General features: G+C 29.1%; 29 protein-coding genes, 1 long non-coding RNA gene, 2 other non-coding genes and 2 pseudogenes across 47 annotated transcripts; 16 read left to right on the plus strand and 18 right to left on the minus strand.

Moving 5' to 3' along the window:
- The first annotated feature begins 14,215 nt into the window (after nucleotides 1-14,215).
- On the plus strand, nucleotides 14,216-15,996 carry LOC132938557 (nucleoporin SEH1). Its single transcript, XM_061005467.1, has 6 exons — nucleotides 14,216-14,447; nucleotides 14,515-14,671; nucleotides 14,772-15,030; nucleotides 15,105-15,344; nucleotides 15,430-15,575; nucleotides 15,707-15,996. The coding sequence occupies exons 1-6, from the start codon at nucleotides 14,337-14,339 to the stop codon at nucleotides 15,862-15,864; spliced, it is 1,071 nt and encodes a 356-aa protein (XP_060861450.1). The 5' UTR covers nucleotides 14,216-14,336; the 3' UTR covers nucleotides 15,865-15,996.
- A 2,603-nt stretch (nucleotides 15,997-18,599) lies between these two features.
- LOC132938237 (NADH dehydrogenase [ubiquinone] iron-sulfur protein 3, mitochondrial) lies at nucleotides 18,600-26,089 on the plus strand. Its single transcript, XM_061004954.1, has 6 exons — nucleotides 18,600-18,900; nucleotides 18,980-19,033; nucleotides 20,054-20,301; nucleotides 20,809-21,054; nucleotides 21,114-21,293; nucleotides 25,926-26,089. The coding sequence occupies exons 1-5, from the start codon at nucleotides 18,846-18,848 to the stop codon at nucleotides 21,276-21,278; spliced, it is 768 nt and encodes a 255-aa protein (XP_060860937.1). The 5' UTR covers nucleotides 18,600-18,845; the 3' UTR covers nucleotides 21,279-21,293; nucleotides 25,926-26,089.
- On the minus strand, nucleotides 23,994-27,153 carry LOC132938235 (N(G),N(G)-dimethylarginine dimethylaminohydrolase 1). The gene is made up of 6 exons (XM_061004953.1): nucleotides 26,640-27,153; nucleotides 25,890-25,992; nucleotides 25,313-25,410; nucleotides 25,110-25,205; nucleotides 24,924-25,052; nucleotides 23,994-24,840 (listed from the first exon to the last, which is right to left on the minus strand). Exons 1-6 carry the CDS (start codon nucleotides 26,898-26,900, stop codon nucleotides 24,709-24,711), a joined length of 819 nt encoding a protein of 272 aa, XP_060860936.1. The 5' UTR covers nucleotides 26,901-27,153; the 3' UTR covers nucleotides 23,994-24,708.
- A 134-nt stretch (nucleotides 27,154-27,287) lies between these two features.
- On the plus strand, nucleotides 27,288-28,363 carry LOC132938238 (uncharacterized). The gene has a single exon (XM_061004955.1). It carries the CDS (start codon nucleotides 27,551-27,553, stop codon nucleotides 28,289-28,291), a length of 741 nt encoding a protein of 246 aa, XP_060860938.1. The 5' UTR covers nucleotides 27,288-27,550; the 3' UTR covers nucleotides 28,292-28,363.
- A 90-nt stretch (nucleotides 28,364-28,453) lies between these two features.
- LOC132938234 (pachytene checkpoint protein 2 homolog) lies at nucleotides 28,454-30,865 on the minus strand. Its single transcript, XM_061004952.1, has 8 exons — nucleotides 30,550-30,865; nucleotides 30,138-30,324; nucleotides 29,883-30,074; nucleotides 29,578-29,805; nucleotides 29,317-29,510; nucleotides 29,092-29,245; nucleotides 28,915-29,027; nucleotides 28,454-28,830 (listed from the first exon to the last, which is right to left on the minus strand). Exons 1-8 carry the CDS (start codon nucleotides 30,591-30,593, stop codon nucleotides 28,662-28,664), a joined length of 1,281 nt encoding a protein of 426 aa, XP_060860935.1. The 5' UTR covers nucleotides 30,594-30,865; the 3' UTR covers nucleotides 28,454-28,661.
- Nucleotides 30,866-34,651: 3,786 nt separating this feature from the next.
- LOC132939719 (uncharacterized) lies at nucleotides 34,652-36,437 on the plus strand. The gene is made up of 3 exons (XM_061007048.1): nucleotides 34,652-34,937; nucleotides 36,014-36,230; nucleotides 36,288-36,437. Exons 1-3 carry the CDS (start codon nucleotides 34,852-34,854, stop codon nucleotides 36,435-36,437), a joined length of 453 nt encoding a protein of 150 aa, XP_060863031.1. The 5' UTR covers nucleotides 34,652-34,851.
- Nucleotides 36,438-36,894: 457 nt separating this feature from the next.
- LOC132939720 (ATP synthase subunit g, mitochondrial-like) lies at nucleotides 36,895-38,247 on the minus strand. The gene is made up of 3 exons (XM_061007049.1): nucleotides 38,086-38,247; nucleotides 37,835-37,995; nucleotides 36,895-37,162 (listed from the first exon to the last, which is right to left on the minus strand). The coding sequence occupies exons 1-3, from the start codon at nucleotides 38,120-38,122 to the stop codon at nucleotides 37,058-37,060; spliced, it is 303 nt and encodes a 100-aa protein (XP_060863032.1). The 5' UTR covers nucleotides 38,123-38,247; the 3' UTR covers nucleotides 36,895-37,057.
- A 2,158-nt stretch (nucleotides 38,248-40,405) lies between these two features.
- Nucleotides 40,406-56,162, plus strand: LOC132939594 (serine hydrolase-like protein). The gene is made up of 2 exons (XM_061006853.1): nucleotides 40,406-40,865; nucleotides 54,753-56,162. Exons 1-2 carry the CDS (start codon nucleotides 40,817-40,819, stop codon nucleotides 55,592-55,594), a joined length of 891 nt encoding a protein of 296 aa, XP_060862836.1. The 5' UTR covers nucleotides 40,406-40,816; the 3' UTR covers nucleotides 55,595-56,162.
- A 41-nt stretch (nucleotides 56,163-56,203) lies between these two features.
- LOC132939593 (serine hydrolase-like protein) lies at nucleotides 56,204-59,597 on the plus strand (annotated as a pseudogene).
- On the plus strand, nucleotides 59,467-60,342 carry LOC132938058 (serine hydrolase-like protein). Its single transcript, XM_061004726.1, has one exon. The coding sequence runs from the start codon at nucleotides 59,467-59,469 to the stop codon at nucleotides 60,340-60,342; it is 876 nt and encodes a 291-aa protein (XP_060860709.1).
- Nucleotides 60,343-60,915: 573 nt separating this feature from the next.
- Nucleotides 60,916-72,146, minus strand: LOC132939592 (putative leucine-rich repeat-containing protein DDB_G0290503). Its single transcript, XM_061006852.1, has 16 exons — nucleotides 71,681-72,146; nucleotides 71,317-71,411; nucleotides 68,899-71,188; nucleotides 67,464-67,492; nucleotides 67,271-67,372; nucleotides 66,166-66,282; nucleotides 66,034-66,090; nucleotides 65,767-65,961; nucleotides 65,568-65,702; nucleotides 63,976-64,261; nucleotides 63,748-63,886; nucleotides 63,531-63,632; nucleotides 62,462-62,558; nucleotides 62,290-62,395; nucleotides 61,933-62,220; nucleotides 60,916-61,871 (listed from the first exon to the last, which is right to left on the minus strand). The coding sequence occupies exons 1-16, from the start codon at nucleotides 71,811-71,813 to the stop codon at nucleotides 61,834-61,836; spliced, it is 4,209 nt and encodes a 1,402-aa protein (XP_060862835.1). The 5' UTR covers nucleotides 71,814-72,146; the 3' UTR covers nucleotides 60,916-61,833.
- A 2,596-nt stretch (nucleotides 72,147-74,742) lies between these two features.
- On the minus strand, nucleotides 74,743-77,498 carry LOC132937856 (minor histocompatibility antigen H13). Its single transcript, XM_061004430.1, has 8 exons — nucleotides 77,051-77,498; nucleotides 76,888-76,986; nucleotides 76,704-76,786; nucleotides 76,445-76,619; nucleotides 76,193-76,376; nucleotides 75,981-76,104; nucleotides 75,721-75,909; nucleotides 74,743-75,195 (listed from the first exon to the last, which is right to left on the minus strand). Exons 1-8 carry the CDS (start codon nucleotides 77,240-77,242, stop codon nucleotides 75,144-75,146), a joined length of 1,098 nt encoding a protein of 365 aa, XP_060860413.1. The 5' UTR covers nucleotides 77,243-77,498; the 3' UTR covers nucleotides 74,743-75,143.
- A 189-nt stretch (nucleotides 77,499-77,687) lies between these two features.
- On the plus strand, nucleotides 77,688-95,293 carry LOC132937855 (structural maintenance of chromosomes protein 4). Its single transcript, XM_061004428.1, has 22 exons — nucleotides 77,688-78,088; nucleotides 78,288-78,564; nucleotides 82,062-82,253; nucleotides 82,324-82,506; nucleotides 82,587-82,691; nucleotides 82,861-83,048; nucleotides 83,140-83,280; nucleotides 83,995-84,145; nucleotides 86,341-86,562; nucleotides 86,664-86,785; nucleotides 87,300-87,540; nucleotides 87,613-87,815; nucleotides 87,889-88,076; nucleotides 88,146-88,402; nucleotides 88,470-88,596; nucleotides 89,093-89,282; nucleotides 89,731-89,875; nucleotides 91,312-91,485; nucleotides 91,633-92,034; nucleotides 92,135-92,367; nucleotides 92,441-92,624; nucleotides 94,726-95,293. The coding sequence occupies exons 2-22, from the start codon at nucleotides 78,292-78,294 to the stop codon at nucleotides 94,906-94,908; spliced, it is 4,104 nt and encodes a 1,367-aa protein (XP_060860411.1). The 5' UTR covers nucleotides 77,688-78,088; nucleotides 78,288-78,291; the 3' UTR covers nucleotides 94,909-95,293.
- A 7,706-nt stretch (nucleotides 95,294-102,999) lies between these two features.
- On the plus strand, nucleotides 103,000-304,425 carry LOC132939950 (uncharacterized). Of its 2 annotated transcripts, none has more exons than XM_061007389.1 (17): nucleotides 103,000-103,281; nucleotides 171,277-171,621; nucleotides 243,540-243,701; nucleotides 266,148-266,331; nucleotides 277,789-277,923; nucleotides 281,620-281,735; nucleotides 284,977-285,148; nucleotides 296,749-296,877; nucleotides 296,963-297,099; nucleotides 297,185-297,353; nucleotides 297,852-297,968; nucleotides 298,067-298,191; nucleotides 298,279-298,460; nucleotides 300,089-300,244; nucleotides 300,388-300,676; nucleotides 303,647-303,791; nucleotides 303,873-304,425. In XM_061007389.1, exons 2-17 carry the CDS (start codon nucleotides 171,495-171,497, stop codon nucleotides 304,063-304,065), a joined length of 2,538 nt encoding a protein of 845 aa, XP_060863372.1. In that variant the 5' UTR covers nucleotides 103,000-103,281; nucleotides 171,277-171,494; the 3' UTR covers nucleotides 304,066-304,425. The 2 variants fall into 2 exon arrangements, with proteins under 2 accessions (XP_060863372.1, XP_060863373.1); XM_061007390.1 differs by lacking the exon at nucleotides 103,000-103,281 and adding an exon at nucleotides 116,491-118,562.
- On the minus strand, nucleotides 155,805-157,982 carry LOC132939468 (uncharacterized). Its single transcript, XM_061006639.1, has one exon. The coding sequence runs from the start codon at nucleotides 157,836-157,838 to the stop codon at nucleotides 156,027-156,029; it is 1,812 nt and encodes a 603-aa protein (XP_060862622.1). The 5' UTR covers nucleotides 157,839-157,982; the 3' UTR covers nucleotides 155,805-156,026.
- LOC132938184 (uncharacterized) lies at nucleotides 159,898-161,508 on the minus strand. Its single transcript, XM_061004884.1, has one exon. It carries the CDS (start codon nucleotides 161,506-161,508, stop codon nucleotides 159,898-159,900), a length of 1,611 nt encoding a protein of 536 aa, XP_060860867.1.
- Nucleotides 167,030-167,121, plus strand: Trnai-uau (transfer RNA isoleucine (anticodon UAU)). Its single transcript is given in 2 exon segments — nucleotides 167,030-167,067; nucleotides 167,086-167,121. It is a non-coding gene; the product is annotated as a tRNA-Ile (tRNA).
- On the plus strand, nucleotides 180,302-180,373 carry Trnae-cuc (transfer RNA glutamic acid (anticodon CUC)). Its single transcript has one exon. It is a non-coding gene; the product is annotated as a tRNA-Glu (tRNA).
- Nucleotides 202,670-243,494, minus strand: LOC132937943 (uncharacterized; annotated as a pseudogene).
- On the minus strand, nucleotides 292,659-308,568 carry LOC132939959 (uncharacterized). The gene is made up of 3 exons (XR_009664034.1): nucleotides 308,373-308,568; nucleotides 293,391-293,507; nucleotides 292,659-292,770 (listed from the first exon to the last, which is right to left on the minus strand). It is a non-coding gene; the product is annotated as an uncharacterized LOC132939959 (long non-coding RNA).
- Nucleotides 308,569-308,705: 137 nt separating this feature from the next.
- Nucleotides 308,706-311,388, plus strand: LOC132939955 (UDP-glucosyltransferase 2-like). Its single transcript, XM_061007398.1, has 4 exons — nucleotides 308,706-309,622; nucleotides 310,389-310,608; nucleotides 310,681-310,900; nucleotides 310,961-311,388. Exons 1-4 carry the CDS (start codon nucleotides 308,798-308,800, stop codon nucleotides 311,247-311,249), a joined length of 1,554 nt encoding a protein of 517 aa, XP_060863381.1. The 5' UTR covers nucleotides 308,706-308,797; the 3' UTR covers nucleotides 311,250-311,388.
- Nucleotides 311,389-314,512: 3,124 nt separating this feature from the next.
- On the minus strand, nucleotides 314,513-329,449 carry LOC132939953 (UDP-glucosyltransferase 2-like). 3 transcript variants are annotated; one of them, XM_061007395.1, is made up of 5 exons: nucleotides 329,328-329,449; nucleotides 323,206-324,087; nucleotides 315,226-315,445; nucleotides 314,940-315,159; nucleotides 314,513-314,871 (listed from the first exon to the last, which is right to left on the minus strand). In XM_061007395.1, exons 2-5 carry the CDS (start codon nucleotides 324,028-324,030, stop codon nucleotides 314,586-314,588), a joined length of 1,551 nt encoding a protein of 516 aa, XP_060863378.1. In that variant the 5' UTR covers nucleotides 324,031-324,087; nucleotides 329,328-329,449; the 3' UTR covers nucleotides 314,513-314,585. The 3 variants fall into 3 exon arrangements, with proteins under 3 accessions (XP_060863378.1, XP_060863379.1, XP_060863376.1); XM_061007396.1 differs by lacking the exons at nucleotides 323,206-324,087; nucleotides 329,328-329,449 and adding an exon at nucleotides 319,498-320,660; XM_061007393.1 differs by lacking the exons at nucleotides 323,206-324,087; nucleotides 329,328-329,449 and adding an exon at nucleotides 316,823-318,098.
- Nucleotides 329,450-332,285: 2,836 nt separating this feature from the next.
- LOC132939956 (UDP-glycosyltransferase UGT5-like) lies at nucleotides 332,286-340,198 on the minus strand. The gene is made up of 5 exons (XM_061007399.1): nucleotides 339,989-340,198; nucleotides 335,600-336,441; nucleotides 334,220-334,439; nucleotides 332,712-332,931; nucleotides 332,286-332,628 (listed from the first exon to the last, which is right to left on the minus strand). The coding sequence occupies exons 2-5, from the start codon at nucleotides 336,419-336,421 to the stop codon at nucleotides 332,343-332,345; spliced, it is 1,548 nt and encodes a 515-aa protein (XP_060863382.1). The 5' UTR covers nucleotides 336,422-336,441; nucleotides 339,989-340,198; the 3' UTR covers nucleotides 332,286-332,342.
- A 3,638-nt stretch (nucleotides 340,199-343,836) lies between these two features.
- On the plus strand, nucleotides 343,837-347,104 carry LOC132939954 (UDP-glucosyltransferase 2-like). Its single transcript, XM_061007397.1, has 4 exons — nucleotides 343,837-344,715; nucleotides 345,494-345,713; nucleotides 345,786-346,005; nucleotides 346,066-347,104. Exons 1-4 carry the CDS (start codon nucleotides 343,888-343,890, stop codon nucleotides 346,352-346,354), a joined length of 1,557 nt encoding a protein of 518 aa, XP_060863380.1. The 5' UTR covers nucleotides 343,837-343,887; the 3' UTR covers nucleotides 346,355-347,104.
- A 1,957-nt stretch (nucleotides 347,105-349,061) lies between these two features.
- On the minus strand, nucleotides 349,062-353,400 carry LOC132939957 (UDP-glucosyltransferase 2-like). 3 transcript variants are annotated; one of them, XM_061007401.1, is made up of 6 exons: nucleotides 352,422-353,400; nucleotides 351,412-351,685; nucleotides 350,847-351,339; nucleotides 349,771-349,990; nucleotides 349,488-349,707; nucleotides 349,062-349,404 (listed from the first exon to the last, which is right to left on the minus strand). In XM_061007401.1, the coding sequence occupies exons 2-6, from the start codon at nucleotides 351,666-351,668 to the stop codon at nucleotides 349,119-349,121; spliced, it is 1,476 nt and encodes a 491-aa protein (XP_060863384.1). In that variant the 5' UTR covers nucleotides 351,669-351,685; nucleotides 352,422-353,400; the 3' UTR covers nucleotides 349,062-349,118. The 3 variants fall into 3 exon arrangements, with proteins under 3 accessions (XP_060863384.1, XP_060863383.1, XP_060863385.1); XM_061007400.1 differs by having other exon boundaries at nucleotides 350,847-351,685; nucleotides 352,422-352,599; nucleotides 352,710-353,399; XM_061007402.1 differs by lacking the exon at nucleotides 352,422-353,400 and having other exon boundaries at nucleotides 350,847-351,250; nucleotides 351,329-351,431.
- Nucleotides 353,401-354,823: 1,423 nt separating this feature from the next.
- Nucleotides 354,824-373,260, minus strand: LOC132939952 (UDP-glucosyltransferase 2-like). 2 transcript variants are annotated; one of them, XM_061007392.1, is made up of 4 exons: nucleotides 372,197-373,260; nucleotides 355,538-355,757; nucleotides 355,250-355,469; nucleotides 354,824-355,176 (listed from the first exon to the last, which is right to left on the minus strand). In XM_061007392.1, exons 1-4 carry the CDS (start codon nucleotides 373,031-373,033, stop codon nucleotides 354,891-354,893), a joined length of 1,563 nt encoding a protein of 520 aa, XP_060863375.1. In that variant the 5' UTR covers nucleotides 373,034-373,260; the 3' UTR covers nucleotides 354,824-354,890. The 2 variants fall into 2 exon arrangements, with proteins under 2 accessions (XP_060863375.1, XP_060863374.1); XM_061007391.1 differs by lacking the exon at nucleotides 372,197-373,260 and adding an exon at nucleotides 358,421-359,490.
- A 15,355-nt stretch (nucleotides 373,261-388,615) lies between these two features.
- LOC132939352 (forkhead box protein N2-like) lies at nucleotides 388,616-440,284 on the plus strand. 4 transcript variants are annotated; one of them, XM_061006458.1, is made up of 11 exons: nucleotides 388,616-388,963; nucleotides 404,169-404,412; nucleotides 412,347-412,668; nucleotides 421,515-421,651; nucleotides 423,092-423,215; nucleotides 430,437-430,645; nucleotides 431,063-431,275; nucleotides 432,171-432,432; nucleotides 433,638-433,687; nucleotides 436,723-436,790; nucleotides 439,527-440,284. In XM_061006458.1, the coding sequence occupies exons 3-11, from the start codon at nucleotides 412,401-412,403 to the stop codon at nucleotides 439,765-439,767; spliced, it is 1,572 nt and encodes a 523-aa protein (XP_060862441.1). In that variant the 5' UTR covers nucleotides 388,616-388,963; nucleotides 404,169-404,412; nucleotides 412,347-412,400; the 3' UTR covers nucleotides 439,768-440,284. The 4 variants fall into 4 exon arrangements, with proteins under 4 accessions (XP_060862441.1, XP_060862443.1, XP_060862440.1 ...); XM_061006460.1 differs by lacking the exon at nucleotides 412,347-412,668 and having other exon boundaries at nucleotides 388,617-388,963; XM_061006457.1 differs by lacking the exon at nucleotides 404,169-404,412 and having other exon boundaries at nucleotides 388,617-388,963.
- On the minus strand, nucleotides 390,644-396,157 carry LOC132939323 (zinc finger MYM-type protein 1-like). 2 transcript variants are annotated; one of them, XM_061006420.1, is made up of 11 exons: nucleotides 394,732-396,157; nucleotides 394,579-394,650; nucleotides 394,217-394,462; nucleotides 394,035-394,153; nucleotides 393,810-393,931; nucleotides 393,268-393,426; nucleotides 392,674-393,167; nucleotides 392,444-392,602; nucleotides 392,137-392,341; nucleotides 391,658-391,965; nucleotides 390,644-391,440 (listed from the first exon to the last, which is right to left on the minus strand). In XM_061006420.1, exons 1-11 carry the CDS (start codon nucleotides 394,861-394,863, stop codon nucleotides 391,324-391,326), a joined length of 2,133 nt encoding a protein of 710 aa, XP_060862403.1. In that variant the 5' UTR covers nucleotides 394,864-396,157; the 3' UTR covers nucleotides 390,644-391,323. The 2 variants fall into 2 exon arrangements, with proteins under 2 accessions (XP_060862403.1, XP_060862402.1); XM_061006419.1 differs by having other exon boundaries at nucleotides 390,647-391,440; nucleotides 393,268-393,636; nucleotides 394,732-396,154.
- A 689-nt stretch (nucleotides 440,285-440,973) lies between the features above and the next one.
- LOC132939351 (atypical kinase COQ8B, mitochondrial) lies at nucleotides 440,974-446,682 on the minus strand. Its single transcript, XM_061006456.1, has 10 exons — nucleotides 446,526-446,682; nucleotides 446,201-446,404; nucleotides 444,417-444,495; nucleotides 444,040-444,359; nucleotides 443,749-443,977; nucleotides 443,552-443,676; nucleotides 443,104-443,467; nucleotides 442,533-442,735; nucleotides 441,297-441,633; nucleotides 440,974-441,232 (listed from the first exon to the last, which is right to left on the minus strand). The coding sequence occupies exons 2-10, from the start codon at nucleotides 446,381-446,383 to the stop codon at nucleotides 441,141-441,143; spliced, it is 1,932 nt and encodes a 643-aa protein (XP_060862439.1). The 5' UTR covers nucleotides 446,384-446,404; nucleotides 446,526-446,682; the 3' UTR covers nucleotides 440,974-441,140.
- Nucleotides 446,683-450,501: 3,819 nt separating this feature from the next.
- LOC132939596 (uncharacterized) lies at nucleotides 450,502-458,750 on the plus strand. Of its 2 annotated transcripts, none has more exons than XM_061006856.1 (5): nucleotides 450,502-450,714; nucleotides 450,770-451,895; nucleotides 452,811-452,915; nucleotides 456,529-456,621; nucleotides 458,286-458,750. In XM_061006856.1, the coding sequence occupies exons 2-5, from the start codon at nucleotides 450,816-450,818 to the stop codon at nucleotides 458,373-458,375; spliced, it is 1,368 nt and encodes a 455-aa protein (XP_060862839.1). In that variant the 5' UTR covers nucleotides 450,502-450,714; nucleotides 450,770-450,815; the 3' UTR covers nucleotides 458,376-458,750. The 2 variants fall into 2 exon arrangements, with proteins under 2 accessions (XP_060862839.1, XP_060862838.1); XM_061006855.1 differs by having other exon boundaries at nucleotides 450,502-450,662; nucleotides 450,734-451,895.
- A 3,625-nt stretch (nucleotides 458,751-462,375) lies between these two features.
- Nucleotides 462,376-488,378, minus strand: LOC132937925 (protein argonaute-2). 3 transcript variants are annotated; one of them, XM_061004543.1, is made up of 21 exons: nucleotides 488,249-488,378; nucleotides 487,952-488,174; nucleotides 487,700-487,822; nucleotides 487,604-487,633; nucleotides 486,574-486,633; nucleotides 483,174-483,362; nucleotides 480,845-480,886; nucleotides 480,578-480,785; nucleotides 480,108-480,204; nucleotides 476,215-476,408; nucleotides 473,327-473,460; nucleotides 472,490-472,703; nucleotides 470,156-470,303; nucleotides 468,840-469,085; nucleotides 468,032-468,144; nucleotides 467,754-467,956; nucleotides 466,805-466,964; nucleotides 464,275-464,362; nucleotides 462,992-463,423; nucleotides 462,737-462,921; nucleotides 462,376-462,676 (listed from the first exon to the last, which is right to left on the minus strand). In XM_061004543.1, the coding sequence occupies exons 3-21, from the start codon at nucleotides 487,731-487,733 to the stop codon at nucleotides 462,583-462,585; spliced, it is 2,871 nt and encodes a 956-aa protein (XP_060860526.1). In that variant the 5' UTR covers nucleotides 487,734-487,822; nucleotides 487,952-488,174; nucleotides 488,249-488,378; the 3' UTR covers nucleotides 462,376-462,582. The 3 variants fall into 3 exon arrangements, with proteins under 3 accessions (XP_060860526.1, XP_060860527.1, XP_060860525.1); XM_061004544.1 differs by having other exon boundaries at nucleotides 487,952-488,169; nucleotides 488,249-488,267; XM_061004542.1 differs by having other exon boundaries at nucleotides 487,952-488,313.
- A 2,568-nt stretch (nucleotides 488,379-490,946) lies between these two features.
- Nucleotides 490,947-492,767, plus strand: LOC132938423 (RNA-binding protein 8A-like). Its single transcript, XM_061005250.1, has 5 exons — nucleotides 490,947-491,211; nucleotides 491,796-491,942; nucleotides 492,005-492,141; nucleotides 492,204-492,328; nucleotides 492,407-492,767. Exons 1-5 carry the CDS (start codon nucleotides 491,160-491,162, stop codon nucleotides 492,441-492,443), a joined length of 498 nt encoding a protein of 165 aa, XP_060861233.1. The 5' UTR covers nucleotides 490,947-491,159; the 3' UTR covers nucleotides 492,444-492,767.
- Nucleotides 492,768-493,750: 983 nt separating this feature from the next.
- On the minus strand, nucleotides 493,751-506,274 carry LOC132938420 (folate transporter 1-like). Of its 2 annotated transcripts, XM_061005242.1 has the most exons (9): nucleotides 505,905-506,268; nucleotides 505,092-505,262; nucleotides 504,757-504,973; nucleotides 500,700-500,836; nucleotides 499,258-499,401; nucleotides 499,103-499,196; nucleotides 498,820-499,012; nucleotides 494,563-494,704; nucleotides 493,751-494,046 (listed from the first exon to the last, which is right to left on the minus strand). In XM_061005242.1, the coding sequence occupies exons 1-9, from the start codon at nucleotides 506,031-506,033 to the stop codon at nucleotides 493,969-493,971; spliced, it is 1,305 nt and encodes a 434-aa protein (XP_060861225.1). In that variant the 5' UTR covers nucleotides 506,034-506,268; the 3' UTR covers nucleotides 493,751-493,968. The 2 variants fall into 2 exon arrangements, with proteins under 2 accessions (XP_060861225.1, XP_060861226.1); XM_061005243.1 differs by lacking the exon at nucleotides 493,751-494,046 and having other exon boundaries at nucleotides 494,610-494,704; nucleotides 498,801-499,012; nucleotides 505,905-506,274.
- Nucleotides 506,275-506,405: 131 nt separating this feature from the next.
- On the minus strand, nucleotides 506,406-511,046 carry LOC132938419 (protein misato). Of its 2 annotated transcripts, XM_061005240.1 has the most exons (9): nucleotides 510,163-510,193; nucleotides 509,993-510,076; nucleotides 508,988-509,044; nucleotides 508,372-508,585; nucleotides 507,988-508,241; nucleotides 507,491-507,775; nucleotides 507,096-507,406; nucleotides 506,782-506,996; nucleotides 506,406-506,699 (listed from the first exon to the last, which is right to left on the minus strand). In XM_061005240.1, exons 4-9 carry the CDS (start codon nucleotides 508,559-508,561, stop codon nucleotides 506,491-506,493), a joined length of 1,464 nt encoding a protein of 487 aa, XP_060861223.1. In that variant the 5' UTR covers nucleotides 508,562-508,585; nucleotides 508,988-509,044; nucleotides 509,993-510,076; nucleotides 510,163-510,193; the 3' UTR covers nucleotides 506,406-506,490. The 2 variants fall into 2 exon arrangements, with proteins under 2 accessions (XP_060861223.1, XP_060861222.1); XM_061005239.1 differs by lacking the exon at nucleotides 508,988-509,044 and having other exon boundaries at nucleotides 510,163-511,046.
- Nucleotides 511,047-525,733: the final 14,687 nt, after the last annotated feature.

Raw genomic sequence — 525,733 nt, forward strand, 5'->3', positions numbered from 1 at the left:
GACAGTTTTGGGGCGCCGAGAAGATAAGGACCGTCGGCGGATGCTGCGTGCCGTCGGGATTTCAGACTTTCAGTCGTCACGTTGGCGCCAGACTGGCCGGGTCCAGTGCGGATCAATCGCCGGTAACCAGTGTTGCCACTACCACCACCGCATCGTCAATCCTTATTCTTCGAATCGAATAATTAATAAAGCTGTGGTACGCAATATCATTATATAATATGTCATGCAATTAATGATTGTTTTTTTAAATCACGCATTCATGCGTGAAACAATTATAGTACCCAGTGGAGCTCACTGCTCAGATTTTTTGAAAAGGGGATCCGAATTTTTAGCGGTTAACAAACCCCGTTAAAACAAAATATTCTATATTCTCGCATTTAGCTATTTTAGTAGCAGATTATGATAATTACTTTAAAAACTGAAATATTTTAACTCAATTTTAGATTCTGAGCGGAGCGATGAATGTATTAATTTTACAACGATGAGTGTTTTTTAATTTTTTTTTTTTTTGGTCTGTTGACACGATTTGTGTGTGTCATCACCTTTTAGAACAGTAAAAATGCTTAGATTTTTTTCAAGTGTATCTTTTCTGATAGGAAAGTGAATCTAGTTGGTACATTGCCACATTGGGGGGGAGGGGGGGTCAAAAGTAAAAATTCCTTATAGTTTTAAAAAGCGCAGGGAAAAACAAAATTAAAATTAAAGAAAAACAGGAATTTTTAAGCAAAATCAGCTATCGACAAAATCAATATTGGTTTTTGGTGTAACTCTAAAACAAATGGCCATAGATACATTAAATTCTCAGTATTCTCACTGGTTGTTTATATTAGCATTTTTTATACACGATAAAATTTTCAAAATTTCCAAAATATTCTGATTTGTTTTGAACCTTTGACGGATATTATCAGTTTCCAATTTTAGATTCTGAACGAAGAGATAAATATTGATTTTACAATGATGTGTGTTTTTTTTTTATTTCATTTTTTTTTAATTTTTTAATTTTTTTCTATAAATATCAATAAAATTTTATCTGTTGAGTAAAAAAGCTTGAAAATTTAATAAAAGGCTCCTAATTTATTGTTTCAAAGGCAGATGAAAAAAATTAAAAATCCTTAGTCACAGTTTTTATTTGTAAGCATTTAAAGTTAAAATTTTGACAAAATACGGAAAAATCACGAAAATTAGCAAATTATTTTGAGTTGAGAATTCATAAAATTTTTTCTTTTTAAATCTAAGATTTGAAAATGTAATATAAGATTACTCATAAGTTTGTTAACCTTTATCAAAAAAAAAAAAATGTCTACAAGAAACTTAAATTAAATTTTTATGAGCGTCTGAAATTTATATTTTTACAACATTTGATATTCACTCGATTTCTCATGTAAAAATTTTTTATTTTATTGTAATTAAAAAACAAATGACTGTATAGATACTTGAAAATTTCACTGAATGTTTATATTAGCATTTTCTAACCATAAAATTTCGAAAATATTTTGACTCTTTATGAGCTGTTTACGGACATTGTCAGTTTTCAATTTTTTTTAGTTTTTTTTGCTATAAATATCAATAAAATTTTATTTGTTGGGTAAAAAAGCATGACAATTTAATATAAGGCTCCTGATATATCGTTCTAATAGCAGTTGGAAAATATTAAAAATACATAGGCACAATTTTTTTTTATAAGCATTTAAGTTCAAATTTTGACAACATTTATCAAATTTATAATTTAATAATTATTTTGTAGTTAAAAATGTATAAAATGTTTTATTTTTATGGCTAAGGATTGAAAATTTAAAACAAGGCTCCACGTAAATAGGTTATATATAAATTACTTTATTCACAATAATATCATCAAATATACTTGGTAATATCATAGGCTGACACTGACCGTTTTCGCTCAGAATCGTTTTTCTTATACAATGATATTATATCATTGAATTCAAATTTAACACCATCCATTACAGTGATCCACTTGTAACCTACTGTACAGCAGAGCGACATCCACTTACCCACCTTTTTTATTTTTAAATCTAAGATTTGAAAATGTAATACAAGATTCCTCATAAGAGGTTGTCTACATTTATCAAAACAAAATATCTACAAGAAAGTCAAATTTTTATAAGCATTTGTAGTTCATATTTTTTACAACATTAGATATTCACTAAATTTCTCATTTACCAATTTTCTTATTTTGTTGTAATAAAAAAACAAATAACTGTAGATACATGAAATATTCACTGAATGTTTATATTCTCATTTTCTATACCCCATAACATTTTGAATCGTTTTGAGCTGTTTACGGATAATTTCAAATTTCAATTTTTTTAGTGTTTTTCTCTAAATATATATAATATTTTATAATAATCGTGAAAAATTAATACAAGGGTCCTGGTATACTGTTACAATATAATGTTTAAAAATATTAAAAATACATATGCGCAATTTTTTTTTATAAGCATTTATAGTTCAATTTTTAAAAATGTAATAATTATTTGTGGTTAAAAATGTATAAAATATTCAACTTTTATAGCTAAGCATTGAAAATTTAAAACAAGGTGTTAGTAGGTTATTCTGTAACCAAAAAATTTCAAAAATATAAAAACACGGTTTTTTTTTATTTTTTAAATTGTATGTTCAAATTTGGACGAAATTACATATTAAATAACCAAGAATAAAGATTTTAGTTATTTTGTTGTATTTTTATAATATTAATTCAACCCATCCGGGCTCCTGTATTAATAATAACTAATAAGTAATAGCAATACTACAATAGGTATATAAACATAATATAAAATATTCAGACTGACAATAATCGTGTCCGCTCAGAATGGTTTTTCGTAGGTATTCAATGATGTTATATCATTGAATTCAAATTTAAATAATTTAATACCATCCATTATACAGTGAATGACTTGTAACCTATTGTACAGCAGAGCGACATCCACTTGCCCACCTTTTTTTATATATAATATTATTATATTTATATAAGATACAATTTTAATAAATCAACACTTTTTCCTCTGTACAAAGGTACATCAACTGTATTCTTAGTATAAATTGTACAAGCATTCCACCAAATTATTATTCATTAAATGTTCTTCTAGATTATAGAAAATTTAGACATATATACCATATAGTATATATTAAATTCTCATATTAATTATAAATAATAATATATATATGTAGTAATAATTAATATAAACATATTATATTACAAACTAAGAAGTAGTTATATAATCGTACTGACTGATCATTAACGCAAATTTTAGTATAAGGTATAACTGACAATTTGTTATCGTTCACATAATAATATAATACCAGGTTATATGTAATTATTGATGTTGAGCAATCCTAACCAACAATATAGTTTATTCTAAATTAATTTACCCTAATCATTTTAAACGCCTACCTAATTTAGATTATAAAAGGCAATGTAGTTCTTATTATTTCTATTATTTTTTTTTTTATTCAATGATATAAGAAAAGAGTCGCACGTTTAAACGATTGCGCTGCGGTCGCATCAGTTGTTACTTTAACCCGTGTAATTGTAATAGCCAATAACAATACAATTAATCATGATTTTTTACGTTTTTTAAAAATATATCCTATATATAAATATATAATCTTTAAGTGTTAACCAGAGGCATGAATCATTAAAAATGATAAAACTATAGCTTATACAGCTGCTTATAAAACTACGCTTATATAGGCAATAGACCGTAACTGCAGGGGGGTTCAACTGGTTCAAGCCTGCCCTTTCCCCTTGAATTGTTTTAATAGTAGAAACATTTTAGTACCTAGTGAATAATATAGTTTATCGATAATAATTGTATTATTAATAATTATATATTATTTTCGTTAAAGCAGTAATTTTAAATAAGATAACATTTAGATATTATTTTATTTTATTTCAACGTTGTAATGAAGATTAGGATTAAATATTAATAGGTAAGTATGTTCATTTTATTGCTGAATGTAAACTTGTGAAAACGTGTAAAAGAAACCAAATATAAAATTATTTTACGAAATATAAAGAAGATATGTTTGAAGATAATGTTTGATAAATTATTATTACCTAAATAAAATAGTCATATTACAATTAATGTATAGGTATTACGTTTACTAATAATTACCATACTTAAAACCTCTTAAACATATCACTTTATTTATTTTAGATTGATAATGTCTCATCTGTCCAAACACAAATAGATTTATGATCTAATCAGGCAGGCCCTAGACATTTGAACAACCTAAAAATGTAGAAAAACAAAACAAAATAATGTGTTAAATTCAAGTTATAACGGAACAATTGAGGTTGAAAACAACGATATTAGTTGAATGTGTTTGAGGAACCAAAATTAAAATTTTTAACTTCTCCTTGAAATCAAAAACTCAAATTTCAATTTAGCTGGTTTGAACGTTGTCCCTGGCTAGTTTACTGAACAATTGATAATGGTGGCACAGTACTGTGTAATATTTGGTCAGGAATTTGGAGGAAAAGGATATTATCAAAAACTTTCCTCTTTAGTAGACAAAATTTTTAATAATTGGAAACATGCAATTGAAGTATTTAGTGAACACTCTAAAAAATATTTTGATAAAACCAATGTTTTACGAGGTGATAATTGTATACCTACTACCTAGCTATCTATTCAAAAAACTATCAAAATATTACACACAAATTAGACTCAATGCGTGCAGCACAAATAAGTTTAAATCGCAAAAGATTAATACCAATAGGCAATAATTGAAACTATAATATTATGTGGTCGACAAGAAATAGCTATTTGTGGTACCTATGTGATTCCGGACCACTTATATAAGAAAATGTCCAACACAATGATGGCAATTTGCATGATTTATTGCGACTGCTTGTTTCATGTGGTGATAAATACTTTAGAAATGAGATCACACAAGGATTTTGAGATTCACGATAGAACATGTTTTTTTAGATTCTGAGCGGAGTGATGAATGTATTGATTTTACAATGTGTGTTTTTTTATTGTGTCCGTGTACACGATACGTAGTCGAAATAATGCTTCGATTTTCTACTTAAGTATCTTGTTCGATGGGAAAGTGAATATTGTTAGTGCATTGAGGAGGTCAAATTTTAAAATTCCCAATAATTTTCAAAAGCACCGGGAAAAACAACATAAAAATTAAGAAAAAACGATAATTTTTACGCAAAATGGGTTTTCCACAAAATCGATTTTGGTTTTTGATGTAACTCTATATAACAAATTAACGTATTAACATGAAATTTTCACTGGTCGTTTATATTTGCATTTTCTATACACGATAACATTTTCAAAATATTTTGATTTGTTTTGAACTGTTTAGGAACATTTTATGTTTCCAATTGTATTAGTCTTTTTTTCTACTAATGTCAATAAAACTTTATTTGTTGGGTAAAAAGCTTGAAAATTGAATACAAGGCTCCTACTATATTATTTCAACGACATTTGAAAAATATTAAAAATCCTTAGTTACAGTTTTTATTTATAAGCATTTAAAGTTCAAATCTTGACAAAATACGGAAAAATCACGAAAATTAGCAAATTATTTTAAGTTGAGAATTGATAAAAATTTTTGTTTTCAAATCAAAAAAAAAATGTCTACAAGCAAATCAGATTAAATTTTTATGAACGTTTGAAATTCATATTTTTATAATATTGGATATTACTTGATTTCTTATGTAGTGGTTTTGTTATTTTATTGTTATTCAAAAACGAATAACTTTAGATACATGAATATTTTACTGAATGTTTATATTTTCATTGTCTATACACCATAACATTTTGAAAATAATTTGACTCTTTTTGAGCCGTTTACTCTGTTTACTACTCTGTTTTTTTTCTTTAAATATCAATAAAATTTTATTTGTTGGGTAAAAAAGCGTGAAAATTTAATGCAAGGCCCTAATATATTGTTACAATAGCAGCTGAAAAATATTATAAATAGGCACAATTTTTTTTTGTAAGCATTTTAAGTTCAAATTTTGACAACATTAATTATCAAATTTATAATTTAATAATTATTTTGTAGTTAAAAATGTATAAAATGTTCAACTTTTATAGCTAAGGATTGATAATTTAAAACAAGGTTCCATGTAAATAGGTAAATATATAAATTACTTTATTCTCAATAATATCAACAAATATACTTAGTAATATCATAGGCTGACTGACCGTTTTAGCTCAGAATCGTTTTTTTTTATACAATGGTATTATATCATTAAATTAAAATTTAACACCATCCATTACAGTAACCCATCACTCGTAACCTACTGCACAGCAGAGCGATATCCACTTACCCACTTTTTATATATCAATTGGTCACTATTTTTTACAGAATATAATAGTGTAAATTAGTAGGAATTATAGTACACCTATTTTTGTATAAAAACGGTTGCCATTGATTATACTCGGGCAGATGAGGTAAAATCATGCATCAATTGTCGTGTTTACATGACCTCGAATAAGAAATATATATCCTAAATCAAATATATTTTTTATATTTATTACTCAAAAACTACCTGACTGATTTTGACGATTATCTTATAGATTTTTATTAGAGATACCTATCAGGAAAGTTTAGAGAATTGTTTTAACGACGTTCTAAAATATAAATATATATAAGAGCTTTAATATCTGAAATTTTGAACTGAGGTACACTAAAACCGAGATACACCGATATACTTATATATATATGGTCGTATTCTATATTTTTTTATTTTTTCCCTCGTGAAGTCAGGTTATACAGTGTATTATAATATAATAAAACATTAATATATCATATATTAAATTTCATATTAATTGATAAATTGCGTTCATAAATTTTTATTTTATAACATATTAAATAAGATACAAAAAAAGCTAAAAAAAAATATTTGGATGATGAATATGGGTAATAAAAGACGCGTGTCATGATCGACCATTTATATATTTGTATATCTATATCCTCTTGCCTGACAAAAGTGAAAAGTCTTTTAAGTTTTAAGTATACCATTATATTTTTAACGCAGTTATACTACAATGTTGAGTATACCTATTGCAAAATACAGCATTATTACAGCAACGCGACCTTCTTGAAAATTGAAGCAGTTCAATCAATAGTTTAAATTTTATTTCATAATATGATGTCTGTAAAAACACATTCGATTTATAAATATAATTTCATAACAGAACGTTTTTTTGATAGAACATTTTAACTTTTAAGCATACATTTCATAGTTTTAAACTTTTAATACTTATATAATCGTAAAATAAAATTGTAATAGGTACATTTAATGTTAGGAATAAGTGCCTGTAAATGCCTAATATACTGAAGTTAGTAAGTTACCTACTTTTTTTAGAAGTAAATATAGTAATTATACTATATTAAGTTTTTAGTTTTATATAGTCAATGATTAATGTTATTAATATAGTCTATTTATATTATGATATATAAACTATAAAGGTACTTTTGTGGAAATATTCAAATTATTAAAACAAATAATTAGGTATTTAAAAAATATATCACCATTTGAGATTTAAAAACCCATTTAATGATAAAATATAAAATAAATATTATTTTTTTTTTAAATTGTTTTCCTATAATTCCTATATACAATATACATAATATATTACTCCTAAACAGGCTAAACAATTGTTTAAATATACATCATAATACAACTTTTTGTTCTAAGTTTTCGACTGTTATAGTTACCGATGGGGAATGGGGAATAATTAAATTTTCAAACGAGTAGATAATTAGTTGTGACTTTTTAAAGACAGAAAATCACCGCTTCCAATCCCTTTAACGCGTTAAGGACCAGTGGAACGGAGGATAATATAGCCGCAGAGTGATACCTACGTCCAGCACGATCTACCTTGCAAAATGTTGATCCACTATTACACGTCTACACCTCTAATGAGATTACAAATAAGTAAAAAATAATATTTTCAAATACGTTTATAGTTTTTTGAATGGCTTTTAAATTATTCAATTTAATTATTTTTCTCTTAAATTATAAATTATGATATGAAACATAATAAAATAACTTCACAACTCTTAGATATATTTTTAAATTATTTAAAAATGAGTACCTATAAAGTGTTTGAAAATAATTAATAGCAATATTTTAGTAAGATTCTATTCCTATCGGCTATTGTCGACATCAATACATTTGACAATAATAAATTATCCATGGAATGTCAAAATTGTAATTTGTAACATTTAAAATTAAAACGAGGAAACATTTTAAGTAAAAGTTTTATAATTTTGTTTATATTGTTAACTTACACTTTTGTTATGTTCAATTAAGTTAAATACTATAACAATTTTGTCATCTATATAATAATTACTGTAAACAATATAAACTATATTTTGTAACACAACTTATTTTATGTAATAAGACACTTGTCCGTATACATTATTTAAAATAAAATAATTATATTTTATAGACATATTATAGTCTCTCACATAGGTATAGACATGTACCTACAAAATAAATAAATTCAGCCATTTCAGAAGTCGAGGACTGTAAATCATTAAATTGTGAAATATATAATATGTTCTTCGATTAGAAACTGATAGATATATTTAGTATACATAGCCACATAAATAATAAGTATTAAGGTAGTTAGGTAGGTATACCTGTATATATATATATATAAGCTATGTAAATATGTAACACACACCTAATTACATTATTTAAATTAAAGGAAACAATATTTTGTCCTATCGGCTATCAATATAATCATGAATTATTCTACTTAGGCTGTTACCAATTTAACTTACAATTGCAGCTGCTACAGCCATAATATTATTTGTACAGTATTTTGTAACAAATTATTGCAATTTCACGTTTTGAAATTTTCTTCTCAACCCCTGGGTACCACGTGAAAACTCTCTAACTGGTATAAAATTAGTAAATACTACACTTTTATGTGTATGAAGTTGGCACTCCAACTTTATCTATAATCAAATATTCCAACTAGCACCAATTTGTATAGTACAAACTATTTACAACAATTTACGCACCGAAAAATAAGAATCTTAAAAAAAACTAATGTAAACCAGTAACTATCGAAAATAAGAAGTACTTAAAATATTATTTCTAACATGTTATAACATGTGCACGTGTCTTTTTGATTCTATACACTATACTATCTGAGATAGTGTCTATATCTGCTACGGTTGTTATGGCTTATACTGAGTCAAACAAATGTCAAACAAATACGGAGAGCTACGGAGAAAAAGTTTTTATCAATTTGCCGTGAAGTAGCATAATATACCATAAATGTAACACTGACACACTGTAGTATACCAAAACGAGAAAAAATGCTGATTGACACTTTTAAAACATCAAAAAACTTTTATTAAATTGTATTTACAGAATATATTGAAGATAATTTCTCTAAATTATCAACAGACAATTTTAAAAGAAGGAATACACCATTGGCCTACAGGCTCACTATGTGATTATATATGAAAATAACAAAATTGTTTACGGTCAATGCGAAAAAAAGGAATTACAAACCACTACCTAATCAGTAAAGAGTTGAAAGTTACAATTCATATAGAAATATACCTACATTACAGACTGCAGGGCAGTTTTAAAAGTGTTCTCTTGCTGACATCCCAATTCCCAATGAAGTTAGTGGACAAAAAGGTAAGAAAACATAATAAGTAATAAGTATTGGTTATTTTTCCTAAAAATAATTCTTATACCTGAACAATCAAAGTAAACTCATAAATAATATAAACAAATTTAACCTATGAAATTGGAATTATAATTAATTTACAGATATGGAATTTTAGCTGTTAGGTATATGTTTTGTTGGAAAGTCAAATTTTAAAGACGTTGGTCATTATGTGTCCTACTGTATAAAAGAGCAAAGAGATTTCGGAAAAATCACAAAGATTTAAATAAAGAAGTTTTTTGTCAAAAAATTTTAATTTTTATAATAAATCTAGCATTGACTAATATATTTGGCTATTTAATGCTTTTAAAATGTTACTTAAATCTTAAATTTTACTTAAATCTGTAAGGGAAATAAATGTTTTTTGACATTTATATATAATTATGAATACTCGAATAATTATTTTCAAATAACTATGAAAGGTAATAATAATGTAGGTAATTTCTGTAACAGTCAAAGAATAACAATAATATGATAGTCGAGTACTTGACTTAAGAAAATTTTTTTTAGACTTGTAATTACGAGTATTTGACTTGAATCGAGTACTCGCCATGAATCGAGTACTATTACTCGCCTTGCATCGAGTACTCACCTTGCATCGAGTACTTGCCTTGCATTGAGTACTCGATTCAAGACTAATTATAGTATTTTATTGAAAAATAAATGTTAAAACTATAAATATCTGAAAAATACAAATATTTCCGACAAGGAAGGTGCGATACTTGATAGTTTAAATTTGTTCACGTTAGTAATTGTCAGGGCAAGGTTTGGACAATTTATTTTTAGAACAATTTAAAATACTCGAGCAGTTTCCATACTCGACCATTTTTTTAATATTTAGAATTTGTCGAGTACTTGTATTTTCAACTCGCCTCGACTCGAAATAATTGGAACTCGACTCGACTCGACTCGACTCGAAATTAAAAAAACAATACCTACTCGTCCAACACTAAATAAATATCTAAGAAAAATAATCTTAAATAATTTCCAAAAAAACTATAAATCAGGCAAGAGAATGGGTTAAAGTGGTTAAACAATCAGGTAACTCGTGGGTTAGAATATTTATTTCAAATAATATACCTATGATACAAAGTTATACACAATATAATAATTTAATGACTAATGACTAATGATTACATTTAATTTATAAATAACATAACGCATTAAGGTCCCCACACACTGCAGCGGTGGTGGTGGCGGTGGCGTTAAATTCTATTGTCTTGGTTTTACCGCCGCGGTGAGCGGTGAAATGTGTCCTGCATCAATTCACCGCCACCGCCACCGCTGCAGTGTGTGGGGACCTTTAGGCTGATTTTTCCCTCGAACAATTGAATAAGTTTCCAATATAGGTAAATTAAATAATTAAATATTATAGATCACAGTGGCGTATCCAAGATTTCTAAAAGGAGTTTGGGGGGCAATACGTATCCTTATGAAAATGAAATATGTATTTTTTCACTATAAAAAAATAGAGATAATTCGTATAGGTACTTTTTTATGACCAGATATAATATTAAATTCATTCTGCAGCTGAAATGAATAATTTATAATAAGTAATTTGCAAACAACTTATATAAATATACGGTGAATATTCTTAATGAGGTACTTATGTCTTAAACTTTATGATATTATATTATATTGTGTCTAATCTATAAATTTCATCCACCTTAGTAGTTAGGTAGGTACTACCACAGACCACAGCTATACATAGATAATAAATACAATTTCTATCGCTATAATATTTTATTAATATCATATAATATTCATATTTCATATGACATATTATGTACTCATATATTATATATTTTTCTTTGGACATACCTACTGATATAAAATCAATAAAAAAAAAGAAAAACGGCCGATGGGGGGGGGGGATTTAGCTACCCTGGCTACGCCACTGATATAATATACTTATACAAATGAAGATTATTAACTTAAAATCAGTTCAGTCCAATTTGGTTAATATGAGATAGGTTGCGGTTGAAGTGGATTTTTAAAATTTGATAACGGGGAGACTTGACTAAAAAATTCCAAAATTCAATCTTACAAATGAAAATTTTTAACTTACAATCGTCTGGTTTGATTTAGTCAACATGGATGAAGAAACATCTATTTTCGAATGAGAACACACTTTTTCTTAGCGGATAATTTTTCGGAAATTGTTGACGTATCAGAATCAAAATTCAAACGAGGAGTTTTTGAGTTATTTAACTTTCTGTACTAAGAATAATAAGTTCATGTAGGTTTAAATGTATAATGGGTTTGGAAGATATGGGGGCATGAGGCCATGGTGATTTTAAAATGTTAGAGATTAATATAAATTTATAAAAATGGTCCAAGTATAATAAATACTACAGATATACAGTATAAATCTACTTTATATTTTTGTAAGACTAATTTTTAAGGATCATTATTCTCGTTTGAATTATGAATTAGGTAAGTATATCAAAATCTTAAAAAAAAATTATCCACTAAATAATTTACAGTAAAAAAGGGGAAAACTGCTTAATTAGGTAATACAAAAAATCCATGAATTTCATATATGGTCTTTGAGTTTAAATCATTATTAAAGGTAAAATGGGGGCGAGGGTGCTTGGTGAACCATCCTGTATATATTTATATTGATATTTGATATAATTTAGTAATTTACATTATGGCTATAATACCCTGTATACATAATTTTTCGTTATTATGTATAATATAATATCATAAAACTGTAAATTTTATAATATACCTACACATATCCAATATATAGTTACATTCACTTACATTTCACATATAATAGTGGAAAGTTGAAAGATTAAACTAATAATATATCTATTTGAAGCTTTAAAAGTGGACATACTGAACATATATTTTTCTGAATAAGAGCGAATTTTATCGACTTAAAAGTAGCTAGGCAGAGGCGTATTTACGATTTTGGCGGCCTAGGGACACACATTTTAGTGACCCTTTTTTTCTCAGTTTCTTATTACTCATTCTCACAAAATACTTTTAAGCCCCATCTAATTTACAATTTACTTTTTCTCTCCGTTAAAAATTTTTTTCCTGTTTCGGTTTTAAAGTTAATACCAGATCCAATTTTTTTCGGTTTCGGTTTTGATTTTGTTTTTGGTTTCGGTTTTACAACAGTTTATACCGGTTTCAATCCCTGCAAAAAGTGATTACCAAAAATGTATATTTTCATCTTATTGCATTTATTCCTAATAAAAAAGCCAACCTTTATAATCAAATAAAACAAATTATAATTTCAGATTTTAGCCTTTTTTTATGAAAATATAATAAAATACATTTTATATAGAAATGTAAGAGATATTATAAGAAAGATACAGGTTATCACTTATCACTAATATAATTTCTCAACAAATTAAATAAAATAAAAATTGGCATCCTAGGGTAATTGCCCCCCGGCCCCCGCCCTTCTAAATACGCCACTATACATACACGTACCTACTACTATAAAAAGGCCATTCTTATTTTTCGATAGTTACAGCTATAGTATGCCTATATGAATCATATACTTGTTTAGTATTTAAGTGTTTATTACATTATCTATATACTTACTTTATTTTAATTAATATTAAAAAGAGGAAAGATTTGTATGTTTTTCCAAATAAACTAAAAAACTACTTGACCGATTTCAAAAATTTATTACTAGAAATTCGCCCCCACCATAACAATTTTTAATGTATAAAATTACTCTCATTGTCAACAAAATAATAAAGATTAACATTTTAATTTACTGTTATACCTAAGTAGAAAAACTTATCACCACAAAAATAATAATTATTATCTATGATAACCATTACTGTTCGATAAAGATAATAAGTAATTGTACTTAATTATATTATAACAATACTCAAAATTAAACATTAAAGGTAAATTTATGAAACAATACTTTTTTACGTAAACTTATTTGTAATGTAGTCGCATTAAAAAAAAAGTCATTAAAATTGACTTAAGCTCGCCCAAACTATTTAAAAATACGCATTGATTTAAAAAATAGATTCGCCCCCCCCCCTCCCTAGAAAACTGTCTAGGGACCCCGGGGTCTGTACTACAGCAATAGTATTGTGTATAATATGATATACATAGTACGTAATATAAATCCACATAAATTACACAATATTTTAAACATGTTTTGTGTTTACTACCAACGTGATTATAGTTTTTTTAATATAATGATTGGCTAATATAATTAATCGACAGTTGTTCTTCAATTTTTGTTTAATTAATATAACCATTTAATAAAAATAAACGCAAATTAGATGTTTTGGCTTGAATTTATTCAGAAACAAAAGACAAGAATAGTTCCGTAAGCTTCCTGGACCATTTCGTTAAGCCCACGTACAGTTCCAAAAATCAATACATGTTCAAAAAGCCATAATAAACTTACCCTTTTGTATCTTCAACGACATCCTGGCGCCAGCCGTGAAACTATCGATCGGGTGCCAAAGAGGTTACAAATACTCCTATTTAGTGTACATAACCTAAATGTTTTTATCACAATCTTATGCAATATAAAATTGTCGAACTTTAAGCGTTTAAAAATTTAAACATTATCAGTATGACAATATTTATTTTTGTATTTGTATTTAATTAATTGAATTGAATAATTTCAGCTTCTATAATACATAATAAATGTGAAACATGGTTGAAGCACACAGTATTAATGCGGAGCACAAAGACTTAATACACGATGTTGCATTTGACTACTATGGAGAAAGAATGGCGACATGTTCTACGGATCAATTCGTTAAGGTAAGTGTAATTCTGCTGACTATTTATGTTTGAAAACGTATTATATTTTTAATATTGTTAAATATAGGTTTGGGACCAAGATGAACAAGGTAATTGGAATTTGACAGCTAGTTGGAAGGCTCATAGTGGATCTGTTTGGAAAGTGACTTGGGCACATCCAGAGTTTGGTCAAGTAATAGCAACATGTTCCTTTGACCGTACTGCCGCCATTTGGGAAGAAATAAGTGAGTATTGTAACAATTATGATTTTAAAATTGTATCATTAATTGAAATTAATATGCCAATATAAATTACTTAACAATATTAACAGTTGAATTTTTGTAGTGGGGGAAAGTAATGAAAATGGAACATTATTACGGCATTGGGTGCGTAGAGCAAACTTAGTTGATTCCCGCACTTCTGTAACAGATGTAAAGTTTGGTCCAAAATCTTTTGGATTAATTTTAGCAACTTGCTCAGCTGATGGAGTAATGCGAATTTATGAAGCCCCAGATGCAATGAACCTTGCTCAATGGCCATTGCAACATGAAGTATCATTAAAAGTACCTAGTAGTTGTCTCACATGGAATCCTTTATTATCTAAGTAATAATTTTACATAATATGCTAATATATTATTATCAATTATTTAAGAAAATTAAACATTTTTTTTTTTTTAGTTTTAGAACACCGAATGCAATGATAGCAGTTGGTAGTGATGATAATTCCAATACTTCAAACAGTAAAGTATTTATATGTGAATACAATGAAGTATCTCGTCGATGGGCGAAAACTGAATCTGTAGCTAGTGTAGCTCATCCAGTACATGATATGATATTTGCGCCTAATATGGGGCGATCATTTTATTTGTTAGCGATTGCTACAAATAATGTTCGCATATTAAAACTTAAACCAATTGTGTATGTACTAAAGTTATAATTTAACTGTTGAAAATTAGAAAAAAAATATCCATTTTAGTGATAGTAATTATAATTTTTTACACAGTGATGCTACTAGTGGTTTCCCCTATACTATTGAAACTGCAGCTCAATTTAATGATCATTTTTGTACAGTCTGGCGTGTTGCATGGAATATAACTGGCACTGTTTTAGCATCATCTGGTGATGATGGATGTGTGAGACTTTGGAAATGTGAGTTTTAAGATATTTTTGTTTTAACTAATTCATCTCATGTATTCTATTTATAATTAGCAATAATAATTCAAGAAGATTACAATAAATTATTTTAAAGTGGTTTTAATAAATATCTATTTTATTTTTAGCTACAGTAGATACCTGGAAATGTGTTGGAGTTTTAAAACGTGATGGGAAATTGCCACAGCCACAATCAAAAAAGACCCAATCAACTACTCAAAACAATTTAACAAGGTTCTTCAAACTTGGTCAAATAACTCATCCTAGTGAAGTACATTGGCATTAATGACTTATTATTATTTATTTATCTTTTGTTTATTCATTTAAATCTTGAATGTGAGATAATTCCATTGTTTTTCATTTAAAACAGCTACAATATTATTATTTTAATTTTATAAATATCAAAAGTTTCAGTTAATTGAATGTTTTATTAATGTTTTAATGTTTTAAATAAGCATTCTTAACTATAGTAATTAGAACAACTGCATTTTTGATGAAAAAGGGGACGAGTGAATCACCTTATATTTTATAATCATTGATTATAAATATTGTAGATTGCTCACTGGGCAATTTTTTTTATGGCTAGTTATTTAACCATGTTAGGCAGTGCTACAGGCACTTGGTGAGTTAAGTATGGTAATGTCATAATCACTAGTGTCACGTCTGGCTGACGTTGAATAAGCGTTGTCAGGAGACACTCGTCATTCTATGGTTAACTCCGTGTGCATTCTATATACTTATTTTACATTGTCACTGTTATAACATGATAATGCAGTACAGCATATTTTTAACACGTTGAACGCTGGTGTCGACCCGTGACACCGTGGCTGGTGTCAATGCGTAGTTGACATGAATGAACGGGCACCCATGGCCAGTGTCAACCCGTGGTTGACATAGTGTAACCTATTTTGTATTGAGTCTTTTTTGGTGGCTATAGCCGAACACATTTGACATATATATCGGTCATTCATAACCGCTTTAACTATTGCGTAAAATCTGCTAATTTTACAATTGGTGAAGGCCCTTGCAGGTCAAGTCATGTCGGCCACTGGCGCGCAAATACCAAATCAACATCGCCGTTCAATGTGTTAATAGTAACTGGCAGTACTGGGGTAAACTACTTTTTAAAAATATTTGGAATAAATACTCGAATGCTTATAAAAAATAGTATTTCAAATACTTAAAAAATATTTTAGTTTTACATATTCAAAAATATATTGATGACAGCATAGGCGTAACTAGGGGACGGGGCTAAGCTCCTATAACTTTTATTTTAGGCCCTCTGTCATAATTCCTATAGTATATTACCTATACTCCCACCAACAGTTGCTAGATTTACAAATTTTATTTTTTTATATAATTTGTGTTGATGATCCTGTGTAGTGTGTATGGCATATCTTGTTGTGTCGTTTTTACTACATACTACATAGAATTTGTCAATAAACTATAGAGTAAACACAAAAATAGTCTTCTCCCTGAAGAATAGACTCAGTATAAATGCAAAAAACTTTTTTTAAACATTAATGTCAAAGTGTGTTAATAACTTAATATTATTAATATATAAACATTATTATACATTTTAGATTCTGAATGGAACGATGAATGTATTGATTTTACAATGATGTGTGTTTTTTTTTACTTTTTTTATTTTTGTGTCTGTCATCACTCATCACCTTTTAGGACAGTAAAAGTGCTTGGATTTTCTTCAACAGTAACTTTTCTGATAGGAAAGTGAATCTAGTTGGTACTTTGGGGGCTCAAAAGTAAAAACTTCCCAGTAGTTTTCAAAAACGACGTGAAAAACAAAAGAAAAATTAAGGAAAAACGGGAATTTTTACGCAAAATCTGTTTTCGAGAAAATCGATTTTGGTTTTTGGTGTAACTCTAAAACAAATGACCGTAGGGACATGAAATTTTGACTGAATGTTTATAATTGCATTTCCTATACACCTTAATATTTTCCAAATATTTTGACTTATTTTGTGCTGTTTACAGACATTGTCAATTTCCATTTTTTTTTTAGATAGATCCCCCCTTGACTTTTTTTTTTTGTAAAGTTTAGTTCTCTAATTTTCTGTATTTCTCAATATGATATTACCACAGAATATAACAATAAGATATTACTTTTAAGTATGTCTGTTTTCTAAATGTTCTAGCCGTGGTAATTGTACCGCTCTAATAAGATACACTAATCGCCACTATAATAATCGTTCGCGGCATATATGCGACTATCAGACAACAAAAACATATACCTCTATGATAGTATAGTATACTGTATTTTTTACTTTTCTGTGAATAATTTTTCATGCATGAGTGTATAATAAACCCGATAAACAGTCGGTAAATAAAACAAAATTACCATGAAGACCGTAAATTTACCATAGGGCGTAGATAGGTTTATTTTTAATGACTGAAGTATAGTTAGTGACCGAAAAAAATTGTTTTCACCTCTGGGTTACAGCTTTAGATGTTAGTGATTAAGAGTTTTATCCAAATATTTATGAACTCTTGAAAATATTTTGTACTTTGCCTGTATCAACTGCTATACCTGAACGATGTTTTTCAAGTTTGAAGAGGATTAATCTTACATAATAAATAGTATGACAGAAGTAAATATTTTATCAATTTTCCTATCTAATATTGAATATTAATTATAAATGAAGTAGTAGTTATTATATACTTTGTTTATTGGACCGACTTTATTGGCATGTCGCCGGTTAATAGTTAATACAATAATCATGCCAGATGAGGTTATCCATGACAAATTTAATTAGTCATAGGTTATCGATGAACTGAGCATCCAAAAAAATAGAAAACTGGATTTTGTATTATAAACTGATAAGAAACCTTGTACGTTGTGTTGCATTTCATTTAATTTCAGGGTTGCCGTTTTATAATAATATAATCTGTAGTGTAACCATGGTTTAACTATGGTTCTACTTTTATCAAAACCAAGATACCTTGGTTCATATTACTTACCATAGAATAATTTTTTTAGTGTTATCGTATTTCTACTTTCTCAAAAGTAAAAAGATATCATTCCTGAGCTATTTTCAATCTTCATTCTTTATCCTTCTTGACTCCTGTGTTCATAATTTTTTCACGGAATACGTATTACACTATTCAGTTATCATTATTCACTAAACATTGTCTCAACTTCTGGGTCAGTGTGGAATAAATTTGTGTCTTATATTTTTCTCCATTTTCGGAGTTGATTGTTCATTTATTCATTAAATATTGCAACGTTCAAAATAATTTTTTTTAACAATGTCGATAAGGATCATAACCAGAGCAATTCAAAAATTAAGCACAGTTCAGACTGGTAACTATTTTTTTGTTAACTAAAATATATTATTTGTCTCTTCACAAGATATTTGTTTTAAAATGTTAATTTTTTTTAGGTACCAGGATGCCTAGGTATTTTAAACTGATGACCCGAGCTGAATCCACTACAGGTAGATATTGTTTGCCAAATGTTTAAGTATAGGTATAAACAGTTTTATGGCTATTTACCAATATGAAAACATATGCTATTCACACAATGTTGGTAGTCCACAAATTGTTTTGGTTTCTTATTAATACAGTGAAATAATATAATTTAGTTAAACTAATTTAAAGTATTATAAATAAGAATGAAAAATGGTATGATAGTTCAAGGTATCAAAATAAACAGTGAAAATTGCATTATTTTTAGAAAGGTATATAAACTAAATATTTAAATGAGAATTGTATTAATCCATATTATTAATTCCATATAAAACCATAATACACCAACACATTCAAAAGTTCACTAAACTACCTACACTTCTTAAAAATTATTTTAATAACATGACAAACAAATTACATATATAATTATAGAGTATTTCAGAGTATTTATACTTCAGAGTACATAATATATGGGATTATTAATTATTACTGACCGTATGACGTATGTATTAACTATACAATATTTTATTGATCAAATAAACTAATTATTATGTTACACTGTTATAGTAGATATTGTATATAATATGTCTAAGAGAAAGCGATTGCTAGAATACATACTGAACATTTTATTAATTCTCCTATTTTAATATCTTTTCTTTCAAAAACTAATATGTAATAATAATAATTCTATAGTTGACATTTCAGATTTTTTTTATGAATTCATGTATATAGCCATATAGGTTAATAGGTAGGTACAATTACTAATTACATTTTTTAGTTTTTATAAAATTGTCATTACAAATGATCAAAATTGAATAACAATATTTTATAAGAAATGTAATTTTAAGTGATAATAAGTATTATTGTGTAATTTTTCTATGGTGATTTCTGGTAGCAAAATGGATCTAGTTAGTTATTTTTGAAGAAAATGTTGTTATTTCATAATACCCGTTAAATAATATTCTAATTTGATATTCATATTTTATCCTCAAAAGTCCAAAACAAAACTAATATCATAATTAACTGTTGTTGTTTTTTTTTTTTTGTAGTGGTACCAAAACAAAAATTTGAGTCAGTAACAGAACAATATCTTGGATTTGGAAATTTTGTTGCTGAATGTTTACCTAAGTATATTCAAAAAATTCAAATAAGTTCTAAAAATGAATTAGAATTACTGATAGCACCAGAAGGTGTCTTACCAGTATTTCATTTTTTAAAAAATCAAACAAATTGCCAGTTTGCTAACTTATCAGATTTATGTGCTGTAGACGTTCCTCAACGTTCAAATAGATTTGAGGTAAAGACTTATACATTTTCCTAGTTACCTTTATAAGCTAGTTTAAGCTAATAGGTACTAAATGTTTATTTCTGATATCTATTATAAATTAAGTGGTTTTATGCACATGTTTTAGTTTTTTATTGTTAAAATGAATTCAACCTACTATGATACTAATTTCTAATAGTAAAATAAATTGCTTTTATAACAATAATATCATAAAATATACTTACTATTATTATAGACTAATAGACCGCCTTCACTCAGAACCGATTTTCGTTTAGATTATTACAAAGTCTATATCATTGAATTTAAATTTAAGACATCTGTTACATCGATCCTACTAGACACTTACTGTACAGCAAAATGACTTCTCCGGTTTTTGTCATATATTTGTCAATTAGTTTTAATTTACAATACATATGAATCTGGATATTAGTTATTAGTGTAATTATTATTATATATTAAAATATTAAAATTATCTGAAAAAAAATGTTAATTATAATATCAATTTTTTGTACACGTTAGATTGTTTACAATTTGTTGTCACTTCGATTCAATACTCGCATACGTGTTAAGACTTATACTGATGAGTTAACACCAATTGATTCCATTACATCTATTTATGAAGCAGCAAATTGGTACGAAAGAGAGATTTGGGATATGTTTGGAGTGTTTTTCACTAATCATCCAGATTTAAGAAGAATTCTTACTGATTATGGATTTGAAGGTCATCCATTCCGTAAAGATTTTCCATTGTCTGGATATGTAGAAGTAATTCATTAGTTTATAGATAAAAAAGGAAATTAGTAACATTAAAAAAAAATATTTAGGTAAGGTATGATGATGAAAAAAAGAGAGTTGTGGTAGAGCCATTAGAAATGTCCCAAGAATTCAGACGTTTTGAGCTATCTACTCCATGGGAACAATTTCCGAATTTTAGAAGTGCTAGTCCCACCACTGAAGAAGTGGCATCAGCAGACAAAGAAAAAAAATAAGTTAATTTTTCCAAGGTAATTATAAATAACTTGTATACTTGCCTAGTTACTGACTTAAATAATGAAATATAAGATTTTAATATCATACTATACATTTTTAAGTAATACTAGTATTCATAATCAATGGTACACAGCCTACGTGTATATTGTACATGAAATAAAAAAAAAACTAACCCATAGATTTACAATTTTTGGAAATATCTTATACTAATTAATATTTAAAAATTTTGTCTAGACATCCCAACTTTCCAAATATTATATAATTAATAAGTCTGAACACACAATAGTGTTTCTTAGCAACCAACATTATCCGCAGCATTTACTTTGAATGGTTGCAATGCTATATATAATATGTATAATGTCATTAATATATTAATGTTAATACTAACATTATAGATACTTATTGATAGTTATTAAAAAATGGTTAAAGTTCTCAACTTCAGCCAGTGGTGTCGAGTTTGTACTTATTTTGGTGCATTCAAAGTTTCAAAATATTTTCAAAATTTTCATGTATCTATAGTTATTAGTTTTTGAATAACAATAAAATAACAAAACCGCATAAGAAGTCAAGTAAATATCCAAAATTGTAAAAATATGAATTTCAAATGCTCATGAATATTTTATTTGATTTGCTTATAGACTTTTTTTTGATAAAAGTGAGGAATCTTAAATTACAATTTCAAATCTTAGATTTAAAAAAAAAAAATTTTTATGAATTCTCAACTCAAAATAGTTTGCTAATTTTCGTGATTTTTCCGTATTTTGTCAAATTTGAACTTTAAATGCTTTTAAATAAAAACTGTGACTAAGGATTTTTAATATTTTTCAAATGTCCTTGTCACAATTTAGTAGGAGCCCTGTATTAAATTTTCAAAATTTTTTACCCAAAAAATAAAGTTTTATTGAGATTTATAGAAAAAAAGATTAATAAAATTGGAAACAGAAAATGTTCCTAAACAGTTCAAAACAAATCAAAATATTTTGAATATTTTATCGTGTATAGAAAATGCAAATATAAACGACCAGTGAAAATTTCATGTATATACGTTAATTGGTTATAGAGTTACACCAAAAACGAACCAAAATTTTGTGGAAAACCGATTTTGCGTAAAAATTCCTGTTTTCCCTTAATTTTTATGTGGTTTTTCCTGTTGCTTTTGAAAACTATAGTGATTTTTAAATTTTAACCTCCCGATGCACCAACAATATTTATTTTCTCATCAAACAAGATACTGAAGTTAAAAATCGAAGCATTATTTCGATTTTTGACTACTTATCGTGTACAGACACAAAAAAAAAAAATCACATCATTGTAAAAACCAATACATTCATCATTCCACTCAGAATCTAAAATCTGTGTATTCACATTAGAGCCGTGTCAAGCAATTCAGCGCCTCGGGCATTTGATACCCCTTCCCTACAATTTGGACCACAGGTAGTTTATTAGGCGCAAATAAAGGCGCTCCCTTACTTTTACAAAACTATGGCATCCGGGGGAAATGAAAATTATATTTTATATACGATGGTATAGTATGGTATTGCACAGAGGCGGCACAGCATAAATACATGGAAACATCAGGATTTCCTCATATGATCCATTGAGCGAAAATCAGGTTTTATTATTGGTGGATGAGGGGAGCTAAATACTTAAAATGTAATAAATAAAAACTTCTAGCTTCCCTTAATGTTCTGTTATTTGAATGCCATCATAGATGATGTTACAAAATTGTTTAATTTTTATTTTTGTTTAATAGATATCCAAATTCCGAAGATGCATATATTATTTTGTATTTATAATGTCATACCATTTAAAATTTAAATACCTGAAGTTTAAAATGGAAACAATGTCCCTCCAAAGTTGTTCTTACAGCAATTTATAAATATCAAAGACATGAACACAATTTATTGAACAATCCATGCAAGAGAAGCAAACTTTGCAATTTTTACAATCCATATTTAAAATAATGACTCAGTTTTTGTTTACCAAGCATTTGAAGGAAAACAAAATTTTATTTTATTCAATATTTTATATACATATTAATTTTCTATGGTCATTTTTGGATAGTACTTATAAAGGAAAATAATATTAGAATTATTTTTATTTATCTTTAGGGGATCTTGAAAGACTTGAGCCGACTGTTTTAGATTCTAAGAGTAGAGATGAACCAATACATGGTTTTACAATGATGTGTCTTTTTTTTCTGTCTGTCATTAACATTTCAAGTAGTAAAAATGCTCATATTTTCAACTTTACTGATAGGAAAGTGAATCTAATCTTGTTAGTGCATTTGGGAGGTTTCAAAAGCGTCAGGCAAAACAAAAAAAAAAAGTTTTCTGGAAAGTTACACTATTTATAGCCTTGAGATATTTTCAATTATTATTATTTAGTAGGCTTCTTCAACGATATATTTTTGAATAGCGATATCGCAAAATTCAAAACAATATCGATATTCAAAAATATATCGTTGAAGAAGCCTATTATTATTTATAAAAGTATGTTAGGATCACACACTATCTCCACTCAGAATTGTTTTCCGTATACAATGACTTACCACTAAATTCAAATTTAACACATCCTTAACAATGACATACTCGACAACTACTGTAAAGCAGAACGTTACCCACTTGTCTACCCTTTTTTTTATGAATTTCATTAAAAAAAATAATGATATAATATTTTTATATTAATTAAATATACTTTTATATAATACATAGTTAATTGTTAATTATTATTTATTTTGTATTAATGTATTCATACATGCAATAAAAATGTTTGTGGAAAGCAACTAGTATTGAAATATATACATGTAATAATATAAAAATAATATTTGTTTAAAAATCAATATATAAGAACAGTTGTGTGGTGTGGCTTTTTAATATTTCTCCCAAATTTTTGAATGATTAGTTGTGTGGGTGGGTGGGTCTTGGTTAGAATTGAACCCTCTCTTTTTAATTAAACTCTGCGCCACTGACTTTAGTAAGTAGGAATATATGTCCGATTAATAAATTGATAAATAAGGATGGGCAAAATTTGTTTAGAAAGGATATAAAAAAAACCACAATAATAGTTAAATACTTACTTATGAATTATAATAATATTATATGATATTGTCAGTTAATAAATTTATATTAATGAAAATTCTATGCTAAATTGTAGCCATAATATCAGATCCAATTATGTAAAATTCTTATTAGGAACAAATTAATTAATTAACATACTATGTTAAATCAATCTTAATTAAATTCTCACAATAATTTTTTTTTTAAAGACAAACTATCGTAAAAACATACTAATAACTATTAAGTATTAGAATTTAGAACACAATGTGTGTGAATATGTGTGCTTATATAAATATGTTGGTCATGAAAAGTGTTGTTTATAATACTGATTTAGGGGAATGTATTGCATAACATAATAAGTAATAACAAATTATAAGCTTCGGATATGTTTTGTACGTCTGACTAAAAGGCAACATGAATTTAAGTTGGCTCCTTCACATTTTAAAAGTTCTGAAATGTCTACTGATTGAAGAGTAAAATCAGTTATTTTCTCCATTAGAACCTAGAATAATTAATTTATATATTTAGTATTATAATTTATAAATAATTGTATAAAAATTAATCAGTAATAAATAAATATATTACACTGAATGATAATGGTATTTCTTTGGCTGACCGATGTAATAATGTACCATTAATGTACATAACATTAGCAGCTTCATCTTCAGGTAATGTAAGAATTTGGTAGCTATATGTAGCTTCTCTTTCTAATCTCTAAATATTATGAAAAAAATATTAATTAACAACTTAATAGTTGAAATATTAAATTACCTTCAAAACATTTTTTGTAGAATCACTTGACCCCACGCACATAAGATCTGGTCCCGCCATTGACACAATCGTTTTTAGATGTTTGTTTTCTGTAACCTGTGAAATCACTTTACTTGCATTAATAAATTAGCCTTTAAACTATAGTATATATTTAATATATAATATTATAACATAATTGTGTTAAGAATCGAATACTTTCTAACCTTGATTGGAGTACAAGGATATTCAGGAAAAGCAGATGCAACTGCACATGCTCCGGATTCATTAGTCCATTTTGTTATTCCAATAAAGAATTCTCGACCTTCAAACAAAGATACTTCTATAATTAAATGTGGGTGATAAATTTCAACAGTTTAAACTAACACCCACACATTCAGATAAATAGTTTCATGGCATGACATCATTAATAATGACACATTTATAACTAAATAAGGCAAAAGCCAAAAATTTATGTCATAAGAGCAATGCTAAAACAACTAATTAAAAATAACATGTAAAAATATATTTTAATAATTATTTGTCATATTTTATATCATAATACATTTAACTGTCTTTTAAAATGAATAATAAGAAATAAAATAATTATTGATAAAAATGCTTTAGAGATATTACTTTATTCTTTATTAGCCATAAAGTATAATATTATGTTTAATAAAAAATATACCTAACTCAATTCATATTTTTAGAATTATCTTAATAATCTCTGAATAGAATCTATTTTATTACCTAATTACCCATTTAATATATAAAAAATACTGATTAATGTCATATATTTTATACCTGTAAATAATATATCGCTTCCGTGTAATTTTGCAGATTTATCAGAAACCTCAACAATAGGCAATCCAATTTCTTTCTTCAACACCGCTCTTATTGCTTCAACCTGAAGCATTTCAAACACTTATTGTTTAAGGACAATGTGGATTTATTATATGTAGATACTTCATTCTAGAGTAATAAAAAATTATTGTTATGATAAATTTAATTGTTAATAATTAATATTGATGCGGTATGTAGCTGGTTGTACATTCCTTGTTTAAAATATTCATCATACCAACTGTAATATGATCCTGAAGTGTTTTAGTAGAAATTACTGGTTGTTGAAGTAATGAAGTCTCACCTGCATGTGTTATTTCCATCTTACAATTGCATTAAATAGTAAACTGATCATCGGTTCTCATTTAGATTCATGAGTTTATTACGGTGTATTAGGTAGAGTGAATTTACCTATTATCTATATTATTACTAAACTAGTTGAGGGAACAATATTTTCTGTGGTTTGTTAAATTTGTATTCGATATTTGAAATAACAATTTAAAAATGCTCATGACTTGCTTCAATAAAGGTAAAAAATAAAAAAAAAACCTTTCAACAAACACAAGAAAATGTTGTTGCGTTTAAATTTGATATTAAAACTAACAACTAGGTGTGCTGAACATAAATGTATCGAGTTAGAATTTGTAAGACGGAGACGACACATGAAAGGAGAATACGGTCCACTCAATGCTTTTCACGAATTAACAGACTTACTTCTTTCGCTCTCTCGGGCTCTGCTGGCTTTGTGATGATCGCAGTGCCGTTGCACACAAACGCCGTGTCGTCAACGAAAGCACACCACGGTGTATCTTCGTCTGCTGGCATTTCGATCACGTCGAGACCAATATCTCGCAGGGCTTGAACGTAGTTTTCGTGTTGACGTTTCGCTCGATCGTAGTCCAATGTCGGTTGTCGGTCTGTTAGCGACCGTGGTAAACGGTTCACCACCGCATGAGTGTAACGGGTAGTCGGCATTCTTATATTTTGTTCTCGTTAACGGACCCTTGAAATGACTCGAAACTTGACGTATCGCCGGACGGCCAGGCGGGTACTCACTACTCCGGTAAAAACTACTAACTGTTGATAAAAATTCAAAATGATAATTTTCTGGCCACGAACCACTGACTGTCCGCTGTAGATACCACACTTATATATATATATATATATGCTATGAACTATTTACTATTAATTAGTATACTTTGGTAACCTTGGTCTATGATTATGGCGGCATGACGTAGGGACTGTCGACTTGTATAGGCAACACACCGTACACATTCTTATCAATAATGAGCAATTCTCGACTTCCAAACGGCTGATTGCCCAAGGTTTATAGATAATCTATAAATCTTGCTGAATGCCGAGTGCCGACTAATCTTTTTAGTTGTTTTTTATGCATACAGGCGACAATCGGCATGTAAACATGTTGAATATAATTTTTTATATCGTGCAATGATTGAATCCTCTCGATATTATGTTTAATATTTATATTTTAATCTAATGTGCAAAAGAAATTATATTAATGTTTGACTCAAATACATTTTATATTATTTTAAATTTAAATTGATATTGTAAGAAATACTTAATAGTTAATAACTTTTGTTCGTGTCTAATTGTTAAACACTAAAATGTATATTTTTAATTACTGTCTCCGGAGTAGAATTAACTCTTCAATATTTTCTTCAGTGAAACGGTCTTATACCTTGCACTTAAGAACTTCAGTAATTCATAACAATCGCATGTTACTACCCGCCAATCGGTTTACTGGATATTTAGTGCCAGATCGCTGTTTTATGAAAAAGATGGGCATTTACGAAGTGTACAATAAAAAAGCCGTTCAAGACAGGGTTTCACCATCAGAGTATGAACTAATTTACAACGGCACTGGCGAGATGTATGCACGCTGTTTGAGTGGAATTGTAATCGCTGCCATTATAGTCCTGCCATCAACTTTTATTATTGCCTATTTCTATATTTTGCTCACAGAAGGAAAAATTGATTTACAGACATATTTAGATATATTGCTTATACCAAACTCAACATTCGAACTTATGATAATGATTCCTGTATTGTTTCTTATGAAAATAGTGTCGTACAATTTTATTTCTAAATATGTATTGAGAATTTACAGACACAACGCAAAAAGACAGTATGTGGGTGTGTACATAAATCCAATTTTACCATGGAAAAATATAACGTGCACATTTGAAACAGCTATTAAATTGCCGAATAGTATAAATGTTTTCATTCCTTGGCACAAAGAGTATTATCGACTAGCTGGACACAAGTCAATTATCCTAAGAGAGAGATTCAAAAGGCCAGTAGATTATGACAGAATGCTTGGTTTAGTAAAGACATTGGATGAATGATTAGTCAATACATTTTAGTTAGTGACTATGTGTTAATGTTCGAGTTTCTAAAATAAATGTATGATAAAAGAATTTTTGTTTTTCAATTTTTATTTTTCCATCTCTTTCACAATCACAAATACAACCAAAGTTATTTTCTAACTAAACATTTGTATAATCTCTTTATAAGACTCAAATATTCATTATTATTTAGTAACTGTTGAGTTATTTAATTTGGTTTGTCAAAATAATGAGTAAAATTGTATATTTTATATTTAATCTGTTTTATACTATAAGATTATTATTAAAACAAAACTATTTGAGATATAATTACAAATTACTATAAAAACAGATTTGTAATTCACAATAGTAAATATAAGAACATGTTTAACTATTTTATTTTAGTAAGGCCAGCATCTTGTGTTTTTTGGTACTTCACTGCTTTATGTAAGGCCACCAAAAACTGATGAACACCATCACATTGCGGGTGACGTATGTATATAGAATGTGCTATAAAAGTAATTTTTTTTAGAACACGTCCACTCAAACCAACACATTCTCTAAAAAATTAAATTACGGAAAAATCAATATATATTGTTTAATACATTCAAATTATATTTTAAATAAGTAATTTTTTTTTTTACTTGGAAATTAGATGTAGTTTTTGCGTTGTATTGAGAACTTCTTTTTGGTCTGCATCAATATTAGGGAGACGATCAAATTTATCATGTTCTTCTGCATTTATTATCAGTTTCACCTGTTTTTTAAGTAAAAAATGTTATGTATAATGTATAGTTAAAGCATTAATAATTATTACTTACTTTAATAAGTTCTTCAATAGCTGCTTTAAGTATAGTGTAAATTGCCATTTCTTGAGGAGGGTTGATGAGCATTTTTATGTCAGCTCTATCAGTAAATGCAGTATCGATGGCTTCTGTCACATTTGATGTCGTTAAAAATATAACATTTGGATACCTTCAAAAGATACCCATAGCAAATAAGTAACAACAATAACTTATTTAACAATTATCAATGATTATGTTTACTTTCTTAAATTATCAAGTTGTGTGAGTACAGCATTTACAACTCGTATAGAGTCTGATGGTTCAGTACCAGATAACACTGCATCTCGAGCACGCGTTAAACTCTCTACTTCGTCAATCAATATGAATACTAATGAATCACCATACTCCAAAACATTTTTTATTTGTTGGAACATAGACATTACCAATGATCCACTCTATAATAACATTAATTCAAAGGGTATAAATGGTTGGCTTTTAATTATTTATAATTCCAATTCTTACTTCAGAGAAATATTTGGACAATAAATTGTGACTATTTATTTCAATAAATTCAAAAAAATTGTACTGTTTTCCCAATCGTATTGATAATTTTTGGGCAAGGGCCTTACAAATGGATGTCTTGCCAGTACCAGGTGGACCATGTAATAGAATTAACCTATTATAGCTAATAATATTAGTGTTAACATTATGACGCGCAAAATTCATCCCGGTCTGCGCGTACTGTAAAAGCTAAAACAAACAAGTTTTAAAATAAATCAACTATTTATATAAACTAAATATTACATATTATAATGTTGTACAATTACAATTTCTTTAACCGGTTCCTGAAACACCAATGATTCCCAGATACCACAAAAATCCACATTGGGTAGTATACAACGTCTCATTTTACATGTAGACTCATCGGTTGAGGTATCATCTACTAAACCACTATCTTCTAATTTGTAAAAATAGATTTTAATTAAGTATGTATCTAAATCTAATGAATCAACTCCTGCCTGTAAATTATTTTTAATTATAATTGGGTTAAACCTTAAAAAAATATTTAATAAATTTCTTACCTCTATCACCATTGGTTCAACATTTTCAATATCATGTAAATTTTCTATTTCGCAAATTTGTATATATTTTACAAAATCGGATAATCCTTCAGTGACAAATGTAGTGTGCATAGACTCTGGGACAATTGGCTCAATATTTTTTAATTCAAGTCTGATGGCTTTTTCCAATTCAGGAATTTCAATAGCTCTACACAAAAATGTTTCATAACTAACAGATAATAATACACTTATCATTTGTTTTTAATAATAAAATAGTCTGTTGTGTAATTTAGTGTAAAAGTGAATGCTTAATATTGGTATAGTTAACTACACTAGTAGACAACTTGTTGATATTTCCAATTTCAAATTGTATACCAAATGTTGGCTAATAATTAGAAGCAAATACATATTTAAATATAATGTAGGTACATACTTATCGGCTTGTAAAAGCACTTCCACATGCAAAATATTCTTCATCGTTTGTTAGAAAAATCAATGAATTTAATATTAACGTTGAAATGTTTGTAGTTATTCACTATACCAGACTTCAGTATATTTGATACTATTAATGTATATTATTCACTTGAAGACATAGAGACGTGGATAATATTCATTAATCGAAATCGTGATCAATAAATATTTTAATTAATTTATATAAATATATTATGTGATTACCTACGTAGTTGGTTTTTATAATTTGGAAAATTTAAAAAATAAACGAATTAATAATAATGTCAATTAATACAAAATATGATAAGATATGTAACGGAAAATTATCCAAGGAGAATAATATAAAAGTTAATAATAATCACGGTTGTATCATATATGAACTATATCTACAACCTTGATAATAATATCTTAAATGGCGGCATTAAGATAGAGTTCAGTTTCAGTTTCTATCAAAATATTATACCTTTAATCGTGGTTTAATTATTGTTTGAACTGGTTTTTACTTCAGAACTTTTCTGGTAGGAAAGTGAATCTTAGTACTTTGAGTTGTCTAAAGTAAAAAGTGGGTAAGTTATTTGTCGCTCTGCTGTAAAGTAGGTTTCAAGTGGGTCACTGTATACTGGATGGTATTAAATTTGAATTCAATGATATAATATCATTCTATACGAAAAACAATTCTGAGCGGTGACGGTTTGTGGATATTTTATATTATATTTATACTGGTATTATTTATTATTAATACGGTAGCCGGCAAGTTGAATTAAAATTATAAAATTACAAAAAAATAACTAAAATCAAATTATTGGTTATTTAATATGTAATTTCCTCCAAATGTGAACATAAAATAACTAGGTAATATAAAAAAGAGTGATTTATATTTTTGAGATTTTTTTAGTTACAGAATAACTTACTTACGAGGAACCTTGTAGTAAGTTTTCAATCCTTAGTTATATAAGTTGATAAGTTGAACATTCAAAAAATATTTACAAAATAATTTTTAAATTTTAAATTTGATAAATGTTGTCAAAAATCGTACTTTAAATGCTTACAAAAAAAAATATGCTCATGTCTTTTTAATAATTGTCAACTGCTATTTAAGCAATATATCAGGAGCCTTGTATTAAATTTTGACGCTTTTTGGCCAACCAAATAAAGTTTGATTGATATATTTTATAGAAAAAAAAACTAAAAAAATTTAAATTTGAAATTATCCGTAAACAGCTCAAAAAAGTCAAAACATTTTATACATTTTATCAAGATTAGGAATTGATAAAATAAACATACGATATAAATCTCAAGTGTCTACGGTTATTCGTTTTTGAATTACAACAAAATAATAAAATCACTACATGAGAAATCGAGTGAATATCCAATGTTGTAAAAAATATGAACTTCAAATGTTCACAAAAATTTAATTAAATTTTCTTATATAAATTTTTTTTTTTTTTGTAAAAGGTAGATAACCAAATAAGAAGTATTGTATTACATTTTAAATTTTAGATTTAAAAAGAAAAAATTTAGAAATTTCTACATAAAATAGTTTGCGCTTTTTGTCAAAATTCGAACTTTAAATGCTTATAAAAAAAGTTGTGACTATGGATTTTTAATATTTTTTAAATGTAATTGTAACTATAGAAATTCGCTAGACTAAACCGGTTTAAAATTATCCCACATTATCCTGCACCGGGATAACGAACCATGTAAATGATATGGTCCAAACATCCCGGTGCATTATTTTTCATTATAGTCTAGCATTTTCTACGATATATTAGGAACCTATTAAATTTTTATGATTTTCAGACCAACAAATAAAATATTATATACATTTAGAGAAAAAAAAACTAAAAAAATTGAAATTTTAAATTATCCGTAAACAGCTCAAAACGATTCAAAATGTTATCGTGTATAGAACATGAGAATAAAAATATTCAGTGAATATTTCATGTATCTACAGTTATTTGTTTTTTTATTACAACAAAATAAGAAAATTGGTAAATGAGAAATTGAGTGAATATCCAATGTTGTAAAAATATATACTAGGAACCTTCTAAAAAATCAAAACTGAAAATGTCCTTAGACAGCTCAAAATATTTGGAAAATGTTATGGTGTATAGAAAATGCTAATACAAACATTCAGTCAAAATTTCATGTACCTATTACGGTTATTTGTTTAAGAGTTGCACCAAACACCAAAATCTATTTTTTCGAAAACGGATTTTGCGTACAAATTCTTGTTTTTTCTTAATTTTTTTTTTGTTTTTACGGCGCTTTTGAAAACTACTCGAAAATGTTTACTTTTGACCCCCCAAAGTACCAACTAGATTCACTTTCCTATCAGAAAAGATACTGTTGAAGAAAATCTAAGCATTTTTACTGTCCTAAAAGGTGATGACAAACGCAAAAAAAAATAAAAAAAAAACGCATCATTGTAGAATCAATACAATTATCGTTCTGCAGAATCTAAAAAAAATTGTTTATGAATTTTTAACTCAAAATAGTTCGCACATTTTCGTGATTTTTACGTGTTTTGTCAAGATTTAAACTTTTATAAATAATGTTTATAAAAAAAATTATGACTAATGATTTTTAATATTTTTTAAACGCCATTGTAACAATATATTAGGAACCAATTGTATTAAACTTTCAAACTTTTTTACCCAACAAATAAAATTTTATTGACATTCATAGATAAACAAACTAAAAAAAATCAAAATTGATAATGTTCGTAAACATCTCAAAATATTTTGAATATTTTATGGTGTATATAGTATATAGCAAATGCTAACATAAATGTTCAGTGAAAGTTTCATGTATCTACTATCAACGGTTGTTTTAGAGTTACGCCAAAAACCAAAATCCGATTTTTCGGTAAAAATATTAATATTTTATTTAAAAATTCAGTCAACGGCCATAGTATTTAATTGAAATGTTTTTTTGTTGATTGTCGAATATATTCTCGAATCTCGAATATACATTATGTAACTCCTGCATATACCTGCAGGGTGATCAGCTAGGTAGAACTGACTTTTGGAATAACTTTGGTTCTAATCAATATTTTTTATTGATTTAATTTATAGCCACTTGCGCTACACGTGTAATAAAAATAAATTTTTATTTTTTAATACTGAAAAATTGAAAATTGATTTAAATTTTTTTGAATAAATTCAAAAAATCCAATTTGTGAACGTATGTGTTTGACATCCTCTTAATACATTAGTAGAACACTAATAGTAGTCTAATACAGCAAGTGCCAGGTTGAATACATTTTGTGCCAGGTTGAAAAAATTGCATTTGAAAACATATCGTGTGTATAAATTATATACTTTAAAAGTTTCAAGTGCGTTTGAGGTATGAATAATATTTTGTGTACTGTACATCTGACCGATTGCACACGAGTATTGTACGGTCCTGGCTTTAGATAGAATAGTAGATAATATGAGTTTAATCAAAGTAATTCAATCTAAAATCTAGTTCATTACTATATTTATATTTTTTTAAACGCAGTATTATAAATCATAATATTATGTTATTACTTATTAAACATATACGATATACCTACAACCTACATTTTAAGAGGACGTCGCACCTGCATGACGTGTTGTCACTTGTTTCCGTCTTGCACACGCACAAACAATTTTCTTTCACTAGTTTCAATAGGGTGCCATTTTTGATATTAGAGGGGACTGATCTATTATCAAACTTTTAGTAACAAGTAACAACATTATCTTTTGTTGGTTTTTTACGATATTTTAATTTTTAAGTGAATTATGAGCATTTTCAAATATTAGACATATTTTACATACTCATTACTCACTTATTCAAATACCTACCATAAAAAACCAACGAAAGAATACGATAATGTTGTTACTCAAAACTTTTTATTTATTTAATTTAAAATATTAAATTAAGAGTAAGAGAGCAATGCGTGATGATACTGCTTTTAATAAAACTACGGAAATTACAATATTAGGCAATGTATATCAATTCCTTTTTTTAATAATTTCCGGTATCTAACATAATATTATTATATATTTTTAATTTTATACGATATATATCTGTTTAGTACCTAGTTAAACTGTCACTAAGAAACATATATTATTAATACACAAATGTAAATTCCAAATTCAGATATTTACAATTTTATAATAGTTACACTACGACTTCAATTTACCTACTATTATTTAATATCTAATACAAGATAATAAGGTAGATAGGTTCATCAAACATCTTAATATCTTATAACACATAAGAAGACATCTGAAGAATTTCAATTTTAATTTAAAAAATGAACAATAATAATTATAGTAATGATAAGTGTAAAATTAAAAACAATACTCCGGCAAAGACAGAAATAAAAAATTTACATAAGGAGTAAGTGTACTAAATCAATTATGAGATTTAATCTTATTTAATTTATTTATTTACAAATGAACAAATGAGAAATCTAACAATAATTTATCATTAAAGTTAATAATTTTAAATGTATTAATAGGTTGTACCCACATTTGCATGTTATGTCCATTATCATTAATCTTACAAAAAGATATGAATAAATTTCAACTTAAGCAAATTTGTGTTGGGCTGTATATAACATAATCGTAAATAGTTTTTTTTTTAGTAGTGTTAGACCTCTCTGATCACATTAATGATCACAAATGTTAGCCCCCCCCCCCTACATCATGTCTTAGATAATAATCTTACCTTAACATTTTATAATAAGTCAGTTCGCTCTAATTCTAAAAGTCCAAAACTAACGACACTCTATTGAAATATCTGGAATAAATGGATTTATTTTATAAGCATTTGAATTTAAAATTTTGTCAAAATAACAAAAATATGAACATTATTTTGTAGTTAGTTCAAAAATTATAAAAATTTTTATTTTTATAGCTAAAGATTGAACAAGATTTCTCATAAGAAGTTCATACTTTACCAAAAAACCTAAAATATATATAAGTACAGGTTTTTTTGTATAGATATTTTAAGTTCATATTATAGGTACGTATTTAAACAAAGAATATAAATTTTAGTTATTTTGTTCTAATTTAAAAATATAATTTGTGGGTTCTTGGAAAGTTGAACTTGTGATCAATCTTACAAGTTTAAGCTGAATATAATTTTCAAGCATTTGAATAATTACATGTCATGGTCTTGAAATGCTTTGAAGCCATATCTCATTATATTTATTATTTAACCTATTCAGTAGTAGTTACTAATTAGTATGGTTTTTTATAATGATAATATGCTATTTTAGCACTGTGCTTAAAAGTTATAATATAATATTATTTAACATAAAACAAATTATTAATAGCTAAATTTTTAAGAATTCTTAGACCTAAATTACTTTAAAAAATGTCCCTAAATCTGCCTGTGAAATGTGCAAAGAGCACACTAATGTTCAGTTTAATCTCTGAAATATGCGATTCAGCTAACACAAATACTTATAGTAATATACAAGAAAGACAACCCAAAACTTGCCAAGAATTATGGAGAAGGTGTGAAGTATTGTGTTCGTCAATTAACCCATTGGAGAGAATCAAGTATCAAGGAAGTGGATGTTGCCGCATGTCACCTATACCTACTACAGATGATTTTAAACTATTGTTTGAGCCATTGTTTTCCAGGAGAACAACATTTGCATTTTATAAAGAAGTATTCCACGTGGTAATAAAGCTCAATGACTAAAAAAATCATAATTATTATATTACTATATTTATTTAGGACCAAAGATGTACGTGTATGAAATTCAATGGTATTGAAGAAGAATGTAAACACCCAGAATGCAAACAGAATTTGAAATGCTTAAGCATACCATTAGCAACATGTTCACCAGCTGAAAATTGGAAAAAATACTATGGACAAACTTCATAATTTTATATTCACTGATCAAAACAATATTTATTATATTACTTTATTCTATAATCATATTTACTGTATAATATAATAATAAAATAATAGTATAATCATTGATTCTAGAATAAAGTTATCATATAATAATTATTGTTCGATTAGTATATTAAATATTATTTAATTATGAAGTGTATCCGTAATATATTTTCCAATTTTCAGCTGGTGAATATGTTGCTTAAGCCTTTCAAATAAAGGCTAAATTAATATTTTATCTAAACACCTTTCTACATTAAAATTATCTGCATCTAATATGTTCATGTTTTGAATATTAATTATTATTATGTAGTCAAACAACGAAAAAACCTTAAATGTCCTCATAAAATAATGAACAATAAACCTATAGAGTAAGAGTAATCATTTCGGCATTTCATTGTAATAATTGTAGGATATAGTTTTCATAAATAAAAAAAGGGAATAATACTGTTTTTTACTCTTTACTATTTATATAACTGTAGACATGTTTACATGTGAATTTGAATGATAAAAATGTTGTATTCCTACAAAATAATATAATTTCTAGATACAAAATTATTGTATACAATCTGAAGAAGCATTATTAACTTTAAATTACAGGAATACATTTATAACTTGATGTCATAACCAATCAAGTGCCTCTTTCCTATACATTCACCAACATAGAACCACATATATACTTCAAGAGCGATGAGTGATTTGAGTGTAGCATCCTGTAAAATTAAATAAAATATATTTTAAAATAGAAGTATTAATAACACGGCATGCATAACAATTTTATTGCCAAACAAATTCATTATAATAAAATATTTGATTTCAAAAAATAAAACTATAGGTACATCATTATTTAGATATAATTAATTAGTATTAGTTAGAAATAATCAAATTACAGTATCAAATTACATATTTGTACAAAGAATACTAAATTAAAAATATTGAAATTGAAACTATGGATAAGATTATGCTATTATATGGATTAAAATTTCAAATTATTGAATGGTTTAAATGTTAATTATCAAGACTCAAGGTGCTTTGGACCAGCGTTTCTCAACCTCATTAACCACTGATTTAGAAAAAAAACCTTATATTTACATTAAAAATAAAAATCAATACACAATCAAAATGATAAAAATGAAAAAATTAGTTTATAGCATAAATATATTATAAGCTATGAATAATAAAGTAAAAAGTATAAATTAATGTGACATTTGAGATTGTTTTATATTCAAAATGTTTTTATTATTTTAAGGTTTTTAAAAGGTAGCGGATAAAGTCCACAAAAAAAAAAAAAGGTGAGGAGACTAATTTTATTTTTTATCTATCTTGGAATCGCGAAAGTAGAATAAACATTAATAATAAACATTTAAAATATCACATGAACCAACCTTAACGGTAATATTTTTCCAACGTCCAGTTCGAGCTGTTTGTATCATTTTAGAAATCTCATTTTTAATTTCTGGCAAGTCAGATAATTTGGGTGGAGTTAACTCTACTTTAGCATATTTTACAAAAGTTTGTAAGTTGGGCTTGGCTGTGGCAATGAATGCTAAATAATATTATAAGAACATATTATTAAAATAACAATTTTATTTTTGAGAATTAAGATTTGATATTGACTTAAGGAACTAATACTTACAGCTAATTAAACCAACTTTCTTGACTGCCCCGCTCATTTTGATGATTTTTTAATTAACAAAATAGGTTTAAAATGTTTAAATTATTGTAAAATACAAAGTGAAAATGTAAATGATTAACGAGGTATAAAACCCAAAGGAGTAATACGAAATACGAATTATAAAGAATGAAGTATGAATGTCAGGTCAAGTGATAAAATAACAGCTGTACAACCAACGAATTGGTGATAAAGACGTTCTAAACATAATTCAAAGATGTTCTAAACTAATCTAATCAGATTTTTTATTTGGCGCTATAGTTAAGCAAATAAATAATGTAGAGCACGGTCTTAAAATGTATTGTAAGATATTAAAACAATAAAAATTCTGTGAGCTCATAGGGTTTACCCTCCCCCCCCCCTAACTGTTTTATTACGTGCCCTTTTCAAGTGCCCGATAGCCCCCCATTGGCGCAACTAGGGTCTAACCATCATAATCATATTGGAATACCATACATTTTATGTTTTTAAAATATGAAATATTATAGCACTCCACGTTTTAGAGGTCTAGTTGCCTCTATATAATATATTCCTATATAGAAAATATCCACAACCCACCACCATAGAAAATTCCTGAGAAGTGACAACGCCACTGATTCTGTGCCTATATACTATAATAATTAATAATATAGTCTATAGTAATATTATATTTAACGGTAAATGGATATTTTCTCATCGACTGTTTTCGGTCTAGTGGGACATTTCCCCCCGATATATTTTTGATGCGGAAATTTTCCCCTCCCATTTTTTTTAAAATTTATTAATTACTAATAATATTAAATTTAATAATACAATATTATTTATTATTTAATATGAAATTATTTTTTTTAAATAAAATATTATAAACATTTTTTTTTTCATAAATATAATAGATTTTAAATGAATTTGTTCGATCCACTAAAATACTTAAACAATAAAAATTAAAAAAAAAATAAGTATAAAATAAAACATAATTAATAAAAATGGCTAAAAATTCCAACATAAAAATGATTTATTTTGTAAAAAACATTTGTTATTTCTAAACACATATTGTTTAGCCTTTGCTCATATTTTATTTTTTTTGTTAAGACTACCAGTTTGGATATTTAACAAAATTAATAATTGCTTTTGAATTTGATTCAAGTAGTTCAGTTGATTAAAAATATACATTTATAATATATTATATTCATGAAAATATTTAAAAAATATTAGACAATAGGCAAAATAATAATTTCATATTAAATAATAATATTATTAAAAAGTCAACTTTAAAAAAAAATGGTGGGAAAATTAAATATATCGGTTTGAGGGGGGAAATGTCCTACTACACCGAATACCGAAAACGGTCGGGGGGGGGGATGTCCGTGATTCGTATTTGACTATACTTAAACATCATCTATTCGACTATTCGTCTACAAATTATAAAAGTATTTAAAAACAATGGTAACATCAAATAAATTGTCTTTGTTTATTCAGCTAGGTACTCCATAGTCAATTGAAAAGATTTTGGTAATTTGACACAAAATATGTTTTCTCAATAGTATTGGCCAGGGGCGCTCGCAGAAAATCAGCTCCAGTGGGTGCAAAATTAAATTTATGTTATACATACATATGTATTCACATATTTACATTATTATACACTGATTTTTTGTTCATTGAAAAAAATCCCAGTGGGTGCAATGGCATCCACTGGCCCCTCTATGTGGGCGCCCCGGGTATTGGCATTGATAAATAAGCAATAATTAATTTCATAAAACAAATATTGAATAGTCATAAATCATAGGTGCAATATTGCAATGGTTATAAATGATACTTTTGTACCTAACAATATTGTTATCAGATCAATAAATTATAGCTATGATCAATGGAAAAATGAAAAAATTGAAGCTCAATGACTATGAGACTAATGAGAGATTCCCCCCCAGAGTAGGTATTTGTGGATTTGCGACTATGGGCTATGGCCTATGGATACTATACATACCGCAATACCACAGAATATAACAATACCTAGTATGTAAAATATGTCATAAATCATAATTAAGTACGTTTAAATTTTAAAGACATAGTAAAATGTCATTTACACTTTACAGGGTCTTTTACGTATAATACGGTCATATTATTTTATAGTTATTACTTAATAATATAATACTTTGTTTAGTTATTCAGTGTCTTGTAACTACAAAATAAATAATAATATATGAACACAATATTATATTGCTAGACACGAACATGAAATAGATAAGTTCAATTTTATCATAGGTCGTGGCTGCGGTATTTTATAACATAAACACTGTTATCAATAAATTATAATTACTGTGCGTTTTGTCAAGTATTTGTTAGTTAATCATGGTATTCTGTGTCTGTGTGTAATGTGTGTACTATTGTTAAAATAGTAAGTAAATAACTTGAAGAATATAATATATTATATATTATTACAAATTAACAATAGGATGAGCTTAATAGTCTATAAGGATTTACGATTTACGAAACACGAATGATGTTCGGACACGGTTATTTTATCATACTGTAGGCGACTTGACTGCCGATACCGCTGACAGAAGTTAAAACCTTATAGCCAATGATAATTTTCATGAACTAGTCAATGTTATTCTGATACGTTTGGTATCAACGAATATAATATAAAATATAAGAAAAAGCACTTGGTATTTAGAGTTTCAGTAAGAATAGTAAGATCTGTACGAATTGAGTTTCCAAAATGAATCCACAAGAGATTTCAATACCGGTTCCTTGGGGAAATATTGCTGGTAAGTTTTGTCAGTAATTTTTTAAAACTAATAAGCCATAAAGTAATAGGTAATTGAACTAATTAGTATTTAATTTTTTAAGTATAATGTTGTAAGTTCTGTTCGTGAAACTGCTATATAGCCATATAGGTATATTATACTATTATAGTATTATGTATTATATAATATATTACTGAGGTTGACTAAATGTTTGGTGTAAGTGCATGCATTAAATAAGACCACATTTTTTATAAGTATATAATTAACGTTTTATATTTAAAATTGCATTATTTTGGAAATTATTATAGACAATTAAGAAATCTTTTAAATCTTGATAGGCACATTAGTTATTTGCAAACAATAATTGGTACCTTCCTATACATTTATAATTTTAATGTATTATCAATTTTTTATGTATTGAAGAAATAGGAATATTTGTTTATATTCAGAATAGGTACATAATATAATAAGAATAAAAATGTAACTGCTGTTACAATTTTTATGATGACATGACGTGTATGAATTTAATGCTTTGTCATTACTAGTCATAACAATAAAATGTATTGTTTTAAATAGGCAAGGTAATAGAAATATAAAAATTTTAAAGTATTATATTGTGTTCAATATTATACTCATAGATTTACTATCAATAGACTTTAAGTTATACTTTAATCATTTATCAATTGGGCATTGGTTGTTTTTTAAATAAATGTTTAAGGTTAAGGTTTAGGTTTACCAGCATAGGCGCAACTAGGGTTAAAATTCTGGGGGGCTAACAAGACTATTTATTTAAAATAACCCATAGGAGGCTTATATCTAAATCAATTATGGATATATGTGGGATGGGAAGCTGCGCTCTCTTGCCTGCCCACTCTAGTTGCGTCAATGTTTACCAGGTTTCTAAGTATTGAAAAATAAAAATAAAATATACATTTAAGGTTAATTAAACTGTAATGTTTCTACATAGTATACATTAGTACATTACCTATATAAAGCAGTTATCATATTATATTTTATAACCCTGTATTTTAATAATTTATAATATAATTGGTATAACAAGGGTCCTGCACTTGCATTTATTCACAAGCACTAAGATTTCAAAATCATGAAGTGAAAAGCCTCCCCCATTCAAAAAAAAATAGTTTGTAAAGGCTTTAACCACAGAATAGATTTAATCTGTTATGTGCTTTAACCATCCATTCTTAAGAGGATGTCAACATCAACAAAACACATTGATGCAGAATCATTATTTTTTACGTTTTTGAGTAATCTTAACCCTTAGAGTAAAATTACCCATTACAAAAACTATATAGGAACAATATTTTTGAGGGTATGTCTTAACAATTTGTCTAGAATATTGTCTCAAAACGTTTTAACATCGTTTAAATTAAAATTTCACTGAATGTTTATATTTTCATTTTCTATACATCATAAAATTTTGAAAATATTTTGACTTGTTTTGAGCTGTTTACGGACAATTTCAAATTTAAATTTTCTGTTTTTTTCTATAAATATTAAAAAAAAAATTATTCGTTGGGTCAAAAAGCGTGAAAAAAAAGTTCAATACAGGGCTTCTTATATATTGTTACAAAAGCAGAGGAAAAATATTAAAAATACATAAGCACTTTTTTTTTATTATCATTTAAAGTTCAAATTTTGATGAAATTTATAAAATTTAAAATTTACAAATTATTTGGTAGTTAAAAAATGTATAAAATGGTCAACTTTTATAGGTTAAATATAAATTTTTTTATTTATAATATTAATATCATCAACTATACTTAGTAATATAATAGGCTGACTAACTGTATTCGCTCAGAATCGTTTTTCTTATATTATAGAATGATAATATTATTTATCATTGGATTCAGATTTAACACAATCTATTTCAGTGACTCTCTTGTTATCTACTGTACAGCAGAGTGACACCCACTTTTGTTCTTTTGAAATCATGATTTATCTATAAGATTTTCTACGCGATTTTAATTTATTGTTATACATACCATTGAGAATATGAGTTATACTCATGGTAATACAATAAGATAATGTCTAATTATTGCTACATTTAATGTGTTAAAGAAATAAGAAAATAATTGAAATAAATTAAGAATTATATGAACGGAAATAATCATAACTAACACGTCCATCCTATGTAAAAATGAAATGTTTTGCCCTTCGATGGTGGGGGGAGCGGAATTCGGACGTCTCGTTTTTTTTATCATTGTGAGAGTGGCGAGTCCGCGCTCCAGTATATATTATCTATCTCAATGAAAATAGGACATCAGACGCCCCCAGGAGTTATAAGACGTTAATTAACCATAGAGCATATAGTTTGCTTGTATTATTTAAAAATTAAATTCGATAGATGAAAATTATATTGTATATTTAGCTCAATAACCAAAAAATTGTGATTAATTAACTTCTTTTGGGTGTCATTCGCTGTGCATAGGTATGGAAGCAAAATCATATTATATTTTAATTTTTAGCCATCCCGTGTGACGTTGCCCGTGAGGTTAGCTTATGGTTATGCGAACCGGGATTGGTAAATTGGGTCCCATATGACCTTAACTCGGTAAATTGGGTTCCGGAAAAAAAAGGTATTAGGTAAGTTGAGTCCCGGATAAAAAAAAGGTTGTAGGTAAGTTGAGTCCCGGAAAAAAATATATGTGGTTTTTATAATATTATGTTCTAAATAAATAATATATTTTGTTGAAGTACACAGATATACAGAAGTTAAAAGGTAAATAATAATATAATCGGATATATATAATATAATAATAAGTATAATGATACGATGTACAATAGTGTTACGAGGCGTAATATAAATCAACGACTAACTATGTATACCCGGCTACACTACGCAGGACATATAATATGCTGTAGTATATAAAAATGTATAGTCAGCGTCTGATGAACTACAGTGTGAATATATTACTTATACACTACATTATATAGGGTGTTTTGTTTATAATTCCAACATATTTAAAGATAAACTATTTATATCAGTTTTTTAACTATCTGCAAATAAGTTTCGATGGCAACAACGATATCTCTTCTACGGCTTTTATCTTGAGATTATTACTTAATTTTTGCCGGTTGATGTCTTGTTCGCTAGGTTTATTGTGATTGTGATCATTAAAAATCTCAGTATCAACACCATTATAAGTTTTAAAAAAACACTTACATGTACTTTTACAGCAGGTCCATCTCTGTACTTCATTTTTCAACATTCTGTGAAACCTAAACTTATGACCATATTTTATTATTATATCTATTAGGTTTAATCAAAGTTACGAGTTTACATTACGGTATTTAATTTTTGGAGAAAAGTGGCTACGGCCAGTGTAATAAAATCCGCGATAAGAATACCTGTATATACACACATTAACATCATGCGTAGAATTAATTGGTGTCCACTGTCCAGGCGGTGTACCACTGTATGCAATATGACGTATTATTGTAACATAATTATTCAAAAGTAAATAACATAAGTATGAAATATTTAGGTTTTAAGTTTTTAATATTTTAGACCAGCGTTTCTTAAACTGTGTTCCGCGGAACCCCGGGGTTCCGCGGAGATCACTTCAGGGTTCCGCGAAGCTTAAGTAATTTTTTTCAAAATTTTCAAGACCATTTAACCATTCATCGCTGCAAGAAAAATTTAAATCAATGCCATTAGCAGAATTTTGGTGCAGTTCAAAAGATGAATATCCTCAATTGTCACAAAAAGCCGTGTTGGCACTTTTACCATTTGCAACCACGTATATGTGTGAAACGGGGTTCTCTACCTATGTATCGACAAAAACAAAATACCGCAACAGACTTGATGCCGAACCTAATATGTTATTACAACTTTCATCAATAAAGCTCAATATTTGTAATAATAAAAAGCAATTTCACGCATCTCATTAAGTAATTATTGTTAAAGTAAAATTATATACAATTTTTATTATTTTTATTATTTTTTTTAACATATTTTTTAATTAAGTACCTTTTAATTAAGTAACACAATATAAGTAACACCTAGAAAATAACTGTTACCATATTATTAATGTATTTCTACTTTAAGATATAGGTGACCATACTATATCATTTTATTTGCATCCACCCAAAAAATATATAATTATTACCATAATTTTTATTTATCTATATTATACAAACTAATTGATTGTACTTATGTATACATTAAATTTCACCAAAGAAAAATGCTAGTGTCACATTAGTTTATATAGTTCACTTAACTTTTTATTATGTGTAGGTACCTATACCTATGTGTATAAAATTATAACATTCATAATATATTGCATGAAGTATAATGTTTAATATGTACCTATTTGCTACTGCAGTAGCATTAGACACTTTGTGCTTTGGTCATTTTCTATAAAATGTAGACATCTAATCTAAACAAAAGTAAATTAAATAATAGGTATCATGGGTATTTCATATTATAACATGTGTATCTTGAATGCATTGAATATATTTATGTACAATAACTAGGTAATAGATTGAAATTTGAGCTATAATATTATATTTTTTAAAAAATGAATAGATATTCATATCTATTCATTGTCTATATGCATAGACAATTAAACATGTTAATGCACATAAAATAAAAAGTAAATATATAATGTAAATACTTATACATTAATATTATGGTTGATTTAGATACATGTAATAGGAAAAATATGTAGGATTATAACAATATAATATAAAAATTGTTGTTTTATTTATTTATTATTTAAAAAAAATACAAAAATACAAAAAATACAAAACACTATGTAATATAATATAATAAACCATTCGGGTGAATATGATAACTAGTTGGTTTTTTATATGGTAACTCGGTTATTTTAATTTTTACAATTTCTTTGGTATTATTTACAACATATGACTGATAATGGTCGTCAAAACCATTTGTACAAAATAAAGAGCAAATAGCTACAGGAATCATGTCTGGTAAAATATAAATATGCTTTATTAATCCATACACTGGTAAACTAGTTACTTTATTTATAGATATAACAACACACATATTGTTAGTGGAATAATGAGTACCATTTACATTAACCCATGAAATAAATGTATAACCACTAACATCATTCAAGACACTAGAAATATTTTTTAGTTCCTCCTCAGAAATAAAAATTGTTTTACCAATCTTAAATAGGGCAGATAGATTAAAATTAATACTGTTGGCTACTCGATGAGCTACTTTGAGTTGGTTTTTCAAAAATAAAGTGTAGCAGATATTTTTTCTGCTGGTTATAGCTTGTGCAGCCACTTTTGACTCCTTGTGTTTAGCCTCAAAACGCATTGACCAAATATTTATCAATGGACCTACTCTTTCCATTATAGAGGGATAGTGCAATAGATGATGGTGCTTAGGCTTTAAATTGGTTTTGAACAATTTTGTATATAATTGATGATGTTCATCAATTAAGTTTTTTAATATAAATGGACATTCAGGTCCAACACTGTGTGATGTTGCTATATCTAATATTTTATTTAATACAATATATAATTGCCAGATTTCTGAATTTCTAGGAACCATATCTCCTATTAACAGACCTAGATATCTAGTTAAGCACCACATTTCACTAGCAGTAGTCTTTAACATTAAAGGCTTGTTATTTTTTAAATTATTTTCTGAAATTGCTTGAGGTCTATTTCTAATGTCGGTAGGACCATATCCAAAATACTGTATCCTTTGATTTAGTGTCTCTAAACTAAAATATTTAAAATCAATTATAAAGAGCGTTAAAATACCTGTTAAATCATAATTACAAACACCCTCTAGTAAGTCATGCATGAGGTCGACAGAATAATTATGAACAACATGAAAAGAGGTAACATCATTCCAAATACAAGATTCGACAACACCAGTTGTGGATAAGTTTTTAATGTTAACATCAATTGAATAATTTTCCACTGTTCTAAGTTTAGAAGTATCTTGGAGTGTTAAAGAATTACATTCAGCTTTGGAACATTTGCAAAATCTACAAGGATAGTTTGCATTAAAACTTTCCGAAAACCCTAAAATGCTGTGTAAGCCTAAATTATCACCTAATATTAGAGCTAATGATAAATATATTTGAATATTTTGATTGTCAACACATATCTGAATACCCCTGGACTCCAAATCATTAATTTCTAAAATTATGTGTTTGAAGAGTTCCCGATTCCCTACCAGTTTCTTGTCAGTAGTGTTAAACAATAAAACCATAAAAATGTTTTCTAACTTAGAAGCAAATTCAGGAGGGCAACCAGGCAAACTTACATAAATTGCTCCTAACTTCTGTATTCCAGCATGACTTCCAAGGGGGTTATTTGTTTCAAAATCATCAAAATACAGAAAAAAAGGAATTAATATTTTATCAGAGAGTAAAATTTTATCTCTCCACATTTGACTTTGTATAAAATTATGGATCAAATTATCATTGGCTTCTATTATAGTTTCTGAATATTTCAAAAAGGTATTATATACATTTGGTACTTCAAAAAATTGTCTAAATAATTTCTCTAGTTGTACGCTATAGATTTTGACAGGAATTGATTTAATAATCACATCTCCTCTTTAGAGAATCATTTGGTCTATAACCTACAATAGATCCAAGTGGTTTTATCAATGTACCCAAGCTGTGAAATGCTTTAAATCTTTTATGTTCAGTATTTAAATTTTTGAAAGGATCACACAAAATATTAAACTTAACATTTAGGCGTATTATGGAATCACCAGCAAAATTTGATTCTACTTCAGTTTTCAAAGGAGGAACTATATCATTTAAAAATGTTGTTATATCATTCATAATACTTTGAACTTTATTTCTTGGTAACCCTGACTCGTTATACCATTTTGACAATAATTCTACTGCTTTATTATTAACAAATGATTCATAGTTGTCACCATTGTCAGTTACAATGGTGATGGACTCATCCAATACATTATTATTTATAATATTAATACTAGATGCATCAGGTAAGTCAAAATGATCGTTGTTAGAAATGTTATTCAAATCATGTGAAATTGGAGAACTGTTAATATGACATTTTACATGTTTTTTAAATGAATTTAGGCTACTAAAAGACCTTAAACAGTTATCTTCAAGGCACTTATAAAATGTTATATTGTTTGCATGATAAACTTTGAAATGTAAAAATAATAAATTAAAATTTGCAAGATTTGATAAACATTTAAAACATTTAGGCATTTTTAATGTAAGAATGATACAAACATATAACATATAATTAGATATAAACAGTACAATGTAATTTATATAAGCAATAGTTTAAATGTAGGTAGGTAGATACCTAATACAGAATAGGTAATTTTATTATAACAATTAAAAAATGAACATATTTTGTTATAGAAAAATTAAAGTTCAATAGTATAGCACTAGATATTAATAATTTATAATTTAAATGTTATAGATAATATAACAGTATATAAGATTATCAAAAGAGTATAGTAAGTTACTTTGAAAAATATGATAATATGTAATAAATAGTATTTTATATAAACAAAAAAAAATAATATGACTATCAAAATTGTTTTAGATCATTTAAGATTATATTTGTGGATGTGAATCGTTTGTCGTGATCGGTGGTAATATTATAAAAATATTTTTGGATAAATTCCCATAAATGTTCAGATTCTTTCGGATAATTGAGGTTTAACAAAAAAAAAACTTTTAAACGCCAGATCAACTGCTTTCATAGGTGTTTCTACTTTAAATTGGTACTTATTAATTATCACATAAGATGCAGTTACCTTAAGAGGATTTTCGATGTCTAGACATAAAAATGTAATATATGGTTGTACTGTAGTGTTTGATCTTTTAGCCTTGTTTTCTTTTTGGCAATATATGTCATTCATTTGTGTTGCAGACTGTAAACATAATAGTAAAATTATTTTTGTTAAGTAGGTATTTAGTTATGTATAGTATATTGTAGCTACATAGATATTGAGGGTATATATTTAGGTATATGTAAATTAGAAAACAATTACTTTAGCAAAACAAACAAATCCATCAGCAATTTCTTCAGTTGAAGGTCTCCACTTTTCAACTTTTCTTTTCTTTGAACCATTTGACGTAGATGAGCAAATTGTTTTCGATTGAAATATTCTTGGAAGAATATATAATGCAGCTATATTAATGTCTACAATTAGAAACATAAAAATATTAATTATCAAATAAAGAAATCTATATAGGTACATAGTATATCTGAAGGTTAAGTTAGGTTAGGTTAGGATAGATGTATCCTCAGTTCTCGATTTGTAGGCTTAGCCATCAAACCAAAAAAAAATGTTAGATTTAGGTACCCTGCATAAAAAAATATTATATCTTTGTAGATATAATTACCTGGATTTTCTGGTTTGCTAAGCACTTCTAAATAGCTAAAATATTGTACTTCCTTTACAATTTTAGTTTGACACTTTTCTAAATACTTATAAAAAATGTTGACAAAATGTTGGAAACTGTTATAAAATGCAACTTCTTTATTTGGAAAAAGTAGATCAAAATCCAAATCAATCTAAAATAATATTACGAACATTATAATTAAATTAAATTATTAAAATAGTAGCCAGTAGGTATATTAATACTTTAAACAGTTATAACTGCAGTCTGCAACTGCTACATATTATACAATATAGGTTTCAGGTATACTATATATTAAAAAATTATCATTTTACTTTTCCCCTCTAACTGATCTTTCATCATATTATAAAAGGTAAATATAATAATACATAAGTATATGTTTGTACATATAGCTACTTAGGTATGCTTTTACATTTTTACGTATATACTAGGTATTGTTTTTAAGAGGATAACAAAAATAATTTTTAATTATAATTTTTATTAGTTTATTATAAGACTGTAAATTAAATTAAAGATTGTACCTAATGAAAAATGATGACAATTAAAAGTACCTGCCATAGGAAGTCTTTAATTTAGTCTATTATTCAAATCATCTTGTTTTAATTTACCTATTGGCTATTTTAAATAAAAATCTATCCACATTATGTAAGTAGTAGGTACAAAACTTTAAAAACTTCAGAATTTGTTTAATTTACCTATTGTAATTTATACTAACCAACTGACACGCATTAACACCTCTCATGGCTGGATAACTAATAAAATATTCTAGCTCTAGGTCACTCTCTAATAATTTCTTGTACCTATAATCACTTGTTTTGGCCCATTTGTCTAGTACAACAGTCATCGGCTCATCATTATTTCTTAGCCAAATTATCATATCATCCAAAACTATTTTTAAAACAATTCTAAAATGTTAATATTTAAATAAAAAGAAACAATGTGTTTTAATAAAATAATGCAAAGGAAAAATTAGAACCTTCATTTGCTTCGATGGTTTCGTATAATGTATTTGGTTTTACTTTAGAGCTGTTTTGTAACTTCCGAATGTCTTTTCGTACATTGCAGTAACGGTCCCATAATTTACCTCGTGCTAATTTAATATTTTTATTTATTTTTTGAAATGGTGTATAATAAATGAATTCCGATTCTGTTTCAAAACATTCAACAATCTCCTTTGCTAACTGTTGAATTTGGGCTGAAGATAATGTCTCATTTAAACTTTTTTTTAGTTCATGATCAATAATTAACTTCACCATTTTACTTCTCATACTCATATTGCATACATTATTTTGTTCATAAAGTCTTATTATCATATTTCCCTCTTGGGACTTTTGTAGTATATTTTTTATATTACCATTATTACTTCCAGTAGTTCTAGGATGTATATACACCTATATGATATATATATATATATATTAAAAATCTAATTATTTAAGTATATATATTACCTACAGTAACATTAAAGAATTACAATAATTTATTACTTTGGGAGATTGTGATGTTGGGAGAACAGGATCTTGGTTAGTTTGTGGAATCATTTCTTATACCCTCAAGAGGTTCAAATTCAATAACATTAATATCAGCAATGTTTATTTCATTTTGACTGGATAGTTCTAACACCTTTAATACAAGATAGGGTTGATATAGATAGGTTTATACAGAAAAATGTGTACATACAATTTGGATGTTTAAAGAAAAATGGAGTAAAAAGCATAACTTATTTACTTACTGGAACAGTAATACTATTTTTAAACAAGTTAAATTTGTTTAAAAATTTTGATAGGTAACCGACTTTTGGGATCAATGTTTTGATCATATCTTCATCCAGATTTATCAATGCTTCTCTGTCTACCCCTTCATCTATACATTTGTTTAAACTAATTATAAATAGGTAATTTTTAAAAATAATATGAATTAAAAAATATACTTTAACATGATGATTCTATAGTATAAAATTGGGATCAAAGCTAAGATTATATAATAATATAATATGTAGATATAATATGCATCTTATATATTCTTAAAAAAAATTTTCATTGTTTGTGTAGAAGTATGTTATTTTTTATTGGATTAATTAATTTTTAATTGATAATAGCCTAATGAAGTTGTTAATAATAATTAAAAACTTATTAATTTTTATTTTTGGTTGATAATATAAGTAGGTAGGTACTAGGTAGTACAAATACTGTAGTAATAGATATCTAATAAGTGTTAGTGCTTATAGATTCATTGTGTTTGTATATAATTATGATAAATATACAAATAATACATATGCATACGACATACCTATAATTACATAACCATAAAAACCTACATTTATGACGAACTTATTTAAAGAACCAATCTACTAATTAGGCAATATTGAGCTTTTACTGCCAAAGAAAAATATAAGGTATAAGTAAAATTTAGGTATCACAAATTCAAATAAAAATATAAAAACATACAAATACCTAAGCTAATTGTACAAAATGCATGAATTAATTTACAATACACATCATAAAAACAATACCAAATTTATAAACTGTGTAAAATGTAACATAGGTAGGTAAACAATAAACATACCTTCAAATGTTTCAATCAGCATCCCCAAATTCCAATCATTTAATATTTTTTTTGTAAATTCATCTGCCATGATCTATACATACAAAATAATAAATTATACCTAGGTACTCTCTATTTTTATTGTTATATTTATTACCTAGTAACTATCAGTTATTATAATAAAGATATTGGTCTATACCGACTCATCTCTTAAATAATTAAACTTAAATAGGTAGTATTTATGTCTCTTTGTAGTAGAACTAGAGTATACATATATTCTATAAATATAAACATAGGCGGAATTCATTGACATTTCATAGTTAGCATACTTATTTATTGAAATTTGTAAATACACAATAATTTAAGTAGGTGTGAAAATAAAGATTCTAAATTAATATCAATGTAATATAAATAATCAATAGGTAGGTACCAATTGTAATCGTAAATACTAAATTATGAAAAATAACTAAAAATAATATACCTATAATATAAATATATAATTATAGGTACTTACCTAAAGATGAGTTTATTTTTTTTGATACAAACTTGAATCAATATAAGATCTTATAGACGTTGACGTGAAAACTGATCTAAACTAAAATCTTTACACTAAGTCGGAGGTCTAAAACTGCAATGAATACGAAAATACGAAACAAGAACTATTGCACTTTTGCATTTGCACTGTGACTAGCGGGCAGCGGCATATTACCGAAGTCCGAAACAAAGAAAAATAATTTCGACGAGTTCCTACTACTATACTTCCATAAATTTCTGATTCCTATAAGTACTCACCGACGTACCTAGAAAAACTTATTTTCGCCAATGCATTTATACAGGTTTGTGATTTACATTGCAAGCGAGTGGCTGCAACTGGCACGCGTATTATTATGGTCGCCTGCGTGTACAATGTATGTAGACAAAGAAAATAATGCCCATATACAACAAACATAATAACATGGTTGATATAAATTTCGGAAATATTTAGTGTACATATTTATTTGGACAATTTAACTATAAGTTAATAACTAAAACTGCATTGTATTTTTCACCAAACGGGCATAGTTATAACAAATATATTATGGTAATATCAACTATTATATTTTTAACCATTTACCATACCAAAATTATTTTTTTCCGTGTATAGCTCCATGCGAACAGTATATTAACAGGTAGGCAATCTACCTAGCTAGGTGGGAGATAAAATATAACCTATATTATTACAGCTTTAATAATATTGTTTATTTAACTTGTTTAACGGAAAAAAATTAAATTAAATTTTAAATATAAGATAGTTACTTGAGTATTAAGGGGAAAAGGAGTGAGAGAGAAAAAAAATACACATATATTTGTAGTTGAAAAAAAGTTTGTATATGGTGTACCTAAAATAGTATTGAAGTCATAGTTGTTCATCCCGGATTTTTAGGAGTATTTAATATTTATATATTAATATATTTTGGGGGGTCATTTTATTTTATTTTTAGGAAAAACCAGTGTAATTGTACGTAGCTTTGTGAAATAATTCGCATATATAACCTGCAACCAAAGGCAAAAATAAAGCGGTACATCCGAATTGCATGCCAAAAAAATAAATATAAATCGGGTCGTCCGAATTGCATGCCGTCTCTTGGAGGGGTCTGTCCGAATTGCATGCCGTCTCTTGGAGGGGTCTGTCCGAATTGCATGCCATCTCTTAGAGGGGTATATCCGAATAAATAACTTACTTTTCAACTGGAGGATCGTGATTTTGTTACATTACAATAAAACATATAATTATTGTAGAAGGTGACACTGTGAATAAGAATCATAAAATAAAACTCTTTACAAAAATTTAGTTTTGTTTATTTTGTTGTCGGCAATGACATGTATGCCAACTTTTCTACATATAAAAGTCTATTAATTTCATTATTTTGAAATTCCGTCATCACTAAACTTATACTTTTTTCTTTTTCTAATATTTCCCGGCGTCTATTACTTAAATTTGAACTACGCAATTTTACATATATATCACATTGTACTTGCTTTAAGACATCAACTAATTGAAAAATATTAGGACTTGGGGAGTAAAACATGCTATTCAGCTTGGAATGGAATGATAGTAAATAAACGTGTGGTGTACGGCATGCAATCCGGACAAAGCCCTCTAAGAGATGGCATGCAATTCGGACAGACCCCTCCAAGAGATGGCACGAAATTCGGACAAACCCCTACAAGAGACGGCATGCAATTTGGACATTTTTTTTTTTGGCATGCAATTCGGATGCAGCCAAATAAAGAAAAGAAAAGTTTCGATTTCCACCGTGAATCTTAAGATCCCTGTTTTACCACCTCTTTAAAAAGCAAATATCAGAAAATCCTCTCTTATTTCATATCTAGATCATTAGAGGAACCACTAAGTATTCCAAATATCTAGTTCGTACGTTTTGTATTTTAAACCCAATATTGTATATTTAATTAAGATATTGCTTGATAGATGGCGTTATATTCGTACAACCTCTTATTTTCCCCTTTAGGGATTGAATTTCCAAAAATCCTTTCTTAGCGGACACCTACGTCATAATAGCTATCTATATGCCAAATTTCAGCCAGATCCGTTCTGCGTGGTTCCGGCTAGGCGATGATGAATCACTCAGGACAAGTCATTTTATATATATAGATTTTATAATATTTTAACATTTTTTTTTAGAGTATAAATAGTACCTACTAAATAGAAAATTGTATCTGTATTCGGAGGAGAGAAAAAACTTTAAAACAAAACAGATAAATATAAACGATGTTTTGTTTTACGAATTTAAAAACAATTTCAATGGTTAATAGTTTAAGAACGAATAATAATAAATAGAAAAGGTAACCTTACCTAACGATTGTATACAACACAAAAGAGTATCAAACGGCGCTTTCGCCGATCTAATATTCACTATAAACTTAAATACCATCCCGTCCCCGCTAACAACAACAACCAGTGAACGTGTATCAATGTGTTTAATTTCAGCCAAAACTTGGGGCCACTGTTCCGACGCCCGAGTACTCTGTCTCCACGGGATACAGGATAACTGTGGTACGTTTGACAAGCTTATCCCGTTGCTTCGTCGAGGATTTTATTACGTGTGCGTGGACACGCCGGGACACGGATGGTCGTCGCATTATCCACCTGGTTTCCGAATTACGTTGGAGTGTTACGTGTTGGCCGTCAAGCGGGTCGTCGACCACCTGAAATGGGACCGATTTAAGTGTATCGGACACAGCATGGGTGGCATGATCGCCAGTCTGTTCACGTCCCTGTACCCAGAACACGTCACCAGCCTAGTGATGATTGACTGTGCAGGCCCAGTGCCCGTGCATGCGCAGGACACGGTCAAGTGGCTGAGAATGGTGTGCGATGGTCTGCTGACGATCGAGAGGAAGATGGCAAGTGGGTCGCCGCCGTCGTACACCCGTGAACAGGCCGTCGACGTGCTGATGACGAAACGGCCGTCCAAGTTGACCAGAAGTTCGGCGAACGTGCTCGTGGAACGGTCCCTGGTGGACCGCCCGGACGGACGTCATGCGTTCAGCATGGATCAGAGGCTCAAAGTGCTCTACACCCAGACGCTCACGCCGATTCAGTACATGGCCATAGTAAACAGCATCCGGTGTCCCGTTTTGCACTTGCGTGCCTCGGACAACCATCTGCAAAAGGATCCAGGAATTAAACTGTCGAGGAAGATTTACAAGTCCAATCCGAATGTCCGTATGGTGAAAGTAAACGGGAATCACGACGTACACTTGAACCATCCAGAAAGGATAGCTGATTTGATCAATACATTTCTACTGTCCGAACGCAGCAAAATTTAATCTCAGATATTATGGTGCTGCTAAATAAGCGTACTTATCATAATGATATTTTAATATTGTATAAGGTGTTTAGGTGGAGTGGTCAGGTTTATGGTTTTTTTTTTATATTCATAAATCATAATTATTTGTTTTTATTTTTAGTTTATAACGGTGATTTGTACAATATAGCGTCAAAGATATATTCCCAAGTACAAGGAGGGGTGGGGGTCCGTGAATCGTGTCGTTGGGTGTCCACTATAGAATTATAAATAATGTTTTTATTTTTGTTCATTCATATTTTGTGATTTTGTGAACACCAGAGGCGTTTCCAGCATAACAATTCAGGACAGGCCCGGTTATAAGAAAAGTGTGTACAATATATTATACATTTTTTAAAAGTAATTTTTAATATATTTTATATTATACGTTTTTAATCAGGGTACCCGCTGGACATGCCACTGGTGAACACTCGTCGGTTGCAACTATATGGTTTAATATATTTTGAATTTCGCAGTGAAACATAATGTATTAACATCACGACATTGATAACCTATTTATTTTAAATAAAACGACGATTTTCTACATTTAACTTGGTGGTTTTATTTTCTTCCTAGTTTTATAACTGTTTTTTATACTATGTATTAATGTTGTTTATGCAGCAGACATTCGCCACGTCCTACACCCACTTGCACGACACATCGTCAAAATTTATCGAAACGAATTTTATTTACAGCAAAAGCGTACGGCGACAACAATAATCCTGCCATCCTTTGCGTGCACGGGATCCAAGACAACTGCGAAACGTTTGTCACGTTGCTGCCATCACTGCCGGCCGATTACTATTACGTGTGCGTCGACCTGCCCGGCCACGGCTGTTCCGACCATTTCCCCGCGCACGTACCGCTTGAGTTCACTAACTATTTGGCTGCGATCAAATGGGTAATGGATCATTTCGCTTGGCCCGAGCTGGCGTATCTTGGACACAGTTTTGGCGGACAGTTGGGCTCGTGGTTGGCGGGCGTCTACCCGGAACGCGTCCGTTGCCTGATTGTGCTGGACACCATGGGGCCCCGGTCGGTGGACATGGGTGACACGTTGGCTGCGGTGCGCGGCCGAATCCATGACGCGCAGTCGTTGCACCGGCGACAGTGTGGCCGAAAGCCACCATCGTACACGTTCGACGAGGCGGTTAGCAAAATGATGGCTGGCCGGCCGTCCAGGCTGACCGACAAATCCGCGCGCATACTGGCCGGCCGAGCGTTGGTCCGCGTGGACGGCGACGACAAGTACACGTTCGCCAGCGACCAGCGATTGAAATTGGCGTTCTACCCGCTGATGACGTTTGACCAACAGAAGCAGATCCTGAGCAGCATTGTGTGTCCGGTCGTGTTCGTGCTGGCCAACGAGAACTGCGGCAGGTACTCCACGTATCTAAAGGACGCTTACGAGTTCTACAGCGAACGGCCGAACGTGACCATCCGGGTGGTCAGCGGAGACCACGATGTGCACTTAAACTATCCAGACAGAGTATTCAAACACGTGGCAGACTTTCTGCAAGAACATTATAAAAACTGAAATCGTCGGAACTGCAGCACATGTGCAAAACTGGGGAATATAATATATTTTGGTATCTAGTACATAATTATATAGACGTTTGAATTTGTAGTGTAATATACTAATACAATATTGAAATAATAAAATATATATTTATATAATATGTCATTACCAAAAGACGGATAATAGCGATTCACCATTGTATGTACATACCTATATAATATAGACAAATACTTATTTTATATATTAGGATATACTTAAAATTTATAATATGTATGTACATACGTATCACTATCACACTTGAATATGACATGATATACCGGATATACTGATATATGTCCATATATTATATATGTATGTATTATTAAAGGTTAGATTATCCACACATATGAAGCGTATAAAATTACAAAATTTGAAAGACTTTCGAAAAGTCTATCTTTTCGTGCATATACGATATACCTTTTTAATACTATAAGGTATCATGTGGGCAGATTGATCTATTATATCTTTTATGGTGTACGAAATTGTGTGTTCGGTATATTGATAATAAAGTAAATAAAACTCAAAAAGGTAAACGATAAAGACGCAGTGTTGGGCTGTAACGTAACGCAAATTACTGTAGTCCGTAACGCAGCAGTAATTTCATTGAATTTTACATAAAGTAACGCTATCGTAACAAAGTTACTTTTTAAAAGTAATTTCTATGAAGTAACGCACTAACGCGTTATTTTCCACGTTATTAAAATAATAGTTTTGAATGTACTACAAAAACAAGCCAATAGGATATTCCAGGAAAATTAATATAAATTATATTTATTTTTGATTTCGATAATAGTTAACAATGTTACTAAACATTATAAAACAGGAATACATTTTATGACTTTTATTAATATAAAGAAAAGAGTTTGGTTTAAAAATAAAATGTAATTAAAATTAGTTATGATTTATGACTTACGACTATATAGTCACATAGGTGAGATGATTTTACCACAGTATATAGAGTAATTCTTTATACTATGACTGTACATTAATACATTATAGGTCTATTATCACCAGGTTAGGTTTCAATCAGGATTTTACAATCATAGAAATATATACATAATAATTGAAACATATGAATTGAATTTGGTTCAAAAAAAATAATAACTGTTAGGTATCAATGATAAAAAAGTAACGTTATTTGTAACGCACTACTTTATTAATGTAAAAGTAGTGTAATATGATAAAAATAATATTAGGTAACTCAAATGTAATTTAAATAAAAATATTTGAAGTACCTAATGAGTAACGTAATTTAATTACATTTAAAAAGTAATTTACCCAACACCGTAAAGACGTAGATATGGTAGAAAATAGAAATGAGAATATTTTGATATTTGCAGATATACTTATAATATACTTATGTAAGAATTTCGTATATTGCGTTTTGACGCGTGGAATGTTTCATAAATTTAGCGTGTCGGAGCCGATGCGTTTTTAACCCTAACATTGGCTTTTGGGGAAAACTTTTTAAATCTCTTGGACTTTTTTAATAACTTAGATTTTGAAAAAAAGTTTTATTTGAAAAATAGTATTCTTACAGTTCGTATTGGACTTGGTTTCCGGTTTTAAAAATTCGAATCATAGAATGTTAAAATCAGTAATAAACGACTTAATATTTTCAAATGCGTTTAAATAGAATTATAGAAATGTATGTTTATTGCAAAGTTGATTTAAAATCGGAGTCTGATCCGAACTATAAGAAGTTTTCTTCTATCTATTCAACTTGAAAGTGGCGTGCTAACCTTTTTTTTGAAAGAGGGAGGATATGATTTTTTATTATTCTCAGACTAAGTTATACAGCTTTAAATTTACTTTCATGGTATATAATATTATGAATTATGATATATCTACTTTACCAGACACCCTTTATTCAAAATTTGTTTATAAAACTGATGCAGATAAGTAGGTATGCTAAAAACGATGGTAAAGTCAGAATTTGGCAGTCGGACTTATAGTTTCAAAGCTATACGATACTGCGAAATAAGTATTTATTAGTGTGTCATGTTAAATTACATTCTAAGTTTGGTCACCCGTTAAGTTAGCTTAGGTTTACACTCATCCAACCCCCCTAGATGGACTATTTATATTCCCCGGTGGGTGTGTCGCGTGTAACTACTTGTTAATATTTTAAAATTGGTTAATACCTATACTACAAATATCTATAACTTTAAAACTAAGTTCGTCTGCCAGTCGATGTATCCAACGTTTGTGCCACCCCCCTCAAAAAAAAAAAAAAAATGTGTCCAGTAAAGTGGAAAAGTTCCATTAACCATTTTCATTTGTAAATTGTAGCGAAAATGTGGAAGGGCCAACAGAAGAAATCCGACAGCCGTGGCGAACGGGTGATGTGCCTACACGGGTATCAGGACAACTGCGCTTCATTCGACCATCTGATTCCTGTGCTGGGTGGCGACCGCACGTATCTGTGCTTCGACTGGCCAAACCACGGTGGCTCGTCAGGCACGCCATTGGGAGCGCGGTGGACGATAGAAAACTATGCACTGACCATCAGGCGCGTTGCCGACCACGTTCAGTGGTTGTCGCCGTTTGTGTGCCTCGGTCACAGCATGGGCGGACAGGTGGCTAAGCTGTTCGCCGCCCTCTACCCGGAACGCGTCACGAGGCTCGTGTTGCTGGACACCGCCGGACCAGTGGCCATGTATCCTGAGGAGATCACGTGGAGCGCGCGCCAAGCCAACGACAAACTACTTAGATTTGAAAACAGAATTACGGCGTCGGCTGGTGTTGGCAGCCGTCCATCGCCGGTTTACGCTTACCCGGAAGCCTTGGATCGCGTTAGACGGCGCGCCTACGGGCCACTGGACGATGAGCCCGCCAGGACGTTGATGACGCGGTACTTGCGGCCCGGGCCCGCTGGCAAATTCCATCTGGCAAACGACGTGCGGTTGGGCGTACCATACAGCCAATGGTTTTCGGCTGCACAGCACTGCGACGTGGTCACGAACATCAGATGTCCCACGCTGCTGATCAGGGCATCAGACAGTGACTCGTACTACAACGACGTGTATGGCGTCTTTGTGGATATGTACGAACGAAATCCAAATTTCCGTACGGTTATGGTGGACGGCAATCACGATGTTCACATGAACAATCCGAGTGCGGTGGCGATGTTGATCAACAAATTCCTTAACAACAAATTGAGTAAATTGTAATAGGTACAATCAGTGCTCACATGACAAATTAATTTGCCATTGTGGCTCGTGTGGTCGCAGTGGTGAAGTACTACAATGTTATACTTATACTGGGTACAGCCATGCTGGTGCGTGAATTGGTGAATTTACGAGTTGATGCATTTGTGCTAGTTGCAAAAATATGATTATATTGTTATTTGTTTGTCAAATAAATTGAGTTTCTTATTTTTAATATCTCTTAGCTTTTATGTCACATTGTATCGGAGGAACAAATGTTATACCTATCCATGTTATAAGGTTTTTGTCAATCAGCTTCAGAATATAAAACCACATTTTTAAAAGTTAGTAAATTTAAGTAATGACTATCATATTGTATTAACTTACCAACCACATACACAACATTATTCATCCACATTTTAAAATGAACAATTGAGTAAATTAATGTCATAAACAGTCAGTGCTAAAGAAGCTGGATAGATGTTTGTATTAATTAAACAGAATAAATATCTCAATTCTATTTTTACATTACCATTGTCCTTAAACTTTACAAACATTGGTTAAAAAATCATATTATTTGGAAATAAATTATGGTGATTTTGGCATAAAGTAATTTTTAATAGAAATAAGTAATAAGTAATAACCATCAACAACAATACACTAATACATGATACAAATAATAATAATGAAAATAAAATCGTGTCCCAGAAAATTCACCTGATGTTATCATAGGTAGCATAATGGTTTTGAATTAACATGTAAATCTTAAAATAACTATAAATTAATATGTTAAACAAATATTATTACTAAATAAAAGTTTTTTTTTACATTGAGTTGGAATGGCAAATAGGGTTTAATCCTATAGTTCTAATAACATACTTATAATAATTTAAAAAATATTTTAAACAGTATTGCTATTCCAAAGCTCTATCAATATTTTACAAAATATTTTACAGTAGCAATAGAGTATTTAATACATTTAGAAACATTAATATTAATCCTTACACTACAAAAATATATTTCTTTTTTCATCAGTCAAAGTTGAAAATTAGTGAAGCACTTAGAGATGTGCATTGATACAACACTGCCATATAATTTTTTATGGTGGTTAACTTATAATCACAAGGTTTAATGTACAGGAAATTAATGTACAGAAAATCTTAAACAGGGATCTAGATTTTAACCATTTATTTTCTTATAATATGATTAAAAAAAACCATTTTCTTTTTATACACATTAAGAGTTGTAGTTCTATGGACAGTTTAAAAATGCATTAAATCACAGTGAAATTACTTACGACTTTACAAGTGAAAAAAAAAAATATATATAACAATTGTTAAAAATGTATAAGCATAAAACCAAAAAAAAAGAATTTGTAAAAAATAAAAATATTTGAATTAAATGATATACACCAATAATAATTAATTAACCGTTTAATCTTAACAAAAACTATAATTCTGAAAATAATTTCAGAAATTTGCATATCATAATAGTAACAATATGTGCAAAATATAATTATTTGTCAAGTGATTCATCCGAATGACCCAATGAATCTGGAATATAAAAAAATATATTAATTAGATTTGTATATATTATTATGTTGCAATGTCTTACTTTCTCGATTCATATAGTTATATCTTTGAGCTAATGGACGAAATGCGGAAGACCTTTGTAAAGGTGTTGGAGAGCCAGGTGATAGCGATCGATTGTGCCTCCTAGATAGAGGAGCAGGTGGACTAGGAGCTTGGCCCAATGCGCCAAGTGGAGGTAACCGTTGGTTAGTTAAAATAGGAGGAGGTGGCTCAAAATCAAGTAATGTAAGTAATGTGAAATCAGGAGACACAGTTGGCAATGGTATGTCCAACAGTTCATCTTCAAAATCTTTGGACGAATCTATACTTTCTGCAAAATGAAAAAATTATGAAAAATCAACTTTTGTTTTAATTAAATCATATTATAAATTTAACTTACTTGCACCATTTTCAAGTTTTTTGTCAACCAGGGTCAACTTATTTCTTAGTTGTGCAGTTTCGAGTTCCATTTCTTTAAGTTTCCTCTCAGCTTGTCTGAATGATATCTTTGAAAAAAACAATAATAATTTGTACTAACAATATGGTTAAATTAATTAATATAAGAAACTTACCCAATAATCACTGGCTTTTTTATCTGCCGCTGATATTTGAATTTTGAAACTAGTTTCTTGATCAGTTATTTCTTTCTTCAATGATTGAATTTCTGATCTAAAAGAAAAATACCATTTGAAATGTTAAATAATTTTAAAATTAAAAAAAGCGGGCTCTCCTTTCTGCTGTACATTAGATATTTAGATGTCGTGTGCGTCACTGTAATGGGTGAATTAAATTTGAATCCAATAATATAAAATTTATTGTATACGAAGAATGATTCTGAGGAGAAGACAGTTTGTCAGCCTATATTACTAAATATATTAATTTATGATATTATTGGTATTAAAGTAATTTATATTACTATTAAGTATTAGACATTACTACATTAGTAATAAAATAGGTTGAATTAATTTTTCCCGAAAAAATTGCAATTGAAAAGGTTATTATCTGTATAAAATTGTAAGGTTATTGTCTGTATAAAATATAATAATATACTTTAAAAATTTCAAGTAGCCAAAAATAATATTTTTTAAATCATAATTTTTTATTTAAATATCTAAATTTAAACTTGAAATTTCTATATAAAAAAAAAACTGTATTTAATAACTTTTTAGATTTTTTGGTAACAGTAAGAAATAGTAATGAGAAACCTTGTTTTGAATTTTCAATTTGTAGCTAAAAACAAAAAACAATTTATACATTTTTAACTACAAAATAATTTGCACATTTTCAAGATTTTGATGAATTTCGTCAAAATCTAAACTTTAAATGGTTAATATAAAAACTATGCCTTTGTATTTATAATATTTTTAAACTACCATAATAACAACTTGTAATATATTTGTATTCAATTATTAAGTTTTCTGATCTAACAAAAAATTACTTTTGTTAACTCAAGTTCCAACTAGATTTTCCTTTCTACCAGAAAAGATTAAGTAGAAAATTGAAGCAATTTTACTGCCAAAAGTGATGAGTCATCAGTCCAGTCTCAGTGTAGTTACAAAAATTTTAATTTATGATTTCCAAGTAAATAACCTTATATTGTCTTTGAGTATCTTGTTTGAGAGAAACTCATTTAGTACTCACTTATAATTGAAAATTTCTTGGTTTAGCGATTTAATACGTTCATTAAGATCGCTAGATTCTCCTTCTCTATCATCACATAACACTGCTTTCTCATTAATTTGTCTGTAACAAATATTGCATACTATAAAATATCTCTCTTAAAATACAATTTTACTTTCAAAACTGAAACCATATAAATATGCAAATTAAAAAATAAATCTTTATTAGTAATACATACTTAAGGTACTCCTGTTCTTGTTCTTTAAAAAACTTTGTTAGAATATTCAATTTGTTTACAGATTCTTCGTTCATTGTTTCTAATTTCGAACAGTTATTTTCTAAATTCACTATATCACTTTTCAAAACCTCTATATGATCTGTAATGGTTAATTATGATTATTCTTTTTCTGCTTTTAAAACAGTATAAATTAAAATTATCATCAAAGTGTTTAATAATATAACTTACCTAAAAATTGTTGATTTGATTTTAAAGCCTCATTCAATTTGTGTTTGTATCCTTCAGATATTTGTTTTGCTGATTTCAGTTCAGCAGATAGTTTAATTGAAGATGAAAACTGTTTGCTATCCGCTGGATTACATTTTTGAGACATAATTTCTTGTAAAGCTTCCTTAGACAATAAAGCTTCATTTTTAGCAGTCATTAAATCATGAGTCTGCTTGTCCAATTCAAATTGTAAATTATTTAATTCAGATTGTAGTTTTGATTCTTTTACTATATTTTTATTTATAACCTAAAACATATGAAAGTACCAACAATTAAAAGTTTATAAATTGAATACTTTAAAAAATGTTTAAACAGTGGTGTATTTAAAAATTGTTGTACCACGAAGATCTGTTCTTTTGGGACCCTGAACATATACTTGTATACAGGTTAAAAAATGTTTACAATATTTGTAATATCAGATCAGTATATAAAATGACTATACATAGCTCAACCTTATATTATTTGTTTTAATCAGTAGTTTCTCATAAGTTTTTTTTCATTAATCACAAAATCATAGTCACAAAAAACCTAAGTTTGGTCTGGTCTTAATCTAAAAAAGAGGATATTGTAAAGCCAATTTTTCTATCTATTACATTACATTGGCTTCAAGTTCCAATCCTATTAATATACAATACCATTGAGTATACAGAATGTAACAGAAAGAACTGACTTTTGGAATAACTTTTGTTCTAATCAATATTTTAAAATTTTTTTGTTTATATATAATATGTAGCCACTTGCGCTACACGTGTAATAAAAAAAAAATTATTTTTATTTTATAATACTAAAAATAAAAAATTTTAAATTTAATATGAATTTTTTTGAATAAATTCAAAATAGCCAATTTGTGAATCTGACTATAAGAACGATTTGGATGGTAAAAACATTTATCTAAGTCAATTAGTTTATTTTTATGAATTTTATATTAATACTTTTTTGATTAAATTAATTTGGAACGCAATAACTTTTTTAAAAATAATATTATTGGAAATTTGGTAACATGGATATATTTCTTAAACTACTTACTAATCATATAATTTTATCAATTTTTGTCATACGTTTAAGTAGCATTTGAGGAACAATATGTTATAAAATATGTCCTACACTCTCAGAGAGGAGGCAAATAGATGGCGCATGGAAAAATATGTCGTTGTAATTCAACTTACACAATCGCCAGTGTCAAATTAATCAATATAATAATTACCTATAGTCAAGCATGTATGATATAGTAGTAAAATAAATTATTATTATGTCAAACAATAAAATAATATTGATAGAGACTAGTAGCGCGGTTGGCTGTCAGCGTCAATGAAATAATATATAGCGTTGCATAAAATATCGAACATTATTTCTCTTACAATATATATACGCAATGATAATATATACTATGTAATTAATAAAACAAATAAAATATAATTATAAATAAATTATTAATAGTAAATAATAGGGAGTTAAAATAATATAAAAACATGTTTTCCTGCTTGTATTATAAGTTGTAACTAGATAATAATCAATTAACTTTAAGTTATATTTAAAAATTTCATCAGACTCACTTCTTCTACTTGTAAAGATAGTTTGGCTTTGTCTTCAGCCAAACTATTATTCTTATTAGTTAACTCTTCTACAGTAATTGAAAGAGCTTTTCCATTGTCAATTCGTTTTTCTAATTCTGTAGATTTTTCAAAATTCTAAGTATGAAAAAAAAAATAATAGTAGAAATTGTATATTTGTATAAATAAATTGTAATTTTACTTTTTTTGTAAGAGCTGCTATCAAATTTTCTGAATCAACTAATTTGACTTTCAAAGTGTTTAACTGTTCTTTTTTTTGTGTACTAGATTCTAATGCAGAAGATAATAATGTATGCATTTCCATACCATTTTCAGTTAATTCTACAATTTCTTGTTCAAGATTTTCAATTCGTATGGCTTGAGATGATATAATATCCTAAATATAAAATTGTTAATTGTATTAAATATTATATTTATAAATATTAATTAAAATAAATAAAATAACCACCTCTGATTTAGTCAAATGATCACTCAAAGATTCAATTTCAGAATTTCTTTCTGTTGTCTAAAAACAAATTAATTAATTAAAGTACATCGACAAGCACCTAAAAAAATAGAACCTTATTATTAAAAAACCTACTGATTGTGTATTTCCAGAGTTAAGTTCTTTTAATAATAGTAATTCTTTTTCAATAATTAACAAATTCTGATCTTTAGCTGCTAGTAATGTTAACAAATGATTTTCATATGTTCCGTTCTGAAAAATTAAAATTATTTAAGCTGTATAACCAAATACAAAATAAAAAAATACATAAAATGATTAATATTATGTTAACAAGTATGGTAGGTAATAATAAATTTAGTTCATTATGAATCAGCAGTATCGGCTCTTGAGTAAATATTTTGGGGATACATTAATTATTAAATGTAATAAATTATGATTGCGTTAAGACGTATTGTACTACAGTGGCTAACGATGGGGCGGTGGCACTTTGTATATTGTTCTGAACCCAGTTTCATCAATAGCACAAATAATACGAGGCTTATTCTCACCTCTCTCTCCAACCATTGAATGATATTGAATGATAACATTACATATTACGATTGAAACTGTCGGGCGCCAGTTTCACTGAATCGGCAACCGTCGTCAAAATTACTAAAATAGTATTTCTATCGAAATTACTATTTATAGGTTTTAGATTTTGTGAATTCAATCATAATAAACAAAGAAAACAATATAATATATTTTCAATTCAGATAAAAATACTTCTATATATTTTAATTTTTAATTAATTATTATTTATTATTTACAAGTAGCTGGTTTTTTTTTTAGGATAGATGCAGTCTCAAAGTATCTCCTGATGAACTGCCTCTGTGAATAAATATTCAATACTAATTGCCTTATTTTCTGTGTAGTAGTATATAATATTAATTTAAAAGTATAATTAAATATTTTTATTATTTTATCTAAACCTTTTGCCACAAGTTTTAAGCTTAAAGAGAAGGGTATTCAACTATTGTAATTACTACGTATAATTGAATTATGTTATAAGAATTGAGTTGAATTGAAATAAATTATTATTATTACTACTATTATTATTTAAAAAATGGTGTTCCACAAAGATTTATTAAGTAATAGTGAAATACAAATTTTATTATCTGTTAAATTATTTTAAATTAGTAAACCTCAATGGGAAATGTTTGCATATATATATTAGGTATGTTTAAAATTTTAATATATTTACTTGATATTTGTAATAAATTAGTGAAAATAGTAATGTGACTACAGCCACAACAATAAAATACAATTCTGAATGCTTGATACTCTTATTATGTTCTAACATTTTCTGGAAAAATATTTCAAATCAATATTTTATTAAGTTTGAACTTAAAACAATAATAATGTAAAACAAACATTCGTATTTATTTTCAACTCACTTGGCTTTCAACAGCATCAGGATATACATCTGCAATAGAATAAATTCATAATTATATGTAAATAAAATATACTAAAATATGGGATATTCTTACAGTAGTACACTATATAATATATACATAATGAAATTAGGTAATGATTACGTTTTTAAGTTGTTAGTTAACACCATGGTAATTTGTACATGCATAGAATATACAACACAAAATAATAATATTAAAGATAAAGAAATACATTGTTCATAACTGCTAAATTTAATTTTTACAAATGGGTGGTTACAGGGACAGATTGGGATTTTGGAACGGCCCTGGAAAATAAATATTTAGCAACCGTACAGGCCCATATTTGGTGCAAAATGCAAATACTAGACATAAAAATAAATTATGAAGGCACTAGGCTTAATAAATAATGAAATACAATTTGTACTCATCGCAATGTTTGTCAATAATAATTAAATTTAAATTTAAATATAAAAATATAAGTCCTCTCTACCTGAAATACTATTATAATATTTGTTAAATTATTTGATATTTGAAAATTTAAAAAATAACATTGATTTAAATCCAAGTAAATCTACAGTCTCATAAATATACATAAAAAAAACATTCACCTCATTAAATATGAAAAAAAATTAATTAATTAATTTTATAACTATGAAATATTGAATATTATACAAAAATTTAGTGAAGACTAAATATTTTAAAAATGGGCTAGGTAATTGAATCATGCAGTTATTAAGAGGATGTCACACCCGCATGTGCTGTCTTCGTCTTACAAATGTACAACATAGCAAAAACTGTTTTGAGCGGGACAACTTTTATCTTTCTGTTTGTAGTAGTTGCTCAAAAATTTCAGAACATATAGGGTGGAAAATTATCTATGCAACAGCGTGCCCATATTTTAGATAACATAAATACAATAAAAGTTATTTGCTTCTAAACATTTTGTTTTTTTGTTTTTTTTTTTGATTTGCTTATAAAAAATGATTGGATAGTGCTATTAAAAAAAAAGAGCATGCTGTTGCACAGTTAAAGTTTTTCTTTACGTGTTGTGAAAATTTGGTAGTTATACAATAAATATGGTGCAAGAAAAGTTGTCCCGCGAAAAACAGTTTTTGCTATGTTGTAAGACGGAGACAACACATGCGGGTGTGACATCCTCTTAAAGCTTTTATATAATGATATATATTGAAATTCTTATAGAATAACTTTTGCGTATACAGGGTGATTCATTAAGCGTAAAACACTGCTTAGTGAATCATCCTGTACATAATGTTTTAAAACAATTTTCATATTTCTATATTACTAATGTTTAATATTAAACTAATTAATGTAAACATTAGATTAAGTATTGATGTATCATCAAAAAGAAAAAGCTTAAACTAAGACAACTGTATGACTTGTATTTTAAAATTAAAACATAACTATTTGTATCACTTACCTTTGTATTCACTAGAGTTATCACTGAAGATATTCCAAACAAAATCAATTGTAATCATCGTAGGAGAAGATAACCAATTATGAAAATGATCTAAGAGACTCAATTCCACTACAGATTGCTCAGTTATTTCATTAATTATATTTTCCTTTACTATTTCTTTTTCATAATCAATATTAGCTGAGTGTGAAATTTCATCAGATTGTAGATGTTTGGGAGCTGGATTTAAAGGTTGTGGAGACTTAACTAATTTTTCCACATTTCTTTTAAAATTAAGACAATTAACTCCACTGCAAGTATCCGGATGACCAAAAGAGGCAACAAAACTTTTAGGTACAAATTCTTTCAACTGTTCATTATTATTATATTCCATAGTTTTATGGATATTTTCATAGGGCAATTCCTTGTTTTCAGTATTATATTGATGATTTATAATTTCATAATCATGGTTTGGGGTATTGTCTACAGATTGCAAACACTCAGCTGATGTACACTGATCAATTGATTTTTTATTTAACACTGCTGTTACATCCATTTCATTAATAACTGTTGTATGGTAATCATTAGATGTAACAATTTCAGTTGTATTAATTAATTCTTGCAGTGGAGATGAATTTGTTGTATTAGCATCAGCTGAATCATTATTTGATATATTAGATTCAACATTAGGTAAATTATCCTTTTGAATGTTTTGAGATTTAGGTTCTTTGTGATCATTTGATAATACAGGTATATCATCTTTAGTTTCACTAACTACTGACTGATATATAATTTCATCTTTTAAATTGTCTTCAATAGGCATAACATTATCATTTAAAATTTCACTTTCATTATTTATTTCTACATTTTCTTTTTCTTTTTCTAATAAAGGTGGTTGTTTATAATTGTTGTTAACCTGTTGATTGTCTGCTTCAGTGATGGCTGGTAAAGAATCACTATTTGTATATTCTTGCTGGAATGTATTTAACTGTCCTGTACCATCATTATCAACTACAACTGTATTGGAGTTTTGTGACCCTACACCACTAACCGATTCCTTTATCAAAACATTTGTTTTTGCCTCTACGTTTGGTAATTTTTGGACAGTTTCTACTTCATCAGTTTTTGCTTGATGAGAACTATTCATATTCAACTCTTTAGTATCATTATTATTTTCTTTTGAATTAACCACCATAATGGGGTCTTGTTGCGCTGTATTAATACTAACTGATTTTTTTATAGAGACATCTATATTTTCCCCTTCACTCGGTAATTGTTGAGTAGTTTGTATAGGTTTACTTTTTTGTTGCAGATGACTGTTCATATTAGACATTTCAGTGCCATTATTATTATCTTGTAAATTAATATCTGTATTAGAGATTTGTGGTGCCATATTAACTGATTTTTTTATCGAATTATCCATCTTATCTAAATGTGATGGTTCTTGAGTAGTTTTTACGTGTTTAATTTCTTGTTGATATGAACTATTTGAAACAAACTCTTCAGTACCATTATTATTATCGTCTTGTAAGCTAACTTCTGAATTAATGTTTTTTGGTGACAAATTATTAGTTGATTCATTTATTGAATTATCTGTCTTATCTAAATTTGTTGACTGCTGTGTTATTTGAATGTTATCAATTATTTGTTGAAGAGAATCGTCTGTACTCACTGGAGAAATTTTACTTTTTGAATTTTCAGTTACAATATTTTCTTTGACTCCGTTTACACAAGAATCTAAAGAACATTCTGTCGAAAAATTGTTTTCTAACTGTTGATCACTAGTTGAAGTATGGATATTTTGTTGGCTTATAGTTTTAGCTTTATAATTTTTGTCAGAATCAACAGGATCAGAATTTAAAATCTGGACACTGTTTGTAGATAAAATTTCATTAACTGAATTTCTAGCAACATCACTATCAATTTTTGATGGATTTACAACTAAATTATCAACTAGATCTGATTCATCTTCACTTTCAATTTCTATACTTTCGTCTATATCATTATCATAATCTGAAGGAAACAAATCTGTTTCGTTATTTAATTTATCATCATATTGTTCAGTATCTTTATTGCTTTCATCTTGAAGAACTTCTGAAGTATCATTTCCATCACTTATCTTAAAAATTGTTTCATCCGTATTTGTACTAATATGAGGTACACTAGAATCACTGTCTTTTTCTTCATTATCTTGATTATTTGATTCACATATTTCAAAATTTTTTTTGAAAACATTTACTTTAAACTTCCAATGTTCACGTTTAGCTAAATGAAATATTCTTATTTCTCTTCTATACATTTTTGATATCTTACCCTAAAAAAATTAAATAACAAGCATTATGAATGATAATGAATACATTTTATTAAAAATGAAACAAGTTAATTTAACTGATTTTTTATAGAAATTGTGTATTACTAATAAAATATGAAAAATTAGTGCACCTTTGAGCTTTTGACCAAATACATGTCGTCATTTTGACCAAGAATGGTGACATTATGTTTTGGACTAATAAGACGTCGTCCCACTGAGATTTTATCTAAATCGAAAGCAGATAAAATGTTATGAGTATGAATTCAAATTATGGTTAGAATACAGCTAATTAATACAGATTTTAATATTATTGGAGAATAAGATATGCAACAGAATGTTCCAAAATATACCAATTAAACCATTGAAACCCAATAGGTACTATAATAATTTCCAATTTGATCTCGTATAACTAAAATACATACACTACCTAGTTTAAAGCTTATGATATGATGTTTCACCATTATAATTTCCAAACAGAGACTACAAACCACTTACCATTCACTAGAGCACTGTCACACTCGGGGGTTAGACACTGAAACTCAAATACTGGGTCAGACCCACAGTGCACTGCCGGTGAACCGATGTTGAGTATTGCCGACGTGATGACAATTATTTTTAATACAAACATTGTCGGCGGCGTGTGAGCGTCTCAAGTCATCTGAACAAATAAACCGTTCTTCTAGACGATCAACCCGTCGTTATTGAAAAACAATATCTTGACACGCACAACGAAAAATGAATAAACGAAAACACGTAGGTAATACGCAATCAACGCGATATTATTGCACGGTTATAATAATATTATTAAAATATTGTTGTTTTCGCTTTCGACAAATGAAAGCAACAACTCTAACAACAAGTAACAACTATAGAAACTACTGTAGTCTATCTACGTCCTATGCCCAGAATTGGCCGAATTTAGCTATCAGTTGTTGAACGGGACTCCGGAGTAGGCGACGAGACAACGTCCGCAACCAGCCTGCTCTGTGTTGACCGTTGATAACGCAGGCGGCCCGTCGGTGATTGTACGTGGTTGACTTAACACGTTGACAAACGATATCAGCTGACGCCCTCGGAATTTGAATTATACCACGGAATAGATGAATTTAATAATAAATTATAGATTAATATTTATTTCTTCTATTCTGTGATTATCGTTATATACCATTAAATGAAACCCGCGGGTTTACCTCTTCTTAAACTTTGTTAATTGTGAGCTGCACTGATAATGTAGCGTTCCATAGGTGAAAGAATTTTTGAAATCGGTCCAGTAGTTTTTGAGTTTAATCGATACAAACATCCAAACCTTTCCTCTTTATAATATCAGTATAGATTGACAAATTTAAATTTAGAGCTCTACAATATGTAATTTAAAATTGAGGCACTGGCACAACCCGCAACTCACAAGTCTATAAATAAATTGACCAAATTTGACTATTTTATAGCCCCTACTACTGTAAAAACTAGATTAAAGTATTAGACCACTTTTTTAATTTCTTATATTATGTTTAAAATTTCAATAATCTACAAGTAATAATTATTAGGTAAATATCTAAATATCAAATATTCATTGTCGCATCTCACGATTATCGGATAATGGACATATTGTACAAATAATTAATAATATCGTCTGAGTTGTGTGCTTATGGCGTTGAGCACAGTGCACTTGCACCGAATTCGTTTTTCTCGACCGAACCACCGAACTGACCTCCAAACAGATGCACGAAAGTGACGTACAAAGATAGAGCTATAATATTGTAAACTACAACTAGTAACTACTAAATATTTACCTCGTACCTATAAGAATATTAGGAATACATAATAATATATAAGTATATCGTATATGTATCATTGTAGGAATATTTTTTATTCGGGTAGTTGGTTGCAGTGATACAATCAACTACAGTGGTGTATGTAGTATAGAAGTCTGTGTGTAGGCCAGTCTGTGTGTAGGGTTCAGGGGTAGTAATTATATTATTTATATATATATATATATACCGTGTGTCCGCGAAAACAGGGTATACTTCATAATTAATAAGAGGGCTGCAGTCGGTTTTGTCAAATGTCAAAACTAATGTAGATTTGACCAATCTAAACATTAATTTTGTTTGCTACAATATGTTTTTCAATATATTTAAATTCCGAATCATAAAATAAACATTAAGGGTGCTAGGGGGCTCCAGTCAATGAAAAAAAAAATATAACATTTAGACAAATAACCTAGACAAAACTGGAAGAATTTAGTTTGACAGATTTTAATTTTGAAAACTGATTGATCAACAAGTTTACTAGGGAATGTTTAAGGCGATTTTGAATATTCCAATTATTACTAGTGTCATAATGAATAATATAAATACAAAAATATTTTTTTTTTCAATATTTTTATTCTTGGATATCACAGCCGAAAAAAAAAAATATTCAAAATCGCCTCGATCATTCCCTAGTAAACTTGTTGATCAATCATAATCCGTTTTCAAAATTAAAATCTGTCAAACAAACCAAATCCTTTCAGTATTGTCTAGCTTATTGGTCTAAGTCACTTTTTTATCATCGACTGCAGCCTCCTTAAATTACCCAAATAACTCAATACTCTAGTCTATACATATTTTTGAGTTGTTTGCGAAACATGAGTCTAGAGTGTTGGATCAACAATCTCCCTCGGACAGAATTCTAAAACATGTAATATGTATAGCATATTGAGTAATGTAGGTGAGTTATACAGAGTACCCAGTTTTGTGGACACACGTTACAGATCATATAACCACCTATATATACTATTTAATTCGTAGGGACAACATAAAATTCTTATATATTATATAGAATAACAGTCCATTTTTTTTATGAATATACCACGTTTATGACGAAACTATTGAACTTTTTTGTCACAGCGTTGTTCCAAACATTCCTTTGAGTGTCACATTCTTTGCAACTTTGACAGAATGTGCTATGGCCCATATAGATTAAATCACTAGGTCATATTATTATAATGTCTGAAGTAAAAATTATAATCAAAACAAAATGAATTGTAATAATAATTTATTTTAAATAATAAATCTTAAGAAGAAAATACATTCAACAAGTTTTCAAATAGATTAAAAAAACAAAAACATTTTTATTTTAAATATCACTTTACAGATTTTAACTTAAGATAAATTAGACATTGAGTTCAAAGTTTCAAACAATTAGAATTAATACCTATCAGTAAAATGTATAATATATATTACACATGACATATCTATACACAGGTAGATGTATTTAACTTAACAAAATATGATTTCACTAATATATAGAAACATCATAAATTGTAATAAGTAATAACACTCCAAGAAAATATAAACACAATTTTAAAAACGAAATCGAGATCAAACTAGTTTATAACTGGAAGAACATAAATCTTTTTAAATTTAATCAATATAGCGAAAAAAAACGTGCATTTTATTAGAGCTGATCTAATAAAGTATAGTTAGTAAATATTTATGCAAAATTATCTGAATTCCAATTGCACATTAAAAATCATGTTTTATATTTAGAATTAGAAAGTATATCACAAAAAAAAAGACATTTATAAAGCTATAATTAGGAAGAGTTAAATACAATGAATAATGCTATAATAATATAACATAAACAGTAGTGTACCATTAATATATTACATTGGTATATAATTTATTTTAAATAATAATAAACTATATAAGTACATTTGAATACATCGATTTAGTTTATTTGTTATTGCCCTGTTAAATTATTTTTATATTTTGTGTACGGTTGTCAGGAAATTTGTAAAATTTGTTTTGAAGTGTCATGTATTGAAGTTAATACTCTCTCAATATCAAATTAATGGATAATGGATCCTCCAATTTATACATTACGATATAACAAAAAATTTCACAAAAAAAATAAAGCCGAGGAAATAAAACATAAATTTAATATAACATGAAAAATAATAAAATTGACACTTAGATTATTTCAATTTTTTGGAAGTCTTTTCTTGTTCCATTTTATGATCTTCATAACTGTAAAATATTTATATATATATTATTTTAATGCATTTTTTTTCTTATAAAAATACATTGTTTATAAGGGCATATTTTATCAAATATAAATAAGTCATCATGGTTTTAAAATTCAAAATATTAAAATATTGTGACGACACACATAAGAATCTCGTACTCTGGATGTTCACCTCAACTGACACGAGGTATCATCGACTAAACAGCGAACTGCTCTGTCACCATCTACCCAGTAATATTACCTACATATCTATAATATATAACGGAACCCGAACACCAGACTGAATGTCCTCACAGACACCGGTCGGTCTAATCTTTTGTGCTCGTCGCCAAAATACCATATATTATTCATCATCAAAAGTCAATTCAATTATAGACATTATAACAATATCAATTGTTCAAGATTGTTATATTTGTATTCATACAAAATTTAAAAATTCAAATAAAATCTAACATACTAGCTCAATAATAGTAATGTTTAATAACATAAATAATTATTTATATGCATACTTTTAATGTTAACATTACCTGAATAAAGTTTTCAGATCCCCACATACTAAAGCCACCAACATAGGAGTAATTAAACATGCAGGTACCAAGTATAATAAAGCTGGCTGAGCTGCTTTATATACGTGCATGACAAACACAGTGGTAAGTAATCCCAAAAAGTAGGCCAAAAATGTTGCATTGAAATATGTATTTGTCTTGCGTTTTAAGCTGTAAAATAAAAAATTATATTAAAATGTACTCTCTTTAATTTATCAATTCAAATTAATAAAAGTATATACCTATGATCAAATCTTAACATAAATGCAATAAATATTCCTGGGATAACAATATCGCCTAAGCCCAACATAGCAAAGTTTTTAGCAGCTAAAATACCATTTTCTAATAAATCTTGAGGGAATACAACTGCAATAAAGTATAAATAAATTAGAATGAAATAAAGTGTATCATTATGTATGTGTAAAAATTATGTATTATTAGTTTTAAAACTAACGTTTGATAGGAGCATCAAAAGATTTGGCCACAGTAACCATAACGTTGGTACCAAACACCCAAAATATATCATAGACAAATAGACCACATAATAGGATACATCCAATTTTAATGGTGTTGAGGTGTAACAATTCTATTCCATTTATAGCAAATGCCAATCCAAATATATTGTTTGCAATCCAATGCTAAAATTAAAAAAATATATATAATTAGATATGTTAATACTAGGACATAACCAAAAATAAAATAATACCTTGCTAATTATATAAAACGTTCCTAATGTTGCACACGATACAAAACATAACACATCATGTAGTGTACATTTTATATTTATATAATCATGTTTTTTTTCACCAGTGCCTTCTGTAAACTGCAGTTGGTATTTCGTTTTTGGTATACTTTTTGGTAACATGGCGCTGAATTTAGTACTAAATAAAAAAAATATATATTGTAGCAATAGTTTGAATAGGTAATTCTCATTTGGTCTTGTAAATAATATAATAGATCTTTACCCTAAAATATTACTTAGAGCTGCCACTCCAAGAACATAAAAATATAAAGTCACTAATAGATTTATGTGTTCCTTGGAAAATACCTATATTTAAAATAAATAAGATAGATATACTTTCAATATAAATAATGCATAAACGAATTGGCATAATATTAATATCTGTAAGACTATATAATATGTTATACCCTAAAAACGATGTAGAGCGTAAAGAGAGCTCCACTAGCAATCACTGGAAACATCATAGCATCTTTTTCTGTCATGGACTCTGGTATTTCTTTTTTCATCTGGAATAGGAAACAAGATTTTAGCATAATGGCTAGTTAAAAATAAGTTAGTTTAAATACTAACTTTATTTTTAATGTGTAGTTCTACTGATCGGAACGAGCCAAAGAATATAGGCACTAAGGCCATGACCACTAAACTGGTGTATGCAATAAGCATACCTTCGGTGGTGGCCGGTATTTTTTTTAGAACAGACTCCGTGTCCGTACCATTTGTTCCGTTTAAGGTTTTAATTATGTCATCTACGACTTCGGCCATCGTTAAAAAAAATTTATTAAATAATAAAAATAATAATGAAGACAACTTGCACTGATTTATTTAAAATTATTATTAATGGGTAGTAAATTGAGAAGACGTGAAGAAATAAATATTTGGATTTGGAATATAGCCTAGTGAAAGTGAAACGTACCCACAAGTCAGAAACTCACAACACATACCGGAATAGTGAATAGTCCAATATTGAATAAATCCGTCTACTGGATAATATAAAAAAGTGACAACAAGACACACAGGTAGTGATAAAGACGTAAAAGTGCACGTCGACCAAATAATCTGAGACAGGAATCCGTTATAAGTTCAGTAAATTTCTCTCTGAATATGATGGTCACACTGCTTTGTTTTTTTTTTCATAATTTTCACCGTTTTTACTTTCCAGTTTTCAATGTTTTCATTTGCCATCGCCGAAACTAGAGTGCCGAATGAATAGTGACTGGTAGATAACAAAATAACCGCCAATCGCCATTGTCGAGCCATTGCGCATTTGCGCCATTTTTAATTTCTACGATTGTTTTTCGTATTTTCTTTCTCCGGAATGGTTATTATACGACTGCGGACTGTTGCTGCCGAGAAGCTGTTATATGCCATTAATGTATGTTGATGTGCCGATGTGCCGTACTATCAATCTCTTTTCTATGAGATACGACCGTGGGAAATAGACATTAGATTAAACCATAGAACCGCCATGCAAGTTGCAAGATATTAAATAATAACCGTTTGCTGTCGACTTTTCGTGTAATTGTATGCTCCGTACTTCCATGGATAGCTGTACATGGTAATAGTGCCTACTGCCTTTAACGTATGATCACATTTGGATATTATAAAAGGGTAAATATAAAATTGCAAGTATATCAAGTATGTTGGTTGGTACATGTATGTCAACGCTCTTGTGTCTTTCAAATACTACTGAACGATCTATTGACAACAGATGCAATTAATTGTTTGATGCGGATAAAATATTAAATTTTGTAGTTTGTGTTTAACGTCCATATTAACAATTTAAATTAATTGCATGAAATTTGTTTAGTACAATGGCAGTAAAAAGAAAGGATAAAACTGATAATCATGACACCCCTGCAAAAAACAAAAGGATCAGGCAAGAAAAAGTTGGTGACTTTTCCGATGATGAAGACTTGTCAGACATTGATGACGCAGATATATTCAATGGTATCCGCATACCGGTTGAATTACCTCCAATTAAATCAGCTGAAGAGAATCCTGGGCCTCGCATGGTCATTACAGAAATTGTTGCTAATAACTTTAAAAGTTATTTTGGCGAAGTTACTATTGGGAAATTTCATAAGGTAAGTACATGATTTTATGTGTTATCGTGTAAGTAATGAGTTATTAGATTTGTTCATAGAAAAAATCAATACTAAATACAATGCCTGAAAAAAAGTGGGCTTTTGGTAAGGAAGCAATAACAAAATCAATTATGAGCAGAGTTAGGTTTAAGCTGGGATTACATGGCACTTGGCGCAGCACAAGGAGTGTAGGGCGTGTATATACTGCGCACATTTAAAACAGACACGCCGTTAGATTGGATAAGATGCGCTGTGCCAATTTTCCTTTGGCGCAAAATACAGAGACCGACAATTATCGGGTAGTAACGTGCCGCACATACAAACCTTGCCTTGCAGCCCCAATCAGACTGTGCGCCATCTGTACCGTACTATAATACTCCACGCGACGCGTAACATGCCGTGTGATCCCAGCTTTACTGTTGTATGTTAATAAGAAACTGTTAATGTTTTAAATCACTCATCAAATAGATTAATGATTTTAAAGACAGTAATGTATTGACCTTTGTATTGTCTTAGTTATCATAGCTATTAAGTATATTAATAATTGTTTTTATTAAAACTAGAGTTTATAAATGATAGAAACTGTTAAGTCAGCATACTTCAGACTGAAAACTTCTTGATTTATTTTATCAAATTTTAAAAAGCGAATACCAATAGTCTATAAACCAAAATATACTATATATAAAATTACTAAAATCAATTTTAGTAAGATGAGGCCTGTAACCATAATAGTACTGATGTTATCATCCAACAATTATAGCAGTGAAATATGAAGAAATTGGACTCTAACAAAATAAGCTAGGAAAAAGTTATTGATAAAGAATAAACATCAAAGGCATAGCTACTGTACTCTGTCCCACGAGAGAACTTGTTGCGCTACAACTAGTTGGCACTGCGCATCCCCCACCATATTCTTGACAGGTGACGCATGGTTTTAGCAGTGACGGTCAACGTCGACCAAATTTGGACGCATAGAGGGGTACGATGGCCTGGTAGGTTGACAGACCTCATTTTACATGCGCAGATCCGGCATGTTCTCTCGTGGGACATAGTATAACGTGGGTAATAAGGTACCTAGAAATATTTTCAAGAGAAGAGGTGGAGTTGAAAAATTATACATCAATTTAAAAAAACTAAAGTTTTTATAAATTTAAAATTAGAATTATTTAAAATTTAATTTTATATGTATAAAAAATCTTAATATTTGATAAATTAAAAACTAAAAATTGTTTTCAATTTTGATCCATGATACTTATTTTAATTAATTCTAATTTACTTATTCATGATAGATAAAAATATTTAGGTGTATCCATACCAAGTAGTGCTTGACTGGTTAGGTTTATCTCCTTCTGTAGTATTCTATGTATAGTTTTTTACCTAATTCTTAAAAAAAAATGTTGGGCTTTTGAAATTAACAACATTATGGTTGATAAAGTTACCATAACTGATCAAAAATCCCCATGTGTGGTCTCCATCTTACTAATGCACAACAAAGCAAAAACTATTTTGCGCGGGACAACTTAACTCTCTGTATTTGTAGTAGAATTACCAACACAGATACGACAGATTAAGTTCTTCCCTATGCGCTGTGGAATTTTGGAAATTCTACTATAAATACAGAGTGAGTAAAATTGTCCCACGCAAAACAGTTTTTGTACATTTGTAAGATGGAGACAATACATGTGGGTGTAGCATCCTCTTAAGAGGAACATGGCTAATTAATGTTAAACAGAACCTACCATGTGTTATTACTTTTAATATTAGAGTTAATTCACCTATTGGCTATTATCAAACTTAAAGTTTTGAACATTACCACATCCCCGCGTTGGATTTTTTACGATATTTTAGTTGTTATATAATTTATAAGCATTTTTAAATTGTAATAATTTACACACTCATAACTTACATAAAAATTGAAATAGCCAACATAGGAACACAGGTAATGTGCCTTGCTTAAAGTTTGATAATAGGTGAATTCACTCTGATATTAAAAGTAAAAACACAGGGATTGGTTCTTCTAAACATAAATTTGCTATAATGTGCTGCGTGGGTTAAAGAGAGAAGACAAATGGGGTGTTAACATACTCATAAGAAAAATTCAGGATTATAGCTGAAGTAGGTAGTATGGCTCATATATTTCAATAAGTCATTCTGTTTAGGGTATATTTGACTACCTATTTTTCTGAAAGTTAAACCACATCCAAACAATTTGAATATTTACAATTCAAAATCACTCAATAATATTTTTATTTTTTTGTGATTCTTGTTTTTTGATTGAACGTTGTTGTAATTGAATGAATTCATCAAAAATGGTATTACTATAGCTGTATGGAAATATCATTCAGTATTCATATTTATAGACAATTTTACTAATAAGCAAATATTCTGGAATTCTAAATTTTTTTCTAGTCATCAACAGATTCATTATATTAATATTCATATTGACATAGTCGTCGTGTAATTTAAAAAGCTATACATATTAATACTTTATTAAGCTGAAGTGCTTTTGATGATTAACATTAAAACCTCAAACTAATTGTAATTCTTTCCAAGTGTCTATAATATTTATAGGAAGTGGGTGACCAGCAAAATTCTGAATCTTTATTATTAGATTGATACTACAGACTTGACAATGTTTGAAAACGCAAGGCAATGTATATGCAGGATTATGAATTTAATGCAGTGAAAAACCTTAAAAAATACATTTAAATGGTTTAGTTTAATTTTAATATTTATATTGATATAAGTACATTATATGCATACAAATTTATTTATTTAATAAAAAAAAATTATAATATTGTTTGAATTTTGATTTTGAAGTTGATTGATTCTTTAATAATTCTATTGGCTTGAAACATTTTTTACAATATTTTTTACTAATTGTTACAGTCGATTTATGGATCATTGTTCTGGTCACCACAAAATGGTATTTTACTCTGAGTTTAAAATAGTAGGTATAGGTTCAGTAAAATGACACAATATATATTTGTTTCCTTGAATTATTTTTAACACTGAATATAAACTTGATTAACAACAAAAAAAAAAGGGTTTTTGTATGTTTTTAAAAGTATTTACTTCTCAGTATTTACTCATTATGGTACTATGTGATTTCACGAGAATGGAGATCTTCTGTATTTTCCATAAAATGTTATAGGATTATATTAATGTTATTAATGTATACATTTTTTCCCAGTATCATATTATCTGAATAAAATAAAGTGCCTACTATATTTTCACAATAGTCCTAGTATTGCCATGTCTCCCTCCACACAAGTCGGCCACTGACTGTTTCTTAACTTAAATAGAATACAGATAAGAATTATTAAGCACAAACTTAGGCTTCTGGAGAAAATCATTTATATAATTAATTTAAAATTTATATGTATATGTTTCTTTAAATGCAATAAGTAAATATTTATTATTACATGTAATTATACTGTAATAAGTTTTGTTATACTTACATGTACAAATTATCAAATCATCTTATTATTTTACAGAGTTTAACAAGTATTGTTGGTGCTAATGGTAGTGGAAAGAGTAATGTCATTGATTCTTTACTTTTTGTGTTTGGATACCGGTCTTCAAAAATTAGATCAAAAAAAGTATCAGTACTCTTACATAAATCAGACAAGCATAAAGATGTTCGCCAATGTTCTGTTACTGTTCATTTTGTACATATTCAAGATGATGTAATAGTTTTATTTTTACTTTTTTTTATTAATTCATTTTTTTTTACATTTTTTTTTGATTATGTTATAGATCACAGCACAAACCGGATTTGTTCCTATTCCAGGTACTGAAATAAAAATTACACGCACAGCATTTAAAGACAATACATCATTTTATACATTAAATGACAAACGTGTTAAGTTTAAGGATATAGCAATTATTTTAAAGAAAAATGGAATAGATTTAGTTCATAATAGATTTCTTATTCTTCAGGTAAATTGTATTAAGTATTAAATTAAATATTTTCTTATATAATACAAAATATAAATATACATTTATGTTAATAAATTTAGGGGGAGGTCGAACAAATTGCTATGATGAAACCTAAATCTGAAAATGACCATTCAACTGGTATGTTAGAATATTTAGAAGATGTCATAGGCACCGTGAGATACAAGGTTAGATTTTATTTAATGTTTTGATGTTTGTTTTTTTTTTAATTGATTGACAACTTATTATTAAAAATACTTCATACTATAAAATAAATAATGTAATAGGTTTAATAACCTAAATAATTAAAAACCTTTACATTATATCTTTATGCAATTTAATTACAAATAAATTTAGAAACCAATTACTAAACTCGAAGAAAGAGTAAAAGATTTATCATTGGAGAAAAATGAAAAAATAACTCGTTTGAAATTTGTTGCAAAAGAAAGAGAGGAACTTATAGAACCCGTTGAAGCTGTGATTAATTTTTTAAAATTAGATAACCGAATCACTCGATTCAGTAATAAAATATACCAAAAAGAAAGGTTTGTATATTTAAATTTAAATTCTTTTAGTAACAATTTATTATATAATATTTAATTTGTTAAATGTTTATGTATATTATGTGTTTAATAGATTCGATTTTGAAACAATAATAGAAACCAAAACTGAAATTCAGAATAAGATCAATGATGAAATAAATTCTAATGAAAAAGAAATCAATAACATTTCTAATGATAAAAAGCAATTTGAAAAAAAAATACAAGATTTATCTGAGTAGGTTGTTTTTACTTTTAAAATACTAGTATAAGGCCTCATTGGCGTATTGGTTAGACTATTACCTTAATGTGCTCTGTCATTTATTTTATGTATGGTATAGTGCAAACAACTTCTGCCAACTTCTGTCTGATTGTTTTACCTTGTTTCTTACTAGGTCTCACTCCACTGGAAGTGTAGTCTGTCCATGTCTACTCTTTAAGAAGGAGGGCATTGTCATGCATGTAGTAAATATACATAGATAAATGTCATGATCTCCTTACTGCCCACTTTTTTATTGTCTGAAAAACCTTGGTTTAGGGTAATTTCAAAAAAAAAAAAATTTGTTATATTAACGATTATTTATTTGTTTATCGCATGGCTATATTGTGTATGTTATCGAGTATTAACATAAAAATGATGATTATTTGCACCTTAATGATGGTATTAATTATGCTATTTTGGATGTTTCTGTTTGTTATAACCTTGACATTTAAAAATAGCATATGCAAGGAGGGTCACGAGTAGACTATTATCATCCTCCTTATATTAATAACCATTCGGTTATTCAGTTTTGTAGTAATTTTGCAGTATATATAGTTTTTTAATCAATATTAATGTATTGCATTTAATTATTAGAAAATGTATATTATAATATAATAATAATTTATTATAATTTAGCATTTAAAAGTATAATATTATGAATAATATTTATATTATTTATTTATTTGTTAGAAAGTTAAAATCCGATCACTTAATATTAAAAAAAAATGAAGAAAAACATAAGAAATGCTTACGTAAAAAAGGTCAATTAAATAATGAATATAACCAGGCAAAAACGCAGATTACTAAATATGAAAATTCTATACAACAGGAACAAAAAAAGGTAAAAATCAACCCATTATTACATTAGTATTTAAAAAGTTAGACTTTTTGGGCGCCGCGGAAGTAATGCGAAAGCAATTCCCGCGGCGTCCAAGAGGTCTTTACTCTTTTCCCTTCTATGTTCTCTGCCAATAACTGGCTTCTGAAAGAGTTCCTCTAGTTCTTTGTTTTTTCTTATTCTCTATCCCTCAATTTTCTCGTCTTTTACTGGGCCAAAGATCTTTCTTAAGATTTTCCCTTCTAGAATAATCAAGAAAATATGTGGTAAGTCCAATATATTTGAAGTTTTGTTAGCAACAACACGGTAAATCCAAATACTAATCAAAAACTCGGGTTATCGCATGAAAAATAATGGAGTTACCGTGTTTTGGCTTGTGTTCATAAGTTGGATAAAAAGGGTATTAATGATTCATATAGTAACAATTTAGGCTAAATCAAGGTATGTCCAGAAAAGACTAAGCGATAATCTGGCAAGTCCATTATCTCCTTAAAAGCTCAAAAAAGTTGAAATTAAAAGTGTTCAACTTTAATAGCTCAAATATCAGCATAAGTTTTGATAATTTTTTTATATAAGCGCTTTTTTAATGCTTAGTTTACTGTTAAAAACATTATTTGCTGTTTCTCAACAATCGTAGTATTGACTGGAGTTACCCTGTTTTGACTAAGGACGGTAGAATAGTGAGTACTAACTATGGACTAATTCCGATTTCCAAACAACTATTTACCACTTGTAAACCGTAGACATTTTGGTGAAAAACTTTGATAGCATTAATAACGCTTCCGTCGGTTAAATATAAATAATACAAATTGTATGTCTGTTATTAGTTTAGTTCAGTATTTCTCAAAGTGGGCGACAGTCCTCTCTCCCCTCCCTGTAGCTGTTCGCTTCTTTATGTTCTTCTTAAGGCCAGTTGTACTATATTTCCTATTAAAGTTAACCGAAGTTTTAATTGGCTAAATTTGCCCGGTTATAAAGTCTGTTATCAGCTGATTAAGCGTAATCAAAGTGTAATCGCAGACGGTAAAACTAGCCCTAATACTTCAAATTTGAATTAAATACATATCCACATAGTTCCACTTGCGTCTATTTTGAAGCAAATTCAAGACTGATATTAACAAACTCGTGAAAGAGCATGAAGTTCGTTCATCTTTCACATTAGATACGCTTAAATTTAATTTAAATAAAAATAATTTTATGTATGATCAAGTATGCGTTTTAATTATATTTGAATTGTTCTTATTAAACTTGTAAGTTTAAACTCAGATATAACATATGGTATATTTAAATATAATAATTACAATAACTACTGTTTTTATGGTGCACTACTCTGTGTCATTGCTACAATCTTTAATTTCATACCCCTTCAATTCTCATTTATCTACCTATTTCCTTTGCATTAAGTTACTTATATCTCCATCAATCAAATTATATATTCACTTTCTATATGGGTTTACACTTTCTCAGTCACACTGAGATTTGGGAACAAGATTGTCAATAACCTAACCAAATCCACATCCAATCTAATTTGGTCTTTTTCTATTAAATTTCCTCAGGCTGATTTCACCTCATTTTTACATTATTTCTAATTTATGTCCGCTCACCGAGCAAATCTATAGCAGACTGCCTCAAGATTCAGAAATTATGTTTCTAGTACCTTTAAAAATTTGGTCCAATTATTTAGAACTTTCCTAGATCCTCAATTATTCAATTTAACCGTCAACATATGGGTTATACATTATTAACTGATAACGTTTAAACTTTGTTCAAACAACTCTCCTCTCTGTTACACTAAATTATTTAAATGAATGCGATCTCCTTTACATCTTATTTGTTTGTCCTACCTTACAGGTTAAACGCTTAATCCTGATTAATTCTCCAAATCCCTTTCTACCTCTCTTCCATCCTTAATACAAATTCTGAATCTACTATAAATATTATCAACTTTTTTATTTTGGAAGCTTGCTTTATTATATAATTTATTTATTGTATTCTATCCTGTACAACGCCATGTTCTCCATAAATTTGACAATTTCTATTCTGATTATGCCATTCTATCTTAGTTCTACTAGAAGTAGGTCACTACAACTTTTACAACTAATACCAAAAGCAAGACAAAAATTTCTTAGGTTTTGATTAAATTGTATTATAGTAACTAATAAGTTAATTAATATGTGTTAAAAAATATTTTTGCTTAGATAACTAAAGCTGAAGGTGTACCAAAAATTAAAGAGGCTGAATTGAAGAAATTGAAATCAGAATTACCAACTTTAGAAGAGAAATGTATAGAACTGGAAGCAAATTATACAAAAGTAAATTCTAGTGGTTTTGAAAAATCAAAAAAATTCAGGGACGAAAAAGATGTATTGGCCCCCGAGGAATTAAAACTGCAGAAACTTGTTGGTACTAAACAAAATCAAGTAAGTTCTAGAGCTTTAAATGTTGCAATTTGTAGTGTTGATGTGTTATATTTATAAATAGTAAATCATTCATTCAATCAATGTTTAATGTTCTCTTTTAGTTTCAAACCTTAAAAACTGAGTTTGAGGTACTCATCGATACTGAGAAATCTGAAAAAGAAAAATTAATTAATCTGGAAGAACAAATGGCGGGCGGAGTTGAAAAGTTTCAAGAAAATATGAGGTAATAAAGTTTGGTTCACACCTATGTCTTTATTAATGTATAATTAGTAATAAAGAACAACAATTTAAAATATATTAATTGATTATGACAAAAAGAAATTGTCTGGGATTTCCTTAATGGTAGAGCGATTCATGCTATTATGCATTCTTGAAGTTAATTATCTTAGGAGTCAATAATCAGGTATATTGTACCTTATCTAATCTCTACATCAGTGTCACAAACTGGGTGGGGGAGCACATAACTCTCATTATCTCCACCGGGGTACTTAATCAATATGATAAAAGGTTAGGTAAGTTAAGTTAAAATATTAATTAAAAGGTCATCAATCTTTTTTAATTTATGGTGAAGGTGAGCATAAGATTTTGAAGATCTTCATAAGGGGTGCAAAATAAAAATGGTTGGGAATCACTGCTTTACACGTACAGTACCTATAACTTTGATTTTGCTCAGACCACAATGACAATTGTGTTCACAATTTTTTTTAAATTAAAAATTAATTTATATTTTCTACTAGAAAAAAAGAAAAAGCAGAAGCAGATATACATATTAGCAAAAATATAATTAAAGAACTAGAAACCAAAATAAAAAAATTAAATGAAGATGAGATACAGTTAAAAACTAAACTACAAAATATACGCCAGAGTTTAACTGAAAAGCGATCAGCTTATGCAGAAACAACTGAAAGAAGCCGACCTATTCAATATATTCTAAATTTAAAAGACAAAAGAGAAATCAATGGACTTCTTGGTAGATGCGTATGTGCTTTTTAGTTATTTAAAGCAACTTTTTAGTTTCAAATACAAACAAATTAAAATTATTAATTTCAGGGAGATTATGGACAGGTAGAAGGTAAATTTGACATTCCTGCGTGTACAGCTTGTGGTTCTACGGATCAAATTGTTGTTGAAACATCAGATGCAGCTCATGCATGCATTCAAAAATTGAGGACCAATAATATTGGTCGACTGACTTTTTCAATCATGCCTCAAGTTCAAAAATTAAAACCCCGTGCTGATTCAAATAATAACTAGTAAATCAATTTGTTTATAAAAGATTTTTAATCAAAACTACTAATAATAATTGTAATGTTTTGTTCTTTTTAGTCCTGAAAATGCGAAAAGAGTTTTTGATTTTATTGAAATATTAGATCAACGTTTCAGACTCACATTTTATTCTGGTTTGTATGATACTTTACTTGCTGAAGATTTAGAACAAGCAAGAAGAATAGCATTTGGTACTCAAACTCGTTATAGAGTTGTTACATTTAAAGGAGATTTAATTGATCAATCAGGTATGAGTTACATTTTTTTGATTTTTTATAGTTAGTTAAAATTTAATAAATTAATTTATTTAATTATAGGTATCATGTCTGGGGGTGGAAGGCCTATTAAAGGTAAAATCGGGCCTCAAGAAATAAGGTCGAGATATGCAACTGGCAATTCATCTCTGGTGAGTCAAAATGAAGTAGAAAATCTAGACAAAACTGCTAAAGATTTGGAAATTAAATTGAGAGAAACACAATCCAATATTTTTGATTTCCAAGCTAACATAGATCAAAATCTTAGACAAATTGAAGATCTAAATATAATTGTTAAAGAGTGTTCATCGCGCATAAATGCAAGTATAAATTTGAAATTAGAAATAATGTATAAATTATAATAATTAAAGTAAGATTCTATTTTAGGCATGGAAAGAAAAAGAAAACCAACTAAAAAACATGATTAAAACTCAAAAATTAGAAATTATAAAAAAAAAAACTGATCCAATAGCAGTTGCCAATAAGAAATCGGAAATCCAAGAAGCTGAAAAAGGTAAAAACAACTAAAATTATCTTAACAGTATTTTTAAAAATGTAATTTTTGTATGTGTAAATAAATAAATAATTTAATTGTAAATACTCACTATCTCAAAAAGTGGTAAAAGTAAAGTGATTGAAATTTTTTTTTACGTTAATGAAGCGATAAAAATTTTGTAGAATACTCTTGTACCACTTCATTCTGCATTTCGGTTCACCTAAGCTTGAAATACTCATAATTAACTTCTCAAAATCCAAATTTAATACATTAAAAATATTCCAGCTAGGCCATTAACTCTTCGTACGGCATGCACAGTTGGCGACCACTTTTGGTTGATAGTTGGTACTTTTCTCATGTGGAAACGAGTAAACGCTTAATATGTAACCATTAATTATTAATAAATTGGACCTCAAAAAAAGTTTAAAATTGTTGTATTAATTAAACCATTATAGAATCAATAGCTACATTATTGAATTTACTTAAAAGTTCTATATAACTAAATTTATTATAGAATTGCAAGAATCAAAAGTAGAGTATGACAAGATTAAATCTAAAATGGATAGTTTGAAGAAACAAATTGAAGAAATTACTCAAGGACTGCCTCAAGAAGCTAAACGTTTGTTAGATCAAGCAACTACAAAATTAGAAAATACTCGTCATCAGATTAATCAAGTTGATATTGATATAAAGGGGGCCCAAAGGTGAGTAATTTTTTTCAAAAGCACAGTTTTTTAATAAATTAATTGTTTTAATTAAATTTTAAATATTATTTAAGTTTTTTTGACATTTTAGAAAACTAATGAAGTAGGTAGTATGTTTAATACCAACACACTTATGAAAAAATACAACTCATTAATTTTATAAATTAACATAATAATATTCCTACCATAGTATTATACTGTAATGTGTATATCAGTATAGTTTGTAATTTGTATTTAAGTAACTGTTTTGGACAATAACAATTACCTAGTAGTATTTTATTTATAATTATATTTGGAAGGGATTATTCCTTATATAATTATAAGATGTTGTGCTTATGCGTATAATAATTTTTAAGTACTGAGTCTATTTCCTAAAAATATAATTAGGTATTAAATAATAATCATTATAATAATATGCAAATAATAATGCATTTTTAATTTATTACAGGCAAATAAAAAAATCAGAAAGTCAAATTGAAACTTTGAAAGATGACATTATTGAATGTAAGAAAAATATGGAATCCATTACAGAAGAGTTGAATAAAAATGAAATTCTAGTAATTGAATTGAATGAAAAGAATAAAGAAATTACTGTAAGTGTTTTTTTATTTTATTTAATTGGCTTCTTCAACAATATCAATATATTGATTCAATATCAATATTGAAATACTTTTTATCGGAAATTTAGATATTGATAATTGTAATATATCGATAATTGAAATATAACGTACAATATTAAATACATCGTATTTTTAATTAATGACCCCCGGCTATTGGGTATTTGGTTTACCTGAAACCAACTGATTTTAACGCCAAAAAACTAGTATCATATATTTTAAAAACAATTTTTTCAAGTTATCGATAAATATCTTAAATATCTTAATTATCTCAATTCTTTTTTTTTGATATTTCGATTTAATATCGCACAAAACAAAATGATTTTGATATTCAAAAATATATATCGTTGAAGAAGCCTAATATTTAATGTTGAGGTGTTGCTATATTTTTTGGCTACCGATTCAAGTTTAATTTGATGCCGCTTGAAGGGTTGGAATGTAATTTCTATCTGTCCAGCGAACAGTAAAGATATTTTTTAAAAGAGGGTGGTAAAAGGAAATTCTCTATACTAGTGGTTAGAAAAATTGAAAATGTACTGTTGAAATCAGAATAATATACATGAATGTATCGATATGCTTTGTCTATCAAATATTTTTATTGCTGGTATATAGGCTATTCCCATGCTGTTCCATATGAAACAGTTCTGTAAATCTTGAAATTGAATAAATCTAGATACCAAGAACAGCAAAAACAGTTCATTATAGATAACCTAATATTGATGCGTTTTTAGAAGTTACAGAAGTGTGATAAAAAAAATCTTTTTAGTGAAGACACTTTCAGTCTTTGGCAAAGTGCAACCCTTGCTTGCTCTCATGCCACAAACCTTTAACAGTATAATAATATATTAGTGTTTAGAATGTTAACTTAAAATTTGAGTTTGTTCAATTTCAATGCATAAAAATCAGTCTTCCATTTTTATTTTTTTAAGTTACTCGTTTATGTTCACTTTCTTTCACATTCATCTTGTCTTTCATTTAAATTATTATTTTATAAATTAATGGTTGAGTAAGGTTTAAATAATGTTTTTTTAAATGTTGTTTCTTTATGTATATAATAATAACATACTAATAGATTATCTATTATAATCAAATTATTAAATTCTAAAATAAAATACACTTACTTATAATATATCTAATATTAATCTTTACAAGGATACTACACAATTAAGTCAAGTTAAAAAAAAAATAGTCATATTATTTATCAGGAGTTATCTTGATTAGGATAGTTTTATTATCATGAATGTGTTAACCCCCTATGTAAGCCCCAAAATAATGTTCCTTAGTGACAGTTGTTTTTTAACGACTGAGATTTCATTGTATCTGTATGGTAATATTTTTAAATAATAACTTTCTCTGTGACTTAAATACATAATATGTATAAATCATAAATGTATACATTTTTATTTATACAGATAAATATAGAAGAACAAAAAAGAAAAATCAAGGAAATTACTAGTGAAGACGATAAGAACCTAATCAAAACAAATGAGTTACGTTTAGAAAACATTAAATTAAAGAATGATCTTCATGACATTACAACTGAAATAAAATTAAATATGGACGAACTTAATGATATAAATGATAAGGTAAAAAATATTCTTAATCTATTGTATTGTTGAAGGAAAATGGAGATTTTCGTAAATTGGATATATACTATTTTATTCTTTGCTTCCTTTTTTTAATATGTTCAAAATACTGAAAATAAACTTATTCTTTCTGTTTTTAATTTTAAGATTACAATATTAAAATTACATAAGATTCCGGAAATTGATTGTGCTCAACGGGACCCAGTTATAGAATCTTATCAGAATATTGGATCTAAAAACCATGATAAATCTGCTGTAGATGAAGATAATGAAAAAGAAAAAAACAATGAAACTAATGAAATATCTAAAAATCAAGATGATCCAGATAAGATGCAAGTTGATAATGTAGATGATGGTGTAAATGATGATGTAGATGATGATGTAGATGATGATACTGACCCAGATACCAAAAAATTGCCTCAATATACTAAGGAGCAATTAGTTCAAATTAAAATAATGAAAATGAAAAATAACAGAGCTACGCTACTTGAAGAAATGCGTAATTATGATAAACCCAATTTCAAAATACTCGAAGAATTCAAAAAAAGGGTATGTTGATTTTTTTAATACAAATGTCTCGCTTTTTCTTCATAATATTGAATATATTATTATATTGATATTGATATTTGTATTTGTATTTGTATAATAGACACAACAGTACAATGATAAAGCAAATGAAGTGGCCGAAGTCTTGAAGTCATACAATGATCATATTGAAATGATTAATAAAGTACGACAACGAAGAAGGGATGAGTTCATGGCTTCATTTAGGAAAATCACAATTAAACTAAAAGAGATGTATCAGATGATAACACTTGGTGGAGATGCTGAACTTGAACTTGTTGATTCATTAGATCCATTTAGTGAAGGAATCAATTTTAGGTTTGTATATTTAATTACTATATATTCTGAGGTGTAAACCAAATAATATTATTAATTAATATTTGATATTTAGTGTAAGACCTCCTAAGAAAACATGGAAGGTAATATCTAATCTATCAGGTGGTGAAAAAACATTGTCATCTTTAGCTCTTGTATTTGCTCTTCATTACTATAAACCATCACCACTGTATGTTATGGATGAAATTGACGCCGCATTAGATTTCAAAAATGTATCAATCATTGCGTATTACATAAAGGTAATTATAAACAATAGATTGTTTTTAAATTTAAGTAGTAACATGGCATAAATATATTTTAGAAAAGATTTTTCTTGTGATCTACATTGTTAAATATGCCGATTTCTTAACATTTTTAGATTCATCAGTTTTTGTCATACAATATGCTCAATAATCAATATTAAGGGTGGGTTGCATAAGGACCAGTCTGTACATTTTTACCGGCTCTGTAATTTATTCATTCAATAAAGTTAATTATTATGTTAAACTATGATGTGTTACATAAAGTAATATTAAATTATTGATGATTGTAAAAATCACCAAATACTTTAAACCACCTACAACATTGATAACATCAATGATATTTCATCAAACTGTAAGTTACCGAAGCAAAATCTGATTTGTAGTTTACAGGTCCGGTAATCGATAGTTTACAGAACCATTAACATTATTGGGCGTTCAATCAACACCTACTTTTATTTACATGACTGTTAACGGTGCGTTAACAGTTCGGTAAGCCACTACTAGATGTTTATGCAACCTACCCTAAATATGTTAACAATTAAAATCTGTAAAATCCAATATTAGCTATACTACTATAATAAGTTTGACTGACAAATGGTATTATAATATTAAATAATAACTTTCAACCACATCAGTTGTATATTTATTATTTATGTGCAAGGTGTGGCAGTGGGTTTTGATGAATTACAGAGTGCTGTGGTCTCGTTCTAAAATAGTTAAGATAGACCAGTTAGTTACTCTAAAAAGTTAAATGATATACAAGGTTTTACAGAATGACCTGACAAATGAAATAACTAATTCTAACAAATATTTTTAAAAAGAAATTGTATTTACAATGCATAAGCATCTGTTTGGTAGTACATTAAAGTAATCAAGTAGCTAAGTACAGTAAACATTTTTTTAAATATATACGGGGCGATTCTTATAACACAATGTTTTTATTAAAAAAATTATATTTTTAAATACTTTTTATCCTCATAATTTTTTAAGTTTTTTACTTTTTGAATGATAACATAAAGTTGTAAATTCATATTCCAAAGCAGAATATTCTCTAAGTATTTTGATTCATGAAAATCAAATTTAGAATGAGTAGTTTACGAGTTATAAGTATTTAAAATTTAGATAGGTGGAGTGGTATGGTGTTGCCACACTAAATGTTTGTCCACTACTCCACTTGTCTAAACTTAAAATACTTATAACTCGTAAACTACTCATTCTAAATTTGATTTTCATGAATCAAAATACTTAGAAAAATATTCTGCTTTGGAATATGAAATTAAAACTTAATGTCATTCAAAAAAGTAAAAAACTTAAAAAATTATAAGGATAAAAAATATTTTCAAATACATTTATATTTTTTGAAATAATGAGTGTTTCATGATTAAAAAATCACCTTGTATAATTATAGAAAATAAGAATTTTTAATTATATAATTTTTTTTTTGTAAAATTCAAAATAGCCAATCTCAATCTAATTTTTAGAAAAATTGTATGGTCTTAAGTCAAGTAGAATATTTTTTAAATGTTTTAAAACAGGTATGAATATTTTTTTGTAGCATATTAATTTGAAATGCAATATCTGTTTCTTTTTGGGAATTTTCAGAAATAAGTAAATCTTAAATTATATATTATTCATAATATTTTTATAGGTATCTACATTTAATTTGTATCAACTTTTCATTTTATTTGTTTGTTGGCCTTTCTGTTACACTCTATAGTTTAAGATTATCAGATGACATGAACTCTTGGTCTGTGTTTCAACACGTAAATACCATTATGGCATCCAAATCTTTAATAACTACACAAAAACATTTTGTTGCAACTTCAAAATACCTATTGGGTGTTATGTAATTGGTTAGGGTAATTTAATTAATGTTATTTATAATACTTAAAAATTATTTTGCAATAATTTAATATAATCTTTTTCTTAAATTAAATTAAATTAACTTTTTCTCTAATGTTTGCATCACAAATTTACATCAAAACTCATTACCTTGCCTGTATAATATAGTTAAATAATAAAATATCTGGTTTTCTTGAATTTGTGAATTTTAGCAATGTAAAAATATTAAAAGGTACAATAATTTAAATTTTTTCAGGAACGTACAAAAAATTCTCAGTTTATTATAATTTCATTACGCTCAAATATGTTTGAAAAGGCTAATGTATTAGTTGGTATTTACAAAACAAATGACTGTACTGCAACTTCATCAGTTACAACAGACAAGTATCAAGATATGTTGAAGGGGGCTTTGTTTAAGTACGCAAAGAAAGTAGATTAATTTTAAGAAATACTGTAGTTTTTACTGAATAACTTGATAACATTTTTTTTCTTAATTATTTCTTGTATTGTAGTTATATCATCCAGTTTTTTTTATTTACATTGAATTTTTTGAACCTTTGGCATTTTTATTACTTTTTTGGTAATTTATCATTTAAAAATATATTAGAAAATCATATTATGTATAAACTATATTGTACCTTTGACAAACAAAAAAAAAACATATTATATTAATTAACTATATTTTATATGCCTATGACTTTATATACGAGATCCCAAACTAAAATTAAAACAGTTTATTTAAATTTATGATATTCAATTTATTTTTTGAATATGTTAAAACAACTAGGTACTAATTAATGTATATAATACCATATGTTTTTCAAATTTTTGTTACTCTATTAATTAAATAAATTATAACAATATCTCAACAGTTCTGTAAATTATAATTATTGTACTCCCTGTTTACTATTTCACCCGTGACCTCCGGTCAATAAACAATAATATCTCTATAACAGGGATGGATTGGCCAGGTGGCAGGTGTGCTAGTGTGCTGTTGCACACCGGGCCGGCTTAATATATGGTCTGAGCTCCACGTGTCGGGGCTTCTGAACATTTGACAATATTACTAATACATTTATTTTTAATTACAAAACCGTTTAAAAATCACTGCTATTGGTTGCTACAATACTACCATAAGTTCATAGCAGGGACTGGAACCGAATCTAAAAGGACCGGTTCTGGAACCGGAACCTTTAAAATATTAAGAACTGAAACATTTATTTTAATAAATAAAGTACTGGAACCGAACCAGAATTTTTAAATTAAAAAGGTATTACTGTTTTGTGTATAATCTATGTATGATCATATTATGAGTTTCCTAATATTTCTCATACTATTAACTAAACCTGCATTTCGTATACTTTTCGGTACCGAAAGCGAAAGTATTTGGAACCGGTACCTTAATTCATAGGTACTACAGACTACCAGACAAACGAGTAGGTATATTATATATTTGATATAAACCACCCAAAAAAGTAGGTATGTACTTATTCATAAAGAAGCTGGACTTGGGCCGTTTGTTTCTGTAGAATACTGGGCAATTTACCTCCCATCAGTACGCCCTTGAAGGTTACTTTCTTATATATGTATATATATATACATTTATTTTAAGATTTTTAACATTTTAGTATATACAGCGTGCGTTTCACTTAAATAGTAACACGAAATATTTCTGTTCAGTGACGTCGTGGTCGTATTGAAATAGTGTTTTCAGGGGGAGATAGAAAATACTAAAATACACATTTTTTTTCATAATTTTAAAATTTTTAATCATTTAAGTCTGCGCATGCGCAATTCAACTTGTATTTTTCAAATAGCAACAAGTATTTTTAACACCAGATTTTGATGGACGAATTCTGTTAAGCAACTTTTACAAATAAACTTTTCTTTTATCTTAAAAGTTGGTTGATTTACAGCGAGTGAAAATTAAAACCAAAAAAGAATATTTTTGCTCAATTTTCTAAAATTTAATAATATTTGATTACTGAGTACATCAAGGGTTTATCAACACAATAAATAATTTTATAATGACAAAACACATACTTTTAAATATTAGAAAATTTAGCAAAAATCTAAAATTAAAATAGTTTTTTGTTTTTAATGTAAAAATCATAATGAAATAATGATAAACATTTATAATTGACTACTCACTAATGACCGATGAACAGTCCTCACTCCTCACCGATTGTAATATGATAATAAAATTATTATACTATGCGTAGCATACATAAATGTTAAATATTATGCGACAAAATTCAAGGTCAAGCGTTCAAAATATTTCATGTTACCTTTATCGTCAAACACGCCGTATAATAATAAAATATTTAGCGAGACTTCGCCACTTTATCCACCGACACCGCAACTAACGCTTAAGTCTCAACTCTCAACACTAAATTATACGGGATGATCATTATACATTTTATGTGTATAGTCATTACCTACATACATTTTTAATATTATTTCAAACGCTCGGTAAATGGGCCAATAACAAGTCATAAGAATTGATGTGAGTGGAGGATTGTAAATACTTATCTATAATGCGTGTTGCACTTTACCTAACTATATACGGTTATTAATATTAAGGGGATTCGATACCGATCGTTTTCAAGGAGTTCTGTATAGGAAATTTTCTAAGTGTGTCCATGCGTGACGTGTAAATGTGTGTGTAGTAGGTAAGTGAATAATAATTAGTGATCATTGGTATTTGGTGTGTGTGCTGTGAGTTGTGACTGTGGTGTGAACGTAATAGCAGAGCACTCCCGCACGTGCACACACATGCCAACAACAAATTACACGATTACTTAAATATTAATCATTTAATATTTTACTCTTTTGTCGTTAAGTACCTAATTATCTGAAGAGTAATATCAATGGATATTTTTCTCTTATCATGTGAACTCATGTCAAAAATTCTATTACTCAAATTTACTTATTGTATTATATTAAATATAGATTGTAAATAAATTTTATTTAAAAAAAATAAAAAAAAAAAAAAAAAAGTACCTAACTAATAGATAATTTATTTGTCCAATTAAGTTCTTGAAAATATATTTAATACAAATTAATTTCTTACATTTTAAAATTCATAATATTCAAAATAGAAGCAATCAGAAACAACATACTACAATCATGGGTAGGGCACGTTTGGAGAAAAGAAACCCCATTACTCAGTATAGTACTAGAAAAGAACCAGATGGGAAAAAATATCTATCGGAAAATCGAGAATGAGTGGGACGATATGGTAAAGAAAGATAATATGGAAAATCTAGGAGGAGGATCAGATTGGAAGGCGTGATGAATGACTGCTGAAATGCTGAATATATTACGGGATCGTCCGAGAGGCCGCTAAACTACTACTCCCAAAATATTACGAGCTATTACGAAATTAATTTCATAAAAGTGATAGTAATTTTCAGCGAACTTTACGATGAATTCAAATATGGTTTCAGAAATTATAATCGATTAACAGACTGTGGTACAATGTACAATAATTTCATTCTTTTTGGGGGAAAATACAACCGGGATCGAATTCCCATAGTACCTATACATTTCAGAACATTTGAAATTATTAAAAGAAAATTACGCAACGGGGGACGACCCACGACCGTCATTATTATAGGTTCATTAAAAAGCGTTAAAAGTCGTGTAAATTATTAAAAATATATATTGAATACGTAAAGGCGAACAGAGCACTTGTAAACGTCAACTGCAACTAGGTTCTCGGTTTGATCCAAAAATTATCCTAAAAATGTAGCCATTTCGTAGACGTTCGCAGTTTATAGTGTCGTCCAGGACCGTTGCCGTTTTAACATTCAGCCAAAAACAATAAACTAAGGAAAGGCAAATAAAAACATCGGTACACAGTATGTAAAGGGCTTGTCGTCGGGGTTTCCCGGCGGGCCTATATTCAGATCCGAACAAATGTTTAATGTAAAAGCCCCCACTCCCCGTGTACCAATATGAACAAAAAGTCGCGTGGACGGTCTGGATGGTAGACACAGGTAGACGACAGTGCAAGGGTCGTGAAACCTAATACTCCCATCACGACATGTATACATTTTTAAACATCACAGTAAAAATATAATATACTGCAGTTGTTTCTCGATCCATGTGTGATGTGTAGGTTAGTAGGTATCGACCATGATATAAAAACAAGGTATGATGGTAACTTCTTGACGGTCAGATCCTTCGGTAAGCGGTAAGCACGTGACGTAGCGTAGTGTATAGTAATGATAACGATACGATATTACGGGTGAGCAAGTGCCGTACTGCGCGGACTTGGACTTCTGCGATCGTATACCATGTTGTTTATATCGTAGTATACCGACTGTCGATAGTGAGTGGTATTGCCGTAAAAGTACAGGTAACCGTTAGGAATTTACGAGAAACGCCGCTTGTATTTGGCAATGGACTGCAGGGTTAGGATTTTAATTTTGGAATGCCTGCAGTTGTAGTTGTTTGGTCGTACAATTTTGAAACATTATAATGAGAATGTAATATTGTAGTTTTGTACTACATGGTCATTGGCCACGGGCATAGGTTAGGTTAGGTTAGGCGAAATTTCAGTATTTTACTCGGAGGGGCTTTACTACATGTTTAAATAAAACAGATCAGTGGGGCTCTGCCTACTATACCCCCTATTCAAATGCCTTTAAAATATATTACCTTATGTAATAGGTATAATATAAAATATGTAATTTTTTTTCTCCCCCACTTTCCTTCATTTAATATATTATTATTATAATACATCTACCTATTATTAAAACGAAAACTATTTTATTAAAACAAATTACAACATTTATATGGGTATGTACGTTATATTAAAATTGTAACCTTCGATTCAAAATTACCCCTATTTCCGGCAATATTTCAATATGGTTTGGGGGGGGGGGGGGCTTAATCAAATTACGTCTAGACCACTACAATTTTTACGAAGAAAAATTCTTAGGGTATTATGTTTAAGTAAAAATACTTTAATAGGTTCAACTAAAGAAAACTTTAAGTTATTAGATGTGTTATTACCGTATGAGTCTGTATATAAGAAAATAATTATTTTATATATAATTAAAAACTTTGAATCCAGGCTGGTATGAAAAATTCAAAATGTAGGTAATAGATAAAAGATAAAATAGGGCGTTTTATGTCAGAATGGAGTATTCTAGAAAAGCGTTTGGTAAAAAATTCATAGACTATCTGGGTCCAAAAAACTACATCTTAATGCCTATAAATATAAAAGACATATTCTATACGGATGGGAATCGTATAACAATAGCCTATAGGCATAAAAAAAAAAAAATCAGGTTTGGCTATTTTCAGTACTTGAATAAAGATTTATATTTATACTTTGCAATTTTATATATTAGTTATAAATATTCTAATTTTATATATAGATTATTGTCTGTTTATCATGTTTTAAAGTTAAATTGCTCATAATATGTTATTATAACAATCTACCACCGTCCATCACCACAAGCATGGGCTTAAAAGTGGTAGATATTTTTCTTTATTTTTTTTATCTTTTATTGTAAGCTTTAATTATTAAGTAAAAATATGTATAATTTCTCTGTAAAATAGAAAATAAATTGAAAATTTATAAAAAAAAAAAACACTTGTATCGAGTATCGACTGACTATATTCTAAATAAATTGAAATGTTATCGGTAATGTATTGTAATTAGTAATATTACTAAATTGTAATACAATTATTAAACATTTATAACCTATATATACCTATATATAACCTATATAATGTTCCGTGGGTGGATCCGATAACTACTATGGAAAACATACGAATAATGGATCGTTGTTTAAACTTTAGAAAATGATTTTTTTAAGCTACGTTTACTGAATTATAATATACATTGGATAACTAATGAAAGATTTAATACTTCAATTAAAGTACAAATTTAACAAGTCCACTCCAAATTGCACCTATGAGTGTAACTCAAAACCGAATAACCGTACTATATACCTACTTGGAATTTTCACCAAATGTTTCTGTTAGCATTTTCCAAGGCTGGGTATTAACGAGTTAAGAAGTTAAAGTTAAGTTAAAAAGTTAATTTAATTTTAACTTCGTTACTTTTAGCTTTTCATTAACTTAACTATTAACTTACTAAATTTCTTTCTTAATTAACGTGAAATGAACGAGTTAATTCTTCATTTTAAGAAGTAAGTTAAGTTAATTAATTTTGTTTTTAATTTTATAATGTTTCACCATTGCAGTCTATTTCGTTTTCATGTCAAAAAAATATGTATCGTAAATTGTTTAAAGTTAAAAATGTATATCATTCGAATCTAACTTATATGGAAATACTGTATGAAGTATTAACACTATATCCTATAATTTAGTTTTGGGTTGGAAAAAAATTAAGTACGCTAGCGTTGTATAAAAAAATTATCTTTTTTTTAACTTAATAAAAAGTTAACAAAAAGTGTGTATTAACTTTTAACTTAACTGAGTTAAACTATAGTTAAATTAACTTTTAACTTTTTGTTATTAGTGCATATAAACTTAACTTAACTGAGTTAAAAAAAAAATCATTAACTTGCCCAGCCTTGGTATTTTCTGTACACGATAAAAGTTTTCAAATAATTTAAAACAATTTGAGCTATTTATAGACATTTTACCGTATCGACTTTTTTTTTCTAAATGTCGGTAAAAAAAAGATGTTTACACGGGTCACAAAAATAAACCGAAAATTATAGGTATTAACCTATAGCCTGTACAGTATATAGTCACAATTTTCATAATCCGCATAAATTAATTTTATACTATAGCGTGTTGACGCGTTTAATTAATAATACTCAATGATATAATAATATCAAATAGAAACCTGTAGGTACATCATAATAGAATTCTAATAATCTACGTAAGAATTTTTTTTCAACTAGCGTCCGTACGGCTGCAACCCGATTCGGTGAAATCCTATTGAGCGTGGTCCATTTTTTTTATTGGATTGATACCCATAATTTCAAGGTCAACAAAATAAGCTTTGTCCTTTTCGACATTGATCGGCGCTTGGGTTTAACCGTGGTGGACAGTGGCGTGACGAAGGACTTTATTTGAGGCACGTGCCTCCGCTTAAAGGGTGGTGGGTGTTCTGGAGAATAGGGGCATTTCCCATATAGTAAATAATTTATTAAGTACACACTAAGATTAAGCCAATCATTCTCAGTTACCATTTAAGCAAATACGTAGTTATTTACATAAGTATTTATAATTACTAATATAAATTATTGTGCCTCATAAGTTAATGAAGTCCGCCACGCCACTGGTGGTGGTTACCGGGTCTGTCCCATCATCACACCTGCGGATTACAGGCTCCTGCAGCAAATACTCGCGTGCGGTGCGTGCTGGTTGCGGCACGTGAGTTTTAGTTCGGCTGTTTTCAAACTCGAACGTCTTGATCGAAACTCGCGCCGGGACGTACTCGATGTCGGCCGGAGTAAACTGCACAGCGGTGTTCGGCATAGCATTAGAACACCAGAACGGCGTCCCGGCGGATCCGCGAGATCGCCGCTTGACCGCTGCACGTCCGCTTCGGCCGGCCGAACATGCGGCGGCGACGAGACGTGCGATGTCTCGATCTTGACTTGGGTGGAAACGGCCGTCATTATTGCCGTGTCGACCAACGGAATGTAATAACTAATAACGGATCATTGGACTGGCATAACATTCCGCGACGGGCCACTCAACGGTTCGATCAAGACCGTTTGCATCGAGTTGCCGCCGGCAGACGTTGAGTCGACCTGCATTGATGCGGCAGACGGCAACCCGATGTAGTCGGATGCATCACGAATTTGATCCATAACGAAGCAATTTGTTGACTCCAAAAGTTGATTTTATACTGCGTATAGGCCATCTTTTGATACGGCAGTAATAGGTGATAACTAATAAATATACTGGTAAGCTCGAATGGGCCAAGTCCTTGAACTCGCCGAAACAAACTGAAACAAAATAACATCTGAAAAAAATCCCTGGCACAGAATTCCAACCCCACACGATTAAACCTCGACGTACAAATTTAAGATTTAGACACTATACGCTTAATTGTCGGACAACCATGACCTAGCCTGCAATAGCCATTGAAATAATAACACTCATTTTTATACACGTGACATTATATCATATTATATGCCTGGGTATAATATTATTTTAGGCACGGCGTGACGTTATCACCACGACGCGCGTATCAAAAATCGAGCCGGATATTTGTGCGGACATCGCGACTCAACCGAACCCCGCCGTCGTCGTCGGTTTCACAACAGTCGTGCAGAATTATAACGGCCGCGATGAACTTGCGAGCGGGAGAGACGTTACCAACGGGGGGGGCCCCCGAGTGCGCGGATCCCGTAATGACGGGGTCTAATGAAGGTCGCGGCACGCGGACGCAGGTGGCCGACCACCGACGCCGCCACCACCACCGCCGCCACCACTACCCTTCGTCGTCGTGGGTCGACGTCGCGCGATCATCCCCCGCACTTGCATCCCCTAACGCCAACGCGCAGCGTGGGAGCTTTATATATTTTTTTTTCCGGGCGGTTCAGTCGTGTCGCCGTCGTCGCGCATCACAGCCGCGTGCTCCGTGCTGCGTACATACCGCCGTTACGCCGGTCGCTGCTCGTGGTCCGCGCCACGCTTCCGTCGTCGGATTTGTTGATGGTTTTTTTTTGTTTTTTGTTTCTCCCCGTGTGTCACGCGCACGTTTTTTTCCCGACCACCGACGTTTTTTTCATCGCGAATTTTTCTTGCAACCGTTGGTGCTCGCCGACATCACAGTGCTCGTCGAAGTCAACTTCCGCCGTGGCTTGTGAGTGCCTATACGATTTTAAATTACAATATGACGTATTATATACTTTTAATGTCCACCGTCTCATACTAAGTATATTGTTAGGCATCGTTTAGAAAAAACTAATCGCTCTGCCTACCTACTATTGTCTAGTTGTATTCACTATGTCCGATACCGCACAATTACTTACCTATGTGGTATAGGTATATGCGCAATACCACATCAACGCTGTCACTATGTATTATACGGTATTGCTGGACAAAGAAATATGGACATTTTAATTTCAACTCCCTCCTTACACGACAACATTCTAAACTTATCTGGATGAGCTCAAATGGGTGATTGAAAAATAAATCGTTTTCCACAGAGTTAACGGATCTAGGGATTTAAAAAAATGTTAAGATAATATAAGATATTTTTTTTTGTCTTGCGGAAAATTAATTATGCGATGTAAATAAATGGTGACTCCATTAAACTCCACGTGCAAAACATTTTAAAAAACGTGTTGCCCAGCCGATTATCCTTCTAACAATATAAAAAGAACAAAAAGAAACTTTTGATGGTAAATTCATTAATTCAAGAGGTTGCTTGATTTTTTGGATTTGAAATATTATAACGTTTCAGCCTTGGTATAATATCATATTATCCAACATGCGTGTGTGAGCTATATGTCCTAACCGAAAATCCCATATCAGCCTTGCTGACATTTTCATGGCTATGTATATCTAATGTATTATGTATGAGATTATATATTGATATTAAATTGTGTACTTTTACTTTAAGCTAAAATATTCTAAAATTAAAAATAAAACTTGTCATGCACGTTTACTTAGTATATTTCAATCCAAGGTAAAATATAAAACAAGTGTCGGTGCTGTACATTTGATTGTTATGTCCCAATAAATAATCACTCCTAATAAAAGTTAAAACATTTTTTTTCATATGAAAAAGTTATAGCTTCATATTATATAAGAGCAGTAGAAGACAATTAAGTAATACAAGAAAAATCTTAACTTAAGACATACGTTAATAAAATAATTTGTTAGTCGTTAATTTACAACTATTTTAAATTTAACATATATATATTGATATTAAATATATAATATTACTTATGGAGTACCGTTTACGTTAAAATTGGGTATTTATAGGATTAATACACTATAAATATGTTTAGGAATTAGGGCAATGAACTATCTTGCAATTAATTATTTTTCATAAGCTGATAGTTGTCTTGACTCTCGAGATAGACTTTGATTATACTTTATCTTTGCCCATTCTCAACAGCAAATAAACAATTGATAATTTAAACTAAAATAGTAATAATTAACACAATAATGTCACTAAATAAAAATTATTCCACCGGCCATTAGCTCATTTACACTAAGATTAGATTTAAGATGTATCTACTAAAGTTAAATAACGGTGCAAGGATTTATGACACTTAAAATATAATGTCAAGCAAATTTTGGAATAGTTCTTAAGCAAAAAACTTGTTAGGCAATAAATCATTTCTTATTTCTAGTAATGTTTGACCGCTCCTATAGTATTTACCTTTAAAGTTTAAATATACTCTTTCTTACAATAATTTAAGTACCTAATACAGAATTCAATATTTCATAATTTTTGTTTTTTTTTTTTAATTTTATAAATTAATTTATAACCCATTCCCTTCCAGTTTATGAAAATGATATTTCAGCATCAATCCAATACTTTGATGTAAAAAATGAAGGATTCTTATTTATATTTAAATATTCAATACATAGCTTCATCTAAGACATTACACTATAGATCACTGCTTTCTGGTAAATATTGATTGTTGTCAGAGTTTTTCAAATGGTTGGAGTGCTAACCTAATCTAACTCTAGGTACTTGTATTCATAATATCAATGTTTTCACAAATTATAATTTCATGCGAAACTACAATGTATATATTATTATCTATAATATTGAAAAGTATTTTATTATTTTTTTTTTTGTTCTTCAATTTAAAAAGCTCCAAATAATCGTGAAAATTCTTCTTTCCACATTTAGGAGTATAATATAGTTTTGTACGAATAGAAATATTTTGTGAGTACCCGTGTATAAAATTGCACAAAAGCAGTTCCCAAAATGTTTTGGCTCGCGGCGCCCTTTTTGATCCAAGGTTTTCTAAGGGCCTTCCCAAGTAATAGCATTACTAATCATAAGGAATAGAAAAAATTGCAATGAGTGATATAAAAATATGTATTTAATTACAATTATTCATAGTTTATACATTTTTATTTACATAACTGTAATTGTTTCCATCGCCGCCATCTTCGGGTTTTCAAATATATTTTTGGACCATATAAAATTCTACGGAAGCACGGCGCCCCTGTAAGGACTACGTGGTGCACATTTTGGGAACCGCTGGTGTATAACTCCTATTAAATTAAGAATCAAAAAAATGGTATAATAAAAGTAATTTGTTATTTTATTATTCGTTTCAAAAACAAATGATGTTTCTATTTTTTTTTTGTTCAACAATTCGAAAATAATTGTAAACATTTTTTTCCACATTATTAAGCAGTAGGTACAATATATGAATATAAAGCGTATTTTTTTATTTAATTGTACATAATACATATTTTTTCATTAGATAATTTTATCATTCTAAACTGCTTAGTGTATTACCTATATTAATTTAATCAATATATTTTATATTTTTTATTTTTTATTTCATGTAAGCAGTATAAGGATATAATATTCATGTAAATACATAAAAATATTTTGTGAGTTAAATTGATATAAACTTATATTTTGGTTTTTATAATTAGTAAATTTAATAAAACAATTTATTTACCAGGCTGTTTTAATTATTCTGATACCATTTACACATTTTTGTATTGTACACTAACTCGTATATAAAATAATACATTTTATTTTATTATCATTAGATTTATTCCACAAGTATAAAACATAAATATTACGAAGATAATAATTTCTTTGAAGTATAGTGAATAGGAAAAGCCGAGGGAAAAACTGTCTTTGCATCTTTGTTGAGTATATTACTTGTCTTATAGTATTAATTGTATACAGACTATCCACATTCTTTTTTTAATAATAAGTTTTTTCTTTATTGATAACCGTAAATTTAACATTAAATTATTTAAATTTAATTATGCATAAGTCCTAAAAGTTGTAATGTTAGTTTAACAGATTTTAATATATTTATTTAAACCTCATGCCAGACTCCAAGCTATAATTATTATTCCAACTGTTATTCGATTTGGTTTTAATTATGTAAAAAGTGGATTATAAGGATTTTGTAAAAATAAATTCAATTTTATAGTAAATTTGTTTCTTAAACTAATTATTACTTACATTTATAAATAAATTACGTTTTTTTGTGACCTCTTATTAGAATGAAAACATAATATAAAATGTTAAATGAACGAGTAGGTATGTTTTCAATATGGTTTTCATCATCATTTTGAAAACTGTCATATCTATATAATATGTTCTACTGCTCAGTTCCACCTGATCCTTTTTTTGTATTGACATTTTTGACAAAGTTACAACCTTGACATTATTCTTTCGTTTTTATTTTATATAATAGGTAATAGGTATACAATAAATTGTGTAGGTACAATTAAAATTATGTTGGTTGTAACTATAATGCGGATTTAAAAATCGATTTATTGCATCAATAATTACCTACTTGATTGAAGATGAGTATATACTTTTATTTGATTGATTTATTTCATTCTTAGCTCATCAGTGTTTTAGTTTTAAACTATATCATTTGAATACAAAATATGGTCAGGTAATTATTGAAAGTCCTTTAATCGTAAACAACATATTTGAGTAGGTATCTTAAACCTCCCATATTATGTATATTACTATATATTGTATTCATATTGCCTACATTATTATAATAGTTGTTGGACAAGTTAGTTTTTATATTGTTAAAAATGTACTGAAATTGAAAAAAGTAAAAAAATGTGGGCCTTTATTTTAATCGAAACAATGATAAATCAGGCTATGGTGCTGGATGATGGTTATTTTTACCGAATAATTATCACTGTTCCGTACAACAATCGCTTGATGTGTTCAATATAAAATAACAAGCCTAAGAAATAAATTACATCAATATTTGATTAAAATTGTTTAAAACGGCATCTGTATAATATGAGTGTAGGGTGTATGAAAAGGTGTTTCAATAAATATATTTAGAATATTGATATAGACACAGTAAATTATGTAAGGTATTATTTTAATGTATTTTTTTAACCGTCATAGTTTTAGATCTTCCTAACTACATTTTTTGACTGACGTGGTTATAGATGGTGAACATTTCAAAAATATTGTCACAAAACACTCTTGCCACCGACAAAACTACGCATTTATCAAATTTTTCAAATGTTCATAACAATGGGAGATGTATTCCATTTATTTTTTTGTGGTAGAAAAAAAAGCCAAGTGAAGACAACATCTGGACTTTTAATACGATTTATTGGGATAACACGTTACATTTCCCCCCTTTGCCAACCACTAAACTTATTGCATTATAATTTGAAACAAAAATGGAAATAATATTATGCTACTGAATAGCTTTTGTTAAATGCCAATGTTTTAGCTCACACAATGGTTGTGGTTGGCTAAGCAAACTAAATTTCATCATAAAATAATTTATCAGACATACTTTGAATAAAATTACAAAATTAAATCCTTTGTTTATATTTTATATAATATTCATACATAATAGTTGCATATTTGATTTTTAATATTTCTGGGGTGACGGCGAATTGAATAGGCATTTTTACTACACCCCCGTCTGTGTAATCTTCGATTATAATAATAATTATTAATTGAATTTAATGTAAAAATGTTTAGAAAGATTTTGGGGAAAAGTTTGAAAATAAACAAACTATGCATTTTCTTGGAATTATATTGCTACCTAGCACAAGTTTCGTTTGTCGTTTTTCCTGAGAGTTTTGCCATTATTCATTGTGTGTTGTTGTCTGTTTTATTTCTACAGCTCGGTTTAGCAAGCATTAGGACACGATACTACCAGACGTGTTTTACGTAAAAAGATTTATGAGTTGTAACTAATGTCGATCCAAGTTAATCGAGTTTGAAGTAAAGCCCTATAAAAAATGTTTACGTTAAATAAATTAACAAACATCATTTAGTTCAAATAGCTGAATATTGTTTGGCGTATGTCAACCTATACCGTTGACAAGCATAGCTCAACGTATCGACAGATAATTTAATAGTTAGTATAATTAATATACGTCTAATGAATAACTACGTTTTATTTTTGTATTGACTTTACATCCATTATAAGTCATAGTGCTTAAGTAAACATTAGAATCTGACGACTATTAAAATAATTTTAAGTCTAATACAATTGTAACGAGTAAAAATTAAAAATATATTTGAGAAATAACGTAAACAGGGAAAGTATTTAAAATAAACGTAAAGACGATTTTTAAAATATCTAAAAAGTTTTTAATAATTATATTTTAATAAATGTTTGTAGAAATAATATCACATTATAGAATGCTTTGCTATTATGTATATACTATAGGTGATTCTCATTATCTCAAAATGTACAAAGTTTTAGAAAATATTTTGGTCCCATAATTTGATCTCATCACAAACAAAATTGTTGATACAAAATTATATTTTTACTATTTTTATCGTCATTCATTTTTTTAAAAGTTTCTTAGTTAGTTAGCCCCACACATTTTTTATGAACTTTTGGAGTTTAAATTGGGATGACATTTGATATTTAAACGTGTTTATATAATAATGATTTATCTTTCAAAATTACTTAAAATAACATTTTATACGTGCACTGAAATGTTCAAAATATTTTAGATAGTCTTAGTTATTTTTAAGCATTTTAAATTTTGATTTTGATTTTTTAGCGTGCTTATTCTTGGTCAAAAAGCTTCAAATTGTAATACAAGGTTTCTGATAAGTTGTACTTGTATAATATAAAAAAAAATATTGGGAATACGTAGATACATTTTTTTACAAGTGTTTGAAGTATTAGTGTGAATTGGTAAAAAAAAATTGTAAAAAATTAATTGAAATTAAAATCTTAAAAATCGTAATAACAGTTTTCAATAGTTTATCATTGATTTCAAATGTAAAATATTCATAATAGTGACCTACAAAGTCACTACACTTATAGTCACTATATGTCAGCAGCGCACCTTTCCTGATTTTTAAATTTGATATTTTAAATGGAATATTTTTTAAAGTATAGTTTCTGTGTATAAAAAACTATAATTTTAGGTACAGTAGCTAATTTATTAGATATTGGCTAAAGTTTAGATAAGCAGAGACAGCAGAGTATTGGACCAACATTTTTCCGGGTATCCCTTAGCACCTTCATTCCGTTCAACAAAACTTAATATAATTAATTAACTTCTAGTTTTAAATTCAATTTTTGTGAATCGAAATTCTTGTAATATATACTACTATAAAATACGAATAAAAAATGTACTCTGTTCTTACCTAGTTTATTTAATAAACTTACTCAATATAAGTACTTAGTAAAAAGTATTAAGTATATATTAGGTACAGTGATACTTTTTTCATAATGTTAATAAAATCGTAATCGATCGTCGTAACATCATAATAAGGTACACTTTATACCTATACTTGATACATCAAATATACTTTATAAACAGAGTTGCACCTATGATGTATTTAATAATAACAAAATGTATTACAATAGTATGGAAACGTTTTGATAATTCTATTGTAAAATATTTTCAATTTCATGTCATTCTCAGTCTAATAATAATGTCTGCATACGATATAATACTTGAAACAGAAGTTTTATTTTTTTAGCACCATATGCCCAAAACATTATATTTCACTTTCAAACTATTTATTTACTTGGCATTTACTTATTCTATGCGGAGTATTAATGTGCCCATTTTACGGTTTTCATTATTTATTCACTTTGAAAACTGGAAAACTGTTTCATGGGATATTTTTTTGAAATTAATTTTCTGCACACACCTGCAGTCTCCGTGGTGTTGATTCTTTCCTCTTTTCATATTGTTCCAAACTTATATAACTATAGATTTTATAAATTGTCATCATGCTATTTTGTTCGATAATAGCAGCGGAATGGATACCAATTGATTTTACTCAGAAAACATCACAATGTCACGTATCTTCGATGACCATATTTTAAAGACTCGTTTAAACAACTTTACACTAGACCAATTTGTACTTCACGTCAAATCGTACGTATTAACAAGACTGCACATAACACCCACATACACAGACTTACGTTACATATATAGTATATACAACGCAGACGAATGATATACAAGTTCATTTTGGCACCAATTTATTTAGCCGTTCTTCTCTTTTTCCATTACGAAAGCAACCAATATAAATTGTGAAACGTGAACGGAGGAACAATTTGTAATGCTCAACAATAAATACACACGCATACCATACATATACTTTAATGTCTATAAATATAACACGACCTGGATTATTTTTATAAAACTATTTTTAAAAAACTGCGACGTTGAATTATATAATTGTTTTTTGGGTAGGTACCTACGTGTATATTGTTTTTAATACAAAAAGTTAATTCTTGTTTATTTCCTTGTTTGGATAACTTATCTGATAAATTAATAATTATGTGATAACACAATCATCATAGCTGTTGTACGTAAATAATCGTTGAATATTTTTTTTATAATTTATTTATTCATTAAAAAGGTAACCAAGCTTTTTCACAATACATTTTCCAAATTATGTTATATACCTACTTTACAACTATACATGGAATATTATGTTTAAAGCTGTACAGTGTTATTCTATAAAAATACATAAATGTGTAGTTTATTACGATTTTCTGTAAATGGCACAGACAGAGTCTGACAAAGACAATAAATTTAACAAAAAACAACTAAATCAATTGTATTTGAAAATTGTTAGATTATAATATGTAGTCTACAGTCTATGATACTTTTGATATATTTAGGTTATATTTGGCTTACTCTCTCACTACTTTTATTTCACCAACTTCCAAACGGTTGATTCTTATTTCCATTTCAGTTGCTACTGGTTACCTTGTAAATCCAATGACTCTCTTTGAATTAGATAAATGCAGTCTTGTGATGTACCCCAAGCTTTAAATATAATCCAGTGCAGCTTTTAATAAATATCTGCTTTTATCCCACAAGTGTTTACGCTTGAATGGTAATATCTCTGGAAATATCATTGCATAATTTTACGCAGATTACGTTTAAAACTTTTATAATTTATCTAATATGTTATCTGCAATATAAGACATCAGTATGTTTATTACTTTCTGTTTCTAGATACTTTATATAAGTTTGATTGATATTAGATATTAGATAGGTACTTATACTGTTAAAATAATAATTTTTGTTTTCGTCTAATGTCTGGCTTTTGTCTATATTTTGTAATTCGCAGCTATGTGGGCCGTGGGGTAGCAATGGGTAGCTTGGAGTAGACATTGTAGATAAGTTATAGATAGGTATTAAAATATATAATTTATTACACGTCTAAATGAAAAATGCTCATATCTCGCTTGAAAATTAAAATATTGAATAAATCAGACGCTTAAGCACAGATAACTTTTTTACCTAAAAGATTGATAGTGAATAATTTACTCTAACATCAAAACTAACAGCACACTTTTGAATCTAGTGAACGAACATTTGCATATCGTACGAGTATAAGACGGAGATAACAAATGCATTAGTAGCGTCCTCTTAAAAAAATAATATTGTTTTTAACTTTCAAAATAAATCCGTTGAATGTAGTTCATACGATGTAGAAAGTCATTATGTATTTAGGTATATATTGTACACGGTATACCAAAGAAATGCTACAAAATAATCTATCACTATGCCAGTGGCCACTTATAGATATTAATTGCTTAGCTAGGTATATATCGCGTTGTGAAGGTTGAGAGGGTTTTATGAATTTTAATGTGACAAATAAAATAGCTATTTCAAATTGTCTATATTCTTGGGTAACCAAACAGGGGAGTCCTTTTGTATGTATGAAAACTAAGAACGATGGTTTTTTTTTTAATGGAAGAAAATCAATTTTTAATGAAATTAATCTGATTTTTTTTTATCAAGCATAAAAATATGATAATTTTTTCATAAATGAATACTTTGTTTTTACATATTTTTATATACCTTTAGGCTTTAATTGTTTAATGAATCATCCATGTTTATAAAATTAATGTAATGTAATTACATTATTAATAGCTTCTTAGTGCATATTATATTCAGAATTACCTAAATCAAAAGTAAATTATTACAAATATTTGTCATTATTTTAGACGTATTATGTAATTTATATGAACATAAGAAATATTTTATAAATAATTATAATATAATAAACTAATATAGGGGTTATATTATATAACAATTAAAGAGGAACACGATTTTTGGTGAGAAATCAAGATGACAGCAAAAACTGAAAATCGCAGTGAGGCGTGCTAGAAAATTGGTCAACTAGTTGAATTATTCATAATCATAAACAAACGAGACAAAAGACTAGCGTACGTGTGTATAAAATTGGTACTTTTCATTTTCTTCGAATAATTTTGCCAGTTTTTCCTCTTTTCTTGCTCTATACGTATAGGTTGCTTTTTTAACAATGAACGTCGTAAATGACATTTCTGTCACCTTAAATCAATGACAAAGACTTGAACTGTAAAATTATGGCATGTTTCAAAAAATCTCGTTTGAAGTTACGTTGAATAGGCGATCATATTATACAAGACAGGTACCTAATATAAGATACCTACCTATTATAAGAAAATAATATAATTTTTTTTGTACAGTTTTTATTTTTAATAAGTAAAAGTTTTTGTATTATTTTACTATAATTAAAAAAATGTGTGTTTCCAAATAAAAAGAGATCGCCAACTACTTCGTTGTTTTTTTAATTCGTTGCAATTAGAGCTTTGAAAATATTTTTGTAAAAGATTATAATATACGCATAGGAAAATCCATCGTAAAGAGTGTTTAAAATAGTTTGTATTTTTAATAATGTCATTGCAATTAATATTGTTATTATGTATTTATATATAGGTACCTATATAAATTAAATTGATTTTTAAAATTCTATAATTGACATTATATTAATTTACCAAATTTATACAAAAATAAATTGTAGATATAAACTCTATTCCCCGTAAGTTTACCCACTTTTTTTTTGCACACACAGATTATGGTGAAAACGTTGTGACAATACAGCTCACTACGTATAAGCGGTGTTTCGCGACCTGAAACTGGAGACTGGAGAACTACAGTGGACTTTAGTATTGTCACAACGTTTTCACCAAACTATGCACGCGCGAAAAAAAACAAAAAATGTTTAAACTTACGGCGAATACAGTATAACTAGTAATATTCCTGGTCAGAGATCAGTATAATTTTATTTTTTTTATTACTACACTTAATTAATTAGTTGTTTGTCTGAATATGTTTTATTACAATATACTTTGTAAAAGGGCAGATGCCCGCTAATACATAACATAAATAAATAAAGAATAAATAATAACTGATTCAATTACTATAGATTTAATCAATAACAGGTATTGTTGACGTTAACACTACCTATTATAGTACATAAAAAGCATAATAAGTATACATTGGAAATGTTGGACAAAACAAAATTCTTTTGGTATTGTATGTGGTAAAATTATTGGTAATTGTGCTTTTTAGTTATTCATATTTTCATAGATAATTAATTAAACCGATTATAATAATGATTAGGATATTTTGTTTGAATTTTTAATCATCGACTTAACTATGAAGAATGTGAGTACTTACTATTCAGTTAAGTATTTTGAAATGTTCTATCCTAAAGTACTTATATTGCTTATATTGTGTGTAAATTGAAAAACTTTCGAAGATATACCGGTAAGGATCTTATTATTGTGTTAGAGTGACTAAAAGGATGAAAATCGATTAGTCACGTTGAAAAGGTATAGTCTTTTGACAGAATGTTTTAGCGTTATCAATGAATACCATTAGGTACCTAATACAAACTTTTTAAAGTCTCCTGTGGTTTTCAGTCTTTGCCAAAGTGAAATGCTTTGTTTACAGATTGGGAATCGACTTATTTTAGGGCCTTTTTGATATTCAAATATGCGAAACAAACAGCCTAAAACTTACTCACAATATAGGTAAAGGCTTTTAAGAGAGTATACCGTTTTAATTTATCGAGAAATATAGTGAATTTCAATTATTATTTTAGTTATAGAGTTATTGGTATATAGTTCTATAGTATATTTAATTTTGTTACGCTTATTGTAAACACTTTGTATAGCGTATATTGTTGAATTCAGTTTACATAAAATAAATGTTACACTATTTTAATTGTATTAATTAAAAAATAAAATGTACTATTACCAGAACTTATAACAAGATAAATTTATTCTCAACTCTACTGTTTCGGATAAGTTGTTTATAGAGTTATATGGCCTAAGATGTTATTTTCTATTACAAAATGTCTTTTACACTGATAGTTTGTAATTTTAAAACTATTGTCCTCGAATCTGGTTTCAGGTGGAAGCCACTGAATAATTATAAATTGTCATGTAAACAATATACATGCAGATTAGCTAATTTGTCTGAACATTTTAAGTATAGATATCTAAGTACCCATACCTACATATACTTCAAGTATATTTTTAATGTGTATCTAACTTTTATTAGGAACTAATAGGGACACCAATATTATTACTATACGAATAGGTACATTAAATTCACGGCAGTTGACAGATTGTATCATACATTTAAGTTATATTTTAGATTTTGAATGGAGCATCGGATTGTATTGATTTTACGATGATGTGAGTTTTTCATGATCTTTTTGAGCAGTAAAAATGTTTTGATTATCAACTTTGAGAGTTGTTTCTAGTGGAAAATTGGATCTGGTCGGTACATTTGGCGGTCAAAAGTAAAAATTAAATAACTGAAAAAAGGGGGAAAGTGGTTACTACTCTGCTGTGCAGTAGGTATCGAGTGGGTCACTATAATGGATGTGTTAAATTTGAATTCAATGATATATTGTATATGAAAAACGATTCTGAAAGGAAATGGTCTGTCGGCCTATATCAAGTATATTTCATGATACGTTAAATGTTTTTTGATATTTGCTATTCAAGTATGAATCAACTTATTTTACTATTACTAATCAGTTATTATAATATTACACTTTTTACGGTTGGTTGATTTAATTTGTGCCGAAAACATTGCATTTATTATATTAATTAATATTTAATTCTTATATAATAGTATACATATAATATTCCTATAATATTATATTATTGTTATTAACTCGGGTTATTCGTTTTTGAAATACAACAAAATAAGAAAATCGTTTGATGAGAAATCGTTTATTTACGGGTGAATATACAATGTAAAAATTTGAATTGTTGAGGACATTTTTAAGTTGATTGACTAATTAAAAAATTATTTATTGGCAATAACTAAAAAAAATCGAAAATTTCTCATGTCTATATAAAATATAAATAACTAAAAATTGTTGAAATATTAAAAAAATTGTATCTTGTATAGAAGATGGTCATAAATATTTGGTAAACATTTAAAGTGTCTATACCAGAAAAGATGCTGAAGCATATAATCTAAAATACATTGATTAAACTTTAACTTAATCTGATTTAATAGTTTAGATAAATTATGAAACGTGTTAATCAAAGACTAGTTTTTAATAATTTTTTTACTACTCTAAATTATTTTTACAGCGATGCCGACAATTATGTTTAAATACAAATTAACTAGAAGTTTTAAAGTTTTTTATTTGTTTTTATATATTATGACACCGTAGAAAGTGTCAATGCAGTAATTTTACACTTAAAAGGTTCAACGTTGTGTAACCTGCATAATAACAATAAAGTTTCATTACAAACGTGATTCCAAACAGTTAAATATTGTATGATACAGAGAATTGAGTTCTGGTGTCGTTTTATTCTTTTAATTCTTTTGTTTCTTAAAATTACAATATTAATTTGTCGATCATAGGCGTGTTTAAGAGAGGGGCCGGGTGGGCTGAAACTCAAAATATTTATTACCGATTAGTTAATAGTTTTACAATTGGTCTGTTGTTTACCTAGTATAATGGATGGGAAAAAAGTATTTTTACTATTTTGACAATGGTTATACTTTTTGATCATAGTTAAAAAATATTCCTACCGTTGTGAATTTTATAACATAAAAAATTAATGTTTCTTCATGTCTAAAAAAAAATAGGTCTCACAATTAAAAAAATTGTTGTGCCCCCTCGGCCACCAAAGTCTGAACACGCTTATGTTGTCGATGTCGGAATGTACGGTTTCTTGCCATAGAAATAACGCGTTTCTAGGGTGACGGCAACGATAATAATTTCGCACAAACACATAGCATAATAATAATATTACTACAATAGTAGGTATAGGTACTGCTGAGATTGTGGCGTTAAACGTTACAATAATAACAGCAACAACAACTTATATCAATAAAAGGTACTCGCAATAACAATAACAATAATAATAACGTCGGGCGAGTGTATCATGTTATATCATGCGTAACTCTTCTCAGTGGCGTAGCCAGGGGCGACGAGGGGGCTGCAACCTTTCCCGAAATTTCAGGAAAAATTATACATGCATCCAGTGTTCTGTGAACACAATATCATAGCATATTACGTAAGATGTAACCTTGTACACAAATTGTAATATTTATAAAAAGGTAAGTGCAAAAGTCTAATATACTATATTCCGGGTATCGGCCTGTGATGGCTATCGCATCACCTACTTAACTTCCGAGGGATTCTACAGTTTGTTAAACATTCCCTATACAACAAATATCAGCCCCATACTCCAAAGCAAAATCTTGGTTACGCCACTGCATTTTCTACTTCTTTAGATCAAATATCACCAAATTTCAAATTTTTATAGCTGCTTTTTGACACACTTCATCATTGTAATATCAAACGTCATAACATATGATAATAACGTATACACACTCGTGTAATAATTACTATACTATAATTATACCCGCGTGATATTCATATTATACAATACTGTTTAGTGTGTGCAGTGGGTAAACCTAGTATACCCCCCCCCCCTCCCGGTTGTAGTTCTCGTCGAGATGTATTTATGCACACGTTGCAGTATACCGGAAGCGGCGGAAGTGAAATACGTTAGCGCGCCCGGATGTACGCGCGTGTTAATATTAACTATTATACACATACCGCGGTTGCCGCGCAGCCACCTATTGGTGCCGAGTTTTCAAAGACCTCGCGTACCCCCCCCCCTCTTCGGGTGGTCACACGCCCTTCCCGGTCCATCGTTCTGTAGTTCACGTCGATCCACGTCTGTGGCTATATCCACGCGTGTGTGTGGATCGCCGCAGTCCATCGCGTCGCGGCCACAGTGTAATATTACACGTTCGCGGCGGCCGTCGTGGCCATATTATTATTATATAAGGCACTCGGCTGGTGTGTTCCGCAATCGCCGGATATACATGTTCAGGGATGCATGAAAACAACATAAATTGCACGACACACATAATGTACGGTGGCGGCGGCGTCGAACTGCGAGGGAGGGAAGCGGCACAAGGGCAATCCGACTGGAAAAAAAAAAAAAAATAGAAACAGAATAAAGTTAGGACCGTAAATCATTACCAAGCGTTGCCATTTGAGCGTGGGTATGTTAGGGAGGGGGGTGGCAAAATGAGACGTAACTTTTGCGAAATAAACGACTCGGTTGCTTGGAAAAACGGGATGCGAGGTGTGTTTATAGCGGAAGGAAATGGGCGGAGGGTTGGGGACAGAGAGAAAAAGTTTTCCTCCCTTCTGCAGGCAGCCATCTCCTCGCTCTCTTAATCTGCTTATTAGAGCTATTCCACCCCCTCTCCACCAAAAATACCCTCCAACCGACACCATCGCCACGCTACGGCCCGTCGCTATACCGCACACGCACAAACGTTCTAATTTAACAAAAAGGCGAGAAATTCTAAGCTCTCCCCACTGCCATTTTTGCCATCGTGCCGAACCCGTGGCTTCCAAAATAACGGTGGCACGAGTACATGACTGTTCCGTAATAGAATTTATCGAAGTCAAAAATGGGTTGTGTGAACTCTCATGACTTTTTTCACCCCTTTTCTCTTCGTTTCTCATCCCTGTTTGGCCCCTCAACGACAAATAACAAGTGCACGTTGTTTACATTCACCGTCGTCTCATCCGGCGGATACGACCTGACCTGCGGACGGGTGGCGCTTTCAGGCGCGCAGTGTACCGTAACCGTATGTATATATATATATTATCAAATGAATCAAATTGCATTACCCACTACCATCGTCAACTGTACACGTCGTGGGTCACTTGAATAATAATATAACGACCATAATATTATGTTTGGTACGGTTATTATTTTTTACACACACGCAAATAGTTCTGGATACAAAATGTAAACAAGCATACAAGATGGTGAAATAATTTAAATTATGAATTTTTGCATTCGGTGAAAATAATTAATAACTAAACCTTTCCTTTTCAAAATACCGAATAGGAAGACCTGCAACTACGTATTTGCATGTAAGCTCACAGTTGTATTCATAATGAGCAGGTTGTTTTATTAGAAATGATTCCTAAACAACTTTCTATTTTCATAGCATTTTAAAGTTAGTACTACCTGTGAATACAATTTTTGAATCTAACAGAAATACATTCATATAAACGTAAAAAATTAATACGTTGGTAATTGGTATTAAAAGAAAGTATTAATGTTTTTGGCTGGGTACAGTCATTTTTGTTTTCTAACCGATTTCGCAAAATAGACGTGTTCGTTGTCATGGTAACTTATTAACATAAATATATTTATGATTCGTAGTTTTTCCCTGTATAGGAAACATATCGAGTAGCGTGCTATGGATTTTTTAATCGTTTTTTTTTAATAATGATTAAAGTTTAAGTTATTATTATATTTTTTACTTTAAAATTCATATTATTAATATATTATCATCATAAAAGGTATGGTAAATTTTACTCTATTTTATGTGCTAGATTTTGTTAGGAATAAAAAGGTTAGTTAATGTAAAGAATACCTACGTTTGAAGTTCCGGTATAATGCGATTATATTATAGTTTTAACATCAGTGTAATTATAATTTGTGATGTGCTAGATAGTTGCATGGTATTTTAATAGTAATATATAGGTTCTACCGGAAAATTAATTAACTCCAGATAGGTATATATTATGTAGGTATCTACATGCCAAAATTATACTTTGTGTGTAGTTATTTGTAATTTATTTATATTAAATATCCATAATATTAGGTATATAATACACTTACTGTCTTTTCAGTGGCAGTCAAACAGGAGATAGACCCCCCCCCAAGATCTTTTTTCAATGTTTAAGAACCGATAACCGTAAATTATATTTTTAATAATCAAATAGTGCATGTTTAAAAATCAGCCCCCCTTTACAAAACCATTTGACCACCACTGTGTATTCTGTATAAGTAGAAAATCTTCTAGATATCAGTTGAATACCTTCAACTGATAAAAGCCTAAAGCCCATATCATATTGTCTGTCATGTTTGGTAATAAATTAAATTATGTTCTAGGACTTTTTTTTATACTTTTATACCTAATTTACACTAGATATAACACGATAATTGAATAGATAAAAGACTGACGGTTAATATTTTAACGCAAATTTTAAAGTACACCAATATTGTAATAATACAATATTAAGCTTTTTTTAAAATTTAAGTTTTACTAATATATCTTAAATAAAAAAGTTAGGAAATCTCTACACTCTGCGAGCGTGCTAAATTTCCGGTTTCTGAACGTATTCAACGCAATAAACTATTATAATTCTATGTTGGTTTTCTATGTACAATTTAAAAACAAAAAAATATACTTTAATATCAAATCAGTTTTTTTTTTTTTTAAATAAGTCATTGGATGCATCTGAAACTAACTTAAAACAATTTTCAAATTAAAGTATAATTCAAAAAATTGATAGTTAATTGGATTATTATTAAAAAAAAAAAATATATAGGTCAAAATCATAAATTAATAATATAAAATGATTGAGAATTAAAATTATTTAGTATATTTTTTTCATAATTTATCAGATATTCCAAGATATGCTAAAAAAACTATTTGTTGTGTTTAATGAATCGTATTAATTTTTCACTCAAAATAAAATTGCATACACTCAACAAAGATATGTAAAAACATAAAAATCTGAACTCTAAATTTATGATTATTGAAATTCAAAAAACACCAAAACCCAAGTATTTATTCTTATTTACCGGTTATAATAGAGGACAGGAGATCGACGATAGAAGGAAAAAACGCAATATTCTTTCACTTGGGTCATAAAACACAATATCGACAGTTCGCGTAAACCAGGGTCTACAGTCTACACTTTCGGTTCAACCTGAAAAAAAATAAAACTCATAGGTTACAGTTTTCACCTGCGGCGTAATTGAAAACGCTGATTTATATGTTCAGTGTATCACAGAATTCGATATATCTAAAACCAGAGGATCTCCAAAGCAAAATACACCTACCCTACTATGTGTTGAGTAATACAAGTTAAACTCAATAAGAATATTTTAATGATATTTTATAATATTTAATTATGAACACTGTCTAAATATTCTTAATTACCTAGTTAATTTATAATATTTGTGCCGTATTTTTCCAAATATTTTAATAACATATTATAATAAGAGCACCAAATAATATTACTTTCTACATTTTTACTAGTTATTTTAATTTATAGGTATATTATATCATAAATTAAAATATAAATTAAGGTCCCGTGTAGGATTAGTATTTAATAATTATTATATTATGTAAGGTATTTTAATTTCAAAGCAATATAGTGATGCCTTTATGAGCATTTGACATTTGTTGTAAATTAATGATATTATATTATGTACCTTGTATACATCAACTACCTATACACAAATAATGATTTTATAATTTTATTTTTTTAATATCGATAAGTCAAAACTTTTTTTTAGTTTCGTTAAATTCAAGATATCTAGGTTGTATGACGTACATATTTTATCTACCATAAGTATAGACATGACATTGTGTTCGACATTTCTTCTCATGACTATAGCCGACACTACGAACATGATGGGTTGGGGGGCGGGGGTATAGTCGTAATGGTCCTTCACACACATTCGATGTCCGAAAAACCTTTTCTATCATCGTTTAGGGTTAGAACATGGATTTACTGTCGAATATCATGATGCTGGTTATGCATATATAATGTTATAATAAATTACAGCTAACGATAATCTGTTTGAGTTATTGCGTGGAATATATCATATTATTATTGACCCACATCCATGCCATTTTTCCAATATCACTAGCAGTCCCTCTATTTTTGACTAATGATAATATATTTATATTTTATTATTATAAAATGGGTTTAGTGTATATCGGTAGATACCTGCAATTGATACTATTATATATTATAAGCTGTATTTGTTTTCCTTTAAATTTATCTTTATAATTTTAAATTAAAAACAAACATTTGTAAGCCTTTTATATTACATTATGAACATTGAACACACATAGGTTTTCACTTTTCTTTAAATCAAAACTTAAGTAGGGCGCTGAATAATCCTCTTAAGCTCTTAGCTCTACACCCTGGATCCAACTATGAAACTTGCAACACGTGTCCAATATCACATTAGACAATATTTTCGAGATGTTTAATACATAATTAAGATACGTTTTAAAAACCTTAAAAAAATGACAACTAATGAAAACTAAATATTGCACATTAAAATAATTTAGTTAAATATGAAAAAATGTACATATTAATATTATCACTGTAAATTGATGAAATGAATACAACTATTCAAACAATAGTCGAACATTTTACTAAACGGTCATAAGACATTTTCATTCTGTGTTTTCTAATTTTTTTTAAAGAACATTTTATAATGCCAAAAATTATATGATATATATATATTGATATTGTTATTATAATGTTTTGCCGGTCGTTGTTAATCGTTCAGAATAGTTCGATAATAATGTGTATCTACCTATATATTATTTTGTTACAACTTCCTCAATTAATTAATAAGTTTTTTTTTTTTAATGTTCTATTTTGTTTTATATAATATTGCAGCTTATTGGTGTCACGTGCGAATCATTTTGTACACAATGAGTTAAAAAAAAACTGTTTTATCGATTGTCGACAATCAACATCAGTGCCCCTCTCATGGAGATTGACGGCTGTAATTTCATTTTGCTCATAACGAATGTGACATTTACGTGTTTCCCTCCCTTTACCACTTTCCATTAGGTTTATAACTATATATATATACTGGTCAACTAAATTATTTTAAACGGTTTTACTGCTGTTAAGCTGATTTCAAGATTTGCTACTGAACTAATGCGGATGCCCGTAGAATCTAAAATCTGGTGGTGTTCTTAATGAGTTTCCTATCGATTTTATTCGGTACCGGACAATGCATACCTACTAAACTTTATGCTTGATAGTCTAATTTAAACACCGGCCTTTCCACTACATTTAGAGCTTTTTGTGTTTGTAATAGATTATGATAAATGTGGTATTCACCAAGACGAGCGACTGGAATCTGGGCATTGGGCAACCGTCCAAGGTGTGCACCCTATATGTTGTATAAGGGATTTTCATTTCATACATTGATATTTATTTGTTCTGTGTAGATAACTATAACAATTCAATATTATCAGAGTCCTTATCTCTATAAACGATGTGTAATGCACGGTTGTGTAGATAGCAAATTTTAACTGCCTAGGTATAGTGTAACGATATGATATGATATGTCATGCCGAGTTATTTTGATTTCAAGTACAGGAAATTATTTTTATGATTAAGTGATGAATATTGTGGGACATTATATATTATTGTCATTGGATTATACCAAGGGCTATTTGCAATAGTAGGTACAACATCCGGAAAATAGACCTGAGTCCATTTTACAATTTTAGTGACATAAGTCGTATGATATATTGATGTTGTATCAATTCTAATTTCTATAAGTACCTCTAATAATTTGTTTTAATTATGTATTCATATAGGTATGTACATATAGATACAGTTTACATCATTAACGAATTTTTAATATGCATTACAAAGAAAAATAGTTCCTTATTTTATACTATATTAATTTTTATTTGCTCGCAATAACTAGATTTTTCCACGTTAATTTTGAAAAAAACTTTTTTTTGAAAAATGTTTACGGTTTATGGATAACATTCATCGTATAATTCAATTTAAAAACTTCTAGACTTCAAAGTAGATGGTTATTACCACTTGTATTACTGTTACTAGATATCTAGCATGACTTCGTTATATTCTGTTAAATATTAATAAATATACCATATATAATATTATTCGTGTCTAGTGTAACTATGTATTTTAACTATCACTTAAATTAGTATATTTATTTTTAAAATGTTTTCATACCTAAAGATGGATACTTAATTCTTATTAGTTTTTGCGTACAATTATACATAATAATTTTATTAGCTGACCCTGTACACTTCATTGCTCTTAAAAAATGACAACCCTTTAAAAAATGGTGATTGTTCAAATCCTTTTGGATGTAACTCGCAGCAGTAAGTGCGATTCAGCCACCCTGGTTAGGCAATCCGACTACGTCGGATCGCGAACATTGTGCGATAGCATATCAAGTGGATACGTAAATCTAATATATAAAAATATCGTGCCACAGTGTTTGTTATTGAACTCCTCCGAAACTAAATAATGTTCTAATTATTAATAGGTGTATAAATCTCTAATGAAATGGATCAAGTATGATAGAGAAAATCGGAATAAACATTTACCAGACTTAATGGAATACTTTCGGTTACCAATTGTTTCTCATACATTTTTTGAGTGTACTGTTAATAAAGAACCACTTTTGAAGTTAAATAACAAATGTAACTATATAATATTTTTATATTTGATTTTCTTATTTTTTCTAAATATATTATGTTGGTAGGTAGAAAATATTTAGATGAAGCTAATATCAAAGTAGAATTTACCTATTATCACACTCGAACTTAATAATATTAGTACATAGTTGTTATACAATATTTCAATTTTGCTACAATGTATGAGAATTTTTTAATTATAATTTTTGACACACTCATAACTTGTATTGAAAATTGAAATATTGTAAAAATTACGGAGTAACACAGATAAAACATAAATAATATTCATAACATTTTAGATTCTGAGCGTAGCGAAAGAATGTAATGGTTTTACAATGATGTGTTTTTTTCTTTTTTTTTTTCTGTCTGTCAGTAACATTTTGGATCGTAAACAAGCTTCGATTTTTGAGATCAGCATCTTTTTTAATAGAAAAGTGAACCTAGTTGGTACCATAAATGGTAACATTTTCAAACTTTTTCTTTTCATTGCTAAGATAAGAAATTTTAATAAAAAGGTTCCCAACAAAATTGTCTATTTATAACAAAACAATTAAGTTTAGCGTTAAGTAATAATATTTTTTTATGAGCGTTTGAATATATAATTTGTACGATATTGTATATTTAGTAGTAATTTATCGAATTCAACAAGACCTTAGAGCACTAAGCAGTCGCCCACAACCTACAAAAGTTATGGGGTATTCGCCCCAGTAGCCATACGTGTTCGGCGCCACTGATGCTAAGACTAGGCACCGTCTCCGCTAAGAATCGTTTTTCGTATCCAATGACTTATCATTGAATTCAAATATAACACATCCATTACAATGACATACTCGACAACTACTGTACAGCAGAATGGTACCCACTTGTCCACCTCGACACAACATCATTATAAAACCAATACATTCTTTCGCTCCACTCAGAATCTAAAGTATATTTTTTTATATTTGAAATGAGATGCATGATTATACTGGCCTATTACAAATCAACAAACATCCCGTTGCTTTAGATTTGATTAAAACGCACAATCTGTAATTTTTGATAATCGCCCATTTGTAAAACTGCTGTCACTGGTTTCACATCGTTATAGCTTCGTATTGTAATTGTATTGAAACCGTATCGTTATTATGGAGACTGAGGCCGAACAAATGATGAGAGTGTTTGCGGAACTGAGGGCCGCAAAGTTCAATTTTCCGCGAGGATGGGACGTGGACCGGAACGTCGCCGGTACAGAGCAGCCCAGCCGCAGACCTGACCCCGCGCCGGTTGTTTCGGCACAGCCGCGTCGGACTAATGTCCGAGACACGGGAGACATCGCGGCCGGGGTAGATCGACCGACACACCGGCTGTACAGGTCGGACGCCGAGATAATGGGACTGGATCTGTTCCGTGAGCCGGGTGCACCGGTTTACCGACAGATCCGGTTGCCGAATTATGCGGGCCCGGCCTTCCGGTCCGCCATGGCGATCGTGGACGCGGCGGTCAACCGGCCGTCGGTACTGTCAGCGGACAACGTCGTCGTCGATACATCTGCGGTCCTAAAGACGCCGCCGTCAACGCCGGGAGTCCTGCGGCGGCTAGCGGACTGCCAAGTCCTGTCCGGACGTGACGGCGACGCGGCCAGGAGGTGGTGGTCTTCCGCCAGGAACGTTGCGTTGCCACCGGAATCGGAACCGGAGACAGCCGACGATGTCTGCAGCACCAACGGAACGCGGCGGGCAGACCGCGCGCCGGAAACCGAGGATAGTCGCCGCACGCTCTGGCACCGGACAAAGCGGTTTGTCCGCTGCATGTTTTGTTGCGGCGTCTGATGTGTCCACGCGTCCGACCGTAGGCCGACGTCTCTGCAGCTACGCACTGCTGACACATCTGTCAGTTTTCGCACGTCAGCAGCAGCCAGCAGCTGCTCTGTCGTCCGGCCGCCTGCAGACCGACACGGAACAGCCGCAAGTACCGCTGCGTCTATAAGGTACTACATGAGTCCTGATGTCAGGATATCTGATGAATATCGTATTTTTCATGTTCGAACTATATTTGTAAACCTATCGTTAGTCATGTTATGTTTTTGTATCCACTAATTAATTCTTACAATATTATAATCTATAACCAAATATATTATATAATGTATAAAATATATTATTGTAAATTGTTAGAAATATGTTTTTGTATCCAATTATTAACTACTATAGCTGACCTTGTGCACTTCGTCGTTGCCCTTAAAAAATGACAACCCTTAAAAAAATTGTGATTTTTCAAATCCTTTAGGATGTAACTCGCAGCAGTAGCCAGTAACTGCCAGTAAGTGCAATTTAGCCACCCTGGTAGGAATCCGACTACGTCGTATCGTGGACATTGTGCGACAGAATATCAAATAGATATGTATATATAATATATAACAATTTCGTGCCATAGTGTTTGTTATTGAACTCCTCCGAAACGGCTTGACCAAAACTAAATAATGTTCTAGTTATTAATAGGTGTATACATCTCTAATGAAATGGATCAAGTGTGATAGGGAAAATCGTAATAAACCATCTTAATGGAATACTTTCGGTACTTCCCCATGAATTTTCTGAGTGTACTGTTGATAAAAAACCAGTTTTGAAGTTAAATAACAATTATTGTAACTATATAATATTTTTATATTTGATTTTCTTATTTTTTCAAAATATATTATGTTGGAAGGTAAAAAAAATTTAGATGAAGCTTATGCTGTTCATACAGTCCTTGGCACTGAGTTACAAGCACCAAATTTTACTTGTTGCATTATGTTTTAACTATGAGCAAACACCAACTTTCTCTTTTGTTTAACATAATTACAAATCAGTGGAAAACTATACCAATAATTATACCACTAAATAGTTATGGTGAAACTTATTTACTCGATGATGGTTTGAGTCAAAAATATAACCAGATTTAAGAAAATATTGAGAATGACTCTTAATACCACCAAGATCAAATATGCGACCATCATCGAGTAAATAAGGTCCACCATAACAATTTAGTGGTATAATTATTGGTATAATTTTCCACTGATTTGTGATTATGCTAAACAAAAGAGGAAGATGGCGTCTGGCTCTTTTTTTCGGCACATTTGTTCGACTCTTTCAGCCAGCTCATCTCGATCATAGTTTTGCTCCCGTTGCAATTCGCGATTGAATATCATGCGTGGGCTTCCAACATGAGTAGCTGAGAGAATGGTCAAACGACCAATGTTGGCCGCGTCTCCTTCTGTAGCGATGGCGTCACGCAAGTGCATGTACTCGTCTGATCGTGTAACTTCGACTGATTGAAACGAATGAGATTATTCTCAACTCCTACAACCCATAGCAACCATTAATAAACAAAAATTTCTATCGTTAATCTCAAAATTCCTGTTTGAGCACATACCGGGGGTGATGAACTCACTTTTTAAATTAGTCGATGACACTCCTCACAAAGAATGTGGCTTTGTATAGGTGAAAGAATTTTCGAAATCGGTTCCTTAGCTCCAGAGATTACCTTCAACAACGGTAACTAACAACTCCTTTTTATATAATAGTATAGATAATAGATAATTGATAAGTTGGTATACAGTATTTGGCTTAATAGAACAAAACCTATTTAATATTGTAGAGGTCACCAAAAATAACAATAATTTTTACTGCACATATAACATACATTTAAATAATTTATTGGTGTTATAATATATGTACTATTTAATTGCAAAAAGTAACTTTTAAATTGTACCTATTTAATATTTTAGGAAAACAATTATTTATTTTATTTATTTATTTATCGACGCCTCGGGGGCATTAGTATAGTACAGATTATAATAATAAATGTTTCACAATATTACAAGGTAAGAAAAAAGAACATTAATGCAAGACTAAAGAATAAGCTTATATAGGTAAATATTTAAAAATGTATCAATAGTTAATTGTATTTTACAATTTAATATATATGTACTCGGAAAATGTGAATTGCCAAACTTTTAATGATCTTCTAACTTATTGATACATTTAGTGAACCTATCATTGTATTTTTAAATACTAATTTCAAACCATTAAGACTATAATAAGATGTATTTGGGTTTTGTTATTTTTTTTATTTGTGGTTATAAAGAAAAATACAAGCCAAACGGAAAAATCCATTTGGTTTAAAATCAATTGTGTATATGGTATTATTTATGTCTACTGCTTCCCACTATGTGTCCCTTTTAGATTCGTTATCTTTTGTCCTTTTATTTTAGGTTAAAAGTATGTGATTTTTATTTTTCATATTTTATTTTCGTATCCCATTTTCTATTCTAGAAAGTAGAAGTCAAAAACCCAAATATACCTACAAATGTTTTTTTTTTGTTGATTAAGTGAAAAATTTATTAAGGATATATGATAGATATATAGATAGATATATTATTTTGATGGATAATATGTTTTTCAACACTACTGCAGAATTAGGGAAATGATTTGGAGTATTATGATTTTTAGTTTAAGTGTGCAAGTGCAAGTGTAGTATGGTTATAATTTATAAGGACGTTATAGGTTATGAAGAAATTAAGCTGTCGGCAACATACATCTGTTATAATTATTCTTTTTGATCCCAATACATCAATAAATGTCTTCGTCTCTACCAAAATAATTTAATTTTGAATGAACTTCACAAAAGTTTATGAACGTTTTATAGCGATGAATAAACGATTACTTTTCTTTGACAAGCACAATATATTGTATAATATTTATTTTTCGTCTCATTTTAACTAACAGATATGTCTCAATATTATTTTGTGCTATTTACGTTTTTGCATGTAAGTATAAAAATGTATTTAAATAATACTTAAGTTGTATGTTCTCCATACAATTATGAAGCATAAATAAAATATATAATAAATAATGTATATGCATTTGTATAGCAAAAAAGCGTATGTAAAGAGAGAGAAAGAGATAATAGTTTAACAATTGGCTTAAATCATCAATTTAGTCGTCATTTACGAGTGCATCATGTATGTGTTTGGTGGATTTTGGGATTAATAAAATGGTTGTTGTGACCCTGTGAGGAGTGAAGCATATGACTTGTTGTAATTTGAGTGTTCAGATTATTATGAGATTGGTCGAGTGGTGTGTTAAGACGATGAGATAGGTTGAGTGGTATGTCGGAGACTTGGAGTGTGTTGGTGCGTGTTTCTTATTGGTCCAAGAAGGTAGTAGTTGTTTTGACTTTAGATCCCTGAGTGGAGTCTCTCGACTTCGTTTTTTATATGTCTTTGTAGTTTGCACTAATGTTCGTTTTTTGCATAAAATACGCATTAAGTTTGTTTTTACGTGGTTTCTACAAGAAAATGACGAGTGGTTTGTCTTTATGCTTCTGCCAATTTTTTGCAATAATTTTGTGCAAAGGAATACGCATTTTGAAAGAAATCTGCATATATTGTTAGCAGTTTTAACTTTAAGGGCATTAAAATATAATGCCATTCTTATGCTTCGGGCACGTCATATTTATTTATACCACAGTGGCGCTTTATACAGCTTTAGTTAAAAATTAATTTTATTTCAAAATATGAATGCATTGATGGTACGCCAACCCCAAATTTGTCGTTGCTTTTTTATAGTAGTTAACTAATAACTACTATTAACCAGTGAATTATTTAAATGGTACGTTAGGAATTTTGTAATCACGATATGCACGTTTGATTGCGTAAAATATAATATTACGAAGTTGTAAATTATACAATTTTACTCTGCAGTTACTGTATAAGTATCGATAGTTTCAAAAATTATAAATTCACTAACAAAAAAAAGGGGAAGTATGTAACCGTTCAACTATACAGTAGGTGTTGAGTATACCTCATTAAGTCATAGGGTCATTGAGTAAGTCACATTCAGTATATTATGTGTTAAATTTGAATTGAATGATAAATCATTGCAAACTAAAAACGACTCTGAGCGACGACGGTCTGTCAGCCTATTATTATTAAGTGTATTATATGATTTGCAGTTCAAGTAATTTATTTTACTAATAGTAATACACTAATACGGCCGTGGAAAGTTGAACTAATTATTGTCGAAAACATTGAGTTTGAAAATGTCGTTGTATGTATTTAACATAATAATATATGTTAAAAGTTTCAAGTAGGTACCCACAAATATTATTTTTAAATTACAAAAAAATAACTAAAATTGTTATTCTTCGTTGGTTACAACGTGAGATAAATAATACTTAATAGTTGTGAGGAACCTTCAATTTAATTTTCAATCATTTACTATACAAAAAATGTCGTTTGAATATAATATTATAAATAGTGCATTTATATAAAAACAAAGCAATAAATAAAGAGTTAAAAAATTTCGGCTTTGTAAAAATCAGTTTGTAAAAAAAATTTGAACCCAGCCCAAATTCATAACTATATTAAATTGACAATTTGATGTGCCTATTTTGACTACAAAATTATTTGCAAACGTGTACGTGATTTTGACAAATTTTGTCAAAATTTGGACTTTAAATGCCTATATAAAAAATCATGCCTATGTATTTTTAAAAGTGTTTAATAGCTATAATGAAAACTTATGAGGAACCTTGTATTACATTTTTAAACTTGACGTAATAATTAAAATTAAAATATAATATATTTTCAACTACAGAATAATTTGCAAATTAAATCTTGAATAGTTTCTTCAAAATGTATTAAAAATATTATGAATATATTGTATTTATGATATTTTAAATTAGTAAATGGACAATGTATGAAAAACATTGTACTACATTTTATTGCTTTTTGATTTTCTGAATTTTTTTTTATCGACATTCAAATATAAAAAATAAAATAAATATAATCATTTATCAAATGCGTAAAGCTCAAAAATAGTCGAAATATTTTTTAAATGTTGTCATGTTTAGAAAATGCTAATATTACAAACAATTTAAAGTATTTACGGTTATTCGTTTATTAGTTACAGCAAAAAAACAGATAAAATAAACATACATAATCATTTAAAAAAAATTAATAATTGCTCCACTCAGAATATAAAACAATTTTGTTTCGTTATGAATATGTGAAGTATCATATTCTACTCACTAAAACATTTTGTAATGATAATTTATTATTAGATTTAAATAAATCATATTTGAAAATGATCGTAAATTATATTTCACGTATTTTAAATTTCTATGATCTATTTTGAAACTATTTGGAATGAGAAGTTAATTGTTTGTTATTTTTTGAACATGTTTTAAAATAAATTTATCATATTATTAAGATAACCTTCCCGTGAAATTGGTATATTATTATAATCATATTATTTCCACCAAATGACTCAAGAGTTATAGGTTGTATTAAGCGTTAAGATGTAGTGTGGAAGACGGATAGCTGCAGAAATAAGCAAAGAGATCGAAAAATCATTCTACCGTAACGTTGTCGCCAAAACATTAAATGGGTGTAACACGTGGAGCGTTTGTTTAAAATTGGATTTCTAAGCTGTATTACAGTAAAAGATCATTCAATTATTCAAAAATAATATCAAAACTTGGCATTATATATATTTTATATATTATTAAGATATTTATAATATCTAAAGATTGTGTAATTGATAATTATTAATTACAAATTATTCAAATGTATTTATAATTAGCTTAATAAAATGTTATTATTAAGCGTTTGAAAATCAGTTAAACCTTCCGCGCGTATTACTAATAGAAAAATAAATTACTACTAGTTGCATAAATGTATTATAAAATTAAAAATATCCTGAAAATAGAGGCTGACACACCGTTTCCGCTATAAATCGTTTTTCGCAAACAATTATTTATCATTGAATTCCAAATTAACACATCCATTACAGTGACGTACTAAATAATGAGGTACACCCGGAACTTACTATACAGAAGAGAGTGTACCGGTTTTTTCTATAAAATTGTTTATATATAATCTAAATGGACTAAATGAGATTGATGTCTTAATCATGTTTTAATAATGTAACCATAACCAACTACCACTGATTAATTAATATCATTGTTTACATTTATAGATAGTTACTATACGTAGTCGTTATGCCAATATAATACTTTTCACTGTGATCACTGATCAGAATCAACACAAGTCACAAAATATGCACGATGAGTATTTTGTATTTCAAATCAGACACATATTATAATACTTAATCTAATTCGATTTAATTTGACAAAAATAATGTGTTTAAAGAACGGCATATTATAATACGATTATAACGCTGAAATAGTGAAATCGTAAACAACGTGATTTAATCGATTCTTCAAGCATTTTTTTTTTTTTTGGAAGGGAGGGATTATTTTTCTTCTTTTTTAGATTTTTGATCTTAGTCATACTTTATCTATGACAAATAATATTTGTGTATCTACGATGCCAAATAAGAAGCAACAGATATTTGGAGGAGAATGCGGTGTTATATGATGATTTTAACGGCTTTCAATATGAAGTAGGTAGTAAGTTTTTCAATAAGATTCAAAGGTGAAGCAGAAGTCAAATATAGTAGTGAAGACGTTTAAACTGTTCAGAGTGTTAATTTCAGGCTTTTGTTATTGGGGTAGTCATCATGCGTCGAGAGTGGCACTTATCCTTATATTATACTATTTGATATGCGGGAATGGTTTTCCATGCAAATGAAAAAGAAAAAAAATTATCAATACAGATATATTATAACGAATTTAAAATTTAATATTTAAAATTATAATACCCATAATTACATATCCATAAAATGTACTTATTTATATAATTTAAAAATAATATTGTATGTTATAGCATTAAATATATATTTCACAATACATACTCAATGATTATGGTATAATAATATAAGTTAATATAGGTACTATAAAAATTAAAATTTGTATAGGTATCCTATTTTCTAAGCGACTAAAATCAGACATAGCGGTTACTATTAAGTATAAAGTATAAATTACTGTTTATTATGAGAGTAGTAATTAAATGCAATCCCTTCAGCCGTTATAAGAGTGTTGGGTGAGTAACTTTTAAAAACTAATTAAGTTACGTTACTTGTTACTCAAATACAATTATAATTAAATTACTTAACTCATCAATGAGAAAAGTAACTCGTTTACTTTATCACGTTACAAAAAAATAAAACAGTACACGTGTACACGGACATTTCTTGATTCTTATCAAACGTCAATCAACAGCCAACGTAAATATAAATAGTGTAGTACAATTAATATTTAATACTTTACCTATATGGCTATACAGTGTATACAATTATATTGTGTACTGTAAACTGTATAAGCGTATAGTTTGAAAATATTTCAACAAAAAAAAGTGTGTAATAATATTATAATATAATACCTATGTCAATAATTTATACACAGACACACACGATCAAAAAAGAGACAAAACATGAAAAAATTACTTATAAAATACAGTAGATGTACTAATATAATATATTAATAAAAAAAAAAAACATAATGTATAGATAAAAACGATAGTTTGGTACACAAAAAAAATAATAGTTTTCAAATAAATTATTTAAAATTATTTAAATGTATAACCATTCATTATAATCAATGGTTCCACTAATATAATTTTAATTACAATTATTATTGATCTGAATTTGTAATTAGAAACAATGTCTAGTAAAAAGAGACATAGTAATAGCAATGTATACAAATTTAGTTTTATATAATTATATTCATGTTTTATTGTCTTTTTTTCCCCTTGACTTTTTTTGTCATCTTATTTTCAATATATATATACAGTATAAATCACTACAACGAACATCGGTTAGAACGAGCAAAACGCTCGGACCCAACACATAGAATTTACATTAAATTACACGTGTAAAACGAGTGTGGATATCGGCTACAACGGGCAAAAGACTGAGCTACTTCCGGTTATTACAATTCGAGCACATGCCATAATATACTATCGTTCATTGTGTAGTAGATATGGATGTGTATAACTATGTATAGACGTATACTGTGTAGATAAACACGTTTCTAGGGTTTCTGGTGTTTTAAAAGTTTATAATGATTATTGATTACGAGTATCGTCAGTACCGTGAAAACTTCCAATCATTGCGCATCGTAATAGTTTAGGCACGGTTGTTCGGTACCGACAAATAAAGGATTTTTTTTGTATTTTCTCGATTTTCATTTATAACGATCAACTGGTTATAATAAAAAAAAACCTAGCTACCCCTTAGAACGCGTAGTTATAGTTTGTATTTTTGTAACCAATTTATAATATGTTTATATGGTTGAAATTATAAAAGTTATATTATATTCTGAGCGGAGCGATGAATGTATTGATTTAACAATGTGTTTTTTTCTGTCCGTCATCAACTTTCGATGCAGTAAAATGCATACATTTTCTCTTTTAGTATCTTTTCTGGTAGAAAAGTGAATAATGTTGGTACATTAGTTGAGAGTAAAAAATGTCCAGTAATTTTCAAAAGTATCAAGAAAAAATGAAAGTTGTTGACAACTGATTTTGTTTTTTTGTAGCAACTCAAAAACGAAAAACTGTAGATACTTTAAACTAGCACAAAATGTTTGTATTACCATTTTCCATAGCATTGATAACATTTAAAAAAATATTTGACTCTTTTTGAGCTATTTATAGGCATGCAAAATGTTCGATCATACGGTTTTTTTTTAAAAATAATATTGTCGATAAATAAGTTGGTATAATGTAATTAAAAAAAAATTACGTAATTGTAAAATACATTTTTTATGCGCATCTGAAGGAAGAATATTTACAACATTTTTCCAAAATCAAGAAAATTTGCTAATTATTTTGAGTTGGTAATTCATACAAATTTTAGATTATGAGTGGAACGATGAAGGTATTGATTTTACAATGATGTGTGTTTACTGTTTTTTTTATTTTTGTGTCTGTGTACACTATTTGTAGTCGAAATAATGCTTCAATTTTCAACTTCAGTATATTGTTCGATGAGAAAGTGAATATCGTTGGCGCATTGGGAGGTCAAAATTTAAAATTTCCAGTAGTTTTCAAAATCGCCGTGAAAAACAAAAGAAAAATTAAGGAAAAACGGGAATTTTTACGCATAATCGACTTTGGTTTTTGGTGTAACTTTAAAACAAATGACTGTAGTTACATGTAATATTAACTGGTTGTTTATGTTTGCATTTTCTATACACGATACAATTTTGAAAATAATTTGACTCTTTTTGAGCTGTTTACGGACATTGCCAGTTTTCAATTTTTTTAGTATTTTTTTTTATAAATATCAATAAAATTTTATTTGTTGGGTAAAAAAGCGTGAAAATTTAATGCAAGGCTCCTGATATATTATTACAATAGCAGTTAAAAAATATTAAAAATACATAGGCACAATTTTTTTTATAAGCATTTAAAGATCGATTTATCAAATTTAAAATTGAATAATTATTTTGTAGTTAAAAATGTATAAAATTTTCAAATTTTATATCTAAGGATTGAAAATTTAAAACAAGATTCCACGAAAGTAGTTAATTCTGTTCCCAAAAAATCTAAAAAATACATAGACACAGTTTATTTTTATAGTCATTTCAAGTTCAAATTATTAAGTTCAAACTATTAAAAAACATAGAATAACTTACTATTTTAGCTATTTTGTTGTGATTGTATAATATTATTCGTGGGTACTTGTAACTTCTAAAGTATACTATTATATATCTATGATAGTATCACTATACATGTAACCTACCTAATGAATATTATGATATGATTAATTTGGAATTTATTATAGGTTTTTTAATACCATAGATAAGTATAATATAATATGTCTTATACCTAGACTACGACTCCGCTCAGAATCGTTTTTCTTATACAATGATATTATATCATTGAATTCAAATTTAATACTATCCATCATACAGTGACCCACTTGTAACCTACTGTACAGCAGAGTGACACCCACCTACTATACAGCAGAGCAACATCCACTTGCCCACTTTTTATTTTTATATCTAAGATTTGAAAATTTAATAAAAGATTCCTTATAAGTTATAAGTTTTTCTTCCTTTATCAAAATAAAAAGTTTACCGTAAAGTCGCATACATCTTTTATGAGCGTTTGAAGTTAAAATTTTGATCAAATCAATTTTAGTTATTTGGTTGTACCTAACATAAATTATATTATTTTGTTGTATACAAATATTATTTGTGGCCTCTTGAAACTTTTTAAGTATATTATTATATTTTATACACACAATGGTATTTTCAAACGCAATGTTTTTGGCAAAAATTAATTCAATACCTATACTGTATTACTATTAGTAAGATAGATTACTTTAATAGAAATATACATACTAAATAAAATAATAATTATTATATTTAGTAATATAGGCTGACAGACCGCTCAAAATGTTATTTGGATACAATGATTTTATACCATTGTACCTATTCAAATTTTACACATCCGTTACAGTGCACACGACACCTAATGTGCAGCAGAAAGGTCCACTTGTCCACTAAGTCTAGCCTACCTTTTTAAAGTGTATTTAAAGTACATATTTTTACAGTTTTACAATAATTACAATTTACACTATACTACGATAGAATTTTAATAACTTAAGTCTTAATATCTCAATAAAACAATGGCACAAAAATAAAAATAAGAATGGAATAAAATTAAACTACGTAAGAATCTGCCAATGAATATCTTTAAATATAATCAAAAAAAATCTTTATCATTGGGCCAACCAGAGAATTTTAAATATTATGTAATATTTTATTTTAATATAAATTAAACTAAATATTTTTCTATTAAATACAATATTTTTCTTATATTTAAAGTATTTATTTACAATATCTACAGTTTATGAACAATAAGTAAATGTTATATGACTAAAATTGAACATATTATCAAGGAATATTCCTAATATAAAGGTAAATACATGTATGGACAGGCATTCATAAGCAATGCCACCCAACCATTATACAAAAAAAAAATGAATGAGTCGTTTCATTTTTAAATGTTATTTGAAGAAAACCATTCTGTGTAGAAAAATTTGGCGCGTTAAAAGAAAGATGTATTTGCTTCTTTGAAAAGGGTCAAGCAAAAACGAGTAGTAAAGTTGTTATTTGGCAAACGTTCCCTGGCTATAGTCTTTTTTCCGTGTTTCATATGGTTTTAAAATATTGTTTTGGTTGCCTTTGTATATCTGTATTCTGTATACATACGTGCGTGTGTGTGTATTGAATAAAATAACGAATATATATAGTACCTAAATAATATATTAACTTGAATCCATTTGAAACAGTAAATCAATAGTCTTCTTGCATTCTATTGACAATACTGACTTATTGTTGTTTATTCAATTATAAAACTAATAAAATATAAATTGTGTAATGATTGTATACTGTATAGCAGGGGTCGCCAACCATTCGATCGCGATCGACTGGTCGATCTTATTAAAAATTAATTATAGTAATATCAGTTGTTCACGTGCAGAATCTTACAGTTTAAGACTTAAACACACAATCACACTTTACATACTTAGTAAAGTATTTATAGGATGACCATACGTCCCGTTTAAAACGTGATTGTCCCCTTTTTGATCATCATGTCCCGTTGTCCCGACGAACATCAAACAGGTCGCTTTTTGTCCCGGTTTTAGAAGATGATCCTGTTTTAATCCAGTTATCTCCATATTATGACATTCAATATTGTTATATATAAAAAAAAATTAACTAAAGAAATAAATACAAAACAATATAATATAGAACTACGGTAAGAGAGATGGTGTGGTATCTACACAATTTTAAAAAATAAAAATATATTTATCAACAACTTTTGGATTACGATTTACGATTGTAGAATATTCTCTAGCAATGCCAGGAACTAATAATGCAGCAATAGAGAGAATATTTTCTATCACAAACGTGTTATGGACGGACGAAAAAAATCGCTTTCTTTTACCTACTATCAAAGCAATTATAATTTAAAAAAAATATTCCTGTATAGGTAATAATTTTTATGGTTTTTTGTTGAAAATGATGAGTAATCAACATCAATCCAAAGAAATAATAAGAATACTTTGACCAATTTTTCTAAGCTCACAATAAAAACTAATCCAAACAAGACGGGTTTTATTAAAATATTAAGCTTATTCAACATTATTTAAATTGTAAAATATAAAATGTATTACAAAATTATTATTTTTTTTTAAAGAGTATATCTACCTAAATCTGTTTGTCCAGTTTTTTTTTTATATAAAAATTGTCACCCTTAGTATTTATTAGCAAAGAAAACATACAATTTTCTGATGGAGAAATAATGAAAGAAGAATAAGATATAAGATCAATATAAATAGTATACCTAAACAAATAGTGGTAGATCTCCAGATACTTGAAATGTTTAATGTGCCTCATTGTAACCCTTGCTGTATAGTATAATTTGATTTAGATATAATATGAGCAAATTGCTTTTTGTACTATGAGCTAAGAAACAAGCACGAATAAAAATTGTATCATATTTCGATGAATTGAATACACCATTTAAGTATTGTTTGCTTTTGTCAAAATATTTTTCTTTTGTAAACGAGGGCTTATAAAGATATTATATGATATGCTATAAGCTCATTAGCCTCTCGGTATTGATTACAATTCAAAAAATGATTCTTTAGTATTATTTATGTTGATAACATTGTTATTACATTATAAAATGATAAATGACACAGTTTTTGAAATATAGTTAAATAAATAATAAAGCAACGGCTCAATGACGACGATTTATATTATAATAATGTATTATACATGACATTGTTATTAAACTAATTTATGTAACTTAGTATACCTACATTTCTCATTAATAATCAATGGTATTAAGCTATCTATGTAACTTCGTATAACGTTGAAAAACATAAAGGTGAAAACTAAAATTCTATTTATTTTAGAAATACAGTGTTTAAGTTAAAAAATGTTGATATCAGCAAAATAAACTACTGTCTACTGATATTATATTTGTGACTTATTAAAGTTATTGAATGTATATATATATATATATATACTATATTAATATAATATGTATAGCGTACCTATATATTATAATAAATAAATATAAATGTATTATGCTATAATAAAACATGTAAATGTAATAATTAATAGATGCTAATTTCTCACAAATATTAATAGGTAATAAATAAAAATAAATTCCATCAAATTGAACTTGTTGATATCCTATAATACTATATACTTTGTCCAGCGAAAAACACGCCAATTCTGTGCATAGCAAGGTGAGACGTAAGACCGGTTAGGTTATTATCAATTGCAGGGTATCGCGCGAGGATGCGCAGAAGAACTAATTTTTGTTGGGCCACAGCGTGTTCTTTTGCTAAACAGAGCATAATTAACACATAACAAATGACGGGAACGAGAAGAGTTCAAATTACGGCGCCAATATGTTCAAAATATCGTGGTGAACTTGAGACGAATTAATATTTAAAAAAATACATTATCTATAATATTATTAAATATTTATTTTTTGTTTAATTCCCGATACTCAAAACAGTCTAAACGGTAACAACAGTGACACACTACCTAGTTTCGCTAACGTTACTACATAGCACGTACTATACCTGACATTGTATTTTTTTTTTTTTTTATCAAGTTAGGTACTATAATAGTGTATGTAGAATACATATAACATAAACTGAAAAATTATGATCGGTGTTGAAGTATTCCGGAGCTGATTATTATATAGTTAATAGTTCATATTATTATGATGATGTATATAATTAATAATTATGTACACACAACACACATACTCGGAATATGGCCATTGTGTGTGGTGTAGCAGTGGTACCACGATTTAAGCTATTATATTTTATTAGTATACTCTATCTGAATTCGTGGCTTGTACTGCTTGTAGTCATCGTGCCTTCTCTCAGACCATTTAGCATAAAGATCGATAATACTTTTTTCCTCTTCTCCGGCTTTATGTTCTACGACTGCCCAATCACTTACAGCCCTTGTTTGGAGCATGTCCCCAAAACAGACTGAAAGGCGCTCCATTTCCCTGCACCCTCTTAAACCCCAAACATAAAACTTCGAAAAATCGTGTAATTTTTTTTCGCAGTAAACACGCACTGTAAACACATTAAAAACGTTAAGCACGTAGAACCGCAAAGATCAGCAAAAAAAGTGTTTTTTTTTATAGCTGCTTATACGGAGGAAAATTTCAGTTTGGAGGTGTGGATGACGTCTTGCTTGATTAATGGTGACCGGACAGGCATCTGTGCAAAACTAAATGGTAAAAACTGATACGGTGAAAGATAAGCGAGCGTGTAAAACAAAAATGTATAATGAGATGAAAAAACAGAATATAAGTTTGTTGTTTGTATAAACTGTTTTTTTATAGATATAAATAATTATAACAGTATAAGCATCAAGAATTTATTTCAAATTCACTGAACTATAGGGTTTTAATATTATTGGAACTGCGTGTTTTGTAGATATGCGTGAGTGACAATGTTGTCAATATAATATATCAGGATTAAATCAATTATTAAAGCTCTGAATCACAAATGAAAATTATATTTGACATACAAATTAATTCATCGTTGCCTAAATAATAACCTAGAAGTTATAAATTACAAAAAAATAATTTATAGGCTACATTATACAATATTTTGACAGTTTGACAAGGGAATACTAAAAAGTACTAAAACAACTAAAAAATGTAAGTAGATAGTTGTTTTAATTTCCACATAAACATAAAATCGGTGTTGAAAATATTGAAACTATTTTATTATTAATTTATTAAAACATAATATCTCAAACTGTAGTAGGTAGTTCAAAACTTTTTATTTTAAATAATTTAGGTACTTTACCCTTATGTATGGACAATTTTCATCTACCATAATATGTACCCCTAATTTTCAGTGGGCGTTTCTACTTGACTATATAGTACCTAATTATTACTACACTGAGAAAATATCTGTATCTATCCATTGAAAAAACCAAATTTAAAGTGGTAAAAATGGAAAATTATGTTGAATACGAAACTGTATAAATAAATATAATACCTATATGTACTAATATGTACCTATCGGATATCAATGGTATAAAAATTAAAAATCACAAGTATTAGTTTGAGTGTTTGATATCCATATCGAAATCAGTATATCACTGCTCAATAAAAAAAAATGGATAGTTAGTTCATCCTAGAATAGAGGTTTTCTTAGCACGGTGTTGTACATAATATATGAATCTTCCATTACTGCTATCCGTATAAAGTCGTTAAAAATGCCAAACAATTGTAACATAAAAATTAATAAAATTATAAATATCATTATCAACATTATTTATTAATTTTTCATATTTTATAAGTATAAGTAGGTACTGGTGAAATAAGCAGGTTTCATTTCGTAAAGATAATGGATATCACATACAATATACCAAGTATTCATTTTACATTTATAATATTATTTTTTACTTTTTTCACGTTATTAATTTTTACTTACACACTATATATTATGTATTTTGTACATATCTATGTGATACAAAACAATCAGAATATATATAAATATAACTGCTGATGACATCGCGTGTTTGATTAATAATTTCACTTGAAACATATTATAATTATTAATTAATAAAAATTATTCATAGGTTTTAAATAATTGTTTAGGGGTTGATTTTGGAAGAAATTAAAACATTTATTATTTTACACAAATACTTATATAAAGTAGGTACTTACGAAGAACCTTTGTACTCATGTAGTTTATCTTTTATAATTAATATTGATTAAAAAAAATTTGACATTTTTCATTAAAACACAAATGATTTGTCACAGTTTACGCATTAAATTTAACACTAAAATTTATGTCTGTTTTTTCGTTTGATATCTATAATTTGTATTTGCTTGAATCATTTGTCATTTTAAATATACATATTTTATAAACAATACAAAATAAATGAAAAGCTTTTATTAAAATCATATGTTAAAACTTGAAAACAGACATAAAATAATATTTTCAGAGTTTTCACTGTGTTTGTGCTTGTCAATGGATTGTTAATTTTTTTAAGTGAAACGAGAGAGTTAGTGATTTTACAATGATGTTACGTTTTTTATATTTTTATTTGAACAATTTTTTGACCTGCAGATGACTGGATCAATTCTATTAGATTGTAAAATACGCGTATCGTGCGTAAATTATATTATATACACACGCATATATTTTTATGATATCATGCTGCGGATAATACGCTCGGTCGGGGTTTTAGCGCGCATAGTTCGTCTAAAGTGCGCTAATATTATAATTTGATATGACGTCGAAGGCGCGTACGGAGAGCCGTGCCGAGCGAGAACGGTAGGTCGGGGCGGACAATAAGAGATCAAAAGTATACAATAACGCGGTGCTGGGCTAGAGAGTACGATAACATTATAGGTACTAGCGTAGCCGTATACACCCACACACCCACCCACGCACAGTTTATACAGCCGTCGTCCCGTTGGCGGCAGGGCTCAGCAATTTTCACTCTGCATAAATTCGTAATTTATTCGTGTTTGTCCAATATCTGTCTTTATCCGATGAATAATGGATAGATATTTTGCCGTCGCCAGAAATTAGGTTTATCGACAACGCCGACGAGACGTATAAGCGCGCACACATACGCATAGGTACGACGAGGTTCTTGAACTTTATTTATACATAGCATTATATTATAATAGGTGTGTCACGAATGACAGAACGAAATAATATATAATACCTGTTTTCAAAATAAATCGAAAATATTTATGCTTTACAGGAGAATTGATCGAATATACGCAGATCACTGCGGGTTTGTCGTTATTGTGTATAGGTATAGGTGGCGTCGGTCGAAAGCGTTTCGACAGAACACTCGGGCATCACAATACGGTTTTATAAAATCGTGAGCATAAAATATAATATACTATTTGTATATTATTATTATGGCACTTTTCGCATCAATGAGTCCATTAATAATTATCAGTGTATCAACCGTGACGACGACAAAAGTTGCGTACGGCGGCGGCACGCTGTTTCTAAAATATGATTCACGGGGTTTACAATAGTAACGTTGATGAATATTGCACAGTATACCTATTAGATTCCGGGTCGAGAAGCGCAGCTAAACATACGTTTCAGATATTATTATAAACGGTTGCCGATGCGCGTCGGTGAAACATTGCGGTCCCAGTATAGAGTATGCGCTGACGACGGGTAATAATAATAATAATAATAATGATAATATTGTATACCTAAGCGCGTGCACACTTACGATATTATGCCTACGCCGCGGTGTATAGCACGCTGTAGAGATTTCGCAGCCGTATTTATAAAATGCGCAAACCCAAAACAAACAACTTATCACGTGTACGTATACGACAGAGTCGACGTGTACTCGTGCCTCGTATACCTATATACAATTATATAATAATAATATATACGTTTGTGCTTGTGGGTCTCACTGCCCCTCGCCTCCCAACCGTTCCCCGCCCACCGTCTCGCTCGACGATTGTGCACCAGTGTTTCGACATGTCTTACCGCATAACTCGATTTACCCCCGTCGACGGCGGCGCCAAGGGGTTTTATTTCCCGTCGTACACGTCCCCTTTGTGTACATAATTTTAGAATCCGAACGCAATGTGAAATAATGTTTCGGTTTATAGTATAATGGTGATTTTTTTCCCCGTGAACACTATATATCGGTGAGTGAAAATGCTCCAAGAGTTTCTATAGTACCTATAGTCTCTATACATCCATCGATTGAAAATCTCATCTATTAACTATATTATATTATACCTGCGGACTGCAGTATTATAAATAATTAATACCTAAGCAAATAAGTAGCGTCGGTGTTTGATGCAATAGTCGGATAGTCCGTAGGGGAAATTTAACGAAACACTGAAAACAGTTGTTAAGCAACGTAAGTGAACAATGACATTTAAATAAAAGCTATGAAGATTTTTTTGAACAGCAATTTTTAATGCAATGATTTATTAATTTATTGTTTTCATTACCTATATGATATGAATAACATCCACACAACTGCACAATCGGAGGAAAAACAATTTGTGTATAATTTTAAAAGCTAATTTCTTAACATTGAACCATTTGAAATGATGAAATTCTAAACTCAACATATTATATAATATTACCATCAAAATGTAACGCAAAAAATCGAAACCTAGTTACATATGCGTCTTGTATACGGTATACCTACGCAATTCAATTTTCTTATAGTTTTCGTCTTATTTTACCCTCCATATGACATCGTATTTCGATCACTACATAACTATACAGTCGTATAGATACATTATTTATGATGTATACAGTTATATTATAGTAGTATGATTGGATGAGTACAACCATATACGCCTTCACTTTTCAAATGTATAATGTAGTCGATACAGGTACGTACCAAACCAAATCTTCAAGTGGGGCAGACCAAATTTTAGGGAGGGAAGGCATTAGAAAAAAGAAATAATTATATGGGTAATTTTAAAGGATCTCTAGAGTTTAGCGGTAAATGGGTCACCTACCCCCCTCCAATATCTACGGGCCTGGGTCGGTAGGTATTAGATAGATATTATCAAAAAAAAGATATTATAAATACTAGTATTTATAATCAATGATATTATATACAATTTATTATAAAATGATCTGATTGAACCGGTTCAACGTACTTTTTACTACGTATAACTAGGTTAAGTATTTTAAACATTAGCCTATGTTATGTTATATTTTATTGTTTATTATTTATTTAAAAACATAAAAATTCAATTTTTAAACTAATAATTTATAACTTGAAAATTACCTGATATTTACGCATGACTTTGGTGCAAATAGTTTTTGTTTATGACATAAATACTTCAAAGAAGTTTTGTGAACGAATATTTAAAAATATTAAAAGAAAAACAAATGCTTATATACTATATAAAATATAATGAAATAAAACCACAATAAGAGTTTATCTGATTTGAACTTTATACAAATGAAATTTCTAATATAATTTATTACTCTTTGTTTAGCCACATATTTTTCTCCATTCTTTATGCTTGAATTTTATCTTATTATTTACTTAATATGTTTTTAGCTAACTGCACTCAATAAATATATATGGACTATCTTAATATTATTAACGGTTTAATTCATATTCACCTCTAATGCGGTATAAGTCCATGAGATTTCTACTTCGACAGTTTTGATTTAACAATAAGTAATAACACGATTTTGTTATGAACAACAGGCGAATAGGTCTTAAGCTGGTAACATTTGTAAAAGCCCTCACTATAATCAAATTACATTATTTTTCATTTTAACAGCTATCTCAAGCGAACTGCGTATAATTATTTGTATATTAGTAATATTACATTGTAATTTGCAAGCAACGCTACATATTAATAGAAATATAAAAAATTTAAAACTACCATAATTTACATAGGTTACCCCAAAATAATTATATAATTATTTTAACTTTTAAATAAGTATCAAACGTAAAAATACTAAATGTTATGTGTTAAATATTTAAATGTTTGTTCTGACAACATACATAATTTTCAGTAGTAAGAGTACTTAAGTAAATCGGTTTAAAAATATTATATCGTATTATTTAATTTGATTTCAAGGCAGACTTGACTTCTACCAACATTATAATTTCATAGTTCATGATATTAATTATCATAATTAAGTCAGCTACAAGCTGTTTATCAAACACTTGAGATTAATTTTAATTTTATTTAAATTTAAATTTCGAACTGAAATGTGTACAAAGAATTTAAAATACTGAAATGATAATTTTATAATATCAACTTAAAATAATGTCGAGGCTTAATAATATAATGTAATATGTTTTTTTTATCGTAAAAAATTCTCAAATTATCAATAAGTTTATAACAAACAATTATAAATTACCCATAATAGTTAACTGATTTTCAAATGTAATTATTAATTATTAATTTATTTATTTTGAGAAGCCTGAAAAGTCAAAAAATACTTGTAATTCAAATTGTGAGTGTCATAGTTTATGACTCATAAGTTCTCACTTCTCAGTAATAATAACTAACTTGATATACAGAGGAAACCACATAATTTTCACATGAAAAATTCTACTGTCAACGTAGATTTAATATAGTGTTTGCAAGGAACTAGTTCCAAAAGGAACGGATTCTTGGAACGAATTCCTTTTTAAAGAACGGCACGATGAACGAATTCCTTTTTATAAAAAAAGAACGAGAAAATGAACTAGTTTTTTTTTTCAAGGAAAAATAACAAAATTGTTCGTTCCTTTCTAGTTCCAGTAATTTACACAGATAATTATGTATATAATTAAAATTAAGATATATATTTTTTAATGTGTATAATGTATATTGCCAATTAGTGATTGTTATCGAGTATCGACGTTAAGACAATCGACATACGTTGGCCAACAATTTAATTTTGAAGAAAATTTCAAAATAGAATTATAAAATATGTACCTACTTGTAGTTATATATTATAATTAAAAATTAAAGAAGTATGCATATGAAAAAAAAATACATAAGTGATTAAATAAGAATTTTTATTTTATTTGAAACTAAAAAAGAAACTCGTTCATTTTCCAAAAGAAGTACAAAGGAATGAATTGTTTTTTTTTTTAAGGAACAAGGAACGGAACGAATTCCTTTTTTTAAAAAAAAGAACGAGGAATGGAACGATATCCTTTTTATAACTAACTTGCCAAACACTGAGATTTATATGCCGACGTATAACCTTTTTATAGGTACATTACGCGTTGTTGCGCATAACACCTAAGTGTATGATACACGTATACATGTATTCGCTTCTCTATAATATTATAATATTATAGGTGCCTTCATCAAATAATAATAATAATAATAATATTAATAATGTGTTGTGTATAGGTTTCATAACGTAGGTGAAGTACCTATCCTAACCATATGAAGTGAGGTCACAATATGTGAGTCACGGCCTACTGTTTTCTATTTTTAAAATCATTTATTTTTCCCATCATTATTATATGTAGAGCACCCCTCCGTGGTGCACGAAAAAAGTTCCTCAGGTATGCGGGGCGATGAATTAGGCGACGACCCCTAAAATTCTATTGATTCCCTTTGCGTACACATACAACAATACGGCTGCAGTTTATGGTCGTTAAGTCTGTGTCGTATAGTCATGCCACTACAGCTCTATTATTATATTCGTTTCACTTGCTATCGGCAAACGTTGTGCACCTACCAGCTGTACTCTGTGTACAATATAATATTTTTAATTAAAAACATATTACACAATATCAAGCAATTTGCAGTCTTTGGAATGCCATTATCTGCGTTAAGTGAAAATACCATAAATATAGCCCGTAAATCGTAATTTTTTAATTATTGGAAAGATTCTTTTTTTTGGAACACAGATGACGACATTTGAAAGCAAAATATCCGACGTCCTGAATATATATTTCACGGCACACTTGACGCAATACTGACTGCAATATGCGTTTCGTTTTAATTAATAATAATGATATACCTAGTTTAAATTATAAATATGTGCGTGAATAATGTAACAAATAGGGATTTTTGATTAACGCGGAAATGCGTACATTTCTATAAAACCGTAACATTTTTACATAGTTTACACACATTTTCAATTTCGTTAAATGCATAAGAACGTACCTATTGTATTATAATAATATCATATTTTACTATTTTATTATAATAATAGATTACGGTTGTATGAATCATGAAAAAATATATCTAAAAAAATATACTTGGAACCTTGTGGTCGTATTATTATAAATGTATCATTATATTTTTTTCTAACTTATAAATTATAATTTGCATGTGTTATGTTCAATGTTCATTTTTTACTACAGTGTAAACTTTTACATTTCCCCTCTTACATTTCATGCAGTAATTTATTATTCTTATACTTAAATGTGTAAACACGTTTATTCAATTTGGTCTATGATATTTTCCAAAAAAAAAATATATATCATATTAGGTACCTAACTATAATATAGTACGTACTTACTGCATAAAAAAAATAGGTTTTTTTTTCTAGTAAATTTTAGCTCTGAATAGAATTGATTTTTCTCTGAACATTTATATTGTGTGATCGTAAATTTACTTTTATGTGTTTTCACGTAATAACTGTCTAAATAATGCCAAATGTGTGACTTTAAACCATTATATTGGCCAAGAAAATGGAACAACTAAAATTCACAATTCAATCATTAATAACAGCGTATAGTAACTTGCAGAAGAAAAATAGAATAAATTGTACCTTTCAGATTTTATTTTTTTTGTAATATTATTATATTATTTTATAGAAATCAATTTATGATTTATGAATACGTGAATAAATTGTAGGTATTAATGTACTATTGAGGATTTTTTATTCATACATTAACAAAAATAAAATAAAAGTTATTGTTATGCCAAATACAGATAAGTTGTAAGATTAGCCATTAGTATGTTGTTTTTAATGTACGATTTAAAGTTAACTAAAAATCAAAACATACTTAATATGCTGATTATTGTTTTCATATGAACTAACAGATTTTATAAATAATTTTTGTTGAGCTTTTTTGATATTTTAACATTTTCATAGCGTTCTTTTATCGTATGGTCGAGAACTATTCAAATTTCTTTAAGTTTAATACTTAAATATTATTAAAAGTAATATTATGACGACCCAATACTTACTGAGTTTTTAAAAAAAAGCTTTGTTATTTTCCAGTACGAATAAATACAACAGTCCAATTAAATTGTTATATATTTATCAATAAAACTTTACCTAATATTGTATTTTTAAACAGTTGTATTAATCTTTTAAATCTTAATAGTTTAATTAATTGTTTACACAAATAATAATAAAGAAAAAAATATGATGTATATTATGTAGTAATTAAAAAATATAATGTGATTAATTAATTATTTTTATTACAAAATACAATTTAAAATAAATAATTATTTTGTTTATATAAACGTTAAACCGTCTATAGTTTTTTGTTTGAATAATATTTCATTAATTTTATAGCCACTAAAATGGATTTCTTCTTGTTATAATCAACAATAATATACATACATATATTTATACATTTGCAATGTAGACAAAGTTAATTAATATTATAAATATTTTAAACAATATAAAATAATGTAAACTTTTGTTTCTGTGGATATTAGGTAAACTTATTTGGACTGTAGTCAATTAAAAAAAAAGCATAGCTGCAGGATAACTGCATATTATTATGCTTGTATTCGGTATAGTAAAATATGTTCGTGAAAAAAGTATGTCTACTTATATAATATTATCTATACAATTATATTATTCCATCAATATTAATACATTCATTATAAAACAAAAATATAGGTTACGTATTGAACTTTTATTTGGTCATGTGTATTTTTTTTTTTTTGTACACAAATTAATATTGTTATGATTTGAAAAATGTTTTCTGCACTTCGAGTATTAAAATTACTGTTGATTACTATCTCCATCAGACGACCCTTATAATAGTATATAATTTGATGTTAGGCCAACACATAAAGTATTTGATTATTATTACTGTCTACTGCGGTACACTTGTCATTAGTTATTACTTTGGTGCACAGCTTAGCATATATTATGTGGGTATGACACTAGTTCAGACTTCAGAATAGAATCAAAATAGTAATATCATGATTCATGACTTCATGAGCATTGGCAATGTAACCAGCACAGTGTTTGCTTATATAGATAAAGAATGTGTAGACTTAACCCTATAGGTACCTACGTCCTTCCTCGTGTGACCTTTTTCGTTGTCGTACACTTTCCGTTCGGCTGAACGTTCAGGTTCAATATCCAAAGTTGTTTGTAAGTGAAAAATATACTTTCTCCCAAACGACCATCGTCGATCCCAACATAGTAGGTATGTAGATTTAGATACTAAACTTTGACAATTCGCATTTCATTGCGTTTTTAGTGTTTACTGCATCGCAATACTTTTAGATAATGCACAATAGTACAGATATATAGTATTTCTGTTCCTCGAAAGAAAACACTGTTATTTGTTTCATCAAAACTCAAAAGTTGTTACATATGTACCTATACCGTACCACAATTCACCGGTTTTGTAAAATAAAATAATAAAATTGTCAGAGAAATCCCAAATGTTATCCTTATATTTTAAGTGGAGATATTAACTTGATATTCATAAAAGTAACTAGTATATTGTCTGTAAAAATGTAAATAACCATCTTTGATTCAATTGAAATTTTTACATTTTTTACAGTGTGCTTAATAATAAGAAGTATTCATAATTTATTAGTTAGGTATTACATTTAAATAAACAGGTAATATAATATAATATTATAATAGTACTAATATAATAGTATATTGTGTGGCAAGGGAGAGAAGTGAGCTATTTCAGTCGCGAGCGACATTTCGCCCAAGTCTGAAATTTCCTTCCCGCACGAGCCACTAGCCACACATACTTTTTCTTGTCACTCCTCTGCGTTCACCGATCACAGCAAAGGTATTTTCTGGGATCTGTGTAACTATTCTACGGAAACAATATTTCATGGAAGAAACGATATGGTTTTATTTATTTTAAGCGTCTGCATGGATTTCAGTATAAATAATAATTTTTATATTAAAATAAAATAAGAATAAAAACATGTAATCACGGCAAAGGTAAATGCACTGTGTAGGTTAGGTTAAGGTTTGGGGTTTATGAAACAATCAGATTATTCTACGAAAACGATTTCATGGCATAAAAATGTTTACGCGTCATGCAAGGAGGTTATATGAATATAAGATGTAACCACAGAATGGTATAAATCTATTTTTGCTGTGATATGACCAAAAGTTTTGTTTTGTAAGGACCGTGGTATAGACTAGATTTCAGTGTCTGGTTGTGCAGAGGTAAGGGGATACGCGTGATATGCGTGCCCTTCACTTTTTTCCAACTACCACCTACTCTAGGTATTTTCGAAGGAGCCATATTAAGTTGTATAATGATTCTTTATTTTTTTATTTTCATCCCAATATTTATTTTGAAAAATTTGATAAATAATGGAATTTTATCCAAAAATCTTTCAATATTGAATAATATGTTAATGCTGCCTACCATTTTATAACTGAAAATCGGTAAGTACTTACTAAATAGTAAATTTAATTGTAATTAGGATGACTGCAATATGTATTTATTTATGTTTATTAAGTTCATCTTTTAAGCTTCTATACTTTTACACCATACTCGTATTATGTACACTGATAAATTATAATACATTAATATTTATTAAATGTCAAATGTATTTATTCGTCAATTTTAACCTTACACAAGTTACAACCTTGGTTACAAAAACAAATTTTAACTAAGCCTCAGATAGGTAGTCAAGTCTATAATAAACATTTTTAAATTTTAATAAGTTACAACCGTACGTCCTTAATTGATTAAATTTTAATTTAACTTAAATCATAAATCATGTGCAGAGAAATATGGCATTTAGATTTTATATGCTCGAAAAATATACTTATTTAAATTGTATTTGAAACAATTTTCAGTTTTAAGTATTAAGATGTTATATTATCATACAGGTTATACATGTACTCATATCCAATTCACAGCCATATTTTATATATTTCAAAAATCTATACTTACAATTCATTTTGAAAAGCACTTAATATTTGAAAAACGAAATAAACACTATAGTGAATTGAGCTTCGTTCAGAATCGTTTTTCGAATACGATGATTTATCATTGCTTTCAAATTTATAATAATAATACAATACCGTGCTTTATCGAGATGAGTGAAGCAAAATAAGAGCTCAGCACTATAAAATGTACTTTTTTTTTACAAATTTTATCTTCAAATTGTTTTATGTCTTTTAATGTTTTGAAATGCACTATTTTTGGTATTGTGTTACATTACACAATTTTATATGACATTTATGATTTTATTTTTATATTTCCTTCGTTTAAATTCAAAAGTTATTATAGTCTATTACTTGATATACGCGCTATACATACAGAAATATAGATATATTGTAATGATTGTATATAAATGACAAAGATTTTAATATTATTTTTTTTGTATTAAATTGGTCAAATATTAGAAATATATTATATATTGTATAATATAATAAACTAGAATAAATGTAATAATATTAATGTTTTAAAAACTAGAATTATTTATACAAAAATAAAATATAAATCACAAAAGTTACGTCAATTTTTCTGAAATTTATAACGATTTTATATCATATATGCCTTATTGGTACTAAGGTATTTTTTTGTATTTTTTAAACTAACCATAAATATTCTATACACGGATATATATTTTATATTACAGCAGATTTAAAAAAGCATTATAATAAATTGTATACGTATTGTGTTGGTGTGTACAAACCAGTGCCTACTTTTACGGTGAGGTGGAAGGGTATCAATACACTGTACCACACTACCATATCCATAGATCAAAAAAAAATCATAATATTATGAATTATGATATATTTATTAAGACTATAAATTGCATACATAATTTTAAAAGAAATATTCCAATAAACGCTACACATGACACTTTTATTAAATACATACTAATGTGACACAATTTTATATTAATTTCCTTTTATTAAAATTTTTATATCATGCGTGTGAATAAAATTTTACTAATATTTTTTTTTTTTGTGAAAATGAAATGGTTATTTGTGAAATATCAAATAGTTTACTTTTAGTATATTATAAAAATCATTTACAAAATATTATTGTAAACTTACAATAATTATATTTATATATATTCTAGGTAGGTACCTACATATAAAATTATTAAAAAATGGAATATTATTTAGTGAAAGTTCTTTTTTTTTATTACAATCTGTATTTATAGTAATACAATAAAGACATTAGATAAAATGAAAACAAAAATAAATAGGACAGGAGAGGGGAAGACGACCATTAGCGGCACCCCGGGTGCAATTGCTGAAAGTTAACTCATTTTGGCTCCGTTGGTATTTCGTTTCTTCATTATTGTATCGTAAAATAATATATTATCTATATTTATATATTTAATAAACATAAGAAATTATTATTATTCATTAGGTATATAGGTAGGGGTAACTGAGAATAAAAATTGGCTCCGGGGAAACAGCCCCTAATTTTGGGCTAATTTTAAAATATTTCTAATTTATCGGCCCATATTTGTTCAAGCAGCCCAAATTTTTGACAAGTCCAGGCGCGCGGGGATTGCACACCTGGCACCTTAGCCAGTCCGACCCTGCAGGGTATAGGGACCTATAATATCATCTAATAAATATAATGAATAAATAATGTATAATAGTTATCGCTCTTATAATAATATTTTAAATCTACAAAAATTTAAAGATCTAAACTTTTGTACCAACAAAATATAGTTGCGCAACTTGTAAGCAATAAAACTAAACGGAAGTTTAGATTGAAATTTTTCTGTAAACAATTGAATGTATTTTATTATATTTTTAAACTTAATTAAAAAAATTATGCACAGATAGGCATTTTATTTTATTTTATTTTGAGATGCGATCCTATTTCTGAAATAACTGAACATAACGAAAAAATGATACACCTGTGCATTGTCTACGTTACACTAATCTCGGCGTGGGCGATGAAAATAAATTTAGTGGTCGATGAGCACACAACCAGCGCACAAATTCGCCACGCAATCTTAATAATGTTAATAATGACGCATTATGACAATAATAACAACGCGACCGCACAAATTACACAAACTGTGCACATCACCGTGCATGCGTCGTCCTCCTCGCCGTCCTGGATATCGAGTCGAAGGCGGTCGGCAGACACAGCACCTGCATGTACAATGTGTGCATAATAATATTATATATGTATATATTTTGTTTTCGAACGTATCTCGACAACGGTATATATAATATGTATATAATAATAATTATATAGTGTAGTATGGTATCCGCATAAGCTCGCCAGAGCTGTTATATTATTATTATTATTATTATTGCGGGTCCCGTGGTAGCTATTAAACACCGTGACACATTTTTCGTTCCCACCCGACCGTCGCCGCGACCAAACATATAAATTATATAATATATTATAATATTGTTTTCTCGGTTAACATTCACCGTTAACAACAACGCAAAACCTCCGTATTGTATTATATTATAAATTGTAATATATAGCTGCAGCGGCGCGGCGGCGGTGCCATATTATTATTACAATATACGCGTCGCTATGAGGACGGACGGACACGCGGGGATGTCCGCAAGTGTCGTTTTTTACGAGTGGCGGAAAAACGTCGATTCGATCATTTTTTTCGCCATTTTCCACCCTAAACCGATCGCGCGCGCGACAAACAATAATATCGCCGCGCGGACATGCGATAATAATATTATATATACATATATGCATACGTGGCACGATCCATACAATTATCCGACGCAGGCGATATACGTGCGGTAAATCAAACCGGAAAGAGCAAAAACTCACGTTTGAGTATACAACAATAAAACTTCCGGCGTGTATACCAATAACATTAAACGGTCCACGCCGCTTGACGAGGGTCGAGTAATCTTCGCTCCGGCACGAGCGTTGGAGTGGGTAGTGGGTGTATAAGGTCAACGGGTCGGTTTCGGCGGCTGTGGTGGGCGAGTGGATAGGAACGCAACGGCGAGTGGGGGCCGAACAATAGAAAAAACAAAAACAAATGGTCGAGAATGATTGAACGCGTTCGAGGGGAGGGTATGGGTAGGTATGGCAGAAGTCGCTGGTAAACGACACGATACTATAAAGTATAAAGTATAATCCGCGCGACCGTGGTCTCGTCGCGCGATAAATAATAAAGTGAAGTTAAATATTATGATATTTTGACGGTGATGATAATGATGCGAATGCGGGCACGGGTCTCCGTTATAATAGTTATAGAGCGGTTGTTCATTTTTATTATTTTCATTTTCATTGGTCAAATTGAATATTTTATGTATCATGCATTCTGCAGTGAAATTGTGCACTTACATATATTATGTATTATATTATTATAGTCTATGCATTATACAAATTATTATGGATACAATAAAAAAAAGGGACAGAAGTGAAATAAATAAATTCTGCGTAGTTATTATTATTAGATATTGATTTTATTTCATAGACTTAAAAGGTTTGTAATAACATTATGATTGAAAATGTTTTTATAATTCATAATTGTATACACTAATACAATTTTATAGAAGTAGTTGTAAAATAAATTGAATAATATACAAAATATTATATTATAGGACAATAATTAATTACAGCCAACCAGAGTTTTAGTAATTATTGTTATATTCTATATTGCTATGATACGCCTATGATGATATAGCACTGCAAAAGAATTCTGTCAACAAAATATCAAAAATAAATCCAATTTAACATTTTAAAAGTAATATTTGATAATAATGTCGTGTCTATATTATATTATATATTTGTATACTTGTCCGCTGATTTGTATTTATTTTACGCTTGTGGAAGTCACGAACAATATATATTTTCACCAAATATGATAAGAAGAACGTTCGTCGTCACTTATTAATGAATAAGGCTTAACGGTGACCATTTATTATCATTAAAATAATAATTATAGTGACAGTAATCTCTTCTCAGTTGTTTATAATCTTATTATGTAATGATAAATTTTAATTCAAAACTATAAGATTGATAATATTATAATTTATAATAATTTTTTTTTTTTTTTTTTTAATTATAATAGCTTTTAGTATGAAACTATAATAGCTCGACAATTACTAAGTAAAACAAATAATAGCTATGACAACAATATAGTAAGACAATATAAGATAATTAAAAGGAAAGAAGTAACAAATTAAAATAACTAATTAAATAATAATGTGTGTAGATACCACTTTAAATTACAAAGCCAGCTTCCAATAAAAAATGTATTATTTTTTTTATAGCTGTTTCGCATTGGGTGTTGAGTATAGAAGGGAGAGTGGGAGGAATGTTTAAAAACTTAATATAATTAATCAAGGATGTACGCTTGGAATACAATGACGGACAGTCAAATAGTAGATGAGAGATGTCACAGATACTTTCGGTTATGTGTAGTGTACAGAGGGGAGAGTCATTTAGGCCAAGTTTGTATGCATGATCTGGAAGAAGTGAGTGGCCCACGCGAAGTCGGTTAAAACGAACAATAATAGACCTAGGTAGGTCTAAGTTGTAGAACCAAGTTTTTTTTTTAATGATACTGGGGACAATTGATTTATACCTAGAGGCAAAGCGAGCAGGCAAGTTATTCCAATGATTGGACCAGAGGCTGATAATATGACGACGCAATAAAGGGGAAAAATCGGTCCAGGGCAATTGCGCAAGAGGAGGAAGGATAGTATAGGATGCAGCTTTAGCGAGCCCGTCAGCCGTTTCGTTCCCATGTATGCCGATGTGGCTAGGGATCCATAAAAATTGAATATGATGATTGGACTGCACGAGAGTGTATATATATGATTTAATTAGAAAAACAAGAGGGGATAATTTAGAATTAAATGGATTAGATGTAATAGATTGTAAGCAGGACATGGAATCAGAAGCAATTAAATATCTATTAGGGGCTAAAACAGAGATAAAGAGAAGGGCCTCGAGAATAGCATAACATTCAGCAGTGAAGGAAGAGGACGAAGGAGGGAGATTGTTAGAGAAAGAAATATGAAGTTCGGGAATAAAGAAGGCATAGCCGGCTGATAAAGGAGACACTGAACCATCGGTGTATATGATAGTGAAGTTAGGGTAATTAAGATTGAGGAAATTGGAAAAAAGTTTATTAACAAAAGAGGAAGACATAGATTTGAGTTCAACGTGTGAAAAATTAGAAAAATTATCAATTTGGACTAAAGAGGTATAAAGGAGAGAGTCAAAAGGTTGCTCATAGAGTGGAAGTTTATCAGAATTTAAGACAAATTGGTGAAAATTGGAGAGAGAGTTTGCAGCAATTGATAGGACCGGCATTGACTTGGGTGTATAACGCCAAGTGGTATATAGAGAATAGAAGGTATCGAATATAATGTGGTTGGAATGAGCTAAAGATTTTAAGATGAATTTTCCTGCGAGCCATCGGCATCTAATATTAAAAGGAGGACAGAAGGTTTCAACTTCCATCACCGGACCAGGGGTAGACCTAACATATCCCATTATAGTTCTAAGACAGGACGATTGGAGCATATTAATTTTTTTCCAGTTGGAGTAGGCGGCCGAGCCGAAAAGAAAGCAACCATAGTCCAATTTAGAACGTATGATAGAGCGATAAATGGATAGCAAGCTAGAAGGATGGGATCCCCACCAAGTATTAGATACAGTCTTGAGGAAGTTTGACCAACGGGATGTGAAGAGAGAAAGTGAAGATATGTGAGGAATCCAACGCAGTTTGGTGTCAAGGGTAATGCCTAAATAGGTTACGGTTGTAGCAAAAGGAATGAGGTAATTGTCTAGGTATATGTTATGTGGATCGAAATATCTGCGCCGAGTAAAGATAACCGATTTACACTTCTCCGGAGCGATTTCCAGAGACACATTAGATAAAATGGTTTTTAGATCTTGAAGAGCAGCATTTAATCGTTCTATGGCGAGAGGTAGAGATTTATTAGAAGAAAAGATGACCATATCATCTGCGTAGATAAGGCAGTTGTGGCCAGATCTTAAGAGATTTTTTGCAACAAGGCTCATGTATATATTAAAAAGAAGGGGACTGAGGCAACTTCCTTGTGGGAGACCTGTGAATGTAGAACGAGAGCTAGAAGAACCAAATGAGGAAGAGAAAACGAGATTCCTTTTATTGAAAAGGGAGAGTAATATATTGCCGAATTCCGGAGGAGCATTTAAAGAGATAATATAATCAACAAGAATATGTATATTAACAGAGTCAAACGCACCCCGTATGTCTATGAAAGTGGCAACAAAATATTCTTTATTATTGAAGGAATGATAGATGTTACCAATGAAAGTTGAGAGGCATTCTATGGTACCCATGCCTTTCCTAAACGCGAAAAGATTAGGGGGCAGTATGGAATTTGATTCGAGCCACCAATCAAGTCTTGTTTTGAGCATATGCTCGAAAACTTTGCATAGTGAGGAGGATAGTGCAATAGGACGGAAAGATGTATTTGAATTCGATTTAGGTATCGGAATGACTCTATAGAAACTCCATGAAGTAGGGAACAGCTGAGTGACAAGCAAATTATTGAATATATCGAGAAGAGAGGCTAATGCAATATCAGGAAGTTGTTTAAGTAGTGCGGGCGAAATGTTGTCGAGTCCCGGGGCAATGGATTTCCGTGAAAATATAGCAAATTTTAATTCGGAGATTGTAAATTTGTTAGAAAGAACGTGAGGATGTGACGTATGGGGGTAGTAAGGAGGACTAGCTTCTAACTCGGAGGGGGCGTAGCTCGGAGCAATTTTAGCGCAAAATGCATCGAACCAATCATCGTTATCAGGGCGTATGGTGGGAATAACACAATTTTTAAATCTTCTAGCTGTGGCCCAAAGATATTGAATTGAACAGGATGGGTTTAAATTGGAACAAAACTTTTTCCAGCTATTTCTTTTTTCATTTTTCAGAAAACGAGTGGTGTGTGCACAGACGTTGCGGTATTTGAGAAGATCAGATAAACTGCCAGAACGACGAAAAATTTTAAAGTGTAAGGATCTAGTTTTGACGACCTCCGAACAAGACGGGTTCCACCACAAGGGGGAGGATGTATGCGATTTAGGATTGGTTTTTTTTAACTGGAATAGCCATATTTGCGGCGTTTAATATAATTTCTGTAAAGTTGGATTAAGAATTAATTAAGGCAGAGTCCTCAGCAGCCGAGGAGATCGCGTCATGGATATTGAGTCTAAAAGAAGTCCAATTAGCCTTGTTGAAGTTATAGGGTGAGGGACTAATGAGAATGTTATTAGGTTGATGGTGAGATCGGGAAAAATTTAAGAGACTACTGTTAGTAGCTGAAATTATAATAGGTATATGGTCACTACCATGAGGCTCACCCAGAGTGTGCCAGGATAGGTTCCAATATAGGTTTGGGGAGCAAAAAGATAAATCTATAGCAGAGTCCGTAGAATTAAGCCGTCCAATGTGGGTAGGACTGCCATCGTTAAGTATACAAAGGCCGAGGGAATCTATAGTATTGTAAATAATGTTTCCACGGGGAGACGAAGAATCGGAGCCCCAGGCCGGATGAAAGGAGTTAAAATCGCCGCAGAGAATAGAGTTACAAGAAACCAGGCTAAACAGAGATTGCCAAACGACAGCAGGTATGTTGGAATTGCTAGGGATATAGCAGGACCATATCTCTAGGGGGGGAGAAGAATCTGATACAATCTCAACGCCTATAATATCCATTTTGTAATTATTAAGATTATTCCTAATAATATTATCTATAGGAATTGGTCTAGATTTCAGAGAATGATGGATTGCTACAGCCACACCACCAAACCCATCGGGTCGATCAGATCTGTAGATTCTAAAAAAAGGTATATTAATAGAGCGGGAGGGATTGAGCCAGGTTTCGGAAAGTATAGCAATAGAGCACCTATGTGCATGAAGGAGGTGCATAAGAGACGGGAGACGTGCTGAAAGACTTCTAACATTCCACTGTAAGAAAGTCAAGTTGTTGCTAAATGAGTTATTATTCATGTTGAGGGACATATGAGTTGCATATAGATATTAGTGAGTCTAGAGTGATAATATGTTAGAGTATTTAAATATCCTAGGTACTTGCGTTTAGGATAAATGTTTAACATTAGGTATAGCTAGTAAGGAAGTTAGAGAAGACTCAATTAGTGATTGAAGGGAAGAGGAGGAGAAAGGAGAGGATAAGGAGGGGGAGTTGATTAAAGTTTCGGATAATTTTATGGATAGTGTATGTACCCAAGAAAGATCGTTTAGATTATTCACTATCGGGTTGTGTTGGTTAGAGATATTATTTAAATAACTGCCATTAGGAGGAGAATAAGATGAAGCAACGGGTAGGACAACTCTATTATTATTTGACATATTAAGGGGTTTTCTTTTGTTTTTTTTAGAATTAAAAAAATGATGACTTTCATTTAAAATTGGAAAGTTCTCCTCATTAAGAGGGATATCAGTATATATATTATTAGAATTTGGAAGCTGGCTATTTACAATATCAGAGTATTTAAAAGCAGACGTACAATATTTATTTTTCTTAAAATCTAAGGCGTCTTTGTAAGAGAGATTCTCTATAGCCATGATTCTCTTGATGTCCTTTTGAACAGACCATTCCTGGCAGCTACGATCAGTGGCAACATGAGGAAGTTTGCAGAAGAGGCATAAGGGGTCCGTGGCGTGGACGGTCGGGTATTCTGTGATAGAATGTTTGGAGCCACCACAGTGACTGCATCTTGGATCACTGCGACAGAATTTTTGCGTGTGTCCATAACGAAGACAACGATTACATTGTACCGGAGAACGGATGCTGGGGTTTACATCAAAAATCATATTGTAGATCGAGATGTGTTGAGGTAGTTTAGGAGACAAAAATTTAAGTTCAACGATGCGTGTAGCTACGATATTACCATCTTTTTTAATAGAAATACGTTTGAAGCTTACAATTGGAGAACTTGATTGAACTCCATCCTGAAAATCGTCCTCGGAGACGTCTGGATCTAGTTTTATTATACCAAAAGAGTAGATAAGGTTCGATGGGATAATTGCAGTAAAACCATGTTCGTTTAAAGTCTCGGAGGTCAAACAAAGATTACCGTTCAAAATCGAATCAAAACTAATTTTAATTTTTTTTGAGCTAGCGGGCTTGATATTGGTTATACCGGTGAAATTAGTAGAAAAAAATTTTGCTGCCTTTATTGGATGCCAATTCCCCAAGTTTTTATTTAGATCAATGCATTCAACTAGTATCATGACGGGGCCAATATAATCGGAAGGGAAGGTCTGTTGTGAGCATTGAGACAACATAGTTATATCATTGGAAATAACAGTGGAGTGTATAGAAGCGGTTGCAGGTGTAGAATTTATTTCAGGTACTGATAACGATGTAGGGTCATTAGCATTATCGATAGATAAACCGTCATTAGTGACCGGGTCTATCGACAGATTGTTGTCAATGGGTGCAGAGTCCATATAATTGAAGGTCGAAGGCGATGTATTTAGAACCGGAGTGATGTTATCCATAATATGTTGAAAGTCGGGAGACGTGGGTGTAAGTAAATTAGAATTCGACTTACGTACATTTTTTTTAGACTTGACGAGAGTGTAGTTGGAATCCGAGGAACGATTGGTAGACAGCGTAGGTTTTATCTTGTTCGGGGCAGGTGATTTGCTCGGACGAGAGTCGCCGCCCGAAGACGACGACATAATTAGTAATAAGCCGCGCTAACGATGTATACAAAACAATAACGGTAACTGCGATAAGAGTAGCGGAACGCACAACCGAACACTATGACTGCAGAAACGCGACTGAATTTATAATAATATAATAGTATAATCAAGGATAAAAATCTATAAAATATATTGTCTATGAACGAACTTAACATGATGTTTAGTCTTATAATTATTATAATTAACAAGTACAAATTAATACAAATTAATTTATAAGTGATAGAATAAAATATTATATTGATAAAAGTGTTGATAGGTACCTATAGTAATAATATTATATTGTATTCACTCTCTTGAAGCAGCCGACAATTTGTTTCAATCTAATAACTTATAAGTAATAATCACATCCGGTTTTAAGGAGTTTTAATTGGCAATTAATATTATATACATAAATACATTTACAAAGTTATTTATAAATGATCCCGTGTCAATAATAATAGTGGTAGTTGCATGATTGTAAAACTATATAATATATAAACATTGTTTTGCGGGAGTTTACATCAGTCATCACTGTTCAATAAAATATATTATACCATATTTTACGTTTTATAACAGACTATATTCAGTATCTGTATTTTACTTTCTTGATTTTTAATCAAGTAAGTATGGTAATTAAAATGAAAAAAGACTGGATTTTGAAAAGTTCAAGAATTTGTGTTAAATAGGAAAATAATAAAACTGTATCTCAGTAATGACGAGTGGGAGGGTAATTTAGCTAGCTTTAATATAAAATATTAATGAGAGAGATTTGATATCACACCCAAACGGCATAACCACTTGAATCCACAAAAACGTCGGCGTGAACAGACCCAAAATTTCTATTCTTAACTTTTCTCCTAAACTATGATAGCTAGAAAGTTGGTTAATAACTCATTGAAAAGGGATTATTAAGTAGATACTAAATGTGGAATAAAAATTTTTTACGGATAAAAAAAGTTATTTTTCGCTAGATATTCATTCAGCAAGGTAGATTTCCGAAACTGGAGAACGGATTTTGTTGTTTGGGATCTTGTTGGATTCACATTAGCTAGGAGAAGTGCAGTGAAGATTTTCAGAACCTTATCTCCGAACGTTAATTTACTACAAAGCTGTAAAGTTGAAAAACATCAAAAAACGCTAATAAAATTTGTTTTTATTTTTTTTTAATGTTCTGTAGTGAATTATCTATTAAAGATAAATTTCTGAAAATCTTCACTGCACTTTTCCTAACCAATGTGAATCTAACAAACAATGAAATCCGCTCTCCGGTTTCGGAGATCACTAAATGAAAATGAAAATGATTTTTTGTGGGGCTGTTCACACAGACATTTTTCTGGATTCAAATTGTTATACCGCTTGGGTGTGATATCTGCAGTTAATACATTTCTAAAAATTAAAAATCAAGAAAATTTACATGCTGATCCCTGACTTGGCAACCGTTTTTTATTTGAGAGGAGGATTATGATGTATTGTACTATTTTGGTCAATTCTACAATACTGAATTTAGTTTATGAAATTTGGTTAAAAATAAGACAAAGACATGATTTATTCTTTAAGTTATTTCGGGTTCATTTCTGGTCAGGTGGCACTGCTGGGAGCCTTCCTTCTCTTATTATTTTTTTTTCTTATAATACTTACTTACTCTGTCACCACACTTACTCATTATACACTTATGCATAGATTGTAAATATACATATACTTTATTTTTAATAAAAAAAAAAAAAAAAAGTTACTTCGGGTTTAACCGTTACATCTCTATGAACATTTAGTACTTTAGTAGAGTTAGGAAAGTTAGTATTTGAGTCTTTCTTGTCATGACGACCTGTACATCTTCGTAAATGGCACGTTTTGCCAACATTTGAATATCAAATAAGATGGTTCGGGGATTTCTGTAGAAACCTACAGTATTGCAATACCTGCTATACTATTATTTAAAATTAGATGCAAATATTAGGTACATTATTCTAATTCAAAATTGTTCGAACAAATAAATCATATAAATAGTTTAAATTATTGTTTACGACAATATTTATTCATTCGATTGTAATATTATCCATGTTTACGTTTACCAATTACCGAAATCACAATATCTACATGCAGTTAGGTAACGATAAAATCAGTACCTATTTTAAGTGATATTAGTATGAACTACCTAGGTATCATAGTAATATAGAGGTATGCATATATAATAAATATTTTAGTAAGTACTTACATCATGTTTTTTTTCGTAAATTGAGTGGTGAAAATTGATATGTTTTTTCACGTCAGTTGCAGAGTTTGAGTGATATCCGTTAAACTTTGCATAATAACGAAATGTTTTTTTATCATAGCCAACAAATATATATAATTTATCAAGTATATAATATTAATAATACATTTTTGGTACTAGCTGGGGTTATTTTCTTTTTTATATATGCTGTTGTTCAACGGTTAAAACGTTTTTAAAAAATGTTGATTTTGCTATTGCAATTATAGAGTTGTGGGAATATATAATATTTTATTATTATTACATAATATAATATTATTAAAATTAAATAATAATATTATCACATTTTGTGATCAGAGGAATATCAAATTTCTTCGTGGAATTATATTTTTTCGAAAGCCAATTTCTATTTAGAAAATTTACCATACTAAAAATTATTCTTTATCAGATATTTTAAATTCAACTTTTAATCATTTATCTATTTATATGTTGTATTATATAGAATACATTTAGATAAGTATTAGGTCCGAGAACAGAAATGATTAAAAATGTCTGAAGTTAAAGATCAAGCTGGTGCTATTAATTACTAATTCACCATTAACTGCAATATGACGTGTATGGATTTTTATAAAAATTTTAGGGGATATCACGTGTGTGCACTGTGCATCTTGTTTTTTATTTTTATTTTTTATTTGTTCATAACTTGATTGTGTCCATAGTCTTATCGGCAAATTATATTGAATAGTGCGTCCTTCGGTCCACAGTCAAGAACTGACGTTTGATTTGTATAGTACAAATGTATAGTTATATAGGTACTTGAAGGTACTCTCAGTAATTTTTACAACGACGACTGTAGCAAATGGTAATGATGGGAAAACTGCATTTTATTTTAACTTTGATAATAACAGAGAACGAGTACGAGTCTACGACTCATTTAGGTCAATAAGTGGGAGCAGTGAACTGATGCGCGAAGTAGTGCCATAACACTATAATAGACAAGTATGGTTACAGCTGTTTTACATTTTTAAAATTTTCAAAAAATGTAAAGTTGAATAAAAGATACTAAAAAAAATATATTATATTTCATTAAAATGAATACGCTTTTGCTATCTGTTCGAAAAACAGGCAATAATATAATAATATTGCTTATAAAAACGATTTAATGAATACAAAAAATGTACATTTTTATACAACACTCGACACGAAAATATCGATATCCTACATTCATAACACACAAAAAACGTATATTCAAAAAGGAATAAGGTAACACAAATGTTATTGCCAGTTGTATATTATTACATTTAGATTATAGGTGAAACATAGTATACAATATATACAACTATATATTACAAATAATTCTTATTTTATAATTAAAGTATATAAATAAATATGAGGAACCTTGTATTGAATTTTCAACCATTTTGATCAAGTGAAAATGTATTTATCGACATTTAATGCAACAAAGTCGAACATTTCAAATGTTTATAAATAGCTCAAATATGTCAATATAATTTTAAAATTACAATGGTATAATTGATATAGAAGATGCTAATAAAAACATTAAGTGAAAATTTAAAGTATCAACTTTTTACGGTTATTGGTTTTTGAATTACAACAAAATAAGAAGAATTTCTCGGTGTACGCCCTGCGGTTCTAACCTATATAACCTAACAGTTAAACACGTAATAACAGAACGCTATAAATATATAGTTGACCTCAGAAAATACAACATATCCCATCCAGTTAGGCCCGAACACAGAAAATATCAACAGTATGAATGTATGATCAACTTCTTGAGAAAAATGGATATAGTTGTCGCAGGCGTTAAAGCGCCAATCATCTTCGGAACCTGACGATAATTCTGAACAAAATATATTATATCATATATGGTTGTGGAGGTTTTAAGTGGGGTGTCACCGGCGTCAACAGTTATGCATCACGATGAGACGTTGGACGTCAATGCGGCCGAGGGATTGGAAGTGAGAAATGCGTTTGGAGATTTTGTCGGCTGGCTTGATCCGGGAGCGTTTTTTGATATGCAACCACATCTCAATAAAATATATTGAGGTTTTTGTACCACGTGAAAGTACATATAAGTTTAGGTACTGGTATGGTGACATTTTTTCTGCCTCTTAAGGTGATGATAGACAGATTTTTGTTTTTAACACACATCATTGTAAAATCAATGGATTTATCAATCCGCTCAGAATCTAAAAAAAATTAGAAAAAAAATATTCCGCTGTACCTATAAATTATAATATTAGTGTAAAAGGCGTCATCACCTTGGACAATATGGACATCACTAGTTATCATTTATCACACGCACGATAAGAGGCGTTTGAATCACGAATATAAAGAACGAGAGAGAGAAGCAAGGTGGATTTAATTTTGATTCCACCTTGGTAACAACTAACTGAACTAACAAGTTCTTTATATTCGTGATTCGAATGGATTGACAATTATGTCAAAGAAAATAGGATATGTAATAATTAAACGTAATATACATATATATATTTACTATAGTACTAATAAATTATAAGTTCCTTTAAGTGTGATAATGTTTAATTCACTTTACTATTATAAGATTAATATTCAGATTAATATTGTCACAAAATTGGTAATTATTAATGCAAATAAGTTATAAGATAGGTACATTTTAACCGTTTGCATATATATGCAAAAAATACTGTTAATATTTAAAATACAACTTTTAAATTTGAATTAAATATTAGGTGAAAACCCATAAAAAAAGTTAAGTATGAAGAAGTGCCCATAAAAATAAAAATTGCAATAAACATAAAAAGAAAGCAAAATTAAATTAGGTAGATAGGTATTCAACTTGACATAAAATACATTTGTAATTATCAAAATGAGCATCTTATTAAAATCTTTTTTTGTAGGTATCCCGATTTGTTGAATTACGGTTTGTTCTTTTTACGTTTTGACGTGTAGGTAACCTATACCTACGTTGATTCATTGATATTATAATTTATAACAATATTATTGTTCAAGGTCATTATTTTACGAAATACCACCCACTGTATGGTATAATAAATATTATATTGTATTTGGAACGCAATTAGGGTATCCACCGCCCAACACTGGATTCGAGGTACTCACTACAATATCACTATGTCGGTAAATGGTAATATTATCATGGCTGTCGTCACTCGTCATACGAAAACGCGCTCATCACTCAGTAATTCGTAGACCTAGAACTGCGTTATTATTCTTATAAAATTGTTGCCGCTATGTTGTATCGGGAATATGATGCCAGTCAAAACACATTGTTTTGGGTCGGAACGCCGTGCGGGTCCAGTGGCGCAATCGGTTAGCGCACGGTACTTATAAGACAGTAGTTGTGAGCAATGCCGGGGTTGTGAGTTCGAGCCTCACCTGGACCATGAATTTTTGTTGAATTTTTCCGGCGGCGTACGAAACCGGTCGCCTTTGAATAGCGGCGCAATAAAATATTATTATCTATAATATTTTGTTCGACTGCGTATTGACTCGTATATTAGTTGTATAGATACAATTAAAACCATGTGGCACGGAAACGATAAGCGTCGATGATGTTAATACGAGTTCTCATTACAAATATTATTATTGAATCATTTTTTTTAAATATTTATTTATGATTGTTGGATTTTTTTGAACTCAGAAAAACATAAATTATTCTTTAAATTGTACATATTATATAATTATTATTACAATTTATATTTTTTATAATGGGTACCTAGACTAAAATTTCGAACAACTATGTCATATTAATATTTCTATAACTAGTTTGGAAATTAACCAGCACATATATATAGTGTTTTTTTGACAAATGTTGTGAAAATTAAATTAAATTTTATGTTATATATTATTCAATTATACACATACGTCATACCTATTTGATATTTCATTTACTTTCATGTTATTATTGGTTGGTTTTTTGTCTATTTACGCTGAGATTTTATAATTGAAATTATGTAATACATTTGTGTGTTACAATTTATACAATAGAAGAAATATTTTAAAAACCTACAAAACCGGTTTATTTTAAACTGGGATGTCAGAAAAGAAGACATGAAGTCATGAACCAATAACCATTAACCAATAATATTACTGTTCATAAAATAGGGGCTGACGAATTCTATAGCAACAGAACTGTAATTGAGGGTAGTTTACTCATAAGTCATAACTCCTCCCCCCCCCCATAATAAGCTATTTTTTATAATCAGAACACACCACATTAGTAGGTATATAATAAAATATTAATATAGTATTAATAAAAAGTTAACAAAAAGTGTGTATTAACTTTTAACTTAACTGATTTAAAAAAATCATTAAATATCCGAGCGTTAGTACCTAGGTACCTATTATATTGCATTATAATTTACAGAAATAATACAAAAATTCAAATTCTTGTACTAGCTATTTGCATATTATAATATTATACAATATTTTTTAATACATTACTTCGTAATAATATAGAGTATCTAATGTATAAAAATGAATGTTTGTTTAATGTTTGGTCGTTATTTATATAAACTACTAGATCGTTTTCAAAAAAGTTACATCAATAGATTCCTTGATACTCGAGGAGGGTACCTTCATTTTTCAAAACATACTATAGGTTAGGACACTATAGGATGGCTCACACGTGAATTTTGTTTCAGCTCACGAAAATCAAATGTTTTTTGTTTATTTATATGGTTGGTATTGGCAACATATGATGATATAGGCTATATAACTCTAATTAGCTCTATAGCACTAATTACAATTATAAGCTAGTGGTTTTACAGTGGTGTTTTTTTTTTATCTTGTATACAAAATTTCTACCGGAAGAAGTGCTTCAATTTCAACATAAAGTACATTCTGTTTTAGAAAATTGGATCAAGATGGTACTTTAGGAAGGTAATTTTTCGATTTTCTCAATAGTTGTTTAATGCCACGGGAAAAACCACCCACAAATTACGAAAAACTGCCAAAAATGGGATTTTAGTGTTTAACGCTTTGTTTATCACCATAGAAACGAATAAAAAAAATAATATTTTAATATTAATTCAAATTACAGGTTATAATAAATATAATAACAATATAAAAAATAACCAGACTGACAAACCGTCTCCGCTCAGAATCGTTTTTCTTATACAATGATATTATATCATTGAATTCAAGTTAACTACAATCCATTATAGATTGACCCACTTGTAACCTACTGTATAGCAGAGCGACATCCACTTACCCATTTTTTTTATATTGTATTATAATTTGTCGGCCACCTATTCATAGTTCATATATAAATGAAAAATTATCATATATTAGAGGTTAAGTGTATGGTTGAGGTTTATATATTATAATAATACTTGACCGATATTAACATAATACAATTGAGAATATATTTTTAACTGAAACAAAATGGAAATTATAGATAGATAGATTATAAAATAGATAGTTGGCTAATACAGATATTACTAATCGGGTTATATCTAAATGATTGTTGTGTAAATATCTAAAGTTTTAGATCAATTGGCACCACATTTTATTAAGACATTATTTGGGATTCCGATCGGTTCGTAAGAATATTATAATAGATGAAACGGGTAGGTAACAGATATTATTATGCGCGCATGTTATAAGTATAAAATGTGTATATTGCTGACTCTAATAGATTCAAAAAATATTCTACCGTATTCGACGATTTGAGGAAGGTTTAGAATAACAATACATTGAACATGTTATTTTGGGGGGAATAGTGCATAGGTATAGTGTTTTAGTGTTGTAAATAATATTATATTACCTATACCATTTTAGAAACGGTGTTACTGAGAGAACTAAAATATTATATTTGTATTTCTTCATACTGTCAAGGTTTGTGGTCATATTGTGTCATTGAAATATGTTATTTAAGGTTTATATGCGTGCTTATAAGTGTATTGTATACATCACACATTCACGGAATAGTTGCGTTTAGACGTGCTTGTGAGTTGGAATATATTTATGAATTTTTTTTGAGTTACCGAACAAAACCAAATTACGCCAAGCACTGCACAGTAATAGGTAGGTATAGTACAACAAAAGTTGAATGGTTACGAACACGTCTGGACGATAGACAAGACAGCTACGTGAGAGAAAAAACCGAGACCTCGATAGTGAGGAGAGATCGATAGACGACGGTCGATGATGTTGATGTCGGCACAAGATACCAATAAAAATAATAACAGTAATAATAGCAATAATAATAATAGGCATAATATATTTTATATAACTAATAACAAATACCAAACGGTCATCAATCACAGCGGGCAGTTTTCCGACGGTGAAACTTTAAACTGCCAATCCACACACACAGAAATCAGTATTTTATACCTATATAACGGCTAACGGGTAACGTTTCAACTGTCGTTAAATGGGTAATTGAATTGTCTCTCCTTTTAAAATGCGCATCCGATCTATATGCGCGTGGTTCCTCGATCATCGGCAATTATTTTTATTATTGTTTTTCCGAAAACCATTTTCAAACGAAAAGCTTTTTGTTTTGTTTTGTACTCATCTCTGGACTGATTAATTCGTTTATTTTCAACACTAATCGTTTTCTTTTGTTTTTCAAAACTACCGTTCAGCCATATTGACAAAACAATTCGTCATAATTTTTTTTTTTTTTTACTGATAATCTTCTCTGAGACGTTATTATTTCTGTTTACTGATGATAACAATATCCCATTATCGAGTGTACCTACAGATGGAGGACGTCTTTAAAATGTATAATGTATATTATAATATCATATTATCCAAGAATGTTTATCTTCACGCATAAGTCATAAATATAGGTGTGTTATTAATATATATATATTATATTATATATAGGTATTTTAGTTTATAAATTAAGTCGCACTAGTAATATTGTGCCCATTGCCCATTAATAATTTACCATTATATTAAATCAGTATAGTAGTATACATATATACACGATAATCAATTTTATTATACAGTATTTAAAGTTTTTGTACAGTTTAATATTATAGGCAAATCATTCGATACAGAAATTTAAAAAAAAAAATAGAAACAAAGCCAGTGTTGTAAATTATTTCAAAAATAAATACAAAAATTCCATAAAAATATATAAAATACTATTAAAGTACCATTTAACAAGTATTACGCGACCGTTGGTGATAATAATAATAATGTGTCGACGTGTGCGATGAATTACGTTCCGCACTACAATATTACATTTTTATGACGTCAGATTTAAGTTTGTCTTTATGGGTTCTTTATTGTCACTGGCTTTACTATGTATTTTTTTTTATATTTTGAACTACTTAGAAGTTAAGTCTGACATAAAAGTTAATCGAAATAATATACTACATTGGGATTAATACGAAATCTATATAATTTAGTTTTGTGAAATTTTCATCATGATATCGAATGTTTTCGTTGATATATTTTGAAGAAAGTTGTGCGTTTTTCTAACATTTATAGAATAATTTAGTACCTTTACACATTTAACTTATCATATAATATTTGAAAAGGATACTAACAAAGTAATAACATTTTTTAAATGGTTGTTTCAGGTTTTCCTTTTGATCGCATATTTCTTTTCCACGGACGTCCGTTGTACGTTACGTCCACTTACAGCGTCAAAATGAACGTCGTCAATAGACCACCACTGCAAGTGGAATAGCATTTTTAACGAAAGAAAATCGCTCGAAAATTATTGATCAACTGCGAAAACATAAGGTGACGTGTGCGTTTATAACGAAAACGAACCATCCATCGCTGTGGTTCGACCATGCCGCCGTCGCCACTGCTGTTGATGGTACTGACGATACTGCCGCCACTTCTGGTGCTGTTGTTCTGTAACGCTGCCGCAGTAAGCTCTCAGTTGGCATGGACACAAATCTACGTCGGTTCCAACAGTAAGTCCGTTATTATAATATTTTTGTTCCGATAATACCCGCAGCGTTTCACCTATATATAGTATTATTATTCATACACCTATATACATTCGCTGGCTGATAAGACGTATAATGTATTATGTCACTATTGTCACATATTATAAAGCTTGGCACACATCTTATATTTTATTTTTATTTTTATTTTTTTAGTATGATTAAACGATTCATACAATTTTTGTATAATATGGGCTTAAATGATAATATAATTATAGGTTTAACCTGAAAACTTGATGGTAAGGTTCGCCCAATGACGATATTGTTATAGGCCTATGTCAGAGGAGAAAGTCCCGACACCATTATATATTCAGTCTTTGAATGCGGGTTACCGTCCATTGGTTTGTATAGATTTTTTGCTAGGAATTTTGGATGAGTGAGTTTTCGTAATGCGTGTATGATTTGATAGAGGTTTCTAATACTTTATTCATTCTTAAGTCAGAGTGATGTCTTCGATTATGTATATACAAAGGAACTTTTGTTATTAAACGATAGATTTTGTTTTGGGTTATTTGTATTTTGTTTAGGTTTGATTTTTTTGAGGAGCACCAAATTGGTTTTAGAAAAATTTGTAAAGCCGTAGTCTAATATGGAGTGGAAGTTTTGATTTTGTGTTAAAAATATTTAAGGATACGAAGACGAGAATTTAGTTTGAGTTTGGTGTCGTGGGTATGTGGGGGAGGGGTAAATTTTTGTCGAAAAGTATTCCGAGATATTTCATGTCAGTGAGGTTTGGTATATTGTTAAATATAATTTGGAGGAAAAATTCGTGTTTGAGAGTAAAAGTGATGTGGCTAGATTTACTTTCGTTAATTTAAATTTCCAGTTTTGACACGAGGTTTCAATACGAGAAAGATGAGATGATTGGATTTTTGTGAACTGAGAGATATGATTGATTGTCGGAGCATTCAGCGACAAAAGTGTTAGAAGATGTGGGTTGATGTGCTGTGTAGATGTTGAATATGATAGGAGCTGTTATGGTGCCTTAAGGATCTCAGGATCGCATGTAATAACATTTAAATTAATAAACATAAGCAAATAAAATATGGAAACATTAACGAATACGAAAATGTCATCCTAACCAGGCAGAAAAACTAAAATTATTAAGATTTTGTAATTAGTTTTGTCTTTGTGTTTTATGTACATTATGTCATATTATGTGTCAATTATACATTTATACGCATCCTACGTAATATTTGGTATCTGCAAGTATTAATTTGGTTTTGTATGACAACTCGTAGGTACATAGCTAGTACGATACCCTATAGGTATACTACTCCAACTAAAATGATAATTATATTGTAATAAATTGACTTACAATTGAAATAGTTATATTAAACAAATCATGTTGGTAAACTAATATAACGGTTTTATTTTGTTTTATATTTGTTCTAATGAGTAATGATTTTATTCTTGAAATATATTTATAATAATAGTTATATATTATATAATAAATAATATACCAGGCATCATCTTTATTAATTATTATTGTAATAAATATTTTAATATTATAGTATGATTTAATACCAGTTTTACAATGTATTTTTTTTTATTATTCTTTGGTAATAATATTACATATTTACATTTATAAGTTAGATATAAGAGACATGGAACTAATTGAAAGTGCTTATTATATATTATTATGTAACAAAGATCAACATTTGCCATCCACCCACCAACTGCCCTATAATCAGTTACCACTATCATATTTTATACTACTTCATCAAATATTATGCTAACTATAGGTACTCATAAAACTACCTAATGATACGTGTCATGCACTCATCCATAAAATCAACTTCTAACGTACAAACCTATCCTCAAGCACTGTAAAAGTTAACAGTCAAATCACCACTTAATAAAAAACACACAACTCTCTGTCTCTCCCCATGGACAAACCAATGCATCTTATGCTTTCGTTGTTTTTTATTCCAATAATACTTAATAGTATGTACCTATATCGCTATTTGAATTTATTTCAAATTTTACTGCGTCAATCACCTCATTTCCCCTCTTTACTGCTGTACTACACAAGCAATATTTATTTATTGATTGTATTTAAACAGTCGAACTCCTATTCATAATTTATAAGTTTAAACTTTAAAATAACATGTATCTTATAATATGTAACATATGTTATAGCTTATGATTATATCTTCTTCATCCCTTTTAAAAATTATTATTATAACGTCATTACTCATTAGTCATTAGAAATAGTAGAATACCTACCAACGTAATTTCTACTTTATGGTTGTATCTACACTTTTAATTGGTCTTTGATTTTATATTTACACTATAACATCGCTCATTTCAATACTATCTGATTATTATTATTTACTATTATTATATATTTTTTTATATCCATAGGCGTAGAATGAGGGGATGTAAGGGAGCTATAGCCCACCCTGGAATTTTAGAACTTTAATAAACTCCAACGCGATTTAACTGATTTCAAAGTATTATATTTAGTTCTTTGACTGTTGCATTTAAATTTGATTTTTGTTTGTCCGCTTTTTTCTGTATATATGGTATACTAAGCTTAGTGATAGAGAGAGGATTTTTCAACCACTGCTCTGTCGTCGATTAAATTAAAAACAAAAAAGGAAACATTACGCGGTAGTGGTTACAAGTTAATGCACTCAACCTGTCACCCTCAATGTCGAGTTTTAATTCCGGTCGTCACGTACGTCAAGTCGGCACCACCCTTATTCCGGATATCATCGTAAATTATTAACCTATACTGGCCGGATACGGGCCATTATTATTTAAATACATTACAATCTCTTGTTTATCATGATACCATTGGAAAGCATTATCGTTATTTTATTATTCAATAGAAATTATAATAGAATAATGCAGTTAACTCTTAGTAACTTTATAGAAACCTTTGTAATATGGTACCTATATACATTCTATACTTACATTTTTTCACTATTTAAAGATTATATAATTGGGATAAAGCAATTGTAAGGTTAGTTTAGGTACCTACGTTAGAATTGAAGATTAATTTTTGGTATGTAAAATAATACATATCTTACAGGTTTGTACTTATGTTGACAATACGTCGGTAACTATTAATATTTTTAAGGGTTAAAAAAATATATCTTATATAATATATGCATACCTACTAATACAGGGTGATTCGCCAAGCATGCTCATTCCCATTTCCCTTTTATTAGTAAATTAATTAAAATTTTGGAACTTATAAATATCCATACTTAGGGGCTATATTTTCAAATACTTATATTTTTTATACCATTTTAGGAGTGTCCTGTGCGATACCAACTAATTTTTTTTAAATGAGAACCACCCTTTTTTTTATAGATTGTTAATCAGATGACCTTTTTGAAAATATTGATGCATCTTAATTAATATTCCAACGTGCGTATAACGAATTCCAAAAAAAAAAAAACGAATAGCATAACAATGGAAATATATATTATTAATTATTATAATATAATAGGTACTATACGTTATAAAATTCATATTGTTAAACCTCCTATTTATAATTGCATTAGTATACTACAAATATGAACTGGAAATATGTATGTAATATGTGTAAATGTGTAATATATGTGTAATGTAGGTATTAATGTATTATACTGGCATTATTTATGACAGTGTACCGCCTACGCTCTACCTATTAAGAATCTTGAAAAATGTTTAGATACAATTATAAAATTAAAATGTCTGTGAAATATATTGTGGCATAGCACATTTAGTTCATAACATTAAAAATAATTTGTAGATAAGAATTAATATAATATTATTATTATTATGTATGTTTGGTATGCTTGGCGACTATCTTGGGTGCCTACGATAAAGTACCTAGATAAGCACACTGGTCAGTTGTAGTAATACGGACGGCGTAGCGAACATATCATGCTCTCTGTGCAACGACAGTATAGTATGTAACGTATTCTTATTAATTAAATATTTAAAGTGAACCAGTAAAATAAAGTCAAATTCGTTCATTGATTCAAATCATTGTTTCTATTGCACGTAACAATGTAAGTCTATGAACAAAAATAAAATTTTAAATATTTGATTTTTGAGTGATCTGCAGTATTATCTAAATGACAGCATAAAACCACCCGCGATAAACAGAAAGTGAAATGATAAATAGGAGGAAAGGAATGTTAATAACCTCTGGACTCAGAAAGGACGTGACACAAGTTAAAAAATAAATATTTTTTATATTTTTTTCCCTTCGGGTTGACCGTAAAAAGGTAAACACGTTATCGAATGTGGAATCTAAAGTAAACAGTGAGCTGGAGGGGAGGTAAAGTTAACCATGTGCATCTGTCACTTTCAGGAAACTTTTCGATTGTATTTATTTTTTAAAAAGGAGAGATTTAGTTTCCTATTTTAAATGATTATAATATAGATAAGTTGAGCAATGGGGCAATATAAGGGTTTTTAGTATAGTTTAAACGTTTGTTTATTTTTTTTACGACTTTACCTGTTTCTGTAAATGGGTCGTCTAAGTCATGAATCCGTAAACGCTGCGTATAGTTAAAAACTATTCGTACTCAATCATATATGCATGGATTAGAGAGGGCTAAGAACCCTAAAGCCTCCCCAGAATTGACTTAAGCCCTTTCGAAAAATCTTAGTTCTGTTCCATCTACTATGTAAAACAGTTTTAGATTCAGATATATAGCAAGGCAATAGGGATTTATCAGTTTTACAATTGCTTTTATTTTACACTTTTTTCTTTGACAAAAGGAGTGTTCAAAACCTTCTAATAGCCCCATTATCTATCAATCGGAAATTAATTCTTGTTTGTAGGTAACTAAGCAGTTAATTTTTAGATTTCATCAGGAGTTTCTCTAAGTACGATAAAAAAACTACCGCCAACTTGTAAAAAATAGGTATACAAGAAATCTCAACAATCATTAATTTAATCTGGCTTCGCTTTAAAATATGTATAGGTAAGAATGCATCACTATTTTGTGCTAAGGTGAGTGTTTGCATGTGATTTGGCTTTTTAAAATTATTGTTACTTATGTTTTGCTATTTTGCATTTCATTTTTGTTCATATAACATCTTATGTATAGTGTATTAGAAATAAATAATCATTTAGCACATTTTAAATCCAAAATATTTCATGGTAAATGTGTATTAATATACAGTATACCTATAGTTAGGTTAGTTAATATAATACAGTTTTAATATAATAATCGGAAAATGTATAATTTTTAATTTTTAATTTGAGGTTTTGAGATAAAATAGGTGGAAGGACGTGCGTGATTTTTTTCGTATGTAGGGGGAGGGGTTTCCTGCAAAAGCTTGCATAGGTACAGTTAATTCCTTCACAAGAATATATTCAATTAGGTAGTATATACCAATTATGTGGACGTATTAACCTTTATAGTAATTAGTAGATATTTTAGTGACTATTAAGTATTGATATAATACCTTTAATGCAAGTGTTTTGCGAATCGTATGTTATTAATTATTATAAACAGTGCTTAATAATCTACGATTTAGTATTGTCAACGTGGGATCTTAAGTTTGTTACGTATGAAATGTGTATTAAATTATCATCAATATAGGTGTATAGACATAGAGGCAATCAAAATAAACATCGCCAATTAATCTTGAAATTTGAATATTACCTATTTAATTAAACAGAGGGAAGTCGCTCTGCTGAATAGTAGGTTTAGAGAGCACCTTGTCATTGAGTAGATGACTGCAATGGATGTATAATATCATATTTAAATACAATAATACATTTATAATTGTATACGAAAAATGATTTTGTGTCATCCTCTCTCATTGTCCTTTCCCCTCTAACATAGGTAGTACAAAATAGATCCAATATTTCTACCAGTAGAAATTCTCAGTACTGAAAATTGATACATTTTTTTCTGTTATAACTTATAGTGTCTTTGAGCGCAAAAAACATACATTATTCATTATTCTAAAATCAATACACCCATCACTTATTAACTCAGAATCTAAAAACATAATATTATATTAATGTATAATGCAAAATTTAACATAATATTGTACGTTTTTGTCGCATACTACCTAGGTATATGTTACAAGTTTATAAATATTTTTTTTATTGCACAATTGTTTTAAATAAATGTAGAACAATAAGCAAATGTATTGTTTGGAAAGATAAAAAAGACATGATTCTCAGAATTAAGAAACCTCCCATGCAGTGGAGGAACTTGGGTTAGGTTGTAACACTTGTAAGGTACAATTATTGTATTAGGTGTAAAATACAATGGTTATATTAGTTGATATTTAGTTTCAATAAACTCTTTTCTAACACAAACAATAACGTTTTAATAGTTTTAGACATTTTTAACTTAAACATTTTTTTTATTAGGTATAAATATAATATTATTAGTGAACAGTTTGATTGGGTACCTACATAATTAAATATTAACTATCTTAAACTATCGCCTGCAGAATTTCCATTTGCTTAATTAAATATTAATAATATTTTTGCATTTTAAATTATGTACTTAATCGCTTTTATTTGTATAAATCCTCTGAAAACCCAATCATTAAAAAAAACTTAAATGTGTATACCTACCTGATTGTTTTATCTACAATAGTCATAATTTGTGGAAATATAATTTTACTGAGACCCATTATTCAATATTTGCTAGCCGCGGTAGCCCCAAAAAAAGTTCGGGGGCAGTAAATGCTGCCTCTGCTACCCCCGGGCGCATGCCGCACGCCAATTATGTATGCCTACCATATACCTATAAACTAATGGACAGCGCTTACACGGGGTCCTACGTGAGCAACGCGTCGTGACGGCGAATCCTATTCTGACCATGCCGTTCCTCGCGAGTCGCGACGCGATGCGGCAAAATACAAACTGTTTTGATTTTTGCCGCGTTGAGTTCGCTCACGTAGGAGTAGGACCCCGTGTCAGAGAGAGAGATCAGGGGTACGATACAGGGGAAAAGAGAAAAGAGAACGTGGGGGAAATACAATGTTAGTTTCATAGGCCTGTGATTACTTCACTTCATGTTGTGACGTCCAACGCAAATCACGGACAAGAAGTGCAATAATTATTATAAAAACATATTAACAGGTACATTATGAGCGCGACGTGCGATAAGACAATTTATACCACGGACCTCAGGTCTCCGCCGATCGATGACCGCGCCACCGGTCCAGTCGCACAGACGCTCCCCTCCTTGTACCCATGGTTAATTATATTATAAGGTCTCCTCACACCAACGATCACCATACCTTTACCAAAGCACCCCCAGTGTATCGGCCACTCATTATTATCATTTATCACTATCTGCGCGCAGTGACCCTCTCTGTCGCCTGTCGCCTATTCGTGCCAACCACGAAAGCCGGTATCGGCTGACAGAGCCAAAAGACCGGCACTTCATTTTTTGTTTCCGTACCCACAAGATGGCCAGCGAGTAGGCACCGTTTTTGCTGGTACGGCGAGGGGCGGCACATGAGAACATCATGCCGATGGTAATGTCTTGTTATATATTTTATTTATTTTAATATTTTAGTTATTTCACCGTGGCCGGTACTCTTGTTATTAAAAATGGTATATCTGATTATTATTCCGCCCGCCGGTAACCGTTTGGTCGGAGCCGGCCGGTACGTTATGTAGGTATCTCTTATTCAGTGGTACATTTTTAAATTATTATTATACTAGCGATATATACTAGTTCGTGTATTATTATTTATTATAGAATAGGTATTCATTATTAATTATTATTCTTATTTTGACCAGAGTTTCATGCCAGTCGGCTTTCTCGGTACCATCGTAATTATTTATCCTTAAAATAAACATAAACCTATATATTTTCCACCACATTGAGTTTTTTTTTATTTTCATTGTTGGCCACCCTTATTATCTGTCCAAATATATCCCGTTTTTAGTTCTTACTATGATTATATAAAAAAAAATCCACGGTACTCCGGTTTTCTGGTCTCGGTCCGTGGTCCGTGGTCTCGGTTATGGTTGGCGACCGTGATACATGTTCGAGGCGGCCACATGACTCTCGATACACAAGAAATATGTTTCGAGCAGTTACAATGTTCTTCCTCTCTTTTCTTTTTTCGTTCTTTCTTCTTTCTTTCTCGTATATGATTCCCGTGCATTGATAGCAGGGCGGAGAGGAATGCGCTGTCCATTAGTTTATAGGTCTATGGTGCCTACATGGCTACATACAAATATACAATTAAAGGAATGCGCGTAAGTAGTAGGTAGGTACTTAGCTACTGGCTTCTATCATAATATAAGTAAAACTTATTTAACATCATTGTTTTTTTATAATTTGTCATGATTAACATCTTTAACAATTCTAAAAACTTAAAATTAGAATACATTTTTTTTTAAATTTTGACAACTATTCACATTAAGGCTGGGAGCGGTTAAACATCACGGCGGTTAATCGCCTAAAATTAAACAAATATTGAAATATGTTACTATGGATGGTTCAAACGGGAAAAACCGCGCGGCCAAAAATCGCGTTCAACCGCCTTCGATTGCTGCTGTTTAATTTTACAGAGGTCAGAAGCGGTTGATCGTTAAAATTAGACTGCCTATTTCCAACGGTTCTGTTCATGATATTATCATGGTTCTGTCAGCATAGTTATATAATATCATTCTTAAGTAACATCATTTTTCACTAAATTTTCATGATCCGGTATGGTCTAGTGGCTAGGATACCTGGCTCTCACCCAGGAGGCTCGGGTTCGATTCCCGGTACCGGAAAATTTTTTTTCTGGATTTTTATAAAACTTATTTTTTTGACATTTGTTTAAAATTGTTTCTTATAACTAATTTATTCCAGTTCGATCAAAGCAAACATTTTAAACATGGATTAAATAATAATTTTAATAATTTTTAAAATTGTTTAATGTTCAAAATTGCAGATATCTAAGAAGTATTAAAATATAATATATTGTATTAATAATATGCATCATAATTCATTATTCATAACCCGTACTTATCATACAAAAATGTAACAGTAATATTTTAGCTTGTGAAATGTAAAAATTAAACGTTGTTAAGCAAACTAATAGGAACTTATAAATAACTAAGGAATGGATGGTGTAACAATAATAATAAAAAATTAATTAATCCGGTACCTGGTTATAGACTATATTAGATTAAGAATATAGATGAATCTATATTTATTACAATATATTACCATAATAATAATAATTATGCTGCAGTCATGATAATATTATGTCATCAATAAATTACCACGATTTTTAATTTGGCCTATATATTTTGTGTTTAGTATTTATTGGTCATTATAATATTTGAATTGATAATCATAATAATAATAATAATAATCATCAATCAATACTCTGTGCCTCATTACCAAAGTAATAGGTTTAATTAAAAAAAAAGGCGGAGAAGTGGGTGTCGCTCTGCTGTACAGTAGGTTACAAGTGGGTCACTGTAATGGGTGGTGTTAAATTTGAATTCAATGATATAATATCATTGTATAAGAAAAACGATTCTGAGCGAAAACGGTCAGTCAGCCTATGATATTAAGTATTAAGTATATTTGATGATATTATGGTGAATAAAGTAATTTATATATAACCTATTTACGTGGAATCTTGTTTTAAATTTTCAATCCTTAGCTATAAAAGTTGAACAGTTTGTACATTTTTATCTACAAAATAATTATTAAATTTTAAATGTGATAGATTTTGTAAAAATTTGTACTTTAAATGCTTATGAAAAAAAATTGGGCTTACGTATTTTTAATATTTTTCAACTGCTATTGTAACAATATATCAGGAGCCTTGCATTACACTTTAACGCTTTTTTACCCAACAAATAAAATTTTATTGATATTTATAGAAAAAAACTAAAAAAATTGAAAATTGACAATGTCCGTAAACAGCTCAAAAAGAGTCAAATTATTTTCAAAATTATATCGTGTATAGAAAATGCTTATATAAACATCCAGTGAAATTTTCAAGTATATACAGACATTTGTTTAAGAGTTGCACCAAAAACCAAAATCGATTTTTTTGAAAACAGATTTTGCGTAAAAATTCCCGTTTTTTCTTAATTTTACTTTTGTTTTTTACGGCGCTTTTGAAAACTACTAGGAAGTTTTTACTTTCGACCTCCTAAAGTACCAACTAGATTCACTTTCCTATCAGAAAAGATGCTGTTGAAGAAAATCTAAGCATTTTTCCTGTTCTAAATGGTGATAACAGACACAAAAAAAAATTCACATTGTAAGATCAATACATTCATCGCTCCGCTCAGAATCTAAAATTAAATATTTTCATTTTTATTTCTGCAATCAACATATCGATTTGTTTACATTAACTTTTAAAAGATTTAATTTGTTTTTGTATTAAAATTGTATTTTCAGTATTCATAGTTATTGGTTTAATAATATAGTATATTCACTACTTATTGTTATAAATATAATCTACATAAGTATAGTAAAATGATGATAATAGTATGGTCTCTTGCCGTGATTATTAATAATTGTATTTAACAGAATAGGTATGTAAGATGTGCTTCCAGTTTTCACAGTTAGTTAATACATATTATATTGTGCAAGTATAGGACGTGTCATCGATATAATACACGCTGTATAGTGGTGATCTGAATGATCATAAATGAAATCAGAGGCGTTTGGTATTGGTCTAACATCTTTTACACAATACACGGGTATAGTAACCAAGTTATCGTCAGGCAATTTGTTATATTTTTTTTCCCCGATTTCTATAGCACTTTAATGCAGGTACTCAAAACCATCTCTATACGAGGCATTTCAGGTTTTTCATGGATACGAAAATAAAAATAAAACTGAATAAAATGAACGCTGGTCAAAAATAATAATAACCATTCGGCAATTTCCAGGTCATATATTTATGTAATATGTATGAGGCTACGCGTTGAATTAGGTTGATTGTCATATTATAAGAACATATCCACTGCACTACGCGTACCAAAACATCAAAATTAGATAATATTTGAATAACTTATGGGTTTGAAATAACATTAGTTATTACCTACTCATACAGACATACACGTGATTTTATATTACAGTATAATATTATATACAATATTATATACAGGTTGCAATGTTGCATACAAAATAAATCCCTGTGAGAATAAAGTTTGAAATTTTGTTTGTTAGAGACGTTTGTGTATTATAGTGATTTATACGTATGGGGCAGGTATGATAAGAATAAATTGTTGTTTGGAAATTGTAGACTGTGAATTGGTCGGAAATTAAATTTTTTGATTATTACTTTCTATTTTCACATAAATCGTATGTGAACACATGTGATCCACCTATATATCACACCATGACATTTAAAACAAACCGTGAATGGGCACAATAATAGTCATGTCACATATTTTACTGGCTATATTATTTTTAAATTCAATGATGTAGGCATTTCTTTACGGTTTTATTATGTTACAAAATTAAAAAAGAGAAGAAAAAGAAGAAAATTCTTAGTTTTATTTATTTAAAAATTAAACCACCCACAGTAATTCTTCATCCTGTCAACATGCTTAATCGTTCTCATTGTAAGGGGTTATACAAAAAATGCCCACAGCAGCGCAATCAACAATTTTCCGAAGGTGTCAATAATTATCATATTATTTTTTGATTAGTATCTATATTATTACCAATATTATCCATAATACAAACACATACTGTTGTATGTTATTACAATTTACATTAATTGTATTACTAAATAAAATGATTACTTGGTATAACTTTGATAAAAAAAAGTAAAAAGAAAAAAAAGTTAATGTTTCTGAAAAAACCAAAAAATTTTAAAATGCAACCCTTTTTAAATTTGTTTACCCTTTATCTAAAAATTAGCCCTTTTAAAATGTTCACCCTTTTTATAAAAATTAGCTCTTTTTAAAATTTAACATGTTTAGAAAATTTAACTCCTTTCTAAAATTAACCCTTTTCAAAAATACTTTATCTATTAATTATTTCTTCTATAAGCAATAGCGACCATTTATATATACAAACATTTCGACTGTAAATCTCAAAATCCCTGTTTGAGCATTTCACCAGGCTTCCATTAATTTGTCGTAGCGTGGTGTTATATAGCCTATAGCCTTCCTCGATGAATGGATTATCCAACAAAAAAAATAATTTTTCAATTCGAACCAGTAGTTCCTGAGATTAGCGCGTTCAAACAAACAAACAAACACACTCTACAGCTTTATATATTAGTATCGATTAATTACAATATTATTATGAAATAATTAAATCTATTTTAGATTTTGAGCGGAGCGATGAATGTATTGATTTTACAATGATGTGTGTTTTTTTTTATTTTTTTATTTTTGTGTCTGTGTCTGTCATCACCTTTTAGGACAGCAAAAATGCTTGGATTTTCTTCAACAGTAACTTTTTTCATAGGAAAGTGAATCTAGTTGGTACTTTCGGGGGTCAAAAGTGACGTGAAAAACAAAAGAAAAATTAAAGAAAAACGAGAATTTTTACGCAAAATCTGTTTTCGAGAAAATCGATTTTGGAATTAGGTGCAACTCTAAAACAAATGACCGTAGGTACATGACATTTTTACTGAATATTTGTATTAGTATTTTCTATACACCATAACATTTTCCAAATATTTTGACTTATTTTGAGTTATTTACGGACATTTTCAGTTTCTATTTTTTTAGTTTTTTTTTCTGTAAATATCAATAAAATTTTATTAGTTGGTTAAAAAAGCTTAAAAATTGAATGGAAGGCTCCTTTCAAAAAAAAAAAACTAAAAAAAATCTAAAATTTCAACTGTCCATAAATAAATAGCTCAAAGAACCTCAAAATCTTTCAAAAGTTATATCATGTATAGGTGACGCCAATAAAAACATTTGGTGAAAATTTCAAGTATCTATATTTTTTCGTTTTTGAGAAACATCAAAATAAAAAAATCAATTTTGTGAAAAACTGGTTTTGCGTAAAAATTCATGTTTTTCCTTAATTTTTATTTTGGTTTTTCCTGGTGCATTTGAAAACTACTGAAATTTTTACTTTTGACCCCCCAAAGTACCAATTATATTCACGTTGTTACCGGAAACCACCCCTGAAGTTGAAAATTGAAACACTTACTGCCCCAAAACGTGATGATAGACACACACAAAAAAAACACGCATCACTGAACAATCAATACATTCATCAATCCGTTCAGAATCTTAAAAAAAAGATATAGACATATTATGTGGAAATACCATAGTTGATCATTATGTTTTTAAAAAAAAAAAGTAGAACAAGATTTAATATATTTTACAATATACCTACATCATAATATACTCATAGTTATTGGGGAAAATGTCACGGGGGGAGGGATTTAACCCCATCATCCCCCCCACCGTTTGAACACCACTGATAGGTATAGGTACATAAAATATAATATAGGCAACTGATATATGCATGGAAGATTACCTATGCATTTGTAATAGATCACATATTATGGTCTGGCCACAATGGCCTGCGTGATTGGTAGAACTATAATACCTGTAGATTGTAGAATGACATGACCAATAGCATGGTAATGATATTAATAACGTTGTATTATTTCTGCCACGTGCCCGGAGAATCAAACAACAACAACTACGACGATCGTACATTCGTACCTCACGTACATCGATCATTAGTCCGGAACATACGCGTCGCGTGCGGCCATGCGTTATTCACGAGGTGTATCGCATAGCAGCTGAGCGCCCCCCCCCTCCCCCCCGAAACAGTCAGAAAAACCCTTTTCATCCGCGACCGGCAAAAGTCGCGATGCCCGTCCTCGGAATAACGACGCGTAGATTTGTCAAAAAACGGAACAGCTAGGGTGGCGGGTACAGGATCCCACACGCCGATATCGTAGCAAAACTTTATATTATCCACGCATGATACGAGAGAGATATTATGACGATATTATTATTATTATTATTATGTTCAGTGTGTCGTACATTGTAAAACGTCCACCGTCGATATGCATATGCCTATGTGGTATACATAAATAATATTTATACACACCTACTACCCGTACACGCGTGTTTACACATGTCGGACCAACAGATTTCTTTTCTTATTTTTTTTTTTTTTTTTGTGATATTTTATACTCTCGTTTATTTACATACGTTTATTATCTCGTAGCACGTTTTTCGTAGACAGCGGCATTGGCTGTCTCAGGAATAATAATAATATAATCATGAAAAAAAAAAACTACGGCAAAATATTATACAGTTCCACCCTGCAATTCGATAGAGCACGTGTCATGTCACCCACTCCACTCTGCCACCCATGTCTGATACGACCCTCGTCCCTCAGTTTGCGTCCGCGACGACTTTGGACTAGGCGTAAACGCTTCGCGGATCACACGCCACTTGACAACCGGCCGCCGCGTACGTGATTTTCCTGACGTTTCTTGCCGGGCGCATTATTATAATAATATTATTGTCCCACCGGCTTGTACGAATTTCCTCTCTCTCTCTCACTCTCTCTCTCTCTCTCTCCTGCCTTCTCTATCTGGGTATTCTTCTTACTCGGCCGACTGCTCGTAATTTCCCGTGCAATAAATAATCCACGACTTTATTAAATAACATAAATACGCGCAGAAACAAAATACATACGTAACCTAACACTGTGCAATGTACACCGATTGCGTTCCTATGTAAACACGAGTACATAGGTATTTCCCACTTGCAAACACCCAGCTTTTGATGTTCGACACCACGAAGGCCGCTCACAAATATTTTTCTTCGAATGAGTTCTAAATTAGCACACTTACAAATCTGAACCTCCATTTATTAGAATTTTAAATGTCATCCTGTGCCATATAATTATTATTTTATAGTATGATCAAAATTTTTTGAAATATGAAACACTTATCACCGTAAAAAGAGAACGATAACAGTGGTGTAACTAAATAGCCTATCTAATACGCCGAGTGATTGTAATTTTTAGATTCTGAGCGGAGCGATGAATGTATTGGTTTTACAATGATGTGTGCTTTTTTATTTTTATTTGAATCTGTCATCACCTTTTAGGACAGTAAAAATGCTTAAAATTTCTTCAATAGTATTTTTTCTGATAAGAAAGTGAATCTAGTTGGCACTTTGGGGTGTCAGAAGTAAAAAATTCTCAGTAGTTTCCAAAACAATTTAAAAAAAAATAAAGGAAAAGCGGGAATTATTATTCGACAAAATCGATTTTGATTTTTGGTGTAATTCTAAAACAAATGATCGTAAATACATGAAATTTCCACTAAATGTTTATATTAGCATACAATTTTAAAATTATTTTGACTTCTTTTAAGCTGTTTACGGACATTTTCAGTTTTCATTTTTTTAGTTTTTTTTCTATAAATGTCAATAAAATTTTATTTGTTGGGTCAAAGAACTTGAAAATTGAATACAAGGTTTATAATATATTGTCACAATGGCAGTTGAAAAATATTAAAAATAGGTAGTCACAATTTTTTTTTTAAGTATTTAAGTTCGAATGTTTGACAACATTTATCAAATTTAATATTTTTAAAATGATTTTGTAGTTAAAAATGTATAAAATGTTCAATTTTTATAGCTAAGGGTTGAAATTTTAAAAACAAGGTTACACGTAAATAGGTAAATAAATTACTTTATTTACAATAATATCATCAAATATACCTAGTAATATATCATAGACCAGGGGTGGCGAACCTTTTTTGGGTCAAGTGCCAAAATTTAAAATCAAGTTTTTTGAAATATGTTCGCGTGCCACCAACAAAAAAAATGAATTTTACTAGGTAAGATGAAAAGAAAAAGCATGCAATAATTACACACATTTTATTAGGTATATACTATATAATTTAATAAATAAATAATAAATAAATAGTATATATGTAAAGTTTTATTTCATTTATTAATGTGATTTCTGATGTTGGTTTTTAGAAGACGACATTTTAATATCTGGAGTATAGTTGGTAGTTTTCAGTGAAACACAAGCAGCACTAGTTTCATCGATTAATGTATTTCTCTGCTTCGTTTTTATTAAATTCATTATGGAGAATAAACTTTCACAAGCATAAGTTGACGAAAAAATCGATAGGATAGAATGAGCAACTTTTTTTAATGTATTAAATATGTTTGGAAACGGATTCCAGACTTTAAGAATTTCAGTATCTGCATTTTTTTACTATGTTTGCTTGAAGTCGGTTGATTTCTATTTCTTCGATTAGTTGTCTTAAGTCAATGAATTTTTGTTTCCACGTATTACAGGATTGAAGATCAATTAACTCAAATTCAAATGTACTTATTTATATTCATCCATTCAAAATAATGTAAATCTAATTCATCGTAATTGCAAGTATCAGGGCATTTGAGGAACTTAATATTACAATCAAACTTTTTAAAATCTATAAACTTGTTATTGAACTGCTGAATTGTTAATTTTATGATACTTAAAAATTGTTTATATTTTCATCTAATTTAGAATTTTTCGTTGATTTCAACCAGTCGCAACCGGTCGCGGTATCGGTAAATTTAAAATAAACTTCGTAATCGAATGTTGGGTACTTTGTACTTCTATCGTAGCAATAAGAGTACAAAAATCATAAATATTATTTATTATAACATTTATAAACACATTTTATTACAAACTTATAAATTTAATTCTTAAAATTTCTCATACTAAAGTTTTAAAATATAATATTTTTTTTTAAGATGAATAATATTTGCGTGCCACTTAAATTTGGTCAACGTGCCACTTCTGGCACGCGTGCCATAGGTTCGCCACCCCTGTCATAGACTGACTGACCGTCTTCGCTCAGAATTGTTTTTCATATAGGTACATTGATATTATATCATTGAATTCAAATTTAACACCATCCATTACAGTGACCCACTTGGAACCTAGCGTACAAAATAGTGACACCCACTTGCCCACCTTTTTTTATTTTAATATAATAATTATTATTTATGGGTGTCACTATACCCATTTGCCCACAGAAAAGTGTTAAAAAAAATATTATTATTTTATTACAACTACAAGATAATAGATAAATGGACCTACAACTGTAGTACTGTCGGGGCAAAAGTTGTAAAAAAAAGTAGCACCGAGTGTGCATTGTATTAAGAGTTTTAATATGTAAAAATATTATGATATAATATAAGTGTATGTGTGTATAACAATTTATATAAAACAATATAACTTTATAACATTTCTGTTATAGTCGTCTACAACTTTAAAACTTCCGATGATTTTAGGTCTAGTCGCGTTCATGTGATATATACAAAACATTTGATTTATAATTATGTTTTTCATATTAAAAACATTCTCATGACATGGTACAATTTTTTCCATGTAAATGAATTAATAAAAAAATGGAACTATATGCTTTTCAAATATGTTCAGAATCTCTTGGAAAATCATTGCAGGCTTATGTTTTACGGTCCTTTCATTCCGCAGTTTATATTTTTTGCGATAATTTCCTTTTTTTTACGAAGTCTCGTAAACATTCCAAACATGTTTATTGTTTATATTAGTTTTCAAAATTATACAGAAATAGTTTCACGGTATGAACGAAACAAAACGATCAACATAATTTCAATCATTGTTTAGTATGATCAAAATATCAAATACAATATATATTATTCGGATTACAGTTTATAATGTTTACCCTAAAGGTCTACAATCGAGCGATTCACATAACTATATAAAATTATATAACATTCAAAATTATACACGTATTGCGATGTGTGTGTTTAATGCTTAAAATGTTGCAATTATTGACGAATGACGATACGAGTAATTAAATCTTCACGCGTATCATCTATAGCTAATAAAAATTTGAAACCGATGGGATTACAATGTAATATTTACGAGGAAAAACACAACCCTATGTGAGCGCATATTTGAACAGTGCAGTACATACAGGATTCATCATGCTTCAAATAATACGAATATTTGCTTACGAATCATATTTTTATCAATTCTGCGACCACCGTGAACAATCGAATATCCACTTCATACATTTATGTCACCGGCCACTGAATATTGCCACTACGATACAATATCGCATCGAAAAGAGATTCGATAATTATTTACCTTGGACGAAGTACAATAAGCTCAATAATTTAAATTTGTCAGACCACTATCGAACCCAACGATGAGAATATGCTTTTTCACTCGCATTCTCCGAATTAAAATTATTTTTATAGAGATGTACATTGTACACTGTTATTCACATCACACATTATGTTACATTTTGTGTTGTACATTTATAATATATAATTTATTATTATATAAATACGTATTTACCAGGGACTGGTACTGAACTGAAAAGAACCAATTCTGGAATCCCAAAACTGAAAATCTCTTAACATATTAGAAACCGGAATGTAATTGGTACCAAATTTAAATATTTTCAAATTACCCGAATCAAAACCTATAATTTCAAATGAACTAATCGGGCTTTACAATAATTATAATTTTTTTTAAACTTTCGTGATAATATTGTTTTGGGTATATTAAATTATATATACCTTCTTTGATAAACTAATACCATTAATGTATAGAGCAATTTATTTCTCTGGAAATCTTAAGATTTAAATGACTATTTATAATTATATTTTATTTTAATAAACTAGTATATAGTTTTATCTATGTAAAAAACAAATACTAAAGTAGTAAAGTATACATATAAAAAAAAATCAATACTATTTAAAACCGGTTTCGACCAGAGCCCTAACCTCAGTCATTAATTTATATTTTTTAAAAACCACAACCAGAACCGATAATAACCTGAAGGGACCAGTCACTGGGTTATACACAACGTGATCAATCGTCCGATCATACATCAGGTTATTCATAGTATGCAGTGCGTGTACATCATGACGCTATACGTTGTAGGTTTATCGGGTTTATGTGCACTCGAGAACGCTTTGCACAAACAGTTTCTAATCCTATTTAATTCTAATATAAATTGTTCGTTTGTTAGAGATATCCAGCCCACCACCACGGCACCACGCGTCGGATACTTAGATTACATATTATAATAATGAAGTCTATCAACTAAATAATACAATCCTATATATATATATAAATAGGTTTGCTAAAAGTTTTTCGTCTTACAAACTAGGTACCTACATAGGAGGAGTCATTTCCATTAGTGCACACAGCACACTGTTATAATAATACCGCTGTATAGTAAAATAATATATAATGTGTGTGTATGCTCAATGTACCGTGTACTGTGTTATATGCGGATTTTCCTGTATCTGCTGTGTTTAGTATAATAATATACAATTTCAATATACATTAGCTTTAAGAGATGCAATTGCTGTACAGAATATGAGTATACCCATTTCAGTAGAATTTCGCTCAAAGTAAACTTTCATAATATCCATTCTGCTTAAGTTTTGTTGAAATATTATATCGGCACAAGCATTTATACTTAAATTAATAACTTCAAATAAAGATCGTGCGCAACATGACCCGACGCAGATAAATCTATTATACATACACTGTGCAGCAGTATAATAACTTTATACTATGTACACTAGCACACTGCACTGCATATTGTATTATAAATTACGTATTTATAAATAATTTGCAAAAAATCTATATGCACTACATTTTATATTATTTAAAGTAAAAAATATTTGAAAACTTTAATTTGATAGGTATACAATGTTCTATATCCCCCTAAACCAATTTAATTTCTAAATTAACCGTGACATCCGTGTATCGTAGGTATACATATTATCTAAACACGGTGGACAAAGTAAACACAATTACAACGCGTGTTAAAAAATATCGAACAATTTACAGAACAATGTTACCACCGGACCGCACACTAGCTATATATTATAGTGTTGGTTATATCTATTTTGCACAAAGGGAAAAGACCATCGAACACAATTAGTGCGCAATAAAAAAAAGTAAATTATTTCGGGCACGCAAGTAGAATTAAATAAAACGGCGATGATGTCGTTAAAGAGTGTACCGTGTACCAACAATAATAACATAGCGACGGAAATGAAATTAAAGAATATTATGGTCCTGTGACCATCATTGTGTATCTATACTGGCAGGATACCGAGTTCAGCGATAGTAGTAGGCAGGTACTTTGGCGCGTGGCGGGAATTCGTTTGGGTGTGGCGCTTACCAAATTACAAACATCGAATTTACGTCGAAAATAAAGAAAACGAAACACCCAAAAGTATAATATTATTATTATTTTCCGTTTAGCGCCGTTGTACATATATGTATATATATATAGTAGGTATAATATTATATAAAAATACATACAATATTGAAAGGAGCTGTATTCTCAAAATACGAAATCACTGAAATGTATATTGTACGATATCGGTCGGTTTGCTTGTAGTTGTTTTTAGTCAGTCGTTATCTGAGAGCAGAGGATTTTGAAAGGAAACGACGCCATTTGATACCCTCCACTACACGTGTTCTGGAAAAACAATAATAAAACGAACACGACTGGACTACTACAGATATAATATATATATATATTATTGTTATATCGGGTAAATATATACCGTATATTGGGTACTGTAAAGTTTGCGACGATATTGATTGCGACTCCTCGTGTTATATTATTATTATTTTAAACGGTGCCGGCGTGTCCGGACGGTGGATAAGAGAGTTGCGGGAATGGGTGGAGAAAGGTAATTATTATAAGACGTACTATGATAAAACGATGACGTATACCGGGAAACTATATTACTGTTTAGAGAATATTATTATCATGTCACGGACAGAAACGCCGGTCGACATTCGGAAGTCGTGGTGGGACAACATTCTGCAACGTAGTCAACCGTAGGCAAGTCGGTAATACACTAATGCAATACCCATATATATATTATATTATACAATTATATAAAACAGCGTGAAGTGCAACTTTGAACTTTGTTATAGTTGCACAATACAATAAATATTATATATATGCACCATTCATATATATTTTATAGGGTGCATGAATAATAATGTATTTCCATGACACTGATAAGTTTTCGGGCTACGCATATAGTTGAAAATTAAACCGTAAATTTACCTAATCTGTAGGCTGCAATTCACTAGACAAGGGCGTCCCTAGACAGTTTTCTAGGGGGGGGGGGCGAATTTATTTTTTAATCAATAATCACCCTCTGCGTATTTTTCAATAATTTGGGTAAACTTAAGTCAATTTTACTGACTTTATTTTTTTTAATGCGACTACATTACAAATAAGTTAACGTAACAAAGTATTGTTTCATAAATTCACTTTTAATGTTTAATTTTGAGTGTTGTTAATATAATTAAGTACAATTATTACTTATTATATCTTTATCTAAACAGTAATGGTTATCATAGATAATAATTATTATCTTTGTGGTGATTAGTTTTTCTACTTGAGTATAACAATAAATTAAAATGTTAACCTTTATTATTTTATTGACAATGAGAGTAATTTTATTCATTAAAAATTGTTATGGTGGGGGCAAACGCCCCCCCCCCCCTTTGGAACGCTCCTGGTACTAGACGATTTACTTGATAATGACTTCATGGATTTATAATATTAATATTATATTATATATTATGTATCTGTGACCTAAAGTGTCATATGCCTATTATATTATAATATGCTTTGCTTTACTTGGATTTTCGCGTACCTACTGTGGTATGCAGCTGTTTATAGGTACGACTATTACTGTTTAATTTTCAGTCTGGATGCACCTTATTTAATATTATCTACTTACAGTGTTTGACATACCTACTAGTCAATATTTTTTCCCTAATCTATTTTTTTGGACACATGTCAATTCCATCAGTACATTTTTTACATTCACACAGGGTTATTTTGTTGGCTTACGAAAAACGATTATTTCCTTATTTGCATATGGTTGCCATTAGTGACGGAGAATAAAATAATTATTATTTTTGGATACATTTTCGATCTGTATTTTATATTTGGGCAAAATAACCAAAATAACAGTGTTAAAAATCTGTACAGCTTATATATTTAACTGAGTTTAAGAAGGAGGTAAATCCACGGGCAACAATACAAAGATCAGCTAGTAACATACAATAAAAATTAATATTATAACTGAATTTGCCAACTATTATTAGGAATATAGTTTGGACAATTTAGACAATTTACACATTTTATCAAAACAGAACGTCAACTTTACAAAATATGGTATTACTATCATCATTTACACAATATAATAATCAAAAAATCAATAATTTAAGCAATTAAAATTATGGTCAGCTACAGCCTCTTTTGTTAATAATTGTAACCTTAAATTGTAATTTGAATTAAAATGTAGTTTTAACTTTAAATTTAAAATTAATATTAGTAAAAAAATAATATTGGTGGAGTTAACGTTTATCTTACTGTTCAAATGTTAGTACCAGTGCAATTTCCATACAAAAAAGGGACAATCGGTAAAATATACAATCGCCCATTGTTTTGCATTTTAATTATTATACTGTATTAAAATTTAAAGATACACAATAAATAGGTAATAATCATAACTTTAAGTATTTTATGTTACGCCTAAACTCAAAATAAAAAAAAATTTTCGTGTCACATAAATACGAATCTGAGATATTCAATTTATAAGGTTAATTTATGTAAATATCTTAAAAGTTGAATTATTAATTTCCATTAAGTATTCAAATAGTTATTTAAAGCTTAAAATATTATAGGTTGGAGATGAGTAGAAGATTTAAGGGAGGTGGGTAATGGGTTATGCATGAGGACAAACACGGGTAGACACACTTTATATCATAAACGGCCAACATATGATATGCGTGTCCCTTCGTGACACGCGCAACTGTCAAAAAAGATCAGTCGTCGTAAAAACCAAAATAAATCATCAAAAACTAATGATTAGCACGTAGCTTTATTTACATAAAACTTAGTTATGTAAGGTTGATGATTATACTTTAAGTAATTTAGTATAGTGTATAAATATATTTTTAATCGTTTGTAGAAATGAGCAAAAAATGAGTTTGAAACGCAGGGTGGCAAATAAAATCTAATCATATTTTTTATTTCATCTGTTATAACTTATAAGTATTTATTATTATAACTTATCGGTAATAAAATATTCGCTATCTCTGCTCTATATAATATCTGACAGTTATCGTGGCTTTTTATTTGGGTAAACGAAATTAAGTAGATAAATACAGTAGGTATAAAATATAAATGTACAATAACAGATTGAGAATCATTTACAACAAAGGAGGTAACCAAGTAAAATCATTAAATATTAATTACAATAATTCGTCTAAGACTATATATGAATTTCGTTATTTAACAAATTGCATTCAATAAATCAATTAGACAACAAGGTATTGTATGTATTTTACTTGAGACTGATTTGCTTTCATAAACCTGCGGATATATTTAGCTTACTGTATGAAAATCTAATTTATCATAAATCACATAACGATGTAGGTGCATATATTATATAATATTTGACACTGTAGATTTTCAGTTAAATATGAATATCTGAATTTCCAAATTATAGAATTTGATCTGATAGTGGTTTACTTCATATTAATTATAAATGAATATTATATATTACTAATGTGTAACGATATATTATTAAAATACACAAATATCTCCATACATAATATCCCTTCTTGAGTATGCCTCAGTACTATGGGACCCCTGTACGGGCAGTGGATTCTTCTCTTATAGAACGTGTCCAGTGAAGATTTTTAAGCTCATCAGCGTTTATTCTGAAAATTAATCATCCCCCTCCCTCACGACTACCAACCAGTTATGCACAAATTCGGTCTTGTCTCTTTAGCTGATAGAAGAGTTGAGACTAACTTACTCTTTTTACACAAATTAATTGATGGATATATTGATGCTCCTTCCCTACTCGCACAAGTTGGTTTTAAAGTTCCTTCCCGTCAAACTAGGTCATCAGCTCCCTTCGCTATTATTCCACACAATACTAATTACGGCAGAAACCAACCAATTGATAGGATGATGCGCCTTGGCAATGAGCACTCTCACTTGTTTATTAGATATTAAAAAAAAAAATTGTATTGTTACTATTATGTATTGGGCTCACTGCTCGTAATAAATAAATAATAAATAATAATAATAATAATAATAATAATAATAATAATCATATTTCGTAATCATAATCGTATTATTCCTAACGGATATCTATCTGGATGTACTAGACATATATATTCTTTTCTCCATAAATATTTGAAAAGATAGAAAAAAGTTTCTATGTGCTGCAGCGTTGGTAGGCCAAAGTACCTGCAGGGCACAAATAATTTTTATTCACGTGACAGAAAAAAATTTTTCAACCCGGTATACCCCTGAAATACTGACACTAGAATTTAGTTATACACTAAAGTCATTCGGTGATACCAGTTGACAACTGCCCACTGTCTAGTAAAGCAGTACCCGCATCTACCATTTTTTTTTTTTACTAGGACACTTGTGTCAAAAAACCTCAGTTGTGCAACTACTGATCTTTTACTCATGTATAAAACATATATACAATATACGGATTATAGGCTGATCAGAACTTCATTTTTCAAAAATGGAATTCATAAGTATCGGGTATAATATGAAACTTACAACTTTTGTAACATGAGTTTCTGATCATCCTGTATAATATATTAAATACAAATACAATTATTAATGAATAAATACTACAAATTAAAGCACCAGATGGTTGTTAGGATTTAATATTTAAATACAAAATATAACAAAAACGCATTTATACTAATCCACTCGAGTGATTTGGAACAAATATTGTACATATTATAACATACATCATAATATTAATATAAATGTATAAATATAGGTAGTAACGGAATTTGCAATAAATCAATAATAATATTTGGTGGGTATTGTAAATTTTTATTCAAACTCTTATAGGTTTGGTTCAAACAAAGTTATCGGGTCATATTTACTATATTGCAATATAATATGTAATGGTTTTCTATACATTTAAGGAGGGGGAAAGTTTTTACAGGTTGTACACTCTCATTATGTTTTTTAAAATTTTATTTTAACTTAACTTTTTATAGCTGTACAATTAGGTAATTCAAATACTCGATGTATGTATACAGATTACAGTTATTTCACTAACGATTGAAACTTGAATTGAACCTAAAAACTGCAAATCCGTGGATGTTCTTATGGATATTATTGTTGTTAAATAAGTCGTTTATTTAAAAAAATTTCAAAAGTTCAATTTAATATTAAACAATAGTCAATAATTAATATTACCTATATATATTATTAATAATATAATAATATATTATAAATATTATATATTTTTAACATGTTTTTATTTAATAGATTTAGCAAAGAAGAATACGTTCAGTACAAAAACACATTTCCTTACGAGCGCTTAAAAATTTAAAATTGACAAAAACCCAAGTATATACAATGATATAGTAGTTTAGTAAAATCATATTATTATGTAAAAGTTTTATTTTTTAGAACTACTATCCCAATATAAGTGCCAAATAAATTGATCTACGGGTAGAGATGCATAATTCAATATAATTAACTAACAATTAGATACTACAGAAATCAATGCAGGTATTCTTAATTCTTCCATCGTATTATTGTGATATGGTATATTGTCATATTAGTATCCAGTATACCGTATAGTCTTCATATTTTAAATTTGTTTTAATAATGTTTATAAAACTCATTTGTTTTTTTAGAAACTCAAGTAAATACATTTTTAATACTTCCATAAAAATAGCAAAAATATTTTTACTAAAATAGGTCTTGGAAAAAAAATTAAATAGTTTGAAACATTCAAAATTATTGGTATTCAAAAAATTGAAAAGAAGTTCTAAAAATATCATTGCACGTCATGTGCGAATTATATAGTATTATTACTTTAAGTTAAGTATAAAAAACATATGTAGTCTTTAATAATATCCCGGTTAAATCAATAGAAAAATTATGGTAATTGTATACGAACATAAATGTAACATAACATAACCCACAAACCCTATTTTAGATTTAAACTATAAAATAAACAGTTTTCCTAAATGTATGATTCAATTTAATCTGCACGATCGAAATATTTCGGTTATAGGTATTAGGTTAGGTACACATGAAACAGTTTCTCACATATGAAATTTATAAGTATTGTTATTTAAAAGACTAAAAGACTATAGTATAATATTATAACTATGACATTTAAAAAAATTGAAATTCCATTAAGTACCTACTAGTTTTTTTTTTGTAAAAACTATCATTTTAATATTTAAAAAAAAATTTTTTTCAAGTATAATTATTGTAGTTGATGGTATATATTTTTTTTTTTAGATTCTGAGTGGAGCGATGAATGTATTGATTTTACAATGATGTGTGATTTTTTTATTTTTGTGTCTGTGTCATTAGTAGTCGAAATATTTTTGATTTTCAATTTCAGTATCTTGTTCGACGGGAAAGTGAATCTAGTTGGTACTTTTGGGAGGTCAAAATTCCCAATAGTTTTCAAAAGCGCCCGGAAAAACAAAATAAAAATTAAGGAAAAACGGGAATTTTTACGCAAAATCGGTATTTGACAAAATCGATTTTGGCTTTGGTTTAACAAATGATCGTAAATACATAAAATTTTCACTGAATTTTTATATTAGCTTTTTCTATACAAGAAAAAAATTTCAAAATATTTTGACTAGTTTTGAGCTGCTTACGGATATACTCAGTTTCCAACTTTTTTAGGTTTTTTTCCATGAATGTCAATAAAACTTAAACTTCAAATATTGACAAAATACAGAAAAAACACGAAATTAAGCAAATTATTTTGAGTTGGAAATTTATAAAAATTTCTTATTAAATCTAAGATTTTTAAATGTAATACAATATTCCTCATAAAATTGTCTATTTTTATCAACGAACAAAATTTCTACAAGGAAGTCAAATTAAATTTTTATGAGCGTTTGAAGTTCATATTTTTACAGCATTGGATATTTTCCCGATTTCTCATGTACCGATTTTCTTATTTTATTGTAAATCAAAAACGAACCACTGTAGGAGCATGCAATTTTCACTGAATGTTTATATTAGCATTTTATATACACCATACAATTTTACAATTTTGAAAATATTTTGACTCTTTGTGAGTTGTTTACGGACATTGTCAGTTTTCAATTTTTTTCGTTTTTTTTTTCTATAAATATCATTAAAATTTTATTTGTTGGGTAAAAAGCGTGACAATTTAATGCAAGGCTCCTGATATATTGTCACAATAGCAATTTAAAAATATTAAAAATACATAGGCACAATTTATTTTTTAAGCATTTATAGTTTGAATTTTGACAAAATATATCAAATTTAAAATTTAATAATTATTTTATACCTAGTTAAAAATGTATTAAATGTTCAACTTTTATAGTTAAGGATTGAAAAATTAAAATAAGGTTCCACGTAAATAGGTTATAATATATATAAATTACTTTATTCACAATAATATAAACAAATATACTTAGTAATATCATATAGGTTGAATGACCGTTTTCGCTCAGAATCGTTTTTTTTATACAATGATAATATTATATCATTGAATTCAAATTTAACACTATCCTTTACTTGTGACCTACTGTACAGGAGAGCGACACCCACTTGTCCACTTTTTTTTTATTGAGAATAAAGGTTTCAACAGCTAGGCCATTAGCCTGTGTTTATGGTATAATGTTATCATCTTAAACCAAGCTTAGAAAACTGGAAAGTCTTTATATTAAATATAACGGTAATAATATTTAATTAGAAAAATAATAATATCAGATGATATTAAATTTAATTATTATTTTAATACTTATTCTAATTACAGAATCTCTCAAAAGAGCTGGATGTCGACAAAACAATTTGTTTTAATTAAAATAATCTAAGTAGGTATACTACTTACCATAAAATATTGGACATTTCTGTGCTAATTATACTCAGCTGTAAATATATTACTATTAATTAGTTTTATAATAAACACACGTAGGTACAAAGTACTAAAGATTTTATTACGATTTCACGAATAACATTACTAGTAATATGCAGAGTCAAACTGTATATACACGTATAAGGGGCCAGGTAACCTGAGAAATAACTAGGTGTGTATAATATCTACCGGTAAACTGAGTCCGGAAAACTAACGTGCTATGTAAAGAGAATCCAAGTAATGATAAATGTAGCTTAATTTATAAATATCGAAGATATACATAAAAAGGAAATGTCTCTATTTATTCTAAATAAATCTAACGATTATCCGATTTACTCATAATACCTATTTGGAAGGGCTTTTTGTATGTTTCAATGACCACTTAAATGGTCTCAATATAATAATTGAATAATTCCCATATCGATTGTAAAAAAAACTTATCCTCAAATACGTAAGACTGATAACCATGTAGGTATCACTACAGTGACCAGTTGGGTGTTCACTGTTCAAGTGTTCCAATTTAAAATCATTTGTTGTAATAATAATAATAAAGTATTGTAGTCACATAATGGATGTGATTTCGCAACGAAACCAAACAATTTTTATAGAAGATGGACATAAATTATGATATATTGGGCACACATCATGATCCTAATTTTGTATTGGTCGGGGGTCTCAGTTAATCTTAAATTTGTTTAAACCTGGGAATTTAGTTAATCCCTAAAAAGTTTAATGAGACTTAATTTGCTAACTCTGATGAACCTAACCATAGTCCATAATATTATGTTAGTTGAAGATATAATGATAGTGTATATAAATAAATATAGTTAGGTACCTATATTATAGCTTTCCGATATCAGCGATGATAACATGACTAATGGGTAAAAATCTCACGATGACTTAATAAAATCATATTATTTGTCATATCTACCGACATACACGTTTCCCGTCTTCAGTAGCCACTAATGCAGATTCCTCATATATGTATTTTGTGTTGTACACGATACGAAAGCGCAGATACATATTATACACAATTACACAATATATTATACATAGTACATAGATATAAATCAATAATACATAGTCTTGTGCGCATACAATCAAACTCTGGTTATTGGATTCGATAAAAAAAAGCAAAGTAAGACGGTGTATGCGATACGACAACAACGACACCAACGACAACAGACTAGGTATTATAGTAACAATAGTAATGAAAAATGTATAATATAATAACAATAATGCAACAACGACCGGTGCGATAGAGAATAAAAAACGAACAATAATATTATAATGACGTATAATATAGACAATGTACACGCGACGGGGTTACACATGGCCATTATGAAATGTTATATTATTATATACCCCATATATACCTCCCTATATTTGTATATAACAACCCATACATAAAACATAACATGAACGTTATCCGAGGAATGCGCTCAGCCGCCACCTGAGGACAGGCATTTGTTCATATATTATAAAGCCCAGAAAAAAGATCCATTAGACCCTTTCAACTCCCAAACTTCAACCCTTCTTATTTCCAATTATTTCAATAACTTTATTATTAAAACTAATGTATTTTATTTTTTTATAACTATACTATATATTATTATATAAATATAGATATAATTCATTATGAATTCATCATGCATTTACCATTTAGTGTTAACCTTTCTACGGAAATAATGATTTGAAAATTATTATTTTATTTTTTGAAATTTCTTTTAAATGTATGCTTTTAAACATTTTTTTTTTGTACAGATGATCTTTTAAATCAATGTGTTTCGAGACCGTGAGTGTGAGTCGTGAAGAATATTTTTCACGCGCACTTTGATAGATATTTCTGCGATATTAGGTTCGTTTTAGAATTTCGTGGATTCTAAAGGTCCTAAACAACGGTCGGACTATACATCACTGGATTAACGGTCCACGTATACTTTTCTTTCGACACGACTGTATGCCTACTACGTTTCGGAGCTGTTATTATCATTTCCGCCGAAAGTCGGATACCCCCTTCCTGGTCAAAGCCCTGCTTGCACACCATACCATGGCTGGCTCCCCTAAGGGCGATTACGCCTGTAACAGTGCCCGAGGACGAGTTCAGATTTTACATCGTGTGCCTATACCTACTCGCAACGTCGACATGCATAATATGTGTATCCGAATACTTTGCGGGTATTTTAGAATATGACGGAAACGTTCTGGTCGTCCGGAATTCGGCCGGCGTTACCCTTTTGCATGATAAAAAATGCACACGTGAGACCGTAAACGAGTGCCAGCGGCATGTAGGTATAACATGTTATCATCCCATGGGAAGGATGGAAACTAATAAAACGTTTCGATAAAGAATAAAAAATAATGAAAAATAAAATAATAGGCGAGTGTACCTACATATTATTGTACACGCCACGTGCACATGCCTCTTTATTTACATGACGCGGTGACCCATCGCCGCGTGTTTTACCCTACTATCAACACAGAAAAACGTTAAACTACAACCGTGGCTGCTCTGTATGCTCGTTAATACCTACCTATTTATTGCTGCAGCAGGGTTGCGTGCACCATGATAATTGTATGAATATTATAAGACAAGTGCTTCAATTAAATCATGACATAATACGAATGATAGGTACCTATAGTAAATCTTCATTCCAATTGTAAAACTACAGTGACTTGTACTTTTCATACGGCCCAAAGTTGGTTTTGGGACATTCAAGCCAATAAATAATTATAACTTGAGTACAATAGTAAAAATTCCAATATTGGTAATTATTGGCTTTAAATGTTTTGTGCACAAACACAATTATTGATATCAGTTTCCCCAATGTTCGCTCTGTGAAGCATTTCATAGGCATCTTAATGAGCAATTTTACAATCCACATACCCACATTATGTGGCGCCGAAACCAAAAAAATCATGTAGGGCAAACTTTTAAAACTATGAAACACCACCACCCCATCCCATGATCAATAATATTTGATATTACAAAGGTATAATATCCCTATACAGCACATTATTTTATTAAACCATATCAGTAGTAATCATACAAACTTTGATAAAATTTATTATTTTAAATTAAAATTATAATAACATGATAGAATAATAGTAGGCACAAGAAACTTAAATTTTTTAGTACATTAAACATTTATTTAGCACAGAGCTTTTGCCTGCCATAGAAATAATTATATTTTCGTTGTTTGGTTGAATATCTCTCTCACAGCTGATTTTAATTAAATGTTCAAGTCGATCTTGTATCATAGATGTTCTTAATTTAGTTTTAATAAGCTTCAGTTTTGAAAAGCTTCTTTCTACACTACAACTAGTAACTGGTAGAGTTACACTTAATTTTAGAACATAAAACAGATTTGGGAAGACAGTAGCTAAATTAGCTGTACAGAAAATTTAAAAAATTTGTAGCGTGCTGGCCATATTTGTTTTGATTTGTTCGGTTCTGTCTCTATCGTTATAATTATCATCATCCATATCAATATTAGGGTCAACATTAATATCATATTCTTCATCATTTTGATCTTCACAACTAATGAATGAACCATGAAGCGCCCTAGGAAGTAGCACAGAACTTTCAATTTCTGTGAAGTTATTACAAAATTGTTTATATTCTATAATTAAAATATCTCTGTCAATGATTGTGTACACTGGCTAAGCCACTTAAACACATGGATCATAATAACCAAACCATAGATAAGTATATTATATACCAAACATTGACAACAAAATTAATGATATAATAATATTATCATCGTATACCTATGTATATATCTATTAACTATAATATTATTGTGGTTTTAGGCTTTAGGCTACATAAATAAGTCTACCTAAATACTAAAGAATTAATTAGAAACTATTTTTATTTATAATTTACTATAACTTATAATAAACTCGCTGACCCAACCACTGCACCACCCACCCACCACCAAAATAGTATGAGGTAGGGCAGATGCCCTACCTGAATATAGGGTTCGGCGCCACTGCGGCCACATACGTGACACATCAGACAATAAAAGTAATTCTTATAGTATACAAGCTGAAACTAAATTAAAAACAACACAATACCGCCGTGAAGAGTCCATGGAATCAGTTAAACACCGTATCTATACATTTATGGACAAAATATACATAATATGGGGAAATATACTGACTACTTACAAATGAATGGTCCAATTGTTTTTATTGAAAATAATAAGATATTAAATAATATATAATATATATAAGACAAATAATAAGTATTGAAACAAGTACGATACAAGCAATACGTACATACATTTTTAACTACACTTATTGACTGCCTTAAGTATAATGTATATAATATGTTAATTGGGAAGTAACACATAGAAATTTTGTGTGCAACTTTGTTTTTTTTAGTTCTGAATTTCTGATATCGAAAAAATAAAAACGACGTTGCACAGTAAATAATTGTTGACGAAAAACGAAATGTGTTCGCCGTCTGTAGCATAATATATTATATTATTATTAAGTTCCTTACCTATTACGCAATATACGTCACGTGTTGTTATAATTATTATTATAATATAGCGGCTTCTCAAATCACGTTTCATATGACACACATTAATATTTTATATAATATAATATATGTCATATACAAACTTGATCAAATTGCTATTGCAAGAAACCGTGAAGTGACGTTTAAATGTTATTATACGGACGATTTCCTAACTTTATATCCAATTTATAAAATCAATAAATTAATCATTTGTAAATAAAATATGATTGAATATTTGAATGAGAGAAGCATATGAGAAAAATATATTTTTTTAACCCGTTTGGTTCGGCTGTGTGTGACGACGCGCGTAGTTTCCATTTGATATTAAAATATTATAATAATATTATAAAAGAAAATATTATATATTATGTTATAAAAGTATAAAACTACACGCACGGTGCACACCGAGTGTACGGTATTAATATTGCTCGGTGTACATATATTTTAGTATCTTGTAAGATACATATTAAATCCAGATGACAAACTCCATCGAAAGGTTTAACTGACTGGTTCAAGATCTTATATTATATGTATTATCAGTTATATATACAGTCTATTGATGTATATTATATGTATACACGATGTAATACAAAGATTTGACAAATGTAATTATAATTAGTATATTATCTATAAAAACTTTAGTTCTAATCAATATTTGTAATTTTTAATATAATTACTAATAAGCGTAATATTATGATATTATATTTAAAAAAAAAATTCATTCAATCAAAGATTGTTAGAATAAAATCCAGGGCTTAACATAACGCAAAACGTAATTTATAGAACATCATTGACCAAAAATAACGCAAAACGAAATATTTTAAAATCTATTTATTTAAAAGGTCTATTGGTTTTGTAGAAACATTTATTTCATGCGACAATCTAAGAATTGATTATATTATAATCCATTACCTACCCGAATTAGTTATTATTTTTTAATTTTATAGGTATTATATTTTAAATAACGATAAACGCAAAACTTGTATAACGTTTTAGTTCTAAATAACGATAAACGCAAAAATTGCGTAACGTTTTAATTGTAAATAACATAAGATAGAATTTTTTCAAATGCAAGCCCTGGTGAAATCCATTACATACCTATAGCTATCATAATTACATATTGTTTTATTTGTTCTTTCCATTACACATTGTATATTATACACTATGATGATTATTATAATTTACTGACGGACAGAAATATTATTATTATCTGTGATTTTCTGAGTGCCCTTTTACAGCTCTGGAATTACTCAATCCTTCTAATAAAACGGTTCAGAAAATGCACAACATTATTACTTTGACATTTATAACTTACTAACTATTACTGGTCGAATACATGCATGTACATATATTATAGATTATAGGTATCTCATACAGGCTCAGAACCGAGCTATTTTAAACTTCAAACTATATGATATCATCTTCTTTTGTGATGAATGATTTTTAATGATTGACAAATCTAAAAATTAACAAAGTTGTTCGTCTTGTTCAGTCTTAAAATGTGTGTTTTGTAAGCCAAACTTAACGTAAAACAATACGATAATGTAAACAATTTCAGTTTAGAACCTTTTAGTAATCTATAACACTCTTTAAATATTGCACCTAAATGGTTGTTTGTGATCTTGAATTATTGAGCATTAATAACTAAACACAACTGTATAAAAATTGTATTTTAAAAAATCTATTTGGAACTTTTTGGTCCTTAGCCCACGAATGAAGGTTAATCAGGTTACAAAGAAATACAAAATCACTTACATCTATAATCATATGCATATTATTTTATTAAGAAATTACCTATTTTAAAAAAAGTATAAAATATGTTCTGTGAAGTTTTTGCAACGCGAAGAAGTATCAATTTCTAATAAACTTAAAAAAAATATAACAAAGAACATAAATGCACCCACTTATATGATATATATACCTGTACATGCATATAATTCTTACTCCACCGAAGTAATAACAATGCAATAAAACATAGGTGTCCGGCATATGAATATTTTAGACTGATCAGTGACGCGGAATTAAGGAGGTATCAGGTTATATGAAATGCGTGGGAAATAATATGAACATTTAAAAATGAAAATACAGTTTTACCGCGATGTGTAAATGTATACAATTTCGATACACTTGAGCGACCTCGAAATATGTGATAATCTGACGGTTTATCTAATACGTTTTGACATAATACGAACCAATATTATGATGTAGGTAAGGTAATAGAAAATAAACAAAACGTTTTAGCCTCTAAAGTCTACAGTCAAGTGACGCCCTCACAATATATATATTGTATAGTATTATACGCCAGTAGGTACTGTGTGACATCAGTCGAGAGATGAATATTCGCAATATTTTAACGTAACTACTGCACAGTGCATGTGGTACGCCCGACAGTCTGACACAACTGTATTATATTATCGAATCCATGATGGGTGTTTGCCAAATGCTGATGTAGGTAATATTATTATGTTTTTTTTTTATTACGGATTCGCGAACATTCCGGCGACGATAAATTATTATTGGAAACATTCGAGGCGATTTCGTCGTCTCAACCGTATCGCATATATTGTCGTTGACGACATTGCGACAAGACACGGTGACGTCGTGGTCCACGTGGTGGTCATCATCAGCGGAGACTCATATTTATTATATTTTTGAACACGAACGCGTTTCTCACGAACGGGTTTTCAGGGAGTTACCCGCGACGAATCGACACATTCGTTTTGGTCGTAATGCTTGTTCGTTCAAACATTTCCTCTTCAGAAACTTTGGGTGTCTATATTATAAAATAAGTTTTGCGGTGAGACAATAAAACACGATAAACTTTTGTGACAAATAGTAAGTAATTTGTTACCAACACAATTCAAAATACAATGGATTTGTCGTTTATCCGCATGCAATGCTTATTTGTTACTATTATTATTATTATTTTATTTTATTTGGCTTCGTTACTTTGTTGTGTATATTTTCAGTAAAACCAATTTATTCTTAACACACTTCGATCTGAACATTCATAATAATTTATACATGCTATTGATCAATAATTTAAATCAATTACAGTTATTTTAGCATTGGTTGAATTTAAAGTCAGTGTTTGTATGTTTGTAATACTTCGGCGTTACATGTTCAACTTTGAAATCAATCCTCTAGCCATCTAGAATCCATTAAAATTGCAGGGGGCGGGGGTAACATCATTAACATCAATGTGAGTGGGGGGAGGGGCTTTGATCCTACAAAACTAAAAAAGTAGGGGGCTTGACGGACTTTTGATGTGGCTAAGCCACCTTAAGCCCCCACCGATTTCCGCCAATGCCTCTAGATATTATTTTGTCTGATGTCCGAACACTCCAAACTCCAAAGAGCAAAAGGTTTTTTGTTTAAATTATAATTACTTTCAAGGTCTTAATGAATAGTGATAATCACCAAATTAAGGACAATATTTACGAGTATAAACGGCATTGCGTGTGCAGTTCCAGTAAAAAGTATAATATTGATCTACGCCACATTATTATATCTGTAAATTGTACCACTATGGCACCATGACTCAACTTCATTATGAGTCACTATTTATGTTTTCTCTAAAGTCACACTACAATAGTTATTATTAATATTAAATGAAACTAAGGTCCCATATTATAAATAAACAATTGTTCGTAGTTTTGAATGCGTCAAGTACGCATTTCGCATTGTGAATATATAAGTGTATAGTGTTATAGTAATATAATTGAAAATGGAAGGTTTTGAGAAAATCGAATTTTCATAACTTAATATAATAATATACAGTTTGGTGGATTTAATTTTTCCTGCACAACATAATACCACTGAACTATAAGTATTTATTTCAGTGCATAATACACCGAAGTGCATTGTAAATAATGCTATTTTTTCTATAAGAAAACATGTGTAACTCAAAATCTTCAATTTTCGAGTTACTACACTAATGTACTCACAGTGCGATACTGCGATATATGATATTAATGATACCTAGGTACATATTAAATTTAATCCAGCCTTGGAAACAATCTAGAGAATAACATATTGTACATTATTCCTTAGATGTTTCCAATAAACTTATTTTACAACAGCTACATAAAATATGTACATGCAAATATATGGATTATAATTATTGCCCAATATCAGAGGACAGATGTCAGAGGTTGTCTTAATAGTCGTCGGCTTCCGTGAAACTCATAGTTTTGGCTTTCAATTTGTATAGGGTCAGCTGTAGTCCCAGCTTTTTCCACAGTTAAGGTTTTCATAATTTTGGATGTAGGTAATCAACCTATTATGTTGTTAATCACTTCATACTGGTAAACGGACACAGATTTCGTGACTATTGTCGTTTAGAATTCAGATCTCAGAGGTGTATACCTAACCGATCAGCTGATGGAGTTTATTTTATGTATTATTCATATATTGTAATTAATAAACAAGAAAACTCAAACTGGTATCAAAGGCGGTTACATATGCGTGTCTCGTGTGGAGTTATCGAGAGAGAATTAAAACTGTATGAGAGCAAAAATATTATAAAATGGATCAGTATAATTCAAAAAAAAAAAAAAACTTCATGCGTCTAGTGGATCTACCACCACCAGCCCAGACAACTGTCACTGACAGGTCGAAATTGAAAATGCCTGAGAGTATGATTTGATGCTAGCGGAGGACGGGTAAGTGGTGAGGACGGCGTGTTGGAGGGAAATTATTATGATACTCGGGAAGAGCATATTATAGATTACCTATATGTACGTTGAGATATAAAGAAGGTTAATATATGTTATAAAGTTTTTATAATTTATATTTTGAAATGTATTCAATACATACGCTATGCGTCGGTATACAGATTTAGTTTAGACTCTATAAATTCGCCACCCATACCTACAAGCTCATTTTGAAATGCACACAGCACTAATCGTAAGTCGTAACGCAACATCAAGTATCTGCCATTCGTCAATCTCTGTACAGCAGGTGAAGTTATGTGAACTATAGTTAACAATGATTAATTTATGCTGTGCCGATGTATGAAACAATAATGCTTTCTCGATCTTTCGTTTAATATGTTGCGTATATGTACCTAGGTCTCGGTATAATTAATATTAATTGAAAGTCGTGTAGTCTTCTGCACCATCCATCAGTGTCAACGGAATAAAATTTAATATTTTAAGTTACATTCATTTTTAGTTATAGGTATATGAATGTATTTTATTTATGTGCATTTATAAACATAATAATATGATCTAGGTATAGTATTGTAAGTTACCTATCTTAATTAAAAAATATTTTTACTAATTCAATAGTATTAACAAAAAACAAGTAAACATTAACCTCACACACATGTATACATACCGTTGATTTATTTATATGTCATATAAAGCATTAACAAATTATTACTATTTTTGAAGAATATTTACAATCTGTACATTGCACAATAAGTAAGATTGATCATTAAGTACCTACATTTTTTTCCTTTTGAATAATTACACGACAAGAGGGAAACCTATAGGTACAATGAAAAAAATAATAAAAACACATATCATTGTAAAATTAATACATTCAACGCTCCATTCAGAATTTAAAACTATATAATTTAATTTTGCATAACAGCTATAAATTTAAATGTTAAATGACTAGACAAGTTTGTGTTTAAAATAAGGTTGGATTTTTTTTTTAAACAATAATATGGCTTTTTTAGATTTTTTTTTTTTGTCGGTTTAGAGACGATATAAGTGCAGTTAAGTACATAATATAATTAAAATACTTCGAGTGTCATGTTTACTTGCTTCAATGATGGTTTTACCTTTTGTAAGCCGAGCTGACAGACATCGCAACACACCCTATTGAATTATTACGCTTTCTATTCTTCTGTCTCCTCCCCATTTTTCGGTTCTCTAGTTTTATATTATGCGTAGTCGTTCGGCTTGAGTTATCTAATTTTTATCTCTAGCTTCTCCTTCATTTAACCCGAACGCCGCGCGCTCCGTTCCGAATACTGTGAAACATTTTCGGCAAAAGATATGGATGAGTCAAAACCAACAAACACATTGTTACACGAAACTTGCAGCCGACAGGAAATCTCAAAAGTGTGTTATCGCAGTCTGATTCATATAATATACATGCTATGAAAACGAAAACTTGCGGAATACTATGCGCAATGATGTGTGCGGGCACCGAAAAAAAAAAAATGATCGAATGAGCGAGATTCGCTCTCTCCCTATAATTAAGTTCAAGTAATCACAACAAGGCCCGCACCCACATATTATTATTCAAACCATCTCCTCCCTTCCTTATACACGTCTAAGAACACTATTCAAATGCAACGTACGTAATATGTATAATGTATTTTATATAGCCATAATATTATAGATATTAGGTATATATTTCTAGTGGCGCATTTAGTGTGGGGCGAAAACCGATTAGGGGAAAATTTCCCTAGTGGCAACCTTTTGAAGGCAGCAAATTTTCAGACAATTTTATGTAAGAATAGTCAAGTCTAGCTTGTTTTATTTGTTCCGTGGATATTATTATTCATTCGTGACATTAATGAAAGTTACGAATCAATTTATAAGTTTTCATGTGATAATAATTGATAATTTCATATGATTATTTATATATAATACTAAATTGGTCGGTAACTAATTTACCGAGAACGGTTCAGCTCCTGATATAACAGTAATTAGATTGATTTTAGAGGAAGTACTAACTAACCTACATGGCAAATTTTACATGGACTCAAATCTGAATATAAATTTTGAGAATGATTTTGTATTTTTATGTACATTCCAAGCAATAGCTGTTGTTCTAAAGAAAAATATTTTATCACTTTAAAAATAATTAAAAATTATATAAGATAATATACATTGGAAAAGAATTACTGGATTTAATGACATGTCAAATATTATTTATTTATTATTATAAACGCCCGTAGATTCAAGTACCTACAGTAAAGTTAACTTACAAAAAAAATCATACAAAATTAGTATACTATAAAACATAATGTAAATTTAATTCAAGATAATATTAATTAATAATAACAAGTGAATGTATAACATCCTTAAAACCCAACAACAACAACAATAAAGTATACTTGGTTTAACGTGTGATAGACTTATATAAACAAATCGTATTCTTTTAATTCATTGCATTCTCTGGCAATACGATCCAGGGGATTATTATATCCATAAGAAGTACGGTGGAATGGAATAGAAAACGTTGGACAGTAACGCGAGTTATATTGAGGAACATAGAAATTTCAAAGAGTGTAACAAATCCGAACGTGATACAATGCCATTTATTAATTTGTACGTAAAGTAAATATCCATAGATTTGCGTCTAGAAACAAGAGAAACAAAATTTAGTTCGGCCTGAATTGACGATAAAGAAATAGTTGAGGATTAATTACTGTTAACAAAAGTAATTACAATTACAATTAATTGTAATATTATAATTTAAATCGGATTTAACAATAATACTAAACTATATCAATAAAATAATATATTATGCATGAAAATTAACTTAAATAAAATATTACTATTAAATAATAGTGAATTGAATATTCATGTTTTGTTTATATTATGTGTGTTTGTCATATGAGTTTAAAATTTTCAAAAATATCCCACTGAACAAAAAAAAAAAAAAAAATGACATTAAGAAAAATATCAATTGGTGGAGGGTTGGAATGGTAAAAATCTTAAATGCACAACTGTACACGTCGCGTATACTTAAGGTACGTATATTTTATGTCAATCGCTCGAGGTGTTTGTTGTGATAAAACATAATATATATATAAGATGTATATAATATATACAAAATGTATAGTGTCGAAGCTGAAAGTTTTCACGTGGATCAATGATAGAAGAATAAAATATATAAGCAATGATAAAGGAAATTAATGGGTCGGATGAAACTTTGTATTCACGTTAAGAGGGTGTATATATATATATAAATAAATTGATGACGAGTTGGATAGATGGATTTAAGCGATTAGCAAGAGAGTGTCAACTTGGAGTGGGAGTGAACAAAGTCGTCGTAGCGAACGGCGAGGGATTTGGTTACGAGTGACCGATGAGCTCTGCAAAGATAACATTTAGATATACTATATTCGCCTCGAGAAAGAAAGGAAAAAAAATACTAAAATAATGAATCGAATCTAAAAAAAAACCCCGATACAAATGGTTCGTACCTTAATATAGTTGTATAGTAAATCATATAAAAAAATAATAATTATAAAACATATTAATATACAACAGGTATAGTTAAAACTTAAAATTAATACTGTGAAAATACGAAAAAACCTCGGCTGAACGAAAAACTTACATTTTTATTTGCATCAATTTTGCATTAAACAAAAAAATAGAAATACAAATAATAATAAAAACCAAACCGTATCTCAGGACTTGAAAAAATGTTATAAAATAACTTATAAATCATATACGCGATACGCCGATACAAATTTATAAATAATAGCAGTTATTATATAAATGGTTTAAAACCCAATAGTAATTAAACGGAGAGATTAAATTGTATTAATTTTATATTTTAAATAAGCCTTATTAATCTGAACGGACAATATAGCTTCAAAATGAAATGAAGAGTTTGAATTCGTATTTATTTTTTTTTAAACAAGAATTACCATTTTGAATATAAAAACATATGGGGCAAAGTACACTTACAACACCGCAACACAACATCAATGGTCTATAGAAAAATGTTACAATTTTTAAATTTTAAAAATATTTAAACAATAGACCATAATTATTGACGTAAATACTATATTGGTATACTATAATATTATAACAATTTATCAGTTTTAAAATATATAATCGTTAACTATAGATTTCTCATTATTGTGCACAAGTTTTCAAAACGATAATCATCTACCTATCATAATCTTATCGATTCTTATTTAGAGATTGTTTGACGAGGTTTCATTCCAAGTCCAAACGTTAGAAAAGACAATATTATTTCAATTTATAAGGATGCACTATAATTTAAAATAATATTTTATGAAAATTAATGTATGTTATTCGGATGATTTTTGAATGGATTGTTTCGTATTTGTATACATTCAACTCAATCGCACTGGCATAATAAATGTTCTCAAAACAATAAACTCTACGTTTCATTCATGTTTGTTTTGATAAATTGGCTTAAAATACGACGTACAGTGTACATTATATTTTGTGCTAGTTGTATGACAACCTAAATTTTGCATTTTTAAAACTACCGATATGGCTATGTACCATATTACCATGTATGTATAGGAATATATTAATCATAATATAGGCACTTGTCTTACTGTTTATAAAAAAAAAAAAACTTATAACAAATAATCACGTTGAAAATTATATTTTATAGTTATAATTTAAGTTAAATAATTGTACTGTAAACAATTATTAGTACCTAGTCATTAGGATCATTAGTCTAATTAGGAGTTTGAAGTAAAGACGAATGACTTGAAAAAGTTACATATTTTTGATTTTGATGTATGGTTGCTATAGTATTATGTCTTTTTCGCAGATATGTAATTCCGACTGAAAGTTTTTAAATTGTGTTTTAAACCAGTCGGATGGAAAAAGAGCCGGCATTGTTGTGAACCTAATTATTTCTCACGAGCGCCAAGGGGTTCATATCAGAAAGATACTGATAAATTTGAAGTTTTTTAATTTCGGCTGGTGTTTATATAATAATATTGTACGGCCATGCGGGACCTTATTGGACACACGGTGATTAGTCCAGTAGCAATCGTTATATAGACGATATTACAACACGTATTGTTTACGTATACCTATACAAGTTTTAGCTGTTGTCGATTTCTCTAGTAGTGTCTATTGGATATTTGAATCGCCCCAAAAAGGGTAAACAACTTTCATTCGCAAGCGTCCAGAATATCCGTGTGTTATTATATTACTATAATATTACGAGCATTCCATATTTCATAGTTTGTCTTACATCGGAAAATTGGCGAACAATTTAAATGCGACCGTGACGGATCATACGATAAATTGACAACTGCAGATTAGCTATAACAATTAACATGGTATATATTTTGCAGTGCAGTCAATTGTATATAAATATTATAATCGTTCACCGGTAAAAGCCACATAACCAAAACCATAACCCAGGAAAAAACAACGATTACGATATGTTTTCTTGCCATAAATTGTTTCGGGTTTAAGAGTCGTTCTTTATGGTTAAAGTTGTATTAATAAAATAGCGTATAAAAACTTTCCTGTCTTGGCAATATTCTGTCAAGATCTTCTGAGTATATGAGGTACTTAAAAAGTCTTGTAATGATACACTGAGCACGTAAAGTTTGTACTAGTCCTACGGTCATGGGGAAATAATATTGTTTTGAGTGCAAACTTTTTAATTGTCACCATGAAATATTTTATTGGATGGAATGCAATCATTTATCTTATGAGTATTAATTCGTCGAAAGATTAAATACATTTTTAAAATATTAGTAATTCATAATATAATATATTATTATATGACTAAACCGATACAAAATATTTTGAATAAATATATTAATATAAAATATATTGTATCATGTTGCGGTAATTTAAACATGTATCAAAACGTTTACATGAAACAAAGACCATTGTAACTTACTAGTTATATATATAAATAAAATATTTGTATAGTTAACTTATACTTAATTTGTTGATTATGTTTTTTTTTTTTAATTGTTTTTATATTATAATAATAACGTACTATGAATAATGTTTGCAATTGCATTTTCTATTGAATCATTTTTTTTTAATTTCATAAAATTAACTATTCCATATAATATACTTATATGTATAATATTTATGTATCTTATATTATTATAGATATACTCGTATACAATTTTCTTAGAGGTCACCTCATCAAAATAAATATACTTTGGTGTCTTGTGGATCAAAAAATGCTGCATACCGTCGTCTTAAACGATGTGTACCTAATATGCGTATACAAAAACCGAACTATACTATACTATTTCTATGTAAATATGATTCCATAAAACTATAGTGAACAACTATAGTAATCTGTCTAGAAGATTCTTTAGCAACAATATTTGCTACAGACTTCATATGGCATTCGTTGCAATTAAAAATGAAAACTTGGTTAAAATAAATTAATAGTATTTTTACTTTTCTTAGTAAAAAGATAAGCTTTACCACCCTATTAAAATGTCCACCATTGTACCGTCTTTAGTTGTGTACTCTATAAAACTGCATATATTATTTAGCCAACCACGTGCACACTGCTCGAAATGAAATGTGAAAAAAATTTGAATCTCTTTTATTAATAAAAACGCAATTTTATTGTTATTTTCGAATTTATCTTTAAACTATCAAATAATAAAATCACATTATTATACAGTCACATCACTTAAATTCCATTTTATTATTTTTTTATGTTAATATCCGTACCTATTTCAGCAGATTATTCTTATTATTGACATCGGTGAAGTAATATTAATTTGACTTTTATAATATTATATTAATACCTTACTTAAGATTCCTATTATTGTATTTCGTCCGGAGCTCTAATTTAAATACCTACCTAATAACTTGAAACAAACAAGTACTACCGTCTACTACTAATCGAAACGTATTGTACCGACGGATAAAATATATTATAGCTAGAACGATTTAAGCTGTGACTAAATATTGTGATAATACATTTTCTCAAACTCATTGCGACGCCCGAGTACACGTAATAACAGCTAGACCCATTTGTAGGTATTTCTTGTACAGCATGAGCATTCCTCGTGAACATTACCAGTGCCGTGTCCATTTCCCCCAGGTCATTAAAATGGAAACCGTGTACACGGAGCACGTTAATGGAACACCGAGGAAACTGACCGGAAAAGGTAGTACGCGGAAAAGAGAAAAAAAAAAACATAGGTAGATAGGTAGGTGGTATACATTATATATTATATGACCGTACATTTTTACATACCACTTTGTAACGGTCAAAAGTCAAAACCGTTTCGTCATTAGTTATCGATTTTGTGTGCAGCGTGTAATTTATCATTTTAAAAGATATTCCTTCTTATACACGTACCCGCATGTATATAATATATTGTATATATGTATTATATATGTATTACAGTCCATTGACGATCAAAAGGCGCACATAATAAAGATAAAACGTAAAATTATTTCTCATCCCTGTTTAGTTTATTATTGTTATCATCATCATCACCGTCACCGTCATCGTCATCGTCATCATCATCACCATAACCGTTGTCGTGACGATTTCGTATTAACACGCGTATAATACTCGCTCGGGCAGCTAACACGTCGTGCCGAACCGATAACGACGATATCAACGAAATATAGAGTTAAAACATTACAATCCCCTTATCCACGACAACCGACAATGGCCCGCAATCGCTAAATCAGTTTAATAAAATTTAGTGACGTCCAAAATACCCTAGACGTTCTCCCTCGTAAGTGGTACTTTTGTTCTGTCTGCCGTCTTATATAAGCCATTGTCGACGTTGAAATGGCCGACTATTGAATTTCGAAAGGCGCGGGCATGTTGGGTGCAGCGCGTAGGACGAGGCCGCAATCCGATTTCATGCGTATATATAATATTCATGATTACGAGTTACGTTTTGTATTTTATCTATGGCGAAACCAATTTGTTGGCTTGCGTATACGAAGAAAATTGTGGGCAATCGAACGGATATATTATGACGTAATGTGCGGTATAATTATTATTGTATTACAATATTTAAGGTTCGCCAAGCGAATATTTTTTAGTCCGCTTGTCTCTACCAACTGGTAATTGTTTAATGCCGATTATTCGAAATCGTTTAATTTATATTCGAAAAACCTTATGGTAATGCCCCCCGTCCGCATAATATTATGTATTGCCACTAACGTCGTAATTTCGCGATGCAAAGCGCACGTCGGTATGGAAAATTATTCAGAATAGTTTCCAAATTGGCATAAATACATTTTACTCGATTGACCTATTTATGAGGTGACTAATAAGTCGTAAAGCTAATATTTACGGTTCTGTGGTATACCTTGATACAGTGGCTGTGCAACAATAATGCGCACATGGCAACACATTGTACATATTTGTATACGAGTTTCAAGTGTATTGTACTTAAAGTAATATTATTTACTAATAGATGTATCGTTCAATGCGAAATTGTTGTGTTAAACGTGTGCATTCAGAACGTCGCACGCGTGCTGTTGACGGATGACATGCATTTTTCAATCAACTTCAGCTCCCATTATATCATATAATTATACAAGGTGATTCTTTTAAAATATATAATAACACTCGATGATCAACGATGAGCGGAGTAATGAATTGCCATTTTGTGAAGCACCATAGTGTCACTCCATTCCGCTCGTATACAATGTAAATACTTATAGGTTACAACTACCAATAAATAAACTACTTTAACTACTCATTCGAAATTCGATTTAAGATTCTGATCGGAGCAATGAATAGGTGTATACACCTATTGGTCTTACAATTATGTATTTTTATATTATATTGTTATATTGAAATGCTCAGAAAATTATTCTGCTTCTGAATATGAATTAAAAATGTAAGTATGTTTTTGTTGTTCAAAAAAGTGAAAAAATAATAACTAGAACGATAAAAATAGTAAAAGTCTTATGTTATTTTGTAATGACTTTAAACTATAAAGAAAAATTATTTAAATAAAAACATTATTACTTTTTGATAAAACGAGTGTATATATTATATATTATATTTTTCCAATAATTATCTAACATACGCGTCTTATGAATATCTATTATCTATTATTAATAAAATCACAATGCAATGACGGACCTGTACAGCAAACTATTGAATGTTTTTTTTACACGATAAAAAAAAATAAATATTGCGAAAACTAAATATATTATGGTGTCGAGACAATTGAAATGCACGGCTGTGTGACATCAAAGGACATATTGATTTTTAAATTTACGGCACAACCATGAATAATGCAATGGTCCTTTGAAACGTCTGTATAATTTATAATCATTTTATTTGAGGGGTTGACGATGTATTTCTTACTATTGTCACCAAAATCGCGAACAACAACAAAAACGATAAATGTAAAATGGATTAACTCGTCGTAACAACGATGTATTCGTGAAGTCATTCTACGGCTGCAAATGGAATAACGAAATCTGAGTTATTTCTGGAATATCAATAATTCAAATTCAAAATTTATCGATTCGTTGTGGAAATAATAATATGTAAAAACTTTACACTCTAAAACGAAAAATAAAATGAATTTCAATGTTTTACACAACGTTATTAAGATTCAGATCAACCTAAACCAAATAAATGTAGGTAAATAGTGTTTTAAAATGCTCGAAATTACGGTCAAGAGAATGGTTTAATTTGTCCACAGCCATATTTATTATACTGGTAGGTATATATAGATCGCCTTTAATGTTATATAATAATTAAAGAAAAAAATCTGTACCTAATATTATATTATTATAAGACAACTTTTGAATCATCTGGGAAGTTTTTTTCTCTACTATGTAACTTATTTTTATTTGAATAAGTTTGAATAATTTTTTAATGGCTAATGGAAGAAGAGTATTTCTGAGGCACACAACTTCTGTGTACGTTGCTTGACTATGGTAGAGACAGAACATTTCTCTCTTTCTTTTTTTTTTTTGTTCTTATACTTTTCGTTTGATTAATAAACGTGTCTGAGAAAATAAATTAGCAGTGGGTTAAAAGGCGTCGCCGAGGATAAAAGAAAAAAACATAATAAGAATTAAAGGCAACATAAAATTCGAGCATAGTACTTTTCCTTCAGACTATTGTATTTAAGCTTAATGTCATAATTAATGTTTTTTTTCCACTCATACATTTGTAGTCGGTCATGTTCTATTGTCGAACACTTGAAAGCGCATAGAAAAAAAAACAATTAATTTTTTTTTTAAATTTAATGTGCAAATCCTTTGTGTTTAGCTTCAAACATATAAAACCTATGTTTGGAATTAAATATACATAAATAAATAATAATGGAATTCTACAGAAAAATAACATTGGTGACTTATTATTCAGAAATAATTATTTAGCTTTTGATCCATTAAATACAATTTACACAACATTTTTATAACTTTTTATAGTTGAAGAATTAAGTATTTAGTAAGTATTGTTTAAAATGCGTCACACAGATTTAGATCGGTACATTTCGAAAAACATAAGTCGTAACATTTAGAATTTTGAACAGAACAAAAAAATTGATTATTTAGAAAAATATGTTGTGAAAAATATAATATAGTAGTGATACTACAATTGTATTGTTATTTATTTTACAAAAATCATTTATAAACCCAGTACGAATATTACGTTTTGCAACGGTTATGTACAGAGTTTAATGCAGTATTTTAATATCAATTTAAAATTGACTTATAAGTTATGTACATTTATCTACATTTTATTGCAATAATAAAATTATTTCTATCTCCGATAGGTTAAAAGCAAATGCGAATTTTCACTTAGTATTATAGGTACTTAGTATTGCATTAAACATGATGACGCAGTGAGAATTTCACGTAGGTAGGTTGTAGGTATGTACATAAGCCAAAGGTAATATACCTACATATTATTTTAGTTTACCGATGACCTGGGTGTAATTTATGCATGGAAATTTATTCTGAACCTACTTTTTTTTTTTTAGATTTTTAGCTGAACTAGGATCTAGGACGATATTGGTTTATTTTTAAACAAAAAATTATCATTGCTTCCATCGTCGAGTTTTTGAGCAGAAAAAATGCCCCAATCTTCAACATTTATAATGGTTTATAATTAGGTATAAAATTAGATCTAGTTGGTACTTTGGGAAGTCAAAACTCAAAAGTATAGAGCGTTATCCGGATATTTTTCGTTTGATTGGCTCTATTTATGAAACAGTGGCTCAAAAGTCCATACCTAATGGTGGCCATTTTATTTACATCATAACTTTATTATGAGCATGAGTATATTCAAGCCATGGTTATATGAATAAATGTATATTAGAGTAACTCTACATTAAATAATTAAGATATTGAGTCTGCGAAGTTTTGAAATTCCCCGATCATATTTTTAAAACTTCGGTGCCAATGTTATGAAGTATTACGATTTACAATCTTTGCGCAATACTTATTTGCTATAGGTAATGTATGTGCTTATTTCACTCAGTAGATGAGAAATTATAATTATAAAACATTTCTATGGTGGACTTTTAAAATATTTTTTTTACATTTTGCTTAGTACAATTAACAATTAAATACGGTAAACCCTTGTGATTAATACAGAATAAAATATACATAATATGCACGTCATGCATATAATATAATTATAAAACATGCAAGTTATACTTATTATATTATTATTCTTCCGATTAAAAAAAAAAAAAGATGGGTAAGTGGATGTCGCTCTGCTGTACAGTAGGTTACAAGTTTGTCACTGTAATGGATGGTGTTAAATTTGAATTCAATGATATAATATCGTTGTATAAGAAAAACGATTCTGAGCGAAAACGGTCAGTCAGCCTATGATATTACCAAGTATAATATACTAAATATTATTTGATGATATTATTGTGAAAAAAGTAATTTATATAATATAACCTATTTACGTGGAGCCTAATTTTGAAAATTAATAATATTTTCTGGGTAAGAATATAATCTACAAGTTCAATTTATAATTTATACATAGGACATTTGAAACTTGTGAAGTACTTCTTAGTTCTTACATGAAAAAATAAATAGTATTTTAAAATATCACGTACGTATAAAATTGAAACTCTCTTCAAGGTGAAGAACCAATACATTCTCTTCCAAATTTCTATGAACCGTATTAGTGTATACTATAACTTAAATTATTTTATTTATGCTATAATATATTACAATATCTAAATTATATTCATTGTTTAAAAAACGAATTAATTATGTTATTAATGATATGAGAATTCAGTTTAATTCAATTTACGACGGTAAATCTGTGAGCATTTTTTTAGTATTAAAATTATATTAAGCGGCAACGTGACATGTGAGCTGAATTCTGTCGATATAGTTGTTATATATTATATCAAGCACATGAAAACAGTCATCATAAAGGAAAATTAAATTAATTTTTGTCTGGGGTCGAACTTCAACCAAATCGCATTAAAATGTAAATTCATTTAAAATAAATATCCAAATTACGGTTATGGAATCTATTTAACTTTGTGTTCAAATTGTAATTATTTAACCAAAGGAAATGTTTGCTACGCTGCTATAAATTCACTCAGAGCGCATTATTGCATTTTATTGGTGAATGCGTCACACGTCAAACATCTATAGAAAACTCTTTAATTCTATACGTAACCAACAAAACACACGTTTAATATATTAATGTCGCACAATTGTTTGTGATTAGTGAACATAAATTCAAAATTGTTATTCTGTGTCGTATATTTTGGCTGATGCAGGTTTGGAGCTTTTTGTTGTTCTATTGAACCTCAGATAATTGTAACTTTCAAGCTATGAAAAAACTACACCATAGATTTTAGTGTCCGATCTTAAAAAAATCATGCTATGATAAAAACCGTTTAGCTTGGTAACTATGAAACAAAATGATTTATTAATTAATTAAGCTATTGTGGCTTGGTGCGGCGCGTTGGCCGCAACCAGTCACGAAACGTGACTGAAGGTAAGTAACGGTCGCTGCCACTAGTTCCCGGATGGGTGACCACCCGGGTTCGTAGTGCGCAAAAACCTTTATACCAATTTTTTATTCATACCAACCGTTCCATCCTCACCGTACCAACCCTTACAACCTTATAGCCCAACGACCTCAGTCGTCAAAGTTATAAATCCAGTAAAAAAAAATTTAAACTATTAAACATATTGTTTATGATCTCACGTTATGATAATTAGCTACCTATAGTTATTATTTTCAATTTTGAGAATATAAGAAGTTGTCAAAAATAATATGGAAAGCTCCTTCTATATCTGCTGATTTGCCACAAGGTAATATATTGTATATGTTGCAGTAATACTAAACTGTATACTTACGGCAGTTGTTATGAGATGAAAAACAAAAATGTATCCCTATTATATTTTATAATTACCTAATCATAATATTATCCTGATTATAATATTTCTATTGAAGATTATAATAATATATTTTATTGAAACCACGACTACTTATATGATACCTACTTACATTGTTTTAACGATATATTTTTTATACTTATTGTATCTTTATCATATAAATTAACCGTGTTTTGTTATGAAATTTACATAATTTCCTCCAAAGTATAGTATATAATATTTAAGTATTTATAATTTTAATAATTTAAAGACCAATATTGTTGTTGTTGTTTTTTTTTTTTTTTTTTATTGGGCTTAAGCCCGGTGACTGACCAATGGCCATTAGCTGTTTTGGGGGTTATGAACTGTGGTTGGTAAGGTTGGTACGGTAATATGTTGTTACGGTGTGTAAGCAACACTTGTATGTGTGGCAAGGTTTTAACTACTACGAACTCGGGTGGTCACTCATCCGGGAGCTATAGTAGGGCGTTACTTACTCTCAGTCGCACGAAGCTGCCTATAGGCGCCGCGCCAAGCCACCCAATATTGTTATTTACTAAGTAGTAGTAGTAGATACCTATGTATTATATATATATATATATAATATTTTAAAAACTACATTTTTTACTAACGACAATATTATATAGGACTGGACTTTCCAAAGATACTTATTTTTTAACATTTTAAGCTTATATTTTTACGGTGTCTTATATTTATCATTATTATATTAATAATTGCTTATTTCTATTAGGCAACATTTTCAATAATTAATTTTTTTTTTATTTTAACGTACCTAAGTACTTTTAAACAGTTGAGTTCTAATTTGAATATGTTTTTAATGAATTAGAGTAGTTATTTTATTAAATACCTACTACTTTTTTACTTAGGTACATAATATATAAACGAAAACTAAAATCAGTTTAATCGCGAGTAGTTATCAATTATAACTTATCAATGTTAATTAAAATTATAAACATTATGTAGTAATTCGTATTTTGTTTTTGAAAAGTTATTTTCATTCATTTGCAAGTCAGTAAATTTTAGTTTATTTTCTGAATTGACTTAAATTTAAACTACAAGACTTTGTTCTGTTGGCTTTATCTTTTTGTTTTTAAATACTAATTTCATGAATATAACGCACGCTATGTATCGATTAAAATGTTTCAATAATGTATTTTTTCATTATAAATTTAAAGAACACGTAAACTCATTTATTTCAGTTGCAAATTACAAATACAAGTTACAAATGCAAGTTACAAATTACAAATATAAATCAAATCATACTTTAAAAATCAAAACCTTTTCCCAGTGCGAGATATTTGCATACAAAGTTATATTTAAAACACTCTATTACAACAAAATGTTAATGTAGTTATTAATATTATTTTCATAACTACTTTACATCATATTCGAATTATTTGCATTACGTTAAACATATCATAATATACTATGTATAAGCACAATAAATTAATGGCATTGCAATAAAGTTTAATATTTATATCGACTGACCAAGACATATTATAAACATTTAATTTTATTGTGCAATCATTTTTGAGAATATAACATATCTGTACTCAAAAACAAACTGCATCAATATCAGTGCAGTGTTTAGCGTCGTTATAGTTTTCGTGACATTATCATTTCGTTTTTATAAATGCAATTTTATTACACATATTATATAGGTTACTCGTAAACGGCAACAAAAATTAAATAGATAATATTTGGACGTTATCGAATAAAATGCCGATCGATATTTTAATAACACATATTCACTTAAGATTTACGACCGCCATAAACACCATTTGCCGAGATTTCCGAAGCATGCCGCCGCGTATATATGTATACATATAATAATATAATATTATATTATTTATAATATGCGTCGAAACTTATTAGCGGTTTTTGTATTATTTATAGGCCGTAAAACTGGCGGTAATACAAAAGTTCGGCGGGGGTCAATGATATCGTTATTTGTGCCATATACCTGCACAGCCAGCCTCCTAGCGCCACCCTTTCGTGTTGGTCGAGCGACGTGGTGGTGAAATAGCTGTGTGTATAGAATAACGGCGGTAGGTATATATATATATACAGCTGCGTGAGTTGCAGTGCGGGTGGTGGCAAAATAGTGCTGGGTGGAGGTGCGGGAAGGATTACTACCCTATCCGTCCCCGGATCGACGAAAAACACGATTTACCACGCTAAAGAAAAAAAAAAAAGAAAAACCCCCAAGTGTCGAATATATTCGACCGATATTATATTATATATTTACGGTTGCGTGTATACCTAATATATATACATAAAAGTACATACGGACGTATATAAAATATAATAATATGAGCAAGGTTAAAGGGTTTGAAAAGAAGGGTGACGTGTATAATATAACTATATATATTATATTCGCACACATGCGATGGGTATACCCAATACGTGAGAGATCCATTTTATAATAGCGTTATTTTTATTGGACAGAGTTTATAGCCATGTGTAAATAAATATATATATATAGGCACAGGGTGCGGTAGGTACGTGTTTGGTACGTGCATCTGTGGAGGAGGGGAGAAATGTTCGAGAGAAGGGTCCGATGAAAGAATCCACGTATTTTAGATGTATATGATAATAATATATACAGCGGGGTCATTCAAATTAACTATTGTGCGACGTTGTGTGGAAAAATTAAAAAAATGTCCGCTCGTCTTACGCGTGCATAATAATATATAATATTATAGGAACACATTTAATATTGTATAATATACGTTTATACGATATATCGTGATGAGGTCGTAATCGCTGGGAATTTTCGTTGCTCAAACGTTCAACCGCTGGCCGGGTCCATTCGACGTGACGACGTGACCTCTCGATGGCGGACAAGCGTTTTAATAAATTATAATTAACTACCTATAATATGTCCAATATTATGCATATCGATATAAACAACCGTTCCCAGACAGTATCGTCATATATGTGTGGTCGAATCGAGCGCAGAGTGATATTTTTAAGTATGAAAATGTATGTGTAGGTATTCCATAATATGTCAACCGTGATTTGTGATTATTGATTAAATTGTCACATCTCAGTGCAGGCGTAATTTATCGATCACAATATTATGTACCTACCAAAGTACCAACGAAGTGATTTTTTTTTTTTGCAATTTATTGTCACTGATAAAATAAACAACAACTGTAAACCAAGAATATTAAAATAATCTTTCATAAAAAGCTACAAATTTGTGGGAAAAAAAATGACGAGTTAAAAATAAGCTAAAAGCACTGACCAAAGAGGTGTGACCACCACGTGTTATCCTCTCCTCTATATTATGTACTCTATCGTGTCTTGTATATTTCATTTTTATTTGTTTACCACTTATTGTGCGGAATATGCGCAGATTGGAATTTTCTTCAATGAAAAAAAATGATGAATATTATTATAATAATATAATATGTATAAAAATGAAAAAAAAATATTATTTTAACCGCATCAGTGGGACAGACTTAAGGCTTTGAAAATTAAATGGACTACATATTGATTTTAACAACTTCGGGGTTCCGAGCCTCACTATCGAGACAATACAATACGATACGAATTCTGCGCAGGAGGAATCCTCGATTACTGTTCGATAGTTCAATAATGAGCGTCTGATATTCCACTGCGGACACCGCTTTCACACCTCTTTTACCGCGTCGGTTGGTGTTTTTTTTTCCCAAAATCTTTTTAGAAAGATGTTTTGGAACCTCATTTTTGCTGGTACAATAATTAATACATTATAATAATATATAGTATTATACTTATGCGTAAACATAGATTTAAACTTTGTGATCCATCTACGATTTTACTGGGACGTTTATTTGTATATAATATGTAGCAAAACTCACAACAGCATCATAATACATAATTAATATGATATTGTGACGCGACGAAGACACACGGTAAATAATTTATCGCCAAAACCACCCAACACGTTGTCTCACCGAAGAATAAATTATTATAACATATTATAACCATTATTATGATTTTTTTTTCTTTAAATCTACTCCCAACTCAAAAAAAAATAAGGCTACATTCGCTTAGTATACACGAGTACAGCGTACCTAATATTAGGTATATTCTATGTGTATATATATATTAATGTCATTATTATTATACCATATATTATGTTAATGTTTATTTATGTATTTTCTGACTAAAATATCATTAAATTTAAAATAATATATCTGCGAAAGCGAAAACAAATATTCTTATCAGGACGCGTTAGTAAATATTATTTTCTTTGTGCGTTTAATATAATATGTTTTCTCCAGTTTTCTGCGCGTATCCGAATGGACAAGCTTTTAAAAATATTTTTATTATACACTGTGCTCTAAACTTCCGTTTCAGTTGGTCCGCCGCGGTTTCGCTCGACACGCAAAAACTTATGAAAATATCAACTTTCCCTCATACACACACCACACCATATAATATATTAAATAAGAATAAATACGTTGTAATTACGAAACAATAATGACAATGTAATAACCTTTGACGGTTCAACACTGCGAAAAAAACAGCCGTGAAATGTTTTATTCGAATTTGTGTTCAAATATATATATTTCATTCTCGAATGTTAGATAAAATTGTATCGTGCCCATATTAAAGATTATATTGTTTGTTTTGTTTAACCATATTATTTCAATGTATTACGATTTTGTTATTATATTATTATTGAATTTTGTTTTTACCTCAGATGACTTATAAAATAATTGTTATTATATCATTTTTATTGCAGTATTACGTTTATTGTATTTGAATTATAATGAAACATAAATTATCAATAGCCAATGTTTTTTCAGTATATCTGCGACTTAACTCATAAATCCAACAGAAATATTATTTCCTCGTGGGAGTGTAAATCCTTTGTACGTATACGGTATATATATATATACAATAGGGATCTCGAAGGAGGCTTGTATTTTCTTCAACCAATTACCTTTTTTTTTTTAACAACAATAATAACAAAAATAAAAATATATCTATACTTCTAATGCAATAAAAATACACGATTGTACGAATCAATAATGTATAAAGTTCTACACACAATTATTATACCAGAATGCGATTGTATAGTGTACGCCATTTTACCAAGTATTAATACAAATCTATGGCCGGATTAAAAATACATCATTACGTTGGGCTGTCGAGTTCAATCAAAATTTAAAAATGATACATTTTGTACACTTCAATAAAAAATGTTGTTTTGTTGGATTCTAAGTATTTTGCAGTTTAGACTAATTCGTACGGGCTATATTTTTTATACAAATAAAAATATAATACCTTTATACTTTATACCTTACATATACTTATGAATATGAATGTAACTATATAATGTATAGTGTATACACTGTGCAATAGTCATGTTATAACATTGTTGTTGTAATATGTATGATGTATATAATATACATATAAGTCGTGGTTATAAAAACAGTTTGGAGTGGGATACTTTTAGACGTTTCAGGTCTAATATATAGGTACCTATACACTTGTAAATTTAGGCTTTAGACGATGCGAGATAATGCAACAGTTTCTGTTAAACATTATAATTTATAATCAAATTATTCGTGGGCTTTAAAGGGATAGTGGGAGTGCTTAATTTGAAAATGTTATTACGTTACACGTACACTGTCCACAAAGGTAAATGGTCGATAAACATACTTAAAGTTAAGTATTAATATTTATTCATTTAGTACAAAATAGTACATAATAATATCATTGAGGTAATTAGGGGTGGTGAGATGATACCATTGACCTGGGTGGAAAATATTTTAGGGATTAATGGGTGGCAGCATTGTACCCATCGTCAATCAAGAGCATGGCCGTTATTTATCATATCGCAATTGTATGTAAAAATCAAAATCATATTATTTATTAAATATAATTTCAATTTGTTATCATAATATGCTTGATAAAATCACAGACATATAAAAACACTAGATAGCCGACTTCGGTATTATTATTGTCGCCAATAAAATGGCTACCATCGTTATCTAAGAGGTGAATATATATAATATGTTGTATAGTATTTATAAGTAACGATGTTACATGTGGTTATATGTATATATTTAATCGTGATAAATACAAAATCAAGGTTGATATATGGTTATTTAAGGTTTATAGCTGTAGATTGTCATACTCATTATTTTAGACTTTAGTTGATACTAATTGCAATTTACAATTCCACAATTTTCTTTTATATTACAAATTAAATAGCATATTAAAATAACTGGTAAAAGAATAAAACAAAGTGGTGCAATACTTGCACTTGTTATTTATAAAGTTCCTTAATTAGACACTTACTTTATGACGAAGAAACCCGAAGATTTTACATACATGTGTAAAGTATTGTGAGTTTGTATCGAAATTATTGCCAGAGGCACATTTTTTTATATGAAAGGGATAAATGGCCAATAAGATCCGCATCAGAGCTTTACCTATAGAGCTTCAGAAGTTCAGAACTCTAAATATGTTTCTCTGAGTATAGTAATATATATATACTTCTAGTGTTGTAGTGTTATTATTTAATACTATATGACTTAAGTCATACAATGATAATAGTATGGTACTGTGGTTATCAAGTATATATTTTTACTGACCATAGAAATATATACAACAACTAGTAGTCGTCTCCTTCTCATCATCGAACTCGGCCGCCATTTACAAAGCAGACAATGTTTACAAAATAATATTATCACAGTATATATTATGTATATAAATAAATGTAAAATAAATTTTGCCTGCTTTATAAATAGTGACCGACTTCAACATTGGTGACAACTGTATAGTATAAAGACTATAAAGACAGCTAGGTTATATCTATAGTTGTTGTACCTATTGGTGTTGATATTTTATACTAATTTATAGTTGATTATTGTTATTTTAGTTGTTATTAAATAGATTATTTTGTTTCAGTATTATTTATAAACTTATTTTTATGTTAAATTAATGTTTTTGGATAAATACTCAGTTTATGCTAAGTAATAGGTACTGTTTATTAGGTACTGTAAATCGCAAATGTGATAAATGATAATCATTGAAGTATTATTATTTGTGTTGGTAATTAATTATGTAGTAGATTTACAATCAGTTTTTTCAGTTAATAAAGAAAACTCTGATAAAAACAAAAATTCACTATCTTGTTCAAAAGAGTCATCCACAAACTAAAATGTAATTATTTTGTTACAAAATGGATGCAACATTGAAAATAAAGTTTTTATATAAAACTAAATTAAATTTTTTTGTCCACGACTACTAATCAGTTTAAACTTGAATTATGTTTCACAATACAATGTTTAACCCATTTATAGAGCAGCAACAAAGCAAAACTGCTAAAGGAAAATCAACGAATCAAAATTAAGAATAAATAAAACAGCGAAAACATAAAAAGTTGAATAGCATAAACGGTTGAAATATAAAAGATATGTTTTTTTCGAATAGTTATTATAAATTTATTTAGTCATAAAAAAATGTCAGTTTCGTTCTAAAAAAAAAAACATTATAATATAATTGCATATTTTATGTGGACATTTACTGAAAATCGATCGTTTATATATATATATTAGTGTCCGTGTCTCGGCCGTACGGGTGTCATTTGTCTTTGGCGTGTAAGTCACGCTTTGTCAACCTAAAATCATTTAGGACAAGCACTTATTGTTTATATTGTACACGCACTACTTTACGGTAACCTATAAAATAAGTGTATATTATATTGTGCATTGTGAGCGACGGGCGAAATAAATTCACGCAAACGGATTTCGGGCGTACGTTTTAATGCGAATAACTTCAACGGCGGCAAACGTGTCGACGTCTAAAGTCGTTTAATTATTGGTGCCCGACACACACACACACACACACACACACACACACACTAACACACACACACACTAACACCATCACACGCACATAAATATATCGTATGTATACATTGCATCGGTATTTATTGCCTTCGCCCAAGTCGCGGGCATAGCACTCGATTTTCTCCATCGCGCTACATGCGCTGCACGTATAATATATATATATAACTGTATATACATATTATGTACACGCGCATGGTACATATATAGTATATAGCCGTGCGTTTACTCGTTAACTCTCGGGTTGACAACCCGTTTTTGGACAGCAATAAAAGTGAAATGAAACGTCGAAAGGGGCGCTCTGCATATTTTCGAGGACGCGCGTATACGTATATACAATAATAGTATTATTACTGCGGAAAGCGCGTGCGATTAGCATACTTCCGAGTTCCGGGTCCGGGGCTATAGGGTCTGGCGGAACACCGAACGGTACGAATCGACGACGGCAACACACAGTGGACATATTATTATATATTACAATGTGTTGAATAATACGAGTGTACGTGCACCAGGTATATAGGTATATATGCGGATAATCGGGCCGACGGCGGTTGAAGACCCGGGATTTCCGGGTTTTATTGGAACAGACGAATCGAATTCGAAACGATTATTATTATTATTATTATTTTTCGTTTTCCTATCTCTTATATTATATTTTGTTTATTGTCCCTGCGCCCCGCAATCGTCCACCGAGGCGAGCGTGTATACATAGTGACTGCAGTGCGGATGTGTTTTCGATGATATGGGTGGGGCGGGAGGAGACGCATGTCCCCAGCCCCACCCTTAGTTTTTTTTTTATTTTATGATTCGACCAAAGGCTTGCAAATTGTGAAAATAGTCTTGCAAATATTGTTGCTAATTGACTGCTAAATGTTGAGTTGAAAAAATGTTAACATTTTTATTGGGTGGGGCTGGCGACATGTACGTGATGAGAACGTAGTTGGCCGTTGCGATTCATTTTCTCGCGGCCTCGCGTTCTCCAGAAATAATAATATCTATATACGTTCGATTAATTTTGATTTCATAAATGTTGAGTGCGCGTCCCGACTGTTATATCAAAGGCATTTGACTCGACGATATTTCAGAAAATCACGTCATTGCGCTAACACGACGTATTAATATAATATAGTCAGTGCAAAAAGTGTGTTGGAAGATAGTAGTTATAGCCACGAATGTAATATTTAAATGTGATGTCATTCTAAATATAAAATTATATTTTCGTTTTTTATTAATAATGCACTTCTGTTGGGGAAATTAAACGACGCACCTATTTATGTAGCCACATCCGACATGATTTTTGCGGAAACGTCGCAGACAAACTCTATGAATAAGAAAATAAATCTATTTAAACATAATACGAACTCTTGAAAATCAATTTCCGAACATCTAAACAGCGATCGTGATTACCATTGAAATTACAATAACAGAAGTCAGAAAAGTGAGAGAAAAAATAATTCTACAATAATTGCCGTATTCTGAAATATGTCGATTTTTTTCCATCTTGTTTAATGAGCAACGTCCGCCGTAGTTGTAGTGTTTATTGATCTGGTTGTAAAAGTTGTTTCATTGAGATATTAAAATATATAATACCCTGCAATATTATACTTTAGGAGTAACAATTGCTGTATATAAATATAAATACAGTAATATTGTTATTTGTAGTGGAAAAAAATATGCAAATAACGATAAAATAATAAGAATACCCGTTTCTATATACAAACTACGGTTTTAAATATTTACATTTTTCCAGTTTGCGCATGCACAGCGGTACTTTTTTCCAACTTAAACCACTATTTTCGGAAATAACTAGATTTGGGTGGTTTTAGAAACCACTTTAATATTTTACAAACACTTTTGGTTTCGAATCATTGAATTTGGTTCGTTAATTTTTAAACCAAGATTTTATACCTTAATAGCAACGAAAAAAAATAATCGGTTGACGGTTTATATTTTGGTGCATTTGTCTGATTCATTTTAATTTTGTTACGATAAACTACTTGACTACTATTTGACAATCAGATATTCTGAAATTACAAAAGCGGGAAAGCAGATAACCGCTCTGCTTTACAGTACTTGTCGACTGTCGAATGTTCAATGCACCACGTTATTGAGTAAGTAATGAATTTGGTAAATTTGAATTAACGATGAAACGATTTGATCGCGATAACGGTCTGTCAGACTTTATTCCTAAGTATATTATTTTATATATTTATATTGCTATTAAAGTTATTTTACTATTTTTCATGTTACTATTAGTAATACGGTAGGTTCAATTAATTTATATCAAAAACATTGCATTTAAAAATATCATTGCAAGTATGAAATTAATAATATACGTTCAAATTGTTAAGTACTCTACACGAATAATATTTTTAATTTACAACAAAATAACTAAAATTGTTATTAATCTTCTAAAAGTCTAATTTTATCCAAATTAGAACTTAAAATTGTACTTAAATATTTTTTTAGATTTGTTGATTACAGTATGATCCACCTTTGAGGAACCTTGTACAACATTTTTAAGCCTTACCTATACAAATTTAACATTTCATAATTTATTAACTACAAAATTATTCGCAAATTTATGAATTTGAATTTTAAATTATTATAAAAAAAAAATCATGCTTATATTATATACCTTTAATGTTTTTAAATGGCTATATAGCGGATGATAACAACTTAAGAGGAACCATGTATTACGTTTCCTAGCTTTTTGAACAAGCAAATTTATACCATGTATATAAAATACTTATAGAAATATTTAGCAAAAATTTAAACTATCTTTATTCGTTTTTGAATTACATCACAAATTGATTTTGCTTATTAATTTCAGTTTTTTCGTAATCTATTTTTTACCCAGAGATCCATTTTTCCAACACTCATCATTGTACATTAATATTTCTATAATTGCTATTTACAAATTGCTATTATAATCGCATTTTTCAGAATCTAAAAACGATAACATTTAAATGAGAATGGTTCGACAAAAGACATTGAACATTAATATTGTTTGCTTTGTTTCTACACAGCGATGTACCTCTTATGCCTATACATTACGCCGTTATCGTATAATAATGGGGTTTTGTATACATACAAATTGGAAATAAATGCTGAATTAATGATAAATGTTACATAGAACATATACTATTATGTTAAACTGGAAGGAATATAAGTATATTACTAAGATAGTTCACAAAAAACATGACTCATCTAAAAATATTACTTCTGCTGAGGGAATAACAAACTGGTACGGCTTGTCGATTGATGGCGGCCATATTCACTACAAAAGGAAAAAATATACACGATAAAATGAGTACTATGGTCTACGTTCGTCACTGACAGTGGCGACACACGTTTTACTCGAAATTCGCATTTGTCAAATACCTAACCTGATAAAGTAAACTAAAGCAAAATAATATGTATCTCATAGACTGGGTTTTTATTTTATTTGAAAAATATAATATATAAATATACTTACTCAGTTTAAAATAAATACATTTTAATATATTGTAGTTAAATAAAATGTTACGTCATATAATTAAATACATTTTAGAAACAAATAACTCAATTTAATTCAATATACATTTTCATATGATAAAAAATATAACGACAACGTCTGTGGTTTTATTATATTTCTAATTTTAGTTTATAAAATGTCATTTTAGAACAATGATGCTAAAACAGTTATTTTAATTAAAACCATTAATTAATTTACTAAACTTTGGAGATCATGGTTGGTAACGAAAATCTGTGTCCAAAATGATTTCTAAAAATAAAATAAAAAACATAGAAATACTATCTAATAATATTCCATTAAAATATACATTTGACTTGCTCACAGTTGCTTAAGAACTATAAAAGAAATTGGAATTTGTATTTAAAAATAGATTCTATATAATAATATAGAAAAACATGTTTTCTCATTGCACCAATGAAAATCTCCATTATTTTTTCTATAGCAGTTAAAAATCCCACGAACATAATGCGATACGTTCGGTATATTTTAAAACTTGTTTGGATGTAGGTATTATGTATATTTTAGTAGGTACTTTTTTGAGTTGAAAAAGTGATCCATAACCTAGACTCTAGAGACTTGAAATGTCCAAAAATTATTTATTCTAGTACTTTGTAGATATAATATTATTTTTGACGAATTTTTACCATTTATAGACTTTAGTAAGTAATTTTTAGGTTTTAGTTATTAAATTGTTTATTTAAATTTAAAATACTTAAATATTGCATTACCCGCTATGTACTTTGTCATAATTATCTTATGTATAGTATTGACAATTGAACATATTTTGTAATATGCTTAATTGTATTTATTAACACTAAAATGATAAAGAATGATTTTCAATCTGTTAACAATTTAAAAACAATTAATCAATATTATAATGGTATAGGTACTTATAATGGTATGGATAAAGGGCGTAAATTAATATAAGGCCAGTAGTATTTCTCAATAAATATTCAGTATAGCACTTTTCACATTAAAACAATAATAGTTGACGGTGTGAACTTTTGTTGTTTAAAATGGTCGATTTTCACTATTTACTATTTAGTATTATATGCATTTGATAATTTATTTTAGAAAAATAAAAAATTGAAATAAATAAATATTATAGTTTAATTGAAATCACATCACAGAGCATTTAGTACTTAGAGTAGAATTCAATGCGGAGGATATAAATCACGATCAAAAATGTTTTGCAAAAGCTTTAGCCATGTCAATGTTAAATAAGATAACATATAACCATTTAAGTTTTTTTTTTGGTGGGGGGTAGTGTTTAAAGAAAGCGTATTGATATCAATCAAAATGTACTAGAATCAAAGATATTCTGTCATGAAGTTAATATATTATTATAACTGCAAATATATTTCTATGAAGACATACTTATACGAAAAAATAAAAGACTAAAACATAAGTACTTTTTTTTACTATTATAGGCGTACTATATGCGTATGCAGTTCATTGCAAATAAATGTGTAACAAACATTTGTGTTTTAAATATAAATGTGTACAGTATTACTGTTATTTTAACATGACAAGATGTAAATAAATGAAACACATCCGAATACAATTCACTAAATAACGAAGGTAAAATATTTATTTATAAAGTAAGTAAACAGGGGATTAGACAATTTATAAAAAAATATGTTCCATATGGTAATAGGTATGTGTATATGTATGTATGTACCTATAATAGACGTCTATATACCACGTGAACTATTGAAATGTGTATTTTTTTTCTTCAAAAATTTTGTTTTGCAATTATATTAAATTATCTAAAAAAAATCTCGTAAATGCAATATATGTATAGGTGAAATGTTAAGACAATATTCATCATGGTTGAATTTTTTTATATCAGCTTTTAGAAATCCAACCGTTGGTAACAAATTTAATTTCAGAATGAATAACATTTACTGGGAAATATGCTGTTTATTTATACTAACCTGACCTTGTTTATACTCACTTCATTTAATATATAAAAGTAAAATAATACAATTTTTCAATTTATTATTTACCTCCCAATCGAATGCCAATTTGAAAAATATATTATGATAAACAAAATAATATACTGAGACAATAATGTTATAGTATAATTGTGTAATAAGAAAAAGAAATTATGAAAATTCCATAATCATACCTGCAATGACTAAAATGGATCACTTTTAACGTAAATACCTTTAATGCTTTGTATAATTCTAGCCATGTTAAATGTTCATACATATAATAATTAAGGTTTAAAAGTGTAAATAAACTGAGGTATAACAACAAAGTTATTACAATACTATGATGTTCAAAATGAAAAATCTATTCAGTTTCTTGTAATGAATAATAATATTATTTACATTGGTACGTCATATTTCACTAGTTGTACCATATTTTATCTTTAATAAAATATAATCTATGAATTATAATTACTTGTTTGATTTTCTTCTTTCACCGTCATTCATAATATCGTACAATGTTTTTATTATAATAATTATTATATCGTAATAGTGCCTATAGAATATAGTGCAATATTATAATATCTTAGAGTTTATTTACGATCAATATCTCTCACAATTATACGACTTAAATATTAAATAAACAACGCTTGTATATTTTTATTGAATCATACATTTAAACTGTAAATGTATTAGCTGTTCGTGTTTATTTATTATAAATGAAAAGAGAACGCTTAAAACATGCTCCCCGGCGTGCCATTAATATTGAATTTAGGAGTTTCGTACAATATTTAAGCGAAGGGAAAATGTAATTTGATAAAAATTGATAAAAACGTATGTCGGTTTCTGATTAGGTACACCTACATATATAACATGATATTATTATATCAAGAAAACCAATTAAAGGTGGATTTTTGAAAATTTGTTACGACAATATCGAGTTCAGTGAATTTTTATTTAGACGGAACAAATCGATATACAGAAACAATAACGGTTAGTTTTCCACGATATTTATATATATATATATATATATATTTTATTTTATCTCGTTAACGATAAGGGTTCGTATTTCGGCCATCCAATAACTCTAAACTAACACACGCCACACAATGGACCGATCCTCGCCTTGTACTCGAGCAGTCGTTGTTTTCAAACTAGTTCAATTATTGCGCAGTTTTAGGTGGAGAACGACTGTGTTGTACCTCGACGACGACGCTATTTGCTAGAATACGCGTAGGTTTTATTGTATTTTTTTTTTCATTCTGTCACCCGAGAAGGTATAAAATCCTTGTGTCGTTGCGAAAATAAGATCGGGTGAGAGTTCACGGTGACCGACACGTGCCGAATCTGACCCAAAGTCCTCCGTTCAGGCCAATATATAAACCGTCGACGATATCCGGGAGGGATTATATTATGATTCTGAGGGTGTACCTAAAAAGGTAGTATTGTATAGTATGCATATAGCATTCAACGTCTAGAATGTTGTTCTCATCGGTATACGATTAGTTGCACACACACACACACACACACACACACACACACATATATATGTATTATATTCTCTTAAGGTCTTTTTTGTTTGTGAACTATGTTTGCATTGTACATATTTAAACTCATTTTATTATTTGTAAAAAAAACAATCTGTATATTTTAAAACCCAATGGCCACGACGAGGGAGGCTATCCATTGGTAGAACCCTCTAGATTAAATGAGTTATTTAGTTAATTTAAGCTTTTATAATCTCGACCTTATATTGTCTACTGAGACGACGTGGATAGTGGTTGGGGAGTTAAAGTGAGGATAGATGATAAATGAGAGGATAATGGTGGTCAGTTTTGTAGTTTGGTGAGACATATATTACAATTGTTTTGACCAGCTCGTCAGTTTCTAATTGATAATTTTTTTGTATCCACGTTACCGGAACTGCTTAAGCATTACATCGACGGTCGACACATAGTATTGTACACCGACATATCCACTGTAGCTAGTTGTTTGTAACTTACCAATGGGTGGATACTATTTGAATGAATATTGTTTGGTGCAAGCCTGAGATGGTTTCGCACTTATCAAGATAATGCATGCCATAAGCCCAAAGAGTCGTATTAGGGATTTATTTAATATTTATTTTGTATGGATCGAAAGTTCAGATTTAAATACAATGCACATGGATGTGCAGACGAGATGGGTATTGAGTACTTTACGGTTGGTTTTTAAGTGAGGGTCGCAAACTCACAAGTTAGTAGTTTGTTAAAAATAACGCTTAGATATTTCACCTATGGTGTAATATGAATATATTATATACATATTGAAGTTGAAGTGTTGGGGAGTATTTTTTTTCTGAAGTGTCAATAGTTCATGGAATAACTACTTTTAACGGTTTATTTGGATTCACCATCTGATTCCCGAGGTACTTGTTATCGAGGTGGTTTTGAAGGGCAGATGAAGCTATAATGGGGTCTATGTCAACTGTCAGAAGCCACTATACTGGTTGTATCGTCAGCGTAAGTAGCTTTAGTTGTATTTGCTGTTTTGAGAATATCCGATGTTAATGTGTGTATATTTAACAAATCGGGGGGAAAGATCGATTCCTTCATTGGAGGATACTGCAGATGGTGAGAAACAAGAGGAAATTTATGAGTTGTCTGATTGTAAATATGTTTAAGTACATAATATTATTTAAACGCACAATAAATAATACATGTTATAAGAACAAACATAATACTTCAGTTATATCAATTTATAAGAGCTCACCTGACACCTAAGTATAAAAATACAATTTAAACCGTATAATACTATGTCCCATGATGTTAACCCGTAAATAAAATATCATATTTATCCAGTTAACTGAACGACTAATGTTGATTTTTAACAGCGAGCACACCGATGATTGTATATATATATACGAATAACAATCGTGGTAAATATCCTCATACTTAGGTTTGTATGTGTATAACTGACTACTCGTTTTTATTTAGATGGCTAGTCGACATCATTAATAAATACTAAACTCATAGTTTCGATGAAATTCCCACGGATTAATGGTCGGAGTGAAATGGTATTTAGTGTTCCAAAGTAATAATACTTAATAACTACATTTATATCATTATTTTATTTTTCATTTCAATTTTGCACGTTAAAAATAGTGAACCTCATTTACACATATAAATCTCCTTCAAAATAATTGCAATCTCGAATAGATTACGTCATATTACAATATATAGTATCACACATTTAACAACCAATGCAATGGGTAATCCACGCAGTATAGGTATATTAATATTATAGTTGTAAATTGTTATTTACCACGAACATAATAGTTATTGAAATAAGTTTATTTAAGTGATGGTGGTAAGCATTGGCGTACAAAATAAGGGGCTTGTGGTAACGCCTCCTTCCACAAAATATTGGGCGCTTCGTTATACTACATAATTGTTATTCTTTTTTTTTTTCTCTTTAGTGTTTATAACATGTTTTGTATATTCGAGGACCCATCTCAACGCGATTCAACTATGGTCAAACCGCTGGAAGATCAAAATTAATGAAGCTAAATCATCCTTTATCACTTTCTCTCTTAGACCAGGAGACTGCCCCTCTGTATCGTTTAATAATAATCAAATCCCAATCACCCCGACAATAAGATACCTAGGTTTGATATTTGACAGGCGCCTCACATGGGCCCAACACCTTAAAATAAAAAGAAAAACAGTCAACTCCAGACTCCATTTACTCCGCCCACTTCTTAGATCCAAGACATCATTAAAAAATAAACTATTAATATACAAAACCATCATCAGACCTGTTTGGTCCTATGGCATCCAGATTTGGGGCTCTGCCAAACCCTCCAACACGAGAACAATCCAGGCATTCCAGTCTATCTGTCTGAGGCAAATTGTCTCTGCTCCATGGTTTATCACAAATAACAATCTCCACAAAGATCTAAATATTCCATCGCTCTCTCAATTAACAAAGTCTCACTACATCTCCTTTCATTCCAAGTTAATCCAACACTACAATCCATTAATAAAACGCATATCTTCTCTAACAATCCCTGATAACCCCCAGAGACGTTTAAAACGCTCCTGGCCTAGAGACCTTCTAATTTAATCTGTCGGGTGGCACTACTGAGTGCCCTCCCCTATCTGTTATTCTCGACATGTAAATACTTTATCTAAATTACTTATTGTACCAAATTGTATAGATTGTAATTATATTTTAAATAAAAAAAAAAAAAATGTCCTAACTAAAAAAAAAAAAAAAAAAAAAAAAAAAATATTCGAGGACCAGTCTTGTTTATAGTAAATAGTTAAAATATTATATGTTATACAGGGATGGTTACAGAAATTATTACGTCATAAATACAGAAATACATTGCAAACTAATCAGTGTTATACGTCTCTTAGTCTTTTATGGTTTGTGAATTATTATAGCAAAATAATACAATGTTACAGGCAAGGAGACAACCTTATTTTTAAGACCTGTGTAGGTCTATAACTACCAGTTATTTATATATTATACATTTCCTGTGTAATGCTATGTTGGTAAAATATTAAAGAATATTGTTATCGTTAAGACATTATGATGCATTTATTTTTCAAGAAAATACGATTTGACTAGGTAACAAATATTTAATTATGTTCTACCAAGCTCCATCCCACTTAGTGGCTTGAACCACGTTAAGTAAATATTTTACAATATGCCGAGAACTTGTTGAGCTCTAAATTCCTAGAATATAATATTGTGTATGATATAAAATGTACATTATAAAAATAACCTGTACATTTGAACTTAAGGTACTAACAACCTGTAAAAATATTTTGAAATATATTTTATAAAACGTCTAGTATAATATTAAAATGTATTAATAGTAGGTAATATAATAATTTATATATATATATAATATACAAAGTATCTTCACTGGAAGGCTTCTTAAATCTGTCCTTTCCTCAAGCCACTTTTATTCACTTATCTATTTTACTTATTGTTAATTTTATGTAACAGATTGTAAATAAAAAATTAAAAATAAAAAAAAAAAAATATATATATATTAGGTATATAAAACATACATATATAGTTGTTAGCACACTATAGTATAATATGTTAGTTATATTATACAGGTGGTTAATTAACACAATTAATATTATGATCGTAAAAGCTTTATTTATTTAACTGAGTGAGTAAATAAAATATGGAAACAAAATATATACACCTTTTTTTTTTAATCCGCTATAATATACTGACCTACACACATACCTTCAACATAATGTACAAATATGAAATAAATCGTATGTTATTTATGAATGCAAAAGAAAGTTTATAAACATAAAAATGTCATGACGATTTAGTGAAATTATAAAGCACTGTTATGAATAAATTAAAATTTAACTAGAATTTTATTGTACTGTGGTAAATGAAACATGATATTTTAAGCTTCTGTGGATTACATACGAAATACATACATATTTATTAAAATATAATTTATTCAACAATAAAAAACAAAATCGCAAGGTATTATTATAATGTTCACCAAATCATTATTCCACCCGAATATTAAGTTGAATTACAACTGCATGCGAAAATACAATTTGAGGTACACTTGTTTTACCGAAAGATTAGCGTATTAATAATTTATTTTTGTAATCGTTTTAAAAAATTTAAAAAATATATTTTATCCTTAAATAATATTCTTAAGATGATGTCGTACACGCATCCGTCTTTTTTTCTTCGATTAAATATCTAATTTCGTTCAAATTTGAACTTCAGTTATTTACAAAAAAAAAATTATATTTATGTATCTATAATATTTTAAAATGACTTTAGTAAAATTTCATGAAGAACCTTGCATTACATATTTAAAATTTTTGACCCAGTATAACATATTTTGAAAAAAAAAACAAAAACGTGAATTGCCTATAAAGTATAAATATAGTTCAAAAGGAGTCAAAATATTTTGAAAATTTTACTATATATACTAATAAAACTAATAAAGTATCTATAATTATTTTTGTTTTTGAATTACAATAACATAAGAAAATCGATTTTGTAAAAAATTAGTTTTGCTTGAAAATTCCGGTTTCTCCAATAATTATTGACGAATGTATCGGAAATTTATAATTTTCAAACCCCAAAAGTATAAGTATACTCTTATAAAAAAACGTACAAAATATGGACTTAGGTACATTATATTATGCACGTAAATATGAAAGGGGATCCATTTACAAGTGTCTACACTCATTATTTCGATGTTTTATTATTTTTTTTATTATTATTAAGTTTTACTCGTACTTATAAAATTATACCAAAAATAAAAAAATGTTTACTACAAATGTATATTTTACAGTATACCTATTACTTTGACGGATTTTTAATATGACAAAATGTAAACAAAACAAACCCGAATAAAATTTATTTTTAATTAGTCTCGGTAAATTAAAACTGGTAAATCTAATATGATAAAATTAGTTTAGTTTGAATATACACTTTCCCAGCAAATCATCTTACTTGTAAGATATTATATGTTCTACTTAAATGCTTATTCGTCTGTATAGATATAGTGATTCGGTGTTGGGCCGTTAGGGTGAACGGTGATCTATTTTATTACCTTCAGTCTTCAATCATTTTATCATATTTTTATGCTTTAAAATTGAATACAAGGTTACCTTACTTATAAGTAAATATTTTATTACTAAACCAAAAAAAAAAAAAAACATAATCATTTTTATAGAAATTTGAAGTTAAAATTTGCACAAAACTGGTTATTTAAACTAAGAATAACGATTTGTTTTAATACGATAAATATTAGTCGTGGGGACTTGAAACTTTTACGTATATTATATTATTATATTTTATTTACACCGTCTCCACCATGGTTGAATTAATATACAGGTTATTGCATATCGACTCGGATTGTTATCATCAGAAACAAAATGGCTGCGTAAAGGGTTTATATCACAGATATAAATTTTTCTTATCATAAAAAATACGCTGACAATAGCTAACAAATTCAAAATCCCGCGCATATATACTTGATTATTATTGGCTCCCTTTACGTTGCCATTTTTATTTTTATCATCAAATATTTGATTGAGAAGGGGTATATATGCAATAACCTTGTATATTTCAACCATGGTCTCCACTCAGAATCGTTTATCGTACGCAATGATTTATCAATTATTATCATCATCGAATTCAAATTTAACATAGGTATACATTATAGTGCCTACTCAATTACGACGTTTACTCGACACTTATATATAATACAGCAGAGTGGTAACCTACTAACCAGATTTTTTGTAATTTATCATCTTGTATAATACATATCATACATATTATTTTTTTTATTAGTATTTTATTGTTTTTGGTGAATAAATTGTACTTATTATTCGTGTACATCCAAAGGAGTTTTTTTTTTTATTATTTGAGAATATTAGAGAATTTTAACCACATTACATTATTTTATTGGATGTTGACACATAAAGGAATATGTCATATTATAACAATATTTTAATATTAGCTGTATTTAAAATATGTTCTGAATAAATACTAATTTTTTGTCAAACAATACAGCATTTCGTCAACTCGTCAATACTTATAATATTGACATTAAAACTTCAATTCGGTTCTGTTTTTCACGGAATTTGCATTCTAAATGTTTCATCTGTTCTTTTTTTATTATTATTTTCTTCTTAAATCTCATTTGTCTCACATAATATTTTATACTCCAGTGCTGCAACATAATGATGAAAAATATGATATGAGGGTACCAGATATTACTTTTTAACATTAAATTTAGTTTCTCTCATCTACACAATTTTTACCGTAATTTATTATTTTCACCGGGTAGTATTTCTTTTTTAAATCCGTATTACATTTTGCAATCAAAGTAGTAGTTTAAAATATGAATAACCTATTATATTTCCGAAAGCTGTTGGAAATTCGGATCCGATATTTTGCATATACCCGCCTATCATTTAAATAGCATTATCACGACGCATGCCTTATCGTAATAATATTATGATAATAATATGCGGCCGTACTTTATATGCACTTACGTCTTGTATTACCATAGCGTATTAGATTTAAAAAAAAAAATGTGTCCATAATTTTTTTAGGCCAAGTGGACTTGTGGACGCAAGAATCGCAAGGATGCCGATGCAATCACGATTTACTCAGACAGGACTGCGCCTGCTGTGTGCCACAGGGCGGATGTCAATGCGGAGCACTAGCGCTGAACCGTTGTGCGCAATGCGGTCTGGAGCAGCATTGCACGAACAGTACGTATATTTATATACATAATATGATATGGTTGATTATAATATATTTACCTGTATTTGGTATCCGTTCAAATGTCGTGTGAAAAGGCCGGTGTGAAATTATCGCCATTAATATTTTGTATTATGTAATCCTTTTCGGTTGTACAACGATGGCAGATAATTTTTAGATGACTCAATATACGGCTGATGTATATACGATGTGCCGAGGTAGTATTATTATAATAACTACAATTTGGATACGATACAATGTTTTAATTTTGATTGGGTTTGCAAGGACACAAAAGAAAAGAGCGTGCTATCAAGTTTCTGTAAATCGATACTTAAACAATGATTCTATTCTAGATATAAATAATAGGATACAACATATAGGATACAACATAATATAGGTAGCATTCATTATATAATATTATAATACTAGGTCATTTATCGACTCTATTTAAGCTATTATTATAAATTCATGTGAAAACACGACAGATTTATACATTTTTTTTTTTATATCATTATTTATGTCACTCGTCGGGGACGCGGCTTCGGGTGTTTTCCTACGATAAAAATCGTTCCGTGACACGGAAATAATAGACTCAATGCCGTCCAACCAATCGTATATATACAGGTCTGATGAACGAATACTATGTTCATAATATACAAGGTGATTCTTTTCACACTACGAACTTTACAGAAGTTGTCTCAGTATAAATGACTATATTTTTAAAAACTTATTTATTACATTATTTGAAGTCATTAAAACAATTTTTGTTTATAAATCTTGAGTTATAAACGTGTAAGAAATGCGTCTTTGAATCGAATAAAACAACATTTTCAATAATCCGGACTTACCGATAAAATTATTGATTAAAGAATCACTCTGTATAACATGATTACCTACGGTGACTGCGGCACGAGCGAACCGTAGCCGGCAGCGTTTGGCGAGCCTTTTTGCAATACCAACCAGCTTTTATATTCAATACACCACGTAGGTCCTAGTGGTGCTTTCGAATAACTCACCAGTTAAATTATCCAACCAGGGGTGGTCAACAAGAACAGGGCTTCGCGAGCCGATTAGTGCAATGCGAGCATATAAACAAAGCAGAACGGATTAAAAGTGCATATAGGTATATACAGGATGATTCGTCAAACATGCTCACCGCAATTTTTTCCATATAGTAATACAATATCTGATCTCGAGAATTTTGAAGTATATTGATGGACCATATTATTTTCCATAGTATTGATTTTTGTACCGTTTAAGAAGTGTCCTGTGGTGATACAAATGAGAACCTATCTTTTTACTGTAAACTATTAAGCCAATAATTTTTTTTAAAAATTTAAATATAAATTCAAACGAGTAGTTTGAGTTATTTATATTTAAGTATTGAGGAATATATGAGGGATATGATTTGAAAAATTTTGGTTATAAATATTAATTTATTAACGTTTTATAATTTTTAAAAATTGTCCGAGTATAATAAATATTATAGATCCAATAGATAGATTTCTATTAAATAGAATGTAATAAATCATTTTTTTGTAAAATCATTTTGAAGGACTATTATCCTCTATATAACTATAATATATTTTGATAACTCAGAAAAAAATTTTTATTTATAATTTAGATACATAACAATTAAAAAAAAAGTAAATTACCATCAGTTTAAAGAAAAAAAGGACGATTGTAAAACCACTAGATCCCTCACTCCGCTCAGAATCTAATAAGTTGGTATTCCCAAGAACATTTCTTTATTGGTATACAAATCTAAGTTATTGAAAACATAGCCCTAGAATGTACCTACTATAAATTCTAAAAATCAAAATTTGAATAAATTGATTATTAAAGGAAACAATTGGGGTGGGAATGCATGGTTTAGTATATTATATTATATTATATTTATAATAAATTACTTATTAGCAAAGACAATAGTATATAATAATATAACTGATTAATCAGTCAATGTCGAACAAACTGCTGTCATATTTTTCAATACAATTTATCAATAACAACTGTATTAGTGTATTGATCTATTTTTTTTTTATAGAACCAAAAAAACACTGATATACAAGTACAATTATTGGTATATTAAATCTCCATCGAAACATTTGACTTTTAAACATCTGAGAATGATTCGAAAAAACATTATAATAATAATATGCACGTTGGCTACCCCACCCTGAGCACATGGCATAAATACAGACTTAAATATTTATCGAATGAACCCCACAACAAAACCTTACAAACCGTAATACGACGGACACGAAACAATAAAATGGAATAGGTATGCCTATTATCATTATTATTATTATTATTATGTGCGTTGTAGTGCACTTGTACGAGCGCGCAGTGTTCGCATGTTTGTTTGCATATTATTATTCATCAACGACTATATTTATTATCCTACTCATTATAAGTTACAGACCACAGTGACTTGCAGTAATACAGCTAGTATGGAGTATTAATAATATTCCGTTATTATTAAGGTACCCACATAATATTATGACATTATGATATTATTACACATCGTGTAGGTATATACATTACACGCCACCGTGTGACACTGCAGATGTAGTTATTTCAGTTATTGAATGTACCGGCGAATTTAATACAAAGTGATCTAGATGAAACGGCAACGTACAATAATATTAAATATATTATCAGGTATAATCAGGTATAAAACTATAAAGTATAACCGTAGATTGAAATCTGGTCACAATTTAAAATATAGGTAGGCCTACGTTCTTTTTACTTTGGCTGTATTTTATATTTTATACACCCCTCTTCATAATGTCCATCAACTGAAACGTTTTTGTTACTTTTTTATTGAGCATCAACAGTCAACACGTGTCATGGAATTCATATTTATACATTGCTATGTTTAGAGAACTTTTAAAATACGTCACATTTTCCTTGACACCAATCGTTTATTTAACTTCTTACGTGTATATAATGTAATACATGATAACTTATTTGTTTCCAAAATTATATCAAAAAGCGTTGTTCCGTATTTTTGATTTGCTACAACTTGAAGTTGTTTTATTAGGCTGTGGCTTTATTATTTTTATTTTCTCCCGTAATTCATCGAAATTCATGTATTGATTGAAATTGAGGTAAACCAGTAAAATTTAAATAATTAAAATAATATGTAGCAAATAATAGACAATTTACAAGAACTCAGATGACACAAAACCAAACAAAACACTGATAAAAATGTTATTTTAATCTCACCATACATATTATACAGAACGTCAAGGGAAGATAATATTAGGATATATGACATACATTTAAATGTTCAAATCCTTTAGCTACACACCATATTTATATATATATATTATATATGTATATCATAGTCAAATTTTTTAAAATTTTTATTTTGTAGAGGGGGTGGTTAGACAGGGTAGAAATAAGTAGACACTTTCAAGCCTGTGTATGTAATTCTCATGACAGAAGGGTTACAACAACTTACAGATGAGATGGCTATTGTTGAAACGGAATTGGGCCGACAGCATTACTTCTCCAGGCCGCTGCGTCACGATCGAATACACCTACACACCGATCGAGTTTTCCGGCGTGTAAATTACCATCCGGAAAAACATATTGGTACATTGCTCTCCAGCACGTACAAAATTAATTTTTACTTTAAATATTTATTACCGTTTGTTTACAAATAATTCGCAATTTCTTTATTTTTTTCTATGAATATTTAAATTCCCATGACTGCTATACATACGCACATCCTATCAAATATGCAACATAATATTATATATATGATATGATACAGCATGTTTTTCTTCAAAACAATATATATTTTAACTTAACAATAAAATACAAAAAAAACTATACAGTCAAGTATATAGTTGCACGTACTTATATAATATTATATTGTAGTAGTTGTATAGTATGTATAGATGTTATGTTAGCTGTGAGCACCCTTGTGAGAGATAAACAATTATAATTTATATAATGATAATGGAGTAGGTAGGTACCTAACGTCAACTTATATGATTCATATCAACAACGAATACAGCATTACACAACATTTACGTGTTGTACGAATGTATAATATTATTTTGTTCAGCCCCCTCACCACTCCAGATAAAATATTATATATTATCGTATCTATATCACTAGTTGTTGTAATTAGTGTTTTTGTAATGTTTGAAATATTTGTTAAACTATTCCGAACACAGTGTTAAATTTCAATTCAACGGGAACTTCTACGTGAACGACCAATAAACGTCCAAATAAAAATAATTGAACAACGATATTATTTTGTTGTAAAACCTGACAAATACGAACTATAATTATTTTAGCTTAGGTATACACATCACAGTGGAGAATATTTTTTTCTTGATTTAGTCATGGAAAATATTATATCTTAATTTCACAGTTATTATGATGATTATTTGGGCTCTCGGGTATATATTTTATATTTACTATTACAAAAATATATTATTTTTTTACGACGTTTTGTTAACGCGCAACGAATTAAATATAACATGTATATATTTTTTAGATATTTATTTAATTTCTGAAGATCTGCAGAAAACCATCTAGAAACATTAAAACGCCAGAAAGGTCAAAAAAAAAAAAAAGATACTCTGGAAAAATAATGGTTTTATCTCGTGTGAATTGCGGCCGGACGAAACGAGATTTTGGTTCCAAGCCAATAGCGAATATATATTATATTCTAGACAACAGAATTTCGGAAAAGCGCAGAAAAATATCTCAATTGTAAATATATACTCGAATAGTTGACTGTATGTCTTGCCAGTAAAATGTAATTGTCGGTAAAATTAAAAATTAACAAAACTATAATAATATTATAACAATATATCACTATGAATCAAATACCATTTCGATTTTCGTTTAATTTTTATCGATCCAACATTTAGAGGATTTTAATTCGAAGTCATTGATTTTGATATACGAATCACAATCATATTAATTATAACCACAATCTATATTAATTATAATACGAAGCGTTGTATAAAAATTACATAATATAATGAAACAATGTCTGTTGTTTGATAAATCACTTGCAATTGATACGATCGTATAACTTTTATAATAATATAATAACTATACCAAGCTGATATTATTTATTGAAATAATATGGGCGAGACTGTAAATAAAAATAGGCAGACAATGGACAGGAGATGAATGTCATTTTATTGTATTATTATTATATTATATTATTACTAAATTATTATTTATATTTATATTTTAATTTTTGTTTACAAGTGTAGAGTGTCAGTGTTTTGAAACATTGATGCAATAACTTGATGAAATAATAATAATTATATTTAACTTAAAAATACTTTTTTATAGCACTAAACCATTTTTTATAATATTAAACCAGCCAGTTTCACTAAAACAATTGTTTGAATTTCAACTTCACTTTAAATTTTCGTTGCATTTCCATAAACTATAAAGTCAAACAAAATGTAGGTATCAAATATACTTTCAGATTTTGTTGACTGACAACAAATTTAATTATTCATTTAAGTAGTTTCTAGAAAAGGCTTTGACCTTTTCACTTCTATAACATTGAGTCAAACCAAATTGGATCTTTTCCTAAAATAGCAACTATATTAAAATATGACGTAGGTATTCGTTTTTCACAAACCGTCAACATACGTTATTTCTGATAGTTAGCTATAAACCTTATCTCGAATTTAAAACTTTAGAACTTTAGAATATTATTATATTCAAGCAAAAACATTGTAATAATACTCTCTGCAAAGATTCTCAAAAATACAAATTATACACACGAAATAAATATTGAAAAATATAAACTATTTTTTTTTTATTTATTTAAAAAATACACCTCAACTACCGGGGTTATTGGCGTTTCAAAAATACATATTACAATTTATTTAAATTTTACAAAAGAATAAGGCGTTTATAAGATAATTGATATGATACAATAAGTTTTAGGATAATATAAATTATAATATGTGATATATCTAAGTGTTCATGTTATATTTTTTGAAGAAGGTTCGTCTCTTTGAGAAGTTATATAATTTTTTATTATATACTAAAACAATAGAAACAATATTTTTAGGAGGAAATTTATGTTGATTAATTTTATTAATGCATCATTTTTAGTCAGTGATCGTTTGATTTGTAACTTCACTAATTTTAAAATATTCTTATATCCAAGCCTGCAAATTTAGTCAGGCACTTCCTTAGCAATTAAAAGTTTAACTACTATTAATTTTTAGTATATTTCAAAAATGTATATTAATATTTAATATTGCATGGCATTTATAATTTCGAACTGTGTATTATAAAATATAAAAAATAGTAAGATAATAAGATTTAAAAGCCTCAGTTTATTTGTTAGTCTTATATTCATTACAATATGATAATTTATTATTGATAGGTAACATTGTTATTTTAATGCATTTTTTTTTTAAATAATATACTCCTATTTCTAGAAAAGACATGCGTTATTGAATGAAATATCCATTTCATAACATAAAATAAATTAAATTTCTTTTGGAACATCCAATATTGTGTACTTAGGATTTTGGTACCACGTTTGCGATATTAATTAGTAACCACTCGGCTCCCCCAATAGCCGGTCAAACTTCGTTAATTTATATTGCCAGTAAAAAATAGTGTTTCTGCTTTCAATAATATTTCGGGAATATTTGTAAAAGCAAAAATGAGTGATGCTCAAAGCAATTGGCCCCATTCACATCCCTAAATATTGCAGTTCGGAAAATGTATTTCCTAGGTACAAACTGCGAAATGGTATAGCGAAAAAGAAATAATCAAATATTTCGTTGAAAGCATCCAATAAAATAAACTTTTATATATAATTCAGTATAATATAGCTTAAAAATAATGATTAGTGATTACTTATACTTGAATTTGTAATATATTATTTAATAATAAAATGAAAAAATATTCTAATAATAAAATCATACAATTTTATAATATGATATTATGTTGCCTGCCGAAACATGTTTTTTGTGTTCTTAATTTGATTATGTTCATTTAGAATATTCAGGTTTTGAGCTAAATGAAGAATGTAAAATGAAAAATTATTTATTTTTATATGTTTTTGGGCAGAATTGGTAATGGAAAAGTGTCGTATTATACCACCTTTAGAGATCGGATATCAATAGTAAATGTGGTACTTTGAAGTGGTAATTTTTCAATTTTCTCAATTACGTAATGAAAAACTACCGGCTACCAACCAAAATGTTAAGAAAAATGCACGCAAATTAGGTTTTTACCAAACTCTGTACAAAATCGGTTATTAAATACTATGAATTGGCATTGCTTTAAAAATAATGTAGTGCCAAAGCCCACAATACACCACTGTCTTGCGGTGAGATAAGCTGAGCAAGACGAGTGCCCAAGAATATTGGTTTCTGTATCCTGTTCAGGTTAAATGTCATCATTAAATAAATTTCATAATAAATAATTTCTATAATAATTATTCATGATTAATGTTCCCATAATAAAACACAAATTGAATTTGAAACCGTACTTGAAAATTAACTTTTGTCATACTTGAGTTATATAATTGTAATAATTTTACCCGAATGTTCAAACATTTCATGAATACTTAAGTACATAAGTGGTCTGATACGTTTTAAAATTAACGAAGTTAACAAAGTTGTTTTAACAAATTTGTATAATCCTGAAAATAAATCATATACAATTATAAAGAATATCTGCATAACTGCAGACGATTGACTTTATTTTAAACATATTTTATAAGACACACTTTTATAAATTATATTTACAAAAACGGGTACGTTATCACTTTATGAAAATCAAATGAAATCAAAGTACATTTTTTGTTTTTAATATTTCAAGAATTAATATGGAATTATATACTTTTCTCAAATATACATTAAGTATTTGGTTCCTAAAAAATAAAAACCAAAATGTGGATTTTTATAGACTTCTTCACTAGAAATTTTGTCAAAATTTTAACTTTAAATGCTTATAAAAAAAAATTGTGCCAATATATTTTTTATATTTTTCAACTTCTATTGTAACAATATACAAGGAGCTTTGTATTACATTTTCACGCTTTTTACCCAACAAATAAAATTTTATTGATATTTATAGAAAAAAAACTAAAAAAATTGAAAACGGACAATGTCCGTTAACAGCTCAAAAAAAGTCAAAATATTTTCAAAATTCTATGGTATATAGAAAAATCTAATATAAACATTCAGTAAAATTTTCATGTATCTACAATTATTCGTTTTTCAAAAACAAAAAATAACAAAATCGCTACATGAGAAATCGAGTGAATATCCAATCTTGTAAAAATATGATCTTCAAACGCTCATAAAAATTTAATTTGATTTGCTCGTAGACATTTTTTTTTATGAAGGTAGACAGACTTATGAATAATTTTGTATTACAATTTTAAATGGTAAATTTAAAAAGAAAAATTTTTATGTATTCTCAACTCAAAATAATTTGCTAATTTTCGTAACTTTTCCGTATTTTATCAAGATTTGAACTTTAAATGCTTATAAAAAGTGACTGAGGATTTTTAATATTTTTCAAATGTCATTGTAACAATATAGTAGGTAGGTTGTATTACATTTACAAGCATTTTTACTCAATAAATACAATTTTATTGACATTCATAGAAATAAAAACTAATAAAATTGTAAGATGAAAATGTCCCTCAACAGTTCAAAACGAATCAAAATATTTTGAAAATTTTATCGTGTATAGAAAATGCGAATATAAACAACCAGTGAAATGATACACAAGTGATATACATTTCATGTATATACGTTCATTTGTTTTAGATTTACACCAAAAACCAAAATCGATTTTGTGGAAAACCGATTTTGCGTAAAAATTCTCGTTTTTCCTTAATTTTTATATTTTTTTCCCAGCGCTTTTGAAAACTATTGGAAATTTTAAAATTTGACCTCCTGAATGCACCAACTAAATTCACTTTCCCATCGAACAAGATACTGTTGAAGAAAATCGAAGCAGTTTTACTGCCCCAAACCGCGATGAAAGACACAAAAATGAAAAAAAAAATAAAAAAACCCACATCATTTTAAAATCAATACATTCGTCGTTCTACTCAGCATCTAAAAATCAAAAAATATCGGTGAACTCAGACTGCTGTATTTAATACCTCGTCATTGAGTAGATAGAAATTTTTTTTTTAAGCTAACGGATCTACACGTGTTTTGCTTTGCGTAAAATTTGCTATGTTACGCTCTTGTAAGAAGGAGACACACATGCGGGTATCACGTCCTCTTAAAACAATAGTCGTCTTAGCTATATGAAATAGTTGAAATGCAACTAACCACTATTTAGCTGTAGTGACTATAATATTCTAACTATAAAATAATAGTATCCGAAACTAAAAATATAGCAATGCCATATGGAACTATAATTTACAGATAATGTACCTAAAATTGAAATTGGATAAACCAAACATTTTTTTTCCGTGATATAGATAAATGATTTGGGCGACTCTATTTTCAAGTGAAAATGTCCACCGAAATCACCCAGTTTACTAGAAACTTCATTAAGTTTATAATTGAGTTCAAAAAGTTAAGATTTATGTTGTGGAACTGAAATTGTTATCTCGCTTACAATCGAAAGTATGTAATTATTATTTTAGATAATATGTAATTGATGTAAAGATGTAGATTAGACCGAAAGAGATTATAATGACAGATATTTTCTGGTTTCCGAAGGTTCTTGCGCACACACAACTAGTACACATTACACAGCCACTGTGCAACACGCTTTTTAAGAACATCGGCAGTTAGATCAGAGAGAGAGAGAGACAAAAAAGCAATATGGTACGATTTAGAACATTCTAAGAACTTCGACTTTAACACGATCGCGATCAACCGATACACAATTGCACTTTGGAAAATTCATGCAATAAGATAACGAAACGCATAAAAACGAAAAACGACTGGCCCGTACGAAAGTCCGATTACAATATTCGATTGAAGGAATATAATGCGGAAATAACCAATCTGAGGTTCGTAGAAAAGTTATCGTGCTTACTATGTTTAACAAATAAACCATGTACATTATGTTCGGGCGTGGTATAAAGTGTTTTTCCTCGCGGAAAAACGAGCTAAAGAAAGAAAATATCTATTAAACTCATACTACCGACTACCACTGTATACACTCACGAATATGTACAGAATAATTCACTAAGTAAGGCGGAGGTTCATCCGGTTTTTTTATTAAAATATAAATTAACAGTTTGGTGTTTGGAATTTTCAAGTAAGTACCAACCATATATTTTTAAATAATTATAATTTTTTTTTTGTTTTTGAGGTGACCAAAATTCTTATGCGTGAACCCCTTTTTTCTACTGTAAATTGTTTGGCAGATTATTTTTTCGAAAATATTGAAGCGTTTAAATTAAAATTTGAACGATTAAATGCTAAAATATTATCATTACATACTAAAGACAATACTCTATGATTATAGGTTCAGACGATATAATATGGGAGCTATAATTATTTGAAAATTATATTATTTAATATTCGTCTATACAATTTTATAATAATTTGAAAACATTTCTAAGCAGTATAATATTGTACTAGATTAAACATATTATATTTTATATTATATCTAAACCATTCCTGATGACTTCTGTCATTAGTACATAAATATTAATAATTCAGAAACTCCTCCTTCGAGTTTCGATTTGGATTCATCAAAATTTTCAAAAAAATCATCTGCTTGATAATGTATATTGTAGTTTTCACTAGAAAAAAAAAGAATTTTGTACATCCTTAGAACACTCGTCAAAAGTAAAATATAAATCTTAGTATTTGAAAAGATGGTAGGTACCTTATAAACTTACAAATTCCAAAAACCAGGATAAAACGTATTATTAAACAATGAAAGGAGGATCAACCTGGTGAACCACCCTGTATATACTACCGACTTCGTGGATGATCGTACACTGCGGTAGATTTTCAATAAATCGACAAGCGGTGTTTTGTATATGGTTCTCGGTCACACGATTTTGTGGTTGGTAGGTAACAAATTGTTTCAGCAAAACGAATAGAACAAACGTCGAACGCCACTGTGGTGGGTGTGTGTGTGTGTGTGTGTGTGTGTGTGTGTGTGTGTGTGTGTGTGTGTGTGTGTGTTCAGAATAATACACACAACACACACTATACCGGTCACCCACATTTGTGGTTAGATGTACTGCTGCATTGTTAGATTGCAAGGTCAATACTGTGAAAGGGCTTCGGAAACCAAAAGGCATCTGAAATTATACACACAAACATAATATTATGTGTATTGTGTATAAATTATTTCATAATAAATAATAATATATATCACATTAGTTTACTGGAGTGGTGCAACTACTAAATATTTAATTTGTTTTTTGTTGGGGGTTAATTTTTATAAATATTATATTTTATTTTGTAAATAACATTATGTTATAGGTACGTACGCTAAAACAAAGAAAATTGGAGGCGGGATTACCATATAAACATTCCTAATAGTTGTGCTACTGGTCTAGGGTTTATTAATTACGCCTTTATTGCTATCAGTATTACATGTTTACCACAATTTTGTACGCTATGATGTATTTTAATAATGTGACTGCGCCACACTTTTTCGGTCCCACGACGCGAGTTGTTTTTGAGGTCGTCATCTTGGATAGGTCAACTGTGCTGTAAGTGTTCATAATATAATATTGCGGTTTAGGTATTTAAATATTATGTACTATTCGGTATAGAATAAAATATTTGAATATGTAATAATAATTTAGACTCGTGCGATCTGACACAGCGCCGCCGGAATGCGATTCAGTGGTCCGAAACTAGGAAATATAATAATACTGCAATTGGTCGAATTCAGACCATGCAGTGCAGTATAACATATTATATCTCGGCGTAATAATTCGTTATACCATATTTTAAATTGAAATTAATGTTTTAATTATTTTCAAAACGCTGTTAAAAGTCGTTTTTTTTAGAAGATAAAAAAAATTAATTTACCCTGCAATCCATTGGCTGAAATAATTATTTTATTCATATTTCCATGAGTTATCACACGTAATACGTTTTCAAGTTGGTATAATATGTTAAAACCGAGGTAAATTGAAAACCGAAACCATTGACTTTGATCGATTATGACGTCGAAAATGGCACGTGCACGCGCAACCTATTTTATTCAATAGACCATACATTAAATTGGTGATGTATATACAGACATCGTCGTGTTACTCGAAGAAACTATACAATTTATTACATATATATTTTACATGCGTCTTTTTTATTTTTATAAAGGATTTTTCAGCATTATTTTTTAAGCTTTAAATATAAGTTCGTCTGGATAAAACATAATCAATACCACCATGATATTATGCACTGACGATTGCCAAAGACAAAAGAATAACACCGAAATACTGATGACAGCTAATAAAATAAACATTTGACACCTAAATATATAACATGTGTGTTATCTAGTAAACTTATTGAAATAACAACTTTTCTCATAAATAAAAAAATGCACTTATTTAATCTTACCTATGTGTAGTATATTAGTATGTATACCCTCTACACTTGTAAACACAATTTAAATTTACAACATTTTTTTGTTTATTTTGAAAGTCGAATACAAAGTCAAATAACAATAAAATCGGTATGTGTTCCCTCTAAAATATTATTCTCTATCATTTTTGTAATGGGTGATTTTACTCTGAAATTACTTAAAAACAAAAAAAAACGATTCTGCGCAAATGTGCTGCGCGTGGGTCAGAAAGAGAAAACAAATAATGCGCTGACATCCTCTTAAATATGTATTTTTCATAATTATTTAAAAATATTTTTATACCACGTGAACTAAAATGTTTTATTTATATTCGAATTGACTAATAAATATGAAATACGAATAAACTATTATAAAATAAGCATAAGGTATTGTATTATACCATATTATTATAACATAATACAAAAATATGTTATGTTATAATATGTGTAATATTATTTTGTTCTACTCAAATATTTTAATGTTCGTACATTTTGTTCAAACAATAAGAAATAATAAAAATCTTTGACTAAATAGAAATTTAAACAAATAATTAGTTTAAATTGTTGAACAGATATTAACATAAATGTGTATATGTATTCTTGTTTCAGAAGTTTAATTCAAAAGTTTTCAGGTATCGTTTGTATATACACAAGCTCATTATAATAATACTTAATCATTCAAACAATTAGAACTATTTATACCTATATAGTCAGGAAAACTTGGACTAAATCATAAAGTTACAAATCAATAATGATACATCGTATAACTAGATAAGACAATATTTTGTGGGTATAATCAATGGTATAACTAATCTAGAATTTAAAAAATTGACATCAAATTTTTATGAAAGACTAATTAAATAAATGTAATGTAATATTTCGTAATTTGTTCTGTACAACAAATGTCCGCGTAGGTACCTACGTATTTGTTTGATAGTTAAAATCGGTTCAGGGCTATAATGTGGCACATCTAGTGAGGTTAACAATAATAATAATAACATATTTAGCTAATAACATAATAATATAGCTAATTATATGTGTAAATTAATTTTATTCGTTTTACACGGTGCAATAAATCGTACTATATAAACGACGCGGACGACGTCTATAGGGAATTTAAAAACGGAAAATAAAAGCATCGACATAGGTAATATTATGGTTACATTTTTTTAAAAATATTAAAAAATAATAATATAATATTGCCACAAGGTTGTCGCTCGCATGCTCGAGAAATGTTTACGTATTTTAAATCGGAGGATGATGCGTTATCAAACAACTCGGCGTGCCGTTGCGCATTATAAAATATATTGTACTGTGTAACAACAATATACGTACCGTAGACGTGACAAACGCCTTTGATAGTTTGGCTGACATTTTGATATTTTCTCGTTTACTAAGACGCGTTTCATAGCGTTCATCACAGACCGCATGTTGTGTTGGTAAGGTGTCGTATCCATTATAATGTTTATATAATATGTATGTATATAATATGTATATAAGTATGTATGTATGTATGTATGTATGTATGTATGTATATCGTATATGGTGTTTACATATTATTCCTTTTTTTTCTATTTACACGCTATGATTGCGTTACATGTCATGTTGAAACAACTGTGTAAATATTGAATTTTTTCGCTTTTGCAGAACACCAGCGGAAAATCTGTCGCAGTGATAATAGTTATTCCAAGGGTCATCGCGTGTACATATTATTCTGTTTAGATTTGTTTAATCGTTAGCTCGTTTTTTATGTCATATAAACATTATTCGAAAACTATCACAATAACGCGCGCTTTTCCGATTAAAATAAAATTGTGTATCTGCCTGTTTACAATGTTTGACGGTCCATTAGAGTTACTGTTGAAGATTATACGAATTCTATTATTTTTTTATTTCTATCATCCTATTATTTAGTCGTTATAATATGGTACACCAAATCATATTTAAAATATATTTTCATGATGGCAAGATTTCACTAACAAAACGAGTGATTCTGGAACTGTGAATATTCTAATTGACAAGCGCTAAGTCATTAAGAGAGAAAATTAATTTGACGTTATGCCTTATGCGTTCTGAAACATATTGGACCGAGAGTAAAAGTTCTTAATACAGTTTTATTTTTCTATTTCAAATCTATGAATGAGTTGCATGAACGTTTCGTATACCAGTCTTTCTAAAATATGATGTTTACAAAAAAATATAAAATAACAAGTATAAATATTAATACAACACCATTTTCATATAACCAATACACACTTCGTTTAACTTGAAATCGAAAAGGTTTGACTTATATAAAATAAAATTCTTGAGGGCATTTCAAAAGTATGACGATTCAACACATTTAAGTAAGAGATAAAAGTCAAATAATAAGATAATTTCATAAATAGGAAATTTAAAATTTAAAATATGCAATACTAATAATTAAATGATCACTGACTTGAGTTCACGGGATTATAAATAATAAAAAAGAAAGTTATTTTTATCAACATTTCAAACTGTGAAATCAAATTAATTTTATAACTCTTAAAAGGGTGAGTTTTGATTTTTATAAACTTGTTATGTGAATTAAAATTTTTAACTGAATCAATAAAAATATATAAATAAGTACGAATAAATCGGAAAAACAAATATTGTATTAATGCAGGTAGATATCTATTAGGTATTGTAAACTTATAATAACATTTAGAACATATTATAATATATTATATAGATGCATAATGCGTAAAATAAGTATATTTATAATTAAAAAATGTAGTATGATAACATAAAAAAATATTTACTGTAATTATTATGTAGTTATTTTCAATTTCCAATAAAACCTTTAGAATTTGAAGAATATATTTTTTCATCTTATCTTCAAAATATCATAAACAATAAAACTAACTTGTATTATAGTAGTTATTATTATTAAAGTGTGCTTTTTTTAAACTGCTTAAAAAATTTCAACTTAAAGCGATAATTTAACATTTATAATTAATAAATAAAATGTACCTCGCAATTGATGTCACTAAAGCAATGAATTCAATAATACATTATACGTTTTACGTGTTAACGTTAAGCCTTAAGCATATAATTAAAAGTACATATCCGTCTCATACTCTCATATAGAAAATATTATTTACTAATGTACAGCAACCAACAGTGGTGGATTTAACGGACGTTTGGTAAATGTCAACTTAGCCCCTCTCCTAATATGTATATTGGTGCCCACGTAAATTTATAGGGCTATTTATTTTTTTAAATTTTTACCACAAAATAATAAATACTTGTATTTTGTATTGTGAACTGCAATATAAATATATAGGTTACGTTTATAAAAACAATAGTTTCGTAAGTGTATTACTGATACATTTTCTACGAGACACATCTTATAGATCTTCCGACCTTAAATCCACTACTGGCAACCAAATATTATTATTTTTTAAAAATATTTTAGACTAAATCAGGATCTTTGGCTTTTCGAGTATGATCATTAATTTGTAAATTATCGTAACAAGATCATACGCTTAAAGTTATTTAATACCCTAAAGGCTTTAATTCCAAAACAAATAGTTTTCGATTAATAGTCAAACCATATTATATTATTATACATTATACGTATCATGACTTTTAAAATATTTATTAGGTAGCGATATTTATTATGAACCTATATAATTTCTATGAAATTTATCTTCAAAGTTTTAGAAAATTTGGTTTTTAAAATAGTTATAGTTAAATCCGTTCTAGAGAAGATTTTTTTTACATACGTTTTTTCTTCAAAGAAAAGATAATATGCATATTTAAATATTTTTTTGTTAATCCAATTTGTGTTCTAAAAAATTAATTATGAAGTTAAGGACATTTTATAATTAAAATTATAATAAATACAATTAATTATGACTGGCAAGTTTTTGTACCCGGAATTATTCTATACTGTACAGTAGTGTATACACTATAAAGAAGTGTATGTAATTTTTTTAAGTAGGGGGAAATTGATGCAAAAAAAATAAATTGAGTTAGTTAAAAGGATGTGAGTACACTGTATATTTCATCTCTCTGACCTATACGTGTTCAGCAGAACTCATCTTGTGTTAGCTTTATAAGGGTGAGTTGACCTATTATCAAACTTGCATTGTTTCTCTGTAAGAAAATCAAATCAAATTAAATAAATAATAAGACCTTAAAGCACTAAGTAGTCACCCACCTACAACAGTTATGGGGGATTTACCCCAGTGACCATACGTGTTCGGCGCAACTGAGCTATAGGCCTTGGCTAACGCAAAGTCTCCGCTCAGAATCGTTACATACAAAAAAATATTTCTAACAATTTATTTACAACAATATAACATAGTACATCATTTTGCATATTAATATTGTAGGTTTGACGCCATAAATAATCTATGTTATTATATAAAGAAGAGTTGTTAGTTACCGTTATTGAGGGTAATTTCTGGAACTACTGAACCTATTTCGAAAATTATTTCACCAATAGAAAGTCACATTCTTTGTGAGTGTCATAGGCTAATTTAAAAAAGGAATTGATTACCCCCGGTTGGTGCTCAAACAGTAATTTTGAGATTTACGATAGACATTTTTGTTTAGTAATGGTTGCTATGGGTTATAGGAGTTGAGAATAATATTTATTTATTATTTTTTATTTTTTATTTGAATATTAATGGAGCGTCTCAATCTCATTCGTTTCAATCAGTCGAAGTTACGATCAGACGAGTACATCCACTTGCGTGACGCCATCGCTACAGAAGGAGACGCGGCCAACATTGGTCGTTTGACCATTATTCTCTCAGCTACTCATGTTGGAAGCCCACGCATGATGCATTCAATCGCAAATTGCAACGGGAATAAGACTATGATCAAAATGAGCTGGCTGAAAGAGTCGAACAAATTTGCCGAAAAAAAGAGTCTAACACCATCTTCCTCTTTTGTTTAACATAATCACAAATCAGTAGAAAACTATACCAATAATTATACCACTAAATAGTTATGATGAAACTTATCTACACGATGATGGTCGCATATTTGAACTTGATGGTATTAAGAGTCATTCTCAATATTTTCTTAAATCTGGTTATATTTTTGACTCATACCATCATCGAGTAAATAAGTTTCACCATAACTATTTAGTGGTATAATTATTGGTATAGTTTTCCACTGATTTGTAATTATGTTAAACAAAAGAGAAAGTTGGTGTTTGGCTCTTTTGCTCATAGTTAAAACATAATGCAACAAGTAAAACTTGGTGCTTGTAACTCAGTACCAAGGACTGTATGAACAGCATAAGCTTCATCTAATTTTTTTTTTACCTTCCAACATAATATATTTTGAAAAAATAAGAAAATCAAATATAAAAATATTATATAGTTACAATAATTGTTATTTAACTTCAAAACTGGTTTTTTATCAACAGTACACTCAAAAAATTCATGGGGAAGTACCGAAAGTATTCCATTAAGATGGTTTATTACGATTTTCCCTATCACACTTGATCCATTTCATTAGAGATGTATACACCTATTAATAACTAGAACATTATTTAGTTTCGGTCAAGCCGTTTCGGAGGAGTTCAATAACAAACACTATGGCACGAAATTGTTATATATTATATATACATATCTATTTGATATTCTGTCGCACAATGTCCACGATACGACGTAGTCGGATTCCTACCAGGGTGGCTAAATTGCACTTACTGGCTACTGCTGCGAGTTACATCCTAAAGGATTTGAAAAATCACAATTTTTTAAAGGGTTGTCATTTTTTAAGGGCAATGAAGTTCACAGGGTCAGCTAGTAGTTAATAAGTGGATACAAAAACATATTTCTAACAATTTACAATTATATATTTTATACATTATAATATTGTAAGAATTAATGAGTGGATACAAAAACATAATATGACTAACGATAGGTTTACAAATATAGTTCGAACATGAAAAATACGATATTCATCAGATATCCTGACATCAGGGCTCATGTAGTACCTTATAGACGCAGCGGTACTTGCGGCTGTTCCGTGTCGGTCTGCAGGCGGCCGGACGACAGATCAGCTGCTGGCTGCTGCTGACGTGCGAAGCGTCTCGAAAATCTGCGAAAACTGACAGATTTGTCAGCAGTGCGTAGCTGCAGAGACGTCGGCCAACGGTCGGACGCGTGGACACATCAGACGCCGCAACAAAACATGCAGCGGACAAACCGCTTTGTCCGGCGCCAGAGCGTGCGGCGACTATCCTCGGTTTCCGGCGCGCGGTCTGCCCGCCGCGTTCCGTTGGCGCTGCAGACATCGTCAGCTGTCTCCGGTTCCGATTCCGGCGGCAACGAAACGTTCCTGGCGGAAGACCACCACCTCCTGGCCGCGTCGCCGTCACGTCCGGACAGGACTTGGCAGTCCGCTAGCCGCCGCAGGACTCCCGGCGTTGACGGCGGTGTCTTTAGGACCGCTGATGTATCGACGACGACGTTGTCCGCTGACAGTACCGACGGCCGGTTGACCGCCGCGTCCACGATCGCCATGGCGGACCGGAAGGCCGGGCCCGCATAATTCGGCAACCGGATCTGCCGGTAAACCGGTGCACCCGGCTCACCGAACAGATCCAGTCCCATTATCTCGGCGTCCGACCTGTACAGCCGGTGTGTCGGCCGATCTACCCCAGCCGCGATGTCTCCCGAAACATCCAGCGCGGGGTCAGGTCTGCGGGTGGCCTGCTCTGTACCGGCGACGTTCCGGTCCACGTCCCATCCTCGCGGAAAATTGAACTTTGCGGCCCTCAGTTCCGCAAACACTCTCATCATTTGTTCGGCCTCAGCCTCCATAATAACGATACGGTTTCAATACAATTACAATACGACGCTATAACGATGTCAAACCAGTGACAGCAGTTTTACAAATGGGCGATTATAAAAAATTACAGGTTGTGCGTTTTAATCAAATCTAAAGCAACGGGATGTTTGTTGATTTGTAATAGGCCAGTATGATCATGCATCTCATTTCAAATATAAAAAAATATACTTTAGATTCTGAGTGGAGCGAAAGAATGTATTGGTTTTACAATGATGTTGTGTCGAGGTGGACAAGTGGGTACCATTCTGCTGTACAGTAGTTGTCGAGTATGTCATTGTAATGGATGTGTTATATTTGAATTCAATGATAAATCATCGGATACGAAAAACGATTCTGAGCGGAGACGGGGCCTAGTCTTAGCATCAGTGGCGCCGAACACGGATGGCTACTGGGATAAATACCCCATAACTTTTGTAGGTTGTGGGCTGGTAGGTGGGTGACTGCTTAGTGCTCTAAGGTCTTGTTGAATTCGATAAATTTCTACTAAATATACCTACAATATCGTAAAAATTATATATTCAAACGCTTATAAAAAAATATTATTACTTAACGCTAAACTTAATTGTTTTTTTATAAATAGACAATTTTGTTGGGAACCTTTCATTAAAATTTCTCATCTTAGCAATGAAAAGAAAAACTTTTATGAATTTCTTACTGAAAAATAGTTTACACAATTTGAAAAATTATCATGGCTTAAATAGCTCAAAACGCGTCGAAATAGTTTGAAAATGTTACCATTTATGGTATCAACTATGTTCACTTTTCTATTAAAAAAGATGCTGATCTAAAAAATCGAAGCATGTTTACTATCCAAAATGTTACTGACAGACAGAAAAAAGAGAAGAAAAAAACACATCATTGTAAAACCAATACATTCTTTCGCTCCGCTCAGAATCTAAAATGTTATAAATATTATTTATGTTGTATCTGTGTTACTCCGTAATTTTTACAATATTTCAATTTTCAATAGTTATGAGTGTGTCAAAAATTATAATTAAAAAATTCTCAAACATTGTAGCAAAATTGAAATATTGTATAACAACTATGTACTAATATTATTAAGTTCAAGTGTGAAAATAGGTAAATTCTACTTTGATATTAAACCTAATAATACAACTATACAAGATTGGTTCTTCTTAACAAACATTTTCTATGTGGCACGTCGCACGTGGGTCAAAAAGAAAAAACAAATAGTGCACTAGCATCGTAAAAAAAAAATTTAGGATCTATTCTTATTTTTTATTGTTATTACATATAAAAACTCTGAGTGGAGATCATCGCGGCACATAATGTGTATTTAGATTATATGGACTTTTTGATGAATGTACCTATTGGTTTTGCAATGATGTGTCATATTGTATGTATCAGTTTGTGTTTTTTTATGTGACTTTATTACTTTTTAAGGCATACAACTAGTTACATTTTTAACTTTGAATCCTTTTTCGTATACAATGGTTTTTCGTTGAATTCAAATTTCACATATCCATTACAGTGACCTATAACTATTTGACGAGGTAGATACACTTGCAACCTAATACATAGCGGAGCTCTGGTTTTTAAAAATAATATATATTTTATATAATTAATACATTTTATATCGTGTATTAAATAATCTGTTTTAAATGGTCTGATTGATCTTTTTAGAATTCGCAATGAAATATACTTATTAGTCAAACCTCGACACTACTTTTTTTATTTATCTTTCATAATAATTCTTGTATTAGGTATAATTTATAACATATTAGCATACATTCATAGTACCTAGCTAAATGGCTAAAACGAGTATATAAAGAAAAAAAAACTAAAATCAAAACCAGAAATTGCTTTTTGATGATAAATTGTCAAGATTACAAATTTACAATAATGTTTATTTCATTGGATGTTATTAACGACACATAATAAAACTTTTTGGAATTTTAGAGCGTTATTGTATTGCGTTGCTCACCATTCAATATGCGCACCACGAGTGCACCTCACAAATAGTTGCTAATTGTACTTTATAATGACGCTCGTGGCAATATTGCGTTGCGTACAACTTTACAGTAGCTAAGTACCTATATAACATTGATTCAAAATACATTTTGCCGTAAGTCTAAACCAAAAAAATACTTACATGTAAAATTTGACCATCTTTTTGCACCCAAAACCGATGTAATAATATGATAGTACGTTGACTCAATGGTTTTATAATAATATAATACTATGTACAAAAATTATTTATACCATACACTCGGATCACTCTTTTGTGATTGACTATGTAAAAACTAAGGTGGGCCATGAAGAATTGACTTGTATGAGTTTATTTTAAATTTACTATAACTACCTATTTCAATAATTCTCTATTCAATGGAATAACCTAACTAGTTAACGAATCCATCTTAGCAGTAGGTACAAACTACTTTGTATTTTTCAGTTAATTAATTTAAAAATGTATGCTCTCATACATATTAATATATATTATAACTGTAATTAAAACTAATTAATTCATTGTTTATTGTTTAATCATCTGACATTGGGTATAATATACAATGAACTTAAATAACATTAAACAAATAAATATTCCTCTGTTTAATAATTTATCTGACACAAATGTGTAATATTGTTTAAAGTGCTACAATAGTACCCAAGTATAAGTATTAGTATTGTATGCATTCAAGTATAATGAAATATTTATTTATTATTTTTAAAAAACACGAAAGTAGCAAAAATACTAATGTGTGATACAGCTGTGTGCCTAGGCGGTAATAAAAACATTATAATTCAACTTATTATTTTTAACCGAGTTGAGTTTATATTTTTCTCCATTATAACTTTGAACTTTCATATAGTTAAATGTTTTGTTGATCGACTATTAACTTATATATGTATACTTTAACGTTTATTTTACTCAACTAACTCGAGTTAATATTATACGTTCATTAACTTGTCCGCTTTTGTATAATATAACAATGTATCGATTTTGTCGAATGGGGATTTCATTGTCTTCAAATGCGCTTACAATAAAATACATCGAGCTTAAACATTATTTTGTACACGATGTAACCAACAATAATTATAACTCTAACGATACGCGTTGTCCGTATGTTTCAGTGTGCAACGTCACGATAAAAGCTGATATGCTGTTGGCCCGTTCAAACTCGACGTTCGGCCAGATCAAATCTCCCGCGCTGTCTGGTCCTAACCACTGTTGGTACACGCTGGACCCTGGATACGACAGACGTGTGGAACTGCAAGTTTACAGGCTCGTCAACGCCGGCCATTTCAACGGTTCCAGGCAAGTAACGTACAGTGTCATATCCGAAATCGCCGCGGCACGTTTGTCGACAAAACAATTATAATAATAATAATAATAATAATAATGATGATTATCGTGACGCGTGCAGGTATATAACGGTCAAAACGGTCGTTTATTGCGCGTTTATACGCGACACGCCACCAACTCTATTATCTCGTGCAACTCAGACGCGTTTAAATACAACAATAATAATAACAATAATACGGTAACGCCTACGAAAGATCGAACAGACATTATAGTTGCTCACGGATAGATATATTATATGGCTTGATAAACGGACCTGGGGTTCCTGAGAGTAGTTCCGTGTGAGGATATCGGTTGAAAGGAAAAGCGAGGTGGTGGTCTTGGGGTTGACGGAGAACGACGGTCAGCCGCGGTAAGGTACGACAGTGAAAACAGGACAGACGCATAAATGACTCGACGCTCGCGGTAGTTGGATAACGGTGTACTATGTCACCGGCGTATGGTGCGCGGTGTATACCAAGTGATAAGGAACGGTTGTGGTGGAAAACAAAGCGTCAGGGTACATTGTACACTCATGCTGTCCAGCTGTTGTAATAATATGCGTACCTAGTCTGATATTACCGATTATGGTTTGTTGTGTCTGTCTCAGTATGTTTCAGTTTGCGCAATAACAGTTGTCACCAATTAGTGTACTGTACTCATTAGGATTGGGAGGAGCTTGGAGGTGGGGGTCCCTCTGGGATTTTTTTTTTTTTGGAAATCCTAAATAATTTATTTTATTTTACTGACAGTAATTATTACACCAGTTAGTAATACTATGCGTGTCGCGGATTTTCTGGTTCTACGCATACACACAACGCTATGGTTCACCGCCACGCACCGGCGCATTTAACGAATTTTGATTTTTCTTAAGAACAGCACATAATAATAATATAGTGTATAGGTACTATTGTACTAATAAAGTATGAAAGTAGACAGTAATTGCTCGCTACGCATACCAGGTCCGATCGCCAAACTCGAGATTCTTGAGATAAAGGTTATACATTATTATGAACACCTAACGAAAATATTACATATTATTATTGTATAATAATATATACAATATAATATACCTATTCCCTATAAATAGGTATCGTATAATTTTTTAATTTCTAATTAGATGATGGTCAACAATATTTTTTAAAATACAAAATTTGTAGGTATATGTATCTTAAATACATAGGTAACAATACCGAAAAAGGTTTACAAATTAAAAAAATCATGAACATATCATAAGCAAAAGCTATAATTTTTTGCCAAAAATGTTTCGCTTGGGGCATTTTCCTCTTTCACCCTATACCGTAAAATCGTCACTGCTGATAGTAGACAATAGCATCATTGTCTACAGCAAGTAAAGCTTTTTTTTTATATATATTATCTTAATATAATATGATTATGTAACTGCTAATAAAAAAAAATTTGTAGGTTCTTATTATTATTTTTTTCCTTATACATTTATTACTTCCCATTATTTTAATAGATAGGTACCGTTGATTGTCACATAATATGATATTTGTCAAAAACGTTATGGACGTGTATATAACATATAATTATGTAACATTATCTGAAAAATTGAATAATGAGAAAAAAACCTACTTAGAGAACGGTATCAAATACTCGACAAAAAGTCATTATCGCCTGTGCGGGTACATTACATCTGTGTACGGTGTATATAATAATAGTTGGCTTGTGTTTGAATTCACAAGAAACGCCGAAACGCAAACTAAACGGTTGTGTAAACGCAGAGGGGAGTTAGTTAAGCTAATTTATTCGTTGGTTATATTACAAATTCCCTTCTATATTTGCGTCATTTGCTCCGATATATTATTAATATTCTATTTAACAACTGAATTGACGATTATGAACATCAAATGACGCACAGACTCCATTGTTGGAATTTCACATTTACTGCTGTTACGTTGCAACGGAAATCGTGACTTTCCACTATTTTATTTCGAGCTTCAAATATATCTACGGTAAAATCAAAAATATCAAACACAAAGATAATACGTATTGTTTTTTTTTTTTTTAAATACTACAATGGGAGATTGAAAAAAAGTTTTGACGTGATCAATAATCATGAACACACAAAAAAATAAAAAAAACTATACAAATTTAATAAAAAGTATAAGTTTATATAATATTACATACTATGTATGAAACAAGAAGCCTAAAAATAATTTTCTCCGTAATATAATTAAATTAACTGTAGATGGTATGCATACTATATATACCTAACTATATCCAGAATTTTCATAATATTCACATGTATAATAGCATGCATTTTATGAATTTTAACATAATGTGCACTCTATTATGCTAGAATTTAAATAAGAGAAATTTGTTAGTTACTTTTCAGTTTCAACTCTTACACTTAAATTTTACTGAACAATGCAATATGATGCATTTTATTTAAAATTACAATAGTAATAATTTGCAACGCAAAAAATGTGCAAATATGAAAAAAATATTTATCTTGAAAATTAATTTAGTAACTTAATAGTCAACCTAAGTCATTAAAATAAAATAATTTAGAAATTCAAAGTTTTTATAGTATTTGAAAATATGTTAAAAATTTAATTTATTGCATTTTTATGCATTTAAAAAAATGAATTTAAAATTTCAATCTTTTGATACATTTTTCTTTTTAAACTGTTAGTATATATTAACATAATTTATAAACAGTTTTTAATTTTTAATATTAATATAATTTCAGAGTTTGATACTTTCGTATACTTTAAATTTGTGAACATTACTTTGTAAATAATAATGTTTATTATTATTATTATTATTATTATGGCATCAGCTGCATGGTTATTAGCCTGTGTTACATTATTTACATTGGAAATACGTTGAATTTACATTATATTAAATTACTATTATATATTTATATTTGTACATTGTTTTCTTAGGTAGTAATTAATATTTATATAAACGCAAACATTAATTTATGTTGTCTATTTTTGTATAGTCTAAATGAATGTTGTTTGAAAATCTACTTTTCCGCTCATGACGTTTATTCTTATTTTATGAATATTGTTATAGCTTTGAAAAAATCTAATCATGAACATTCTCACTAATGAATCATAAACAAATTATTTTGTGTAAATATCATTTGTATTGTTTTACTTAATATTTTATGGTTCCACCCATCTGTAATTTATGTTATTTGAGAGCTTTCCTTAAACGAGTATAGGTATAGTCAATTAAAAATGTTGATATGGTCGATGTATTTTTTTCAATTGTTTATTTACTTTTGTGGTAGTTTTTTCCATTTGAGTTATTATTTAATTTCTAATTCTGTAACGTTGTATTTATTGTATGGAACTATTTTTTTATTTTAAATACATTATTATACGTACAGTATAGCACAAACACATAAATTACTATAAATTTAAAAGATACTCCTTAAATCTAAAATATATGGTGGCCACAGATAATAAAGTTTTGTAAAAAGAAATACGAAATTATTATCATTATTCTTAGACTTATTAAGTGCATTTTTACATCAAATAATTTCATTGTTATTACGATTCGAAAATCATTAGTCAGAAAAGCCATACGGAAAACAGGAATCCTATAATACGTAGGTGTTATACTGGCAGCACGATTGGAAAATTCTATGCACGTTCAAATAAAAACAAGTGTTTTATATTAAACAGAAAGATAATTGAAAATGATGTGCTTGAGGTTCCGTAGTTTCTTAGTAGTGGGTAGATCAAGGAAATAGAGAAGTTTAAAGTGATTTGAAATAAAGAGAATGGCAGGAAGTTGTGACCTAATGTAAGTCACAAAAAAAGCGACTACTTGGCGCCTGGAAAGATTAAGTTTCCAGAGCCGATGGTGTATAATATAAGAATTGTAAGAAAAATAGTTGTGTGCCAAAAAAAGTATTAAATCCAGCGGTAGTAATAACTATTAGATTTGCTAATCGGACTAGATCATATTTTTTGTGTGCGTGGAGAAATGTTCGCAAAGAAATCGTATTGAAAGGAAAATGTCTAGTCGGATTAGTGAACATTGCAGCAGCCTGCAGGGCTTATCATTTTATTATTTTGAAATATCCGTATTACCGAGTACATAACATAGTTGGCGAATGATTTAATTTTAACTGGAAGACGGAGGTCTTATGGACTAATCAATTTCAATAAAAATTGATAAGTCTTGACATAGTTGAGCTTGAGAAACAAAGTAAGATAAAATAAATCTGAAAGAAAAATCTGTAAAAATAACTATTTAGTTTTAAAAATTGATTTAGATGTGTCTATCAATTGCTAGACAATTTTAAAGAACCAAATTGGTTGATGGCTGTAACTTGTAAGTAGATACTAAATGTTAGGTTAAATTATATAATCAATTTTTTCATAGCGAAAGATAGAGTCAAACGAACTTTTGGAAATAGTAACAGTATTAAGTTAATGTTATAGAAATAATATTATTTCAATACATTGCGTAGGTACCTGATAATATGTTGTATTATTAACATATATCCGGACTATGTAGATGAATAGCTGCAGGTTTATTATAAAATAAACGATTATTTAGTTTCATACGGTTGGTGTAAAATATTCATATTGATAGCATCATATAATTTTACATATTTAATTTATCTGGGTAATTTTAATTTTTTGAATTTAATTTAAATTAAAATTTTAAATGTGAATGTCCAATTCCTAGTCTTATACGCTGTCTTCGTTCACACTAATGATTTTTGGAATTCCTCCACACCACTCCATTAAAAGCCGGACAAGGCGCTCCTTTATATTGTGTGAAGTAGATATTTTTGAGTTCCATGTTCAAGTTTCAGTGTCCGTGCACAGTCTCACGCACTTGCAGGGTTTGAATTTATCGAGCATTTTTGAAGTACATGATTCGTTCTGTCACGTTCTTAACAGAACAGGGTCTAATAATATTAATAATTATAAACCAATTCTTTCCGAAGTAGGTACCTCAAAACTAGGTATCTTCGTCTTAGTGCATTTGATAATTTATAATTTTTCCTATATTATGATAGTATAATCTTATTACAACACAAACTGGCTGTCGAGCACATTTTAAAGCTAAGTACAGTTTACAAGTGTGTTATTTTATTAATTTTAATAATGATCACTTTAGTTTTTGCTTTTAAAACATATTTTAATGTGTTTATATTTTAGTGTCGAATTACACGTTTAAGACTACAGGTTTCCGTATAAAACTATTATGACTAATAATATAAACCTTACATTAGAAAAATAAAAACAACCAATGAACGATATATATAGTGAAATATCAGTTTCTAGTATCTACCTAACATTCCGTATTTTTTTACTCCATTCAATAATTCCGAATCCTATTATGGTATAAAACGAAACGTAAAAGCGAGTTAAATGTTTTATGTACATCATAAAATGAGTACGTCAATATTTTTTATTTTCCAATGACCTAAAAATGAGTTTTAAATTATTTTATGCCTTAGCTCAATGGTGACAGTCGCACAATGGGAATACTTGAGCAGAGGATAAAATCTGAATTTTAATCAATTCTAGTTATAAATGGCAATATTGTGTCATAATATTTTCATATAACTTCAAGCAATCAAAAACATTTCATATTTGACATGAATGACGTTATTGTCTACACTCCATATATAAAGATTAAACTAACCGAACCTTATTCATTAGAGCAGACTTCTGCTAAATAATTAAATAATTGAGAAACATGTTCTGTCTTTGGGTGTTAGAGTATATTATTTAGGGTTAGGCATTCGAAAGAAAATAGTTGAACATTTAAGTTAATTAATAAACGTTGCGTGCCATGATAATAGGTGTTTTTCAGTAATACTTATGTCTTACTGTTTAGTAGCAATTTAATTATAATATGCTCGACTTTAAATAAAAATTCACCATCAATTATGTTAACCAGTTTAATGATATTATTAATCAAAAACGTATGTTTAATACAAATTATAATATAGAAATAACGTCCTTTGTTACTCGTAAATATAAGATAATTTTTTAAATAATTCTAATTAATTTAAAACAATATTATTCAATATATAATATTGTAGTTTCAACTCTGAAGAGTATTCCAGTTATTGTTATTTTAACTTATATAATATAGAGCCATATAGGTATATTGAAATAATATAGCACTAACCTTTAACTATGTTATAATGTAATAATATTTCACTTTTTATTTCAGATTAACCTAACCGAGCTTATTTTAAATTATCATATTATATGATTTATTTAAACAAATTGATTTCACGTCAATTTAAAAGATTAGTTTAATCAGCTCCAACCATTTGAATCAGTGAAATATTAAATAAGGCAATATTAATTTAAAATACCTATAGTAATTTATGTTGATTATTTACCATAAAAAATATAGAAATATAAGAAATTGAGTTTTTAAGTTAAAATAAATATTTTTTTAAACTTTCAAAGTTTTTAAAGATCATCATAGGTAATTAAGAGCGTTTGCGTGAAATAAGCTTCCCGATTCAAATCATATATTTTTTTATTTATATCCTTATAATTTCAAAATTAATGACAAATCCCGTTTGTATTTTATTATTTATTATTTTTTAACCTGACGGTTTGTTAAAATTAATACATTTTTTTGTTTATGTTAATTTGCACATGATAAATTGGTTAAAAAAATGTACGTGGCCAATTTACCATGTGTTAAGATAAAAACAGACGACAATTTTTACTTAACCTAGGTATACTATTTACTTAAAATATGTCACAAACATGTCTTCTCAAATTCACTCAATTTTTTTTGTTTTTCAATGGCGTTGTGCTATTTTCATAGCCGAATGACCCGACAATCGCATTTATATACATATAATATGGTACAGTCGTGATGAATACTTTGTTAACAGCTAAACGTTATTTAGTTAATTAACTCAAAAAACTTAATGCGCAGCCTGACTGTTTTACACATTAAAAATATAATTTACCTCACTTCTGTCATAGGACCTCTATTGTTTATGTTTATAATTACAAGTTTACCTCAGCTCTATCGAATTTCAAAACTTTTATACGCGACCTCTACCGCGGTGTATAGTCCTCCTATATGTACAACATCTATATGCGTGTACCCGTAAGCCCCACACGGCCATAATAATATAAACATAATAGACACGCCACCGCCTTAATTAGTATCATTGAAACGTGGCAAGTGTATGGAAAACTAGTAAACGCGTGTGCGGTTCGTGTTTTATCCAATAAAACCGGGGCTCGTGTATAAATCCCGCGCTTGAATGAAATTTGAATGATATATTATCAAATATCAATAATATATGTGACACCCACGCGTATAGATACACAATAATGCGTAGTACGCGTGTACAGACTCGCTCCAGTGTTAAGTTGTGACTCGTGAAAGCGCCAACGGTGACATTCCATTCGAAAATACGCCGCCGTTTGACAAAATACACTTCGGCTGTATTTTCGGCGACTGTTTATCCGAGGCGATGGTTTACACGCCCTTTTGCAGATTTCGCTATACGCTTGGACGTACCGTGAATATTATATACATTTATGTTATATACCTATATATATATATATATATATATATTCATATAAATATATGGGGGGGGGGGGGTGTATAATGTATAAATATAATAATATTATATATACATATTATATATTTTATGGCCAGAGGGTGGAAGCGAAATCCCGTGAAAACTTAATTATCTCCGTATTTTTAATTTATATTTTGCGCCTGTCGATTCGGAAAATGAAAATCTACAAGCGCCGTCGGTGATGCTGTTTTGCTTATCCAAACAGCGGACAGAGACAAACAGCGAGAATGGTATATAACTTTCAGGCTATGAATTATTTATCGTGATAAACGTGGAGGCGAACGACGGGGTCGAAGTGAAAAACGTCTTGAATTAAAAAAAATTAAAATAAATCATATTTTGTCTCAAAACCGATTGCACTACTTATTTATACAGCGCACCAATACTTTTTCACCGAGATAAAATAATATATAATATCGAAATGAGTAAAATATAATCAGATCGAACAATCATCTATAATATATTATAATATTGAATATACACTCTGTGGAAAATCTAATATATTATATAGCGATTATCAACTTCGATCTATCACACGACTATTATTGAAACTATAGTAAATTCTTTATCACAATACCTAACCAAATCGTTGGCAAATTATTGTGCATGCTCAAGTTCAGAAATAATTTATTGGCTTGCAACACTGATGTTATAATACAATATAATAGGCACCAACACGAATCATAATAATTTATAGTGATTAATATTAGTCAAAACACATTATTCAACATCGCAATAAACGATCGTTGTATAAATGTATAATTATAAATATATACCTACCTTAGCGTGGTTGCGTGATATTCAATTTTCTGGAGAAACGCTTTATTATTTTTTATTACTAAAAGGTTTATCCGAAATTATCCTCAAATTTCCCCCTAAATGGTCAGAATTATTGTAATATTATACAAACGTTAATGACTTAATATTTAGTTGGTACGTGTGCGTTATAATTTAGCTATCTAACGATAATAATTTATTGTGAGGATTATATATATATATGGTATAGCAGTGGCACACATTAAGGGTCCTTCCTAAAAAGAGACCTAATGGAAAAACCACTTTCATAGTTTCATAGCATTATTTTTATTCAAATCAATATTTTAACTATGCATTTTCTACATACAATATTAATTTAAACATGATACCAAAATCTGTATATTATATACTTACTGTAAGTTATAGGTACCTATAACGAATCGAAAATAACGCTATTTCTTCAACGTACCTATTTAAGAGTACTGTTTTTCGTACGCTTCTTAGCGTGGCTATTAGATGGATATTTTAAAAACTTGGTTCCGGGAAGAAAACAATATTTCTGGAAATATTGTCATAACCGTTAAAAAATTGAATAACGGGGTCAATATACGGGCTTCCAAGCGCATACAACCGAGTTTCACCGACGCGCATCCCATTATATATCCTTTGGTAGCAACGAAATGATATATTTTCCATGTACCGTAACCTGCACATAGTATGGTCTACGAATACTAAAACGATAAAAAGTAAAAATACGATCTTCCTGCATCGCTGATCGTAACGGGGTGGACCAATATTGAACACTCGCAATAAACACTTAACAGTATAAACAGTAACATATAGAGGGCAATCGTCTTAATTATATTTGCATTTACATTTCGACGTGATGCAAATCGACCTTAAGACCAATTACACATTAACACTCGCACTCTGAATATTTCAAAATTTCGTGACGAGTGTGTGTGTGTGTGTGGGGGGGGGGGGGGGGGGGGTGCAACTCTGGTGCACTCGTCCATGCTTTGTTACACCGTCATTGCTTAATTTGTCCAAACCATCGCATTGCAGGGCATAATAATATATACTTTTATTATAATTATCAATTTTATAAGTAAACTAATTTAAAAAATAAGAAAAAGCTACTTATATACTCTTACGGCTTATTTATACGTTTCAATTACAGCGACTCGTTAAAAATGTACGCGTCTAGACATGGTGACTATTATGATATTGTGTATATATAATACTATATATAGGTACGAGTGTTACGCGTGTCCTTTCATTTTTACCATGGAACACAGCACGTGCAATCACAATCCAGTGCAATCTCGTAACAGCCCTTTAAACCCTCTTTTTGCTTTTGTGCTCCCCTAGAAATACACAACAACGAAGGTAGTTGTGGCCAAAGTGGTTAGGCATGATTATATGATGCAAGTATCGAGTGTGTTTGGAGATGATAAAAAAAAAAAAAAAAAACATATAAACGGCGAATGAATGAAAAACTCGGACGGAGAATTCCGTTGACAATGGAAAATATTAAAAATAAAAAGACAAGTGGATATGTAATATATTTCCCTTTATATATATTGTCGTGTTTGGAGACAAAATACACGACAGTTATACGTGTATAGATACAACCCGTTTGCGCCTTAACGGGTGAAAGTGACAACCCCATTAAACTGTCAACGCAGTCTGTATAGGTATTGATAAGGATTTGAAAACGTTCATCGGTTCATAGTCATCGGGGGACCACAACTTTTTTAATATCATATCATATCAAGTAATCAATGATTTTCGTCATATCACAATGTGCGGTTTTCGTGTGCGAATTCATTTTCATTATAATTGTACAATATAATACTATAGCAGTATTATAGCCACTAGGTATATATTATTTTATAATTGGATCGGAAAAATAAATCAATACTAATCTATAAAATTGGATTTGTCTTGCATTGTTTGGGACTTATATAGATACCTACAATACGTACATTAAAAAATTTATTCTACGAATCAGTTGTCTTTGACAAGTAGCTAAGTGTTTTTAAAACTATAAATGCAACTCATTATTGTAATTTAGTTTCTTTTTTGTATTTTTAAAATAAGTTTTAATAGTGGCTATAAATATAAACATTAAGTTTTCTTATTTATACTATTTTAACTACCTACATAATAGCATTATGAATAACTAATACGTATCCCGGTGCTCCTTAAAGTTTTGAAAAAAATGAAATACTGTTATAATATTTCAAACCTTTTTCTCCAAGCTATAATTATTATAATATAGTAAATATTTTTATAACGAACATATAAAAATGCCCATGACAAACTTCCAGTACCTACATAATTTTTATTTATTAAATTTATTACTCTTTTGGAAAAAAAAGTATTTAAAATTGTTTATCATACAAATAAACTGTAAATATGATGAAAAGGTTTTAAAAAATAATTAATTGTTATTTAATAATTTAATATAATTATTTACTAAAGTATATTAAATTCTAACAAAACAGAAAAAAAGTATAATTTATTTAGTTTGTATTGTATAGTTATTATTAATTGATAATGTTCTGAACATTTTAATATTGTCAAACAATATATTAAAAATATTTTGCAATGTTTATAATTTGTATGATAGGTTGCTTATAGAATTTTAAATAAACCATGTTCTGCGCTTAAAGTCTCATACAATTTAGTATTTTTACAAAATGTCTTAAATTTAAAAACCTTTTTGTTTTAAGTAATACATATATAATTAAGTACCTACAAATAAACATTTGTACTGTCTTCAAAGTTTTAAGTTTATAACATTTTTTTTTTGTCATTAAACTATGAAAATGCACTTTTGGAATGAAATTACAAATTATTTAAATACAAAACCCAATAAAACTTTGATGTAATAAATGAAAAATAAACCTATTTCATGTGAAAATAATATAGCTAAGGATAATTTGCAATTCACTCTACGATGTAAATTTAAATATTTTATAAACTAAAACAGAATGCACGTTACTATTAATGAAAACTTATTATTATAATGATTATATTATATTACATTTTATAAGTGTACATAAAATGATAATCTAATAAAGCATATTATTTTCTAGTTGCGTATCGGGATACCTGGAGTTGCTGGATTCTTTTGGACAAGGGTCAGGGCCCCGGATATGTGGCCAAGACGAACGGTTATCACCTCCAGTCGTCATGTTTGCGGATCGAGAATCGGCCGTATTGAATTTCCGGTAAGGATCAAACGCAAAAAGTGCCCGCCATGGTCTATCGTGGTGCCCGTTTATAGAATTATTATACATTTTACTGAAATTAATTTTTAATAAGTTTTTGTAAGCAAGTAAAATGAGATATGATAAATTTCTTACAGCTTAAAATTGAGTGCGTAAATAATATATTCAATAAAAATAATATTGATCTGAACTGAGTGCAAATAAGAGATATTTTAGTTACCGTCTAGTGCAAGAAATGAAGGGGTTAATGGTTGAACGGTCTTTATTAGTGGGTTTCATCTTTGCGCATATTTATGACTGCGTGAAAGAGATGCGATACATAATGTGAGCCAGGAAGCATATGACGGTAAAAGGTAGTTATTATTAAAATTTGCTCTTTGTGAAATAGGCACTTACAATACTATTTGGAGAGTAAACAATGCTCATCGCTATGCTTGCGGTTCAAATGGAATTTTTTTTTAAATCTAAATTTTTTATTATAATATAGAACTAGTTATTAATTGCTATTTATAGTTAAATAATATGGTGTTACATTATTGTAACTATAGATGGTGGTTTTGGATATAATTTTACTATACGAACATGCCAAATAAAGTAACATATTAATATTGGTAAGAATTAAAAATATGTTATTTTAAAAATAAGTTTACACATTTTTATTGCACGTCCAAACAATTGTAAACAAGACAATTAAATTAATTAGATACAAAACAAATATTCATAAAAATAATATTTTATTAGACCGTATCAAAATTAAAATCAGGATTCATCTTAAAATGTAATAATTATTACGACAATATTATAAAAATATAGAGAGCTATATTTTGTTCACTCATCGAGAATGTTTTTATTCATTCTCATTTCAACCCTTCCCCCTTAGACAGCTATAACTATAATAAACACAATACTTCTTCCGCCTCATTTCCTTTTACTTGACTGAATCTTTATACTGTTTAATGTTCATTCACAAAATAACATTATCTGCCATGAAAAAAATTAAATGGAAAAGTTGTAAAAAAAAGATTAATTTAAAACACGACAGTAATGAACTAATGTAATTACACTAGTCATTATGTTGAAAAACATTTGTAAATTAAAACAAAACAGATTATTATAATAAGTAATAAAAATATGACCTACCGAAAAAGAAATATTTTAGTATAAATAAATAAGTGTTGTACAAAATTTGTTTGCAAAAACCACAATATGCTATAATAGCAAAACATTTAAAACTATATAGTATAAGCTAACAAATATTTTTTTATTTATATTTTCATTAATTATAGTGCTTTCCTATCTTAACAGAGGGATAGAAATACGAAAAACATTATAATAGGTACTAAAAAAAAAATAATGTTTAATGTATCTATTGTATTTTTTATAACACGAAAATAATATTCAAATTTTGAATTAGATTTATTAGTTTGTGATTTTACAGTATTTATTAAATTATGCACAATACCATTCTTATTTATGGATCCAGATTATGGTAAAGAACCTGCAACTGGCCCAAATGCATAATAGAAATATGCAATTTCCATCTTTTTTTATTTCCTTTTTAAATAAATAATCTTTTAAATATGTACGTATAAACGGCCATCATAATAATTCATTGCGCTCAAATGTACTGTACTCTACAGTTTTATTGTTATTAATAATAACGTGAAATATCTCTTGTTACGATACAAATAATAATAAAGACAAAAAAGTACTCTATGTTGAAGATTTTGACTCAGAAAATGTATAACCTTATGTTATGAATTTTTTTTAGAAAATATGTTAATTCTTATAACTATAATATTTATATTACTTATAAATATATTTCAATAATTTGTACACAAATTATGTTTATAAGTAAGTACTTACATTTATCGTCAATGTTTAGACTATATACCTACGTGTACAACAACGAATATTATAAAAATGAAATTGATTAAATATGGATTTATTACAAAATGTACACTTAACAATATATTTTAATTAATTTTATAAATATATATAATATTATGTTTCATCTTAACAGCAAGCGGGTATAATGCGTTTAATTATTAACGCTGGAAATTTTCTTTTAACTGAGTTGTATTAAAAGTGATATTATTATCTTTATTAACGACACCATAAATTTAGACGTGCTATGAAGGAGCCTTTGAAAGTTTACCCTTCACAACCTGTACGTCTGTGTTGCTTATTGTTTCGCCACCATATAAAACGGTTTGTTATTAATAATAACACCATGGTTGTATATATTTTCATATTTCGATAAAATCTTAGTAAGAAATCTCTAATTCCTTTTATCGATCTTCGGGAAAAAAAATATATACTTAATGAGAAAAGGGTGAACCGAGATTAGGGTCAGATTTCCGACTGATGGGTTTTTGCGGTCAGTTTTTGATGTGCAGCCAACGGCCCGAAACAGATGGACGGACGGACGGACAGCAAGACAGACGGACAGACTCTGACATTAATTTTCCATGGACACACTTGCACACGAGGGCCTCTCACCCGTCGGCCTAAGGCCTCAGCCCCAGACTGGCTTTGCTCCGATCCGTAATCCAAATAGCTTCACTGTTATCGTCAAAGAGTCGGAATTTCGTATACTGCAAACGATATTTTATCGGATGGTCTCCGTCGTATACTCGTATACAGTTGTCGAGCCAAAACGCATATAGTTAGTTATGCCCGTCGGCCAGAGGGTTCTTATTTCTCTTAGAAATCATTCCACTATTACCCTTTGCCCCGTCTAGTTCTCGACAGATACATAGATCACTCGGACGTTTTGGATTGGTAAATATGGTTCTTACCGGTCCGTGGACGGCAGATTTTGCTTTCGTGCCATCGCTATATTCATGACTTATTTTTTAAAGTCACACACGTATTTCTGCATGGTTTCACAGTCGCTTTCGGGAAACGGATAATGTTTAATGACAACGCACTGACGCACAACGAACTCTTCGAAAGCGGTAAAAGATATTACACGGGCACTGAATAAATTTCAACCAATACACATTTGTAATTTAACTTGGATGTCACCACAGTTTTGTCGACTAAAACCAATCGCGAGCTATATTGTAGTTACTTATATTGAAAGGAAATAATAATGTACAAAATAAAAAAAAAAAAAGATTAAATTCCCTTTTTTCAAATATTCTACCATACTTCCAAACACGAGAATAAATTATTTAAAATTTTGAAAATACAATTAAAATTAACATCAAATAATATTATACTACTATACAAAATAGATTTTTCTTTTATTAATACAAACACACATTTTTTATTCATTTCTTTTTAACACATTATAACATTATATTATTCGCTGTATTATAAAATATTATTGTTATGTATTCCATATAAAATTGCTATGAAGTATTGTACTTTACCAAAATGTATTGGTTTTATATCCTTAAATCAAAAAAATGGAATACAAAGTTTTATTGAAAAAATAAATCTTAAACAATGGAGATGAAAGTTGAAATTAAAACGTAACATTAATTATTTTAAATTACTTCATTAATTTAAAACAATTAATAATGTAATACAACCAAAATTATGTAATATATTATTTTGAATTAAGTCCATGGCGACGGCGTTGAATATGAATCGTATCGATAAGAATATAACTTTAAGTACTCACAAACAATATATTATAATGAAAACGATTCTCTGATTATTAATATAACTGTTTTATCGTTTCAGAATCGAAGAAGCTACGTCTAGATCACAATTTTTGGCATATTTCAGCTTCACTTCGCTAACGAATGTTCATGGTCTAGCGTTCAGGCCCAAAGGAGGCAGAAGGATAGAGCACACGGGTGAGTCCATGCATTTTAATTAAACTGCTCGGTCTCGGAGGGTCTGTTCCCTCGTGATCCCATGATGTAGGTAATACAGACTATAGCATACTTATTACCCAATGCCGGGTTGGAACGTAGGTAAAAGTGTAACACGTACACACTTGTGAATCAAAAATTCTTGTTCCGAGATTAGGATTTGTACACTAACTGCGAGCGTATGTTGTTTTCGTAATTGCTTGTTGTTATACGCTATCTTATTTTTAAAATTCACATTGTAGTATGAATGTATGATTAATACAGTTTTGTACTTAAATTATTTAACCGAAAGTTGTCTATTGATGTTTCACGTTAAATACCATTGTTCAAAAAGTCAAGCGTCGTGATAATTGAGCTTGTTCGTAAAATTAAATATGCTAATTTTAAAATGTTTGAGTAAAATTATAATATATTCTATGTTCTATATTATATTGTATAGAAGGTATTCAAATGATGTTCTATTATTTGGCATTTTGCGCACAGTTGACACCAAACATTTAAAACCATGATAAAACGATTCACAAATAATTGCATTTAATCCTGCATAGTTTGCCTAATTTTTTTTTTATGTATACTAAACATTGAATTTTCAAGAATGCCAAGATATAAACGATAAAATACCATAGAACCATATAATGTTATTCAGGATTATATCATAACAAAGAAATGTTACGGTCACACACAAATGCAATTTAATGTGATATATTGCCTTCATATTTTACTCGAATCATTAATTTTTCGCTAAACGATAAAATACACACTAAGAGTGATTCTGATTTGAACATCTGTTTTCGTACAATATAATGTTTTCGCGTACAGGATGGCTCATTAAGTATGACTGATATTAAGTAGTGGGATAATGGAGTTTCTATTACCTCGCCAAAAATATTATACATTTTAAGTAAATCACTGCAGTTATGTGTATGTGTGAATATATCATGCAACTAATGCACCATAATTATATAATATATAAATAATATATTTTTTTTTTAAATTAAAAATCGAAAAATAATACAATGTACAGAATAATTCACACCAATCATACTTATGTCATTTTTTTCTTCAATAAATTAGTTTATCAAAATCTGATTTTTGGAATTTTTCAATATATTTTAAGACCATATTTTCAAATTCATAAAATATCTGGTACTATTTAATGAGTGTCCAATGGAGATACAAACGTTTGTTTTTCAAATGGGAGCCCCTATTTTCTACTGTAAATTATTTAGTGGATGATTTATCTGAATATGTAGGCATATTAAAATCAAAATTTTAAAGAGTAATTTTTGAGATTTTAACTTTGTGTATTGTGGATTAATTCCATGATAATGGGTTTGAAAGATATAAGGGCTACGATGAATTGAAAATTTTAATAATTAATAGTAATCTATCAACATTCTTAATTTTTTAAAAATGGTCCAAGTATGATAAATTCAAGATCCAATTATATTACATTTATTTTATATTTTTTTAAGACTATTTTTAAGAAACAAGTCTTAAGTATAAACATTTTAATAACTGAGAAACTAATCGTTCAAATTTTGAATTAGCTACATTGACATTTTTTATAAAAATTATACAATTAGTAATTAAAAGTGTAAAAGGTATTCTCATTTGAAAAACTGAAGTCTGTGACACTCTTCTAGTAGGTAATACCAAAAATCTCTATGGTTTTGAAATCTGTTTTTTTTAGGTCTATTCGGAAATTCTAAAAATCAAAAAAATTAATTAATTCATTAGGTACCTATGGAAGGGTATTAAATTAAGATCAGCATGCTTGGTGAATCACCATGTATAAATTATACATATAGCTATATTATATAAATGTCTAATTTTAGTTATTTCACACATATATTAGTGATTACATTTTTCCCGATAATACGTGAGTCTGAACTGAAATGTAATATATCATAATTAAACAATGGATTCTGTCAGTTTTATTTTTACATAATATACGTTTTAACGAAAACCGTATCCATGTTATCAATGTAGTGCTACCATTATAATTAATATTATTTTACTAAGTATAAAAAATTAGTGTGATGTACATTTTACTATTTTTTATGGAATAGTATCTTATCTTTTGGCATCATATAGGTACTTATTTAACATACTAATTTTTGTATTTAAAATAAAAATCAAATTGTTATTATTATTAAGCATACTGTTGTTTAAAACAAGTTCAACAATACTAATTATACTAGATGCCAATGAACTCTAATAACTTGTCATGTATCATATAATTATATTATTGTCGAGCATACATTTGAGTGATGATATAACTTATAAATACACATTTATTTTAGCTAGTAAATTGAACGATATTAATTTTAATTGTATTAGCTTCATACAACATTGTGCATAATAATAATTTCCTCAAGTATAAAATATATTTTCCATACGTTAAATAATTAATATGATATAGTGCATAAAAAATTGTTTAAATTGTATTAAACTGTTATGTTGTTTACTTTAGCTTAAATATTTCAAATTGCATTAATTTTATTAGAACGGTATACTTTTATTCCCACGTAGTTAGTTTAAACAATATAATTAATTAATAATATTTTACATTTGTTTACACGTTTTATACATTTTTTTCTCTTTGACTTTGAAAAACACGATGAAATAACTAATAAGTACCTACCATATTAAAATTGAATTGATTAAATGAGAAAACTGTTTATATTTATTTTTCAATGTTCATAACTATTAATTAAATTCTTAAATTGACTATTCGATCATATCACCTCCAATTTTAAATTTCAAAAATAGTTACGTACTTTATATTTTATAAATTACATTTCGAGTCTTTTAAAATATATATATTTACTAGGCATAGTGAATTTCCATTAAAACTAACCAGAACCAGTTAATATCAGTAAATGTCAATTAAAATATTTAGCCAACAAATTTGATACTGTAAATAAATTTATTTTTTCCATGGTTTTTTTTTAAATATTAATTTATTTAAATATTATAAATTAACTAATATTATAAATTTATATTTAAATACATATTTATTTAAATATTAACCTAAAAAAATATTTTATTGTCCAACGTCATTAACATATTAGAATATTTATTATTAAAATATGATAATACATAATAATATTTATTTTAAGATATTATTATATAATGTTGTGACGGCGTCTGAGATAGGCAATTTAGCTGCGTGAAGGTAATTTTTTATCAAAATTTAATATTATTATTTTTTTTCCAGTTTGCGATTGGCTGTATCAAGACTTTTCTTGTAACAAAGACTCTTGTACGCTTGCTAGCCCAGGGTTTCCGGGAATCTATGGTACAAACCTTTATTGCAAGTACCATATAACAACAAGCTCCGTTCATACCAAAGTACGACTACAATTTCTCACGCTATCATTACCACTCAAGTAAGATATTATAACATTAATATTTTATTAATATAACGCATAGCATTATTTTTAGAAATAGGCCTTCTGTATAAATATTACACAAAAAGTTGACTATTTATTTACTATAATATTATGGTTATGTATACAGAAAATGGTAAAAATATATTAAATTCTTCCAATAAAAAAATTAAAAATTAAAATTCCAATTGATTACTGTACTAAAATAGAATAGCTATATTATTTATTTCTAAAATGTTTTGATGCGTATCAGACGAAATTATAATTTTTGAATGATAGGTAAGTTAATATGAAAATAATTTTACTTCAATATTTTTCACAACTACTGAAATTCCTTATTATTAGTTTGTACTTTGTTTCCTAAGAATATTTAAAATTTAAGCTGTATAATACATTATAAATTACAAACAATATATTATATAATATATTAATATACCACTGCACGAATTACACGTAATACATACTTAAAATAATATCATTTTTTTTATTATTATTATTATAAGACAAGAATATTATATACAATCTGTAATAAATTTATACAATATGAAATATGGGGAGGGGAGGGCGGACAAGTATACAGGACTGGACGGCGTGATAGAAGAGGGGGGGGGTCCAATGACCCTATTTCGTAAACTAATACACACTTATAACAATTTTAAGTTATACAATTCGGCGGAATGAAATGAATTACTAAAGTTAATTGATAATTTAATAATTCTTATTTTGTTTTCCATAAAAAAATATGTTACTTGTAACAAACTGAAAAATTATATTGCGATAAATTGTAGTATAATGAGTTCTATATTAGAGAGTCTCGTGGACATTGTAACATATTTTCAAATGTATATTCTTTTGATATTTCTGTACCATCAAGATGAACTTAATGCCACAATTATTTTTAAAGTTGTCAGAACAATAAAGGACAAGAACCGTTTGTTTAATTTCCTCACGTTGTTTTTGTAATCCACCGTATTGTTTTGATTGTTTTCATACTGGCACGTGTATACACTTTGTACTTGGGTCAACGGATGCTCCATTGTGTGTATAGTGGCCAGTAGGTATCTCTTAAACAAACTCACACAAGATTTTCATCCGTCAAAATCATTTATATCTAAAATTCAGATTGGATAGAAATCGAAATTTCATTGTGTGATAGTTGAAATATGGACAAGTGGTAACCACTCTTCTGTACAGTGAGTGTCGAATGGATCACTGTAATAGATGTGTTCAATTTTAATTCAATGATTATTGTATACGAACAACGAATCTGATTGGAGATGGTGTGTAAGCCTAGGATATTGCATATAATAATATTGATAATAGTAATTATGGGTAAAATTAATTATTTTTTGCAATAAACATTCTTTTTTGTAAAGATATGTTTTTTTTTTATTATTTTGATTTGTTTTTAAATTGAATGAATAAGAATTTAGTATAAAAACGTACAAATCCGTTTATAAACAGGTTAAACTTGGTTGAATATTTAAAATGGAAGCCTACTTAGATACAATTAAAAATTATAAAGACTGCAGTAGTCATACTGTATTTACTATTTATACTATAATTGAATAAAAATGTATTTTTAAATGGATAATTTTTCATCTTAATATGTGATTTGTCATATAATTTTATCATTGTGCAGTGAACATATTTTAAACAGTATGTGGTTGCTGTAATACATTTTTTAAAATTTTTAATCAAAATCATTCTTCATATAGTATTGATTTGGTAACAATCACCCATGTTTACATTCCAAACATAAGTAAAATATAAACTATTTTTTGCAACATTATTTATTAACAAACTTATATGATATTATTTAATACCACTGCAGATATCGTTATAATATTTAGTTTAATAGTGATAGATTATTATAAAGCTCGATTCATGAATTAAAATTAAAATTAAAAACCATGTGGTTCCCGCAAACTGTTTGTGACTCGTGAGTGCGTTAAAATAGTCTCGAGCGAAATGACTTCGCATTGCCGCACACCGAAAATATACTCGGTGGGATAATTAATCCAAACACTCTACCAAAACACACACACTGCACATATATTTGCGTATATTTAATATAATATATGTGTGCATAAACAAAACGAACAAAAGGACAATAAGCATGGTGAAGACGAATGGCGGTGGTGACGGAGGGGGGAGGGAGTGCATGAGATCGGATAAATATATTCCGAGCTCGTGTTGCAAACACAGCGGCGGTGGCGTGGTGGATTTCGACCCACCGACCCGAAGAAAATGTTTTAACCTCCAGGGGCGTCCGCAGTGGCGGCGCGTGTGTATACAGCCGTCGAAGAACGGTGGAAACGAAACAATAAGCGGACTCTCCGCGGGCCGACCAGTGGCGACCGGCGGCGGCGGCGGCCACTGCAGCCCGAGTGGACAATGATTGATAAAATGGTGGCGGCCAAAGAATATATTGTGCTCGCTGGAAAAGTCGGAAAGGAAACGTGACGTAAATAATACAGTGCGAGAAATTTCTTCCGGCCCGGCAATACCTACGCGTCGTATATAATAATATCCTTCCCGCCGTCCGACCGTCGGCGCAGGTGTGCAGCAGTGGCGATAGGGACAATAAGGTATATTCTGTGCTAGTGTGCATTTGTTTACAGTTCAACTCTCGTTCCGGACGCGATCTTCGACGCACGCCATCGTTTATCATCGCACAAAAGGGTCTCGACCGTGGCCAAAGACGATTTAAGGTCACGACGAAAAAATACGCACGCTCGCACTGAGTCCCGTTCGCGTCGTTATCATATACAATATTTTTATCATTACCCGCCACCTAATGGGCGGCGGGCAGGATCCCAAAGTCCTACGGGCTATACGGCGGTCAATATAAATAATAATGTATATTCACACATTACATCGCAGAGGTGACTCGCGTCCGCAGTTCTCGACAAAGTCGATGAGAATAATATATGATGATAACTTACATTTCGAAAGTTTTCAAGTTGTTATCCTTCTTTGTCCCGCCGTAAAATGTGCAACGGTGACTACATAATATTATTATATATATATGTGTAATGTAATATTGTGTCGGTAGTACTTTTGAAAGAGAAAAACAAATCACTTCAACCAATATACCTTTTATGGCCGATTTTGATTATGGCTAATAGAAAACTTTGTTCGATCAATAACTATTTACTATATAATAATAATAATAATAATAATAATAATATGTACATACTATGTATTTTCGACTTGTACAAAGAACTATTTACTTTCAGTTATATTGTAATCCGTTGCATTTGGTACGCGTTACAGTTTTAGCTATTATTATTAGGTATAAAAAAACGTGGAATTTCTCTATTGGAATTATAGACTCAGTTACCTATACATAGTCAAATAAAAATTTAAAAGGAACTTTTTCCTATTCTGCAAATGTTATGTTCACATAGTAAAATTTAGGTCACGCGGTCACACGGGCAGAGGTCAGAGTTTCATATCTCGCCGGATAAAATCGATTTTATAATTTTCTATAAAGATATTAAATCTAACCGTAATTGTTTTAAAAACGTTATCGCGTTTTGAAAGCATATTTGATAATTTTTAAACATATAATATATCCTTAAAAATAAGTTATGAATTATGCTTTAGAAACGTGATAACGTTTTAAAATAATTACGGTTAAATTTAATTTCTTTATAGAAAATTATAAAATTGATTTTATCCGGCGAGAAAGGATATAATATTATATATTTAAAAATTATATTATATACAATAATATTATATATTTAAAAATTATATTATATACAATAATATTTACTTTTAAAGACTCTGGACGTAACGAACTTTTTTAACGAACACCATATCTGTTAATGAGTGAAAGACTGTGAAATTTTTCTACATCCAACTTTTTTAATCGGGTATCTAAAGAAGCGATATTTTTATAAATTTTTAATCCATCACAATACTGACTTCACTACTAGATTTATCGATATCAAATGCCTATATAAGATATTTGATAGGTCATTAAAATTTTAAATGTTCTTTTTAACTTCTGATAGTTAACCACGATGGAACGTAGTTTAGATAGTAAATTAACTATAGTATTAAAACAAATCATAATTATAGTTATCTAGAAGTCTAAACTATGTATTATTATAATTAGTTTGGATCAACTAATAATAAATACATTATAATGACATTATAATATTAAGCTATTTTACTATTAATTCATGATTTTACTCAAATAACTATATGATTGTGAATAAAATTAGTTACATGAAAACCGTAGTTTTCTATAGCATTTTAAAATCAAAATGATAATATGAAACACCATCGATCATCATGATTCATGGTGCATTGAAGTGAGCAACCACCCGGTATGAGTGCACAACCACGGTGCTGAGTTTATTATAAACGGTGTTTTACAAAATTATTGATGTTTTTGTGCTTTGAGATTTTACCATAAAATTCAAACCACTTAAATTTATACTTTTTTTTTGCTTTTACATTGCTATATCTGCGTGTATTTATGGATATTATTTTCGTTTATTTTTTACGAGTAATATTATATTAGTTTTTTAACGTATTTGTTTGATAGCCTAACGCCACACGCTCTGGTATCATTACAAAAAGCTCCATTGTTTGATTTTTTTTTATCGAGTGTTATATTATATTCATGCCATTTTGAATTTCAAATATTTTGTGAGTATATAAAATGAAAACTGAATAAAAACGTAAAACGTAATATTTGCATATTTTCAAACTTATTATTATTCTAAAAATTGTCTTAAATCATTAGTTAAGGAACTTCTACTTAAACAGAGTTATAAATGTGCACTATCTTATATAATTTGTTCAAACGCCATCGTAGGGAATATTATAAAACCTAGCTATATACTTGTGTAGCCCCAAGTTAGTGTAACAACGCATTTACAGAAAATGTGTACTATCCCATCATTAGGTACATTACTTCAAGGTTAATTATGTATGTATTTATAAATTATATATAATTGATTTCATAAATTCATACCACATGCGCATTGCACATTTTTTGTTTGAAGATAATTTTAATTCATTCTTATAAAAAAAAAAAATAGTAATAAAAGTTGAGATAGTGCTTATGAATTATGATTTATATCTTGAATACAATTTATATATAGTATTTATTATTATTATATTTATAAGCTACAAAATATGCCGTATTTTTTTATCTCAAATTGAAAAATAAAATGTATACATATAAATATATAATCATATTATTACTATGTTTCTGAGTTGAATGAAATAAGGAATGTGATGAAGATTCGTTAATGATAACGACTAACTAGTTGTTATTGATAAGTTATTTTATTTAGTTTTACTCATATAGTTTTCTATATCTTAGTTTCCAGAAGAAATGTGCACAGTTTTTTTTCGTCACTAGACCGGTATACTTCAATTGTTTTGCGATGTACCCACTAGACTGCGTAATTTATTTCATACATTTTTATTTTAAATTCCAGTAAAAAAAATGCCAGGTACAATGTACATATAAATATACAAGTATGAATATAAGAAAAAAAATATTGTCATAAACGCTAATGAGTATTCTATAATTCAAAAACTTGATCATTATTATTTCATATTTTTGTTTATGCGATGATTCGTTTGCTTTTAAATTAAACAGTGAACATGAGTGTTGTAACACCAATCGACAAAAATGGACATAATACGAACTGACGATCACAGATTTAATTTAATGAGAAAATATTTTTTTTTTAATTATGATTTTTTTTTATTTTCACGACCTTGCGAGTGGGAGTGTGATTTGTTCAAGGGTTTTGAAACCAAACAGTACACTACCACGTGTATTATCGTATTAGTTATTATTATTATTATTCACTATGGTATTGCAATAATAGTGTTACTAGGAAATTTAAAAACCTATCGCACGCAAAGTACAATCGAGAAAATAATATCAGAAGCAAGCTTTATATACAATGCGTACGGAAAGTTAACGAACCGCGTAAAAGTGTTTTCCGTTCCGGAACTCTGAACGACTTGCATACGGATCGCAATTTTTCAAAATGGCAAGTTTAAGATGTTTTTATGTTTGTAACAATATACACCTCACGCTAGACGGGTTTTTTTATTTAATAAAACGTCCCATTATAACTCAATATTTTTATCAATGCTCTTTTGTTTACAGTACTGTTGAAATATGTTTTGTAAAATATATTTCAATAGGTACCTAGTACACACGTATATTGCACATTGTATCCGTATTAAATTTGAAGAATGCAAAATCGTATTTTAATGTAGAAATAAGTAATTTCCAATGAAAGTAATATAATATTATTATACTTTTAAATTATATTAATATTACAAATTATAATTCAAATGCCGTTAGTATTTTTTAATTACTTTTATAATAATTATTTTTTTTAACACAATTGGATTTATGACTGTGAAAGTTTAAAAAATTCCAATCACTGATTTTTAAAAAAAACTAAAATTTTATAAAAACCAAACAGGCAATATCAATATTAGTTTTTTCTAGCTAATATAATATATTTCGTCACGTGTGCGTTAGTTTCACAATGAAAAGTTTTTCGAAGAACTTCTCAAGATAACTTTGGGAACACCACGATGTCTCTTAACTGAATTCTTCTTTCCCCATAATCTGAAAAACTTTTAATTTCGTACAAACCTCTAAAATATTACTAGGTAGTGGAAACATTACTTTTCTCTCAAAATTTTTCTAAAACAGAATTTTGTAAGAAGATTATTATCAGAATGACAGAATGTCACATGCAATTGGCTTGAAAGTAAAACATAATAATTAATAAACTATTTTTAAAAACTCATAAATGCATAATAGACACAATTTTACCTACTTTGATTAGAAAACCAATTTAAATTAAATTAAATACTTGTTTTTATACCTATTATAAGATGTATATTTATGATAATGGCTTAGTGTAATTAAAATAGGCAGGAAAGTAATAATAAAAAAAAATGTTTATTAGTATTTTGCTTCATTTTTACTGGCCATTAGCGAAATTAATTTACATTAGTCATTAAAACGTAATATTATGTGCGCTAAGAAAAATGAGTAATAACTACAGACATATTATAATGAAACTGAATAGTACCTAGACAAATTAACAATTGTAAGTAATAACTAAATTAAATATAATGTATCCAATTCATTGCTTTATATGTAAAAAATATTTTTAAATCCACTTTTTTCTATACATAATTGATTCACATTCTTTTTATTTAAGTTCATACCTAAAGGATTTATAATTTTTTTTAATATACAACTAGATGTATTATGTTTTAATGGTTTCGAATGATGTATTTGAACTATCACCGTACTTAATGACCTTCATAAAAAAATAAAGTGTCTACTGAGTACTGACTGAGTTTTTTAGATGACCATCTGATCGAGTCATTATTTTTTGTATGCCAATGGTGATACTTTTTCATTCTTCAAATTACGCCATTCAGCTATTAATAATTTGGACTTTTAAAAACGCTGAAGGTACTGTAAAATCAGACGATCAAAAGAATAATAATAATACATTTACACAAAATGTTGTTTCAGGGAATTTCACAACTTCATTCAGCCAGTCAAATTTCATGAATTCCTTGTAAGATATTTGAGTGTCATGAACCTGTATGAATAATCAGCCAGATTGTAACATGGTTTTTAACACATTTTTCTTACAATTTTCTTACAATATTTCAAGCTAGAGCATCAAAAATATAGTTGTAGTTGTTAATCTAAAAAGCGCATTATCTATAGAAGTAAGAATAGTAATAATAATAATAAATATAATTCAAGTGTATTCCCGTTAGTTAGCCCTGATATTAGCCCTGTTTGTTAGCTCGATATCCCGGACTTATATTTATCTGCTAAAATACAGTCTATGGAAATATTTATCGGCTAAAATACTGTTGGCTGAAATATAGTAGTCTAAAATGAAATAAAATGTGGATAGCACAATATTATTGGAATTTCTAAGCACTTCCCGTCCGGGCTAATCTTTGAAACGGCTGAACTGATTCTGACGGGATTTTCACAGACAGACAGAGGACTTTTCAGAGAGTGAATAGTAAATAGTAATCGAGCACATTTTTAAACCAGAACCTCAAACCCCATAAGAAGGCTCACCCATGGATTTAGACCTTAAATACAAAAATGTAATTTTTTTGTTTATTTCTGATTGCCATTGGTTACACAGAGAAAAAAACCAATGAGTTAATATTAATATTTAAATTGATTGTTACTTACAAGAAAATCTCTTATTATATATCTCATTCTGTTGAAATACACCAACTACAGGGGGATTTGCCGCCTGGGTTGAGTATATCCACAAACTGGAGTACACCGATACGACTTGCCTGTGAACTAAAAAAAGTGTGTATTAGGAATAGAAACCGAAACTAATAGAACTGGTTCTGGATCCGGAACCTAAAAAATAGGATCAGGAACCAGAATCAACAATTTTATTAAAAAAAAATAAATAAGAATCAGAGCTAGTATCAGAGTAGATACCGGGTTCCGGTCACGAAATAAAAATATATAACATAATGTATATAGTCTTATATCCGTATGCATAGTCAATTTGTATGTCACAAAGGACAATATAGTTTAACATGTCTTATGTGACACATAAATTAACTATGCATACGGACACTTAACTCGTCTAATAATTCAATAGTTTGTAATTAAAATGTACACTGTAATATATATTCATAACCTACCTATTCATAATTTATATTATGTTCACACATAATATAGGATATATGTAGTTTAACATTTTTAACCAACATCTATGATTGGATTTCAGAACTAAAAAAGGTACTATTATTATTAAATTAAATTTTAAAATAATAATATCATTATCTAAAATCAATTAATTTCACTTTATTGAAATTGTTGACGCTTATAAGAAAAATGTGCAAAGATATTTTTCTGTTTAATATCTAAGACTGTTTTTTCAGACACGTCGGACCTTATCCCAGTCGATGCTTAAAATGTAAAAGCAATAACGAACCCTCAGCGTAATTGAATATTTTCTATTATGTAACCAACACACGTTTTATCTTTGGGTAGGTACTTTATGAGGTAGGTACTGATACCGAAATCCTAATCGACGTTCTGAATTGTAATGACGTTTTGAGGGTTATTTAAATGAATTGATTTTTGAAACCTATATTATACAAATTGTTATTTTAATTGCATAACTATGAATTAGTTTTCCGGAATTGGATATATTCGAAGACCGAAGTTATAACAATTAAGGAAAAAAAACATTTGAAATTAAATTTTACCAACAACTGAGCTCGGTCTGATTCTCGTGTACAAAAAATAATTTGAGTATAATACTTTATCAGTGAAATAGGTGTATATTATATGCATAATTAATAGCCTTGTTAGATATCTTTAATATTATAACAGGCGTACAGCGTTCAAAAGTTTATTTCTCGTATATGCTTAACTGATCATGCAAATTATTTAAGGTGTATGATATAAGAAATAAATTATATTATTTAATATTTATTCATTAACACGCAGTCACAGATTCAGTTTACGCAACTACGTACAAATATTTAAATTGGAAAATATTGAATTTACTATATTGTGATGTGATTCAATGATATTTTTAAAAATAATTCAAATAATTATTATTATTATATTTTGTTTGAACTATTAAAATATTGAACCTTAAACTGTACATTTTATAGCTAAGAGATGATATAATATCTTTAAAATTAAGTTAATTTGGTCCAGTTGACAGTTCAACACAGTCAACACAGCGTTTAACACAATAATCGATAAAAGTACTTTACTATAATAATGTACATAATATTACGTACTATGAAGGAATATCCAGTCAGAAAGTCACTTTTGATAATACGTGAATATTTTGGCCTTATAGTTTATATTGTTTAAGACCGTTATGGTTTGAATGGAGTAATATACACGACAGGTCGTAATACAACGATATTTCGGTGGATATGTGGAGATGTAGAGATGTTTTAGTTGCTCAGAAAAGGAAGAGTCATAGAAAACCAATGTAGACGTTGGACGTTGACAAATAAGAGATAGCTAGTGGACCTATCGTGGATTCTCTGTTGTAAGCTTACAATTTTCACGAGAAATTATGACTTTTCCGGTTAAAAAGCTTTTACCGGCTGACAGGTCATTAACAAACGGTTATTCTCCGATAAAACCGTTTTCCGGAGATATTTTTTCCTCGTTTTTTTTCTTTTAAAAAATGGGATTCTTATTTTTATTACATTTAATACGGAAATTTAAATTGTCATATCTCTTACACTTATTTAGGGGTTCAAACATTGTACATAATATTTTGTTTAGTTTTAAATCAGAGTATACTAACGTGAAAATGTATGATATTATATTATACCTACCTAATTATTATAAAGGGGGCATGTGAATTGTATAACGATATGTTATTATTTTATTAATATAAGAATTCTGCCTATTTATTTCATTAACTAACATTTTGTTAGTTATATTGAACGATTTGAGAATTCAAATTAATGATATTGTAAGAAAAGTATGATAGGAAAAGTACAAAATAAAATTAAAATGTCCGAAACTAAAAATAAGATGGGTTATGAATTTCAACTCCTAAATTCATACTTTGCATACGATACCTACCAATAAGTATAACCTATATTAATTAATCTAATATTAATTAGATCTTCCAACATTAAAACAAAAATAATTTTGACAACCACAAAAAAATTTTAATTATTGCAAAAGTATTGGCAAATAAATATAAACCTCGGAAACTAACCTAAGATAGAACATAACAAACTTAAATTTTTATTTTTAATATAATTATTTTTTTTAAATATTAGGTACTTAGGTATGTATTGATTATTTATTATTAACCTTTTCAGTCCCAACTGCCATTATAATGACGTATAGTTTTCGAGGGGTTTTTGTGATAGCAATGACAATTTTGATCCTAGAACAGTTACCTACAATTTTAAAATAAAATGTTATCTGTAGATATAATAATTCAGTCGATAAAAACTAAAAATCGTTTTACTGCAGAATTGTTCTAATAGCAAAATTCAAAAGGAAAAAGCTATTTACTAATTATCGCTATCACTATTCAAACATAATGTGGGACTGAAAGGGTTAATTATTACTGCTGTTTTTATGGTTTTTTTTTTAAATTTTTATTCTAACATTTTTCAAACATTCTATTTAAGTACCTATTTAAATATTTATTAACCTTAATTTAAATTAAACCAATCGACATTGACTCAATTGACTCAATTGATTTAATTTATTAATAATTTCCTATAATGTAAGGTTAGAAATCGATTAATTATAGCTATCGAAGGTGACTCCAGCACAAGAAGGTCACTACCTAAACCACTAACCTAACCTAACCTAACCTAAAATAGGAGGCAATTCAAGTGAATGCTATTTTTGAAATCGGGAGGCAATTTGAGAAACCTTTTAAAAAAAATTCACGGAAGGCAATTCATGAGCGCCCGAATCGATACTTATACGATTCAATGTTTTCTAAATTTTATTTTTGTCCTTAATAGTAGGCACACGCTTAAAAGTTCACTATAGTAATGTATGTCCCATAATATTTTAGTCATTGTGGAGCACATTACATAAGCGTTTACCAAGGACCGACATCCAACAGTCCTTTGCTGACTACAATTTGTGACAAGAGCACAAAAGACCACACATTTCCCGGGCCAAACGTGCTGCTTGAGTTCAGGTAAATCTTTATCAAAATTATATATTAGTTATACTTTGGAATTTTTAATACCTATCAGCTAAAACTATTCATTCGCTATTTGTAGGGCTGGTGCCTCGATCCCCCCGTACGACTACACGGGCTTTGTGGCTACTATCGAGTTCATCGATGACGCGAGTACGCAACCAGCCAGTACTGCGGCCACGTTGGAAGTGTCACCGTATCCAGCCGTCGCAGTTCAAAGTAAACAAAAAAAAAACAATTTCAAATCAGTAAAATAATAATATACGAGTGCTGTGTTATTCCGACCTTGTGTTTTTGACCGTAGGAAACTTGAGGAACGACCAATCTTGTGAGTTGACAATCAAATCGGCCGACATCAAGTCTGGACATTTCGATTTACGTGGTGTGCAAAATTGGAAAACAAATTGCACTATTCGTTTCGAAGGGAGGGAACCGGAGATCGTGCACATATCCTTGTTTAACTACGTGCTCAAGTGAGTGTGATAATTACATCATAACAAATCAAACATGAACATAAGACATAACTTACTTAAAATTACTATACATACATATCTAATAATAATATTATGATATAATCATTATTATATCACTGTGAAAGTGCAAAATATAAAAACGTAGTATTGAATTTTTATTAATTTGATTGATATTTATTACATGTTGGGTGTATGTATTGGCACGTAAAATATGTTTAATTTATTCATATACCAATAAATTTAACCCAAACGCAATAAAAAATAATTCAATTGCAAATCCTGAATAGAATAATATACAATATTTTATTGATTTTTAATTTATTATATAATAATTATTATACGAATGAACGTACCAGCTAGTTTAAATAGTTTGTCCATATAATATATTCAAACATTATAGTATAAATATTTAAAGGATAGTATTATATATCATATTATGAAAATGAGTTAACAAAATATTGTGTTTAGAAATTAGTATGATATTTTAAATTATTTTAGAGCCAGTTCTTGTCAATCATTCATTGAAATTTACGATGGACCAGATATAAGGTCGAAAGATAAAACTAAACGATTGTGCAGTCCCGTAGAGAATCATGCTAGGGATACAAATGGCATGTAAGTCTGACTACGATGGAGAGTTGATTAAAGAATTAGATGAAAAATTGTTGCCTTTTTTTACTTCAAACAATTTTATCGTTTTGTTTCACTTACAGGTTTCGTGAAAGACAAATGTTTGTTTCGTCGGGGAATCATATGACGCTCTTCGTCCGCAGATTAATGGCAAACAATCAAGACGAAGAGACCGAATATTTGGATGGTGCCTACAGTTTCTTTAATGGTTAGTTCTTGTATATTTATACGTCACAATAATATGTACATTTATATCCATTTTGGTATTGATTTTGATATTCAATGATGTATATAGTATTAGAAAGAGGGACATTGCAACCGGACACGTTATGTGATGTTAACTACAATGGCCGAAGCAGTTCATCTAGAGGGAAATTGAAACACCCAGGAACCGAACAAATATTTTGGAATGTCGAAGGACAGTTGAGGTGTTCTCAAAATCTCATTCCAGCTACCAATCAAAGCATAAGCATCAAAGTAATAGTTATTTTATATTATACATCTAATAAGAAATGTTATTCGTAATTAGTATACAATCATAAATAATAAATAATAATAATAATAATAATAATTTCATTTTAAATTTGTATTTTCAATTATTTACTTGTAATAAACATTATATATTAAGTACCTACTTATTATGAACTAAGAAAATGTATTATTACTAAAAATATAATTTGATAAATACGTAGCTATTTGCTACTGAATCTGTGTTAAGCTTTGTGTTAGCTCTCATTAAATATTACCGTGGTTCGACTTAGTGGCCAGATTGTTTAGAATGTTCCAAAATGCCAATTATAAATCAAAGTATCTACTGAGACCACAAATGAATTATATAAGTTGTATAAAAGTCTTAAAAGTTAATAAATACTCACTAGCCGGACCAAACGCGTTTTATTTTATACTGAAATGATAGTTTATGTTTGTATTTAAACACAAGTACAAACAAGAAAATCCTCACAAAATACTAAAACCGTATATTATTATATTATCACTTTGCTTGCCTCATATTTCTTACTTCTCATGAAAAAGTACTATTGCAAATCTTAAAATAATGTTAAGATGAAGTTATAACAATGTAGTATGTCGTATAGCCTAAACATAAGTAATTTAAGATTCGTATATTTCAAAAGAAGTTACTTTAAACAATTTACAAACCTAATATTTACGGCTGAATTTTATGTATTTTAATCTGAACATAAAAATAAAACACTTTTATTTTAAGCACCTTTTACATCCTTAGAATATTTTAAGTCTTATCCGATATTTATGTCTATTTAAAAATCGGTAACATACAACTCGCTGCTAAATTTGCACACAAGCTACGTATACGAATGGAAAAGTATGGAGTAGGAAAACATATAATGTTATTAAATCTGTTTGATCAGTATAAGTAATTTATACATAAACGCATTAAATCGATACTATTAAAATCAAAACCTATTATTTGAGAAGTTATAATATATACTATTTAGTATAAAACGTAATTACTGTTTTCGATGAAGTTTCATTATTACGTATTAACCCCTCTATTAAATACTATCGATAAAAACTTTTAATAAAACTTACTTCGTAGTAAATTATAATAATAATATGTTATAATTTTGGAAATTAATAATTGTTAATCAATATTTTTACAATATGTCCACACAAATGTATTCAGTACATCGGAAATTTGACTACCTAATATCACTATAATCGTTTTGGAAATATATTTTCCATGATACCGATTGTATAATATGATACAATATAGGTACTAGGTATATAGAATAAATGTAAATGTATTCTTCTTTCTGTATTTCTGTTTCATTATTGTGCATTTTACAATGTATTATGTGTGAATTACCTAATAAAAACTACAATAAGTACTACAATTAACGAGTTAACAATAAATTATTAGGGATAGGTACAAAATATTATTATTGCTTTAAAAAACAAATTAATTATAAGATTCCATTAACGTAGATTACAACGCGTATCTCTATTAATCAAATAATTGTTCGATAAGTGGACTAATATATATTAATACGTATACACTAGCTAAATATATATATTTTTTCAAATTCAAATACTTTGACATCGCTTATCTTAAACATTATTTACAGGTTATATCGTTAAATAAAATGTCTTCGAATCTGTGTTACACTGAATGCGGGGACGGCGGGTGTCGTTGTGTCAAAAACGCTTCATCGGTCGTCGATCAGCTGTATGTCATCTCCACTAACGATGACATATTGTCCTGCATTTGTGGCGATTTTCAGGTGAGGTTATTGACGGATGAAACATAATAATATATAATTTTTATTTTATTTTCTGGTGCACCAGGCTCGGCGGAATGTTCTCAATTATATTATATTAATATAACATATTATTATAAGTATCGTCATGTTTATGTGTGCGTTAGGCCGAATGGTTACCAGTCACCGTCAAATCGTGGTCACCCATCAAGTTGGTATACTCGGTATCAAAGTACAGCTGGGCCAACAAGGGGTTCGAATACTCAGCCGAGTATTCGTTCAAAGACGATATGGTGTGCGGTTATCGGGTCATCAACCAACATACCGGCATACTTGAATCGCCGATAATGATCAGGGAGAGTCCACTCAATTTCTATTACCATCAGGATTGTACGTGGTTACTAGATTCAAATGTCGAACGTCACTTGACCATAGAAATAGGAAGTTCACAAAGTCGTGAGTATAAAAATATGACGTAACAAACTTACAAAAGTTGCCGCCAAAATATTTAATCGTGGTTTTTTTAAAGCGACAGAATAAAACCATACCATTAAATATGCGACTTTACCGACATTTGTTATCAAATTATATTCCAAAAATGTTTAATTTTACGGCTTTGCGAATTTTCAATTAGCATTTTCAGGTATTATGTATTTGTTAATGGACAATTTTAAAAGGACGTCAATGACTAGGAAATATCATCAATGCCCAAAATTAGCTTAATACTATATGAGGGGAAATGTTATTAAAAAAATTAATTTTGTACTAGAATTTTCGTTTTTAACCTGTCAATGAATAATGATAGTAATTACTAATTATATATTATATATTATAAATATATTACAAAAACATTGTTAACTCAAACAAATTAGAAACCTTCTATTTTTTCACTTAGTATAATAATAATGAGCTACACAATAACTAACAATATAACCTGCAATAACGATACATAAGGTATTCAATATATTGTACCTATGGATCATAGAATTTTTTGGCTCTTATAGAAATGTTGAATTTTGATGAGAACATAATACGCATATTTCAGAGTACATTTCATAATTCCTCCCTCCCCCCTCCCTATTTTACACTTCAGAAGTATTACCTTTTGATTTTTAAATGGCTTAACGGCTTTTGCTTATCCATTTAACGTCAATGATCAACTCAGCTGGCTAAAGACAATAATGACCAAACGTCCAAACAACATGTACATTGTACCTATACGATTACAGTATAACCCAATTTACAAACAAATAAATACATTACCCAGCCGATATCGCCATTTACCACACTATTGTCTTCGACCTTAACATATTATACAACTATTAAAAAATATTTGTCATAGCATAATCTGTTGCATTTAAGTATTAAAATATACTTTATTTTTTATTAAATAATACTTTAAAAAGTGTTTTAACTTAATGTAAGAAATAATCATAAACTTTTTAAGAAAAAAATAGGGTTAATGATGGTTAAAAAAAAATAATTCTTCAAAGTTCTAGGAAAAGGATAATAGAGTCATTGTTCTCTAATAAAACAAACACTAATTCTGGTAATATCCTTTGTTTTAAAACTTAAAGTTTATGAAGTTGAATTTAAACTTAACTGGAAAAACAATGGGTGAAGACGAGTATTAGATCGGTAAAAATCTTTTTGAACAATTTAGTTTTCTAAGAGTTTTCAAAACACCTTTCTCCTTAGAATAATTAAATAAAAATCTCCTGTATTACAAGTTGGTCAGATACGATGAAACCAAAGTTCTCAGGCCGTTATTATTTTTAAAAATTGAATACTTTAAAAAAATAAACAAATTATATAAGTTTGACTTATTTAGTTCAGTAAAATGTTTTAACTCCAATAAATTATAACAATACAATTTTTAAATATTACCGAAATTATATATAATATCATCCTAGCATACCCAACAAGAAATCACTCACATTTTTACATTCCATCGCACTCTTCCTCGTATGGTAACAATCATCCTATTCACAGAATTCTCCGCCAGTTAAACAAATTAGCTTAGTTTATTGGTCACTGTATTAACCTTTTATTTTCATCTTGCGTTTTATGATTTAAAATCATAATATAACCTGCAATTATATTTTTGAAATGCTTTATAGCGTAAAATTGTAAAAATAATAAAATAATATACGTATATTATAATATATAATTGTATATGGTCTTTCGAGTTTAAAATGATATATTATGTATTAGTAATGTACTTATTTGTTAAAATTCTATCATAGCAATCACACAAGTTAAAAATAGGTAGTGTTCAATACTATTTTTTTAAATTGTATGTACAAGGTAATATTGAAAAATCATAAATATAAAATACTTAAAACCTAATTTTATTTTTTCCACAACCTATATGAAACTGTGTCGAAATAATAAAATTACATTGTGATTTTGGTTGATAATTCAATATTTAATTTCATAAAAATGTAATTACTGACTACTATAAGTTTTCAAAGTTAATTACAGAACAGTTTTAATAAAACTAAAAATGTCACCATTATTAAAATGTTCTATGTATTATTTAATATCAATTAAATTTAAAACCATGGAGTAATACAATCATTTTCAGTGGCGTGGCGAGGGGGAGTGGCTGTGAGGGGCGTACCACCCCCCCCCCCCCCCACCACACACCAATCATCGGCTGGTTTTTTTTATTTTTTTTTATTGATTTTATATCAGTATGTCCATAGACCAGTATATAATATGTGAGTACGTCAGTACCTATGATAATAATATGAATATATTAGATATGTAATTAATATAATATTATAGCGATAGAAATTGTATTTATTATCTATAGGCTATAGCCGTAGTAAGGTGGATGAAAGTTAGAGATTGAACACAATAATAACATAATATAATAATGTATAGAGTAAAAGACAAGTACTCCAGTAAGAATATTAATAAAAATTGTTTGCAATAAATTATCATAAATAAAAATTTGTTAAATATTTTGTTCATATCTGGTCATATAATAAGTATACGAATTATCGCTATTTTTTTTTCATAGTGAAAATCATACAAAAGTAATTTTTTAAGATTTTTTATTTCATCCCTAAAAAAGATATATATGTTAATAAATATGGGATATATTCTATATATCCATGCTAAAATATCGATTTAAAGTACTACGAGTCGATTGAAAATAATTTCAATAGTAATTGTTCGTATTATTTCTTCTAAATATTGTACGAAATCACAACAGGTTCAGTTTAAAAACGTTTAGTACATCATATTTTATGTAATATTTAAATTGTCTAAAACGTTTTAAAAATAATTATTGTAGGTAATCATAAAATATTTTAAGATATTTCCATAAACGTTCAATAATTCAAATATTTAAGACGCAGTTCTGCTGAGTAATAATAAACAAGAATTACATTCAATAAAATATATTTTATATCTTAGGTCCCTGCTCAGCGTGGAATATAAGCATTCACGAGTATTCGGAAAGATCAGATGACAAAGCTGGTCCGATATTATACACATTCTGCTCCAGGGAAAAAAATTCAACCAACACTCTCCCGTGGCAAACTAATATCGTTGTAATCAAGTATGCAATTTAAATACAATATTAATGTATTATTGGTAAATTTCAAAACGGATCATTAAATATTATGCTTTGTTACTTTAGGCTAAGAGCAATGACGCAGACTCCGCCACAATACTACATCAAATGGAGATCAGATGTCGATCGTGCCAGACTGTCTGGGTCGACGGCCCATACAGCCGCTGCAAGTGCAGGATCACTGAAATTGGCAAATGATTGGACAATATTATTATTTACCATCATATTTCTTTACGTAAAACAAATGAAAAACAGTTGAATATTTGTATTATTGCCAGTATAATTAATTAAGTGTTTTTTTTTACATACGTAGATTTAAGTAAAACTTTCTACAAATAATTGGACTATAAACGATTATTTCCGTGGTTGTGACACGTTAGTGTTTGATTGATTTCGTGCCAAACTCTTACGTAAATATTTTGATTAGTAATTTCATGAGTTTACAGTTGTAGATAATCTGATAATTTATTTGCTGAATATTTCCATATCATCTACTGAATGATAAAATTAATAACAAAAATCTACTTGCACCTATAATTTTTTTGTGTATAATCATTAAACTATGAATAAAAAATCATTATACAATCGGTACTCAATAAAAACTGTATGATATGTCATATATATTATTTTTATTCTTATACATTGATAACAATATATTATTATTTTTTTTTATATTTGTCTAGAGCCCGGAAACTATGCCCAATAGCTTTTGTGGGGGTTACGGTTGTAACGATATACTTATAGGCCATTGGGTGGTTTTTTCTTCAATTGTGAGGAGGGTACTGTAGGTTTTTGGTAAACATGTGCGTTTGGTTTTGGCAGCATTTCAAATTGGGCACCCGTAGGTTTCTGCCATGCCCTGCCGGATAGTGGCCTCTCTCTCTAGATAGTTTCCTGCCCAGAGAGAGAAGCCGTCCGTGGTCGAGATTCGAACCGGCGACGGCACGCGTTGGGACTGACGCCGTAGTACGCTCGGCCACTCCACCCCCCCTGAAACATTTTTATTCAACAACAATAATGCATATACCTGTTACGATATTATAATTGGAGATCATACAACTTATTCGGGACCTGCCATAGTTCCAAAAATAGTAAGATGCCTAAAAGTTTCCAAATATCAACTATAAAATTAAATCAGTTAGTATGCACCTCCTATACCATAATTTTAAATGACTCAAACAATATGATAAATATATTTTTTTTTGTAATTATAAAACTTGATTAATCAGGTAGTTTTGTTAATCTTGTTTATTATGCAAACTCTTATTAAAGTACCAAATGATTTTTTTAGAATAAAACAAAAAAGCTAAAAACATCTAACCATCCAATTTAATAACCAATTAAATTGGTTACGTTTTCTGTAAGCTCGTATATTTATACATTAATTTTATAAAGATAGTGAGTTGGAAGTACAAGTTGACCTCTGCTTATAATTTAAAATTTAAATGTCAATATACTTACAAAAGAATTTAAAAAAAAAATAAAAATAGATTTTTATCATTTCCACGATGGCGAAGAAATAAGAAAATAAAAGAACTAGGTAGCATTACTTCAGAAATATTAATATAAATTTTTTCAATAATTGGAAAATCATCTAGGTACACTTTTTTTTTGTTCAACTGAAATAATAAACCAATGTTTATTTTATATTTTAACGAGAAATGCTTCACCCTTGAAGTGTTACAAATTAATACTGTATTGGCGTAAAGAAGAGATAAACACTTTTTTATATTTAATATTTGTAAATACACGTGGCCATTCAACTCTTCATGTATTTTCAATATGGAAAACAAGAAAATATGCTGGGCCGCTATAAATATTAAGGTACATATTTTGATGATAATAAATACATTATAATACCCAATTATAATTATGATGTTAAAATGAATGATAATTTTAACTTTATTATTACAAACACATTGTTATACATTATAATAAATTGGCCATTTAAATTTAAGATTTTTAAAATATATAAATGTTTAATGTACTGATAGGTGAATGTAGTAGTTATAAGAACAAGAATAAAGTTCTACAAAAATAGTGTTGATGTCAGTCAGCCAAAATTGCACGAAAAAAAAATATATATTAGCACTTGCTAATTTGATTAAGCTACTTTTATTTGTATATTATGTTACAATATTAGTTATTATATGGTTAGGTTAAAAAGTATCCTATTTATGTTCGGATTAAATTATACTATGTAAATAATTTTCAATTAAATAATAATCATATTAAATAATTTTATATCCTTATTTATTGATTATTAGACAGTTTTCGACTGATCTATTTTCGTTAAATATCTTATATAACTCGATCTTATTAATATATTATGTTCATGTATAATGTATATAATATAATTATTATTGTTAATGAATTATGTAGAAAATCATAGTAAAATGTTGACTCTTGTAAAATTGTCCAATAGTGTTTGAAACTAATTGGCTAATATGTGCAGTGAATATTATATTGTTTATTAAATAATAATCACATTTTTGTCGCCATAGTATTTTTAAATTATTAATTTTCATTTTGTATTTATATTAATATTTAGGACTTTTTTATTCATCTCAAGTCCATCTATTGTAAAAATACGAAATATCTTATATAATAATAACTATCGTACAATTATATATGTATGATATTTATTTTCAAAATAATTAAAGTGTATGACAGTATGACGAGTATGAGAGAACGATCAACAACAACTTATAAAAGTGTTATTTAAGAAAATATAATTTATATATGGGCTTCTATATTTCTAAAATATAAATAATAACATTGCAGAAATAAGCTTATTTTAGATTCTGAGCGGAGCAAGGAAGCTATAGTGGTTTTACAATGGTGTTTATTTTTTATTTATTTTTTATCCTGTATACAAAATGTCTACCAGAAGGAGTGCTTCAATTTCAACTTATAGTATCTTTTTTTTAGCAAATTGGATCAAGATGGTACTTTAGAGACGTCATTTTCTCAATAGTTATTTGATGCCACTAGAAAAACCACCGACAAATTACGAAAAACCGCTAAAAACGGGATTTTAATTTCTAACGCTTTGTGTATCACCATAGAAACGAAGAAAAAATTATTATATAATATTAACTCAACTTACAGGCTATACTGATATTTTTTGTATAATGGGATATTATGTAGGAGTGATTCACCTTGGCTAAATTATACTTAAACCTGTATAATTTTAATAGGATATTTGTAAAATAAAATGTATGTATGCATGATACATTAAATAAGTTCTAAATATTATACAGAATTATTGTTTATGACATTGTAATATATGGGTTTCAATGATACAAATTAAATATTAACCTATTTAAAGTCGATATTTTTAGCCCAATAAATATGTGAATCATATTCTTGACCCCGACATTTTATACATTTAACCTTACTAATTAAATTACTTTATAGCTAGTGTTTTAAAAGTAGAAATTGGATAATATTTAATTTTTATGTTTAACATAATGTTTAATTAATTGTTAATTTTAAATAAAGAAAACAAAATATGATATATAATTTACTAAAAACATACGCACGTTCAATTCAGATACCACAAACTACCACAGATACATCTACACAATTTGTGCACAAAGTTGACATTTTAGATATTATATTGCATTCAACATTAAATTATAATAATATTTGAATTAGTCACATTAATATTAAAAGGAACTAAAAATTAATTTCTAAACAAACATCAACGCCATGATATTATAGATAAAAGGTACTCTGGTACTCAAAGAACTACCTACATACAACGACATCAATGAAGTCATAGACTATAAAAAGCAATAACATTCTAAAAATAACAATTTTTATTTATAGTCTACTATCTATAGCCTACTCCATTAAAATAAGGCATATTACCATATGGTTTTATAGATATGCAATATTTACGTTTATAATAATAGAAATGACACAACTATGATTGGCTGATCAAAAATACAATTTATCAAATGGTCAAAATAAAGTCAAACAACATTTTAAAATTATCTAAAGATTTACACCAATGTAAGCGGTCTACCACTGTCCTATAAATTGATAAACACATGTTTAATACAAAAATAATATCCCATCAAACTACATGTTTAGTTGTGAAGCATAGAAAAAGCGGTGGTATTGCCCCAAACAATCATGGCACGAAGAAAAAAAAACACTTATTGTTGTTTTTACATTTATCTCTCCACTCAGAATCTAAAATAAAGTAAATAGTTAATTACTTACAAAACACAGACAAGAAGCAAAACAATTCAAATATTTTTTTCAAAAATTCAACTTTTGCAGTACCTACATATATTTTTTTTTCGCTTATTTGTCTAAATGGCAATGAACGAAAAAACTATATACTTTCAACAGCTTTAAAAAAAATAGTATTAATAATAACCTACGAATGTACTTCTTCAAATTGTGAAGAAGTAAATTATATATTTAATAGTTAAATAAATTACACACATATGTATACAATAGATACCTATAATAAAACGCAAAAATAATTAATAAAATCTCTATGCCCATTTAAGTTTTAATATAATTTATCATAGAATTTCACTTACCTACCTATATTTTATAAGAAAAATGACTAAAGCATAGTTTAAATATTTATAATAAATCAGAGCTAAGTCAAAGGGGGGTGATGACGATGGCATCTGTCCCCTCTCTGCAAATACACTAAACTCACGAATGAGTGAAAGAAACTTGAATTACTCCATTGGAAAAAGAACCTATTAGTTATGACTTATGACACTAAAATATTTTACATTATTACATTTTACCTGTTATTTTATTCTTTAAATGAAGTATGGCGTTATCTAAACCTAAAGTACTTATCATATGTATATTTAGACAATTGCATAATATTATTTATTGGGTAAGTATATATAAACAACGCGTGGACGGATGAAGAACGTAATTAGTTTAAAACCACGAACCGTTATAATTCACATATCTACTCTGTTTTATTCAACTAAACCGTAAAAACAAAAATGTCGCACAAGTCAATAGTTTCAATTATAATTTTTGCATTATTCAGTTGTTCGGGTATTCGACCGGGAAATGCTGCGAGAATATTAGCCATAGAGACGTTTGCTGGCAGGAGTCATTGGAATTTCATGAGCGCTGTGCTTCGGGCAATGACGAACAATGGACATAATGTTACAGTTTTCACACCATTCCTTGACGGTAATCGCGAAAACTATACAGAATTAGACATGTCTAGTATGTTTCCAATGAAACTTGATATGAGCATAGTGGATTTGAGAGAAAAATTTAGCAATCAGTTTACGCCAATTTCATATATGATGGAATTAGGTAGACAAAATTGCGAGATATTACACAAAAATGAACAACTAAATGATTTTATTGCGAAAAAATTGCAAACCAATTTTGATGCGATTGTCATTGAACCTGGAATGGTGTCGGGTTGCTTGTCATACGTGGGAGCAAACTCAAACTTGCCAGTGATCCACACGTCTCCAATTCCAATAAATACTTATACAGAGCGTATCACTTATGGCGAGGTTATGAATCCAGCAACGGTATCAACAATGTTATTTCATTCCGCTGTTCCTAAGACATTCATTCAACGGTTAACTAATACACTTGTTTGGTTGTACACCAATATAGTAATCAGGTTTCAAGAATTCTTACTTCAATTATTCGGTTCAAAACCTTATAACTTAGGAACCATAAATCCTCCGTCATTGGTCTTTATGAACACTCATTTCATTAGCGATAAGCCTAGACCAACTCCGTCAAACGTCGTGAATGTCGGTGGCATTCACTTAAAACCACCCAAAAAAATACCTAAGGTAATAATTTTATATCATCATTTATTTTTTTGTAAATATTATTTAATTGATTAACACTTAATTTTTAGTCAAAATAAAATAAAATATAAATTTTTAATATTTGAATCTTAAGGTTAGGTTAGGTGAGATAAGGCTCCTATTATCTTGTTACAAAGGCAATTGAAAAATATTAAAAATACCAAGTCACAGTTTTTTTTAATAATCATTTAAAGTTTGAATTTTGACAAAATACGTAAAAATCACGAAAATATGCAAATTATTTTGAGTTATTAATTCATAATCATAAAAACAACATAAACAATTTTCTTTTTAAACCTAAGATTTTAAAATTTAATACAAAATTGTTCATAAGCTTTTCAACCTTTATCAAAAAAAAAAATGTCTACCGGAAAGTCAAATTAAATTTTTATGAGGGTTTGAAGCTAAAATTTTTACAACATTGGATATTCACTCGATTTTTCATGTTGCGATTTTCTTATTTTGCTGTAATTCAAAAACAAATAACCGAAGGCACTAGAAATGTACACAATATTTTTATTATATCATTTGCTAATTGTTACAGACCATCAAAATAGAACATCCAGTTTAACATTCAACTATTATTATATTAAGACTTAAAATCAAGTTCTTCAGAATATGAAATAAGGAAAATTTTTCTTTAAATTGTAGCAAATTTAATATTTTACTTAGTACATAAATAAGACGTTTAACTATTTTAAAAATAAAATAAATCACATGCATTAATAATAGAATCTATTGTTTGTAGGATATATTGGATTTTATTGAAGACTCACCACATGGAGTAATTTTATTCACATTTGGTTCAACTATTGCGATGTCTTCAATTCCGAAATATATTTTAAGTGCTTTTAGAGAAGCATTAGCTGAACTTCCACAAAGAGTTTTGTTGAAATACGAGGGAGAAATGGAAGATAAACCAAAAAATGTTATGACAAGAAAATGGTTTCCCCAACGAGATATTCTTTGTAAGATTTTCCAATAAACCAAATTTCGACACAAGTTGTTAGTTTATTAATATTTTTTTTAATGATTTACAGTGCACAAAAATATTAAGCTCTTCGTCAGTCATGGTGGAATATCGGGATTGTATGAAGCAGTAGACGCTGGAGTTCCGGTCTTAGGATTTCCATTATTCGGTGATCAGCATAGGAACATAGATAATTTAGTTGACGCAGGCATGGCTATATCTATGGAAATATTTTCGGTTACTAAAGATAATTTTTTGAAAAATGTATTGGATCTTGTTAACAGTGAAAAGTAAATATTTTTTGATGACTTACATTTATTGATAATTCTAATGTTATGTATTTATTTTAGTTACATGAAAAATGCCAAAATTACTTCGGAAATATTTAAAGACCGACCAATGTCACCGGAAAAGTCTGTTGTTTACTGGACAGAATATGTTATTCGCCACAAAGGAGCACCGCACCTAAAATCTCAAGCTCTTAATTTAACGTGGTATCAATACTTTTTATTAGATATAATCACTGTAGTTCTTATATTTATTTTCATTTTTGTACTAATTGTTTTAAAATTATTTAAATTTATTCGTACATTTTACACAAAGATATATTCATCATCCTCTAAACTAAAATCTGATTAATGTATTTTAACTTAATCATCTTGTATTATATTCTATAATAATAATACTACTTATTCGTATAATGTATTATATATGTATATGTATCGATGTAATAAAAATGTTTTATATTTCCAGATTACAATAATATAAGTCTGTTTAATTTGTATTTACCTAATATATTTTGTCCCTTCGTTATTTTATTATAAAAAAACTATGGAAAAGCTTGAATTCTTCAGTTTTTCAGTTTTTAAAAGCAAAATTTCAATTTTTTGTTGTAACTTAAAACTAATATGCAGATTTGTACTTGAAGTCTTGAAATTTTGAAAAAATTACATGACAACATTTTCAAATTTTGTTAATTATAAACATTTATAAGAGAAGTGTCAAGAATCCATATAAAAAAATGTCAGACCCCACTCCCCCAATCCAAATTATTTTTCCGTGACAGACTTGTCCGGGTGATTACCCGTCCGGGAGCTAGTGACGCCAGACGATGCTTTACCGCAGCACACATTAGTGACCGTTGCCAACCACTGCGCCCACCCGGCCCTCTTTTTGCTATAACTTATACTGATATTGTATTATATTTTATATAAATTAACATATTCAAATTACAGTATGTCTACTTTATTTGTACGCAAGATAATTGAATCTTCTTATGTATTCTCAAAGGCCATTGAAATGGACCTAGGCCAGTTCTGTGAACTTTTGAGATTCGTATAGTAGCTATTTATTGACTATACTGTTGTGTATATCTGTTGTGTTTATTTATTATGTTAAAATGGACGAAATATAACTTCGTGAATTTATAAGTTATATTGTAGATAGTATATATGGATCATGGATAACAGCTGATATCGGGCAAAACGTTTCGAACAAATAATGTTCCTTAAGTGTATCAATGACGTATTGTCGTATACTTGAGTAGTATTGTAAGTATATTTTCATACTGTTTGTGCCCGATAAGTCGTCGCGGCTGGACACAATCACCTGTGCCTGAATAAGCTATTTGCACAGTGATACAGGTCATTAGGTCAAGGTCACACTCCGTGACTATCGCTGTTTCGCACGCCTTACCTGGTCCATCGGTTACCATAATATGTCGCACAACCTAGTCACCCCGCGGCCTATTGCCAAAATATAAATATTTTGACTCGTTTTGAGCAGTTTACGGACATTTTAAATTTTAAATTTTTTTAGTTTTTTTTATAATTATCAATAACATTTTATTTGTTGGGTCAAAAAGCGTGAAAATGTAATACAAGACTTCTGATATATTTTTACTATAGCAGTTGAAAAATATCAAAAAGACATTGGCACAATTATTTGTTATTAGCATTTAAAGTTTAATTTTGACAAAATGTATCAAATTTAAAATTTAAAAATGATTTTGTAGTTAAACATTCTTAAAATGTTCAACTTTTATAGCTAAGAATTGACAATTTAAAACAAAGTTCCACGTAAATAGGTAAATTAATTAATTTATGCACAATAATATTATCAAATATTAGGTAGGTACTTAGTAAATAGTAATATATCATAGACTGACTTTAAAGTCCAACTTTTGAGAGTATAGCTTAGATACTACTTAGGACTTCAATATTATATAAACACCGGCTATATGTTTAAATTAATGTTAGCAGTGAACATTATTATTAATCAATAACTTAAGTATAACTGAAAAAACATTCAAAATTAGGTATAAATATCAAGAAAAAAACTATTTTAAACAATTCGTCATAGTAAACTTTAATTATTATGAATCTTTACAACAGTTTTAGTATGTATTTAAATTTTTTTTAGTAGATATACAATTATTGTTATTATGTACATCTAATATCATGTATACAATGTACATTCAACATTGCATAACGCATAAATAATAAGTATATACTATACAATAAATAAGAGAACATTTTATTTTGCGTTATGCTAAATATAATATTTATAACATTAACGATACAACAAAGATCAATATACTTTTTATAATATTGTTTATTCAAACATCTACGATACAACACCATTTCAAATGTGCAGAATTCCGGGTAAACGATATACACTGTTACAAGTATAATGTTATTACTCATTGTTATTAGTTTATTACTGATAAATAATAATTATATAAAGATTTATATAGCTTTGACTACTTAAAATATCAATCGTACCCAAACCTTATTAAAAATTCAAGCCCATTGCAGTTGGTTGACACAGTTGACCCGTATCGGTACAATACACGTCGGAACTAGGAAAACACAATTAAATACGCGATATGTAGCTCTGACTGAGTAGCTTACTCTACCTAAAAGTAACTTATAACTTATAAGTTATAAATTAAATCATTATAATCATTTTTCCACTAATTTACTGTTGACGAGTCACCAACACAAGATAACAATGAAATGTAGATATTTTTGAGCACTAAGCCTAACGAAAATATCAATAATAAATAATAGTTATCTAATATATAATATTATTATGAACAAACAATTTTTTTACTGAGATGACGACAATGCAAATTTAAAGTATTAATTATCAAAAAAAATAAATTGACAATAAAAAGTGTATTTCATTTTTTTGTATAGAGACGAATTTATCTAGATGGATGAAATTTTTATCTTAGATACTTATTTAGATGAGTCTCAACACTGTATCCAACTTAAAATATAATAATGTTGTGTCATCTCAAGTATGCTTATTTATAACGATTTCCACCACTATATTATACTTGTTATAATAGTTAATATTAATTTATCAATTTTGCAACACATATTCAACATGAAGTAATGCCTGTCATGATTTCTCTATAAAATATTATCAGTCAGTATCAATATAAATGTTCACCACGTGAAGCCACTTTTGACAAACAATATAATATGAGTGTCTTACATAACCTTAGAGAAATAAAACTCCTTGTATTTAAAAAATGAATTAGATAGGTGCGTATAAATAGGCGAATAAAAAATATTGTAAGACACAAAGGTTACACGTACTGATGTACTCTGCTTACACAATAAAGTTCATTAAAATTAGGTATGCAATAATAATAATGCAAATGCAAATGCAATATACCTAATATTGTAATAACTATTAAATACGATTCTCAATGTATCAGTAATTTTTAAACTTTAATGGCATTAACTAATATATTGGAAGTTAATAGCGATAACAAAACAATGAATATCTTTAGGATATCAACATGCATATTATATAATAAAACGTCATTTTTGAGTAGGTAATAAGATGGCTTTAAATTACATATTTATTAATTTATTATTTTATAGCTATCAATGTGATAATGTAATTTATTCAGTTTATTGTATACTTGAATAGTTTAATAATATTATGGTAGTACTTAAATTATTCTAACTTTGGTTTGATGGTTTGTGAATATTTTAGAAAGTAATAATAAATAGTTTTAAAAAGTTTGTAAGTAATGAAAATAACAAAGGAAATCAAAATTAATATAACAAAAATAACATCCAATAAAAAGTATTGATACCACGTTAAATCAAGTGCGTGAGATTTTAAATGTGGTGCGCCTTTATGACGAATTACGTACTCTGTCCAGTAAACAACTGATTCGGCTGGTGACATCGGTCGGTCTTTAAATCTATCAGAAACGATCTTAGCATTTTCCATGTATCTATAATAAAGTAATATGTTAATACAATTAATTTGGTGTTTAATGTTTTTTCAAGTGCTAATACATACTTTTCATTATTAATGAGTTCTAAAATATTTGTTAACAATTCATCTTTTTGTAATGTTAAAAGATCCATAGAAATTCCCATTCCTGCTTCAACTAAGTTATCAATGTTTCTAGGTTGATCGTAGAAGAGAGGGAATCCAAGAACAGGGACGCCTGCATCGACAGCTTCATATACACCAGATATACCTCCATGACTAATAAATAGTTTTACATTTGGATGCACTAGAAAGTAAAAGTTATATTAATTACAATATTATCATAATTATATTTTGATAAAAAATATCTTACTGAGTATATCACGCTGAGGAAACCATTTACTTGTCATTACATTTATTGGTTTATCTTTCATTTCTCCTTCGTATTTCCATAATACCCTCAGAGGTACCTGTGCTAAAGCTTCTTTAAATGCGTTTTGAATATGGTCTGGTAAAGTTGACATTGATACGACTGAGCCAAACGTAAAATAAATTACTCCATGCGGTGAGTTCTCAATGAACTCCAATATATCCTTAAATTAATATAAAGAAAAGTGGTCAATTCTATTATTATTATCATTCCATGATTATATTTAAATGATTTAATTCAAAATAATAAGTTATTAAAGTTAGATAATAGGAACCTATCAAAACATAATTTTCCTTAATTAAATATAAGTTTTTTTAAATAATTGTTAATAATATGTAGAAATAAATAGCCAGTTAATATGGTTTTAAATAATAATAAGTAAATGTTTATGCAATACCTATGTATCATCAATAATTATATTGAATGTATTATTTAATTATTTATAAATGAACGTAAACGTTATTTATTGAGCTTATATCAATTAAAATCAGTTAGGTTAAAAATTAAGTTAATGAATATTACATTTTGAAAAGTTAAAATAAATAAAAAAATTAACTTTTTAACTCGTTTATGCCCAGGTTTGGCAGTTTTGCCTTTAAGAGCCACAAAAATGCTTTTATTTTCAATTTTAAAGGTAGTTTCTGGTATCGAATTGGATCTAATTGGCACTTTGGGGGACATAGGAATATTATTCCTATTAATTTACTTAAAAAATTATAATTTAGGAAAAAATGTATGTTTTCTATTAATAGATAAGTAGTTGAAATACGATGTAAAAAAATTATCAATGAAGTATAATCAACAACAATGGGAAATAAAATCTACTATAATTTTTGTGTTACGGCGTGTATCTAATAGGACAGTAAACTTTGTTATCGTAGTTAATCAATAGAATTTAGAAAAACGGTTTGGCTATTAATTTTTAGTTAAAATACGCATTCATATATTATTATTAGGGCTCGGATTTTAAAGCACAGTGTTTGAAAAAAGCAAATAAAAAAGCATGTTTATTTTTTTTTAAAAAAGCAACAAACAAATTAACCTAAGCTAGGTAAATGATATTGAATAAAAAAAAATTTAAAAATGAATGTAAATTAAAAAAATTATTAAGTACAATAATTAACTACTATGTATTTGGCTAGATTTGCGAGCTGTCTGTAGATCGATAATTTATAGACGATAACATATCATATTTAATACATTTAATAATCAAGCCGATAAACGAAAACAATAATAATCCAATAACCGCATTTAGTCCGTTTTCCGTTTTTTATTATTAAATTAAAATTGTTTTTATTACTATAGGATAGTGAACATATTAAAATGCCACAGCTGAAATAATTGCAAAAAAGCAATAAAAAAAACAAAAAAAAACATTTATACAAAAAGCTGAAAATGCAAAAATAAATTGGTTTGTTTGGAATCAGAATAACATGAAACGAATTCATGTATAAAAATTAGATTTCGATCTCATATTATGTAAAAAAAGGAATATGCTTTAAAATCCAAGTCTTAATTATTATCATTATATTATGTATACATTTGGAATATTCTGCACCGCGTTCAAATGGATACCGCCTACAGAAACAAAATTTGAAAGAAAAGGTCTCGATGCTTCAGTTATATAATGACTGTTTACAAACATCACGGAAGGTTGTACAGGCCTCGAAACGTCGTACGGTTTAGGTTCTCTGTACTTGAGTAGAAATTCGAAGCAACTAAATGTCAATAAGCTGTACGACAACAAGGCAGTATTTGCGAGTCGTTGGACGAACGTTTTAGGAACACCGTGGTCAGCCATAAAATTTGAAACCGACGCGGGATTAGGTACATGTCCGAGGTAAGAATACTCCAAAAAGGTGACCATCGACTGTGGTACTAAGTATATCATAGGCAAATTCAATTTGGCGGCCACATATGACATGCAATCCAACCAGACGGGTTCGATAAGGACCACATCGAAATCGGTATGAACGAAGCCCTCCAAAATGTCTTTCAATCGTTCGTTTCCGTGAATAATATCGCAATAGGATCTCGCTATACCTGGACCTAACCATAGAGTCTTGATTGGATCGCCGAACACCTTCATCATATCCGTCAAGCCTATTCCGCATTTCTTTGGTAAATCACCGGACGTATCGATTTCTGTATAGTTTTCACGGTTACCTTCTGTCATTGGTGTAAATACAGTGACATGATGCCCTTTATCCGTCAGCGATCGTAATACCGATCTAAAAAAATTCCAGTGGCTTTTCCCCGCAATCGTTTCTATTGCTAAAATGTTTGCACTTTCCACCGGTTGCATCCCTGGTCCGCGAAACGTTGAAAATATCAAAAAGACGGTCAAGAAATAAAACGATCTTACAATATAATCCATAATAATAAATATTTAGGACTCAGTACGTCAGAATTAAGACTGATTGTTATAAAACATAAATAAATTAATGTACAAAATAATTAATATGCAATATTTAAACACTGATTTAAATTAAAATTTTGTATTAAAACACTAAAATTCATATGGCAGTTAAAATTTAAAAAAATGCTGTCCACTTTTTAACATAATTTCCAATCTATAATAACATTATATGATATAGGTAGCTGTCATTATTATTTGTTACCTATATAATTTCAATGTAATCTAAAACATTAGACAGTTCTAACTAAGTAAAAGCATATTAGTATTAACTGTATAGGTATTAGAATATTACGTTATCTAAAGCCAAAGAGCAAATAATTTAGTAGATTAAAAATTTAACAGGAAATGACCATGTTTTCCTAAACATTGAACATTTAAACATACCTATTGAATCAGTTTATTCCACCACTTATATTAGTTATGCTTTCTATAGCACTTAATGATAATCATTATATTATTTTAAGAATTTGGATATTGTATTCATAAATAAATAGTTAGTAATTATTATAAGGCCCAGATTCTAATTAGCTTAATATCATATAATATATTAAAAATTATGTCTCATAACAGCAAAAATGGCCTATAAACATTGACCTATTACTATATATGTGTACCTATTGCTTAAAAATTAAAATCAACACAACTGACTAATTGGTTTTTATTATTTTTTTAAATTTTGATTGGCACTACCAAATTAGATAACGGTCTATATGGAAAATTTGAATAGATGTTATAATAGTGTTTTAGGAAAATGAAAAAAATGACATTCACTATATAAGCAATATGGACAAGTTATAATAAATATTTTGAATACATTTCTTTAAACAATAATAATATGCCAAATTTAAATTTATTTTTGTTCTGAAAGTTTCTTTATAATATAATGCATTAATACATACTAAAAACTGGTTGGACCAAATCTCTAGCGTATTATTTTTTAATAAAAAGTACCTATAACTTATAGTTAAATATTGTATTCCTATTTTTTACACAGCTGGATTAACGTATAGGCAGTATAGGTTATTGCCAATAATTTGGACAACATATTATAAGACTTCAAGAATATACCAAGTCCACTATATCAAAATATAAAATTTTTTTTACGGTGTTTGTATTAAGTGTTATTGAAAATCTACCTAAATTATACACAAACAGTTTTGTTTGTATTGAGAATAGATAATAATATATTCTTATCAATCTCCATTATTGTGTATTTCAGTATTCGTGTATTAACAACATGGTTGAAAACGGTTATAAGACTTAACAACTAGTATCTGCAATTATTAATCAGTAATCAGTACCTGTCAATTTTTAATCAGTTCAAATTAATGATCAAGTCGCCATTCGACTGTATTTATGTTTTATTGTTTAACTTTGATTAATTTGCACAACTGCACTTTGTGTTATGTACATTGTCAAATTTTCTGGGTAGGGCCCAACAAAAATGGTAGTTTACTGGGGCGCAGATAGAATCATAACCTTATTTAGGCGCATGCATTTTTCCTTAATCTGGCCCCAATTCCTAGTTGCTTATATTTTAAATCCTATCACATACATACAACATGTTCTATTGAACACGTATAATATACCTACTAGGTATATACTGATAATTTCTATAAGCTATAACTATAGGCCTCAATACTAATACAGTGATACATAATTATTTAAAAATGGACTGAATAAAAGTATGCACCAATAACTGAAAAATTGAAATGACACGCTTGATATTTAACATGACACATAAACTTATGGTTGACGGTTGTGGACAATTTTACTATACCAGTTTATTTACTCACGTTTGGTATGCTTCTTGGTGTTTTCAGATGTATCCCTCCAATTTGTATTACACTTGCGGGCATAGGTCTCGGTGCATCGGTAATGTAATGTGTGTTCATGAACACTAACGACGGTTTTAGAGGTTGTACCAGATCATATGGTTGTAAATCAATTTTTTTCAGTTCTATTTCTTTATATTTTAACGCCAATAGACTAAAACCTAAAAGGATGACATTTAAAAATCGTTGAGCAAATGTTCTAGGTATCGCGTTATGAGCCATCAGATGGGATACTGTTGCTGGATTTGATATGTCTCCGAATACAGTATGCTCGATGTGGGTGATCATTGGCGAAGGAATTACATATATCAGTGGCAATTCCAGCTTGGAAGCTATATATGACGCACATTCCGATGCCACTACTTCAGTGATAATAATATCATAGTTTGATTTACCACCGTTTAAGATCTCTCGCATATCCCGTTGTTCATAAGCAATATTGCAAAAGTATCGAGTCATGTTCATGAGTATAGGTATTATCGCAGTAGGTTTCCCAAATGCGTTCAACGTTTCTTCAATATCCATTTCGACTTTCGATGGTAAATCCAAGTAAACTTCTGTATAGTTTGGCCGATTGCCATCGGGAAATGGAGTAAATACGGTAACATTATGACCGATGTCCGTCAAAGATCGGAGAATTGCACTCATAAAGTTCCAATGACTCTTACCAGCGACATTTTCTATTGCAAGTATTTGCAGTGCATCGGTAGAAGCATAATATATCGTCGAAACGGTAAGAATACAAAACACTGATAACATCATCGTGTGAAACAACATTCTCAATGTTACGGCTACTTCGCAAAGACTAAATATTAGAGAATATAACCGTTTACAATTATTTCTTTCAATGTCGCAATGTTTTTTCCTTCCTAGTGCCCAGTGCTATACTCGTCAATTATATTGGTTGCAAAATTACATAATAAATAAATATACAATGAAATGTAGTTTTTCGAGGTTATCGCAAATTACAAACATTTTGAAAATAATTAATTGATCACTTAAAATATAATACAATGCCTAATCGCGATACCTACCCAAAATTAGTACCTATGGAATCTATTGACAATCGTAGTTCTATCTCATACATATATGTTATCTAGGTTCATAAGTACATATTTTTAATTTAAAAAAAAATTTCTATTTATGCTGTACTATATATTATAATACATAGTGTGTACACAAACGTTTATTGAATATAACATAATATGTTATACAATCGTATTTAAGCATATATTTTATTCAAGTTCATACTTGTTACTTCCTATAATAATTTAAAAACTGGTAGTTATTTAACTTGATCAAGGCCTTAAACAATATTTTCTATATTGTTATATTATATTATATGCAAATCTGGGCAGTAACTAGTTAAAAAGTTAAAAGTTAAGTTAATAGTTACTTTTTTTGATAACTTTTAACTTAACTAGTTAAAATAAAAATAGAATGTATGAAATAACTTGGTTAGTAAATAAGTTATTTCTTTTTATAAATAATTGTAACTTAACTTAGTTATTTTAATAAAATTAAAGTTATTTACAAAAATTTTCTTATTATGATTTATGAACTGTATATTATTTGCATTAATATTTCTGAGGACCGCCAGGATTAATTAGGTAACTTTGTAATTTTGAACACTTCTATTAGTTCTAATAGTTTTATTGCTACTTTTAATAAGCTGATGAGATTAGGACTGTAAAAATATTTTTGAAGTAACATTTTAATATTTAATATTTTAATGTGAACTGTAAATATTTTCTTTTTTATATCAATGTTTTAAACATTTTCCTTCAAATTCAAAAAAGGAACATTTAGATTAGACAACATTTAAAACTGAAAATAATAATTCATTTCACAAGTTTGCTATGTAGCAGAACTAGCAGCAGTAGATTAATTTATATTTTTTGAGTAGAATATGATTAAATAGGTACTATATTAAACTATATACTATTCTATATTTCTATTGTATTTTAATGGAAACAAATGGAAAAAAAATCATATTTCAAGATTCAACTAGTATTTAATTATTTTTAATAAATAAATTCTAATATTTAAGCTATACTGCAAGTATATAATTTTAATCTGTATGTAAGGTACAGCTATAACAATAATCTAAAACAGTTGTATAATTTATAAAATAATATAGTCTGTGCATTTTTTATCAATTTGTTTTATTTTATACCAAAACTAGTTATTTTCCTACGATGAGATAAAAAAAACGTTTACGAGTAAGTTAAAGGTATTTAAAAAAAAAAAGTAACTTAACTTAGTTACTCAAATTCAGTAACTTTTTAAAACTAACTTTAACTTAGCTTAGTTATTTTTTATTTTAGGATAACTTAACTTTAACTAGTTAAAAAAATTGGTTAACTTGTCCAACTTTGATTATATGTACCTACTTATAAAACAAAGGTTGGTATATGAATAATTTTAATTTATAGTATCCTAGATAGTTTTCTAACCAGATAGTAATAGATAATGTGTTGTGATCACTTGTAAAAAAAAATATTTTGATAGATATTTATGTTTATTTTAAACTTATTAATGGAAATAATAGGTTTTGTCTTTTAGCGTCCTAATCAATTTAACAGTATTAATATTATAGAATTAGAGCTGCTGGAAGTTTAAGGTGTCGCATCACATCTTTTTTTAAATTATAATACACCAATTTGTATTCCTAAAATACTACTACTTAATAGCATTCAAATAATTTAATCTAAACCACATATTTTGAATGCTAAAATTAATTTATCCTATAATTTACTTACCAACGGCTACTGATTAATAATTATGGTAAATACTAAATAATATAGGTGTTTTAGGAGATAGAAAAAATTATCTTCTTTATAAGTAATACGGACAGATTATAGTAAAAATATTATAAAATAATACTCGTTACCTAGTTAATAATATTCTAAATTCCGAGCATGGCAGATACCTACGGGTGCCCAATCAAAAATTCTGCCAAAACCCAACACACACGTGTTCCTTCCCCTACCGACACTAACAACCCACAAACAAACCACTTCAGCTAATGGCCATAGTTGCCGAAGCTTAAGAACAATAAAAAAAAAAAAAAAAAATATTCTAAATTAAAATTATTTTTTCCTGAATCTATGTTTCTTTATAAAATTATAATATATTCGTACTTATTCTCGTAATCTGGTTAATCAAATGACAATGAGCTACATTATGCAATAACAAAAATAAAAATTTACTAATAGTGATCAATTAAAGATTTATCTTTTAATTATTTCATAGTACCTACGTATAAACTATTTTATTTGAAAAGCGTAATATTCTTTAAGAGCAAAACTAATAATAGATTTTTTTAGAAAAGTACTCAGTGTTCTCACATTTGCGACTGTATGTGCAAAATTTAATAGACACATAAATATTTGACAGTAAATTTCAGTAAAAATTGTCATGCCTAACCTAACCTAACCTAACCTAGAATTAATTATACTTGTATAGCTAAGACAATAACATAATATAAGTAAGCATCAATGTACATTTTATGTGTTTAAGGTTAATATTCATTAAGTATAAGTTATACGTTTCTAAGAATCGATTAGGTAGTAGATAAAAAAACGTATTATGCACATTTAATAAAAAAAAAAAAAACATTTCACCCTCATTTGCCTGTGTTTAATATAAATAACATGATTAACTTACTTTAGGTATAGTATTGGGTTGACTGAGATGTATACCACCAATCGGTATCAAATTTGGTGGCATAGGTCTGGATGGTTCAGTAATGTAATGTGAGTTGACAAACACAAGTGAAGGTTTGACAGACTCGATCGAATCATAAGACTGAGGATGAGCTGTTTTAATTATCCTTTCGTAGTATTCTCTCGAGATCAAACTGTATGCCAATAGCACAGAGTTGATACATCTCTGAACAAATTTTCTGAGAACTGCGCGCTGACTTAGTATATGGGATACAACTGCAGGGTTTGGTGTATGTCCAAATAATATTGGTTCTACAAACGTTAACATTGGCGATGGAATAAGGTATACTACAGGAATTCGAAGTATTCCTGCTATGTGGGAAGCACACTCAGTGGCCATCGGTTCGATAATTAAAACCTCGTAATCCGAATTATTTCTGACCGTTAAAATCTTATTTATGTCAGTGTTATTGTACATAGCGTTACAACGGTTTCTTGTAAAATTAACGCTTTGGGATATAAGCGATACGGTCGAACTAAGTGTTTTTAAGACAGTCGCAAGGTTGATTGGACCTGTATTTGGATAATCCTTGGACGTATCTATCAAAGAACAGTTCACACCACAACCCTCGATGTCAGAAAACGGAGAAAAAATGGTCAAATTGTGCCCTTTTTCTATTAAAGACTGTAATACCGATCTCATAAAGTTCCAGTGGCTTCTTCCTCCTGTCAGCTCAACTGCTAAGATTCGTGCTGAATCGGCTGGAAAAATTATTGTTGAGCATCCACACAAGACCAAGATTGCTATAATTATTGGGCATGACATGGTTTTAATTTATTCTTCACATATGTATTATTTTTTTCTGTGGCCTTTACTTTTTCCCTGGAAGTACATAAAATTAATATACTTACATATTAATTATTAATTATTATGACTTATGATTCAAGACGCGAGTATCAAATATACAGATTTATAATGTAGGAACAACACAATCTATAATTTAAAATTCTATACTATAATATTATAAAGAGATAAAATTGTTTGTATGTACGGTGTAATATCTGAAACTAATGACCGGTTTTCAAAATTTCTTTCGCAAATAGGAAGCTACATAATCCGTTTCTAAAATATAGGTTATATTTTTTTGTTAAAACCAAAATACTTAGGTGATCACACAAAGATTTTGAAATTAACGTAATAGTAAAAAGCAGTAGACCTTTTTATTTTTTTTACTTAAATGGTTGCCATTGCCCATTGGTTATACTCGGGCCGATGATGTAAAAACATTTATCAAATTGTGTATGGCCTCGAATAAAGAAATTATATCTTAAAACAAACATGATAGTTGAATGAATGTTTGTAGCTTATACAGGTTAAAACTAGATAACTACTTCAACGATTTCGTCAAATTTTCAAATTTATTATTTTAAGAAATATCAGGAAAGTTTAGAGAGTAGTTTGAAGTACTTTGAACCACGTCCGATTTATGCAAAGCGCTATATCTAATCCGCTACAGTTCGCATTGTCTATCTCGGTTGAATTAGTTCACATAGCGAGAGACTCAAAAATACTGGACCTTTTCGATATAAGTTATATCAATAGATTCCTTGAGACTTGGGATTGTTTTGTATAGCCTAATTTGTCAACCCCAATGAAAATTTCATCTAATTATTAATTTAAGGATTCAAAAATAAGAATCTTAGTACTTTGCTTCATAACTGGAAAGAACCTACAAAAAACTACGGAGTAATGGAATATATTTATGCATCATCAATTTTTAATAAATTGATTTTGTAATTTTTTTTTATAATTTTCAGAAAAAAAAAGGTGGATAAGTGAATGTCGCTCTGCTGTACAGTAGGTTACAAGTGGGTCACTGTAATAGATGGTGTTAAACTTGAATTCAATGATATAATATCATTGTATAAGAAAAACGATTCTGAGCGAAAACGGTCAGTCAGCCTATGATATTACCAAGTATATTTGATGATATTATTGTGAATAAAGTAATTTATATATAACCTATTTACGTGGAGCCTTGTTTTAAATTTTCAATCCTTAGCCATAAAAGTTAAACATTTTATACATTTTTAACCACAAAATAATTAATAAATTATAAATTTGATAAATGTTGTCAAAATTTGAACTTTAAAGGCTTATAAAAAAAAATTGTGCCTATGTATTTTTAATATTTTTCAACTGCTATTAGAACGATATATCAGGAGCCTTAAATTAAATTTTCACGCTTTTTTACACAACAAAAATTTTTTTATTGATATTTATAGAAAAAAAAACTAAAAAAATTGAAAACTGTCAATGTCCGTAAACAGCTCAAAAAGAGTCAAAATATTTTCAACATTTTATGGTGTATAGAAAATGCTAATATGAACATTCAGTGAAATTTTCAAGTATCTACAGTCATTCGTTTTTTAATTACAATAAAATAAGAAAATTGTTACATGAGAAATCGAGTAAAATCAAATGTTGTAAAAATATAAATTTCAGACTTTGCGTAAAAATTCCCGTTTTTCCTTAATTTTTCTTTTGTTTTTCACGTCGCTTGTGAAAACTAGTGGGAAATTTGACCCCCCAAAGTACCAACTAGATTCACTTTCCTATCAGAAAAGTTACTATTGAAGAAAATCCAAGCACTTTTACTGTCCTAAAAGGTGATGACAGACACAAAAATAAAAAAAAAAATAAAAAAAAAAAAATAAAAAAAAAACACACATCATTGTAGAATCAATACATTCATCGCTTCGCTCAGAATCTAAAATTTTTATGAATTCTCAACTCAAAATAATTTGCTCTTTTTCGTGATTTTTCCGTATTTTATCAAAATTTGAACTTTAAATGCTTATAAATAAAAACTGTGACTAAGGATTTAGTTTATTTTTTAAAATAAATATATTTTGGTTTTTTTTTAGTAATAGTAATAGAAATTTAAAGTTGTTGACTTATCAATTAATGTTTTTAGATTCTGAGCGAAGCGATGAATGTATTGATTTTACAATGATGTGTGTTTTTTTTTTATTTTAGATTCTGAGCGAAGCGATGAATGTATTGATTCTACAATGATGTGTGTTTTTTTTTTTATTTTTTTTTTATTTTTGTGTCTGTCATCACCTTTTAGGACAGTAAAAGTGCTTGGATTTTCTTCAATAGTAACTTTTCTAATAGGAAAGTGAATCTAGTTGGTACTTTGGGGGGTCAAATTTCCCAGTAGTTTTCACAAGCGACGTGAAAAACAAAAGAAAAATTAAGGAAAAACGGGAATTTTTACGTAAAATCTGTTTTTGAGAAAATCGATTTTTGCTTTTTGGTGTAACTCTAAAACAAATGACCGTAGGGACATGAAATTTTGACTGAATGTTTATATTAGCATTTTCTATACACCATAAAATTTACAAAATATTTTGACTCTTTTTGAGCTGGTTACGGCCATTGTCAGTTTTCAATTTTTTTAGTTTTTTTTTCTATAAATATCAATAAAATTTTATCTGTTGATTAAAAAAACTTGAAAATTTAATAGAAGGCTCCTAGGTTATTGTTTCAAAGGCAGATGAAAAAAATTAAAAATCCTTAGTCACAGTTTTTATTTATAAGCATTTAAAGTTCAAATATTGACGAAATACGGAAAAATCACGAAAATTAGCAAATTATTTTGAGTTTAGAATTCATAAAAATTTTTCTTTTTAAATCTAAGATTTGAAAATGTAATATAAGATTACTCATAAGTTTGTCTATCTTTATCAAAAAAAAAATGTCTAGAAGAAACTTAAATTAAATTTTTATGAGCGTCTGAAATTTATATTTTTACAACATTTGATATTCACTCGATTTCTTATATAACAATTTTCTTATTTTATTGTAATTAAAAAACGAATGACTGTAGATACTTGAAAATTTCACTGAATGTTTATATTAGCATTTTCTATACACTATAAAATGTTGAAAATATTTTGACTCTTTTTGAGCTGTTTACGGACATTGACAGTTTTCAATTTTTTTTGTTTTTTTTTCTGTAAATATCAATAAAAAAATTTTTGTTGTGTAAAAAAGCGTGAAAATTTAATTTAAGGCTCCTGATATATCGTTCTAATAGCAGTTGAAAAATATTAAAAATACATAGGCACAATTTTTTTTTATAAGCCTTTAAAGTTCAAATTTTGACAACATTTATCAAATTTATAATTTATTAATTATTTTGTGGTTAAAAATGTATAAAATGTTTAACTTTTATGGCTAAGGATTGAAAATTTAAAACAAGGCTCCACGTAAATAGGTTATATATAAATTACTTTATTCACAATAATATCATCAAATATACTTGGTAATATCATAGGCTGACTGACCGTTTTCGCTCAGAATCGTTTTTCTTATACAATGATATTATATCATTGAATTCAAGTTTAACACCATCTATTACAGTGACCCACTTGTAACCTACTGTACAGCAGAGCGACATTCACTTATCCACCTTTTTTTTTTTTTTTTAATCGGAAGAATAATAATATAATAAGTATAACTTGATGTTTTATAATTATATTATATGCATGACGTGCATATTATGTATATTTTATTCTGTATTAATCACAAGGGTTTACCGTAATTAATTGTTAATCGTACTAAGCAAAATGTAAAAAAAATATTTTAAAAGTCCACCATAGAAATGTTTTATAATTATAATATCTCATCTACTGAGTGAAATAAGCACATACATTACCTATAGCAAATAAGTATTGCGCAAAGATTGTAAATCGTAATACTTCATAACATTGGCACCGAAGTTTTAAAAATATGATCGGGGAATTTCAAAACTTCGCAGACTCAATATCTTAATTATTTAATGTAGAGTTACTCTAATATACATTTATTCATATAACCATGGCTTGAATATACTCATGCTCATAATAAAGTTATGATGTAAATAAAATGTTAAAAATGTATAAAATGTTTAACTTTTATGGCTAAGGATTGAAAATTTAAAACAAGGCTCCTAAATAGGTTTTATATAAATTACTTTATTCACAATAATATCATCAAATATACTTGTTAATATCATAGGCTGACTGACCGTTTTCGCTCAGAATCGTTTTTCTTATACCTAACCTACTGTACAGCAGAGCGACATCCACTTATCCACCTTTTTTTTTTTTTTAATGCCCTGGGACTTTATTATTTAAACGACCCAAATATCTTTATAAATATGTTTAACAATAACATATATTTTACATACTCGATAATATGAATTATATATACTTAACACATTGAATAGTGAAAAAGTCACTTCCAATGAAGTTGCTCCTGCCTTAATCTAAAATATTAAACTAACTCGTATGATTTCAAACGCTTAAGACGTCTGATGCCCTTGAAGTTATGTAAGTTATGTTGATGACATTTTCATCAAAAACCTAGAAAATGTAACATAAGACTCCTCACAAATCATACTCATAAGTCGTAACAGTTAAAAATTTCAAAAATACAGTCACAATTTTTGTATAACCTTGCTTAAACCAAAATAAATATTTTTCCCCGAAATATTTTAGTTATTTCGTTGTAATTAAAAATAAGGTAAGCCTCCGTGTCTTGAGTGCTTGAACACTATAACCTATATTGTTGTTGTTTTAATAATTAAACAATCATATTATTTTATGATTGTCAAATGTCAATCAACAAAATAAACAATATGTCGAAAATGTATGAATTTTCTAATCTAATCTAACACAGGTACCTAAAATTAAAAGAAATATATTAAATAATATTATGTTTAGGTAAGACATAAATAACATAAAATAATATTCATAAGAAATATTATATCAAATATAGAAATCAACAAATAATTATAAAACACTAATAAAGTATCACTAATAATAGACAATAGTAGTCCATCGCCAACTATGAACTGATACCTACCAAATATACAATTAATGTTCTAGTTATGAAACGAAAAGAGGTTTGATGATTTATCATTATAAAAAAAATTAATTTCAAGTTGAAGTTCATCGGTAATTGTTATAATTTCTATTGCAATTCAATGTTATATTTTTACGGATAAAACAAATAGTAAGCTAGATATTAGTATAATAGTATGCATAATTATTGTAATCATATATACGTACCAGAAGAAAATAGTTATTATAGTTACCTACACTAACACTAATTACAAGGTAAAAATACTATTGGAACAAAGAACACACCACACGCATGTGTATACACTGTAACGAGTGAGCAGAACTAAAATACATCCAGTCGCGTGTTTAATGTTTATAGGTATAGGCGTATAGCGCATCTAGGATTTTTTCAAGGGGGGGGATATACAATTTTTAATACACATTCAGTGTACATATTATGTTATAATATTATATTCATATTATTATATACACATTATATTGTGTACAAAACTTTGTCTCCGGGTGGGGACGATGCAGTATACATTATCTTAGTAGGTACTTATATATATTTCTTTCCGTGTATAAGTAAACTCAGATCCTAAACGGCTGCGCCGATTTTGATGACATTTTTTATGTGTGCTTGAGTGGGTCCTTGGATGGCTTGGATTCACAATTTTAGACCCGGTAGGCCCAACCCGGGGATGTGCTCAAACGGGGATTTTGATATTTACGATGGACATTTTTGTTTATAAACGGTTGCGATTGGTTATGGGAGAAATGTAGTATTAAATATAATATTAGTTTTTATTTAATATTGTTTCCATTGGTTATTCTGGTAGATAAGATACAAGCATATATCAAATCAAATTTTCGCACATTGCCTATCAAAGTGGCTGAGTTTTAATATTATAGCCGGTGGATTGCCTACTTGATATTTTTCGCACATTGTCCACGATCCGACGTAGGGACTTACTGCAACGAGTTACTAGTTACACCCAAAAAGAAATGAAAGTGTTAAACAATCACAATTTTTTTAAGAGTCATAATTTTTTCGGGTAACGAAGTGCGCGGGATCAGCTAGTATATAATATAAATAATATTAGGGTTCATATAATTATAATAACAACATTTGTAAAACGATTAGCAAGTAATATATTTGAATGCAATATTCTATGATTTTTCATACGTTTACATATTTATACACAACAAATAGAAAATATAAATATATATTACTATAGATTTTTTCATACTTTCGCTTTTTTGTGGCGTTTAGATTAGGCTGAATATTTTACCTTTATAATACGTAGTTCAATATGGATGTTTTTCCTTGGAACTTATGCCTCACCTCACTTTCATCTTATATTCTAAGTTGGTTTTTATAATTGTTCGAAACCATAGAAATCTTAGTTCTTTTTGACTTATGACTTTGGTGGTATCGATAATAAATAATAATTATTTGTAGGGGGCGGTCGGTTTTGGTTTTGGTAATCCGTTATATAATTGTATGATCTTTATTGGTCTTGGGTTTCAATTGTATAAACTTTTTTGTGAATTTATTAATAACTACATATTAGTTACTATGTTTTTATTTATGTTTATAACTTTAATTATTTAGATTGTTTTTTCTTTGTTATAATTCAAACGGTTTGCTCATCCTCAAAATTGAATTCCAAAGATATTTTTGCTTGATATAAAACGTGTGCAGACACAAACAATTAATATAATAATAATAACAAACAGATATTGTACCACATCACTCGGATCAGAATCGAAAATGTAAATAATACGAATACAAATCTGGAGGTCGGCTGTACACTCAAACGTTATCCTTATCCAATCATTTTAAAATACAACTTAACGTATTATTACTGGTGCCCCTGGTATGTGAGTATGTGCAGACTAACCAAATTCTATATAAAATTTTAAAAACTAATACCGTGACGAGGGCTACGGCGGTGCGGTGTGTCGTGGTAGTCCGGTCGTAGATTTGATGGTGGTTGTAGTGGTAAGAATGTAGGTGACACTTACAATTTCACAGGAACTTATAACACAACTAATTTAGAGTGAAGTAATGTCCGCGGGTGGACGTTTATTTTATGACGTGAGTAAACTCGTAACGGCGTGGCTACAAACATTGAAAAAAAAATTAGCACAGAACGGGGTATATTAATGATAAAATTAGCCATAAATCGGAGTTGTCGACTTGTTTACGAGTTAATCTGTCCGACTTAAATTTTTGTTGATAATCTATAATTCGCGCTAATTCTGTGCCAATTTTTTTTTTCAATGTTTGTACAGTTGAACATGTTGACATTTTTGTGAATTGGTATTTTTTCAAGTTGAGGCACAGAACTTTGGGTTTGATTTCATTTCTTTATTAAGCTCCAAATTCTGCTTTTTCAACCAGTGGCCTTTTTGGCACAGCATTTTAAGATTAATTTTACTTTTTTATAAACATGAAAATTCTATTTGTTCACCCAATCGCTTCAACTTGCGCACAGAAAGACCTTTTTACTATAACTATGGTGACATGGAGTAAGCAAATGTTTTAAGCTTTTAAATGGTAGAGAATAAGTAGTTAACGTTTTTTAAAGATTAGATTCTTTGAAAAAATGTTTCTATTGTTCCTACATTTTGCGAAAATGAATTGTGTTTTTGTTCACAAACTAGTAGTAAAAAAGGTAAATATCCGCAAATGAGTTGTAACCAAAATGTCAAGTACCTGTGGTTATTAGTTTTTGAATAGCAAGTAGCAACAAAATAAGAAAATCGTTGTATGACAATTTACGGGTGAATATCCAATTTCTAACTTCAAACGCTCGTAAACAATTAATTTGACTTTCCGCTAAACTTTTTTTTTGTTAAATGTAGAACCTTTAATCTTGATGAAACCTGACAAGAAGTAGTGATAAACGGGTCAGATCTAAAACTATGAAGTTCTATCCATATGGAACGACTGAAACCATATTAATGAAGGTTCACCAAAGCCCAAATCCTCTAGAATTTTCATAAACGTATTTTGGTTAACCCTATCGAAAGCTTTAGCAAAATCAAACAAAATAGCATCTACATTAAATGGAGCATGAAATCAATCAAAGTCATAACGGGTTACTTCACCTATCACATGATCCATGATATGTTATAAGATATAAATAGTGTGTTATCTGAATAACTTATTGTACAAAATAATGTATACATGCATTGTTTTTATTCGTTATAACAAAAACATTTTTAAACAAAAGTTTACTCAGATTTTGATTTTGATTTTATCGATGACTTAAATATCGTTTTTTTTATACATTTAAATGTTTTATATATAATGTAAAAAACTAATAGAACAACTGATATGACAACAGCAATGACGTCCAGTAAAAAATATTGATACCAATTCAAATTAAGTGCTTGAGATTTTAAGTGAGGTGCGCCTTTATGACGAATAACGTATCTCGTCCAATAATCAACGGTTTTTGATAGTGTCAATGGACGGTCTTTAAAACGATCAGAAGCGATTTTAGCATTTTGCATGTACCTGAAAAATTTGTATTATTATTAAAAAAGGAAATTATATTTTTAACTGTATATTATTATGTATTGGTAAATTGTTATCCTTACTTTTTATTGTTAACGAGCTCTAAAATAGCTTTCATAAATGTATCCTCAGTCACAGAATCAAGGTTCATTAAAATTGCCATCCCTGCGTCTACTAAATTTTCTAAATTTCTTGGTTGATCAAAAAACACGGGAAATCCAAGAACCGGAACACCAGCATCCACAGCCTCATACACCCCAGATATTCCTCCATGACTAATAAATAATTTTACGTTTGGATGCACTAAAATAAATATAACACTGTTAATTTAGATTCTGATTAGAACGATGAATAAATTGATTTTACAAAGTATGGGTATTTTTTGTGTTGGTAAACACTTTTTATAGCATAAAAAATACTTCAGTTTTCAACTTTAGCATCTTTTCTGGTAGGAAAGTGAATCTAGTTAGTACATAAGAAAGAGTAGAGTCAAAATTAAAAAAAAAATAGTGGTGGTTAAAATCATTATGAAACAATACCAACAATTTAAGAAAAACGGGAATTTATACAAAAAACCAGTTTTAGGAAAAATCTTTGAAAATTGTTTTTTTGCTGAAATTCTGAATTCAAGAACTAATTAACAATAAACTTGAAATTTCACTTAATATTTATATTATATTTTTCCATGCATGACATTTTATAGCTAAGTCTTGAAAATGTAATAGAAGGTTCCTTCATAAGTAGTTTATACTGAAACCAAAAAATCAAATAAATATACATACACATTTTCTTATAAAAATTTAAAGTTAAAATTTGGACGAATTTACAAATTTATTCAATGAATAACGATTTCAGTTACATTGTTGTAATTAAAAAAAAATTATTCGTGGGGTGTGGGGATTTGAAACTTTTACGTTATTATACATTTTACTATTTGCAATGATATTTAGGTACAAAATATTTAGAATAATTTTAAACTATTACCTAATCATACCATGAACATATTCACACTGTTCTGCGGTAACTGGTAAGGCGGTATTTACTCAAAAGTTAATAACAAAAAGCTATATTACATTTCATTGCCTGGTGATAAATAGTGTAGGTACCGAGATTAGCAATATAGCTGCATTAAAACAGCAAATACACCAAATTTCAAATTCATACATTATCGAAGGCGTTAAGCTTGTGGAATTTTATTTTATTTTCCTTAACAGATGACCACTATTGTATTACTCTCGTAAAACTATTAAATCAATTAATTGTTTGAACTTTTCTTAGCAAATGGCTCATATTTATACAGGGCATTTGGGTTGAAAAAAAATCACGAAAATCCATTTGGTAGATACCTATTAGATACAGGCCATATAGCTGACCAAAAAAATCACTTTACGTTTTAATAATACATTTTATACTTTTATATATTATATTATATGTATTATATAATATGTAATTGTATCGACTTATCATTTTTCTCACACAATAATATATCATTGAATATAAAGTCAACACATCCATTAAAGTGACCCTGCACTTCTACAGAAACCACAAACCTAAGTTTGTTTTTATTTATCGATATTTTACCGAATCTTACAAAGTATATCTCGTTGAGGAAACCATTTCTTTATCATGATATTCTCTGGTTTGTCAATCATTTCATCTTCATATTTTAACAACACTCTCTGAGGAACTTGACCCAATACTTTTATAATAGTATTTCTAATATTTTCTGGTATTGAAGATACTGCCACGACAGAACCTAATGTAAAAACAATGACTCCATTTGGTGAGTTTTCGATGAATTCTAAAATATCCTGTATAAATAATAATACATTTAAAGTGTTTTAGTGTTAACTGTTTACATAATATTTAATGAATATAAAATATCTAACTACCTAGATATCAATATTTCTAATACTGGGGCATTGAGTTTCCATAATTAAATTGTTCATCAATTTTATATTTTAAACCTACCTACTTTCCAATGTTGAGTATTATCTACATAAATTAATTATTTTTCATCTTGTCTAAACAAAAATGTATTTATTATTATTAAGTAACTCATTAAAATTAAATGTATGTATTATCCATTTGTATCCTGACAAATAGCAGTAGGTATATTATTTTATCTTTACCAAGATAATAGAGATTTTAACTTAATCTGTATCTTGATAAATTGTATAAAATTATCTTTTATCTTTATGAAGATAAATGTTTAGTGAACACTGCTACTTCCACACTTTTATATTTTAATTCAAAATAATACATTTATGAAATTTCTTAAAATAAAGTTAAAATTTAAAAAAGTGGGAAAATTGTTCTCAATACTTTATTAAAAGCTGATTGTCTGATTTGTTCAGTACATTGATTCAAACATGCGTACCTAAGTTAATTGCTTTGGAACAAAATATAGACTGTTTGCAATACCTTAAATATTGTACAGTAAAATAATAATTAAGATGGCGTCGTAACCGCATGTACTGTAGCGTCTTACTAATGCATATTGCATAACATACCAAAATGTACGTCATTCAACAATTCCAATTTTGTATAGGTAGTTAGCTTAAATGTTAATATATTATGAATAGTTTAAAAATATAGTATCAAACTTAATTAATATCATTAGCTGTATCCTTCCGTTTGTTTTTTTACCTTATTTTCATTTATAAGCAAGTTAAGAGTATACATATACAATTTTAATATTCAAAAATGCTCATAACATGCTTACAAATTGAAATATTGAAGAAATCTTACTATAGAACTCACATAATGTTCTTATCATTAAGTTAGGTCAATTAACTCCAATATTAACGCTAATTAGTAATCACACCAAATAGGAAATGCTGAATGCTAATTTGCTATGTTGTCCATTTATAATAAGATAGGACAACACATCATGCGGACGTGATGCACTGATGTCCTATCCATTGTATATTATCGTAATTAAGCTTTTACAAATAAAAAAATTACTCACGTCAGGTATTTTTTTTGGTGGACTGAGATGTATACCACCAACTTGAATGACACTTGGTGGAATAGGTCTTGCGGCATCGGTAATAAAATGTGCATTACTAAATATTATGGAGGGTTTAACGGGTTCGATCAGATCAAAAGGCTCTTTATCGACTATTCTTGCCAACCAACCTTTGTACTGAAGCAAAAATGTTGTAGAAAACAACAACATAGTGTTTGTAAATCGTTCAATCATTGTTCTTGGAACGCTGTGATCAGCCAATAGATGTGATACAACAGCTGGGTTTGGATAATGCCCTAAGATAGTACGTTCTATATATGATATTAAAGGTGGTGGTGTGACGTATATTAATGGTATGTCAAATTTTGCAGATAAGTATGAAACGCATTCCGATGCCATTAACTCTATGATGATGACATCAAAATTTAATTTTGATTCAGTTAATATGTTCTTAATGAAATTATTTTCACTTAATATCTTACAAACGTCTCGGCTATAAACATTAACAAAATTAATTAAATCGAAATATGAAGTAAATTCTTTATGCACCATCTCAATGTCCAACCGTACCAATGTTCTAGTCTCTTTAGATAAATCTACCTCTGTGTAATTTTCTCGGTCACCAGTTGGAAATGGTGTCAAAACTGTTATTTTATGGCCGTGATCTGTTAATGCATGAAGTATTCCTTCCATGAAGTTCCAATGACTCTTTCCAGCTATTGCACCAATAGCCAAAATTCGTTCACCTTCTACTGGTTTAAAATACAACGTAGCAACGCCACAATAAAATGTTAAAATCAATATCTTAATGAATGCTGTCATAATTGTATGCTTCCAGTAATCTAAAAGAGACGAACATAATAAATATAATTAATTCACAAATTATTTGAAATTATCCATACGGTAAAAATATTGTTGTATTGAAAACTCTATTTCCTAAAATTTTTAATTTTCTAACATATACTACAGCCTCTATTTTTTAGTCAACCCTGACACAAAGTATGTAGTTCAAAATTGGAAGTGTGCACTGTGGACTACTGATTTGAAAGGTGTGCACTAATATATAAAATTACTGACTAGGTATAGTATAGGTACACTATACAGTATACAGTATACACTATTCATACATAACAACTAAAAACTTTGTATAACGTACATTACCAAGGTATATACAAAATAATATAATATTACTAACTGATTACCACGATTAAAATAGGCAAAAATAATAGATTATATTATAATATAACCTATATAATGGGAATCAATTCGGCAACTACTCACGAAGAATTAAAATTGTGTCACAATCAGATAATATGTCCAGATTTTGAACTGATCCATTTCGATACACCATACAAAGAAGCGTGGGTAGTTAAAAGATAAAATAATAATAATTTTATATTTTATACACCACTAGCTGTCACCCGCGTGCTCCGCCCCCGTGGATAGTTGTTTGCAAATTGTGGGGCTGTTTCGTGGCTCCAAAAATCCTGTCTATCTATCTTGCAACGTTTTTTTTTTTATATGAAGAGTAATTGAACTGTATGCAGAGTAGTGTACAACTGTTAAAAACTTATCTTAACTTTTCCGTTACCCGTAAAAAAAATTCTGACTGTTCAACTCCTTTTGGGTGTAATATTTGCTGTTGAAGCAATATCTTTATGTGTGTAAATGATATTATATTTTAATGTATAGCCTTCTCGACCGGCGTTATCCCGTGAGATTCGCAGCAGTATATTATCCTAACCTAACCTGCGGTAGATCGCTGTTAGTCTGGTGGAAGACGTTAGCACCAAAATGAGTTGGTATCGTACGAAAGCGCAAAAATCCTAGATACCTGTGTGCCACACCTAATAGTTAATATATATTACATTTAAAACTATATATTATAACGCTGATCCTGTGCACTTCGTTGCCTTTTCTGTTGCGGTAGATCGCGGACCCAGTGCTGTTTTTACGTAAGTGTATGATTTAACTCTAAAGTATCAAAGTTTTACCAAGTCTATTTTGATATAATACGGTGGATTAAAATAATCAATTAATACATAATCCTAACCTAACCGTACTAAAATCCGATGAATAAAAAAAAATAAATGTAACCCTTTTTAAATTAACCTATATCTTCTTCCCAGAGATCTGCACACAAACATTCATTTATATATAATATAGCTGATCCTGCGCACATCGTGGCCCATAAAAATGACAAAAAAATTGTGATTGTTCAACTACTTTTTGGTGTAACTCACTGCAGTAAGTGCAACTCAGCCACCCTAGGTAGGCAATGTGTGAAATTCGATTTGATACATGCTTGTACCTGATCTGCCCGATTAACCAATAGCAACCAATAATAAATAAATACTATTTCTATTAATTATTTCTCCTATAACCATTAGCAACCATTTATAAACAAATATTTCCATCATAAATCTCAAAATCCCTGTTTGAGCACTTGTATTAATTGGTCGTAGCGTGATGTTATTATAGCCTATAGCCTTCCTCGATGAATAGACTATCAAACAATAAAATAATTTTCGAATCGAACCAGTAGTTCCTGAGATTAGCGCGTCCAAACACACAAACTCTACAGATTTATATATTGGTATAGATAAGACATAAGTATAGATTTTATCAATTTATTATTGACATATCTTCATAAGATCGAAAAAATCAACCGATTTATTAAAATTATAATTTATTAATTTCTTTTATATTTATTGACAATTTTTCCTCTTAACATTATTTGTGGAGCGGCCAAGTTTTGATTTTCTCTTTTTATTTTAATAAAACTCTTCAAATTAACAACTAAAACTACAACAATCATAACCAATAGCAACCTTACAATAAACAAAAATATATTATTATTTAGTTTATTTTTTTCCTGTACAGATGGCGCCACTATTTTTTTTTTGACATCCTGATTTCCTAATTTTCCGGTAGATTTCCCTAAAATTGTTTTTCATAAGAACCTTGTTCTAACAATTACAAGCATAACACAAAAAGAATCAGCCAAATCGGTTAAGTCGTTTCGGAGCCAACCCGTAACACAAAATCCAGACTTGCTTTTATTGTATAGATAAAAAATTATTTTAAACATTTTAAAAATGAAGTTGAACTATTATGAAGATTGGAAACCTCTAATTATTTCTATGGTAAGATTTTTAATTTGTTAAAATTATAAAAAGATATGTCCTGTATTATTATGCTGTTAAAATGGACTTTATATTAAATTAAATATATGTAATCTAAAATCTTTCCAATTCGGTCCTCATCTAGCTATTATTTTATGGCTTTCTGACAAGATAAAAAGGCATAATAAAGTTCATCCACTTGCCTTACAACAACAGTGGTATGAAAGTGTTTTCCAGGAAGCAAGCCTAGGTAAGACAGCTTATGAGAAATAAGATATATCAATTAAATTTGAAATAACATATCATATAGGTATATAAAATAAAGAATTTGTTAATAGTGTAATTTGTAAGATAAAAATAGGTTTTTAGTTATCAAACAGTAATGTGTAATATGATTTTTTAAATATTATAATGATATGGAAGTTGAGCAGTGGAGGGGTCATATCATTGTACATAAAAAAATATGTAGTACGAATTTTAATGAAAAATAGGGTCTGAGTCATATTATATAGGTTGCTAAATAGTGAATGATAGATACGTATGATAAGTTAGTAGTTAATTATTATTTTTATATTTTATTTCAGATTGTAGAGGCTTAAGTTAAATTCTGATTATAAAAGAGATAAATTTTGTATAAGTTTATAATATTTGATAAGTTTTTAAGTTTTAACAAATTACATACAATTTAAATTTAATTTAATAAAAAAATCAATCACTTGCCTACTCCACGATGGTTAGGAAATAATAAAATTAAAAATAGCAAGCAATATTTAATTATTATTTAATTATTTACAATATTGTAAAATCATCTATACAAAGTGCTTCAGCTAAAATAATATACCAATGATTTATTTTCTATTTTAATGCAAAATGCTACAACCTTATGTAGTGTTAAATTACACAGTGGTCCTTCGTGTTTTCCTGTATTTTCTGTAAGTAGGTATAGAAAAATGGGAAAATACGCTAGCCCAGTGGCCGTACTGAAATTGTCAAGGTAGTGATGATCGTAATAAATATGTTGTTAAAAATAATTTTAACTTTATTATTACTAACAAATTCTTATAATATATTGTAATAAAATTGGTCGTTTAAATTTAAGAATAAAAAAATGTACTGATATGGATACGTATTGTAGGTAATTCTACCAATATAGGTACAATAAAATTGCACAGTAATTAAGTAGGTACCACAAAAATTATTAATATGTATGAGTTTAGTAGCTAATAGTATATGTATATGTGTAGTTTATACAGAAGTTACTTACTTGATAGTTGATATTATAAAATTTACAATCTACGCAATAGAGTTGAGATTTATTATGTTACCTATATTACATTCAACATTTTATTTTAATAATTATTGTTATATTATGAACACTGAACATAATTAACCACTTTAATAATATTAGAATCATAAATTAATTTATAAATAGACACGAAAACTACACCGCACATACTATACTGAATGACATCACACCAATGAAATCGATTATTAATATCAAAAATAATATATTAATATATATATTTTATTTATCTAAGTCTATAGGCACATAATTTTTCTTTTTTATTAAAGTCGTTATTGGCGTCTAAGGCCATTGGCTACAACAGATTTATAAAGGTCACATTATATCATAAGTTAAATTACATTACTATTAATATACAATGAAACATAATATTAATTATTGTTCTTCGGATGTGCCGTGTACTTGTTATATTTTTATATGTACCTATTATATATATTGCATATTTGCATAATATAGGTAACTTGATTTATATATGAAATTTTGGTTATTGGTTATTTAAGTTTGCTTTAATTGTTCAGCTTTAGGTACCAAATACGTTACTTTGTAATAAATATCTATTTCTAATTGAATAATTTAGATAAACTTATAAACATAGGTACATACATTTTTAGTCATTAAAATTAAAATTGTTAAAATATATATTCCTTTTAATCTTGAGTGGTCTTATATCATCTATAATAAAAAAAATAGATATTTATTTATTTTTATGTTAATGCCGTAAAATTCTAATATAAAAGAACCAAATGTGCTGTCAAATTAAAAAAAAAAGGTTAGGAATCCCTGGTCTATACAGTATTTATACAATTATACCTATTGAGATAAAAAATATTATCAAGTACATATTTTTAACATAATGCAATATTGTTGTTTATATATATGGAGATGACCTAACTTGATTGCACAAATAAACGATGGCAATTTTTTTTTATTAAATTAATTACTTATATCAAAAATAATACTTTTTTTACGTCCTATAAGTTGATAAAAAATATATATTCGTCTTATTTAAATATATTGAAAATATATTGCAATGTGGTCAAAAATCCACATGTTATAATATTATGTCTATCGTTTATGAAAAATGAATTTCAAGTTTAGCGTAATATTCATACTTAATAGTTAATAGTCATACGAACGTCGTACACAAAATCGTTCAGTAGAAATATATGATAATAATATTTATTCTGCACTTAAAATAAATGTTTAAAAATTAAACATTACACCCATGGGCCATGAGTGTCAGTCCGTTTTTAATTATTAAGTACCTATTAATATATTATAACATACTACAATTATCAATTTTATAGTTATAATTTAAAAGTAATAACATTATTTAGAATAGAAAATGAAATAACACTAAATTTATTTATAATTAGTAGGAGGTAATTTTGATGACCCCGAGTAACAAATTTGTCTTGAGTTTACTGTAAAATTAAAGTATCAGTTGAATACTTTCAAATTTGAATAGTAAAACATTTTTAATATTTTTTATTATAATATAATTATGATTTCTAATCGGAAACAGTATAACTACTCGTATAAGAAATCGATATATTCATGAAAAGTTGTCCATTTCATGAAGTGGAAGCGGTAAATAAAATAGCCTATAGGTACTATGGGTCAACAAAAACACTTTCACAGTAATAAAATACATAAATATTTGTCCTTTAAAATATAAAAAAAAAAATAAAAAATACTTATTTAAAAAAAAAAAACAAAAAATGTTATGCTCAGCAGATCACGTTAGTATTTAGAGCCTATTAGATTTATTTTTTTTCGATTACCATAATAATACAGTAATACACCAATGTTTTATTTTCTATATTAATGCAAAAGGTTAAAACCTTGAAATTTTAAATTACACATTTACACAGAGAGTTTCATGTTTTCTTGTATTTTGTGTATAGAAAACACGCTGGCCGATCTTATCAAGGTAACTTTGATAATATTAAATATATTATTATAATTTTTCGAACTTAAAAGGACGTAACACCGACATTTCTTGTCTCCGTCTTACAAGTGCGTAACATGGCAAATTTTACGGTCAGCCGATCATGTTTAGCTCCGTTAGTTTAATAATTAGAGTAAATAAACCTCTTATAAAATTTGAAGATAAGATTATTATCTATAGTCAATGTTGTAGACTTTTAGTTATATTTTAATTTAAAAGCGAGTTATGAGTATTTCAAAATTTAAACAAACGGAGCTAAACGCGATCTGCTGAGCGTAAAATCTGTTATGTTACATACCTGTGAGAGTGTGAGACGGAGACAACAAAATTAATGTCCATGTAAGTTACACGGTGTAACGTCCTCAGTCGGAAATCACAATACAATTTGAGTTCCGCGCCGTCATGAGTTCAAATCCTAATTAATTTACATTTTTACAATATTTGTCAAAATAAAACATGATAGTATGAACATTGCACAATAATATTTATTGTTGTTAAAAAAGTATAACATTTTCAATTTTAATGTCTTAGACTTAAATATGCATAATACAAGATTATCCTCAAAAGTTTAAAATAAATATAGTGTGGTACCTATAATATTATATAATATGTTTAGTTGGGGCCTTGTGTGGCACAGTCACTAACGTGTTCTTAGGTCAAGCATAGGCCAGCATCGCTAGCTCGTGGATGGGTGACCACCCGGGTTTTTAGTGACAAATCCTCGACCATTTACACGTTGTTCCAAACCAACCATACAGTAAAAAAAACCAACTAATAACCATGCAGTCGATGCCTTAAAAATAAAAATACATATTTAGTTATATCGAGTAGGTACCTACAACCTATACATAATAGTATAATCATTTGGAAATGTTGACAGTATAATTCATAATAATTCTACACACACATACTTTTATTTTTGGGTGTGGTTAGAACACCTAACACATGGTGATTTTTAAACATGCTCCCCCCCATTTTTTCATTTAGTATTACATTTATTCAAATTCTGAATCTTAAAATTTTTAAATATATCTAAATACCGTATTTTTAAATTCCTGATATTTTTTGTATTACTTAAGGAATGTTCTGTGGCGATACAAATATCTATTTTTCAAATGAGAACTCTTCCCTCCTTTTTATGGCAAATTCTTTAGCTGGTAATTTTCTTGAAAATTTTGATGTACCTAAATCAAAATTCTAATAACTAATAAGTAGTTTCTGAGTTATTAAAATGTTTGTATTAAGAATAATAATCCTTAAGTATGGTTTTATAAAAATATAAGCTATATATTAGATGTTATATCTCAAAAACAACTCATTTGAATTTTGATTTAGGTACAACAAATTCTCAAAAAAATATCTGCTGAATAAGTAAAAGTGAAAAGAGGGGTTCCTATTTGAAAAACATAAGATTGTATGTCACAGGATCATCCTTAAGCTGTACAAAAAATCTCAAGTACCTATAAGAAAACATGGTCTCCAGGAATTTTGAATGGTCCTTTTTTATCACCCCTCTGCTGTATTTTATATTTGTTTATTTTTTTTTTTTTGGTAGAGTATGGTAATAACCAGTTATAATACAAATATAAGAACGGAATGAAACTTAAAATATTTTTTCACTGTATAACCTGAACGTTTTGAGTGCTGTAAACCATATCTTAATGACTTAATACATTTATCTCTTGATTGCAGACTGTAAATAAAGTTTGGTAGTATAAACTACTTACTTATTTTATATACAATTTAGTCAATAACATATTAATATACATAGTATTATTGGGTAACAATTTTTTTTTTTTTTTTAGAAGATAATGGGCCAAATGAACTAATTAAGGACGCATTGTTTTTTTTACTATAGTTCGCGTTACGTGCCTACTCAATTTTGAGCAATTATACCACAAAATTAAAAATGTCGCACAAATCCATGATTTCAATAGTTATTTTTACATTAGTCAGTTGTACGTGTATTCAATCAGGAAATACTGCTCGGATATTAGCTATTGAGACGTTTGCAGGCAAGAGTCATTGGAATTTCATGAGCTCTGTGCTTCGAGCAATGACGGACAATGGAAACAACGTTACGGTATTTACACCATTTCTTGACGGTAATCGAGAAAACTATACAGAAATAGATATGTCTAATATATTTCCCATGAAACTTAACATGAGTATAGTGAGGATAAGAAATATATTCAACAATTGGTTTACGCCAATTTCATTTATGATGAAAAATACTGGGAGACGAAGCTGCGAAATATTGCACAATAATGATCAACTAAATGATTTTTTGGAAAACAAATTGCAAACCGATTTTGATGCAATTGTCATTGAACCTGGAATAGTTTCAGGTTGCTTATCGTACCTGGGAGCAAACTCAAATTTGCCAGTGATATACACGTCTCCAATTCCAATAAATACTTATACAGAACGTGTTACTTATGGCGATGTCAGTAACCCGGCAACGGTATCATCAATGTTATTGAATTTTGCTGTTCCTAAAACGTTTTTTCAACGGCTCACCAATACACTTATTTGGTTGTACTCCAGTATAATAGTTAAATTTCAAGAATTCTTACTTCAGTTATTCGATTCAAAACCTTATGACTTAGGAACCATAAATCCTCCGTCGTTGGTCTTTATGAACACTCATTTCATAAGCGATAAGTCTAGACCAACTCCGCTAAATGTTGTGAATGTTGGTGGCATTCATTTAAAACCATCCAAAAAATTACCTAAGGTAATAATTTTAAACTGTATATTTTATAATGAAATCTTAAATAAAGAGTCGTACAAATAATATCCGCACAATAGATATATTTTCTTAAATAGGTACCTACATAATTTTTAATCAAAATAAAAAGTAATTTTAAATATTTGAATCTTAAATGTATTAAAAATTTTAAATGTATGTATGCCTTTTTTAAGAACTTGTATTTCAACAATAAAATACAAATTAATAAATCTGCTAAATAGGTGCCTACTTAATTTTTAATCAAAATTTTAATTTAATTTTTAATTATTTAAATGAATGCACAAGATTGAAGACATACCTAAATCTTATAAAATATAATTTTTAAAAAATTGCACATTTTACAAATTAATGGGGATATTTAAAACCAGTATTTCAACCTTTTTAGTAAGAAAAATAAGATTTTTGATTATAAAAAGAATTAAATTATTTATAATAACATATGAGTTTCACCTATTAGAAATCTAAAGTTATTAACATAATATAATAAAATATTTGTTATTATAGAAACATTACATTTTAGTAACCTATTAATTTAATATTTATGGTATCTTATCATATTTTCATAAAATAATACTTTTCTATTTTATGTATAACAAATTTAATATGTATTTTTGTACGCACTTAATAAATAAGTAATTTAACTACAGGCTAATAACCTCAGGAGTTGAAGCCTTATTTAAATAAAAAAAAAAAAAAAAGTAATTTAACTATTTTAAAAATAAAAGAATTTAATTGTTTTTACGATAAAAATTATTGGTTATAGGATATATTGGATTTTATTGAAGACTCACCACATGGAGTAATTTTATTCACATTTGGTTCAACTATTGCGATGTCTTCAATTCCGAAATATATTTTAAGTGCTTTTAGAGAAGCATTAGCTGAACTTCCACAAAGAGTTTTGTTGAAATACGAGGGAGAAATGGAAGATAAACCAAAAAATGTCATGACAAGAAAATGGTTTCCCCAACGAGATATTCTCTGTAAGATTTTCCAATAAACCAAATTTCGACACAATTTGTAATTTTATTAATATTTTTTTTAATGATTTACAGTGCACAAAAATATTAAGCTCTTCGTCAGTCATGGTGGAATATCGGGATTGTATGAAGCAGTAGACGCTGGAGTTCCAGTCTTAGGATTCCCAGTATTCGGTGATCAGTATAGGAACATAGATAATTTAGTTGAGGCAGGCATGGGAATATCTATGGAAATATATGCGGTAACTAAAGCAGCTTTTTTGAAAAATGTATTGGATCTCGTTAACGATGAAAAGTAGGTATTTTTTGATGGCCTACATTTATTGGTATTTCTAATATTATGTATTTATTTTAGATACATTAAAAATGCCAAAATTACTTCAGAGATATTTAAAGACCGACCAATGTCACCAGAAAAGTCTGTTGCTTACTGGACAGAATATGTTATTCGTCACAAAGGAGCACCACACCTAAAATCTCAAGCTCTTAATTTAACGTGGTACCAATACTTTTTATTAGATATAATTGCTGTAATGCTTATAAGTATTTTCATTTTTATATTAATTGTTTTAAAATTCTTTAAATTTATTCGTACAATTTACAAAAAAATATGTTCATCATTCTCTAAAGTAAAATCTGATTGATGTATTTTATAGTTACCTATAACTTATAACTTATAAATAATGTATCAATTTATTTTAACTTAAATGGTTTTGTATTTTAGATTCTGAGCGAAGCGATGAATGTATTGATTCTACAATGATGTGTGTTTTTTTTTTTATTTTTTTTTTATTTTTGTGTCTGTCATCACCTTTTAGGACAGTAAAAGTGCTTGGATTTTCTTCAATAGTAACTTTTCTGATAGGAAAGTGAATCTAGTTGGTACTTTGGGGGGTCAAATTTCCCAGTAGTTTTCACAAGCGACGTGAAAAACAAAAGAAAAATTAAGGAAAAACGGGAATTTTTACGTAAAATCTGTTTTCGAGAAAATCGATTTTTGGTTTTTGGTGTAACTCTAAAACAAATGACCGTAGGGACATGAAATTTTGACTGAATGTTTATATTAGCATTTTCTATACACCATAAAATTTACAAAATATTTTGACTCTTTTTGAGCTGTTTACGGCCATTGTCAGTTTTCAATTTTTTTTTTCTATAAATATCAATAAAATTTTATCTGTTGAGTAAAAAAGCTTGAAAATTTAATAGAAGGCTCCTAGGTTATTGTTTCAAAGGCAGATGAAAAAAATTAAAAATCCTTAGTCACAGTTTTTAATTATAAGCATTTAAAGTTCAAATTTTGACAAAATACGGAAAAATCACGAAAAATAGCAAATTATTTTGATGAGAATTCATAAAAATTTTTCTTTTTAAATCTAAGATTTGAAAAAATAATATAAGATTACTCATAAGTTTGTCTACCTTTATCAAAAAAAAAATGTCTAGAAGAAACTTAAATTAAATTTTTATGAGCGTCTGAAATTTATATTTTTACAACATTTGATATTTACTCGATTTCTCATGTAACAATTTTCTTATTTTATTGTAATTAAAAAACGAATGACTGTAGATACTTGAAAATTTCACTGAATGTTTATATTAGCATTTTCTATACACCATAAAATGTTGAAAATATTTTGACTCTTTTTGAGCTGTTTACGGACATTGTCAGTTTTCAATTTTTTTAGTTTTTTTTTCTATAAATATCAATAAATTTTTATTTGTTGGGTAAAAAAGCATGAAAACTTAATATAAGGCTCCTGATATATCGTTCTAATAGCAGTTGAAAAATATTAAAAATACATAGGCACAATTTTTTTTTATAAGCATTTAAAGTTCAAATTTTGACAACATTTATCAAATTTATAATTTATTATTTATTTATTTTTAACTTTTATGGCTAAGGATTGAAAATTTAAAACAAGGCTCCACGTAAATAGGTTATATATAAATTACTTTATTCACAATAATATCATCAAATATACTTGGTAAAATCATAGGCTGACTGACCGTTTTCGCTCAGAATCGTTTTTCTTATACAATGATATATTATATCATTGAATTCAAATTTAACACCATCCATTACAGTGACCCACTTGTAACCTACAGTACAGCAGAGCGACATCCACTTATCCACCTTTTTTTAATTGTACTACTATATTTTATATGTATAGTGTAACTCTGTAAAGTGTAAATATAAAAAGTGGATGTCGCTCTGCTGTACAGTAGGTTACAATTGGGTCACTGCATGGTGTTAAATTTAATTTCAATGATATAATATCATTGTATAAGAAAAACGATTCTAAGCGAAAGCGGTCAGTTAGCCTATGATATTACCAAGTATATTTGATGATATTATTGTGAATAAAGTAATTTATATATGACCTATTTACGTGGAACCTTGTTTTAAATTTTCAATCCTTAGCTATAAAAGTTGAACATTTTATAAATTTTTAACATCATAATAATTATTATTTTTTAAATTTGATAAATGTTGTCAAAATTCGAACTTAAATACTTGTAAAAATATTGTGCCTATGTATATAGTATAATATTTTTCAACTGATATTGTAACAATATATCAGGAGCCTTGTATTAAATTTTCACGCTCTTTTACCCAACAAATACAATTTTATAGATTTTTATAGAAAAAAAAACTAAAAAAATTGAAAACTGACAATGTCTGTCAACAGCTCAAAAAGAGTCAAAATATTATCAATATTTTCTGGTGCATAGAAAATGAAAATATAAACATTCAGTAAAATGTTCATGTATCTACAGTTATTCGGTTTTGAATAACAATAAAATAACAAAACCGCTATTTTGTATTACATTTATAATTCTTAGATTTAAAAAGAAAATTTTTTATGAATTCTCAACTTAAATAATTTGCTAATTTTCGTGATTTTTGAAAAAAAATGTTCTAAATAGAAAAGTGATTAAAAACCGGATTAAAATTCGACGTTTATGTATTACTTAGATTTTTAAAAGGAAGGAGCTTAGTTTGACGCCTCAAACTGTGCTATACTATTTATTTTAATGGCGTTCCATACGTTTATAGGTAAAAAATTTGAAAGATGTTACTTTTTTTCAAACCGAGGTGTTGGTGACCTGTTGATGACTTTTTTAATGCGAATTTTACTTTTAGAACCTTACATGTTTAATGTATTGACTTTGGTTTTATCCAACAAACCTCACATATAGGTAAGTTCAAACTCATATTTTGATTTCGATAATTTTTTTTATAAATTTAATTGTTTTATATATAATGTAAAAAACTAGTAAAATAATTAATATGATAACAGCAATGTGTGCAAATAGTGTGTTATCTGAATAACTTATTGTACAAAATAATGTATACATGCATTGTTTTTATTCGTTATAACAAAAATATTTTTAAACAAAAGTTTACTCAGATTTTGATTTTGATTTTATCGATGACTTAAATATCGTTTTTTTTATACATTTAAATGTTTTATATATAATGTAAAAAACTAATAGAACAACTGATATGACAACGGCAATGACGTCCAGTAAAAAATATTGATACCATTTCAAATTAAGTGCTTGAGATTTTAAGTGAGGTGCGCCTTTATGACGAATAACGTATCTCGTCCAATAATCAATGGTTGTTGACGGTGTCGATGGACGGTCTTTAAAACGATCAGAAGCGATTTTAGCATTTTGCATGTACCTAAAAAAATTGTATTATTATTAAAAAAGGAAATTATATTTTTAACTGTATAATATTATATATTGGTAAATTGTTATCCTTACTTTTTATTGTTAACGAGCTCTAAAATAGCTTTCATAAATATATCCTCAGTCACAGAATCAAGGTTCATTAAAATTGCCATCCCTGCGTCTACTAAATTTTCTAAATTTCTTGATTGGTCAAAAAACACGGGAAATCCAAGAACCGGAACACCAGCATCCACAGCCTCATACACCCCAGATATTCCTCCATGACTTATAAATAATTTTATATTAGGATGCACTGTAAAAAATAAATAAAAATGCCTTTTATTTTTTTATTTATCAATATTTTACTGAATATTACTAAGTATATCTCGTTGAGGAAACCATTTCTTTATCATGATATTCTCTGGTTTATCAATCATTTCATCTTCATATTTTAACAACACTCTCTGAGGAACTTGACTTAATACTTTTATAATATTGTTTCTAATAGTTTCCGGTATCGAAGATACTGCCACTACAGAACCTAATGTAAAAACAATGACTCCGTGTGGCGAACTTTCGATGAATTCTAAAATATCCTGTATAAATATCAAATATTTTAGTGTTTAATATAATTTCGAATTTCTAACAATTTTAATACTGTGACATTTAATCTTTCATTGATTTTATTTTAAACCTACTTTCCTATGTTGAGCATTATCTTGACAAATTATTTAAATAAATTATTTAGACAAATAGATAAAACTTTCGTCGTGTCTAGAAAAATATTTAAATAGACCATTCAAATTTAAAATTTTTTTTTCCGGGCCATAGTGGTAGGTATAAGCCATAACTCATAAGGTATATTATACTTTATATTTACATAGATATAATTTAGATTTTAACTTAAATCTCCAGTCTGTAACTAGATAAATTGTATAAAATTATATTTTATCTTTTCTACATTACGTTATTAATTTGATTACACTGCTACTTTCACACTTTTTTCATTTATATATTTTAATTTAATACAATAAATTTATTGTTCTGAATATTAAATTGTATTAAAATTTATTTTTCTGATTTGTTCTGTACATTGGTTTAAACAAGGGTCTGTTAAATGTTTTAGTACAAAATATGGATGTTACAATCCCCTAATATTTTGAAAACATAAGATCGTACTTTAAGACGTCTGTATACCCGCATGTGTTATCTTGACTCACTAATACATAATATAGGTACCTTCCGATTTTGTATTAAATATATTACTATTTTAGAGTCAATTAAAAATTCTAGTATTAAACTTAAAGTTGATATTATTATCAATGTCCTCAACGCGTTGTCTTATTATGATCTATTAATTTACAAGCGAGTCATGTGTAGGTATGTAAAATATTAATATTCAGTAGGTATTGAGAGTGATTTATCTTATAGATGAATAAAATAGGTACTCACGTCAGGTATTTTTTTTGGTGGACTGAGATGTATACCACCAACTTGAATGACACTTGGTGGAATAGGTCTTGCGGCATCGGTAATAAAATGTGCATTACTAAATATTATGGAGGGTTTAACGGGTTCGATCAGATCAAAAGACTCTTTATCTACTATTCTTGCCAACCAACCTTTGTACTGAATCAAAAATGTTGTAGAAAACAACAACATAGTGTTTGTAAATCGTTCAATCATTGTTCTTGGAACGCTGTGATCAGCCAATACATGTGATACAACTGCTGGGTTTGGATAATGTCCTAAGACAGAACGTTCCATGTATGATATTAAAGGAGGTGGTGTGATGTATATTAATGGTATGTCCAGTTTTGCAGATAAATATGAAGCGCATTCCGATGCCATTAACTCTATAAAGATGACATCAAAATTTGATTTGTAGTCGGTTAATATCCTCTTAATGAAATTATTTTCATATAATATCTTACAATTGTTTCGGCTATAAATATTTACATAATGAATTAAATCAAAGTATGAAGTAAGATGTTTTTGTACCAAATCAATGTCCAACCGTAACATTGAGAAAGTTTCATTAGATACATCTATCTCTGTGTAATTTTCTCTGTCACCATTTGGGAATGGTGTCAAAACTGTTACTTGATGGCCGTGTTCAGTTAATGCACGAATTATTCCTTCCATAAAATTCCAATGGCTCTTTCCACCTATCGTCGAAATAGCCAAAATGTTTCCACCTTCTACTTGTTTTAAATACAATGCAGTAACACCAAAATAAAATGTAATAATGGATAGCTTAATGAATATTGTCATAATGTTATACTGACACCCTAAAAAGAATGAAAATTGTAATATTATTTATAAGTCATGAATTTTTGATTTGGTAAAAAGGATTGCCCTTTCAGGATCAGCATTACCAATTAATATAGTTTCTATTAGGTACCTAGAAATTTAGAATATTACATTTTCTAAATTATTGTTTTTTGTTGATTATTAATTATTTATAATTGTTAGTATTTTAAGTTACTATCATTTTATTTTTATTAGATATCTTGAATTCTTGAAGAATTAAAATTGTAGAAACTTGAAACATTTCACCATTACTTCTTTTGTTTGTTTGTTTTTATTATATTGAATAAATCTACAATCTATTTATTTTTTTTTTTGCACAATAAGTAGGTTAGATAAGTGACAGTAAAAATAGGTTGACATGAATCTTAAGATTAGGGAGGATACCGAGTTGTGGTATCACCGTATACACCATTACTTAAATTATCATTTTCAATACTCTATAATCTATAATATATATATTTTTAAAATATTTTAACTTAGATCAAGCTATTTATAATTTAGGTATACCACGACAAATATTTTTATAACATTTTTTTTCTTATTAATGCGTATTTTAACATTATATTATAATATCTCGACAATTATGAACATGTCATTGATAATTAGATATATGGATTGGTAAATCTCACACTATTAGATTTTAAGGCCTGATTGGCGATTGCAGTATACCTCAACTTAAGCGTAATATAATTATTATTACATTTAATAACAAACCTTTAAACGTTCAACGTTGTATGATGAAATAAACTATAATCACTAATTCAGTAATAAACGTTTTTACTTGTGACTTATTGAATATTGTAAAATGATAAACTAAACTAATAGTCTTGCAAATCATAACACGCGTGCCAACAGTTAGTTTTACACTGAATGTATACTTAATATTAAATGCCTAGTAATTAAAAATAATATATTTTAACTATGAGCATAATAATCAGTATATTGTCTTCTAAAATTAAAGATAACCCTTAAATGACGTAATAGTCTTTTTAAAATCTATACTTTTCCGGGGAGCTGTAATGCAAATCGTGGTTCTCTCCCCGATCCTCGACAATACGAAAAGAAAAAAAAAACTTTACTTTTACCCAGCAAATAACAATTGTCCGCGAGTTTTATTTTTAAATCCGCCACCATTTGCCAAGCTAGAAATCTATAAAGGCATCGAGTACCTACAGAATAACACACAACACTATTTAATTCACCTTCATCAACACCGTCAATCATTATCAAATGAGGAACTTCCTTTGAACACTCGTTATTATAGATAAAATAAGTTATAAGTTATAACATACACAGTGCACGGTGCACTTGGTACCCAAAACCAGTAGTAATTTCATCTAGAATGTAGGTGGTAAGTATTCGTTGTAGGTACAGCGTTAATTTGTCCTATATTTTATAATTTAATCACCTGCTCCTGATTATTTTATCAGTTTTTTTGTACACGGCCATTTGAGATAAATAACAAATACCTAATAAAATAAATGTTGTTTCTTGTGTTTGCTACTCATTCACAAGACAGTCGTAACTCTTTACTAATCAAAATATTGAAAACTATTTGTAATCTACATGCCTATGTTCAGATTACCAATTCATACACAATATTAGTATGTTTTACTGCTGTAGATTACACGATTATTGGACCCAATTCAAATAATTGATTACCTATTTGATTTATAATTTAATATTTTTATGTATAATTTAAACCATTCAGTCCACTGATTAGGTACTGACCTATGGTTCGAAAATTTAAGGTGTTTAAATTATAAAAAAATAACACTTAAATCTGAAATAAGCACATATTTGATAAGGCATTTGAATGTAAAATACACTAACATATTCAAATTATAATAGTATTTATGAACTTTTATAGGTTCTCAATTACCTACCTAATAGTTGATCCCTACCGCTACCATTTAGTTAATTAATGCGTACTGGGTACATCATATTATAATTATATCCTATAGGATAATTGTTATAAACTGCTACTTTGCTACTTGTATTTTTTTTCAGTATTTAATACATTTTTATGAAAAAGAATAATTTTGTATATAAAAGATTATTTTTTTGAAATTATAGAGCATAGAAAAATCTTATTTTTAATAAAGCATGTAAATCCGGTCTCTAGTTATAAATTTATAATCATGATATCTAATACAATAAGATAATGACTAATTTTTACTACACGTCCTCTTATCAATGATTATTTTCGTTCATAATTCCTCATTTATTTCGATTATTTTCTTATTTCTTTAACACATTGAGTGTAGTAATATAATTAGTCATTATCTTATTGTAATAACATGATTATAACTATAGTTATAGTTATAGTTACTAGTCATAGTTCTTTACAATCGTGTTATATTCTTATCTATCTCTGTATGAGGCACGATTAAAGATATATCTTTAAGTCTATACTCTGTCCAGCGAGAGAACGTGCCAATTCTGCGCATCCCCCCGCGTCTCCTTTCTATCGAAACCGGTGCCCGCATGGCAGGGTGTTGCGTGGGGGAACCAATTTTGGTCGGTGCGCGGCGAGTTCTCTCGCTGAACAGACTATATAAGTATATCTTTAATCGTGGTATGAGGTACCATATAATGTTCTATGAGGTACCATATAATGTTCTATGGAGGTACTCCACTGACACCAATATATTATTAAACTTATTAAAGTAAATATGAATATATAGCGCTATCTTGCGTATAAACAATAATATGTCAATCCTAAATTGTTTAATAACTGTTTGTAGATGGCGTTAAACTGTACATTAATGCAATAAGATAACTTTTAAGTTATAACTTATAAGTTTTAATATTCATCCAACTTACCTATATTTGAAATGATTTTTTTTTAAAGAAATTAAATTAAAAAATTATTTTTATATTTTATTTATCTAATAATAAACTAATAGTAAATCTTTCACTGTACTATTACACAATCGTCTCAATCGTATAACATTATTTGTTTTTATAACTAAACAAACAATAATCATTTTTTTTTCTTTTAGATGTCTACTTATAAAATTGATAATTAGTCAATGTATTAAAGGCTATGTCATTCTAGAGTAACTATTTGAAAACATGAAATGTTACGAGGAAAAATATTTAAAAATTTGACGTGTAAGAACTTATTTATATAATGTGTAACATTTTAAAAAACAAACTAATACAGAATTCAATACAATATTAATCAGGTTTTAATTTCGATTTTGATGATAATTTAAAAATAAGTTTTTTTATCAATTGCAATGTTTTTAATGCAATGTAGCAAACTGATACAATAACTAATAATACAACTGCTATAATATCCAGCAAAAAATATTGATACCATGTCAAATTAAGTGCGTGAGATTTTAAGTGCGGTGCACCTTTGTGACGAATAACGTATTCTGTCCAGTAAACAACCGATTCGGCCGGTGTCATTGGTCGATCTTTAAACAGTTCCGATGTTTTTTTAGCATTTTTTGAGTACCTGAGAATAATTAATATAATGCTATAAGATTTTACAAATCAAATTGAATAATTCGTGTTTTATGTCCACTTACGTTTCATTGTTGACAATTTCATTGATAGCCTTTAAAAGTGTATCTTTTGTTACTGAAAACAAGTCCATTGACAACGCCATACCCGCGTCAACCAAATTTGCCATGTTTCTTGGTTGATCATAGAACAAAGGGAATCCTAGGATTGGGACACCAGCGTCCACAGCCTCGTAGACTCCTGAGATACCTCCATGACCGATGAATAACTTTACATTTGGATGCTCTATACAATAATAATATGAAGGTTACTGTTTAATTTTAAGATATCATTTATTATTTATGACATCGTACTCAGTATATCTCGTTGGGGCAACCATTTGCTAGTCATAACGTTTTTTGGTTTATCCATCATTTCTCCTTCATATTTCAACAACACTCTTTGAGGAACTTCAGCTAATGCGTTTTTGAAAGCAATTTGAATATGGTCCGGTAATGTTGACAATGCCACTACAGTACCGAATGTAAAGAAAATAACTCCATTTGGTGATTCCTCGATAAATTGTAAAATATCCTGTAATTAATATTCATAATAAATATCACAAGACTCTTATAAACTAAGTTGTAAGTACCTACATAAATATTTCACGTCACAAAAATTGTATTTACTACATAAGTTCAGTGACGTTATTTTGGGGTCTGGTGGAGGAAATTTGATGTCAAGTACCCCCGTGACTTTTTTTTAAGCCGGCACACAACATTTATGTTCTTATTGAACACTAATCTAGTATATTTTATAGAAATAATACAAAAAAAATCCATAGCACGCTACTCGATATTTTTCCTTTACAATGAAAATCTATGAATCATAAATATATTTTTTTGTTGATAAGTACCATATAATAACAATTTTCCATAAAAAACCACCCCCCCCCCCCCCCCCAGTTGAAAACCATTGGAGTATTTTTTCTTCTACAAATTGTTCCTATACACATAAACACAATACATTCCTATACATAAACAAAAAAAAAACAAACGACATTTTAAAACCAAAATGTATAATTATTTGTTTATATGTAGGTAGTATGTGTACACTGTACATACATTGATACATGTACCTGTACTATACCTACTTATCACAATGGTGTTACGAGGTAATTATGATAAGTACATACAAAAATTATTTTGGGGAATACCTAATAAGTAAAATGTAGAAAATAATGTCATCCCCCCTCTTCACAAACACAACCAAATTACTCCACTGCATAAAGGTACTCTTATTAAATAAAAAGATTGTGCTGGAATATTTTTTTTATTCGATGAAAAACTACCAATATTAATTTGTTTCAAAATATTTGGACATTTAAACTATGGGTTCGTCATGTGCACCAATAAAGTGTTCGAAAGTTTGTCTTAACTACCCGCGAGGCCATTTCTACATTTCCACTTAAATATCTATAACAACTAAAGTTTACTACCTACATGTTCCCTTTTAAAATGTTGTGTTCATGCAGTGGCGTAACTGATCTCTGAAGTACCTCAGAAGTTTATATGAGAAGGAAGATCGTGATAACAGTTTTTTTTTTATACAATGCTTAATACGGGGCGTGTATATTTTAAATTTTTAAACAGCTCTATCTGTTTTTTTATTTTTAGTAGTGCTAATTTTAAAATTGTATTATTGTAGTTCTATAATATGTATCTATAAATTATAAATACCTACCTATATTGATAAAAATCCATTAAAAAAAAACCAAGGCCCAATATTTTTAAGGATAGGCGTCAGGTAATTTATCACCCTCCTTAAATATGACACTGCAGTGTCTTGTGACTTTGCCCCTCCCTTAAATACGGCCCTGCATTTAGCCCAACCAATTGAGGGATGTCCCGAGTACTTTCAGTTTTAAATAGTTTTCATTTTTATCTTTTTCATGGCCCGAGTGCGTCCACAGTCTTATAGGTCAATTATATTGAATAACCCAAGTGTGTACTTCGGTCTGCAGCCAAAACTTTGAAGAGTTAGAATCGACAGCATTAGTACAATATTGTAGTTAATATAAATAAATGTTAATATAAACGTCATTTTTACATCGAATACTGTCGTGTAGAAACCGCATTTTATTTTAACTACGATAACAATAGAGCACGATTATGACTATTTGGAATTTTCGTCAATAAGTGTGAGTAGTGAACTGATGCGTGAAGTATTGCCAAAAAGGACAAGTAATTACTCGTGTTTTTAATATTCAAAAAGTGTAAAATTGAGTTATAATATACAGATACTAAAAAAATATTATAAAAATTAGTACACTTGTCGCTTACCCAAACTTTAAATGTGAGAATCAAAATAATAATAGGTACCTAACCAACTACGTAGTTCACCCTGGGCGACTTAATAAACTGGAACGCTCATTCGGGCTAGGTACGCCAAAAATATGATCTATTTTCTTGGGACGTATTCGGGTAATACCTTATTCGGGACGCACTCGAGACATTAAATAAACGTAATATCAGAAACGCATACGGGAAACCCTCAATCAATTGCGCCCCTTAGTTGTACTGTCTACATATAAATTTGTACTTGCATTTTAGTTTTATCATAAGCTTTATACTATTACTTATATACTTTTTACATAACCTAAATTTAAATTTAGATATGTATTGATCAAATTGATTACTGTGTGACTTGTTGTTTTAATTATGTATATATTAGATTATAAGTGTACTAATTATTGACGTTATAATTGTATATAAATCGATCAAATTGGCGAATAAAAATTGTTTTTTTACAAGTGAACAAAAAAAGTTTTTATTTATATACTATGAATAATGTTTATAACTCCCACCTAATACCTAATATTTGACCGTGACCATGGCTGACAATTTGTACAAAGCAAATAATCATCTAATTATTATTATATTACCAGCTATAAAATATAAATCCCTCTACCCATCGTATTATAACGATACCACCATGAAAGCAAAATCGATAAATATTTCTTAGAACAGTAAATAAAAATTATAAATGTGAATCAAAAAAACGTCATATTTGCGAAACATATCCAAATTTGGCAAACCGTTACAGTGCTTGAAATTCGAACACCACAATGTTTTTAATTCAAGTTTAAATTACTCAAAAATGGGAAATGAACGCAATAATATTTCGACCACAGAAAATCAAATATATATATGGTGCCCACTGTCCGTTATTACAAGTCGCCTCGTCTTCGTACTTACGGCCGGCAGCGGTTGGGGAGCGGTCAAATGAATACCACCGACGTCCACGCGGTTCACCGGCACTGGTCTCGGTGGTTCGGTAACGTGGTGCGTGTTGACGAACACCAGTGCCGGTTTGACGGGTGGCGCGATGTCGTAGGACCGTTGTTCCGCGGCCGCCGCGGACGACGTGTACCGGTAGTTCAAGTAGACGGTGTGCAGATACATGGCCACGTTATTGACCCGCTGGTAGAAAGTGTTGGGCACGGCGTACGAGGCGAACAAATGCGGCACGACCGCCGGGTTTCCGTAGTGACCAAACGCGGCCGTCTCGATCCAGGGCAGCAGCGGCGCGGGCACGACGTAAACGAGCGGGACGCCGAGACGGCGAGCCGCGTGTGACACACACTCGCTGCTCAATGGTTCCGTAACGAACAGGTCGTAAGCACCGTCGTCCCGTTGTAACAACCGGTTCATGATGTCACATACGGAGCGGCTGGCATTGGCTATGAACGGCACCATAAACGACGGCCGGGCGAACAGCGGCAACACTACGGAGGCGTCCATGTTGACGGCCGTCGAGGTGGGGTCCGTGTCGTCGCCTTGGAACTCGGCGGACGTGTCCACCTCCGTGTAGCCGACGGTGGCCGGCGTCCCAGGGTCCGGGAACGGCGTGTAAACCTTCACCAGGTGGCCGCGGGCCGCTAGGGCGTGCAGTACGCCTCTCATGAAGTTCCAGTGGCTCTTGGCGGCCACCGTCTCGACGGCTAGCACGCGGGCGGCGTTCGCGGGCTGCAGCGAACCTGAGGCGGCCACCAGCAAGCAGACGGCCGCGAGTCCGCACCATGGTTGTCTAGTCATAATCGCTATACTTAATGTTTGACTTTAATATAAATAGTATTGTACCGCATCGGTCAATGATATGAATACCGACATACCATCCACTGCTGTACAATATTATTGTATGCTACAATACGTGTTTAGTATATTTTAGCCAATATCAGTATGCTGTACCGGTGACGGAGTATGTTTTTGACGTGCTGAGCGATTTGCACTGCGCGGGTTCGACGACGGTAGTATTACTGCGATTTTTAAAAACCGACAATTATTGTCACCGTGTGGATATTTATTTTTGAACGTAAATAGTTTGGCGTACACTTCTCCCCTCTACCCACCACCACTAGGTAGAATATTTTTTCTTAATTATTGTTTCCTGGCCAATATTGTGCTCACCAGCTCACCTCGCTTTATTATTTTTATGGTCTTTGCCATTTTATCGTATCGTATTTTGACCTTATATGATCATTTTTTCATAATTAGTAGAATAATTTACTATATAATTACACCATTTCCAACCGTAAAATGTGCTAATCAGATTATAATTTTGACAACATCGCAATATGCACGTGTTTCAATTATCAACATCAGTGTTTAGTATATAAAGTTAAAAGAAAATCGAACCGCATTATAGTAATGTTCATAAATTATATCAAAAATATATATTACGCAGTGGATATTTTTAATTGATTTGTAATATTCGTATTATTAAATATTTTTTCCCTTGGATTAATTAGGATTAACAAAAGGCAGTGGTTGTCAGGTCATGATCGCAGCATTAATGCGCTTAATGTTTGGCTTTAACATAAATATTTAGGTGTAAATACTATTGTATAGGTAAATGATATGCATACCGTTCACTGCTGTATAATATTATTATAATATGCTACGAGTGATTAGTATAGCAAATATTATGCTGTGCCGGTGACGTCGGAAACGAAGTATGTTTTAGATGTACTGAGCGATTTGCGCTGCGCGAGTTCGACGACGGTAGCCTACTTAGTGCGATTTTTAAAAACCCACAATAGCCGCCGTGTGGATATTTTGTTTTTGAACGTAAATGGTTATTTTTTTCTTAATTGTTACTGGCTACTGGCCAATATTGTGCTCACCTCAATCTAATATTTAGATGGCCTTTACCATTTTACCATATCATATTTTGACCTTGTATAATAATTTTACCACAAACAAGTAGATTACATATTTATATTGTGGCCAGCCCTAAAATTTACTAGTCAGAATATAATTTATTTTGACAATGCAGCGAACAAGATCGCAATAAGCACGTGTGTGTGTTCAATCATCACAGACAATGGTTAGTACTCATATATTCGGAAAGTTAAAAAAAATTGAATTGCATTATAGTAATGTTTATAAATTAGATTAAAAATATATTTCAGTGGATATTTTTAATTGATTTGTAATATTTGTATCATTAAATATATTTTCTTTAGGATTAATTAGGATTAATTAATTTCGTTAAAATGTACAATGTATATACATAACATAATAATATCTACCTTGTGTTTTATATAGGTACGTATTATATCAGTTTTTCACATACCTACCTATAATTATAGCTATTATAATTACGAATAATAAAAAATAATGTCATAACTAAGTCATATTATGTATTATAACAGTAGGTATAGTAATTATTTTGTATTATTCATGTAGTTAATGTTATTGTATTTGTTACTACAATTTTTAAGACAATCTATAGTACATTTTAAACAGAAATATTTAATTTAAGCACGTTTATAAGAAACTATACACAGTATCCGGTATTCGGGTTACCTATACGATAATAATAAATTGGTGAATTAAGTTTAATAATAATTAATATCATGTAAAAGACCTTCGTATAATAAATGTTAGGTTATGTTAATTTAGTTTATTTTCCCTATACCTAAAGCCAGTATTAAACCAGCTATCCGTTGCCACTATATACAGTCTACATAGGTTAAATAATTTAAATTTGTTAACATTAGGTAGGCAAATAGGGTACTGTACAAAAATTGTTGGAAATAAACATTTATAAAACCGATTAATTATTATTACGTGTATTATCAGGTTGACCTAGAAAATAGTAAAATACAATAAGGCGATTATTCTAAAGATACATATTATAACCAATTATAAATTTTAAAATGATTGTGCAGTTGATGTTTATACCGGTGGAGTGTCAAAGGGCAGTGGTGAAGCCAAAATTATGAAAAGGGTTGGGGGATTTAAGTATAAATTAAACTAAGATTTTTACAGTTTTTGTATATAAATAATTCATCTGGGATAGGGAGGGTTAAACACCCAAACCCCCCCCCCCCCATAGAAACATCACTGCCAAAGGGTAACATTTTGATTTACAACTACCAACTAATCCGCAGACTGACAGACTTATTTTTAACTCAATTTAGTTGCTATTGTTTTAAAATTGTAATAAATAATAATTATGTTTTATAAAAGATTTTAAAATATCGAATATATATACCGGATGATTTATTCAACGTAACACACTCATTAATCGTTATTTTTAAATATGTATTATTTTACATAATTTTAAGTAATTAAAAACAAACATTTTTAAAAACAATATATTTTTTACTATTTTTATTGTTATAATTTTATAAATGTTTTACCACTTTAATTACAATACTTGCATCCTTAATTCCCTATTCCAAAGCCGAATATTTTTTAGAATATATAAGATGAATAAGAATTGAATTTTGGATGAATAATATTGGTACCTATATGAATTCTAAGTTACTATAGTAAGTATTAATTTTCTGAAGACTTTTGTTCTGAATGGTCTTCTCTTCATATGTTTCATGTTATATAATATCAGGGATGGGAAACTTAATGCTACTAGAGGGCCAATTTTGAAAGTGCGAAAATCTAGCGGGCCAGAGACCATTGAAAGTAAAAAAAAAAACTATGTTAACTATGCCTCTATAAATAATATATAATGTCAAGACATTCAATTGTTGAATACTAGATACGAATTCATATCTATACGTTTTACGATAGTCATTATAATATAAACTTTAATTATATATTTAAAATTATATCGATTGTATATTTTTATAAAGTAATTTGAAATGTATCACGGGCCAGTTAAAAATGGTACGCGGACCGGATGCGGCCCGCGAGCAGCCGCAGTAACCCATCCCTGTTATATATTTTTCTTTGTATCATCCTAGTTACTTATTGATTTTATTCATGTAAACAGATTGTAATATATTTTTAATAAAAAAAGTAAGTAGGTACCCTCTTAAATGTTCGATGAGTGGTGTGGAGCGTGGTACAGAGGTACACGGCAAAATGTTTCTGAATAATATTCTGCTTTAGAATATCAAAAAATGTGTGTTGTCACTCAAAAGAGTAAAAACTTAAAACTGATAGCGATAAAAAAAATAGTAAACATTTGGTATGCAACAATTCAAAATTATGTAAAAGAAATATTTTTCATAAACATTAGTGTTCTGAAATAATGAGTGTCTTACGTTAAAAGGTTCGAAAACCGATAGAAGAGCTCTACGTGTGGTAAATATTATTTTTAGTGAATAGACATATTATGTTTTGGAATTTATTGAATTTTGAATGGATGGTTTAATGTTTGATCTAAACTAGATTAGTTTGTTTCTCATATCTTGGTATAGAAAAAATTCTAGTTGTGCATTTAAAACTTTAGTACGCATAAGATCCAAAATTACAATTTATAATAAATTCTAAAATTAACTAAGGGGGACGGAGTGGCCAAGCAGACTAGTTTACCAAACCTACTGTACCCACCCCCCCCCCCCCAGTTGAAAAACCACCCAATGGCCTAAGTTGCAACGGGTTAATCAATAAAAAAAAAATTAACTAAACAATGATAAGGTAGATCGTATAGGTTCCGGAACACCGGTGTAGTTACAAATTATTAGATATTAAATAAAATAATACCCATCAGCCAACAACTTTCAAGCGAAATTTGAACCTCGGGTTTCCAGAGTAACGCGCCTATTTGGTTAAATAACTTCATACATGGCTAGTATAGTACTATGTATTAATGTGTTATAGATGAAATACAAATTATATATATTTATATCTCAAATAAACGTTCATCAAGTAAAAAAATGGATTATTGTGTTAATACATCAAAATAAACGTAATTTTTGTCGAAAAATAATAATATTTCAAGTATCCACGAATAATATTTTTTAAATCACAACAAAATAATTAAAACCGTTATTCTTGGTTTTAATATGTAATTTCGTCCAAATTTTAACATACAACTATAAAAGAAATAAATGGGTACCTATGTGAAATATCACAAATTAAAAATGCTCATATCTCGTTTGAAAATTAAAATATCGAATAAAAGCCAACACAGAAAATATTCTTACCTAAAAGTCTTATTTATGTTAATTCACTCTAATATTAAAGCTAACAGGACACTCATGAAAATAGTGAACGACAATATACCATGTCGTACGTGTGTAAGAATGAAACAACAAATTCATGGGTAGTATCCTCTTAAGTTAAAAATTATTTTTAAAAAAATTAACTCTTCATGTCAATAAGTTTAAAGTAATTTAACTTTAAATGCCCAGCCTTGGTCATTGCCCGTTGATAATGCAAACAATAAAAAAATGTAGCGAGTTTTATGATTTTGTTATTTCTTGAATTGTGCTAAAAACGATTTTTTTTAAATTTTATATATATACCTATTACCTAGTACCTACCTATACATTATAGTGGTTAGTTTAAAAACAAATAAAATTATGATATTTTTATTTATAATGTTTCTGAAATTATTAATCCATTTTTTCTTTGTTCATGAACACCTGTTATATGCTATTATTTTTTCACCTACCCTCAACAAAAACTTTGTCTTCCCCTGCAATACATATTCTATGCTGCAATGCATTTCTGTTGTAATATTTTCTCGAAACAACAGAGAATACATTTTCATTACTTATGTTTCGTCGTGTGCACGGTGCATATTTGTTTTTGTATAAACTCGATATCATATTTGTTTCTTTTATTTTTTGAATTAAAATCCATACACAGTCATTCCACAAGAACAAGCTACATTAATTAAACAATGAATAATACTGTTACTACCCACGAGTAGAGAGTAGAGTTGCTATATCAAAATATGTCTGTAGTTCACAGAAACCAAAAGAGACTACACCATAACACAAAACTATTTTCGCAGCCTATTATACATAAATAATAAATATAATACCATTAACTATATATACTAGTACTTATAATCAATTATAATAACTATAATATTGTAACGATACTAAATACGTTCAACTCGTATAAGTACAACCATTGATTATGAATATTACTATATTAGTATACTATAGTAAATGATTATTTAACAATAAGCGTACATTAAGGATTGTATAAGTAATATTAAAAAAAAAAAAAAACGTGGAAGTAGGTAGGCCGTTACTTGCTGCATATGATAGCCGATAGGTGTCGAATATACCTGGTCGTTAAGTTGGTCACTGGAATAGATAAGTTAAATTTGAATTCAATGATAAATCATTCTATACGAACAATATTTTGAAAACTGCACTGTGGATAATTAACAGGCCCGGCTCAAGGGGTAGGCGACATAGGCCCATGCCTAGGGCGGCACTTAAGCTGCACATTAGTAAGAGGGCGGCATTTTTAAAATACTGATAATATTCTATTGTTAAGGGCGGCAAAATTTGATTTTGCCTAGTCCACTATTTTCCCTTGAGCCGGTCCTGATAATTAATAAAAAAAAATACGTAGTGGCAAGAAAATAGTTTTAAGTTCTGAATTGATACAAATAGTATTCGTATTACTAGTAGGTAGTACCTATAGGTATTACAAAATACTGCCTTTATTTATATAATTCTTGAGTGTATTCTGTTATTAATCGTGTAAGTTTTGAATGACTTGCTCGATTGAGGTGAAAGTTATATCAATATATTCCTTGAGTCATGGACTGTGTTGATGCTTGTATATTTTTTCAACCCCTATAGGTAGCTCAATTTTATTTTGACTCACGCAAATCAAATGTTTTTTTGTTTATGTATACTGTATAGGGTTACAATTGGTTATATATATATTACAACTATGACTATTAGAAATATTGCATATATATTTTGTTTTGGTTGCCTTTGGTTAATGATTACCATTGCTGGTTACATAATAAAATATTTATAAATTAAAAATAGAATGCTGTTCGTTGGTCATCAAAATGACTGAACCGAATTAAAATTTTTTTTTTAAAGTTCAGAAACAAATAAGGTTTTTACAGAAATAAAAATTTGAAAAGTTGACCGATCCTCGACATAAATTATTTAAAATTTAATAAATCGAAAGATTTTTGTTAGCAAATTGTTGCCATTGGTTACATCTTACAGATTATAATATTAATATAGGTAATTCAAATAATTAGTAGAAATTATATAACATTTTTTTTGTATATTAATGGTTGCCATTAGTTACACGGGCAAATGAGATAAAAAAGCATGCATGAAATCGCCCCTTTCAAATAAAGAAATGATATCTTAAATGTATGCTTGTAGCTTGTACACTCAAAAACTACTTGACCGATTTTGAGAACATTTCAAATTATTCTTAGAGATATCAGGAAAGTTTAGAGAGCACTTATACTCTATTTATACTTTTGATTTATAATAAGTGCTATATCCAATCTGTCATAGGCGAATTGTCCATCTCATTTTTCACTGGCGAAGTCGGGTTGTACAGCTAAATGAGGATATTGGTTTATCCGAAGTCAATAAGCTCAAAAACTACTAGACCGTTTTCAATAAAAGTTATATACTTAGGTATATCAATAGATTCCTTAACACTTGTATGGTGTTTTAACTTATTTTTCAACCCTTATAGGTAGCTAAGGGTAGCTCTCAGAAAATAATATTGGTTTTTGGTATTTTTAAATGGTTGTCATTGGTTATACATGTTATATTACTATTATATAATTAGTTGAAATATTGCATATAACTTTTTTTTTACAAATATATTTATAAAAAAAAAAATTCTTTGGCACAGACTACGTTGGGCAGGACAACTGGTGTCAATATAAATAAATAATAAAATAGTCTTAGTAATATAGACTGTTAGACCGTCTCCACTGGGAACCCTTTTTCATATGCGGTGATTTATCATTGAATTCAAACTTAAACACATCCGTAATGGTCCTACTAATGTGACCTATTCAATTACGAGGTATACTTGACTCCTATACTGGCTATATCACTATATCAGAGTGGTTAAAAATTAGTCTGTCAAGATGTAAAGTACAGCATGTAATGTATAGAAAACATAAAATGCATATAATATTATTTAAATATTAATACCATAAAAAAAACATCGCTCAGCTCAGAAACTAAAAATAGTGAATAGGAACTCATAAACATCGTTATATAATTAATTCATCATTGAAAGTATTTATTTGCTATACCAAAATTATTTATAGTTGATAATTTCAAAAAGTATCTCGAGAAATTAGTAATTACCTTACACAACAAAGTACTCTTAAATCTCAGTAGATTATAAACAAAGTAGAGGTATTCATTATATATACATGGCGCTTAGAATGTCGTTGTTGGTTGGTGCAACATATACACTCACAATATGCACACTATCGTCGACGACCTAACTCGTAAGTTGTAACAGATGTTAATAACTCAGAAATGTAAACATGATGGTGCCCACGCGCTATCTGAAAACCGTACAAAATGAATGATAAACCGTTGTGGTCGGTAAAAAGGACTCTCGTTGATTTAAACAATGGGAGTAATAATCACCAGTAGTAATTATTTCATATTATATTTTACTAACAAGTGACATGCAAATATTTGAAACTTTTCATTATTTGGAGAGTATTATTATTTTTAAATATTTTATTCTCTCCCCCAGCATTATATAATCGGTGGGGAGCGGAGACGAGTTATATTACTCGTATTGATCATCATCCATTTACGTGATCCAATTAATGTGATAGATAGGTATCACATTGCTTAGCCCACCCCCCCCCCCCCACCATATTGTGGGGAATCCCAAAAATTACAATCGCCATTTTTTATCGTGTGATATATTAAATGAAGTTTCACCAACTACAAAAAGTTCAAACGTACTTCTAACGTTCTACCACATTGGAAATCGATAAATTTATAAATATTGAAGCACATGTTCTTGAAAAACTTCCCCAATGCTCGAATAAGTACTTACGGCTGACAATGGTTGGGGACTTGGGGTGCAGTCAAATGTACACCAGCGACGTCCACACGGTTACCCGTGGCATTGGCCTGGAAGGCTCCACAGAGTGATGCGAATTGATGAATACCAGGGCTGGTTTGACGGGCAGCACGAGGTCATAGGGCCGTCGTATGGCGGTCATAGTATACCAGTAATGTGCGTAAATGGTGTAGTGCAGGTACATGGCCACGCTATTCAGCCGCCGATAGAACTTGCCGGACACGGCGTACGTGGCGAACAGGTGTGACACGACGGCCGGGTTACCGACTTACCGTAGTGACCAAACGCTGATCGAGGGCTGCATCGAGGGTGCAGACGCGGTATAAACCAGTGGCACGCCGAGCCGACGAGCCGCTTACGTGACGCACACGCTACTTATCGATTCCGTGACGAACAGATCGTAAGCGCCGACGTCCCGCGGCAAGAGTCGGTCCATGATGTCACACACGGGACGGCTTTCGTCGATCAACATCGGCACAATGATCGAAGGTCGGGACAAATGCATCAAGATCTCTGTGACATCCATGCCCACGGCCTCCCTTATCCTTTTCCTGTACTCGTCGTTCGTGCAGTCCACCTCCATGTGGCCGTCAGTGGCTGGCTCCCGAGGTCTGGAAATGGCGTGTGAACTGTCACCTGGTGGCCGCGGTCCACCAGGGCGCGCAGCACGCCCCTCATGAAGTGCCAGTGGCTTTTAGCCGCCATTGTCTCAATGGCTAGCACGAGGGCGGCATACAATGGCTGTGGACAACACGCTAGCAGACAGACAGCCAGGCGTTCGTACCATCCGTTGGAATCGCCACGAAATCGTCGTTGCATACTTGCATTGTTAGCTGTGAAGTGAAGTACACACCTGTCCCTCTAATAGAAGTCACGATTGACCAACTAATGTCACCGTGCATTCGTCCACAACAAGTGTAGCCCCTTTCGTATATAAACTCAATGGAAACAACATTACAGGTAATTTCGGTAACGCACCGATATTTATATGTTGACCTACGCTGGCCAACGACCTAAGTTGTTAAAAACTTATAAGCCTAAAGTCTTCAACATAATTTATATTAACCATTAGAGTTAAGTCCCCCACCACTTAAAAATATTCTTTTTGCGTAAAGAGATAAGGCGTTAGGTATAAGTTTGGTTAGTTTGTGACAAAAGACGTGTATACAAATATGCTTATATAAATCAATTATTTAACCATAACCACAACTTTACTATATCCCAAAATATCTTTTGTATACTATGATACAATACTATGTTTTATAGATGCCAGTTAGTCATTACAAAAATATTATTATGAAATTAATATTAGTAAAATATCAAATACCTATAAATTATAATATTACAATATATTAATTTATTATATTATGAATTTATGACATTATAAACAAAATAATAATATAATATTATTGTGCCATTAAATATAAATTATTTAATGATACTTTGTGTTTATTAATACTATATTATTATAATCCAAATAATAAATTAATATTGAAATCACAAGTAAGGAACGGATTTTAATGAAAATTGCATTTTTTTCTGAATGTCCGAAAACATTGCTTTTCAAGCACAAAATTAATTTCATACATCAAGCTTATCAAGAATTGAAATATGTAACTTTTATTTTACATTTTTGCAAATTTTAAGACTTAGTTCATTTTTTGATATTTTTAGTGCATTTTTAAGTCATTTTTATATAAGAATGGATACCATTTTATAAACATTTAGTAAAACTCATTCTAAAATACGAAAATAAAATATTATTTATTTTGCTTTGTCGTACTTCTATTTTATTATTTGTTATGTTTTTACCGATCAGATAAATATGACGCTGTCACTACCTATAATACATTTTGTTTAATTAATTTTTTGGAAATAATTTTCAGTCTAGAAAGAAGATAGGAGAAGAATGATACGAATAATTAATAATAATATGAACTACATATAACACATAATAACAGAATAAATTTTTCAATTTTAAAAATCATTTTAAGATCATTTTTTAAGAGACATTGTTTTAAAAAAATGTATTAAATCGTATTTTTTAAGACATTTTTCTTGTTTTTTAGAGCATTTAAAGCCGTTCTTAATCATAAGTAGGTACTATGTTATCAAAAAACGAAATGCTTAAATGTTTTTTTAAATATAATAACAAAAGTAAATTTATGGCATAATATATACAATAGTAGTATTTTAATACTCTCAATATATTATTATTTCTTTAACATATATATTATATTTATTTAATTATAAAATATAATTCCAACTTTAATTGAGGTAAAATATCTAAAAATTCCAACATCTGGCCTACCTGACTAAACTTTGGATAAATTGAAAAATTTCGATAAATAATGAACTATGTTTGCCAACAATTTTGTTTCTTTGAGCTTTTAGATTACCGATTTAATTATTAAAGTATATAAAAAGGTAGTTATAAGAAAAAAATGTTTAGCTCTAGTAAATTAGGTATTTCAGTTAATAAAGTATTAATGCATATTATACTAAAATGTAGAGGACCTTAGTTAATAACCTAGTGAACCAAAGTTGATCATTTTACTGTCAAAATGTTCAGAAAAAAAGCTTTACCAGAATACATCAAAAAATATAGTGGTTACCATTTGAAAAAATAAAGTCGATTTTATTATTGGTACAACTGCGTGTTTAAAAATTTGAAAATGTTGTAAAAAAATTGCCTGTTAAAAATAGAGAAACACGTCTTTTTTTGTTTTAACGAAATTCCATATCATCGAACCATAATTGTTATGACATAAGATACATCCTGTATATTTTTTGTATAGTAAAAAATTATACAATAATATTAAGTCGTTAATATGTAATGATACAATTATTTTGAAGTTAAAATTGAAAGGGCCCCACTAAGTGTATATGGTGTCCCGGGGCCCAGTTGACCCTTAATCCGGGCTTGATTATATCATTGAATTGATATTTAATACCATTCATTACAGTAACCCACTTATAACCTACTGTTTAGCAGAGCCACATCGACTTACCAGCTTTTTATTTTAGATTCTGGGTGGAGCGATGATTGTATTTTTATTTTATTCCTGCATTTATTTTTGAATTATATAAAGCAATGTAGTATAAGATTACAAGACTGGTATTTAAAAAGCGGGTACGTGGATGTCGCTCTACTGTACAGTAGATTACAAGTGGGTCTCTGTATAATGTATTAAATTTGAATTCAATGTATACGAAAAACGATTCTGAGTGGAAACGGTTCATCGGTCTGGATATTTTATATTGTTATTATATTTTATTATAGCCTATATATGTTGATTTAATATTATAAATTACAACAAAATAACTAAAATCGTTATTTTTATTCGTTTTTATGGTGATATACAAAGCGTTGGAAATTAAAATCCCATTCTTAGCGGTTTTTTGTAATTTGTCGGTGGTTTTTCCTGTGGCATTAAATAACTATTGAGAAAATCGAAAAATTACCCTTTTAAAGTACCATCTTGTCATCTTGATCCAATTTACTAAAAGTTAAGATACTAGGTATATGTTGAAATCGAAGAACTCCTTCTAGTAGAAATTTTGTATACAGGATATAAAAAAAATAAAAAAAATAAACACAATTGTAAAACTACTAGATCCCTCACTCCGCTCAGAATCTAAAAAATATGTTTATCAATTATCTTATTAAAGAAATCAAATTTTTTTAAAACTTTCATTTAATAAAAACTTGCTTAGGAGGTAACAGTTAACACTATCTAGTATCTAATGTAGGAGTTAAGAGGACGCCACATCCGCATGTGTTGTCTCCGTCTTACAAACGCGTAACATACCAAATTTACGCTCAGAAATTCAAGTTGTATTAGCTTAACAATTTGAGTGAATCGACCTATTATGAAACTTGATGGTAAGAACATTATCTGTGTTTTGTTGGAAGTTTTTTTACGATAATTCAGTTTTTAAGTGAGTTATAAGTATTTTTAATTTACATTTATTATACACGTTATAACTCACTTAAAAACTGAATTATCGTAAAAAAACTTCCAACAAAACACAGATAATGTTCTTACCATCGAGTTTTATAATAGGTCGATTCACTCAAATTGTTAAGCTAACGGCATACAACTTGAATTTCTGAGCGTAAATTTGGTATGTTACGCGTTTGTAAGACGGAGACAACACATGTGGATGTGGCATCCTCTTAACAATATCAGGTGTAAGAGTTAACACTAATGTCAATGTAGGAGATTATATGCTTTTGTAGGCGTTTACCATGCCCTCCCTCCTAAGTAGTGGCATATACCATTGTACTAACCTAGATACCCGCACCATAATTTTGCTGGCTATTTTGTATTTTCGTACCTATTTCTAATCTATTCATTTCCACTATTGTATATAGTTATTACTTACTGCCTGCTAAAGTATAAAGTTCAGCTGTACCTAATTAGTCTGTATTTAATATTATATACTGTTGTTATACGATAATATAAGTTAATAAATCTAAATAAAATTATTCAAACGTCGGAAAAATTTGAATAGTTAATATTCTTACTGCGTCAAATTGATTTGATTTACGGTTTAAAAAAAGTATTAAAAATTTTATTTTTTAATTCAAACTTAAAATATTATCTAGACTTTAGTAACCTCAAACATCAATCAAAAACAATAAGGGTCGTTTATGTGTTTGTTTCTGTGCGTAAAAATACTCGACGTCTAAACGTCACTTACCGACGGTATTGTCTCGGGCGGCGGCAGGTGTACACCACCGACGCCTATCATGTTCTGAACGACGGGCACGGATTTTTCCACAGTCGGATCCGTGTTGACGAACGTGACAGAGGGCTTGCGGTAACCGGTCTGGTCGACACCTCGCTCGTGAAACCATTGTAACGCTGCCATCACGGTCCAGCCGTACGCGTTCTCCAGCCGCCTGGTTAACGTGTCGGGCGTCGCGTACCGAGCGAACAGCCGACTGGCATACGACGGGCCAGGGCTGGTGCCCAGCGCTTTTGCCTCCACCCACGAGGCCATCGGCGATGGGAAAACGTACACAAGGGGCACTTCGCCCAGGACGCTGGACACGCGGGACGAGCACTCGGACGACACGAGCTCGACGACGACCACGTCGTACCGGACGCCAGAAAAGTGGCCGGCGGCTGCCATCCGGTCCAGCCGGCCACACGCCGTCAGACTCTTGTCCACGGCAATGCCCACGAACCGCCACTGGTCTGCGAAATCGGCGACGGCCGTCCGCACGTCCAGCGCGACCTTGTCCGGTACGTCAAGCCGCAAAGGTATTTCCACGTACCCGCAACCGATCGGGCCGCCGTTGCAGACGCCAGCAGTGACCACTGACGACGACGCGAACGGTGTGTACGCTGTCACGTTATGACCACGGCCACCGGTGGCCATCGCCATGAGCACCGCCCGCATAAACGTCCAATGGCTCCGGGCCGGCAACGGTTCGATGGCCAGCACGTTGACGGCCGTCAACGAGGGTGTGACCGCACACAGTACAGCGAAGGTGAAGGCCGTGGCGGCGCGTTGTTTCGTAACCCGTCGCATTGTACCTATACTGATTTTGTTGCGAAAATAGTCAAAACATTGCGTATTACACCTCAGCACGAAATGTTGTAATCGTTAGTGTTTCGTGAGGGTGGGTGTGACGGTTTTTTTTTAACTTTGAAATTGTTTTTGTTTTTACTTGGTTTTGTGATTTTGTTTAACCTGGATATTTTAACGGTCCTTATTCGAAGACGTTTTTCGACGGATATGTTCGAATTACTGAATTTTTTAATCAGCACATTATAGTGATTACCGAGTGTTATCTGTCTATTTAGGTATACGCACTACATGGAATATTATCTCGAGTATCGAATAAAGGTTAGGTTAGATATTGTTACATACATAATTCCACGCGTTTGTGAATTATTTATAATGATTAGGTATACATTTTAATTTTAAATCACGAACATTATGTTTCTTCTCGAGAAGGAACCAGTTTCATAATATATACAGGGTGAAAGGTGATTGCAATTGTCTTGGATCAATAGTATAATAAAAACAATTAACAAAAAAATTAAAACTAATGGGGTATGCATCAATTGGTGTGAAATCAAGAATTCGTTGTGTTGTAGAGCAGTTATATAAGTATCCTTATTTAGTAGTTACTCGTGCAATCATCATAAATTAAATTTATAAATCATAAATAATTGCATATTAAGATAATATATAATATCTAACTATTCAAAAAAAAAAACAGTTTTTTTTTATGTGTAGGTAATAATTTAAATTAACTTCACTAATCAACAAAAAATTCCTCAGTTATTTACTGATATGTAATTCAACTAAATGGTTTTGTTTAATATATTATGTATTTGCATAATATCATGGAAAACCCATTTTCTGGATCAATACATTTTATTTATAAAGATTAGTAAAAAAGGAAAGTTGTATTTTAGCATAAAGGAGAGATAAATAATACTGGCTCTACTGTTAAAAACTCTATGAGACTGTTAGCATGGTTTATCTTAAGTAGTATATTTGAATTAAAAATTCTCCAAACAATGTTATTTTCTAGAATAAATAAGGCACTGGGTAATTGTAATTTGACGTATAATGAAGATAATACATAAAATACAGCGTGATTTTTAACTTGCAGTTCATTTATAAATCAGTCAATTTTTAAAGTTTATTAAAAAAAAAATTATTTGATACAATTTTGACTTGAAATATTCGAATAAATGATTCATACATTTGAATTACCTTTAGGGCTTATTCTATCGGTCTAAAATCAATATTTGTCGGAAGGTTGCCAAAAGGCTAAAACAGTATTGGTATTGTACAATCGGTAACTGCTGAAAATGAAATAAGTTTTGTTATTTTAAAGAAAACAATAATTAAAAATATTTTCCTTAAATTATTTAAACGTTTATAAGTTGTAAATTAGCCAGTTGCAATTTGCAAACTTACTTTATCGACTATGCGAAAAATAAAGAGACGCTTTTAGTTATACATAGAAAAAGATTGGAAAATTGATAGGTATCTAATTAGTTATAGATAAATTATTCTAAATATATTTTGTATAATTTTATTAATATTATAATATTCGCTGAATTATATTATGTTAACTAATATGCACGTTCATTTTTTATGCTTAACGCTTTATGGTTTAGACAAAATCATAGAAATGTGGAAATGTGAGGGCAAAGCACCTACGACCTAACAATATGAGTTACTATGTCCAGTAAAAACTTTCCCCGCCCTTCCTCCAAAATAAAAATTCTATCAAATTCAGTGGTGTTGTATGGAAATATTACGCGTAAAACAAAGATAAAAGTTATGTAGGTACTCGTAAAAGTAAATTCCGAAAAAAACCTTTTTATATTTTTAAAACGTACCTACCTAATGTACGATTTTCGTATAGGTACGTATTTAGTAGTGTTTTAGTATTTAAATAATAATATGTACCTTACAGGCTAAATGCTGAAACGTTAGAATGGAAATTAAATCTATACCGATCTACTGCGATAATAATAATATGTGGGAATCAGTAGTACCGAATTTAAAATGTTGTAAATATACAATTTTGCCACGATAAGAGTTTTCATCAAGTTCGTGGGATGCTATCAGAAGAGATGCTTTTCAGAATTAATACATAAATGTATCATGTATATACATATTATAATTACACAACTATAACCCTTATATATATCAAACACAACATCAGAAAATAGTAATATAAATATATAATATAATTTAGTATATTTTATAATAAATAAATTATAATTAATAATATGGTGGTGGCGCGGCTTCGGCTACGATACGTATGGTCAACAGTACGCCACTAACATCCACGTGGTTCACCGACATGGGTCTGAAGGGTTCGATAACGTACAAACGTGGTGCGTGTTGACAAACATCAGGGCCGGTTTTTCGGGTTGTCAAAGGCCGTAGGGTCGTCGTTTGACGGCCGCCACGAATACCATACACCGGTAATGTGTGTGAAGGGTGTATAATAGGCATTATACCGTCATGCAGCCGCTGATAGAACGTGTCAGCCACGACATACCCTGCAAACAGGTGTGAGTCCAGTGTTGTGAATAGATAACTAAAATATTATCTGGATAAAGATAAAAGATAAATACAATTTATCTAAATAAAAAATAGATAAGCATTTATTGTATTTTTTATACTTGACAAAAACTATGCAGTGCCTTAGCCAGAAATCTCCTAAGGTGGGGAATCACTGGATTAAATACCATATATACATATATAGCCTTGGTCTGCCTTGCTTGTATACTACACAAACAAAAGAGGGCTACCAGGCCCCTGGACCACCCAAAATACGCCACTGGAACTACGAGTATAACGATTTATCAATATTTTTCTACACAATTAATCTTATCCTTTAAAAAATCAAAAACTTTGGTTTGTGTTACATAATATATTACTTGCATCATTAATTTGATAATGTTTTTAAAGGTACATTAAAATAACGCAACAGCCAAGAACAAATTATAGATCATTGACAATCAATATATTAAATTACATTATTATGGTTGTCGAACACAAAATGTAAAAATGTATATTATTATTATACTAAAATATTAAAAAATTATCTAGATAAATGTATAGGTATAGATAGCTGCAGTCTGCATCGCAGCCCTAGTGACTGAAAAAATTTTTCGTCGTGACCGTAAGATGTTGCGTTTTTATTTATTTTTTGTTATTTGCAGTCTAACCAGTTGTCTACGCAAAAAAAGTCTCAAATAAAATATTTCCGTACAGTGTGTATCTACCATTCTCAACAAAAAAACTCATTTTGTCATTTTCTTTTCGGTCGTCGCCCTCAGAAAGTATAACTTGAATTAATATCAAAAAAAAAAAATAAATAGTTATAATTACATGATACATAGGCACATATCTACAAAATTGCTATGCAATAGCTTTACCGCGGCATTCCCCGAGTGCTTCAGACTTTTTTTTTTGTTTAGATAATATAATATATTATAATGAATTTTTCATCTAGATAAGTCCCAACACCGGGTGTGACAACACGGACAGGTTACTGTAGTGACCGACCGCGGCCGTCACGATCAGGGATACAGCCGCGGCGCGCTGTCACGAACGTAAGCTAGTACGTAAACATAAACGATTGAAACGCCGAGCTGGCGGGCCATGTACGACACGCGCTCGCTGCTCAGCGATTCCATACTTCCACGAAGGGCACAGAGTTTTCAAAATGTCATGTGGTGCGTCGATACTTTTAAGTAGGGTTGCCATACGTCCCGGAAAACCGGGACTGTCACCGGTTTTTGACTTTGTGTCCCGGTGTCCCGAAAACATTTTTCGGGACGTCTATATGTCCCGGTTTTAGGAAAAAATTAAAATTGTTTAATTTCTACAATTTTATTTTTAAAAATAATAATTGAAATCGAGAGTCAACATGTTAATGTTAAAGATAACGAATAATTGATAAATCCATAGGCTAAATATAAAATAATAATACCGTAATATTCGAGAACAACAAACAAGTCATGTGCGCTGTGCACTATGCTGCAGTTTACATGTTTTATTTTTATATTTTATCGTCTTATCGATAATCGATATAGCCATACGGGTGATACAGAGACAGACTAATGACTTTTACATCAGTAGAACGTAGGTCGTAGTCACTAGTCACTCGTAGACCGTAGCCTAGATTGTTCGTATTTATTATTTTATTCGTTATTATGGCACCAAAAAGAAAATGTCACTTTCGTGATGAGTTTTCCGTTACTTGGAGTTTTATAAAAAAAGGTAGAAATGAATTTGAAGCATATTGCACTTTTTGCAAAAGCTATCTTCAAGTTGACCACGGTGGAAAATCTGACATAGTCGATCATATTAAATGTAACAAACATAAAAAAAATTCTCAAAGTGTAAATATTAGTGAAAAAGTGACCAAGTTTTTTGTAACTCCTGATACAAAAGAAGAAAAATTGGTAGCTGCTGCAGAGTTGGTTAATGTTTATAAGGTAATTTTTCACCATAATTCATTTAATTCACTGGACTGTACTACACCACTTTATTCAAAATTATTTCCCGACTCAAAAATTGCTTGTAAAATGTCAACCGCACGAACTAAAGGCACTGCAATAGTAAAATACATTTTAGCTCCACATACAGTTGATATATTTAAATCAGATTTAGAAAATACAATTTTCTTTAGTTTGGCGACGGACGCTAGTAATCATAAATCAGAAAAAATATTTCCAATTATAATTCAATATTTTACAAAGTCAGATGGTACAAAAAGTCAATTAATAAAAATGAGTTCTCTTAAAAACGAAACTTCAGAAACAATTTCGCAATATTGTATTGATACATTAAATAATTTGAAAATACCTTTAAAAAAATGCATTGCATTTTGTGCAGATAATGCAAACACAAACTTCGGAGGAATTCATAGAAAAGGACAAAATAATATTTTTTTTAAACTAAAAGAAGCCATTCAAAATGAACTGGAAGGTGTTGGCTGCTCTGCTCACATATTGCACAATACTATTTCTACAGCTGCAAATACGTTTAGTTTTGATGCTGAAATGATCATATTTAAAATATTTGGGTACTTTTCTATTTACACTGTAAGAACAGAAAAATTAAAAGATTTCTGTGAATTTGTGGATATCAACTACAGAACTATTTTAAATCATTCCAAAACTCGGTGGGTATCATTGCTACCAGCAGTAGAAAGAACGCTATCTATGTGGCCTGCACTAAAATCATTTTTTCAGTCCGAAGAGAAACCTCCAAAAATACTATTAGACACATTTAATAGTCCGATGAGTGAAACATATATGTGGTTTTTACATGCACAACTCGTTATTTTTAACAGGAACATTTTATTGATTGAAAAATCTAAAACGAGTATAATTGAACTAAGAAAAATATTAAGCACCATTTCAGATAACTTAAAAAATAGACAAATTAATAAATTTGTTGGTTTAAAAGTTCTAGAAATGTTGAGAAAAGAAGAAATATCTGATCAAGTAAAACATACATTTTATGAAGAAGTTGATGAGTTTTACAATACAGCAATTACGTATTTAACCAAATGGTCGGTCTCAACAAATCACTTTCATGTTTTTGACTGGATGTCTTTATTGGAGCCGATAGCATGGCGTGACGTAGAAGAAACAATAATTTATTTATCTGATAAAAACATACAGTTAGATGATTCTTTATTGTTTGATCAGCTAACATACTTAAAAAAAAAATCGAAGAATTCAAAAACAGTATATTAGATTGGGATAATAAAATTGCTAGTGAAAAATGGCAATGTTTTTTTAGTGTGTCAATACACGATGAACAACACTCAGAACTTTTAAAAATTGCTCAGTATGTTTTTGCAATACCAGCCCACAATGCTAACGTCGAACGTGTATTTTCTTTAATGGAAATACAATGGACTGACGAACGAAATCGTCTTCAGCTTGATACCGTGGAAAGTATTATAATGTGCAAGTACAATTATAAAAAGACTTGTTCCGAATTTTACGAGTATGTTAAAACACAGCCATCTTTACTTACATCGGTTAAATCATCTAAGAAATATGAATGGTACAAAGAAAATGAGACAGAAGAGCCCAGCCACCCCGGCCCAAGTACAAGTAAATAAATAAAAAATGTTGTTATTTTATAATTATAGTATATTAATTTCATATTGTTAAATATTATAAAACAATAAATTTTAAAAAAAATTTTACATTGTCAATTTGTTATAGTAATAAAGTGTATAAGTTATAACACTATAACCTATTGTAGTATTGTGTCGTTATTTAATACATATCCAATGGCGAATATAGTTCAATAATATTTCTAAATTTATTTACTATTTTTCTGTCTGTCCCGGTTTTACTTGATGAAATTATGGCAACCCTACTTTTAAGCATTATATTTCCTGACTATATTAATTGAACCAACGGGAGACGGAGACGTTCACAATTCATAGGCGCAAATCGCAGGGGGGCTAAGCCCAAATAAACCTATATCATTATCCCGCCAAAAATATACAATTATTTGTGTGGGATCAAAGACCCCCTCACATTGATGTTAAAAATGTTAGCACCCCCCAAACATTTAAATGGATTTGCGCGAATGGACTCCCCATATTATCCGGAAGATCGCGGCGTGACTGCTGCACGTCCGCTTCGCCCGGCCGAACCTGCAGCGGTGACGAGACGAGTGGATGAGTCTCAATCTTGACTTCGGTGGCAACCGGCGTCATTATTGCCGTGTAACCAGCGAAATCTAATAACGGAACTTTGGACTGGCATCATTTACCACGACCATTTCGATCGGGCCACTTAACGGCTCCACCGAAATCGTTTGCATCGAGTCGCCTGCAGCAGATGGTAACCCGAGATCGAACGCATCACCCGCAGAAGCCGTCTGCACCGTGATGTTCGTCATTGAACTGTATCGCCTGGTCGCCGGACCGGCGAGATCACCGAGGATTGCCAACACGATTTTGAAGGTCTAGTCATTTCCTAGCTCGTCGAAAACTCGGTACACCGCGATCGATTCGGCGGACGCCAAATACAGCGGCATTCGACATGGTCATAGATATCTGATATACACTAAATTAATATATTATTATATATAAAGGATAAAGGAAGGACTTTATAACTTTTAGATGGCCGTAAACAGCTCAAAAAGAGTCAAAATATTTTGTAAATTTTATGGTGTATAGAAAATGCTAATATAAATATTCAGTCAAAATTTCATGTCCCTACGGTCATTTGTTTTAGAGTTACACCAAAAACCAAAATCGATTTTCTCGAAAACAGATTTTGCGTAAAAATTCCCGTTTTTCCTTAATTTTTCTTTTGTTTTTCACGTCGCTTGTGAAAACTACTGGGAAATTTTTACTTTTGACCCCCCAAAGTACCAACTAGATTCACTTTCCTATCAGAAAAGTTACTATTGAAGAAAATCCAAGCACTTTTACTGTCCTAAAAGGTGATGACAGACACAAAAATAAAAAAAAAAATAAAAAAAAAAATAAAAAAAAAAACACACATCATTGTAGAATCAATACATTCATCGCTTCGCTCAGAATCTAAAACTTATGGACATTTTAAATATTATATTATGTCACATAATTTATGTGTAATAATTACAATTATTGCTTTTAAATGTTTTTCATCTATATAACATCTAAACCACGGACTAAGATATAATGGACTGGAAACGACATGGTCGGCGGGGATCGGGGGACGGCTACGAAAAGGTGTCACTTGATAAGAACACTGTTCTTGAAGTTTTCAGCGCTACCGGTTGTTTTATTTGGCTACACAATTTGTATCTTAGTCCGTGTTAAATGCAGAGGGCGCTGTGAACTGCAGGAACACATAGCCACCCCCCCCCCTCCCACTTTGCCTCTTCTACATACATCCATGGCCGTGATAAGCTGCTCGTTTCCAGTCCATTATATCTTAGTCCGTGATCTAAACAATTAAAAATTATTTATTGTGTTACATTTTTGGTGCCTTAATGGGGCCCATTTTAACAATTTGCCCCAGAGCCCATTATTCTATAAATCCGGGCCTGGTTGTAACAATAATACAGAAATAATATTATACTGTAAAACAGAAACGAATAATATATATTTTGAAAATTTTATAGCTGCTCATAGCAATAAGATTTAAAAACTTTCGTCTCGAGAGTAAATATATTAGCTTATTAATTATTCTTAAATGTTAATTTTTAATTTTAAAAAAAAAAATTTGCCAAGGAATTAAACAAGTTAGGTGCTTAAACATATTTTAATACAATCCATTAAGGTATAGGTAATTCTATATATGTACATTTTACAGTTAAAAAAGAAATTGGTAACCTTTATATTTTGGTACCTTTATTAATTGTTTAATATTGGCTAATGGCTATAGTATGAATTTACTTTGAGTATAATCGTTATAAAATCATAATGAATATTGTATATATATATACAAACAATCGTAACCGCGAACAGTAAATATAATAAATATAATATATCTTAAATATTAATACCGCAACAATAATCTTAATTATTTAGTATTTACTGGTAACTAACGGACGGACGGACGGACACGACAATATTATGTTCTGTGGTGGATCCGATATCTACTATGGAAAATGAATCGTTGTTTAGACTTACGAAAATAAATGCTTCAAACAATTTACTGAATTGTGTAGATTAGATAACTAATGATGGATTTATTATTTAATACTTCAATTAAATTACAAATTTTTGGAGGGGAAAATTGTAATATTGGAGGGGCTAAGCCATCCCAAGTCCCCCCCAAATTGCCACTATACCACCTAGTTACGAATAATGGCCCTGTGAACTCACCACTGTCTCAACGACTAGCACGAAGTCGGCGTCCGCGTTCATCGACCAACCAGCAAGTTCGTACCACGGTCGTCCCATCCTGATCACTTATGTATAACTATATAATAAATAGGTATCTATATCGTATTATACCGCATCGTCTGATGAAACCGTCCACTGAGATATATTATTATACATTTATACGGTACGAGTGTTTAATATGCAGTGTACATAATTAGTATTTATAATCAATGGTATTATGTTTTTTATGTTCCAAGACCCGAGTGATTCGAGCTCGACAAAAGTAGTAATATATTCCGTTATTGCAATAAATTGTTATGATAATTTTAAAACAATTTACAAAATATTTTAAACAGGAACATTCTCAGTGTATAAACTGCATGTAAGTGCACGATATTTCAGATATATGGCCAATTAAGTTAAATAAATATTATTTAAAAGAGTTCTTCCGTCTCTCAGTCTTTGTATAGTTAAAATAATATATTAGTACATATTATATTTTATTATATTATAAATATGTTTTTTTTTTTATCAGATCACTTATATAGAATATTAAGCCACAGGGGTTCACTTTTGTATAAGTCGTTTGTAATGTGGTGTGCCTTTTATCATATTCTGATTGTCCGTGGTTGTAATCTTGCGGTTTCAATGTTTCATTCACTATCCATAATTTACCAGAAATTGTCCAGATTTAAGCCAAGCTCAACTATCGAAAATGACACGACAAACGACGTTGCTTTGAATCCGGTTTTATAATAAAATAGAATTATAATAAACACATGTATATTATATAAGCGCATTGCCACTATTACCTATGCCTTCATGACTTCATAATATAATGTCAGATTATTCACATTACTGCAAAAAAATAATGATAATAAACATTTGATAAATCCATGAACATTAGAGACTAGAGTTACTCTAATGTGCATGGCTAAATCTATGCATGAATAGAAAATTAAACAACTTATCGAGGTTATTATTCCAAAGACATTTCACATTTACCAATTCAATGAATTTAAAGATTAAAAATTATTGTGTATTTACGTAGTTGGTTAATGTTTAAATAAATGTAGTGCCAAAAAGTAAATTTTGGAGTTCCGACTATATACTACTGGTCTCCAAACTATCTACATTTTCCTCAATTTAGTTCCAAATATTTTCAAATCATAATATACAATAATAGTTTATGGCTGGAGGTAAAATGTTATATTAATTGTTTTGGACTTTGGTTAATACAATTTGATATTTTTTTATATTATTAATACAATAGCACTTTTAAATTACTGAAAAAATAATAAAACTAAATTAACCAGCTTCTAGAAAATATATTCTAAAGAAACATTATAAAAATCAACTTGTTTTGCTAAAATTCTTAAATTAGACAATTATTTTCTTATGGAGAAACCTGACGATTTAACATGTATGTATTATCCAATTAGTTGCCATTTATTATTTTTAAGGGATAATAGAAATGGTATAAAAGCTTAACCAAGGGATTCATAGGTTATGTTAGGACCTCTAAATGTGTCTTTGTAAAATAATACTAGATTACCAGAAATCTAACAATATTATATATTTATTTTTCATTATTATTATTACATTAGAAGCCACAACAACATAGATTATTGGCTTACGTCTTAGGATGATATTATAATTTATAATAATATATTATGTTTGTATTATGGATAAGCCATGTTTACGGAGTATAGTATAGGCATTTTATGTACATGTTTGTAATTCAAATTATATATTTTAAGGCCCAGGCCCAGCTTACATTTGAAAAAAAAAATCTGCTTTATGTTATTTACAATTAAAACATTACGCAATTTTTATGTTTATCGTTATTTACAATTAAAACGTTGTTCAACTTTTGTGTTTATCGTTATTCAGAATTAAAACGTTAACCAAGATTTGCGTTAATCGTTATACAGAATTAGAACGTTATCCTAGTTTTGCGTTTATGATGTTTATCGTTATTTAGAACTAAAACGTTATAAAATTGAAAAATAATAACTAATTCGGGTAGGTGTAATGGCCCGAATACGAAATGTAATATAATAAATTCTTAGATTGACGCATGAAATAAATGTTTTTACAAAACCAATAGACCTTTTAAATAAATAGATTTCAAAATATTTAGTTTGACGTTATTTTTCGTTTAAAGATTTTCTAAAAATTACGTTTCGTTTTGCTTAATGATATATTATAATATATTTTGTTAATCGTTATGTTTTGTTTTGCGGTATTTAATTATTTTTGATTATCGCTTTCCGTTATAATTACGTTTACAAATTTCAATCGTTTTTTGTCAAATATTATTATAACGTTTGCAAGCCCCATAATTTAAGGCATCTCCAAACACAACTAAATATTATTTTTATTCGTGAATAATAATTAATAAAACAATTTTAATTTAATTGATAATTTTTAAATATACCGTTTTTAAAACGACATTTTTTTAACTTGGTTACAATAATATTTTATATATTAAAAAAAAATAGTTTATAGGTCAGTATAAACTATGTTATCATGATATTAAGAAAGTTGAATTGCAATACCTTATTAAATTAAAACATATCAACTAGTTAAGCTAGATACCTAAGTATATTTTAATTTTACCGATCTATATTTTGAAATATAAATAGCTATACTTACATTTCAAATTGTACCTAATACAATTTATAGTAAATAATTGATAAAAATCAATTTTATTAATAGTTGCGGATAATGACAACAACTGATATAATAGTAAAATACTAAAATATAATTACAGCCCTTGACTGTGTCAATCATTATGCATTCATTACCATTAATAAAACGAAATGGGCTCATGTTTTCAACAAACGTTTATCATTTCCTAACCTTAATACCAAGCAAATTGCCTTGGGAACCGCTATAATAATTTATAGACACTATGGCCAACATGTATAATATACAATATTATTACAACTATAAATAACACCAAGCTGCAATGAAAATGGTTTTGTGCATATAACAGAAGCGTCAAGCGTGATTATATTATTGCTGCAGTTTTATTTATGCTGAATACTAATCTGAATTATTATTCCTAACATTTCATATTGCTCTATTGTTATGTTCTCTACAAAATAATGTACATTTTAAATATATTCAATTTCTCTATAATATGACCATTGAGGACCGCAATCATACTATCATAGTATACAAAACGGTGTTATTTAGACTCAATTGGCCTGACGACATTTTACGACTTTGGTTTCCTAGACGAATTTTAATTTTAAAAACAAGTTTGTATTTATTAACAACGTTTACTAAAGCATATACAACGCAAAAGCAGATTTATCCTATCAAAACACAAAGCTCTGTAAGTAATATGTAGCACATATTATCAAATTTGCTTGATAAAACGTAGCTATGTATAATTATAGTTAAGGAAAGTTAATATACACATTTTATTAACTATTTTTAATTTATATTAGTTATTATTTCTATATAGAAAGATGTAGGTATAGTAAATTTATTGGTTACCATAACATCCACGTATAAAAATGATATTTAATGTATCATTATTTAAATGTATGATCATGTTATTATATTATAAGCTAGATATTCGTTTACTAAACCGTTTTCATCTTATTTTTCTGGTTTTGTTTCTTCTATGTCTATACTCTAAAATCTATGAACTGCAATGTAGTAAAAAGCTATTGTAGTGGCGTCACCTCCTGTGGTTTATTGTAAAGAGCTCTTAATATATAGATTTTCGAGCGCCAAACATTTTTAATGCCGTTCCGCCAAAGCCATGACAACCGAAGAGTGGGCAAGTTCGGGAGAGAGTAATAGAGTGAGAAAGAAAGAGCGTGATTAGGGACTATAAACTATAAAAAATAATCCATAATAATAACAATATAATAATTTATTGTTAAAGATCGGAAAGCTTATAATATCACCAAATTATAATATTTAGGTACTAGTAAACGTGATAATAGTTGTTTATGAAATACTCAAGTACCGAAATATTTCAAATTAAAAATAAGACGTATTTTACGTTTGAAAAATCAAATTCTACAGGGTTACATACTACCAAACATGTAAAATTTAAATAATTTATATTTTATATAAGTAACTCGAATGTGAAAATTACAAGTCTTCATCAATCTAAAATATTTTAAAATGTCCTAACCTTATTTATGATATAAAATAAATATCTAACTAATGAAAGTTTTATTGTCCTGTGCAGATTATTTTAAAAATTATAAGATATTATGATGTCAATCGTTTAAAAATGAACACAATTTAGCTATTCTTTACATAATTTCAACAAATTTTAATTATGACAAGCTCAAAGTACAGTCTACGAAAAATTTCCAATCGATTAACTTTGGGCAAAACTTACTATAAAAACGCTAAAAGTATTTTTAGATAAAAAAAATTATACTAAAAATACACAAAATTAAAATCCTAATTCTTTATACCTAATCTGTTTTCGATATAATATACTAATTACTAATTTTTTCATGGAACAATTATAGCAATAGCCGCGATGTATAGTTATATTGACATGTCATATTTACATATTTACATGTTGACATGGAGACATTTGACACATTGTGTATTAAATCCGAAAACATTTACTTGTGTCTTGCACTAATATTCATATTTTACATTCCAGACAGTTACTGCGAAAAGATACCCAAAGTTGCCTATCCATAACTCCTTAATAATCAATTGTTTTCAATTCATTCATTTGGGAATCTAAAAAAAAAAATTTTGAAAACAATAAAAATGAATTTTTTTAATAGGTCTTAAAATATTTACTGGTTGTAAAATTATAATTTTACTTTTACTTAAATTGTATTTATTTTTGGTTATCCTAATTAATATACTTGTAAAAATTTCAAAATAAATAATAAAATTAGTAAAAAATTTCTCAATAACAAAATTAATGTATACAGTAGCACCGAAGTCAAATCCTACAGCTGTGGTAACTGGTAATTGGTAAAGCATACATACCTCACCCCCTTCACCTACATTATTACATTAAAGAACAATCTAATCTAATACGCAGCATTAAAAAATATCAATAATTAAAATTTCGGAACAGCTGTTCCAACTTTTCAAAACATGGATCATCAACTGTTGAATGTTAATATTCTAACTTCAGAATATTTGTACTATCTATATTGTACAAGAAATTGAATTCCGAAGAAAAAATAATAATCAAAATTATCACAAAAGTTACTTTTAATTATTAACTGAGCGATAAATGTATTGGTCTTACGTATGTACCTATATCCTTTTTTCGTTACCGTCATTAGCCAATCTTGAAAATATAACATTAGATTTCTCATACGTTTTTCTTACTTAAATTTAAAAAAAAGTTTAACATAAAACCACAAGAATTTTTTATGAGCATTTCAATTTCAAATTTTTATGACATTGAATATTCACAGGTCTAACAAGGATTCTTCACAAACGATTTTTGTTATTTTGTTATTATTAAAAATTATTTAATCTTTCCAAACTTATCAACTTTTACTTACATTATCTTATTCTATACACATATATTGTATAATGAGTAATGACACATATATATTCTATACACATATATAATGAGATATATTTAGATTAATATTAGGCTCTATCTTAGGCTAAATATAGGCATATTATATTTTCAATTTATTTTAATTTGTTTTCTATAAATGCCAACAGAAAATTAATAATGAGTATTAATAAGTATTAATAATAAAATTAGAGATGCCAAAAAAATAGAATAGCAATAACATATTTTGTAATCAAAATTCAAGTTTTAATACTAAAAACTATTAATTACACTAGTGTAGATAATCTAATATAGTATTAAATAGATTTAATATTATAAATGTTGTAAAATATAATCAATTAACCGTTCCTCGTCCATCCATAAGACTATAAGTCTATAAACCATCGTTATAACTTATAATTTATAGTCATATTATATTATTATACTCATATATTTCAAAGTATTTTAGACTTAGAAGTTTAGAACTAATTTTACTCAAATAATAAAAAACAGATAAAACTAAAAATAAATAGGTTTCTAAAATATTGGTGTAAAAATATTCAGATTCTAGTTATGGACCCGGCCGTCGTACGTTGATATGAAATATAATATACTTCTAGAAATATATTTTACTCCTATAATATAGTATACTAAAGGTACTTAGCCAAAAGGTACCTACTTAACTCACTGGATACTAACTGCTCTAGGATATCAAAATCTAAAATTTTACGAAACATTGAAACGTACTAACTCCAAATTAATAATTGGATAATTTAATTTTAAACGTCGGAGAGTGAAGGTAATTAAAATTTAAATAAGAATATATAAATTATTGTTGTTGTATTTTGGTACCTACTATATTATTATTATTATTATTATTATTAACACGTGTGATTTGGTTTTAATACACAAGATAAAAAGAATCTCATTGTTCTGCATATTATTATTTATTGGTAACAGATTTTTCGCAAGTCACATAATATAGTCACGCAATACAAAGTAATCGTACCTATAATCGTAATGATATAAACGAGGTAAACAATTAATAACTAATAAACAGCGATTGTCCAAACATAGTTTTTTAGCTAAAGAATTTCATCATCGGAATTTGTTGTGACGTTGTGGCGTCCATGTGTCCGAAACAGTGTTGGTAGGGGGGGGGCTGATGTTGAAGCGGAGAACGAAATGGAGTGGGGGTGAAGCGGTGACGTCATAAAGTTTGTTAAACAGTCCATCCCGTTGCCAACTTCGGTCGGTACTCGGTATACAGACCGTCAGCTGGTACCCACGCACGCACAGTCTCGCCGTAGTCGTCATTCCGCGTTGGTCTTGCCAGCGTACACTCCGCCGGAGTCGCGGTTGAGCTAACCCCTTTTTCGAATCAAAAAGGGAAATCTGTGATTCGTTAATTTTTGAATTTTGACAGTGCGGTCGATTTGGTCACAATTACAGGAATTCGTTTATGTGAACTACGCGAGTTGTAATATTTGTTTTTTTTTTTTCAATTTCACCTTCTGTTGCACCGTCCAAATCCATACGTAATGTTTACGTAACCATGGTAGACAAATAGATTGGTCTGGTCGTCAGCAATCTCGAGGTAATAAATTTGAAAATACAGTTTGTTTATTTTGCATGAACTTTGATCGCAGTTATTATTACCTATTTTTATATACTTATAGTTAGTACCCAGGTACCAACTATTGGTTATTGGAAAAAGATATTTTAAATTTCAATAAAATTGAAACTAGGTTTACTCACGCGTATTTGTTGACACTACTTAATGAAAAATTGAGTTATTAAATCATATCTGCTTCAATTTTTAAATGTATTAGTTTATTATAGGCCATATAATCATATAATTATTACTATCGTTTATCGCCAAACAGTAATAACTAATAAGTGATATAAATATTAAATATAATACGTAATAGTTTATAGTTAGGTACATTTATAATTCTTTTAAATACAATAATAAACAATTACCTAAGTATCTAGAATTTGCATACCTATTATAATATAATATAATACGCATACAGCCATCCAATTGGTTTTTTCTAACCAAATTTAGTCTTTTTTTGCATGTGTTCGTTTTACGGATATACAATCATATCTTATAGCTTAATACTATTAAATCACATTTGTAAGACTACGGTCAAATGTAATGTAATACCATTACGATATTTATAATGCTCGAGATGACCTTTTAGCCAGAACCACATATATATAGGACTCCATATCTGGTCATGGTTGTTCGATAAATAAAGAAAGAATCGTTCACAGTTTACATAGCATTTCAAATATCATCTCACTTTATTATCTATAGGTCCTTATCCTTGACTCATAAATACAACTAGCGAATTAAGAAAATAATGTTTTATGGTTTATACAACATGGAGTTCAACCCCTGCTTTGAACACGTGTTCGTCATCGTATTTATTTTGTTGATGATGTTTATTTTTAATAACACACAGCCATACAAATTATAAAAAATTATCCTTAAACCATTGTACTAAAGTGAGTTCTGTTACATTTTAAGCATCTAAAGTGTGATAATATTATATTTGTATAATAATGATAGTTAAAGGATAGATAATATAAATGTGACATTGAATAGAATTCCAAGCGGATTCTATTATAGATAAATGATGTCTAAATGTATATACAATCATTTTTACGTTTTATTTTATATTGATATAGCAGTAATACAAAAAAAATCTGTCTAGTTTACACAACCATAATAATATGCTTTAATATGCCATGTTGTTGAGTAGTCGTCCCCACCCAGAGCCCCCTTGTACTCTGTCATAATATTATACATTTACCGAACACAAAAGTGTACCTACTACCTACTCTAATCGCAAACACACAGTCCACGTTGACTTGCACGTGTAACTATAGAGTCGTAGGCGATATACACACAATTCAACGATCAGCCGAGGATCGTAAGTGTTTTTAATCAAATGTATTCTATTCTGCCCGATGACCCACATCGAGCTCACTCAACTAGAACGACGTTCTGCTAACATTTTCTCCACATAATATAGGAAATTGGACTACATTAAAGAATACAATAACCTATACAGACTTCTTTTTATATAAATAAAAAACCAAACCCATGTCTATTCGTTCCATTATTTCATAGGCCGTTCCCGCTCTACTTTTTCGATTTACTCTGTTACGAATCACGGACACAACTATTGAACTACATTATAATCGTCTAATATAATATTTGTGTCAATTACGTCACTGATGGCACAATTGATGGCTGAGATAAAAATTAATTACATTTTTAGTATTTTGTCAATATAGGAATGCATAGTATTGACTATTGAATGTAATCTACAATATTTAATTTAATCTTATTTAATTATTACTGATAATAATTGATACGTTTATGAATAACACATTTTGATAGAAATTAGTTTCATTTGATTACTCTATACAACTATAGACATATTCTTTTAATAAATTGACAACATTGATTACGTTTTAAAATTGAACAAAATAAATAAATTATTGAAAAATTGGATAGAAATTCAGATTCTTTGGAGACAATTTTTTTTTATATTCTTCGATTGTTTCGATTGTTGTCCTTTTCTAATAGAACTCGTGGCCGCATTATTGGCCGGCGACGTCATCATCGAGCGCGTCCGAGAACGTGGGCCGTTACCCTGCCAACGGCATCGTATACCGTCACCGGGGCAACGGGTATGGTGTTGCCCCGTGCGACCGATAGAGTGCCACCCAGTGGCGGTCAAATGATTTTGTCATGGGGGGGGATAATATGGCTAATTTTTTAACATCCATAATTTTATCATTAAAAATATAATTTATGGTTATGTCTAATTCTAATATCAATTAATACAATTATGGGAAATACAAACTTTATTTATAACTTAGTTAGGTATACCGACTTTATAAATATATTATACTATTATAGCATTAACAATATTTTTATTATATTAGTAAATCTATTTTTTTGTTTTTTTTTGCTAATTCATCCAGTACTTCGTTGGATGTAATGTTTATAACCCCACGATGAACAGCCATAGTGGCCAAGCCATTGAGACGACTCTAGAATAATAAAATTATACAATTTACATATAAGCATAAAGCATTAAATTGACATTTCAAAAATTCATAAGGATAATTGAAATATGTACAAAAGAAATTAACAAAACCTAAAAAGTTAGTCCTAAACATAGTGTTTTATGTTTGAACTATTAATTTAATACTTATTCCAATAGATTATATGTACAAATATTTGACCACAGCAATACAGAATATTTACCTCTACCATACTATTTCTTAAATATGTTTTCAACCGTTTAAGGCATGAAAACATTCTCTCTGGTGTTGCGGTTGATACCGGAAGTGTACAAAATATTTGTAATAAATCAAACACATTAGGAAATAATTCACGTCTACAGAACTTTATAGCATCAAGTCCTGTTCTTGGAGATTTTCCTATGCGTGAAAGTTTTGTTTTCCATAAATTCAATTCCGCTTTCACAGTTTCAATATCAGTAGAAAGGTAAAAATTTACTAATTCCTCAAAACCTTCTAATTCAAAATCATTTGAAAATAAACATTGAAAACCTTGAAAAGTTAATATTAAGTACAATTAAACTAAATTTGCAATAAATATATTAAATTTGAAATAACTTAAAATTAGATGATATATTACTTTTATTTGATTATTTAATTTTTAAAATAGAACTATTCAAGTATGAAGTATTGAACTATTATTTATTTAAATAGGAAATTAACCTTTAAAAATACTACGGTGAGCCAAAAACCTTTCTTCCAATTGACTTATAAAGAAGTCAATATAAGGGACACATATGGATACTCGAAAATACTCCTCAGAATCAGGCGTAGAACCATCATTTCTTATGATAGAATTATCTCTATATATCTGTCTCTTGTTAATTCGTTTAATTTTAATATCGAAATCCAAGAATTCAGCCATTTTCTAATCAAATAATAAATTATCATAAATGTTTTATAATTAAAATTTTACACTTCCAAATTTAATTTAAAATATTTAAGTTTCAATCAAAGTAATCATAATTACCTGTGCTTTTTTGAACATTTGATTAAACTCTGTATTAATATTACTCCTTAAGTTTTTAAGTATTGTAACATTATCACCTGCAAGATCTATAGCTTCCTTTAAGTCAATGCCTTTACTTTGTAGTAATTTACACAATGGTAAACTATAAGAAAATAATATCTAAAAACAATTATTTTCTTTAAAATGATTTATATAAATAAAATATAACATTTAAAAGATTATTAATTTACATTTACTACTTGAAGTGACACCAAAAATTCAGAATCAAGCGCTTTAATTAAAATAGTAGCATCTGTAGCACTAGTATCTTTCCAACTAGAAATGGTTTCCAAGGACACCACTACAAACTTAAAAAGCTCTATAAAATCATTTACAGCTTCATACCTCTGAACCCATCTTGTTGCGCATAACCGCTTTAAGCTTTTTACTTTTGGGTCTAGATCACTTTCTTCAATTGTATTTAAAAGCACATTTTGGCGTTTAGGAGAATTAAAAAAGCAGTATATTTTTTCTACAACGCCCAAGCAATTTCTAATTGGTAGAATATTACTAGCTTTAGATACAGCTAAATTTAAGCTATGAGCCACACAATGCACATACAATGCTTTAGGGTATGTCTCCCTAATAATAGTTTGAACACCTTTTAAATGTCCTGACATATTGCTCGCTCCATCATAACCTTGTCCTACCATATTATTACAGTCAATTCCACAAGCATTCAAACCTTAAAATTAAAAATAATTTACATGCATACAATTCAAACGTTAAATGAATAAAAGAGTTACCTAGTTGTTATAAAATAAAATAATCTTGTTATTTATTACCATTAAGAATAACTGTAGCCAGATTTTCTCCTGTTAGACTTTGTACTTCAATAAATTTTAAAAAGCTCTCATTCATAGACACATTTTCTCCAGATCCACTTAAATATCTGACACATAAGGTGAGTTGCTCTTTTACCGAAACATCTGTTGTCTCATCGACTAAGACAGAAAAAAAACCGGATTTATTGACAATTTGAACAATTTTTTTTAAAATAATATCTCCACATGTTTCAATTATCTCATTTTGAGTTCGATTACTAATATATTTGTTTTTAGAGCCTGTTTCTAAATAGGTTTTCATGTAATCTATATCTTTAGCTTTATATTTCAAGATAGCACGAAAGTTTCCTTCGTTTTCATTTGATTCACCTAAACAATAAATACTATATTATATTATAACTATATAATAAAAACTATATTCTTTAGTATTTACTCCTATTAAAGTATTGAACAGTCTAATACAATTTTGGCATTAACTATTTTTTCTACTTGAGCCTTAACAAGTTGTAAGCTACCTATATAGTATTATATAATATACATACTACTGAAACAAATAGGACCATAATCTCTATGACCTCTTAAAGCTATTTCCTGTTGGCCGCATAACATCACACATTCAATGATTGGAATTAAACGCTTTCGATTTTCTTCAATTTGTTTCATTCTAAAAATTAAATTAAAAAATTAGTTCAAATATATTTCTTACATCTATATTCTATTTATATTTAATTAAAGGTTAAATAGGTATACTTATTATTTGTATGTACCTTTCACTATCAATACGGTTTATAATCGAAGAACTCTTATTTAAATAAACATTTAAAAAGTTATCAGATTTCAGTAATGCAGTTTTATGGTATTCCAAATTTGCATGTTTCTTAAACACCTATCAAAATATAGAAAAATTATAAATAAAATTTTCAATAAATTTGTTTATAAATATACATACTTCTATAGCTTTTTTGTAGTTAGTAAAAGCCTCCAATACAAGGGTTCCTAATTTTTGACCACCAATACCACCATTTGTTGAGAAAACAACACAGTATTTGCAAAAAGCACCTTGGTATTTTTCAGAATAGGCCAGCCATTTATAAGCATTGAGCCAATGGTGTTTGAATTTTAAGCCTCTTTTGGCATTACAATCAAGTAATGGAAATGGAAATGTAGCTGGTGGTATCCACACATCTTTAAGAATCTGAATCAATTTTAGTTGTATTAATTGAAGGTAATAATGAACTATAAGTTATAACTACACATGGAAGTAATCTAAACAATAAATAATAAATTACTAACAAAAGTTGTAATTCTTACCAAATATCTATCAGCATCGGTCAAGGTACTATTAATGTAGGATCCAATGTCATGAACGTTTAAATCAACAGTCTAGAACAATAATTTTAATCGAAATTCCCATTTTCCTCATAAATAAAACATTTATATTAATTTTAATAAAATAAATATTACCACTAAGTCCACAACTTGATTTTCTGTAACGATATTAGTGATCTTACTTATTTGTTCATCTGCCGACACCGAGCGTTTAGAAGTACAGCAAGTTGCATCAAAATAACTAGTAATTTTCCTTTTATTAGACATAATAATGGTAAAAAATAAAAATGTAAAATAAACAATAGTCAATAATAAAAACACCGACTGTATAATTGACACTTTAGTACACTACACGGACACACCACACACAGTAGAAAACTCGTGTACGAAAGACGATGATAGATGATAACTAATATTATGACAAATAATAAACAATCAATGTTTCAAGTTTTCAACCGACTACGTAGTATTGAAAAATATACCTACCGATCGTAATGTAATCGCCCGTATCGGCAATATTCTGGAAATGTGTAGAGCGTGTTGTTATTGAAAATTCTTAATCATCGAGTAGGATAATACGGGATTCCCATAATATTATATATTGTGTAAACAACTAAATATTAATAACAATAATAATATCCTAGTAGTAACTAGTAGTACCTAAACTTGAGTCTAGATAATAATATTATTATAGTCTTGTCATATATAGTCTATCGAAATTTATTTTTAGAAAAAAAAATAGAACAATATGTAATGCTTTATTATAAATTGTTATAAATAGGTATTGAAAAAAAATTCATGGGGGGGGATCTATCCCCCTCATCCCCCCCCGTTTGACCGCCACTGGTGCCACCACGAGTGTTGGACTTGAGACGAAGTAAATAAAAAATAAAAGGAAAAAAAGGAACAATTGGTATTCAAAAAGGCCATAATAACAGGAAAATATGAGTTTATTGGACGTGATCTATATTGCCTGAGACAAAAGTAGCTATATTGGACGCATATGGAAAATAATTTAACTAGGTAGGTTAAAATAAGAGACATTGTCGAGAATGTTATAAGTATGAGTTTAAACTCGGGGCGTAGGATTTTTAATTTTGAGCTCATTGGCCATAGCCCGATTCGTTTTATTCTCGCTGTTATAACCTCTTCGCGTGCATTATAGAAAACTCGTAATTATTGGATATGAAAACCAAACTTCTTTTTCTTAGTTCATTTCTTATTTTTGATTTTGTATTAATTTTAGAATATTAAATGATGGCTTTGATTTTAAAGTCATTAACTGTAACTAATTTAATGGATCTTTAATGTACACAAGATCGTAATTCATAATTAACACACAGCCAATCAAAACATAATTTTGCTTTAACAGTTAAATTATCGTTAAAGTGTAAAATATATAATCTGTCACGGCACTTAGAATTACTTAAATGGCAAATGCTGATTTTGCTCTATTGTCGTTGCTTATTAGGTCGCGATCAAATGTCACGTCTTCTTTGAAATACATTTTCGATGTAGTTACTGTTTTGGAAATTTTGAATTGGACATTATGATATACGGTGCTGAATTATATTATATTTTCATATTTTGTAGTTTTATTTGTTTATAATAAATAATAATTAATAATACGCATTAGTATACCTATAATAGTATAATACATTATATATTAATTTCCGAGTTAATTTCTTATATACCAACCTTGGTATTTCAGTATTTGATAAATATTAAGTAGTATGTACCTTACGTCTTTACACGCATAATATATGATTTAATTGATACAAATATTTTATAGTTTTGTAAATCATACATTTAATGCAGTGCGTTTTGGGGTAATATCGAAGAGCGAGTCTGTGTGACCGACACACTTGCGCAACAATCATGCCCAAACATGTTGTTTATCAGAATACCGAAAACGTTCGAATCGGCTGCGCCGCAAACCAAATCGGACACACTTGCGCAGTTACTACTTACATTACACTAAACGCACAAAATATATTATGCCACCGGCCGCCTACGACGATAGTACACGATAATACTTTATGTTAATATGTTACAGTGTTATAATAAAACTCGGGCGTGCATAAAAAGTTGGATAATTATTCATTGGGAACAGTATTTTTTTTTTAAATATCCGGTTGGAAACATGCTGTTGGAAATTGGAATTGTATTTTTATTGAAACATATTACTTTGGAATCGAAATTCATTTGAAATATATATGTCGAAAACGTAATTGTATAGAAAATATTCTGCTGGAAACATATGTTGTTGGAACTTTTATAGTGTAATATACTGAACAATATTTTGTCTGAATCGTATTTCTCAGAAACTTATTTCCATGGAAAATATTTCGTTAGAAAATAGAAATGTACCTATATTATTGGGTTACGGTTTACGATTCCGATCAAATACTTTTCCTACCAAACATGTTTTAAATAAATACAATTCCAAAATAATATTTGCAAACGGTTTAATTTCAAAATTCATAAGTTTCTGATCAATAATAGGTAATTTTTCGTCAAAAGTATTTAGAAATAAATATACAGTTAAGACGAAAAATATTTCCCGAATTTTTATGTTCCAACCAAATATTTTCCAATAAAATATAGCCCTCAGCTGCGCTTACATAATATACTCGATTGTTTTACTAGGATTCAGGACAAACCTACTACTACCTAGCAAAATGTAAATAGAATAAATTCTATTTGTAAATAAACGCGTCGTTCTGGCGTATTAGATGTATGGTACTGTCTATTCGTGTACGGAAAACTTACAGTGAATAATATAATATACAGGTGACTTAGTGCATCCTACTTCGACTTGACTTCGCGTAATTCTCGAGAAACAGGCGGCAAGTGTCGTCGGGCCGGAAGTGATCAAGACTTGCGCGTTTCGCCACGCACTTACACTAATATAATATAGGAAGTACCTACGAACTCGCGAACGACGACGCGAAGACGATTGGTAAAATATCGGAATATATGTGACCGGATTTCGTCGTACGCACAACACACAACGGCGTTCTCGTGAGTTGTGTACACGAACATAGGTTTAAATAAACGCGAATAGTGTTACGATCTGTGCAGGCGCATTAGACCGACGTAACAACCGTTTTATAATGAACTGACCGTCAGATAATAATATCATTACCGTTACCCGTACGCCGCCAGTACGGTAAACAGCTCTACGTCATCTCGGTCGTGCTTACCGCGATCAGAACGTGTGGATTTGTAACCTCGCAAGTCGCAGTATTTCACCGATAAATCATAAATGTTTTTGTGATAAATTTCCAAACGCGTCCGTCCGCAAATTCCATAGTAATAGGTTCCATGATATAAGCCCGCGAGCTACTATACGCCGCCTACCACACTAAGCTCGGAAATGGCGACCACATGTCACTATTCATTGCATACGGTATACGTTTACTCGAACCTAGCAAATAGCTGGTAACTGATGTTTGCCGTTGGGCGTCATATCACGACGGTAGCCGTCTGTTTTTTCTTTTGGATTTTTTTCACGTCCATCTAGACACCGCGTCCGTCCACGACGATTTTCAATCGAACCATTTTCGGCGTCGTCCACGAGTGCAGTACTTACCACGAAGTTCCGGCCGTGGATCTCGACTCTGTAGGCTATAACCGAAATGTCGACAAAACGGTAGTCAGTCTATTCACCTACGTGGCGGCTCGTAAACATAATATGTAGCCCATATTATTCATAGCCGATCCAGACGGGAATAGAAATATCTTAGCTTGTTTATATAATAATTGTCATTTGTCTGTACATACCGAGGTGTCTAAATGTGTAGTACATTATGTGTGTAATGTAATGTAGCCATGTGGCATGTAGGTACAAATAATGCATTTATTGTTATAGGTTTGTAAGATCCAAGTAAAAGTGTACAACCTTGGTGAAATGTATGTGCGACTTAGGTATATATTCATATTAAATATTATTGCGTGCATTATCGTCGCTTAATTTTGTTTCTAACATGTAGCTATAAGTATTCATATTTATTTATTTTATTCTTCAAGAAAATAATGGGTTGTACTGAACGAGTTGGACCCCTGTAGCGACTGTAGCGTTATTGTACTATTGTTGCCAACAATGATAAATTTGTATACAGGCTGCGAATTTGCGAATTTCAGACGACACGTGGTAAAAATGCAAGTATTATATATATTTTTGAAATAGTACTAACGAATATAATATTATGCGCATCGTGCATAGGTATTTTTTTTCTGTATAATATACTGTTATAAAATAATTCAGTATGAATGATGCAATGATGCACTGCTTGAACACAGTGTAGCAATACGGGTATTGATAACAAGTATTACCTATATTATATAAAAAAAAATTATATTTAACAAATAAATAAACATTACCACGAATTAACAGTTTTTTTTTAAATATGATTAACTTTCTCCTGTTTAAATATAAATAACTTCAAAAGAATTGCAATTTTTCAATATGGTTTTTTTTCAACTGGTTCAAACGTGCATTGCCCTAGTTCGACATTGAGGAGAATAAAATAAAACGAGAAAAAAAAACCACGTTGAACGACCGCGTCAGCCGGGTCGTCGGACGAACGTCCGTAGAAACGTATAAAAACTCGTTATCCCACCGGGTTCTTGCTATTAGGCAGGCCGATGGATATTATTGTTATTATTATTATTATTATTGTGGCTACAGCTGATTCGTTCGGTCGTCGTCTCTCGGCACGGGGCACACGAGTCCACGACACCGCCTCGGCAGCAGCATCAGCTACAATGTATAACCTTATGGATGCTGGTTCCGTGTACACATGTATATTATGCTACAAGTTACAATATTATCGACGCGCAATAAACCGATCGTCAAGGATGTGATTTCGCCGCCGACCGTGTGTCGTGTTTCGTGTGTGCGACTCTGCGTCGTCGTCGTCGCGGTGGTGGCATATTTTAAACAACGGTGCCAAGGTCATGATAATATATAGTCGTCGCCGCCGCCGCCGCCGCCGCCGCTGAGTATGTCTATACAACACTGCGCCGAGACGCGCGTTTGATACCAAAACTCAGATGTTGTTGCTTGAGTCGTTGTTATTTGTTTTTCTTCAGAACAAACGGGTAAAAAAATTGTTTTTTTTAACAATCGCACTGGTGGCGCAGCGGCTTAGCGTTGCCCTCGAATCTCGATGACTAAATGTTCGCTTCGTCGTTTCCCGCAACAATAATGACGATGACAGTAATAATAATAATCATAATAACCATAACATGAACAACTGTACAAGCGTACTCTAAAAAATCTACGAATGTGGCGGCCCAAGAAGGGCCATTTCGTTCGTGTAAATCATCGCACACGTCTGGTAACAACGGGTGGCGTCCGCATTGGCGCTGACATGTACTTTAAGTCTTTAACAATTAAGTTAAGATCATCGGGCATGAAGATATGAAATATTTTTACGAATGCGATTCGTATACGGGCATTTCGCAAGATGGTATTGCAGTTGTAACGTGTCGGCCGATCGCCATACGCCTGTACCCTATACGACAATCATAATATATTAATATATTATAAATAATACGTACAACTATGAAGTTAGTAGTCGTTACATGTCGTTGACCCCGTCGGCTACCAACACTATATGTATCATATATATAATACAATCTGTTATTACTTATTATTATCATAATATAATTATTATGTACATAATGTTATTACTTATTACACCGAGTCCGTCATACCCGTCGTCTTTATACTCATCCCCGATCCCCCGCTCGTGCCCCACCGCACTAAAAACCAACATTGCGTTTTTGTTGATGTCACTTCATTAAATAACATAAAACTCGACACCCGGAACATCAAAGAACAAGTGTCACACTGCTGTGTCCCTTATTGTATAATAAACATATTCGAAACACTGTTCAATTTGGACACGCCCACTTGCGATTTCTAACAATTTATTCCTTAGCGTTCGCTAATAATAATATAAAATACGATAAAATAAATAATAATGATGTCATAACTATATACGTCATATACATGACAGGATTAGGTGTGTGGAATTTGTCATTAGTTCATGGTCTATATTCTATAACGTTGCCGTCCGAAATCTCCGTTTTCCGTAATTATAAATTTTTGATATGTGGGTGCTACATATATAATACTAAGTATAGTGAGGACTCGGGAGTCTTGAGTGAAGGAACCATCCATTGATAGAGTGTTGAGTGGTTGATATTAGTCGCTAAGAAGGTCACGACGCCATTTGTGGTGTCACACATTAAGGGGTCATCTGGAATACTACAAATAGTATAGTGAAGGTGTGATTTTCTTTTAAACATGTTTTAGGTTCTATTATTTTTCAAGATAAACGTGGATAACCTATAAGACTATAGGTATAACCTCATAGGCATACTAAGATGAACTTCATAACTCATTAAGTCATTCGCATCAATATCTTTAGAACCTACATCTATGTCTTCATTAGACATTTTACATAATTGATTATAATTTACAACATCAATTTGGCACTGCCCTAGGCACATCACAAAAAAAATATTTAGATTTTTAAAACAACTAAATAATATAACTTAATTCAATATAAAATTATTGTGTATTTGTATAGGTACCTTTCATGTAAATAAATATTTAATTGTAAACTGATATAAAACATCATAATCCTTCATGTTGTGGTATTAATAAAAATAGATTTTAAAAATAATAATACTAATTACAGTAGATATAGATTCAGTAGACACAAATGTGGGTAATACAAGTTTTTTAATTTAAAATAGGTATTGATGCATTCGAAATTATTTTCTATAAGCATTTTAATAAAAATAAAAAGATTATTAGTACTTATTATACTATTTGGAGCCTTGTAGGTATTTGAATGAACAATTAGTAAATCAAAATATTATAGAAACATTATGTTGTTTCACTAGTTTATGAAACCGTGAAAACTAATTTGGTTTCAATGAGATGATATTATAATTGTGTAAACTACTCCAGTGTTTCAGTATTCGCGTTGTATACAGTCCAACAAATTTCAGTAGTTCAGTACCTTTGCTTTTTTGCCGATTATTATCGCACTACTTAATCGCTTGTTTACTTAAAATTTGTACCAAACAAAATATTATATTTTCACCATGACCTTTTATATTGTTGACAACATTGTTCAAACTGCAACGTGGCTGTTTAATAACACCTCATTAAGATAACAATATTCTGATAAATAGATTTGATACAACTAAGTATCTTTTACAATGAACACAAATTTATAGCTTTAAATATCCCATTTTTTATATTTGTAATATAATAGACAATAACGTATAACACTATGGTATTATATTATATAATATTTGGATGTCCCGGGGAATAAAGTGTCCTATAAATTAATTTTTAATAGTAGTTTATCTGTAGGAGGGATACATTCTGTAGATTGTGAAGCATCCTGTAATATTATGTTATATCTACATTTTTTTTTTTGCATAAGCAAATACACCAAAATACCGAGGTACTCAGGAGTCAGGTATCTAGCAATTTTTGTATTTTCTTATAAATTATATTCAACTTGCACATAGCATATTAATTATATAATATAAAATTATAAATTCTCTTAATTAAATATAAATTATAAATCTTATCTCTAATAATTATCTCTAATTAAATCTAAATTATAAATATTTCTAAATTATTGTTGAATAAAAAAATTATGATGGTTATTATGTTTGCATTATTTTTAATAACATTTTGTTGAAAGTTGGTACGTATATAAGTACATTAGACCAGTTTTGAAGGAAAACTGGACTGATGGAGTAAAATGTTGTTTGTTGCTTACCGTAGTAAATAGTTGTAAATCTTGATCTGCCCCAAGTGGCGATTATTTTTTTATTTTAATTAAAAATTAGAAAGTAATAATGTATATTTATGTAGTTATGCATAGTAATGTGTAATAATATGTATACCTATGCTTTTCATTTGTATACCTAGTGTCTAGTGATAGATATATTTAATATTTTACATATAGATTTAATTGCTCCAGTATTCCACTGATCAGTAACTTGAAATTACTCTAAATATTTTAATTTTAATAATATTACAATTTTATACTGATGAGTAAGTACCTACTTACCACTAAGTAAGTATATATGATTTTGTATTAAAATTTACATATTAGAAATTAATAATGTTGTCACTTATCAGCAATTTGAAATAAACAATTCATTCATTTTAGCTATCAGTTATCACTTAACAGTTAACGCTGATCATCGTAATATTATAATTCTCTGTTGTTAATATGTTTATTTTCGTTGTATTTTTTCTTTCAACTCAAATAAGTAATAACTTTCATGTAGTTATACTATGTAGTATGTGCTACTTATAGTAATAATTTTATTTAAGAAAATTAGATTGATAACAGTGAAAATTAAATTTGACATGTAAAAATTAGTGATTAACTTATTCCATTGATCATAGTACGAGGGGAGGGGTAAGTAAGTTACAACAGATAAAACAAAAGTTTAATAAAGTTTAACGAAATTTATATTAATTCTTATATAAAGTGAATTTTCTAACTATAACTATGACTAGTTTACAAGGGTTCTATTGAGTAATTACTTTTTTAATTTTTATTACATAAATAACTTAGTTTTCATTAAGATATAAAATACAATTTTTTTAGATGTAATGACATACAATTAAACATAACCAACAATTTTTTATTTAAACATATTCAAACTATCAGATTTTGTTGTACTTCTAAAGATCTTGCTGAACTATTTTCATACCCCCCCCCCTCCTACCATCCAGACAAAAACAGTTTTATTTGTATTCAGTGACAATATTATTCTTATATTGTCTCTAATATTATCTTATATTTAATTTAATTGTTCCAATATACAATATTTTATTATTGTTGAGGTATAAATTATAATAATGTTTTGTTGAAATCCTATAAGTCTATTGATATATAACCGATTGATAAGTGAAATGATACAATTATTAAAGTATGAAACTTAATAGGAATGAAATTCAATCTATATAGAAGTATACAGAACTAAATTATATGTAAAGAGCTATATGCCTATATGTACGCTTATTTATTAAATAGCTTATAATTTTATAATTAACTAGCTGTATGACATTGTTAAAAAAATTAACAAAATATAAAATACGGTGCTATATATAGGTGTATCTCGGTTTTAGTGTACAAACCTGTAATAAGGTAATATCATTACAAACCTCCTCAATTCACGGGCAAATCGGCATATAGGTGCGTACTTCGCTAATTCAACCTAGGTAATCCGCCAGCAGCGCATATAGCACTTGGTATATTTTTTAACGTGGTTCAAACTACTCTCTAAACTTTTCTGACATCTCTAAGAGTAATTTGAAATTTCCGTCAAAATCGGTCGAGTATTTTTTGAGTATATATAAGCTCTACAGTATATACATTAATTTGTATATAGATCAATTTTCATTTAACTAGTGAGCTGCACGATATCAGTACCTATACCACTGGTATATATACACTATATTAAGTGTGTATTAACTGTATATACCTACTAACATTTTATTTTATACACATTAGGTATACGTGCGTGCCATCGGACTGTGCAACAGTATATCCTCGACCGGTATAGTTGATGTTCGCTATAAGTGCTTCCAGACTATGTATAGGAACTGACAACTGTACCTATATATATACATATGCATTATATCAACATCGTTAATAACAAAACTCTAAAAAACAAATATGATCTTGTTCAACCAATTCGTTGACGTCATAAACGATTCAGGTGTCTTGTTGTCGGCTGACCCGTAAAACTCAACAGGTGATTATTTCAATTTTAAACCAATTCATATAATAATTAAGGAAAAGAAAGGATGGTCTGAACAATTACAGCATTAGAGTAATGTCTATTTTATTTTTTTCCATATAATATTTATAGTTTCGAAAGAGTTTTGGTATATTTATCAATTATACTATAATATAGACAATAAACATATATATTATAAAATTAACTCAAATTAACAATGTAAGATTAGTTTTGTATTTAAAGACGTATATTTGGTAAGTTCATAATATTTAAATAAATCGCAATTTTCAATATGGATATACTCAGTTTATACAAATATACATTATACAGAGTTATTTATTTATATTTTATTTAAATACAAATATACAATTTTACTAATACAAATTACTTGAATGTCCTGAATTCACAAAATGATAGGTTCATTAAGTATTTAATATAAGTATATTCCTTAATTACTTGATTGCTAAATTGGTTAAGGCAACATTCAGTGTGAGGAATTTTAACTAAAACGTTTTAGCAAGGTTAATAAAATTACATTTATTTAACCTTAGTAAAACTGTTTACATACATATTGCAACCGTAATATATTTCAATATTTTAATCGAAATAAGCGAAATCTTAAAAGCACACTCAACATACTTATATAGGCTACATAACACTGTTTTATAGTTTACCTAACAATATTGCAGATAAGTTAAATTGAAATTTGCACGAGTGGTCATAAATTCTACGACTTTATGTAAGGGGCAGTATCCCGGATACTATACTTATGATATGCAGGACCAGCATACGCCACTAATGCTACAATGGCCTCAAGAATCAATGTAATAATATGTACTTTCACTCAATAGGGAATCATGCTTATAATAGGTAGAGTTTTTATAATAATATATATACATGTATGATGTATATTATAAGATAACACTTGTTTATCCACAAGACATCCATCAACATAACTAACTGAATCTGAAATCTAATTAACATTTTAAAAAAAAATCCGTTTAATTCTTTAATTTTTTTTCGAATATACTCATCCCATTATAGGTAATTATTTCTCAGAAAAATAGGTCATTTTTTATGGTACATTTTTCTCGGTTTCATTTCAAACAGATACGTATTGTGTTATCCGAAAACTGAGCTCCGTAGTCTTTAAAATATCATGAGATAATTACTGTGGCCCAAGTAAAACCATGCATACACATACAATGCGTATAACGATTAACGGCAAATAATTGTCACTGCCTATCTTTTTGTAATTAAATTGCAGAAATATATACTGAATTTGCCTACAATGATTATCTATAAGTACATTTTAATAACAATTTATTTGTTGGGTCACAAACATTCAGTATAGGTACTTAAAAAAAAAATATACATAGGGGTCAATTTTTTGGATAGTCACCCTCTTCTGCAAGAGGATATCCGCAGTACGCACCACAGTATAACAATAATATTCTCCATAAATTCTCACCGTGTATTATAATAAACCCTCACAATGTTTCAATGAATATTGAATGTAGGGGCTTACCGTCGCGTTATTATAGCAATGTCATTCAGCATTTCCTTGAACCCGCATTGACCTTATATTATACGCTATGACTGCCCCTTCCACTAAAATGTAGAATAAAGAAATTAAAGCATGAACGCTATTATGCGGCATTATCAATTTTATAATAATTAAATCTAAAATCTGTTCGTAATCTTAAAATAATATTCAACATATTTGTTCAAATTTGGATAAGTAAAATGTAAAAAGCAACATTATGCGTTGACAAGACTATGGCACTATACATAGAAATGTGTATGAAATCATACAATAATAAATACAGTTTCCATTTTTTTATAAATATATTTTAAAAAAAAACGACACGTTTGTAGTATTATTATAGATGTATGTAGTTATTTATTTATTTCCTTTTGTATTCTATAATAAGGTTTTAATTATAATTTTTAATTTTAGTAATATACACACTGAATGTTATTTATATTGTACGTCTCCGGTTGCACCATTGTTTGTATAATTGTATCTCTATAAAATATTTTAGCCAATATATAAATTGTACGTAAGTATAATATTCTGCCATTGTATAAACTAGTTTAGAAGTAATGGTTAATTTCACATGCATTTATGGTTCTGGAAGTTCGGATAGTGCAGAAGACCAAATTATTGTTGCGACTCTCGGACCCTTCTGCCTACAGTAACTATCAATTAGTACCGTAATACTGTTCTATAATAATTAACAGTCTATTATGAACAATTGGGTATTTGGGTAGAAATAAAATCTAGTATCTATACTACATAATATCGTTGAACGATTGTTGTTTTGTTCCTTAAATCATAAAAATAAATACCTTGTTACATCTTACACGTATTGTAAGGTTGTAGCGAATAGATAGGGTGAGATTATATTTCGGATTTGTTGCTCATCAATTATTATAGAAATAGTGCTTTATCAATGTTGACTGAAATGGAAACATTTATAATAGTTAATACGTATTAAAATGTATTGTAGAATATTGGCAATTTTTTTTTCTTTTAAGTTTACAGCTTACATGGATTTACAAAAATATTTTATTGATAATTGTAGTTTTTTTAAAACTAATTACTGCTTTTAACAACCATGTGTGGTAAAATTATTTAAATGACGGTTGACATTTAGAGTATGTACGTTATTAATCAGGTGATTTTTAACTGAAAATACTCCAAACCATCGAGAATTATTACATACTGCACAGTTGCACATATTAATATATTATTATGTTAAAACGTACTCAACATTTTTGGTACAAATGTATATATTTTTTAAGTCAATTACTCGAGTTGGAATAACGAGTATACAATGTATAATAAAAGAAGAGTATATAGACCCGTTATCGGTGGTTATCAGTGTGCATGTGTGTCCGTAGTCTGTACTCTGTAATATGGCGTTTAACAATTATGTGCGTCCCTACTCTACACAGTCGCACACTACGTAATAACATCACATAATAATATACTATGGTGATAACAACGCGTATTAAATACATTTAAAAAACGAAACACGCCTGACGTTTAACAATACTTAAACAAATACAGACTATGTTATGTAGCGTAGTTGTTGTAGACCGTAGTAGGTACACGTGTTTTTTCGGACCACATTTATCGGTTTGACGTTTACAATGATTTTGAGCTAACACACAAGCTGTTGGTGGGACGCCTTTTCCAGTTAGGTCAGCGTGGCTATCAGTACTATGTGTCATTGTGTTAAATCATTAATATTATTATTATTATTATTATTACGATATGGCATAGACAGTTTAAATTAAAATAAAATAATTAATACACACCAAGGCTCGTAGGTATAAACATTAAACTGTAGAATAATATAATTATTACGATATCCGCCGCCGCGTTCTAACCGTACACAGGTACGCGTGTGGCTTGTATAGTCGTATTAAATTAATGTGTTTTTCCCATTTAATCTGTGGTCCAGAAAAAAAAAAATGAAAACAACAATATTACAATAAATTGATGGTTATTTTCTTATCGTCCGTTCAAATTTAAATCGTTCACTTTTTTCCCTACTCCCCGTGCACCATTAAAATAGCAACGTTGCCGTTCATTAATATACCTACTCACGACATGACTACATGCACCGCGCCCGTGCACGTGCGCGGGCGAACGCAATGTGTTGCAAAACTCGGCGAGAGATAAACATTGGATATGGACTGTTTGCAATATACATATTATAAAGTCGGCGGCGGCGGTTGCCAAGCAACTCCACATACGAACGACGTTGGCTAGCGTCTATTTTGTAATAATAATAATAATAATAATAACGCGTAATATAATATTATTATAATATTATAGTCATATTCCGTTTTACGGTGTTGCTCGTGATTTAGACGTAATTTCGCATTTATTTTATTGTAATACTGCTTTAGTAAGTATTACTCTCGCCAAATTCCTAATTCAGTAATTTTGTGTCTTTGTTTACATACGTAAATTATTATTGTAGTTTACTGGCTTTTATCAGAACCGAGGGTTGCGTGTAGGGTACCTACTTTACGTAATTATACACTACAAATACTTTTTCAATCAATCTGTTCCTGACACCGCCGTGATAACCACAGTGAAAACCCTTACGATATCGAATACTCGTATTATGCTTCTAAGTGAACCGTAATTATTATATTATAAATATGTCATGTGTGCCTACATTTATATTTTATAATCGTACGTTTATATTAATTCGTAATGATTTTCTCCGCGACAAATGGTGATATTATTATAAAGTGTTATAAAAGCGCCGACATTTCATTTGGGCTCATAATATATAGGTAGTGTTATAATTTCCGTTCTCTAAAAAATTCAATAATTTCTGAACGACAAGAAAAGTACGTTTATGCTTTGAATGTTTCTATAAAAAAAAATAATATTACTTATATAAAATATTCACTACCTTAACAGCGTAAATTTAGTTTACATGTATTTTAGATTTTGAGCGCACCAATGCGTAGGTTATTAATTTATAAATGGTGTGGGGAAAATACGGATAAACGGAAATATTTACGCAAAACTAGTATTCGATAAAATTGATTTTGTTTTATTTGTTGTATTTCATAAATGAATAACCGTGGATTTGAAATATGCACTAAAAATGTATCATGAATTCATGACAGTTAATATTTTCTTTGCATCAAGAAAAATGGTCGTAAAGTAGATAATAATATTATATAAATGGTATGTAGTAATGTTTTGCTTAATAAACTGTTCTTGCCGTTCTCGGTGTCTAGATTCACCACACAGAAGTATATATAGGACAGTACGGGAGCTGTATTTGACGAAACGTATTCGAACCGCGTGGAAAAAAGTATTTTTCGCTGGACGGTATAAGGTTATAATCCAATTTCCAACATTTCAACCACCATCAAAAATTGAACTTTTGGTGCAGGCGAGACAAAAAATATTAATCTTATGGACTTGAAACTTTTCTTCAGTACCTATTATTTGTATACACAATTTCAATATATTTAGACTAATATTAGGATTTATACACTAAAACCTTACCATCTATATAACTAGGTAAATAAATTATAAAATATCATTTATTAAGAGGACGTTACACAGATATCTGTTGACTCTGTCTTACAAGTACGTAACATATCAAATTTACGATCAGCAGATAACGTTTAGCTCGGAGCTCTGGTTAAAAAATTAGAGTGAATTGACCTATACTATAGAACTTGAAGGTTAGAACATTATCTGCGTTAGTATGTGGGTTTTTTTACAGTAGTTCAGTTTTTAAGTGAATTATAACAATTTTTAATTTACGCTATATATAATACACGAAAAATTTGCTAAAAAATTGAACTAGTGACCATCTCTGTTCAGAAACGTTCTTCATACCTATGCAATAATTTATTGAATTCAAATTTAACAAATCCATTACAGTGACAAGGTTTACTTAAAACTTACTACTAATATAACAAACGTTTTTTTTTAAATTTAAATTTACAATTATGGTTTAGCTATATTGCCTTTGGTTGTACATAATATAGGTTATAACTTATAGGTACCACTGATTATTTTCTAAATCCATATTTTACGTATTAAAAGTAAATTATTACTTATATTTTATTAACATAATGATTGTACCATACATAATCCCCCAGGTACGGGTTGAATGGATTACCAAGGGTTACACGACATTGGTTTCTGCCAGTGTATATGAAATTACGTTCAAAAAAGTATCCCGAATAAATGAGCGTATAACGCCATAACGGTATAAGTAACACTATAAATGTCTAGAATATAATATTATTAACTATAAAGCGATTAGAAATGGAAAACGTATTACACACGTTCATAATCCATATAATTATATAAATCTATATTATATGCATTGTAATAGCCATAGGTATATTTACTATATTATATAGCTTCTATAAAATTTGCATTACTAATATTATTTTTGTATACGGCAATAAAATTAAAAAGAAAGAAATAAAATATAAAAAATACTTTACGACCTATTCTCATACCTACCAAATATACAAAAAAAAAAATTCATTAAGAGGACGCTACACCCGCATGTGTTGTCTCCGACTCTCCGTCTCACAAAATATGTAAATCATAGCAAAAACTGTTTTGGCGCGGGAAAGAACCGAGAAGACTACAGTCATAACTAAGAAACAAAATGTTCACCACATAAAAAGGAGAACTTCGGCTGTTCAAATGTGCAATATCGTTTTATTTTTTCGATATCAGAACTTCAAAAAAAGTTATTAAAGTTTGAAAAACACAAACAATAATGGATTTTGAAAAAATAAGAACTTTTTTCGTATTAGAGATATCAAAAAAATAAAAATGATATTGCACGGCCAAAGTTCTCTTTTTTATATCGTGAAAATTTCGTTTCTTAGTTATGACTGTAGCTTTCTCAGTTCTTTCCCGCGCAAAACAGTTTTTGCTATGTTTTATATTTGTAAGACGGAGACAACATCACATGCCGGTGTAGCGTCCTCTTAAAATCGGTCGAGCCGTTACGGAGGAGTTCGTACACCAACACCGTGACACAAGATTTTTATATATTAGATTATATTATTATCATGATAATAATATGCACATGTCGAAACTGTAGTTTTTTCATCAGGTTTAACATGTGTGAAAAAAAACAGTGTAGCGCCTCTAATAATACCTACATAACATTTTATTTTTTTTTTATTTTTTAAGGCTTCAATTACAAAGATTATAAGCCTAGTGAAATTTACAAACTAATAATATTTTATTTATATCTATATAAATTCTACGAGCGGGACCTCAAGATTTAAAATGTTTATAAGGTATAAGATTAAGTGTAATAATGAAGATTATCAAACGATCATATTATCATATTGTGATATTTACATGAACTATACGTAATAATTAGTTTAATTAATACATTGTAATATTACAGGTAATGTTTAAGAGTCGAAAAATGCTTCAATAAGTTATATTTTCAACTAGAATTTGCCATCAACATGTGATACTTTAAAATATATTATTATAATATTTTATATTTATGTTCCAAGTGTTTAGTTTTAATTATTGTTTTGAATGTATGTACAATATGTTTGTATTACATTTATTATAATAATGGTTGTCGTACAGAAACAGTTATTAAGAAAATTAATTATATTTTATCATTTTTACCAAATTAAAATCATATATTTACTAACTATTTATATATTTTTTGATTCTTCCTTAATAAATTAGTAATTTATTTTTATTTTTATTTTTAACTATCTTTTATCTTGAGGTCAATTTCAAAATGTAGTAAACCAGTTATATTTCTTGTGCCAACTGCCAATACAGCTTTCTTTAACAGCAATAATTATATGGTTATTATTGTTTTTATAGGTACTTATCTAATAGATATAATGATATTATCTCAAAAATGCTTTAAAAATGTTTTTTTATGTAATAAATTATGACATATTATTTATTATTTATTAAATATATATATATGAAATCTTAACACTATAAACTCAATAGTTAATATTTAATCACTATTACATAATTATTATAAATAACTGACAATGTACCATACTTCCATTTATGAATTAGGAATTACTAATTATTATGCCTATATGCGTACATGAAAATTAGTGTGCTTACGTTTTATACTGAAACTTAACACTTTTCACGATACATGATTATTTTGTATATTTTATCGATTACGAAAAAAATGAAAACTCGTGAATGAAGTATAGAAGTAGACTGACCCGATTCTATATATTATAATTTGTATTAAAAAATGAAGCACGTCGTGTGATTAGACATTTGTCTCTAAATAGGTACATCGGTAAACCACGCGCAATTATCAACTTTTATTTTCCAATTTCACAATTATAATTATATCGTGTACCTACTGTACCTACAACTTCAACTAAACGTTCGGCTGTGTGCATGTGTGTGTGTGTTGAAGGAGGCGGTGATCGGTTGCGGTGGCGGTGATCGGTTGCGGTGGCGGCGACGGTGGATGGCGCCGCCTCGGTTGTCGGACGAACAGAAGGCATTGTCACGGCAGCGCAGGCGGGACAGGCGTAGGGAGTTGCAGAGATTGAGGCGCGCCGACCCGATATACCGGCTGGCGGAGCGGGCGCGAAACACGCGAGCCCGTCGGGAACAGAGGAACGACCCGGAGTACCGCAAGAAGGAAAGGGAACGCGACACGCGGGCGCACCGGGATCGGCGGAACAGGGTGGACACGGTGATGCGAAACATCGCCGGCAGCCTGTGGACCAACGGTAATGCTACGGGAATCCCCATCACATATTACAATATGTACCTAGGTATACCAAAAGTAGTAAAAGTCGACCGTCGAGCAAAGTCCGCGAACTTACATATTATATTGTTACTTTATATTAAAAATACATTGCACATTGTATATAAATCTGCCTTCTGTAATAAGTAGTATTGAATATAGAGGATCCTAAGATGGGCTAATGGGCCTCCCCTTAAATATCTCATTAGTCCCCTCGAATCTTTATGTCGTATATTTTTACTTGCAGGTACCTACTTAAAATTATTATTGCAGATATTATGGATTAATGACGATGAATGACAAACGATTTTGATTATTTTCTGATAACGACAGATTATAATAGATATTAGGTATATTTTTGGAAAGTAGAAAACATACTAAAAGTTGGAGTCATTTAAATTGTTTAAAATTTAAATCGTTTGTTATTTTGTAAATTATTAGAGAACTTTATGTGGTATGGTCTTATCTCTTATACATTATAATATATTATGTATAGTACCTATTAACTGTTTTATTTTTCTAAAATGTTATCCCAGTTCCGGCCATGTGGGAATCGTTCTTGTTGGATGCCTTGGAGCGTTCTTCTCGCTCACAGTATACTTGTCCAGCGTATGTATTATAGTATATAGTATATACAATAATACAATATACATCTATTCGCATTACTCATGTACTCGACCGGTGTTCGAATCATTGAATTTTATGGATAGTTTTAGCCTTCTAGGGGCATTTATAGGTTCGGGTTCCCAATTGCTGACATGTGCTGAAGTCCAAAAACCTACACTTCAATAGTTTAATATCATTGAATTCAATTTAAGATTTTATGTATTTAATAAGAATAAAATTACATTTTCAATGACCGGTGAATGCAATAATTTGTATTATCACTCTGAGACTTGTTTGAATACTACATTTGTACATGATATATTGCGAACATATGAACAAAAATACGCATTATAATGTATAGATAGTACTTTCAATTACTTTCTGATTTTAAGATTAAAAACCCCTTCTCCTCGGTGATTGCAGTTATCTGCTTCGTCCTACTCAGCATCACAACTCGCAGTTCGCACTATTTAGTTATCCCAAAAATTAGAAAAAGTCTTGTCCATAAATCCGCCCTTCTCCCACCAGACGATGGCGTACCTGCAGTTGTACGTACGTACGCAGCTATACAATTGTTGGGTCCCAAAGTTTTCCAATAAAGTACGCGTGTACCACGGTGACCCAGAAACGCGATCTTGTTACCTATATAAACGCATCGGTTTATTGTGGCAACCGCTGACGCCCCACCAGTCGACCTGTATATTATATACGTGCGTAGTCGGTATTATTATTATTGTTGTTAGCAACGCTAAATATAATTTGAAATTATTATGTTATCGTGGTATGTTGTAGTAGTTTATAATTTTTTACTATTATTATTCGTTGTATCGAAACGGTCGAGAAAATGATACCACGAGCATGCACGACGAGTGTTTCCCTATAATAAATAATACAATAATGGAATTAAGTGACGATGACCGTTTAAGATTTAATTTATACATATAATAAAAATTGCATCGTATATACGTTGATAAAATATTAAGCCTGTACTTTATATTGGCGTTAAGCCGTGTTTTCTCTCGCGTGTTTGAGACTATATTTACTATATATTATAATAGACTTACAGTGTGGTTTTCTGCTCGCGATCTGACTGGCGTACAATATTATGAATGTATATTGTTATTTATAATATACCCATGTCGACATTTTTAACCAAAATATATTTCACATGCCTTTATATGGTGGTGGATGATTATTATATTTTTGTTATTATTATTTCTCTGCAGTCTTGAAACTTGCATTTGCGTACCATCACGGCCGTGTTGCGTGTTCAACTCGTGATGACAATATTTTGTCCACTGTATACATTGTATCTTTACCAAATCAAATTGATCTTCTTTATCGGAATTTTAATTTTGTCTAGACTTAAATGTAATTGAAAACGTTTTGACAATTATTAGGTACTAAAGTTTGCCTATCGGAATTGATTATAGATAGGTTAGGTGGTTAGGTTATCTTTAAATATATTTATATTATACCTACCATATTTCTGTGGGCAGTGCATAGGAAATATAATGAATTTAACATAATATATTATATCTAAATGTGATTTCGTTATAAAAATATTATGTCCGTGGAGATTTCATAATAAAAAATAATATTATAATTTATTATTATAGGTGTGAAATTAAATATAGACACAGCCACACAGGTATACAGGTATAATACTATAGGTACAATGTACCTACCTGTTTGATGAAATAAAAACTACCTAAATAACATTTCATTAAAAATTCCAATCACTTATGTTTGAATTTGAGATACCTACACGTTTTATTTTTATGCTGTCATAGGTATTATTCGAACTAATGGATACAGTAGATAATAATACATAGTGTTGGTGCAATCAAACGTTACTACTATAAAATGCATTGAATGTATTTCGCTATTAATAATGCAACATTTTTCTAAAATATATTATAACACTAAAAAAATGTCTGTTGTACTGTAGAAATACAAATTTAATATAATTATACATACATAATACATATAGTATTGTTTTTATTTTTAAATGTTACTACATGCGATGTATATAATATCCATTATACATAAATGTGTACCTATTATAGCTTTTATCATAACTCACAAGCCAAAAATATGTGTAGGTACGTCATAAATCAGTGTTTGTTTTATATTTTATCAATTTTGCAAAGTATCTGTGTATGTACCGATATAATATAATGTATGCACTATATATACATTTAATATATATTCATATGTAGGTATCATTTTAAATGTACACTCCCAATGGAGATGTTAGTTCTCGAAGAATGATACAGTTATTGATTGCGAACCTATTTTTTACGATTTATATTATTAATCAATTCAGACAATTCAGTTATTTTATAAATCAATGAAAAAAATTCAAGATAGCTGTTGTTTTCCTATTAAATTATTCATCACACAGTAAGACACGGTAGAACAGGCATTTTGTTTAACTCGTTAACTATCCAAGTATACTGCAGCATATTTACCTAATGCCGTTTACGGTGTACTATTCTATAGGCTCTATAGCTGTCCTTGATTAAAACTTTGAAAAATTATTACACAATCTGTAATGACACATTACGTGACAGTTTCTGCAATGGGAAATAGCATATTAAAATTACACATTTAAAAAAAATCGAATCTGAACACTATAATAAATAAATATATTTTAGTACAAACGTTGTTTGGTTTATATTTGTGCACTAAATAATTTAAATTGAAGAGTTGTTAAAAAAAAATGAATAGATTCACTATACCCTAAATAATGATATAACTTATAAAAAACACGGCGTTTATTAAAAAAATAAATTCATTTAAAACTTGAAGCTATATAGATTAAAATGTAATTACTTATTTTTGTAATTATAAAATGTAGGTAGGTATGTAATAAACATAAGTACATAAAGTGAACATAATACTATTAAAATATTAAAACAAAACTATAGGTCACCAAAATTTTGCAATTATTTACAGTTAATTTTTCACCTATTAAAATATTATTCTATATTTATAATTTCATATCGCATGAGTCATAATTAATTTAGAATTATAATAATATTAAGATTTGAAATTCAATTTTATCATATAAATTAATAATACCTTAAGCATAAGGGTATTTGATCAGCACCGAATTATTAAAATAATATCATCGTATAATTTAAAATGAATGCAATAAAATAATGTAACTAAATGTTGATTGGATTTAGATAAATCACAGTAAGTAATATAATATTTGATTTAACTATATCAAGGACTATAACTAACTAGATTTCAACTAAACTGTAATTATTATAAATATTTACATTTCCACAAGAGTTTGAAATTCCATTTTAATTGTCCTTACAGTACGATGATTGTTTAATTCTTAAACCTAATGAGTTAGGATGAGAATGGAATTATTTTACGAAAGCGATTTAGAAAAATGTATAACGACAGCGGTATTATGAAAACCAATAATCGAATTATAAAGTTACACATAAATAAAACAATATATTTTACTAAATTTTAATATATATATACAATATTTATGTAATATATATTATATAAGCGTATAATTAACTTTATGTATTAATATTAACATAAAAACATTAAATGAATTTAAGACAAACATAATGTAGCTTTAAAATAAATATATAATTATTAATTTGTAAAATCTAGTAAATTAAAATATATTGTATTTCCGTGTAACTTTTTAATACAGTTATTATTTATAATATATTTCTATAAATGATAAATAGTAGTATCAGTACTATACGGTCTAAGACGCATTAAACATACTATGCTTATAGTTTTTATAATCAATGTCTGCTATATTTAAATTCCTTCAAAACAATAATATTATAATGTTTTAGGTATCTCTGGTAGTTTCATTAAATACATTATAATACTTATTGAATAATTTTTACTTCTACGTAATTAATTTATAGTTCATGTAATTCTATAATTCTCTAACACTCCTCCGAAGTTCCTCCAATGGAACTAATGGAAGGATTCTTCACTCTATGATTCATGTCCGTTTATTTTCTTTCTCTTTGTCACACATTCGCTTTTTGTTCTTTACGTAAACAGATTGGGTACCTAATAAAAAAAAAAAAAAAATGTAATTCAAATTCTAATATATACTTCTGTAGTTCTTTAACTACGAATTATTTAATATTAATAATATATTTTTTATATTAGGTATATCGTATATAAAATGTATATACAAATAAATCGTTTTAAATTTATAATATGTTATATTTGTTTTCTTTTTATAAATATCTTAAATCATTGTATCCCATCATAATTATAACATATAAGTTATATAACTAAGTATAGAAATTATACACTGTGAATATATTTGTATTTTTACGGTGTATAATTTGTATGTGCAATGCAGTCAACTAGTCAAGTATACCTACTATATTAACAATCAAGTCAGTTTATTTTGTACAATAGATATTAAATAACCTGGCTTAATTTTTAGTGTCATATCATACAATTTAAGTTCATAATACAATTTTCTTCTGGTGTTTATCATTTCAATGGTAATTCATTACAATAGGTACTTATTAAAACATAAATTATCTTGAACATATAACATTTTGTATATTTTGTCTTTTATAGTATTTTTTAATGTAAAATCTAAAAAGTATCGTTATGATTTAAAAAAACAAACCTAAATCAAATCTAATATAGTACTTAATATTGTAATTTAGACTTTAGAGATTAAAATATATAAAAATATATATATTGAAATAAAGAGTCAAATGATAAATAAAAATGTTTTAAAAGTAAGGAATTTCTACAAATTCGTCAATTTCGTTATAATCTTTTTATATATTGATAAAATAAATAAATATTGAAAATCGCAGTATAAGCTTTTTCTTTATTAGCCTTTAAAGTTCAATATACTAAAAATATTTGATGGATTAATCTTGATTTTATTGGGTTCTCTATGGATACAGGACGCGGTGTGTGAAGATTTTCGCAAGTAAGTAGGTTTATTATACTTGTGAAAATGTTTTTCGAAAAAACGCATTCATTCAAATCACATCGAGCCGGCCCATATCGGCTAATTTATACTTCGTAGCCGTAGTACAATTTGCTATCATCGCCGCCGCCTTCGCGTCGTGACCCATATCGGCCATATCCATGCACGTGTGCAGTGTACAATATGTATATGTTGTATAGTTACACGCATAAATACAATACGGTTGTATTGACGACGACGCATCGTAATAATCGTCGTCGCCTAGCTATCTCTTATATAATATTTATGCTGTACCGAGCAAAACGAATCGGTTAAATAGACATAATATCATTAATGACGTTGTAGTTACGAGGTGTATATACCTTAGTGTTATAGTAGACAGTAATGTTGTATACATGAAGGAAACGAAGTAATCTCAACGGCTTAAACAACGCGCGCGTTTAACACGGCTACCGAGGTTTATATACACGCACTTAAACCACTCGGTGTGCGCTTCAGTCACGGTCGGTGGGTGGGGGGGGGGGGGGGGGAGAGGAGGTGTTCAACGAGTTTGGGTGTTGAAAAACGCGTGCGTTATTAATTAATTCCGCGGACCCGCCACTCCGGGTGCTGTGTGGGATAGGACGCTACTCCGACGAAACTTTTAAGGCGCAACTCTTTTTCGGTGTTTTCTCTTTTTTCTCTACTCCGACGGGGCTAATTGTTTTTCACGTCTTTGGCAGAACATCTATCCCTGACCCGCGCGCGCTCCGACCGTCGCACGCCACCCGCAGACCGATAACGTCGTCTCGAGCACACCGCCGTGGATTTTTAAAACTACTCGGGCAACCGAATGCGCCGCCGTTTTGGGGTCATCGCCGCCGCCGTCGGCGAGATAACGTTGACGGTGAACCGGACGGACGGACGGACGGTCCGTAATGTCGGCAGTGAATCCCGCCCGAGTCGGGCAACGCGCACTGTAATACCAAAGCAGTTTCCGTCGGTGAAACTATCGAACGTCCGAAGATTTTTTATCATAATATTGTGTTTTGTTACACGGCGCGCGCGCATTCGTGTCGATAGAAAAATAAAATGTTTTTCGTCGTCACAATACCGAGGGGGATGCGTAGTGTGCTTCGCCCGCACGATTTTGATTTTTTGCCGCCGCGTATTAATAGCCTCGAGAGCGAATAATCTATTAATTTATAATCACAAGCAGCGTAATATTATCGCCGGGATTTAAAATACCCCTTCCGCCCACCGCCACTACCCATAGCGTAAATATTATAGCGGCTATATTAAAGAGTATGCGCGATATGCGGGCCGCGTGGCGTCGAACCGTCGTCGTTTGAAACCCGACACTGGTACAGGAACAACGCCACACCGCACATAAGAGTATTCGACACCGTCGCGGCGTGCTTCCGTCAGTCCCGTCTGTCCCCACATTTGTGGTTTACACATATTATAATATTATACATGTATTTTTATCTAATACGAAATATCATGTGCTACTGCAGCAGTGCACGCGGTAGCTACTAGATACGCAGCGCGCGGGTCAAAATAAAACAAAATTCTCGTCGCGCGTGGCGTTCGTCCAAATAAAAAAAAAAAAAAAAAATTAATAAATAAATAAACTCTCGCCGTTTACACGAGTTACTAGTGTTTTGTACACGGAGACGTGTCTGCGCAGTCGCCGGCCGACGTTGAAATAGACTGCGTTTAGATAGGTATTGTTTCGTATACTGTATAAAAATATTATGTGTGCACCGGGCTAACGTTGTAAACGCGTGCCAAGTGCCAACTCGCGTTTGCGTCCGGCGAGTCGTCGCAGACAGTGTGACTATTGTAGTAGACCTATAATAGGTCTCCGCCGTCCAATATAGCTGCTGCATTTTGCTTCGGATAACGGCTATATAGTGTTGAGACTATGTATATAATTATAATATAATGTTAATCGATTATACTGTTTGGATTTTATTTTTTTTCGCAAAAACGACGTGCGTGCTACATAAAAGCAAAACTATTGGAGCCCTAGTTAAACCGTGTGTTGTACGATGCTATGATAATTATATAGGTAGCGTACAGTACAGTAACGAAGAAACATTGATTTTAATGCATATTAGTAACTATTTTCGTACCGTACGTCGATAATATTGTACAATTAAAAAATTACTATCTAGACTGTTTCTATTAATCATTTTTTAGATATCCACACGCTTCTACGCGTTTATATGCAGGTGTCAGGTATATACAACGTCTTCGAAATTTCGTTTGAAAAAAGCAATGGGGATTATGTTGGTTCCTCGCCATTATTTTCCACAGAAAATTTGGAAGACCCCGTATAAGTAATATAGGTATATAATATAATATGTATAACATATAAATACTATACCTAAGCATTTTTTTTCATGCTGCCTGTCCTGTCTGTATATTATTATCCCATTTAAAAAATTGTAGAAATGTCGATTGTTGATTTATATAGCTAACAGTTTGTACTTTGTTTTGTTATACGCGTTATATATGACTGAAAAACGATTGTTCCGTGCGCGACACCCTCGACGAGGGCTTGTGTCCTATGAGTGAGGGGGGAAGAGGACGTGTCTCTGTGTCCGGTCTTATACACGATATATTTTTTTCCATTTCGTACAGGCAGCGTCGACGTCCATGCCTTAAAATGGAAACCGGACGAGACCGAATTATTTTCTCCTACAGCATATTTTGCGAGTGTGTGTATTACAGTACACGTGTATAGGATAATGTGTTGTTTATTTTCTCTCTCACGCTACTTCTCTCTCACTCTCTCACTCTCTCTCTCTCTCTCTCTCTCTGCAGCCCATTCCTGTGTTTATGAGTCATTGTCGCCCCACTGAAAACTGGTTGCTCGTACTAGTTTGCCAAACAAAATAATATTACTTACATACCACGCGAGACCTGCAAGGTATCTCGGTAACTGTATTATATATATATATATATAGGTATACAGTGTACATACATATAATAATAATTTAGTGCATTTTCACCACACAATAATAATAATACAGGGACTGTCTAATGTCTTTGCTGAAGTATGGCTTCGGGTCGCGTTACAGATAATATTGTAGGTGCCTATACTTAGTGATAATATTGATTAGACGCGATGTCGCTATATGTATTTAAAAAAACCGACCATTTGGCTATTTAAATAATAACAATGTTATGTTGAATATTATCCATAAGCCTTTATAATATTTTCTATATCCATTTTTTATTTAGAAATAAAATATGTCATCGTTTATTGGTTTTAGCCGAATTGGAAAACATGGCACCGGATCAAGTAGGACCGGACGAAGACACGGGTGTAACCGCTCTGAGTAACTGTGGGGCTACAATGATGAACACCACAGTCTTCGTTACAGTGCCAGCCAGTCCTTTCCCAGTCCGGGTGAGTTATCAGAGAAAAAATGACAGCTACGACATTTTGCCCAAATGAGTAAACATTAATTCCTAGATAACTTTACCGAGCGATAATAATTTCGTTATACATATTTCGAAACAGATAAATTGAGCCAAACAAGTATTTGATTGTTGGCACTATTATTTTTAAGTATAGATAATATTCATTATCTTCAACAAAGTTTTGAGATTCATTATTAAGTACTATTATATTATAGATATGTACCTATTAACATTCCTTACGACACGCATGTAGATAGGTAGGTACATCAATAACATTGTTAAAAACAATATAGTGCATAGGTGCCACGTTTGTGATGATTTTAAAAAAATAATATGTTTTTATTGGAAAATAAAAACTGATATAATTTCATATGTTTATTTAGATAAATAGAAATACATGAAATAAATACTGACGCTTGAACTATTACCCAAGTGAAAATTCTAATGCTTTAATAACGTACTATAACTATCACAAAATTGATCCAATAGGCGTGGGACTGTGACTTATGAAAGTATTAAAACTATGGTTTTGTCGCTGTGCAGATTATGGTCAATGAAAATACAGTATACAAATTACAAATACGATAGAATATAGAATACAATATCAATTATTCAATTTATTACTATATATCCATATTATTATGTCTGTTACCAATGTACTATAGAAATATAGACATATTATAATAATACAGTGCATATATATAGTAGGTAACTGTACATTTTAAATTTTATAATGTAAATTTCAGATATTAATTAAATGATACAGTTGCTGTATATATAGTCACTGTTCAATAGTAATATATTGTATTCTACTCGTGAACCTACTAAAGTCATGAACTGTCACAAGTTACATCTACGTTGTACGTATACAAAATTACATTACTGAGAACATAATTTAATTGTGTGATACTGTTTTTTTTTTTATCATGAAAATGTTAAAACTTTGAACTAATAGTATTGTTTCCGATGATTGCAATCACTATATCTAAATGATCTTCTGGAGATTCATACGGATACGTCGCTTTATATGGACTGAGATACAACCGCAGTGATTTATTTTTAAAAACGCTCAAGGGGTCAGTATAAATAGAAGCACAGACAAGACGAAGATACGTGCTTGGACAACTATCAAGTGGCCAGCAATGCGACAAATGTTCGTTTATTCCCAGGGGGGGGAGCTTTTTATACACACGCACATAAGCATACGCATACTGTATACATCGACGACGTTTTATATCCTTGTCCTGTAGTCTGGAATAATTTGATTTACCTATTAGGGGTCACGTATTATAGTACCGCCATATTATACAGGCGACGTGGCATTATTATATATAGCATCACATCTGATAATATGTATCAAATTGATTCGTGTCGATCAACAGTAGTAAACTCATCGTCCTGTTTTGTCTTTATATAATTATTGCAGGAAGAACTGTCGTCTGAAAACGTGTATGTCGGCGGTGACAAAGACAAAGGCAACTCGACGGATGACAACGAGGACGATGACCTCACTTCGCTGAGTTGGCTACAAAACAAAAATCTGCTCAAAGGTTAGAATATAAAATGTATACATATATATATTCATAATATACAGTCAATATAGAAAAAGGGACTGTACTTTTCGTTACGGATTGTTAGTCGAGTCCTCTTAAAGGAAAAACATTTTTCCGTACATTTAGGTCAGGCCACTGTTTTGTAAATGAGGAGAACGAACAATAGTGTTGGGTCATAACAATTATGCTCACGCTTTATATGTATTATATAATATATAAGATAAATTATAATTATAGGTCCTTACAAGGCAAACCAGGCATAACGAAATTCCTTCAAATTACTAAATACTAATGCACATTTTGTTCATAAAATAATATTTATAAAGTAATATAAATAATTATTAAATTGTATGAATCAGTAAACTTTCTGTAGTATGAAAAAACTGATATTTACATGGCGTGTTATTCAAATCGTCCAAATTTAGAGAGCAAAATAGGTAATAATATATATAATATATTAAAGTATGATACCAATTTAGGAGTTTATTATATTAATAAAGTTTTTGTTATTTAATGTTTAGCTTAAACGTATAATACCTAGTATCTATAAATGTTAGTAAGTTGTTGAATATAAAATTAAATGCTGCGGGCTATGTATATACTACCCTTGCAACATTGATTACTGTAAATCCACAAGTTATGAAAATTATGGTATAATATACTATATGATTCACTAAACATACTTACCACATTTTTTACTTTTTTTATGCAATTATGTTTCAATTCTTATTTTTGGGATTTTCAAGTATACCTATAAAAGATCATATTTTCAATTGCTTAGATTTCTTATACTATTTAAAAGTCCCTAATGAGCATCATATTATGACGATACCAACTTCTATTTTTCAAATGAGATCCGATTTTTTACGGTAAATTCTTAGGCAGATAATTTTTATGGAAATATTGGTGTATAAATGTATAATGCGAATCAAACTTCTCAAAAGAGTAGTTTGCTTAAATATTTAGTAAAGAGTGGTTCTCATTGGAAAAAAAGAAGTTTGTTCTTCACAAGACGCTCTTAAAATGGTTTGAAAATCTATTTGTTTAAAAATATTGTATTAAGTATACTAAACAATCCAAACATCATAAATTGAATAAATACATCATTGAAGAATCAAAAAGGGGTAAAAATGCTCGGCAGTTACCCTATTCATTATCATAATATAACATTCGATCAACATTTTAGTTTTAATTTAATACATTTTTTTTTTACATTGATTTATTTCATTTTTTAAGTCGGTACTGACTTTGTTTATTAAATACCCTTAATTCATTTGAAGCATTTAAGCCGATAATGATATAAAGAATACAACTAAATTAAAAAAAGTGAATGTTAGCAAAAAATAAAAATGGGACATATCTATATCACTATGACGTTTAAGATTCTTAAGTGAAGCTCATTTTCGATTTTGCAATAGTATCTCAAACTACCGACAGCCATCGTATTTTTTGAAACGCACTGAGTGTACGTAACGGCCGGTGACGATGGGTGACCACCCGGGATTTTTAGCAACGAATCCTTGCCACACATACAAAACGTGTTTTCAACCGTTCTTCCCCCTACTAACAACCTACAAACAAATAAAAATAGCTAATGGCCTAAGTTGCCAGATTCAAGCTCAATAAAAAAAAAAAATAAAATATATAAACCACGGTGCCCACAACCCCCCGCGTTTGTCACATGTTATCGCTACATAAAACACCAAGATCCATCCACTGTGTATTGCATTGCATTTAGTGGAATTAGAAGAATGCACAACACCCGTTATTTTAATTACATTCATTATGATATTCATATCTAATATATTATTTTTTCTTCCAAAAATGAATTTACACTAATATTTTCGGATATAAATAGGGACTAATTATGGCGTGATATAATAATGTACCCATATTTGATCTTCAAAACTATAAGACACCAGTTGATTTAAACATGTAGTTTCGATTTCATAATTTTTATACATTGCAAAACTATGAATTTAATATTATAATTAATAAAGAAAATAATAAACTAATTTTGCTGTGATTGCTCACATCAATTATCAATTTTATGTAAGGTATCCACGACAATTGACAGTTATAATTTGCATAATACGTATGCTTGGTATTTTATTCATACCTATTATGTTTTAAAAATACACGAGAATTTATTAGAAATTATCTTATTGCGCACCTTTAATACCTCTAAATGAGCAGCGTATTAAAATTAGAAAGTATAATATGGCATTGTAATTTATATTAATTACAATTAATTTTGCCAAGTTTTTATTTATAACACGGAGTTAAAAATTTAAGACTTAGACTAGTATCATTAATTAATATAATATTGATTTTCCTTCCAAGCATAAAATAAACTTTTACATTATACTATAACTGTACTTGTCATATAAAATTAGTGGGTTATTGAGATTATTTTGACTTGTACAGAAATCATTTTTATTGCTTATATTATAATGTAGTTTAAATTCAATACGATTGATAAAAAACCTATTTTTAGGACCGTAAATATATGTTTTAATTTAGAACCTCAGCATTTTGATAGCCTGTTTAAAAAAAATTGTAATTAGTACAATAAAATATTAATTTGTACCATTGTCAAAAAAGTTGACTTTGGAACCAATTCTTTTGAATATTTGAATATTATATTATTCATTCCAACCCAATAATTTCATATTTATATTAATTTGTAAATTTATAATCCATTTTATAAGAAATGATTGAAATTTTATTTATAAATATTAAATATGAATGTATATGATTTTTTTAAATACATGACAATAATCTTTTTCAACCTTAAATGTATAATATATTTTAAGATTAGAATGATAAGTTTGTAAATCTAATAATAATGTCCTAAATCGGAATCATATATATATCTTTTTATTGAAAAATTTGGATTTGGTTGATGTGATTTCTAACATTTTGAAGTAAGTACCCAAAATGTATCATATGCTATATGCATGAATTATATTTCTAATTCTTGACTAGAAATAAAGTTAATTTTTTTAATTTTTTTCTTTCTGAAAAATGCTTTTGAAAATAAATATACCTTTTAATATAAAACATAATAATATTCAAAGTTCATTGATAATCTAAAGATTTTTCATAAAACAGTATAAATTTTCCCCATTTGATTATTTAATAAAAACACAGATTGCAGTTGTAGAGGTAGATAGGTATATAAAATAAAATTGTTGGTACAAAATATTTATAGATTTACCTTTACCATAATCTACCTACATGATAAAATATATAAAAAGAAAATACATTAGTATCACATTGTTTTTAAAATATTTAATTGTCCGAATTTTTTTTTATACGTTTTATAAAGATTATGTTAATTATCCCTTCTGTTTAAATGATTAATATTATCATTTGTTTCTCTGTCGAGCTTTTTATTGTTTTATAAATGTGTGATTTAAACGTTAATAAGTAACTAAAATAATATAAAATATATATAATATAACATAAAGACTACTGAATAGTGGGCTAATGAATATTTCATACTCTGCCTAACCTAACCTTAATAAAAAAAAAATAATAAATCAAATTTAAATAAATTACAACATTACAAAGATATAATAGCCAATAGGAATATATTTTTTTTTTTTAATATGCGAAAACAATATTTTAAATTTTTGTAGTAATATTACATTTAGATCCAGAAAAAAAGTGTACAAATGTACATAGTTTTATTCCTTATTAATATTATGCTCTGATACCAAATTATAAAACATTTTAATCCATCTAGTCATATTGAAATAAATATTTACATTGTGACAACAATATAGTGGTAATTGATTTAACAATTAGTTAATATTATTTTGTAATATGGACATAATATATGGTTCCACATACCATTTCATACGTCATCTACTTAATCTATCCGTGCATACCATAGTTAAAATCTATTATTTGTAATAGTCATAAATGTCAAAAGCCAATTACATATTTACATAAGGTTGCAAAATAAGAGACTGTTTTAGAGCTATATGAAGTATGAAAAAGCAAATTCGAGTACATTATGTATTATAGAACGAAGCACAGCCTAATTTAAAATTACTCAACTCAATAGTATATGTAGATTGTACTTGTGTTTTTGTATACCTATAACCTATTATTAACATTTAAGATATTTAACCGTAATAGTACTAAGATATTTTATACCCTACAAGTATATTATGTTGAATTTATTTTATTAATTAACACAATATATAATACGAATAATATTGAAAAGTATACATAAATAAATTATACAATATAATATTAACATTATATTATTATAGAAAAAATATTTTTAACAAATTAAGTAAATAGTAAAATACAATATTATAATATTGTATTTTTGTATTATTGCTTTCAGTGTGATGGAAATGTCTAAGAGAATCTAGTTATCGTCACGTCACTGTATCTATATATGTATAATATATCGACTAATTGTTCATTTCTGAGATTGCAATTAATAATTCTTCTAATTTGTATTATAAATATACTAGAACCTAGCACAAATCCTACTACATCTATTATATTATAGTATTATAATTCTGTATTTTTGTATGAATAGTTATTAGTTAATTAACAAGACTATCACATGTATACTAGGTATGTAGGTATATCGAGATTTTATGCATTCTAAAAATTACAATATTGGTATTTACTTTTTAAGTTTTAATTTTCACTAAAACTACATATTCCGTAGGTACTTTATTAAGGACATGAGTAATTGAAATAAGTTATTACAGCATATAATATCTTTACTGTATAAACAAAAATGGTCATCATGTTTACCATTGAAAACAAAATTTAAAGAACTAAAAATTAAACGATAATAACTGTCTAGAAAAATCTAAATATTAAGAAAAAGTTCCATACATAACATAGATTGTGTTATGTTTATTGTAATAATAACTTTATTTCGATAATGAAATCACAATTATTAGTGAAATACGGAGAGTAAAAAACTATATTCTAAGTTTGTAAAATGGGGAATAATATTTTACTGATGCACGCTTAAAGCGAACATTTTAAAAATCACTCATCAATTCTTAAATATTTTATAATAGGTAAACACATTTTGCATGGTTTTATATTTTTGTACAGTATTGCAGGTTGACGTTGGTGTTAACATAAAGTATGCAAATATGGTGATTTGGTTACTAACATTAGTGTAACTAAGGGTGGAAGGGTTGCTTAGCCCAGGGTGGCCGCAGAAATATAAACTGGGGAGGGGCCAAAGTCAAAAATCTGATAATACAGTACGTCATAATGTTTTTGTTTTGTTTTTACAAGTGAAATCAATTAATATTAACTAAAATAGCGGCGGGGGCCATGCCCCCTTGGCACCCCCCTGCGGACGCCAATGGCTTTGCCCCTCGTGGTTAATATTCAAATCCTAGCATAAAAAAAACTGTCATAATGAGTTCAATGTGTAAAATAATTAATAATTATAGATGTACCTATACAATATAATAATATTGTGGGTGTACCAAGCACGAGTTTATGTAGGTATAAGAAGAATATTAAAGCATAGGTAGCTACATCAACATCATGTTGAGTTGACCCGAAACAGAATGAGTGATCTGTCTATAATAAATATAGAAATAAAATTATCTAATAAGATTATCGATAATGATATTTTATAAACATTTGCATCTAAATATAGGCATTTACGGTATACAGTTATAAAATATATATTATACTTGTTTTATTGTTTACATTTTATTTTTAATGACGAAGGGGACGGCGCATTTGCTTTGTGGTTTATTTTGAACTTTGGATTTCTAGGACTCTAGCTCCTGTAACTATTAAATCCTAATAACGCCCATGGTTACTAGCCTATAAAACGTACATTAAAACATTTCTAATCAGATGCTGTTGATAGTTTAACATATTTTTTTTTATTGAACTAAAACACGCTAAAATTATTAATAATTTGGTATATTTTATTTTTGAAACTATTGATATCATGTTGCATATTTAAGTATTATGTAATATCCTTCCTATTACATTATGTATACTACTATATTATGACATTATGTTCCTACATTCTTAGAGGTATTTAAAAAAATCGAACATAAGGAACACCGTCTAGTGTCTACCAACTCAAATAAAACTATTAGGTAATTATTTCAATAGTCGATGTCATAAACATAATAGTATGTAGGTTTGACATTTTTACAAAATAATAACTCTAATAAAAACATAAAAATACATAATTTACATTTACTTAATCTTCTAAATTCTAGGGTGGAATTATAGTAAAAGTGTACTAATGTACCTAATTTAATTAAAATTAATATGTTTACGATGAGTATTTCATAGGACTATTATAATCCTGTACAGTTATAAATTACTATTATACATGATTACCTATGTATAAATTTTAAATACAATATCCAATTCCTGCTAAACACATTCTATAGCCGTTCTAGCTATTTGACTATTTGAGGACATCCTTGCCCAAAGTAGATTATTAAATCACATCGAACACATTTGCGATTGAATTACGTATTAATGGCATTGATTAATAATGCATGATTGAATTTTAACTGAAAAATATATTGATATAATATTATGATCATACTATTATAGACGTGTTGAAGTACCTAGTATTTTATCAATCAATAAATACTATAGTATAGGACAATAGTACTATAGTAGGTATATCTTATATGTGTATCATATATATGCGCAAACATGGGAGAGATTTAGAGGAAAAATACCAAACATTTCATAAATGTTGTTTTAAGATATATTAATATTATTTTAGCTAATATTTACAATAATATTCTTAAAGTAGTGCTTTAGCCCCCCTCCCCCAAAATCTCAAACGCTATTTGTGCCTATGATGTGTACCCATCTATTTATTCTGTATATTAAATACACATTTCGTTTTAATTTATTTCTGGTTCTGTTGTCCCAGATAATAAAATAAAATACAATAAAAATACAAATTTAATATGTCTTATAAAATATATATTTTTACTATTTTATATAGGTACCTATTAAACATCATGATTTTACAACTATAGATCGTGTGATTTATGAACTAACTAAGCAATTTAAATAAGAATAATATATATATGTAGGTACTAACAGGAAGTCGTTGTTTGGAAACACCTGTTTTACATTAGCGATTGATGATTAAAAAACGAATAAAAACCTATTGTACATAATTATAAAAATGAATATTGTTAATTGAATTTTTATTTTCTACAGGTGTTCACGAGCTACCAAAGACCGATTATGCGGACGACGCTTCGTCGGACTCTCGTTCGTCCAGCGGCCAGTCAATATCTCCGGTCCGGTGTTGGCCAGCTATGGCAGGTCTACCCACCATCATGAACAATAACAACAATAACAACATCAATAATAATAACAATAACAACAAGACTTCCTCGTTGCGGTCACCCAGCTACGACCCAAAGGTAACTCTATTGCCCGGGCTACCGGACAACTCAGCCGATATATGATATATTTATCATTATTCACTTATTAGTTAGACTACAATATTTATTATTTATCATCATCCACTGCCCAAACTTCAACGAAGCCAGAAAAGATCTCAACATCCCAGACAACCTGTACGAAGCAATTGGTCCATTTTCAAACTTTCATAGCATAATTTTATTTTTAAAAAAAATTGAATTGTACAATAACATATAATATTTAATGTAGAAATTAACACCTGTAAGCTAATAACCTATGTAGTTGATACTTAACCAATAATAAAAAAAAAAAAAAAAAAATATTTATTATTATCACGTGATGGTGATATAATAAAATACCTGTACACATTCAGGGAGTCTGTCTTAATACATGCGTGTCGTCTTCAAAATTAACAGGTGAACACGGAATCCAAGCCGCCGTACTCGTTTTCGTGTCTGATCTTCATGGCCATCGAGGACTCGCCCATCAAAGCGCTGCCGGTCAAAGACATCTACGGATGGATTGTTGACCATTTCCCGTACTACAAGAACGCGCCCACCGGCTGGAAGAACAGCGTTCGGCACAACCTTTCGCTGAATAAGTGTTTCAGAAAAGTGGAAAAAGCTCCCGTAAGCCTATTTTGTTCCTAAGTTGCAATGCCCCGCCGCCAAGAGCAGATAGTTCTGTTGCAGTCTTGATTAAGTAGATTATAATATGCTACTTAGTAACTCGGCTTTCTTGATTTTTTTTAGTATGTACTATGAATACTAGCTGTATTACAATTTAGAGAGCCACGTTTATACTATTATTATAATTCATAGTACTTTTTAATTGGATAAAAAAATAAAAGTTTTTTTCGATTTTTACGTTTCTCTAAAATAATCCATATTAATGCGTTGATTTATGTTAACATTTTAAAATTCGAATGAATTATTTCCATTGGACATCTAATTAGAGGTAATGGTGTATTTTCTTATTTTTCAACAAGTGGTGGGAGTGGATTTGATGTAGTGGCGGAGGGCTATAATTATGTAGGAGTATAGATAAAAACCATTATATGTTCCAAGATTCGTATGACCAGCTATTGCTCATATAGTAAGATAATATGTTGGGGACTGGTTTCTGGTACTTTGATGGTTGTGGAGGAGTCTACTGTTTGGGCGTAATTTTTAAACTCAATTACTTTTATATTCTATAGGTATCTATGATAATATATTGTGGGATTATGATAATGTTGGAATAGAAAAGAATATATGATTATTTTGGTTCTAAGTACCCATATCTAAGTCAACTGCGTTCTTGGTATTTCACTATTTCTTACTGCCCAGTTTGAGTTATAGGTACTGTCCGTTAGAATTAGACTTATTATATTATTTAATATTTATTCATACAGTTATTATATAAATTAAATATAAATAATGGCTGTGGCGTTATCTCTTTGGCGGTAGAGCAGGTGTGGCGAATATTATAATAATAATAACAACAACAACAATGGCTTAATTTGTCTTTATGCTCTCCCCACAGAACTTGGGCAAAGGTTCCCTTTGGATGGTCGAACCCTCGTACCGGCCGTGTCTAATCCAAGCGTTGCAAAAGACCCCGTACACTAAGGGGTACAGCAAAAAGTCGACGGTGAACACGAGTCTGACGGTTCGGGGCGAGACCATGGAGGCGGTCAAGGACGAACGGAGCGAGGACGAGATGTCCACGGTGAGTGACGTGGACGCCGCGACCGCAATGTTGGTGCTAAAGCACGGTCCGCACGTGCGCATCGTGCACAACAGAGGTTAGTTGGACAAAACCGTACCATTATTGTAATAATGACAACAATCGTAAAATAATATCATAATGCCCAGCCTATTAAAGGTATCGTCAGTGGCGTACACGGGGCGGGAGCTAAGGAGAAGTTACATTGATCACGTTAAAATATACATTTTTTTTTTAACTATTCAGCATTGACAGTTGAATAATTATTATGCATTATATAATAAATTATAATTCAATATTGAGCACAGTTTGCTCAATTGGCCACTAATAATCATGCGTGTTATTCACCTATACTATTAGATAAACATAATAACATCATCGCGCATATATTATTAAATATGACTATGTGATGGTAGCTTATCGTTAACAAGATGAATATAGATATATCCACCATTCCACCTTGATCGTTATAATTGTCTATAAATTGCATTACTTATCAACATAAATCCCCCAAGATGTTTTTCCATTATATTCCGCTCATCTAAACTTAAAATACCTACTTGTAAGTTGCGACTTTAATTACTTATACTCGTTCAGAATTTTATTTGTATACATCGCGAGAAATACTCTGAAAAATATTCAGCTTTGAAATATTAAATTAAAAACGTATTTTAAATTATCATTGAAATAAATTATGATAATAAGGAATCTGAATAGTAAAAATAATAATTTAATGGAATCAGTTCTATATTATAATTTATAATATAGTCTACGAACGCCGTAGACCTCTATACGGAAATGAAATCCGTTATAACAATGTGATATCTATATGGCTATATGTGGCTATAATAATTATAAATTTATAATATTATATCATTTGCAATGGCTGCATTTAAAAATAATATGGGCAAGAGCGCCCGCAGGGGGGGGCAAAGCGGCCATTGCCCCCTGGGAATTTTTAACTGCATATACCTATACAACCTACTTGTATTTTAATATCACTATGAATAATATTATATTATGACTTATAAGTAATTTTCATCTTGTCGCGGGTGGGATTTTATCCTGCGGACGCGCTTGATGGCAGTGGCAGATACTTTATAGGTACTCTCGATCGATTCGTGGTGACGATAACACGATGTGATTAGTATAATATTATTGTATTGCTATTATGTTAAATTCGGTCATTAACTCGCTATAATAATAATGTAGGCAGGAAAGAGCTTTTCTTTTTTTTTTTACTTTGAGACGTGCAAGCAATTTTAATGGGTCTATTAATTTCAGATTGGCAGCTGACTCAAACAAAACCTGACACGGATCCAGAACTAGCCGGGGTACGTAAATGTCTACATTGAATAATTTTCGGTAACATTATTTGATTACCTTGGCTTTTATTTTTACGTTTCCCCGCACACACTCGTTCGTTCCGCCGTCACGCGTCTGTCAGAACACGGCGTTTGTAAGTTTATTAATAAACGTTGATGGAACTGCGTAAACAAGAGCCAAAATATTTAGTATAGATACTTTTGTAGTTGGTATTATGTATATAAATGCAGAATGTCGACGATGCTACGTAATAACGAATACCTACCTACGTACTCGACGAACAATACCGAATGCATAATTACACTTCGTTAAATTTCCAAACAATTTTATATTATTTTCTTGAAACTAAACGCTTATACGTGTTGAATTTCTCAAGAACCTTATGATATTATTTTATGCAATATGTGTTGGTATTCGAGGCAAATAATAAAGTATTGGAACAACCGGCTATACCGATTACCGAGACATACCCACGTATACCTTCAAATAAACTCTAAACGTATACCTAAAACCACGGACCAAGATAAACGAACGGACTGGAAACGAGTAGCTCATCGGCCGTGGCCTCGAAAGTATACGTACAAGAGGCAAACGCGTGGGGTCGCAATGATTACTGAGAGTTTGCAACGCCATCTGTATAAAACACGGACCGACATACAAGATGTGACGCCAACCAGACCACCGGTAGCGCTGAAAACATTCAATGAACGGTGTCGACGATAACAGAGAAACCTTTTGCGGGGCCCGTCCCCCGTCACCCGCCCACCGTGTCGTTTCCAGTCCATTTATATGATATCTCGGTTTTCCGTGTTTGCAACCAATTAATACCAATGAATTAAAATTAATTCGTTTACGAATGTCAGAACGTTGAAGTAAATGATGTTTTGTGATTTTGAATTTGCAATTGTATAATATTATATTTGCATCACATGGCGCCGCGACGCACCGACAGTGTTGGGGATGATACTTTTTTGGCAATTAAATTAGTCACCTTTACATACTGAAATTAAATTATTTGATTAGTTACCTACTTTTTATGTTTATGTTAAAAAATATCACTTGGCGTTAGCTTAATATTTATATTTTCAATACATTAACTCACTAAAGTGATCACGATCAACAATATGAAATTGTATATAAATAAAATGTTTGCTTAAGAACCAAAGTAGACAAAAATAATTGTTTAACACATATTTTTTTATTTTTTGAATGGCAATGTATTTTCCAAATTAATAAACTAATTTTAAATTAGTATCTACTTATTAAAAATTAAACTTTTTTGGTCAAACAGCTATTATAAAAATGTTACTGTTGTCTGTCAGAAATTCGTACTTATCTATATAATATGATTACATATATTATCAATTAATTGGTCCTATAAATATAGATCTATTAAAAAAATAAAGTAACGAGTAATTTTACTACATTACGTAGAATTACTTAAAATAAGATGTGATTAAATTACCATCAAATTACTTAAAAGGTAATTTTGTTACAGTAACTTGTAACTTAAGTGGTTGCTCCTAAAGTCTCAACACTGCGTATATAGTAATCCCTAAAAATGAATACTTCATAATTTACAATAACGATTAGCTAACGTTGAATGTTGATGGTGTAATTAATTTTTGTTTTTTTAACGCTAACAAAGGGACGTGTTACATCAGCATATTTTACTGTGTTTACCTATTTTGTGCTAAAAATCATATTATGCGTAGCGTAATACAAAAAAGAAAGGGAAAAATTCATTTTTTGGTATACTTACTAACTGACCATCACAATATTTTGTTATTTTCAAAAATTTACTTTTTAGAAAATTCAAGTTTCTTAATAATTTTATATACAACGGTTTGGTATACAGTATTCACAAAAAACTATCTCGGCTAGTTGAATTCTAGTCTGAATACAAAATGTCAGACTATATTACTATATTAGTATTACACGATTGTTATTTCTTAAACTTTTATAATATAGTAATTAGTAATAGTTAATCTAAAACCAAATTTGAAAAGATATTTATGAGGCATTAGGTATATACGAACCCGTGGTATATAAATTGAAGAAACTACGAATTAAGTGGGTACAAACAAAAGATACTAAATACAAGCAGTGTATAGGTATCGGCTTTATTAGCACTAATTGCCTAGCTATAGATTCAATAATTAATAACCTTCATGACCAAGAGTATTTTGGAAACATAGGTAGGTAGATAGGTGTTGAGATATTGATAGGAACTACTGTTAAAAATGATTTATAATTTTGTAAGTTAAAACACTCTTCATAATAGGATAGTTAATTTCGATAATATTGGGCGTACGGAATTATTAAGGGGACATAATAGTGACATATTTTGTTGTACCTATCCGTCTTACAAGTGCGTAGTATATCAAATTTTACGCTCAGCAGATCACGTTTATTTCCGTTAGATTAAAAATTGGAGTAAATTGACCTCTTATAAAATGTAAAGGTAAGATCATTATCGAGGTAATGCCGTAGGCTTTTTATTATATATTAATTTTAAAGTGAGTTATGAGTATTTTAAAACGTACAAACAATTTACTATTTTAAAATGTTCCTAACTCGCATTAAAATAAAACTATGACATTGCCCAGATAATAATCTTATCTTTAAATTTTATAAGAGGTCAATTCACTCTAATTCTTAAACTAACGGAGATAAACATGATCTGCTGAGCTTAAAATGTGCCATGTTAAGCACATGTAAGACGGAGACAACAAATGTCACTGTAACGTCCCCTTAACATGGTTGTGTTTAAAATACAATATTTCACTAAGATTAATCAGTTTACTAACTCAACATTCTGCTGTCTAACACGCTAAATAAAATATATGTACCTACTGCCTACCTATCGGCTATCAATCTACTGACATACGTATTTTCCACCATAAAAAAAAAGCTTTCAATAATATTACAGTCTGTATACAGTCTACAGATAATGCATAATATAATATTAGGCATATAGCATAATAATAATATTATAATAATATATTGATGAATTAATAATTAACTCGTTGATGTTTTTCAGCTATATCCAATTGTTACGATATGCCCAAGCGAGGATCATACCTACGACAACTGCTTCAAAATGGACAGGTACTTCAAATGCTACTTCATTTTATTCAACTTGCTGATAGTATCTACATATATATATATATTATTGTTTATTTAATATTTTCTACGTCGCGGTCGGTATGAAATTTTAAACCTATGCCGGTATACCGAAATAAACGTATACCACACGGTCCTCCACACCCACATGTGTATGTGTTGTCTTCGTCTTAGGTACTTTTAGCGTACCTATACCTATGTTACTTTTTATATCATGCGTTTAGCAAAACCAGTTTTGTGTTGTTTAAAATGTTACACCTTTAATATAACAGTGAATTGATCTGCTATACCAAACTCAAATATAAACACATTATCTGTGTTTGTTGTTTGTATGCTGGCTTTTACGATATTACCAATTTTGAGCGAGTTATATGTGTATAGGTACCGACTATGTGAAATATTACAATTTAAAAATGATCATTTAAAATCACTCACTTAAAATATCGTAAAAAATCCAACGTAATCTTACCTACTTCGAGTTCGATGATAAGTCAATCCACTTTTATACCTGTTAAAAAGATAACAACACAGAATTGGTTTTACTGAACCCTAATATTCCATGTTTTACACGTCTTGTACGTTTGTGATGACGATGACAACATAATATTATGTGGGTGTGGCGGGCGATATTTCCATAACTAATTTCTATAATTATTTGTATTAGGTTTAATCAACATTAAGGTTGTTCTATAAACATTTTTTTTCTGTATTTACATTAACTACAATTTTTCAATTTTTGTACACACAAAGAGTTCCGACGTACCTAACATTATTATATCGTATAATCAATAACTTAATATCGCCATAATAATATATTATATTCCATATTGTTCATCTACAGTCTACACACTACGACTATACACAATTCCAGTCGACCCCACGGCGTGTTAAATAAAAATAACATACATAAACTTACGAATAAGTATCTAATAACTAATAATTTGTCGTTTTTCGATACAACCGTATGATATCTACCAGGGTTCCCGAGTGGAACTCAAAAAAACGGTTAAAGAACATTATTGTTGTTCATAAACCAAAATATAATGGAACGAAACCAATTGTTTAATTTAGTTTATTGGTACTTCATATGAAATAACGTTATTAACTATTAAGTTTACAGAACTTTTTCACGAAAAACGTTATAATCCTAAAAGTTCTTTAAATAATTGACATGAAGAGCGTCATAATACCTATTAAGTTCTTTGAAAAATTACAAGAAAAACGTTGTAACCCATTAAGTTCTTTGAACGATTGCACGAAGAACGTAATTATCGAATACGTTCTTCAAACTTTTAACCCATAGAACATCACAAACTAAACCGTTCTTCGAACTTTGAAAATGACGTTATGAATCAAAATTATCTTTTGATTATTTTGGATTTAAAATTATTTAAGAATAATTAATACTTTAATATCAAAATCTAAAACTTGAATTACATCTAGTCCTATCTTTACTAATAACTAAGATAAGGATTAAAAATATACCACAATAGCAACATGTATTCATGTGACTTTGAAAGAACTAAAGAAGCTTCAGCCAAAAAAAATCCAATAGCCGATAGCAATTATTTTTGACATTATACGATGATATTATAATATGTTGATAATATGGGTAATAAGTTATTATGAGTAATAATATAGTAACATAATACATTAATTAATAATAATAATAAATAATAATTTACGAAACATTGAAGAAGATAAACAACGTAAATCGTATAATATTGCAATTATAAGGTACTGAAGTACTTATACGGTATAAAGCTTAACTAATATGAAAGTAGAGGCGTGCGAATAATAAGTTTCAGATCCAAATATATAATCTTAGTTTTAAAACTGTTCATAAATGTATTTGTATTCTATAATTTATTTATGTAGGTATAAATGGCTTAATTTAACAAAATATTATTTTATTTAGCGCCTGCTCTTATTATCTCCGTCTTACATACGTTAACATATAGCAAAATTCAACAATCGGAACATATTACTCTAAAACGTTCTTCTGATTAAATATTCAAGAACGTATAACTTTAAAGCGTTCGAGACCGTATTATTTAAAAACGTTCTTCTGATTAAATTTACAAGAACGAATAACTTAACAACGTTTATTGGGTCTATCATTCAAGAACTCTAAATTTTTTAACGTTTTTCTAGTAAATTATTATTTGATTTATAACCGTTACATCAATAATCGTTTGTTGAACATAACTTGATTAAACGCTTATCGCAAATAAAGTTCAAACACAATTTCTAGAACCGAACCAAAAATTAACGGTTAAGGTCACCCTGATATCTACATTCTACCGTCTTCATAGTTTTTAAATTATAGTGGTAGGTTCAGATTTAATTATTCCCTAAACGAAATAGCTGGTGATCGGGTTTAACAGCCACATTATAACCAAAATAGTTTTCGAGTTGGGACATTTCCCCCCTGTCATCAACGTACCTATAGCGTCTGCAGGTGCGCCTATTGGCAGTTTATCCTATTCCTTTAGTCTCTAACTATAAAACTGTCTAAATATTTTTATAACTATTAACTATTTTTGGTTACAGTCGTTGCATACTTATATAGCCATATAGGAATTAAAAATGTCGAGGCATGTCAAAAAAGTATTCGTGTTTTTTTCAAAATGTATTCAATTGTTATACGCCACCCTGCCCTTCCAATAGGAATTCGATGGGTTGGATTTGTGTTTATAATCGTTTCGTTTGCCGTTTCAGTCTGTGCAAAGAGGACGCGGAAGAACGTCGCAGAATAGTCGAGGGTGCGGACGCATTGTTGAACCTGGCCGGCATCACCACCCGCCGTCTGCGCAAACGTTCTTCGAGCGTCGAGTGCATCGACGCGAAACGAGAGTGCACAGACACCCTGCGACAGATGTACCTGAAGAAGCAGACGACGGACAACAACAACGAGCCCGCGTCGGTCATCATCGAACATCACAAGGACAAATTCAGATAAAACGCACCGCGACCGCGGCGTTTAATGAAATATAGCCTACTCCGTTTAGCATTTTGTTGACTAGTTTATACGTAACACAGATTAAAATAGTTTATTTACTTTATTTATACTTGCAGAAAAGAAAGAACTTCTCCCTCCCGCCAGAAAATTAACTGCTAAAATAATGAGAACACATTATATAATGTTAAATGATTTACATCATGCGGGATAGTTAAAAAAAAAAAAAAAAAAATGTAAAAGGTATTTTTTGAAACGGTGATAGTTTTTTCTCTCGAGTAATATATTATGTATCGTTAATTGAACGTTTTTGTCTTCTTGCTCTTAGGAAGCACTGTGATAGTATTTTTTAAAAAATAAATAAATTTTTAATTGTTTTTTGGTACGACCAAACCATATTGATATTTTCGACAAAAAAATGCCAGGCTGTTCACTATACTTGTTAATATCTTTTTTTTTTGTTAAGTTTATTCTTATGATAAATATATAATTACATAATATATTAATAATATATATTATATATTAATTTTTTTTTTTTAGAACTTCATTTACTCTTGATCATTAGTAACTTATATCAAAATTGTAAAAGAATCAGTCTTAACATGCTTCTATGAAGTATTAGTGTTCAGAGACAATCAACACAATCAATTAATTAATTTATATTACCTACAAGAACTTTAACATAAGAACAAATAACAATAGTACATATTTATAATGAAACTAAAAAAATCAAGTTCTGTTTGGAGAAGTAATAGGCGAGATACCTCCCTGCCTTCAGCGATACCACAATAAAAATAAATTCTGATACCTATATTAAAAATATTTTACAAGTCTTCACGAGATAATAGTCTTTTTGTTTTGTATCTCGCTATTCCAATAGATTTTTTTCTTTATATTTCATAAAAAAAAATGTGTTATGTTTATAAAAGACATTAATATGAAACAATACTTTTATCTTTATGAATATAATATAAAGTTCTATTGTTTTTTTTTTTATGTATTTATTATTGTTTTTTTTTAGTTTAACTTAAATCTATTTATTTTTTAATAAATAAACTCTTCGAAAAAATTACACACCAAAATATATTGTAGGTACTCAATTATTTAAAGCTACAAAAACAAATCTTTTATAAGGAAAACTGTTTTCTTACTATATAGGCCATAGTATTTTTAGAAATTGTGTTGATTCAAGAATATAGTCAATTGTAATTATAATAACATGCTACTTTTTAATAATAAAAAAATATAATGATAATAAAGCAATAAAAACAATATATTATCTAGTAAATGTTGATCTGTTTTTCCTCAATTACACACTTTTTTTTGTTAATGATTAACATTAATGTTATAAATATAAAATACTACCATTGCAATTATTAATATTTATGTTTGAACTGTTCATAAGTATCGAAGAACAATTTTCTGCACATAAACTTTGCTTTTAATTTGTAGCAAAGTAAAAATATACCTGTAAATAAAAAAAAAATCATACCACTATTGTTTTAAATGTTATGAAATTTAGCTGATAATACCAGATAATTTCCTGTGGATGCTATAGATTTCTTCAGGTGGTGGTGCTAGCCGTTGATGTAGAATTACTGGTAATAATGATTGGATACGTTTAGTAGAATTCTGAGACCCAAAATCATATTCCCCATCATACTGAAATACTTCTCCCATAATCATTACCATATCAACATGAGCATCTTCCATTGCCTTAGACTCGTATCCAGTTAAAAACCCCATTTCTTTGGAATAATTCAGGACTAGTTCACGATCGTTGTCTGCTGCTGCCTTAATAATTTTTAAATAATCACTTAAAAATTTTTGATCAAAAGAACGAGTAGCTCCAAAATCCAATAAAATTAACTGAAATTAAAAAAAAATATATAAAGCAATTTAGTTTTTTTAATTTATTATCATATTTGAGAAATTAATAGAATAATTATATTTTGATATCACTAATAAAATTTTTCAGGTGTGACAGAAAAATAACGAGACTTTCTATATATAACGTAAACTATTAAAGTTATCTATAAAACAATTATTGAAATATGATATAGAAACATTTATCTAAAAGTGCTATAACTTATAAGTAATGATGAAATTAGTTCATTTTTTTATACATTATTAACCTTGTTATTAGTGCTAGTTCGACTATACTGCTGAAAAATGTTAGATTTCAAAATCAAACAACGTGTTAACACTGAATTTCTTGTTAAATTAAAAAACTGCCGCGGAATCGTTTCGAATGTGGAGTGAAGTTTATGGTGAAGAATGCTTATCCAGAGCTCCCGTTTTTTGTAGTGTTTCCAACGCTTTCCAAAGCACGAATGAGCAAGTCGAAATTCAAAGCAATGCTCATTGTTTTCTTTGACATTAAGGGAATAATTTTTGTTGAATTGGTTTTGGTTGGTTCCTAGTGGACAGACAGTCAACTAATATTATTATAAATAGGTATTAATTAAATTGAGAGCGTGTTAGTAAGAAGCGACCAGATCTGTGAAAGAATGGCTGGATTCTTCACCAAGACAATGCTCCAGCTAACAGTGCATTTTCAATTTCAAGGGCTGACTGAAAACAATAGGCAACACTGTTTTCAAGAATGGCAGTGACGTATGTAACAGTATGTAGTTGCTGAGGGAAGGTACTTTGAAGGTGATAATCATTAAATTATGAAATTTTAAAAATAAATCACTTCATTAGAAAAGTCTCATTATTTTCTTGTCACACCTCGTAAAATTAATAATATTATGATACTATTTTACCTGTTTAGTTCTTTCATTATAGAAAAAATTGGCCCAATTCGGATCAGTTTGCATGTATGCAAATTCAAAAAGCTCTTTAAGACACAATTGTAACACTAAGAAACACAAATTGTTACGAGTGTCCTGATCCATGTAATCACATTTGTCCAATGGTATCCCCTCAATTAATTCGGATGTAAATATCCGTTTGGTGCTAAGTTCATCTATAATAAAAATATATTTTTAGTGATAAATATATATATATATATACAGCAAATCTTCACTAAGACGGAATCGCTTGGGGCCGTCCAATTTTTCCATCTTAACGGAGTTCTTGAACTTGACGGGGTTCACATTCATTATGTAAATTTGAATCAATATTAAATAAATTGTCCGTGTTACCAGGGTTTTCGTCTTACAGAGATTCCGTTTTACCGAAGTTTTACTGTATATAAACTTTAACTTTATAAACATAAATATGACATAGACAAGTAAAATATACATGCTTGAAATTTAAATACATTTTTAATTTATAAAATATTTTAAACAGGTAAGTGGTAATTTACAAAAAATATTATGTTATATGACTAACCGATAACTTTTGGTACGTAATAGTCATTATAAGGTTCTAATAACTGTCTGAATTTCCTTGTACATTCTGCCTCTCGAATATAATCTACTTCATTGGACAGTTCTTTGTTTGCTACTTTAACGATGTTATCAATAAACATGCCTTGTGGAAACATATTCCATACTTTCATAACTCCAACCAAATTATCAATATCACTCTTTATGCTATCAGCAACACCAGGATATTGAACTTTGACTGCAACTTTTGTTCCATCTTTAATTGTAGCTTCATGTACTTGACCTATAGATGCGGCCGCAAAAGGTTTCAAGTTGAAAGTTTCGAAGCGTTCTTTCCAATTAGTACCCAATTCTTTAGCCAATACTTTCTAAGTTAAAATAATAAATAAACAATTATAGAAATATATATTTTCTAAAATATAGAAAGTAATATTAAACAAAAAATGAATTACTTCTAATTGCCAAGTTGGCATGAAATCTGCCGATTGACGAACTCTTTCAAATGCTTTCTGCAGCTGTGGACTTAATAAATTGTTGTCTTGAATGCTAAGAATTTGGCCAATTTTTAAAGCAGCACCTAACAATTACAAAAATCAAGCATTACTTGCAATCTATAATAATAATAACAATAATAAATTGTACAGCAAACCTCGAACTTCACATAATGTATTAGCAATACGTTCAGCATTATCCGGAGATATAAATGCACTTTCCATGTAACCACCTTCATCTTTTTTGGTGGAATTGCTCACTCCCAGTGTACGTTTTGTAATTTCTGTAACAGCCCCAATACCTAATCCAGCTGCAAGTCCACCAAATGACATCATTCGACCAATGTGTGAAGTTGGTACAGTTTTCTGTTTTGCAGATCCACTTAACTAAAAATTGTTTTCAGAGTTTAATTTTGAACTCTTATACAATGTCAACAATTTTTAATTACCTGTTGTTTGGGTTTTGTGTTTTTATTAACAGTTGGTTTACGTTTTTCTTTAATTTCATTTTTACTTTTATCGGCTGCACTTTGTTTTGAGTTTTCTTCATTATTACTGTAATATAATTTTTGTCCAATATTATTAGGTTTAAGAGGAACAATAACCAAGTCTCTAGTGCAATTTCCATAGAAACAATGTTTTTTCAATACATCACTAGGAACCTTAAATGGTCCGCTTAGTGCTTGACCTTCATTAGGAAATTGATCAAAAGGTACAATATCTATTGGATTAGTTGGTATAGTTTCTGCAGACTGATTATTTTGCTGGACTATAAACAAATATAGAATTAGAAATGTTTATTAGAACTCTAGTATTAATAACTTACGTGTCATTATGATAACATTTCGCAGACCTTCAAATACCATAGCCGATCTTTCAGAGACTTCTTTTGTGATGTTTTCTGGCTATAGGAGAAAAATAATTATGAATATGAATAAAAATCTTTTGTTGTAAAACATAGTAATGATCAAAAATAATATTTGTTAGTTACTCAACATAAATTTAGCATATTAAAGTACTTCAACTAGAGGCGTCTGGAGCCAATAATTTGAAAGTTAACAATAGACGAAAATGTTAACTATGTAAAAAAAATATTATGGAATATACAAAGCATTAATCAACTTGGATAGAAACAGTAGATAATAATTTTATTAAAACATTCAATAATCTATTGTCAATACCAACAAAAATAATTATTCAAAAACAAAATTTATGCAGTTTAATGACAGAAATATTAATTATTTAAATAAACTAAATATTATGTTATGCACACAATTTTTTTTCCAATCATTCCTATTAACTTTCTTTTGACTCATTTCATTAAAATATTCTTTAATTTCTATCAAGATCATGTCATTTGTTATATGTAACCATAATATAATTTTCTAAGAACGTTTACAAGGTGTGGTATAAGTGGGGGAGTTGCATCCTCCCAGACTTTTTCCAATACAGAGTTTCTGGTTAGTGAGCATAAAAATAATATAATATTACAATTTATGACACAAATAGTATCCAAATCAATATTAAATTTAAAAATATTGTTTTCTACACAACAGACAGTTGAAAATGTATAGATATAGGTATAGTTCAATAATAAACCATCAAATTGAATTTAAATCATTTACAGTTGAAGCCGCTTATTAGGAACACGGATAATTAATTATACGTTACACCTTGGTCCAAAAGTGTTCCTGATATGGCTTCTACTGTAGTTATTTTATTTTACTTTATGTATATGGATAACGTATATACATTTATTTGAACAAATTATAATATAAAAAAGTATAATGGAAAATCATTTCCCTTCAAAAAACTGCAGCGGACGCCTTGCTCTTTTCAATTATCCTTAGCTATACTATAGAAGAAATAAATAACTTGATTATCTTCCCTTGGATATTTTTCTCTTGAAATTCGACCTTTTTTCCAATACCTGTACAATATTATACAGTCCAAAATTTAAAAATTCTTTTCTTTTTATCAAACCTGATTCTTGTTTTCTAATAACTCGATAGCAATCTATGATATTTTGAAAAATTATAACATAATATAAATAGTTGCTCAGGAATATACTGCTTAATATGCTTTACTTGAGTTTCATTTTAAATCAACATCCCTTAACTTAAATTAAATTGTAATTCTATGATTTTTAACTTAACTATTTTGTTTTCTCGGCTACTTTTTATGGAATTACAAGAACATCTCATAACAATGTTGGTGTATGCCATACATTAATTTCATTAAAGTATTATATTTGAGTTTATATTATTACTCAAAATACCAAATAAGTTTAGAGCAGTAGTTTTGAAAGCACAAGCTATGCTGATGGCTTAGGGAAAAGCAGAATCAATATTCTGTGTGATCGACAAAATGGGAATGTTCATCAAATATGATTTTTTGTAATTGGTCCACAATATATCTATATGACCTAGGTGTAACACATAAAACTAAACTATAACTTTTTAATGTTTTCCTATAACATTTATATTTTTGACCAATTTAATATATGCCATAGGCACAATCAATGAAATTTGGGTTTAGATCATAAAATATTATTTGATATGAATTTGTTAAAATGTCCAATAGGCACTAGTTACTATTGCATTGCATTACTTTTAATTTAGCCGCTCCAATCCTGTCAGCAAATTGAATTGTCGCATCTTTAAATGCAGCTGTAATGCTACAGTTTTTCATGTTCCTCTTGCAATTGTGTTCGTTGGCCTTAACAATTTCTTCCAACACCATTTGTACACCTCTCAGCACCCTCGTAGCATCTGTACCTCTTGAAGCCGACATTGTTTAAAGATTTGTGACTACCTATTGTGCAATAGTGTTTAGTGTCTTCAACCGTATATATATATATATATATTATAATTATATAAATAATATCAAATGTTGACTCATCAGTATTTCAATAAGTGGATTCGACTTTACTTACGTTTATGTATCGTTAAATGTTCATATCTAATACAATTTACAAAGAAAGAAATTCAATTGCCGAGGTAAATGTTGAATGATATTAACTTCAAAGGTACGCTATAATTAATATTACTTAAAATTATATGTAGACAACCTATATAGGTGTTTATCTGCTCTATGCTACCAACTATAATCACTTTCTCAGATATCAAAACAGCAGGCTATAGTTTCATTTTGATAAATCTTATCAATGTAGGTATTATTTATTTTTCAGCTGTGCAAAAAGTGTTACCACAGATTTGTTATTATTTGTTATTTGAATGAAACTAGGAAAATAAAATCCCAGAAAAAAAGTGAATGATTTATTTACAGTAGTTCATAGTTATTTATTAAATTAGTTCATTGTAATAATAATAATAATAGTATACCTGATAAAAAAATAAAGTCAATCTATATAATATATAAAAAAACAAATACCACTCACTCTCACACCCACTGATCGCTGCATCTCAAAAACTACAAAATGTATGAGCTAAAAATTTTGAATAGTGTTTTCTCTAATGATCTAGATGTAGAATAAGAAAAGATTTTCTGAAATTTGTATTAAAAAGAGGTGCACAAACAATGATTTTGAAATCCACGATGGAAATTGGTAATTTCTTTTTGTCTATAAATAGTTGCCATTGGTTATAGATTATAATTATTGTAAATTATAATAGTAGCAGTGAGGGGGGTGGGGGTGGGGGTTGTTTTCATTATTTATAACCAACCTTTTATAATTTTATATATTGTATAATTCAATTTTGTTCTATTTTTTTTTGCTAAGAACAAATAATCAACTATTGTAAAATTCTACAGAATGTCAGAGTGTTTTAAATGACATGACTATATTATTATCTAGACTCATATTATCTAAAAACTAGGATATTGTTATTATTAATATTTAGTTGTTTACACAAAATATACGGGAAAATATTTGTTTAATTTCTTTTATACATAGTTAAATATTATCCGTAAGGATAGTTGAAACTTGAAATGTCAATTCAATGATTATAAGTAAATTGTGTAATTTTATTATTCTAGAGTCGTCTCTTAGGCCTTAGCTACTATGGCTGTTCACAGTGCCGCATTAAGCCAAATTGCCGCCCCGGGGCAATATAAAATTTGCCGCCTATATATATTTTAAAAAAATATCATATGATTTTCACCTCTCTTTTTTCGCTATCATAAACACTGTGAGTTGATCTCGTGTTGTTAAATCAGGAGTCGAGTCTACTATAAGTGAAAAATATTTAAATAATTTTTAGTTTTTTTTTTCTATAAATATCAATACAATTTTATCTGTTGAGTAAAAAATCTTGAAAATTTAATAGAAGTCTCCTAGGTTATTGTTTCAAAGGCAGAAGAAAAAAATTAAAAATCTTTAGTCACAGTTTTTATTTATAAGCATTTAAAGTTCAAATTTTGACAAAATACGGAAAAATCAAGAAAATTAGCAAATTATTTTGAGTTGAGAATTCATAAAAATTTTTCTTTTTAAATCTAAGATTTGAAAATGTAATATAAGATTACTCATAAGTTTGTCTACCTTTATCAAAAAAAAAATGTCTACAAGAAACTTAAATTAAATTTTTATGAGCGTCTGAAATTTATATTTTTACAACATTTGATATTTTCTCGATTTCTCATGTAACAATTTTCTTATTTTATTGTAATTAAAAAACGAATGACTGTAGATACTTGAAAAATTCATTAAATGTTTATATTAGCATTTTCTATACACCATAAAATTTTAAAAATATTTTGACTCTTTTTGAGCTGTTTACGGACATTGTCAGTTTTCAATTTTTTTAGTTTTTTTTTCTATAAATATCAATAAAATTTTATTTGTTGGGTAAAAAAGTGTGAATATTTAATATAAAGCTCCTGATATATAATAGCAGTTGAAAAATATTAAAAATACATAGGCAACATTTTTTTTATAAGCATTTAAAGTTCAAATTTTGACAACATTTATCAAATTTATAATTTATTAACTATTTTGTAGTTAAAAATGTATAAAATGTTTAACTTTTATGGCTAAGGATTGAAAATTTAAAACAAGGCTCCACGTAAATAGGTTATATATAAATTACTTTATTCACAATAATATCATCAAATATACTTGATAATATCATAGGCTGACTGACCGTTTTCGCTCAGAATCGTTTTTCTTATACAATGATATTATATCATTGAATTCAAATTTAACACCATCCATTACAGTGACCCATTTGTAACCTACTGTACAGCAGAGCGACTTCCACTTATCCACCTTTTTTTCTTTTGCTGCTTTTTGGTAAGCTGCACCAATTAATTTAATTCGCTTACCAGACATAGTATAGTATTCAATAACATACATTTAACAAACACAACACTGTTGTCTACCGAAATTGCGTCGAGACTGTCAACAGACGACAGTCGATGATAAGATTACTAAAATGATCGTCAAATACGTATTTTCGCGATTATTATTAGATCATACAGCCCGCATTGCCCGCAACAGCAAACAGGCGACAGCTCTTCGATGTGATTGAGTCACTCGCCGAAAATTAAAAGCTATAAATAACACAGACACACAACTGTGGATGCATTTAGTTATTATTGAATCGTTGATAGATAAAATTATTATTGGTATTAATATTTTTAATATAATAATAATTATTTTAAAAATTTAATACAAAATTCGTAACGGAGAACGTATAATATTATAATATGATATATTTTTTAAAAATCTGCCGCCCCTCAAATCACCTTAAAATTGCCGCCCTGGGGCAATTGCCCCCCCTTGCCCCCCGTTAAATGCGGCTCTGGCTGTTCATCGTGGTATAAACCATGTTATAAATATAACCTCCAACGTAGTAATATATGTAGACGAATTTGTAAAAAAAAACAAAAAATAGATTTAGTAATATAATAATAGTATTGTTAATACTTACTATAATATATTTATAAATAAAGTTTGTTTTACCATAATCTTAAAAATTTCCAATTAATATTAGGCATAACCATAAATTATATTTTTAATGATAAAATAATGCATGTAAAAAACTCATCCCCCCAAAATCCCTCCCGGAAAATGACAAAATTATTTGACCGCTACTGAATAGTGAATTATAGTAGAATTGAAATGGTTACTCGGGCAGTCGGGCCGGGCAGATGATGTGAAAGCGTGTATCAAATTTTCGGGTTTATGGCTTCGAATTAACATATTATATCTTAAGACAATTAATATGAGAGTTAATTTATAAGATTATTCTGATTCTTCTATATGTGTGTTACGATTGTTACCTATAGACTCAAAAACCATTCTATACCAATTTTAACAATAATTTCACTTTTTCAGAGACTGTTCTTATAGAATATATTTTGTTTTTTTTTTCATGAATTTCTTATGACATTTAAAATTATAATATTATATACTTATCACTTATGTATGTATAATGTATATAGTTACGCATTTGTTCAAAAATATAATAATACAATCAATTTTTTAGGGTTATCCTTATAGCTTCGTAAATATTACGCCCCTGACACATACGGTATACCTACTATTATTGAAATACCTGTCAGGCCGTCCATCGGAACTTTGTTTGAAGAAATCAAACATATAACATACCTCTCAATGATCTAAATATATAAAAAGTTGAACTCTGATATAGTATATTAATGTAAAGTTAAATGTTAATAAGTAGCAAACGAATCAATAACATTATTGAATTTTAATAATGTAATAGTTTATAATAATATAGATACCTTAAGGTACATATTCTAATGGTAACTTAATAGGATTTCACGGGGATAATTCGATAAGTATATGAATTTATGAAAGTTGGAATAATACTATCATAATAATATATTATTCCGTTGTAGCCATTCAAGTATATTAAACACGCCCAAATAATATTATGTTCGGTTGTTCGTCGTACTGCAGTACGAACACACTGTTGCCACGTTATACTTGCTGGAGACTAATTTGTAGCTGCTAACTATATTATATTATAATTTTTAATTTATAAGACGAATAGCCCGACCGAGCTTTTTTGGAGCTGAAAAGAGAAGCTAGGTGACAGAAATATTATTTGTACCCATCTGTTTTTGATATCGACGAAGACGGGTGTGTATTCTTAAAATGAAAGGCATAATAAAATATTATATGGATTATAACGGTAGTACGATTTGTCACAGACTTTGCAGGAAGCCTCATATTTGTAAATTTCACAGAACCTCGAAAATCATAGCACCGAAACGGCGCACTGCTATAACGACGATGGTGTGGCAGTCATCGTCCAGGCTGCGACAACACAGACTGCATATGTGGGCCACGTTGGTGTACTGGATGAGCAAGGCGACCGGGGTTTTGGTGTTAACTGAGACCGCTGTGGGTCACCGTGAGTTCATGGCGGCCGCGGCGTCAGACGGCCGATGGCGGTGGGCCGGAGCCCGTGCATGGAACGTGGTCTGCCTAGCGGCCGTGGCGCATCGCATCGCCGTGGAAACGTGGCCCGTCACGGTGCAGGCCATCACGCACCTACCACAGGCCTCGTGTTACGATACCGTGTGCGGCGGAGTGTGGTGCGTGTACGCGTGCGTGTACTACGCGGTCGCCTGGCTCGACAGAGTGTCGGAGATTTGCGCGTTGGCAGCGGCTGTCACGTGGAGACAACTGTCCACGGTGGAATGCTTGAATTCAGCCTCAGCTGGTTGCTTGGACGACGACGACGACGACGACGACGGTGGCATCCGTGCTGGGAGACCGTCGGCGTTCAACATACCATGGCACGCGTATCTTATCGTGGCGTTTCCAGTTGCTCAGTTAGCGATGGCCGCAAACCTGATATCGATCACTCACAACGGTGTGTGGCGCGCCGTTATGGCTGCCGTGGCCGCGGCGGCCAGTTGCGCGCCCGTCGCGGCACACGGCACCGCGGCCGCCCTGCTAGTCATGGCCAACAACAGCATGCGATCCATCAACTGCCAGATAACTCATCTGTTGCCAGTTGGACGGCTACGTCAAGTCCGATCCTCCGGCGACGATCTTGACGCCAATGACACCAACATCGACGAGAACTGTCGCCAACGAGATGTCATCGTGCAGCTGGCTCGCAGACACTGGCGGATCACTGGGCTGGTGACGGGTGGCGTGTGTGGCGCTTACGGCGTAGACCTCATGACGGCCGTCCTGTTGGCTGCCGTCCGCGTCACGTACGTTGCCATATCGGTGTTCCACCGGTTGACCGACGACTCGGATGCGCGGACCAACATGTCGCTGGCTGTCGTCGTGCAATTGATAGCGTGGTTCGGCCAGTTTGCTTACTTGGCGTACACGTGCGACGATCTGGCCGCTCAAGTATTATTTTAATACGCTTATATTCTAATGAGAAGTGGGTCGAACTGTACGAAGTTAGTTAAAAAAAAACCTAACCGAACCGAACTAAACTAAACTCGAATAACGAGTTTTAAATTCAATAACTAATTTGAACTTCAAAATAGTTCAAACTCGAAAAAAAAAATTGGAATACGTCAAACGTTTCGAACAAAAAATCAATTGTTACTAAAAAGTTTGATTCGTAATTTAATTCAAAAGCTTGTTTCGAATTAAATACGGTATTATACAAAATATTTGGTACGGGTTTAGTTTGATGTGAACATAATATATTTCAGTTTGAGTAATTTGACATACTATATTTAAAGGTTCAGTTTGAGACCATATTTTTGAGTTCGACCCCTACCACTAAATGTTGTATATTATAATAATTATTTACTTAGATCCGTCAGTTTTTAATTTAGCGTCTTGTAAATGTTAGCAAACGGCAATACAACCATACAACCACGTGACATTAAATTCATAATATTTATAGGGCCCGGCTATGCCCCTGCTCGCTTTGCTCACCAATTCGGGGGGGAGGGCAAGTTAAGATTGGTACATGCCAATCCTTCAGAAACCAATAACCTCCCTTTGCATTTTGAAATTTAATATCTGTTTTTTTAAATATTTAAAAATAAAATAAATAAGAAAATTATTATTTAAACCCTTTTTGAGCTTATATTAAACTTATAATATAAAGATTGAACTATTCAAGTAAATTATTGATGTACCTATATGTCTGACGGGCGATTGCATAATATAGCGTACCTACATCTATTAAAGGAATAATAAATAAATCTTATAAAATATGAAATATGATCACCTCAGGTTTTATGAAAATTAAATACAGTAAATTATTATGTGATTGAAGAATACATTTTTTTTTTGTTTTTATAGTCAAGTGAAATGTTTGACAATTTAAATACATTGTTGTTGGAAATCTTTAAAGAAAGTCGACTATCTGGAGAACCATACATAAGTAAAATGCAAGAAATTGAAGCGGTGAGTGTACAAAACTAAGATACTATAAGGTGTGTTTAATATAATAATAGTGTGTTTAATAATCTATACTATTGCTAACCAATAACGCTTCTCTCAAGGCCTTAATTTGGAAAATGATCTCTCTGCAGTGGCATCTTTAAGTTCACTCGATTTCTCATGTAGTGGTTTTGTTATTTTATTGTCATTCAAAAACGAATAACTGTAGATACATGAACATTTTAGTGAATGTTTATATTTTAATTTTCTATACACCATGAAATTTTGAAAATATTGTGACTCTTCTTGAGCTGTTTACGGCCATTGTCAGTTTTAAATTTTTTTTCTATAAATATCAATAAAATTTTGTTTGTTGGGTAAAAAAGTCTGAAAATGTAATGCAAGGCTCCTGATATATCGTTACAATAGCAGTTGAAAAATATTAAAAATACATAGAAATAATTTTTTTTTATAAGCATTTAAAGTTCAAATTTTGACAAAGTTTATCAAATTTAAAATATAATAATTATTTTGTAGTTAAAAATTTATAAAATGTTCAACTTTTACAGCTAAGGATTGAAAATTTAAAACAAGGTTCCACGTAAATAGGTTATACATAAATTACTTTATTCATGAATATTGTGCACAATAATATCATCAAATATACTTGGTAATATCATAGGCTGACTGGCCGTTTTGGCTCAGAATCGTTTTTCTTATACAATGATATTATATCATTGAATTCAAATTTAACACCATCCATTACAGTGACCCACTTATAACCTACTGTACAGCAGAGCGACATCCACTTACCCACCTTTTTTAAATTTAGTGTTTTAATCTAGTTTAGCACTCACGCAAAATTTTCAATTTTTTTTTTGGAAACCTATGTGTCGCAACTAGTTAAAAACTATATGATGCAAAAATGAATTGCCGGAAATCATTAGTTTTTATAGTATAGCCTTACGAAGTTCACAATTTTCGGTGTTTTACGCACCCGTATAAAATACAACGCTTAAAGTTTAGCGAGCTTAAGTATAACAAATTAAAATTTTTTTTTAACCTAGGTAGGTATATCAACGTTTTAAAAATGATGGTGCAAAAATAATTATGATACCCACCCACGGTGGTTTCACATCACAAGTCGAGGGATGTTTTTGATTTTAATTGTCCGTGCGAGCACAGCGTGCGAGTGACTACGCCGGTCGCCGGGTATATATATGAAAATACCAAAAATTTCAATTAGTCATATATAATAGGTACTTTAAAATAAGCCTGACCACCAAATTCAAACATCCCCGTCATTTTCAATTAAAAACTAATGATTTCCGGCAATTAATTTTTGCAATATTGTTCTTAATTCGTTGTAACTTGTAATATACATAGGTTACCGAAAAAAAAATTGAAAAATTTGAGTGGGTGCTAAACTAGATTTGTTCCCAATAAATTATTAATAATTTATAATTTTATTGTAAGTACAAATATTATGTTTGTAAAGTGATCATGGGGGGTTGAACATAACAATTTAAAAATTTAAAAATAGATGCGGTGCGCCGTCGAGGCCCTCTGAGCTAACGATTAGCGGCCCTCTACAGGGGCATTGCCCCGGCTGCCCCTTCGGTTTTTGCGGCACTGGGCCTATAGGTAGGTATAGGTACATATTATTATGTATTTAAGTATTATACATTTATATATTATAGTTTATACTAGCTAGTACCTATATTATCAGAAAAAACGTATTCATACCTACTGATACAGGGATATAAGCTAAGTGAAAATAAACAATTGAAGGACCAAACTTTTCACTTCAGATGTACAAATCGTAAATGTAACGTAACAGCAATCATTGGTGAGAAACTTGATGTAATAATTTCACAAAAAAATTATCACAATCATCCGGCCACTTCTGAAAATATTTTAAATCGACAAAAAATAATGTCTACACTTAAACGAAAGGCCATTGATGATGTGTTTACTAAACCAAATAAAATAATCAGAAAAGTACATAAAGATCAAACTGTTAATATAAGTCATTCAGATGTGCGTTTATTTAAAAAATCTATGTATGAAGCTATAGGTGAAAACTAATATTAACTATTCCTAAATCAATAAACGAGGCTAAGCATCAACTGTTTTCAAATCAAAACGATATCATTATTGCTAATAATAACGAACAATTTTGTTTTATGAAAAACAATGAAAGCATACCAATATTCAATTGCTATACAAATTTAGTTATGTTGTGTGAAGTACGTGAAATTTTTGATGATAGTACTTTTACATATTGTCCGTCATATTTTTATCAACTATATACAATCCACATATTACAAAACAATTATTATCTGCCTTTGATTTATTGTTTTTTAAATTCGAAATCAACTGATAAATATAAGAAAATGTGGACATTAATTAAAGAACTTTGTAAAAAAATAATTAACAAAGAAATACAAATTAAGTAATTAACAAAATATATTTGGATTTTGAAGAAAGTGCACATATTGCAATCGAAGAATCGTTTCCAACTGTACACATCATTGAGTGCCAATTTCATTTGGGTCAAAGCTGGTATCGTAAAATCCAATCAAATAATTACTTACTTAATCAGTAGAAAAATAATACAGACATAGGGTTATGGCTAAAATATTTTTTTGGTCTAGCATTCATACCACCTGAACAAGTTGATGATGGTTTTGTTGAGCTCATTTCTATAGCTCCTACAGATATAACCATACGTCTACTGATTATATTTTAGAAAATTATATTAACAAAGAGTCTCAATTTCCACCAAATATTTGGGCAGAAACTCCCATAAATAATACTAGGACAACCAACGGACCCGAATCTTTCCATAAACATTTCAATGCACAATTTTACCATCCGCATCCAAACATACACCATGTAGTAGACACGTTCTAACTAACATTCAAGCAGAAACTGCATTAAAAATAAATAGTATAAAAACAAATCAATTCAATTACACTAAAAAAGAGGTTGAACTTAAAAGAAAATTTTTGATTGATAATTGGAATGCTTATAACAAAGGAGACATAACACTAATTGAATACTTAAAAATTATGGGAATTCGTTATCAAGGAAATAAAATATAAATATTATAATTTACATAATATATTATTATTTTTTATATATATAAAAATTGATACCTTCATTATTTTGATATACATAAAGGTATATACATTTTACATTTTAGTGCCCAAACGTGGTATCTTTTTAGGGATTTAGAGTGCCCAAACGTTGTGTGGATTTTGAATACTAAACAGGTAAAAATGCCCAAACGTGCTGCACCGATAATAATTTTTATTTTGAGAAAGGAGGTGTATCATGTGAATTTCAAAACTTGGCTTGCAAATTCATACAAATGGTGTTAAAAAAAAATATTTCTAAAATGTTAATTTTTTTACTGTATAGAAATCTGTACCATGTAATTTATTTATTTTTATAAATTTTCGGATGAAGAATTTTCTTGCAAATTTCAAAAACCTTTGCAATGAAATTATTAATGGTAGTGTAGCGGAAAAGTTAAGCATTAGCTAAAAAAATTGGAAAATTATAATATAATATGGTTTTGACTGAGTAGGTTTAATTTCTTTAACTAACTCAAAATATGTTTGGTCAACAGGTTCAAGAGTTCATGCGTCAAGTAGTAGCACGCAAAGTCACCGTACACGCATGCGGTGGTTTAATAACGTTAAATCTATCTCTCATAACCACGGTAATATATAATAATAATTTACTAATTACATACATAGACAATCATACAATCCGTTCGTTTTCAAAATTAAAATTCGTCACACCAAATTCCTCCAGTTTCATCTAGCTTTTTGGTCAATTTTTTTCACCAACTGGAACCCCTCCAAAGTTAAAATTAGTTAAATATTTAAACGGGGAATAAAGAAATTTATTTTTGTAATTTAATAACATATCAGCGGGTACGTATACCATGAAACTTAAAGTTAATCAAATTTAATTTTTCAGCAATAATTAACTTAACCTGCTGTTTTTTTTAATAGTAAAATGAATTACTTTAGTAAAGCAATAATAATAGGTACAATAAAATATAGGTAGGTACTTCGTGTCTTCGTACTTATAGTAATATAGGCTGAAAGACGATCTTCGCTCAGAATCATTTTCGTTAGATATAATGATTTTAAATCATTGAATTCAAATTTAACACATCCATCACGGTGACCTACACAACAGCAGCAGAGTGGTACCACTAGCCCACATTATTGTATTGATTTAAATCATGTTTTTATGTGTCCCTATAAAAATTAGTAGGCGACTCCCGAGTTGAGAAACACTCAAACACTGGACGGAGTACCTACCACCGCAACCACCTCACCGGCCAACGCTGTACCTATAATAGGCACTTCACCACAGTTCACTTATATAATAAATAAATAAATAAATAAATAAATAGATAATATAATTATACTAAATGCATATTATATTTACAGCTACATATTCATAAAATCTAGTCATTCAACTGTTTTATAATAGGTATAGGTATATAGGTATAGCTATAATAGGTATCATCGCTCATTTAAAATAAATTCTGCCGTAACAAGTTGTGATATCACCCGTATAGAGTAAAATCACGCTGAAAAATCTACTACATCTTATACCTTTGTATACGAGTATGCTCTAATAGGCAATAGCTAATGGATTAGTTACTTTAGAATAAAGCAGATTAGCGATGTTAGCTTTGTTTATGCGTTCGTCGATTCTACATCCCTTCATTCAGAAGAATCAAAATGACTATCAGGATTTCAATATTTCATAGTACCTACGATATACCGTACCGCACTACCGCTATCCAGTATAAACTTCATTGACTATATAGGTCGTACCTACGTATATCCCAGCACTGTTCCTCTTTAAAAGGTAAGAACGTAAAAGACTTGAAAAAATATCCAAACTCAAATTTTGGGTGGTAAACGTTTTTATTCTGGTGTAAGACAAATCACCAAATCAAAAACACTTGGCCCGTACGACGGCCGTCGATTCTCACTTGGCATCGTCGAATCTCTCGACGACAACGAAACTTCCCGTGACTGTGCTTGTGGCGGTGACGCGGTGTTATATAAGTATTATAGCTAAATATTCTTGTCGCCTCAGCACATCTTGCTCCGTTGGCCTGACCTATCTTAATAAATAATAATTAGTCGCTACAAATAGGTATACCCACCTATATTACATATTTATTAATAATATTGTATATCCACGACTGTCCATCTACTGTCCGTATATACAATATACCTATACGTCACAACTACACAAGTAAATAATAGAAAATATGTAATAAGAAACTTTTTTTTTTTTTCAATAATCCTTGCATGCGTTATTTTAGAAATAAACAATTTTTTTTTGTTACAGATCATTGGAGTCACGTTAACGTATTTTATTGTTTTATTGCAATTTGAATCGTCGCACAGTAGTAGTGCTCATAATGACACATACACATGATTCAATGAAAATTATTGTTGTTCAAGAAACTTTTCCATAAATCATACAGTATTGACGTTTAGTACTTTAGTCACCGATACTTGTACTAAACGAATATATTATATAAAAGCAACAATATATTACACATTACTACTTCTATACTACTCAAATATTATATGAGACGAATATAATTGATACTTTACCTCATATTGCCGCGAAAACTTCATCAACTGCTGAAAAAAAAGTTTTATCACGTTTGGCTATGCGATAACATAATCATAATAACAAAAATGTTTGATCAGATAGCAATTATTAAATTACTTATACACAATAATTCATTTTGCCCATAGCATAGAACAATATCGATTTTACATTTTATTGTTATTTGACTTTGTATCCGACTTTCAAAATAAACAAATAATTGTTGTAAACTTAAATTTTGTTTAAATTTATTGTTTTGAGACAATCTTTAGACAAATCAATATGTCATTCCCTCAAAAATATTATTCTCTATCTTTTTTGTAATGGGTGATTTTACTCTAAGATTACTTAAAAACATAGAAAATATGGTTCTGCGTAAATGCGTTTTGCCTATGTTGTGCATGGGCAAATAGAGAAAACAAATAGTGGGCTGTCATCCTCTTAAGCATACCTGTTTACTTACCCAACAGAAGGTGGTAGGTATTCAATCAAAAAATATTACCTAACAAGTATCAATGATATAATATGATGGAAATATCGACTGTTGTAGGTAATAATTGAATATTAATTAATACAAAAAATGCAATATTTTCGATAAAAATTAGATCGACATTCCGTAATACTAGTTTTAAAATGAGTTACTTTAATTAGCCACCATACGGTATAACTATAGGCAATTGGGTACCAATTTTGATGGAAAAACGTCGTATTTTTACAGTTATTTTAATTTTCACATTAGTAGAGTAGGTGACGTTGATATGTATTTGTTGGGCTTGGGATGGTTAATGAAAAGTTATAACCAATAGGTAAAGACAGCAACTTTAATTAGAAATTACGTTAGCAACTCTTATTATATTTTAAAAATAACTTCTCATATAGGTTGGTTTACAGCTTTATCTATATTTTTGCACTTAAGCCGATCATTTCCCATACCTAAATATATTTCTGTACCACAGAAGTAGAGTAACGCAAGTCACAAAAAGCTAATTTTACAGGAGAGACAAAACAAAAATATTTCTTGCAATGGACTTACAATTGTATACTTCAAAAATATTATTTTGTATTACTTTTCTTATGTAAACGCTGGACTCACGTTTCTATACTTCCATCATAGTTTAGGACTTAAGTTAGTTTACTTCTTGTTATCTATGCATTTATTGTATATAGGACTTACGTCTTAATACCTTTAAAAATATCACAAAAAGCATATTCTGGTTATATAATTAACTCAAAATTTCAAAAAATGGACTAATTGCGTTAGTTAACTTCTGTGGTACAGATTTATCCATATGCCATTTCCTTTAAGACTTTAAAGTTTAAATGAGGAAGCGTTCGCGTCTTTCTTTTACTGTACAATGAGGGCATTAAGCGGTACGTAAGTTGCTTAGTTAAATTTTAATTTACACTATATAATATATGCATAGCTTAATAAAAAATTGAACTATCGCAAAAAACCCACATACAAACACAGATAATGTACATTGTACATACCATCTAGTTTCATAATAGGTCGATTCAATCAAATTTTTTAACTAACGGAGCTAAACGCGTTCTCCTGAGCATACAATTTACGATCTTTTGTACTTGTAAAATTAAGATAACAGATGTAGCGTCCTCTTAATCAACTTAATATTTAATCCAATTATGACTTTCAATAGAAATATGTAGTTTTTCTAAAGAAACAATTTTCTTAATTTTAATTATAAAAAAGTGGGTAAGTGGATGTCGTTCTGCTGTAAAGTAGGTCACAAGTGGGTCACTGTAATGTATGGTGTTAAATTTTAATTTAATTATCATTGTATAAGAAAAACGATTCTGAGGGAAAACGGTCAGTCAGTCTATGATATTACTAAGTATATTTGATGATATTATTGTGAATCAAGTAATTTATACATTAACCTATTTACGTACCTAGAACCTTGTTTTAAATTTTCAATCCTTAGCTACAAAAGTTGAACATTTTATACATTTTTAACTACAAAATAATTATTAAATTTTAAATTTGAACTTTAAATGCTCATAAAAAAAAAACTGCGCCCATTTTTTTTCTACTGCTAATGTAACAAGAGTAATGAGTTTATACAGGAGACTTGCATTACATTTTCAGACTTTTTTATCCAACAAACAAAATTTCATTGATATTTATAGAAAAGAAATTTAAAACTGACAATGGCCGTAAACAGCTCAAAAAGAGTCAAAATATTTTCAAAATTTCATGGTGTATAGAAAATTAAAATATAAGCATTCAGTAAAATGTTCATGTATCTAGTTATTCGTTTTTGAATAACAATAAAAATATAACAAAACCGCTACATGAGAAATCGAGTGAATACCCAATTTTGTAAAAATATAAACTTCAAACGCTCATAAAAATTTAATTTGATTTGCTTGTAGACATTTTTTTTTTTTGATAAGGTAGACAAACTTATGAGAAATCTTGTATTACATTTAAAAAGAAAATTTTTTATGAATTCTCAACTCAAAATAATTTGTTAATTTTCGTGATTTTTCCGTATTTTGTCAATATTTAAACTTTAAATGCTTATAAATAAAAACTGTGACTAAGGATTTTTAATATTTTTCAAATGTCATTGTAACAATATAGTAGGAGCCTTGTACTAAATTGTCAAGCTTTTTTACCCAACAAATAAAGTTTTATTGACATTCATAGAAAAAAAGATTAATAAAATTGGAAACAGAAAACGTTCAAAATAAATCAAAATATTTTGAAAATTTTATCGTGTATAGAAAATGCAAACATAAACAATCGGTGAACATTTCATGTTCACGTTCATTTGTTTTGAAGTTACAACAAAAACCAAAACTGATTTTGTGTAAAAATTCCCGTTTTTCCTTAATTTTTATGTTGTTTTTCGAGGCGCTTTAGAAAACTATTGAGAATTTTAAAATTTGTCTCCCGAATACACACTAACTAGATTCACTTTCCCATCAAACAAGATACTGTTGAAGAAAATCGAAGCAGTTCTACTGCCCCAAACCGTGATGACAGACACAAAAATAAAAAAACAAATAAAAAATACACACATCATTGTAAAATCAATACATTCATCGCTCCGCTCAGAATCTAAAAAGAAGGGTCATTAAAATCACCTTGTAAATAATTATTGAAGACCCTTTGCTTCAATTAAAAAATGTTCAACCTTTGGCAGCCAGTGTTATGATGGTGTCTGCGTCACCACTGACAATACTGATTGATAAATAAATAAAATACTAATGACGAGTTACTAAAACAATCACTAATGAATCAATAGTAAGGTTTAGGTTTAGTAGTAATAATAACATGCTTTAGCAGTTCATAACATTTTTGTGAACCATTAATACATTTTATTTTTCATGACACTCGGCATACGTCTCTACGATGACGTAATATTGTAACATAATTAAGTATGGTAAATTAATTAATTGAATGGTTCGATAAAATGTTTTAAAATTCATTCATGTTTAAGGAACCATTAACTCATTATTTATTCAACAAATATTTAGTGATTGTTTATGTACCTCAGGGCAAAAACCTGGAAAGAGATCAATAAATTATAAAAATAAACAACACGAAAAATGTGGTTACGTCCAAATAATAAGTCACATGCAATAATATCATTCTGTTAATCAGATGACGGAATCAATGGCATTTCTGGTATCAGACTATGGGGCGCCGATTTAGTATCAATATCATATTCAGTATCAAGAGGACTGGTGGTTGTGTAGAAATATATGTCAGTGATAGACGTTTAATAACAAACGTCTGTAACTGGGTATCAACACTAATCAAGTCTCAATAAACTAAATAGATTAATACATGTTGGGTTAGTATATGACTTTATTAAGAATGCAAAATAAAATACAAGCAAAGCATGTTAAAAAAAAATCTTGTCCTATGTTAGTACATATATATTATAAGGTATCATGAGTAATAGTATAGAGATAATAGTTATTATATTTAATACTCAAAAAAAAAGTAATTCAAAATTACAAAAAAAATTGAGATAAAAAAAATTTAATTAAATTTTTAAACAAAAAACATGGGTGTATTAACTGTGAATGAATGGTTCAGTTGATTTCTGGTTTGCTCATCTTCTAAATTATTCAGATTGATGGTTTTGCTAAAAATTAAACAAATGTTATTTTAATACTATAAAAGGTATCGTAATAAAATAACTAACTTTTCAATATAAGCCCGTGCTCTAAATGCAGCCAAATGGGCATAGTATGTAGGTGCCGGATATGAAACAGAACGAGTACAACGTACAAACATAAAGCAGAGGTAGAATGTCAGCTGTTCCAACTGGTCTTCAGTGAAATTATTGTCATCCCATATCAGATGATACTTGGTTGGTCGGGATGTGCCCTTGATAAATAAAAATAGTTAGTAATAATCTTTAAAGCTAAGATAACATATAAAAATTATATTAACTAACTTGAATACTAGCGTGGCTACACAAATAAAAATCAAGTTCTGTTGGATGGGTAATTTGAGTGTCTATAATTGTGCCAGAAGGGACATTAGCAAATTTCCCATCCATATCATAATTGAACTTGGGAAACATTCTGGTGTGATGTCGTTTCTGTACAACCAAAAATGTCACTGAAGGTTTGTAGGCAATATTGAGTCGGAGGCAAGCTCTTCGAATAGCAATCAGTTCATATTCCAACAACTGTAGAAATTGGCCTTCGCTTACACCATCTCTAAAATAAAATATTTTTTTTGGCACAGTTTTTGTTCTTTCTTTATATTTAAGCAACTGTATATGAACAATGTCTTCTAGATCTTGAATAATTTCTACTTTAGGAGATTGCAAGCGCCATTCCATATTGTATTGGCTTCCATAAATATCATGACTGGCTGCTACCTAAGATGGGGAAAATGTATTAAAAGATTAATAAGAGGATCATACCTATTTAAATTATTTTTTATAATGTTGATTGGTATATTTATCTTTTGTTTTATCTAAATAAATATAAATATCATATTAATCAAACAATTTAAGGTGTTTATTGAGATGATTTTCAATGATTAAAACAATTTAATTTATAACAAACAAATGTTGTTCACTGGGTAAATAAACATAATATAATCGATTATTAATTTTATCATTTTATTGGTAATTATTTTGATTTTGAACTAAATTTTGTTCATAATTTTGTTTTAATAGTTAGTGAATTTAATGATTGATGCTGGTTTTTAATTGGGAATTTAAATAATTTTATTTATTAATAAATTAATAAATTCTATAAAGTATTCATAATTTTTCTTTTTAAATTACAAAACATAATTATTTAACTTCAGAAAGAAATATATCTGTCTATAATAAATTAACTATGAAAAAAAAAATCTTAGAAACAAGAATTAATTATATTGTTTTGTTTTTAAAAAATTACTATTTTAGCTTACCCACTTGAAATATAAAAGTTGCAGTTACAATATATATAAGCTAAGTATCGTAATAGTGAGCTCTTTTAAGATTTCTTGAGTCAACATTAATAATTACTATTCATACGTAGTAGATGGCAGATGCGATGCCCTTAAAAATCCTAATGTACTAAAATGAATTGGGTAAATGGTAATTTACAGTTACATAAATTGTTTAAGATATATATATTTTTTTATAGATTCCTAAATTTAACTACTACTATAAATTTATAATTTAGAATAATTGTTATTTAGATTCACTTGAATAGCATGAACTTAATTTAAACTTACAGCAGCAACTGATGGAATAGTAGTCTGTTCAGGAGATGGATGTGTCACATCAGCTCCAAAAATAATTGCTCCATCCATACTAGGTGGGCTAAAACATAAATAATGTTATTTTATAAGACCTAATATACAATATTTATTTAGATGTGAAGCTTTCATTAGATTCAATTTAGATTACTTAAAAATATATTGTATTTACTTGTTCAACATACGCCAAAAAAAAAAAAAAAGGATCAAGTATAATTTAAAATATATTTATGCCCACCACCAGGAGTTATAAAAATGTTTATGAGCTGATATACCTATATATCATACATTGGCGATACAATAATGTGTTGTAATATGAATAATATCATTGATTCTAAATACTATAGATCGCTCACTGGCCGGTTTTTCGGTGGTATGAAATATTTACTCCCGGTAGATGGCGAGGCGACATGACTACTAGCAATTACAAGGTTATCCGATCTGACCAAACTGGGCGGCTGTGTTAATGGGTGCGGGCTTGTGGTTAGTAATGTCGGGTAACATTGTAATCGCTAGTAGTCACACGTCACCTCGCCACCTACCGGGAGTAAATATTTTGTGACACCGAAAAACCTGTCAGTGAGCAATTTATAGTATTTATAATCAATGATAATATGTTGTTGTCACGGTTACATAGCAATTTTTTTCTAACAATTTTGTATAATGGTTGCTATGCAACCAAAAAAAAATTGTGTGCATTACAGTAGGTATGAAAATGCAAAATTGCTTCTGAATAAAAAAGATTGAAAATGTAATATAAGGTTATAAATTAAAAAATTAAATGAATAAATTTAAAAAATATATATGCACAATTTTAGTAAATATGTTGTAATTATTGGACAGACAGTAAGAAACGTATCGAGTCAGTTTTTAAAAATTCAATATTACACTTTGTAGATGATTTTTTGCGAATCGACAGGTGGCACTGATATAGTTATCTTCTAAGATAATACATACTGGATTGAGCTATTAGTACACCACGCGTAGTCTGCACCTGAAGCCGTTATGGTTAGCCCCGATGAATTTATTGAGCATGCGTCAGAAATGAAAAAGATAGAGCAGGATGGGTAACATATTGCTGCAATGTTTTTTTAAATCGTAGCTCTATCCAGTATATCTTATAGTTATATTTTAGTCCGTGGTATTATCTAAGGCTATCTCATTCTTAATAGGACGCTACACAGATATTTGTTGTATCAGTCTTAAGTGTGTAACATAGCAAATTCATTCTCAGCAAATCCAAACACTAGTCAGTATATTGATTTATAAGTAATAAGTATATACCAATAATATAATTATTGAATTATTATTAGTCACAGCATATAAATAAGTTATAAAATATTCTTGGAAATGTCACACCAACCAATTAGTTGCATACAACTTTAATCAGAGTATTACAGACTACAGTGTATAACAAATGTAATTTTTACTCAATTTTATATATTTATAAACATACCTACACAATTTAACATGTTAAATGCATTTTTTTTTTATTTGTAAGGCATTTAAATCTGAGCCCTAAATTGACGATTGTTGAATATTAAGTTTTGATTTTGTTTTTTATAATTTGTAACAATGTATAGTTATAATATTATGTGCCTACTATATAATATATTCTTTTCAAAATGTAATAATCTTGTTTGTTTTAGTCATAATTGATGTCTGTCATTCAATATCCACGATTGTATAACTTTAATTGATAACCAAAGTACATTAGTGATAAATAAGAATATTTATCTATCCTGATGATGAAGTACAGACTATATAGTTAGTAAGAAATTAGTACTGTTAGTACAAGATATAACAACATTTTAGAGTGGGGCGAGCAAATGCAATTATATTATTACATTTACTGGAAGGTAACGAAAGAACCTTATTTTAAATACCAAAACAAAATAGATAGGTACCATCACAATTTTTTGATACACATTCCTCACTCTTTAATTCACCTATAACCTAGTTCTCCAATTCTTATTGGCTGTCAATCAAATATATTATATATAAGTGGAGAACACATCGGCTGGAAGTGAAGGAGATGCGCATACTAAAAAAAACTATTACAACTGTGATAATACATAAATATTTTGTCTTGATAAATAATAACTTTTTAAGGTTTATAACTTTGGTTGGAATTCTAACCAAATTATCTTAAAATTAAACTACATTGAATCATTAAAACAATATCACAAAATAAAATTCAAGGATTACTAAGGGTTACTGTGCAATGCCAGATTATGAAGACTGCTATATATTAAAATTGGCTAGTATTATTATATAATAATTAAAAATTTTAATTTATGCTTATAGAAATAAGAAAATAGTACAATGTGGCTTGTTTTTGTACTAAACAAATGGTTTACATCATATTAGCACACGACAAGTAGGTACAATATAGTAATTAAATATTAAATTTATATTATTTGTGGTCTGCACGAAAGCAATATTTTACTAATGTGGCCCACAGAAGAAAACTATGCTGGGCATCACTAATCTAGTATATTATTACCTGCTTCTGATGGCAAGAGTATGATTGATTCCGTTCAATTTTGAATTTATTTTTAGTAGAATATTGGAAGATGTTGATGTATTCATTTTAAACATAGTCTTGGATTTAATGCATTGTGTAAGAACACCAACTTCCAATTCTGATTTTTGCTTAACAGAAGCTAAAACAAAATTAAATTAAATTGATATTAAAATTATAAAAATAATAATACATATTATAATTTCTTTGAAAAACTAGGTACTGGTTTGGAATAGCCCTACTGGGACGAGTGAAAACATTATAGCCCCGCCACACAAACCTGTTATCTCCCTGCCATCCATAATAATAAATATAAAATAATGATATAATCATTAAAAAAAATGTTTAGACTTGTGTTAACAAATCCTTAAAATTAATTTTTATGATAATATATGAAACACAAACAAATATGTACTGTGATGTTTGATCGGTATATCGTTTTTAAATTTAAATTAGAAGAATAAATTCTTTGACTCTATCACAAATTTGTTAGTAGTAAGATAATTTTAGATTCTGAGCGGAGCAAAAGAATGTATTGGTTTTACAATGATGTGTTTTGATGTCTGTCAGCAACATTTTGGATAGTAAACATGCTTCAACTTTTGAGATCAGCATCTTTTCTGATGGAAAAATGAACCTAGTTGGTACTTTTGAGGGGTTAAAATTAAAAATTCCAAGTAGTTTTAGAAAGCGTCCAGAAAAACTACAAACAAATTATTACAAAATACCACTAAAAAATGGGATTTTAATTTCTAACGCTTTGTTTATTACCATAGCAACAAATAAAATAAAAAATAATAATGTTATAAGAACTACGCTAACAGCTCAGAATCGTTTTTTGTATACAATGGTTTATTATTGTATTCAAATATAACACATCCATTACAAACAACTACTGTATAGCAGTTGTCAACCTTTTTTTATTACTCACCATAAATTCCTGCAGGATAATCTGGAATAACAACCACAATTAATTCTGTATTGCAAGCTTTTTGCTTTGTAAAAACGTTCCCTATTGAGGTTTTTATATCAGCCAAACTACTCCTTGGCAAAAAACCGTTGATCACAGGATCCATTGGGTTTATAACAACATTCAAGTCTCTAGCACTCATCATCAAACTTTTTTCAAAGTTTCTAAAATAAAATAATAATAAATTATTAGTCAAAAGTAATTTTTGAGTAAAAAAGACACAATAACAATAATTATACTTTATGCTTGCAATATTAGTACGTTGGTCTAGATTCAATACAACCCATTTGTTAATATGTACGGCTTTAGAAAATCTATCAGGTCTCCAAACACCAGCTCTTGGTTTAGTTTCCTGGAAAATACACAAATAATATATTAGATAATATACTGCTGTGAAACAGAATTTTTATTCTAGGCATAACGGAAATGTTAAGATAAGTTTTAAACACCATACACCGAATATTAAATAACGAATTGAACAAAGTTTGAGTCATATAGAGTTGGTACATTTAACGGGCAACAAAGTGCACGGGATCTTAACTTGGTAAATTCTGATTTCACCAACACATTGAGTATAAAAATATTAACATTTCGAAAAAATTGTTTGGAAGTAATATAAATTACATTTGTTCTAAAGTTTTAATATGTATACCACTACATAGAATTATTTAAAGAATTGGCTATCTTAGCGCTCCTGGGGGACAATCACTGCATTAAATGCCATCAAAATACGACTCACTTTTCGACGCCGAGTGCCTATACCGTATTATCCATTTTCTACATCATGCTTAAAACGTTGCATTCCCATAGATATCAAAGTTGATATTTTTAAAACCATCAATAGGTTAATTGAAACACAAATAGTTATTAATTTCATCAAAACTAATTTAATAAAAATAATTACTATTATAAGGTTAGAAACATTGAATTAAAATTAAAATAAGCTTTGGTCAGATCAAATAATAAGTTACTGATTACTTTATCAATCAACTATCAAAAAAGTCTTAACTGTTAATACTTATATTACTATAGTATTTTAAAGTTTACCTTATTTTGAGCATAAGCCAAAGAAGGTTGATCCAAGACTCTAGCTGGTATTGAAGCAAAATGTTCTTTAACTTCAATACCAAATTCTTTCAATACAGGATCTTTGTTGTATGCAATGTCTTTGATGCAATTTTCAATAGTTTGTCGTCGTTCTCCAGGAGGTCGAGCTGCATTCTTCACCATGGCCGCAGTTTGAACTTCAGATAATTTTTTCAAACGCAATTGTCCTTTTTGAACATGGCACAGCTAAAAAATATATTGAAAAATGTAATTTGAATACAACATTTTTGAAAAATAATTCAGTTTTTTATGAATAAATGGTTTCAAAAAAAAAAAACCAACAAAAGTTAAAAACCATTGGATTATGAACTATTATGTATAAAGTTTTAACTATTAGCAGTGTTGGTTAAATGACTATTGAAAAGTAATAAAATTACGTTACTTATTACAATAAATATTATTATTTAAAAGACATTCGCGTTGCAAAACATTATTTTTATCACGTTACTTTACTTTTTCATTTAAAAAGTAAGGAGTTACAAATAACGTTACTTTTCTTAAAAAAAATAATTACAAAATCAGTACATCATAACGACTAATAAGTAGATAGTAGATAAATTGTTAATGCTTTAATGTTATACATGAACAATATGTATAGGTATTAATCTCTGGGATCTTTAATAATATTGTTGATCATTGTTTAAACTTTTGGAATTGTAAATTAATTTTATTGATTTTAGTTTTTCTTGAAGATCCTAGCCTCTAGTTTTTATCATACATTCTACATTCATAACTTATTTTAATAACACATTACATCATAGAAATTTAATTACTTTTAAAAAGTAATTTTGTTACAATTGCGTTAATTTAATTTAATTCATTAACGCCGTGCTTAGATTTTTTACAATCATTTTTGAGGTATAACATATGTTTTCAACAAAATGTTGATTAAAATTTTAAATAAAAAACTCCGGCGCTAATGGGTTCAATAAAATATAATGAAATTACTATAGCGTTAAGCTGGATTCACAGCTGTGTCGTGTCGATCAAATCGTATTGTGATTGGATATTACTTTTTTGGCATCATGTTATAACCAAGTTGCAACCGAGTATACCAAGAATTGACTACTGCTCAACTTTTAAGGGGGGTTCACACTTACACCGTGTCGTGTCGTGTCGTGTCAGATCGTATCTAGTTTTTATGATCGTGTGATCACATTTATCACGGTCATCATCGTTTCGTGGGTTTTATACCAAAATACAATACCAACGATACCAAAATTATTATCAATTCCAGTGATTTAATACATATTTACTTCAATTGGAATAGCAGTTTTCTTGTTAACGTTGCCAACATGTAAACAAGGTAAATTTGGATGCTTGATAACATAGTTCCGTGTAATTTTGAAGTATTGCACTACATTAAGTGTTTGTTTACCTCTAACAGGATCCTCCATCTCAAATCTATAAAGATAGTGTCATTAATAGTTATTATTTCACTCAAAAGGATGTAAGTGCACTATTGGTTTTCATAGCAAATTTTATGTTTACAATAATGATCATAATCATAATAATTTCTAAGACCAGAGTGAAATAACCTCTTTTAAAATTTAAATATAAGATTATTATCAAGAGCAACTCATATACTTTTTATTATATTTTAATTTTAAAGCGAGTTATGAGTATTTTAAAAATGTAAATTGATTGTACATCTTAAAATACTCATAACTTGTTTTAAAATTAAAATATAATATAAAAACCTATGAGATTCCATAGGGCATAGATAATAATATTACCTTTAAATTATATAAAAGGTCATTTCACTATAATTTTAGGAATTATTATGATTATAATTATGATAGAAAAAAAAAATTCTTATATTATATAATTGTGTTTTGTATTATTCTTATAGCAATGAAGTTACACTTTATTTGTTCTTAATGTGCTTTTACCCATGTCTATTTTTGTATAAATTTCATGAAAATGTAACCTATTTCTATAGTTTTATTATTAGTCTATTATATAATTTCCAGAAATAAGTGAAATGGTTATAACTTATAACTAGGGACCGGATTTATATGCACAAAATTTCTCAAAATATGCTTCTGAAAATGCTGTAATATGCTACAAAATATGCACTTAAAATTGAATCAACAATATTTTATTTAAAATTATGTAAAAATTAAGTATTAAAAAGTATAGAAAGGTTTTAAAAGTATAAAAAGTATTTTGTTGTCTTCACTAAATTCTTTGCCATTTAACATTCTTTATCGTCAATCTATGAAATATTAGCCCACATTAATAAAAAGTGAAGACTAAGATTGAATTCATATTTTACCTTATTGCACTGGATGCAAACAAATTTATTTATATAATGTAATATATATATATCAATGTCACATATTATGGGTATTTCATCTTATCTTTGGCAATAAAAACCAGTCGTAATTTTATCGATATTATGTGGCTGTGAACGTGAAAATATGACAAAAAAACAAAAATATGTGCTATAAATAATATGCACTATAACACAACAAATATGCATTTAATATGTTAAAGTGTTAAAATATGCAGTGGTCGGAACGCTACTAGTTTTTTTGATGCACACTAACGTTACAGCTACTCCCCCGAAAAAGTAGCTCGCTACCGCTATTGCTACTTTTTTTTAAATATAGCACGCTGCTTTTAATGCTATTGTTTAAATGTACCGCGCTTCTTTTTAGCTACATTTTCAAAAAATGTTCTTATTGAAAACTAGTGTTTGTAGTTTGCACTGATTTGACATTTGGTCACTGGTCAGGACCCAGGACAAAAACTTCACCAATACTACACTAATAATTACCATAATATGAATTAACAAATATAATCATAATTGATATTTTAATAATCACCAATTAGATTGTAGGTAGCGACAAAATAATGATAATTTTTGCTACGCTACCAGAAATGTTTAGAGCGCGCTATAGTATTTCGCTATCTAAGGCATAATGTAGCGACGGTACTTCAATTGCTACAAACAAAGTAGCATGCTACTGTAGCGTCGCTACAATTACCATGCTACTCCCAACCACTAAAAATATGCGAAATTCAATTAGCTTTATTTTAATGAGAATGATCTAACTCAGGGACAATTTTCATCAGATTTCAAAATGTTATAACTTATAATACAATAGATGACTGCTTAAATAGTTAACATAAGACCGGATATTGTAGTTTTATCAAATATAATTCAATATTAGAAATTAAACACGTAATGATTATTTATAACTTATATTAGAAATAATGGAAATTTACATTTTACAATAAGCTAACTTTGCTAATTAAGACAAATAATTAGACCATGTGTAGTGATCAAAATGTATGATTTAAAGAATTTATCATTTAAACATCATAATTTTTTATTTTTGTAGCTTCAGAAAATTACAAGAACAATTTCTAAATTACATGGATGATAAAATAACAATGATTACGTTCAAAATGCAGCATGTGACATTTAACTGTGCAAATCATTTTGTTTTCAGGAAGCTTTGGTCTCCTTATTCTAGGTTTCTTCATAAAAATTATTGTGAAATTATGTAATTTCCTTACTTTATAAGGTATTGTACTACTCGTAATATATATATTATATGGTGATAATAATATGTACTTACCTAAATCTAGAGGCAGTGTCAAGGAGACCAACTACTTTGTATGAACGTTTTGTATTGGGTTGATTTGGAACCGTAAAGTCAATTTTTAATCCTTTAACATAATTTGCTAATGTGTTGTAATTCCTTTGATCCATTTCTGAATTGAGATCACAATTCATTTCATTTGTTATGAAGTTTATTAACGGTTGATACTTGGGAAATCCTTTATGTGCCACTAAAAAAATATGAATAAATTCAATAGACATATTATAGAGTAGGACCAGACTGCGTAGATGCTACCTTAATGCTATATTATAGTGATATAGTACTACTGTACATTTAAAAATAATTGGCAATTTTGTAAAGTACTTGAGTAAATGTATTCAGATACTTATAAAAATTATTATAGACTTGTCCCCAATAATTAATTCAAGTCAAAAGTTTCTATAGTTGATATTTTTTAAATTACAACAAGTTAACTAAATCAATATTTTTCACTTAAATTTTCTATTTTTTTGATAATTTTTTTAACATTTTTAAAAAATAAATATACTTACCTGTATTAATATATTAAAATGCTATTAAAAGACTTACTTTGTACAACATTTTTAAAATTGTAGACCGAAAATGTTGTTTTAATTATATTTAACGAATAAATTAAAAAAATTTGTATCAATAAATTTCTTAGAAAAGCCAAAATATTTTTAAATTTTTATAGAACGCATATAGTAAATCATTTTTTTAATTTATGAGAATCTTTTATTTATCCCCCCCTCCCAACAAAATGAAAACTAGACCCAATTTGTACCAGAAGATTAAAGCATTCAGATTATGTATTATTTATAGTTTATTATTCACCATCTATATTAAGATAAGGTTTCCAACCCATAACAGGACTCTGAAAAAATCCTTTCCATAATTCCATTCCTTCACCCAAGTCAACTGGTGTAATACGTGGTACTGGGAAAAATGATCTTCCAACATTAGTGAATCTGTAACACACAATTATAATTAATTAAAATCATTCAAAACATTCAAAACTTTATAGAAAATTAAATAAACTGCAGTAGAAGGCACTTATTAGAACACTTTTGAACCAAGGTGAAGTGTGTCAATAAACCGATTGGTTTTATCTATATATGTATATGAAAATGGACCCTAATTCTATGTCATGGCATCATTTGAAAACGCATTTACCGATTTAGCTGATTTTTTTTTCTGTTGTGTTTGTAATTGTCAGGACAAGGTTTATATGAAAGAAAATTTTAGGAAAATCTACCAGAATAATAGAAAATCTGAATGTCAAAAAGACAACAGTGGTGCCATCTATTCAGCAAGAAAATAAGCTAAATAATAATACATTTTTGTTTATTGTATATACCTAAGTAAAAATGGTATTCCTAAAGCTAAATTAAACACATGCACATCATATACAACGTTTATTTTTTTATTTTAATAAAATATTTGTAATTATGTATGACCCTCGAGGGGTCTGCAATCCACCAGAGGATATATTGCTTGCACAATCACAAGCTTGTCTCATGGGCAACGCTGGTCGGGATGGCTATAATATAATATAATTGAACGTGTCCTGAATGACTCACTAACTGATCAAGGTAGAGCCTAAATAATGATAGCTTGAGGCTTGCAATTTTCATGGTACCACCATGTAAGTGTGCACTAAGAAAGTATTTTCAAAAATTTACATTTTACTGTGCTTGCACAAGTATTTTGAGATTCAAGATGATCGATGAAAATTTTTATGTTTTGAACACTACATCAAACATTAAATAACAGATTGAACAAAGTTTGAATCATAAAGAGTTGGTACTTTAAACAGGCAACAAAGTGCACAGGATCAGCTAGTTTATTGTAAAAAAAATGTATAATTTAAAAAAAAGTAGCTTCTTTGAAAAAAATGTGTATCTATCGATGTTGTTTTTCCCCATCTATACTGGCACAATGAGTTTAAAACCATGTTTGTGCCGCACTAAAATCGGACCCCACTGTTTGCCGTGCGTTTAAATAAAATAATAGTTGGACAATAAAATTTAGTATCGATCATAACGACATAAGAAAATGTACATTGTAATTACAGTACATAGGTTATTGCCAAATTACCAATGTGTTCTTACAATAATCAGATTGATTTACAGTATTTTAATATACAGCCAGTCTGTCCCTAGACATTTTGTTTCAATATCGCGATTGTATCAATTATCCGTGTTGTTAATAAGCGGCTTCTACTGTATTTTTGAAAATAAAACCAACTATCATTTTAGTGTTTCTTTAGATGAAAATGATTTTCCCCCAAAAGAACACAATATGGACAAATGGCATTTCAGTAAGATTGTGATGAGGGTGTGACAGGGACAAGTATAATAGATGTTCTTACAAAAGTTAAATACTTTTAAGAGGATGCCACACCTGCATGTATTGTCTCCGTCATACAAACGCGTAACATACCAAATTTACGCTCAGCAGTTCATGTTTTACGCCGTTAGCTTAAAAATTAGAGTAAATTGACCTATTATGAAACTTGATGGTAAGAACCTTATCTGTGTTTTGATGGAAGTTTTTTACAATAATTCAGTTATTAGGCAAGTTATGAGCATTTTTAATTTACATTTATTATACACGCATAACTCAATTAAAAACAGAATTATCGTATAATAATCTTATCGCAGCAGTTGAAATTATAGATAGATAGATTATCATCTATTATCAGGTCTATTGTTTAAGTTTGAAAATAAATACATATTTTTTTAATTAATGGAAATATTTCAATACATATATTTTTAATTAGTGAAATATGCAAAATTATGATTTTATATATATATGAATATATTATTCCCTTTAGGGGATTCGAAACCGTGATTTTCTGTTTGTGTCTAACATACATGCAACATAGAATTTTAGACTGGTTCTTTGCCAAACATACCAATTGATCTAATGAAGCGATAAGAATTCTATTAACAGATTTGAATTTGTCGCCAAGTCTACTTGAAATCGACTTTCCCACATTTTTGAATTCATCTCCCAAATTTCTAAAAATGTCATATTAAAAAAGAGTATTTAAAAATTGTTGTATTTTAATTTTTCGATAAGTTAAAATCAAAAAATCAAAAATGTAGGAAGGTCGATTTCAAGTAGACTTGACGACAAATTCAAATCTATTTTAAGAATTCTTATCGCTTCATTAGATCAATTGGTATGTTTAACAAAGAACCAGTCTAAAATCCTATTTCGCGTGTGAGTTAGACAAAAACAGAAAATCACGGTTTTGATCCCATATCAAAATATGCACTTATATGTATTCAGATTCTTACAAATTCATGACAATCTTACTCTCAAAGTTATGCATACATCCATTAAAAACATGTTTTTACATAGAAATCCATGCTCTACTTAAAACAGTTTATTTGTATTTAATATTGGAGTAAATTTACTTATTAGCAAATTGGCAGAGGGAAATATAAACTATGCTTGATTGTTTAAGATATTCTCTACAAATTCGATAATAAGCATTTTTGATCTAATATTAACTATATATAAACTGAAATAAGAATCAGGTATGTTCAAAGCAAGTTATAAGTATTTTACAAATGTTAACCATTTGTAAAATACTTGCCTCACATGCTTCAAAATTAAAGTATCAAATAAAAGCCTCAGAAGCCCTAAATAATAATTTTACCTATAGAATTTGCTATGTTGTATCATTTTAAGACAACACATATTTTACTAACCTTAATGCAAATGGTCGGTTTTTCAAAACAATATCCAATGCTTGAAATGCTTCGCCTGGAGGAGTGTTGGATGATCCAGATTTTAAATATTCCTGAATTTTATTCATCTGTATTGTATTGACAATTGAGGTTGAAATAGCAAAGTCCATCGATCTATTATTTTCGTCATTTACAACTGATACTGTATCAGATTTCTAAACATAAATAAATAATTACATGTAAGCAAGCAGTTTATCACTATATATTTATTGGTGAGATATGTAAACACATATTTTTTTTTAAAAAGATATTTTGGGAGTCTAAAAATTGTTGCCAGACGACAATTACTTCTGTGTTTATAATTTATATTATGTAAGTCACATTTTATGTGTAAAGTCATAAAATCATACATTTCTAAAGAGGATATCTTCATAATATGGTTCATATTATTTCAATAGTATTAAACATTATTTTAGGGTAGTTTATAGGAACGTATAAAAATAAAAGATAAATAATATTATACTCTGTAATTTAAAATGTAAACTAATGCATTATTATAATTTATAATTTAATAACTTAAATGAATGTATAAAAAACCTCAGAATAAAATAAATAAATATTAAATCCAAACAACAAAAAAAGGTCGACAAGAGGGTACCGCTCTCCTATACAGTATTTTCAAGTATGTCATTGTAATTGTAGTAATAATCACTAGTGTCGCTACCGTCAACTGTCTAGTCGACTGGGCACGACATCAGCCGACCTAAATTATTATTATTACTTTTGATTCTAACCTAACCTTAAGTAAGTTGTCAACACTTGTCTTAAGTATTATGTGTCTAGTGCCGCAACTATGTGTCCACACGCAAACCATGCTTTTGGTGATTTATTAAATTGTTATTTTCTTAAAACTATTGCCTTCAGTTTATTGCATCTGTTGTTCTTTCAATTATTATATTTAAATGTATTGATAACATTCAGTGTTAATTAATCCTGACTTTATTCCTACATAATGGATGTGTTATATTTAAATTCAATAATAAACCATTGCATCCAAAAAATATTCCTAGCATACTTGTTAATAATCAAATTTAATAAAAAAATTAATAAAAATCGAAAATATATCGTGGCTATAAATAGCTGAACTATTCAGTATTTTTTTTTTTTTTTGACGGTAGAATAGTTTGAGAGGAATCATCTATTAAAATATCTAATGTTAGCTATGAAAATAAAGACTTAAAATTTAAGAATTGTAAAAATTCTCATGGATATAAATAGCTTAAAAACAGTCAAAATAATGGTAATTTTAACATTTGGTGAATAGTTTTAGTGTCAATGGTTATTTTTTTTTTAATATCAATAAAATGTCAAAAATCAATAGATGAAAAATATGTTAATTTATCAGTAAATAACAAATATTGTAAACATTTTAAATTCAAACGCTTATAAAAAATGTATGTTACTTTCCAGTTAACTTTTTTTTTTTGTTTAAGGTAGAAAAATGTATAGGAAATCTTCTAGTGTAACTAAAAAAAAATAATCGAAGATACAAAAAATTTTTTCAGAAGGTATTACTATAAACAATATCTATGCACCATGACATTTTCAAAATATTTTGTTTTTTTTTTTGTTATTTGAAGGCATAAAAAATTTCAAATTTTAATAGTTTTTTTTAAAAATATTGTCGATAAAAAATAGTTTGTTCAGCCAAAAAACTTAAAAATATAATACAACGTTCTCTATAAGTTTTTGTTAGTGGAAATAAATATAAAAATTGAGTGTATATACGCAATATTTTTTAAGAACGTCTGAGGTATAGAAATTGGATATTCACCGTAAAACAAATTTATATCCAACAATGTTTTTGTATTGTTGTTATTCAAAAACTTTTGTTTGTAGAAACTTGAAGTTTTCATCAAATATTTATATTAGTGAATTGACATATTATCAAATCTTAAATTAGGAAAATTATTTGTGTTAGCTTTTCTCATAGTATTTCTCTATGGGCACTGTATGCATGGGGGGCTATGAGGGCTACAACCCCCACATACATTTTTGTAACCCCCTCATGGTGTTTACTTTCATTTAAAACATTTTATCCGAAATTAAAGTTTTAAAGTTTTTATAATTTTCTCTGAAATTCATCGAGTCTTCAACTATTAGAAGTTTAATTTTTAATGACAATATTATTGCACTTACTTACATAGGTATTAAGGTTAGGTAAGTGGTTATGCTAGTGGTTATGCTATTTTTCTCATAAACATGTTTATTTATATATGATAATAAGTCTAACAAAGAAGCAAATTTTGAACATTGGAAAAAAATACTTATTTTAAAATAATAAACTGTGTAATAAATGGCATGAAAAATAGGTTTTTAGTAGAAAGCCTAAAAATCGGTGCAGGAGTGGACCAATTTTATACAATTAAAATATGAAAGAAGTATTGAGATTGTTAATAAGTATGAGGTACCCATGAAGTTTAAAACTATATATTAAGATTAATATAAATGTTATTAAATATTTTTTTAAATGTATTTTCTAAAAAATATTAAACAAGTCCAGAAAATTTGAAGGCTGAAATGATAGTCCTAAAAAAATATGATAAATAAATAAAACTTTGAAATGGATGACATTATACCCATTGTTAACAACAATATTTTTCCAAATTTTTATAAACTTTTACAAACTGCACTGACTAAACTACAATAACCTCAAGTGAACCTTAATTGTCTGCAATGAGGCTAGAAATACTATGATAAATGATAGGTTTACAAACTTGTCAATACTTCATATCAAAAGTGATTTATCACACGCAATAGAAACAGAAAATGTACTCAATATTTTTGAAGAAAAATACAGACGCCTAAGTTTGATTTAATAATTTAATTTAAATTGTTTTATCTTTTATGTATTGTAAAATAAAATGTCAGGTTAAGCAGGAGTCAAATATAAATTGTTTTTTTCTAGTCCTATATTGATACACCCCACAGATAATTATACCAAATTACGCCCATGTATCTCTATTTAAGAGACTTATGAGTATGTAAAATATTACAATTTTAAATACTCATATATTGCAGAAAAATTGAAATATTATAAAAAAAAAGCCAATATAACAGAGAAAATGTTCTGAATTTTAAGTTTGATGATAGGTAACTTTATTCTAATATTCTAACAACACAAGAATAATTCTAATGGATGCAAATTTGCATCAGAAAGAAACCAATTCTGTTATATCATATTATATTAATGTTTGAATTATGTTTATTTTATCATATTATAATAATAAATAAATAACCAATAAAGGTTACGTCGCCACTAGCACACATAATTGTATTGACATTAAAATAACAAAATTAATCAGCATAATAGTCATATTGATACGCTTACAACTTTTTAAATTTAATAATAGGTGAAAATTCACTCTAATATTGAAAATTTAAATGAAATGAAGCTTAATTCGAACTACTAACTTTAATTAGTTGTTTTTCAATTGTAAAATGACAAAACGCACACGGGTGAGATATTTTTTTTATGTTACACGCATAACCAGTGGCATGGTGAACATTTATAAACCATGATGCACAGCATATATTTCAGTACCTACCCACTATTAATCCCCTGAATATATTATATAATAGATATAATAATTATAGGACTGTAAGTATTTTATTTTTTGTATATTATTGCGTATCTTAATGTATCAAGATAAGATGTAACATTCACCGCCCTTCCAATTCAACACCAAAAAAATAAAATGTCCACCATGATGCCTGGGCATCATAAAACCTCGTTCACCATGCCACTGTGTTAGCTGCCACATAACAAAAATATAAATCCGTCATTCACAAATACTTTGTGTCTTTGTGGCATACTAAAAGATATATTTTTAATTTTAAATTGACAAACATACCGCTTTTATCTCTTTTATAGTATACATATTTCTTCGCCCATCAAATGCAAAATTAATCTTCGGGTAATGTCTGCTGTTAAATTCTTCCAAAGCATTTCTATAAAGAAAGACAAATTTTATATAGGTATTAACTAATAATCAAAACATTAATTCTATAATTAAATACATATTAATATATTATAGTGTACATATGTTATATCAAATAACATTTGATCATTTATTGTGTAATATAGTAATTTTTGTCTACAAAATACAAAAACAATTAAGCATACATATAGTTAATCGTTAATAAAAAGTTAAACTATAAAAATAATTAAAATATTTAATATATCAATCTAAGTATTTTACTTATATCTTGAGTACACATTTTTAAAATATAATTCAAGCAAATCAAATATGATAAATATTAATATTTGGATAAAAGATATTTAATGAACATATTGATATTTATTATAAGTTAAAATAATTACCTAAGAAGTCTTTTAGGTAGTTCTGGTGTGAATTGTACATCTACATGGTAGACAACTTTTTTGAATAATTGGTCAAGGTTAAGAGGAAGATGATTCACTTCAATCTCAGTTGCACGCCCCAAAGAACCACCAGTTTTGGGATTTTTTCTTTTAGGAATATGTAAATTACTCTTTAAAATTACAATTTGTTGTTCAATTTGTTGACCGCCTAAATTAAATAAAACACTAGAAGTAGTAAAAATATACTTGAATATTATTTTATATTACCTTGAGTTGGAGATGATTTTGGAGCAGCGGATGAATTATTGCCTAACATAAAATTGTATTTAATTATATTAAAAGAAAAACAAATCATTATGTTTATTGAAATTGTTATGACAAAATAGATAGGGATGTCATAATTGTATGATATACGCAAAATAGCACAAGTCATTCACTTATTATAAATTGTTACTGTATCGATATCACATAATTATAGATCAAGGATGAGCAACTCAGATTTACCAGAGAGCCAATTTTAAGAAGTTTAAATTCTAGACGGCAAAAGCATAGACAGCAAAAAAAAAGTTAAAATATTTTTTTAAGCACAACAATAGTAAAATAAATTGCTTTAATCACAATATCATACAATATCCTTAGTAATATTATAGCCTATAGGCTAATTGTCTTTGCTCAGAATCGATTTTCTTATACAATGATTTTTAGATTCTGAGCGAAGTGATGAATGTATTTATTTTACAATGATGTGTGTTATTTTTTTCATTTTTTTATTTTACTGTCCGTCATCACCTTTTAGGACAGTAAAAATGCTTGGATTTTCTTCAACAGTAACTTTTCTGATAGGAAAGTGAATATAGTTGGAACTTTAGGGGGTCAAAAGTAAAAATTCAACTGTAATTTTCAAGAACATGAAAAACAAAAGAAAAATTTAGGAAAAACAGGAATTTTAACGCAAAATCTGTTTTCAAGAAAATCAATTTTGGTTTTTGGTGCAACTCTAAAACAAATGACCGTAGGTACATGAAATTTTGATTGAATGTTTATATTAGTATTTTTTATACACGATAACATATTCCAAATATTTTGAGCTGTCTACGGACATTCAGTTTCCATGTTATTTAGTTTTTTTTTCTATAAATATCAATAAAATTTTATTTGTTGGTTAAAAAAGCTTGAAAATTTAATAGAAGGCTCCTAGGTTAATGTTTCAAAGAGCAGATGAAAAAAATTAAAAATCGATAGTCACAATTTTTTTTATGAGCATTTAAAGTTCAAATATTGACAAAATACATAAAAATGACGAAAAATTGCAAATTAATTTGAGTTAGAAATTCATAAAAAATTTTCCTTTTAAATTTAAGATTTGAAAATATAATACAAGATTCCTCATGAGTTTGTATACCTTTATAAAAAAAAAATGTCTACAAAAAAGTCAAATTAAATTTTTATGAGCGTTTGAAATTCATATTTTTACAACATTTGATATTCACTCGATTTCTCATGTATTTGTTGTAATTAAAAAAAGAATGACTGTAGACACTTGAAAATTACACTGAATGTTTATATTAGCATTTTCTATACGCGATAAAATTTATAAAATAATTTGACTCTTTTTGAGCTGTTTACAGACATAAAATTTTATTTGTTGGGTAAAAAAGCGTGAAAAATTAATGCAAGGCTCCTACTGTATTGTTACAGTATTGTTACAATGACATTTGAAAAATATTAAAAATTCTTAGTCACAGTTTTTTTTTTATAAGCATTGAAAGTTCAAATTTTAACAAAATTTATCAAATTTATAATTTAATAATTATTTTGTAGTTAAAAATGTATAAAATGTTCAACTTTTACAGCCAAGGATTGAAAATTGAAAACAAGGCTCTACGTAAATAGGTTATGTATAAATTACTTTATTCACAATAATATCATCAAATATACTTGGTAATATCATAGGGTGACTGACCGTTTTGGCTCAGAATCGTTTTTCTTATACAATGATATTATATCATTGAATTCAAATTTAACACCATCCATTACAGTGACCCACTTGTAACCTACTGTACAGCAGAGCGACATCCACTTACACACCTTTTTACCATACTAACACCTAATGTATAGCGAGAGTTAACTAATTTTTTTTAGTTTTCCCTAAGTAATGCTTTTGAAGACAAGGAAATATATTATTTTTGACCTCCCAAAGTACCAACTAGATTCAATTTTCCAGCAGAAAAGATGTAGAAGTTAAAAAATGAAGCATTTTAACTGTCCAAAGAAGTAATGCTAGACATAAAAAAACATATAGGTAATATCATTGTAAAATCAATCATTTATTGCTCCACTTAAAATCTCTATTTAAACTTTAGAGTATTAAGTTTAAAAATATAGCACCAGCAAGATAAAAATGAGGCCTTTTCTATTCTGGCCAAGTTGTCAGTTGCCTATCCCTTTTATAGATGATTAATTGTTGTTATTGAATTTAGTTAAATGAGAAAAGGCAAAAGCCGGCAGCTATATTTGCACAGAATATGCTCTTAACTAGAATATTACTAACACACCTATCTATTTTCAAATTTATCATTGTCTTCTATTAAATTACCTTCAGATTGCTTTTGATTTGGTTTTGTCCCGGCCGGTTGATTCTGTTTCTGAGTTTGTTTAGGCTCTGCAGATTGATTCTGCTTTTGGTTTGGTTTTTGATTTGCATCTTTTGGTTTATTTTGTTTCTGTGGTGTCTGCTGTTTTTTATTCGGCTTACTTTGAGACATTTGCGGAAAGTCTTTTAATCCTGTTCATTAATTAATTTATGTTATTTGATATAGGTACAGTGAGATCACAATTTCAGGTAACACTAATTTTTTGGTCAGATGACTAGTGGTTAGTTTTCACCACAGATTAATATACAACATTTATTAACACTCAAATTAAAAAAAGAGGTTTTTTCAAAATGTTTAAGAGGACGCTACGTCCACATGTGTTGTCTCCGTCTTACAAATGTACAACATAGCAAAAACTGTTTTAAGCGGGACAACTAAAGCCCTCTGTGTTTATAGTAGGATTACCAAAAATTTTAAATGCATATGGAAGAACTTTTTCTGTGTCGTAGCATTTATATTATTTGGATAACTTAACACAATTAAAGTCACCAGTTCAAGAACATTGCGTTTTTTTAATTAGACATTATTGGTGAGGGCTATCAAAAAAATAACGCTATAACACAGATAAAATTATTTCTATGCGTTGTGGAATTTTTGTAATTCTACTATAAATACAGAGGGACTATACTTGTCATATGTCGCAAAACAGTTTTTGCGAAGTTGTACATTTTTTTCCCTTTTGTGGTATCAGTACAAGGGGGCCAAACTGTTTGCCTATTGCTTGGCACCATAGATAATATATATTGTATATTATCTATGCTTGATACCTATGTACCATTGTTTTATAACACAATAATATGTCAGATGACCTTTAAAGAGTACAAGACTACTTTCCTTAGCATGATAGTGTGTATGCATAGAGTCAATGCTCCTTATGGGTATATTGTACATTTATAAGACAGAGACAAAATATGCAAGCGTAGTGTCCTCTAAATTTACCTGTAATCAACTATTCTTTACGTTTTTCAAGTAATTTTATTTTTTCAGTTTCTTATTCAATTTTAAAACATTTTGAAACAAACCCTTCACTCTCTTTTTAGCATAATTATGTTTTTAATTTTTATAATTAATTTCTGGACATCAAATTATGAATAACAATGTTTAAATACTAAATTTTTTGTTATATTTTTTTTGTGTTTGGTTTCTTACATAATGATTACAATTTATAATTTTTTTATTGTGAAATTTTACTTCATTTTTCACTACTTATAATATCAAGATAATCAGATACTGTATTTAACTATTTTAATTTGATGATAAAAACTCTATTGTTTTTAAACTTAAGATCCATATTATGTACCTTAGTTTAGGTGTTGTTATAAGTAACTGATTACTCTTTTAAGAGAATGTCAGCGCACTATTTGTTTTCTCTTTCTTGCCAACGCACAACATAGACAAAACGCATTTACGCAGAATCATTTTTTCTATGTTTTTAAGTAATCTTAGAGTAAAATTACATATTACAATAAATGTACAGAATAGTATTTTTGAAGGAATGATATCGATTTGTCTAAATATTGTCTCAAAACAATTTAAACATAATTTAAATTTACATTTTTTTGTTTATTTTGAAAATTGAATACAAAGTCAAAGAACAATAAAATATAAAAGTGATATGTCATTCCCTCAAAAATATTATTTTCAATCTCTTTTGTATTTGGTGATTTTACTCTAAGATTACTTAAAAACATAGAAAAAATGATTCTGCGTTAATGCGTTTTGTCTGTGTTGTGCGTGGTTTACAGAGAGAAAACAAATAGTGCGCTGACATCCTCTCAATAAGTGCTAATATTAATGATTTTCAATATAAATAACAGACAAAATTATTATAATTTTTCGGGAATGCTATTACAATACTCGCATAGCTGCTAGGATGAATGCAGAACAATATGGAGAGGTACCATCTGCCCTATAATATGTTCTACAACTTTAACAAGGGTTAAATACTAGTAGACAAAATAACGATATCCAACAAAAGTGTAATAAAATATGTTTTATGAAGATTCAGAAGTACGAGTACTAGCTTACATACGAGCTAACCCTTTATCGTCACTTGTACATATTGCTCCAGAAATAGGTTATGTCCAATTTAAATTTTCTAAGAATATTAACTCTGGACTTAACTGTTGGTTTTAGTTTTATAAAATATCTGTGATAAAAAGTAAGTGAATGAGCACATAATTGTACTTTTTTTAAGCACATAGGTTGCATATTAAAGTACATTCGTGCCCATTATTATTATTAGTAGTAGTAGTATAGTAGTAGTGAATATTGTTATTATTTTTATTAATGCAGTAAAATAAACAAAAATATCACATTCAAAAAATTTAGAATATAAATATTTATGAATTTTATTCATAACATTATGTCCAGAAATTAATTATAAAGATTAAAAACTAAGTTGTCCAAAAAGCAGTGAAGGATTTTGTATCAAAATGTTATATGATATAATGAGATAAAAAAAATAATTAAAAAACAAAAAAAAAATCAGGTAAATTAATTTTTTTTTTATATATGACAGGTGATTGTTATTTATACAATTTTTAATTTAGAGCCCAGTGTGATAAGGTCAAATCAACTTATGCAAATACGGTCAATCCAAATCATGTGCTAAAAATAGGTGTTACCATTTAACAAAATACATGTTGTATTGCGCATCAAGTGTTAAAAATTTTAATATTTCACAAAATGTGTATTTCTTCTGTACCCAAAAACTAATTTCAATAAAAGTTCAACCGGCTTAAATATATAATGTTATTTGAAATTATAATCACACTATAGATCAAGATTAAAGAAAATGATTATGCTAAATAATAGAAAGGTGAGCACAAGTGCATCAGGGAGTACAGACCAGCTACACCACATTAAAGGGACCTGTTAGCAGTAATGTTTCTATTTAGAGCATCAGGAAAATAGATCAAATAAATAGGAATTTAGGCAAGAATATTAATATAAGAGTATATTTATCTAATGAGCATTTTGTATAATTTAACCAAGCAAAATCTAAATCATGGTTTCTAGATTAGTATTAAAGCTTAAACACCAAATTTGAGGAGAATATTTTTAGATACCTAATGGCATTTCATTGTAATAAAATATAATCCAACAAAGAAGTTAAATTGTTTTACAAAAAGAATTTGCCATTATCTTGAAAATAGTCCACTACAAATTTGGTATTATGTCTTAGAAATTTCATATTAGCATGGATACCACAATTAGATATGATGTATAGACATTTTGTAATAGTTTTTGTTGGATGATTGTCAGTTGGATACATCATAAAATAATGTAAATCAGTCTTTTAAAAAAGTTTACATAAATTACAACAATTTAATAAACTACCTGAGGTTGATGGTTCTTGACTTTGTCCAACATTAGTATTTGAACTATCTTGTTGAACACCTTTAAAAATAAAGAAAGTACATAATGTAGATATGATTGTGTTTTAATTATTAAAAATATAAAAACAATGCCTATTTACAAATAAATATATTAGGTATATTATTGTCAGAATGCTCCCAAAGTTAAACTACCTAAAGTGGACATTTAATAAAGCATGACATATGTAATTTATTGTTAAATGACTGAAGTAGATTTCATAAAATGGTAATATAGTTTCTAATAATTAATCAATAACTTTGTTATAGAATCGGAGTAATAATTAATAATACATTTATCACATTTATTTTGTTTAAGAGGATGTTGTACCAGCATATGTTGTCTTTGTCTTACGAATGTATGACATTTTTTGTTCACCAGTTTCAATAGTGAATTGTTAGTTTTGATAGTAGAGTGAATTATTATCAAACTTTAATGTAAAAACATTATCTGTGTTCTCCTCATTGGTTTTTTATATTTTAATTTTGTGAATTATGAGAAAGTTCAAATATTAATATTTAACATACTGAATATCAAAACTGACAAACATAAATTTTCCATGATGTATGCGTGTAAGATGGAGACAACATATGCGGGTACAATGTCCTCTTAACTTTATCAAAGAAAATTCACAATTTTTCATTAAACAAATGCACGTGTTGAATGCTAATTGTTAGGCCAGTCCTACACGATTCGTGTACATTTCAAATACATATATATAAATTGCTGCGCTTTATGTATGACAGTCGTATAGGAGGTATATTTTAATCATAGATCATAGCAATTATTTTAGATATTTTAAGTCACTTGTGCTTTCCGATTGTTGTCAATAAAAAAAGAAAAAAAAGGTTAAACAGAATATACGAGTTGTGTATGAAAGACATAATTTTAAGTTGAAAATATATGCGGGCATCCCTATAATTGTCATGACATGGGTTATTCAATTTCATACTCTAGATTAAATATAGTCAAGTAAATGAGATTTTTATTTTACCTTTTTTCTGCTTTTTCTTTCCTGGGACACCTGAAAAGCAAAATTACTCCAAATTATGTCACACCTACTTAAAAAAAATATATTTGTTTATAGTACCAGGAGTTCCAGTGTTTGGCTGATTGGGATTCATTATAGCAATTGAATGAATTCAAGTGCACACTGCACTGTAATGAAATTAAACGTCTAACAAGCGGTACACAGAAAATGTCAGATTCATCGCTAAAACAAGAAAGATATTATGTTATCAAAATATCACAGATTACATAGTTAATATTATACAGATTAATAAAATCTGTGCCAATACTATGTGTCAGTGTCATATAAACAAAAAGGCGACCCAATACTTACGGTGCATGAAGTTAGATTATAGTAGTTCAAGTGACCTTGTTCTTGCTAGAACTAACAGGCAGACTGTACTAGAGCAGTGTGTCAAGTATCAGATAAGCAAAACTCGAAATCCGAAATCACAATATTCGACGACGATGAACGAGTAGAGACCAAAGACCGCAGGTGCGGACGGCGGACCGACGAATGACGAGTGTCGACTAAAATTTTCAGTCTGCCGTCTACTCTAAAAAGTGTAACACAATTTTACAAATGACGTAATTACCTACTATACGGTATCGTAATTTTACTACTGCGCACTTAAAAATTCCAATGGTGATTACTGTTTTACTTATATTATACTTATCTATGGTGACTGCAACTTACTCACTACCAAGTACCAAATTACATAGAATTGTCACCTTTGTTATTGAACGAGTGATGGTGTTTGGTGGTCGAAAGTACAGTGCAGAACATGGATAAAAATGTTATAATGTTAAAATGTCATGACAATGCAATTTCCACTTTACAGTATATCCAACCCTCTTTGGCTACTCCTCCATGAACACCACGTCACCACATATTATTATTATTATTATAACCACAGATAATACATTTTTTATTATCCATGACTAGCTCTGGAAAATTCGGGGGCCCGTTGGACTCGCTGAAGCATTATTTCGACTACTTATCGTGTACACTGTACGAACACAAATTAAAGGGAAAAAAGTGGATAAGTGGATGTCGCTCTGCTGTACAGTAGGTTACAAGTGGGTCACTGTAATGGATGGTGTTAAATTTGAATTCAATGATATAATATCATTGTATAAGAAAAACGATTCTGAGCGAAAACCAATATATATTACCAAGTATATTTGATGATATTATTGTGAATAAAGTAATTTATATATAACCTATTTACGTGGAGCCTTGTTTTCAATTTTCAATCCTTAGCTGTAAAAGTTGAACATTGTATACATTTTTAACTACGAAATAATTATAAAATTATAAATTTGACCTTTAAATATTTATAAAAAAAAATTGTGCCTATGTACTTTTAATATTTTTCAACTGTTATTGGAACGATATATCAGGAGCCTTGTATTCAATTTTCACTCTTTTTTACCCAATAAATAACATTTTATTGATATTTATAGAAAAAAAAACTAAAAAATTTAAAACTGACAATGTTCGTAAACAGCTCAAAAAGAGTCAAATTATTTTATAAATTTTATCGTGTATAGAAAATGCTAATATAAACATTCAGTGAAATTTTCAAGTATTTACATTCGTTTCTTAATTACAACAAAATAAGAAAATCGTTACATGAGAAATGAGTGAATATAAACGTTGTAAAAATATAAATTTCAAACGCTCATAGGTTAAATAAAGCTTCATAAAAATTTAATTTGACTTTTTTTTTATAAAGATAGACAAACTTATGAGGAATCTTGTATTATATTTTAAAATCTTAGAAATTTTTCTAACTCAAAATAATTTGCAAATTTTCGTAATTTTTACATATTTTGTCAATATTTGAACTTTAAATGCTTATAAAAAAAAATGTGGCTGGATTTTTAATTTTTTTCATCTACCTTTGAAACATTAACCTAGGAGTCGTCTTTTAAATTTTCAAGCTTTTTTAACCAACAAATAAAATTTTATTGAAATCCGTAAACAGCTTAAAATAAGTCAAAATATTTGGAAAATGTTATGGTGTATAGAAAATGCTAATATAAACATTTAGTCAAAATTTCATGTGCCTACGGTCATTTGTCTTAGAGTTGCACTAAAAAACCAAAATCGGTTTTCTCAAAAACAGATTTTGCGTAAAATTTCCAGTTTTTCCTTAATTTTTCTTTTCTTTTTCACGTCGCTTTTGAAAACTATTGGGAAATGTTTACTTTTGTGTACCAACTAGATTCCCTTTCCTATCAGAAAAGTTACTGTTGAAGGAAAACCAAGCATTTTTACTCTCCTAAAAGGTGATGACAGACACAAAAAAAAAAAACACACATCATTGTAAAATCAATACATTCATCGCTCCGCCTAGAATCTAAAATATCTAACCTTCTGAACTCTGAAGTATAAATATTGTATAGAGTAGTAAGTTTTGAATTTGTATTTGTATCGTCGAATAGATAACAATATTTAAAAAAATCATATATAATATTCTAAATTAGATTTTTATTTTCTTGCACGGCGTTCCTGCGGTACAAACCGTCTATTGACTGTAATCAGTGGTGAGGCAAGGTGGGCATTTCCCCCTGTCTGATTTTAAAAGCAGCCCTATGGGCTTGTTTTATTGTGATTTTTGACTAACCGGTATTATATTATACTAGCGCAAAAACATGTCTAAATTTATAGGAAAATATTATATTGAGTAGGTACTACGAAATTATTAACACAATGATAAATTGTTAATTACTTATTAATTATTCCCATAGATAATATATCTATCTATATATATCTTAAATTATCTATGACCAAACTCCTATTGCCTCCAGCCCTAAATCCCATAGACGTATATTTATGTCTATGTATTATCCATAGACCTATAAACTAATGAACAGCGCATTCCACTCCGCCCTGCCATAAATGCACGGGAATCATATAAGAGAAAGAAAGAAGAAATAACGAAGAGAGAAAAAAGAAAAAGAACATAAAGGGGGTAATCATTGACGTATGAACTAATACTATATTTCCCCCACGTTCTCTTTTCTCTTTTACTCTATATCGTATCCCAGAGCTCTCTCTAAGCGCTGTCCATTATAGTTTATAGGTCTATGGTATTATCCTTAGATCATATCAAGGTGGATTTATCCACCTCGGATCATATTATATTGTATATAATCTAACATCTAACTCAACTAAGGTATTATCCCAATGTAACTGTGTCCCACAATTGGGAGAACTGTACATTGGAGCAATAATAGTTTGGTAGAGCTTGTCCATTCCTGTATCTATAGCCGTTGTAATCATAGATAATGATAAGACCGTGGATATTGCATAGATAATATAAGAATTATTATCTATATTATCTATGGGATATTGGGTCCAATTTGGATAATAAAAAAATTATTACGCTTAGATAATAAACACAATATTTTGTAATTTGTTTTTGTACTTGAGTACTATATTCTATATACGTACCTATGTACGACAGCTCTGAACTTATTAGATTTAACTAAAATATTTTAGTGCAACTCATCAGTTGTAGGTACGTTTTATAATGGCTGACGTCTTAGACTTAAATGCTGAAGAGTTTGTGGAAGAAGATGACGGTAATATTATAATAAAAACTTTAAACAAATAACGTTAAAAAAATATTCAAAAAGCTATGGTGATTAACTAGTAACCACATAACCTATGAACAATTCTTCTTGAATCTAGGTAGTCATAAATAGATCCATTCATATTATTTATCAAAAGCTCACAATTTAATAATAATATGAATCAAGTTTATGTAACAACCATCAAATTACTTTTAAAAATTGTATATACCTATGCTATATTGAACTGACCTAACCTATGTAGTTAAATTCTTTAATTTCTTGCTTTAATTGATTATTAGATGTTTAATACAATCATAATTTTATTAATATATTACTAAAATATTCACATACAATTATTGACATATTATGCCCAACTGAACCTTGATCTGAGTGTATCATAAGGATATAATAATTTAAAATGTTAAATGATAGTATTACGCTTACTTGATGTATAATAAAAACCAATACCTTTAAAGTTAGTATATCCCAATTGGGCTACCATATCCCTGTATACCTAAGTAAAATTATATTTGAACAAAATTTATATAGTTTAAAAGGTGAAAAACAAATGCAACTAAATTCATTATTTTTAGAGGGAGTTTCTAAGCTTAAAGAAAAAGCTAGAAGAAGAAAAGGACGTGGTTTTGAAGACAAATCTAAAAGAGACAACATCAAAGATGAAGCCATGGAATTTGATTCAGTTGATCAAGCTGATGACGATGGACCTGGACCTCAAAGATGTAATTTTACATAAGTTATAAATTGTCGATTTATTATTATTATTCCTTAAATTTCTTTACAGCGGTTGAAGGCTGGATATTATTCATTTCTTCTTTACACGAAGAAGCCCAAGAAGATGATTTGCATGATAAATTTGCTGAGTTTGGAAAAATTAAAAACTTACATTTAAATTTGGACCGTAGAACCGGTTTTTTAAAAGTAATTACTAATTACTATTATTTAGCTTGAAATGTATCTATATTTAAATTTTATTTTCGAAGGGTTATGCATTAGTTGAATATGAATCATATAAGGAAGCTTTTCGAGCACGTGAGGGACTGAATAACACCGACATTTTGGGACAGCAAATTAGTGTAGACTGGTGCTTTGTAAAAGGACCAAAAAGGTTTGGTTTTGAGTTTAATATTATGGCATTAGTAAGAAATATTTTCTTTTTTCTAATTAATATTAATTTTTTTTTCAGGGTAAAAAAATCAAGGCGCCGAATGACTAATTATTAATCAATTAAAGTATACAATTTCAGATATATGAACAAATTTACGATATAACTAAGGTTTTTGATAATAAATAACTATAAACAGATGTTTTTAAGCAATTAATAAAAGTTAAAGAAAAAAATGATGTACTAATTTTAATGATGGGTCATATTTTTATTAATACTAGTTGAGGATATTTTACTATTGGATATGGATATTGCATAATATGTTGTATTTAAATTGCTAATTTGATGACATCCTGAAAGTTTATATAAGGTTTATTATTACTTTGATTCCTAATATTATATTTGTAAAATTCCAAAGAAATAAACACTGATAATAGTTGTATGTTTTGGTTTCATCTTTTATACAGTAAAATTAATTTATATTAACCTAATATGTGACAACTGTTATTAAGGTAATATCAGTAGTTATTTGTTTTTTCTCGGACCCAAGCTCAACATAATAAATCTGTGTTCATTAGATCGATTAGACCTATTATCAAATTTACAGTTAAGGATACTACCCGTGTTTGTATTTGGTTTTGCTTTTTTACAATATTTTAATTTTTCTGCAACTTGAGAATTTTAAACTGTGATATTTTACATACTCATAACTTTCAAAGAAATTGAAATTGAATAACATAAAATTAAAGTAAAATTATAAGCACTAAAAATGTTTTCGTCATAACTTCAAATTTTAAATTTGTTAATAGGTCAATTCACTTTAATATTAAGGCTAGCTACATAAGATTGGTTCTATATTGTACTCAAAAAAAAAAAAAAAAAAATAGTTGTACTTCGGTTTGAAAGAGTAAAGCAGATAGTGCACTGACATCCTTTTATGTAATATTAAATATTTCTAATTTCCACATACACTATATTCAATAATATTTAATAAAATATCACATTAATTTAATAAAATAAATTAAACACGCATTCTGTATTTTTTAAATTTTTATTATATACAATAAATGGTTTATAGGTAATACAAGATACAAGTTAATTATATAAGCTTGAATATTTAAATAAAATACAAACATTTATTGGCATCCAAAAATCTATTTTAAATAAAACTCTATTTACTAATAATGAGCATAGTTGCTTAAGATTTTTGTCAATTAACTCAATTTGGAAATTCAAAAACTGATTTATCTAAGCCACAGTATTTTAATTTTCAAACTCCCCCTCAACAAAAAAATACGTAGATATTCAACAGAATTGTTTTTTCAAATGCTATGATTATCAGAATTAACTTAAAAATAATTATGATGTATGATGTATGATAACCATTTCATGCAAAGGTGTTATGTGAAACAAATTACTAATATATGAATTGCATACAAGCATCATTTTTATTCTTTTACAAATATATAAACATTGTCTTTTCAAATATTAGTTTAAATCTAAACTTTGATACCTTGAAAACATAGAAGGTACGTAATATGATGATTATGGTACTCAAACAATTTTATGAATTAAATGTAAATTAATAATAAGTACAGTTTTTTGGTTAAAGCATTCTTCCATTGTCCACAGAATTAGTGAATTTATTTTTTCCATTTTCTAACAGCCACAACAAATAGTAATGTAGACATCGAAGTAAACATCAGAGAAACAGTTAATATCTATAAGAAAAATAATTTTATTGTTTTATTGATTAGGCATAACCATAACTCATTAGACATTGGACACATAATAATAAGATATATTATAATTTCAATGGGTAAAACAAATATTATATTACACATAAGCTTGGTACAATATTATCTAATTATATAAAAAGCTGGCAGTAAATTTATAAGCTTTAACGAAGACTGATTACTTTATAAATCTTTTATTTGAAATGAAACAACACAACATTTGGAATACATCTTTTAAAATCAAATATGTCCTTTTCTGTATTTTATAGAAAATGTAATTAAATTTTACGTGATTCCTTGCGCATAATTTTTTTTTATCGAAGTTACATATAGTGTTGTTATAAAGATACCTACCTAATGTTATCTTATATACTTATTATTCGATTAAAAAAAAAACAATTATGAAAAACAAAGTTACTTGGTTTTTTAACTTGAGTATTAAATGCTCATAAATCATAATATATTCATATTCCCTAGATAATATTGTATAAAATAATTTACCTGATTTTTGGTTCCTATAACAACAACAAGGCCTTGGATAAATAATAATGTAAATATTGAGATTATCAATAATGACATAAACAAATTAAAACCAAATATTAGTCCGTAACTGTCGGGTTTTATGTGCTTCGCAACTTCAGAGCTAAAATAATATACATAAAAAAAAATTGATTAAATACGATGTGTTTCGTGTGTCTTAACTCTTAAACCCCGTCATATTTCAATAACTTAATTTAAACGAATTTTTTTTAAATAATATAACTTGGTATATTCTTTGTAGTTTGTAATATATTAATATATACACTCTGTTCAACGAGAGAACACGCTTATTCCGAGCATATCCCTTCGCGAGTACGCAACACACTGCCACCGAGATAAATTCCACTACGGAAGACGTGTCGCGCGTGGAGATGCGCGGAAGAACCAATTTGTTGTGCAGCCTCGTCTTCTCTCGCTAGACAGAGTATAGTAGTAGGTAGTATCTTTATGGTACCAAAGTACCTCATGTTAACTACCTACATATTTTCAAAAAAATATTAATAACAATAAAGCATTTGACGGGGATTAACATGTTTGGACACCGATAGGATAATATATATTATATAAATCATAAAGAGTGTGCAAGTAATCGGTTTTTATTTTTTACTTTATAAAAACATTCTTTAAATTTTAAGATGGTACCTTTTGATTGAAATATTCGAAACGATAGACATAAGTACATTTAATCAGTGCTATAAACCTAACTTACATAACAAATTTAAAATTTAAATTGTATACTTTAAATTTCCAAAATTAGAGAAAATTTAATTAAACATAAAATCACCAATAGGCAATCACAAACTATAAACAATAATTTACTCGTGTTTTTACAAACTAATATGTAGGTACCTATAGTTTCCTAAACCGGCTAAACCCATAAAAATCTAAACTATACTATCATATAAAATTATAAACTGATAACTCTTACAGTTTGACATTATTCTTGTAATAGCATTATAAATACTAGTATTTATAATCAATGGTAATAGTATAGTAAGTAGTAACCATTAAATAAATAATATTTTATATCTTAGACACTAACTTATTTTATTTTATTATGTATGAAAAATGATTTATAAATTTCCCGGAACGAAAGCAGTTTACCTCCAAAGCGATTTTTTGGATTTTTTTTTTTTTTTCAAAATGTGTGTTTCTGTATGCCTAATTTGATGATACTTTTAAAAAAACCGGTCAAACTTATTTTGGAAATTATGGTCACAAAACTTCAAAATGCTCAATTTTTCAAAAATCGTGTTTTTGAATTTAAAATACAAAAAATTTAAATTTTTTGTTTAGAAATATTTGTATTTATATGCTCAACATTTTGGTGGAATCAGAATTTGCCTATCGTACTTTCTTTTTATGTTATTGTTAATAAGCCACATAAAACTGAATTATAAAGTTATTTCAAACATTTGAATTAATGTTCTGATTTCACCAAAAACTTATTTATGTTATTACTTCATCGAATGAAAAAAAATTAATTTTGAGTTTCTCAAATATGCAAATGTTAGAAATAACATTATAATTCAGTTTTATGTGGCTTATTAACAACATAAAAAAGAAGTACGATATGCAAATTCTGATTCCACCAAAATGTTGAGCATATAAATACAAACATTTCTAAAAAAAAAATTCTAAAAAGTTAAATTTTTTGTATTTTAAATTCAAAAACACGATTTTTGAAATAATTGAGCATTTTGAAATTTTTTGACCATAACTTCCAAAATAAGTTTGACTGGCGTTTTTTGAAAGTACCATCAAATTAGCATGCAAAAACACACATTTTGAAAAAAAAAATCGCTACGTATAAATGTATAATTTATAATAGGTACCTAGTTAAAGTTAATAGGTAGGTACCATTTTTTTTACACTAGTAACCTATATTATGTAACTATAATAACTAATCAAATGTTATAAATGTTAAATTCGTCATCACAGTAACTGAGTAACACATCTATATACAACGTGATAAATATTAAACATTTAAACAGGGTACCTATAAAATATTTATAATTAGTTAAATGGTAATAAAATAATGGATTATAATAATACCTTAAAGCCGCGTACACACTTGTAACATTTTTTGTTACGCCGTAACACCGTTCCACCAGTTGTCGGTAAATTTGGCCGCATCAAAGGATGTTACGCACAAATGTTACAAGTGTGTACGCGGCTTTAGATTGTATTGACTATAACAACTAATAAGTCCAAAGAAACAATATCGTCAATATGTTTATAGTACCTATCTTATATCGGCAACATTAATCGTTGATAACTTTGTGTCTTTGTCAACAACCTTTACCAAGGACGGATAGTTTGTTAGTTGTTAGTTGCTACGTTAGTATAATTATTATAGGTACCTATAATACATTGAATTATTACCTACATACATTACATAGAACTAAACGTCTAAAGTCTAAACTACTATAGAATAAATACTAACCAGCTATATCGTACGTAGGTACGTTATAACTTATAAGCTGTTCACAGTTCATATAAATATATAATTTACAACAAAAAGATATTAGATAAGTCTGATTTTTTAACAAAATTACATTGTAAATATTAATGGTTAAAATTATTTTTACCAAATTTAAATTACAAGCAGTTAGAAATAATGTAGTTAGTATAATTTTTATACTTACGATTGTATTACTATAATTTATAATTTATAAGTGGGTAGTAATAAAATAGGTATTTAAGTACTTAATTATTGCGTAATATGTTAGAAAAATATCTTAAATTAAACATTTCATTTCCAAACAATAGTACATTAGTACAATAGTTACCTATAAGTGAATATAGGTAATATTATATTGTATCGAAAACTATAAACAACCTATTTCTACGAAAATCCATAAATGCGTAATCAGTGAGCAGAGTGCAGTGGCATGAACGATTTTAAACTCTCCCGATTTTAATGACCTCTAAACTCCCGATGGTTTAAGGTAAACTCTGCAGTCTACTCAGTGGCGCATTTAGGGGGGCTCGGAGGGCTTAGCCCCCTCTGACTACGATTTAGCCCCTCCACCAAAGAATATCCCTTATTGATTTAAATATAAGCCATCTATGGTTTTTTTTTTAAATTAATAGTTTTATTAGATGGGCTGTAGCCCCCCCCCCTAGAATTGTAACCCTAATTGAGCCAATGGGTCTACTATTCTACTCCAGTGCTACCTGACAGGTTCATGTAAACTCTCCCGAGCTTGTAATAACTTTGTTTATAATAAATTTAAAGATTATAATAATATGAACATATTAAATTTTTTTTTTAATTTAAAATTAATATACATTTGAATAACTTTAAAAAAAAATTGTATTATTTAAATTATAGTACCTAAATAATAAAAATAATAATTTAAATCAATTTCAAATTAAGTTACAGTTTAATTTAATTTAATTATAATTATATAAACATACAAATTTTAAAAAAAAACTTAAGTGTCTATTTTTAAATCTGTTTAGTCTATAATTTTTTGCTATATAATTTTAAAACAACTCGAAAGAGTATGTTGACCCGGGAGAGTTACCAGTTTCAAAAATCGGGATAGTTTACCACGGCCTAGGTACCTTTGATTTTTGGAATATTTGAACACATTTACTTAAAGGTAATATTATTAAATTGTTGAAAAGTTATGTACTATTTAAAAAGTGTCACATAGGCTGCGAAGATGCAAACTTCTATATTTTCAAATAAGAACTCCCCTTACTAAAGTATTTAGTGGATAGTTTTTATGAAAATTTTAAAGTATCAAAATCAAAATTCGAACGATTAGTTTTTCAGTTATTAAAATGTTTATATTTTTATTCTTAATTTTATAATACTAAAAATAGAAATATGTAGAGCCACAGGAGTAAATGACACTCCATAAGTAGGTAGTACAAAAAATCTCAAGATTTTAAAAATATAATCTTTAAGTACCAATATGTTTAAAAATTAAAAAATTCAGAATTTGAATAAATTTGTAATAAAATAAAAAATGGGGATGAGCATGCTTGGCGAATCATCTTGTATATAAAACTGAAATTCAATAAATGGATATTCTATTGAATTGTATTAATAAAACAAATTAATTGTATTAACTGTTTTCATGTTAACATTAAGTATAGGTGTAAGTAACGATTAAATATTAAATAGGTAGAGTCGTTTCTAAAATGTTAAATACGTTTGTACTTGCACATTCCTGAAAAATTACCAGTAATATAGTGCCATACGTAGTGATAGTTAACAATATTTGGTAACAAGTACCGAACATTATATATAATAGGTATAATATCCATAATGAATCGCAGTAATATATAATGAATAATAATAAAGCCAAAACAAAGGTTCCAACTGTAAATATAATATCACCAAATTTTTTCCAATCATAGTCCAAGTGTCCAACTGCATATGCACCTGCAGCACCTATTATACAATTATAATATAGTTATATAGCTTATTTTGATTAATTTTGTATAATATTAAAATTGAAATAAGATAACATAGGTAAGATACCACAAAGAGTGTGTATAGATTCGACGGCGCCATTCATTAGTTCTTTTTTATTTTTGTTCACGTCCTCCCATAAAACTTGAATATATGTTGCTACCTGATAACAAGAAAGTATACAGTAAAAAGAATTGTAATAACAGTACAACATACACACTTACTATAATATGACCAACAACGGCAAGTATCCACCAAAAACATTTTTTCACTACATAAGTATTTTTATATGCCGATTGAAAGTCATCAAAAATCATCTGCTTGACTTCTTTGAATTTAGTTACTTTTGAAGTTTTAGGAACTTCATTCTATAAATAAATTGTATTTAAGATTGAAACATGCTTAACGTATGTTTGTAGATTTTACATAATATTTCATACGGTATAATGTAAGTATGTCTTATTATTAAGTACATAGGTGTACAGATAATTTAAGGAAAGGAAATCATTATTCATTACAAAAAATATCTGAAGGTGCATAAGTCAGCCCAAATTAGTGCATTTCTACTTTTTTGTCAATTTTGAATTTATAAAAATAATAAGGGGGCGGGGTGGCCGAGCGGACTAAGGCGTCGGTTGCGACGCGCACCGTCGCCGGTTCGAATCTCGGTCACGTGCGGCACTTCCCTCCGGGCAGACACCTGTCTGGAGAGAGAGGCCACCATCCCTCGACCGGGCCAACCTACGGGTGCCCAATTTGAAATTCTGCCAAAATCAAACACACGTGTTACCAACCTACAGTACCCTTCCCTACAAACAAACAGGTAGTGGCCATAATTGCCGGGCTTTAAAATCAATAAAAAAAATATATAATAATAATAAGGATGTATTATTGGCAGTTTAGTCATGTAACAGCCCACAGGCTCCAAGGAGTGACAAAGGTTAGGTTAGGGAACGCCCCCAACTCAAAATTTCAAATAAAAGTACTTTTAATGTTTTCCCGCACCCCTATTTTCACCTATACCTATGCCAATCACCAATGTACTATATATTATTTACATATTCCTAAATGAAAACAGCAATAGCACTAATATCGAGACATCGACTGGTCATGGCCAAAGGCGTCTTGCATTTTTTTGGGGGGTTTGCAAGGTTTATTCTGTTTCCAGGTTTCAGCAGGCCATAGAAATAGGGTGGTTTAATGGATTCTTAAAAATAATAACAATTTAGACATAATTTGCACTTTTAGCCTATGAGCTAATAAGATAATAAAAATAATTAAAGCCCGCATATCATACAAATTAAATTTTAATATTGGAAAATACGACACCAATAATTGCAACATTTTAGAGCACCCAATACATTTTAGCTCTATATTATAGTTTCAACAATGTTACTACTTTATATTCATAAATTATACAATTAAATATTCAATTAACAACACATTGTATATTTTGTACAATCTATTTAATCATGCAATTTGTGCTTTTGGGTTAAGTTAGGTTATAGGTATAAATGGGCCAAGCAATGTGCAAACAGTCCGCCAGTCCGGTCTCCTTTTAGTGATACCACAAGGAAAAAAAAGGTTAGGTAAAAATCATATAGTTTAGGATGGCTAATACATTATTTTATAGGTAGGTACAAGAACTTCATTCTAAATGACTTACTGATATATTATCATCAATGGCAACCCCATTAGATTGATGTCGTTTAATGTTTACTGATAATTCCTTATTTCTATGAAAGTATAAGCTGTGTTCTACTTTAGGCAGAACTAATGACCATAGTGTTACAAATGAAGTACCTACGAATCAAACAAAAATCAAGGTTATTACAATTATCTATTGCTAATGCCTAATGGTCAAGAACTAAAAAAATAAAGATTAATTTTATAAAAGGTTCTATTATTATTAGTAATTATTAGTATTATATTATTATTGGTAATTTTTTATATACGGCGTATTAACCGTTTTGGTCCTATACGTACCTGTAGGTACGTAGGTAGTAAACACTATACCTATAGTAGTGTAGTACCTAACTTTTACGTGGTAGTAGCGACTAGTGGTATCAAAAAACTTAGTATTTGCCAGTTATGACTTTATGTACCAACTACAGGCCGTAAAATTCGACTATAATTATACTTTATTTTTTAAAAATTTTAAATATACAAAAATGAGAGTTTCTGAAAGACCACTCCCCATCACTTTTTTTAAATTTGAAAAAACGTTCAATATTAAAACGTTGACATAAAAAAAATATATTTCTGTAGGAGATTGCCTACCACGAGGAACGTAACCTCGAGAAAAAAGTTCGTTTCGCTATCAGTTACATAAAAAAACGGCAAATTAAAATTAAAAATTAAAACTTGATAGAAGTTTTTATGCAAAAATAGTTAAAGATAGGGTTTCAGTCATTAAGTCCTTGTAGTGATGCACATTGCACATAATAACATTTATTTATTTTAGATTCTGAGTGGAACGATGAATGTATTGATTTTATACAATGATGCGTGTTTTTTTTTTACTTTAGATTCTGAGCGAAGCGATGAATGTATTGATTTTACAATGATGTGTGTTTTTTTTTAAATTTTTTTATTTTTTTTATTTTTGTGGCTGTCATCACCTTTTGGGAAAAATTTCCCAGTAGTTTTCACAAGCGACGTGAAAAACAAAAGAAAAATTAAGGAAAAACGGGAATTTTTACGCAAAATCTGTTTTCGAGAAAATCGATTTTGGTTTTTAGTGTAACTCTAAAACAAATGACCGTAGGGACATGACATTTTGACTGAATGTTTATAATTGAATTTCCTATACACCATAACATTTTCCAAATATTTTGACTTATTTTGAGCTGTTTACGGACATTGTCAGTTTTAAATTTTTTTAGTTTTTTTTTCTATAAAATAATATCAATAACATTTTATTTGTTGGTTAAAAAAGCGTGAAATTTTAATATAAGGCTCCTGATATATATTTTTACGATAGCAGTTGAAAAATATTAAAAATACATGGGCACAATTTTTTTTTATAAGCATTTAAAGTTCAAATTTTGACAACATTTATCAAATTTATAATTTACTAGCTGATCCCGCTGGCACTTCGTTGCCCGTTAAATGTACCAATTCTATATGACTCAAACTTTGTTCAATTCGTTATTTAATATTCGGTGGGTGTATGGTGTTCAAAATTTATCTTAACTTTTCTGTTGCCCGGAATAAAAATTATGATTCGCAGCAGTATATTATCAGGTAGGCAATCTACCTGCGGTAGATCGCGGGACCACGTGCTGTTTGTACGTAAGTGTATGATTTAACTGTAAAGTATCAAAATTGTACAAAGTTTGTCATTTTTACTTAATTCCACCTTCGGAGGATTAATATGATTAATTAATACATAAGCCTAACGCAACCGTACTAAAATCCGATGAATAAAAAAAAAACAAATTTAACACTTTTTAAATTAGCCTATCTTTTTCCCAGAGGTCTAATCTACACACAAATATTCATTTTTATCTATACTATAAAATTATAGCGTTTGTTTGTATGTTCGGGATAAACATAAACTCCGAAACTACTGAACCGATTTCGAAAATTATTTCACCAATACAAAACCACATTCTTTGTGAGTGTCATAAGCTAATTTAAAAAGGGAAGTTATCACCCCCGGTAGGTGCTCAAACAGGAATTTTGAGATTTACGATAGAAATTTAATCACGTATTGACAGTGAATAATTATAATCGTTAATTACTCCACTAAAACGCATTTTTGAAAATCCTTTCTTATTGCACGGTGAAAATATGAGAAGAACCTCTATTCCAAATTTCAAGTCCGTACGTTGAGTAGTTTTTGAGATACAGCGATCAGTGAGTCAGTGGTATTTGGATTTTATATGTATAGATAACTAATTATTGACTAACATTATCGGACTTTATTTATGCCTAAAATCTGCTCCGTGATATCCTCTTTCATTTAAAAAAAACTGCATGACAATTGGATAAGAAGTTTCGAAGCCAAACCGTAACAAAGATTTCGTCTTTTGCTTGATTTCAGTTTTATATATATAGATTAATTATTTTGTAGTTAAAAATGTATAAAATGTTTAACTTTAATGGCTAAGGATTGAAAATTTAAAACAAGGCTCCACGTAAATAGGTTATATAAATTACTTTATTCACAATAATATCATCAAATATACTTGGTAATATCATAGGCCGACTGACCGTTTTCGCTCAGAATCGTTTTTCTTATACAATGATATTATATCAATTGAATTCAAATTTAACACCATCCATTACAGTGACCCACTTGTAACCTACTGTACAGCAGAGCGACATCCACTTATCCACCTTTTTTACTTTTTTTTGTGTCTGTCATCACCTTTTATGACAGTAAAAGTGCTTGGATTTTCTTCAACAGTATCTTTTCTGATAGGAAAGTGAATCTAGTTGGTACTTTAGGGGGTCAAAAGTAAAAGTTTCCCAGTAGTTTTCAAAAGCGCCGTGAAAAACAAAAGAAAAATAAAGGAAAAACGGGAATTTTTAAGCAAAATCTGTTTTTGAGAAAATCGATTTTGGTTTTTGGTGTAACTCTAAAACAAACGAACGTATATACATGACATTTTCACTGGTTGTTTATATTTGAAATTTCTATACACGATAAAATTTTAAAAATATTTTGATTTGTTTTGAATTATTTAGGAACATTTTTATTTTCCAATTTTATTAGTATTTTTTCCTATGGATGTCAATAAAACTTTATTTGTTGGTTGAAAAAGCTTGAACATTTAATACAAGGCTCCTACTATATTGTTACAATGATATTTGAAAAATATTAAAAATCCTTGGTCACAGTTTTTATTTATTAGCATTTAAAGTTCAAATCTTGACAAAATACGGAAAAATCACGAAAATTAGCAAATTATTTTGAGTTGTGAATTCATAAAATTTCTCCTTTTAAATCTAAGATTTGAAAATGTAATACAAGATTATCCGTAAGTTTGTCCATCTTTATTAAAAAAAAAAAATGTCTACAAGAAAGTCAAATTAAATTTTTATGAGCGTTTGAAATTCATATTTTTACAACATTTGATATTTACTCGATTTCTCATGTAACGATTTTCTTATTTTGTTGATATTAAAAAACGTATGACTGTAGATACTTGAAAATTTCACTGAATTTTTGTTTTAGCATTTTCTATACACGATAAAATTTTGAAAATAATTTGACTTTTTTGAGCTGTTTACGGACATTGTCAGTTTTCAATTTTTTTAGTTTTTTTTCTTCTTTAAATATCAATAAAATTTTATTTGTTGGGTAAAAAAGCGTGAAAATTTAATACAAGTTCCAATATAGCAGTTCAAAAATATTAAAAATACATAGGCACAATTTTATAATTTGATATTATGATATTATATCATTGAATTCAAATTTAACACCATCCATTACAATGACCCACTTGTGACCTATTGTACAGCAGAGCGACATCCACTTACCCACCTTTATTTTTATTTAAGGTTTATTATTTTAGTGTTAATTAAAATATGTAGGTATTATATATTTTATAGTTTGTTATACTTTTAAAATAATTGTCAAGCTGTAATGGGCTTATCGGAAGTTCAGTAATAAAAAATTGCAGTGTCTTTTTATCTTATTGGCCATTCGATTAAAGTAAACAGTTATAATATAGCATAAGTATTAATATAGGTATTTATTTTATGAGACATACTAAATATACTGATGTATAGTAGATAAACTTCGTTCAAGAAGTGTGTTGAAACAACAGTTTGCGCAATTAATCCAGACAGGAATCTGCCGAATAACATAGATGCTTTCACTAGACTGGTGATTTTTTGATAATATTGTTTGTCGTCGACCTTGGCATACAAATACGTAGTGAACGCAACTTCTGATGAATAAAAAAATCCAAAGAACATTTGTTCCATCTGTGATGGTATTGTAATTGAAAAATATTATATTCATTATTCTTAGAATTGATTATTAATATTGTTAGTACCTATATAAGTATATATTAAGCTCTACAGGAGTCATTTAAATGCTCACTTGAACTCTGAATAAACTAGGTGTTCCTAGTAGTAACGCATATGTGAAAATTCCAGCAATTCCATCAGCAATGATCAACGGTTTGTACCGAAAATAATCTGTAACTAAGAATATTACAACAGCTAATACTAGACACGAGTAAGTCCCCACTGCATATATTTCTTCGTTGATCTGTGTCAAAATTACAATAATAAAATACGGATTAATGCTTTTTAAGTATTTTTTTTAGTATATATTAAGTTAAGATTTTACGCGGCGCGATAGGTGACAAATAATTATCGTCAGAAACAATTAAATTCAAGAAAATATTTTGTCACGAATAATTTTATGACGGGGATAAATATTACCCCGAAAATAATTATCAGTAAAATCAATTTCGGGAAAGTATATTTTAGGAAAATATTTTGGAGCAAAATTATTCTCAGATATTGTAAATTTATGAAATATAAATAAAGATAATAATATCCGGGAAAATAATACACAAGAATTATTCAAATCAGCAAAATGATTTCACCCGAAAAATTTACGCGGGAAAAATTACGTAAGTATAAAGTATAAATCACGTTATTCCTACTTTATTCCAACAATCGATATCTAAAATATTATTATTAAATATAAGGCAGGTTAGCTTATACATGTACAGTAATTAATTTACATTACAGTCGTATTAGTAATATTTTCACTCATACAAGTATAAAACATAGTATGTACCTACTTACTACTTATATATTTATTTGACTTAAAAAATTGAAATATTTAGAATGAGACCTTTAAAATAATATATGATTAAAAAATAAAATTCCAAGTACTTACCTGGTTTGATGTGAAATTCATACTTTTGAGGTATGACGTGAAAAATGGCTCAATTGGTCGTATTTCTCTAACCATAGCAAATACACAAACAAATAAGGACACAGTTTTCCAATTTTCCCAAGTTTCCATGATTTTAAAATTGTTTAAAAAAATATTTTAAATAAAACCGTTGGGTATAATATGCAATTAAAAGAAAAATACCATTTATTTAAAGTTGGGATCAATTAAAGAATGTTGAATTTGGTAATTGTTTAAACAAATTGATCATTTGAACTTATGTGTAATACAGTAGATTTCCAACTAATGCAAACGATAATACACGACAAATATAATGTTTATTTTATATTGTCCATACGCGCGCGCACACGCACTCACACTCACACCATAATATTAACGTGAATCGCCTTGAGAAACTTAAGACATATTTTGTTGTATACGTAATAGTTAAATTAGCACATAATAAATAATATATATACAAAAATAATATTAATATTGTCTAAAGATGTAAAAATGTATTTATTTATTTTAAATATTAATATTTTAACATATAATCTTCAGAAAAACTAATTAATAATACACGTTCAAGTTATAAACAGTCGTTTATTAAATAGTTATCACTTAAAACAAGAAGATTTTCGAGAGTTTCTTTATAATCCATTACATCAATCTCATAGTTAAACATGTGACTCAATTTTGAACCCTTTACTTTACTAGAATCATTCTTCAAAGATATAAACATATCTCTCATTGAATTACTGTTATGTAAACCACTAATAGCTGCACATTTTGCGACCACTAATTTGAAAATTAATAAAATACAAAATCTTAATATTGACAATGTTATTTGTTATTATGCCATAAAAAAATCAGTAGTTACCAGAAGTAGATGATCTAGATGATGATTCTACAAATCCATGCTGATTTATAGATTGAGAAAATATGTTAGGAAACGGTGCTATAGTCTCTAAAGAAGAATCAAATGAATGAACTTCTGTCATTCGCACGTGATCACAAAAAGATAGAAATAATTTGAGTAAATCACTAGGTGATGTACAATGATGAGATGGATTTTTTGAATCTTTAATGAGATTACTGAAATTAAAAAAAATATAGATATAATAATAGCAATTATTTACTAACCATATTATTATACAATTTGATATACAGAATTTGTTAATCACTAATACTAACTTCGAGTACAGCATGTTTTCTGTTATGCCTCTTAAAACAATTGTTTGGGTCACAGACATTTCTGTAGTACACTGAGGTGAAATGGGTTTCCATAGGGGTAAATTTGAATTCTGTAAGTAATCTAGTAAATTTGACTTTGATTCAAACCCAAGAGGTAGTTGTATCGAAGCTGATACAGCCTTTCGCCCCAAAGGGGTCAACCTGGTACACATATTTTGCATACTATCGTTGCCAAACCGATTTCTATAGCCCAAAGTAAATGTGTCTATAGCTGATGCTAAGATAGCACTGGAATGATAATCTAAATTGTTCTAAAATGTAAATTGTAAATAAATAAAAGCATTATAAGATAAATCATTAAGACGTGTGTTTAAAGTATTAGAGTTACACTTTACTTTGTATGATAAGTAATCCAAATTAAGATGACTTTGACTCTTTATCCATCCACCGGATGATGTAGTCAATGGCACAAACATAGTTGAGTGTTCGAATAGTGAAGAAAATAATAATGAGGTGTTAACAGCTTGTAACTCAGAATTTTCATCTTCAAGAATATAATTATCTGACAGTACGGGCATAGCAATAATAGTTTTGTTAGAGTACTCGTCTTTTAAGTATTCTAATGCCTTACAAGCTAAACCACCAAAACCATTCAATGAATCCATTGAAATATGGAATCCCTAATTTATAAATATAAAAATAAAACTATAATATTATTATAAAAATATAATATGAGCAGAACAATTTCCAATTTTTGAAATTAAAACACAAAATTGGAAATCATTATCAGCCACTATTGCACTATTGCTATTAGTGTCTAATTAATTAATGCTAGTGTTTTACTTTTCAAAATTAATTGTAAAGCATTGCTCAAAACCCATAATTAATGTACCTGTAAATAATCACATTCTTCTGCATATAATCTTAAATTATCAGTCCAAGTTTCTTTCATTTTATATGAATCCCATAATCCAAGTCCTTGAGCAAAGTTATTAAACACATTACTTGAATCATTGTGTTTATACTCATCAATCGATGTGATGGTTCTTGGATGAAAACGAGCTTTTAAAAAATCTGACCAAATTTTAACATCGTCATCTAAATTGTATACTTTCTCGGCTATATTTATTTTCTCACTATCATCATCTGAAATATAGAATATAAAATACTTTTTATTTTATTTTGTTCATGCATTGAGGCAAAAAAAAATCTGCCTGATGTAGAAAGACAAATATTATGCTAAAAATAACCATCAAAAACATAAGTTAAAACCTACCTATAAGAAGTTCTTGTTTGGCTAAGTCTGAAAAAAATTCGTTGCTAGGAATTTTTTCTTCTTGAATAGTTTGAATTTTAGTTGAAGAATTCAATATTTCTTCATCTATATTGCTACAATTTAGATCATATAAGCCTCTATGTACATCAGGCAATTGGTAAAAACTGTTCTTAAGATCAACACACAGCATACGAGGAGTATAGGTTACCTCACCCTATTTTAAAATTTCTAATTAATAATCATTATCATAAATTTAAGTAATATTTATGACAATATTTTTTCTCAAATGTCTGATATTTAGTAAATAATAGGTATCAATTTTATTTAATAATAATGTAATAAAATATTTTAGTAGCTAAGTACAATTTTGGGTTATTCAGTAAGTGTTTTATAACTTCAACTTATTTTTTAGTAATATATTATATAATAATAGATGATACATTAAATATACTCAAGTACCTTATTAAAAATAAAATATATATATTCATTATTGTTATAAACGAAGCTTAGTCTTCAACTCCTATTACATAATACTATAATTACACAAAGTTGATATTGTGCATTCATGATATAAAATATAGGTTTGACCGAGTATAAATTAACTAAATATATTTACCTCAATTTTTTTTTATTCTATTGGTGTAAAAATGATTAACTTTGGTTTTCCAAGATTCTATTAAATAATAAAATAAATAATTTAATTCATTAATGGTATGAAATTGGAACATAGTGAAAATAGTTAATTTTGTAGCCACAATTATTTAAAACTAAATAACAATAATCTTTCATAAATCGATAATTAATATTTTAACTAAATAACATGACGTCTCATTTACTCTATCATAAAGTTGTAGTTATTATTTTTATTTTTAAGTTTATTCAATTAAAATCAATTAAATATTTATCTAGTTTTTTCTAAAAATCTTCATTTATTTTCTAATTTTTAAATTAATAGAAACACAATATATGTTTATATATAAATATATAATATATAGGTAGTTGATTTTCTAATATATAGCTATATAGGTAGCTATTAAAATAAAATAAATAATAATATAAGATAAGTCATATCATTAGAATATTTGGCGACCAACTGATTGCTTCATTAGTTTACAACTTATATTGATATTGCTTTTCTGGGAGCATGATTAAAGATGATATATAATTGAGGATTATTGATTTTAATTTTTTATTTAGAACTCAGAATTTTTCCACGTATAGATGACAATATAAAAATTAAAATAGACAGTATACATCTGTAATTGATAATCATACAACTTATGTTAGAAGTTTAGAACCGTAAATGTATTATACTAATTACTAAGAAAACATTTATATCATAATTATTTATTAACTATTACTTTAAAAAAATGCGGCTCAGACTTCAAAGAAATTACTCTGAAATCCAATAAGTATAATAATTATTACAATTATGTATACTTATCATAATATTTGATTTTGTTAGTAAACTTATTACATATTATTTTATCTACCTTTTTTATAGTACTAACTTTGAAGAAATTTTTTTGTATTTTATTATTTTCTTAAGAAGATAGGTATTACCTGAGTATAAATTATATGAGTAAAAAATATTAGGACAAATCGTTTTATATTTACCCACCTTCAAATTTACACCTTCCCTATACAAGACATCGTGACATATTTCCAATGGCTTATTGTTTTCTTCATAAGTAAAACTTGCTTCCTATAAAATAGATAATTTTAATATTTAATAATTTAATAATTTAATTTAACTAATAATAATCATATGTAAGGGCAGAGAAAAGAAACCTGTAAATTCCAGAAGTGCGTGCCAATAAAATTAGAATAATGACCAAACTGCAATGTTATGATTTCACGAGTTGAATTCATTTTTTAAAGATGAATAAATAAAATTGTTTAATATTTTGATTATTCAATTTAAAATATAATATATTTGTAGCCCGCTAGTTTGTAATTTGTTTTGCCACAGTACAGGAGTGAGGACACTCTGCAGTCTGCACATGGCGCTTATCAAATTTTAATCAGTACTTATAGTTATTATCACCATAATGTATCACGGACTTTTTTATTTAAGAAAATAAGTACAGACTCGGTGTTTACGTAATAAGTTGCGCCATCTATTGGTATAAATCAGTGGTGGGCAACTGGCGGCCCGCAAGCCTTTTTTATTTGGCCCGCGCTACATTTTCAAATTACATTAGGTATAGGCATTGATTATAGTATAGGTTAGGTTAGGTTAGGTATAACCTAGGTATAGGCATTGATTTTTAATCAATGGTATAGGTATACAATTTTAAACTTTATCGCCTATACTCTATAATGTCTAGTATAGTGTATACTCTATCTTATCGATATGATAATTGTTATCTGGTATTGAACATTTTTTTTTTTTTTTTTTTTTATTGATCGTAAGCCCGGCAACTATGGCCATTAGCTGTATGGTTTTGGTTAGGTATTGTATTGTATTGTATTGTTGGTAGCAGTAGGGGGGAACACGTGTGTGTTGGGTTTTGGCAGAATTTTCAATTTGGGCACCCGTAGGTATCTGCCATGCCCGGGTGGGGGATGGCGGCACTTGTTCACACCGTGACTTGCCCGAAGAAAAATGCCGCCCAGTGGCCGGGAGTCGAACCCGCGACTGCCAGCGCCGCAGTCGACGCGTTAGACCGCTCGGCCACCTCGTCCCCCTATTGAACATTGTTAAATGTATAAATGTCACAATATAGTTATAATCAAGTTAAATTTAGTTTTAATTAAATTATTTTCAATAACGCTTTTTGTATTAGCTATGTCCTATTTCATTATAAACAAAATAAATGCTATTTATATTTTCCCTATAGTAACTTTTAGTTGCCCATCCCTGGTATAAATAGTAACGAATATAGACTATGCCATAATATAATAATACGATGTAGGTAAAACCATGACAAAATATATTTTGTCATGGGTAAAACCTACATTGTGTATAATATTATAACTTATAAGGTAGGTAGTAGGTACTCTCGTACTTTATACTTAATAGTTTATAGGGAGTAGGGACATCGTGCTACAGCCTACAGGGCATAACCGCACAGTCAATAGTATTAATTGTATCTACATCGAGGGTTATTGACACTACAATATGTACATTATTCTTAGGTACTATGAATACTGTTCTACCGTCTGTCCATCTACCGTATTATTATATCCATATTGATATTTTCCCTCAATGTCTTTTAAATAAAAATTCGATACTAAACCATACTACATAGCATCTATATCCGTGGTTAAAACCGGTGTAGAAAAAATACACTAGGACGTTTGCACCATATCATTGATTTGAAATATGTATTATTCGTTTTTGTGTCACATTATAATATTATTTCCGTATTATTGTTACAACGAACACTATTCGAACAATTCATTATATTCAAAAGTTATAATACGCACTTTCCTTATACATATAATTAATAATATATTAATATTGTATATTATATTATAGTATAATATCACATATCTATATGACCATGTCAAATATCGCTGCAATTGCAGTACATAATACATCGTTCGAATTTGAGATTCATTCACCGTCTGCCGAGTTGATGGCGATGCACCGAGTTTTCGATGAGCTATAAGAACCGGGGACCTGGAAAATCGTGTTGTCAAAGCCGAACTAACTATAGTTGACATGCGGCAATTGAAGTAAATAGGGTTTACGGATACGTGGTTTTTTTTAAGAACCATAAAAATTGTATGGTTTTATTCAACACATTTTTCTTTATCATTTTATATCATTGGTTTTTGAATAGCTCCACTAGATCGCGTTTTCAAAATTATAAAATGCAAACTATTAAACGTATATTCCGGGTTTTTATAAGAATAGGTACACAATTTGGCTGTGGTCGTGAACGTGTTAATACTACATACTATACAATATACCTGTTGCACAATAAATTAAGGTGTCTGGTCACATGGAAAATAATAGTAAATATATAAAATTAAGCCGCATAATATCAGAATCCAGACTTGGGTAAAATACTTTTTAAAAGTATTTCAAATACATAGGTATTCGAATACTTTGTGATAATAATATTCCTAAGTATTTGGAATACTTTTTTTAGTAGATTTAAATTTCAATAACAAAAATATTATATTTTCAATTCTGTGTTTATAAATGAACATTATTATAATTTCGATAATACACACCTATATATCTATTAGTTATAAATTAAATTCAAATTAATATAGTTAGTAACTAGTAAATAATAATTAGTAATATATAAGAGTATACCTATATAAGAAAAAAAGGATTCTGAATACTGTACTCAGAATAATTGTAAAAAGTATTCAAAATACCGTATTGAATACTTTCAAAAAAAAGTATTTAAAAAGTATTCTGAATACACTGAATACAGTATTCCGAATACTACCCAAGTCTGTCAGAATCTAATAATAAAAACTGTATACGTCAGCGTCTTCTGGGAACGAAATAACTTCAGAAGGAAGTACAGTGGAAAATTCATCATGCTATTTATTGATCACTACGGTTTAAGATATACTAGGTATGCTAGGTATAATCTTAAATCGTGTTGATTACGCGTGGAAAAGTTTAAAACGATTGTGACAGATGGCGCTGCTGTTATCGTTAGGACCGTAAATAGGAATCTAAACAAAAACACTACGTGTAAAAAACCTCGCTAAGTGAAAAAAAACTGAAGCTAGAAAAGTTGTATCAGTTGTGATATCAAAATGGGCTAAGTATATTTTCTTAAATTCATTAGTATAGAAATTGTTTGTATTTGATGAAGTGCGATGATTTAATACAAATAAATTAACTTAGCTTGCCTTCTACTTATATGTACCTACAACTAAAACTAAACATATAATGCTGACATAAATATCTTCATCCCCATTCTATATTTGTATAATATTACCATAACACTATTTAAGTAAACATACTATAAGTAGCTGCCAAGCTAAATAAATTTATTTGTATCAAATTATTGCACTTCATCAAATACAAACAGTTTCTACTGCTGGTACTAATGAATTTAAGAGATTACTTGGCCCTTTATGATAATATATCACAACTTTTATAACTTCAGTTTTTTTCTCAGCGAGGTTTTTTACAGGTAGTGTTTTTGTTGAGATATCACTCGTTTTTTTAATTATAATTTTGGATATAAGTAGTTACTAGTTATCTTATTTTTTTTTTAAATTGGTTGAAAAGACTATAGGTAGTACATCAATATCAATAACAGCATGTATACCTGTAAACAATTTTATTTAATAAGACATAAAGTGGACTGCTCACCATGTGAGTTGCCAATTGGACACAGTTTATAATTAAATAAGTATAATAAATATATAGCTATGAATATTTATATTAATATTGTTATAATATTATTATTATTACTGATGTTATAATTATATAGTATTCATAATCAATGGTATATTAATACGGCGAACGGACGATAAAATAAATAAACAAAATATAGCGACGTACGGATATCAAAGCAGAACTTTAATACTGTGGCGACGAAGATAAAATAATAAATTCATAGATGTACGCAACGAATCGGTCGGCGTTACCCCCACTACCAAACATTGTTTAATTGGCGTTTTCAACCACGACGTAAGATATAAGATAATATTATATAATATATTAGTCCGTGATTTCAACCTAACCGACGCACCACGGAAATATGCATAGGCATAGGCCGAAATCATGAACTAAGATATAAGTTTATCTAAGTTCATGGCCGAATTCATAGTCCGGTTGGAAGGGGAAATATGGGCGCGGAGTACATACAACATAAACATTGTTGAATTGTTGAAAAAAATATCGTTTCGATTAATAACAACTATGCTAATACTTTTGCATATTACTCAGGCTTTAATTCTCCAATTGATTTTAAATTTACAAAAAGTATCATCTACATAGCATACTGAATACCGATCAACCCGTGTAAATTACAAGTCAATAAGTTCATTAGTTTAGGCTGCAGAGAGGTCGGACCATTTTTCGTAAAATTACACAGGTTAGGCGTAGGCCATACGACTTTACGAGTTGGCCATCTCGTGTAATATACTGCCGTCGTGTCACGAACTATTTTTTTTACTTAGCTCTTCAACGCGACTGCAGTGCTGGATATAGACTAAATATTCGACAACGCAAATCGATGTGCAATACCGCGGTACGGTTTATTATATGATTCCGATTCATGAGTTTGGTGTCCGTGTTGATTTATACCGGTTTAGATAGAAATTCGGGTTATAAAACAGTTTACCCCCTTAAATTTGAATTATTAGTGATAACATGTAAATATATAATATAATATGTGATATTTGTGATAATGCCTATTGAAGGAAAATAATAAAAATTAGGTGGGGATGAATTACAATAGGGATTAGGTAGGTACTCAACCATATCGTTGTATGATAGTAGAAAAATCGAACCGGTGTTCCTCATTTTAGATTCTGAGCGGGGTAATGAATGTATTGAATTTACAATGTGTGTATTTATTTTTGTGTTTGGGTAAGTACACGATAAGTAGTCGAAATAATTCTTCGATTTTCAACTTTAGTAACTTTTCTAGTGAAAAAGAGAATCTAGCTGGTGCATTATTTCGAGAGATCAAAATAAATCATTTTCAGTAGTTTTCAATAGCGTTGACACCTACTGTACAGCAGAGCGGTACCCATTTTCCCACATTTTTATAAATCTGATTATATCTATAAAGTACATCGAATTTCTTTAAACCACACAGGTTTTTTTTTAAGAGAAAACCTACACCGGTTTGCACTGGCGAATTTGTAGTTAAGTTGAACTCTGTCCAACGATAAAACATGATGATTCTGCGCATTTCCACTCGACACTCTGCCATCGAAACCGGTTCCACTATGGTACTATGGTATAGCTGTTGGTAGAGTGTCGCGTGGGGATGTGTAGAAGGACCGATTTTTGTCGGGCCACGCCGTGTACTTTAACCAACATTTAGGTACCTACTCAGAATAGATTTTTCAAAGCAATGATTCAAAGCTTTTTTTACAGTACAATACACTATTCTATATTTCTACCTAAGAAATACTTAATTATTTTGGATCACAACCCCCGTTTGAATATCCTGGCAACTTTCCTGTCTATCATACTTAAAAGTTATAAACGTAAATAACAACTATAGGAATACAACTATTGTGATTATTATTTATGTGTCTACTGAAAAGACACTTATTTAGAGGCTATAAACTATACCTAATATAATCCTATAAAAAGGTAAACGGACACTTTGTACATGGATAATATTTGATTTGCATACCATGGAGGCACAGACACTTTTGAATCGTGAATCGTGAATGCAATATTTAGCCAACAATTAATCACGGACAATAAATTCTCAATTATTTAAAACTTATACGAGTGCAATAAATTACCCATTTTACATTTAAATAAATTTAAAATACCGTGATGTTGTTCTGGTAAAATAACAAAACCAGTAAATTGTATTACATCCAACAATTTTATCCAAATCAATTACCAACAACTGAAGAAATTAAAAACTGTACAAGATAATTTTCAGTACTTGTAAATTTAAAGTTAATTATTTTTTTAAATCTATGAAGCCCCTTTAATGTTAGGTATACGTATACAATATACATAGAAAATTATATTGTCGTAACTTCCTATGTATAATTTTTTGAAATCTATAATGTAAAGTATTTGACCCAACCTAACCTAACACTAGCTTAATAATTTTTTGAATAATATAGTTACGCAAAATATATCATTTTTTTTTACCAGATATCTAAAAAAGTACAAACTGATGGGCATTTAATATTTTGCTGTCCTATAATATACTACCTACTAACTGTCCATGATTTTTATATGTAAGTAGGTACCTAACTATACAAAATGTCCTACAGCCCTTATTTAAAATATACAGGATTAATTAATGAAGTTGATTCTAATCATGTACTTGGTTTTCGTAAATTATTATTATTATGGACGATTTTTTAACAGCAACATAAAATAAGAACAAGGTCATTTTATCACTTGCCTATATGTGAAGACAAAATTAAATTTTTGTTTTGCTTGTAACTATAAACATATTTTATTAAACATGAGAAATGAGAATAAAACATCTATAAATATTTATGCTTTAATTAATAATATATAATTATTACCTCTATGTTTAAACCTACGAAAAATACTATAGTAGGTAATATACGCATTAAATTAAATTCATTGGTTGGGCGCTAGTGAATTAATAATTTCTAACTAACTACGTTTACTACATAATATAAATAAATTTTAACTTATTTAAACGTCTTTACCCGAAGGTCAGTACGGAACAATACAACATTAGATATTTGCTAGTTAATATCTGTTATTAGAAGTAACATTAGATAACGTAGATAATGTTCTGTTCTTCTTCTTAAAAAAGGATGTCAGTACACTATTTACGTTCAGCAGAAAATCACAATAAAGTTAAAATATATTATAAAAGACATCTCATAGGATTGTATTCAAACAAAATCACAGGCATTTGCAAATAATTTGTAGTCAAAAATGAATTCAATTTTCAATTTTAATAGCTACGGCTTATATAATATATAATACAAAGTTACTTATAAGTTTCTCTTACTGCAACCTAAATATATCAAAAATATATATTATATGTACAATTTTTCTAATGAAAATTTCAAGCTTAAATTTTTTTTTTTGATCGTTATAGCTTCAGCAGCATGGCTCATTAGCTTAATACATTACATTTTTTAAAAATTGTAGAAATTAAAAAAAAAAAATTTAGTTATTTTGTTGAAGTTCATAAAATTAAATATTATTTGTAGGGACTTGAAACTTTTTCCCTTTACGTATACTATAATTTATTGATAATAAAGAAATTATTTTCTAAATATTTAGACTAATTTTATATCCTGAGTGGAGCGATAAATGTATTGATTTTATAATGATGTGTGTTTTTTTATTTTTTGTGTCTGCACGATAAGTAGTCGAAATAATGTTTCGATTTTCAACTTCAGTATCATGTTCGATGGGAAAGTGAATCTAGTTGGTGCGTTGGGGAGGTCAAGATTTAAAATTACCAGAAAGTAGTTTCTAAATGTGGGAAAAACAAAAAAAAAGATATGGAAAAACGGGCGTATTTTTACGCAAAATTGGTTTTCGACAAAATCGATTTTGGTTTTTGGCGTAGATAACTCTAAAATAATTTACCGTAGATAGTAGATACACTAGCAATTTTCACTGAACATTTATATATTTAAATTAGCATTTACTATACACCATAGTACCATACAATATTCAAAATATTTTGACTTGTTTTGAGCTGTTTATGTTGTACATTTTTAGTTTTCAATTTTTTTAGGTTTTTTTCTATAGATGTCAATAAAATTTTATTCGTTGTGCCAAAAGGCTTGAAAATTTAATACACGACTTCTAATATATTGTTACAATGGCAGTTGAAAAATATTAAAAATACATGGTCACAATTTTTTTTATAAGCATTTAAATTAAAAATTACGAAAACGTGCAAATTATTTTGAGTTAGAAATTCATACAAAATGTTTTTTTAAATCTAAGATTTTAAAATTGAATTCAAGATTTCTTATAAGTTTGTCTACCCTTACTAAAAAAAATGTCAAATTAAATATTTATGAGAGTTCGAAGTTCAAATTTTTACAACATTGAATATTCACGCTTGATTTCTCATGTAGCGATTTTCTTATTTTGTTGTAATTCAAAACCAAATAAGTAACCACCGTATACCTATACTTGAAATTTACACCATGTGTTTATTTTATCAATTCTTATACTTGATAAAATGTTCAAAATATTTTGACTGTTTTCGAGCTGTTTACGGACATTTTCAATTTTTAATTTTTTTTTTGTTTCTTTTTCTTTAAATGTCAATAAAATTTTAGGTTTGTTGTATGTTGGGTCGAAATCCGTGAAAATTGAATACAAGGCTCTTGATATATAATATAATATTATTTATATTATATTTCAATATTATTGATACTATCACAGTTGTAAAATATGAAAAATACATAGGCACATTTTAATTTAATCATTAATCATTTAAATTTCGAATTTTGACAAAATGTATTAAAAATGAATGAAATGTTCAACTTTTATAGCTATAAGAATTATTTAACTTACTTAATTCACAATAATATCATCAAATATATTTACTATTTAGTAATATCATGCTGAATTGTCGGCTGATGACTGTCTTCGCTCTGAATCGTTTTTATTATACAATGATATTATATCATTAAATTAAATTTTAACACAATCCATTATATTGACCCACTTGTATAACCTACTGTACAGCAGAGTGACATCCACTTGCCCACCTTTTTAGTTATTTACACTACAAACACAGCATAATATTACCAATATGTTTTTTTGTCAACAATTAATTCAACCCATTTTATAATTTATTATTATATTATCACTTTAATAACTGAAAAATAATACTAATAGCAGTATAAATATATAATAAAATATCCCTAAAAATATAGTCTGACCGTATCAACTCAGAATCGTTTTTGGTATAGTACAGATACAATAAAATTATTTATCATTGAATTAAAATTTAACACTTACTCTACTACATTATATTCATGAAGTATACGCACCTTATATTCTATACAGCAGAGCAAACCCGGGTTTGAGTAGTCTTATCATTTAATTATTTACGTTAAAAATTAAAACAAATGACATATCATTTTATAATTGTATAACAATAGTCACTACATTTTTTTCTTCATTGTATAATGTTATTTTTATAATACTTATAAATTTATAACTAACACAAAAATACTCGGTACAATGCGTTCTATATACTTCTGTAGTATATTGTACATACCATCACGTATATTTAAATAATATTTTGATAATAAATTATTAGATACCTACATTATTAGATACAGAAGAATTTAATTTTGGAATGAATTTCAAACTTAATTTTACGTTTATTATTACGATAAGTTGATATTAGGAAGCATGTTTTTATAAAACTATTTTAGATATTAAATCTTGTAATTTTGGATTTAAATTTAAATTTAAAATATGCTATAGCTATTATATTATTGTATCATGTATTGTAGGCAATACATGTATAGAATTATAAATCTAAATATATATTATTAATATTTTACTCATGGTTCCCTGCAAATCATGATTTGATTCTTAGGGTTTTCACGGTATTCAGTGAGTAATTTACAATCATTGTAATTTAAAATAATATAGTCATGAAACTTCATAGGTGAGTTATAATATTAAATTATTATCTTAAATACACATATATACGGTGTACCTATATTAGTATATTGTTTTTGATTAATAATTATAGGCGGATGAAGCAGATTGAAGATATTATATATCTTTATGTAATTGATAGCACTTTTAGAAGTAGATAAAATGATAGATCGCTTGTTCATGATTATTATTTTAATGATTGTTAATTATTAGTTGTTCGTATAAAGTTAAAATTGTAAATAGATTCTACTCTTTCAATCTTATACGATCTTAATATATTTATCGTCATAAATGACATAAATTGAATACCTACATGCGTATGCACATATTAAAATTATTTATTTTTTTATTTTAATTATATTTTTAGAATATTTCTTACTATGGATATTGGTTAAATTTACCATTGCATTGACACAATTTAATAAATTAAATAGCAATAAATATATTATAGATATGAAAATATGAATAGTTACATTATTATATATTTATATAATAATATTATATTTGTACGTTATTCAGTTATTGACTATTGTAATCGGACTTGAAGCTAATTCTATAGGACCGTTGCAGTGTTACGGTTATAGAAATAATAGATGTGTAATAATTGTACTAGAACGAGTTAAAAAAATGAAAGCGTAAAATCGAGGCCTTACTTCACATCGCCTCTAAATAAAATCAATGATTATTATAAACTATACATAAAATTGATATTTTATTTGAATATTCGATCTTTATATAGTTACTATAACTTACTTATATCCGTTAAAAATATTTTTTTAACTTTATATCTTTCATTTTTATTCTTGACTAGTAATATCAATGATTACACTTATAATGTTACCATTTTCTAATGTTTTTTTTTATAATATTATCTATAGTCTGCTGCACCTTATAATTAATTAATTTGTATAAAGTTTATTTTAGATGGATTAAATTTATATGATTCAATTAGTTAATTATATTATTGATACTCCAAGAATTACATATTTTATCAAAAATAGTATTGATAATATTCTCATTTGTTGGAAAACACATTTAACTAAGTTCAAATTTTCAAACGTTTTTATGAAAAACACATTCTGATTATTGAATAAAAAATTTAATGTAATATATTATATATTCGATGTAGGTATATTATTACATTATCAGCCTAATGATAATGTGTGTCAAGCATAATCATTGATTTTATAAATTTCATATGAGTGACTGAGAATCTTATTCTAACGCCCCATGAATACAACGCTATGGTGGACTAATTACCTATAGATCCTTTCATATAATAATATTATAGTAATGTAATTCAATTCACATAATATAAATTGAAAATGTAACCTCGACATCATATACATATAAATTTATGTTATATTTTACAATGTAAAAGAATCGTAGAACTTTTAAAGAAGAAACAATATAAGTAATACAATTTCTAATATTTTTGAAACGTATTATAGTTTGAGTGTAGTTTACTAGACTGCAGTTTACTATTTTAGACAAAATTGCATAAACATAAATTATTATCAGTAGGTAATGTTTTATTAAAAAAGTAATGAATTATTTTATTTTGTTAGTAGGTAATAATAATACCAGACTTAAACTTTAAGGTGTAAAATAGCAATATCATACGATTTTAATAGTATATTTTGTTTTTCAATGGATATTTGAACAACTATCGAAAGCATTTGTTTAGAGCCGCTGACTAATAGTTTAAAAATATTAAAAGTTCCAAAAAAAATGTGTTTAACTATACTATAATATTACTAATATTTACTTTTTTATCAGCTATAATTAAAAAAGTAACTATATTTATACTATAGGAAAATATATAGTACCTACCTATAATACCTACTTCTTCTATTATTCAATTTTTTGTTTATGCATAATAATTAACAAAATTGTATTTTAGAAAAAGGAATTAATTATACCTAGCAGCTAATAAAAAAGTTGATTCTAAATTCCCTGGTATTTTTTACCGATAAAATTAATATAAACCCTTCCTGATTTACAATTCTATCTTATATTCTTATAGTGTACCTACAAAGAAGAAAGTTATTGGAGAACACATTTAAAAAAATACAAAAATATCGAAATAATTGAAATTTTTTTATCAAAGTTAATCAAGTATATAATATTATAATCATTAATTTGTATTAATAACAGATAATCCAAAAGTGCCTTAATAACACTGAAATAACGAGTAAAGACGTTTTTTTTGTATTTAAAATCCTATTTTTAGAGTGCAATTAAAGATTGCTTTCAAATACTAAAATACCTAACAAGTAGGTATTCTATTAAACTGCGCCAAGGTGAATAATGTAAAACAAGTGCCAATATATCCTGCTATCTAACCTGCTACCCACTCATTGTATATAATCCTGTCTGGATATTTTATATTAAATAAATAACAAGTTACCAATGTTACCTATATATATATAATACTTAATTGATAAGAATAAAAATAAAATAGAGTTAAAACCAGTTGACAGATAAAACGCCCTTTTAGTTTTTATGAATTTTACAATTAATGAATTATTAACCTACGTATGCCTAATTTCATATGAAATTAGTAATATTTATATTTATCTTTTATTCAAGGACTATGCAGTTTAAATACTAAACCCAATAAGAATTTTAGATTCTGAGTGAAACGATGAATGTATTGATTTTACAATGATTTTTTTTTATTTTTTATTATTTTTTATTTTTATTTTTTTTTTTGTGTCTGTGTACACGATAAGTAGTCGAAATAAAGATTGGATATTCAACTTCAGTATCTTGTTTGATAGGAAAGTGAATATCGTTGGTGCATTGGGGAGTTCAAGATTTAAAATTACCAGAAGGTAGTTTACAAACGTCGAGAAAAACAAAAAAAAAATAAAGAAAAACGGGCGTAAATTTACGCAAAATTGGTTTTCAACAAAATCGATTTTAGTTTTTGGCGTAGATAACTCTAAAATAAATTTCCAATAGTTTTCAAAAGCGCCGGGAAAAACAACATAAAAATTAAGGAAAAACTGGAATTTTTCCACAAAATCGATTTTGGTTTTTGGTGTAACTCTAAAACAAATGAACGTACCTATACACATGAAATGTTCACTAGTCATTTATATTAGCATTTTTAAAATTTTGATTTGTTTTGAACTAATTAGGAACATTTTCAGTTTTCAATTTAATTAGTCTTTTTTTCTATGGATGTCAATAAAACTTTATTTGTTGGGTAAAAAAGTTTGAAAATATAAGGCTCCTACTATATTGTTACAATGACATTTGAAAAATATTAAATATCCTTAGTCACAGTTAATTTTTTATAAGCATTTAAAGTTCAAAAATTGACAAAATATGGAAAAATCACGAAAATTACCGAATTATTTTGAGTTAAGAATTCATAAAAATTTTTCTTTTTAAATCTAAGATTTTAAATTATAAGACAAGATTCCTTATAAGATTATCTACCTATATAAAAAAAAAAATGTCTATAAGAAAGTTATAGAAAATTAAATTTTTACGAGCGTTTGAAGTTCATATTTTCACAATATTGGATATTCACTCGATTTCTCATGTAGCGGTTTTGTTATTTTATTGTTATTCAAAAACGAATAACTGTAGATACATGAAAGTTTTACTGAATGTTTATATTTTTATTTTCTATACACCATAACATTTTGAAAATATTTTAACTTTTTTTGAGCTGTTTATGGACATTGTCAGTTTTCAATTTTTTTTTGTTTTTTTTCCTATAATTATCAATAACATTTTATTTATTGGGTAAAAAGGCGTGAAAATTTAATGCAAGGCTCCTGATATATTTTTACAATAGCAGTTGAAAAATATTAAAAATACATAGGTAGGTACAATTTTTTTTATAAGGATTTAAAGTTCGAATTTTGACAAAATGTATCAAATTTAAAATTTAATAATTATTTTGTAGTTAAAAATGTATAAAATGTTTAACTTTTATGGCTAAGGATTGAAAATTTAAAACAAGGCTCCACGTAAATAGGTTATATATAAATTACTTTATTCACAATAATATCATCAAATATACTTGGTAATATCATAGGCTGACTGACCGTTTTCGCTCAGAATCGTTTTTCTAATACAATGATATTAGATCATTGAATTCAAATTTAACACCATCCATTACAGTGACCCACTTGTAACCTACTGTACATCAGAGCGGCATCCACTTATCCACCTTTTTTTAGTTTTTTTTTCTATAAATATCAATACAATTTTATTTGTTGGGTATAAAAAATCGTGAAAATTTAATGCAAGGCTCCTGATATAATGTTACAATAGCATTTGAAAAATATTAAAAATACATGGGCACAATTTTTTTTTATAAGCATTTCGAATTTTGACAACATTTATCAAATTTAAAATTTAATAATTATTTTGTTAAAAATGTATAAAATGTTCAACTTTTATAGCTAAGGATTGAAAATTTAAAACAAGGTTCCACGTAAATAGGTTATTATAAATTACTTTATTCACAATAATGTCATAAAATATAATATTTAGTAATATGAATATCATAGGCTGACTGACCGTTTTCGCTCAGAATCGTTTTTATTATACAATGATATTCTATCATTAATTTCAAATTTAACACCATCCATTACAGTATCCCACTAACCTACTGTACAGCAGAGTAACATCCACTTACCCACCTTTTTTTTATTACAGGTATCTACCTATTATAGCTATATACAAACTATCATAAAATATTAATATATTATTATTTAAAATTTTAAAATAAGTTATCTGCCTATAGTACCTATTATTGTTACTAATATTAAACGACGGTAGTTATTTTTTTGGGTTCTTACAATGGAAGAAATCAATCTACTAATGATATGTTAACCTGTCATCCATACAATTTGAGTTTTAATAGTTTTCAAAAAACTGACAGCCTATAAGTTATAACTCTAAAAACATATAATATGTGTGTTATTAGTTGTGTTACACATTATTATTACTTCTATTGGTAGTAGTTTAATTATTTTAAACAGTATGTATCTGACAATTATAACTTTATAACCTTTAAAAATATTATTTAATATAATGGGTAATAATAATAGTTATTATAACTTACTATAAAATTTTAAAAAATGCTTTTAAAAACTTTTTTTTATATTATAATGTTAAATAAAAATCTATTTGTATTATTTAAATTTATACTTAATTTGAACATTATCGTGATATAATAGTAAAAAAAAACGACCTATGGCCTATATATACATATTGCATTTTAGAATATAATATAATATACACGTACCCGTCTTCACGTAGGAAAATGTTGTTTGACAAACCGTTGTGTAGCGCTGTCACATTTGTCAGCAGATAGATATAGGTAAAAACTAAAAACAATATGACAAAGCAAAATAAATAACGCTTATTTAATTTTTGGATTCTGAGTGGAACGATGAATGTATTGATTTTACAATGATGTGTGTTTTTTTTTTATTTTTTTTTTATTTAATTTTTTTTTATTTTTATGTCTGTCATCACCTTTTAGGACAGTAAAAGTGCTTGGATTTTCTTCAACAGTAACTTTTCTGATAGGAAAGTGAACCTAGTTGGTACATTAGGGGGTCAAAAGTAAAAATTTCCCAGTAGTTTTCAAAAGCGACGTGAAAAACAAAAGAAAAATTAAGGAAAAACGGGAATTTTTACGCAAAATTTGTTTCGAGAAAAACGATTTTGGTTTTTAGTGTAACATTAAAACAAATGACCGTAGGGACATGAAATTTTGACTGAATGTTTATATTAGTATTTTTTATACACGATAACATTTTCCAAATATTTTGAGCTGTTTACGGACATTGTCAGTTTTCAATTTTTTTAGTTTTTTTTCTATAAATATCAATAAAATTTTATCTGTTGAGTAAAAAAGCTTGAAAATTAAGGGTCCTGGTTATTGTTTCAAAGGCAGATGAAAAAAATTAAAAATCCTTAGTCACAATTTTTATTTATAAGCATTTAAAGTTCAAATTTTGACAAAATACGGAAAAATCACGAAAATTCGCAAATTATTTTGAGTTGAGAATTCATAAAAATTTTTCTTTTTAAATCTAAGATTTGAAAATGTAATATAAG

Source organism: Metopolophium dirhodum, chromosome 2 (assembly GCF_019925205.1).
Source record: "Metopolophium dirhodum isolate CAU chromosome 2, ASM1992520v1, whole genome shotgun sequence".
NCBI lineage: Eukaryota > Metazoa > Arthropoda > Insecta > Hemiptera > Aphididae > Metopolophium > Metopolophium dirhodum.

Bases quoted from the DNA above. Each gene is read 5' to 3' on its own strand.
- LOC132939956 (XM_061007399.1), bottom strand. From the start codon at position 336,421: ATGACAGCATTCATTAAGATATTGATTTTAACATTTTATTGTGGCGTT. The intron at 332,932-334,219 runs GTAAGATTCGGT...TATTTATTTTAG, and splicing joins TCCTCAACGAGATATACTTT to TGCATCCAAACGTAAAATTA. The intron at 332,629-332,711 runs GTAAGGATAACA...CAAATTTTTCAG, and splicing joins GAGCTCGTTAACAATAAAAA to GTACATGCAAAATGCTAAAA.
- LOC132939954 (XM_061007397.1), top strand. From the start codon at position 343,888: ATGTCGCACAAATCCATGATTTCAATAGTTATTTTTACATTAGTCAGT. The intron at 345,714-345,785 runs GTAAGATTTTCC...AATGATTTACAG, and splicing joins TCCCCAACGAGATATTCTCT to TGCACAAAAATATTAAGCTC. The intron at 346,006-346,065 runs GTAGGTATTTTT...TATTTATTTTAG, and splicing joins GATCTCGTTAACGATGAAAA to ATACATTAAAAATGCCAAAA.
- LOC132938184 (XM_061004884.1), bottom strand. From the start codon at position 161,508: ATGTCGTCGTCTTCGGGCGGCGACTCTCGTCCGAGCAAATCACCTGCC.
- LOC132939596 (XM_061006856.1), top strand. From the start codon at position 450,816: ATGGTGTGGCAGTCATCGTCCAGGCTGCGACAACACAGACTGCATATG. The intron at 451,896-452,810 runs GTATTATTTTAA...TTGTTTTTATAG, and splicing joins GCGACGATCTGGCCGCTCAA to TCAAGTGAAATGTTTGACAA. The intron at 452,916-456,528 runs GTGAGTGTACAA...TTTGGTCAACAG, and splicing joins AAATGCAAGAAATTGAAGCG to GTTCAAGAGTTCATGCGTCA.
- LOC132939955 (XM_061007398.1), top strand. From the start codon at position 308,798: ATGTCGCACAAGTCAATAGTTTCAATTATAATTTTTGCATTATTCAGT. The intron at 309,623-310,388 runs GTAATAATTTTA...TATTGTTTGTAG, and splicing joins CACCCAAAAAAATACCTAAG to GATATATTGGATTTTATTGA. The intron at 310,609-310,680 runs GTAAGATTTTCC...AATGATTTACAG, and splicing joins TCCCCAACGAGATATTCTTT to TGCACAAAAATATTAAGCTC.
- LOC132939592 (XM_061006852.1), bottom strand. From the start codon at position 71,813: ATGTTTGTATTAAAAATAATTGTCATCACGTCGGCAATACTCAACATC. The intron at 67,493-68,898 runs GTAAGTGATACA...ATTCTATTGCAG, and splicing joins TAACTCTAGTGAATACAAAG to ATGTATATCCTGATGCTGTT. The intron at 65,962-66,033 runs GTGGTTATTTTA...TTTTATATTTAG, and splicing joins ATCATTTGACTAAATCAGAG to GATATTATATCATCTCAAGC.
- LOC132938235 (XM_061004953.1), bottom strand. From the start codon at position 26,900: ATGCCGACTACCCGTTACACTCATGCGGTGGTGAACCGTTTACCACGG. The intron at 25,993-26,639 runs GTAAGTCTGTTA...GAAATGCTTCAG, and splicing joins AGCCCGAGAGAGCGAAAGAA to GTTGAAGCAATAAGAGCGGT. The intron at 25,053-25,109 runs GTAATTTAATAT...CATAATATTTAG, and splicing joins CTACAAAAAATGTTTTGAAG to AGATTAGAAAGAGAAGCTAC.
- LOC132939323 (XM_061006419.1), bottom strand. From the start codon at position 394,863: ATGTCTAATAAAAGGAAAATTACTAGTTATTTTGATGCAACTTGCTGT. The intron at 393,637-393,809 runs GTATGTATATTA...TTTATTGTTTAG, and splicing joins TGGTCCTATTTGTTTCAGTA to GTGAATCAAATGAAAACGAA. The intron at 392,603-392,673 runs GTAAATTAATAA...AATTGTTTTTAG, and splicing joins TGTCACTTCAAGTAGTAAAT to ATATTATTTTCTTATAGTTT.
- LOC132938237 (XM_061004954.1), top strand. From the start codon at position 18,846: ATGTCGATAAGGATCATAACCAGAGCAATTCAAAAATTAAGCACAGTT. The intron at 19,034-20,053 runs GTAGATATTGTT...TTTTTTTTGTAG, and splicing joins CCGAGCTGAATCCACTACAG to TGGTACCAAAACAAAAATTT. The intron at 21,055-21,113 runs GTAATTCATTAG...AAAAATATTTAG, and splicing joins CATTGTCTGGATATGTAGAA to GTAAGGTATGATGATGAAAA.
- LOC132939952 (XM_061007391.1), bottom strand. From the start codon at position 359,260: ATGACTAGACAACCATGGTGCGGACTCGCGGCCGTCTGCTTGCTGGTG. The intron at 355,470-355,537 runs GTACGATGTCAT...ATTATTGTATAG, and splicing joins GCCCCAACGAGATATACTGA to AGCATCCAAATGTAAAGTTA. The intron at 355,177-355,249 runs GTAAGTGGACAT...AATTATTCTCAG, and splicing joins GAAATTGTCAACAATGAAAC to GTACTCAAAAAATGCTAAAA.
- LOC132938420 (XM_061005242.1), bottom strand. From the start codon at position 506,033: ATGGAAACTTGGGAAAATTGGAAAACTGTGTCCTTATTTGTTTGTGTA. The intron at 499,013-499,102 runs GTATCTTACCTA...ATTGTATAATAG, and splicing joins ATCTATACACACTCTTTGTG to GTGCTGCAGGTGCATATGCA. The intron at 494,047-494,562 runs GTAAATTATTTT...TTTTTCTTATAG, and splicing joins TTATAGGAACCAAAAATCAG to ATATTAACTGTTTCTCTGAT.
- LOC132938419 (XM_061005239.1), bottom strand. From the start codon at position 510,243: ATGAATTCAACTCGTGAAATCATAACATTGCAGTTTGGTCATTATTCT. The intron at 508,242-508,371 runs GTAGGTTTTAAC...TCTATATTTCAG, and splicing joins CAAACAAGAACTTCTTATAG to ATGATGATAGTGAGAAAATA. The intron at 506,997-507,095 runs GTTAGTATTAGT...TTTTAATTTCAG, and splicing joins GAAAACATGCTGTACTCGAA to TAATCTCATTAAAGATTCAA.
- LOC132939352 (XM_061006458.1), top strand. From the start codon at position 412,401: ATGGCGCCGCCTCGGTTGTCGGACGAACAGAAGGCATTGTCACGGCAG. The intron at 431,276-432,170 runs GTAAGCCTATTT...CTCTCCCCACAG, and splicing joins GAAAAGTGGAAAAAGCTCCC to AACTTGGGCAAAGGTTCCCT. The intron at 433,688-436,722 runs GTACGTAAATGT...GATGTTTTTCAG, and splicing joins CGGATCCAGAACTAGCCGGG to CTATATCCAATTGTTACGAT.
- LOC132938058 (XM_061004726.1), top strand. From the start codon at position 59,467: ATGTGGAAGGGCCAACAGAAGAAATCCGACAGCCGTGGCGAACGGGTG.
- LOC132939720 (XM_061007049.1), bottom strand. From the start codon at position 38,122: ATGAGCGGGGCAGTCAAGAAAGTTGGTTTAATTAGCT. The intron at 37,996-38,085 runs GTAAGTATTAGT...AATATTATTTAG, and splicing joins GAAAGTTGGTTTAATTAGCT to CATTCATTGCCACAGCCAAG. The intron at 37,163-37,834 runs GTTGGTTCATGT...TTAATTTTACAG, and splicing joins GGAAAAATATTACCGTTAAG to GATGCTACACTCAAATCACT.
- LOC132939351 (XM_061006456.1), bottom strand. From the start codon at position 446,383: ATGTCGGCTTCAAGAGGTACAGATGCTACGAGGGTGCTGAGAGGTGTA. The intron at 442,736-443,103 runs GTTAGTCATATA...TTTTTATTATAG, and splicing joins TTACGTACCAAAAGTTATCG to ATGAACTTAGCACCAAACGG. The intron at 441,233-441,296 runs GTATTATCAGCT...TTTTATTTACAG, and splicing joins CATCCACAGGAAATTATCTG to GTATATTTTTACTTTGCTAC.
- LOC132939719 (XM_061007048.1), top strand. From the start codon at position 34,852: ATGAACAATAATAATTATAGTAATGATAAGTGTAAAATTAAAAACAAT. The intron at 34,938-36,013 runs GTAAGTGTACTA...AAATACTTATAG, and splicing joins ATAAAAAATTTACATAAGGA to TAATATACAAGAAAGACAAC. The intron at 36,231-36,287 runs GTAATAAAGCTC...ATATTTATTTAG, and splicing joins ATAAAGAAGTATTCCACGTG to GACCAAAGATGTACGTGTAT.
- LOC132939950 (XM_061007389.1), top strand. From the start codon at position 171,495: ATGCCGCCGTCGCCACTGCTGTTGATGGTACTGACGATACTGCCGCCA. The intron at 171,622-243,539 runs GTAAGTCCGTTA...TAATTTTTTTAG, and splicing joins AATCTACGTCGGTTCCAACA to GCCAAGTGGACTTGTGGACG. The intron at 298,461-300,088 runs GTAATAGTTATT...CATTATTTACAG, and splicing joins ATCAAAGCATAAGCATCAAA to GTTATATCGTTAAATAAAAT.
- LOC132939468 (XM_061006639.1), bottom strand. From the start codon at position 157,838: ATGAGCCTTGTTGCAAAAAATCTCTTAAGATCTGGCCACAACTGCCTT.
- LOC132939594 (XM_061006853.1), top strand. From the start codon at position 40,817: ATGAATCCACAAGAGATTTCAATACCGGTTCCTTGGGGAAATATTGCT. The intron at 40,866-54,752 runs GTAAGTTTTGTC...GTTTAATTTCAG, and splicing joins TCCTTGGGGAAATATTGCTG to CCAAAACTTGGGGCCACTGT.
- LOC132937856 (XM_061004430.1), bottom strand. From the start codon at position 77,242: ATGGCCGAAGTCGTAGATGACATAATTAAAACCTTAAACGGAACAAAT. The intron at 76,377-76,444 runs GTATTATTTTAT...TTTTAATTTTAG, and splicing joins CGTTTTATATAATTAGCAAG to CATTGGATTGCAAACAATAT. The intron at 75,910-75,980 runs GTATATACTTTT...TTTATTTTACAG, and splicing joins ATGTTAAGATTTGATCATAG to CTTAAAACGCAAGACAAATA.
- LOC132937925 (XM_061004543.1), bottom strand. From the start codon at position 487,733: ATGAATCCCAATCAGCCAAACACTGGAACTCCTG. The intron at 473,461-476,214 runs GTTAGTAAAATA...TGTGTGTTACAG, and splicing joins AACCGACCATTTGCATTAAG to ATTCACTAATGTTGGAAGAT. The intron at 463,424-464,274 runs GTAAGTTTAAAT...TCCCCATCTTAG, and splicing joins CTATTCCATCAGTTGCTGCT to GTAGCAGCCAGTCATGATAT.
- LOC132939953 (XM_061007393.1), bottom strand. From the start codon at position 317,659: ATGGATTATATTGTAAGATCGTTTTATTTCTTGACCGTCTTTTTGATA. The intron at 315,446-316,822 runs GTATACATAATA...TATTAATTTAAG, and splicing joins CGGTGCAGAATATTCCAAAT to GATATATTGGAGTTCATTGA. The intron at 314,872-314,939 runs GTATGTATTAGC...ACTTTATTATAG, and splicing joins GAACTCATTAATAATGAAAA to ATACATGGAAAATGCTAAGA.
- LOC132938423 (XM_061005250.1), top strand. From the start codon at position 491,160: ATGGCTGACGTCTTAGACTTAAATGCTGAAGAGTTTGTGGAAGAAGAT. The intron at 491,943-492,004 runs GTAATTTTACAT...ATTTCTTTACAG, and splicing joins TGGACCTGGACCTCAAAGAT to CGGTTGAAGGCTGGATATTA. The intron at 492,329-492,406 runs GTTTGGTTTTGA...TTTTTTTTTCAG, and splicing joins TTTGTAAAAGGACCAAAAAG to GGTAAAAAAATCAAGGCGCC.
- LOC132938238 (XM_061004955.1), top strand. From the start codon at position 27,551: ATGTATATTTTTAATTACTGTCTCCGGAGTAGAATTAACTCTTCAATA.
- LOC132939957 (XM_061007400.1), bottom strand. From the start codon at position 351,668: ATGACAATATTCATTAAGCTATCCATTATTACATTTTATTTTGGTGTT. The intron at 349,991-350,846 runs GTGAGTACCTAT...ATATTTATACAG, and splicing joins CACCAAAAAAAATACCTGAC to GATATTTTAGAATTCATCGA. The intron at 349,708-349,770 runs GTAATATTCAGT...TATTTTTTACAG, and splicing joins TCCTCAACGAGATATACTTA to TGCATCCTAATATAAAATTA.
- LOC132938234 (XM_061004952.1), bottom strand. From the start codon at position 30,593: ATGAAGAATATTTTGCATGTGGAAGTGCTTTTACAAGCCGATAA. The intron at 30,325-30,549 runs GTATGTACCTAC...ATTTTTGTGTAG, and splicing joins GTGCTTTTACAAGCCGATAA to AGCTATTGAAATTCCTGAAT. The intron at 29,511-29,577 runs GTAAGAATTGGA...ATGTTATTATAG, and splicing joins TGTCCAAATATTTCTCTGAA to AGTGGATCATTGGTAATGTC.
- LOC132938557 (XM_061005467.1), top strand. From the start codon at position 14,337: ATGGTTGAAGCACACAGTATTAATGCGGAGCACAAAGACTTAATACAC. The intron at 14,448-14,514 runs GTAAGTGTAATT...TGTTAAATATAG, and splicing joins CTACGGATCAATTCGTTAAG to GTTTGGGACCAAGATGAACA. The intron at 15,031-15,104 runs GTAATAATTTTA...TTTTTTTTTTAG, and splicing joins TGGAATCCTTTATTATCTAA to TTTTAGAACACCGAATGCAA.
- LOC132937855 (XM_061004428.1), top strand. From the start codon at position 78,292: ATGGCAGTAAAAAGAAAGGATAAAACTGATAATCATGACACCCCTGCA. The intron at 82,254-82,323 runs GTAATAGTTTTA...ATTATGTTATAG, and splicing joins TTGTACATATTCAAGATGAT to ATCACAGCACAAACCGGATT. The intron at 87,816-87,888 runs GTAAATCAATTT...TGTTCTTTTTAG, and splicing joins GCTGATTCAAATAATAACTA to TCCTGAAAATGCGAAAAGAG.